Source organism: Panthera onca, chromosome B4 (assembly GCF_046562875.1).
Source record: "Panthera onca isolate mPanOnc1 chromosome B4, mPanOnc1 haplotype 2, whole genome shotgun sequence".
Taxonomy (NCBI): domain Eukaryota; kingdom Metazoa; phylum Chordata; class Mammalia; order Carnivora; family Felidae; genus Panthera; species Panthera onca.
In genome coordinates, this window is record NC_138345.1 from 65,895,470 (window position 1) to 66,472,185 (window position 576,716).

Sequence of the window (576,716 nt, forward strand, 5' to 3'; positions counted from 1 at the left end):
AGTGCTTCCTGAATTCCAGGCATGGAGGCAAGGGCTTTGCACTGATTACTTCATTTAATCCTTGTGACTGTCAAACAACAAAGAGATTCTTGCTCTTCCATTTTGCATATGAGAAAACTGAGGCTCACATATGGTAAATCCCCTAGCCAAAGACCATACAGACAGGATTTGAGCCAAGCAGGACTCCAGAACTCACGCTCTTTATCCTGCATTATACTGACACTTTCATGAAGAGTTTCATATCCTAGGCTAGTGAGATGGAACTTTCTAAAAACGCTTCTGTAGCACATATACCCAGAGACGGGCCTATGTTCAAGAAGATTCCCGGTGCTAATTTCTTTTATGCTTTAACTTGATTTGTCTAATGATAATAGTTATAATTCATGGCTTACTATTTGCCAACTGTTATACATAATCATGCATGTTATTTCATTTAATTTGTGCCTACAAAATGATGTATATACTGATCAACTCATTGATGTCAAAAATTTGAGAACAAAACTGTCCAATATTATATAGCTACTAGTGTTAAAGTCAAAATTCAAACTCACTTTGGCTCTGAAGCAGGCACTCTTAATTCTTTGGCTATATTCCTTTTGTAAAAGCATTGCAGTTCTCCCATAAACTCATGCTGCAAAAAACGTCTTTGGGACTAATGTCTCAGGATTTAATATGACCGATTCCAGCCACATTTCTAGGTGCTGATTAGTTGACATTGCTCAAATAGGTAAGTTTGGAAAGCCCAACTATTAATACATGGTTTAGCATTCTCTACACATTTATGATCTTGTTTCCTTGGAATTAGTTCTTATCAACTTATGATGTGATTCCCTTGCAGCTAAGTAAGCAAAATCTTTGTAAAGTGACCTGTAAAGGTAAAGTGCTCAACTTCAGAGATTTCTTACAGAGAACCTCTTCAGTGGTAATTAGATGTTCTGACCCACTAGTTAGGAGTAAAGCAGTTGTAGGTAGTTCATATATTTAGAGTGAAACCTTCAAATATTCTGTTAGAGTGATCTTCTTCCTATCAAGACCCTGGTGTAGAAGTCTTCATACTATGACAGTTAAAAGAAATTAATCTTGGTTTCAATTTTGGATAAACTACCTACGTATTTTAGTTTCCTTCTTTATGAAATGGATACAAGAATCATAGCTACTTCATTGGATAATTGGGAATATTAAATGCAATAATGCATATCTTAAAAACAAAAACAAGGGGTACCTGTGTGGCTCAGTCGGTTGAGCATTTGACTCTTGATCAGTTAAGGTCATGATCCCAGAGTTGTGGGATCAAGCCCTGCATCCAGTTCCATGCTGAACGTGGAGACTGCTTGAGATTCTCTCTCTGTTTCTGCCCCTCCCCACTTTCTCTAGTAAACAAACAAACAAAACAAAATAAAAAAAACAACTTGGTGGATCCTGGCACAGAGTAAGCATTCTTCAAAAAAATTTCCCATGAACCCTGTTGTGTGCATCTCACCTTCCCTCTCATTTCCCCAGCATGACACTACAGCTGGCTGTAGCTCCTGATTGACAGCTGCAGCTGTATTGTCATAATGCTTTGTAAATAGTACTTGTAGGTCCTCACCACCTATGTTGTTCTTCCCGTTCCTTCCGCTCACTCATAACTATTCTACATTTCAATGCTCACTTCAAAAGCTGCTTCCTCCACGAAGGGTTTCTTACACAATAATTTCCTCTTTGAGTATTTCCCTTTCTTATGTGTGTTCAATATTTAATCCCAAGTGCCCAGTAGGATATCAGTAGATATATGTTTTAAATTGTTTTATGAAAGAGCACTGATTTGACATTGGCCCAATCTTATGAAAGAGCCCAACTTGACATTGGCCCAATGTGACATTGGCCTAATTATAGGTTTAACACTGATTGGCTGGGTGAATTTGGGCAAGTCAGTCCATCAAGACCTTTTTCAGTATCTGACAAATGTAGAAGCCATTTCACTGGTTTCACTGACTTTGGAAATTGGAGAATAAAACTTCAAGATGTAGTAGTTCCTTCTTTTAAAGTATTTTATTCTCACAGATTCACCATATGGAGTCTTGCCTCCCTACCCTAATACTGAAGGAGGGTACAACAATTACTTAATGATCAGTTACCCAATTTTATGTGCTTTGGAAGGAGCTGCTTGTAGTGTTTATAGGGAAATGATGAAAAGAGTGTAGCTTCCCTGCCTTGATTCTGGCGCCAGAAAAGGAACCCAAATATTGACTTGGTTTTGTTCTGAGCAATATCCTAGAAGCCTAGAGATAAGCAATCTGCAGTGCTCACCCGACACATGTCCTTCCCTATGGGATGCAGGTTAGTCCCGGGAAAAAACTGTGAAGAAAAACTTGGTTTCCATTTTTTTCTATTCTTCATAAGCCAATTGTCTATGGCTACATATTAATATTTGGTGCCAAAATAAAAGAGACTGCAAAAGATTTAAGCAAAACAAGAGTGGAGCCAGACTTTCTATGTGTGAAAACTTGGCTCCATCATTCAGTGGCTCTGTTATAAGCTAGGACAAGGTGATTAGCTTCTCTCTGCCTTAGTTACCTCGTTTGTTAAGTGAATGATAATACCTACCATTAAGGTTATTTTAAGAATTAAATAGGATAATATTTGCATAACACTTAGAAGGTAGGAAACAATTACTCTTCGTAGTAGTTATAGTGGTAGTAGTAAGAATAGTAATTTTCATTCATGGCCTTCTTTTCAACTGCCTTTCTCCTCAAAAACTTGCCATAAATGCTGATCTATCTCCAAAAGACTTAGTTAAATGATGAAACTTTCATTTCATCACAACCAATAAGAAAACATTTATCATGTGACAATAGCCTTTTAGGTACACTAGGCAGACAACGCAGGCATTCTGATCTCACATCTAACTATTGGATCTGTCAAACTGGCCAGTGGAGAGATCTTGCATTACCTGGGTACATGGAGATAACTAAAATGTATTTATATGTATAAGTAAGGAGTTTATTTGTTTAAGCCAACTGACTATGTATGTAGGTAGTAAGCATGGAGAACATGGAGAACTCAATGACTTACATTTAATGCCAGTTGGAAGTGAGTAGGAAACTGAATTTGACAATCTTTTTAATCTGGGCTTTTGAAAATAACTAAGCAGGTAAATACACAACGTGTTCAAATCTCGACTTACACGAATATGTGGACTGCTAAATTCATAGCTGAATTCCTTAGCAGATGCAACAGTATGAAAAATAGACATTATAAGTTCAAATTTGACTTCCTCTTGGATTCAGTGAAAAACTTAAGAAAGATAGGGAGCATGATACTTCAGGTTACACCTCTCACAAGGGTACAGTGATGACTAACAACCTGGACTTTGTTAAGATCAGCTTTCTTTCTCTGACTTATTTCACTAAGCATAATACCTTCCAGTTCCATCCGTGTTGCTGCAAATGGCCTGATTTCATTCTTTCTCATTGCTAAGTAGTATTCCATTGTATATACAAACCACATCTTTATCCATTCAGCAGTTGACGGACATTTAGTCTCTTTACATAATTTGGCTATTGTTGAAAGCTCTGTTGTAAACATTGGGGTACATGTGCCCCTATGAATCAGCACTCCTGTATCCCTTACCTAGTGGCTCATATGGTAGTTCTATTTTTAATTTTTTGAGGAGGGTACTTGTTGGAATGAGCACTGGGTGTTGTATGTAAGTGATGAACTATGAGAATCTACCCCAAAAACTAAGAGGACACTTTACACACTCTGTGTTAACCAATTTGACGATAAATTATATTTAAAAAGATTAACTCAAAAATGTATCGTATATCTCAGTGTAAAAAGTAAAACTATAAAACTTTCAAAAGAAAACCGGAGAAAATTCTTGTGACCTATGATTAGGCTAAGAATTCTTAGACATGATACCAAAGCACAGTCTATTAAAAATAAAGATTAATAATTAAAAAAAAAAAATCAGCTTTCTTTAACTGCACCACCTCCAAAATGTTTTCTGCCCTGCAGTGTGTTTATTGGTCCTACCCTATTTATCAATGTCATTTCTGCTGGTACCAAGAGAAATAGTAACTTATGTATATACCTTTATTCAATCAGAAAGTAGTATCACTTTTTTTTTTTTTGACAAAGCAGTAATAAGGAATCAATATAAGTAAAGTCTACGGTCTAGAAGTGTTTTGTTGACTCTAAAATTGTTTATTGTAAAAAAAAATTGTTGAGAGTCCTTGACCTATTTACCATTAAATACCAAATCCCATGATTAAAAGGAATTTTTGACTGGGTTTTCTTATTTTGGCTCTTTCATCTCCTGAGTCATTTTTCTTAAATGCATTCTTCATGCCTTTTTCTCTCCTGGTGGGAAAGCAATAATTGGAAAGTTGGAGTGACGGGCTTTGCCTTAGTCAAAACAACAAATAACCTTATACACAAGCTACTCAGATTTTAATTTTTTTCTCTTTTTATAAAACATAAATGCATTTCTTTCAAAAGAGTATATTCTTAAGGGCCAGGATCTGGTCTAACTCAACTGTGTTTGCTGCATCTAAAAATTAAATAACATTTTGTCAGTGCTTAATTTAAATATAATGGATGAAGATACTTTACCATTTTCTTGTGCTTGTCATTTTGTTTGAATATTGATATCCTTAGCAAATACGATTTAAAATTTTCCATGATCTTTCTCTTATTTGGAGATATTTAAATTTTGTGATGCTTTTTGAAATAAGCACGATAAAACAAGTATTTCAAAATATCTCTCTACTGTGGAATCCAGAAGCTTTCACTTTCACAGCCCCCCACAAAAGCATGCAACACTCCCATCATTACAGCTGATCTTGGAGCAGAAGAATTATAATGGCTGCAAAAAGTAGCATAAATAATTTCCATCAATGATACACATGTTAGCCTGACAATGAGCTGGCTTTTGTGTGGGAGTGCTGAAGTGTGAGGAGCATGAGAGTCAAGGGAGCATTAATCCAAAAGCACAACGAAATGCACTCCTTTACATCGTTTCTATTTTTCCCCCATTTTTCTCTATTTGTTCAGAGAACCAATGATAATAACTTAACATTTACACGACCCTTTTCATCTGAAAGAATCCCTAGCATTTTGCAAATCAAACATTTGTATATACCTCATTTATGTTTAATCTTTTTTTTTTTTTTTTTTTTTTTTTTTTTTTTGCTTCAATTAAATAGGAACTTAATGCAACCAATTCTTTTCTTCTCTCATGCACTTGGACGTTTGAGGACTGACAACTTTAATCATGCTTCTCATAAAGCAAGTGCAGTATCTTCTCTGGCACCAAAACAGACCCAGAGACCTGTAATTAAAATGAAGTGGTTGATAGGTTGCTTTTGATGACAGCAAGGCTATAACACAAAAGGCAGCGCTCACATTGGTGTCACTATTTCACCATCTATTTGGGTTAGATTGGTGTTCTTTCTTCCCACCTGATTGGTTATACAAATAAAACTGAAATGTTAGATGTCAAAAAGGGTGGGAGGAAGAAGGGAAAAGAACAGTAAATTCCTGTGTTGACTTTGCATTTCTCTTCTTTTCTATGACTGCAGAGAAAGACACATTCCTAGTTCTATTTATGATATTGATGGGTAGTGTTGATTTGTGCTTAGGGTCATCCAGGTTGGTTTTTTAAGCCAATATTCTGAATCCTTTGCACATAGAAAATTTGAAAAATAAACTGTGATGTTCAAACTTGTTACAAGACCATGTATTTGTAAACTCAGTCATAGTCAAATACTTTGAAACATGAAATTATCAAATCCGCAGAGAAGTAAGAGAATCAAGAGCTCTTCTGAGCTCAGATTAATCATTACACCTGTGGAAACCACTTTACCTCCACTGGGATTCCAGCATGTTGGTCAAGGATCATTTTTCTTTCTCTTCCTACGCATGTCAACAGAAGTCAAAACTCCAGCTGTTATCTTTAATTACCTGAACAAAAATCTACTATGCAGGTAGTTCAAGTTTTAATTTACCCCCTGTCATGATACTAAAATGTCAAGAGAAAAATATGTTATTCAGAGTATAATATACAGTCTGGAGAAGCTGCCTAGGCGGGAGGTAGGCTAAATCTATCACTGGAAAACTAGAGAGTGCTTGGGGTTTCTCCTGCAACTTAATAATGTTCCATTTCTATTGTGGGATGAATTTTAGCTGGCTATTGATTTGAAACTCTTTTTCCATATTGCTCAAATTGGGGTCAATTTCTTACTTCTGATTTAATAATAATTTAAAGAAAGTACACACCAGTTTCTGGCTATTCCTTGTAAAAGCGTTCTAGTCTGTCCCGATCCTTTCTGCTAACTTCGAGTTAGTGTTTATCTAGCCAACACCATGGTGTGGAGTTTCCAAGCATTATGTCACTTTGTCAAGTTATTTCACAGTATTCCCGTGTGATTTTAAAACAGCTGCCTATATCTAGGTATGGGAAAAATATGGTTTCATTTGAAATAAATAATAGAATTATACATTAAACACAAATATGCATATTTGAAAGATACAGGTGAGACCCCAAATCTCTGTCTGTGATTAGGATTTGACATTTTTATCACCTTATTTGGATCCTCAAATTTTGAGTTTTGACTTAATGTCATGTCACTCTCTCAATCTGCTGTTCAAGTGAAAGGCTGCAAGACTTCTTCCAGCTCCAGTTTAATCTTGTGGTTCATGTCAGGGTCTCCTTTCTGAATGGAATAACCCCATATTCTCTCCTAATCCTTTGTGATGTTGACAGTGAAACTCTGGTTCTGCAGATGAAGCAGCCTATGAGCTATTATCTGGAAGGCACCTGTATTTTCTCTCGGAAAGTGGATTTTTGCTCTTTCCAGGATATTTGCTATGAAATAAAGCTTAAAGAAAAGTTTTTTCTTTTCCACTCATGAGGTTGGATTTGTAGGTCACATGGTAACTTTGGTCTGACCTAGAAGCTATTCATGAGTCAAAGTCCCACAAGAAAATAACTAACTTGGCCCTAAAGAGACATGTATAGTTAGGCACACATGAATAGAAATGGCTAATATTTATTGGATACTTGCTATATGTCAAGCACTATTTTAAGTATTTTACCTGTACCAATATTGCTGTTGCAATAACCTTATGAGTAGGGAGTAGATCACACATATATAAATATGTACGTATATCTAGAAAGATTATATAATGTATATACATATGTAACATATATTTGAGTAGATATGTGCATGTGTGCACACACATGTATACACAACTTTATTCCTCCAGTTGCTTAGGTCAAAAACTTAGATTAATTTTTGATTGTTGTGTTTCTTTCCAAATCCATATCCATAAAGAAATACTATTGGCTCTGTCTTCGACATACACCTAGAACCTGTCCACTCATCATCTCCACCACTATCATCTTGGTCCAAGTCACCAGATCTCTTGCCTGGATTACTGGAATAGCCTGGTAATGAGTTCTCCTTTTTCTACTTTGCTTGTTCCCCCAAATTCTACCCCCATCTGTTTTCAACACAATGATCCTTTAAAATCTTAAGTCAGATTTTGTCTCTCTCATGCTTAATATTCTGCACTGGCTCCCCATTTCACTCAGAGTAAACATCAAAGTCCTTACAATGGTCTATCAGGCCCTATGTGATCTGTGTTGTGTTACCTCTCTTACCTCATTTCTCACTACCATTCCCCTGATCACTGGCCCAGCCACATTAGTGTTTTACCATGCACACACGGCACTTACAGTCTTGGTTGCAGTATTCCCTCTTTCTGGAATATTCTTCCCTCAAACATCCATTTGTCAAATGACTTACCTTTTTTAAGTCCTCGCTCAAATTTCACTTTCTTAATAAGGCAGAGTATGTTTCAGAGTTTAGTCATCATTTTAATTAGGATTAAAACATAGGCCTAGAGAGGTTAAATATCAAGACTCTGATCTGAACCTATGCCATTTGCTTTGCAGATAGTTCATTTAGCTGACAGACTAAAACTATGGAAGCGTCATAATCTTAGTCCTTTATCTTTGTTTTGCATGTGGATGTAAATTAGGGGCATACACATAGAATTTGGAGCTCTATACAGCTGGAATGCATGAATAGTCTTACCCGAGACTGATTTTCATGACAGTGGCTTTGCTTTTCAGACCCTTCCTCTACTTGAAATGAGCTGTTTCTCCCCCGCCTCTCCCACCCTTCACACCAGATTGAGTGCCATCTCCTCCACCAGGCTTCCTGCATCACCAGATGTTTGGTTTATTTTCTATGCCCTCCCCTCATGGCATTCATGTTTCAACCACTATACTTGTGAGTTATACTGTATCTCATCCACTTACATATTTTATTCTTTCTTTGCAAAATAATAAGTACTCAGTAATTACTCGTTTGAACATTGGATAAATGAACAGATCATTATTATAAATAATGATGTATAAATAAATTTTGCATACACCAAGATCTCTACATTTTAAAAGCTAATATAAGTGAAATGGCATTTGTATGCTTTTGTATGTGTGTATATATATACACACACACCCACACCCACACACGATTTTGGAGATATGCGGAGCTTATTCCTAACATATTTCATCTTCCCTGACAAACCATAATTTTAGACATTTGAATCTTTTAATGTGGCTTGTATCTAATAAGTGAGGGACTTTTTTAATGTATTCTACTGAAACTGAAAAGGAGTTATTACTAAAGAAAGGTTTTCAAATACATCCAAATTTTCTAGAAAAAAACCCACAAACTTATAATGAAAATAATATTTTGAAATTAACTCACCCTTAATAGCCCAAATTAAGACCATCCCTTCCACACAAAAAATTTCTCTAGCTCTTATAGCCTGCTTTGCTTGCTCTAGATGTATTTTTTTTTTTTTATCACCAATCTATTATGGACTCAATCTATTCACCTCAAATTCATATGTTGAAACCTTAACCCTCCAGTGTGGGTATTTTGGAGAGGGGACTTATCAGGAAATAACTAAGGTTAAATGAGGGCATAAGAGTGGCCCTGGTCTGATAGGATTGTGGCCTCATGAGGAGAGGCACCAGGGAGCTTGCTTTCTCCACATGCACCAAAGAAAGGCCATGTAAAAATACGGCTGTAGGCATGCCAGGAAGAAAAGCCTCAGCAGCAACCACATAGTCCAGAACCTTGATCACAGACTTCCAATCTCCAGAACTGTGAGAAATGTATTTCTGTTTAAGCCTCCTGGTCTATGGTACTTTGTTACAGCAACCCAAGCAGGCTGACACAGATACTGTGTTATATTTGCAGTTAATGTTTTACAACACTGATTCTTTTTTTTTTTAATTGAGGTATGATCGACATCTAACATTATATTAGTTTCAGGTGTATGACATAATGTTTCCATATTTGTATATGCTGTGAAATGATTACCACAATAGGTCTAGTTAGCATCCACCACTGTATGCAGTCACAGATTTTTTTTGTTTTCTTGTGGTGACCCCAACACTCATTCTTGCTTCCCTGAATACATAATGAATTTGGGGAAATAGCAAAGGATTCATTTTTTCTTGTTCACTCACTTAAGCCTGTATTCCTTAGAAAGAGCAAGCATTTACATTTCTTGAATAACATGCCTTTTTCTTATAAGTGAATGGAAGTTTCTTTTCTTTTTTCTCTTTTTCCCTGTCTTGGAAGATTTAAATTGTATTCCTCATCTATTTTGGCTATAAAAAAAAAGGAAGAGGAAATATCTAGGGCAGAATGAGAACATCTGCTTTTGTTCTTCACTAATACTTGGCTATTTCCCTCATCCCTAATTGTCTAGAATAAGAAGTTAGAAATCCATATTGCTCAAATCATAGAGTGTAGACAGTGATTTTAACATATTTGGAGTCACAGTCCCCTTTGAGATTTCACTTTAAGCTGTAGATCTCACAAAATTGGACATGGGCAAATACATGCAAAATTTCAGGTGCCCCTAGACCTTTTGATGTCCATTCAAGGATTCTCTGAGGTGTTCTTGAATCCTAGGGTAAGAACCTCTCTTCTAGGCCATGTAAGTCTGTTCATCCCAGTAGGTGGGAAGAGCTTTCTATAAAGATTTGGGGAAAAAGAGAGATATTGGAGGTCATATAATCCAAAGTAATATTTCCAGTTTTCCACACCAGTACTTCTTATGAGATGCTCTGAATTAGGGAAATATGAGCTTCTGATCTTGGAAAATTTATACTACTGAGTAAACTAGGAATTCTGAAAGCTCCTTAAAATGGCCCACTGCTTTCCTGATGAAATCCACAAAGTAGGTTGCCTGTGATATTTTTAAAATCGTGTGGAAAATATTTCAAGGCCTGATCACAGACTACACATTAAAATGAGTCATCATGGTGACCTATACTTTGAGCCATAGAGACAAACAGCCTTGAGGGAAATCAGAGCTTCTGAAAAGCAGCTTGTACATTCTGATATATGTCATGTTATCCTAATAGAAGTGAGGGATGAGCAGGGAGGAGAGGGACTCTTTGAGTTGCCGCACCACAGACTGCCTCTGGATCTCAGGCTGAGGAGGGACCACCCCAGATCCTGCTGGGGAGGGATCCACTCTCATTTCCACAGGCACAATTGAACGCTCATGAAAGCTAAGACCCCCGTGATAATATGCCTTCCTCCATAACTCCACAGGGAAAGGAAGCTTATGGCATTTATTCTTTCTTTTTTTTAACTAACCTTATAAACTCTAATATGCCAAGGTTTTCATGTGAATGGAACAAACGAATCCATATGTTACAGAATAATAAGGATTTTTTAATGGTACTTTATCTTGAAATATCTTAGGAAAGTCCCTCAGAAACCCTCTTTATTACATTAGATGTTAAAAAGCAAACACATACAAAGTGATACGGTTCTTTTGTTATCTAGGGGATGCTCTCATGGAAGAAAAAAATGCATAATGCACAATATGGATAATAATGCTGCATATGTCTTGATCAAGATGTTATTATCCCTCCTTTTGGAAGTTTATTTCATACTATTGCTTTGTAAGTGTGGGGTCAGAGGTACAATACTTTGATGATGATAGTGTGCAAATGACACCTTAAATATAGAGGACAGAAATGTTTAATGCATTCAGTATTCTGAAGAAATAGATTTTTTTTTTTTTTTACAGAGAGCAAGTTCCTTTCCCAGGTGTTCTGAAATAACAACTTTGATGCTGCACAAGCAGTATTTTCTTATATGACTGCAGCAGAAATCTCAGTTCCTCCTGAGTCCTGTGCTATTTATGAATGCAAATAAGAAACAGAACTTCTCTTCCCTAATTGCACCTGGATAATAGTCAGAATGACAGATTGGGAATGTTCTTAGTCAGTAAATTCCTTAGACAGAGCCAAACACCCTGACACACAACAATTAAACCTTCACTTGTACCTCTCCCCACACCGTCACCGTCACTGTCATCCCCTCCTCCATTGAGAAAAATACCTGAGCTACCTAGATCTTCTCCCCTTGCCTGTGGCTTCACTTCCTGGCTTCATTCTTTCAGTAAATATGTGTTGATATATATATATGCTTTGGGATTTGAAAGTCATACCAGTTTTAAGATATTCCACTTAGAACTTTTGGCAGGAAACACAATTATATGATTTGGACTATTTTCTAAGAGTCTTCATAAGCTTGATTTGTGGAAAGAACACTGATTTTGAATCCTGATTCTGCTACTTGTGTGATCTTAGAAAAACAATGTAAGTTTTTGAAACTGTGCTTTCATATCTGTAAAATGGGAAAATGTCTGTACTACCTTTCTCACAGACATACTATAAGGACAAACATTAGATACCACATATGAAGGTATTTGGTAAACTGGAAACTACTTTTTAGGTAATAATAATAATAATAATAATAATATTGTTATTATTTCTATAGTTCATAACTCCTTATACTGACAAATTAAAGATTGAATTTATATCTGCCAGTTGAAACATTTTGTATTTGTAAAATAGCATGAAAAAGTTCCTTTTTATTTTACACTGTGTCTTTATCTTCATGTAAGTTAGCAGAAAGGAGATAGCTATAGAAGTCCTTGGTCAAGTCTATGGAACAAGCAGATGAAATAGATTTAGAATAAAGCTACTCTTTATATACAGTAATTGTTCACTTCCAATATTTTTAAATTATTGTTGTATTTCATCAATCAAAGTGGATCATTTAAGTGAACACTTTTCTGACCCACGACGCAGAAATATAAAAATATTGGCTGATAATTATCTTTTCTTCTTTCTTTGTTCCTGTGATCAACATTCGAGGCATAAACTCAGTTAATTTTAATTGGTAAACATTTGTGCCTATCTGTGACTCAGTTTTATTATCAATGAACTAAGAGTAATGCTAATACTTCATGGGTTTGCTGTGAAAATTTAAAGAAGTAACAGAATTAAAATGCTAAGAACTCTTCCAGGAACAAGTAAACATTAATAAATACTTTTATATTTGCATCATTTATTCATTCAACAAATTGATTTATCACCCAACAAATTGATTTATAACCCACTATGTGCAAGGTGCTGTTCTAAGGGTTTGGAATATAAAAGTTAGTGGACAAAGTTTCCAGCTCTCATAGAGTTTATATTCCAGTTTGAGGAGGAGAGAGACAGGTAATAATCAAGCATAATAAAGAAGAGAGCATGATTATTGCTGTGGGAAATGAGTAGAGAAGGGTGAAGGTAGTCAGGAGTGCTGAGGTTCAGAAATGGGAAGGATTAACCAATTATACAGACAAGTTAGGGTAAGTCTAATAGAGAAGATATGTATAAGGAACAGTTTGAAAGAACATGTTAGCCATGCACATATGTGGCAGAAAAAGATTCCAGACAGAGGAAACAGCCAGGGCCAAGGCCCTAAAGCAGAAATGTGCTTATATGGGAGTAATCAAGAGCTCAATGTGACTAGAGCAGAGAGAACAGGGATAGGAGATGAAGTCAGGGAGAGAATTGAAGACAAGGCCACGCAAGACCATGTAACTCCTTGGAAAGACTCACACTTGGGAGAAACTGGAGGGTTTGGAAAGCAGGGCTGATGCCATCAGGCTGATGTTTTTAACAGGATCACACTGACTGTTGTGTTAAGGATGTGCCCCCCACACATGAGGGCAGACACAGCAAGACCGGCTAGAAAGCAATCAGAGCATCCCAGGGGAGACGAAATGGAGGCTTGGACAGGGATAACAGTGGGAGTGGTGATAAATGTCTGGGTTGTGGATATATTTTGAAAGTAGAGTCAGTGGGATCACCTGGTAGAAAGTAATTTTTACCACACCTTACTTCAATTTCTATATAGCAGGAAGCTCCCAGGAGTAATCAGAATTGCAAAGATTTAGAAGCTTTCAAAAGAAAGGTGTGAATTATCTATAAAGATTGATATGAACTCTATGTCCACAGCTTCCGTAATGAAAAAGATAACCAAAAAAAAGGAGGGGTTGATTATTTTTTGAAGGACAGAGGAAACTATTATCAAATATTGATTTGGTGTGCCACAACTTATGCTACTCCCAGAGAGACAAAGCAGAACATACATGCAGGACCCACAAAAAGAGGGAGAGTTCTACAGAGCTGTGTGTTGTTCTGTATAAGTGAGTAGATGGATTGCTTAGTGCAGACTGTGCAAGCAGACTACGCAGATGTGAATTCTGTTCTGCTATGTACTGGCCTCAGTTTCTTCATGTGTATGGTGGGAATGATGATATAGTTAGTAAGGAACTTAGAGGGTTGGTTACAGTTTAAATGAATTATTTTAAGAAAAGGATGTAGAGTAGTACCTAGCAATTAGTGTTATATAAGTGTTAGGGGTTATTTTGTGTGTGTGTTGGGGGGGGGGGGTTGAGTTGCAGAGGTGGGTTATCTGTTCTATGTTGATCTTTCCTTGCCATTTTGAATGTTCATTACTCAGCACTAGCTTATTAAGATGTGGGTGATTGGACTCTGAAAGACTAATTCATGTTCAGCAAACCCAAATGAATTTTATTATAAGCCAAAATAACAACTTGGGTATTTTCTCTGAAATAAATGTTGCCAAAGGGATCAAAAGTACATGTCCCCAAGTATAAAATTCTTGTCCACAACACTACCCCAATAATGGAGGAAAAGTATCAGAAAGGAAAAGATACTCCGATGACTTTATGAAATGTTTTTACAAAATTGTGGTATGCTGCTGGGCCACCAATTCCTGGAGGGCTGCTTAACAAAGAAACAGGAATCCTACTGTCAGCCAGCCACTCAGTGAAGACAATCTCTAGACAGCAACAGGAGGATACAAAATTACTGTCTTTTCCCCTCAAGATTCCCAATTAAATTTTTTTTTAATGTTTATTTATTTTTGAGAGAGAGACAGAGACAGAGTGTGAGCTGGGGAGGGGCAGAGAGAGAGGGAGACACAGAATCCGAAGCAGGCTCCAGGCTCTAAGCTGTCAGCACAGAGCCCGACGCGGGGCTTGAAACCATGAACTGTGGATCATGATCGGAGCTGAAGTCGGACGCTTAACTGACTGACCCACCCAGGAACCCCAAGATTCCCAATTTTAGCATCTCTTGAAAATGACAGTCTGTATCTCTTCTCTGATTACAAAATCCTCTCCATCACTTTAATATGCTTCCAGGACATGTTGTCATTTCCAGGATTTCAACTTACTCTATACGAATTCTACTCATTATATTTGAATTGACAGTTTCCTGATTGCCTGGTGATATTGACGGGTACACACTCACCTCATTAATCATATACACATGAATCATTTTTTTAAGTTTTTTAAAATTCATTTTGAGAGAGGGAGAAAATGCCCATGTGCAAGAGAGGGGCAGAGAGAGAGAGAGAGAGAGAGAGAGGATCCCAAGCAGGCTCCGTGCTATCAGTGCAAAGCCCGAGGAGGGACTTGATTCCACACACCATGAGATGATGCCCTGAGCCGAAATCAAGAGTCAGATGCTTAACTCACTGAACCACCCAGACACCCCTGCCCCATAAATCATATTTTAAAGTGTGTTATTTCTTGAGAGATATGTGTGGTCAGAAAATCAATTTCATGCATGAATGAATTCTAATATTTAGCTTCATTTTAAGAAATTATTTTTCCCAATTGTGAGTCTCTAACTCTTGTATCTTAAGAGTGCTTCATTTTGAGACTCATTCTTTACTTTCAGTAATTAGGAAGTAATTAAGAAGAAAGGAGTGGAAACAAAGAGAAAAAAGTTATCGAGAGAAAGAACATGTTTCTACTTGATATCACTTAATGACATGGAATTCAGAAACTATTCCAAGTTTGCAGCTGTCACTATTAAATCCATCAGATTCACTACGGAAGCCATATTCCAACGGACTGTGATTTCAAGATGACACCGCGAAGTCCCAAAGTGATCAAAAGAGCACAGTTAGCTTCTTTTAATCCTTAATCATTCTTTCTATAATTCTATTTTTCTCCTCATTTGTTTTAAACCCACCCAGATATTTTTGTTTTTCTTTGGAGTACTCCCAAGCATTTATTTTAATGAACACAATTAAAATTTTATTATGTGACCCACAGCGTTCATCTAAACTTGGCACTGCTTTGGAACTTTCAATCATTTTCCTGGGCCAAGAGGGATTCTGTTGAGAAGATAAAATATGGATTTTAGCAATAATGATGTTGCCTTGGCTTGTGTAAGTACTGAATTAGTGTTGCGAGAAAACACATCATTAACTTTCAATAATATTTTCTGGAACAGAAAATCTGGCAGACCATATTTGTGTTTTTAAAGATTTAAAAGGAAGATATGTGCATATTTACACAGTAATAAAATTAAAGGAGTCATTACTATTACAAAAAAAAGAGCACCCTAAAGTAAAATTGATTCTATTTACTAGATAATTATTTTAGATTATTATTAGATATGATTAGACTATTTTATTAGAACGATTTGAAATGTTCATTGGATCTGATGTTCTCATTCCATAAGTTACTCATACGTGTGGTGTTTGCTTTAAAGGCATATCTTATCAATTGTTGGGAATATAAGACAATATTGCTAAATAAACAAAAACAAACAAAAAACCCTCTCTATTCCTATATAGCAGAAAAAGCATTGTCAGATTTATACACATGTAAGTTAGCATGAAAGTGAGTACAAACCCTGGACAGAATTTGACACAAATTTACAAGGTAAAGCAGAAGAAAGAACAATATAAACTTATTTTTTCCTTTCTTTTCTTTTTTAATGTTTATTTTTGAGAGAGAGAGACAGAGAGACAGAATGCGAGCAGGAGAGGGGCAGAGAGATAGGGAGACACAGAATCAGAAACAGGTTTCAGTCTCTGAGCTGTCAGCACAGAGCCCAACGCAGGGCTTAAACCCGTGGATATTGGACCAGGAGATCATGACCTGAGCTGAAGCAGGATGCTTAACAGACTGAGCCACCCAGGTGCCCCCTCTCCCCCCACTTTTTTTTAATGTTTATTGATTGATTGAGAGAGAGAGAGAGAGAGAGAGAGACAAGGGGAGGGGAAGAGAGGAGAATCTGAAGTAGTCTTCAGGTTCTGAGCTGTCAGTACAGAGCCTGATGTGGGGCTTGAACTCACGAGTTATGAGATGGTGACCTGACCGGAAGTTGGGCGCTCAACCGACTGAACCACCCCAGGTGCCCCAACAGAAGCTTCTTTTATCTCCTTCAGAGATAAGTAGATGTACCTTGTATTGTCTCCTGTGAGACCCACGATAAAATCATAAATTAATTTTGGAAGTATGTGTTCACAGTTCCAAAGATCTGAAAGGCCCATGTAGTTGCACAGTAAAATCCCAAGTTCAAACCTCTTTTGGGGCTTATTATTTTCACAACTAGACACTCTAGGGAGGAGAAAACAGGGAGGCAGCTGTCTACTTCCTTTTTATTAAACAAAGGTAATTTTATCATTTTACTCTTACATGACTGAGAAAAGCAATTTGAATGATATTTCTGAAGAAACTGAGTACCAAGGGAACTCAGTATGTATATATGTATGTGTGTATGTATGTATGTATGTATGTATGTGTAAGAATATGTCTGTCCTTTCTGTCATTCTTTTCTAAATTAATAACTTTAATTACTGGATCATAAATGATAAATATAATTAACATTACAAAATTTTAATGTAAATAGTCAACATGATTGAAATCCCTTTCTATATATTTGGAAGTCATTTGTATGGTTATATATCAATTACAACATCTGTTGATTCATTTAGGCTCAAAAAAGAATATGTATGTGAAACCATTTAATTTGTGCAAGCATGATTTAAAATGAAGATTCAGAACAAGGTGTTTAACAGTTCTCTCCTAAAAATACAAGCATAAAATTAAAGTTTTAAATATAGTAGAATGGAGCATAATTATAATTATATCCATATGGTATGATATTATTGAATACCAGGAAAATCTAGGATAGTTTAATAAGGTAATGAATAACACAATTAATATTAAAAAATATGTTACTTTCTTTTTATCTGAAAATATTCAGTAAAACATTTTAATGGGAATTGTAAAAAAATGCCATTAAAAAAAAGCAAAATAACGCACCCAGAAAATGCATATAAAAACATAGACAAACCTTATGAAGAAAATGACTAAAATCTATCAAGAGGCATAAATATTTCTATAATGGAGAAATATAACTTTGAATGTTTCACAAAAAAGTTGTGAGTTCCTGATTTCCCTCTAAATTCAGAAGCTCTGGCATACTGGAGCCAGATAGCCTTAATGTTGACCTGCTAGAACTAAGTAATGGCTGCCCCTTGGAGACAAAGTTTGTGCTATAAGGTCCATCTCAGACCCTATCACTTCTATACTTGGCCCATCACATCTGCTTATTTCAATTTGGCCTTTGAATTTGCAGTTCCTGAGTTAAGGTATTTGCTAGTCACCAGAAGAGAGACAGTTCAATTCTCTTCTACCTACAAGTCTGAGATACACTTTATTTTTGAATAGAAACAGGCAATTTTTTCATTTATGTTTCTATCTTCATCCCAGTTCATGGGTCATGACTTCTCCAGTGGTTTTACGATCTTATATTTCCTAAATCCAACATTTACTTTTTTGGTTTGGGGCCTGGAACTCTGAAGAAGATAAATATGTGGTCTTAACTGTTGAGTACAATTTTCAGTTTATCATTGAATTGCCTCTGAATGTCAGAGCAATTCTTGGTTCTCCTCATCAGATACTTTTGTAAATACTCTCATCCAGTGCATTGTAGATTTGCTTTGGATGGAAACCCGATCTATTAACTCTCAGTTTCATCAGGAGTTCCAGCAAAATTTTCAGTCTCCCGCTGCTTCTTCTCAAGCTATGAGTTTCTGTGCTGGAGATTTTCTCCACCCCCCCCCCCCCCCCAGTAGTAACATAGCCCGATTTATATTGGAAATCTGTCAAATTGCATTAAACAGTTCTTGATTGAATTAGCAGTTTCCAAGCCTCTTTCTCGCAGCTGTCACAGAGTAGAATTGCACAATCTGTTCAGCTAGTTTCAGGGCAGGTGTTTTTGTCTTGACAAAAGTTCTTTCTTTATACCCGTCTGTCTGGAGATTGAAATTTTTCTTAAGAGGATTATGAGAGGAAATCGGGAGAAACAGTTTTTTGCTTTGTTTTTTTCCACACCAGCAACTTTATTTTGTGCTTATCAGTTAGCCCAAGCCCTGTAAGTCACCTGCTTATTAGCCAGGCAAAACTAAAACTATGGTCCTTTAACCACAACGTGCAAGGGGGAACTAATCATGAGTTCAGAAAATGAGATCCTCTTAAAAGAAACATTTAAATAATAGAAACGTCTAATATGTAACCACCATCTTTGTGAGTTGGTAGTTAAACCTTCCACTTTGATGATGTTCATAAAGGTCTTTTGGCAAGACAGTTTTAAGGTAAAGGATTGGGCTTTCCTGCTGGAGGGAAATTAGGGGGAATAACACCTTATACACATAAGGAAACATGCCAAAGAAAGTTTGGGGACATACTAACAAACACATAGCTGCTTAATAGTAGAGCAATGGTAACAATACTAATACTGTGCTTTTGGATTATCCTATCAGTTATGCACCATTTAAAGCACAGAAGTACTGTTTTCTAGCTTACAATCAAGAAGGGAACATGAGACATGTGCGGTACACACACACACACACACGCACACACACACTGAGACAAACCACATGAAGACAACAGCCTTCTCCCAGGTTAACAAACCCTAATGGAAATGTGTTAACCAACAAACCCTAATGTGTTCATCAGAACCACATGAAGGAAAAAAAGACCAGGCCATTCAAAAGTAAGTGAGAAGTCAACAGCTAGCAATGAAAACAATCATTAGTTGTGAGAAAATATAAGTAAAACAGTGCATTTTGCATTTGACAAGTGCCAGTTTCTGCTTGGGGATTTAGGTGAGTTTGAATACATAACGTTCTTACACGTCAGTGTCTGTGGGCTGAGAGGGCATTGGAAAAAGCCAAAATTAAGTGGAGGATGTGGGACAGATCAAAAGAAAGGAGCCCAGGTACAGAAGTTAGATCTAAAAAATAGTATCTGGGTGTTAGTATTAGACAAATATTAAATAAGATATTAAAGGTAAAATGCCTCATGTAGTTCCTGGTCCACAATAGATCTTCAGTAAAGGTTAGTCTGCTCTGAAATAAGGGAACAAATTATTTTCCATTAGTCCTAAATATTTATCAGCATGTGCACATTTATCTCAAATAGTCTGTTCTGTATACATAACCCCATGTGGTGATTATTTATGATATGATGGAATGAAGGGTTTTAGTTCATTGAGGTAAAGACATGAAACAATTTTATATAGTTTAACAACTATGCACAAATCCCTCTTTATGGCTGAGTATTTGCTTTCTTACTTAAGAACAGAGTTACACGTGCTTGTCCTAAGGAAGCAAGTTAGGGGGTAGGAAGGGAGACTGGGGGTTAAAAAGGCTCTGTGGAAGATTATTTCTTTTCTTTGCGACCTACTCTAAAAAAGATTTAAGGGGTTACCAGTGTGCATAGAAGAAAAGAAGGTGGCATGATAGAGGCTCAGCCACCCTACTCTGGGTATGGCTAAGCACACGGGGTATTAAAAATATTTAGCAAATCTTATTGTTCTACAAGTTAACATATAAATCAATACAAACTAAAAAATGTTTAAATCCCAATTTATTTTCTGTTTTTTCTAAGTTTATTTATCCATTTTGAGAGAAAGAGAGAAAGAGACAGAGAAAGAGAGAGACAGAATCCCAAGCAGGATCCATGCTGTCAGTGCAGAGCCCAGTGTGGGACTTGAACCCACACACCGGGAGATCATGACCTAAGTTGAGGTCAAGAGTCGGATGATCAACCGACTTAGCCACTCCACGCCCCTCAAATTTATTTTCTAATAAGCTAAATCCTTTATTATAAACTCTACATAAATTACATATATATAATATGTGATATATATGCTTGCCAGTTGGAAGTGTTTCAGTGTTTTGACATACCATAGTTCTTCAAGACTATATAGAACTGCATGATCTGGCCCTCATTTAGTTCCTTTGCCTCTTTTCTTGTCAACTGCCTCTGCCACTCTTCTCTCCAGCTTCATCAGACTGATTTCATTTCCTTCAATGTGTCAGGCTGTTTCTTACCTCCCTGCTTTTCTTCTTCATTTTTTAAAATCTTCTTTTTAGGTTTATTTACTTATATTTGAGATAGATAGCACAAGCTTGAGCCAGGAAGATGCAGGGAGAGGGAGAAAGAAAGAATCTCAAGCAGGCTATGCGTGTCCAGTGTGGAGTCTGACGTGGGGCTGGAACTGATGAACCGTGATATCATGACCTGAACCAAAAATCAAGAGTAGGATGCTTAACCAACTGAGCTACCCAGGCTCCCCCACTCCCTGCTTTTCTCACACCACTTCCTTGGCCCAGGATAGACTCAGCCTATGCTTTCTGCCTGGCAAATGTCTCATCATCTTTCAAATGCTATTTCATGCCATTTTCTCAATGGATACTTCCCTGACTTTCCAGCATTGGGATCCTGGTTCATTTCTGTCTCTTTCTTCTTGATAACTGAGTCTGTGATATAGGACAGCATAAAACTCTTAGAATAGTATTCATAAAGCTAGGGTCCATCATTTAAGCAATGGGATACCTTCAGTATGGATAAGCTGGGGCCACTGCATGAGTACTCATATCAAACATAGAGAAAACACTTGCTCCTGGTGTAATTTGAAGTTAATAGATCTTCTGTAAAATATTTGGACAAGGACATGTACTGATCTCTAATGAAATGCAGCTGATGCTAAGCCATTAGGCAGCCAACAATACTTGTCTCCTTCTGCTATCTCTGCTGTATGCTCTCCCTCAAGCTAAAAGAATGAATAAACAGAATAACTAAAGAACACGTGCAAAAGAGCATGTAAGACAAAAGGAGAGGACCACTACTGTGGAAAGCCAAAGAGCTTCCTCTTTCTAGGAAAAAGCAAAAGGAAAAAAATTTTTTTTTGCAGAATGAGACTTGTTTTCTGAACAAGATTCAAGTATTTGTGAAGCTAGAATAAAGACTTATAAAGAAGGAGAAAACTGAGACCTCATGACAAATTTCAGGAGATGTGTGACATGATGCTCACTGCTCTGATGGATAATAATTTAGTAACTATACTACCAAGGCTTCTTTGTGATGACTTTTGTAACACTTCTCTCTGGGGCTTGTTTCTACTGAACAACAAGATACTTTCAACAGTTCTGCAAATGCAATCACTTCTAAATATTTGTTTGGGGGTGCCTGCATGACTCAGTTGGTTAAGCATCCAATTCTCTATGTCAGCTCAGGTCTTGATTTCAGCTCAGGTCTTAATCTCAGTGTCATGAGTTCAGGCCCATGTTGGGATCCCGGCTAGCATGAACCGTACTTAAAAACAAAAAAACAAACAAACATTTGCTTGGAATTACACATTAACAGTCTCAGATTTGTATTCACTATGAAATGGAGGGCAAGACAGATGGGGTTCTGAATGCAAAATATATAATTCTTCTATTTTGAATTACCTGTGGTAGAAGAGAACTACTAAACAAGTTAGGTTTCCTTAGTCCCACTCACCACGGTCCTTCCTCCATGCCCTGCTCCCCTTCTCATCCTTCACATGATGGAAGTCACCCAAGGGAAGGGTCTAGAAGCACAGTGATAGAGTGGCTATCAGGAGAAAGCACTCAAGTTGTGATATCAAATCATAAGCATAAGAGGAAAATGAGTGAATAAATTTTGTTTTCTTTAACCTTCAATGTTACTTATTACTGTACAGTTTCCAGTGCATTCTTTAGAATCATTTTACATTTTCTCAGGAAATGAAGTTTTACCATTTCCCTGAGAAATTTTGCTTGTTATCTTCAGAACAAATATGTTCTGTTCAGTGTTCTTTTGACCTTCCTAATTATTCCCCTGTAAGAATATATCTATTTATGTTTATTCTCTTTGGCCCTGTCATGAATAGATGAAAAAATCTTACTATCTTCCTTTTCCAAATACCCACCTCCTCAGTATTTGTATTTCTAGAATACTTGGGCTAAAGGGCCAGCTCATTTCCAGTCTTTTACGGGTTAATTTTTTGAAATTCATTTTCTGAAATCTTCTCTCCAAGAAGTTTATGGATATGTGATGTTAAGAGGGGGAACAATTTCAAATACATTTTGAAAAGCATTTTTCTAAAAGACCAGTTCTGAAATGTGCTATCAGCATGGGCAAGACTGGCTCCTTTCTGCCTCAAAGATCACTGTGGAAAGTTTATGTCTCCATGTATCATCAGTCTCCCATTTAGGCGAAGGAAGCACCACATTACCCAAGATGATGTCAGGGACCTGAGGGGACCCCATACTCTTCCAAATGTTCATCTCACCAGTTCCCTAAATGTTTCTAATTCCTCAGCTAACAGCTGAGCCTTCAGTTCCAGAAGAAGCATTAAATGTTAAAGTATAACTAACCTAAAATAAGTGGGCAAACCAAAATGGGAAGGTACAGGAGATTAATCTCTCTTTCATGAGGTAAAGTTTTGAGGAGGAAAAGGAAGGTGTAGGAGTATCACACAACCATAATCAATGGCAGGACTTACAAGAAGAAATGACATGAAGGGCATCTTGGAGAAAATTTTGTTCACTATAATTTTTTTTGTGTGCATAATCTTCAGGATTCATGGCTGGCAGAGTTTATTTAACATTTTTATTTTCTATCAGTTTCAAAGCTCTTTTCTAAACAGAAAGAAATGATGCTGGCCACCTGAGCCCATATGTCCTTTGTTTTTATTTTTTCTCTTTATTATTTTTTCTTTCCTCTAAGGAGAACTCTTTTATTTGTGTCAGAGACAAACATTTACCAGGCACTGTGCTAGGTGGTTGAGTTTCTAGAAATAAGACACTGTCTCTGACCTCATGGAACCTAAACAATATTCATTCATTCAATGCACACAGACCTTCTCATCAGGATTGTCATTTCTTAGTCCTAAATATGAAATGCAGCCCAAGGCCAGCATATATTTGAGGAAAGTTTCCACCATTGAAGAGATAGAATAAAACAGTTACAACCAAATAACCAAAAAGAAAGAGTAAATAACAGAAGAAAGAGTCGATATGATAACTAATGTTGCTTGGTAGGTATGCTATTGCATTTATAAAAAGGAAAGAAGAGAATGATACAGAAAAATCATAGCAAAAACAGGAAGAGAGTACTTGGATTAAAATCACTATGGCAAAATTTTTGAAAGTAAATAAAGGTTGGCAAGTGAGTTGAGGAACACAATTAAAATGGCAGAGAGAAAATAAGAAACTTAGAGCACGATCCATGACATCCTACATCTGAATAGCAGCAATTCCAAAGAACAAGAAAAATAGAAATAGAGGGGTGAGAACACAAGATTATTTCCTAGAACTGAAGAGGTATGTATTTGCAGAATAAAAGAACACTATGTGCTCAGGTATTCAATGAGAAAACCACCCATTCCAAGGCACAACTTTGTGAAATATTGAAACAAATTGAAGAGAATAAGAATAGAACCAGTTCTCCTGAGAGCTACAATATATCTAGAAGATACTAGAGCACTGCCTTAAAATTATTAAAGAAAGTGATTTTAAAACCTAGACATCTATATTCAGCTAAACTATCAATCAAATATAAGGATAGATTAATTATTGCCTTCAGAAGTACAAGGTCTCAGTTGGGAATTTAATGGAGAATGGGCTCCATCAAGTAGAAGTGTAAATAAATATAGAGAAAGTCATGGGACCCAGGAAATGAAAAACCCAGCAGAGGAAATAGGTAAAGGGAATTTCTAGGTATTCTGCAAAGAGAAGTCCCAGAATGACAGTAGTATACCAGCCTGAAGAGCCATCAGCCAAAAAAATATGGCAGAAAGATGGGGGCCTCCAGGAGGAATGGCTCAGAACAAAAAAGAATAATAAGGGAAGAAGTAAAATGAGGAGGGGGAAAGAAATACATAAATGGGATGCTTAGATTACCTGGCGAGTTTGACCAGGTGGAAAATTAAGAATTAAAACTGAAGGTTTGAGAAGATTTAGCCAGATATGCAAAGAAAGCTAAGCAAATGAAAGAAAGGAGGAGGAGAAGGGGGGAAAAGAAAATGAAGGAGCAGTAGCAGCAACAATGAACTATAGTTGACAACAACAGCAAAAGCACAAGAAAGGGAATCACTCACATTCTACTACTTAGCTCAGCAATGAGCAGTACTTGCATTTTCCTAATGAATATAAATTTAATAAAATGAGTTAAATCTTTAATGGAATTATTGGGGCAAGCAAATAAGTGTATGTGTGAAGAGTAATAGAAGAGAGTTAAATCCTCATTGTTAATGGAAAGAAGTCAAAAACTAGTATCTAAACTTGAGCAATTGTGGAAGAACTGTTTACGGTATTTTAAAGTATGGAAATGGAGTACCTGGCTGGTTCAGTCAGTTAAGCTTCTGCCTCCTGATTTCGGCTCAGGTCATGATCTCACTGTGTGAGTTCGAGCCCTGCATCGGGGTCTGCGCTAACAGTGTGCGGAGCCTGCTTGGGATTCTCTCTTTCCCTCTCTCTCTCTGCCCCTCCCCTGCTGTCTCTCTCCTTCTCAAAATAAACAAATTAATTAAATAACTTAAAAATAAATAAATGACTTAAATAAAATATGGAAGTAAATACTAAACTTTGATTGTTGGAAGTGCTAGTCTCTGTAAGGGAATATTGTGAAAGCCTTTGTAATAGACCAAAAATAACCAGGGGAGTTCAACAGAGAATTCTTGACTGTTTGCAACATATTATTCTGATACTGTAGGGTTTGTGTCTTTCATTGTCTTTTACGTATCATACCACTTTGTAGAGATGGAAGTAATTTGCAGGAAACATAGTAATGCAAATTATTTCTGAGGTCTTGTGTATTTGTCTGGTTTGGGAGACTGTTCTTTACACTGGCCTCTTCATTAGTTAATGAGTTTTAAAGTTTTATTTATTTAAATAATTTCTACCCCGCTACGGTGGGGCTCAAACTGAGGATCAAGAGTTGCATGCTCTTCCAACTGAGCCAGCCAGGCGCCCCCCCAACCTTAATGAGTTAAATAATATTTTTAATATATGTTCATTTTATATCTGGATGAGAGTTGTGATTTTATTGCTTTCAAAAATTATTCTTTACCATATCTGGGGGTGGCCATTAGTGATGGGACTTCTGATTTTCAAGGCCGGCCTTTCTTCTTTTGGCTTCCTAACTAAGCACACGTTGTTTTGATCAAAATAACTAAATTTTTAAAATAATTTTTCAATATCCATTATGGAAATTAAAGTCTTAAAAAATTATGAGAACTGTGCAAAATGTGTAGCACTCTTGAATGGAGATATTTTATGCAATGGGCAAAAGTAATTAAGTTGAGAATGAGGCAGCTGAATGCACGTAAGGAAATCTGAAGCATATGGCTGTTCAGTGCTGCTTAGGAAAAGTACAAGCTTTAGGACACAGTGTTTAACCAACTGCATCTGAAGTTCTGCCAAAGTCAAAACTTCCAAACACTTTCACATGTTTTGCCATTTGGTTTTCTCAAAACTAAATAACATCTTCTGAATTAGATTTTTCTTGCCTCATCATCGTGTAAGAAAACTACCTTTTTTCCCCCCCTCCAAACCCACTTTGTTCCTTCCTTTTCACTTTGGTCAATTGTTTTTTTCACATATTCTTGGTTGTATCACCTGTGACCTAGTATCTTCCCATGTGAAGTTCAGACACTGTCTTTTTACTCTTCCATACTCTCCACACAATGTATGTCTCCAGAACACCACCCACTATTTGTTTAGCAAAGGAAACTATGAGCATAAACCACATCAAATGACAATCTCATACCACACTGTCGTATAAAAATACCATCAGGACCTGTACAAAGTGTATTGTTATTTTGTCTAACACAGAATAAAATGTATCCAGGACAAGAACTGTATCTCCTCAATGAAGTCATGTACATCACAGAATATGCCAACAGTACTTGAACAATAATAATTAATTCCACTTACTGCACAAATATCCAGCATGTTCTCAGCCAAAGGAAAGAAAGAGCATGAACTTCAGTTTCAAATAAAGAATATATTTTATAAGCCTCTGACTTTGGATCACGGTATTTGGCAAATGATACAAATAAAAAGAGGTCTTAAGCAATTTTATCTATGTAAAGTAGTTGGAGCTTTAGAGAGCTATTTTATTAAAGGAGTTCACTTATCTGATAAGTTTGCCAAGGTCCTAGTTAAAAATGTGCATTTCACATTCACTCCCAGTGACATCAAGAGATCCAAATCTTCTTTTCTCTTTCTTTTCCTTTCAGTGTTCAGTGGCAGTCATTTCGAGGTCAGTACTTTCCATTCCAGATAAGCCAGAGAAAGAGAATTGTTAAGTGAGAACAGTCTCCAGCATGCTAGCTTTGTTTATAAACAGAAACTAAAGAACCTCCTTGAGAATATTTTACATGGTAAATGGCTGACCTCAAAGTCTTTCCAAGATTCTGATTTCGATTATATCTAACTCCTCTGTCAACTGCACATCAGCAGAATGAAGTAATGCATCAGTAAATGAAGACACTGGAGAAATTCCTGTGGGAAGCAGTGAAATGGGAGCGAGGGGTGGTGCTTCTTCAAAGCCAGTACTTCCTAACATGAAAAGAACAAGATTCCTGCAGTTCAAATTCTGCTTTCTTTCTTCATGTACAAAAGACTGACTAGCTAAAGAATCCTTTTAACATTTTCCTCTAAAGAAAATGATTTTTGCATTGTCTAATTATTCTTTAAGTGCTTATGCATCCACAGAATCTAATGAGCAATCTTCAGTTCCTGAGAACCTTGACATGCTTGGTCAGAAGAATACCTAACTAAAGAGGGTTGTTGTAAGATTGAGTTTCACTACATGAAAGAGATTTACACCTAATAAGTCTTCCATTAGTTTTGGCCATCATCATCATAATTGTGATTGTTGGGTTAAACTCACTTAACCTATGAGAGAGTAGATGTTATATTTAACATTTTACAGTTGTTGAGTATATGGCAAGTTGTGTATGAACATAGTTATTGTTTTAGTGCGGCTGTGTTTTACATGATTAAGAAAGCTAATTATGACTCCATTTTTCAATAACTAATTGCTTGCTACAATTAAAATTTTATAATTTGGAAAAATATCACACAAGGATTAACGTAAATGGGGCCTGCAAGTTGTTAAAAATAATGCTAATGCTAAGGTTACAATAGATAATCTGAGATAAATCAAGTTTACAAGAGGAAACTTAATAATAATAAGCTATATTTCACATAAGCATATAAATGTAACTAAAACAATGGGTTAATATCTAAAATTACTAAAACATATTTTAACAATATACCTGAGATTGGTAAAGTTATAGTCAACTTGGGATACTACGAGAATACAATGTGTACAAATGGGTATGCTACAATGAATATATATTGTCATGACATTTTAGAAAATAATCTGGTAATTCCATGAACACTTTTATAAATCCTAAGTACTTGCACCATGGAAAATATATGTTAAATAAAATCATTCCAGGGAATTTTTATTTTTTTTTATTTTTTTAAATGTTTTTATTTATTTTTGAGACAGAGACAGAGCATGAGCAGGAGAGGGGCAGAGAGAGAGGGAGACACAGAACCGAAGCAGGCTCCAGGCTCTGAGCTGTCAGCACAGAGTCTGACGCAGGGCTAGAACTCACGGACTGTGAGATCATGACCTGAGCTGAAGTCGGACACCCAACCGACTGAGTCACCCAGGCGCCCCTCCAGGGAATTTTTAAAATACCTGCCTGAATGTGTGTATGTAACATTGTTTTTAATGTTAGAGAAAAATGATAGTCCACAGAAATATCTAACAGGAAAACTATTAGTTCTTCCAATGTTTACTTGATTTAAGGTTATATTGTATTAAAAATAATGATTAAGAGGATTAGGTCACATTTTATGTTCATTTTATATGAACATGGAATGTAGATGGTCGCAATTTGGGACATTTTGAAATAAATGTGAATTTCCTAACTGATCCAACATCCTGCTATTCTCTGATGCTTTTTTCTATTCAAAAAATTTCCATCACTGTAGTCAAAATACCTTGAGGCAAAATTTCCCAAACTGCTGAGTGTTAGCAAGTTTACTTAAGAACTATCTAAAATAAAAATGTAGATAATACTGTTGGTCATTTCCTAGACCTTGCCCTTTCTGGGGAGTGGTAATCCGTGCAAAGATATGGATCATATAGTATATGAACAGATTCAACCCAAGAACTTTATTATTAATGCTGACCTGACAGGACTGCTTTGATTACCTTGAGATAACAGTCTCATACAGTCAACTGACTACCTGGATGTTCAATAGGCATCTCAAACCTGCTGTGTCCAAGGCTTCACCCTCCATCTTTCTCACACCTGAAACCTTCTCTGGAGCTTTTCCCAATTTAGTAAACGGTTACAGTCTTCCACTTTCGGACCCCAAACTCTTGACTACTCCCTTTCTTTCATACTTCACATCACCATACCCTGTTGATTTTTCTTTTAAAAATATATTCAGAATCCAACCAATTTCCATTTACCCCACCAGTATCATTCTGGTGTAAGTCACCATCATAATTAATTCACTCCCTGCTTCTGATCCCCCAATATATTCTCAGTCCAATAGCCAGGGAAATACTTTTTACTTTTTGAGGAGAAATTTATATATTAGTAAATTTCAAATACAGTGACACCTTGGATTGCAAGTAACTTGTTTTGTGAGCGTTCCAAAAGATGAACAAACATTTCTAATAAAGGTTAACTTAATAAATGAATGATGTCTTGCAATACGAGTAGTACATGATGCCGAATGTCACATGATCACAACTGAGCCGATGGTTGTTCTCTCTCTCTCTCTCTCTTTCTCTCTCTCATTCTCCCTCTCTTTCATTCTCTCTCTCTCTCTCTCTGCAGGATTGTGGGTAATGCTTGGATATTTGGTCTCAGGCCCTGTGTTTGGCAGAAATCAGTGATTTTTCAGAACATTGGAAGGTGTCCACAACTGCCACTAGTGTATTTTTTGTCACTTCAAAGCACCTATGGACAGTCCTCTGCTTTTTCATGCAAGAGTAAGCTCAGGAATGCTTTGCTTCATTCTAGGTCAGGCTGCCTGCAGATATAGACCCCTTCTTCTGCTGCCTTATTGCCAGTTGCATTAAATACAGTATATGACAAGATTTTATTAATATTGTACTATAGTCAACATCCATTAGTGATAAGTGAAAGTGAAACCCTTCTCTCTTTTGTCTCCCTCCCACCAGCCATGAAGGTTTTCAAAGGTAGGTGCAGGTTAATGCACTTTATATTTCTTTATATTTTGTATTTTCTTTATTATTTTGTATTATATTACAGAATTGTAATCATTTTTATATGAATATTTTGGGTGTGTGGAACGAATCATCTGAGTTTCCATTATTTCTTATGGAGAAATTCATCTTGATATACAAGTGCTTTGAATTACAAGCATATTTCTGGAATGAATTATGCTCACAAACCAAGATTTTACTGTACTATATACCAAAAATGGAATAGTTTGATAAACCTCCAAATGCCCATCATCCAACTACAGCAGTCATCAATGAGGACCATGTGTATTTCATACATATGCCTACCCTTTTCTTCACTCCTGCACCCCTGGATTATTTTATAGCAAATTCCTCACTTCATATCATTTCATCTATAAAGATTTTAGCATATTTCACTCATGGTTGAGGAGTGTTTTTAAAAGTTTAACCACAATATCAGAATCACACTTAAAATGATAACAATTTCTTGAGGTCATTAAATAACCAAACAATACTCAAATTTTCTCAATTGCCTTATATTGTATATATGTGTGTGTGTATATGTCTATCATGTGTACATATACATTGTATGTATATATAACATATATATTACATACAACATACACAAAGTATTTATATATCCATACACAAATATATGTGACTAAGAATTCAAATCAAGATCCATACAATGTCTACTTACTGCATTGAGTTAACATGCCTTTTCAGTTTCTTCTAGCGTATTGATTCTCTTCTCTCCTTTTTACATTTTCTCGCAATTTTTGTTTCCCACATTTTGGAGTTTTTCATTTGCATTCCTGTGGTGGGATTTAACATGCTCTTCTGTCCAGAATTTTCCTTAAATTGGTAGTTGGATCTAGAGGCATGAAATAATAAAGTTTTGATATTTTGGCAAGGATACTTCATAGGTGGTGGTTTGTACCTCCAATAAGAGGTATAAAATGTTCACTTACCTCTTTTGCTGTGACATTAGAAACCAGTAGTAATCATAGCCTAGACCCATATTTTATTAGGGATCTACAAAATGGTAATATTTGAATTATATCTACTCCTTGTTTATTTTTCAGCAGGAATGCTTCTATAAAGAAACACCGTTTCCTCAACTGTGTCCTGACATACAAAAGGACAAGATAGTTGAACAGTGTTCTTTCATTTATTTACAAATGTTTGGTAACAATTAATGTGTTTCCTAATAATCTCTGGATTCCTAACAACTTCTAAGTAGCCAACGAAGGTTTTTTTTAATTGATATGAATTCAATATGCTCATCAGTATGAACATAACATATTTGTTGTGTTTCGGTTTATTGAAGTTATTATTCTTATGGATATCAAGATTGTCACATAGTTGTCAGTAGGAACCTCCTGAAGTTGGTTGCTGAGCCATTTTGACATAAGCCTAATAGATTTTAACTTCTTCAGTTTCTGGAAAGACAAAGTTTCCATGCTTAACTTGTACATGTCCTTTTCCACACCCAGAATCAGCCATTTCTTCGAAGGGTCCTGCTCCCTTTAGTGGACATGTACTACAGAGATTATAATTTGGGCACTAGCAGTGGACTTTGCTAGCAAATCAGTTATCATTTCTAGTACCTTTCAGGGGACACAACTAACTTGAGATGTGATGTTATTGTCTGAAAATGTATTATTCTGGGGAGCCTGGGTAGCTCAGTCGGTCAAGCGTCCGACTCTTGATTTCAGCTCAGGTCATGATCTCCTGGTTCGTGGATTCAATCCCTGCGTTGGACTCCGTGCTGACAGCTCAGAGCCTAGAGCCTGCTTCAGCTTCTGTGTCTCCCTTTCTCTCTGACCCTCCCCTGCTCTCTCTCTCAACATAAATTAAAACTTTTAAAAATCTCTTGAAAAGATGTTATTCTACTCAATATTCCTCTCTCCTTTCTATCTAAAGTCTTTTGTATGGAACTCTATTATGTCTTTTTAGCCTCAAATTCTAGAGATCCCTCTTCACTTATCTCAAACTATTCAAAAGTATCTTGGAAGTTACTAACCCTGTCCTCTCTCCACTTTTATCTGGACTATTTAATAGCTGTATGGATCTCTCTCCCTCAAGTCTTAGTCCAAATGTCATCTTCATGGTGAAATTTTTCTCATTTAAAATTGTAATTCTCCAACCTTTGATATGTATTTTAATCATTTCTTTCCATTGCCTATATTCTCCCAACATAGACTTTTTTCTATTTTTTTCCTCTGCTCCTACCTTTTTAGTGCACTTAACACTTTCTGGCCCATAGTGGTCAGTAATTTTTGTGGGACTAAATACATTTTGTGTTATATTATTTTAATAATTCTGACTCAGTCCCTAAGTTTTAGCAACTCTCCAGGTTAGAAAGAAAATGATAGGTAAACAAATAATTTCATTAAATGTAATGAATAGTGTGATCAGAGTACATGGTAAGTGCCATAACAGAAAGCAAATATTCAGAAACCATTCAATCTCACTTTAACCTTTCCAGGTGTATTCGCTACTATGCTACTTTATATATCCTTTAATCTGATGAAGAACTATGTTATTATTGTGCATATACAGTAATTTACAGTTCTGTTTGTTTTGCTGGTAATCTCCCTGCCTGGAAGTCATCTTTCTCAGTTTTACAAATCTAAATCGTTTCTAAGATCCGGAGCAAAATGACACCTGAAGACAGTCTTTTCTTATTTCCCAGCTGCAAGCAATCCTCTCATCTTCTTGACTTGGTAACACCTTTCTGAAATCTCTTGCTTCATTAATCATGGTTTGGGGTTTTTTGTTTTGTTTTGTTTTGTTTTGATGGGGAAGGCTGATAATTTTCTATTTTGATTTTGACCTATCCAAACCCATTCCTTACCTCGCTTCCCAAAAAATAATTTGTAGCTCCCTCCTGCCAAGATTCATTAGGTTTTTGCAATATTTTGCAATGGAAGCTAATCTGTAATTCACTACAAATGACTTAACATGTTAATTCTCCAAGTGAACATTTTTAGAAAACCCTCTCTTTTAAAATCCTAATGTACCACATACACACACCTGTTTTACCACTGATCCAATTTTGCTACATATACTTATTTACATGTCTCACCCTCTTTGTATTCTGACTTGAATGCAGGGGCTTTCTATGTTTTCCTATCCCCGTTTCTAAGCAAAGGTCTGACCTACAGCAAATGCTTAAAAAAACATTTGTAGATAGAAATAAAAGAAGAAAAAAGGGGGCAAGGAAAGATAGAAGACAAAATTTTACCAGAAGATTTCTGAAAGCAAAATTTCTTCGATTATTGACAATACTAATTACAGATATTCCAGTAACCTGAAGGGACACTGAAGGAAGGGCCTTTGTCTTGCCTCAAATCACAACCTAAAATGATACTGTAGGGACACATATGCAGGGGAGAGATTGACCTGTTTAGATCTCCTACCAGTTTTCTTTTCATAGCATCATCACAGGGACAGATGTATATTTTAAGCAGCCTTTCCATGCATGCTTAATGCATTCTTCTTTTGACCACATTTTTACACACAATCTAGAAAATTAAATAATGGATTTCTGTTGTTTTTTTAAAAATTAATTTGTGGTTAGAAAATGTTTAATTTTTTGTTGTTGCTCCTTTATAAGATGGCTTTTCATATTCTTCTTCTGTTTCTGAGACTTGAAAAGAATTAGCAATATGAAGTAAGTACCAATATGACAAATGGCTGGTAGGCTTTTGGCACATAGCTAAACACTCTTACAACAAAGGAATGCAATATAAAATAATGAGTCACTGGGTGCCTGGGTGGCTCAGCCTGTTAAGCATCCGACTCTTGACTTCAGCTCAGGTCATGATCTCGTAGTTTGTGAGTTTGAGCCCGACATTGGGCTCTGCACTGACAGTGTGGAGCCTGCCTGGGATTTTCTCTTTTTCCCTCTCTCTCTGCTTCTGCCCCCTCCTTGTTCTCTCTCTCTTAAAATAAATAAACTTTAAAAAATAATAAAATAGTGAGTTAGTATTATAATCATTATTAGTATTATTTCAGTCCCCTTAAGTTAACTCTCCTTTTTGTCTCCTTCCTTCCACATACTTTAAAACTCTAAACTGTCTTTTTCATTTGTAGAATTTGACTTTCGATTTTTTTTATCTTTTATTCCACGAAATGTGAGGTGAAAGAGAAAAAAGAAGAGAAGTCTGATTTCCCCCTTAATCCCACAGCACCTAACTTAATACATTTGGTTCGTTATTCAGACTGAAATTTAATGTAATATTTTTTCATGATTCTTATAAATTCAGAATATGTTGGGGGAAATGTCGCTCTATTTTATCAGAGAAGAACAAAGGGAAGGTTTGTTTAAAGAGAACTATAGTCAATATATTTTTTACATTCATCTAGGTGAGATAGAAAAATATACGAAAATATACAAAAAAAGGGAAAAAAAAGGCATCCTTCATTTCAGGAGAAAATTATCCTAGTGAGAATAGTCATACTGTTGGGAAGTAATTAGGTTAGTTTTTAGTTTCTAGCTAATGAGACCAAGTCATTTGTGAAAATCTGTGAGAACTGGTTTACTTTGCAGTGTTCATAGGCACAGGTGCAATCCCTAATCCCAGCCAGCCAACAGATCTATCATGGGGCTTGGGGAGAAGCCAAAATACGGTGGAAACTAACCACCAATACCAAGAAAACAATGTACACATATTTACTCATTGTAGTTCTGTAAACTCTTTGTGCTAGAAGGAAAACATGTGGAGCTAATGCTTATGAAATAATCACTGGTTCTGTTGTGCAAATGAAAAAGAAAGCATTTAGGAATCAAATGCTTCATTGATGACTCAATATTCAATGTCTTCTCAAATATTTGTACCTGAACTTGAGGCTACTGGGTGAATATAAATTGACTGTTCCTTTTCTATCATTTGATTCTATCCAGAGACTGAAACATGTTCTTCATTTAAATTTTCCAAATCTAATATTGGAAAATCCTCTAGAGCCTTGTGTTTGCCTTAATTTATGTTTTTAATATTTCTTTATTGCTCTTCTACAGCAATGCACATGTTTAAAATAGAAAAGAAAAACCCAAATACCACACATTGCAACTAGGTGTAGGTAAGATAAACAGTTTAGAATTTAATTTATTACTGAAGCAGGATATGAGAACGAACAGACCTGAACTTAATAGCTTAGAAAAATTAAAGCATTAATTCTAAGTCTCTTTATTTATCTAAGAATATCAGAAATATTCAGTGTAATTCTAAAGCTTGTACATTTAATTTACTGTTGAAACCACAGGTTAAAAGTACAAAGTTTCAGAGAAAAAAGCCAACGGCAGTTCAGTCCTGTGTAGATGTAACTATTGGTCTTTTTATGATATTATTAAAATACAGCAAAATTGTGCCACTCTAAAAAATCTTCATTTCATCATGTTGTATAGAATATGACAAGCAAAATAGTGTAAACATTGTTGATGCGCTTTTCAAGTCATAAGCTACAGACATTTATTTAGCTTTTCTGTATATGTAGGAACACAGTTTTGTATAAGATATGGATTTGGTCCCCAATCAACTTTAAAAACTAGAACAACCCAGAGGCAGGACTTTGGAAAAGAAAAAGAATTCTGACATGTTACCCTTGCCCTGTTATGCCACATACTTGCTGTGGGACTTTGGGCAAGTTATTTATCCTCTCCAAGCCCCTATGGCCTCATCTATAAACAAGGATGACAATTGTCCCAGAGTGGTTTTGAAGATTAAATGAAATAATACATATACATTCAGTGGCAAAGTACCTTACAAAAACAAAAACTTGACTAATCCTAATAATAATATTATAATAATTATGTATAATAACATTACTGATACAAACAATGTAATTATTATCATAAATTTTTTATCATTCATTACAAAACATTCTCATGACAGAGAATTTGCTTGGTTTTATTTTTAATCATAAGATTAAAATCTGCCACACCAGAAAGTCTGGAAACTCTCCATTGAAGAAAAGTCAGACAACACAGAAAAAGATGTCCGAGTAGTAAATTGTAGAAGTGTTCCTACACCTCTCATCCGTTCATTTCTCTGTACCCTTTCACCGTCCTCTCAAATAACCACTTAACAGTTTGGTCTTTGCCCTTCCTAATTTTTTTCATCCACTTATATTTCTTTATATGAACATATCTAGATATGTGACTTTGTTTTGTTTTATGTAAATGGCTCATTTAAAAATGCTCTTGAGTGGTATATAAATTAGATATATCAATGTTTATTTAGTTCTTTCCTTTTTATGAACATTTTGAATATATTTAACTTTTAGCCACTACAAAGAATACTGCAGGGAAAAGAGCAATACTGCAGGGAAAAGACTTGTACAAGTCTTTCTCTGTATGTGCCATGTTTTATAGGACAGATACGTAGAAATAGAAAACTTTAATGGGGGAACCTGGCTGGCTCAGTCAGTGGAGTGTGTGACTCTTGACCTTGGGGTTGTGAGTTTGAGCCCCGCGTTGAGTGTAGAGATTACATAAAAACAAAATCTTTAAAACAAAGAAAAAGAAAAGCTTAATAGGAAATTATGAGAAATCAAAATTTTAATCTATATTATCCAGTTGCCCCTTTAAGGTTATACAATGTATAATTTACACACCCACCAGCCATGTGTGAGGGTCCTCATTTTTCATATTCTTCTCATTATCATGTGTTTATTTATTTATTATCTTAATGACAAATTGCTGCATACCTATGAATGCCAGGTACTAGGCATATTGCACCTTACCCCAAAATCTTATATTATAGTGGAGTGAAACAGACAGAAAGCAATGCACACATAAATAGGTGAATAATATCACATATTAGAAGATAAGTAGTATGGAAGGGGTAGAATGAGAAATTCTGAGTAGTGGAAGGACTGCAATTTTAAATAAGGGGGTCAGAATAGATCTCATTGAAAATATGGCATTGGAGCCAAGCCCTGAAAGGTATAATGAATTTAATGATTCTACAATCTAGAGAAAGTGTTCCACTGTTCTCTGGCTTCCAAAATTATTGACAATAACATTCTAATCCACTACATACTGCCCCCCTCACACACTTCATACTTTATAAATGACCACCTCCTTCTTCTTACTCAGTCTTTCTTGAATTTGTAATTCAATAATATCACTAAGATATATCTTGAGATTTTAAGAACTTTAAATTATTTTTTCCAGCGTTTCTACGGGGTCTGTGAATCTGCAGGTTTGTATCTTCATCCATTTATGAAAAACTTTGTGCCATTAAGTCTTTGGTCATTTTTTCCTTTGCAGTTGGTTCTATATTTTTCTTTGAGACAACTGGTCATATTTCGCCTCTCCATTTTAGACCCTCCATATGTATCATCCTTTCTTCAATGTCATCTTTGTTCCTTTTTTCCAGAATTTGATTTTTTGTCTCCTGTCTTTGGAAATATCAACCTTGAGTTTGTCGCTTTAGTGCATCCTACATATCCCACATCTTTTTGTCTTTTGGATTCATTTTTTATTTTGATGTCATTAATCAGTATGGAATTATGTCATATAGAATCTGTGAATGCTGAACTATTTGAGTGCTGGAAGCTGAGCTATCCCAGCCTGAGTGGCAGGGCCCGGGCTGTGGACGGATTGGTGACTGCAGGGGGGTGCGCCGACAGTGAAGCTTCTTGTACTCCCGCTTTTAGGTAATTTGGCTTTAAAACTACCTGGGGTATTGTCTTTTGGGGAATTGCCCTCTGCAGGCCCTCTGGGAAAAGAACCATTAGGAAAGAAAATAAGGCTCCACGAGAAATTGTGCGGCCTTACATTTAGCCCTCGCCATCCCCTATGGAGACTCCTCTACTTACGGGAAGGATAACCTCATACCTTTGCCAGAAAAGAGGGCCTGTATAGGAGAGACATATGGATTTGAAAGCCCCACTCCGGCAACTAAGGAGTGTATCTCTGGGCACAGGTGACTTCAACCCCTAGGCCCACCTGGCCCCCCGGAGGCATTCCAGATGATGACTGAACCTAGTCGATTAAGCTACAGAATGGTTCATTGGTTCCTAGGTGCATTGTCTCTCTGAGAATGTATGAGGCATAGGTTTCTAAGGCTTTTTCAGCCCCTTTCTGGCACCTTGGACCGAGGCAAACACATTGTTCTGGCCTCATGTGGTTAGGAGGTCATGTCCCTGTAACTGTTCCACTTGAGATGTTGAGAAATGGAGGGTCTTTCACGAGAAAAGCAAAGCAAATGCTTTGTAGATGATAGATAAACACAGATGCATAGTGGAATAATGTAAGAAATTAATCTATAATCAAAGGGTATGCGGGAAAGTTAGGGGAAAATCACCATGTTATTTCTTAAAGGTCATTTATACATAGGAACATTTTCAAAATTAGGTAATGTTAGAAAAACTTAGTTGACGTATGCTACAAGGAAATCACTAGTATATATAATGCCATGTTTACTGTAATAAATCGGCCAGTTCGACACACTGCTGTTGTCTGTGTCCATTTTTATTTTTTGTTTTGTTTTATTTTCACTTTTTTGCCAATGCCGTTCATCTTTCGGGAACCCTTAGTTGCTGGAGCTGGTCTCCGGCATTTGAGAGTTTATATAACTAAAATCATCATTATCTTTCATGTTTGAATAATAATTAGGCTGCTTATTAAATTTAAGCTTGAAAATAATTTCCTTGGTTTTTTTGTGTTTTTTTTTGTTTGTTTTTGTTTGTTTTTACTATTGAGATATATCAGATATACTTGATATAAAACATTGTATTAACCCAGGGTGTACAATATAATGATTTGATATATATATATATATATATATACATCATATATATATGATATATATAATTTAACTATATATATATGTTGTTAAATGATTACCACAATAAGTTTAGTTAACATTAATCACCTCACATAGTTACAAAATTATTTTTCTTGTCATGAGAATTTTTAAGATCTTTCTTAGCAACTTTCAAATATACAATACACTATTATCCCCTCAGTTTTTTTTTTTCATTCCCACTGACTTATCCATAATAATGACAATATTTATTGGAAGTTTACAAAGTGCCAGCTTGCTATACATAGTTCTTTTTTTTTTTTTTTAACTTTTTAACATTTATTTATTATTGAGAGACTGAAAGAGAGAGCATGAGCAGGGGAGGGGCAGAGAGAGGGGGACACAGATTCGGAAGCAGGCTCCAGGCTCCGAGCTGTCAGCACAGAGCCGGATGCAGGGCTTGAACTCACAAATGGTGACATCGTGACCTGAGCCAAAGTCAGACCCTTAACCGACTGAGCCACCCAGGCGCCCCTATACATAGTTCTTTAATTGATGATATCACTTACTATTTGAAACAAACCAATAAAATATGTTCTATTACTATCCACTTTACAAGTAAGGATAATTGGGCTTATAAAAGAAAAGTAGGTGTTTTTTTATTTTTGAGAGAGAGAGAGAGAGGCAGAGAGAGCGCGTGCACACAAGTGGGGGAGGGGCAGAGAGAGATGGAGACAGAATCTGGAGCAGACAGAATCTGAGCTGTCAGCACAGAGCCTGATATGGGGCTCAAACTCATGAAACATGAGATCGTGACCTGAGCTGAAGTTGGATGCTTAACCAGCTGAGCCACTCAAGTACCCAAAAGATAAGTGGTTTTTAATTGTTTTATGACAAGGAAGTGATACAATTAGAACTGAAATCAGTGTAGTTTGATTTTAGAAGTGACATTGATAATAATGTGATTTTGGCCCTATCGTGAGTGAGATGCCCCCCTCGACTGCCAAGAACTTTAAGATTTTCTTTGTATCATTAAAGTTTTAAAATTTCAACATAGTGGGTAGTTGTGAGTCTTACAATTAATGGAAATTTCATTCTAAAGTTTTATTCTTTTCTTTAACTCCTGGAAATTTCCCAGTATTAGTATTTTTCTAATATATTTTCTTAAACTTTTTATTCTTTTAAAATTATTGGATAGCTGTTGACTTCCTGAATTAATCTTTTACATTTTTTTAAAAAAATTTTTTTTGAAATGTTTTTATTTAGTTTTGAGACAGAGAGAGACAGAGCATGAGCAGGGGAGGGGCACAGAGAGAGAGAAAGGGAGACACAGAATCAGAAGCAGGCTCCAGGCTCCGAGCTGTCAGCACAGAGCCCGACGCAGGGCTCAAACTCACAGACTGCGAGATCATGACCTGAGCCGAAGTCGGACGCTTAACTGACTGAGCCACCAAGGCGCCCCCCCCCCTTTTTTTTAAGTTTATTTATTTTGAGCAAGAGAGAGTGAGAGAGAGAGCAGGGAGGGACAGAGAGAGGGAGAGAGATAATCCCAAGCAGGCTCTGTGCTGTCAACACACAGGCTGATACGGGGCTGGAACTCATGAACCTTGAGATCATGACCTGAGCTGAAACCAAGAGTCAGATGTTTAACCGACTGAGCCACCCAGACACCACAATCTTTTGCATTTCTTAACATTTTCTTATATTTTCTACTTTTACTTAGACCTCCTGCTCTTTAAGATTTTTCAAACTGTAACTTAAATTTGAATTATGGTCATACTACTCATTAGACTTATTTTTAATTTAGGAAAATATATTTTTAATAAACCTTGTCAGTCACTTGTCAGTTCACTTAGTCCTGCTCTTTTGTTTATTTGTTTGTTTTTACTTTTCCTGGAGTTGGCTATAATTTGTATATATTTATGTTAATAGATCAGGTGGATGATTTTACATAGCTTTAAAAGGTTTTTTCTATATTTATGTAGATCTATTTCTCAAATAGTCCTCTTGTTTAAATAGAAACTGACTGGAATTATATTTTAAAAAGTGGATTATGTGGAAAAGTAGATTTCCCTTTTGTAAACACGAGATTGAAACAGACAAGCAAGATCAGACATTTCCTTCTCTGCCTCCTTGCTAACATGAAGAAAGCTTTATTATGCTAATTTATTTGGCATACAACTATGTTTCTGTTAGTTTATTGTTGTTTCTTATTTACCTGTATTTTCTTTTGTGGCCGTTCGAGTTACCTCAGGTTTCCCCACTGTTAGGCTCTGTGTCTTTCCTAGGATACCCTATACTCAAATAGAAATCATTCCCCATCAGGCAGTTGGGGTTCATTTTTTTTCATTTCCTTTTTTGTTTCTTGTTTTTGTGTTTATAGTATTGTGTGCAATTCCTGGGTTCTCTTCTGGGCCAAATGATGTCTTCAACTTAGTGTATGTGTGCATGTGTGTTTTGGGAGTTGATGAAAAGAAAGGAAGAGAAGAACTAAAAGATATGTTTGTCTAGAGTCAATCTATCAAGTGTGTTTTTTTTTATCATGAAAATTTTGAATTATTTCCCTTAACATGTCTACTGTTCTCTTATATAAAGCAATGTCTCAAATTATTTGATTACCCCCTAAAAATCCTACAGTGAAAGTCACACTCTCAGAATTCCTACCTTCTTGAAACAATATGTCACTGCAACTTTAGGGTATGATAATCAGCTTGAAGGACAAATGAGAGGAGAAAAGAGAGAACTACACTGTTTGCAAAATCTGTATTCCAGGCCTGGCTTTGCTCTTTTTAGTATGACCAGGATAAAGCATAAGTTCTCTGAGCCTCAGGTAGCCAGTGTAAAAAGGAAAGAATAATATCTGTCCTAGCCCCAGAATGTAGGATTGCCATCAGTATCAAAAATACAGTTATGAATAAGATCACTTTGTAAAGTGCCATATGTGTTTATACTTTCATTAAGAAAATAGTTTTTAAGTGTGAAGTTCTCCTCTTGGTACAATGTTGGGGTTTCTAAAGAGAGAGAGATCACTGAAGGGACAGAATGATGTGATTAGCAGCAGCTGGATTTTTTTTTTTTTTTTTTTTTTTTTACTGAAAATCAGAAGCCTGGAGAAATTTGAATGGAAAGAAGAATGGGATAGGGAATCCAGGAGTGAAAAACAGAGCTAGCATCGCTGGGGAGTGGACAAGATTCTTTTTTTTTTTTTTTTTTTTAATTTTTTTTTTTCAACGTTTTTTATTTATTTTTTTGGGGACAGAGAGAGACAGACAGAGCATGAACGGGGGAGGGGCAGAGAGAGGGAGACACAGAATCGGAAACAGGCTCCAGGCTCTGAGCCATCAGCCCAGAGCCTGACGCGGGGCTCGAACTCACGGACCGCGAGATCGTGACCTGGCTGAAGTCGGACGCTTAACCGACTGCGCCACCCAGGCGCCCCTGGACAAGATTCTTGTGAATAGTACCACGTGGCTGGAGCTAGAGCTTACTCCCTGCTCTCTGTCCACTAATCACTATGTTGGACATATTTTGTACTGTTTAACTACACATATCTATTATAATTTACATGTTTTTCAAACTCCAGGAAAGCAGGATTGCATATCCTTTTCTTACCTAGCCACCTGTGCATTTAAATCAAATTGATTGTTGCACTTTTTTTTTTCCATTTAGAAACTGATTTTGTAATTTCAGTGTCCTGTAAGTTTGCCACTTTCATCATTAAATCCTCATGTGTTTGTGGTCAGGGCTGGTAACTGGTTAAACCCCAATGATGCCTCAATAACACCTTCAGAGTTGAAGTCAGCCATACACTCTGCCATCATACCCGAATTTGGATTCCGCAATACTGTCAGTGGAGTAGTATTTTCCTAAGGAGGATTTCTATCTCCAGAACTAACCTCCCACTTTATTTTGACAAAATTCAACACCCATCTGTTTATGCACTCATTTGTCTGATTGTGTGGGAAGGTTGACAAATTCAGGCCCAGATAACAGAACTGAGAATCCTTTTAATATTCTCAAATGTCTTGAAAATCGACAATCTGAGCATTCCAAAATAATGAAATGGGTTAGCATAATTATTTTTATGAGTTGGACAAGTAAAGAATGGTTTAGAAATCAAGACATACTTTGTATGAGTTGAAGATCAGCTTTAGCTTCTTTTGAATTATAAAAAGTGAAAACAGAGAGGCAGATTCAAGGGTTGCTAATACATAAAAGTGCATAAAAACTAAAAAAAAAAAAAAAAAAAAAATGGCTTGGCTCTGAAACCCTGTCTACATGGTAGTAATATCTCTCTGGGTTCAAGTCAGAATTTCCCTAGTGTGGGCCCAAATTCTAATTAGTTTATGTGTTGTGGAGTTGGCAAAGCAGTCTTCCCTCTGTCCCCTCTCTAGAACTCTCCACTTGTCAGGAGTTGAGAAAATGGGTACTGAAAGGATATGACTGAGAATGAATGGTGGGCCAAACTCAAGAGCAAACTGGGAGAGGTTATAAAATATGATCACCTTTAAAAGTACCGAAACATTTAGCTCAGTGGTGAGCTGCTGAGAGAAATTTATCACTGGATTAGCAATGGACTATCAATTGTTGAATAAGGAAGATCACTTAGCTTCTTTGGTTCCCTTCTTGCTATGCAGAAAAATCATTATCTTTCAGAAGGCAATTTATTCATTCAAAATATTGGTTGTGATGAAATTTGCAATGACAAATCCTGGAATTATAATGAACCAAAATCTATATCTGTATTTGTTAATCCATGGACTATATTAATGTTTCAAATTGATTATATGGCTCTGTTTTGTTATTATATATATTTCTATAAGCAGGAGTCACTGGAGTGTAAAAAGTCTCTATCTTTGCAGCAAAATATTTAAGTAATATACATGCTCAGTTGAGCAACTAAAATAAACCTGTCTTTAACAATCCGCAAATACTCAGTTCAATGGCCCATTTTCTACCTTGTTTTTGTTTAATTTCTTACATCTTCATTTCTTTCAAATAGTTTATATCCATGTTTTAACAAGTGGCATGTTAGATCACAACTCCGGTAACAATTTCCAATGTTATAATGCATTTCTCCTGATATTTACTAAAGGGTGAGCTGTTTGTTTTATATTTTATGTGTTTTATTCACTTTTATATAAACATTGTCTTTTCAACTTAAAAGAAGACAGTATTTGATTTAAAGTAATCCCAGATCGGAGTGCCTGGGTGGCTCAGTCAGTTGAGCATTCGACTTCGGCTCATGTCATGTTCTTGCGGTTTGTGAGTCTGAGCCCCACGTTGGGCTCTGTGTTGACAGCTCAGAGCTTGGAACTTGCTTCGGATTCTGTGTCTTCCTCTCTGCTCCTACCCTCCTCACACCCTGCATCTCTCTCAAAATAAATAAACATAAAAAAAATTAAAGTAATCCCAGATATCAGCAGCCGTTGCTTTTAAAAATATGCTTTAAATTTTTTAATGTTGAAAATAAGTGACTTTTTTAGCAGTGTCAATAAGTGTGAAAATAATAATATCTGTTTGAACTCATATGCTAGGTGTGTGTGATTATCAGGTTATATGCATAGTATGTCTTTTTATAGATTTCTTCTGAACTGCTTTTGCCATGCCTAATTCTGTCATGAAGCTCTATTACTTTTTTGGCCAACATAGCCAGTTAGTGTATCAACACATTTTTATTCACAAAGGGAAATCTCTAACACAAATTGAGGTCTTCTGTAGTCTGCCCTATTAACTCCATTCTTCTTTAAGGTATATATTTATGGTTGTTTGTCTGAAAAATTCTCTGCTATGGCTTCAAGAAATTGCTGTAGTTAATTTCCCAGAGACCTGTAGAACAAGTGCAGGAAGACAGTGGTGCCTCTCGATTTGATATCAGCTTGTTTTTCTAAAATGTCTAATGTCCCTTGCTCTTAGTCATTAAGGAAATAGAAAAAAAAAAAAAAAAAAAAGACCATGCACAGTAATTTTTAAATTCTTTTTTTTAACGTTTATTTATTTTTGAGACAGAGAGAGACAGAGCATGAACGGGGGAGGGTCAGAGAGAGGGAGACACAGAATCTGAAACAGGCTCCAGGCTCTGAGCTGTCAGCACAGAGCCGGACGCGGGGTTCGAACTCACAGACCGCGAGATCATGACCTGAGCTGAAGTCGGCCGCCCAACCGACTGAGCCACCCAGGCGCCCCCAAGCACAGTAATTTTTAAAAATGAAGCTAGCTTTCTAAAGCTTTACAATGTGTTAGCTATATTAAGCTCAAACATTTTGAACAAACAAACCATCAGTACTCTTTTTAATCTTGGAACTAATTAATTTGTAATTTCATTTGTGCTTCTCGAAAGAGAGTAAACCTACTCTTTCAGGTGAGGTGCTCTGGGGCTGGTGTGTCCTTTAGAATCAACCTCTGGCCTGAATTGTGTGTTCTTTGTTCCACTCGTTCCAGGACACAGTGGTTTCAACTACATTGATTTCTTGGCTTATTCAGAGGTATATGCATTTATGTCCTACTAAAGACTTGGAAAATGATGTATTCCTTTCTTAAAATGTGTAAAATTCAAGAAACAAAACAAACAAAGGGGGAGAGGGGAAGAGAGAGAGAGGAGCAAACCAAGAACGGACTCTTAACTATAGAGAACAAACTGATAGTTACCAGAAGGGAAGGTGGGTGCAGGGATGGGTTAAATAGGTGATGGGGATGCAGGAGTGTACTTGCAATGAGCACTAGGTGTTGTACGGAAGTGTTGAATCACTATATTGTACATCTAAAAGTAATATTACATCAGATGTTAACTAAGTGGAATTCAAATAAAAACTTGAAAAAAAGAAAATCTTGGGCGCCTGGGTACCTCAGTCAGTTGAGCATCGGACTCTTCATTTAGGCTCAGGTCATGATCCCAGGGTTGTGGGAATATGCTGAACATGGAGCCTGCTTCAGATTCTTCCTCTCTACTTCCCGCCTCCCCCCTTTTCTCCCTCTTCCCCTCTCCCCAACTTATGCTGGCGTGCTCTCTCTCTAAAAAAAAGAAAGTCTAGCCTTCCTCTATGACATAAATAAAAAGAACCTCACGCCCCCCCCCCCAAGAGACTATTTTGCTTTAGTTTTCTAAATCTGTAAGAAGAGTATCACAAATTAAAGAAAATGAGTTCTAAAAGTCATATTGTGAAAAATTTTGTAAATGAAATAATTTCAGATAGATAGATATGCACATGTGTTTCCAGAAATCTTATTTCACTCTAATTTTTCTATTACCAATGTGAATTGTTAACTGGGAATTGAGGATTTAAAGTAGGCAGATGTTGATATCTGAATAGTCAATTAGAAAGTTTTTGATAGAAAAAAAAAGTCTGCAAAACATAGTAACATTTATCATTTGGGAGAACTAGTTATTCCATTTTGAATGGTATTACAGGCAGAAAGTTCCAAATCAGGCTGTCCATGTTGTCTCAGAAATGCCATCTTCTAGCAGTGAGTAAATTACACTTAGCACGTGCTTTATACATAGCTAGTACTTGAATATGCTACTATTCCAGAAATTATATTCCACTCAAAACATATTTGACTTATCTATAGCTATACTTATTTAAGAAAACAGAAAGCTAATATCCCTGTAGACTGAGCACAAGAAATCTGTTAGATTGGGGCAGCGCTAAGGAAAGGATGCCTTGTAAAGAAAAACAGTCCAGCTGATTTGCTACAGAATTTGAAAACTCCACCTGTAAGATTAATTCCTTTATGTTGACATGTCATCTTTGGGAGTCTTTTGGTAAAAGTAAATATCCCTTTGAGATAAAACACATTAAGTTAAATTAATTTTCCATTAAAAAGGGTTGGCTAGCACCTATCAAGCCCCTTGCAGGATTGAGAAATGAAGTAGGGAAATCAGTTGGGGAAAGAGTTTGCAACTGAACTGCCAATTTTTTTTTAGTTAGAAGCTTCTAGATTGTTCCAATAAAGTAATCAAAAAGAATGTTTTGCTTATAGAAATACAGACTAGAAACATGGAAGTGAAAAGTATAAACAAATAGAAGAAGGGGGAAGAGGAGGAGAAGGAGAGCAGAAAGGGAAGGAGAAGGAAGAAGATGAAGAAGGGGGGAAGGGAAGGATATGGAGGAGGGGGGAGGGAAGGAGAAGGGGAAAGAAAAGGAGAAGGAAGAAGAAAATGCTGGAAGGAAAAGGTAGGTGGAGATTAAGTAAGACTGAGAAACCATAGCCAAGATTCATAGATCCGTATGAACAAAAGTATGTTTCTGTGTTTTGTCTGTTTCAGATTCATGTGAGAGTAGCTAGATGGATTGTCAGTATATTTAGAAAGCATGCTTAATCAAGCATGCTTGATCTACCTTAAAATATAGACTATGTGATGTATGAAGCAATCACTGTGGGGACCCTTAGGTGTTATGTCAAAAAGATAAGACAATCGTTCATGTTCTAGAGTAGCAGAGCCAAGGTATGTGAGTCCCATGAGCCACTATGGGCAGAAAAGCAAAACAAACAACAAACAAAACCAAACGAAATAATTTCAGGTATGACTCCCCAGTGACAAGACACAAGGAGAGATGAAATCATAGGCATTGATTTACAGACGAGTTGCTTTTCACATGAACAAATCTTTGAATCATTTAGTTAATGGTAGTTAATGATCTCCCTAATAATAAAAAAACAGATCAGGAATTATATCAATAGTCTATAATAGGTATATAATTTAATTATATAATGCATTATGCCCAACATATATAACTAATATATTTAATATAGTACTTATTTATTTCTGGCCCTATTGCAAAACTAGTTTATAAAAAGTATCTAAAATGTAACAAATTGAGAATAATTAAGATTGTATTAATATTGCACATAAGAATGATTAATACAAAGAAGGAAGAGAATGTTCTTATAACTTACTAAGACAAGGATCTTTATTGCAATATTATACTATAATTTATATTGCATTTTCCTAAAACTTTAAAGAGAAATAAGAAAAGCAAATTCACATGAAAATGAAAAATATCAAACCTAAAAATTTAACGACCTACTTTTGAAATAACACTTCCATGGAAAAAGATTGTGTTCCAGGCTACATCTAAGCAAAACCTCTCTGACCTTGAAATGCTTACAGAGGACAGAGAATCTGTCTTGTCTCTCTTTCCTACTAAGTTTGGGAGAGGGGACCCCCCTGCTTTCTAAGGCATTGCAGAGCTCACCTGCAAAGGACCAAGCAGAGTTAAACCTTGGGGAGGGGAAGACTTTAATAGTAGTGGGAGAGTCTTTATGGAAGGGTAGGATGAAGAAGAATGGTGCACTATCAGTGAGAAAGAATTGGTGAGAGCTGAATAAAGAGATTAGTTACAAAATTCACTGGGTTAGGGGAAACCAGTGAGAAATGCCAAAATACACTGGGACTACCAAAAGTGGAAAAGGATCCCTCTTGTCCCACCCAGTGAATATTTCCAAAGTAATTAGTATTTTGACCTCTAATGTCATAGATTAACATAATACCAATATTAAAGGAGCACCTGGGTAGCTCAGTTGGTTAAATGTCTCACTCTTGATTTTGTCTTAGGTCATAATCTTGCAGTTCATGAGTTCAAGCCTCATATTGGGCTCTGCACTGGTGGTGTGGAGCCTGCTTGGGATTCTCTCTCTGTGTGTCTCTTTCTCAGTCCATCCCCCCCTCAAAATAAATAAGTTAACTTAAAAATATTAAAACTTCCTATCTATGAAATAGTATTTCTCATCCATTTAGCTTTTCTCTAAATTCTGTTGATAATATTTTGTTTCCCATCTTTTGCTCAATTGATTCCTAAAGATTTTATGTATTTGGTGCTATTGTGAGTGGTTTTACAGTTAACTTTCTAATTTCTGGTTGCTAGAATATAAGAACATAACTGATTTTTGTATATTCATCTTATATCCAAATATCTTACTAAATTAATTTAAATTATTAATTCCAATAGTTTATAGATTAGTTTGGATTTTCTGTATATAAAATCATGACATCTGATAATAATTAGAGTTTACATCTTCTTTTGGTACTCTATGGTTTTATTTATCTTTGTTTATAAAATTACTAGTGATGTCTGCTTTATCATTTCTCATACTAGTAATTTGTGTTTCTCTTTTTTCTGATGTCAGGTTGTTTGTGTGTGATTTTTTTTTTTTAACCAGCCGTTTTTTTCTTGATGTCTCTTACTACTTGTTCATCAGTCTGGCAAAATACCAACAATTTAGACTGATGATGTAAAAACAGTGTAAGTAACAAAAGTAGGAGGGGAAAAGGGAGAGAAGGAATATGCTTGTTTATATGCTCATGTTTAATATAAGAATCACAAGATATGATGCTGGCAGAATAAGTATTAGATATTTAAACATACTTAATAGTTAAACATATGAAGAAATAAACATTATTAAACTTAAGTTGGGTTGTGGAGGAGAGAGAAGAAAGCAAATTTTATTGTTGCTCATAGTGAAGCAACAAATAAATAACGAAAGTTATTATAGAAAAGTATAAACATATAGTTACTGGAAAAATTATAAATTTTCTTAAAAATTATAAAATGTAATAAAAGAAAATAAAGACCACATACTTAATTTATTAGGTCTTTGTTTTTTCAACAAATATATGTTGAATAACTTTTGAGTATGTCAGGCAATTTTCCAACCTCTGAAGTATATGAGAAAAAGATGCATACCTTCCACCAGGGGGAGATAAAAAAAAATACAGAGACAGTTATTCTGTCTCCTGTAATCCTCAGGGTTTCAAAACCTTCCTGGGTCCTGAAAGTATACACTTTTTTTTTTTTTTTTCCCACTAGAGACAGATGATCTTTGTTGAAAGAAGATTCTGTGCTTCCTCTTATGGAAACTGATATAAAATTTGTCCTTGATTATATCCCCTTGAGGTTCAACCAATTCTCCTGCTGGGGTTTTAAGTAGCATATCTTAGCAAATGTCCAACACATAGAAGGCACTCAATAATTTGTTGCTGTCATTATTATTGTTCAAGGACCTAGAACTAGTAAATGTTTCAAACTAGACATTTCTGGCAGTGAAATCCCTGGTATTTCCCTCTCTGCCACACTGTCTTTTATAAGAGGCAACATTAACAGCTGATGTATCCAATTTTTTATGCCAGGTGTGTGGGAGTGATGGAATGTGGATTTGTGGAAGTCAGTCTCAGGAGAACCAGAAAAAAAAAAAAATACTAGGAGCAAATGTTTGGAGCAAACATGGAAGTAGTCAAAATCTGAGAAATGCCAGGGGATTGGCAATACAGGCAAGGCAGTGAGTTAGAACCCAGACAAGTGTTCATGTACCTGATACACACAGATATTGAAATTCAAGTTAAGGTGGAGAGTCTGCTATCAAGCAAGCCAGCAGAACCTAGAGTTGATAACATTAAACTTCCCTTTTGTGTCTACCAGAAGCCAAATTGTTGCCTTCTGCTAAAGCTGGAATGGATCCCAAGATATAGTAAGTCCAGTGTCTGTTGTAACCTTGTGAAAAGGAGAGTAGAGCTTAGGCATAGAATCAGCAGAATCCCCAAGCACTTTTTAAAATTTGAACTTTCCTGGGGGTCTCTGAGAAAGCTTTTTTTCACTCAGATTTTGAACAAATTGAGGAATAAAACAAACAGCAAATGGGAAATTGAAGCATAATCTTGGTAAAGACCAAGTTTAAAGACAGCTTATCATGACATCCAAATGACCTCAGAATTTCACAGACTTGCTCACCCAAGCCAGCTCCCCAACTATTACTTCAAAGACAGACCCTGACTGTCTAAACAGCAGAGCAAATATTCCCTAAGAGCATTTTGCTTCTTGTGAGCAATTTACACTCAAAAGGAAAACACCTAATGTGGAACTAAGTATGTTGGCCATTCTCTCTGTTCTCCTAACAACAGACCTTTGTATCTGTTGCCTCTTTTGTTTGGTAAGTCAATGTCCCTCTTTCCCTTATGTTCAAAAAATAACTACTTGCTCTTTAAAATCTCCTCAGAAATCCTTTTATTGTATTCCCCAAATTAGATAAAGTGGTCTTCCTGCTCTCACAGCACCTATATTTATCTGTCTCATAATGTAGTAAAACCATGGATTGCGAGTAACTTGTTCTGCAAGTTTTCTGCAAGACAAGTAAACATTTCTAATAAATTTTAACTTGATAAAGGAACAATATCTTGTAATACGAGTAGTACATAATGCCAAATGTCACGTGATCACAACTGAGCCAATGGTTCTTGAAATTCGCTTTGATATACAAGTCATTGGATTACAAGCATGTTTCTGGAATGAATTATGCTCACAAACCAAGGTTTTACTGTACTTCTATTTCATTGTAATTGGATGATTACTTGTCCATTTCTCTCATACTACTATAAGCTTCCACTATAAGCTTGGATATGTTGGTAAGAGGAAGTCCAGAGCTTTGCCTACTTTACATGAAGATGGGTATAGTGCTGGTTATTTTTCCTTTAAAAAAAAAATTACGTTTATTTATTTTTAAGAGTGAGAGACAGAGGGTGAGCAGGGAAGGGGCAGAGAGAGAGGGAGACACAGAATCCAAGGCAGGCTCCAGGCTCCAAGCTGTCAGCACAGAGCCCAACGTGGGGCTCAAACTCACGGAACGTGATCTCATGACCCGAGCCGAAGTCAGATGCTCAACTGACTGAGGCGCCCCAGTGCTGGTTATTTTTCTAAACTTGATATCTAGTTCTGCTGAGTTATCCCAGAACTCCTGTCAGTGTTTCAGGGAACTTTTATTTGTCAGAAATTTGACCATATCATGAACATACTTTTCTGAATAAAGTTAACTGAAATACCCTCTTCAAGTGTGCCTCTCTTAAATAGACCTACTAGATAAATCTGTTAGGGACGAAAGCCTCTTTTCCTCTTCTGAAGGTTGTTTTTTGGAAATACTTCTTGCCTTTCTTTGTGCCTTTACTCATGCCACTCCTGAAGAGCTGGGGTGAATGGAATGTGGTGTGTGTGTGTGTGTGTGTGTGTGTGTGTGTATGTGTGTGTGTATAAAACCAAGTTAAACCAACATTTTACTACATACATAGTAAAACCTTGGTTTGTGAGCATAATCTATTCTGGAAGCAGGTTTGTAATGCAAAGCACTTGTATATCAAAGCGAATTTCCCCATAAGAAATAATGAAAACTCAGATGATTAATTCCACAACCCAAAAATATTCATATAAAAATGATCACAATACTGTAATATAATCCAAAATAATAACCCCCCTTTTCTTTACATTGTTCTTAAGTTTTAGATGTCAGTCCAAACAAGCTAATCGGGAGATGACCCATGTGACTGACATCATCTTTCTCTCAAAACCACCCCTCCACTGTTGAACATTATCCTTTCTTTGACCCACTCTGGTGCAACTCAACTCACTTTTCAGGTTTCAGTATGTGAGAAGTAAGGGGATGATTCATTTTCAGAAATACCAAATAAAAGTTATGCTGTCTAGTTGATAGTAGGTTTACAACCTATTGTAAATATATATGAAGTCTCCTGCCACAATGGAGTCCCAAACCCTTAGACACTTCACTTCCTGGTTCTTCCCCTCTCCATTTTGCAGCCTTATTGTCAAGGGCTTTGCAATGAGCATGTGCCAAAGAACAAAGGGAGGAGGGACTGAAAGTCTCAGGGAATGTACATTTGTTCAACTCAGACTATTTTTTTGCCTTACATGGGCATAGGCAACATCCAGGTAAGGCTGTAACCTCTGTAGTACTCAGCCAATGAGGAATCAGCAGAGGGACTTGAATGTTAGGAAATAAATTGCCTGCTGTAACTGCCCTGAGTGTGCCTGTCCATCAGACACCTGCTCTTATGAGAACATTGTTTAAAGCCTCACTTCACTGTGCTGAGTCTCTGTGTGCCTCCTTTGATTGGGTCTATGGGTTAATTCCTCACAAGTATAAATTTAATTGTCCCAGGAAAGTATTCTCTGATTTACTTCTCTAAACTAGGTTAGGCCCTCCTGTAAAATGCTTCCATTATATTCTTTGAAATTTTTACTTCATTTGCTCATTGTCCATTTCCTCTGGGGGTAGAGATCATGGCCTTCTGAGCCTAGCAGAAAGCCTGGAGCACTGCACACAATTGGTACTCGATAAATATTTGTTGAACGAATAAACTCTATGATCAGAAAGACTTGATTTCTTATGTAAGTAGATCCTTGCCTGTAACATCTCTCAAACAGTCCTTCTGACAATTCCCAGACCTGTCTGAAATCTAGCATGAACACATCATAAACTCAAGGCTTTTGCTATGTGAGGTTTTGTTAAGTAGATCGTGAATCCATGTTTCATACCCCACAGGAGACTTCCTTTCTAAAAGATCATGGAAGGTAGGCAAAAATCCTATAAACATATAACCTCCATACAGTTGGACTTCTTGTTTGATGTCTTTCATTGGAGTCAATGGAGGAACTTTCAGGTAAACAAACCTGGAGGACCTGAGCAAATAAGAAAGAGATGAGAACAGGAAAACTACCACAAATGACTCAATCAACTCCGCAGGTGTTGTCAAGGGCCCAGGTGGGTGCTGGCTCCTGAGGCAGAACAGGTGACTCACACCCCTCAGGAGGTCACAGTTTATAACCTGTAGATCCACGGACCTATTTTCAGAAAATGCAGCTGTATGCACCTCTGCTGTGGCAGCTGCTGCCATCAGGACACCTGCTGAATCAAGAGGAAGATGTTTCTTTTTATTAAGGCAACAGACACGTGGCATCACTTGTCCATTTACCTCTGTGCTATTGTTTTGCTCACTAACTTCCGCAACCAACATTTATTAAACATTCACTGGGGCCAGTCTCTGTGCTACGCCAAATGAAGTAACAAGATACAACTTCTTTTTCTGTTTCTTGTTCTTTTTCCTTTTCTATAGAAAAAGCAACGTTAATGTAAATTCACATTGGAATAATGTTTGGTGTCCTCTATTTTGCTTATCTTCTATTTACAGCTATCCGCTAAGCAGAACTTAAAGTCAAACCCCTACCCCATCAGGCCTCTTACAGACACGGCAGAATAGAAGGAAATTTATGATCCCTGTTCACTGGGAACTTACAGCACAGTTGAAAAAACAGGATGCAATCATTAAAAAAAAAAAAAGTCCTTTATCCTTTTTTCTATTTCTCATTTCTGCAAATCTAGTCTTAAAAATCCATTTTTTTTTTCTCTAAGAAGCTGAGCAGGCAAGTAACATCATAAAATGCTACTTTAATATTCTTTGGTTCTTTCCTGGTGGCAATTTTTATTTCATTGGGAATTTCTGCAGCGTCAGGTTTTTACCCCCTACTATCCTGAACAAATTGACTCTCTCACTCTTCATCTGTGCCTCCTTCAACTCTCTTACTTTTATTGATTGCTGGTTTGCAAGCTTAGAGAACAATCTTGCTAGCAAGCTGCCTACACTGAATCATACTGGTTCTGATCTTTTGAGAGCAACTGGGTTTTCACAAATGTTCATTAATAATAGTCTCAATCTAAAGGGCAGAGCTCCTGGCTCTTATTTCTTCTCAACCTGGGTTTTCCATTTCTCATTTGGTTGCAGTCAACTGAATAAACAAGGCTTGTTCATATTTATTGTTTTGCTAAGATAAGCAGGATGTTCAGTCATGAGTGTTGCTGGTATTGTAGGGAATTACACGTTTCACTTTAAGGCAGGATGGCTTTGTGATGGATGGTTCCCTGAGCTCTTTCAGCTCTGCTTTCTGCTGTTTCTCTTTCTCCATTCAATTGCACACTGCTGTTCATCTTGCAAGATGTCTAACATTTTGAGAGCTGGGACAAAACACTAAAAGATAGACGGAGCTGCTGAAAGAACTAGTTCAAGTGGATTGGCATGTTCCTGGAGATGTGACAAGCTAGTTACTCATTCATGTGTCAGATACTGTACCTATCTGACCTTGTTTAGTCCTCACAAAAGCTATATGAAATAGATGCATTTCACCGACATGAAGCTGAGGCTTGAGGCATTTAAATATCCTCATCAAAGTGCCACAATTACTGGAAAGTAGAGCTCAAGTGAGCCTGGAATAGTTGCTTATCCTCAAGTTCATACATGTTGCTGCACACCCCATGGAGCCTTTGCCACAGTGCATTATTGTTACCTCTTCCCTTTACTTTCTCTCAGTGGATCTCTGAATTCTTAAACAATGCGGACTCTGTCCTTTCTATCCCAAGAAACTACTTGAATTCCTGACACATTGTGGGTACTCAATAATACGCATGGAGAGCATAGATGAATGAATGCATCTGTTTGCCCCACCTACCACAGCTTGTAACAATCAAATCGACTAATATAAAGCAGGCACTTTTAGTAATGAAGTGCTATACAATGTAAAGTTGACGATGACATTGGTAACATTTTAGTTTCATTACTAGCTTATATCTTTTGAAATAAAATACTGTATTCTACTAACTTTTTATGTCTTCCATGCCACCCAGCTGGATCCTAAGGGTTGGAAGCATTTTATAAGTATTAGTTCATTGAATGAATTTAGGATGATCTGTTACAGTAAGACATGAAAAAGCCCATAACAAGCATTTTGTTTTTAAAAGATCACTCTGGCAAAAAGGATGGCTATTTGGGAGGGGATGGGTATAAACATAATGAGGAGACTAGATCAGAAGCCATAGAGGATAAATTATGAAGTCCTGACTCTCAAAGATGTCAAGATGTTGAAGCAACGTCTTTTTACATATATACCTAATCTCCCAAGGTATACAATAAAAATGTGTAGAAATCAGAACAATAATTATTAACATGTCTGGAGGGACTGAATCCTTTTCAGGTGGTCATAAGTGAATTTAGTAATATTAAAAAAAACAATATCCTAAAAAGACATGAAAACAATATTTTTAACATAGGTATTTTTGTTTGAAAGCTTTTGCAAAAAAAATAGACTATCCAATTAGCGTTCAATTGTTCAACAGTAAGTGGGAATGGCAGGTTGTTTGTACCTTTCCCTTTAGGATAAAGCTCCTCTGGGGCCTTCCCATTTGCTTCTGCTTTGGTTTGAGGCAATTTCTCTATTTCAATCTGTATATGGGTTCTACTTTCATTTCATGTTTCACTTGCCTTGTGTACGAAGAAAATGCCAAATCTTAGAACTGAGAAATGAGATGCCGTAATGATAGTTCTGCTTCTTGTGTTGTCATAGTGTTTTAAATATTGAAGAGGAGGATCCAGCTAAAAAATCATTTTCCAGGTATTGATGTTAATATTGCTATTAAATAAAGCAACAGAGTGCTTGCATATCATTCCACAGTTGGCAAACTAATCCACCATACGGTTTCAGAATATCTTTTTGATTATATCACAAGGAATATAAATCTTTTTAAATACAAAAATGGCCTTCATATTAAAAATTATCAATTAAATGGACCCATAAAAGTGAAAACGATGCCCAAATGTTCCATTTATTGCTTATAATTCAGGAAATCTGTCTTAAAGAAAAAGGTGCCAGAATGATGTAAAAAAGAGATTGAAATAATAAAGAGCATAGAAAATAAAGGAGAGGAATGACATTTGACTGTACTCAGCATATACTTATATATATGTACCCACATGCTTTCATATAATAATGTTCATCTGTCAGAAAAACACCAGGCAAATAGGTGTTAGATGTGAGTTGATCTTTTTTTAAGTGGATGGCTAGCAGAACAGGAACAAAACAAAATGGAACAAAATATAAACTGAGAAAGAGACAGAGAGACCTAATTAGAAAGCTCATTAAGATGATTCCCAAAGTTTCTTGTCAATATTGATTGAGTAAATATTCTCATTTCATTGGAAGAAAACTGATGCTTGGTGTGTTTGAGGCAGTTGCCAAGAGTCACACATTATCAGAGCTGGGCAGTAAATGCATATGTTGTACTATCTCAGTTATGGCTCTTGACCCAATGTATTTTGCCTTTTGAGGGAAGCAGAGTGCCATACTGGGAAAATCACTAGTCTAAGATTACAACAAAAAATACAAAACAACTTGTACTGAGGCTTGGTTCTCCCCCTGACTAAATGGAGAACATTGAGAAAGTCTTTAGAATTTTCAGGACTTCAGCTTCTTTGCATAAGTAGAATACCTACAATGACAAAGTACTAGACAAGATATGAGATCAGTTTTAAATGGTGATTTGCTGCAGAAGGAACTTCAAATTTTCAAAACTGCAAGCTGACATCTTGTAATCCTCAATGCATCACTATAATATAGATGTAAAGAAATCCACCCTAAGTGATAAAGTGCACGAGACTCCACAGGAATGAAAAATCACTTCTTTCTGTTTCATTTACACCCGTTCACTCTTATGCTGAATAAAAGCCTCCCTCATTTTAGTTGAAACTTGCTAATCAAAACATATTGAGAATGCAAGGGAGAAATCACTGGAAAATCCTCAGTACCTCAAACTTAACCTCTTCCTAAATAAACTTGTTATCTTTATGCCTGATTAAGCCTTTTCTGCCTGTCATCTCCTAAAAAAATGTCTATCCAGGGGCGTCTGGGTGGCTCAGTCGACTAAGTGACTTCGGCTCAGGCCATGATCTAACAGTTTGTGGGTTCAAGCCCTGCATCAGACTCTCTGCTGATAGCTCAGAGTCTGGAGCCTGCTTCGGATTCTGTGTCTCCCCCTCTTTCTGCCACTTCCCTACTCATGCTCTGTCTCTCTCTTAAAATTAAATAAACATTTTTAAAAAATTAAAAAAATGTTTATCCAATGGTTGTAATTAGAAACCTCAGTCACCTTTTATTTCTTCCCTCTCTATTCTCCAAGTCAAACCATTTTACTTTGGTTTTGTGAATTGGGGTTTAGCTACTCCTTCTCATGGAATAAGGGCATATGTTTTAACCACATCTTCTGTTGTGCCTTTACCTCCACAGCCATCCAAACTCCCTTTATTTCATCAGTGGAACTTTAAAGTGGTTCTTACCTGTCTTCTTGCGCACAGCCATTCTCATCATTGTATATTTCCCACTGTGCTCTATGCCCAATAAATTCAAATCCAAACCCTTCTTGTGATCTAAGAAGACTTTGTCAGTCAGGTATTAAATATTTTTCAGAACTTAACTCTGAAATTCTAACTTCATTTGCTCATGTTCATCTTTTCCATCATCCACAAACTTTGCAAGTATAACCATTGCTATACTTCTCACGATTCTTGAACATGGGATTTTTCCATGACTCTGTGCCCTTGTCCATGTTATTGTATACGCAATTCTCTTCCAACTTTCTAGAAAGTTTCCTTTTACTTTCCTTACCCATTATTTACTGTTTAAACTTGGACTATCATTATTCTTTAACCTTCCTTTTCTCTACACATTTATTTTTTTTCCTGCAATATAATTCACATAGCAGAAAATTCACCAACTTAATGTGCACACTTCAGTGACTTTTAGTATATTAATTAGTTTGTGCAACCATCATCTCTATCTCATTCCAGAACATTTTCATCATCCCCAAAAGAAACCCCAATCCCATTAGCAGTTATTCTCCATTTACCTGTCTGTTCACTCCCTGGTCTATTTCTATCTCTACAGATTTGTCTATTGTGAATATTTTATATAAATGGAGTCGTACAACATGTGACCTTTTGTATCTAGCTTCTTTCCCTTAGCGTGATATTTTCAAGGTTCATCCGTGCTATAGGAGGTATCAGTGCTTCCTTCTTTTTAGGGCTGAATAATATGCATTATATGGATACACCACATTTTGTTTATTCATCGATTTAATTTGCTTTATTAATATTACTACAAAGTTTCTAATAAGCATCTTCTCTATTCTTGAGCCCCACTATCCAGAGGAAACCATTTTTCACTCTTTTTATTCTCCTGATATTTACATTCATTTCCAAAACAAGCTATTACTTTTTTATTTAAATTTTAGACACAATCTATTGGTAGTCTATCAGAGAAGAGAAATACTCAGCACTAGTTCCATCCTATCCACACTTTTTCTCTCTCCATTTCAGATTATTTTACAAGTTTTTGTTATTTCAATATCCAGTGTGCAAATCACTATGTTGTGTAAATATTTTCCAGAGCTGACCCATCTGGGTTAGCACATTATTTATGACCACACAATACTAATTTATAATATATCTAACTATTATACATGAATGTGTGTATCTGTGCATGTATAGTATTCATGGCTGATCCAGTGGGTTTGCAGTATTGTCTATTCAAAAGTCTGAGAACATTGTGATTCCCGTTTTGTTGGTTTTTACTTGTTTTGTTTTTTTTTTTCTTGTTTTAGTTTAGTTTGTTGTTGTTGTTGTTGTTGTTGTTGTTGTTATTCTGGTTGGAGTATTTTTAGAAACTTCTCTATACCCTCCAGGGTTCTAGGTAAACAGTATATGTGTACATTTTGTTTACTGTGTGGGCCACTTTGTGATCTAGAAACTCATGTCCTTTAGTTACACAAATTTTTATTGTATTATTCTTTGGTAATTTTTTTAGCTTTGTTATTCTGATTTTGGATTGCTTGGAATTACTCCCTGGTTATTATTTTTTTCTATAATAAATGTCTTGGTGTTTTTTCTACTATTTTCTATGAAAACTCTTAAGCAGATTTATCAATTTTTTCTTTAGATTTAAAAAAATTAGTTCCCCTATTTAAAATCTCTAAGAACTCTGTATTTAAAAAAAAAGTTTTATTTAAACTTCAGGTAGTTAACACACAGTATAATATTAGTTTCAGGGTACAATATCATGATTCAACACTTCTGTACAACACCTGGTGCTCATCATAACAAGTGCCCTTCTTAATCTCTGTCGCCTACTAAATCCATGCCCCCACCCATCTCCCATTTGGTACCCATCAGTTTGTTCTTTATAGCTAAGAGTCTGTTTCTTGATTAGACTCTTTTCCTTGTTTTCTCCCTTTTTACATTTGTTGTGTTTCTTAAATTCCACATGAGTGGAATCATGTGGTATTTCTCCTTCTCTGACTGACTTATTTTGCTTAGAATAATACTCCTTAGCTCCACCCATGGCATTGCAAATGACAAGATTTCATTCTTTTTTATGGCTAAGTAATAGTCCATTGTGTGTGTGTGTATATGTGTGTGTGTGTGTAGTCATCAGTGAATGGACACTTGAGCATTTTCCATAATTTGGCTATTGTAAATAAACTACTATAACACTAGGGTGCATGTATCCCTTTGAATTAGCATTTTGTATTCTTTGGGTAAATACCTAGTAGTGCAATTGCTGGATTATAGGGTAGTTCTATTTTTAACTTCTTGAGGAAACTCCATACTGTTTTCTAAAATGGCTGCACCAGTTTGCATTCCCACCAACACTGCAAAGGAGTTGCCTTTAGCCATTCTGACAGGTGTGAGGTGATATCTCATTGAAGTTTTGATTTATACTTCCCTGATGACCATTGATATTGGAATCTCTTTTCATGTTCCTGTTGGCCATTTGGATATCTTCTTTGGAAAGATGTCTATTCATCTTCTGCCCATTTCTTAACTGGATTATTTGGTTTATGGGTGTTGAGTTTGAAAGTTCATTGGATTACTCACTAAGAACTTTGTCTTAATCCTTGTCTTTTCTCTTAATGTTTTTCTTAGAGAAATAAAATGTTTTCTGGTTTCATGGATGCATTCTCTTTCTGAGGTTTTTTTTTTTCCTATTTGTTACTTTTGGTTTCTATATTTCTGAACTTTTCTCAGATCTTTAGTAATCCTTAGTTATCCATTTATGACTCAATAAAGGCTTGAGATAATATTATCACTTCTATTTTTGGGGGGTGGATGGGCAAGGGACATTTCTCTTGAATAATGCCATAGTCCAACTATAATCTTGACTAGTTATTCTTTCAGTCTAATGTTTAGCCAGCATCCTGGGGTTTTACCATTTTTCAATTACATCACCTTTTGTGATGGATATTCTGTTTGCCACGTTTTTCCCATTTTTGGTATCTTCTCTCATTTTATAATAGGAGGCCTGAAAAAGATTTGTAAGAAGTCATCCTTTTTGTAATATTGTATATATGAAAATAGGCTTTTTCTGCATTCACACTTGATGGGTGATTTGCCTGCATATAAAATACTAGATTATTTTTTTTTCTGAATTAAAAAAGTAATAATTAATTTTCGATTAGCTTCTACTATTAAGAATTCCAAACTCACCCTGATTCCAAATTACCCTTTATGTTAATTACCCTCTCCCAAATTTGGAAACCTACACCATCATCTATTTGTCCCCAGCATTGTGAAAGTTTACTTTTCCTTCTCTGGCTGCTGAGAGCATATGCTAATTTTGATCCTGTTTGAGAACAAGGCACTATTACCTCTAATCTTTCATAGTGATTCTTTCCATGTCCTCAGGTAATTTTCTGAACATATAAGCTGCTTAGAACTTGGCTGAAGACTTGAGATAGAGCGTCTACTGATCTCTGGAGTTCTCTCACCACACAGCTCTCTTCTCTCTGGTACCCTGTCTTACTAATTCTAGCCAACTTTGTATCCCAGACTCTCCGCTTTGCCTGCAAACCTCAGGGAATCCACTGAATTGCACTTAGGTTCCCCCTCCTTGCCCCATTTCAAGAAAACTCTTTCAATCAGTAAACAGGGGCAATCACGGGTCTCATGTCTTTTTCCTCCATTAATCAGGGATTGCTGTCTTTTGCTTTCTGTTTGGTACTTTGAAAACCATTGTTTCATATATTTTATCTGGTTATTTCAGATGAGAGGGTGAATACAGTTCCCATTATGCCATCTTGATTGGAAATAGCCATCTCCTCAGTATTTATTTCATTTTGTTGTTTTATATGGGTTTCTTACCAGTAACCTGTGGGTACATAAAGAAGATAATCGATGCTAATGACATAATAGAAGCCAACAGGTATTACATTGTTAACCTATGTCAAGAACAGTTCTTTTTTTTATCTAAAAAATTTTTTTTAATGTTTAATTATTTTTGAGACAGAGCGCAAGTGGGGGAGGCGCAGAAAGAGAGGGAGACACAGAATTTGAAACAGGTTCCAGGCTCTGAGCTGTCAGCACAGAGACCTATGTGGGGCTGGAACACACGAAACGTGAGGTCATGACCTGAGCCGAAGTCGACGCTTAAGCGAATGAGCCACCCAGGTGCCCCACGTCAGGAACAGTTCTAAGAACATTACATACATATAATGTACTTAATCCTCACAACCACCCTATAAGATGTGTACTAGCATTTGTACTAGTGTCTATGCCCATTTTAGAGACAGAAATACCAAAACACAGAGTGGAAAGGTAGAACATGGTAAATCTGGAATATGAATCCAAGTGCTCTTAACATTCATGTAGTATCTCCACTTCATAGCAGAGGTTCTCAAGTGACCATGTACCAAATTTACCTTGGAAACTTTTAAATAGACAAATTCCCTGGGCACCTTTACAAAGTTATTGAATTGGGAGTCTGCAGGGGTCAGACTCAGAAATCTGTAATTTTAAGGAGCACCCACAAGAGAATTCTAATGTAATTCACCCAGATTTGTAAACAGCTTACTGTCCTAGAGATGGCTTTTAAAGTTTAAAGTTTAAAGAAAAAAAGTTGAAAGTATTATTTACACACATTGTTTTCCTTGAAGATGGTTTTGCCTTCTATCCACAGCACAAATTTAATTAGGAGTTTTAAAACATTTTTATCATTCTTGTACTTCTGGTTTTATTTATTTTTTCCATTCCCCTCACTGTAGGAAAGTATCTTTTATTTACTAGGGGATGATGTTTCAGAACACATAGGTCTGAGTTTGAATGATGGCTTTATTACCTTTTTACATATAGAACAATCAGCAAGCCATCAGTCTCTGAGTCTTAGTTGACTTATCAGTAAAATGGAGGAAATAATACGCATGGGTGTTATTTTGAGGACACAATAAAATGATACATGTAGAGTCCTTAGCACATTATAGATGTTTATTAAATGGTAGCTGATGTGTTTATTTACCACTCAGATACAAACTTAAAGCTGTAAATTATTTATTGACATGTAGTGTTGGAAATATTACTAAGCATATTTTATCAAATTTAAGGTATGCTTGATTGTGCAATTCACCATTAATTTCAGTACCACTGAGAAATTAAAAATAATTCACTGCCAACTAACCTTTCACACAAGGTTTTCTCACCACTGAGAGTTGTTATTTTATGTTTTTTTAAAAGAACTCTTCTAGACTTTTAAAATTATGTCTTATGTACTATATAAGCCAAAAAAAAAAAAAAAGGTTTCATGTATTTCTAAAATTCCCATACATTTAGAGTCTAAATTTTATGAAATACTTTTAGACTGAGAGCTATTGGTATCCACAATTTTCAAAACATCGTCCTCTGTGCAAAAGTATATTCATGGGGTGCCTGGGTGGCACCCAGGTTAAGCATCTGACTTCTGCTCGGGTCATGATCTCACTGCTCATGAGTTCCAGCCCCGCATCAGGCTCTGTGCTGACAGCTCAGAGCTTGGAGCCTGCTTTAGATTCTGTGACTCCCTCTCTCTCTCTGCCCCTCCCCTGCTCATGCTCTGTCTCTCTCTGTCTCTCAAAAAATAAACGTGAAAAAATTTTTAAAAAATTATATTCATCAAAAATATGTATTTAATTAAACTGTTCAATTTAATTAATAAGTTCAATTTAGTTATTTAATTAAATAGATTTTCCCAAAGCATTTATTATCCAAAAATTGAAACATACAGAGACATTCAAAGAATACCACAATGAACACTTATGAATATTCTCCACCTGGACTCAATCATTGATGTGTTGTACCTGCTGACTAACAGCAACTTCATAACACCATCAGTCTTAAGTATGTCCCAATTTCAGAACTATTTGAAACATTTGAGAAAATGGGTGCATCTTGGAATAAAGATATATTTTTACTCTATTGCATGTATGTAATATGAGCACCTTACATTTCTAGGCTATTTACAGAGTAAGTTCATTTTTATACCCCTGAGCAGCAAGTTCAGAGATTTTCAACAGTATTATAAATACTGACTGACTTACTGACTCAATAGATTGTTGGCACATTGATCATGATAGAAGAATATGGAAAAAGTAAGTCTCAAGTGTAAAAATTCTAGCACTGTTTCTCTTTTATTCAAATTAACTGAAGGCCAAATATACGATTAAGTGGAAGTTCAAAGGCAAAAATGAAAAACCTAAGCTGTGCCCAGATTTTGCTGTTGAACCTTAGGCATTGTATTCAATCTCCTTCTGCAGCAGTTTTTACCATCTGTTAGGAAAGGACTGTTGGTATCTTGTGGGTATTGCTTAAAAAATGTCATTGAAACTTTCCTCTACCTCAAGGATACCTGACAACCAACCTACAAACTGGTAACATCGGTTAGAAAAGACATTGGAAAAGTTGAAAACACAAGGCATTACTATCCCAGTTCAACAAGGAGGTACAGATGACTTGAGAGCTCATGAAAGAAACTATTCTATTGAAGTTTCCAGGCTACCTGAATGGAACCAAATATGCTTGGGCACTTGTAGAATCGACTGAAAAGTAAGGATTAGATTACCTTTCACACAGAATAAAATTAGATACAGCATCTCTCATGTAGGGAAATTAATCTGTCAGGATGGGGAGCCTTGCAGACCTATTTACTCTGAAGGGTGTTTGCTTTTACAAACTGTGAACTAAAACCACTTTTCAGTATATAATTTTCAAAATAACATATGTGGCACTCTTCACATCCGTGGGAGAAAATCAATGTGCACTCATGGTCAGAAAAATTCAATTAGCAAATATCAGCAGGAGAATACCAATTGGTTTTTCTTACGTGATCCAAAGGTTGATTTTCAGTTTTGATTGTATTCTTTATGCCTTGAACCGCTTTTCATCCTCAGAGTTCCTTCCCAGTTTTGATTGGGGAATTAGCATAATAATAATCATTTGCTTCTCATGGAGATGATCCCATTTCTACACTATTGGCAATTTTTCTTCACAGTTGGTGGATGGGGAAAAGCTCAGTTGATCTGTAAAGGGAAGACTAATAGGCCTTCAATGGAGAACTGGAGTCACTCCCTCATGGATGCTTCCTAAGAGTGTGCCTCAGAACTCTTACTTCTCAAAAGTAACTTTTGAGTATAATTAGCTGCTAGTTCCACCCCAGAATTTTTCTTCTGCTTTTCCACCTTTGAATGTAACCAATAGTTTATCTACTCTGACTAAAACTTGCTATGTGTTTTATTCTTTAAACTACAGGATTTTAGGGACAACTTAGGACTTAGACATCATCTAGCTCTTTGTTCTAATGGCTCCATGGGGGGCTCTTTGTGGTAACAGAGAGGATCTGCCTCTGCCCCATCCCCGTCTCCTCCATCTGCCTAATATTTCAGTTTATCCTTATAATTACATTTGAATAAAATTTTTCAATAAGAGAGTTTTTAAAGCATCATCCAAACCTTTTTACCAGATAAGGCAATTGAGGAGGTTAATGGTGGATCAAAGCTTACTTAGTCAGTGCAGACTTAGGGCCGTGACCTAGGCTTTTCACTTTCAGTCAGCAGTCTTTCCACAACAGTACACTGTCTCTACTTGTGTATGTGACACATATTGGACCAGCTTTGTCTTTTTTTTCATACTTTATGTTAGAACTCTTCCTGTTGTGAATTTCAGAAACCCCACATGAACTAGTTTTAGTGAAAAGTGAAATTGATTGGCAGACTGTGGGAGAGAGGAAGTATTTTACAAAATTCAAGGAATAATTGAACTACCAAACTAAGGGAGGAAGAGGGAACTTGTTGCAATCCAACCTCTGGAACAATTAGAACTTGGGACCTGAGTGCTGAGGGCTATTGTCCACCTATGGTCCTTGCTTCTCTGTATTTCTTTTCATTCTTCTCTTTGCTGTTCCTGTTGGATGATGGAAAACATAGCCTGGCTCAGCTTTTGGTTTCCCAATTCCAACTTCAACTAATGTGAGATCGTCTAATTTAGCTCTTTTATTCCAAACACCAACATTTCCAGGAAAGAAATATGCTTGGTAAGCATGGATTGGATGGTAATTGCTAGATGGATCAACCTGACCAGATAAAATACCACCTTAAAAAATGGCTGCTCCCATTAAATTATATAGATGCAAGGCAAAAGTGAAGTAGAATGGCAATTCCAAGAAAAATAAATGTTTGGACTAAAAATCATAAATGAACAAAAGGACCAGTACATGAATGCTCTTAGCTTCACAAGAAAATAATGTTTAAAATCTGTCATGTACTTAAAAATTGATTTATGTAACAAGTTTCATAAAATTAAGAAGTACAGTAATTTCTTTTTCTCAATATTTCTATATGTAAGTTCCAGCTCTTTAACAAAAAACTGCAAACACTTGAATGTGTCCTCCCCCGACCCTCAGTACTGAGAATAATGTTTGGTCACAAAATTGGTGCTGATTTAATACATATTGAATTTGGTTAAATTAATAAGGAATTAATTTTGAATGAATGAATTATTTATTATGTTTTGCTCCATCATAGTCTATCCAAATAAGAACTTTGATCTTTATAAAGATGAAAGGAATAACGATGCTGCAGGAACACATTCACCTAGATTTGAAATCGTACGTCAGTATACAGAGCCAGCTCCACTGCTAAATTGATATGCGAATGTGATCAAGTCACAGAACCTGTTTTATCATTTATAAAATGTACTAAGCAATTTTAAAATCTGTTCCAGAAAAGTGCTATTAAAACACAAAAGGCTTATTTTCCAATAGTAATGGGTGTATGTGAACTGTTCACACAATCAAGAAAAGTTTTAATTCTATGGTTCTTAGTGCATTCAATTTTTCAAGCTCCCCTTCTATTACAAAAGTTTCCTAAGATTACAGTGCACCAAATAGGAAAACTCCAGTAATGCCTTGTGATTTCCTGTACATTTAAACTGAGAAATCATAAAGTTTCGGGGTGGCAATGGAACTTACAGACCACACCCAGTCTTTTCCAAATGCCAAGTATCAAGTCTGGAGCATCCCTGGTCATCCAGCCAGTGACGGGGAGCTTAGTATTTAACTGAAGTGTTTATTCAAAGGTTGGATAACTCCATTTGTTATAGAGATTCTTTTTTTACTGAACTGTAATCTGCCTTCCTGTAATTACCTCTCATTGTTATTAATTCTGCTCCTTGAAGCAAAACAAAACAAGTTTCTCTTCTATGAGACAGCCTTCAAATATTTGAAGGTATTTTTTTATACTAACTAAATATTCAACTTTCTTTAGCTGGTTTTTTTTTTTTTTTTTTTGACAAAATGTCCACGTTGTTCTCTCCTGTATATAGTCCAGCTGTCACTCAGAACTTATCACAAACCAGTGATGGGATCTCAAGAGTCTGAGGAACAATAGGGCTATTATTGTTTGGGAACTGGATGCAGTATTTCAACAAGTGCAGGGTAAGGTGCCAATGCCATCTAAGGTAGCTACTTTCTCTTATTGTTTCACTAGGGAACACATGAGGAGTTAAAATTCTCAGATCTTCCTATATATGTTTCTGTCACAACTCTGTGACCTAATAATAATAGAATTGACTTTTTAATCCAAATTTTAAGACTTTATATTTACCACAGTTAACTATCACTTGCTTACACTTGGTACATGTGGCAGTCATGAAAATATGCCATGTTGATACTCTGGTGTCGGGATCAAAGCTGATTGACAGCTCCAGCCTCCGCCATCTGGATCCACCAATGCATTTGCACACTGGTTATGTTATCTCTGGCTGCTCTGAGTAAATGACTGAATGCAATTGGGGTACTGGTGCAAAGAAGTACAGCTTAAGCAGTCCCCCTTCTCTGGCCAAAATTTTCTTAGAACCTTGCTATAGTCTGAGATACTTCCTATCTAATCCTTCCCTCCCCTCTCCTTTTGTAGGGGTCATATTTGCCTTGCAATCAGAAGGCTCTCCCTGTCTACTCCTGTTTCTTCCCTTTTATTGTCACTAGCTGTTTCCTCCAAAGAAAGCTCTTGCAACCCAATTCCACTTTGGCATCTGCTTCTCAGAGGACTTGAAATCAGGCAGTCAGATGGGATTTAGAAGCTGGGCTTACTCCAGTGAGCAAAGAGGAACCCATCCTCAGTAGTAGGGAGTGTGGCTACTTCCTGGCTCAGAGTCACAACCTAGTTCCTGAAGATTTCATGGATGGATGACCTGGTAAAACATCCCAGCAGAGCAGAACAACACAAAGAGTGGAAGAGGGACTACAGCCAAGACACACACTCGGGATTCGATAGAGATGAAGAACTCCAAGTTTTCTCAGCCAAGATAAGTCTGTTATGCTAAGATCAGAGCCCTGATCTGAGGTTCTGACCTCTCAATGAATACCTTCTAGGGTTATTGACTCCAAAAACTCCAAAGGGCTTGCAGAAATGGCCTGCAAATTCTCCATCGCTTGCAAAGGTGAATCGCTTTTTTTTTTTTAATTTTTTTTAATGTTTATTTATTTTTGAGACAGAGAGAGACAGAGTATGAATGGGGGAGGGTCAGAGAGAGGGAGACACAGAATCCGAAACAGGCTCCAGGCTCTGAGCAGTCAGCACAGAGCCTGACGCGGGGCTTGAACTCACGGACCGCGAGATCACCACCTGAGCCTAAGCCGGACGCTTAACCGACTGAGCCACCCAGGCGCCCCAAAGGTGAATCGCTTTTACTAGGTAAGAGCATTTCTCCGAGCTAGCATTTCTACAGAGTTTCCACCCACCCCTGACAAGGCAACAGTTGGCAATCCCCCAAGAGTTTTATCTACTCTGTTGGCTTCTAGACCTATAACTAAGAACAATTTCAGCATAACCCTGCTGAATATGTGCTTGCCCTGGTTAGGAAGGAAAGACATCATACACTGAAGTAACTGCAAGATTTAGCAGGAATGTACCAGGGGAGTTTACAAATCTGAGGTTTGAGTTTTGAGGGTGTTTGACCAAGAGGAATACAAGTTTTAATAAATAAGAATTTATTGAGTACAAGTCACTTATTCACTGTATGAGAATTAACACCCTAGCAAAGACCCCAGAGAATCCCAGAGGGCAAAATTACTGCTAGGTCATGCTTAGAAATCCAGACAACGGATTAGCTCAAGTTGAGTGTAGTGGAAATGTCTTAATTGCCATTATAAATGGAGAAAGGAGTAATGAAGCTGACAGCATTACGCATGTTGGAATGAATACATTATGTGATGTCAGGACACCATCCATCCAGAGTATCATCTTCCAGAGAACATACATTAACCAAAGCTATCAGGAATGTATATGTCAGAGTAGAACCAGCATCACTCAAAATTTCAGTAGTGACTCTCATCTGCGAGCCAAGGCTGGGAAGTGGTCATAGAGTTCATTAATATCCATGTGGATAATGGGACTCCCAGGTAATACCAGCCAAAGTAAAAGAGGTCAGTCTTAACTTCCAGAAGTCAGTATACCACAATTACCGTAATGACCAATAACTAGGAGGAACAGTCTAGGAGGCTTGACCCGCAAGGAGTTATGGAGTTGGTTAATAGAGGGAAGACAGCCAACAAGACTGCTGATTAATATCTACAACTGGAAAAAGACAAGGATGGAGGAATAGAAGAGTAAGCATGTTTACCATAATAAAAAAGTCTCAATAGCTTTCTCAGTTCCAAGACCTGAACCAAGTTTCAGACCCAGAAGTCACTGAGAGAAGAGGAAGGTTGTTTGTTAGCAGGAAGGACCTTGTAACACTGTGTATATATGGTAATAAAATATATACTAATGACCTCTTTGGTCCTTCCTCCATATGAATCTATAGGCATTTATTTGGATAACTGCATCCAGTAGTAAGGGGAATACCCAAACATTTAGAGGATTGTTGTATACAAGGCCTGAGTTGACATTGACATCAAGAGTCCAAAACCATCATTGTGACCGATTGTTTCCAGTTCATATTAGGTCCACTGTGACTACGGACCTACACAGTAGTCATTTTTCCAGTATCTGAGCATACAATTGAGATTGATATACCAGGGAGTTGGAATGACACATTGGGTCCTTGGCCTGTGGGACAAGTGCTATCATAGTGGAGATAAACAAGAGGAAATCTCTAAAATTCTCTCCAACACCTATAGCCTAACTAGTAAATTGAAAACAATATTACAACTTATGGGGAAATGGCAGATATTAATGCCATAATTAAAAAGACAAAAATATACAGATGTTCATCCCTATAATGTCTCTGTTAATTCACCAACCTGGCCTCTGCAGCAACCAGATCCACTTTAGAGAAAACTATAGGCTACTGAAAATTCAACCAAGTAATAAAACTGATGAAAAGTATATAGTCAGTGTGTCATCACTGCAGAAGCAGATTAATAAGGCCCCAATTACATAACAGGTGAATTCACTTGGTAAACATTTTATTTTCTATTGTGATTACCAAAATGGAATAAACAAAAATATTAATTCAAAGTTCAACATTAAGGTATATTCACTCTCTTGTTTTCTGTATAATACAATCCAAGTATATCTGGACTACTTGAGCATCTTACCAAACATCACATCAATCCATTACATTGATGACCCCATGCTGAGTAGACAGGAGAATCAAGGGGAGGTTAATATAATTGAAGCCTTGGTAAGACACATGTACTGAAGCAGGTGGGGGAGAAACCCTACAAAGATTTTGGTAATTACCAATTTAGTGAAGATTTTAGGAATCCAGTAATCAGGAACATGCTAGGTTATCTTTTCCAAAGTAAAAGACAAAATGCTGCATCTTGTATTCTCTATGATAAACAATGGAAGCATAGCTCTTGGTAGGCCTCTTTCGGTTCTAGAGGCAACATATACACACTTGAGAATATTACTCTGGCCAATATACCAGGTGGTGTGGAATGTTGTCAGCTTCAAGTGGGGCTTAAAGCAGAAAAGCACTCTGAAATAAGTCTATACTGTGATGCAAGCAGCCCTGTCACTTGGGGCATACAATTTGGCAGAGCCTGTGGTGTTAGAGGTGCCAGTGGTGAGATGTGGTATCGAGGTTATGGCAAGCCCACAGTGAAAGAATCACAGTGCTGGTCTCTGGACTCCTGCAGTGAGAATTATACAATTTTGAGAAATAGCTCCTGGCGTGTTTTTGGGCCCTGATGAAGATGAAACATTTGACTATGGTATACCAAGGGCCATGAATTTAGATAGCTCATTATCAGTTGGTTTCTATTAGACTTGCTAAATTATAAATTCACATAATCCCAGTAGCAATCCTTTACAAGTTGGTAATTGTACATCCAGAATTTAGCTCAAACTACATAGTCCAGACCCTCATATCAAACAACACTTTTTCACCGGAACTCATCCCTTAGTTCACATCTACGGCTATATGATGTGTCTTATATGACTGGATGAAGAGGAAAAAAGATCATTCTTGACATATAGATATGAATGAAAAATTAGTTGCAGGGTGCCTGGGTGGCTCAGTCAGTTAAGCCTCTGACTTCGTCTCAAGTCGTGATCTCACCAGTCGTGAGTTTGAGCACTGCCTGGGACCCAATGCTGAAAGCTGGGAGCCTGGAGCCTGCTTTGGGTTCTGTCTCCATCTCTTTCTGCTTCCCTCCTCTCTCAAATACAAATAAACATTTAAACAATTTTTAACCAATTGCAGCTGCATCACAATCACATTTACGGATGCATTTAAAAACAGTGGAGAGAGAAACTCAGAGCTACAAGCAATGTACTTGGTCATCCATTTTGCTTGGAAGAAGTGACTTAAAGTGGGAATAAAAATTCCCAGGCAGCGGCCAATGGTATGATTCTCTGATGAAGGGCCTGAAAGGAATAGGATTGAAACATTGTAGACAAAGGAGGTCTGGTTAGAGGCATATGAATGGGCGTAGTGGAGTGGGTATAAAGTGTGAACATGTTTGCATCACATGTTAATGCCCAACAGAAAGCATTCCTCATCGAAGAGGCTTAGAAAAACCAAGAAGACATATGAATCAGGCCACTGACATTAAACAGCTTTTATCCGTGGTCACCCACTCCTGATACAATAGGTACTGAAGTGAAATGGTCATAGTGATAGAGAAAAAAGCCTCATATTGTCCCCATATTTTGGACTCTCACTATGGATCTAACTACTGCTGTCCTTGAGTTTCCAACTTGTCAATAACAGAGACCAATGCTAAACCTCTAAAATGACACAGTCACTTAAGAGCTAGCCATTTGGTGGCAATCTGACCCTATTGGGCCCGTTATGACCTGGAAGGACCAGCCGTTTATCTTCACAGGAAGATATTTCTTCCACATATGGATTTGCATTTCTTTGCCAAAGCACATCACCCAATGCTACTATGAATGAGCTTAAGGAATGCCTAACTACAGGCATGAAATCCCACACAATACAGCATCAGAACAGAAGACTCACTTCACAGTGAAGGAGGTGGAGGGGTGGGCCCATGACCATGGAATCTGATCATCTCACATCCATCTAGAAGCAGCCTGGCTGAAAAAGCTGTTGAATGGCCTTAAAACAAGACAAAGTGCCAACTTTGAGAAAAACACTAAAGAAGTGGGTTTCTCTCCTTCGGGATGAAGTATATGCAATAAACCAGAAACCTATGTAAGGCTCTGTGCCCCTGGTAGGCAGAAAACATGGGTCTAGGCACCAAAGGGTGGAGGTGGGAGTGGCCCATTGAGCCCAGTGATCCACTGGATGATCTGTGTTTCCCATTTCTACAGTTCTGGGCTATGCAGGCAGGCAAGTCTTGTCACTTGCGAAGTGACACAGAAAGGTCCTTATTGAACCATAATCTATTTCTGCTGCTAGGACACTTTGGATGCCTTGCCAGTGACCATCATGTCAGAAGGGATGCTATCATCTTGATGGGGATATTTTATTTAGATCAATAGGCAGAGAAAAGGCCATATTTTCATAATGGGTGCAGGAGAGAATACAAATAGAACCCAGGTGATCCCTGGGACAGTTTTTTTTAATGTTTATTTATTTTTGAGAGAGAAAGAAGGAGACACAGAATCCGAAGTAGGCTCCAGGCTCCGAGCGGTCAGCACAGAACCCAATGCGGGGCTCGAACCCACAAACTGTGAGATCATGACCTGAGCCAAAGTCGGATGCTTAACCGACTGAGCCACCCAGGTAAGGCAATTTGAACTATAAAAGCCACATGCAGAAATCTCATTCTGAAAATGGTATGATTATCAATGCTTTAGATCTCTTAGGAATGGAGGTTGAGGCCATACCACTGGATAGGCCATCAAGGCCTGTTCTGGTCAGAGCTGAGGGTGAAAGAACAAGTGCAGTGTCAGAACTATGATGCATCCAACTAATCTGCTTTGAAGTCTGCCTCACAAACAAAGGTGCCCAGGAATCACGGAGGCGCTGTCTTTAAATGTGCCCAAAGAACTAATTTTGTTCAGGGAGTGGGTTGCAATGGCAATGAAAATGCACTGATCGATTCTTTTGTTGTGAGAAGTAACCCAACTTCTCTGAACCCAACACCACATCTCAAAAAAGGCTGTACTCCCTCCAGGCTGCTTCCACCCAAGAACTGGACAGAGTGAGAACACTGGTACAAGCCCTTTTCTGTGTAATACAGCACTGTCTAACACAGGACTTTGGTTTGAGGGCCACAGTCCTGGCTGAAGCTTTTTTGGAATCACACTGCTGTCTGAGACTTCCTGCCCCGTCCCCTCTCTTTCCCCTTCTCTGCTCACAGTTGTCAGACCTGCATCGAGTTCTAAAGTCACCAACTGCTGATTCTTGCCTTCCCCTCTTTACCTTTCATAGGCCTGCCCCACTAAAAATGTCTTGTACATCAAGGCCCTTCCTTCTTGGTGTCTACTTCCTGAACACCCAAACTTAGACGTTACACTATTACAATCTGATAAGATTATTTTGACTGACTCATGTCAGCCATCTTCATATTAACTCAAGCTGTTGGGGAAAGGGATCTTCACAACTCTCTTGCAGTTCATATCACCACAGGGGTGAAATTCTTTGTCATTTGCTGTGGGGTTTCCAGCCTGTTATGAATCTACTCAAGTGCCATGTACTGCCCTGCATATGTTTAATTTATGTCTAAATATGTCACAAGTGATAAGAAAATAAATATAAAAGATATGGAGTCATAATACAACCTATCTATAAAAGTCCCAATAAAATGTCAATGAATTTATTAAAGAAATGTGGTTAGTCTGGTATGAATTATCCTTAAGGTGCTAATAAGTCCTTGTTATCATTGCCTTCTTTTCTAAATCATTTAATTATAAATTGTGAATTGTTTTATAATATTGAGGGGAGGGTGGTATCAGCATATACCTGCACATGATTCAAACTTCAGAAAAGATAAAGGATATATACAGCCAATTATTTCCCTCCTTATGAAAAACCAATGTTACTAATTTTTGTGTGTTCTTCCTAGTCTTCTATAGAAATTAAACACACACACTCACATCTTGCTTTTTTACTGAATTATGTCTAGCAGGACTTTGTATATCATTATTTGAAGATTTTTTTCCGACTCATTTTTACTCCTAAATACTGTTATTGTTTAAATGTACCATATTTTATGTAACAACTCTTTTATGTTAATGACATTTCTGCTTTGTCTAATACTTTATCATCATAAACAATGCTTAATAAAAAAAGCATGGCATAAACACCAGTCTGCATATGCACATCTGTAGACATTTGAAATAGAATTGCTTTGTCCTAAGTTATATGTTTGTCATGTTGATAGATAGAGCCAAATTTCTTTCCATAACCATTGGGCCAATCTAGAATTCCACCAGCAATGTAAGATAGTTTCTATTTCCTCACACCCTCATCAATACAAGAACTTATTACATTTTTGAATCCTTCTCATTATTATAGGTAAAGTGTCGAGTGTCTGTGTAGGTTAATTTGCATGTTTATTTTAAAAATTGTTAAATACTTCTAGATGTGTTTAGGAACCATTTGTGTATCTTTCTCTGGGGTCTTTATGTCCATAGTCCTTAGTCAGTCTTTTATTTTCTTAGTAAGTTGCATTATTTTTTTGTACTTTTTAAAAATTAGACATTTATCAGTTGTATGATCTGCAAATATTTTCCCAGATTTCACATAAAATTTTTTGTTTGTATGTATTCAAATTCATCACACATATCTTTCTTTTTTTTAAAAATTTTTTTTTCAACATTTTTTATTTTTATTTTTGGGACAGAGAGAGACAGAGCATGAACGGGGGAGGGGCAGAGAGAGAGGGAGACACAGAATCGGAAACAGGCTCCAGGCTCCGAGCCATCAGCCCAGAGCCTGACGCGGGGCTCGAACTCACGGACCGCGAGATCGTGACCTGGCTGAAGTCGGACGCTTAACCGACTGCGCCACCCAGGCGCCCCTCATCACACATATCTTTCAAAGCTTCGAAGTTTTATGTCATAGAAAGAGATTCTCTACTTCAAGATTATAAAAGAATTATCCTATGGGTTCTTCTAGTGTTATATTAGTTATATTTTGTACAGTTAAATCACAGGCCCATTTGAAATATTCCTCAAGTACGGAACTGGGTATAGATCTAACTTTCTGCTTTTTTTCTAGTGATCTATTTGTCCCAACATCATTCACTGAGTAACCCATTTTCCTCTTCTGCTTTAACACACTACTATTTTCATATACTATATTCAATGTATATACACTCTATTATCTTTCCCACTGTTCCATTGTTGTATCAGTTTGCATACAAGTACTACATTGTTTCAATTTTTCAGAATTTAAAATAGTATTTAATACTTAGACTGAAGTCCTTCATTCCTTTTCTTATTTTTGTCAGAATTTTTCTAGCTATTATCATTTATTTATCTTTTTCCACATTAAATCAAGATCTTATCTACCACCATTGAAGACATATTTGGTATTGAAACAGAATTATATCAAATGTACATATTAACAGATATAATTATATGCTTAAAGTGTCCATCTACCTATCCACGACCATGGTGCTTTTCTATTTTTTCATCCTCTTTTAGGAGCTTATTAATTTTTGTCTGGAAAATAAGTATAATCCTTATTATATTTAAGTATTTTATCTTTTAGTTGCTATTGTGTGAAATCATTTCTATCAATATTTCTTTTAACTAGCTAGTAATTTTATATATGTGAACTTTTAATTCATTTATATTATTCACTAATTTCTTAATTCTCTTACATTTTTGTAATTGGTTCATTTTTTGAGACAAAGTTGAAAGTCGTTTTGATTCACTTGTGGTTTTCCTGTAATATAAATAAATCATTTGGAGATTAGGAAAAATATTACATTCATTTTTCCAAGTTTAATAACAATACTTTATCTTTCTAACCCCTTTGATTAACACTGCCAGTACAATAAGAAACAATGGTGATAAAAAATACTCTATGGATGTTGGATTTTATCAAATGCTTTTTCTGAAACTGTTGAGAGCACTGTGTCATTTTTAACCTTTATTCCATTAGCATGTTGTATTTCATTGACTGATTTTTAAATATTTTTTACATAAAAAGAAATACTCTACTTCCCCCCCCCCCCCGATGTTAATTGGAATGTTTCTAGTGTTTTCACATTAAGAATGATATTGGCTCTTGATCTGAGATGAAATGTACTGTATCATGTTAAGTAAGTTTGTCTACTCTATTTTATTTAATTAAAAAAATAAATATTGAATTTTTGGATCCCCTTATAGCATCTTGAAACATATTTTAGTTCACTAATATTCTAGCGAGATCAAGATCAAAAATGATCTTTTTAATTTAAATTTTGACATTTACATTTCATTTAAATTTTTAACATTTTCCTTATAAAATGTATTTGCATAGAATGAGAGCATAGCAATCTCCTGACTCCTGACATGGGTATAGTTATCCTTATCATTTCTTTTGTTTATGTATTACTTCAACATTTAGAATTTATATTGCTTTATTTTATTTGTTTCTTTAATAAACAGTTTTGGATTTATTTGTGGTATAATTTTCTCTTTGGTAATTTATTAAGTCATCCCTTTGTTTTATGTTTTGTCTTAATTTCATTTTTTTCATTTTTTTCATCACTTGGCTCCCAATTTTTTTAATGTTTTATTTTAATTTTTTTTCATTTTTAATTATTTATTTTTTAATGTTTATTTATTTTTGAGAGAGAGAGACAGGGAGAGACAGTGTGAGAGGAGACGGGTAGAGAGAGAGGGAGACACAGAAACTGAACCAGGCTCCAGGCTCTGAGCTGTCAGCACAGAGCCTGACGTGGGGCTCAAACTCACAAACTGCAAAATCATGATCTGAGCCAAAGTTGGATGCTTAACCTACTGAGCCAACCAGGCACCCCAGTTTTAATTTATTTTTCAGAGAGAAAGAGAAAGATCAAGTCGGAGAAGAGGCAGAGAAAGGGAGACAGAGGATCCAAAGCAGGCTCTGAGCTAAAAGCAGAGAGCTCCATGCAGGGCTTGAACTCATGAACAGTGATAGGACTTGAGTGGAAGTCAGAAGCTTAACCAATTGAGCAACTCAGGTGCCCCCCAACAAATTCTTAAGTTGGTTGCATACTTCATTTATTTTCTTTCCTTTTGTCATTATTGAAAGATACATTTAAATAAAGTATTTTAAACTACAAATTTTACTTTGAGCACAGCCTTACTAGATTCCATATATTAGATATATAATATTTTCATTATTATTATAATAGTCTGGATATTCTAAAATTTCAGTTTAGATTCTCAAAAATTAATTGTATAAGAGAAAGTTTTTAAAAACTTTCAGGTTTCAATGTCTTTATTTCCTAGTTTTTAAATTAATCTCAAATTTCCTTGAACAGTGGAATTGTCAGGGTTCAGAGTCCAATATATATCAATTATGCTGACTCTTTTATTCGTGTAATTTAAGTCACATATATCTGCATTCATTTTCCCTTGTTTTCTTTGTCTACCTGGACTGTCATGAACTAAAAGAGGTATCAAAAATTTCCATTATTAATATATATTAATAGAATTATATATTGATAGAATAATACATTATTTATATATTAATTTATATTATTAATATTTCTCATTATATCTCAGAGATTTTTCCTTTATGAATGTTCATGGCATGCTATTTGACGAAAATATTAAAAACATTTTTATCTTTACCGTCCACATTATAAAGCTTTCTACTTTGCCTCATGCAATGCATTTTGCTCTCACTTACACTTTATTTGATATGAAAACTATGATCCTTCTCTTCAGTTTTCTAGTACACGTCTGTCAACCCTTTTTAATTTTAATCATTTTGAGACACTTTACCTTAGAATGTCTTTTTGTTTGTTAGAGTTAGGTTTTATTTTGTGATGCATGTAAATTTTTTTTCTTTCAATAAGTAAGCATAGACTGTCAAATAATATGACAAAAGTGTCTCGTCTCCATTCTCTTGTATTTTTTCAAAATTTATACTATATTCACATAACACAAAATTAACCATTTTAAAATGAACAATTCAATAACATTTAGTATACTCACAATGTTGTGCTACTCTGTTTACTTGTACATGTTCTTTAACCTCCATGTATTTGGGGGCTTTCCAAATTTTTTCTTGTGGTTGATTTCAAGTTTCATAGTGTTGTGATATGAAAATATGCATGGTATGATCTCAGTCCTTTTATATTTGTTGAGGGTTGTTTTGTGACCAAGCATGTGATCCATTTTGGAGAATGTTCCATGTGCACTCGAGAAGAATGTAGATTCTACTTTTGCATGAAAAGTTCTGAATACATCTGTTAAGTCCATCTGGTCCAATGTGTGACTCAGAGCCGTTGTTTCCTTATTGATTTTCTGCCTAGATGATCTTTCCATTGTTGTTAGTGGAGTATTAAAGTCACCTACAATTACAGTATTATTATCAATAAGTTTGCTTATGTTTGTGATTAATTGATTTATATATTTGGATGTTTCACACTGGGGGCATAAACATTTACAATTGTTAACTCTTCTTGATGGATAGACCCCTTAATCATGACATAATGCCCTTCTTCATCTCTTGTTATAGTCTTTGTTTTAAAATCTAGTTTGTCTGATGTAATTATGTCTACTCCAGCTTTCTTTTGACTTCCAGTAGCATGATAGATGGTTCTCTATCCCCTCACTTTCAATCTGAAGGTGTCTTCAAGTCTAAAATGAGTTTCTTGAAGGCAGAATACAGATGTATCTTGTTTTTTTTATCCATTCTGATACCCTATGGCTTGTGATTGGGGCATTTAGTCCATTTTGATTCAGAGTGATTATTGAAAGATATGGATTTAGTGTATTGTGTTATCTGTAGGTTTCATGCTTGTGACAATGGCTCTGGTCTTTTGTAGTCTTTCCTGCTTTCCGCTCACAAAGTCCCTCATAGATCTCTGCAGGGCTGGTTTAGTGGTCATGAACTCCTTTAGTTTTTGTTTATCTGGAAAAGCCTTTATCTCTGCTTCTATTTTGAATGAGAGCCTCTCTGGATAAACAATTCTTGGGTGCATATTTTTCCTATTCAGCACATTGCATATTTCCTGCCACTCACTTCTGGCTTGCCAAGTTTCAGTGGACAGGTCTGCTACTACCCTTATGTGCCCACTTTTGTAGGTTAAGTCCTGTTTATCCCTAGCTGCTTTCAGAATTCTCTCTTTATCTTTGTATTTTGCCAGTTTCACTATGATATGTCCTGTTATTTACCTGTTTTTGTTCATCTTGAAGGGAGTTCTCTGTGCTTCCTGGACTTGAATGTCTGTTTCCTTCTCCAGATTCGGGAAGTTCTCAGCTATAATTTGTTCAAATAAACCTTCTTTACCTTTCTTTCTCTTCTTCTTCTGGAACTCCTATGATGCAGATATTATTTCATTTCACTGAATCACTTAGGTCCCTAATTCTCCCCCTGTCATCTATTAATTTCCTTTCCCTCTTTTCTCCAGCTTCATCATTTTCTATAATTTTATCTTCTATTTCACCTATTCTCTCCTCTGCTTCTTCCATCCTTGCTGTCACTGCATCTCATTTATTTTGCATCTCATTTACAACATTTCTTAAGTCATCGTGACTATTTCTTAGGCCTTTGATCTCTGCAGCAATAGATTCTTTGCTGTCTTTTTTGCTTTTTTCCAGCCCAGCTATTGGCCTTATGACTATAATTCTAAGTTCTTGTTCAGATATATTGTTTATGTATGTTTTAAGCAATTCTCTGGCTCTCATTTCTTCCTGGAATTTCTTTTGAGGAGAATTCTTCTATTTCATCATTTTGGCTAGGCTTCTGTCTTTTACATGTTTTAATAGCTTGTTATGTGCCCTGCATCTGCATGTACTACTATATTAAAAAGGGGTCATACACTTTAGGGCCTGGCACTTCACAAAGAGTTTTGGTGTGCTGCATGCACTCTGTTGTTGCATTTGGCTACTCTACCCTCTGTTCATCGTGGTGGGTTGTTTGGACCTTCCACCAGGTCCACTTTAATTCTTTCATTGAAGTAACTCTGAAAAAAGGAAAAAAGGGGGAGAGAAGAAATCTTATCCCATACAAAGAGAGAAATGAAAGGGAGGAGAAAGAAAGAAAGAAAGAAAGAAAGAAAGAAAGAAAGAAAGAAGAAAAGAAAGAAAGAAAGAAGAAAAGAAAGAAAGAAAAAGAAAAAGAAAAGACTAGGCTGAAAATCAAATAAACTATAAGGCTTAGTCCAGAGAGAGAGAGAGAGAGGAAAATAAAGAAGAATGAGATATAGAAAAGGTGTAAAAATAATAGATTAAAAATGCCTGATTAAACAAATATACAACCAGAAGATATATCTATATCTATCTATATCTATATCATCTATATCATCTATATCTATATCTATATCTATATCTATCTATATCTATATCTACATCTATATCTACAGAGAGAGAGAGAGAGAGAGATGCCAAAAATGAAATCAGAAACTATGAGCCTGATTCCAAAGGGAAGAAATAAGAAAGGGGGAAAAAAAGGAGGGTAGAAAGAAAAAGAGAAGTGAGAAGAGAAGAGAAAAAAAAATAATAAAAAATTCTAAAAACCAGGCTAACATACAAGACCACAGGACAGTTGTCTGTAGGTGCCTGGGACCAGTGGCTGTGCTGGTCTGGAGGAGGGGCCTTCTGGTTAGATCATGTCAGTCCTACTCCAGTAGATAAGCAGGCACAGAGGGGCAGGTTTGGTGTAAGCAGGTCCTGCCTCCACTGGGGGCCAGTGTCCTATTCCCTGAAGCCCCACCATTTAGTGATGGGAAAAAAAATGGCAACACCCCAGTCTCTCCTCCCCAGAGTTGGTGTCTCAAACCACACTGTTTGGGCAGCCCTCACAGAGTGGTGCAGGCAGCAGGCTTGTCCTGCTCCATAGTCTCCCATGCCTCCTAGGTACATGGCTGGGAATCAAAACCTGATGTCTTAAAAGATCTCGCATTTCCTAGTCCTGTTCTGGGGTAGCGCCACTCTGCCCAGCTGACAAAGGGCCTCTGACTGGTGCTTGCAAGGTCTTTTGTCCTTGGGTGGGGGGGGGGGTGGCAAATAAACTCTCTTCCCACAGTACTTGAGGGAGGGGATTGCTCTCTTCCAGTATGCCCCAGAGATTGCTACTGCGTGCCCTGGGGCTAGTTCCCTCCCCCACAGAGGCTCACACCAGCAGCAGCTCTAGTCTGGAGAAAGTTGTGCACCCCTGGAAATTCCAATCTTTGGCTCCTAAGGCTGTTTGCAAAGTAGAAATCGGCACTCTCCATATTTTTTGTTCCCCTGTCCATGGTCCAGAGAGGTTTTTCTCTTGTCCAAATACAATCCCATACTTCCACAGTCTCTTTTTCTCTTCCTTTTGTCTCTCCACAGGAGGGGTCCTCTCCCCTCAGAGCCTAGGCCACCTGTTTTATCTCTCCCAATTCACAAACACGCACCTCTGTCCTGCTAAGCTGTTTCGGTACACCTGTGATTTTTCTGTCACTCCACAGACGGTATTCCTGGGTGTTCTAAATGGTCTGACCTCAATACAGCTGTATCTGAGGAATGAGGGAAGTCCCAGTCCCCCTACTTCTCTGCCATCATGGATAGTCCACTCTCACTTGTAAATATTCTTTGTAGCATATTTTAAAATATTTTTAGTGTTATTTATTCATTTACTTATTTTTGTTTCAAGTTTTTATTTAAATTCTAGTTAGCTAACATACAGTATAATGTTGGTTTCAGGAGTAAACTTTAGTGATTCATAGCACCCAGTACTCAACACAAGTGCCATCCTCAATACCAACCACCCATTTGGCCCAAACCCCCATCCACCTCCCCTCAGTTTGCTCTCTATAGTTAAGAGTTTCTTATAGTTTGCTTCCTCCCTTTTTTTCCCTACCCCTGTGTTCATCTGTTTTGTTTCTTAAATTCTGACCGACTTATTTTTTTGCTTAGTATAATATACTCTAGCTCCAACCACATCATTACAAAACTTCATCTTTTTATGGCTGAGCAATGTGCCATTGTATATAGAAACCACCTCTTCTTTATCCATCCATCAGTCGATGGACATTTGGACTCTTTCCATAATTTGCCTATTGTTGATAATGCTGCTATAAACATTGGGATGCATGTACCCCTTTGAATCAGTATTTTTGTATCCTTTGAGTAAATACCTAGTAGTGCAATTGCTGAGTCATAGGGTAGTTCTATTTTTAACCTTTTGAGGTACCTCCTATAGTGGTTGCATTCCCACCAACAGTGTAAGAAGGTTCCCTTCTCAACACCCTCACCAATATCTGTTGTTTCCTTGTATTGTTAATTGTAGCCATTCGGGTGTGAGGTGGTATCTCATCATGGTTTTGTGTATAGACTTAATAAAATCCTTGACTGTGTTCCCCTTGCTTGTGTGAGTATGTATATATCTTAAGGTTTTTATTTTTATTCCAATATTACCTTCATAACTAAAGCTTTATATAATGCGTTTAATTCTCTGTTTCCTACCATTAGCAATATTTTGTACCACTACCCCAAAATACACATGTATTTATATCTTTTTTTTTTTAACGTTTATTTATTTTTGAGACAGGGAAAGACAGAGCATGAACGGGGGAGGGTCAGAGAGAGGGAGACACAGAATCTGAAACAGGCTCCAGGCTCTGAGCTGTCAGCACAGAGCCCGATGCGGGGCTCGAACTCACGGACCGCGAGATCATGACCTGAGCCGAAGTCGGCCGCTTAACCGACTGAGCCACCCAGGCGCCCCCACATGTATTTATATCTTAATCGTAGACAAAGTGACTCAATCACCTCTTGATTGGATGAAACTCATTCTTTTAAGAAAGGCCCATAAGAGCAATTTTTTACCCAGTTGATCCATAACATTTCTAACTTGAAAAACAATTAGATTTTGTATAAAAACATTGGCTCCTGCCTTCTTTTCTAAGAAATTTCAAAGGCATTAATACTCTACTTGCCTTCATGTTTAATGGTGCCATGGAGAAGAACAAAACTGGCCCAGCCTTTTTCTACTTATAAGTTACTTAATCTATCTACCTGACTGCTTAAAGGATGACATCATTATCTTTAAAGTGTACTATATTTACTAGGATTGCCTTTGCTAATTTTCAGGTCAATTTTTATGGGACACTGTACTTCCAGTATGTGATTCATGTCCTTTTATTTTAAAAATTATGTCTTTAAATATTTGTTCTTTTCAGTCATTTTCATCAATTTATTGAAAATTAATTATGAGTACTTTTTAATCTCATTTTCTGATCTTCATATCTATTGTTTTTTTTTCTCTAATTCTTTTAAACTCTTATTATTTTCATTTTATTTTGTCATCTGTCTTCTACTATTTTCTGAAATGTATATTCTCATTGTGATCCTCAAAATTTGTCCTATATTTTGGAATGGTTTCATCGTTGTTCTTTACTTTTTTCCTGAGTTATGACAACTGCTTTTAGCTTCTGCTGTTACATTATTTTTTTTCCTTGAGTACTTACACTTTTGCTTTATACACTGATATCACAGAGGTGATTGCTTGACTCAGCTTATTTTGTGTATTTTACTAATAAATAAAGTCCTGGCAATTTTTACATCTGTTCCATAAGAACATTTTTTCTGTTGTGAATTTTTTCCTAGTCGCATGTAACAGGAAAACACAAAATGACAGTGGCCTCAAAAAAAAGTTTTTTTTTCTCACTTATGTGAAAAAATGTTTGGTGACAAATAGCCTATAGATGGTGAGGATACACAAAACTATTAGGTACCCAGGGTCCTTCTAACTCACTATACTTCATCCTGACCAGAGAACGTCAACCAGGAAGATAAGAGGAGAAAATACCACTTTCCCTTTAATTAAAGTTTTTAAAAGTCCCAGCTAATACCTTTGCTGATATCTCTTTGATCAAACTTAGTCAAGGAGCCATGTGTATTAGAAAAGTAAACTGGGAAATGTAGTTCTTCAGCTGAGTAGCCATGTGTCATTATAAATTAGAGTTCTTTTGCTAAAATGTAGGTGAGATTAGATTTTTTGGTCAGGGGGGTAGGGGCAAGGATTTAGGGGCAACCGCTGTCAAATGTCAGCCTGCCAAAATGTCAGATGAAGGCATCTGACATTTTCTTTTTCTGTTCTGCACCTCCCAGCCTGTCTTTCCTTATTATTCTTCATTTAAGGAATTTCTTTCTTTTTTTTTCCCCTTCTATGAGCTATTTTCAGAAGCTTCATGTGAGGAATGGGCCACATATTATGATCATGGTTTGCATAAGAATTAGTTAGTTATTCTTCTACATAGCCAGCAAGGATAAGTAGACATGGGTTTCTTCCTTTATAATTCATTATATTTTTAATATAAAGACTCCTCTCTGTCACTCTTGTTCTTGACTTCATATACTATGGATTTGGGTTTCATACCTCACAATATGCTCCTTCAGTAAGAGTTTTTTGTTGAAATCTATAGCCATCATCTCCTCCCAATCAGGTCTTTTTTCTCCACATTCTTTCATGTGCCCACCTGTTCCATTTCTTTTATGTGGGACATCATTCCAGTATAGGGGATGAAAAATAATTTCTCTTTATCCTTCTAGATTCTTGGATGATGTGCCCTTCCCAACAATAAAAGACTGATTAATAGGAAAGAAATAAATACAAGTTTCATAATATGTATACTTCCTCTATACATGGGAGAGACATAGGAAAGCTGAGTAACTGTCCATAATGGCCCAAACCACTAACTTAAATATCATCTCCAACTAAAGACAAAAGAAGGATGTTGGGGAGTGGAAGGGAAGCTAGTTATGGGAGATTATCAGAAAAAACACAGTAAACAAAGGTATGGTTGTTACATAGATTTAGGTAGGTTTCTTTTCAACTGATATAAGTTTCTAGAGATTTGGATATCCTCCTCTTCCTGTTACAGACACCCTTAAGGAGACACCCTTAACAAATGGAGATTTCACTTACAAATGTGTGTCTCTTACAAAAGGGTAACTTTTACTCAGTTTTCAGAGCTTCTTCTGTGTCTGCAGTTTCTTAAAAATAACCAGCACAAGATAATCGTTAGGTCATCGAGACATATTTTAGGGTGGTAAATTTTGTTTTCTGTCACCAACTGTTTGTGAGTCCAGAGTTTTAGTTGATTCCTAGTTTTTCCCCCCAAATAGATTTTTATATATTTTTTCACATCTCTTTGTTGCTTATGAATAATTTCCAGGAAGACAATGATAAAATGTTGACATTTTGTCACATATTCATTCATACTGGAGAAAAAAAATAACCCACCCTATAATGGTACTGTTACAATGATATCACACATTTTCTTGGCTTTGACAATGAGTTTGCCTTTATTTACAGTTTTCTAGTGTCCTTTTCATTCTTCATGATTTCCCAACTTTCTGTAGTAACTTTGAACAATGAGTTTTGCTAATTCATTCAGCAAATTAGCCTGTGTATTAGAACCAGATCTTTTAATCCCTTGAAAGGGGTTTCCTCTCCATTCCTTGGCTAATTTGGATTTCAATTTCTGTTTTACAGTATTTGTTCTGTTCTTTAAATTCTTTCCTATTCTTTCCATTTTACTTTAATTTCTTTGTTAAAAAGAAAAAAAAAAAAGAAAAGGAGAAGAAAAATAGGAACAGAAATGTCCTGCTTTCTCTCTGTCATCTATTAACATTGTTATCTCTCCCACACAGCATGCTATCCCTGTCTGTGAAGAGGAAACTCTGGTTACAAAACAGGAATCTGGATTTTTTTTTTTTTTTTTAGTATTCTTACATTGTGTTCTAAGCACTCACAAATGAAATATACATAATTTAATGTTTTCTATAGATGATTAGGTTTGTCTCTTTATCACAACATTCTTACACTAGACCTTTAATTATACCACCTTTATTATTCATTCATTTAACTACACTTCTCTCTGTCATCCAGTCTCTAACACACTGAGATTCTTTCTGGAAATGCTTTAAGACTCTCTCTAAAACTATATTTCCAGCCGTTAACCATATTTATGCTTCTTTCTGTAATCTAAATTGTAACTCCAGATGACCCTTGTCTGAATCATTCATTTGTAGCTTCACAAGGCTACTTACTATGTTGTTTACCTTATGTTGCTAAAACCACACTTTCCCTCTCTCTTATTTGCTATTCCTCACCACTCCCTAGTTCTATTCATTTCTCTCTATCAAAATTCTAAATGGCAAAACCAACCTTTTCTTCAAACAAAAGTTCAGATGGAAGCAAAAGTGTGAAGTGGCTACAAGGTATTTTCAATATATATTTCAAATAATACTTCCTTATCCATGAGCAGGTTTTGATTTGCTCACTCATCATAGTTTCACACAGGGTAGAGGGAAGAGCTACCACCTCAACAAGGTGAGCAAAATAATGTAGAAGGCAGTCCTGACCAGAGAGGAAGAAAAAGAAAAAGGCTGACACTTCTGACCAAGTGGTTTGTGATACCATGAAAGAGACAGAGATGAGAGGCAGGGAAATCTGGGTCCCCTTGCCTCAGCAGATTTCAGCTTAGAGAGGTGGAAGCATGTTCAGTATGTTAGGGAGATGCCCAACGCAGAGTGCTTGCCTGGGTTTGGATGTACAATTCTGGGAGGAAAGCTCTGTACCAGGTAGTCCTCAGTGGGCATGAGACAGCTTCAGAAGAGCTAGGCGGAGAGAGTGTCCCTCTTGCACAATCGCTCCTTCCTCAGTTCCCTGCAAGTCTGCATGTTGAATTAAGGGCCAGCTCACCTGCCAGGGTTCACAGTGTGCAGAAACACAGGACTAGCCACAGAGACTACGGCACTGACACCTCAGGTCAGGGGCTGCTTGAAGTATATGGTGGACACTCAGAGGCATCTGTGAGGCAACAGAAAGAGAGAGAAGGGGGAATCAGCAGGGTGAGACTCTTTAACTTTGGCTGAAACAAAACATAAAATGCACCATTATTTTCTCAACCATAGCCTTCAGTAGACATGCAAGGATGTCTGGGTCCAATGAAATATACTTAAGTATAAATACATATATAAATATAATAAGTATCCTTGTTAACAAGTTTTTTTTTTTTTACTTTTTATTTTATATTGGGAGAGTTATTAATTTGGTTAGCTCACTGGTTATAATTGCATAAGCTTTGAATGGTCAAACTCAATCTCATTTTACTTCATGAGTGCTCTTATTTTTACATGTGATTTTATAGAACACCTGTTTGTTCATTTTTTTAAGGATTTTCTACATTAGATTTGAGAAATGACTATATGTAAAATTAGAAAAGGGAAACTAATCAGGTTAGGAGCTACCTTTACTTCTGTCCTCAAATCCAGAACAAAACGGCATCTTGTTCAGATCTAGAGTCATTCCAGTTTGTGTTCCACCTGATTTCCTAAATCTTTTTCTTTAAAAAAAATACAAGTTAGGCTCTATCTTGTCCTGTCCTTTCAAATACCTCAACAAGTAATTTATTTCATTCTCATCCTGATGAATTGCCTTTGTCTCCCACCTCCTCTAGCTTACCAAGAAGAGGCTTAATTATGATGTTATGATTCCACAATCATAACAAATCAAGTTTTTAAAATTTGTTCAAATATTTAGTAAAATCTTAAAAATACCCAGAAAAAATAAACCAGATAAAGATCTCACAGAACTCAAGGACACCGTATTCCGCTTCTGTTGGCATTGCCAAAGTCACAGCTTTGGGTCAATAATGTTATTTCCTGGTCAGGAATATAGTTGTGGAGTCAGATACCTGAGTTAAAGTCCTGGCCCCACCATATCCTGGCTGAGTGATCTTGGACAAATCCCTCACCCTCCCAAATGCTCAGTTATTCTGTCTGAAAAATGGATGACCTTCCTCTTGAGATAATTGTGATATTAATTTAAATACTGTATGTAAAACCATGGGCATCTACCTGACACATAGTAGGATGCAGAAATATTAGCTATTACTTGCACAGTATGAGTTTTGAATTCATGATTGTTGGGAGGGGAAAATTTCATGAACTTCTGAAGAGTGATTTCACTATATGGTAAGCCCCCAAACACAGCCATTCTTTACCATGTCAAATAATAGAACGCAAATAGATTTGGGGTTGTGACTTTGATTTTAGAAACAACATGATTTTCTCTTATGAATTCTTATAGTCATGTAAATGTTTTTTCTTTGCATTTATAAGAACTCAAAATAGGATCTCTTGGTTTCATGTTTCCTCCTTGTCTTACTCACTGTTGAGAGTTGATTTCTCTTTGGCTGAACACTGTTTTTCCCTCACCCTCACCTTGTCTGTGATAAGCACTTACTCTCACATAAAATGGCTTGCTGTCACACAGGCACACCCATATTAGCAGTCTTAACAGCCTCTGTGAAAGCAGGAATGGAAATGGGGAGATTTTGCAGTCTTTCACATACGTGTTACCAAGGAAACCATCTATGTGTTAGCTTGCAGTCAGGCAGGCTTTTGTTTTGTGTCTTCAATTCACATGAGGAAAATAGAAGCAACTCAAATTTACCAAGGATGCCTCATGAATAAGAGTTAAACTCTAATTTTACGTATAAATATAAACATATAACCCTCCAGTACCAGAATGCAAGTAATAGAAGGGAAAATAGACTTTTCAACCCAGATTCATTGCTAACCTTGATAAAAATGCATTTGAGATTTCAAGTACAATAGCCACATAGTTGACAGAGAGCAGGGAGCTTCCGTTACAGCCAAAAGGAGGTGTGACTGATTTATTTTCATTTCCAAAGTAAATGTTATCATGAAGATACTGTCAGGTGACATATGAAAAGGCAAAGACTGGCTCCCTACCCTGAATTCATCCCTTACTCCATCTTTGGACTCTCAATTACCTTGGGTTTAAAATGGGCATGAGGATACCTTCTCTGTCTACCTCAAGGTAGAAAATGAATGTGAAATGCATTGTAAACTCTGAATTGCTATTTAAAGATGTACTTGTATGTGACTTTTATAATTTCTCAAGATGTGGGGAGAACACAAAGTCATTTTTTAAAGAAATAGGTTTTTTTTCAGCTGTAGTTTAAGAACAAGAAAAACATAAGTAATAAGGATTTCAAAACCAAAGACTTATAACCTTATTGTAATGACATTGCAGAGCAGTAGAAAGGATTTGAAATTACATGATAGTGTATGCTCGAATTTTGGTTCTACTGATAATAAGATATTTATCTTGTCTAGGTATTTAATCTAAAACTGGAAGAATAACATCACATTGATACAGTTCCAGTGGGGTTGAAATAATGTAATATATGGCAAACCACAAACATTGTCTCTAGTACATGGTCAACAAATGATGTCCAGTTACCCCAAAATCTTGAATGTCAACTTAAATTTTAATCTGTGGATATACAAAATACCTGAGAGTCCTCTTTGATTCAATTAAAAAGAATCTATAAAACACAATATAGATTTATGGTTTTAAATGTTCTTAAAGAACATCAAACCTAACTCAGTACTTCCAGACATCTTAAATAATTTGGAGGCAAAAAATTATTCTTAATAAACACATTACCTGATAGACCCTCTCCACTTTCTCGGTTGAGAAGATTTATCTCTTCAGAGAATAATTAAAAAGAAATTATCTTCTATTATGGAATGGAGACTCAAAAAGGGATATTATATATTCATTAACTTGTTTAATTTCTAGGGATACTATCATGAGCACTGTTATTTGAAATAACCTGCATTGTTTTGTAGAGTGATTTCTTTGAAAAAACAGTAGATCTTTTAAGTCATGTGCACGGATTGAATAGTCTCAACATGGTGACTCACTTCATTCCTTTTAGAGATTAGCCTTTTTAGTTAGGCTAAAGTTAGGCCTTTTTAGTTAAGTTTTAATTTTTTTTTTCAACGTTTTTTATTTATTTTTGGGACAGAGAGAGACAGAGCATGAACGGGGGAGGGGCAGAGAGAGAGGGAGACACAGAATCGGAAACAGGCTCCAGGCTCCGAGCCATCAGCCCAGAGCCTGACGCGGGGCTCGAACTCACGGACCGCGAGATCGTGACCTGGCTGAAGTCGGACGCTTAACCGGCTGCGCCACCCAGGCGCCCCAGTTAAGTTTTGAATGTAAGGGTGGAACATCTGTGGCCAATAGAATTTCATAGGGAGGGTTATTTCACGAATATTCAAGCTAAGAGATAAAGTTTTTCAGACAAAATCCTTTCTGGGTGTTTTCTTTCATCATCCCCACTGCATACCCTGTTGCAGGATGTGATTCTGCAAACCTTCCATGGCTTCTCAAGCCTCCATACTATTACCTATGTGCTTTCTACAGGCTCGAATGCCCCTTCCCTTGATCCAACTGAAGAACTCCTACTAATTCTTGCTATTTCATTTTCTGTTCTCTCAGAACACTTTATGCAAGTCCCAATTAGCCCACTTCTACAATTGTTTAAATAATTTGCATGGACCATCACTAAATTTTGAGCTCCTTGGCAGAATGTATCCTGTCATTTTTATTCTTGTTTCTTTAGCACTTAGTACTGTGCTTCAAAGATAGCAGTCAATAAATGTTTGTCATATTTTTAACAGTTTAAAATGGCTTTACTTTCCATTGTAAGTTAATTTTGATATAAAATCCAGGAATTAATGAAAAGAAGGGACCCTGTATCTGATAAAAGCACAGGAAAAAGAGACTTCAAATAAAAAGATACTCAAGGAGGCAGAAGCATGCCTCCAAAGGAACTAAGTTGAGAACAGTTTGAGGCCCTGAAATTCAAAGAGAAGTAAGCCTTGTAGACAATGCAGACCTTCAAATTATAAATATCTTCCCTCAAAATGGTGATTAGTATGAAAAATCAGAAAAACAGTTTGTGCAGTCAAAATATGCAAGAGAGCTCAAGTTGGCATAAATCAGATAAATTGATATATTTGGAATACTGGAAATTCATGTGGTAACTGTACATGGAAAAATGTTCTTATCAAATATTGCTGTGATTAGATTGTCATATTCCTTGTGCCTTTGTATTTCCAGTTATAACCATCCCATCTAGGGGAGTCTTGGTAGTTCTGTCAGTTAAGCATCCAACTTCAGCTCAGGTCATGATCTTACGGCTCATGAGTTCAAGGCTCGTGTCTGTCTCTGTGCTGACAGCTCAGAGCCTGGAGCCTGCTTTGGATTCTGTGTCTCCCTCTCTCTCTGCCCCTCCCCCACTCATACTCTGTCTCTCTCCCTCAAGAATAAATAAACATTAAAAAGAAGACCCATCCCATCTTGATGCTGATCTTGGCTTTTTTGAATTTGAATATTTGAGTGAACCAGAGTCAAAGCTTTTTCCACTAAAGTGAAGATAGCCAGTCAGCACACCACATAAATTCTCCGATAACAAAGAATTACTACCTTACTCCTATACCTGTTGTATTAGGCTCCTATTTACTGTCATAACAAATTACCACAAACTTAATGGCTGAAAACAACACAAATTTATCATTGCCAATTTTGTCCAACACAGGCCTCATGGGGTTAAAATCAAAGTGTTAATAGAGCTGCATTCCTTCTGGAAGCTCTAAAGGGAAATCCATTTCTTCGTTTTTTCTCCTAGCATCTAGAGGCCACCCATATTCTTTGGCTCATGGCTCCTTCTACCCTCTTCAAAGCCAGCAACACAACAACTCTCTAACCCTGCTTCCATTGTTCCATCTCTTTCTCTGACTTTATCTTCTGCCTCCTTCCTTTGCTTTTAAGGATCGTTGTGTTATATTGTGTCCACTCTGAATAATGTAGGATAATCTTCCTATTTTAAGGTCAGATGATAAGAAACCATAATTTTTCGCGACCTTAATTCTCTTTTGCTATGTAACCTAACATATTCATAGGTTCCAAAGTTTAGAATGTGGACTTCTTTCGGGGGGCATTATTCTGCCTCACATACATGGTAGTGGAAACTTTTTTAGCCCCACTTGTAAATGACATATGGCTTAAATGAGGGGAGATGGGGTATCCAATGATGTTAAGAAGGTCCCCTTCTAGTCAGGATCTATAGATTTAAGTACAACTTAAACAGTTACTGTGCTCCTCTTCTTCATATTTGGCACCTAAAGGAAATGCTCATATCAAACCATTTTACCTCACCCTAGCTACTCCTTTTTAAAATATATACTCCCTAAGAATACTTTTCAGAATTTTCATACTATGTTTTTGAATAAACCCAACAAAATATCATAGAAAGATTTTCACTGTTAACTAATCTAGAAATAGACCTGCAAGATGTTTGTGGTGCTAAGTTGAGCACAAGTATATAAATATATAAATATATATAATATAATATATTATATATTAAATAAATAAAAAATAATATAAATATATAATATATATAAAATTATAAATAATTTTAAATAATTATAAATCATTATATATAATTATATATAAAATACATAATATATAAATATATAAATATAATCACATTTATATTTGCCATCTTCTTGCAATGAGGTGATATAAAGTCGTTATCAATATCAAAAATTATTTTGAGGCTATTGTTAGTTTTTGTTAAAAATCCACTCTACTATATTCAATTGTTCTTAAAAGATCAAAGGGGAAAAATAAAAAGAGAATCCTAGTCTTTGGAAAGAAACGACAGAGGTTTAAGTCTTCAAAACTAAACTGACATAGAATCTCATATTTAAAAAAGACTATTAAAAGCAAGTCATAATGTAGACATAAAGAGAACTCTTTGGAAGAGTCATGATATAGTGAATATACAGCAGCTGAAAGCTCAAAACAACAGGCCATGTTTGATCTTGATTGGATAAAATTAAAGTAGATAAACATAGAATGGGAAGTCCCAAAGGAAAATGGAAGATGTTACTGAACAATTAATCTATGTGCTCTGACAAGCAGTCAGAAACTAGAAATATGATTTCACAAGTAAATACATTTTTAGTTAAAAAAGTATTTGCTATCTAACTAAAATAATAGTTACTTTCTAATTGAAATGTATTATTCCTACCAAGCTGTGCATTTAGTAATAGTCATGTAAGAATAAAAACAATTGCTTTAAGTAATAAAAATACCCACATACTTAGTAAATCTATAACTATACTCTACAATTATCCCATATACCCCATATTTCAAATTAACTGGACATTGGCTCTATCTTCACAAACTTTATAGTTTGAATGATTTGGCACTAATATGGATATTCATAAGGAAAATACAAAGTTTAATAATGACATCAAAGAGAATGTACCATGAAAAACAGAATTCAGTATAAGTAATGCATTTAAGACTGACAGACTCATGCTCTTACTACTTTAATTCAAAGGGTGTTGTTGCAGGAAGAACAAGGAGTCACAGAGCCAGGTGTTATTAAACATTGAACCATCATTCAGATTACTGTAGTGACTATAGCAATCCTCCAAATCCAGCAAGCTCCCTAGAAGACCTCCCTTGCTCCTTAGTCTGGTGCCACCAACATTACAGTGACTGAAGTGCTCTCCACCTATTTTACCTCCACTGCTATCTACCTTATGACTTCTTTTTTTTTTTTTTTTAAGTTTTTATTTATTTATTTTGAGAGAGAGAGATTGCAAACAGGGAAGGGGCAGAGAGACAGGGAAAGAGAGAATCCTAAGCAGGCTCCCCACTGCTCAGCACAGAGCCCAATGCAGGGCTCGAGCTCACAAACCATGAGATCATGACCTGATCTGAAATCCAGAGTCAGACGCTTAACCAACTGAGCCATCCCAGTGCCCCATGCCTTCTTCTTAGTGCTTTCTCTGTATTTTGGCTTTTGCCTTATTTTTCTGTATCTTTCACTCATATGCCCCAAGAAGGGGAAAACCTGAAGGTGTTGCAGCTCCATCCAATGCAGATGCCCTCTCCTCATCAATACAGATGTGAGCTTTTGCAGAGCTCTCACGGTAACGCCCATTTCAAGAGCCTCTGCTGTCTTCCCAATCCATTGTCACCATGAAGTGGATTCATGTGGTACAAATGTGAAAGGAAACCTGTGGCTTTTTTTTTTTTCCTGTAACAGAGAGCTGTAAACATGGCAGGAAATCAGAATGCTTTATCTTGTTCATATGTAATGAATATTATGTGGAATTTGGGAAATTGTAATAGCCTAGAATTTTAGAATTCCTAGAATGATGACCTCTAAAACTTACAGAAGCATGATATAATTGAAGTGTGTGTATGTGTGTGTGTGGGGGGGGTAGTAATGGGCATTATTCATTCACTCATCCATTATTGGGCACTTACTGAATGTTGGCTACTATTCTTTCTGCTGAGAACACAGTGGTGGGTTAGGCACACATTTTCTAAACAAAGAGAAAGCTTGAAATCTAATGGAAGAGATACCCCTTAACCACAAAATAAATTTTAAAAAATAACTTCAAATGTAATATGCGCTATTTTCATATGCTATTGCATTCAAACATGTCCAGACCATCTGCATCTGTATCTTTATACCCTTTCTTTCCCCCTGTTGCTGTGGATCAGTGACCCATGCTCCTACTGAGACTGTCTTCAAGTTGTGCACAGGCTTCCATTCCCAGCACAAGGCTGCTGCTAACACAAGTCTCCCTTTTCTCTCCAACTCATCACTCTCTCCCTCCTCTCCATTTGGTTATTCCCATTATTATTAAAACATGCTATCATTCTTGACATCTTAATAAAGCAAAGATCCTCTTGATCCCACATCCTCTTCCAGCTACAGCCCAGTTTCTATACTCCCATTTATAGCAAAATTCTTTCAAATGATTGTCTATATTCATTATCTCTCATTCTTTTCTCATTCTCTCTTGCTGTGCAGTCCAACTATTTACCATTTCACTGAAACTGTGTTTGTGAGTATTCCCAGTGACCTCCAACTTGCCAAATTTATAGGATTAATTCTAGTTTTCATCTTACTTGCCTTATCAGCAACATTTCCTATTATTGACCACTTTTCCTCTAAAACATTTTCTTCATCTTTGCCTCTGGCACACAAATTTCTCTTGGTTCTCCTTACACTGGAGTGACCACTCCTCTATTGCCTCTGTAGATTTTCCTCATCTCCCCTACAATAAGTGCTTATAGCCCTTAGTCCTTGGGCTGCTTCTCTATCAATACTCACTATGTGTGACATGTACAGAGATTAAGCAAAATCTAGTTCTTCTCTTCAAGGACTTCATATTTGAGTGGCATAGGAAGGAAAAGAAAATGAAGAGTATCTCAGGTATTAGTGATTCAACTAAATCCTTGTCTATTATAGCCTTACATATTGATTCCATTTTGTTCAGAATCATGGTTTCAACTCAAAAGGAAAAAACTGTATACATACACACACACACACACACACACACACACACACACACACACATGCATCTTAGTGAGCTATCTAGATTTTACAGATGATTGTGAAGAAAAATAGGGAAGAAGATTTATAGCACAGACAAAGCAAACATATTAAAACTCTTTACAATACAATTTGTGAAATCCCTTTTGTCTGGCCATAATTGTTTTATGCTTTTGTGTTGTTGACATTTGTTTTTATTTCTTTGGATTTATTTGTGTGTTGTTTCTTTCTCTCCATCTCTTGACTCCATCCTTCTGTTTACTCTTCTTTTCTTGACTTCCTCCAAAACTTAAAATTCTTCTCTTCTCTACAATGCAAATAATTCAAACCCTTTGGCTTCTGACTCAAAACTTATAGACCCACGCACATCACTGCATACTTTTAGAAAGGATATTTTAAGTATCAGAAATCCACACTCATAGAAGACAATTTATGATCATATTTTGCTATTTGAATATGGTTTTAGCAACCCACAATATTAGTCTCAGGCTGGTATAATATGCCATGGTGACAGTTATCAGAATTCCCAAAGCTTGTTTCTCTGCCATTGGTCATGCCTGACTCCCATTCTATGTTTCAAGATGGTTACTCAAACTTCAGACATCTGTATTCCAATCTGCACAATGGAGAAAGCAACAAAAGAAAGGAATGACTTTTTCACCTCTGTTTAAGACTTTTCCCAAGAAATTGCACATAATACTTTTGCTTAATTCCATTTTCTAGTATTTCTTGTCTGGTCACACAATAGCTTCAAGGGAACCTGGAAAATTATTTGGGGCAACCGTGAGTCCAATTAAAACCTGAGGGTTCTATTTCAAGAAAGAAGCGAAAAATGAATATTTGGGAAAAATTAACTCACTCTCTGACCATGTCACCATCCACCCAAAGGATTTCATTAATCTTTTTCTTAAGAAAAATTTAATGACATCCTCCATTACATTTTGGTGAGTGAAAGTTTCTCCAGCAAATCTAATTTATGTATGTATGTATGTATGTATGTATGTACCTACCTACCTATCATCTATCTATTTATTTACCTATCAAATTTATTTACCTACTTTCCTATACATCCATCTAGTTATCAAGTTAGCCAACAATTGTTTTACACTACATTATGGCTTCTTGCTTTCCTGTGCAGTCCACTTTTAAGATCTGTTCTTGTTGTTATCAACAGCTAGGAAAGTGTCTTAGAATGAAGGTAAGGGCTTTAGAAACATTGGGACTGTTTCGGGAGTATTGTAGTTGCTTGACACACGAGATTAATCAACAGAACTTTGAAATTGTGTGGAGACAGCCTCTCTGTTGCTGTAAAGTGTGCTTGGAACTAGTCAGGTAAATGCTTTTGATAAAGCCAAAACAGTGCATGTAAATCTGATAGGGAAATAAATGAATATCTCATCGGTATCAGAACAGCTCCTTGATGAGACGCATCAATTTACAATATTTCCTACTTTGAGCTGTGTAAAGAAATTGATTGACCTCCATTATTATCTGTAAATTTCCTATCTCTTTTTATTTGCAACAATATGTGTGTAATTGGAGGTAGAGACCATGCTCTCAGAGTATGACATTATTTTTCTTGAAATTAGCAAGCAAGAGCTGACAGGCTCTTTCCCCATCATTTTTCTGCTTGTTTCTAGTACATTTAAAATAAATAGTAAGTACACTGTTACACTCAGATGCCATAATTCCAGATTATAAAGCATCTATCTCAGTGCTAAAGAATGAAAATGACTGATCTTAGTTGGCAGCCAGGGGATTACAGATGTTCGCAATGTAGGTGTTAAAATTACTAAAACTGATGGCAAGAAGTTGCACTGATTCCTTGCAATATGCACTGATTCCTTGAAATATGTCAAGGAGGATGGGGACAGGATGTCCCAAGTCATAAGTGAAAAAGTAAAGTATCAAAGTGTATGCCAGCCTATGCTCATGGGAATGGAGTGGGAAAAAAGTTTTTTCAAGATAAGAGTTGGCAGAATCCCAATAGTATAAATGTTTAGAAAGCTTTATAATAAAAACTTAAAACTGAGAGTGACTTTTGAACATTGGTTCAGGGAATCTGAACCCCAAAAGACTATTAAGAAAAAGAGACCTATGCATACCATTTGTTTTTAATAACCAAATCCTGTTTTGCAAATTTACTCATAAAAAAATCTTATAGTAATCTGGGCTCTTAAAGTATTCCTTATGTAATACAATGATCAATCTTGCCTTGATAATTAATTAAAAATATAACATTCATCCTGTGATCTTAACACCAGTTAAGTAACTATTTTAATTTTCTTTATTATACAGGAAAGTTCCAATTCATAGTCTCTCATAGTGTTCTCCCTTCAGCTGATTATTAATGGCAGTACTGATATTAGCAGATAATTTGTCTTAAAAATTTGCATGTGAAATTTTGCTCTCACACTTGATGTACAAGAATCATTCTCTCTTCATCTGCCCTAATGCCTCATTTGTATTCTGAAGTAGGAAGCTCCGCTCTTTGAACTAAATGGAGAGTTTCCATCATCCTTTCCAATTTGCTCCTCCCTAAAAGGAAGAGAGCCTTTGGAATAGAGAAGAACTGAGCATACAGAATTCTGCCCATCATTCTTTTCTTTTGGACCTGCCAGTATGCATAGAAGATATATTTGTCTCAATTCCTGATGTTACAAGGTGAAGACACTGAGATTGGAAGCCAGGAATGTCTTCTAGAAATAGGCCTGGAGGAGTCTATCTTTCTCTCCTCCTCTGTTGTCTGGTGTATGTAAGACAACTACTCATGGTGTCTCCGAGGCGTAGAATTGCCATTGCTAAGAAGCCCAAAGTGGCTCTCTATCTACGTTACATTGGGTACTCTATTTTTAGTAGTTTAATCTCCTTTAGTGCTCAGTTGCAGAATCAAGGATTCTGTAAGAGCTACTCATAATTTATTTCTTATTTTATGTGCACAATCACAAACATATTTCCCCCTCCCTTTTCCTTACTAATTTATACAGAATAAAGCCAATAATTCTAAACTTTTAAATTTAATCCTCAGATGATAGAAAATCAAAGTGTAATGATGATAGAGATAGAGTAAATGAACATCAACTCTAAGATATAAACAGTGACAGAAGGCATTTGTGTTTCTTCCTGTTAAGAATAGTGTAAGTTACATGGAAGAGTTGTATTATGTCAGTTAAGAGTGCTTATTTAGTTTAATTTTTGTCATTGTTGGCATTGAGAACTTTATTGATAAAAATATATGTATGAATGGTAAGCAAACAAAGAAGTGCATTGTATTATAAAGTAGAAGCACATTCATTCACACTTTTTTTCTACGTTGCCCTCTGTGTTACAGGAGCTGTTAGGTTAAAATACTTTTCCTTTACAGCTAGACTTCTAGATGTGCTTTTGTTTCTGCCAGTGAAATTTATTCACATAGGTTTTTGAAAGTAGGAATGAGATGGGGACCATTTTACAGTGGCTGTGATAGGTAACAAGGATGTTCTAACAGCACAAAGTGTGTGACAGGATGTGATGCAGTTGTGATGTCAGCAGTAGTTGTAGAAGCACCAATCACAGCTTTTACCCCTGTGATCACAACTACAGTGACATGACCTAGAAACCAACTGTCCTAAGTTAGCCCCTTAGACTACATTTCTCCTACCCTTGCAACAATTTTGTAAGCAACATTATTGAATGTCTTTCTGATTGGAAGGTTTCCTTTTTCCCCCATGTAACTTTGCTTGATATACTGTGACACTAATTATATGACATTGAAGAAATCTCAGTTTCTTCCCTGTAAAACGTGGATAGTAACACATTACAAGGCTCTGTGAGGATTAGAGAGAATGTATGCAGAGTGCTGGGGTCTAAGCAGTACTCAAAGAATAATTGCTATTTTCCAACACTCATTAATAATGCAATATTGTTTGAATATAAAGTTCATGACCATTAGGTCTATTACTTTGTTAGATCAAGAAGAATGCTATAGATGATTATGTTTTTTGCCCTACAGTCCTTTTCACAAATTATAAACAATTCTGTGGTTCCCTGGAATATATTAAGAAGATATTTGGGGATAGGGAGGTTGGGTAATAATTTTCTATCTTTTCACCTATCATGCAATCCTTCCAGTTATAAATCAGGCTGAAGAGATTATAAAGTTTCTTATTTTCACAGATTTACTGTTCACTTCTTTATTCACAAGAGATTCTTACTGAAAGAAAAGGGGGATGAAAGCCTAGTATGCTATTCATAGATTTGGAATTTTTCTCTCTGGTAATTTATGCAACGTAGATTTGCTACATTAGAGGAAAATGTCATTGAATTTATGCTTTGATTATGTGTGTGTGTTTGTGTGTGTGTGTGTGTGTGTGTGTGTGTGTGTGTTGGATTCCATAAACAAAGAAATTTTATAAATATATTCTCCTGCACGATATTAAACTCTGAATTGAAAACTATACCCTCTTAATCTTTAAAATATCTTCTAAGGAATGTGAGGAATGTGAGATCCACATTCCTCTGTAATAAAGTAAGAAATAAAGAAATCTCTCTGCATGCTATTGTGACCTTTGACAAGTGTCATAGCTAACTGGTCTTAGCAGCAGCAGGATTTATTTCTTTCACAGAGGTTTCTGTTCTGCCAGGTGGAAATAATCACTAAAAAATAAATGCTTCAGGTTAAAAATAAGTGTTTGCTTTTTTGTAGTGCTTACTCTGGCTCTGAGCCAGCGATTTGTTGGGTATCCCAAGTCAGACTAAAAGAGCAGTGGAATCTTTGGTGTAAGATGAACTGTGACTTGTTCTAGATCTTGCTTGGTTTATAAATTGATGCCAGCTTTATAAACAAAGCACTGGGGCTTCAAGAATTTACTTGTAAATACATCTAGAATCTTCATTTCAGCATGTTTTTTTCCTCTGCTCTTGTTCTTTCTGAAAACTACTGATTCTTAAGTTTCTACAAACATTTGGTCACACTGACAATCCTGATTCTGTTAGGGATCAGTGAAAATCTGGGGCTCAGCTCTTTGTTTAGAACACATTACTTATGAGACGTAGCAGGGTTCATTGCCATGATCTGTAGATACAGTTATGACTTGACTCACCTCAGAATTTAAAAAGCCTGGCATACAAAGACCCGAAATTCCTAATATTAAAGAACTTATTTTAGACTCTAACAAAATTTCAAATATATAGTATCATTTTCCCACAATAACACCATGTTTTTTATGCAGATGTATAGTATCACAATAGTAAATAAAATCCTATATCTAGTAAAATTGTCCTTCAAAAGTGAGGGAGAAATTAAGACATTCCCAGATAAACAAAAGATGAGGGAATTCATTACTACCAGGGTTGTCCTGTAAGAAATGCTAAAGGAAGTTCTACAGGTTGCAATGAAAGACGCTGGAGAGGAACTTGAGGCCATATGAAGAAATTAAGACTCAGTAAAGGCAAATAAATAGATAATTATAAAAGCTAGCATTATTGTAACCTTGGTTTATAACTTTACTTTTGGCTTTCTACATTATTTAAGAGATTAATACATTGAATTTTTTCAGTCTAAAAGCTAGAAATGTCATAAATTTGTTTTGTAACTTCACTTTCTGTTTTCTACCAAAAATATGTATTTGAGACCGAAGCATAAAAAAAACTATAATCTATGTTTTGCACACAATATGTAAGATGTAATTTTAATAACTGAATGAGAGTGGGGCTAGAGATGTATAGGAACAAGGCTTTTGCATGTTATCAAAGTTAAACTGGTTTAATTTCAAATTAGAGTGTTCTACTTTAGAATGTTAAATGTAATTTCCATGGTAACCACAAAGAAAATAGCAATAAAGTATACCTAACAGGAAATGAGAAGAGAATGAAAACATTTCACTACAAAATTCAACTAAACACAAAAGAAGACAGAAATGCAGGGAATAAGGGACAAGAAACACTATAAGGCCTATGGAAAACAAATAGGAAAATGACAGAAGTAAGTCTCTTCTTATCAGTAATTACTTTAAATATAAATGGATTAAAGGCTCCAAAGACAGAGCTTGGCCAAATAGACTTAAAAACAACAACAACAATATAATCCAACTATATATTGTCTACAAGAGATTTACTTTAGATCCAAAGGCACCAATAGAGTGAAAGTGAAGGGTTGGAAAAAGATATTCTATGCAAATCATAGCCAAAGAGAGCAGGAATGATTCTAATACCAAACAAAATTGATTTAAATAAAAAAATTTATAGGAGAACAGGAACATTATATATTAATAAAGGTTCAAAAAAGCAAGAAGATATAATAATTATAAAAATGTGTACATCTCATAACAGGCTGTCAAAATAGAAACAAAACTGACAGCACTGAAGGGAGAAATACTTTTGTACTGATAGTTGGATACTTCAACACATCGCTATCAGTAATGGATAGAACAAACAGAAGATAAGTATAGAAATAGAGGATTGGAAAAACACATAAAACAAGCATATCTAACCCTACCCAACAACAGAATACACATTTTTCTTAAGTGCACAATGGGACATTCTCCAGTATAGACTATATGAGCATAAATTAAGTCTCAATACATTTAAAAAGAAGTACCATAGAAAGTAGTTTTCTGCACAAAAGGATTAAATTAGAAATCAATAACAAGGAAAACAGAAAAATTCACAAATTTATGGAAATTAAAAAACATACTCTTAAAAAGCTAATGGATCAAATAAGAAATTACAAGGAAAATTAGAAAATACTTAGAGACATATGAAAACAAACATACAACACATCAAAACTTAACTGACACAGTGAAAGCAGTGTTAAAGGAAAAAACGATAACTATATAGTTACATGAAAAAACAAGAAAGATATCAAATCAACAACTTAAATTTACAACTGAAGGAAATAGAAAAAGAACAAACTAAATCTAAAGCTATTAAGGAAGGAAATAATAGAGATAAGAACAAAGTCAAAAATATTACAGAGAATAGAAAAGCAATAAAGAAAATCAACAAAACCAAAAACTGATTCTTCATGAAGATTAGTAAAATTGACAAACCTTTAAGTAAATGGACTTAGAAAAAAAGAGAGAAGACAAATTACTAAAATTGAATGTATGTGGGGATATTACTACTCATTCTACAGAAATAAAGATCATTGTAAGAGAATTCTGTAAACAATTGTTCATCAACAGATTAGACAACCTAAATGAACAAATTTCTAGAAATACAACACCTACCAAGACTAAATTATGAAGAAAGAAAATCTGAATAGACCTATATCTACTAAGGACATTGAGTTGTGCCTAAGGATTCTTGCCTTATGCCTAATCTTTTATTTATTTATTTTTTAATGTTTATTTTTGAGAGAGAGAGACAGAGAGAGAGTGCGAGTGGAGGAGGGACAGATATAGAGGAAAACACAGAATCCCAAGCAGGCTCCAGGCTCTGAGATGTCAGCACCAAGCCCGACGCAGGGTTCAAACTCACAAACCACGAGATCATACCCTGAGCCAGTGTCAGACACTTAACCGACTGAGCCACCCAGGCACCCCATCTTGTGCCTGATCTTGAAAGAAAAGCATTCACTCTTTTATCATTGAGTTTGATAGTCTTTCTAGGTTTTTTATCAATGGCTTTTACTATTCTAAGGTTAATTATTCCTAGTGTGTTGAGTGTTTTTATTATGAAAGGATTTTGAATTTTATAAAATGCCTTTTTAATATCAATTGAGATTATTATGTGATTTTTATCCTTCACTAGGAGATGCATAAGAATGGATCTATTTTCACTCACCCTCTCTTTTGAACTTCTTCAATCTCAAAACTAATAACACCATTCAATATTAGAAAAGTATCAACCATTTCCTTGTCTTGGACTATTATACTTCCAGCCTTCTCTTTATTATTAATTCCAGAACTCCTATTACTGGATGTTAGATTTTCATTCACTATTTTTCATGTCCATAAGTATTTTTGTGTCTTTATCTCACCATACTTCATTCTACATAAACTAGTAAATGTATTTTCAAATTTATTATCCCTATTCCATTGAGTTTATGTTCCATACAATATGCCCATCGTGCTCTTAATTTTGATAATTATATTTGTCATTCTTAGAGATTTGATTTGGCTCTACTGCAGTCTTTTTTTATTTCTATACTGTTCTCGTTGTAGATTTTATTCCTCTTTTGTATCTCTTTAATAACTGTAAACATCAACATTTGATAGTTATATTTATACCATTTTTATCCCTAGTAGTTTAGATATTAATAAATGTGTTCCATTTGTTGACTCTTTTTGCACTGCAGTTAATTTTCATGCATAGTTTGAAGAGGTTTGTTTGTTTGTTTGTGTAATTGTATGTCATCTTCAATAAGGGTGGATTTTCTTTGTGGGAGTCTCATGTATTGTGAGTTGTAGCTTCTGCTGAGACCAGTGTTAATTTATTAATTTTTGGCTTCCAACCTTATGAGTAGTAAACATTCAAACCTCACAGCATGTGATTTGGGATTGAGATTTTCATTTCTCCAAAGTTACTTTTTTTCCACTTATGGATCTCAGTAGTTGGCATGTTTCTTGGATCTGTGGTTTTCCTAATCCAATTTTCACAGACATTGTAGCCAATAGAGGCATCCAGTTTTTTGTTGTGTGTTTGTATGGTTTTTTTTTTTCTTTGCAAAGGATTTGATTCCAACTAACCACCTTATGTGAAGCCAAAACCACAGCTCCTGTTCCAACATGAGCAACAATACTCCAATCTGTCAAGTTTATCCCAGTTCCCATACCTCAGAGTTACTTCAGTAACACCCTAAAGTTCTGTTGTTATGTTTCCCCTTCATTTATAGCAATTAGAAAATGCCATTTTTTCTTCTGGTGAGTTTGGCCATGTAATTTCCTAATTTATTTTTCTCTTTGAATACAGTACTTTTTCAATAGAAGTACCATATTTGTAGGAGGAGTTTTTATAACAATACAGAGCAGAACAGCATTAACTAAGTTTACCATATATATCTCCTTTACTCACTTTATAATTAGAACATTTATATGTCACCAATCTTCTACTGTATCATTTTTACTGGTTTAAGACCATTTAATTATATTCATATGCCCTAATTTATTGAACTAAATCCCTATTGTTAGACGTTTTGTTTCTTTCCATGTTTTTCTCTCTTCAAATGTTTTCTTATAAAAATATTACATTACATATTTTGTATGTATTGAATGGAATCAAAGGGTATACATAAAATAATGGCAAAGCCAAAAAGAGCAGAAGATTCTACATAGTAACTAACAATAGTCAAGAAAGAGTTAAGAAATGTGAGAGTACCAGGGCACCAGGTTGGTTCAGTAAATTAAGTGTCTAACTCTTGTTTTCTGCTCACATCATGATCTCATGAGCCCCATGTCAGATTCCATGCTGACAGCATGGAGCATGCTTGGGATTCTCTCTCTCTCTCTGTCTCTCTTTCAAAATAAATAAATTAAAAAAAATTTTTTTTTAATGTTTATTTATTTTTGAGACAGAGAGAGACAGAGCATGAACGGGAGAGGGTCAGAGAGAGAGGGAGACACAGAATCTGAAACAGGCTCCAAGCTCTGAGCAGTCAGCACAGAGCCCAACGCGGGGCTCGAACTCACATACCGCAAGATCGTGACCTGAGCCGAAGTCGGGTGCTTAACCGACTGAGCCACCCAGGCACCCCAATAAATAAGTTTTAAAGAATAAAATAAATGTGAGAGTACCTAAATTTTCCTTTCTCTGTAGCAATGTTTTAGCTATATAAAAAGGGTATGTTTGTTTTTTTGGAATTTTTTTTTTTCGGTTTGGTTTTGATAGCTATGAATGTCTCAGAAAATGAAAAAAAATTGTGATGAGCCAGAAACAAATTTCTTTCTTGGCAATGTATCTTGAATGCGACCTCTATGCTCCCAGAAAATTGTTAATGTGATTGGAAGAGACATCACTTTCTCTATCTTTCTATTTTGCCATCTTATCTTGAGGTGTGTAGTGGGTGGTAACATATTGCACCCTGAAAAACAACACCTTATCAGTCTTGACAAGGGGTAGCAACTGTGATTAGGTCACCTCAGCTGAAACTATGGTAAGCTTAGTGGAACTAATCCCCCAAAGTTCCCTTAATGCCATAAAAGCTAGAGTTGCTTATCAAAGCTAAGGCAGTCCAACATTCTTTAAAGCTTCCAGAACTGTCTTCCATCTAAGAAATGGTCCATTTCCATTAGACTGAGTAGACACAAAGATATAATTTAAAAATTCCAGAAGAAGCAAAATAAAATATTTTTAAAAAATAAAACAACAAAGTAATTGCAAAGAAGAACACAACACATAAAACCTAACAATAATATACAACTTTCAAGACAGAAATTGCTAAAAGAGACAAATGAGGGGAACAATTAGATTTTTAATGCTAATATTCCTTGGGAAAAAAAGTCAATGATATTGATTAGAAACCATCATACTTACAATCAAGGTGTTTTTTTTTTCATAAACTGATAGTAGATCTTACTTTTTATTAGTATTTTCTTTCTGTTCATTATGGTCTGCAGAGAGCAGGTATTTTAATATGTTTTAAGTCACAGATAATGTATCTTATTTCTTATTTGAAGGTTTTATTTTGACTCCTACAGATAATGGAAAGCTAAACTGCCTCAGCTATCTATTGATTAACTGATTTGATGGTCTGACAGTCCCACAAAGTATTTTCCCTATTTCCAAGTTTAATTATGTTCTTCAGACCAGAGGGAGTGGCATGATATATTCAAAGTGCTGGAAGAAAAAAAACCTCCAGCCAAGAATACACTATCCAACAAGGCTATCATCCAGAACAGAAGGAAAGATCAAGAGTTTTACAGATGAACAAAAGTTAAAGGAATTCATGACCACTAAGGAGCCCTACAAAAAAAAAGGTTAAAGTGGAACCTTTGAATAGAAAGGAAAGACCATTAGGAAGAGTAAGGAAAGCAGAAAGCACAACAGTAGTAAAAATAAATATATCTGTAAAAATCAGTCAAAGGGCTCACAAAATAAAAGCATATAAAGTACAACACCTAAAACATGGAGAGGAGAGGAGTAAAGAACGGGTTCAAACTTAAGCAACCATAAACTTAATATATATTGATTTCTATATATAGAAGATGTTATATACAAACCAAATGGTAACTGCAAATCAAAAAAAAGTAATAGATATGCCAAAAATAATAAGAAAGGAATCCAAGTATATCAATCACTAAAGAAAGCCAAAAAAATTGTGACAGAAGAGAGGGAAGAAAAGAATGAAAAAAAAACCCTATAAAAACAGCCATAAAACAAGTAACAAAATGGTAATAAATACATATCTGTCAATAATTACTTTGAATGTAAATGGACTAAATGCTCCAATCAAAAGACATAGGGTGACAGAACAAATAAAAACAAAGACCCAACTATATGCTGACTACAAGATACTCATTTCAGACCTACAGACACATGCAGATTGAAAGGGAAAGGATGGGGAAGCATTTCATATGCAAATGGTATGAAAAGAAAGCTGGGGTACAATACTTGTAACGGACAAAAGAGACTTTAAAACAAAGTGTAACAAGAGGCAAAGAAGGACAGTATATAATCATTAAGAGTACAATACAACAAGAATATATAACAATTGTAAATACTTATGCACCCAACATGAAAACACCCAGAGACTTAAAGCCGTTCATAAAAAAACATAAAAGAAGTAATAGATAGTAATACAATAATAAAGGGAACTTTAACACTGCACTTTCAGCAATGGACAGGTCATTAAAACAGAAATTCAACAAGGAAACAGTGACTTTGAAAGACATACTGGACTGTATAGATTTAACAGATTTACTCAAAACATTCTATCCTAAAACAGCAGAACATACATTGTTTTCAAGTTCACGTACAACATTCTTAAGAATAGATTACATGTTAGACCACAAAACAAGTCTCAACAATTTCAAAAAGATTGAAGTTATACCGTGCATCTTTTCTGACCACAACAGTATGAAACTAGAAATCAACCACAAGAAAACATCTGGAAAGAACACAAACATATTGAGGTTAAAGAACATGCTACTAAACAATAAGTGGGTCAACCAAGAAATCGAAGAGGAAATTAAAAAATGCATGGGGGCAAATGAAAATGCAACACAATAGTCCAAAATTTTTGGAGTGTAGCAAAAGCAGTTGTAGGAGAGAACTTTATAGCAATATTGACCTACCTCAAGAGGCAAGAAAAATCTCAAATAACCTAACCTTACACCTAAAGGAGCTAGAAAAAAAGAACAAACAAAACCCAATACCAGTAGTAAGAAGTAAATAATAAAGAGTAGGGCAGAAATAAACAAAAATAAACTAAAAAAGCAATAGAACAGATCAATGAAACCAGGAGTTGGTTCTTTGAAAAGATCAACAAAATTGATAAACCTCTACCCAGATTCACCAAAAAAGAGAGAAAGAAGACTCAAATAAAATTAGAAATGAAAGAGGAGAAATAATAACTGACACCACAGAAATACAAACCATCATAAGAGAATATTATGAAAAAGTATATGCCACCAAATTGGCAATTGATAACCTAAAAGAAATGGATAAATTCCTAGAAACATATTACTTCTCAAAATTGATTCAGGAAGACATAGAAAATTTGAATGGACAGATTACTAGCAATAAAATTGAATCAGTAATGAAAAAACTTCCAACAAACAAAAGTCCAGGACCAGATGGCTTCACAGGTGAATTTAGAGAAGAGTTAATATTTATTATTCTCAAACTTTTCCAAAAAATTTAAGAGGAATGAAAACTTCCAAATTCATTCTGTGAGGCATGCATTACCTTGGTACCCAAACCAGGTAAAGACATCACAAAAAAAGAGAACAGCAGGGAAATACCTGTAATAAACATAGATGCAAAAATTCTCAGCAAAAGACTAGCAACAAAATTCAACAATACATTAAAAAAATATTCATCAAGATCAGTGGAATTTATTTCCAGGATCTAAGTGTGGTTCATATCACATCAGTAAGAGAAAGGATAAAAATCATATGATCATTTTGATTCAGATAAAGCATTTGACAAAGTACAATATCCATTCATGATAAAAACCCTCAACAAGGTTCATTTAGAGAAAACATATTTTAACATAATAAAGGTCATATATGAAAAACCCACAGCGAATACCATCCTCAATGGTGAAATACTAAGAGTTTTCCCCCTAAGGTCAGGAAGAACACAAGTATGTCCACTCTCATCACTTTTATTCAACATAGTAATGGAAGTCCTAGACACAGCAATGAGACCACAAAAAGAAATCAAAAGCATCCAAATCAGTAAGAAAGAAATAAAACTTTCACTATTTGCAAATAACATGATACTATATGTAGAAAATTCTGAAGACTCTGCCAAAAAACTATTAGAACTGATTAATGAATTCAGTAAAGTCATGGGATACAAAGGCAATATACAGAAATTCATTGCATTTCAATACACTAATAACGAAGTCGCAGAAAGGGAAATTAAGAAAATGATCTGAGTGGTGCCTGGGTGGCTCAGTCAGTTAAGCATCTGACTTCAGCTCAGGTCATGATCTCACAGTTTGTGAGTTTGAGCCCCGCATCCAGCTCTGTGCTGACAGCTCAGAGCCTGGTGCCTACTTCAGATTCTGTCTTTGTCTCTCTCTGCCTCTCCCCTATTCACACTTTGTCTCTCTCTCTCTCTCTCTCTCTCTCAATCAATCAATAAAATAAAACATTAAAAAAAAATTGTTGAAAAAGAAAATGATCCCAGGAGGAGTTAAGATAGCAGAGTAGTAGGAGGCCCTTATGTAGGCCTTATCCCTTAAACACAGCTAGATAAATATCAAATCATTGTGAACACCCAGGAAACTGATCTTAGGGCTGAGAGAACAAGCTACACAACTAGAGGGAGAAAAGAGACCAAATCACGGAAGGTAAGGAGGTGTGGAGACATGATCTGAGAGAGAAAAGAATCACTATTGCTGTGGAGGAGAGGGAGACAGAGAGGGAGAAGGAGAGGGGAGAGGGGAGAGAGGGAGAGGGAGAGGGAGAAGATTGAAATCACAGTGCCAGAAGAGCTCTGTTCCCTTTGGAGGTTTTAGAGGAGAATTCCTTTCCTTGCCTTTACCAGCTTGTAGAAGCCATCTGCATTCATGGTTCTTATTACCTTCCTCCATCTTTAAAACCAGTGATGTAACATCTTTCAGTCTGCCCTCTCCCACCTCTGCTTCTCTGGTCACTTCTCTTCTCTCTGATTCTCCAATTGCCATCTTACAAAGAGCCTTGTGATTACAGTGTGCCCACCTGTGTAACACAGGATACTCTCCCCATCTCAAGACCCTTAACTTAATCATGCCTACAAAGTCCTGTTCCTATTTGAATAAGGTAACATATTCATAATCTCTTGGTAAAAGGCTGTGGCAATCGTTGGCCTATCACAGAAGAATAGGAAAGAATTATTTATAACTTTTAAGGTTTATCATCAGATAAATAAACTGTCATTCACTTTCCAAATAACATGAGATGAGAAAATTGAAAACATCATTGCAGCAATGTCTTGGACCTATAGCACTTTAAATGTGTCTTGCCATCACCATTCTGATAAAAATGCCAGTAATAGCAAACATAGTGTACATCTTTTAGATCTCCTTCTTGCAGTGGTTCTTAACTTCTTTTTGTATTACCAACCACTTGGAGATACTTATGAGAGTCATGCAAACTCTCCACTTGCAAAATGCACCTGTGGGCACATTCACCACTTTATATACATATACCACTCTATAAAACCCATTCAGGGACCATATGGTTTGGATTAAGAATCCTATTTTATGGAGTTTTATGGATCACCCATTTACTGATACATTTCAGGACATCTCTATTCTTGGAATGAAGCAGTTAGATGGAACAAATGTCAAGAATGAACTCTGTGGTTCCTTTTTAGGGAGATTCCTTAAAGACTTTCTCACTAAAAACTTGAATTCCTTAACTAAAGACTGCTTATAAAATCTACGTTTGCTTCTTTGGTTTTTAAACTTAAATTTCTTCATTAAATATTTATTTATTTGTTTTTTGAGAGAGAGTGCACATGTGTATGCTGGGGAGGGCCAGAGAGAGGGAGATGGGGATCTGAAAACTAACTCAAGTGCTGACAGCAGAGAGCCTGACATGGGCTCAAACTCACAAACCCTGAGATCATGACCTCAGCTGAAGTCAGAAGCATAACCAACTGAGCCACCCAGATGCCCCTACATTTGCTTTCAAGGTTAATTTATCACTACATGCCATGTAGTATAGGCTCATCAGATTATTCACAACAAAGAAACCCACAGTTAAAACAACTCTGCATAATTCAAGGTCTCATTACAAATTTGTGACATTACAAAGCACCTTCATTTACTTTTCTTCTTCTCTTTCCTCTGTTTCTCCTTTTTTCCCTTCTTTCTTCTTCTTATTGCTCTCCTATTTTTTTTTTTTTTTGGCTTTTTGCCTTAAGGCTATACTACTATTCATTAACTTCTTTATTAAGTAATAGATCCAGATCTAAAAAAGAGATGAAATTCATTTTTTTTCAAATTGACCACTTAAGAATAGCCTGGCTGCATGTTTTAGTGGGAGAAGGAATAGATAGGAATTGTATAACTATTTTAGTACTAACAAAGGGGTATCTTCTACATGGTGCTCAAGGCAGTCTTTTTATGTATTGTTTACAGATGTATCATTGGCTATCCAGCTCTAGGAGATACTGCTATGCCAATGAGTTTAAATATATTTGCATTATATGGAAATAAAGAAAAAAATTATCAACGTTGTGCATAATTAGGATCATAAACCTATAGTAAACATTATTTATTAAGCAAGTCTTTTCTATTTTCCTAAGAATTTAGGTTTGATGCAGAAGAATTGAGAAGCCTTTTAATTATGTATTTATTCATTTGGTATAGTTTCCATGTGACAGGCATTGCTCTGAGTGTTTTACAAATATTAACATATTTTCCTTTCAGAAAGCCATATGAAGTAGGTACCGTAATCATTTCCATTACAGAAAATGTTTAAGATCACAGAGGTAAAAATGGTCAAGGCCAGGTTTTGAATCCAGGGAGTCTGGTTCAAATGGTCATAATCACTATTTTTTGGCTCCTTCTGTTAATGATCCAAAGGACGATGGCAAGGAATAGATGTTATAACAAAACGCCTAAAGCTACAAAAGAAAACTATTAGCAACATCAACAATCCTATACACAGTGGCTAGAAACAAGCCTTTTAAGATTGCAAAAGCACATAAAATAATTTATTATTTTTCAGGCTATTGAAATACTTAAAATATCTATGCTACATTTTAAACATTTATTTTATAAAAATTGTTCCTTATAGAATTATATCTCTAAGCATGATCCATCAGAATTACCTTGGATACTGGTTAAAGTGCTGAATCCTGGACCACATGACAAATCAACAGAATCAGGGTCTCAAAGACTGCATAGTGAATTTTTAATAAACACGTAAATTTTCTCTAACATTTTCTGAAAATTTTTAAAATTTTTTTTAACGTTTATTCATTTTTTGGTAGAGACAGAGCATGAGTTGGGGAGGGGCAGAGAGAGAGGGAGACACAGAATCCAAAGCAGGCTCCAGGCTCTGAACTGACAGCACAGAGCCTGACGCGGGGCTCAAACTCACGTATCGTGAGATCATGACCTGAGCTGAAGTCGGACGCCTAACTGACTGAGCCACCCAGGTGCCCCATAACATTTTCTGAAATTTGAGATTCCATGCCGTCTGGGATGAAATACTTTGCATTATCCTGAAAACCTCATATACTTTTTAAAGGTACCAATAAGAATATAGACTATAGGGGTGCCTGGGTGGCTCAGTTGGTTGAACACCCAACTTTGGCTCAGGTCATGATCATGGTTCGTGAGTTCGAGCCTCATGTCGGCTCTACTGACAGCTCAGAGCCTGGAGCCTGCTTTGGATTCTGTATCTCCCTCTCTCTCTGCTCCTTCCTCCTCTCAAAAATAAATAAACATTAAAAAAAATTTTTTTAAGAATATAGAATCTAGCTCAATAACAATGTCATAGATTCATTGTAGACTTAGTTTGACCAGACCGGGAGTGCTGAATTTAAGGAAACACACCATCCTTTAAGAAACATCAAGTTGGCAACATATAGAGATTTCTGAAAAAGGTCACCAGTATTATGATGGCTTGAACACTGTACCACATTTGTATCACTACTTGTTGCTAATGTAATAGAAGGACTTCCTGTATCCTATTTAGAGTCTCTTTATTAGTTTATTCATCCATTTATTCATTTAATTAAATTTGCTTATTGAGTGTTAAGTGCTGGGGATAAGTCAAGACATAAATCAAAGTCTCTTCCCTCTGAAGTTAAATTTCTAGTAGGTTGTCTATGACTGAATCAGATGTCTTGTGCATTAGTTAACATCAGATTCAGCAGTTATTGACATATACCTGAATATGGTTTAAGCAAGATTGCAGTTTATTTTTTTAATGTTTATTTTTGAAGGAGAGAGAGACAGAGTGTGAGTGGGGGGAGGGACAGAGAGAGAGGGAGATACAGAATCTGAAGTAGGCTCCAGGCTCTGAGTCATCAGCACAGAGCCCCACATGGGGCTCAAACTCACAGAGCCCCATGTGGGGCTGGAACCCACAAACCGTGAGATCATGACCTGAGCGGAAGTCTGACGTTTAACCGACTGAGCCACCCAGGCGCCCCAAGATTGAAGTTTATTTTTATGTCACATAAACATCCCAGAAGTTGGTCCAAATAGGTTATAGTTCCAAGGACCCGTTAGCTTTTATGTTGTTAAAACTCTGCACGTAGGCCTGACCTCATGGCCCAAGATGCAACATCATTAATCCAGGAAGTAGAAGGAAGAAAGAAATGAAGAACAGTGGGTAAAGAGAACATGTGCTCTTTCCCTTAGGAAAAACACTTATGCTTGTGCATCTCTGGCTGTGTGGCAATAGGCAAAAGGGAAACTAAGAAACATAGTATTTAATTCAAGCAGGAGAGCTAAAAATCAGAAATTCTAGTAACAAAAAGTTAGATCATGAATATTGAGGGACAAAATTTAGATTCTGAAATAATCAGCCTCCTTGGGTTCCAAAACACTCAGCAGTACTCCCTCCTTCTTGCAGAATAGAATAACTTCCTCCTCAAATAAGACATCTCAATGTCCTATCCTCTCACTGCATCTAGTCTCAAACCCAGGATTTGAGGGTGATGCATATTCTTTTCCATTTAACTCAATAGTAGCTCTTTCTGACCATCCCTTAAGTTAAACTTAGCCTTTTACTTAATATATTAAAGCAGTTAGTACAGAAAATGACAATAAAAATTTACATATGGAAAAGAGGACAATGGGAAAAGCATGCAGTAACTGATTCTTAACTGACATTATCAAATTTTATAGGCAGGTATTACAAAGGCTTTCTTCTATGATGAACAAGTACCTTGGAGAGCCCATCTGATAGCTTCTGGCTCACACTCTGGGAAGGTATTTCTTTCCATTGACCTCCATAGTCCTTGGACGTGCTTCTAGAAGTTTCTTTGGATACCTTTTTTGAGACCTGCATGCTTTCAGAACCCAGTGATGGTGTTGGATGTTTGAGGATTAAGGGATTGCTTTAGGAGTTAAGGCTACTCCAGATCAAAGTTGGATTTGTTTAGCAGAAGAATTCTCTTGAAAATATGCTAAACAACTGATTTCTTTGTTCTATGTGTGAGTAACTAAATCCAAACATCTCATTAGACATCTTTTTTTTTTAGACCGCAACTCTAGCCTCTTACTTAGTGACCACTGGGCTCTGCCCATTCATTCCCTTCTCTCAATTGAGCCTATCATAAGGCCATATGAAACCACAGAATTGAGCAGAAAGGCAAAATGGTTAATTCACTTTTTTGCTTCCTCCATTTTTGGCAAAGAATTAAAGGAAACTACTTTTAAAAGTCGCTTCAGCCCTCAGCACCTATTAAACATTTTCCATCATCACTCATAACTGCTTCAAATTGGAATACAAAGTAGTTGGCTTTTTTTAAACATACAAAGCCTCAAATTACAGACTCTTTCTCAATTTAAATGCAGGTCATAGGTAGAAAATGCCTATTTTAGCAGAAGTATATATTTTTTCATCCCTACTTTGGTGAGATCAGAAGCATCCAACATAGATGACATAATACATTTTTCGTATTATTTTTCAGTGGCTATGCAGGATGCTTTTTAAGACATTAGTGACAACAATTTATCTACATCTATTTTTCCATAGCATAATGAGGGTGACCAGCTTTCCAGTCTGCAATATCTCTACCTTACCTGCTTAGTACCTGACAGAAACAATACCAAATATTTTAGAGTTCTGTTGTGTGCCACACCCTACTTTGAAGCTTGAATGTGTTTTATTTGGAATTAAGGTTATCTATAAGTGACAAAAATCAAAATAACCTGGAATTAAATATAAGATAGTTTATTTCTGTCCTATATAAAACACCTAGAAGGTAACCCAAAGTGAATATGGCTTCTCAAGATGTCACAGACATCTTACTATCAAATTACACTTGCATGCATAGGATCAATCTCACATACCCATATTTCAGGCAGCAAAATATAGGATGATTCCAAAAGAAGAGGCCAAGAAAACACATGACAGTCTCAAAAAGGCATATGTTATGACATTTCTGCCTATGCACCTTTTGCCAGATCTTGATTACACAAAGCTAGAAAAAAAGATGGAAATATCATCTTTCCCTTATGGGGAGCCATCTTTTCAGCTAACAATCAGAGATTCTATTATCACAGCAAAAGGAGAAAAACGGATACTAAGATTCAATTAGCCATCTCTGCTGCATATTCTAAGACCATTAATCTAAGGATATATGATTTTAAAATGCACTTTCTTTTGAAAAGATTACTGGATCAAGATGATCAAATATAGGCTAATAGTTGTTCCTTACTTGAGCCATTCATTCTTTCAGCCAATTAATTAGTATTATTCACACCCAACCTCACGCTGTATTACTTTTAAAATTTTATTTATTTAAATTCAAGTTAGTTAACATACAGTATAGTATTGGTTTCAGGAGTAGAACCCAATGATTCATCACTTACATATAATGCCCAGTGTTCATCCCAGTGAGTGCCTCCTTAATTCCATCCCCCACCGTTTGTTCTCTGTATTTAAGAGTCTCTTAGGGTTTGCCTCCCTCTATGTTTTTATCTTACATTTCCTTCCCTTCCCCTATGTTAACCTGTTTTGTTTCTTAAATTCCACATATGAGTGAAATCATATGATTATTGTCTTTCCCTGGCTGACTTATTTCATTTAGCATAATACATTCTAGTTCCATCTATGTTGTTGTACATGACAAGATTTCATTCTTTTTGATCACTGAGTAGTATTCCATTGTATATATATAATGCCACATTTTCTTTATCCATTCATCAGTCAGTGGACATTTGGGCTCTTTCCATACTTTGGCTATTGTTGATAGTGCTGCTGTAAACATTGGGGTGCATGTGCCCTTTCAAATGAGCATTTTTGTATCCTTTGGATAAATACCTAGTAGTGTAGTTGCTGGGTCATAGGGTAATTCTATTTTTAATTTTTTGAGGTACCTCCATACTGTTTTCCAGGGTCACTGCACCAGTTTGCATTCCTACCAACAGTGCAAAAGGATTCCCCTTTCTCTGCATCGTTGCCAACATCTGTTGTTTCCTGAGTTAATTTTAGCCATTCGTACACTGACTCAGAACAAATTAACTTACAAGTTGATAAATAGTATAAGAAAGCTACATAATTATTACAGGAAACTTGAAGAAAGTGTACTTTATGATCAGATTCCATAGTATATACTCTTAGTTGTAAAAGTTTGAAGAAGATCAGAGAGGTCTAATTTTATGCCTGACTGCATTTGAGAAAATTCTAAAAATACCCCTACTGTGACATAACCCAGAACCCACCTCCTGAGAGCCTGATATGATTTATTTGGGGTCAGGTATGGACTCTGAAATTTAAAAACAAAACAAACATAGAAAACTCATCATTAATTCTATTGTGCAGCCATTATTGAGAATCACTAACTTTTTTCATTACTGAAGACTTTGTTGAGGAAGTATGACTAAACCCAACCCATTAAAGATGGTAGAGTTTGGATTTGTAGATAACAGAATGGCAGACTAGAAATTAGGCGTTTCATATTAGTACCAGGAAAGTGTCCATGTATTTAATGTTTCTTTATAAAAAGTCATGCCAGCTACCCAGGGGTTTGGAAAATCATGCCTATATTATCAACAACACTCCATTTTCATCTTTGATCTTGTTCAGATATCTTGCTTTCTTTGGCTTATATGTGGATTCTCTATCTTTTTAAGACTAATGGAGCAGTCATCTAGACTTCTATTTGCCTTCTCCCTGCATCTGCCTCAATGCCTCATACTTCACACATACATACATGCATAGAGTTATCCCAAGCAAATATTATTAACCTCCATATCCAACTTAAGTTCCCATGATGCTACAATCACCATCCACCACCCATCTGCATCCAGGAAAATGGAAAAGCTTTTGATAAAAAAGCTTTATCAGGAACAAAAATCACAGAAAATCAGAAAACGTAAAGTTCTAATGATAGACTATGAGTCTCCAACTCTTAATATAATTCAGTTCATATACACATTTTTAAAAATTCCTTATTGCTGCCAGTTTGTAGTCTCCCTTCCCTTTAGACATTACTTCACTTTTATCTAGACTACCGATGCCCATAATTTTTCAAGGGTCAGTTCCGAATTTTGTTTCTCAATTAAGTAGTGTTGTGCATGTAGAGCCGATTTGGAGAATGCCAAAGTTGGTAGAGTAGCACTGTTGATATACTCTCTAGTGCCCTGGTCGTCACTCAGAAGCATCCTTTTAGTAGATAGGCTCTTATTTAATCTCAAAATGACTCAATGGCAACATATACTATTTTCCAGAAGTACCTAGAACTTAGTTAACTACTTATTTGATGCAACTTGTTCTCAAAATTAAGTTTCTTGGAGATTCAGGTCATTTTATATTTATTCTCTTCCAAATATACTCTACCTTAACTCTGAAATCTTTCCTCCAGAGCTTGGTCATATAATTATGTTGATTGCATTCCCACTTCTTTATTTCCAAAGTGTACCAGGTAATTGTAGAAGTGCAGCAGAGTCTATACTAGGTTCAGATTCATTTACTGTGCTAATAGAAGGTATAACCCTTTGGTATTGGCAGCTTAGTAGCTCTCTCTGTGTACATGTCTACATTTTGTAGCATAAAGAAAATTCCGATCACTGGGATCTATATTAATAAACAAAACATAATTATTGATGGCATTTTTAAAGACTAAGTTGTTCAAATTGCTGTTTCCCTCTCATTTGCCACTGGAGATGCAGTTATCAAATCAAACAGAAAATAGATCATTTTATAGGAACTACCAAACACAAAGAAAATCTCATTTCAAATACAAAAACTTCTAGAGTCTACTAGAGATAGTAAATATGGCAGAATTTAAATACAAAAGTCTTGCAAATTAATCATAGTTAGAAGTGAATACCAAGAATTATTAAGAAACAAAGCTATGAACTATTTGAATTTTTACATATGTATGCTGTGTCTGTGGAGGCAGATTCAGTATACAGTTCACCCTGTATGATCTAACATTTGTATTACCATAAAGTTTAGCCAAAGAAGATGTAATTCTTTCTGTATTTTATTGGCAGAAATCATTCAACAGTGTAGTAGACAGAAGCTTTGACAAAGCCCTTGGTTCACAAATAACAAATGACAAATATTACAAAATAGGCAAATATAGTCATAAAACTTTTGGATTTACATGTAGATCCAAGCTGCTATTCAGGAGTCTCAATTTTTTTCTTTTTGTGAAACCATTACATGAGATTTTTAAAAGTTAATTGTATCACATTTTAGAACTTTTAAAAGCATGAATGCCTACAGAAAAGTACATATATAAGTATACAGTTTGAATATTGTTCACCAAGTGAACATAACCATGCAGCCAGGACCTACATTATTAGCACTCTAGATGTTCATACACTCACATACACACACACACAACACAAACACACACACGTGTGTGTGTGTGTGCGAGCACACACTAAATCTGTATTTGTTTAACAAATAAGTAAATGAATAAATAAAATAAGAACATACCTGCCCTAGAAGAACATTTATTCGTTTTTGAGTGAGAGAGAGAGAGTGCAAGTGGGAGGAACAGAGAGAGAGGGAGACACAGAATCCGAAGCAGGCTCCAGGCTCTGAGTTGTCAGCACAGAGCCAGATGCAGGGTTTTGACTTGTGAACCACAAGATCATGACCTGACCTGAAGTCAGACGTTTAACTGACTGAGCCACCCAGGTGCCCCAGAACTTTAACTTTAATACCTGTAAATATTCAAAGCAAAAAGAAATCAAATTCATGTGTGGGGTGTATGTCCTTGTTAGTAGGAAATCCACGCTAAAATCTTTACATATTACTTTGAGGTAAAAAGGAGTACCAAGGGGCGATTGGGTGGCTCAGTCAGTTGAGTGCTTGACTCTGGATTTCAGCTCAAGTCATGATCTCATGGTTCATGAGACTCAGCCTCGTGTGGGGCTCTATGCTTGGGGTTCTTTCTCTCTCTCTCTTCGTCTTCCCTGCTCTCTCTCTCTCTCTCTCTCTCTTTCTCTCAGAATAAATAAACATAAAAAAAGTCATAGCAACTTACTCTCAAAAAGCACTTTCTTTGGGGGTGCCTGGGTGGCTCAGTCAGTTAAGCGTCTGACTTCAACTCAGGTCATGATCTCACAGTTTGTGTGTTCGAGCCCTGCATCTGGCACTGTGCTGAGAGCTCAGAGCCTGGAGCCTGCTTTGGATTCTGTGTCTCCCTCTCTCTCTGCCCCTACCCCCTCATGCTCTGTGTCTCTCTCTCAAAAATAAATGAACATTACAAACAAAAAACACTTTCTTTGTTCTTCCAACTATTCATCAAACTACTTTCATATTTGAGATTCAGTCTTTTAAAACATTTTTTTTAAGTTTTCATTTAAATTCCAGTTAGTTAGCATACAGTGTAATATTAGTTTCAGGTGTACAATATGATAATTAAACACTTCCATACAATACCCAATGCTCATCACAAGTGTACTCCTTAATCCCCCATCATTTATTTCACCCATTCCCCCACCCACCTCCCCTCTGGTAACCATCACTTTGTTCTCTATGATTAAGAGTCTGTTTCTTGGTTTCCCTCTCTCTCTCTTTCTCTCTTTTTCTCCCTTGGACTTTTCTTTTGTTTCTTAAATTCCACACATGAGTGAAATCATATGGTATTTTTCTTTCTCTGACTGACTTATTTCACTTAGCATAATACTTCTAGCTCCATCCATGTCATTGCAAATGGCAAGATTTCATTCACTTTGATTGCTGAATAATGTTTCATTGTATATATACATACTACATCTTTATCCATTCATCAGTTGATGAAAACTTAAGCTGATTCCATAATTTGGCTATTGTAGATAATGCTGCTATAAATATCAGGATGAATGTATCCCTTTGAATTAGTATTTTTGTATTCTTCAGAAAATACTTAGTAGTACAATTGCTAAATGGTAAGGAGTTCTATTTTTAACTTTTTACAGAAACTCCATACTTTTTTCCAGAGTGGCTGGCCAGTTTACATTCCCACCAATAGTGCATGAGGGTTCTCCTTTCTCCACATCCTTGCCAACACCTGTTGTTTCTTGTATTATTGATTTTAGCCATTCTGACAGGTATGAGGTGACATCTCATTGTAGTTTTGATTTGTATTTCCCTGATGATGAGTGATGTTGCGCATCTTTTCATGTATCTATCGGTCATCTGTACATATTCATTGGAAAAATGTCTATGTCTTCTGCCATTTTTAATTGGACTATACATTTTTTTAGGTGTTAAGTTTTGTAAGTTCTTTATATATTTTGCATACTAACCTTTTATAAAATATGTTATTTGCAAAATTCTTCTCCTGTTCCATGGATTGTCTTTTAGTTCTGTTGACTATTTTCTTTGCTGTGCAGAAGCTTTTTATTTTGATGAAGTCCCAATAGTTGATTTTTGCTTTTGTTTTCCTTGTCTCCAGAGACATATCTAGAAAGAAGTTGCTATGGTCCATGCCAAAAATTACTGCCTGTGTTCTCCTCTAGGATTTTTATGGTTTCAAGTATAACATTTAGGTCTTTAATCCATTTTGAAATTATTTTTGTGTATGATGTAAAAAAGTGGTCCATTTTCATTTTTCTACATGTAGCTGTCCAGTTTTCCCAACACCATTTGTTGAAGAGATTGTCTTTTCCATTGGATACTCTTTCCTGTGTTTTCAAAGATTTGTTGACCATTAGTTGTGGGTTCATTTATGGGTGTTTTTTTTTTTTATTCTGTTCCATTGATCTGTGTGTCTATTTTTGTCTCAGTACCATACTGTTTTGAGCACTATAGCTCTGTAATATAACTTGAAGTCTGGAATTGTGATGCCTCCAGCTTTGCTTTTCTTTTCCAAGATTGCTTTGGGCTCCGTTGTGGTTCCATACAAATGTTAAGATTGTTTTTTCTAATTCTGTGAAAAATACCATTGGTATTTGGATAGGGATTGCATTAAATGTCTAGATTGCCTTGGATAATATAGACATTTTAACAATATTTGTTCTTCCAACCCATAAGCATGGAATGTTTTTTCATTTCTTTGTGTCATATTCAATTTCTTTTTTCAGTATTTTATAGTTTTCAGAGTACAGATCTTCTACCTCTTTGGTTAGGTTTATTTCTAGGTATCTTGTTGTTTTGGATGCATTTTAAATGGGATTGATCCCTTAATTTCTCTTTCTGTGGCTTCATTATTAGTGTATAGAAAAGCATTATATAATCATAAAGGGGACAAACAAGAAATACAACAATTGAAAATATTTATGTTCCAAAGAAAAAAGAAAGAAAATACTCATGTACCCAAATGGGAGCACCCAAATATATAAAATAATTAATACATATGATCCTTTCAATAAGTGCAGAAAAAGCATTTGACAAAGTACAACATCATTCATAAAAACCTTCAACAAAGTAGGTATAAAGGCCATACATGAAAAACTCACTGCCAATATCATCCTGAATGGGGAAAAACTGAGAGCATTTTCTCTATGGTCAGGAACAAGATAGAGATGTCCACTCTCACCATTGTTATTTAACATATAAGTAGAAGTCCTAGCCACAGCAATTAGACAACAAAAAGAAATAAAAGGCATCCAAATTAGCAAGAAGAAGTCAAACTTCCACTACTGGCAGACATCGTGATACTCTATGTAGAAATCCGAAAGACTCCATCAAAACACTGCTAGAACTGATACAGTAAAGTAAATTCAGTAAAGTAATTCAGTAAATTCAGTAAAGTATCAGGATACAAAATCAACTTACAGAAATCTGTTACATTTCTATACACCAATAATGGAGTCTTAAACTTAAAAAAAAAGTAGTCTTTCAACTATTGATTCAGTATCAAACTGTACTCTCTTTAACCTAACTTTTCCATATCAATATTATTTTATGTATTTTTCTTTCTTTTCTTTTGCTTATTGAAGCATAGTTGACATACAATGTTATGTTAGTTTCAGGTGTATAACATAGTGATTCAACAATTCTATGTATTACACAATGCTCATCATGGTAAGTGTAGTTATCATCTGCCACCATAAAAAGTTGTTACAATGTTACTGATTATATTGTCTATGCTGTATTTTTATCCCCACAATTTAAAAAAAATTTTTTAATGTTTTTACTTATTTTTGAAGGAGAGAGAGAGACAGAGCATGAGTGGAGGAGGGGCAGAGAGAGAGGGAGACACAGAATCTGAAGCAGGCTCCAGGCTCTGAGCTGTCAGCACAGAACCTGACATGGGGCTTGAACTCACGAACTGTGAGATCATGACCTGAGCCACAGTCGGACGCTTAACTGACTGAGCCACCCAGGCGCCCCACCCCACAAGTTTTTTAATTAAAAAAGAAGAGAAAATGGAATAACAGTAGAGTGTAATCATACAAGATATTTGTACATACTAAAATGCCACTTCAATAAAAAATATTGGTACCGCTGTAAGGAAACACAGAGAGAATAGATGAGCAGAAATAAGACTAAAGATACTCTGTATGGAACTAAGCATATAAACGTCAGTGGGAAAAGCTGAGGCATTCAATAAATGTTATTGGGACAAATAGCTCACTAGTAAATTAACCTGGTTCTCTTTATCATCTATTATATCAAAATAAATTTCACATGGATCAAATATTTAAATGTTAAAAAATGAAAGTATTGTGCAAAGGCATAAAAGAAACTGAAGATGTACAGTAAGGTAATAACAATTTTTACTGCGCATATAGTTTTATAGCCAAATACTATATGTGCAGTAAATTTCTATATTTTAGAAATATTTTTATAAAGAAAAAAATTAATATAGAAATATCATTTGCAATATATGTAGACAAAATAAAACTTTTCTGCATGTATAAAGAACACTTCAAATTAATAATAACTCTATAACTTCACAATTAGAGATTTTTTGTTACATTATGGTATAGCCAAGAAAATCTGGTACAGGCAAAAAATTATGGTTCATCAGCAGCATAAACAAACAAACAAACAAACAAACAAACAGTGTTTATTTCTATGTGTAGATAAGATGTCCATATATTCATTAATGAAAGCAAGTTTCAGAAAAACAAATATAAAATAATCAAATGTGTGTATGTAGAAGGAGAGAATATCAGAGATGCTTATAGAGTAATAGATTTTGTCAAATGATATGAAAGAAACTGAAAATAATGGCTACTCCTGAGGAGTGATATTTGAGGAATTAGATATAAGAAGGAAAGATGAATTTTTACTTTAACCTAGCTGGACTATTTGCTTTTATTCAAATAAAAAGGAATAGAAAAACTCTGAAGAGCAAATAAACATATGATATTGTTCTGCTATTGTACAATGCTTCATGCTCAGATATTTTACTTACTTCGGCACCCCTAGTTGACCATTCTCTTTGGCCTTGGAACTGCTTATAAATTGCATCAATAAAGTATGTTTTTGTGGAGGCTACCCCTGACTTTTCAAATTTCATTTCTGCATTAATAACTGCAGCCCAAGCAAACTAATCCAATAGCCTGAGATGAAGGTGACCACAGAGTGAGGCAATTAATTCTTGGCAAGAACAGTTGAATTTACCCTGAGTGCTTGGTACAAGCTATCATTTGCCAAGCATATTACTACTGCCAAAGCTTCACATGGGCTGCAGATGACAGGCTTATTCAAGGATTTCTGTCCCCTTAGCCAAACCAATAGCTGCTTTGTAGCACCCTCTTGGCTGACACTCAGAATTACAAAATGTTAGACCTGGAAGAAGCCTTAAAAATAATTTTGTCCAGCCTGTTCATCCGTTAAATTAGGAGTACAAGACTCAGTGATAGGCTGGTCACTCAGCTAGGTGAGGACAGAGATGAAATTAATGTTTTCTAACTCTTAGTCAAATGCTATTAACAGTGAATATAATGGTGTTAGAAATCCAGTAATTTTCAACAGTACAGACACAACTTTTTTGCCTCTTCCTTCTCCAGGTCTTTATTGACAATCTAATTAAATTGTTTGGACGAAATTTTAATTTCACATGATGACTCATAACTACTACATAAGCCCCATGTGTTCAGAAAGCCCAAGGATATCCATTCTTTTTGACAAGGAATCCTTTGAGGCATAATGGTCAAGAGCAAGGATTCTAGCATCACAATATCTAATGTGAATCCTAGTGCCATAACTTAATCCTAGTGCTGTATAATCTTGGGTACGTTACTTAGTCTCTTGGTATCTCAGTTTCCTCATATAAAAAAATGGGAAAAAATAATAATACCTATTTCATAGGGCGGTTATGAGAATTAAGTAAAATAATACATGTAAGGATTTGAAAAGCGCCTAGTACAGGAAAAATACTCAATAACTACAAGCTCTTTATATACAGTAATACTATTATTACTAGTTCCTGGAATTTTACCTGTTCTATTGTAAGTGTCTGACTCAAAATTTATCTAGATTATTAAAATAACATATCATATTTCTCTCCTGATCACAGTCTTCCCTCATTCCTTCTCATCATTCTCACTGCTATTAGCATTAACTTTATATAACGTTAAGTCTGGTAATGTTATTTCCCTCATAAAATCTTTCAGGTCATGATCTCACAGTTTTGTGAGATTGAGCTCCACATTGGGCTCTGAGCTGATGGCACAGAGCCTACTTGAGCCTACCTTCTCTCTTTCTCTCTCTCCCTTTCTCTCTGCTCCTCCCTCGCTCTTGCTCTCTCTGTCTCTCTCAAAATAAATAAATAAACTTAAAAAAACCCAAAAATCTTTCAATGGCTTCCCATCACCTGGTTAAAATCTAAACTCCCTGGCATGGCACACTAGGCCATTTGTTTTCTTTCTTTTCTTTTTTTAATATAAATTCATTGTCAAATTGATTTCCATACAACACCCAGTGCTCATCCCAACAGGTGCCCTCCTCAATGCCCATCACCCACTTTACCCTCCCTCCCCCCCCATCAACCCTCAGTTTATTCTCAGTTTTTAACAGTCTCTTATGGTTTGGCTCCCTCCCTCTCTAATCTTTTTTTTTTTCCTTCCCCTCCCCCATGGTCTTCTGTTAAGTTTCTCAGGATCCACATAAGAGTGAAAACATATGGTACCTGTCTTTCTCTGTATGACTTATTTCACTTACCATCACACTCTCCAGTTCCATCCACATTGCTACAAAAGGCCATATTTCATTCTTTCTCATTGCCAAGTAGTATTCCATTGTGTATATAAACCACAATTTCTTTATCCATTCATCAGTTGATGGACATTTAGGCTCTTTCCATAATTGGGCTAAACTAATTGGTCACTGTAAAACCCCTGTAAAATGGCTCTTCTCCACCTCATGCATAATAAAATTATAAGGAAAGAAAAATGGTAGCTTTCTGCACTTTTTCTATCTTGCTTGATGGCCTCTTTTATAACATGATTTAATTGCATTACAGTGGTCCTGCATACAAGTTTTAAAGATATTCATATTTCGGGTTCATAAGTTATAAAAAAATATATCTTTTCATTTAATGCATTGTGTTTAAATTTAGTGGGTCTAGAGATACTGTAATTCTAACATAATTACATAGTAATTCTATGTTAGTAATTCTAACATAGTACCACATTTGTTTGGTTAAATTTTACATTTTAGAGCCATTTTCAACAGTATAGGATGCTAATGGTAGCACTGAAAACTCTTAAATATCAGTATAGTCATCTTTAGCCCAGAACTTCCTTCTTGGTGTCAGACGTATGATATGAATGGCCTACTGAACACGAAGGTAGCACAGATATTTCAAACTTGGCAATGAAATACTTGCCTCACCTCCTTCATCCTCCATCCTATGTGTTATACCAAGCACCATCATATACCCAGTTTCCCCCAACGAAACCTTAGATGTGTTTCATGTTCCTCCTTCTCACTCAACTCCAAAACTCAGTCACAAATTCCTTCCTGGTCACTTTCAACACCATTCTATCTTCTCCCTTTCAATAATCATTATTTTCATCATGCCTTCAGACACTCACCCTATTTGTCTAGATGAACACAATGATCTCCTCCCAAATTTCCCTGCCTCTAGGCTCATCACCTCATAAACCTGATCCTTTTACTTCACTGCTCAAAATCCTTAGTAGTCCTCCAGTAGTAGTAGATAAAATTCAAATTCCTCAACCTTAAGATGTAAGTTCTTTCATAAATTTTCTTCCATCTATTTCTTTAGATTTACTCCTGTTTCCTTAAATATATCCTTTGCTCCATCCATACATAAGTGCTTATATTTCCCTGGATGCTGTGCTGTTTCGTGCCTCTGTGCCTTTGTACTCTGAATCTTTTTGTCTGAAATGCCTGCATCCTTCTTCCTGTGCTACCTTCCTTATCTGCTTAACTCCTTCCTATGCATGTTTAGAAAGTAGCATCATGTGTCCTTTTATCTCTAGGAAGACTTGACCTACCTAAAAGATGTTCTGTGCTTTATTAATCCTTCTGCAAATACCCACATGTAACATGTATTAAACTTTTTAAAAAATAGCATCTCTCTTCTTTCTATCTCCCTCAGGAATACAGGCTCCTTGAGGGTAAGTAGGAGCCATGCATTATTTATGTTTGTATTCTCTAATGTGTTCACAATGCCTGACATTTAGTCTGTAAGAAAATCCTAAGGTCATTATGGCAGTGGCAGCAAGAGTTAGGGAGCAATTCCCAAAGGAAAGAGAAACATGAGCATTCTTGAACTTTAGGGAGGGTTGGGACTTGATTATTTTAAGGAAGTTAGGGGGCTTCCTTATATTGACACTAGTTTCCTTACACGGACACTTAAGAAATACATGTTGAATGAATGCATGCATGCATGAATGAATGATAAGAGCTGAGTTCTATTGGGAAAGCTTCACATCTCTTCCAAAATACCAGCTCTGTACAGGCTGCATATTTTCAGATTCTACAAGAAGGGCATCCCTGAAGAAGGGTGCAATTCTACATTCATTGTAATACAGACTATTATTGTATCCATTCAGAGCATGTGGATCAGGTGATTCTCATTATCCACATTGGTGCTTCAAACTGCTGAATTTTCCAAAGTTTTCATAGACTATTGTGAATGAAAGGTACTAGATCCTATTGCAACAATGAAGGAAAATAACATTCGTTTATCAGTAAAATACTGTTTTGTTGAGAATCTGCTTGTTCCCTGTAAATGCCTACCCCTCCCACACATAAAAATATCAAAACCTGGAAGTTTAAAGATTTTTCTCATTCACCTGAGTTAAATGTGTCCTATTTTTGTCTACCCAAGAGGCTTAATAAGATAAGAGTGCTTTTATAGCAGTTACCTAAGCCTTGCTTTAGCACAGATAGTGGCCTATGGGAAGGAGAAAAAACTCACAACTGAGTATTCCATCATAAATGTTATGTGATATTGGTACTGGTTTCAAAAGGACTGTTTCTTTTTATGTACATAAATCTCCTCATACTCAGGAAAATGGATGCAGTATAAACATTTTAAGGAAATTCATTTAAAGGAAAAATAATCTATGTAGAATTTTTGTGACAATGCTAACCCATATATAATGTTCTGGTAACACTGATAAAAATGTGAAGCCAATTTAATGTTAAAAATCTATAGCTCCTGGGGCGCCTGGGTGGCTCAGTCGGTTAAGCGTCCGACTTCGGCTCAGGTCACGATCTCGCGGTCCGTGAGTTCAAGCCCCGCGTCAGGCTCTGGGCAGATGGCTCAGAGCCTGGAGCCTGTTTCCGATTCTGTGTCTCCCTCTCTCTCTGCCCCTCCCCCGTTCATGCTCTGTCTCTCTCTGTCTCAAAAATAAAAAAAAAACGTTAAAAAAAAAATCTATAGCTCCTAAATAAAAGACACTAAGGGCATGTCTGAATAAATAACTTAAAATTTGTTCTCTTCCTCACCCCTCCAACTGTCTAGTTTATTCCTTTAGTTTTGACAATCTAATTATACAAACAATAATGACTATATGTAACTAATATTTTGGAATGGATCAAGTCAGGGACTTGTTTTAGAAACTTAGTCACTGTTTTGTGTCATTCCCAGTAAGAAGTAAGTTCCATGAAAGCAGAAGAATGTTATTTTGTTGTTTTTTACTGCTGGATTTCCATGTCCTTGTGCAGCTTCATGCAAACAGTAGGTTCTCATTAAATGTTTGTAAGTGAATGAACGGCATCTTTTGAAAGGCAGCTATGCTCACCACTATACCACCAAAGCTGAATGGTATCTTTGGGGATAAAATGTGTAAGAGTTAAGAGGGCATGGGACAATGCACCCAATAAGGTTAAACAGGTATTTATTCGTTATTTGATCCATCTAATAAAAGTAAATGGAAAATAGAGCAAACAGAATACACACAATGCTATTTATGCTAATATCTACACAGTTGTGTTTTTTTATTATCTTTTGAAATGGATTACACAGTCCAAACAAGCAAGATTAAATGGGCAAAATTTCATTCAGATATTTTTAGGGATATTTAGTAGAACGGTCTGGGAAAATACATTTAAAGAAAAACCAGGAGCAAGGAATACTTCACAACAATGGTTTGTGAGAAAAAGTATTCATTTTTGAATGTATGATAGCCTCCAATTCAGCAGTTCTTTGCTAGGTAACTACCATACTGATGCAGAGTCATGGGTGAGAGAGGAGGACAGGTAGGACCATCAGAAATTGTCATCTCAAGACCTTTCAACAGATTTTGTTGTTGTTGTTGTTGTTCACCTTTGTTGGATCACCTTTCATCCCTTAAATTGAAAATGTTTATTTTTCTTCCTAATTTAACTTTATCTGGCAAATTGAGATGATACCTTCTGAGTATGAGTAACCTTCTGAAGTCATTCCAGAACTGTATATACATTGTTGGCTTCTGTGATCAGAATACTACTTAGATAGATCATCATATTTGGAACCCTTCCAAAGCAGAGGCTGCACGATATACGTGAAAAGTCTGACAGGAAATTGAAATTTAAGATATAGTGTAGACAAGATGGACAAGAGGAGAGAAAGGTTTAAAAGTGATTTCTGGATTTCTGGATTGAATATGGGTGTCACTACTTACAGAGCTAATTAGTAACTATTTCATTGATTTTGGCAATGGCAAGAACCAACATTTTTACAACTCCAAAGTCATGGCTAGGGCTCATCCAAAGGGAAGAACACACATGAGCAGAGCAGTTTCAGAGTATGCCCTTGTCTCTTTTACTAAATCATCATTCCTGGATAGACAGCAATTCAGAAGAGTGCAGGGTATGACAAATAAATAATCCGTATTTTGAACAAATCATCTTGAAGTATGAAAAGTACAAAGAAGTGGGGATGGCTAAGACAATTAAAAATCAAATAACAAAGAAAATTTTGGTGAGAATGTTTTTATAAATAGCTTCTGATTTAGCTATGAATTTCAAACTAAAAATGTCTCTGGGGAATCCCTTGAAAGGATTTATATGAATCAGGTATTGAAGCACAGATAAAACCGACTTGACTTGGTATATACTGATGCTTCTGCATAGTCTGTCTGTTTTAGTGGGTTATTTTTATTTTTATTTTTTTTAATTTTTTAAATGTTTATTTTTGAGAGACAGAGAGAGACAGAGCATGAGCAGGGGAGGGGCAGAAAGAGGGAGACACAGAATCCAAAGCTGGCTCCAGGCTCTGAGCCGTCAGCACAAAGCCGGATGCGGGGCTCATACCCACGAACAGAGAGATCATGACCTGAGCCGAAGCCAGACACCCAACCAACTGAGCCACCCAGGCACCCCTGTTTTAGTGTTTTAATAGATAATAAAATGAAGTATTGGCTTGACACGTAACTATTTAACAACTTTTAGTTCACTGAAGGATTCTAAAATTTGAATAGTTGGTTTAAAACTAAGACAAAAGATTTCTATAGCCTGATAAGAAAGGAGGACAGGTAAGAGGAAGGAGATTTGAGCTATTTTAATTGGGAAGAGGATGGCTAGAGCTATGTGACATATGCAAAATGCAGATTTAGTTGACACCATTAGAATTATTTTCTAAGACATTGGAATGATTGTTAAGATTTTTGTTGTTTTATGGGATTTTTTCATCCCATAAAATGGCTGATAAACTGTATTAGTTTGATTCGTTGTGCCAAGCACAACAAATATCCTCATTCGTTCATTCATTCATTTGACAAACATCCACTGAACACTCAATATGAACAGATACTGCTAGAATCTGGGAGGTAAAGACAAATAATACTTGGTATTTTCTCTCAAGAAACAGAAGTTTTTCTACAAGAGAACAGCCATTAGCCCCACAATGACAGCACAATGTCATAAAGACTGTGATCAAGAATGTACACAAGAGGGGCGCCTGGGTGGCGCAGTCGGTTAAGCGTCCGACTTCAGCCAGGTCACGATCTCGCAGTCTGTGAGTTCGAGCCCCGCGTCAGGCTCTGGGCTGATGGCTCGGAGCCTGGACCCTGTTTCCGATTCTGTGTCTCCCTCTCTCTCTGCCCCTCCCCCGTTCATGCTCTGTCTCTCTCTGTCCCAAAAATAAATAAAAAACGTTGAAAAAAAAATTAAAAAAAAAAAAAAAAAAAAAAGAATGTACACAAGAATGGAAGAAAAGAAGGCTATATTTTGGTAGTAATTAGATGAAGGGTATAGTGAGAAGAATGAAAATTCTGAAGTGAGAAAGCTGCAGGCTCAAGAGCCTGATGACTGAGGGAGCTACAGAAAGTTCCAAATGATGAAAACAAAGGTTGTGTAGGGACAATAGTGGGAAATGAGCATGAGTGTGAAGTAGCAGGCAGGAATCAGGCATGTTATTAAGAGTTCTGTATGCCAAGCAAAGGGGTTTGGATTTTGGCCTGAAGACTATGGGGAATTATTGAAGGATTTTAAGCACAGAAGTGTCACAATCCAATTGGCATTATATCATGAAAGTGGGCGGTCAGACACAAATTGGTAGCAGCCAGTTTTGAGGAGATGGAGAATTTTGCTTGCAAAGATCTACCAAATATAATAATATGCAGGGGTCACATTTGATGACAGACAAACCTTAACTAAAGTGAAAAGTATACAAATCACCAGTAGAATCATTCTGACAGTAGACCAGATTTCCATTCAAAAAAAGAAATAATGGGAATTCTTAGCAATGGGAAGACAAAATGTAAAATATAAATATAGGTAGATGATATAGATAGCTGATATATATAGATAGATGATATAGATAGGTATAGATATAGATGATATAGATATATAGATATAGATATAGATATAGATATAGATATAGATATAGATATAGATACAGATATAGATATAGATAAAACAGTCTTTGGACTATATCCTAGGGTATAATGAGTAGTTGAAGTGAATGGTTTGAAGCTGATTTGGCCAGAAACTGCTTTTAGACTTTAATCCCCAGCAAATGCCCTATGGTCTTGTTGTTAATTCCAGACACTGAGGAAAAAAATAACTAAAGGTGTATTGATGTTTTCGTGGGTAATTCCAATTTAAATGCCAGTGTGGAACACCTCCAGACCCGATTATTTTCTACTATAGCTGTCTTGCAACATGAATACCTCGAGTAGTGAGGCTTTAGCTTCATATATTCTCTGGCTTAGAGATAATGACTCTTTAGTAACCATAAAGGAACTTGTGTATTGAAATGATGCTAATCACCTTCATTATAAGGTATATGCTTATTCAAATAATGTTCTTTAGTAATTGCATGCATTTACTCAAGTGCGTGATATAATTTAATATTTTATGGAAACATTCTCAAACAACTATAGCAGGAAAAAATTGGCCAAAAGGGAATTTGAACAAATAAGTAAATAGATGAAAAATTGTAAATATTATCTCTTCTCATTTTTCCTTTATTATTTTCCTCTATTTCATTGCTTTTTATTTAAAAAATAAAGGGATACACCTAAGTTCTTTAAGAAACAAATGAAATGGAATAAAGAATTACAAAGAATTGAAATTCCTTGGAACTTATATACAGGAAAAATAGCCACCAAGAATGTTCGCTGTGGGCCAAGCAACAATCCAACTTAGTTATCTCAATTAGTTATTTCAAAATTACTTGCTTTTTCCATACATCTTAACTTAATAAATGTTTGCCAACCTTGTTATGAATTTCACCTTGTACACTAATTCTTTCTTTCCTGAACGTAAGCCAACATATGGTTCTCTTTACCAGGGTCCTGTCCAAATTCTGTGGTCAATGCTCCTTTTTGCAAACTTGTCATAAATTCATCCCATGATTATCCAATTATAAGAGAAATGGGTTAAAGAAGGAGTTTGTACACCTTTCACAAATTTATTCACCAAAAATTTGTTATTGAAAGTACTAGAAAAGTGGTCAGGAAGATACGAAGCAAATAAGGTGATGCACAACTTATGGAATGACTGATTTTTTTTTTATTATCTAAAACAATTGAAACTGAATGCAGGTAAAGAAAAAAAAATAAGGTAATTCTTTTAGAGTAATGTCTCTTAAAATGGTCACTCCTATCATAGTAGGTGACTTTTTTTCTGGATTAAAAAAAAAGTTTTGTTGAAGTATAATTTATATGCCATGAAATTAACCCATTATAAATGTAAAATTAATTTATTTTGGTAAACGTACAGAGTTGTGCAGCTATCGCTACGATCCAATTTTAGAACATTGTCATGTTTTCTTAAATTTATTATTTGGCAAAATCAGTATTTTTAAGACCTTAGTAACTAGAATAAAGTAAAAGTATATCAGATTATGGTTAGCCAGGCCTACCACTGGGTTTAAACAATGTGAGGTTATCTGGTGAATGGGTGGATTGAACCAGTAAAGTCTAGTTACAGGTTTAAGACAAAATGCTGAGAGCAGCTACTAAGAAAGAGAATCCAGCAAAGACTTAAACAATCTCATGGAGCTAAGGTAACAAAACTTAGCATTCGGAGCTGCCATGAAGGAAAGAACCTAGTAGATACACTACAATCTTATTCGGAACCCTTGCAAAGCTGCACACTAGGAGCCAGGGTGAAGCAGAGGTAGAATTAGCCAAAGACCTACACACTCCTGCCTTGAAACAGCTCAGCACCTGATTACATAAAAGTGACTCAGTATGATTCATCCTATAGGAAAGTAGGGAGTAGTCTATGAAGAATAAATGAACACGTTTTCTAGAAATTCTAATAATTTTTTAGACATGTTTCAGGTAATAAGGTTTACCTTACATGTTTCAGGTTAATAAGAATTAACAGGCAAATCAAGAAACAGGACAAGAGACTAAACAAAAATTATAAATAGATCCATTAACATGCCGGTATTCAAGTTATCAGATATGAACTTTAAAATAACTATGGTTAATAGGCTGGAAAAGTAGAAGAGGTGGTAGCAATTTTCATTAAAGAATTGAAATTTATAAAATTAATCACATGGAGAGGGGGAACACAATAATTGAAATTGAGAATTTAATAGATGAGTTTAACAGGAGATTGGATTCAAGAGAAGATTAATCAAATAGAAAATAGATTAATGAAAAATATCCAGCTCAAGCACAAAAAGAAAGATAAATGGGATATACTTTAGAAGTGTATAATAATTTATAGGACCTGTAACTGAAACCCCAGAAGGGGAGAAAAAGAAAAAGGTAAGAGGAAGGAGATATGAGCTATTTTAATTGGGAAGAGGATGGCTAGAGCTATGTGACATATGCAAAATGCAGATTTAGTTGACACCATTAGAATTATTTTCTAAGACATTGGAATGATTGTTAAGATTTTTGTTGTTTTATGGGATTTTTTCATCCCATAAAATGGCTGATAAACTGTATTAGTTTGATTCGTTGTGCCAAGCACAACAAATATCCTCATTCGTTCATTCATTCATTTGACAAACATCCACTGAACACTCAATATGAACAGATACTGCTAGAATCTGGGAGGTAAAGACAAATAATACTTGGTATTTTCTCTCAAGAAACAGAAGTTTTTCTACAAGAGAACAGCCAAAAAAGTTCTTGGTTAATCAAAAATTAGTCAAGAAGAAAAAATACAACATGAGTGGAGTAAATTTTTTTTGTTTGTTTCTTTATTTTTTGAGAGGCAGAGAGAGACAGAGAGAGAGTAGGGGAGGGGCAGACAGAGAGGGAGACACAGAATCTGAAGCAGGCTCCAGGCTCTGATCTGTCAGCACAGTGTACAATGCGGGACTCGAACTCATGAACCGTGAGATCATGACCTGAGCCAACGTCGGACACCAAACCGACTGAGCCACCCAGGCACCCCGAGTGGAGTAAATTTTAAAAAAATAGTATGATGCCCAATATTAACTTAAATGTATCAGTAATTACATCAACTCTTAATAGGCAAAATACTCATATTTGATTATCAAACTGAAATTACCAAAGTTTGCCAGATTTAGCAAATAAAAACATAGGATACCCACTTAAATTTGAATTTCAGATAAACAATGAATAATGCTTTAGGATAAGTATATCCCATGCCCATGTAATATTCAGAACATACTTATTCTAAAACATTATTCATTGTTTATTTTATTTATTTTTTTTTTTAATTTTTTTTTTCAACGTTTTTAATTTATTTTTGGGACAGAGAGAGACAGAGCATGAACGGGGGAGGGGCAGAGAGAGAGGGAGACACAGAATCGGAAACAGGCTCCAGGCTCCGAGCCATCAGCCCAGAGCCCGACGCGGGGCTCGAACTCACGGACCGCGAGATCGTGACCTGGCTGAAGTCGGACGCTTAACCGACTGCGCCACCCAGGCGCCCCCATTGTTTATTTTAAATTTTAATCTAACTAAACATGATGTATGCACTGTTAACACTAGTGCACCCTTATCACTAAGACAGTTATTAGTCCCAAACCAATTAATGTGACTTCTGGAAGAAGGGCTCCCTAATATGCAACCTCAGAGTTAGACAGACTTACCCATCTATAAGCACTACCCCAGGCGTGCATACCCACTGAAAATTGAAAGCTTGTTCCTGGAGAAGCAGAAATATAAACTCAGGTAAATGTTGCTATCAAAACAGCAATCTTAAACATAAGAATAAGAAAGACTGAAAAATTGAAAAAACAAAACAAAAAACCCCAACCCACCCCAAACGAACGAACGAACAAACAAAAAAACCCACACACACCAGGAGAATGCTAAGCAAAAGAAGTCTATCTCAGCTAAACTAATGTAGGCCCAAGTAAACTTTAAGACAAGAAACATTCCTAGGTATATGCCTAATAGAAATAGATACACATTTGTATCAAAAGCCATGTACAATTTTAATCACAAGGCTTTCTTCATAATATTCTAAAGCTTAAAATAACCTCAATGTCCATTAATAAAGAAATCTAAATTGTTAGATATTGATACAACGGAGTACTATAGAGATCTGGAAAAAATTGCTATGCACAAGTGCTTAGATCTCGCAAACAGGATATTCGATGAAAGAAATTGGACAAATGAATACAAATTGTATAATTCCAATTAGACAACATTTTTTAAAAAGACAAAAATAACCTAAAGTGATAAAAGTCAAGATGGTGGTTACTTTGAGGAGGAATTTGTGTTTATAGTGGGACAAAGGGAGGGCTACTGGTAATATTATATTTTTTATCTACATGGTGGTTACATAGATGTGTTCATCTTGGGAAAATTCATTAAACAGTGTGCTCAGGAATTTTGCATTTTTGTTGAATATTATGCTTCAGTAAAATAGTTACATTACATAAACATGGTATTGCATGTGCTAAATAGCACATATAACTACAGTGTAGTGAAAGAATATAAAGGAAGGAAAGATGAACTTATGTAGAAATACCTAAGTAGAGCTTTGGGAGCTGAGGAGCAGTGAGAACGTGAAAGCACTGGAATATGGAAAAGCAAGGAGAATGAAATGGAATGGTGTATTTGGACAACTGCATGCACTTTAATACAAGTTACCTTTCATGCAGGAACTGGAAGGATATGAGGCTGCAAATATAGGTAATGCCTGCTCAGTGTTGAATCTTGAAGGCCCAGTGTTACATATGCCTCTGTTGACCGAACTCATTCTCTTACCCTCACTTCTAAGTTCAGCCATGGCTGGCTTGATGCAGGCTTCGACTCACCTTATGCAGAAAATGTCTGACCTCAAACCTGTACTACACGTCTTTAACTTTTCACCCCGGAAAGGCTCCAGTGCCATAGATGTTAAAGTACCCATTTCTCAAGCATGTGTGAGCATCCCCGAAAGTACAGGCTACTCCAAGCAACAGGAGAGAGGACTTACAGATAAATAGTTCTCCTAGTCAGTCCTTAGGTGGATGGTTCTGGGAAGCATTCTACAGGATCCTTAGAAGTTTGGAGTCAGGATGGAGCCTTGCTGCCTCCAGTGACTTTGATAACATACTCTTATAATGGATTTCCCTCTTTCCCTTTCCATCCCTTTCCCAAATCATTTGCTGCCACTCTGGACATTATCTCCCTAATAAACTGCATGCACCTAAGATTTTGTCTGGGGTTCTGCCCTAGGAGAAAACATGAACTAAGAATTGTGGGTTCTATCCTGCAAGGCAGGGGGAACCCAAGTTAAGAGTGGCTGCGCAGAGCCACGTAGGACACTAACAATGCAGGCAAACAACTCGGTCTTTGAGAGACTGAATAACTCACCTCCTTCTTCTCTGAAGCAAGGAGAAATAGGACAAAGAAGTAAAGCAGATAAAGATAATCTTTATCTCTGACGAAGATCATTTTAGAGAATGTGACTCACATGTTTAGGCAGATGGACTTCCTGTTAATGAACCTCAAATTTAGATCGACCCCCTATAGTATTAGGGCAGTAAGACCTCTGCACTGCAAACATAGCCTTCCTCTAGAGAGGCAGAGCAGAATGTCTATATACAGCCTGGATAAAAAGAGGCATTGATTCCTAGTAATCTAAGGAATGCAGAGAAAAACATTGGTGAAAAGCAGCATTTGAGCTGAAACTGAGTGAGCAGAGTTTTGACAGGTGTAGACAGAGGTTACATATGAGATAGTGATGTGTAAGTGATTAACTGCTAAACCAAATAAATTGCTGTGGTTTAGCAAATAGTTATAGGAAATAGATTATCTCTAACAGAGGATGCATATAGCATTTTGAGTATTTATTCATTTCTTCTTAGAAAGTTAAATAGAATTCAATCTTATCAAATGGTGGGTGGAATTCTGAGCTAAGGTGCCAATATGTAATAACTATAGTCCTCCACATTTCTTCCCCACTGCCAAATTCATATTCATTAAACCCTTTTCCCTTGTTGCTAAGCAGAGGATGCAAGAATACATTACAAATCATAAATATTAGCACAGTAGGATTTGCAAGTCAACCTGTCTTATTATGAATGCAGTTGCAAAGTTCTAACCTTCTGTGTTCTTGTCTACATTCTGTACAGGCTGGGAATACTTGCCCCAGGATTATCAGCACCAGGAAAGGCAATAAATGCTTGTAAATCATTGTCATTTTTTCTGTAACAAATGCCTTTGTTTAGTGCCATCACATTTACTGATGGCTACAGGTACATGCATGAGTGAAGGTATATATTCGCCACCATCCCACACACAAACATGCATAATCCACTTGGAAATACACAAAACACAGATAAAAGGCAGAAGTGAGGATACACTATACTTTTCAACATCTAAAATATAAATTCTTGGGGCAACTGGGTGGCTCAGTCAGTTAAGCATCTGACTTCAGTTCAGGTCTTGATCTCACGTTCACGAGTTTGAGCCCCACATCGGGCTCTGTGCTGAAAGCTTGGAGCCTGGAGCCTGCTTCAGATTCTGTCTCTCTCTCTCTCTCTCTCTCTGCCCCTTGCCTGCTTGCTCTCTCTCTCTCTGTCTCTCAAAAATGAATATTAAAAAAAATTAATATAAATTCTTGCCACTTTCATTTTTAAGGTAAGGTGTGGACTTCACAGTCTTTTGTTTTGTCTTATTTAGTATGCTTGGTCAGAGGAGAAATAACATAGGATCCTGGCATTTTACGAATACTTTCGACGCAGACCACCCTGAGTCAGGACCTGTGGCTATCAGATTGTGTCAGAGCTTCATTTATCTCTTTCCCTCCTGCTGCCTGCCTGCCTGCCTTTTGACAATTTCACTGCTAATTAAACCTGAGAGCAGGTGGATAGAGAGAAGCTGTTAATCTCTATTTATTCCCTTTCACGGGTCGGGTTTAGAGGAGGGATAAACAAATACGGGAAAAGTAAGGTTGGGTGCTGTTTTAAGATTTTTACTGATCTCTCTCCATCTGGATACATTGTGATTCAGGTTTATCTTAGAATACCCAGTTACTAATGTAACATTCTTAGTGATCAACCATTTGATTCAATTCACTTCAATAATTCGACTGATGTCCTGCTAAGAGCTAGGCCTTATGTTATATGTGAGACAGAGAAGAGTGAGTAAGACTCATCTGCTTTCTGCTATTCTGCAGTTCACAACAAAACCGAAATACATACAACAAACAAGTAATTGAAAATGTGATCGGGGCACCTGGGTGGCTCAGTCAGTTAAGCAACCAGCTCTTGTTTTTGGCTCAGGTCATGATCTCACGGTTCACGAGTTCAAGCCCAGGATCTGGCTCCCTGCTGTCAGCACAGAGCCCGCTTTAGATCCTCTGTCCATCCTCTCTCTCTGCCCCTCCCCTGCTCTTTCTCTCTCTCTCAAAAATGAATAAACATTTAGAAAAAAGTATAATCAATGACAGGAGGAAAAGGGCAGGGAAACAGGCATTAGGGCATATGTACATAAACTCAAAGACTTTCACACAGCAATGGGACTTGGGCTTTTTCTCTCATCTTTCCTATACACTCCAGATTCTCAGGTGAAGAGAATGGTGAAAATATGTGACTTAGATTAACGGGTAAGCTAATAGCCTGCTGTTTTAAATAAGAAGCTGAGCTTTCTTACTTGCTGGTCACTCTCTGAGAAGGCTCCTTGATAGCTCATTATATATCAACTTTCATTCAATAAAATCCTCCCATCAGGATCTTAAAGGGTCAAGTCTTAGGGTGTGCTCCAATGATAATAACTTCTGTCATTGAGAGGATCACAGAAGGATAGTGCGTTAAGGACCCTTGGAACTATCACCCCATTATATGAATGATAAAAATTAGGATTAGAAATTTAAGTGATATTTTTCTAAAATCAGCTGAGATAGAAACTCAGATCTTTTGACTCTAATACATGGTGTGGTAATGAGTTATGCTCCTGGTGAAGCTTCTAGCAATTTTATAACAAGCTTAAGGAAGAGGCCAAGTGCATATATAATCCTTCAGATTTAGATTTCAAATCATTGATTTAAAACTGCTCTGCACCATCAGAAAATAAATGAAAAACTAAAACTAAAACTACCTATAATTCTTCATCTTCTCAGACTACCATTTGATGACCCAACTCAGGATTTGAAAATGGTATCATAAATTTTTCTGTTGTTATTAGGTCCAAATAATGTTTAGGGACTTGAAAGTTTGTTCTTGATGAACCCAAGAGGATTGCTGATAATTGCTATTTGGTTTTCTCAAGGTTCCCGCATTTTCTTTTAAATCTTGTAATGCAGAATTAGTGCATGTTGAATTGCCCATCTCTTAATTATAGAATTATTTTGTTATTATTGGATGTGAAATGGTAAAATAATTTTGCTAATTTTAGGTAGATTCAGATATAAATATTTTAATTTTTTTTAACGTTTATTTATTTTTGAGAGACAGAAAGCATGAGCGGGGAAGGGACAGAGAGAAGGAGACACAGAATTCCAAGCAGGCTCTAGGCTCCAAGCTGTCAGCACAGAGCCGGACCTGAGGCTTGAACCCACCAACCCCGATATCATGACCTGAGCAGAAGTCGGCTGCTCAACCGATTGAGCCACCCAGGCACCCACCCCATAGATTTAAATATTTTAAAAAAAGATTTGATAGATACCTTATTTAGTGTTGCTTGTCAGAATTATCTTGTGGAAATTGTAGGATTTATCAAACCGGTTGTTCACTGTAAAATTACCAAACCAGTTTTTTGTAATTTTGATTAACTTATTTTGTAAGGTGAGGACGATCTCTGAAAGACAAGCTATTTTTAAGCCAGCCTTAAATGTATTCCTTCCTTCATCCTTCCTCCTAATTGTAAGGTCAGTGATATCCACCTCTTTGACTAATAGGAAATGCTATCTGTATGAAATCAGCTTATCTAAATATATTAAGAATATCCAGCAGTCCTGTTTCATGGAAATTAAATGAGTGAATAACTTTGTGATGAGAAAATCACAAGGTCATGGCCACTTTTGCTTTAAAACTAAACGAGCAAATCTTTAAAAACAGTTTGCTTTTGCTCTTTCCATGGTAAGAGCTCAGTGGTCATCTTTTTCTTGGATTTTGACATTCAGAGAATCTCCAAGGCCCAGGCAGTAAAAGCAATAAAAGATGATAGGGTTGAAGGTGGTTTGATAAAGTATTAAATAAGCAACAACCCAGCCTTATGATGTTTGAAGATGGTTCCTCTAAAACTGTTCAGAAGTTTGGTAGGAACCAGAACCAGTATGTCATCAAGCAATAATCTTAGTACAATCATTATGTTTGGGGACATCCATGTATATGTTAGCATATTTTGATTAATATTAAATATTAATATCAAATATTTAAATATTAAAATTAAAATATTTAAATATTTCCATACAGTTACAATAGCAGTTGGTCACATTAATTTAAAGAAAAATGATCTTGTTATGGGGCATTTACTGTACTCTCTACTGGGAAAATATTTCTATTTAGTGGCTCCTTATTCTGGTTGTGAAGCATGAAATCTGAGTGTGAATGTTGCCGGGATGATCATCGATGAAGAGAGTGATAAACAGAGCTCAGGCTTGTATTTGCGGGTTCCCCTGTTTCCTCTTTCACATTTTCAAAGAAACTCTTTTCAGCATTTGTATGCTTGTGATACACCAAGTCTTCCTCACCAAAATCACATTGTAAAATCTGATGAAGGAAAGCCTTTCAGAAAAAAAAAACAAAACCTTGATACAATTATGTCTGTACATTTATAAAATGTGTTTATTAATTCTTAAAAGTTCCATGCATTTCATCTAAGCACCTCCCTATATTTTGTGGAGTGAAAAGCTAATTGCTCAATGACTTTCAGGGATCCTCAGAGCAAATGGAAGAATATTTGGAGAGGAGGTGGGGTGAGGAGCACAGCAATGGTAAGGAGGAGGGGAGGTCATCTAGAATTGTTTACTCTAAGGGCCAAAACAACACTGAATCCCTTTGATTTTATTCCTTGAAGTCTTGTGAGTCATCTAGTGACACAGAGGTTAAGGAACCTACTCTTTCTGTGAGTGGTAGGATGTTTATGGAGATGACTGACAGGGCAAGAAAGTTTTCTCAGAAATTGTCATTCAATGCAAAAAGATGTATGTGATTAATGCAAACTTGAGATGATCATAAGGGCATTCATAGCTTATTTGAGAAAAAAATCTCTGTCATGCAGAGCTTTACTGTCTTTTTCAGTCAAGATACACATTAAAAAAAAAAAAAAGAATGTAAGATATCCTGAGGTTAACCAATAAGGATGCTGGATCCTGGGAGCTCCCAGTTACTGGAGTCCCAGTACACCCCAAGGTGTAAACCCTGTAGCTCGTCAGCAAGGTGTAGGCCTTCCACCCATCTTCATGGCAAGAACCTGTGTGGGATCTCTGACTCGCTGATGGGAAAGCCCTGCACCATATTAACTCTTTACAAGTAGATTTCCAGCCTTTCAGTCTTTATTAAGCGATACCACATGCACTCACAATCAGTCTGATCCTCAGCTCTGTTTCTTTATTAGGAAGAGTATCTTATTTGTGCTAATGACAGAAATTAGTCTTTGAGTTTTTATTAAGTAGCTTGCCATTTTGTGTCAATTACACATCTGAGTAACACAAAGACGTAAAATAGTTAAAATGCACACAAGCTGAAAGGGAAAAGCATGCTTTTCCGTGAAATCTTGGGCAGTTGCTTTTCCTCTAGGAAACAACAATCACATCATCCTAATCCTTGTGAGAGAAATCTATGTCCTCAGTGGATGATAAGCTACAGTAATAAAATATATATATATGAGCCCACCTGATTCTCTTCACTAAATCTGAAGAACAAAACAGCCTGCCCTCCAACCTTATTCCCACTGTGGCCCTCTTCCCCCCACATACCACCATTCAAAGTTGTATCCACCTCTTCTTCTCTCCCCATGTTACATTCTGGAAAAAACTTTGGGGAGGTATCAAGATTCCCCACACAAAGTAAAATAGTTTATAAAAAATAGGAGGCAATGGATATGCTAAAATGCAACACATAGATGAGTTCACAGAAGGTGCAAATTATTGTCACCAGAAGTTTTAAAGAATATGGTTAAGAGTTGAGGCTTGGGCTAGAAGATACAAAGGGTATTCTAGGTGGAGGCCTAAGGAGAGATGGGAGGAAACAGTATGAACTATGTCTGAGACTCCAGATAAATTCAGATCAGTTGGGGAAAAGGATGAGATAAGCCTGGATGATTTTAATATTATATTCATTTGGGAAGCAATGGGAATTCATATTACATAACTCAGTAATGGAGATGCCTGAATAGAAGCCCGAGGGCTCATCCTAGAATTAAAATGGCTTTCATCAGAGAAGAAAAGGGATAGGATTAGAGAGGAGAGCATCCAGAACCTTTGTTCCTAATCTGCTTTTGGCAGCAAGGTTTATGATTTGGAGCTATCACTCTTCTCTCAATACTTACCTTTCTTGTCTCTCATTATCTAATGTTTGCATATCCTTCATACCTAGTTTGTATGTCCAGATATTGATATGTGTTTGCATTTATGGATTATGTTTCTGGGATATTTCATTGTAAAGCCCCTAATGATGGTCCACAAAATGTAGGTAGTTACTTTTGTTCTGTCCTAGTTACAGTCTTAGATAAATCAGCCCCTTCAGACTTAGTTTCTTCGTTTATGCAATGATGAGATATGACTGGGTATTTTCTAACCTAACATATAGAACTAACATCACATGCATTTCCAGTCACTATTCTCAACCATACACAGGGCAAGGTTTATAACTGAAGATTGTTTCTCAGCCATGTGCCCCCACTAGGTTTGGGTACACTATTAGTTAGATAAGAAAGTAGACATCTTTCATTTCCTCTGATGAGATCAAAGAAAAATAACTGATGTTCACAAGAAAGAATACTGACCATATTCACTTTTGTTTCTTTGGGCTGATGAAGGTAAATTAAAAAATTCAGGAGGTTAATAAGCTCTACTGGCAAAATTATTTAAGATCAATAAGGGAAATCATCACACTCCATGTCACTCACACATAAAATTTATAGAGCAAATAGTTATCCTTTTAAAGATTTTAATACATACTTAAAAATGGACAATTTATTATTACATAATTATATAACATTGATACTGTGAGATATGTGGGTGTATATATTTTTCTTTTCATTAAAATAGTTTCATGCTTATAAAAGTCACCCTAAGTCAACTTGGGACAAAGAGAACAACATACAGTAGAAATAAACCAAGTAGTAAATAGGGCATAAGTAAGGAAAAATATTATAAAGCAGTTACATTGTTGACACAAAAGAAAAAAAAATACACTTTTCTATTATTTGAAGGCAATTCACAATCATTTCCAGGAATTCTGTGAGAATTTAAGGCCATTTGTTCTAAAGAAATGCTTTAATTCAGACACAACGTCACAAAACTGTAATTCTTGTAAAAACTGTACATGCAAAAATTTTACAATTAATTGTGGACAGGCAGTTCTGTATGTAGGAGTAGGTTATTTCACAAATGTGTTGTGCACTAAGTCACAGGTTGTGTGTATTTAACTGGGAATTACACAAAAAACTTCCAGCCTGTGCACCCTGCATGGCCACATGGAAAGGTGAGAACTAGAAGTCCAAATTGACAGAGCCAGTATCCCTTTGAATTAAAATATCTAGACAAGGTAGAATGGAATAAAAAGTTTAAAACTTCTGCTACATGTTTCACAGTTAAATATTCTGGGTTTTAGTCTTTTAAATAGCATTATAATATAAAGACGCTACTTTTTACACAAAGTATTTTCTGTGCATTTTACAGTTCACGATGTTTGACTTTTTCCTATTTCTACGGAGAATTACAAAACATAAACTGACGGCAGTCTAAATTTAGAACCCAAACCCCATGAAAAATGCATGTCCTTACAGGATACACACCTGCGACGCTTAAACTCCCACACTCGGCAAACAATGCAAAGGAACTCATTACTAAGCAGATGCAGCTTCGTAAGACAATTCACTTACTGAGAAATATGAAAGTATCTTTCCCTCCCCTTGTTTGCAATTGCATTTGTCCAGTCATTCAAAGAGATATTGCTCTTGTGATTATAGCTATTGCAATTTAGAAGACAAAGGATTCAATATTCAAAACGCTTATTCTTAAGAACAGTTATAAAAGTATTGAAATTTAAAAAGTAGTAACATGTAAACATTGATACAGAGAGACTGCTTTCCTAGACACACAGCAGTCGAGGACAGTGTTTGAGTTAAAAACATAGTTTGTGCTTTTTCCCAACAATATATTGGAAATTAGCTGTTTCTGTCCAAAAGAAAAAAAAAAAAAGATTCAGAGAAGACATCCATATTTTGCTTCAAGCATTTAAACAATTGTTTTTTTGTTGCTCATGCAACAACCATATTTACAGTTTTGGTTTAGGAAGAGAATTAATTTTGGATCCAAGAAAGCATGTTAACCAGTACTGCTGAAAACAAACTGAGAAAAGGATCTCATTCCCTGGTTCATTACAGAGCACCAGGAGCAAAGCATTGACTCAGCAGTTCTAACTGATGTGTAATTAACATTAGCAGTTCAGAGCACAGTCATATCTGAGTCTGTAACACATGTGTAGGCGGGGTGTATGGGGGGGGTGCAGGCGATGGCTTGATTCCTCGGGCCCTCATGTAGGACAGGAACTGCTCAGGGATCTCAGCAAGGACATCTTTGGCCAGTCTAGCCATGCTCAGTATGTGGTTTCCGCTTCTGTCAATATAATCCCTGAATGGCACGAACTACAACAGAGGTGAAAGAAAGAAAGCATGCTATTTAATAGACACAAAAATCAACATATGTAAACATTTCATTGAGAACTGAAGAAGCCTGGGGTAGTGGTTAGATGGATAATAATTACTACGCATTTTAAAGAGATTTGATTCATTACCAACAGCTACTACAGTGACCAAACCTTTCTAATGTATATACTTTAAAAAAGGGATGGAATTGTTTTCTATGTTTGTTCCTCCCGATAATTCTAATCTCCTGTTCCCGACAGGTCCATCATGTTGCTACATGTGTTCTGCAGTTTTGACTTCTATACCTAACCTGATTCCCAATAACTTGGAGCATTTACCTCTTCAGGGCTCGGTTTTCTGTCAGATGGAGTTAATACATGCTTAATTCAGCTTTCAATCAGAAATAGTATCCAGTGGAGGGTAAAAAAAAGAAGTGGGTATCCTAAACACACGTGAAGTATTTTTAATTATTACTAAAACATAAAACCACATGTCCCAGATATTGTTTTTTTCTTTTAATCTGTTATTTGGAATGGAAAAGAAAAAGAATTCAGCATGAGATTTGGCATTCTTATTGAAATATCACCATTCTTATTTTTATATCACATAAAAATAATTGCACTATCTTCACATTAGCAATTACGTGAGAGCCATTATCAGCTCAACATTAAATACTCTGACAATAAATTGCCTGATTCTATCTTCATTTGTAATGGTTAAGTTAATAAAAATGTGCTGTTTGAGGGCATTAGTTCAATTTCCCCTCAGAGACATGATGATTCTTGAAGCCACTTGGAAATGTTTGAACTGTTAATGTTGTGATAGTTTGGGAACACAGTAATTTTAGGTCTTAGGGAAAAGGTATAGCGAAGACATTTGAGAATGTTGAAGCAATTTCGGATTATAATATTTAACAGCCTGAATTATTTTTTTCTCCTCTAGAGAGAACACACTCCCATCTCTATAACTATGCCATAACTGTTTTAAGTTTATTTTGAAAGTTACTTTTGATTTACATAGTTATTCAAGATGTGCTTTCAGGAAACAACTATTATGAAGAAGCAAGTTTTAAAATGGTCAGGTTCCTACAGAGAAGCCAAATTAAAATTTTAAGAAATCAAATAGCAGGTATAATACCTTGTATGCAGTGAACACAGTCTCTTTAAGCAAGAGTAGAAAATTACTTTCTTTTCAAAATAAGACATACTGGGGGCGCCTGGGTGGTTAAGCGGCCGATTTCAGCTCAGGTCATGGTCTCACGGTTTGTGAGTTCGAGCCCCGCATTGAGCTGTGCTGACAGCTCAGAGCCTGGAGCCTATTTCAGATTCTGTGTCTCCCTCTCTCTCTGCTCCTCCCCCCACTCACACTCTGTCTCTGTCTATCTCTTAAAAATAAATAAACATTAAAAAATTTTTAAATAAAATAAAATAAGACATACTGTAGGCAGAAGCAACCTATATGACTTTAATTTTACCCTGTCTTGCTAACCAGGAAGAAAACTCAATCTAGCTTTTAGAAAACTGTAGAAAGGTGACGAAGCTTTCTCTTACCCCTGAAGGTAACTAATAAGGGTAAGAAAAATCTAACAGAGCAAATATAGTCTTCAACTGAGAAGAGAACTAAGGGGATGTGAACTTTTGTGAGGTTAAATTATCTAACTTTGGACAAGATGACATTTTTAACAACAACAACAACAAAGAAGTGCAAAAAAAAGTCGGGGTTTATTTTTTTCTCTGAAACGATAATTAGAAAAGTGAGAAAATAGGAATCAACAAGACAGGATTAATGAGAAGAAGATATCTAATTGTTATAGCTTAGCTCATTCTTCTTTTAAAAGACACAGCGTTTTAAAAATAAACTACTAATAAGGTATCAATATGTTTAGTATACAATGACTATCCTTTAAACTTTTTTTTCCTAATAGTTCAGTTTTTCAGAAATCTGTGGCTAATACCTACATTTCAGGGAAAGGATGGTGTTACCTCCGGCAAACAGTTGATCCTACCTGTTTGTGTGTTTACCTCATTGCTTCTCGGCCTTTTGGCTAAGATCAAGTGTTGACCTCAACTTTGCTCTTTTATTTTCATTGGATTCTTTACTTTTCTTCTGTGCCAGGGACATTAAACTCTTTTCTCTTTTTACCCCCTATTCTCCCAAACTCTGGAATTAGACTTTCCCCAGTTCAGAGCCCAGTTCTTCTACTTAATAGCTACATGATCTTGCACAGATGATTTTCCACTCTTTGCCTCAGTTTCCTCTTCTAAAAATGAGAATAAAAATAATAATACCTACTTAAAACAGTAATACCTACTTCATTAGGTTGCTGTATTAAATCAGTTAACATGTAAACTGCTTAAAACAGTGTTCAAGTCATAATATGTGCCATACAAGGTAGTCATTGCAATCATCACTAGTATTATTTATTACTCACCAGCTCAAACATGTATGTATTCAATATAAATATGAAACTATATTCTTAATAGTTTCCTATTTACATTCATATCAAACATTAAATACAAGGAATATCCTTTATCAGTTTTATCTCTATCAAGTTTGAGTATAATATCATTATTAGCATCTAAGATAGTAATTCCCGGCCTTTTTGTTATTTTAAAACACCCATTGCTTCATATTTCCAGCAGATGCTATGAGATTTGCTAATTTTTGTTACTGAAGGACATTACAATTCATTTTTAAGAATGTCGTGATGCTCTGGGATGTCAAAACTCACATTCACAATCGCTATTGTCATAATACATGTAGTTCTGCTCTTATTTAAAATATGTTTATAAATCATGGGTAAGAAGAAATATAGTTTTCAGCTGAAGAGGAAAGTTTATATCACATTGAACTTAGGTTTGTTCAGTAATTCTGCCTGGCCCGTGAATACTCAAGGTCCTTGGCCCCAGGGTGAGAATCACTGCTATAGCGGGTTCCTGTTACCAACAGGAGTACAGCTCATTCCACATGTGTGCTGGGAGTAGAAAAAAAAAACGTTGAGAACTTTCTACTCACTAACCTAAATTATGTAAACCTCTCCCAAAAGAACATTGAGCTATTCAATCATGTCATGAGGTACTCTCCTAAGTGAGAGATGAAAATGACAAGTGACTCTTCATTTCCTTGACCTCTTATTAATGCCAGATCTTACGGATTTTAGGACAAAATATGCCCTCTGTAACACTACTGCTCATATCCTTCTACAATCTGTTTTCCACTTAACTTCTCAGACCACTCTGATTATTGTCTCTTTTTATCATTCGTTTCTGGTCACTGTACCCGGGGACCTCCTGTTCAAAATATTGCTCACACATTTGTGGATGAGCGTTCATCACTGACTATCACCACATATTAACTCAGACCCTTAAAATGTTCAGTCTAGAGGGATAAATCAATATTTAATTTTCACTAATTTATCACATTTGTCTGAAGAATACCAACAAATGCATTCTGTTCTGTAGAAATATACTATATCCTTGATACTCTACTTTTTTTTTTTTTTTTTTTTTTTTTTTTAGCATCCATGCAGTATAAGGAAAATGTTCCACATGGCAGCTCTAACAGCTGGTTTTGCCTATTTGTGAAAACAAGTTTGAATCAGTTTGGGCAAATGGACTTTTAGTTGCTGTTCTGCTCAATTTTACTCGATTGTTCCTACTGTGCAGAGCTCCATTAGTGATTTTCAAGTCTAAGCCTTCAAGGTTATTATTCTCCTTTTAATGGAAAATATGATTTAAATATAAATTTTAAGTAAATGATAGGCTGGCCAACAGCTGCATGCAGCCAAGAGAAATGACATTGCTTTATACACAAGGGCCAATCCATAGTACAAACAAACAAATATTGAAAGCCTTTACATATATTGATTTAAGAAAATAACTCATTTAAGTTTTAGAAAAACAACCATAGGATCTCATCTTGCTTACTGTTTATACTATAGTCAGATGAGATTCAATCTTGAGGCAATGAATATAATCACACACAAGGCTGACTACAGTGTCCCAAGTCAGGGTATAGCTACTATGAAATACTGACATAAAAAATGCCTTTGCATTAGACTATGCCAACATACTCACTAATAGCAGTAACTAATATTGGTGTTAATGCACTTATTGAACAACTGGTAGGTAACAGGTCTTCTGCAAAAAAATTTAATACAATATTTCATTTAATTTTTATTAGCATGTTACCCATATTTTGAATTGACAGAAGAGGAAACTGAAACTTAGATTAGTTAACTTACCCAAGGTCAGATAGTTATCAGTATTGGTCATTATTTGAACCTAAATTAATCTAACCCTGATATATAAACCACTACAGCAGTATGAAAAGGGAAACAGAACCTAATAATCTTCAGTAGAATTTTGGCTTTTAGGAGAGTAGGTGTGTTGTAACAGAAAGAACTCAGGGTTTGGAATCAGAACTCTGTTGGAAATTTGGCTCTACCAATTTATGACTTAAGTAATTTTGCACAAGTTGTTTAACATCTCGTCCTCTGCCTCCGTTTCCTCATTTATAAACTACCATAAAGTAAAAAGAGACCAGTATTTAGGATGATATAAAGTGATATATGAACAAATTGACAGAGGGGAAATCAGCTCAGGTGTACAGAGGGCTTTGTTCAAGGCTTTATACTGGGATCTTTCAAAATGTAGGGTTTTAATCAGCACCAGATAAGGAAGAAGAGTATTCCAGGTGAAATAATAAGAGGAAATAAAAGCAAGAACAATGGAAATGTTGACTCAAAGACAGCTAGTAGTCCTATTTATCTATACAAAGAGTGTGTGTGTGTGTGTGTGTGTGTGTGTAGCTAAAGAGGAAGATTGGGGTCAGATCACGGAGACTCTTAAATGCTATGGTTAGGTTATAGAATCAAAGTTATACATAATTTGTGTTAAGAATTTTAGAATCAGACATTTTAAGGTTAAATCCTGACTACTTCTTACTAGCTACATGACTATGGACAAGAATTGAAACTCATTTCTTTTTTTTTTTTTTTTTTTTTTTTTCATAAAACGTAATCAAAGTATCTGCATAAGTTCAATTAAAGATTTAGTGAAAGTAGCTGCCTAGCATACAACGAAGTTAATAAATGACTCAATATTATTATTATATGAAGAAGTTGGAAGCCACTGAAGGTTTCACATAATAATGAGAACCCCATCCACTACCCTCAACTTTCTGCTGAAACTCAGCTACTTCTGGCTTTTGTTATTATTTGCAGTTATAGGCTTTTGTTTGGCCACTTAAAAAATTTGGGTTCCATTTGCAGTGTATTAACCTGATTAGCTTCAACATATAAGAAGTTGGAAGCAGTGAAAAGGTAAGAGAGCCTAAACAGACCTTATTTTTTGATAATATTTTAGCCAGTAGTATTTGATGTGATGGCTTAGATATTATTGATTATGATGCCTTAGGTATTTTCTGATGGGAAGATTGACAACATTATCCTTGTGTGCCCTTGAAACCCCATTATTCTAAGTATTTAAGAGTATTCTCTTCTTTTTTGTCAAACTAAAAAAATTTTTTTTTAATTTATATTTGAGAGAGAGAGAGCGCGCGTGCACAGGTGGGAGAGGGGCAGAGAGAGAGAGGAAGACACAGAATCTGAAGCAGGCTCTACAGAATATGAGCAGGCAGCAGAGTCCAATGTGGGGCTCCAACTCATGAACTGTGAGATCATGACCTGAGCCAAAGTCAGATGCTTAACTGACTGCAACACCCAGTCTCCCCAAGAGTATTTCTATTCTTGCAAATAACTAATTTATTTATTTTTCAATATATGAAATTTATTGTCAAATTGGTTTCCATACAACACCCAGTGCTCATCCCAAAAGGTGCCCTCCTCAATACCCATCACCCACTCTCCCCTCCCTCCCACCCCCCATCAACCCTCAGTTTGTTCTCAGTTTTTAAGAGTCTCCTATGCTTTGGCTCTCTCCCACTCTAACCTCTTTTTTTTTTTTTTTTTTCCTTCCCCTCCTCCATGGGTTTCTGTTAAGTTTCTCAGGATCCACATAAGAGTGAAAACATATGGTATCTGTCTTTCTCTGTATGGCTTATTTCACTTAGCATCACACTCTCCAGTTCCATCCACGTTGCTACAAAGGGGGCCATATTTCGTTCTTTCTCATTGCCATGTAGTACTCCATTGTGTATATAAACCACAATTTCTTTATCCATTCATCAGTTGATGTACATTTAGGCTCTTTCCATAATTTGGCTATTGTTGAGAGCGCTGCTATAAACATTGGGGTACAAGTGCCCCTATGCATCAGTACTCCTGTATCCCTTGGGTAAATTCCTAGCAGTGCTATTGCTGGGTCATAGGGTAGGTCTATTTTTAATTTTCTGAGGAACCTCCACACTGCTTTCCAGAGCGGCTGCACCAATTTGCATTCCCACCAACAGTGCAAGAGGGTTCCCGTTTCTCCACATCCTCACCAGCATCTATAGTCTCCTGATTTGTTCATTTTGGCCACTCTGACTGGTGTGAGGTGATATATGAGTGTGGCTTTGATTTGTATTTCTCTGATAAGGAGCGACGTTGAGCATCTTTTCATGTGCCTGTTGGCCATCCGGATGTCTTCTTTAGAGAAGTGTCTATTCATGTTTTCTGCCCATTTCTTCACTGGGTTATTTGTTTTTCGGGTGTGGAGTTTGGTGAGCTCTTTATAGATTTTGGATACTAGCCCTTTGTCCGATATGTCATTTGCAAATATCTCTTCCTATTCCGTTGGTTGCCTTTTAGTTTTGTCGGTTGTTTCCTTTGCTGTGCAGAAGCTTTTTATCTTCATAAGGTCCCAGTAGTTCATTTTTGCTTTTAATTCCCTTGCCTTTGGGGATGTGTCGAGTAAGAGATTGCTACAGCTGAGGTCAGAGAGGTCTTTTCCTGCTTTCTCCTCTAGTGTTTTGATGGTTTCCTGTCTCACATTCAGGTCCTTTATCCATTTTGAGTTTATTTTTGTGAATGGTGTGAGAAAGTGGTCTAGTTTCAACCTTCTGCATGTTGCTGTCCAGTTCTCCCAGCACCGTTTGTTAAAGAGACTGTCTTTTTTCCATTGGATGTTCTTTCCTGCTTTGTCAAAGATGAGTTGGCCATACGTTTGTGGGTCTAGTTCTGGGGTTTCTATTCTATTCCATTGGTCTATGTGTTGGTTTTTGTGCCAATACCATGCTGTCTTGATGATGACAGCTTTGTAGTAGAGGCTAAAGTCTGGGATTGTGATGCCTCGTGCTTTGGTCTTCTTCTTCAAAATTACTTTGGCTATTCGGGGCCTTTTGTGGTTCCATATGAATTTTAGGATTGCTTGTTCTAGCTTCGAGAAGAATGCTGGTGCAATTTTGATTGGGATTGCATTGAATGTGTAGCTAGCTTTGGGTAGTATTGACATTTTGACAATATTTATTCTTCAAATCCATGAGCAGAGAATGTCTTTCCATTTCTTTATATCTTCTTCAATTACCTTCATAAGCTTTCCATAGTTTTCAGCATACAGATCTTTTACATCTTTGGTTAGATTTATTCCTAGGTATTTTATGCTTCTTGGTGCAATTGTGAATGGGATCAGTTTCTTTATTTGTCTTTCTGTTGCTTCATTGTTAGTGGATAAGAATGCAACTTATTTCTGTACATTGATTTTGTATCCTGCAACTTTGCTGAATTCATGTATCAGTTCTAGCAGACTTTTGGTGGAGTCTATCAGATTTTCCATGTATAATATCATGTCATCTGCAAAAAGCGAAAGCTTGACTTCATCTTTGCCAATTTTGATGCCTTTGATTTCCTTTTGTTGTCTGATTGCTGATGCTAGAACTTCCAACACTACGTTAAACAACAGCGGTGAGAGTGGGCATCCCTGTCGTGTTCCTGATCTCAGGGAAAAAGCTCTCAGTTTTTCCCCATTGAGGATGATGTTAGCTGTGGGCTTTTCATAAATGGCTTTGATGATGTTTAAGTATGTTCCTTCTATCCCGACTTTCTCAAGGGTTTTTATTAAGAAAGGGTACTGGATTTTGTCAAAGGCCTTTTCTGCATCGATTGACAGGATCATATGGTTCTTCTCTTTTCTTTTATTAATGTGATGTATCACGTTGATTGATTTGCGAATGTTGAACCAGCCCTGCATCCCAGGAATGAATCCCACTTGATCATGGTGAATAGTTCTTTTTATATGCTCTTGAATTCGATTTGCTAGTATCTTATTGAGAATTTTTGCATCCATATTCATCACGGATATTGGCCTGTAGTTCTCTTTTTTTACTGGGTCTCTGTCTGGTTTAGGAATCAAAGTAATACTGGCTTCATAGAATGAGTCTGGAAGTTTTCCTTCTCTTTCTATTTCTTGGAATAGCTTGAGAAGGATAGGTATTATCTCTGCTTTAAACATCTGGTAGAACTCCCCTGGGAAGCCATCTGGTCCTGGACTCTTCTTTGTTGGGAGATTTTTGATAACCGATTCAATTTCTTCGCTGGTTATGGGTCTGTTCAAGCTTTCTATTTCCTCCTGATTGAGTTTTGGAAGAGTGTGGATGTTTAGGAATTTGTCCATTTCTTCCAGGTTGTCCAATTTGTTGGCATATAATTTTTCATAGTATTCCCTGATAATTGTTTGTATCTCTGAGGGATTGGTTGTAATCATTCCATTTTCATTCATGATTTTATCTATTTGGGTCATCTCCCTTTTCTTTTTGAGAAGCCTGGCTAGAGGTTTGTCAATTTTGTTTATTTTTTCAAAAAACCAACTCTTGGTTTCGTTGATCTGCTCTACGGTTTTTTTAGATTCTATATTGTTTATTTCTGCTCTGATCTTTATTATTTCTCTTCTTCTGCTGGGTTTAGGCTGCCTTTGCTGTTCTGCTTCTATTTCCTTTAGGTGTGCTGTTAGATTTTGTATTTGGGATTTTTCTTGTTTCTGGAGATAGGCCTGGATTGCGATGTATTTTCCTCTCAGGACTGCCTTCGCTGCGTCCCAAAGCGTTTGGATTGTTGTATTTTCATTTTCGTTTTTTTCCATCTATTTTTTAATTTCTTCTCTAATTGCCTGGTTGACCCACTCATTCGTTAGTAGGGTGTTCTTTAACCTCCATGCTTTTGGAGGTTTTCCAGACTTTTTCCTGTGGTTGATTTCAAGCTTCATAGCATTGTGGTCTGAAAGTATGCATGGTATGATTTCAGTTCTTGTGTACTTATGAAGGGTTGTTTTGTGACCCAGTATATGATCTATCTTGGAGAATGTTCCATGTGCACTTGAGAAGAAAGTATATTCTGTTGCTTTGGGATGCAGAGTTCTAAATATATCTGTCAAGTTCATCTGATCCAATATATCATTCAGCGCCCTTGTTTCTTTATTGACCGTGTGTCTAGATGATCTATCTATTTCTGTAAGTGGGGTGTTAAAATCCCCTGCAATGACCACATTCTTATCAATAAGGTTGCTTATGTTTATGAGTAATTGTTTTCTATATCTGGGGGCTCCGGTATTCGGCGCATAGACATTTATAATTGTTAGCTCTTCCTGGTGGATAGACCCTGTAATTATTATATAATGCCCTTCTTCATCTCTTGTTATAGCCTTTAATTTAAAGTCTAGTTTGTCTGATATAAGTATGGCTACTCCAGCTTTCTTTTGGCTTCCAGTAGCATGATAAATAGTTCTCCATCCCCTCACTCTCAATCTAAAGATGTCCTCAGATCTAAAATGAGTCTCTTGTAGACAGCAAATAGATGGGTCTTGTTTTTTTATCCATTCTGATACCCTGTGTATTTTGGTTGGCGCATTTAATCCATTTACATTCAGTGTTATTATAGAAAGATACGGGTTTAGAGTCATTGTGATGTCTGTATGATTTATGCTTGTAGTGATGTCTCTGGTACTTTGTCTCACAGGATCCCCCTTAGGATCTCTTGTAGGGCTGGTTTAGTGGTGACAAATTCCTTCAGTTTTTGTTTGGGAAGACCTTTATCTCTCCTTCTATTCTAAATGACAGACTTGCTGGATAAAGGATTCTCGGCTGCATATTTTTTCTGTTCAGCACATTAAAGATCTCGTGCCAATTCTTTCTGGCCTGCCAAGTTTCAAAACAGAGATCAGTCACGAGTCTTATAGGTCTCCCTTTATATGTTAGGGCACGTTTACCCCTTGCTGCTTTCAGAATTTTCTCTTTATCCTTGTATTTTGCCAGTTTCACTATGATATGTCGTGCAGAAGATCGATTCAAGTTACGTCTGAAGGGAGTTCTCTGTGCCTCTTGGATTTCAATGCCTTTTTCCTTCCCCAGTTCAGGGAAGTTCTCAGCTATAATTTGTTCAAGTACCCCTTCAGCACCTTTCCCTCTCTCTTCCTCCTCTGGGATACCAATTATGCGTATATTATTTCTTTTTAGTGTATCACTTAGTTCTCTAATTTTCCCCTCATACTCCTGGATTTTTTTTATCTTTTTCTCAGCTTCCTTTTTTTCCATAACTTTATCTTCTAGTTTACCTATTCTCTCCTCTGCCTCTTTAATCCCAGCTGTCGTCGTTTCCATTTTGTTTTGCATTTCATTTAAAGCATTTTTCAGCTCCTCATGACTGTTCCTTAGTCCCTTGATCTCTGTAGCAACAGATTCTCTGTTGTCCTCTATACTGTTTTCAAGCCCAGTGATTAATTTTATGACTATTATTCTAAATTCACTTTCTGTTATATTATTTAAATCCTTTTTGATCAGTTCATTGGCTGTTGTTATTTCCTGGAGATTCTTCTGAGGGGAATTCTTCCGTTTGGTCATTTTGGATAGTCCCTGGAGTGGTGAGGACCTGCAGGGCACTTCCCCTGTGCTGTGGTGTATAACTGGAGCTGGTGGGCGGAGCCGCAGTCAGACCTGATGTCTGCCCCCAGCCCACCGCTGGGGCCACAGTCAGACTGGTGTGTGCCTTCTCTTCCCCTCTCCTAGGGGCGGGATTCACTGTGGGGTGGCGTGGCCCGTCTGGGCTACTTGCACACTGCCAGGCTTGTGGTGCTGGGATCTGGCATATTAGCTGGGGTGGGTAGGCAAGGTGCATGGGGCAGGAGGGGCAGGCTTAGCTCGCTTCTCCTTAGGTGATCCACTTCAGGAGGGGCCGTGTGGCAGCGGGAGGGAGTCAGACCCGCTGCCAGAGGGTTGGCTCCGCAGAAGCACAGCATTGGGTGTTTGCATGGAGCAAGCAAGTTCCCTGGCAGGAACTGGTTCCCTTTGGGATTTTGGCCGGGGGATGGGCGAGGGAGATGGTGCTGCCGAGCGCCTCTGTTCCCCACCAAACAGAGCTCTGTCGTCTGTGGGGGCTCAGCAACTCTCCCTCCCTTTGTCCTCCAGCCTTCCCGCTTTCTGAGCAGAGCTGTTAACTTATGACCTCCCAGATGCTAAGTCGCGCTTGCTGTGGGAACAAACTCCGTCCGGCCCCTCCACTTTTGCAAGCCAGACTCGGGGGCTCTGCTTGGCCAGCAGGCTGCCCCTCTGCCCCGGCTCCCTCCCGCCAGTCCCTGCAGCGCGCACCGCCTCTCCGCCCTTCCTACCCTCTTCCGTGGGCCTCTAGTCTGCGCTTGGCTCTGGAGACTCCGTTCTGCTAGTCTTCTGGAGGTTTTCTGGGTTAGTTAGGCAGGTGTAGGTGGAATCTAAGTGATCAGCAGGACGCGCGATGAGCCCAGTGTCCTCCTAAGCCGCCATCTTCCGGCAATCCTCCATAAACCCCTTTTCGCAAATAACTAATTTAAATAACATTTTAGTGTATGGTAGAACCTGGAAAACTGTGATGGTGAAAAAGTTTGTAAAACCTTATTTGAGGTGAGAGAGAATGCTAATTCCTCTTCAACACAATGTGATATTGTGTTGTTAGCAAGGTAAATGGTTACCTTGCTAAGTATTTTGAAAAGACCAATAACCACCTAGGATCTTCTCCATGAAATTAGAGAAGGGTCTATTAAATGTCCTTAACCAAATGTAGGCATACAAGTCAAGAAGTCACAGTCATTCAAGAGGCTATTAATTCCCTGGGCACATTTTAATTTCCTATTCAATATCTGTAAGATCCAATGACTCTTTCACTTCAGTTCAACTTTATGTGATAGAATTCCTTGAATATTGCCAGATGTCTTCAGGATCATTGGGGATCCCCATGTCACTTTAAGGTGGCAGGCTGGTCTGTCTCATGGATTCTGTCTGACTTGCAAGGAGAAAAAACATGATTATAGCAAGTATTTTCATGTCTTAACTTCTTCTGAGATTCACATCATGAAAAGAGTGGAGATGAAAGAATTTAAAGTCTAGAGGTAATGAAATTAAGGCTCAGAAAGATTACTTGACTTGTTCAAGATCAGAGTGACAATATTATACTTTCATAGATCTAGGCATCTCAATCTCAATATTCTCCACAATAAGTATTTCCACTGAGAGACTAAATACTTTCATGATCATGGACATTTTTATTTTATAAATGCTAACAGGCATGACTATTGTTTTTCACTAATATAACAGATTAGCCCTCTTAAAGGTAACCTTAACCATGTGGGCAAGCTTAACTACCTCTAAAGGAAGAAAATAGTAACAAGTTTCCCTTATGCATTATGATGACGCTATGGGACATGAGGTTGCTTCTACTGATTTTGAAAAATGCATTACAATAGCAGCATAACACATTCCAAAGAACTTCAAATTCATACTTCCCTTCAGTAATTTGATTTTTTGGAAACTGTGAGTCATACATTATGAAGAGCTTTTAGATAAAGTGTAATTACTTAGACGTATAATTATGCTAATAAGGTTAAGGTGAATAATCATGTGTCTAATTACGAAAACAAAACACCACGGGATACTTAAATAAATGACCACATCATCATGTTCCCTTTTTCAGGTGCTTTTAACCTAATCATTCATGTGCATGTGTTCTTTTTAGTCTACCAAGAACGTTAGGTTAAAAAGTTTAAATCATATTTATCTTTAAAAAAACTGTTATATAGATGTTTCTATTTTAAAATTTAATCTTGCTGCCTGATAAAGAACAATGCTTTTTTAAATCTTTATCAACATTAATCTCTATATTAACATACTTACTGATTATATTTCTCCTTCAAATTATTTTAATCAGTTTTGTTGTCTTTTACTGAGTTCTATTTCAGAAATGTATTTTATACACATGCCCTTACTGATCTTAACAACAATGCCAGAACACCAGAACACTGAAATTTAGAAAGCTCATTCAAATCATCACAGTGGCCAAACTGGGATTTGAACCAAATTCCACAGGATTCTAAATTCTGTGGGATTCTTTTAATGACTGCTTTTTAGGTGAAAATACAGGTTATTATTTAGGAGATAACACTGAAGTCCATTGTTTGCCCCTTCAAAACTTTTATAGCATGTGCTTAAACGGTGCTGAGATCTTTGCTTTCATATTTAAAAAAGTATACTTCACAGCTTTTTTTCCCCCTTGTAAAATCCTAAAAGTATGGAAACTCTAAAGTATGTAGCCATTTAGTTGAATTAAATGCTTACTTTCAATGATAAATTTGAACTATAATGATTGGTTGCAGATTTTTCCCTTCTATTCACTCCTAGAATAGTAGGCTTTAGTTACATATTTTTCTTGATTATAACAAGTGTAAATGATATATATTACATAGGTTGTTATGTTATTGTATATCATATATTATTATATTATATAACATCTATATATAATTACACTTAAATTATATATTATTTATATTTTTATATATAATTCTATATTACATAGAATCTTTAAATCTATTTCTCCACTTTTCTAACCACAATCTAGGTAGACTATGTAAATATCTATAGTTTTGGTTTGCTTCCACTAAATTTATTTACATTGAAATGTAATCAGCTGTCTTAAAATATACTTAGTCTTTATTGAGGAGTACATAATGGACAAGCATCATTAAAAAGTCTGTTATGTTTCTGGCTTCTAATTTTACCAACGACCTCTATGATATTTTCTGGTAATATTAAAGTAGGAAAAGACACTTATTAACATTTCTATCTTATATATGGTGAACTTGAAATAGAAGAAAAAAATCGCTAGGTACTTATTCTAGGCCCTACTTGCCACGCATCTCATAGAGAATCAACCAACTAAATTAAACAGAAACTGACAGTCCTGCTTTCAATGTAAGTTGTTTATTTACAAATCAGAGCTGACAGGTTCCTCACAATGAACAAAATGAATAATTTCCATTAAGTTTCTTACCTGTACAATATCCCTCTCGGCATATTTTCCTCTGGAGGAAACTCTTACATCATCTCCATCCAATTCAACCATGGCTTGAAAATAAAATAAGACCATTTATCCAGCGCATTTCAGTCATGTACTAAAACAACACAGGTGATAGGAAATCAAGATGTATGAAGTAGCAACGCATCCTATGTCAGGGCAGAAGGCTTGTGGATCCCATCTCCTCAGTCATTTCTACCACAGAACTTGACTGAGCGCAAATGTTACAAATGAAGGAAGCTAGCCAAGACCTCATGTGACCCTTGAAAAATGGAAGAGCCAGTGTAGTATAGATATATCTCCCCATCCTAGAGGTTCTCAATTCTGGGTTATATGCTTACATGACTGATTGGGCAAGTGATGCTAATCCATTCAACTTTTGTCTTCTTTCTAATTTAAGAAACTTGACAGTAATCACAGAATTACCAGGAACAATTTGAACTCTATTCCCATTGAAACCACAACAAATCCACGGTATGTTAACTAACTTGGATTTAAATTTAAAAAAAGAAAGAAACTACAAAACTGTATATCCAATATATTGCCCAATTTCTACCTTATTAATGGATTTTAAAACAGAGGCATTTGCTCTACCTTATATTGATTGAATAAAGTGTGATTATTCTGAAGTATGATTTTTTTTGTTAGTTAAGAAATAATTTCAACATTACATAGATCAGCTCAGCTGGTATTTGTAAATGCTGTGATGTAATAGAACAGCTGGTAATAAAGTAAAGTAATACTGCAATTAAGAACATTTTCCAGAGTTTATTAAGTTTTCAGTGAGAATTCTCTAAATAATTAATTACATGAGGAATGCTAATTTGTGTTTAAAAGTATAATTCTATTACTGATAATTCATTTCGTATACACATGACATTCACCAGACTCCAGTGACCACTTGCAATTATGTTTGCCTCTTCACCCTCCAAAAACTACAGCTCAGCCAGAACCTTTTCATTATTTTCTTCAGTGTTTGGATAATGCATCTGAGTTAAAAACACTGTTTTAAATTTTTACTTTTATATACATGTTCATTAGTCAGTATCTGGGCTGAAACATTGTTACTGCACATAATTGATAGAGAGCTACCACTCTATAATTTGCTTAGATATACATGTCATAATTTAGTAAAATGTGTATACTATAATTAACTTATTAAAATACAAAATACCTATAAAACATATGAGCAAAGGGAAAAAATAAGAGAGACAAAGCAAGAAACAGATTCTTTATAATAGAGAACAAGCTAATGGTTACCAAATGGGAGGTGGGTGGAGGGATGGGTGAAATAGGTGATGGGGATTAAGGACTGCACCTGTTGTGATGAGCAGAGAGTGACGTATGGAAGTGTTAAATCACTTATTGTAGATCAGAAACTAATATTACACTGTATGTTAACTATATTGGGATTAAAATACTACTACTACTACTACTAATAATAATAATAAATTACCATACAAAATATCTATCTTTCTTCCATACTTATTAGGGATGTAAATAAGAATGTCATGATGCTCAAATACTTTCAATGTTAATTCCTTTGTTTCGGTTTAGTTTTGTTTCAAAATTTTCATGTGACTTCTGAGACATAAATGTTCAATGATGGTGACAACCTGGCAATTGCAGGAAGTTCTCCTTTACTCTCTACTGGGAAACAAGAGTTCAGTGATAATCTGGATGTCATTGTCCATGGTCCCTATGATCTCCATCAGTCTTTGTGTTTCATTCCAATTAAGGAAATGGACAGTCATCCAGATAATAATAACATAGAAGAACAAGATCCTATAAAATAACTCCCACTTTTCAGCACATCCTTTGAATTAAAAAGCTGCTGTTGCAAGAAATGGAGGCTATCTTTTTGAGAGCAAGGAAAAAAGACAGGGCATGAAAGTGGTGGAAGGGTACCATTCACCCTCTAGATTTGCATCTGGTCCACAAGGAGCCTGAGATGGTAAGCCCCACAAGTACTTCTTAGAAAAAAAGGTCTATAAGAGACAGAGATGTACTTCTTTCTAGCTGTGCAAGACACAATGAAACTAGAACCCATCTACTTCTCCCATTCTACTAACTCTGATTAAAGCAGGTAGCCCGATGCTGCTTTAATTTGACTTTTTGCCTTTTAAGGATAAAGAAATCCTGCCTTGAGAAATCTTTCTTCTCAATGACGATGCTTTATGGTGGAGTGACAATGCATTGGGGGAAAAACTACACAGAAAGTTTTAAATTGTTCTCATTAAAAATACAGAAATGAGAAATTTGAATACTTATTAATCTAATAGGTTATTCCCAATTCATCTAACTTCAAAGAATGGATGGCAAGATACTACCTTTCTTGCCCATGCAAATAATGTCCTTCTTGTCAAAAGTGTTTGGATGTTGGATTTAGGTAGTTAACTGATAAAATGTGCAAGATTTAGATTCAGATTGTGCAGGTTTTATCTCAGTCTTTCCTTATGTCAGTTTCTATGTGTAATATTTAAACTTACTCTACAGCAGATTTGGAAGTGCTGAGAGAAAGGCTCTTCTTGACAGGACAGCACAATCTGAATGGAAGTCAAAGATTTTCTATGTGAAACATGAGTATTCTGTCCTTTTCTTGTTAGCCATGGAGAGAAGAGAGGTATTTTGAGAGTAGAGAAAGAAAAATACTTTAGAAAAGCACTTGTGTCTCCTAGAGGAATAGTCTACTTTTCTAGTACTGGCCTCGAAGTTTTCCCATCCTATTAAAACTTCTGTCATGGTGAAAGCACAAGTCAGTTGTCACAGGACCTAATTCCCTGTCCCCATGTTTGCCAGAGGAAAGTATCACTCTAATACCCAGGAAGCAATTCTACTGGGAAGGCAATTTCCCTCTTTGCCTGTAGTCTTCACTCTTTTTTCTACATGGAAAGAGGACTAATTGATTTATGGGATTACTAAAAGGAGAAGGGACTGACTTTGAAATCTCTCTGATTAGGAACAGGCTATCCTCGCTTTGGATGTATTTTTTCCCTGTGGTGTGCTTAATAGACCAGGCTCTACCCTTGCACAGAGGAGGCCTGGAGAGAAGGCTGAGGTCATTTAATCTTGGGAGGAAAATAGTGACAAGTCTGATTTTGTGCAGAGGTTAACCCAAATTCTTCAGTTCTGCATTATTAGTAATAATGCTTATATTGTGGTCTTCATCCGAGGGATTCCTATATATTTTTATTCAGTTTGGGAAGTCAGAGAGGGAAATGATGAATTATCATGCCTCAAACCTTAATAAATAATTCATTGAGAACAAAAGAAATGAAGAAAATAAATAGCTGTGGCAGTTGGATGAGGGAGTACCCAAATAACTATGCCTGCTGCTCTGAATAGAAATATATGACCAGAAATACACGCCAGGAAGGGTCAGTGGCTCTGTATTCACACATGATGTGTGCAGGCTCTTGAGGAACAAGTGAATGAGGTTAGGTCATACACCTAACCTCAGACTTCCACAGGAGTTGGGGAGACCTGGGATGCACCTAGTGAGAGGTGCATCCTTAAGGCAAATGCAAATTAGTAACCGAAGAAGGCATGAGTTATTTTACCCTAGCATTTAGTGAAGTTTGTGAATCACAGTCAATCACTGATTAATGCAGATGATCAAGTACACAAAGCATTAACAAGAAAGATGTCCCTTAGCTTTCCTGACTGCAGAGAGGTTGTCTCAAATTCATGCCTGACATACAATGCAAACAGATGTGAATATTCAAAGACAGAGAAAATATTAGCAGAAGCAGCAGCAGTCAGAGCTAAATGACTTTTGCTTTAGACACTGGAAGATTATAATGAAGCAAAGCATGACCAACCAACCGTGGAATCGAAAGAAAGGATTTCCAGGGTCAGCAATATAACAACTTTGCCTGTGGTGCTTTACCTGAGATGGATAGATCTATACTATCCTTATGGAGGCGGCTCTGGTGGTTAAAGGAGAATCATCCCAGCAATGATGATAGTATAATCAGCCACCTATGTGCTTAAATTAACCTGTAATGTACTAAAGCTTATTCTAAATATTCTAAAATTATTCTCATTTCCAAAGCCCCAAGCTAAATAAAGTCATTGTTAAAGTAAAAACACCTGAACCAGGTGAATGCCATGTGATCATGCAGTTGCCATCTAGCATAGTTGTCTTTGAAAGGAATTCACCAGATGACTGGGAACAAATTATCCTTAAAGAAGTTTACCCAGATCACTAGTTACAAAAACACCAGTCACTTAATTGGCATTTGAACAAGGTCTGAGCCCAAACAGAGAACTACCCAGTAACTCAATTTAGCATAATTTTATAAAGTGTCATTAAATCTCAGATGTTCAGTTCCATTTTCATTTTACATTGCTCTTTCACATGACAGAACTTATATATTTATAAAGCTAATGTCTATCAACTAGCTAGTGTCTGAAAATCCATTAAAGTAGCATATTATGCTTGTGTTAACATCTCTCTTCACAATCTAATGGTTTATTAATTTAGTGCTCATCCTTAAAGGTTTTTAGTGAACCCAGAGTGTGTTTTGCCTTGGGAACAACAACTCCATTTATCACTCTGTCACTCATAAAAAATATTATTTTGGGGTACAAACCATATCTAATGGAGTAGAAACCTACATGTTGAATTAATAGATACTGGAGAGATAAGGCTTAGTCAGAAGACAATCTCTTCTTTTGCTCAACTGAATAGACTTCATCGTGAGATATCTACATTTACGTCTCTATGTACATGGATATTATATACAGATCCACATTCATATTCACATTCTTATATACAAAAAAAGAGTAACAGAAACCTTACAGCATGATGAATCAGTAAATAAATTCCCAAGGAATACTATTAAAATTTTATTACTCACCATCAAATTCTGCTGGTCCAACACCCACTATAATTATTGACATTGGAAGTTTTGAAGCCTTCAAAGAGAATACACAATTGGTTTACAATTAAGAAGTTGACTTCTTAAAAAAAGAATTATAATTTAAGAAGAAAATAATATCCTGTTTTGATATTTTTTTCAGATGTTCACTAAAATAGGTTTGAACACATCACAATAATATGCTTGATTCTACTCATTCTTTTTGAACTAACTGTACATACACTTATTCAGTGGGACATTCTCTGGGAATGACCAGCCTTGGACAATATGAAAAATAAAAAGTATTGCACATCTGCTTTCACTTGCTATTCTCAGCCAACATCTTCCTAAGTTGACTGAGGGTATCTCTGGGCATTTTATTCATGTTTTCTCTCCCATAAAAAATCTTTGAGTTGCTGTAAGGGAAAAATGGTACTATACTTGTGAAAGAGTAGTACCCTACTCTATCCCACTTATACCCAAAGTTAGGGAAAGCAATTTTCATTGTAAATGAGTGAATACAGATGATAATTACAGAAAGTTAGTATTAGAATGATTAATTTATGTATTAAATATCCATGAGATTGTGAGTGATACTGAATATTTGATTCAAAAATATTTGCATATTTTCCCATCATATGTATCACTTAAACAATGTAATCATTTTAAAGAATTTAATGGTCAGAATGTGAGATCCAGCAATAGAGAAAAGGAACACTGTACCAACCACATCTTCAGCATGAAGATCATCAAATTATGAATAATTGGTCCTCAATACATCATGTCTTATTAGTTTAATCCCAAATTATTAAATTCCTATTTTCAAGTGCACACGAATGCCACTGACCAGAACATAAAGGAAATCAAGGTGAATTCAACCCAAGTAATTCTAGTTAAAAAATAACAAATAAATGTGTAAGCCTTACTTCAACTGCTTTTTATGTATGTTTTTTTCAGTAAATGTCTATAATTTTCCCCCCATATGATCCTCCACCAAACAGCTAATTATATATTCCCTATGTTATTAATAATTATGAGCTATGATATGCAAAGCACTCATGAAACCCATTTTCACTAAATGTCAACTTTGTGCCAAATATGTCTAAACTTGGACATGGAAAGGTGAGTAAGATATAATTCTATACAATATAGTCTAGGAGCATGTGGGTGGCTCAGTCAGTTGAGCGTCCAGCTTCAGCTCAGGTCATGATTTCACAGTTCATGTGTTCAACCCTACATTAGGCTTTGCTCTGACAGTGTGGAGCCTGCTTTGGATTCTCTCTCTCTCTCTCTCTCTCTCTCTCTCTCTCTGTCCCTCCCCAATTCATGCCATCTCTCAAAAAAAATAGTCTATAAATATAGATTTTATAGATTATAATCTAATAAAAAGACAAATAATCATAAAAATAAATAATTAGGAATTATACAAGGATGGTTTTTGAATAAAGTCCAGTCCCTTCCAGTTATATAGAAATAAGAATGTCAGTACAGTGCTCCTATAATTGAAATGTAAATATTAAGAAATACTTTGTACAAATTGTAAGATTGTGTACAAGTACATCCAACTAGTAGAGGTGAGCACACTCATGCACATGAAGGTGATGGTATCATCTTATTTTTTTTTTATTCTGGGAGGAAAATAATTTTGTTATAACACAGTTATCCATACTGCTTAGGTTAGTCTTTATGAACTAATGGTACATATACATTTGAGTTTTCTGGATAAGGATAAGAATGCAATCAGTTGCAAAAGCATGAGCATTTTGTTTCACTATTAAGTCAACTAACATTAACTCTTTCAACTTAGGTTGAAAGCACCATGCTGTCACTTAGCCAGCTCGAGACTGAACGATCCCTACTCACATTGACTATGGACTCCTTGGTTTGAGCCATATCCGAGATAACACCATCTGTCACAATCAGGAGCACAAAATACTGGGAACCATCTTTTACGGAAGAAGCATACCTAAAGCAATAAAAAGATAAAGAATACCTCAGAAAATAAAACACCTCCTTTGTATGTGATGGTTGCTAAATATAATCGCAATAGTCAACAAACCTTTAATCTCAAGAAAATATTTAAACTTACATTAGGAATCTATATCATGCAAGCTCTCAATACATTTTTCTGAAATAGCACGCTAGAACACAGCAACATTACTTCATGCCAGCACACAGAAAAGCCTGCCTGCCTTGGAAATTCACTCACTAATAAAAGGTGAGATGGATGAGGGTATGTTTAGCACAAAGGAATGGATATAGCTTTCAGAAACAGATACCCTGGCTAAGCAACATATTATGTATATGATCTTCAGTAAATTACTTGATCTATCTAAACTTTATTTCTTTACCTTTAAAATCAAGATTACACACCTCTGTATTGTTAATACAGAAACCGCATGCATGCTACCCAATATATAATACAGTTTTATAAATGGTATGATTATTATAAAGACAATAATCATAAATGCTTTTTGTTTCGGACTAGACACAGGTAATGATTATACAACATAGTGAATGTGCTGAATATCATCTAACTGTAAACTTCAAAAGTTACTTTTATGTTACGTGAATTTTACCTAAGAAATGCAACAGAAGAAATGCTTTTTGACACATCCATAGTTCAAGTTTTTCTTTTTAATTTTTTTAATGTTTATTTATTTTTCAGAGAGAGAGAGAGAGCATGAAAGGGAGAAGGGCAGAGAGGGAGGGAGACACAGAATCTGAAGCAGGCTCCAGGCTCTGAGCTGTCAGCACAGAGCCCAACATGGAGCTTGAACTCGTGAACCACAAGATCATGACCTAAGTGGAAGTCAGATGCTTAATGGACTGACCCACCCAGGTGACCCCATAATTCAAGTTCTTAATATGTGTTAAATTGATGTAAGATGGGGAAAAGAATACCAAACAAAGACAAAAATTAGGTATGTAATAAGAATATATTCTAGGGGCACGTGGGTGGCTCACTCAGTTAAATGTCTGACTTCTGCTTAGGTCATGATCTCACAGTTTGTGGGTTCAAGCCCCGTGTTGGGCTGTGTGCTGGCACCTCAGGGCTGGAGCCTGCTTTGGATTCTGTGTCTTTCTCTATCCCTCCTCCACTCACGTTCTGTCTCTCTCTCAAAATAAATAAATAAACATTAACGATTTTTTTTAAAAAATGAGTATATTCTAGTTCTTGAAGTTTATCAGAGTTCTCACCAAGTAATACTCAGTAATTTAGAGGTGAATTTTATGCATGTTATGTTTTATTATACCTCTTTTTTCCATTGTGTTCTACCTTCTGGGTATCTAAGTTATATTCTCAACAAGAATACCTTTTTTTTTTTTTAAGACAATGCTTTTATTTTTTTTAAGTTAATTTACTCATTGAGAGAGAGAGAGAGAGAGAGAGAGAGAGAGTGAGTGAGTATCCCAAGCAGGCTCCATACTGCCAGTGCAGAGCCTGACACGGGGCCCGAACTCACCAACTGTGAAATCCTGACCTGAGTGGAAATCAAGAGTTGGACTAAGCCACCCAGGTGCCCCTCAATAAGAATAACTTTTATGATTTTTAGAATATAATTAGTATGCAGGTCATATCTAGTAACAAGCAAGCATTATGGTACTCTTGGGAGATAAACAGTAAATGAGAAGACTTTGGTCGACTTCTGTAAAACTCATTGAATATTTATGTATCATAGAATCACAGAAAGATAGTATCACAGAGAAACTGGGTTCAAGAAAACATCTACTTATTACCAATAAAATTGCTTCATAACCTGAAGTACCCAAAGGAATCAAATTTGAGCAGATCAGGGACAGACAAATCACATATGTCAGGGCAAAACTTATTTCTTGGAGAGCAGAATTAACAACGATATGGACAAGAAAAATGTTTACAACTTTTCCATAGACTAGAGAAACTCATAATTGCTCATGCAGCTAACAAAATGGTAATTTCATAGGCTGATCAAGAGAATACATTAAGTGTCATGTTCACACCCTATAAAAATAGCATTGAACTGGTTCCACAATGTATAGTCAAAACTATTCTCACAATATTGAACAAATGATCTTCTCCATTAAGGAATTTATAAGTTTGATGGTTACACAATCAATGAAAAACAGTCCAAACCAGATTTGAGACTATTCTATTTAATGCTTAGCTTTTTTTCTTACTAAAAGAAGTCAGGTAATCTCTGCCAGGTATTCATTTTTAATTTTTAAATACCCATTATTTTTTAAAAATTTTAATGTTTATTTTTGAGAGAGAGAGAGAGAGAGAGAGAGAGAGAGAGAGAGAGAGAGAATGAGCAGGGGAGGGGCAAATTAGAGAGGGAGACACAGAATCTGAAGCAGGCTCCAGGTTCTGAGCTGTCAGCACAGAGCCCCACGCGGGGCTAATCCATGGACTGTGAGATGATGACCTGAGCAAAGTCAGACGCTTAACCTAGTGAGCCATGCAGGTGCCCCAATACCCATTATTTTTAAAAAGCATTTCTTACTATGTTTCAGAAACAGGGTTTTATATTTCATGAGATTAATGGAAGACTATAAATAGCTTCTGAGTACAAGAATGTAGCTTTTCTGCTCTTCTTACCAAATGATGCTCTTAAAATGGCAAATTTTTACCAGATTCAGAAACAATACAGAAAGTAAAATATTATGCATTTCTATAAATATCATTTCAAGTGGCTTAACTGTCTGAATTTTTTTTTTTTGGTATTTACTTTTTATTTCTCTTCCAACACTTCTGATCACCCATAAAGTCTCAGTTGTTAGTATAGTTTTTCCCCCAGCTTTATTGAGGTATAATTGGTATACAAAAAAACTGCACAGAATTAAGATATATAACTTGATGAGTTTGAACATATTCATAAATTCATGTTACCATCAAAACAATCACAGTAATAAATATACCATTCTTAAATTTTCCTGTGTCCCCTTTATGTGTGTGCACATGGTAAAAAAAATATTAATGCAAAATCTACCCTTTTAACAAAAATTTAAGTGCACAATATCGCATTGTTGCCCATTGGCATAACTTGGCAGTTGTGAATAATGCTACAGACACTTCTTCGAGATCCTGATTTCAGTTTTTTTGGATGTATACTCAGAAGTGGGATTTCTGGTAGCTCTATATTTTTTGAGAAATCTCTATGTTGGCTTTTCATAGCAGCTGCACTAATTTAAAATTCCCACCAACCATGCACAAGGGTTCCAATTTCTTCACATCCTCACCAACACTTACTATCTTTTTGACTTTTTGATAATAGCCATGTACAAGTGTACAAGCCATTTACAAGTGTAAAGTAATGATAGTTCACTGTGGTTCTGATTTGCATTTCCCTGATGATTAGAAATGTTGAGCATTTTGTATATACCTATTGGCCATTTGTATGCCTTCTTTGAAGAAATGTCAGTGCCAGTCCTTTGCCCATTTCTAAAATCAGATTAGTTGCATTTTTGCTATTGAGTTGTATGAGTTCCCTATATATTTTGGAAATGAACCCCTTATCAAATATATAAGTTGCAAATATTTTCTCACACTCTGTAGGTTGTCTTTTCATTATGTTGATGGTTTCTTTTGCTGTGTAGACACTTGTTACTTTGATGTAGTCCCACTTGTCTATTTCTGCTTTTGCTGCTTGTGCTTTTGGTGTCATACCCAAGAAATCATTGCCAAGACAAAGAAATCATTGCCAAGACCAATGTCAAGGTTTTCTCTTTTATTCTAAGAGTTTTATAGTTTCATGTCTTACGTTCAATCAATTTTCAGTTAATTTGTGTGAGTGGTAGTAAAAGGATCCAATTTCATTCTTTTTCATGTGTATATCCAGTTTTCCCAACACCAATTATTGAAGAGATAATTCTTTCCTCATTTTGTATTCTTGGCACTTTTGGCAAAAACCTGCAGGTTTTTGTCTGGGCATCTCTATTCTATTCTATTGGTATAGACGCTTTTTTTATTTCAGTACCTTGCTCTTTTAATTATTGCACCTTTGGAATATGTTTTAAAATCAGACAGTGTGATGCTTGCCTCCAGCTTTGTTCTTTCTCAAGATTGCTTCAGTTATTTAAGGTCCTTTGTGCTTTCACATATATTTTAGGATTGTTTTTTTTTTTATTTCTTCAAGAAATATCATTAAGATTTGGGTAGGGATTGCACGGAATCTGTAGAACACTTTGGGTAGTATGGACATTTACACAATATTAATTTTTCTAATCCATAAATGTGGCATGTCTTTCCATCTATCTGTGTCTGCTTTAATTTTTTCATTGCATTCATTGCATCAATTTTTCATTGATGTTTCATAGTTTTCACTATAAAAGCCTTTCACTTCCTTAAGTTTATGCCTAAGTATTTTATTTTACTTTTTTGGTGCTTTTATAAATGGGATTATTTTCTTAATTTCCTTTTCAGATAGTGTGTTATTTGTTTAGAAATGCAACTTTTTTACAGGTTGATTATGTATCCTGAAACTTTACTGAGTTCATCAGTAAATGGGTTTTTTGTTTTGCTTTATTTTGCTTTGTTTTACTTCCTTCAGTCTTTAGGGTTTTCTACATGTAAGATCACGTCATCTGTAAACAGAGGTAATTTTATTCTTCCTTTATTATTTGGATGACTTTTACTTATTTTTCTTGTCCAATTGCTCTGGCTAAGACTTCCAGAGATATGTTGAATAGACGTGGAAGAATGGGCATCCTTGCTTTGTTCTATATTTTAGAGGAAAGCTTTTACTTTTTGGGTTTTTTTTTAATCATTAAGTATGATGTTAGCTGTGACCTTTATTGTGTTGAGGTAAATTCCTTCTGTACCTAATTTGTTGATAGTTCTTATCAGGAAAGACTGTTGAATTCTATCAATGTTTTTTTCCTATCTTTTGAAATGGTCATGAGATTTTGGTCCCTCATTCTGTTAATGTGTTGTATCATATTTATTGATTTGCATATGTCAAACCATCTTTGCATGCTAGAAATGCATCCTACTTGGTGATGGTGATAATTCGTTGAATGTGCTCTTGTATTCAGTTTGCTAATAATCTGTTGAAGATTTTGACATCCATGTTTATCAAGGATGTTGGTTTGTAGTTTTCTTGTGGTGCCTTTGTCTGACTTTATTATCAGGGTAATGCTGGCTTCATAAAATGAACTTGGAAGTATTTGCTCTTCTATTTTTTTTTTTTTTTTTTTGGGACAGAGAGAGACAGAGCATGAACGGGGGAGGGGCAGAGAGAGAGGGAGACACAGAATCGGAAACAGGCTCCAGGCTCCGAGCCATCAGCCCAGAGCCTGACGCGGGGCTCGAACTCACGGACCGCGAGATCGTGACCTGGCTGAAGTCGGACGCTTAACCGACTGCGCCACCCAGGCGCCCCTCTATTTTTTTTTTTATAACAGTTTAAGAAGAATTGGTATTAATTCTTCTTTAAGTCATTGGTAAGATATGCCTTGTAGCCACTTGGCCCTGAGCCTTTTCTTTGTTGGGAGATTTTTGATAACTGATTCATTCTCCTTATTTGTTATTGGTATGTACATCCTTTCTATTTCTCTTGATGTATTCTTGGTACATCGTATATTTCTAGGAATTTATCCATTTCTTCTAGGTTGTCCAATTTGTTAAAGTACAATTGTTTATAATAATCCCTTATGATATTTTTTATTCCTGTGAAATCAGTTGTAATGTTTTCTCTTTCATTTTTTGAGTCTTGTCTCTTTCCTTTCTTAGTCTAAGGGTTGGTCAGTTTTGTTTATCTTTTCAAAAAAACCAACTCTTAGTTTTGTCAATTTTTTCTATTGTTTTTCTATTCTCTATTTCATTTATTTCTGCTCTAATTATTATTCTTTCCTTCTGCTAACCTGTACTTTTTCTTCTTCTTTTAGTTCCTTTTGGTGTAAAGTTAGATCCTTTAAGATTTTTCTTCTTTATTAACATGCAATATTTATTGCTATAAACTTTCCTCTTAATAGTGCCTTTACAATATTCCGTAAGTTTTGGTATATTGTTCTTTCATTTATCTCAAGATATTCCCCAATTCTTTTTGTATTTTTTTTTTGACTCAGTGGACATTCGAGAGTATGTTGATTTCTATTCATTAATGAATCTTCCTGATTTCTTTTTTTTTTCTACTGTGTTTGCAAAGGAGACTTGGAATTATTTCAATCTTCTTAAATTTATTAAGACTTGCCTTGTGTCCTATAATCTATCCTAGAGAATGTGCTATGTGTGCTTGAAAAGAATATGTATTCTGGAGCTACTGAGTAGAATATTCTGTATATATCTGTTAGGTCCATTTGGTCCAGAGAGGTGCTCAAGTTTGCAGTTTCCTTATTGATCATCTATCTGGATGATGTATTCATTATTAAAAGTGGGGTACTGAAGTCTTCTAATATTATTGTATTAGAGTCTATTTGTCCCTTCATACATGTCAATTTTTTGCTTAGGTGCTTTGATATTGGGTGCATACGTATTTATAATGATTATATCTTCCTGTTGAATTGATACTTTTTAAGAAAAATTTCATTTTAAGATAAATATTTTATTTAAGATATATAACATGATGGTTTGATATATACATAGAGAGTAAAATGATTATTACAATTACGCTAATTAACATATCATCTCCTCACATAGCTCCCATATTTACTATTTTAGCAAATTTCCAGTATTCAATACAGTATTTCACTATAGTCATCATGCAACATATTAGATCTCTAGACTTATTCATCCTACATAATGCAACTCCATATCCTTTGACCAATATCTCTATTTTCCCTACCTCCCTTCTCCTGCTAACCACCATTCTACTTTCTGCTTCTATGTATTAAACTTTTTAAAATTCCACATATAAATGAGATCATGCAGTGATTTTCACTGATCATGCATTTTTCTTCCTAAGTCTTGCTTATTTCACCTAGCATAACATTATGCAGGTTCATCCATGTTGTTGCAAATGGTAGGCTCTCCTTTTTTAAGGCTGAATAATACTTCATGAATATGAACGTTTCTCCCACTATCAGAAAGTAGAGCTTTGCTATGAAATCTTCTATAAGCAGAAATGGTATAAAGTAGAAAAAAAAAGCAAGTACCATTAGCTTATATGGAACTTTTTGAGTGTTGGTTCCCAGACCTAAACAATAGTCTATCTTAGATTTTCTGACACCTTAGGACACATCTTGCTAACAGATGCACAGAATAAGTGGAGATAAAGCACAGATGCTCACAGACATGGTTCAAAGCTAAGGCACCTTGATGATGAGATGCTGAGTGTAGTTCCCAGGGAAGGGGCCTGGTGGCATCACTGTCATGCTCATGATGCACGCTGCCTCTATGACCACTTGCAGTAAAACAAACACTGCAATCTATTTCATAAAAGCAAAAATCTCTGGATTTCTTTTGGTTAGTGGAAACAGATCCTAATATAGGTCTTTTGTAAAAGTGAAGTGGTGTAATGTGAACTTTTGAAAACTTGGAGGAAACCTGTGTATATCAATCAACATATCACATAAACTGACCCTTTTATTATGTAATAACCTTCTTTGGCTCTTGTGCCAGTTTTTGACTTAAAGTCTATCTTCTCTGATAGAGGTACAGCCACCCTCCCTGCTTTCTTTCGGTTACCATGTGCATGGAGTATCTTTTTTCATCCCTTCATTTTTGGCCTATGTATGTCCTTAGATCTAAGTTGAGTTTCTTATAGACAGCATATAGTTGGGACTTGTTTTTTATCCATCCAGCCACTCCATGTCTTTTCATTGCTGAGTTTAATATATTTTCATTTTGGTTTTCTTTTGATTCACCAGAAACTATTTACCTAAGAGAAGGAGAGAATATATTCATACCACCAGAAGAGTTAGGAATAGAACCTGAAGCAGATATAGTAAACCTGGAATTTCTTTGTTGTTTATCTTAAAACTTCATAGGGATTCTGCATTTTACTTTATAATAAACATGTGCTTTTATTAATGTTTTATATTTCTTAACTTTGCTGTAGAAAGATATATGAGCTTATTGTGTGGCTCTCACTACTGCCAGATGCACTAATTTGAAAATAAATTTCATTTTACATAAGAACTATTCAATCTATTTTAGTCTTTATCACCAAAAGCACCATAAATTAATCTTTTAAAACTTGCCATGATTTCTATGGCATTTGCTGTATGCATGGACATATTGTTGCACTTTGCAAGTAAAGCTAAGTTTCAAACAAAATCATATTTTGTGCTACCATTTCTTCTAATTTAGTCCACTTTAAAATATTATAATTTGTGATAAAATAATTGAAATGCTACAGAAACGTGCTAAGTAGAGGCTGATCACATCTCAATCTATCTTCCAGAAGGTAACCCTGATATATACTCTTGCAGATTCAAATTATATTTTAAAGGTATTAAAGAAGCTTGCTGCTTAAAGGAAACTGATGATGAATCCTTCTGTAAATTGCATAATTAAAACTTTTATTATTAAAAGCCTGCTAAATGTCTTTTTTCATATATAGGCAATCCATAATTTATATTTTAATATTACTGTGATAAATCTGAGAGAGAGGTTAACTTTGTCAGGGGTTTGGAATTCAAACGCATTCCCCTGGAGTCTTTTGTCAGGCAACTTTCTGGGATCATGTTTATAAAAGTGCATAAGTGGTTGGTTCAGATTTCTGGGATATTCTTTCAGCTTACTATTGGTTCATAGGAATAAAGAGGGCAACAAGATAAGAAACTGACTCAAGAATGTTTTATTTAGGTAGTTTAATTTTGATATATGCAATGAATTAGATTTTAATACTAATTAAATCTTACTAGTTAAATCTTAATATGTAAATATTTCAATACAAAGTAACAGTAATTTTTATGTTACAAAGTTGTATTTTTGGCAGTGTGATGAAGTGACAGAGTGTGTCCACAACCATATGTAGTTTTGTTGCACTTTCTTTTATGTGCCTTTATCTTTGGAGCACAGCTAAAAGGGCTTAAGTTTATGCAAGGCATCATAACAGTTATCTGGGATAAGATTATTCTGTTAGGGATTTTAGCTCCAGCTCAAATGGCCACTCTTCCATATCCATTTTGTCATCAATAAAATAGGAATAATAACACTACTGACAGCTCATAGAGTTATTGTGAAGATTAAAACAAATATTCCACATGATGGCATTGAGCACATTGTCTGAGACAGACTATGGGTTCAAAACTGAAAATTAATTTTAGTTGATTACCTGCATCTAGCTATCTAGATACAAAAATCTAGTCAGTAGTTAGAAATTGATAGATCCCTCATAGAAACTGAAATATGACAGCCTCAAAACTAGTAACTGGTTAGGCACAAGAAACAGAGGACTAGTAGTTAGGAAATAATGCATATTATTCAAGTCAAGGGAATAGTAAAATTTTCATGATAGCCTGAAAAGATAATTGATACTTTCATTGGTATATTAGTTTATTTTCAAGTTATAAGCTGGTAAAAAATACCAACAAAATATATTTCAAATAACTTAAAGTTATTGAGGTAGAATTCTAGATGAAGAGAAATTTTGAAGATGTAAACAGGAATGTAAAAATAGTAATCGCCATATATCCAAGAGGGCACTGACATTAGTCAGGGGATGAGTAAACTCCACTCTATTACAACCATGTCTCTATAGACACATGATTTCCTTAACATGTTTCTTCCTCCTATTGCTAGTTATTGAGAATTAAACATAGTGTTATAGATATTAGGTGTATTAATAAATTCATACATGGAAAGGATTTCTTTGATTTTAAATTTGTTTTCAGTGTACAACATAACGGTCATGCATTAGTTTTGGTAGGCATGATCGTCTTACATGTTAACTTGGTTAGGCTCTGATAGCCAGTTATCTAGTTCCCGTGAAGCTACTTTGAAGATATAGTTAATATCTACAATTGGATGACTTTAAGTAAATGAGACTATCTCAAAAATGTGGATGGGCTTCATTCAGTCAGTTGAAGGCCTTAACAAAAACGGTTTTCCCAAAGGAAAAGGGATTCTGACTCAAAACTGCAAGAATATCATCCTACCTAAGTTTCCAACCTGCCAGCTTTCCCTACAAATTTCTGATTTGTCAGTGCCTACTATTGCATGAGCCAATTCTTTAAAATAAATTTATCTATATATCTATATTTGTATGTCTTATTAGTTCTGTTTCTCCTGAGGACCCTGCCTCATGCAGTAGGTATCTATCACAATCACATTTTCCATAGGTCATTAAAATAGACTAAGTATTATCATTAACAGTTCCTTCAGTTTTCTATTATAAACTCGCTTATTAAAATGTAGTTATAATGCATGGTATACAGAAAATTCAATTAAACAAATAGGTGTGGATTTATCAGTAAATGCAAAGAATTGGGTTTTATGTTGGTTTATAACATATACATTATAAATTATATTATTATCATAAATATTAAATATAATTTAATTTAAATATAATTTATAACATGGTATTTATATATATGTGTGTGTGTATATATATATTATATATAATTATATATATATGTGTGTGTATACACACACACACACACACACACACACATACATATATATATATAATTAAGTCACAATTCCTGCTTTCAGTGGAGAAAAAAATCTACATGTAACAATTGAGTGGAATCAAATTAGTGAGTGTTTTGATAAAGGTATTCATAAAATGACAATTCATAGCTCAGAAGTAATGATTCTCTATGGCTGAAGTATGGCACATTTGGGAGAATGTGGAGGGAAATGAAAGTGGATGAGTGGTGGTAGTTGGATATTAAAAGTTCTTAAATACCAAACCAAAGTGTTCAAACTTAAACTTGTCACAGGGCACCAATGGATGTTGAGTGGGATTTTTACATTGTCTGAAATGTTATTCCCTAGACAACTCTATGAAAGGAAAACTGGTAAGACAGGAAATTAGAAGCAAGCGGTTGGATAACCTCAGAACATCACAAAGAACTTTCAAGTTTCACAAACATGATGCTTTGGGTGTTAACTCACAATATTGTTATTTCAATATTATCTAAAAAGTCAATAGTCTTATAAAATAGATTTAAGTTCTAAAAATGAGCATACGGTTAAAATTATTATTCTTAAAAAGAATAAGAATTCTTCAAAATGTTAATAGAAAACTATCACAAATTAAGCTTTTATCAATATAGAAAACACACTTTATAAGAAGAAAAAAATCAAGCAAATAAAAAACCATTTGCTTTTTATTTTACAAAATGTATTTTTAATGACAAATACCTTAACATACAGAATTCAGTTATTAAACATTTGTTAAGTACACTTACCTCCTATATGATGGGCATGTTGAAGAACTGATGAATGCATTTCAAAATAACAAAATACTCACTGAGTTTTATTTAAAACAGGAGTCTCATACACTGTAACTATGGAACTTCTCATGATTTAGAAAAAATGGTACCTTGTCTTTTAAACTGATAAATTTTTTGGATGGTGATTTTGGGTCAAACAGAAATTGTCTGTCTTAATAAAAAGTTTAAAAATTAAAGTAAACCTATTCTCAAAGATAAAGGAGTAAAGCATTTCTTATGTAGCTTCATAATAAGACATAGATACATGAGACTTCAGATTGTATTGGAAGGAAAAGAGGATTCCTCAAAAGCCGTATCGTATGTGTTTCTTATTTTCTCTCATTAAAAAAAATAAGAAAGAATTATTAGATCATGGATTATTGCTGAGAATCTGATAGTTAGCTGGCATCTATCCCTATCTTTGAGAATTTCTTAAAATGCTAGACAATACATGAAAAATGGTAATAGGACAGTATAGAGCCTACAGTTTTAAATGGTATATAGAAATGCAGCTAGAAATTGTATATCTAAAAGTTTAACTTTAATAGTAGAGATATCCAGGGTAAAAAATATAAAATTAACTAGTAAACCCTCGAGAACATTTATCATAACTAGCATGAATTCACACAAAAGAAATCCTATCCTTTTTCTATCTTTTTATAAAAGACAGTCATCTGTATAGTACTGGGTGAGAGAGAATGAGACAACTATAATTTATTTTGTACTAATATTATTTTTTGATACTGCTTTATTTGACAAACATCAAAAAACTAGGAAATAGAGTACAGATGACACTACTCACATAGGCTAATATAATTAGCTAGGATATGTTTTTCAAATTACAGGTAATGACCCATTAGTGGATTTTGAAATCAATTTTGTGGGTCAAGACCTGTATATACATATATATATATATATATATATATATATATATATATATATGAAAAAAAAAATAGAAATAGAAAGGGAAGGAAAATTTCCAGACTCATTTTATGAAGCCAGCATTACTTTGATTCCCAAACCAGAGACCCAGCAAAAAAAGAGAACTACAGGCCAATATCCCTGATGAATATGGATGCAAAAATTCTCAACAAGATACTAGAAAATCGAATTCAACAGCATATAAAAAGAATTATTCACCATGATCAAGTGGGATTCATTCCTGGGCTGCAGGTCTGGTTCAATATTCGCAAATCAATCAATGTGATACATCACATTAATAAAAGAAAATTTAAGAACCATAGGATCCTGTCAATCAATGCAGAAAAAGCATTTGATAAAATTCAGCATCCTTTCTTAATAAAAACCCTTGAGAAAGTCGGGATAGAAGGAACATACTTAAACATCATCAAAGCCATTTATGAAAAGCCCACAGCTAATATGAAAAGCCCACAGCTAATATCATCCCCAATGGGGAAAAACTGAGAGCTTTCCCCCTGAGATCAGGAACACGACAGGGATGTCCACTCTCACTGCTGTTGTTTAACATAGTGTTGGAAGTTCCAGCATCAGCTATCAGACAACAAAAGGAAATCAAAGGCATCAAAACTGGCAAAGATGAAGTCAAGCTTTCACTTTTTGCGGATGACATGATACTCTACATGGAAAACCCGATAGACTCCACCAAAAGTCTACTAGAACTGATACATGAATTCAGCAAAGTCACAGTATACAAAATTAATGTACAGAAATCAGCTGCATTCTCATACACCAATAAATGAAGCAACAGAAAGACAAATAAAGAAAATGATCCCATTCACAATTGCACCAAGACTCATAAAATACCTAGGAATAAACCTAACCAAAGATGTAAAAGATCTGTATGTTGAAAACTATAGAAAGGTTATGAAGGAAACTGAAGAAGATACAAAGAAATGGAAAGACATTTCGTGCTCATGGATTGAAAGAATAAATATTGTTAAAATGTCAATACTACCCAAAGCAATCTACACATTCAATGCAATCCCAATCAAAATTGCACCAGCATTCTTCTCAAGGCTAGAACAAGCAATCCTAAATTTGTATGGAACCACAAAAGACCCCAAATAGCCGAAGTAATATTGAAGAAAACCACAGCTGGAGGCATCACAATCCCAGACTTTAGCCTCTACTACAAAGCTGTAATCATCAAGACAGTATGGTATTGACACAAAAACAGATACATAGACCAACGGAATAGAATAGAGACTCCAGAATTAGACCCACCAGTGTATAGCCAACTAATGTTTGACAAAGCAGGAAAGAATATCCAACGGAAAAAAGACAGTCTCTTTAACAAATGGTGCTGGGAGAACTGGACAGCAACATGCAGAAGAATGAAACTAGACCACTTTCTTACACCATTCACAAAAATACACTCAAAATGGATAAAGGACCTGAATGTGAGACAGGAAACCATCAAAACCCTAGAGGAGACAGCAGGAAAAAACCTCTCTGACCTCAGCCGCAGCAATTTCTTACTTGACACGTCTCCAAAGGCAAGGGAATTAAAAGCAAAAATGAACTACTGGGACCTTATGAAGATAAAAAGCTTCCGCACTGCAAAGGAAACAATTAACAAAACTAAAAGGCAACTGACGGACTGGGGAAAGATATTTGCAAATGACATATCGGACAAAGCGCTAGTATCCAAAATCTATAAAGAGCTCACCAAACTCCACACCCGAAAAACAAATAATCCAGTGAAGAAATGGGCAGAAAACATGAACAGACACTTCTCTAAAGAAGACATCCAGATGGCCAAATAAAAAGATGCTCAACGTCACTCCTCATCAGGGAAATTACAAATCAAAACCACACTCAGATACCACCTCAAGCTGGTCACAGTGGCTAAAATGAACAAATCAGGAGACTATAGATGCTGAAGAGGATGTGGAGAAATGGGAATCCTCTTGCACTGTTGGTGGGAATGCAAAGTGGTGCAGCCGCTCTGGAAAACAGTGTGGAGGTTCCTCAGAAAATTAAAAATAGCGCTACCCTATGACCCAGCAATAGCACTGCTAGGAATTTACCCAAGGGATACAGGAGTACTGATGCATAGGGGCACTTGTACCAAAATGTTTATAGCAGCACTTTCAACAATAGTCAAATATGGAAAGAGTCTAAGTGTCCACCAACTGACGAATGGATAAAGAAGATGTGGTTTATATATACAATGGAATACTACTTGGCAATGAGAAAGAATGAAATATGGCCATTTGTAGCAACATGGATGGAACTGGAGAGTGTTATGCTAAGTGAAATAAGTCATACAGAGAAAGACAGATACCATATGTTTTCACTCATATGTGGATCCCGAGAAACTTAACAGAAGACCATGGGGGAGGGGAAGGGGGGAAAAAAAGTTACAGAGAGGAAAGGAGGCAAACCATAAGAGACTCTTAAAAGCTGAGAACAAACTGAGGCTTGATTGGGGGGGTGGGGAGAGGGGAAAGTGGGTGATGGGCATTGAGGAAGGCACCTGTTGGGATGAGCACTGGGTGTTGTATGGAAACCAATTTGACAATAAATTATATATTAGGACACCATAGAAATAAAATAATAGGACACCATAGAAATAAAAAGGAAATATATGATAAGTATTATTCCATAAATAATCCTTTTTTTTAGTTGTTTGTGTCCAGAGTTGAGATGTAAAATTCATAACTTAAAACAGATTGTGGGTGGAAATATTTCAAAAACCTGAGCTAATATTTCAAAAACACTCAGAAAATGGTCATCAATGTATCATTGTCAACCTGAGGTGGACTTCCACAGCAGAGTTCCACTGAGGTCAGCCCCAATACAGGGGTATTTTAGTATCTTGTCTATGTCCCAGATAATGGAAAGTAGAACACATTTAAGTCACTCATGATGTCCAGTATGGAGATGATTCAGTACCAGAACCTTTAAACAGAGAACTGAGTTTTCATATCACCTTTGTGCATTGATAAAATTATCCAAATGCAGTGTATTTTCACGTTCTTACTACATATTTGGAAGGACACAAAAGCTACACTTTTTAAATTTTCTAAAAATAAGGCAGTGTTTCATAGGATCTGCAACTGGGTCAAACTTTTTAGGGATTTTAAAAGTGGTGTCTAATTTATTTGTTTATACACTGATGAAGAAAATGATAAGTGTGTACATTTTTACATTTAAATTTTCTTCTAGAATATGTAGTTGGAATCATAAGCAATTATATTCTGAACTCAATACTATGTACTATATACAGGTAAGGTAAAGCTCTGGGAATTCTTAAAATTAGCTATTATATTAATTTCAGAGTGGTTAAAATAATGTGCCCTATATTATCACTGAAAGACTTTAGTTGTCTTCATGGAATTTGGTCTCTTATTACTTCTATGTTACCATGGGATGTGATATTAGATTGAATGATTTACACCATTGAGATCATAATCGATCTTGTTATTGCTCTCATGGCTGCCTTTTCAAAGAATAGAACATTTTACTTGGTTGAACAAATACAGGTTCTGATAATAACTAAGTGTATATTTCTTCACTTGAGATTTTGCTGTAAAGTTCTCAGCAAAGTATTACAATAGCTCAGTGGAGACTCTTCCCACTGTATCTTTTTCCTCATTTTCTTAGAGGTAAATTAGAAGAAAATACTTTTCATTTGTGGAGTCATGGTAACAATAACATAATTTCACTGCTGTCTGGGACACTGGGATAAACATCTTGTCTCTGTCCACTTACCTTGCTACATGATTAATTACAGGAGCGAAGTTGGTTGGCCCATACAGTTGTACAGATTTCAGACTCCTATAATAAGCCTCCATGACTCCTTCAATGCCATCACAGTAGGGATTTTGAGGGTTTCCATTCTGCAGAATTTACAGGCAAAAAAGAGTAAAAGTTAATAGTGTCTATAAAGATCAAATGAAAAAGAGAAACGATATGTTTCTCAAAGATTTTTTGGAAGCACAGATTTTTTGGAAGCACATTAATATCATAGCAAAACATAATAAATTAAGTGGTCAACAACAGATTACAATATATTATGTAGATTATGATATGATGAATCTAATATATAGTCATTAAAAACTGATACTCTTCATAAAAAGAACCGCAGAAAATTCTAAATAATCTTGAGAAGCTGAATATCACAACATTCCATAATTAATGGCTTCATTTTACACATGTCTGTGAATATGTAGAGAAGAACATATAAAAATCCTGAAAAGAAGTAAATATTAACAGTGGTTAACTCTGGGTGATTACATATAATTGGTGGCTTTTTTTCATTCTTTAAACTATTAGTCTTTTCTGAGTTTTCTGCAGTGATATCTATTAAAATCAAGAAAAAAATTGCTATCCATTCAGTTTTACCTCATAGAAGGAAAACTATGAAACGTCTGCCACATGCACATTTTCATGTTGTAATAACCCCAAGCAGAGAAGGAATGCAATTTGGTGTGAGAAATGTCAAGACAAAAGGAATAGAATCAAAGAATCATCCATGTTCTTTAAGGGAAATGAGCTTGCCATTAGGTTCTTATTCTGGAGATGGCACCTAGAAGGGCAACTTTACACCTGGAGACCTAGACCAGCTTTTCCATACCTTAAATGCTTGAGGGTTAATTCTCCTAGACCAGATTTAACAAATAACATGAAGCAGTATATTAGTTATCTATTGCTTTGTGGCAAATTACGTCAAGAGTTAGTGGTTTAAAACAGTAATTATTTCTTATCTCAACATCTTTTGGGTGTCAGCAGCAGCTTAATGGATGGTTCTTGTTTGGCATTTCTCATGAGTTTGCAGTCAGTATGCCAACCTGGACACCTGAGAGCTTAACCAGAGTTGCAGAATCTGCTTCCAAGAAGGCTCATTTAAATGGCTGCCGGCAGGAGGTCAACATGGTCTCTCTGCAGGGCTGCTTGAGTGTTCTTACAACATGGCAGCAAACTTCCTCAGAATGAGCAATCCAAGAAGACAGCAAGAAGGAAGCCCCAATGCCCTTTATAAGCCAGTCTCATAAGATGCACACCATCACTTCTACTTTAATCTATTTGCTAAAAATGCATCCCTAAGTATAGCCTATGCTCAAGGGAAGGGGAGTTAGGCTCCACGTCTGAAAGGGGAGAAGTATTAAAAACTATAGACACATTTTAAAACACTAGAGACCTTAATTATATTTAAACATAGTTAATAATAATTTCATGATGCATGTTTATATCTGAACAATCACTGGCCATTTATAACTAAAATTTGTTGAATTTTATATACTAAGCTTTACACTAAAGCATTTATATGTATTATATAGATTTTATAACAACCCTAAAAAAAGCAGATAAAGTATTGTCATTATCTCCACATTACAAATGAAGAAACTAAGGCACTGAGAGCTTAGATAACTGTGCCCCAAAGTTATTTCAACCACTTCAATTTTGCCATTTATGAGAGAGGAATTTTTACCCACTTTTTCCTATTAATTTTGTCTTTTCATCAAATTTTTTATTCATTAACTATCATGTCAATTTTTAAAAACATAAAAATAATAAAAGCCCTCTTATAATTTATAATAATATAGACCTCTTTATAATTTTATATTATACAATTGGTTACATTAATTGATTGAAATTATAATGTAAAAGCTTAATATTTAGCACAAAGCAGTTAATGATTGCTTTTGATGTTAATCTGAGCTGACCTATTTAACCTTCCTTTAAACAAAATTTTACGGTGTTCTTTCCTTTAATCAGATATGAAGCTGATTAAAATTAAAACTCATTGATTTTTAGCATATAAAAATGTATTCCATATCTGCCTTTAGGGTGAGAAATACAAACCAAGATGGTTCTGAGCAACTTTTTCATTATCCTTTTAACATTTTGACTAAGGGTTTATATTTCTAGAAAATAATATATTTTCTGTATTCCTGTGGAACCGAAATTACAAGGTCACCATTTTTCTCACCATTTTATTTCTTAGTGGAAAGATAATTAGTGGATGTTCTATTCATCATTATGGAATATTTAAAGCACTGATTTCTGGGGCACCTGGGTGGCTCAGTCAGTTGAGCGTCCAACTTCGGCTCAGGTCATGATCTCACAGTTCGTGGGTTCGAGCCCTGTGTCGGGGTCTGTGCTGACAGCTCAGAGCCTGGAGCCCGCTTCGATTTCTGTGTTCTCCTCTCTCTCTGCCTCTCCCCTGCTCATGCTCTTTGTCTCACAAAAGTGAATAAACATTAAAAAAAAATTATAAAGCACTGATTTCTGCATTAGTCCTAATTCTGTAATAAATTGCTCTAAGAATTCCTCATACGAGTTGGATGATAAAAATATTTATGATGTAAAATTATACACTTTTTAATATATGCTTGGCATGATATCAGGATTATTTAAAATAATTTACAGCTATTAAAATGAGATTTTCCTTTTAATAACAAAGTTATAATGAGTTACACAAAGATTTTTTTAAGTCTGTTTAAAACTCCTTTCACAAACCAATTATGTGTTAGTTACTAATTACTAACAAGCAATTAGTTTTTACTTGTTAAAACAAATTAAAATGAGCTCATGTGTGCAACTAGCCCAAAAGCACAGGATATTTTTGAAAATAAGTGCATTCAATTTTGTTGTTTATTAATGAAGGGGGCAGTGGATGCCCTATTTTATATTTCCATTTTAATTAACAACCTTTTCCATTTATAAAATAATGAATGTTAATTTGTAGAACACATAGCACATAAAGAGCAGAATTTGAAACGAGCACTACTCCCACAGTGCAGACTTAAGTGTGGGGAGGGAGTTGGGCCCTTCTCCATTTTCCCCTCCATTTGGTTCCCTAAAGATTGTACTGAATATTTAGATTCAGTTCTAAAAGAGAAGACTATATATAGTCTCTGCTGCTGCCTAGAACCTATAATACTTTTCAGCAGGCCTAACAAGCTGACAAAATGTTGAACAGAAGCTCTAAGGAGTTGTTACTTTACTCTTTGAAATGTATCTGCTGCTGCCCAGAGATTGCTTACTGTGGGGAAAAGTCTCCCTTTTATTCAATAAATAAACATCTGTTGAGCTTGTATTTTATGCATACAGTGTTAAGACCCTTGCTTGTTAAACTGTTAGCATCTAAAATTTTTTTTTAAATGTTTATTTTTATTTTTGAGAGAGAAAGACAGTGAGATCCAGGGAGGGGCAGAGAGACAGAGAGAGGGAAACAATCTGAAACAGGCTCCAGGCTCTGAGCTGTTAGCACACAGCCCAATGCAGGGCTCGAATTCACGAACCATGAGATCATGACCTGAGCTGAAAGTCGGATGCTTAACCAACTGAGCCACCCAGATGCCCCAGATTGTTAGCATCTAGATGGATGACAACACACACACATGTTAAATTGTGCAGATATCTATAAATGACAAGATAAGTGAAAAGTAGGCCAGCACTTTTCGAGATCTAGTATGAAAAATCACTTGGACAGGTGTACCATTTCTCTATTGATCATTGCAGGAGACTTTCCTTTAAGGGTCACTGGCCTCATGCCCATTACAAATACTTCCTCTAAAGCTCCACACTATTATGCTATTATATTTTCCGTTATAACACCTTAAGGAGTCATCAAAATCACAATGGGAGGAGAGCAATGACTCCTTTTCACAACATTTGTGCTAATGTGGTGGTACCAGCACATTCTTCCTTTCCTTTTCCCATTCCCTGTTCTTTTTCCACTATGGAATACATGAATATATTCTTATTCATATTTCAAATAAAAAGCTGGGGTTTATCTGAGACCCTTTGGATTAACAGCAAAGAAAACATAAAAAAATAAGTTTTTATGTTCAACTTTCAACATTTGTGTTAGCCCTAAACTCACCAATGAGGGGTTATTTAATTTTTAAGAAGGCCTCCCTTGCTAACTGAAAGATTACTTGAACTCAGTGTGATAAATAGATTAATATTTATGAATATACATCACAAATTCTTACCATGAAAATATGAGGGTTTGTTGGGATTAAGAGTATATTAGTTGTTAGATTGATATGGGACAGTTTTTCTATTTGCCATTTCAGCACCTAGAGACAGTTAAGGATGAAGTTAACAGAATAGTTTAGCAAAAAATCAAATCAAATACTAACTCTTTGAAGACCTACTTAAGTCTTACCTGTCTTATTTACCCAAGAAAACAAAAGTGCTTTGAAAAAATTAATCAGTTAGTAATGTTAAAGTTCATGCGCTATCATCAGTGTTGTTTTCATCTTCAATTTGGGGGACTATTTTTCATAACTTTAAAGGGGTATGATCTCTATCCTGTAAGTATTTGAGTTGGGTTCAAGAACTTTTAAGATGCAAATAATAAAAAAAAAATCCTTCCGTGGCAATAGATATTTGCATCGGTTTTGTTGTGAGGAAAGAATTTGGAAGTAGGAAAAGCAGAAAATGAGAGGTTTAGAGAGAGAGATAAAAGGGGGAAAAAAAAACATACACAAGGGTGAGAAGAAATGTATGGAAGGAAAAATTAATAAGCCCCATTTAGTTTAACATAATTATTCTCTTTCTTAAGCTTTAAAATAGCTCATGACCTTTTTCCTGAAGCACTTAAGACTTAGCATCACATGAGTGATTTTCATGGTTTTATAAGTTTCTGGGAGATTTTAATTCTCTAAGACACAACAAAATCCCAATAGATATTTATTTTTATATGACAGTGGGAATGTGGCATGTGGGCTATTTCATGGAAGAAAGAATTAAAGCCTCCAGCAACCTTTCCTGAAATTGTGTGGGCAATGGAATAGATAAGCAAGGATAAGTATAGAAATAAAAATGTAAAAATACTGCTCTTAAAAGATATTTAAGGAAGTTTAATCATACAAAAGCTTCAGGAAGTGTGTGTGTGCATATGTATGTATCATAATCATACTCTATCATGGTGTTAAAAAGCACATATCTGAGAGGTGGGATTCATATAGGTACTGTTATAAAATTTGCTTTAGTAGTAGTTAAAGAGCATGTATTCTAAAATAAGACTGATCTGGGTTCAAGTCCTGTCTTCTGGAATCCTGGTTAATTCCTGTGACCCTAAGCTGAATTATACAACACATGGGACACTCTTTAACTATATTCAATATGACTGACACTTCCTAGAGTGGTGCAATGTGACAGTCATGATATACCTACCACATAGGAATTTTATGAAGACCATATAAGAAAATGATTGTAAATATTTGGCTTGACACCCAGTAATTACTCAAAAAATGGTAGTATTATTATTTTTATTTTGCTTGCAGAATTTCTAAAAAATCTCTGATTATGCATTGCTTCTGTAACATGAATAAAAACAGCAAAGACTTACAAAGATAATGGGGATGCAAGGATTTACTCCTGAAATGTATAGAGGGTAGGGAAGCACTTCTAAACAGAAAAAGCCAAAGTTTTTCCAAAATGACAGGCAACCATTCCTATATTGATTTTCCCATTATTTGATCAGAAAGTACAGGGAGAATAAGGCTGACTGGGTGTATAAGCATTATCTTTGTAGAGTTTATTTGGAAAACAGAGTGCATTATCTTCAATTATCAACATTGCTTATCTTCAATCACAAAATATGGACTAGACCTATGTAAACATTAACTAGATAAATATTTATTTCAGTCATATCTATTCCATTCTATTGAAATCATAATTATAGCCACAATTATTGCTTCACATTAAAAGAAATTAATTTTAGTCATAACTAATCCTTTAAATTTGAACATGGTAGGTTAAGATAGTCACACATTCTTTGAGAGAGCCTCCCATTGAGAGGTGAAGGTTACTTTGAAACTTGGCTGGCCTTAGTGATTTGCTTGACTAAGAGAATTTAGCAAAAACAACTTTTTGGGATTTCTAATGCTATGGTATAGAGAGCCCTGCAGTTTCTGCCTCAGCCTTTTAGAATGCTCATTCTGGGGAAGCTGGCTGCCATGTAAGAAATCTGACTACCAAGAGATGGCCATACTGTGCTGAGGTCCATGATAACCACATGGGCAGGTCATATGTTGAAAAAGGGAGAGATGTCCAGGCAACTCAGCTATTTCAGTCATCTTGAGTATCAGATATGAGCAAAGAAGCCATCTTAGGGGACATGCTGGCCCTAGAACACATGATATGGAGAAGAACTGAGCAATCCAACCAACAGCCAGAATGAAGCCCAGATATATGGTTCTAGTCAACAATTCCAGCCACCTCTAGCCAATCAAGGCATCCTACTTAAGACCCCAGACATCTTGAAGAAATATATCATTTCCTATTGTATTCTGCTTAAATTCCTGACTCCAAAATTATGAGTATATGAAATAGTGTTGGTTTATGCCTCTAACTTTTAAGGAGTTCGTCATATAGCAATAGACAACCAGATTAGACCCTCTGAAACCAGATGCACTATAGATATATTTATTACTAATCTATTTCACTGTCTTTTTCTTCCATTATATCACACTTCTAAATCAATCATTTTGCAAAATTGAGCTGAGTCTATAGTCAAAAGAGTTGCTACGTGACTGACTAAAGCATAAGTAGTGAACCAACATTAAAAGATATTATTTTTTTCAAAAGATCAAATCCTTGTGATGTACTCTTACCAAAGCAAATTCATGAGATATCCTTCCATCTGGAGGCAGTTTTGCACCAAAACCTAGAGCTGGGAACATTTTATCACTGTCATAATCTTGAACGATTTCTCCCACTGCTTTCAGGGCCATTCCATAGGCATTCAGTTGGTAAGGATTCATGTAATGGAGAGAAGTGGGCTGGGCAGGGTTGCCTGATGACAGAAAAAATATTTCAAACATAACTGATTAGAGTAAAGATGTCATTTTCTTGACAACATTTTCTTGATGTCTATTTCAGAATGAAATACTTAAAATTATGTTTTCTGCCTACATCCATACTATGTCAAATAGTTTCTTTTTGGATGGATATTAACATAGAAATAGTTATTACATTATACAGACATGTAGAAAGTTTTCCAAAGATATGCCAAAGCATATGCAGATTTTGTCAGAAATTATTCCTGTCAATGCCACAGGCTATTTTTGAATCTCATTTACAGAAGAAGTATTTAAATACTTTTGTTAAACTGATTTTATTGTCATCTTTATTTTTAAAAAATCATGTGCCTTTGCCTTGAATCCTTATACCTATAATTAAAGGACTCAACTAATTTAATGGGCTTCAATAATTACAAAGCTTCCTAAAGTTCTGTTACAAACATAAATTGAATATTTGAGAAATATCCCAATTTAATCACTTAAAGAAAAGAAAGCATAGCGATTTTCAAATTCAAGCTAATTAAATATCTGTATTTGAAAAATTATTCACTGTTTCTAACTATACATTAAACTGAGAGTCAGAAGGCTCAAAGTCCAGTCTCAGAATTTTCAAGACAACACCTATAAAATGTCTGCAATAAATCCTACCACAGTGTTTACTGAAGGACAAAATGAGATTATGTGTGAAGTGATTAAAAATACCAAAGCTCCATAGAAATGTAAGGCTTAACTGCTACTGTTATTACTGTCTGGGTCATCCACAAGGTTCTGAAATTTCAATATACTTATACTCTATAGGGTGTTGGATTTGAATAGAGATGAATTTGAGTCAGAAAGAAATATACGTGCTACCACTCAAATACATTGAGATTCACATTGAGTTGTCCTAATTACCAGCACAAAGGCCGCTTGAAAGTCCACTTAGTTTCTTAAGTGAAAATGGAAAGCTAAATGGGACTTGTAATAGCACATAAAGCTCAATTCTACATTAAAACATTGCCTGAAGAAGGAAAGCCTCAGGGCACAGTTCTTTTCTGATAAGAAAAAAATAATAATAATAATCAGCACTTGTGATCCAAAGAGAAACAAAATTAAGAAGAGATATCCCCTTGGTTTATAATACATATAATTGTACACAGAACATTTTTGGTCTAAAAATAATGCATTACATAAATGCAACTGTATTTCCAAAGGATTACCCGCATTCAAGGGCTGGTCCCACATGACAAAATTTCTGAAAAAGTATCTTCTGACCAAATAGCCTTAACATTCATTCCTCTCGATTTGACTAAACTTTGGAAAGAGTTCTTCATAAATATAGACCCCTGACCTTCCTTTTCTTAGAACATTTGCTTTACAAAACTTGCAATTATAAATTCTTTCTCTGCACCTTTGAGATGTAAATCTTCTACTACCCAGGGATGTCTTTCTCTAGGACCTGGAGACATCCCTTTGAAATGTAATCATGGAGAAAGAGAGCACTCCTATCTCCTAGTCTGTTTGGGAAGGTAGGAGCCTAGCTTCAATAAGTGCTGACTAGCAAACAGGCCAATGACCCCTGTAAGGTCCCTCAGTACTTTTTCATTAGATCACAGAAGCACTTAAAATCCCTCCCACCTTTTGTTTTTGAGGAGTTGAGTTCAATTTTTTCCCTATATCCCAGTAGACCCGACCTCCAGTAGACTTTCCTCTATGTCAACAGTCTTGAATAATGTCTTCCTTGCCTGTTTAAATTGTCTGGTGCAATTTTTCATTGACACTTTATTCTAAAATTAGAATTTTGCACTTGGTCAAAAGCCCACTGGAGCCACAGGGAAGCAATATCATTACTTGACTAAGTGGTTATCTAACACAACTCTCAAATATAAGAAGAGTTGTTACCTATTGGCTGTAATAAGGCGACTAATTCTATCTCATTAAGAAAATCATAACTTAAAATTAAAATGCAAATACCACTCATACCCTAGCATGTCTAAACATCTTCGCCTATCATGCAGAGCAGGGCTGGATCCCACTCATGCAAGGACGTCACTTCTTTCAGGCATCTGTGTCAGACCAGTCTCTTCACTGTATCACTAATGATATCTTCCTTCCTATCTCTGCCTCAATTGCCACCTTGTCCTGAAATTCACTTCATTCTCTGCAGCTTGTTTTATTTGCACCAGACAACCTTCCTTGTTTATTCCAACACTTATAGTCTTTTTTCTCCTACTCAAATGACTCTTGTGTTCTGCACCACAAAATCTGGCAATTAAAAATTTGCCAAATTGTCCATTCTTTGAATCTGGGACCATGTTTGTATTATCTCTGTATCTGCAACAATGCATATGAAAATGAACTTGTGGTAGGTTGATAACATTGGGGCCCGAGTTACATGAATAATAATTATGATAGCAGGGAATTTAACATGTATTGAACACCTTACTTCAAGGTAAGTCCTTCAACAAACCTATAACATGGGTACTATTTTATTGTACCCATTTTTCAGATTAAATAACTTACCCCTACTGGCATAGTAAAAACTGATAAAATTCAAATGTAAATCTAGGCAGTCAGATTCCATAATGTTTATTCATAGCTAGAACTCTATACTTAAGGATTTTGTAATACTTTAAACACTGGATATAATGAAACTTATATTTGATTTTGTTTTAGAGTTACATTATACCTTTATAAAAAATCACACTTGAATACATTCTTGTTAAGGAAGTTTTATTGATATATAATTCACATAATTTACAGTTCAGCCACTTGAAATGTACAACTCAATGATTTTTAATATATTCACAGATAATTACAACCATCAGTCTGATTTTAGAACATTTTTATTACCTCAAAAAGAAACACTGTACCTATTCACTATTGCTCCCTTATCATTCCATCCAGCCCAGCTCTAAACAATGATTAATCTACTTTCTGTTTCTATTAATTTGCTTATTCTGGACATTATATATAAATAGATTAATATGTAGTGTTTTGTGACTAGCTTCTTTCACTTAGCATGATGATTTCAAGGTTCACTTATGTCCTACTATGTATCAGCACTTCATATTTCATTCCTGTTTATTCCTGAATAGTATTCTCCTATATGAATATACCACATTTTGAAAACCATTTATTAGTTGATGAATATTTGGATTGTTTCCACATTATGGCTATTATGCTGCTATAATCTTTTGTGTACAAGGTTTTGTGTGGACATATGTTTTCATCTTTCTTGTGTATTCATCTAGGGGTGAAATTTCTGGGTCGTATGGTTACTGTATGTTTAACAACTTGAAAAACTGCCAATGTATTTTCCAAGGTGGCTGCACCATTTTACATTCTCACACACAGTGCATGAGGCTTCCAGTTTCTCCACATCCTCATCAACACTCATTATGCCTGGATTATAGCCATTCTAGTGGGTGTGAAATATTATCTCATTATAGTTTTGATTTGCATTTCCTGATACCTAAGTTTACTCAGTATCCTTTCATGTGCTTAACGATCATGGGTACATCTTTTATGGAGAAAGGTCATTCAGAACCTTTGCCCATTTTTAAATTGGGTTATTTGTCTTTTTATTGAATTATAAGAGTTCTTTATATGTTCTAGATACAAATCCCCTATGAGATGTATGACTTGCTAATATTTGCTCACATTCTGGGGTTTGTCTTTTCACTTAGTTAATAGTATCCTATGAAGAATAAAAGAGTTTTTATTCTGATGGAGTTCAACTTAATTTTTTTTCTTTTGTTACTTGTGTTTTAATGTTATTTAAGAATCAACTGTCAAATCCAAGATCATGAAGGTCTATCCCTATGTTTCCTTCCAATAGTTTATACTTTTAGCCTTTTATACATTTAAGTCTTTGATCTAGTTTGTGTTAATTTTGTTTTTGATATGAGAAAAAGGTCGAACTTCAATCATTTGCATGTGGCTATCCTGTTGTCCCAGCACTGTTTGTTATAAAGACCATTTATTCTTTCCCCTATTGAATTGTCTTGACACCTTTCTTAAATCAGTTAACCTTAGTCTCATGGGTTTATCCCTGGAATCGCCATTCAACTTCATGGAACTATATATCTATCTTTATACCAGCATCATGCTGTCTTGATTACTGTTGCTTTGCTGTAAGTTTCAAAAACGGGAAGTATGAACATTCTTACTCTGTTCTCTCTTTTCATGTCTGCTTTGGCTCTTCTGTGTCCCTTGAACTTCGATATGAATTTTTGAATCATCCATTTATTCAAAAAAGGCCTTTCAGGTTTTGACTGAGATTGCATTGTATCTGTTGATTGCTTTGGGAAATGTCCTCTTAACAGTTGAGTTTTCCAATCCATGAAAACTGTATATTTTTCTATTTATTTAGATCTTTAATTTATTTCAATAATTTTTTTCAGAGCATAGTTTCTAGAGTATAAACTTTGCACTCACTTTGTTAAATTTTTCCTAAGTATTGCATTACTTTTGATATTACTGTCAATAGAATTTTCATAATTTCATTTTCAGACTCTTCATTGGAAATACATAGAAAAAGACCGGGTTTTTATATATTGATCTTTTATTTTTCCATCTTGCTAAGTTCATTTCTTAGTTCTAATAGATTTTTAGTGAATTGATTCCTTAGGGTTTTTGTACACAAGACTATGTCATCTGCAAATAGAAATAGTTTTACTTCTTCCTTTCCAACCTGGATTTTTTTTTATTTCATCTTGCCTGATCGCCATGACTACAACTTCCAGTAGAATGCTGAACAGAAGTGGCAGAAGCAGTCATCCTTGCCCTATACCTCATTTTAGGGGAAAGCATTAAGCTATGCTAGGTACGGGTTTTTCATATTTTCCCTTCATAAGGTTAGTAAGTCAATTTCAATTCCTAGTTTGTTAAGTGTTTTTATCATGAAAATATGTTGGACCTTGCCAAATGCTCTTTTCTGCACCAATTGAGAGAATGATGTGATTTTTACATTTTCTTCTATTGACATGGTATGTTATTTGCTTTTTGAATCCTAAGCCAACCTTGTATTCCTGAGATAAATTTTACTTTCTTAGGATATATAATTTTCTTAATATGTTGGTGGATTCAGTTTGCTAGTGTTTTATTGAGGATTGTTATATCCATACCCATAAAAGATATTGATCTTTAGTTTTTCTTTTCTTTGTCTAGTTTTGATATCAAGGTAATACTAACCTCATAGAATCAGTTGGGAAGTATTCTCTCCTTTTCTATTTTTCGTCAGAGTTTGTGAAGAATTAATGGCAACTCTTCTTTAAATATTTGGTAGAATTCACCAGTGAAGCTTATATGGACATGGACCCTGATAAACTTTGAGGGTATTTTTTTATTACAAATTCCATCTCTTATTATAGGTCTATTCAGATTGTCTATGTCTTTTTAAGTCAGTTTCAGTAGCTTGTGTCTTCCTATTCAATAGATTCTTGCTCTTCTAGTTGTGCTAATGTTCATTAGTGAATAAAAGTAGTGTTTTAAATCATTTAGACTTTGTTTTATTCTATGTTTCATGTTTTACTAAATAAAATACATGAATAAAAATAATTAACTTGAAATCATAGTGTTGAAGAATAAACTTCATATTTAATCAAAGGTGAGTTCAATTAGATTTTGGTCTCATCTCTATTCTTAATTCTAGTACTAACAAGCCAAGATGTATTTAGTAAAATGATTTTATGAATATGAGTTTCCTCATTTATATAAGAGGATGATTGGAGTAAGTGATCTCTAAGGTTCTTTCTTACCTGAAAATTCTATTTTGTGCAATGTGAGTCACTGAGAGAAGTGTGAAGTAAAGGGAATATAATGTGAGAGCCATAAGCACAATAAGTAATTTAGGGGGAAAAACTAGATAAATATAAACTGATGGCAAATTCTGGTAAAAGTTAAATAATGAGATTTAAGTTATTAGGATACATAATCACTCATTTCAAATGATTGTTCTGTTTCAGAAAAAGTTACTTCAAAATAAGATTTAAAAAGCTGACTCTCTTTTCTTTTTGAAATGTTTGATAGGCAAATTATGAATATCTATAATGGGGTATTACATGACACTCCCTCTAAATTAAATGTAAATATGTTAACATGAGTAATTTTTAAAAACAAATAGTCAAGTAAAAACAAAGAGAGTTGCATAAAGTACAGGTACTTAAGGTACTATAAAATGAGGATAATTCAACACACTTCAACAGTATAGTTATGTATCAAGATGAAGGAAGGAGTGGGACAGAGCACACCATGGGCTTAACTAGATCTAAATTTTTAAAAAAAATATGTGAAATAAAAATTATAATACTTCAATATTTAATAAATTTGAATGGGACTATTAGGCCTTTTTTTTTTTTTTTGCATTCCCTTTAGTCATTTGTATACCTGAACTATTTCATAATAGTAAAAAGAAAGGAAAAGTTACCTGAATTTTATATGAAACAACAGTTCAGAAGGATATAAATGTAGGAATCAAATATCTAAACTCATGAAGATAACTATCTTTCAATTAATTGCTAATATTTTTTACTAGTGGATAGTCAGAATACTCACCATTTGATGCTGTAAAATCAATAGCCACTGTGAAATTGATTTGCGTTCTAGAATACAAGTAAACAAGAATCATTAATAATGAAATAATCTCATAAAAAAGAGTTTGACTTCCATTTGTGTTATTTTTTTTTTTAGCATCATTAAGTTTCTTAAAATATAGTATATACCGGATAGCATCAAGATAGGCAGTTTTAAAAGGTAAAAGCGTGGCAAAACACCTTTACAATCATACAGCTGTAAAATATGAAAACAAGTGTTAGGAATAAAAATAGCTCCTATTTGGGAACACAATAACTAAGTGAGGGTCGTATAATAAAGAAGTCAAACTGCAAATAACGATTTGCCAGTCTCCAATGCCAGCATTTACTATCAATTTGCTTTTAAAACCATCTTGCAGGCATTGTTGAATTATTATGCCCTTAAAAGTGTGGCACAGCTGAAATCATCTCTAATAATATCATTCCTAAACCAATTCTTTCCACAATCCTGAACACACAGGACTTTCTTCTGCTTTCTTCATAAATGAAGCATTTCAGATCCTGATCAGTATTCCTCTGTGTGTGAATTTATAGACATAGATAAATATTTATACAGATGATATTGGTTATATATAGTTTAAATTTTCAGCACAGTCCCCCAAAATTATTTTACTGGGTTAGTTCTGTTTTCTTTCCCTTTTTTTTTCTGATAGAAACCTAAAAGGTAGCATTTTCATAAAAAAATTCACTCTTTTGGATACACATCTCTGACTCTTTCTGTATGTAATTTTAATCCTTTCTTAGCAAACAAGGGGAAAAAAACCCACAAATAAGCAACAATGAGATGATTACTTGGATAACATACAATCACACCTAATTTAAAAAATAATTTAATATAAAAAGTAAGCCATTTGAAAACATGAGTGCTATAAATCACCTTATTTTTAGAGACAAATTACTTTTGACATATTGCACAACTCATTAAATACTTCAAAGTTTGGAACTGCTATTTAAATGGTGCTGATGATTACGAATATAATGATGACGATGGTGATGAGGTTGATGATGATGATGGGTACTACAGCATAGGGTCCCTTGTGGTTCTCTGAGTATAAATTATACTAATATTTCCTTCTTTTTCTACAAATTCAGCTTCCAAATCCCTAGACTATTCAGGTACTGAAACATATTCCACATTTTTTTTCCTAAGGAATGAACAACCTTTTGTGCTTTGCATTTAATAAAACTAATATAGATTCTCTTTATAGCTATAAGCAATTTTTTTCAGTAGAAATTAGGTTTATAGGCTAAGAATATAGGCTAATTTGGAGCATGACACTAACCCGTATGAACCAAAGGAGTTAAAAACTTTTAGAAAAAGAGTGTTTTTGAGACATCTGGGAGAACATTTTGAGATAATAAATCCCTTTGAGGAACTGAAAAGAACAGTCACCATCAGCACATTGCTTCGTCATTCTGGTGCAAGGGAGAGAAGTGACTGTAATACAGGGTAGTATGGTGTTAATAGAGGGTAGTATGGTGTTATTAGAAAGGTGCAGCTTTTGCATCTGAAAGAACAGGGTTTCAATTCCAGCAACCCAGTTGCTGACATTAGTCATGTTTCAAAACATGGTGCCTCAGAGGTCAGGTGCCTGGCACGCAATAATAGCAAGAACTAACAGAAAAACTAAATGAAATGTTATATCTCTATATATTTATATGTGTGTATATATATATAATGTGGATTACAGATACACATTATATACTATAAGCATATAAAATGTGCTTTTACATAGCTTATATCAACTAATTTCATAATATTTTTTAAAAGACACCATTATTCTCCTTTTATAGACAAGGATTCTATGCTCACAAACTTCATAATTTTTGACACAATAAATGCCAGTATTGAAATCTGAATTCACATCTAACTTCAAAGACCACATTCATAAACTCTATACATACTACTCTGTTTCTACAATTAGATATTTATAAACTGCTTGACTATAATAACACAATAAAAGATAGTGATTATTATGTTACAAACAAAAATGATCCTATACAAGTATCCTTATGATAAGAATGGCAGGGCACATTCTTGTGCTTGGGCAAATTAGCTCATCTACCAAGTATGTTGTTAAATATATAAATCACAAAATTATCAGTATAAATATATTTTTATGTTATTTTTTTCAAATGACACCTCTTTAGAAATGAAAAATAACTCTGAGTTTCAAGAACATATATTTTAGCACATTATAAAGGGCAGTTTAGGAGTTGAGTCTTTGATTCAATCTCCCTTAGGTTGTAGGGACACCTTGTCTTGATTCAACTGTCTCTTGTAACACTGTCTGCACAATGCTTTGACAATATTGGAACCTCACTGTATTTATTGGGTGATCGAATGCATTCATTTTATGCTTGCTTCTAATCTGTTCTCCAGGAGAGCCCAGGATGTGTAGCATAACCTCCAACTTCTTAGAAGCATTAGTTGCAGATTTTAAAAAAATTCAGTAATCAGAGATACAATGGTCCTTTCAAAGCCAAAGCTGTGCCTAGCAAAACTATAAGGAAAAGGCATGACTATTAAAGAACTATACTGTATATAAGAATAAAAAAAGAGTAGATATTTATTATTAAACTACCTGACTGAAACCTCTAGCTAACAAAACCTCTAGCTAAATAAACTAAATTACAAAAGCAAGCCAGTTAGGTAGCCCCAAAATAATGAGGTATTAAAAAAAAAAGAAGAGAAAACTTTAAAAAAAAAGAAAGGAAGGAAGGAAAGAAAGAAAAGAAGGAAGGAAAAAAGAAAGAGAGAGGGAGCCTCTTATCATACCATTTGGGTTTATTCATTTAAAAAACTACAATTCAACATTCATAGAGCATCTTCTGATTGCCAAGCACTATGTTAAGAAAACAGGAGCAAAACAAAAACTATCCTTGAATTCCTAGAGTTTATTTACTATTGTAGCTTTTACTATTAAAAAAATGACAAAAATAGCACAGCAGTTTATCATAGAATTCATAATCAACAGCATAACCTAAAACTCAACTGTGCATATACTGTGGATAACAGCTTATTTATTTCCAGGATTCCCAAGTTTCCATTCATATTATAATGTATAGTTGCTATACCAAGTGTTACATTCTATGTATTTTGGAAATATTAATTAATAAAATTTTAAAGAAAGTTGCTAGTAATACTATAACTTTAAGCTAGAAGACAGATTTCTTGAGGACTTTGATAAATGAATTGTGCCATAAAAGTAAACCAAACAAAACATCTGCACCAGTAATCCTGTTATCCTTTTTCATTCTTTAGTATTGCATGAAGCCTAATGTTGGAAAAAAAAAAAAAAATCAATCAGCATCAAAGTAAAACATCTGAAGTCGCACAAGATGACTCCTGGCAGAATATTCATAAAATGATCACATACAAATCCTTGAAACATTCTGCTTAGGAAGCGTTACTTTAGCTGTCATTTTGCATTTTAGAAGCAGACAAGAAGGAACAGAATTTCAAGAAACCTGGATAGGAGTATTATATTATACAGTATAAATAAAGGCATGCCTGCCAAATTTCATGAGTTAGTAGTAACATCTCATAAGACTTCTCAATGCATATGTCCTAGTACTGCTAAAATATATACTTGGAAAATGTCCTTATTTTACTCTGCCACCTTTCCAAAAGCTGTAAATGACAAATCAGATGTCAACACGGAAGATTTAACCAGCAGAGCAAAGATCCATAGAAAACAAGCATATATATGTATGTCAAAGAAAATGACACATATGCATGCATCTGTGTGCATGTGCATGCACACACACACACACAGTAATACTATCTTGGACAACTTTTCTACAACTGTCATTATGAATTTGTTATTGAGAACAAACAACTGTGATCGGGGTGTGCAGGACCGTTTTATTTTTTTCCCAATTTCAAATTCTGTTCAGCTACACAAACTGAACATTATCAATATGAAAGATGAACTGTTGCCATCCTCCATTTTAAAGTTAATCTTGACAAATGCAGGTTCTGATTCACCTGCTGTTGGAATTTAGAATGCTTAAATGAAATTGAGATGCCCACTTAGCTCTAATATTCCTCTTATTCTCGCCACGCTGGCACCAAGACTATGCTTCTGCCTTGATAAACCGACATGCACTCTCTTTCTCTCTTGGGTTCTAGAATCTAGCCTGAATCTCTGGTTCACTTGCCTCAGGCACCACTATCATCCAGCCCAACCCTTCTTACCACTAGCTCACCATGGCCTAAACCCTTTCCTTTATCAGCTTTTCCCTTTTTCTTAAAAGTAGTTTAACTACCTAACAATTACAACAACAAAAACATTACCTGATTCTAAATTTTGCTGCATCTTCAAAATCCCTGCTTCCCGTGCCCATAAACAAGTCAAAGGATTAATTGCCCTCAGCAAGTGAGATCTAGAATGATGGCAAGCTTTGAGATACACAAATGTAAATTCAAATATAAACACTTTCACCTACTTGCAATATGATCTTGCAAAAGCTATTTAACCTCCCTGCAGCTCATTTATACTAAGTTAAGGATAATAAAACCTTCTTGAATTGTTGTTTTGAGGACAAGCACCTGTCCTTTAGCAGGCACTCAATAAGTAGTTGATGCTTATTATCACCATTATATTTTTTTAAAAATTTTAAAGTATATTTATTTATTTTTGAAAGAAAGAGAGAGCACAAGTGGGGTAGGGGCAGAGAGACAGAGAGAGAGAGAGGATTCCAAGCAGGCTTCACACTGTCAGCGCAGAGCCTGACATGGGGCTTGAATCCACAAACCTTGAGATCATGACCTGAGATCAAGAGTTGGACACTTAACCAACTGAGCCACCCAGGTGCCCCTTATCACCATTATTGATGCTAGCTTTTTCGGATCTGAGTTAGCATACTTCTTTGAAAACTGGAGCTCGCAGTGCTTATCAAATTTCTGGACCTACCAGAGATTCAGGTTATTTCTCAGAACCTGACTCTCCCATGTCAGATTTTCTTTCCTTTATACTGGCTACAAAGGTCCCAACCTGCCCAACTCCAAACTTCAGCACAGTAGAAATGTGCTACCTGGGGGGCGCCTGGGGGGGCTCAGTCGGTTAAGATTCTGACTTCAGCTCAGGTCATGATCTCACAGTTCATGAGTTCAAGCCCCGCATCGGGCTCTGTGCTGTCAGTGCAGACTGCACCTCTGATCCTCTGTCCCCTACTCTCTCAGCAACCCCCCCCCCCCACACACACACTCTCTCTCTCAAAAATAAATGATTTTTTATAAATGGTGTTATCTGGGTACCTCCCAGATGGGTACCAACAAAATCCCTTGGCATAAAGTAACTGTAAGCTATGACTCGTGCCTTATTTTCTTTTCTATCTTTCCAAACAGTCTGGATTTCTGATGGATCAGTAAAATGTCAAAAGTAAGAATGAAAAGCAATGGGACAAACAATGTGGTTCTTCAACTATTTACATTAATATTCTTGATCCTTACTAAATCCAATTTTCATCAATTACCAAACCTTTGTGCTTTCTCTAGACTTTGAAGATTGAGTTCAGTATTTTTTAACACAATAAGAGGGTTCTGAAGTACAACTTCACAGAGTCTTGCAGTTAAAGAGCTTCTTATCAAGAAAGGTATTACAAGATGGCCAAAGTTTTTTCAAATCGCTAGTTTAGAAAATATCTTACAATTGACCTAATCAAAATAAACAATAAAACATCACCCCAAAGAAACAAACAAAAATGCAAGCACTATCCAACAGCATCCCATTTAATGTGAGGTAGGTGCTGAAGAGGTAGTGAACCCTAGTAGAAATACTATGAACTTTTGACTCATAGATTGAGGAGCTTGAAACCCAGAGTCATAACTAGCTAGCTAGTTGTGAGTCCTCTGCAAGATTACCAAGTCTCTGATCCCCAGCTTTCTCATATGATAAACAGGTAATAGCTACATTGAAGAAGTCCTCTAATAAAAATAAAACCCTGAAGTACCTGCTTATAACAATTACTCTACATGCTGGAGGACAAATCTCCTGAAGAATCCATGTCATCGTCTCCTAGTTCATATGAATCCTTTCCTCTGCTGGGTCACAAGAGACAGTTCTCTCTTAACATTAACACATATTTCTTTTTCATTACTTCTTCTCATAGTGTTGGTCATTGGTATATCAAGGATAGGGTAATAAACTCCCAACCAGTGTAGACAGTAGGAAGTGCATTGTCCGTAGATGATTTAAAACCAATAATTTAATCTTCTAATACTCGGTCCACATTTTAATATAAGCATAAATCAGCAATTCTAAACAATGTAAATGATAAAATTCTCCTACTCTATCACAACCTGCCCACCAGGTCAACTGCCCACCAGAGAGGAACTATGTTAGAGAATATGTGGCTAGAAGTGCATACTCTGATCATAAAATATAACTAAGAAACTGCCTGATACAAAACATTGTCAATGTTTGGGCTAACTTAGTGCTAGTTCTCATGACAAAACATACATGCAGTTTCCTTGGACTGTGAAATAAATGCCTCTGAAAAAATCATTTGAAAAATAACATAAGCTGTTAATGAAACCACACTCTTAAAAGATGTACCTGGACATCTCTAGCCTTTTCAAGCATGCATTTAAACATGTAAAAATCAGAATCATGCATTAACCAAAACAAAGTTTATGAGTTTTAATATTCATAAAAGTTTATTTTCTAAATCTTAGTTTAGGTTAGTTTAGTTTATAGATGATAATATTCTATGTGAATGTATTTATAGAAGGCAGAATGGCTTTGTTTTTATTAGATTTACCCCCATTCAGTGTTGCAGGGTTTAGCTCTCCACTGATTTGATGAATATAAAACACTTGGGTGCCACAACAAGAAACACTATAAAAAACCTAGACAGGGATATTCAGTTTTCAAACAAGAAATTGGATTAGTTAGGAAAAAAAAAAAAAAAAACTTACAGTATTTCATGTTCTGGCAAGATGTGCGCCCTGAGGCAACCTATCCAATATAACGCTCCCAATTTTATAAAAGTAAGGCAAACATTTTACAACATCATTGAACTTGCTTCAAGTATTTTTAAGGAATAGAAATCCTTATGGAACTTGTTGATAAGAGGACTTACTGATATTTAACTCACCCTTAAAATAAGCAGTATCAAAAGCCCACGTTAGCCTTTAAAATTAGCTTATAATGGTAGGTAGCTTTTTTATCCCCTCAAAGACTTCTTACTTTTTTAAAAATAGAATATAAACTTTTTATTTATAATTTCAGACAAATTTTAGAATCAGGATCAAGAGTTTGGGTTGAAATTGGAATGTAGGGAATGTCTTGGCAATTCCTCCAAAGAGAAGTGAACTATAAAAAATTACTTTTATTGACTCTGTAAATTTGAATATATCTTTTTCTCTCCATGTCTCTGATAAGCAGGACAATTACCACCAGTGATATTATGAAGACCAAATGAGATAGGACACATTGGAAATTTAAACAAGTTCAAAATATTCAGAAAAATAGTAGCTAGCATTTATTGGGGTTAACTCTCTGCTACTGAATCCACATAGCCGCTGCATGAGATATGCACTATTATTTTTATTCCTATTTCATATAAATGGAAACAGGTTATGCTAATGAGAAACAGATTTAGAATTTGAACTAGGCAGTTAATGCCAGAACCTAAATTCTTGATCACTACTATGCACTGCCTCAGTTATCAGCAACCATATCTTTGCAATTGACCTGACGTTTTGTCAAATATTTACTTATGATTTTAATTCCTTCCCAGAATTATCCCACTTAGTGTTTTACCTATCACCTTCTCTCATGGTCCCTTTCTGCTAAGATCTGAGGGAAAACAAACAGTCCATGGTTTTAATCTTGATCTCGTCTTTCCTTGAAGTCACTACAAACCCAGATACCAGTGAAGTTGAGATAATTTCTGGCAGAGGCAACATAAAAAGCATTTTTTCTTATTCCAGAAACCCTGATTTATCTGTTTTGTTTGGTGATTGTGAAATGCATTGTGGAAAGAAGATAAAGTCTGAGAGACACAGACACGGGGGTTTATAACATAGGTCACTGAATTGTCACACTCTGTTTAAAAGTCGTATTTGTTTATAATGTTTCATTATGCTAAGAGACTTGGGGGAAAAAAGAGTAGAAAGACAGGGTTAAAATAGCTTTCTCACTAATGTGGATTTATTCAGTGGTTACTTGGTGTTTAGCTCTATTAAAAATATTTTAAAATTGCCAAACTCCTTGAGAAGATAAATCATATAAACAGACAAATTAAAATGACACCCAACAAAACTAGTGAGCACTCCATATAAGTGGTAGGGACTTTTGTAGCTCATGGGAGGTTGGTTGAGAGTTTGGGCTTTCGTCAGAGGAAGAAAATGACAGTCTGTAGTCCTGCAAGTTTCTAATACATTTAACAGTCTAATAAAGCATGGACTAGGATTCAATGTTGACATGAATGTCATGTGAACATGAATTTTAGACTCAGATGCAGAATTTGTGATCTGTTTTCCTCCTTCATCTGCCAGTCAAAGAGATATGGAAAACTTTATAGATATTTGTTCTTGGTCATGTTACTGGCGGAGTGAAGAGTTTCATGAAGACTTCAGACACATAGAGGACTGAAGGGCAGACAAAACCAAATTAATATTTATGATTCTACCCTGAGATAGTTATAGTGTGATCCATTGGAAATATAGAAATATGTATTTTACAGATCTGTAGAAGTCAATAAACACATTTCACAGATAATAATTGTAATAATGATAATGCTACCCTAAAGCGGAATCTCAGATTTCAGAGCAGTTGTGACTTTATATGAATCTCACATTGTCCTTATTAGTAGTTATTGGGTATTCAAAGCCATAGATTAGAGATTCCTGAATAAATATCTTTAGTTGCTAATTATATCAGATTTTTAATATTTAAAATGATTTCTTAATAAGTAAACAATAAAATAACTACTGGGATAAATGTACAGAGTATAATTTTAAAAAAATGACCTCATATTCAACAATCCAAAAGAGGCAGTTTTTATTACTCTACAGTGAGACCTCCTTTATAGATATTAGTCTTGTACTTAGAAAATAAACCTCTCTATGACCTCAAGTCATAGAATATGTCTCATGCTCCAGGAAAAGCACAGGACTGTTTCACCAAAAACAAGTTCTAAAAATCAGATTTTTATTTCAGAGAATATTTGCATAAATATTGGCTGATTTAGAATGCATCGGTCTCATATGCTCACTGTGTGGCTGAATCCATAAACCTGACTATCACAGCTAAACAGAATATTTGAGGAACTGAGATTGTGAATGAAAGTATGGCTTCACAAACAATCAGGGTTATATTTTCATGTAAATATCTACATCAATAACAACGAAAGCAATGGAAACCTAGAACACCCAATACTAAAAATTAGGCTATCATGTTCCTTTGAATAGGAAAATATTAAAGGACTATGAAAATAATTTTGTTTAGTATTTAAATGTGTTCATTCTTAACTCTGCATAATTTCTACTTAGATTCATGAGAAAACAAATAATGTTCTTATAATTTTCTATTGAATTATTTTTTGTGAGCTGACACAAGAAGAGAGACGAAATTTTAAAAGGAAATTCAAGAATTCCTTTCTAAGAGTTTAATCACAAGCTGTTATTCCACATCGGTCACCTGTTTGCCATCTTTTGCTTTTCTCATGCTCCTACACATGCAAGGGAAATATTTTAGAGACGAAATTTTAAAAGGAAATTCAAGAATTCCTTTCTAAGAGTTTAATCACAAGCTGTTATTCCACATCGGTCACCTGTTTGCCATCTTTTGCTTTTCTCATGCTCCTACACATGCAAGGGAAATATTTTACAAAATTAATGCAGAGCACAAAATAAATGCAGGAAAATCTCAACTAACTTTATTTTGGATAGCCCAGAGCCAGCCAGAATACCAACTGTTACTCATATTGTATATGATGATTTTTTAACTTTTTTGAAGACCTCTAGCTTTACTTGTCAACTAAAGTTCAGCATAATCATAAATTAACAAGAGTTTCTCCTAGATTAGAAAAAATATGAATAGGCCCCTGAACTGATACTACCCAAATTAGCAACAATGATGCTAACCCAAGTCAGCCATAAAACAATCCACAAACACCTGTAACAACTATTGCCATGTTCCTGCAAGTTAAAAGTGAGTAATTACTACAGTTCATTATAAAAACAAAGTGGAATTGAATACTTTGTTCCAATCACTTCAGAAATATCATACTTACTTGGAAAGATGGCATAGCAGCTCTTCAAAAAAGCTAACCTTGATAATTCCACAAATCTTCAAATGTACTAATATGACCTCCAAAATACTACTTTGGGTTGCTTGGCTGATTGCAGCCTAAAGTGCCAGCTTATTTCATTGTTCTTCAGTGTAATCACAGGATAAAAGGGAAGAACAGATGGCTAAATTAAGAAGAGTCTTATGAGATGTATGCTGAAGAGGAGTTCAATCAAAGACTAAGATGTGAATACTGGGGAAGTTCAGCTGAAGACTTGACCACAGTTAAAGGATGTAGCTTTCGGCTACCTTTCTGTCTTCTGTCTTCAGTTGAAAATACTAAATCTTTTAGGTAGAACTGGTGGAAGAAGGAGCAGAGGAAAAGCAAAACAACAACAACAACAACAAAAAAAAAAAAATGGGGGGGGGGAGGGTTGAAACTTGGGTTTCCAAAGACATGAGCTTTTACAAAAGACATCACAAGAGCTAATAAACAGAGGTTTCATGGATAAAAACTGACTCAGCTTAGTCAGCTGAGCATCTGACTCTTGATTTCAGCTCAGGTCACGATCCCAGGGTTGTGGTATCAAGCATCATATTGGGCTTTGCACTGAGCGTGGAGCCTGCTTCAGGTTCTCTCTCTGTCTCTCTCTCTCTCCCTCTGCCCCCTCCCCCTGCTTGTTCTTTCTCTCTCTCTAAAAAAAAAAAAAATTGACAATGACTTATAACATTATCAATTCATCAAAAATAAAAAAGGAGTGGCACTATTTGGTAAGGATATAGTAAACTTTCACATACAAATGAAAGTGTTCGGAGTGTAAATGATTATTACTGCTACCCTTTCAGCAACACAATTTAGAAATATCTAACAAACTATAAAATATACATTCCATTTCATTGAACAACATTCTTCCTAGGAAACGTCCCTGTAGATATGCTTAGTAACGTACATAAAAAGTTTGCACCAGGATTTTAACATTGCAGCGTTGTTTATAACAAGAAAATAAAACGGATGCAACTGAAGTGTATATCATGAAAATTAAAAAAAAAAAAATTTTAACGTTTATTTTTGAGACAGAGACAGAGTGCCAGTGGGGAGGGGCAGAGAGAGATGGAGACACAGAGTCCTAAGCAGGCTCCAGGCTCTGAACTGTCAGCACCAAGCCCAGTGCAGGGCTAGACCTCATGGACTGCGAGATCATGACCTGAGTCAAAGTCAGAGGCTTAACCATCTGAGCCAACCAGGCGCCCCAATCACAGAAAAATTTTAGACTAAATTATGTACATCCATATAATGGAAAACTTAAAATAAAGTAGATTAAGTACTGACAAGGATATATACATATACACAATATATTTAAATGAACAAAATATACATTATAGAATATTGTGCACACAAATATCTAACTATGATCATCTCTAGAAGGTATGATTACAGAGGATCTAGCTTCATACTAAATTATGTTCATTTTACCTAATTTTCCTTTTTACCATTCACACTTTATGTTTATAATGCAAAACACAAATATTTTTATGCCTAAAATTTGGGAGACATAATACTTCTTTCCCCCAAACCTGAATATAAAACACTAATAAAATAAGAAAAAAAGAAGAATTTCATTTTTGAAAAAAAAATAATGAAGAATATGAAATAAAACCAAAGTATTTAACAATTTTAAGACTTTAAGTTGTAAGAAATTCTGACTGATGTTCACAAAAGTCAGTAGCCACTTACTGAAACTATACATAATTGTCAATTATTATAATTTTCCTAATTTAAAATGAATGCAGCTCATTATATTCCATGTTACTATTATTCAGAAATTTTTTGTAGTTATGTGTCTGTTTTTTACATGACTTCCCTTCACTGCAGTGCATTTATCTACTTGGAGGTTGAGTTTCTTAATAGCAAGGGTAGAAAGCCAAAATGTTTCGATGTCTAAACAGGTGGAAAAAAAAAATTGACAGAAATTTATCAATAAAAATAAAAATAATGTACTGAATATTTAGATTAGATATTTGTAGCTATACTTCCACCTTGGTTTTCATATTGGTGTTTTCCTCTCAAATTGCTATAATTTGTTATTTTCATACCAACAGAAATTTTTAAGAAAGCTAGGAACATGAAACTTTACCCTTCATTTCTTATAATCAGAACCCATCAGGCATTCTATGAAGTAAGTACTCTGATCAATCCCCATAACTCACAGTTAAATGAAGTTTAAATCTTCATAAATATCTAATAATAAAATTCTTAGATATTCCGCATGCTAAGCAATCACCTTCCATTAGGCTAGGTAAATTAAACTGTATTTTTGACTGACATCAATTAGATCATAAATATTACATACATACAGACTAAAAGTTAAGTAAATGAGCTTCTTTTTAATGATTTTTTGGAAAAAGGGAAAATTATCAATGAAAATATTACTCATGAAAGAAAGAGGAGAAAGTAGGTGAGCACCAGGGGAAAGAGACCAATGGAAAGATGACTAAAGTTAATTCCCATGAGGCATTTAGCTCTGGCTTGACACATAAGTAGTCAGAAGATGCTAGCTATTATTATATACAAATTACATTGTGTAGTAAGTTGATAGGTTAGAGTCAGTCTTCTGTAAGAATATAAACAATAACTTCAGAGAACTGGAAAATAAGTATCATTAAGGCCATGAAAGAGCTGGAAAATCTAGTTGAATGCCATCATTTCACAGATAAACTATAGAACTAGAGACTCATGTGAACTGTAGGAAACTGAAACTTGGCTATATGAAATTATTTGTCTGCCATTATATGTCATGAGGAGTGTCATGATAAACCACCTCATGGTATCATTAATAAAAATCAGAATTTAAATTCTTTCCTCAATTGCTTAACAAGTCCTTAAGAGCAAAGACACATAAAGACAGACTACGATAATTATTTTGTCTATTGATGTGTATTTCATCATCAAAAGAAACAGCATATTAACAATTCTATATTATACATATTACAAATAATGATAATAGGTAAGTGTGTAATTGCAATATATTTAAAAGATAATACATTTAATATATATACCTACATATGAAGATAACATATTATATGTAAATAACATTTTTATGTTCTGTTTATGTTCTGAATATATCCATATATAAAGTAATATAAGTCCAGTTAGATTGAAATTCAACCTTTATTTCCCCTGGCCCTACTTTTAAATCAAAAATGGATTCTTATAAAGGAAGAATTAGGGGCGCCTGGGTGGCTCAGTCGGTTAAGCGTCCGACTTCAGCTCAGGTCACGATCTCACAGTCCGTGAGTTCGAGCCCCGCGTCGGGCTCTGGGCTGATGGCTCAGAGCCTGGAGCCTGCTTCCGGTTCTGTGTCTCCCTCTCTCTCTGCCCCTCCCCCGTTCATGCTCTGTCTCTCTCTGTTTCAAAAATAAATAAACGTTAAAAAAAATTAAAAAAAATAAAGGAAGAATTAGAAGACAGGAAGATATGATTAGAACAAAGTGTACCTCATAGGTTGGGACTCCATTTATATACAGACATCTGGCAAAAAAACGTCACTAGTGTTTCTTCCAGAACACACTTCCTATACGTAGGAAGTGTGTAAGTCAAAAAAGAAAAAAAAGAATCTTGGAGGTTATAAGCAGCAGAAAAATGTGATAACATGATATAGTCAAGACCATCATTGCTCTAGATACTGTAGAAAACCTATTTGGCATAATTAGTCCTAAGGATCCTCAAAAGGAGAATATGCACAACCAATAAAAGAGATTTATTGGTAACAGATTTTGAAAATGTCTTTTACTAGTAGACTCACATCAAACTATTACTAGATTGGCACTGCTGACAAAACATACAGGGTGTTTCTTTCATATAAATACACATTTCACATGGTCACAAAGTAAAAGAAAACAAAACAAAAACCAAAAGGAAATTTTCACACTTAAAGCTTCTGATCATTACTTCAACACACTAATTATAGCCAGACATAGCAAGCACTTTTTAAAAAATCTTATAAAGAGAATGTTAAGGAATGTCCATTGTTTTACCATCTTTTTTTTTTTATCAACTATTATTTATAGCTCCTAAGGTGTTTACTTAGACAGGAATCTATTTTTTTAATAACATTTATTTATTATTGAGAGAGAGAGAGAGAGACAGAGCCATGAGCATGGGAGGGGCAGAGAGAAGGAGAGACACAGAATCCAAAACAGGCTCCAGGCTCCAAGCTGTCAGCACAGAGCCCGCCGCGGGGCTTGAACTCACAAACTGTGAGATTATGACCTGAAGTCAGACACTCAACCGACTGAGCCGCCCAGGCACCCCAGGAATCTATTTTTTTTAATGTTTATTTTATTTTTGAGAGAGAGAGAGAAGGAGACACAAAATCCAAAGCAGGCTCCAGGCTCTGAGTTATCAGCACAGAGCCTGACGCAGGTTTTGAATCCACGAACTATTAGCTCATGACCTGAGCCGAAGTTGGATGCTCAACCAAATGAGCCACCCAGGTGCCCCAGGAATCTATTTTTAATGTTTTACTTAAGGGGGGGGAGGGCCAGAGAAAGAGGGGGACAGGGAATCTGAAGCAGGTTCCAGGCTCTGTGCTGACAGCAGCGAGCCTGATGTGGGGCTCACATTCATGAACCATGAGATCATGATCTGAGCCAAAGTCAGACGCTCAACTGAGCCACTCAGGCGGCCCTACAAGAATCTATTTTTTATGACCAATTCAACTGTCCATTTTCCATCTTCTAAAGATAAAAATATGCATAGACATTGGAATACTAAGGAGAGTTGGCAATGAGGGAGAAAGGGGCCAGGGAGAGGTTGACAGCTCTGACTCCATCTTGCAACTTCCGCCTATTGTAGAGTTCTTGGAAGAGCAGCTATTTCCTGTATGCATGATAAACATCTTGAGGTTCAGATATCTAGAAAGTTTCCTGACCTGTCCCACAATATTGAACAAAAGAGGTCAACGAATCACTGAGCAATCTGAAATTTCTCCATCACTGCAGTTTTAAGCTCTAAAAACACCACCTTCCCTTGATCTCTTCAGATAGGCACACCAACTGTGTTGGGTTGTCCTTTTGCAAACCTAAATAAAGATTTGTCTCCTTTTTCCTTGCTCATAGGTTCGTTCCTGAAGTTCTTTAGCAATGGGCGATGAGGATGGGATGTGAAGCAACCTCCTAGGTACCTCCTATGAACCTCTGGACCTGCCAAAGTATACATGGAAGCCCCTTGTTGCTTCTCTTCCTGTGGCTTCTATAATCCCAGGAGGTGATTAAGGTACAGTCTTCTCACATCTCCAACCTTGGAAGAGGTCAGGAGACTTTTCTTTCAGGAAATTTCCTCACTTCAGAACTGCTAACAATTCACGCAGGGATTATTCCAATATAAAATGGGTACCAATCTCTCAGAAAGAGCTCTTGCTGATCTGCTGTCATCTAGCCCCTCCACTGGTTTTATGTATAAAAACCATAGCCCAGGGAGCTGTACATTTGTCTCAACCTGGGTTCAAATTACTGAAGATGGTTTAAAACCTCACTGGCCTCGTTGGGGCACCTTTGCTGTCCCTAAATTGGTATATGTAAGAGCAGAACTCTAGAGGCAAAACTATCCTACTTCACAACATCAATAGGAAGTCTATTTTAATTGGTACTCAGAAGCTTCTAAATGAACCAATGATTTCATCATAGCCTCTTTAAAGTCAAAGTCGGAGTTATTGGCCCTAGTTCTGATAGTCGGGTACTTTCTTTCACCCCCCTGGTCCAAAACAGAACTTCTAAATCTTCCAAAATTTCCTACCCCCACCCCAAAATTCAGAACAGTTTACTTGACAACTAACATTGACTATCAGTGCCTACATTCTAGGTTCTCCTGACCTTTACCAACTAGTATGCATGCTTTGTTGGACCTACACAGGCCCAAGAATGGCTGGATAAATCTGGATGGGAAGATTCCCTATGGGATTTTAAACTTCCTTATAATGAAACCCTAGAAAAACCTTCTAAAATAGCTGCAAGTTAAAAAAAAAAAAAGCTGCAAATTTAATCAAAGTGATTCCCTATATGTGGCCACTTCCAACAAATTAGAAGGCAATACAAAAAACGACTCAAAAAAAGGAAGAACCTGTTTCAGAGCTTTTTGATAATTCAAAACAAAATTTGTCTGATTCTGGAATCCCTAGATTGGATAAAAGAGCAACCGAATTGTTTAATTCAATGTTTCCAGAGGGCCTCTTTGATTCAGTCTCAACTCTGGTCAAATAAAATGACGCCAACTTGCAGACCAAAACTCCTTTACCCTTGCAACCACTGCTAAAAGAGTGGCAAAAGCTGTCAAAGGAGAAAAAGAAAGGTGAGTGAATAGACTTTTGAGCTGTCAAAAACAAATGATGAAGTTTATGGCTTTACAAATAGCAAACCCCAAATCCATGCCACAAGTTAAAACATCCAGCTCAACTGATACAACCCTTTTTCTTTTGCAAAACACCTAGACATTTCAACAAGGAAAGCCTGAAATACAAAAGATTCCTCCAATAGAATCCACAAATCTCAAACACAATTCCCTTATCAGATTAGGGATGCTCTGAGGACAAAGGGGATTTTTCCCTTTCTCCTAGCAAACACCACAGGAGAAATTCCTATAATGATTCAAAATGAAGACCATTTCATTCTCATAGACTCTGGAATAATTTAGTCAGTCTTCAATCCCTTTCTATTTTCCAATCCCCTTCCTTGGAGTAGAAAAGTATTTACCATGATCGGGGTGACTAATCAGCCACAAAAAGGAAAAAGGAAATATTTTTAGATCTGCCGTCTCAATCTTCAGAATTCCTAATTCTATCTATCTGCCAAATACTATTCTTCCGTCAGTCCACTGCCCTCCCATTCCTAAAGGTACCTGATCAGTTATGGGCAACTTCCTCTACCAATATAGGACACATAATTTCAGCTTCCCCAATAACCATTCAAATTGATCCACCAAAGCCCTTATCTAATATTAAGCAGTACTTGTCAAGCCTTATGGCCATTAAAAGAATAACTCATATTATTCAAGACCTTATCAACTAAGGATTGGTTGCCCAGTACGAAATCTTGCAATACTCCCATTTTTTCAGTTAAAAATCCCATAATAGAGGATGGCATTTTGTTCAGGACCTTAGGGCAGTTAACACTACAACCCATCACCCTACTGTTCCTGACCTCTCCACTCTCCTTTCTAATATACCCACTAAAACAACTACTTTTTCTGTTATTGACCTATGCAGTGCCCTTTTCAACATCCTCATGGACCCCCAAAGTCATTATCCTTTTGCTTTTACATGGAACAATCAACAATACACTTGCACAGCCCTACCCCAGGGACATATCAAAAAAGCCCTATTTCTCTCAAATCCTCCATGCTGACTTGAAAGATTTTGATTTCCCTGGGAAATCTGTACTATTACAATATATAAACAATTTTATGCCCCCCCCCCCACCCTAAAGGCCTCTCTCATTGACATGAAGTATCTTCTCCAACAATTAGCCAACAAAGGACACAAAGTATCTACAGATAAATTACAATTCTGCTCTGTCTCTGTCAAATTCCTAGTCCACCTTTTAACACCGGTTGGGCTAAAAATAGAACCAGACAGAACTACCATCACGCGATTCCCTCAACCCCAGACTAAAAGACAATAATGAGGTTTCCTGGGTCTTACTGGATCCTATCACCTTTGGATTCCTAATATTCCCTCATATGCTCTCCTGACTGCAACCCTCTAGACCCTAACCCATGGCCTCAAGAGACCTGTGATGCCTTCATACCTTTAAAAAAAACAGCTCATCTCTTCCCCAACTCTAGGATACGCTAATTACCAACAGGCCCTTCCTTTTAGTCCATGAACTTTCTGGTAACACCTTGGGAATCCTGACCCAAAGGTATGGAGGCCAACAATGCCCCACAGACTTTACAGGGTATTGCAGACTTTAATCAGGCCCTTTGGCCAAAGGATTACCTCCCTGCCTCCATGCCCTAGCAGCCACCTTAATACTCCTTACTGCCACCAAACAAACAAACAAACAAACAAACAAAAAACAACCTTACTAAATTCTCCCCTATAGATATTAGTCCCACATACAGTTAAAACTCTCTTAGGGGAGCCTGAGTGGCTCAGTCAGTGAAGTGTTCTACTCTTGATATCCACTAAGGTCACGATCTAGTGGTCATGAAATCAAGCCCTGTGTCAGGTCCATGCTGAGAGCACAGCCTGCTTAGCATTCTCTCTTTGCCTCTCCCTCTGCCCCTCCCACCCCTCCCTCAAAATAAATAATAAAAAAAATAAACATTTGGAAAAAAAAAAAAAAAAACCTCTTAGATTCCCACCACACCAAACATCAATCCGCCAGTCCATCTATCCTTTCCAATCATTCCACACTCTTGTCCTCTTCTCAATCTGCTACCTGACTTCCCTTACCCCTCAAAGATTCAACTGAATTCATTTGCATCCTTGTAACTGACTCATTACTTACTACTCAATTAGACCTTCATAAATTTCCCCTACCAAATCCACACTTTACTTGGTTTATTGATGGATCTTACATTAAAAATGGTCAAGGAAAATACAGTGCAGGATACTCTGTAGTATCCACTGAAAAAAAGATCAAAGCAGGCTCCTTGCCCCAGGCTCATTAGGCCCAATAAGCTAAATTACATGCTCTAACAAGAGTATGCCAATTGGCAATAAATAAAGCTCTCACTACTGTCTATGGAGCAGATATGTTTTTGGGGTTGCCCATGATTTTGGTATGCTCCAGAAACAGTGAGAGTTTCTAACATCCTCTGGCCAATCCATAAAAACAAAACTTATATATGAAAACTGCCTTGACACCATTCTCTTTCCCTTTTAGGCTTAGCTATTATAAACATTCAAGCTCATTTCAACCTTGATATCCCTGAAGCCAAGGGCAATCATGCTAACCAGGCTGCCAAAAATGTGGTGCTTCAAACTTCTGATTTACAAACAACCATCTGTATGACCTTCATCCCCTTAACCCAAATTACTTAAAACAAACTCAACAAAACATGACTGAAGATGTAAAGGAGAAATGGATGAAACAAGGCTCCTATGAGAACTTCTCCAAGACAACCTTTGGGTGGGACCAAATAACAAACCTGAACTACAAAAAAGAGCCCAAAGAGCTCCTTTAAAAATTTATCCAAAATATGGCACATTAGGGCACAAGTAAAATTGTCCAGTGGGCACAACAGCAGTATTGGAAACCATCTCCAACTGTTGCCCAACAAATATTTCAAAAATTTTCCCCTTGCACAATCCTGCAGAACCATATCATGCTGCTTTAGGTCAATTCTCAGTGGGCCATTTGACATCTTGCAAATTGATTTCATCCAGCTTTTCCCATTTACCAAATATAAATATGTATTGGTAATGATCTGTAAGTTTTCTCACTGGATCAAGGCATTTCTTTGTAGGCAGGCAACAGCTAAAGCAGTGGCCAAAAACCTATTAGAAAAAAAATCATTCCCCATTGGGGTATTTCTTGACAGCTACATAGTGATCAAGTAACCCATTTTACTGGTCAAATTGTCCAAGAGATCTGCAAAATCGGTGTTTTTTTTTTTTTTTTTTTTTTAAGATCTGCAAAATCTAATCCATCTTTCAACATTTTCATTGCATCTACCATCCTCACCCCTCAGGATTAATTGAACAAACTAATGGCATAATCAAAACTCAATTTGCCAGGGACATCTGGGAGGCTCAGTTGGTTGAGTGTCCGACTTCACCTCAGGTCATGATCTCGCGGTTCCTGGGTTTGAGCCCTGCATCAGGCTCTGTGCTGACAGCTCACAGCTGCTTCAGGTTCTGTGTCTCCCTCTCTCTCTGCTCCAACCCCAGTTCTCTCTCTCTCTCTCTCTCTCTCTAAGAATAAATAAACATTTGAAAAAAAAAAAAAAAAAAAAAAAAAACCCGGTCCCAAACCCTGCCTCTTGTCCTTTTATCTAAAATCTAGCCATACTGGAAAAGCTCAATTGTTTCCATTCCAAATCATCACTAGGCATCCTATGAACCTAATCAAGGGTCACTTGCCCTCCACTTTGTTACAAGGAGAAATTCTCCAGTACTGTAAGGGACTTCTGCAGAATACATATGAAAAGGCCAAACTTGTTAAAGATTCATTTTACAGAATGTTCCTGGGAGATGAAGAAAATACTCATGACCTTAAGCCTGGAGATCCAGTATACTTGAAGAGACATCAACTTAAAGATTCTCTACCGCCAAAATAGGACCTTATTAGGTATTGCTAACCAACTCGTATGCAACAAAGCTACCAGGGCCCAACTCATGGATTCACATTTCTCATTTAAAAAGGACTCCAGATCCTGAAAACAACTGGTGAGCCACTCCCCTTCCAGAAGATATCCCAAGACCCAGAACTGAAACAGACAATATCCAATGAAATAACTGAAACCCGAGATCCAGCACCAACCCAGAACTCTACTTTTACTTTAGTTCTTATTTTTTCCCCTTTTGTCTCATTTTCATCACTGTTCTATTGCCCCCTCCCAAGACTGGCTTGAAGTTTTATGACCCTTAGCTCTTCCTGTGGCTTGAGTTCTTAAATGGAGACTTCCTTAATGACCCTCAGGCTTTAATAAGACTTAGTCCTATAGTCCCTACCCTTTGTTCTCAACTCCTATACAAATTCAAGAAGAAAAACCAGTTAACAATATCCGTATTACTATGTTCTATCAAAGAGAGAACCCCTGTGATTGGAATACTAATATCATTGTTAAGCCTTCCCAAACATAGCCCATGTCCCAAACATACCCCCTAAAAATTGTTGGGTATGTTATTATAACCCACACAACACCCCAACCAAATACAAAAATACACTCTATTAACTCCCCTTGGTTCAAGAAGATTGTCCCACAGATAATGATCATTAAGATCATGCACAACACCTCTAGTCAAATATAATTGTTCCCCCTCACTCTCTCAAAGGTACCCTAACCCCATTTGCTTTAACCTCCTTTCCTTGTTTTGACATTACTCCTGTACACAATTTCACTTCTTAAATAAGATATGTCCACCTGGGACCTAGTCTGGTTTCTACAGATGTAAATCTCACTTTTGCAGTCACTGATCACTATAATCTATCAAGCTACAACCATATTTTATCCATGTCCCCTAATGCTACTTCCCTCCACCAGGTCATCGCAGAACAAAAGACAAATGATGAAACTTACTATCAATACTTGGGTCCAGTGATTTCCCAGGGAATGACATATAGAAAGTCTCATCAGTGGAATATATGTAAGAGGTTTTGCTATAATCAAACTAATCCCAAATTCTATCCTTACTGTGATCTCCACAAACCTTATGTTGCAGGACCCCTATCTTCCTTCTGTGCCAATTTTTCCTTCCCCATTATCAAAAGCACCACTCTGAGCAATAAAACATGAGCAACTGAATCTTGGTGTGGTTTTGAAGGGTGTATTTTTATCTGTGGCAGCCCTCTTAATTATCTGTCCTTATATGGGAAACCCTTATGGAAGAACTAACCAAGCCTTAGCCTTCAAAAGCATTAACAATACCTGGGTCACTGGACACTGTACTCTAGGATTCATATAACCCAATCTGTCTACCCTACCCACAACTCTACCCCTAATAGAACCCAAAGGACTTTAGGTATAATAGTTGTTGGATTTGGTCTGGCTATAGGCATGCTGGCCCCCTGGGGAGGATTTTCTTATCACAAACCCACCCAATGTAATCTCACAAATGTTCTATAGGAATTATCCCATGAAACTGGTTCAGCCCTACAAAATTTACAATGATCCTGGGACTCTCTTGCTTCAGTAGTCCTAGACAATCAAATAGCACTTGACTACTGGTTGGTAGAACAAGGGGGTGTCTGTGCTGTTGCTAATATCTCTTGTTACTCCTGGGTAAATACTTTGTTCAACATGGAATTAGAAATTTAAAAAAAAAAAAATTCACACAGGGCTCTTGACTTCACAATATCAACAAACCCACCTCCAACATATTAAAAGCTACCTACCGTCATTCAATCTCTTTAGTTGGTTGCCTAACAAAATAGGAAATATCTTTAAACCTGGACTACAATACTGAATGAGACTATTAATGTTTGGATTAAATATCTGGTTGCTATATAAAATATGTTTTGTTTGTTTCCAGAAGTGCCTCTCTTTTCCTCTTCCACTCCCAAGCTAATTATGATGACTTAAGCTTCTGTGTATACTGCTCCAATGTATATCCCTATGCCCCCTATGAAGGACTGGATAGAACCAAGCAGACAAGCACTTGGGCAACAAGGAACTCTACCATAATGAGTTTCCCCCACCATAATTGACCATGGTGATGTTTCATACACCAGTGATCAAAAAGGGGAAATGAAGAGGAAAAGGGGTGAAGGAACAGTTGACAACTCTGAGTCCATCTTGCAACTGTCACCAGTTGGAGGTCACAGAACAGTCACTTACTAGAATCAGGATAATCATTTTGAGGTTTAGACACCTAGAAAACTTCCCCCCAACCCACAATACTGAGCAAAAGAGGCCAACCAATCACTGAGCAAATGATACCAACTGAAATTTCTCCCTCATTGTGGTTTGAAGCTTTAAAAACACCACCTCCTCTCATCCTTTTTGGACAAGCACACCAATTGAGTTTGGCTGTCCTTCTGGTTTGTAAAGCTAAATAAAGATCCATCTCCTTTCTCCTTATTCACAGGCTCACTCTTGAAGGTTTTCTTTAACAGCAAACATTTTTTTTTTCTACTTTAGTACATTTTCCTTTAACTTTATGGAAACAACCACCATAGCTTCTGAGTCTGTGCAGCCAGGTGGCACATTGTAAGATGTCCATATATAGCATTGGTTTTCCACTTAAGCAAGTATAGTTTTTGGTTTTTGTTTGTTTCCTTAACTGAGAGCAAAAAGGTCAAGCTCTCTGTTTTTTGGTCAACTATCTTTGTTCCTTTGGCCTCCTCATCCGTTTCCTCCGCCTCATGGCATTCTATCCATGAACTGGTGTTAGGAAAAAAAAGATTGCTAAATCATAATTAGGAAGAGGTTTATAAGTGTGTTGTCTCTGGCTGCTATTATTTGTCATGAAGTTACTAAACACATTCAAATTTACCTCTCACCATTTTTGTATGTTGTAAATGTAAGTAATAGCAAATAAATTATAATACGTGGACATTTTAGATGGTATGGTAATGAATGATTGTATTCTATCTCTGGGGATGCTTGTCCCTAAAAAAACAGGGACAACTAGGTTAAAAATAGGAACAAAATGGAAAAAATAACCCTCCCCATTCACTAGGGTATAAGAATCCATAATATATTACCAACACAGACCCTGTTTGGACTCTGAAACATTTCAAGAAAGGTTGCAAGAACATTTTTTTTTTTTTTCTGAAATGTATTCTTGCCTGGAAGTGTAGGGAGCAACTAAGTAACTATTCACCGTTCATTTCTGCATTATGATTTTATGACATGATACATTCTTTAATATTCTGGAGCTCAAATATACACTTACAACAAGCCCTTAAGCTTTTCTTCTATCTCAAAAATAATAAAAAGTGCATATAAAAAGTCCCATATGTTAGGCAAGTGAAAATACTCTCTGAAAGTACATATAATAGCTTTATCTGCAACTACTATTAACACAATGAAATTTTTTTCTCTTGGTCAAAGGAAAGTTACAGTTTTCCCCCAAAGTAATAGCTCTTTGTGTTTATCTCCTGAAGTCTGTAACACAAGTGCAAAAAGGCTGCCATCAGACTATATTAAAGTTGATCATTTCAGTTGCCTGTTACCTAGTGGTAGAACTTGCTAGACACAATGAAAGAAATGTTTAAGCAATGAAACAATTTCAGAGAATGACTTACCCTCCTTTAATATAGTCAAGGAATGAAACTTCTGTTTCTACCAAAAAAGAGAGTAAGGTTACCTGAAAAAGAAAAGGGAAGAAACAAGGCAAAAATTACCTGCTGGTACTAACGGAAACCTAAATGGACTTTGTTCTAACTATTAGAGAGGAACTCATAGTTCATATTAGAGAGGAACATTACATTTTGAAAATCAATAATGATATTATTCTTTATTAAAATCCATTAGGACTGACTGCTCTTATATTTAAATTTAGCAGAAGGAAAAGGGTCAAAAAAATTAACTAACTCCTTCCCATGAGCAGTTTAGTTCCTTTGAAGAATAGCATGGAAATTATTTACAATGACACGGTGTTACTTCCCATTTTAGATAAAAGGAAAGATTAAAGGAGTTGAAACATAGTTAAAACTAAAAAATCAGAATCAGTGAGTTAAACCTTATGAGAGGAAAGGTGTGCTTTTGTCATGTTCTTGTAATGGGGCTATCTAATATTTTAAGTGTCTTGCAGTATACATCTTTAAAAGGAAACTTGAAGAGAACTTAGATTTTGCTTCTCCTAAGAAAACTTAATCTGATGATAAAAATCTTCAGTATATTATAACAGAAGTATCACAGACATGAAAAGTACAGCAGGTCAATAATACTGTAATAAGGTTGTATGGTGAAATCCAGTGACTGCACTTACTGTGGTGAGCGTGGAATAATGGTCAGAATTGTTGCATCAATCACTTGGAATGATAACATTGTGTGTTAATAATACTCCAATGGGGGAAAAAAGGCACACTTGAATTCTCCAAAAAGAAGGAATAGGATGATTTTAAGATTTTTTCACAATCTTAAGATACTTTCATCGACACCTTCCTGTCCCGGTTTAGACCTGCATTCTACAAGGTGCAAATCTTAACACACTATAAGCAAGTACTTTCATGTGCCATGAGTCTTAATAGTTAAGTGTAGCCTGTAAAGAGTATAGTCATTCTTACTAACACACTTTTTCACACCTACTTGATTCTCTCTAGTGTGATTCCACTCAATGAAGATTTCATAACAAAACTTCAGCTTCCCACAGAGGCCACAGAATCCTGAGGACAACCTGCAGGAAGCTGGGTCACTACTTTTTATAAGGTATTCTCCATTACAACCATTCCCACGGCAAGTTCATTTTTCTATTATACACCTTCATATTAAAATCCTAGGTTAAATTGAAAAAAACAGGGGCGCCTGGGTGGCTCAGTCGGTTAAGCGTCCGACTTCAGCCAGGTCACGATCTCGCGGTCCGTGAGTTCGAGCCCCGCGTCGGGCTCTGGGCTGATGGCTCGGAGCCTGGAGCCTGCTTCCGATTCTGTGTCTCCCTCTCTCTCTGCCCCTCCCCCGTTCATGCTCTGTCTCTCTCTGTCTCAAAAATAAATAAACGTTAAAAAAAAAAAGAAAAAAACAAAAACAAAAAACAAAAACTCCCATTCCCGAGGGTGTAAGAATCCATAATACATTACCAAGACAGGCCCTGTCTGGGTTTTGGGAAATTTCAAGAGTTTAGTCTTTAGTACTATTCAATGTAAATGTTACACTTTTTTTTTTTTTTTAACTCATTTATTTGGCTCTTTAGTGAATAACATAAAATTTGACTTACTGTTCCCGAATTAGTATATTTTTTCTTTTTTCCTTTCTTTTTGGGATTCACCACCTTGAAAGCAGATAATTACAATGTGTTAGGATTTATACATAACATACATAGGATTTATACAAAATATATAAAAAATGTGTAGTTCAAACTGCTGTCTTCACTGCTGATGCATTTATTCATTTACAAATGCCTTTACTATGATTCCTGTACAGTCCTTAGGCCAAAATTTCTCTATAAAATTTACTCATGACTGTTTTCTTTAAAAAAAAATTTCTTTTTCAGTAATATTCTTCTCAATCACTTTATGCATTGACTACCCTTATCCATCTGTATCTTCTTGATGCAAGGGAGACCTTTAACATCCTAGGTCCTAAATAATAATAATTATGTATAGCAAAGAAGAGTATATTCAGGAGACATAAATTTGTTATTAGGTAAAGAACACTAACATAGCAAATCACCTGGCTATGTGCATATATGAGGGCTCTGTTACTCTTTTGCTGTCAGTGGCAGTAATTTCCACCAGACATCCAGGCTATGCAATGATTGGTAAAGGTCTGGTTGTGGACCTAAGATTTAATTTTTGACCATTTATTCCATGAGGAAAATATTCTTGCACTCCTATATTATATAAGACACCAAAGAACATAGGGAATATGAAGATGAGTAAAATCTGTTGATCTAATAGGATAAAAAAACACATAAGTGCTTTAAGAGAAGATCCTTCAGCACATCCCAATCCAAAATACACAGGAAACATTTGACAGGTAAAGAAAGTTAAAAGAATTTATGAATAAGTAGTATTTGAAGTAAACTTTATCAATTTAAACTAAGGCTACAATAAAAAAGGAAAGACACGACATTTGAGAAAGAGGAAAAAGCAATCGGCCCAGGTTGGCTGGAGCAGAGTGCAAATACATGTTATTGAAATGAACCTGAAGGCCTGCAGGTACATGAAGGCTGCAGGAGACACTCCTGTCTGCATGCATGGAGATCCTGAAAGCTCTTTGCAAGCTTAGAGATCCCAAAAGGGCTCTATACATTGCTCCAGCCCCTTCACGGCTGCAGTCCACCAACAGTCCTATGGGTCCAGGGTCCCAGTAAGAAACAATCCTGTCTGCAATTGTCCAGACCTTGAAAGGGCCCAATACTTAGTTTCAGCTCCTTCCAGCTATAGTTTGTGAGCAGTATTGCTGACACAAGGACCCACCAGGGGACACTCACATGTCTGTACCTCAGGAGATCATGAAATATCCTTATATTTATTAGGCCTCAGCCCCTCTGATCTTGATCAGGAAGCCCGCCCAGGGACCTGGTGGGAGACATGCCCATCTGTACCTCCAAAGCCAGGTCTACAGACCAAAGTCTCGGCTATGGTACCTGAAACAGCCATGGGACTCAGTGGCTGACCTTCTTAGGCATGGTCCACAGCCAGTCCTGCTTAGACACCCATCAGGTGATCAGACACGAGTTCTCAAAAAGTGCTGGCTGGAGCCACACACATCCTCATACTTAGTAATAGGCCAACTGACTGAGGACCCTACTGTATACCCTCAAGAGGAACACTGGTTCAGTGCCAGCCTACTGAATAAAGTACTAGAGCCAGTCTCATCCACCCAGGGATGAGATAGAATCCATGCCCATTCAAGACTCTGATAAAAGCACCCCCAACCATAGATACTAGTGCAGACCTAACAGCTTCAAAAGCGGCTCCAACCCAGCATGACTGCAGTTCTGGAGGTAATCCCATCAGCTCAGGAACTGACAAGAGGTCTTTATCTGCCAAAACCAGTCTGGAAAGCTGTAGGGGGGTTTTAAAAGCTTGGGTTTTGCTGGAGATATAGAAGCCCGAGGATAGGTGAAGAAACCAGGGATCGGTAAGTACCACCTGTCTTCTATTATTTTCATTGCCTATACGGAGCCTTAATATTCCGTCATTGGAAGACGCAGATAGAAAAACTGATGCTTACCCCATCTTTGCTCTTGCCTGGGAAGTTTGCTCTATAATATCTCATACTCTACTAAGTAAAATACTATACAGTATTTAGCACTTAACAAAATACACCAGGGGTGCCTGAGTGGCTCAGTTGGTTAAGCATCCAACTTCGGTTCAGGTTATGATTTCACAGTTCATGAGTTCAAGCCCCACATTGGGCTCTTTGCTGGCAGCTCAGAGCCTGGAGCCTGCTTCAGATTCTGTGTCTCCCTCTCTCTCTGCTCCTTCCCCGCTTATGTTCTGTCTCTCTCTCTTAAAAATAAACATTAAAAAAATGTTTTTAAATAAAAAACCATATTTCATGTGTTAGTCTCCCTTACACACTGAAATTTTTAATCATCTCTGTATCTCTGAAATTTTTAACCATCTTAACAGAGAATGTGGAATATAAAAGCCATGCGATAAACATTTTTACAAGTGAATGAATGAATAAGTGAATGAATAAAATGCTACTGCCATAGAAGAAGGAAAGTGCTCCACTCCTAACTTAAAAGAGGGTACAATTTTAGTGTCAATCTGGCAGGGAGAGTTACGATTATTGACTAATACTAAAATATTCTCCTTTCCTATTGATGTTTGTTAAATAAAAAAAATTATAGAGAATGTACAGGTAGCTTAGCTCAGGTATTAACAGTGCCAAAACACACCATGTGCTCAAAACATATCTGGTAGCTAACTGGCAAGGTAGATTTAAGGCAGAAACAACTACTGTGCTTGCCTTAATAACCTGGATTTCTTTCATGACTGAATCAAGCTTTGTCATTCCTTTCAGTCTTCAACTAAACAACAGGGAAGTCGCTCAATCTTATAACACCATGGTGACATAATGAAAACACCTATTTTTCTCTTTTTATTAAAAAGAGGAGGAGGTTTGGGGGAGGAGGTTGGTAGGAAGGCAAAACACAAAGGGTGAGGCTTATGAAAAAATGAACTTGCATTCATATTGAAGTTTTAAAAATAATAAAAAGCTTCATTGGCAAGAATGTTTAAATTTCTCAAAACAGAGTTAAAAGATCATGGAACTTTAAGAGAAATAATATCATTCAGTCTCCAAAACAAGTGTGTTTAATAAGCTTAAAGATTCTTACGTATATTGGTACTTACTTAACCTTTGCCAATTATCCTTTACAAAATCTATACTTTCAGAGCATAAATTTACTTATTCCAGAGGAAAATAATAATAGAATAGAATTCCCCTTACCTCATATACATTGAATTGTGATTGTCCTCTAGAAAGTTCCCTATAGCTTGTTGTAAATTCTCCAATGAAATCATGACTAAAATTAAGGGCAAAATATATAGTATTAGCTTTCATACATTTGCCAATTATACCTTAAAGCTTTTCGCAAACGTACAGTCTAATCATGAAAAAATTACTATGAGAATAATTTAATAACATATTTTAAAAGAGAATCCATACATAACTTCATTGTTCTTTAACCCTGAACTATGTACACTCAAAAATTACATTGTGTTAGTATTCAAATAATATTCAAGTTATCCCAATTTGATTAATATTTATAAAATATTAATTTGAACATTAAGATTTCAAATGGTACTTGTTTTAATAACTCATATCTCAAAGACATTTCATCATCTATACTACCAAAACGATTAATAATTTATTCAAAAAGGATTAAAGCTTAAGACACTCAAAACTTACTATTATTTACATCAATAATCACAAATACAATATACAAAACTCCTAAAACTTAATGACCAGGATGTAATAGGACATTATTTTTCAAGGGTATCCCATGTTAACATGGATAATAGTCACCAAATTTCATTTTCAATAATAATTGTTTAAAAGTATACTGTTAATATCAACATGGTTATTCTGAGTTTTTTCATCTTGAAACAATCATCATTGCCTTTTCAGAAAGCAGGCCTTCTACAGGTGTCTTCTCAGTTTAGCTGGGGAGGGATAGGAATTGACTAAACATACGTGTTAGTTCTCACCATAAAATCTTTGTCAATGTGACTACTGAAGTTTACCTAGCAACCTAAAAAACATGTTATGCATTCGGTAGTTTAGAGGGGACTTGTATTCTGCTACCCTATGTAATCTGAACACACACTGCTAAGAAATGCTGGTTTTCAGTGCAGTGGTGAAATGTAATGCGACAGAGGAAGAAGATAAAGATTACAGGAACTAAAGTGGTAAAACAAACCATAAGGGATGTCACCGTTATTTATATCATAGAATTTAAGCTTGGCCCATTCACTTTGCAAATGCAAGGTGTTCATTATTACCATATATATATATATATATATATATATATATATATATATATATATATATATATCCCGAAACCTGAGGTAGGTTTAATGCTTAGTTGTGAATCACTAAAATCCATCAAACCTCCATAGACCTGATGACCAGTGACAACCAACAAATAAATTATCTAGCCAACCAAATTACTGATTTCTAAAGATGGCATTTGGAAGAGAAAACTAGCTGCCATTAATTTCAGTAGAGTTTTTGCAATAGGAATTGTTTTATAACATTATTTAAAATACAGCTCATTTAGATTCCAGCCTCTCAGTTCTCCCTTATGTCAAAGATCTTACACATACATGATATTATTCGAAATGGGACATCCCTCTTTATAGATGTACCACACTGACCCCTTCTAGATTTGACTTCCAGAAGCATATCTACACACACGAAAATGTGAAAGGAAACAGGGTTGGAAACAGTGGTAAATATATTTGTATGTATGAACCCAATCTCCTAGGAATCACTCATTGAAGTTACACAAGGAAAATTATAAAATAGTACTTTAGTGCTACATATTTCTAATAAGTGGAATAATTTTCTTTGACCTTCAGAGGTGGAAGCTCATAACCTTGGTATCTTTCACTGAGACCTTAACAACTGAGTTATAGAGATTCTGTTTAGAATCTATCCTCCTCCATTGCTGTGCGTGCTTCAAATATCTTAAAAGTCACGGAGATCGAGGCGCCTGAGTGGCTCAGTCGGTTAAGCATCTGACTTCAGCTCAGGTCATGATCTCATGGTTTGTGGGTTCGAACCCCGCATTGGGGTCTGTGCTGATAGTGCAGAGCCTGGAGCCTGCTTCAGATTCTGTGTGTGTGTCTCTCTCTCTCTGCCCCTCCCCTGCTCATGCTCAGTTTCTCTGTCTCTCAAAAAGTAAATAAATATTTAAAAAAATTAAAAAAAAAAAAGAGTTCCAGAGATAAAACATTCTATTAGAGCGCTTCAAGCACAATGCTTTGGTATTGGTAACTGTGGCCAAGCCTTATATAACAGAACTTACCACACTAATCGTGGGGACTTAACATAGAGGGCTTAAAATAAACTCTGGATCACTTAAGCCCATATGGTAGTTTTCTGACTATGGTAATCCTCATCTGGTTAACTGTTTAAATTCAATATGCAGCTATTACTATTAACACTAAATTCCCACCACTCAACACTAATCGAAAACTTGGTAGAGAGAAGCAATATTTACTGATCTCAAGTAAATACAATTACTCAATCAAGTCTCAAGAACATGTAATACCCATTTGGATAAAGTCCAGCAGAGTGGCAAATCTGGACCTAATTGCAATGGTCAAGTTTATCATACGGCACACATTGATGTGCTCCTGTTGAAGTCATTATGGAGCTCTCTAAGAAGCATTTCTCTGATACTTGGTTCTGTTTTGTTTTGGTAAATTTGTTACTCTCTACAGAATTGAATGATGAACAATGGGACTCAATGCTTATGAATCTGCACTTTTGTGCTTCCATTTGTGTTTCCTAATCTGAAAGCACCCTGTTTATTAATAAATGGAGATTTTCCCCTCTGCATTAGTTGTTAGAGGGTTTACACCCAGATGTATGGCCATTTCTTGCAGGATATGTATGCATGATGTGCTGTCCTATGCAGGCTTTTCAAATTTCTTACCCTAATTTCCCCCTTTGCTTCAATTTCCTCGCCCAGTTTCACCATATGTTACTACATGCATTTCTGTAAATTACCTTGGATCCTTTTCAGAGTAAGACAGGACACAAATAAATGGAAGAATGAATAAAATATTTGCTCCTCCCATTCTGAATCTTGTTCAAGATTATCATTTTGAATAAAACACTGAATGTGCATGTCATATAAATGCAATGCTATGATGTGTTGTAGAGGAGAAAATGTATTAAGTGAGTCACAAATTGCATTTCAACCTCCAAGACAACATTCCTGCGAGATAAAGAAAACACATTATTGTATCTATTCAGAGCCAGAGAAATGGATGACCAAGAAGTGAGGATTTGTTGAAAGGTTATCAACATAAAGCATAAAAGCAGGTAGCAGTAAACTTGCCAACCCTAGATATAAGGTGCTTTGTCTCCAGAATACATCCTAAGAATTTGGGTGGATAAGTGGACTCATTCCCAGGTCAATTTCATCATAGATCTCTTGAACACATGGACATTTTTAGTTTCCTTTGTAACTTGTCTTACTTAAAAAATTATTTAGTACGCCATAGATAAATACTCTCAAGAAAGTATTAAATGTAATTTTCACTGATTTATAATTATCTTTTCCCCTATCACCAACTATTCCAGATTTTATTGAGGTAAAAAAAAATTTAATTTGCTTTAACATTTTTATCTGTTCATGATTTTCAATACTGTGATATTGAAACAATTATCACTATACAATAAATCACAACCAACAATTTCCTTGTGATTTAATAATACTGCTTTGCTATTTCCTGTTAATTTAATTGCATCTAAAATAATTTTCTATGTTATGTCTTTGCATTTACAAAATAAAGTGTACCTCAGGGCTGCTTATCTGATTTGTGTCTGTTTACCTCTCTAATTTGTTCTCCCTACTTTTTATAAGGGAGGAAATAAAGAGATTTTTAAAGCAAATTGATTATGACTATATAGCTTAGAATTTGAGGAAATAAAGATTTTTAAAGCAAATTGATTACAACTATATAGCTAGTAGTCTGCCTCTAAAATCCTTGTTTGAGCAAAGTGATTAAATTGTTAAATAAAATCTGTATATTACAATTATTTCTGTGCTCCACTAAGAGTGGAAAAATGGCGATTGTGTCTACTGACATTTACATTTGAAACCTGTAGGACAGTCCCTACCTAACAAATGTGTCTTTCCCACCACACCGCCCCTCCCATTTTTGGCACCTTCTTTCCCAGCGTCACCTATACTATGGAGGCTAGCTATTATGTCCTCCAAGAAGCCTTTCCTGCTTCATGCCATTCTCTCTTTGCTTTTAAAGAAGCCAATATCTCTCTACTGTCACAAACCTGTATTGTATTGTACCTGCTCTTTACATAGCTCCCCTCTCAGTCTCCGTACTTGAAGGTGAGAAAGGTGATAAACTCATCTCCATGTTTTCAGCATCTACCTCATTGCCTGGTAAATGGGCACTGTTGAAAGTTGGAACTAGATTCAGGGTAATATCACAGTCATGCTGTGATCTTACCTTGCAGGTCATATGAACAGATTTGCCTCAGACTATATTCAGTCTAAAAGACTAGCACAAGTGCCAATCACAGTAACCACCATCACTCTCTCTACCTCCTTAAAACAACTCAGAGAGTAATGAGAACAACTGTTCTTTTCCCCAGAAGTGCACCCACACAATCCCACCAGAGGCAGAGAAAAGAGAAGCAGGCAATATTGCCTTCTGTGGGCATTTCTGGTGATCTTCCTGAAGGCCACCCTGCCTTGGGACAGATAACTGTTACTTTCTTGACTGTCAATAAACTACTTTTGCACATAGTGTATACAAATGGCATGTATGTACCGAATCCATCTCAGCCCTTTCTCTACCACCATGTGGTCTGGAGTGAGTCAACTTTGGGGTCCTTAAGTCTTCACCGAAAAATGGGAGGCAATGCCTACTTACGGTTTTGAAAACAGACTCAGAAAATTCATTTGATTCTTTTTTTTCTGTGAAAAGTGTTTAACTCCTCAAAAAAGACACTACTAAGATACCTTTTTCCAATTATTAAGAATATGATTCCAGACACACATATATATAATTGTAAGAAAGCTTCCATCAAAATAACTTGGGAGGACGTAATAGGCTTATGAACTGATATATGCTGCGTTATGATATTCTGGAGTTACACACACCTGTGGCTTGTACTATTCCAATGCGATTCCTTTCCTCTGGAGTACATACACTACAGTGTGCCGTGTGCCAGGTGTGTGCTGAAGGACCTCTCACATAAGGATTTGTAAACAAATTATGTGTTAAAGACAATTTCTCTAGGATGTTGAAAAGATTCCAGCTCAAAAATGGGCATGGTCTTTCCCATGGAAACAACAGCCCCGGATGCTAAAGTCTCCTCCATTGGTATTTAAACATACTGCCTTCCCATGTTCCTCTATCTTGTCTAATCTGGTCCAGTCCTAGCAAGCATAACAACATTTTTAAAATTAGCTAGAGATTAAGCAGTCACAGAAGTGAGAGACACTTTTAATTGAAGTGTAGTCATGGTGACCCTAATTAAACTCATAGGTTGCAGACATTCTTACTGGTTAAACCTGTATTTGTAGGAGAGCAGCAGTGTTTTTCTAGAGGTGACTGAAACCAAACCACTAACTCCACGATCACAAGTAAACTATGCCCTCAGATTTGTGATTTCTCACAATCAACACTAAAAGTCATCTTTATGAGTCCAGATATTGTTATCAGCTAAAAGTCATCTTTATGAGTCCAATATTGTTATCAGCTGTGCCTGATTTTGCTAATATTCTTTGCTTTTCTTCTAGTCAAAGCCTTCAAATTTGACAAGACTTTTCAGCATCTAAGAATGTTTTGGTTTTCTGGGGCTTTTTAAACAAGAGAATACCAGCCCCTACTGATTCTTAAATGAAGTAGTTCTATGTGAAAATTTCAACAAAATCAAATCTTTCTTTTCCCTTGTAACTTCCTCAAATCCTGACAGAGAATTTAGTTTACTTTAAAAAAAATCTAGAAATATAACCTTTAAATATTCCCAGATTAAGAATTTGTCTATAAATTTGCAGAATTATTATGATTATTAATTGTGCTAGTAAACAAAGATTATAAACATTCTTACAAAAGTAATTTTTTTAATTTGTAAAGTCCTGGTTTATTCCCTCCATAGATTACAATAATACTTCTGGGCCTTCAAGAGGAAAACAGGGGTGCCTGGGTGGCTCAGCGGGTTGGGCACTGACTTCGGTTGGGGTCCTGATCTCACAGTTTGTGAGTTTGAGGCCCACATCAGGCTCTGTGCTGACAGCTCAGAGCCTGGAGCATGCTTTGGATTCTGTGTCTCCCTCTCTCTGCCCCTCCCCGCTCACGCTCTGTCTCTCAAAAATAAATGTAAAAAAAAAAGTTTAAAAAAAGAGGAAAACAGATATAATCATATCAAATATCAAGAATTCAGCAGGAGAACTAGGCTAATTTTATCAGTCTTATCCATACCAGCTCCTTAATACATTTCTAATACAGACAAAAATTTAAAAAGATATAAATAGCATATATATATATAATAAATACTATTGTCATTTTAGGTATAAATTCATATAAAATATTACATAGTAATATATGATATTACATCTATGTAAGTGTACATTTTAATGTATGTATTATATCTATTATTATTTAATATTTCATTTATTAACTTTATTTTCATTTATTTATTACATCTATACAAAGACTTGGGACAAACAACACATTTTCAGATAAAGATAATATTTTTGATGTGATTTACATTTATATAGAAAAATGATATATGTCATCATAAAGAAAATCTTCTGTATGATGATTTATCACATTTAAGCTCAAACTGTGTGCCTATATATCTACTCCATTTTTTTAAATACAGGGTATAGACATATTTTCTTATATATATTTACATGTAAGTATTTTTATAATATATATTTATAAATGTATTATTTAAAGTCCAAGTGTATTTACTAGATATAATGCAAATTTCAACTACACATAAAATCTAACTTTTAAAAAAATAATTACCTTTGATTCTTTTCTATTGCCTCTAATAAGCTTAATGCACCAATATATCATCAGGCAAATAAAAATTTGCTTCATTAAACAAAGTGAATTGTATATGGCCAAAAATTCTTAATATACAATCACTTTTACCTACCAATAATTTCACAAATGCAATTTAATCCATTGAAAGGTAGGGTGAAGTTTCTTTAGCTAGCCAGGATCTTTAGATATTTTTTTCTAGGATTATATTAATTAAAAAGTTAACTGAGATAAGGTCGGAAGTTAGATTCTCCAATTTCATCAACTTGTACTATTTTATGTAATCCATGTCACATACTTTATTCTCTATAATTTCAAAGTGATTGAATTCTAGTTTTTACCTTGAACAGTAATCTCTAGAAAGGAAGGTCTGTGTGATACACTAACTTGTTTTTGAAATTTAAACTATCAGCCAGTGAGTGATATTTTTTCAGCTGAATGAGAATAGTAATAGTATTGTTATAATAAGCAAAACAACAACAAAATACCAGGGGGGGACCTGAATGGCTCAGTCCATTTAGCAGCCAACTTCAGCTCAGGTCATGACCTCGTGGCTGGTGGGTTGGAGCCCTGTGTCATGCTCTGTGCTGACAGCTCTGAGCCTGGAGCCTACTTCGGATTCTGTGTCTCCCTCTCTCTCTCTCCCCCTCCCTCTCAAAAATAAACATTAAAAAATGAAAAAAAAAAAGATCACCCCACTTTGGTGAAATTTCACATTTAGATAGAGGTGACTGACTTAGATCTTATTTGACAGCTCAGAACTTTTGGATTTGCAAGAATTTCACCACTGGAGATTGTGTGCTATTTTTATATTAATACAAAAGTAATAATCATTTATTGCCATTCAAGATTTATAATACTTTCTTTGAATTCCTACATTATTACCCATTATATTTCTTGAAGTGAAAATTATTTTTTCTTATACTATTTATGGAGAAACAAAGGTTTTAGGCATTCTGAGATACTTTAATAATTTTATGTGTTTTTGAGGCATGCTACTTTTTAATGGTTTTAACAGTGTGAATATCTTCAAAGTATTAAAATATGGAAATAGAATAACCCACATCATAGAAGTTTTTCCATGTGTGTTAGAAGCTTGAATAAATTAATACATTTTTGAACCAAATGAGGCTCCAGGAGACTATGAAGCAAAATTTCAGAATCACTGAGTTCCCAAGAGATACAAATCTAAAACATTAATCAAAGAATTAAAAGTACCCAGTGAATTGGTGTTTGGGTTGCTTAGATAGGATAATACTTATGTGTAAAAGTTCTTCCTTTTAAATGATAAGCTTAATTAAAAACTTGTCCTTAAAATATAGTATAATATCTGGGAATTTTCTAGTGGAAATGAAAGAAATATCTATGCAACCCAATAAAAATAATGTGTGCCTATAAGTTCTCCCTTTGGGATTTACTGATTTTGCATATTTGCATAAGTCATTAAGCTTTCTAGTAAAAATTTTTCACCCCTCAAAAGCATAAAATACATTTTCCTATTCACTTCAAAAAAAAAAAAAAAAAGGTGAGTTGATTAACTTCAGTTGTTCTGAACAGAATAACAGAAGTTTGTTTTGGGTTCTTGGAAGAAAAATATTGTATTAGAATATGGCCATAAAAGCAGCCCTAATATCAATATATGTTAAATTTAGAGGTTACAATATGTTTATAATACATATATTTCATTGGCTTGTTCATTTAGACTATTCTGTAATATATGCAAATGTATTAGCATGTGATCTAAAGTAGAGTTTTTCCACATATTAACTATCCTATTCTACACTTTTAGGAAAAATAACACTAAAGAACTATTTAGATAGCAATGACTTCAGATGGGCACTATGAATGTGTGAAGATCTAAATGTAAGGATAGTTTTCTATAAATCTAAACATTCCAATTGTGAATTCATTTTAAACATAAACGGAAAATGGCACATTAGAAAATCCTTCTCGTTTGTATGTTTATTTTGTTCTATCTATGTACAAAATCACCAATTGTGGCCAAAAATATGTTTATAAGCTTTTATCTCTATTGTGGTGTATAATCATAGAATAGTGCTAGTAAACCAAACAACTGAAGTGCCATAATCTATGAATATTCATGTACTTTCATACATTTTTATGTATATATCAATCTGGAAATTTAAAAAATTTTGTTTCTGGAAAAGGTTGCCAATAATTCTGCAACACCCCTTAGCAAAGTATACACAATTGAAATGAATATATGCCACTTGTATTATAACTATATGTATTTAATCAACCTTAAAAATCTAAAACTGCAAATTTTGACAGCCTTACATACATGATATAATAAATACTAATCATAGGAGAAATTGTGATACCAAAAAAATACCTAGCTGTTTTTAAGGACCTTTTATTTCCTAGTCAAAAGATTGTTACTGAGTACTTCCTTTAACTGAACCTCAATGCCAAACAATTACACTTAATCTGTTTAAATATACACATAGACGTTGCTACAAAAGGCCATATTTCATTCTTTCTCATTGCCAAGTAGTATTCCATTGTGTATATAAACCACAATTTCTTTATCCATTCATCAGTTGATGGACATTTAGGCTCTTTCCATAATTTGGCTATTGTTGAGAGTGCTGCTATAAACATTGGGGTGCAAGTGCCCTATGCATCAGCACTCCTGTATCCCTTGGGTAAATTCCTAGCAGTGCTATTGCTGGGTCATAGGGTAGGTCTATTTTTAATTTTTTGAGGAACCTCCATACTGTTTTCCAGAGCAGCTGCACCAGTTTGCATTCCCACCAACAGTGCAAGAGGGTTCCCGTTTCTCCACATCCTCGCCAGCATCTATAGTCTCCTGATTTGTTCATTTTGGCCACTCTGACTGGCGTGAGGTGATATCTGAGTGTGGTTTTGATTTGTATTTCCCTGATGAGGAGCGATGTTGAGTATCTTTTCATGTGCCTGTTGGCCATCTGGGTGTCTTCTTTAGAGAATTCATGTTTTCTGCCCATTCTTCACTGGATTATCTGTTTTTCGGGTGTGGAGTTTGGTGAGTTCTTTATAGATTTTGGATACTAGCCCTTTATCCAATATGTCATTTGCAAATATCTTTTCCCATTCTGTTGGTTGTTTCCTTTGCAGTACAGACGTTTTTATCTTCATGAGGTCCCAACAGTTCATTTTTCCTTTTAATTCCCTTGCCTTTGGAGATGTCTCAAGTAAGAAATTGCTGTGGCTGAGGTCAGAGAGGTTTTTTTCCTGCTTTCTCCTCTAGGGTTTTGATGGTTTCTTGTCTCACATTCAGGTCCTTTATCCATTTTGAGTTTATTTTTGTGAATGGTGTAAGAAAGTGGTATGGCCTTTTGTAGTAACATGGATGGAACTGGAGAGCGTTATGCTAAGTGAAATAAGTCATACAGAGAAAGACAGATACCATATGTTTTCACTCTTATGTGGATCCTGAGAAACTTAACAGAAGACCATGGGGTAGGGAAAGGAAAAGAAAAGTTAGAGAGGGAGAGAGCCAAACCATAAGAGACTCTTAAAAACTGAGAATAATCTGAGGGTTGATGGGGGGTGGGAGGGAGGACAGGGTGGGTGATGAGTATTGAGGAGGGCACCTGTTGGGATGAGCACTGAGTGTTGTATGGAAACCAATTTGACAATAAATTTCATATTAAAAAAATAAACATATATATAGAACAGATTAGAAAAATCCAAAAGAATGGTTTATTCTCAGATATTCTTTAATGGTGTCAAATTCAGTGCAATACCAAAAATGCAAATTTATACGAGGTTAGCTTAATATTAAAATGTTGCTGATTTTTAGTAACAACTGTGAATGTAAACTGTACTATCTGGTTTAAACTACAATGCAAAAATTATTCCAAATATTATGAAATGTACACACAAAGGAAAGTTCTGTCTTCTATTTCTAATGAAGTGGTTAATTGAGACAATTATTTAGATAATTCAAACGTAATTACCTGTATATTTTAAGTAAAGCTATTTTAAGCCTTTATTTTCCCTTTTCAACTTGTAAGTACAGACATCAGTTAGAAATTATGAGTACCAGCATTATGTACCCAAACAGGTTGGAACTAAGAATCTCATAGTTGAACATTAGAGCTTAAATATCAAAATCAGAGCAGAAATCCTTGATGGGGTGCAGCCAATCAACCTTTAGGACATAAAATCATTTAGGAAACTGAGCTTCTATCCATACCAGAGAGACATATGTCAATCATTTGGTCAAAATTTTTTACAAAATAAATAAATAACACCAAGCACTGAAACATATACGAATATTTACCAAACCTAAATTGTTATTGGTAGTGGCAGTGTTCTATGTGTCTTAATTTTTCTCCGGATCAGCAACTATAAAATTTTCCTTTCCAAACAGGATTGAAATGCAACATGAATACATGGCTACAATGTATTTTTGTCTTTTTTTAATTCTCTCAGGTTATGTCTACAATAGTCAACATCAAACGCTAAAGCTAAGAACTCATGTTTCAAAGAAAAGATTCTGGAATTCTGAATACCATGTTCCATTTCTCCTACACTAAGAAGCGAAAGATGATGGGAGATAAAAGCAGTGCTTAGAAAGATAGAGGAATAAGCAGTAGTTTGATTTGCAGCCAATGACTAGTTACTAGTCATGTAAAATGGAAAAACCATTTCCACATTTTCCTTCGTTTTCATGTCTGGAAAAAGAACAATAATAATATTTTTTATTGAGAATTTTTTGAGAATTGAGAGGAAATGTGTAAAATTGCTTGGCATACCAAATTAAATTTAAAACTTGTATGGTGCATGATCTTAAAATGGGATTCCCAAGCTATCTGTAGAACAATTTATATAACAAAAGGACTGTACACACCACAGTCTCTCTTATTCATTTTCTCTCTTTCTGACTAGACAATTTCGATGAAATATTAAAATTGTCACAAAGTAAAGGTATTTGGCAGATGCACATCTATAGTGACCTTGTCACCTGCTAAATTTTAATAAACTTTTTCCGGGACTCAGTTGTCACTAAGCTTAGTTTTATGTGTATTTGGAATACTAGTAGGTGAGTGACAAACGCTGTACAACTATACAACACATGTGCATAACACAAAATCTCAAATCATCTTGGTATTTAGAATCACAGAGAAAATAATGGGTGACCAATGCATATCAGTAAATCCTATTGCATAAATGATCAGCATCATTACTATCAGAATCTTTTCATCACTCACAACTAGAAGTTTCATTTAATTGGAAGACTTTTATGACCAGCTCTGTAGAATTTTCCCTCAAAACTCTCAGTAGGTAATTACATATACTTCCACTGTGTAAAAGAGATCTTTGAGGTACATGTTTCTCCAGTTTATACCTTTGATTTATATTCCAGCATCTCTCCCATCCCCTAGTCTCATATTTCTAATAGCCTGATATACATTCTCCCCTGTGATATATAACTTTAAAAAAGAATTGGGGATGAAAAAAAAAGAAATAGAATGAAAAAAGCAATCTTGGGGGGAGAGCAAGCAAAGCCAGGTCTTCAAAATATATGTATCTGTTAGGAAGAGAGAGCTGGGTATTGTAGAAGAGAGCACAACAGAATTAGGTTGAGGTGATCTGAATGTTTTTGCTCCTCTGGCATGAGGCCATCATGAGTTCTAATACTGTTTGAATGAGACCATTCTCTAGGTTTACATTTGGGAGTCTCTCATCAAAACTAAGCAAAAGCTTCATCAAAAAGAAAAAGCTTATGCACAGTTAAGGAAACAGTCAACAAAACTAAAAGGCAACCTGTGGAATGGAAGAAGATATTTGCAAATGACATATCTGATAAAGGGTTAGAATCCAAAATATATATAGAATTTATAAAACAACACCCCAAAACCAAAAAATCCAATTTAAAAATGGGCAGAAGACATGAATACATATTTTTCCAAAGAAGACACCCAGATGGCCAACATCACTCATCATCAGGGAAATACAAATCAAAACTACAATGAGACATCACCCCACACCTATCAGAATGGCTGAAACCAACAACACAAGAAATGACAGGTGTTGGTGAGGATGTGGAGAAAGGGGTACCCTCTTGCACTGTTGGTGGGAATGCAAACTGGTGCAGCCACTCTGGAAAATAGTATGGGGTTTTCTCAAGAAGTTAAAAACAGAACTATCCTACAATCTAGCAATTGTACTACTAAGTATTTACCCAAAGAATACAAAAATACTAATTCAAAGGGATACATGCACCCCGATGTTTATAGCAGCATTATCTACAATAGCCAAATTATAGAATCAGCCCAAGTGTCCATCAACTGATGAATGGATAAAGTGGATGTGGTATATAAACACAATGGAATATCACTCAGCCATAGAAAAGAATGAAATCTTGGCCATAGATCGAGCTAGAGAGTTTTTATTATGCTAGGCAAAATAAGTCAGTCAGAGAAACACAAATACATATGATTTCACTCATGTGGAATTTCAGAAACAAAACAAATGAGCAAAGGAGAAAAAGGAGAGAGAGAGAGGCCAACCAAGAAACAGATATTTAATTATAGAGAACAAACTGATGGTTACCAGAATGGAGGTGGGTGGGAGGATGGTTAAATAGGTGATGGGGATTAAGAAGGGCACTTGTGATGAACACTAAGTATTATACGAAAGTCTTGAATTGCTGTCTTGTATACTTGAAATTAATACTACGCTGTATATCAATGAACTGGAATTTGAATAAAAACTTTAAGAAAAAAGCTAATAAAAAAGTTTAAATTCACCCAGTCCAAAATCAGGTTCATCATAGCTACCTCAATTTCCACAAACTGACAAGTTAGCAACCCCCTATTTCCATTAGTGATGTGCATATTTCATTCTCAACTACATTCAGAATATGAGATCTGTGTTTTACTTCAGTCTTCAACTGTAACCATCCAGCAGCTACAAACTTATATACTCCATTTCCTTAACACTGGCTCTAGTATCTAGCTTCATTTTGTATAAAGAACTGAAAAGCTCACAAACCATGCAATCTGAAGCAAAAAACTTAACCTCAATTCACTTATCAGCAAAACTAGGAAGATAATAAATAATACCTACTGGATTCTTATAAGGATCAAATGAGAAAGTGGTGAAAAACACTTTTGCAAACTGCAAAGCTCTATGCATATTCAAAATGTAATTTAGTTGTTTTTCACGGCAAGGGTTTTATGATTTTTTATTGCCTTTACTGCCAACCTAATATAAGTTTCATTACTATCCCAAAAACCTCCTTAACCTCTAAACTAGTTTTTATACTTCTGTGTCTCCCTGATTCCAAATCATTCTGCAAATATTTTCCCATATCTCTCATAGTGCTAGAATGTCCTTGGTTCATTATTCAGTAACAAAATCTCTTAATGACTCCAAAGTTCCAATGGAATTCAGAAAATACTCTCCAGTCTATCAGAAGCCTTCCATCATATGGTCCTGACCTACCTTTGTATATGTATCTGTATTTCCCATTAATTCCCTCTAATACATTGTAACATACTCACAATCACAGGCCCAAAACAAAATCCTTTACTTAATGGGTTCACAAAATCCCTTCCTTTAAAATCCCTACTCTCCTTTCAGATAAATCACCTATCATACTTTGTCATGAGCACATCTTGGCACTTCTGCTCAGATATGAACTTGTCTTTCTCTAAAATTTAACAACACATTATACCTTTCTCAAGGAACACGCCCTGCCTAGTATTTTGCTCCTAGAATGGTACTGTACATTCTACAAGACCATATGGGCTGTGTGTGAATCATTTTTTAATTAGCCTGTAGTAACTAGGATAGCAATCTGCACTTTATAGATGCTCAAGAAAGCATTCGTCCTATTTAATTGTGTTGATATTCAGTTCCTAATCTCAGGGGAAAAAATAATGATTTCATAAGTAAGGTTTTTGTAGTTTTAGTTTTAGTTTTTAATTTTCCCATTTCTAACAGATTGAGTGAGTTTCTAAAAATGGTTCTCAACTCAAATCTGAGTTAGGCTGACCTGGGGAGTTTTTTCAAACAATTCATGTTTAGACTGTATCCCAAGCCTACTGAACCAGTATCTGTATCTGGAGAGGTATTATGTTAAGGAAAAGTGCTTCAAGTTACATCTCCAGCTGCTGCAAATGGTCCACAATGTTTCTGGCAATAAATGAAAAAACACATTTTACTCTTGATTACAGGAAAACTTCAAGGTTTTCTATCTTATAAAATGGAGATGACACTTGAGATCATTATAGAGATGTGCAAGATATTCTTCAATATAAGCAAAAAGAAAACCTGTTTGAAAATGAATGAAAAATCTTTTGGGATACACATGACAAAAATACCTGAAGTCACAAATATGTTAATTTTAAAACTTTTTTTAATTTTTATTTATTTTTGAGAGAGAGAAACAGAATGTGAGCAGGGGAGGGGCAGAGAGAGAGGGAGACACAGAATCTGAAGCAGGCTCCATGCTCCGAGCTGTCAGCACAGAGCCTGATGCAGGGCTTGAACCCACGAACACTGAGATCATGACCTGAGCTGAAGTCAGACACTTAACCAACTGAGCCACCCAAGAGCCCCACAAATATGTTAACTTCGTAGTGAAAAACAATTACCATGAATGGGAAGAAGAGGTAGGGCTTTGTGTTCTTCTTTTGGAAAATTCAACACATTTTTCATGCATGTTATAATATAAATAGGCTGTATTTTTGCAGACTAAAATTACAAATTGCAAAATAGTCTGAAGGATGGCATGAGATGATAATAAAAAGGACAAAAAGAAACAATGTTGTATTGCTTCAGAGCTGAATGAATGATTATCTTGTCTATACAAGTGTCCATCAATTGAAATGGTATTTAAAACTCTGCTTCCTTTCATTAGGAGACTGTTCTTTGGCTAAAAGCATCTATATAAGAAATTATTCCTGAATGTTTTAAAATATAATAGAAACAGAAAGGTTTTAATTTTAAGGACAAAAACTAAGAACCCATGGAGATGCTAACAGGAACCTGAATCACAACCTTCTGAGGTAAAACAGGTGGTACCTTAATTTTCATGGAGAATAAAGCACAGTTAAATGTTTCTTTTTTGTTATTGCTCGATATTAAAATAGGATCTAGAATTCTACATTTGGAAAATACTGATTTAATTTGCATATGATTTAGATGTTTTTGTCTCTTCAACTAATAAGAGTGCAATACATATTAATTTAATGAATGAAAAAATTAAGATAAATCACATGTAATATAAACAAATCTCACAAATTTAATGTTGAGGGAAGCCAGACACCAAAGAGTACCTACTACTTAATTCCATTTGTTTAATTCAGAAACAGGCAACACTGAAGTATGTTAACAAAAGTCAGGAAGGTGGTTAACTAGAAGGAGGGGAAATAATGAATGGAAGAGGGAAGAGGAAGGCTTCTGCAGTGCTGGTAAAGCTGTTTCTTTCTTTTTTTTAAATTTTTTTTTAACATTCATTACTTTTTTAGAGACAGAGTGTGAGTGAGGGAGGGAGACATAGAATCTAAAGCAGGCTCTGAGCTGTCAACACAGAGCCCGATGTGGGGTTCGAACTCAAGGACAGCGAGATCATGACCTGAGCGGAAGTCACTTAACCGACTGAGCCATCCAGGAGCCCCAGTGGTAAAGCTGTTTCTTGATGTGGGTGCTGAATATACTGTATTGAATGCTGTATTCAAATTTGTGAAAATTCATTGAGCTGTATATTTATGATGTGTGCACTTTTCTATACTACATTAACGTTGAATTAAAGTTTATTTTACACCTCCTGCTCTGTGCTGACAGATCAGAGCCTGGAGCCTGCTTTGGATTCTGTGTCTTCCTCTCTCTCTCTGCCTCTCCCCTGCTCACACTCTGTCTCTCTCTGTCTCTCAAAAAATAAATAAATAAAATGTTAAAAAGTTTATTTTAAAAAAGGACCCTTTAGCTCCATCTCTTATTATGTTTGGAAAGACCTTCCAAATTCAGAGATTATTTTGTAGTCTTCTATTTTCTTTTCTTTGTGTTTTATTCTTTTCATTTATGTGGCTATTTTTTGCTCAATGGTATGAGTTTTAATTAATTCTTAATTAAACTTAAATCTTACTTAAATCTTACACATAAATTATTTCAAATCATGTAAAATGCTCAATTGGTTATTTTCCAATTTGTCATTCTTCCTATTCTCATTCTAAATTAAAACTTGACCGGCCTTGAAAACACAGGCTTCTTTCCCAGCAGGTCTGAACCTGACTTATTGTAGAATATTGGGTCCTGAGAGTTATAGATCTTACTACTAAATCATGTTGATAAGCCAAATTAAAAAGTAACATTTTCAGGTAATTTGAGTTCTTTTCCTGTGATGTAGGGGAGCGACATTTACCACTCCAAAATGTGTCTCTTTAAAGTTTTATCCATGTAAGTAATCTCTACACCCAACATGGGCTCAAATTTACAACCCCAAGATCAAGAGTCGTATGCTCCTCTAACTGAGCCAGCCAACCTCCCCCAAAATGTGCCTCTTTTGCATGTGGATTATTTTATGCTGATTATTTTTAAGAAACAGAAGGCTTGGAAGAACCTTTGACCTTCCACCTAATTGCCTAACAGAATTTAGATAGAGGACCAACTCCAGGAAGGGAACTATCACCATAGATTACTATACTATGAACTAGGTATAGTAAGCAGGGAGGTAAACCCCCTATAAAACTCCTATGGTGAACAGACCTATCAAAGTCTGTTTGTTAAAATTCCTCCTGTGTCCCAATTATTTCTGTAGGGCCCAGCAAACATTTCTTACCAAACACTTATTCTTTTTTTATCTTCCTGTGAATAAATCTTCTTTCCCTTTGAAGTCCCAGACCTCTACCCATTTCTCCTTAACTCTGAATGGGATATAAGCCTCAATTGCCTGGCTGCCTCTGGCCCTTATAGTCTTTATGGCACTCCCATATATATGTAATTAAGTTTGATTTTCTCTTGTTAATCTGTCTTATGCCAATTTAAATCTTAGACCAGTGGAAAGATTCTTGAAGGATAAAGGAAAATTTTTCCTTCCCAACAATGTCAATGAGTTAATCCTAATTCAGCAATGGTGGCATTGAGATACAAAATCATTTGTTTTGAAAACACAGACTTGTAACCCACATCTTTTCTGACACACATTTATAAAACCTCAGCTCCACGCATTTTCCCTCTTTCCAGAGTTTGCCAGAATGTTCTGTGCTATTCTCAACAGTTCTCTACAAATTCCCGTTCTTCTTTTTCTAGAACTATATAAATCCTATGATTAAAAATTCTGTTTCTCCACTACTATGATTCAGGATTTCTTTTGTTCCAATTCCTTTTCTCTTTCCCTAAACTGCACTGTAAAAACTTTTTCTACTGTACTGTTGCTCTCTTTACTATTCTTTCAGTATCCATAGACTTAAAAACAAATTATTCCCATCACAATGTTGAATTATGATACTGTTGCCAAAATAAATACCAATTTTAGCCTTGTAACAAATATTTACACTCTTTTCATAAATATCCACATTTATTTCACCTTTTAACCTTGTGGAAACTAAAAAATTATAGAACTAACTGTAGGAAAATCATGAATTCACATTAATTACAATAATGGCATGATTTCATTACTTATTTCTTAGATATGCTGGACTTGGCAAATGACTGGAAATGGTAGCTGAGAGCAAGGGAGGAGTCAATATCATGTTTCAAGTCTGCAAGCCTGGGATTATGATAATGTCTGGAGATAACACTCAAGAGTGAAATCCAGTAGAGTCCAAGTAAATGTAAAAATATAAAAACATTTGTCTACTTAACCACTGTTCAGAGTGAGTCTACTCTAAACCTCTTTGTCTACTCTTCACAATTCAATCTCTTATGAGCCTTTCCTACTACTCCAGTTTCCAAGGACCTTCCCTAGGGTTCCCCAGGTCACCCTATAATCCAACAATTAAAAAGTTGACCCTGACAAAGAAAAGGGTTTCCAGGGACCTATTTTAATTGCACAGCTGTCATCTATTTTGATGGTTGATAAACATTTTGAATATCACCCCTGGTAATCTCACAATAAAATAAAACCTATGAGAGGAAAGGCAGATTTAGCGGTGAAGTTGATGATTAATTCACATTGGACATAATTAAATAGACTCAGTTTCTTTGTTAAATACAAAAAAAAAAAAAAATCTAAGGTGTCTACAAATAGTTTTTAAAAAGTGAGAAAATGACAGCTGAATTAATTACTGCCTGAAGTTTCAACTAAAGAGATATAATCGCTAACATCATTCAAGATAATTTCATAATTTCAAGTAAAGGGCAGAAATGAGAAGATAAATAACCATCACTGATAGAGGATTGGGTGTTTATCAGAAAGACAACAGAGTTATTTCAAATACTCTCTTCTGTAACATTGAAATAACACAAGAAGCTACTCCATTAAAGACACTGTAACTTACATTGTGGGAAACAGTAAGACAAAATACAGTCCTTAACCTCAGGGAGTTTACAATTTAATATGACAGCTAAAGCAGAAACAAAATTTCAGCATAAATCATAATATGCTAGATATGCTAATTAGCATTCCTAAATGGTAAACACAATACACAAAAGAGGGATTAAATGAATTTTGATGTATAGGAAAAGCTTTCAGACAATTTGAGACTATTTAATTTGGGCTGAGGGGCATCTGGGTGGCTCAGTCAGTCAAGCATCTGACTTAGGCTCAGGTCATGATCTCAGCATTCATGGGTTCGAGCCCCATGTTGGGCTCTGTGCTGACAGCTCAGAGCCTGGAACCTGCTTCAGAGTCTTTGTCTCCCTCTCTCTCTGCCCCTCCCTTGCTCATGCTCTGTCTCTCCTTCAAAATTAAATGAACATTTAAAATTTTTTTTTTTAATTTAAATTGGACCAGAACAGAAAACCAACAGGCAAAAATTAACACAGAAATGGAAGGACATATAAAACACATTAAAGAAAATTAAAATATTCTTGTATAAAGATTAGAATTGTGTATTTTCACTAGCCTGACAAATTGTTTAGCACATAATAAATGCTCAATAACAATTTCTTTCAAAATTAGTTAATAGAATTTCTATTAGGACATAGAGACATACAAAAATGATTACCACCTTAGATATCATCATATACATAATTAAATCAGTCTTTAATGAGGGTAAGAATTATAGATTGGAGGGAAAAGGGGACAAAACCCCACAAACTATATGTGAGGAAAATCATTACCTAAATTCGTAGGAGGTGGAGGAACAAACGGTAAGGCAGTAAACAACACATAGATTATGAAATTCCATTTATCTACATTTTTAAAAAGTCTCCAAGGAGTGGAGGTGGTGGAACAAGAAAAGGAAAGTGAATACACATTTAGGACATTCAGGGTTAACTGCAAGCAATCAGACAGCTATTGTTAGGGAAAGTTTAATTAGAGTAAGTGAGAAAATTTTAAGTAATGAAAAAACTACAAAAGGTTTGCATGTGCTTCTCCTAAATGAGTTATAAATGCCTTAGACAACTTACAAGTAAATTCTTGAGTGGGGCACTGGACCGAGAATGACTGTTATTTCACACCATGATGATGCATAATTGCAGAACTAAAACATCAAGTGTGTTTATCAACTATCTTCAAAGGGAACAGACTAGAAAATGATAGATAGCACTTACATGGTATTTCCCAGATAAATGAAGTTTGCACTTATTCTAAGTGTCACTATTTAAAACGACTACATTAGACACCATGCAGAGCGCTAATAAAACCTTTACTCTCCTTGTTCAGCACATTTCAAGAGTCAAATTTTATGACTGGCAGCTCACTAGTTCAGCCTTTTCATGAAGTCATCTTCGAGAGATAGCGATCTACTCGGTGGCCCATTTACAATCAGTTCCACATCAGAGCCACGAGGTTTTAACGCAGAGCTGTTCTGTGAACGCTCCCTGAATTTTAAACGAGCCACAAAGTCAGCTGAAGCTACTTCAAGCAATTGAAGCTTTTCAAAGATACTACCACTGATTGCTTTGTAACCCAGACAAGTCAGTTTCTCAGCACTTCAGCTTTTCAATTGTTAAAATGAGGTTTTAAATATTCTTCCTTCACATCACTTGACGAAATGGTGGGGATTATGGAGACGATTTTAGTAAAGTGGTTTTAACTTGTTGAAAATTGGTACATTTACACTGATTATTCATACTAAGGTCAAGCAATGTCTCTGCACTCAGACCACTGCCAAGGTGTTTAAATAGAAAAGGACAAGTGACTATATTTCTTCTGTTGCAAATTAGCTCAGGATACCCATTTTAATGTCAACTGGTTACTTGCACAACAGCATTGCCACATTTTTGTAGGCATCAGGGTGCACAAGATGTTTGTTACAGAATTAATCTCAAGTTGATGAATTACGTTAAACATACCATTAGATTTCTGACCCCAAATCACACCACTTCATGAAGTTCCTAATCTGCGAATATAATTATCACCTCACTTATCTGAAGCACCCTAGCTAGTAAAACAAAACGTGATTGTAAGCAAGTAACACTGTCAAGCATTGTTCACTTAAATTCTTGACTGAAATATTCTCTCTGAACTGACAGATCAGGTTACTTTGTGGGTTACCTATGGTTAAATTCATACACAAAATAATATAGATATCTGGACAGTTTTCCCCCACTTTGTAAGGGGACACTCAAAACTATGACATACAGACAAATAAAACTGATTTAAAAATAAAACAAAGAGCTGATATAAAGTTACTTAAGATGTATATTATATGGGTTTAATTAAACTTTACATCGTGCTATCTGGTATGACAGTTGCCAACCAGATGTTGCAGTAGGGCATTTGGAATATAGTCAGTCTGAATGAGGTATGCTGCAAGCATCAATAACATACCGGATTTCAAAGACTTAGTATAAAAAATGTAAAATGTCTCATTACTAATTATATTGATATTGATTCTATATTAAAATAATATTTTGCATATATAGAATTAAATAAAATATATTATTACATCATTTTCATTGGTTTATTTTTAGTTTTCAATGTTGCTACTAGAAAATGTTAAATTACATATGTGATTTGCATTATATTTATACTGGACAATGCTGATATAGCTGTCAAAAACAGGTGAGAGGAATCCACTGAGTAAATAATCTTTTTTCTTTTTTTTTTTTTCAACGTTTATTTTATTTTTGGGACAGAGAGAGACAGAGCATGAACGGGGGAGGGACAGAGAGAGAGGGAGACACAGAATCGGAAACAGGCTCCAGGCTCTGAGCCATCAGCCCAGAGCCCGACGCGGGGCTCGAACTCACGGACCGTGAGATCGTGACCTGGCTGAAGTCGGACGCTTAACCGACTGCGCCACCCAGGCGCCCCAATAATCTTTTTTCTAAATAGAGGAAACAAAAGTTCTCAACCTAGATACAGAATTTAAAAATTGATACATGTACATGATTCATGACAAATACTAAAGACAACAGGAAACAGTTTCTGCTGATAATTACATTGTATCATGAAATATAATGAATGTCAAATCATGTTCACCCTGATTTCAGAAAAGAACATCTACATTGGGAAATTATGTCAGATAAGCAAAATGTGTGTAGAAAGTATAATAACCATGTTATCATAAGCATATGTAACCACAAGCTGGAATATCAACTTGTAGAACAATCTACACAGTGACTACTACACATTATAAAACTAGTATCTAGATTCTATGGCTTTTAGGCATTATTGTTATTAGAGACTAATGTGCCTTTTAAATTTCATAAATCATATTTATTTAGAAGAAAGACTTATCAAAAATTAATTATTTTAATTTTTCTTTTTATATGTCATTCTCAAACATCATTTTGCTAACACTGAAAAGCTAATTACTATACCCGGGTCATATAAAATTATGCACTGAAGTTTCTTAGATTAAAATATGGATCTATATTCTGGATTAAAGAAAGAGCATTTTGACCCGTTAAAAAATTATTAAACCAGTTATAAAATTATAATACACTCCTGCAATTATTCTGCTAATCATATAATTCATTTCCAAGGAATGTTCAAAGTTCCCCCTAACAATTCTTCCCCTGCCACCATCATCCCCTTTTGATTGTCAGACAGTCTTACTCCTGAGAGTTCTTTTGAACATGCTGTTAATGATGGTATATGGAGGTGGAATTTAAAATTAAATCAACATGGGATCCACCACCACCAATAGGTGAAGATCCAATGACAAGATGAGTTCATCAAATTTCAACACCTAAATGTTTTCTTTCCATCTAAATTCATGTCTCAAAAGTAAATCATTGTATATCAAAAAAAAAAACCACCCTAATCTAATGACCCAAATGCTTCACTTCCTTTAACTACATTCTATAATCCCCCCATCTTTCTATTTCTACTCTCCCTCATGCGCTTGTTCTCACTCAAGCTCTTATTCTCATAATCTAAGACAGCTCATTTATCAATTGGATAGCTATCAAGATTCTTTCAAAATCTGAAATACTCATTTACCTCTCCTAATTTCCTGTTACATAAGACTTGCTACCTAGGAATGCTTCATCCACCTCTCTGAGTAATATAAAATGTTAGGTAATGGCATACTTACGTTAAAACGTTTCTTAAATAGTACTTGCATTCTTCTTCATTACAACATTATCAATTGCCAAAGAATCATAGAGTAAGACCAATGTCCAGGTTGAAGGCTTTTATTTATATAACATGATTTATAATTATAATGTTAGAGAAATATAGTGTATTATTTATGAGTGAACTGTTGGACGAAGAACACTGCCAGGGTTCAAGTCCTGGCTCCACCATTTGTTACTTGTGTGACCTAGGCACATTACTTCTTTGCCTTGATTTTTTTATCTGTAAAATAGTATTAATACACTATCTATCTCTTACTGTGAAAATTAAATAAGGAATAACATGAAAAATGCTGAGAGAATACCTGGCATATTAAAAATATTCAATAAATCATATGCTCAAAACTCCAATATCAAAAAAGAAAGAAAAATGATAATTAAATTCCAAGGTAATTCTGATCTCCAAAACTATTCAAAATTTTTGTGGCTCAGAAGTAGACTGGAAGACAGAAAGAGAGTCATAAAATCTCACTTTTCAAAGCAGGACAATAAAACATCTACAATGTCTGCAAATTTTAGATTAAAGGTCATAGATGCAAATGAAATCTGAATTTATACACTTCATTTCAAAGTGTTCAAATTAAAATTTCCCTAATTTCCTAATAGAGAAAGGCCACCATTGTTGCATTCTCAATTAAAATTTAAAACAGGGTATGATATAAAGCATAAAGTCCTGCTTTACTCAGATTGGCATTATTTCTTCTATTTATTCTGAGGTGCAAAACTCATTTTCTCAGTGAATAAAGTTTAATGAAGCAATGGAGCGAGCATATGTCTCTATGAGAAAACATAATGTTTTCTACTGAGATTTCTCCAGAATTCATGTAGAAATTGATTATCTTTCAGAGTAACTTTAGGGTTGCCTGGGTGGCTCAGTCAGTTAAGCATCCAACTCTGGACTTCGGCTCAGGTCATGATCTTGCAGTTTGTGAGTTCGAGTCCCCCCCCCCCCCCCCATTGGGCTCTACGCTGACAGTACAGAGCCTTCTTGGGATTCTCTCTCTCTCCTTCTCTCTCTGCCCCTCCCTCACTTGTGCTCTCTCTCTTTCAAAAATAAATAAATAAACTTAAAAAAAGAGTAACTTCAAATGGTGTTAGGATGCTTTAGCACAGTCATGCTTGAGATACCACTTGAAGAATGAAACCAATTATTTGGTGAGAGCTGAAGTGTGGGATAGTATCTTCACCTCTCTCTCCATCCCCCCTTATCAGTCCACAAAAAGGAGAAAATACTAGTTGGGCCAAATTCATGTCACCAATTGGACCATGTATGCAAATGAATGGATGGGGGTGGGGGAGAGGGGAAAATGGGTGATGGGCAATGAGGAGGGCACTTGTCAGGATGAGCACTGGGTGTTGTATGGAAGCCAATTCGATAATAAATTATATTAAAAAAAAAAAAAAAAGGAATGACCTAGGGCAAAGTGAGATGTGAGCATTTCTGGGTCCCTTGGCTTAACATCATTTAAAACCACATCAGTACTGGGGCGCCTGGGTGGCTGGGTCAGTTAAGCATCTGACTTTGGCTCAGAACATGATCTGAGTTTGTGGGTTCGAGCCCCACGTCAGGCTCTGTGCTGACAGCTCAGAGCCTGGAGCCTGCTTCAAATTCTGTGTCTCCCTCTCTCTCTGCCCCTCCCTCACTCTCACGCTCTGTCTCTCAAAAATGAATAAATGTTAAAAAAATAGTTTTTAAAAACACCTCAGTATCAATCCTACTTAAAACAGTAGAAACAGTGGAAAAATAAAGAAGAAAGAGAAAAAAGTAGTGTGTAACTTCTCTGTTAGTATTTAACATGTACTGTGATATGCAGAGGAAAACCATGATTTTGGAGCTCTGAACATTGGCAATCACCAGACATAATTCTAGAGTTTTGTTTTGTTTTTTGTTTGTGAGGTATGTGCCTTTTTTAGGGGGTTAGGGGTACTCAAGTGTTCCCATGGATGACAGGGCATAAAAAGTTATAGGAATCTTCAGGGAAATTATGAGGCACAGACATTTGAGAATCACTACTATGCAGCTATATAAGACATCTGTAAGTTTTCCAATGAAAAATCAAGTCCCAGTTGAAAATCTGCAATGTTACTAAAAATGAGGAAGACCTGTATTTTATTCTCCAAATTGAAAAATTACACTAATGCTTAAAATCCCATGTAAGCACCTCAGTAACATTTGGCAACATCACACAATCTGCAATCTGAAGATTAAAATTAAAACATATGGTCATATTGATATATTTTTAAAGAAAACAAATTTCAAGAGCAAGAATAAAAGAAGAGATTGTCTTACCTCCCATCTCGATCCCAGTCATACACCTCTACTTTGATTGTTCTGTCCATGAGGAAAACATACACATAAAGTTACTTAGTAAGATTAAAATAACACGATTGAGCATTAAAAAATAAGTTGCAGATTTTCTTAGATGAAATAATGTAGGTTCCATGAAATAGTTTGAAGTTGATTTTGTTGATTTTATTACTATATTTTGATTTATATCTTAAAATGGGCTTTTCAAATCTTATTGATTCTTCAAAGGCATAGGGAAAGTATATGGGAGGAGCATGCGGAATTTGACATAGCTCCTCAATGAGAAGGTCTGCAACTACTTTCCTACTCTTGAAAACCATTGTGTTAGAGCAGGATTTCTCGATTTTAGCATGAATCACAATCACATGGAAAGCTTCTCACACCTTGAATTGTTGGGCTTCATGCCCAGAGTTCAGTGGGCTTGAGTTGGGGCCTAAGAATTTGAATTTCTACCAAGTTAAACCAGGTGATGCTGATGCTGCTCATCAAGAACCACACTGCAAGAACCACTTTCTTACAAAATGAGTTCAGTTAGGTAAAGTTATGATCTTGTTAAATGAATAAAAATGACATTCAACTTCAATTTTCAAGGAAATTTAACGACATGCTGCTAATCAATAGTTCCTTCTACACTAGTTAATAGAATAAATTTGCATTTTTCTAATACTCAAGTAACAAGATAAATAAAATAGCAAAGATATTGGGTTTTTACTTTCTATTTATTTGCTTTTCCTTTGGGGGTAAGGGCTTTAATTATAAACCTCATAATCAACTTCTATTTGAAAAAGAAAAAAAAAACTTTAATGTCAAGAAATCTTAAGATATATTGTGGGAGGATCTTCAGGGTCACCTCACCCAGTTACTTGTAAAGCACCAGAATCTCCCTGTCCTCCATCTATACAACTTTTATGATTCAACATCCATGAGAACAGTGATGCCAAATAGCATTTTCCATAGGAGACTCTTAAATATGGAGAACAAACAGAGGGTTACTGGAGGGGCTGTGGGAGGGGGGATGGGCTAAATGGGTAAGGGGCATCAAGGAATCTACTCCTGAAATCATTGCTGCACCAAATGCTAACTAACTTGGGTGTAAGTTAAATAATAATAATAATAGCATTTTCAAGAACGCCTCAGAGTTGATAATATACGTAGTCATAGTCTTCTACGTTTACTTATTCCACTCCAGAAAGATAATGCCAAATTAAAGCATTGAGGCAATGAAAATTCTACAGTGACTTTTGAATAATATGTCAAAACAAACTAAAATTTAATGTATTTTTAGCATTTTGCGTATTTCTGGCCTTGGAAAATCAATCAGTTGAACCAAACTTTAGTCAAATTATCCCTCTTCCCCAAATTATCATGAATAAAAAAAAAAGCTATTCAAAAATTCTGAATAAATCGTCTGTTGGTAAATACACATTTACATAGGTAAAGAAGCACCCTAATTTTTTTAAATTTGGCTTAGATTATCAGATACAAAATCTATAGTAAATATTCAAAACTCTCAGAAAAGTCGTCATTTATTTTACCTGTCATAATCACCATTACATAATGCTCTGACTGAGATCTTGAATGCTTGCCATACAGGATTTAGAGTGTTTTTGACAACTTCTGTTTTATGACAAATTGTAAAACTGTAAAAAAAAAAGTTTTCAGTTATTTTTATAATTCAGTTATTATATACAGCTTAAGCAGTAATTCTTCTTTTTCTTTCTTGTGTAGAACAAATGTTGTCAGTCTCTCTGTGGCTGGTATATCATTTAGCAAAAAGAGATTTGTTTTAAAACTTTAACGATAAGCTCACTACAACACAAAGCAATGAGATTCTGCAATAAGTTTGTGAAAGATGATCTTTTGCACATTCAGTAAATTCTAAAGTTGCTTTGTAAATAATCTATAAAAATTGTGATGACAAATCAAACAGTGAAAAATATCTATGTATGCCCAACAAGATTAGCTTGTTATAGTGCTGAGAACAAAAACCTGGTTGGGTGGGTTGAAGACAGAAAAGAGAAACAGAAACAGAGTGTGGAAACAATATGTTTGGAGAGTTTAACTGTAAAGAGAAATTGGGGGTAGCTTCAGGGGATAGATTAGTCCCTAGAAAGTTTGTGGTTTTCGTTACTTTAAATTTTTCTCTCCAAGATGGAAGAAAAAACAGCAAGGTTGTATACTGAAGGAGAAGTCCCAGTAGATAGGGAAACAATTTATGATGCATAAGAGAGAGGGGAGAAAGGCTTCAGCAATGTCCTTAAATAGATGAAAGTGGATGGGATCCAGGGCATCAATGCAGAAGTTGGCCTTGGGACCTCAGATAGTCATTCTCTAGGAACATTCAAGAAGGCAGAGTGCACCAGAGATGCTGTGATGGGATCATGAGAAAGTTCTCCAACTGCCTCCATTTTCTTATGAAATAGGAAGCATGATCATCAGCAAAGAAGAAAGTGAGCAGATGTGCTCAAGTGCCTGGGAGAGAGGGAAAGTTGGTGGATTAAGTTAAAAAGTAGGATTCTTGAAGAGGCCTAAGGGCCCCACTTAAGGTAAACATCATGAATTTATAGTGAGACAACCCAGCTTATAGTTCTTTCTTTATCTAAACCATGGGCTCTATATATCTAAAGAGTACACAATAAGAGGTCAAATCTATGTAGCCTTAAAGGTGGTTTTCCGATTCAAATTCCAATGTTGTTTCCACCGAACCATTTCAATCTCCATATATCAATTAGGTCCTGGAAATGTTTTTGCCTAACATAAATGTATGCAAAGTTCATGAGCTATGAAATTATCCTGGCCAGAATGATACCCAAACCCAATCCTCAGGAAGACCTTAGTAATGAAGTGTTTCAAACACAGGGACCCCAGTAACAGTCATGAACATGAGAATATGACATAATCACTGTAGTGGACATACTGCACATAACCCCCACAAGACAATACTCTCATTTCAAAAAGGCTCTCAGTTGATTTTCCTCCTCTCAGTCAAGAAAAGTCTACTTCTACTAAGGGATCAAATAGAAACATAATCTAAAAGGATCAAGTATTCATTACAAGATTTATGGCATTAGTGCTATCCCCTTTCTGGTAGTACCCTTGCCCATCTAAACAAACTCCTGCCACTAAATTCACAAGCTCAAGAGAACAGATCTGTGGTTATATGTTCTCAGAGTTGACTCACCCAAAAGCACTTTAGGGGCAAAAGCCATGAAAAGAAAGATGGAAGACAGACTGAGAAGATTCAAAAAAGGGTCATTGAGATACCTAAGATGGAAGAAAAGCAAAGGACATAAGGAAGGAATAGGCAGGAAAAACACAGAAGGAATCAAATAAGAAAAGACAGTACACAAAAATGTTAAGAAAAATTCATGGGGAGAGAGGCACCTGGGTGGCTCAGTCGGTTAAGCCTCTGACTTCAGCTCAGGTCATGATCTCACAGTTTGTGAGTTCGAGCCCCGCGTCAGGCTCTGTGCTGACAGCTCAGAGCCTGGAGCCTGCTTCAGATTCTGCGTCTCCCTTTTTCTCTACCCCTCCCCAGATCACACTATGTCTCTCTCTCCCCAAAATATGTAATTTTGCCCTCAAAATTACATATACAGTTGACCCTTGAATAATTCAGAGGTTAGAGGCATTAACCAACCACACAGTCAAAAATCTGCATGTAACTTTTGACTCCTCCAAAACTGAACTACTAATAATAGTCTACTGTTGATCAGAAGCCTTACCGATAATATAAACAATAAACACATATTTTGTATGTGTATTATATTCTGTGTTCTTGCAATAAAGTAAGCTAGAGAAAAGAAAACATTATTTGAAAAAATCATAAGGAAGAGAAAATGCATTTACAGTACTGTAGTATATCAAAAAAAAAAAAAAAATCTGGGGCACCTGGGTGGCTCAATCGGTTGAGCATCTGACTTTGGCTCAGGTCATGATCTCATGATTCGTGATCTTGAGCCCCACATGGAGCTCACTGCTGTCAGTGCAGAGCCTGCTTCTGATCCTCTGTCCCCTCTCTCTGCCCCTCCCCCACTTACTCTCATAACTCACTCTCTCTCTCAAAAAAAAAATAAAAACATTGAAAAAACAGTCCACGTTTAAGTGGACCTGTGGAATTTAAACCCATTTTGTACAAAAGTCAACTGTCCTGTTTAGAAACAGGAATCCACCTCCCTTCATAATACATTATTAAAAATCTACAAAGGGACTTTCTCTTCTTGTATCATATTCTTATATATATCAAGTCTTTGGTATGGTGGTAGAGACAGATATCTAGATAGATGATATCTAGATACATGGGTGGATAGGTAGATAGAGCAACCGCCTGACTACCTTCAAACTAACATGCCCAACAATTTATTAACTTTTTGGTCTTTTTGTTTATGGTTAAATCAGAACTTCTGTTATGTTCATAGTATAACCAGCCATAATAAATATGTTGATAACCTTTGCTCTTAAGAAAGTGACTTACTTTATTGATCTATATTTATTGCTACATAAATACATATATCTATATTTATAGATCTCTCTCTCTCTCTCTCTCTCTCTCTCTCTATATATATATATATATATATACACACCAAATAGGATTATATATACCTTTTACTAAAAAAGCAGCTATTCCAAGGGGACATTGTTATCTAATTATGAATACAGTTTAAGTTACTAAATAAATGTGACAGCAAGAAAATAAGAATTTATAATCATAGGTTGTTAAGGATCTTTATTAATGCTTCTATTAAAACTAAGTTTTACCCTATCTTATAAAATGAGGCTCAAACACAGTAAGCAACAGACAATTTTTGAAATAGCTTCATATTCAAATAAATGTTAAAAATAAAGCTAAAATCTTTGCAGTTAAAAATAGAGACTTACACATAAAAAGTTAGGAGTAAAAGCATTTTTACTCATTCAAAAGTCATCAAAACAAAGCATAAATATACATAATGCACTAGCATATATGCTTTAAAATATATATTTGAATATAGACGGTGACCTAGTTTGCTGTGTGTAATAAAATGGAAAGTTTTCTGAAATGAGATTCACCAAATTTTAGCAACAGTTTTTAAATGACTTGAGAGTTTTTTGAATAATTGTACTCTTTTCTTAATATTGACATTTTATTTAATGAATAAATTACTACCATTTTTTACACACATAATTAATTTTCATAATATAACTCATGTGTGAGGGACTGAGATTCTCTAATTATACAATTAATGTTTATAAATAAAGAAAAGTAGTAACAAAAATAGAAAGTTCAGAAAATAAGTAGTTCAGACAGGATGAGAGATAACACTCTTTTGACTAAAAAATCTTGAACCACTCTTTAGTTTTTTTCCACCTTTGAAATGACTGGCAAGTAACTATTTTCTTCATTGTCCCATATTTTTCACATGGATAAAAGTACATCAGCATTTTTACCACCAAGATAGAAGTGAAGTACGAAAAACGTGATAATATGACACCCTAACAGCATCGCCAACAGTTGCTCAGTTGTATCCAAAAAAATCTCACAATGAGCAAAGCATCATTTGATATTGCTCAGTAGCAATATTTTAAGTAGCAAATATTCTATTTTTATGTAACATTTTATATACTTGTTTTAGAACATTAACATGGGTAATTTCATTTGTAAGTGTAGCAGTAGTCACAGGTTTTTATCTTTCTGTTCCCTTCATTTTTAATCTGTGAAATAATATTTTCCCTTTAGCTAATACTTTGCCCGCAGTTCAGGAAAACAAAAAAAGGAACACTATACAATAAGATTAATAATAACAATAACAGCTAACATTTATGTTTTATGTATTAAGCAAGCTTCCATTGTTTTGTGTAGTAACTCACTCAGTACTGTCAACAACCCTGTGAAGCAGCTGTGATTCTTAGCCCATTTTACAGATGAGGAAACTGAGTTGCATATGGGTTAAAAACCTTGCCTATGGTCTCATAGCTATTAAGTAGCAAAGCCATGATTTAAACTTGGGCAATAGAACCTTAGCCCATAATTTTACCACTAAACTTGCCCACAGATACTGACAGTACAATATGAATCACAACAGAAAAAATAAGATATATTTAATGATAGAATCATACATATTAAATCATATTTTGCAACCCATGGATAAATTTTCAAGCCATGTAGAAACCAATCTAATCATGACTGCCAAAAGAATTCAAACTACAAAAATGTAATGACAAATGTTATTGCATGTTAGGTAAATGTTATTGGGAAAAAATCTCAAACCCTGCAGTGTAAAAAGCAACCCATAAAATCCAAACCCTTCTCAAAAAAGATGGTTTTTCAATTTTATAACCCAAAACCTTAGTTTTAGCATTTTAGATTTCCACAAAAATATAACTCTTTCATACTATTAAGGCAATATTATAAGTGTAGGGAAAGTACAGGAGAAATGTTTCTTTGAAGCTGAAAAATCATTCATTTTAAACATCACACAAAACATATAAAATGCTTGTAAAATTACACATTGTTATTGAGATGCAAAAATCAAATCAATTTTTAAAATACCAAAATATGTTACTGTTTATCAATTTACTGAGCTTCTCTGAGAAAAAATAATCATTCAAATATCATTCTTACTATAGAGTCAAAAAGCATAAAAGATAAATCTACCTGCCATCTTCATTACTTCGATAAAATACAAGAAAAGGGTCTGACTTTCCAAAAAAGTCCTTCTTGTCCAATTTGTTCGCACAAAATTGCATCAGAACAGCATCCTACAAACAAAATTAATAAAATATCTCAAAACCTGGGTTATAAATAACTAGAAACTGCAGATCACAAGACTTGACAAGAAAACAAATTTACCATTTTAATGCAAATGGCCAAGTGTGCAAGAATCCCGGACAACATAAATTACTTTTCAAAGGATTGTGAGACTAAAAAACTGACTCTGCAAGTTTTTGTTCTAGTCAGAGAACTAATACTTTTTTATAACTTCTAACATTTCTCCCTGGAAAAGTGATATTAAGTATGACTCTAGATATTCAATATTATAATACAAGATCTCCATTCACACCTTCAGTTATTCAAGTACACATTTTTAGAACATAACTTTTTTAATTTCTCAGGAAATAATTACTTATCATCTACTGCATATCTGCCATGGATTAGGTGTTAAGATATTTTAGATCACTAAATGAGGTACAAGACAGATACAGACTGACCACATAGTTGTCTATCTAGGGGGAAAAAGGGTTCCTTTTTAATTATACGTAAGTGTATTACAATGTCTTAATAATAATTCCTATTATATTGGGCTTCAAGAAAAGTAAAGCACTTTCATGTTTCTCTGTAGTTTAATTACACACTTGTATGTTAATTATTAAGCCAAACCAGTAGTTGTTATCAATGTATATATTTAAGCACTCATAAGCTACATGGTTTAGCTTAAAAGTAAACAAGCTGGAGTATCATACATTAAGGAAGTTAAACATTGTTCAATTATGTAGGAGAAGTACCTTTGAAAAGTAGAAATCAATAATTTAAAAATAAAAATCAGTATTTTGATTTGGTTTTTTAACTGAAAAGAGATGCTAACAATTTTGAAAAGACATAGAGTGTCAAAGTAATTCAGATTCAACCAAGAGGTTGCAGTTTTAAATACTATTTGGTATTAACTATGACTACAAAGGCACACTCTTATTCACCACTTTTTTATTTTGCAGAGTCCAGCAATTATTTATTAAAATCTACGTAGGGGTGTCTAGGTGGCTCAGTCAGTCAAGCTTCCAACTCTTGATTTCGCCTCTGGTCATGTTCTCAAGGTTGTGAGATACGGCACTAAGTTGGGCTCCATGCTGGATGCGGAGCTGGCTTAGGATTCTCTCTCTCCCTCTCCTTGTGCCCTTCCCCTGCTCACTCTCCCTCACAAAAATAAAAAAGAAATAAACATCCACCTAAAATTCCCATTACTTCAGCATTTAAAGGAACACTATACAAGAGATGATGCTATGTCTCTTTTTCATTCATTCATTCATTCATTCATTCATTCACTTACCTAGCAAACACTTCTCAAGTACTCAGACTAGAATCCGGGAACAGAGAGATGAATAAGACATATTTCTGCTCTTTTAGAAGTTTATAGCTCTAGATTTCTGGTCTTCAAAGCATTGGTATAGTGTCATTTTACTTTGGAATTTAGCACCGATGCAGTAACTTCTGCCAGAGGAACACTCGTAACAGAGGAACACTCATAGCAGAGGTCACCGCTGAACAGGCATAATAACCAATATGTATTTTAAAGAAAATTAAAAGAACAAAGGCAAGAATATGGGCACCACTAACACTTCAAACCTCTCAGCCATGATCACCTTTCAAATCTGAGGTTGACAACAAAACTAAAAGGCAACCAACGGAATGGGAAAAGATATTTGCAAATGACACATCGGACAAAGGGCTAGTATCCAAAATCTATAAAGAGCTCATCAAACTCCACACCCGAAAAACAAATAACCCAGTGAAGAAATGGGCAGAAAACATGAATAGACACTTCTCTAAAGAAGACATCCGGATGGCCAACAGGCACATGAAAAGATGCTCAACGTCGCTCCTTATCAGGGAAATACAAATCAAAACCACACTCAGATACCACCTCACGCCAGTCAGAGTGGCCAAAATGAAGAAATCAGGAGACTATAGATGCTGGAGAGGATGTGGAGAAACAGGAACCCTCTTGCACTGTTGGTGGGAATGCAAATTGGTGCAGCCGCTCTGGAAAGCAGTGTGGAGGTTCCTCAGAAAATTAAAAATAGACCTACCCTATGACCCAGCAATAGCACTGCTAGGAATTTATCCAAGGGATACAGGAGTACTGATGCATAGGGGCACCTGTACCCCAATGTTTATAGCGGCACTCTCAACAATAGCCAAATTATGGAAAGAGCCTAAATGTCCATCAACTGATGAATGGATAAAGAAATTGTGGTTTATATACACAATGGAATACTACGTGGCAATGAGAAAAAATGAAATATGGCCTTTTGTAGCAACATGGATGGAACTGGAGAGTGTGATGCTAAGTGAAATAAGCCATACAGAGAAAGACAGATACCATATGGTTTCACTCTTATGTAGATCCTGAGAAACATAACAGAAACCCATGGGGGAGGGGAAGGAAAAAAAAAAAAAAAAAAAAAAAAAAAAAAGAGGTTAGAGTGGGAGAGAGCCAAAGCATTAGAGACTGTTAAAAACTGAGAACAAACTGAGGGTTGATGGGGGGTGGGAGGGAGGGCAGGGTGGGTGATGGGTATTGAGGAGGGCACCTTTTGGGATGAGCACTGGGTGTTGTATGGAAACCAATTTGACAGTAAATTTCATATATTAAAAAATAAAAAAAAATAAAAAAAAAAAAACAAATCTGAGGTTGAAAGAGCAAAAAACTCTTTACTATTAAGGAAGCAGTGAGAAAACCATCTTGATGATCTCTAGTTTTCTAGGAACAAGGGACAGGATATTGTTCTTGCTACAGGAAAAAAAAAATACACACACACACACACACACACACACACACACACACATTCTTTCAAAGTGCCTGGACCAAAACATAAACCACCAAAAAAAAACATTCTGATATACTCAAAATGCATAATAGATTAGTGAAATGTACATACTTCAAATTGAGAATAAATCTTCACAGAGATTAAATATTAATGAAACAACTTTTCATCACTGGTAAATGTAATATCAAGTTGTAGTTTTTCAAATTATATTCCTTAAGATTTGCAAAAAAAATAATTGATTAAAAAACATTGGGGTGCCTGGATGGCTCAGTTGGTTAACCATCCAACTTCGGCTCAGGTCATGATCTCCCAGTTCGTGAATTCGAGACCCACATTGGGTTCTCAGCTGTCAGCACAAAGTCGGCTTCAGATCCTCTGTCCCCCAATCTCTCTGCCCCTCTCCCATTTGCATGCACATGTATATTCTCTTCTCAAAAATAAATAAACATTTAAAAAAGAAACCTTAAAAAATAAAATAAAAAATAAAGATTGTTTTCAGTGTACTAAATTGTATAAACTTGGGGGAAATATGTTTTGCAATTACCCAAGTTAGTCATTTAGCAGAGATTCCATCTGCATCTAACACAAAAGAAAACTAATTTCTGGGAGGAAAAGACAAGCATTTACTTATTTTTAGAAATATATAAGCATCGTTGCAAAGTTGTGTTTTTTAAATCTCTTGTGCTTTATGCCACCTGAGAGAATTAAGGTTTGTCTTCAATGCTTCACACCAGTAAAATAAGCTTCCTGTGGAAGAAATCCACTCGAATATGCCACAGGCACTTTTAACTCATTCAAATCTAACTTGCTCCTTCTGCAATCTTCCCAGCTCAATTAGTGGTTAGTCATCCATTCAGAGTGCTCAAGGAAGCTGCCCTTGACTCCTTCCTTTTCCTGACCCTTTATCCAAACCATCAAGTCACACCATTCCACCTCTAAAAGATTTCTCAAATCTTCAGTCTGGCTACACTGGCCTCCCCTTAGTCTGAGCCAATCTCCTCTTGCCTGGGACATGCACAGTGGCATTTATTCCTTTCTCCCCCTCCTACTCTTGCAACTTTCCAACTTATGTTCCATTCAGTAGACGCCATGGTGTTCCCCAAACATAAAAGAAATAATATTGTTCATAGTTTAAAATGCTTCAAGGCTTTCTCTTGTATTGAAGATAAACACAGAAATTTAACATGGTCTACAAAGCCCAGCCCTAAATGGGCTCTGAGCAGCCTTCTCCACCTTCATCCCCCAAAGTTTTGTCTCCATCATCTCCCACTCCTAGCCCTTTGCCACCACACACCTGACACACTTCCTTCCCTCCTCACAATTTTATGCAAGTTGTGCGTTTCAGTGGAATTCTTTCATTTAACTGGCAAACCATTCCTTAGGGTTAAGCTTAAATGTCATTTTCTCAAAGAAGCCTGCAGTGATCCCCTCTCCAATATAAATTAGATTCTCCATTGTACTCTCTCACATTGGATCACTTGTATACATCATGACATATTTACCTGCATAGTCATCTGACTGTCTGTCTTTCCCACAAACTACTTGTTCATTAAAGACAAGGACAGGGGTTGTTTGTTGTTGTTTTTTCTCACCATTGTACTCTAAGCATCCATTCCAGAGACTAGCATATTGTATGTTTTGTAAATATTGTGGAATCAATCAATTAACCAGAATGAAAAACATTATTTGTGGATAATTTCAAGCTACTTTTAAAGCACTGAGTGAACAACTCTATCAAATTATGCAAATTGATGCAAAATCGCATTATTTCTGGAGCACCTGGGTGGCTCAGTCAGTTGAGCATCTAATTCTTGATTTCGGCTCAGGCCATGATCTCTCAGTTTGTGAAATCGAACCCCTCATCGGGCTCTGCACTGACAGTGAGGAGTCTGCTTGGGATTCTCTCTCTCCGTCTCTTTCAGACCCTCTCCAGCTCTCTCTTTCTCTCTCTCAAAATACATTAAAAAATAATTATAATTTAAAAAATTGCATTAATTCTTATGCTGGCATTTGATAGATATATTACAAAAGTTGCATTTTGAAATAATGTAATACTAGGTTGAGATAATTAAAATTATCACACTAAGGGGCGCCTGGATGGCTCAGTTGGGTAAGCATATGACTCTTAATTTCGGCTCAGGTTATGTTCTCATGGTCCATGAAATCGAGCCCTGCATTGGGCTCTGAGCTGATAGTGCGGAGCCTGCTTGGGATTCTGTCTCCCTCTCTCTCTGCTCCTCCCCCACTTGCACTGTCTCTCTCTCCCTCAAAATAAATAAATAAATTTAAAAAAATATCACAGTAAAAATAAAAATTTGTACAAATTTATAATTTACACATCGTTCAAATGCTGCCCCTTTTTTATTCTGCCAAGTAACTATCTGGGGAAGATATCAAGACATCTAGCATTTTACAAATGCAGAAATTAAAGCTCCAAGAACATAAACTCACCCAGCTGAATATTGAAAGAGGCAAGACTGAAATCTAGGGGCCCTGATTCCAAAGTTATGCCCAAGTAAATAACTAACAATGTGTTTTAAAGAAAAAAAAAACACCAATTTGTAGGATGTCAAATGTGAAATAGTTATTTCATTCAAATTTCTGTGATAATGCTTGGTATTTTCAAGGTACCCTTAAATGTACGTTTAACAGGCACTGTCTCTTCTGAAGTAACTATGAACATTGTTTTGAATATATTTGCTTCTTCTACTATATGAGCATAGTAATATTATTTCAAGGTTTATACACCTCAATGATGCTGATTATCAATAAGGCTGTAGGTAAGACTGAGAACACACCATATGTAAGTCAAGTTAAATCTAGATTCTAAGCAATGTTTTTAAAATATTAGATCTATAATTGTTAAGTATAATAAATATGTGTTTACTTATTGGAAGATAATTCCAGATATTCTAAAGGCTTTAGTAGCAGAAAGAGTGGTAAATGTCTCTAGATGACTAAGTAACAGATTCTACTTCATTTGCATGTAAGCTTTCCTGTTCCTTTCTGCTCTTCCAAGGAAAACAATAGAATTTAAAGTGGAAGGTATTTAAGATGCAACCTGGCCGTACTCAATCTATGCCCTTGGTATATTGGTTCTATTTTGAAATGGAACTAATAATCATGTGTTCACTGGCATAACACAAAATCACCTTAACACCAAGATTTTGGCAAAATAGCATGTTAATGTCAACACAAAGAACATGTATCGTATTGACCTTGAACCTCACTTTCTCTTTCTTCCCTCACTGTACAAAATACATATATACACGTATATAAATTTAGAGACAAGAAGTATAAATGATCATTAGATGATATAATTTTAAGAAACCATTGTGTCATTTTAACAAAGAATAAGATGGTAAGTAATATTTCTGCAATTAAAGTGTTATACTTTTTGTGATGCATTTTTAGTATACATAAAATGTTTTCATGTATGTTATACTTTCAGATTTAATGTCACGATAGTCAATTATGAGAGCTGGGAGAATTTTTTAAAATACTCTGGTGACTTGGTTCACATCTGGCTTCCCCCCACTTGCAAATATGGAAAATAAATCAGAAAAGTCAAGTGATTTCATAAGATAAAACACAAATTCATAACAAATCCAGAACTCAACTTAGTTTGGTCTTTAACAGCATTGTACTGGGCATTTAGGCTCTGGGCATTTTAGACATGAAAAACAGATCTAAGCAGTCAGATACCCCAAAAAGAGTGAAGGAAGAAGAGGATGGTCTCAATTTAAATGCATTTTAACTACTTAAATTCTAATATTTCTTGTTTAATCAGCTCCACAACACTATTACTAACTTTCCCTTTTGTTATCTCACTGGCCACTCCCTACCCCACCAAAATTTCAGTTTCCATCATTTGCTGGCAGGATTCTGACCATATTGTCTTAGAAATATATTATGCATATAAAGCCATAGTAATTATCTTTAAAGACAACCTCTAGAGATTAAAGTTACATAATCAGATAATAATTACACACTCAGATAATAAATAGTAGTTCTCTATATGAAAACTGCAGCCAGTGTCTAAGCATTAAGTTTTTAATATTCTTTGGGAACTTCTGTTCCTAAAATTATGAAGCAAAAGTTGAAAATAAAAAACCCCAGAGGTTTAATCCAGGACAATCTTCTTTTTTCCCCTCCCAGAAACAACAATTCCCAGGGATCCTCTGGGCCACACTAAATAGTCAATATTGACTTCAGATTCAGAGAGCTATCATTAGTTCCAGTGTGGAGTGTCAAAGACATCACCTCATTTCTTGATGACAGTAAAATCACTGAACATGAGTCAATGGCTATATCAGCAAATCACAAAAATAGCAGTTTTCTAAAAATACTGACTGTGCAGTCTATATCATCATATTCCTAGTTGGAATAGTAGCTGGTCCTTTCTTCAAACGTGAGCTTCCCAAGCTAACAAAAGATGGGAGCTTATATAAATTTTAAATTAATTCAATTAGAATTATGGACAAACAAGTATGTTATGCAAAAGGACTAAAGGCAAACGAATAGAAACACTCCTTGAAAATCACACAGAAGGCTTTAAAATTTTTACAGGGACTGAACTGATTGGTACAACTGATAATTTCTAATAGTAATGCCCCTCCCCCATTAATGACACTGACATTAGGTTTTATTTTAATAATTTCTATTTCTTAAAAAGACTGTTACAATAACTGATATCCTTTTTGGACTATAAATGTAGTCACTCTGGTTAAAGTGCTAAGTATCTAAAATGATGTCTTACAGACCACAGAATTATATAACATAGTCTAAATTATAAAATTACTCAAGAATTAATCATTTAAGTATAGTTTCAAAAATATTTTTCAGAAGTATAGGAAATATTTTTTAAACCAAAGAAATATTTACTTACCCTGCAACAGTTTAATTCCTCTGCTGTAAGTATAATTGTACCACATTTCTTCCCTGGAATTCCTCTAAAACAACAAAAATATATTTATAAAGATTAATAATTTATGTTAATTTTATATCATAAACTAATATTATGTTTTATTTTTATGGAACCAAATAAAGAGCATCCTACTAAGAAATGAGCTCTTTCCTAACAAAATGTAGTCCTAGTTTCAACCTTGAGTTTATCCTATATATCCACATTTCCTAATGAAGCTAAACATATCAGACATCTGCCCAAGAATCATCAACAGTTTCATATTGTCTACCATATGTAATATATAACATAATATCTATAATGTAATAAAACTTCCTCCCATGGGTTCTAAAATTTCTACTATGTGATTAAAACCTATTCCTCACCTTGGTTTTCAATATTTCTTTCCCCTTTCATCAACATAGTTATTTCTTGGTGTTCATTTCCTCTTTATGGCCATTCCCAAGCCCTGATACACCTCATCATGCTAACTGCTTCCTATTTCACCTCAAACCTTCCATATCCCTAGAAGAAGTTCCATTTGTCCCAGGAAACTTCATCCCGTCGACCTCACACAAAGTTTGGCCTTCTCCACAATCCCATGGCACTTGAAGTAACACAAGTTTAGCATTTAATTATTCCTAACTTGTTACCATCACATATTTTTCCCTGTCTTTTCTCAAGTAGATTATCACATCCATAAGAGTAAAGGTTCATGACATAGACCTCTTGTGAAGCAATAGAGTTAAATGTCTACACATAGCAGGTGCTCCATATACACTGAAAATATGTAATACATAAGCAAAATTAAGCAAAATCAAACTCGCACACATTTTTCTTTGTACATGTATCTGGTATATTTATGCTCACATAGATTCCAGCTGACACAAAAGTGCACTAGGAAAATGCAAGGTGTGTGTATGGTTCCCTGCGTTACATGAGGGAATACAGAGACAAGTCCATAAGAATCCCCCAAAGAGTAATCCTAATGCTCTCATAGTATACTTCATGGTTCTTTTGTCCCATCACAAATCATAGTTCAGACTCTTCTGTTATTCCTGGGACCTACAAGTTGTGGAATTGCAGCCCAACAAGGGTGTCTGTCCTCAAGAATATAATTCATATCTGATAATCTATATCAGCATGGATGCAACAAATACATAATCCCCTGTTCTCCATGTGTAAAGGGACTTGGCTCTTAGCCTAACTGGGAAGAAGGCAAAAAAAAAAATAAATAAATAAAAAGGCTGAGTTATAAATTTAACAGTGTAAATTATACATATTCTAAAACTCCTCTATCCTTTCTTCCTTTCTACTGTAATATTTTCCTCTGGAGAGTACCACTTGGTTTTGAACTAAAAATGTCATCTCATAGCTTGTGCAGTAAACCGCCTATCACAACATTTTGTTTTCTTTATATCTTTCCTCCCCATTAGGTTAACTACATGTCAGGATCTTCCATTTTCTCCAAGTCTTTATGACTAAAAGATCAATTAATTTATTCTTGCACATCTTTCCTTGGAATATTACATACATCTTTTTTAGCATCCTTCCAGCAACCTTAATCGGTTAATTTTTGTAATCTAGCTGTACCTTTTTCCCTCCTATCTGTCAATTTCCAGGTTTACATTTTACATGTTATGACAAACTAAACACCCTGACTGAATGTGTACCTGAAAAGACTGTAAAATGCTGAATAAAATTTGCCACAAAGTCTTTATAAATGCTCTAGTAACCTGGCAAAAACAGTAAGGACCAATCAGAACCTGAAGAAGAAAAACCAGAAAGACAAGCAGAGGTGACCCTGTAGAGCTTGATCTTGGGCTTCTTTTTCATGACGCCTTAGGACATAAAAATAAGAGACCAAAAAAAGCGGGGGAGGGAAAGACTCACAAGGTGGAGAATTCAATAAATGACTAATACCAACATAGAGCTTGGATCACAATTACTACACTGCCTGATTGTAGCATGAATTAGATACAAACATTCACTTGGGAGAGACCTAAAAAGTAAATCCCTGCCTTAAAACCTGATGACGAATAAAAGAGAAAAAAAAAAAGTCTCCTAATCATTCATACCTCAAACAGTCTTGTTAGTTTTTCACTACCTGGTAGTTATAAAAAACTCTAACCAAGAATTCTGTTTCGTTGAAGTGATCATAGGTAACTGGTAAATGGAAAACATCTCTGCAGAGTTTGCCTTCTAACTACATCTCGAAAGATTCTCACATTAAAAATTTTTAAATACATATGAGTTCACTTCAAAGTATCACAAAAAAACTAAAGGAAAACTGTACCATGTATTAGGGTGTCTAGAAACAACAGGCTACAGCATCAAATACAGACTTAGAATACTGGAAATATTATGAATAATTTACAAAATGTAAGCGTGCATAATATACCTAAAATTTAAACAAAGATATGGAAATATGAGTAACTAGCAAAGGATAATAAAAATAGTTGAGAATATTTGGAGAAAAAATAAGGAACTTCCGGAAATAATAGAAAATGAAAACTCAGTGAACGGATTTAACCACAGATTAGACACAGCGGAAGAATTAGTGAACTGAAAGACAGATGTAAAATAATTATCCACAATGCAGTACAGAGAGGCAGACTGTACTGGAAACTATTATAAAGAGGTTTACAGACATGGAGAACCAGATAAAAGTTTTAATATACATATCATCAGAGGTTCAGAAGGAGAAGAAGGAATAGAGAAGATGTAATATTTGACGAGAGAATGGCTGGGAAACTCCAAGAAGTGATGTAAAAAATCAATTTCCAGACTCAAAAGGCTGAATGAATCCCAAGCAGCATAAATAAAAGTAAATTTATACCTATACACATAAGAGGACCATAGCAAAAGAGCAGAGATGAAGGGCACATGTTCAAATGAGCCAGAGAGAAAAGACAGATTGCCTACAGGGACGGGAATTTCAGAAAGAACACTGAAGGTGAGAGACAAGTGAAAATGTCTTCAGTGTTTGAAAAAAGTAACTATCCCCCTAGGAATGTATACAGTGCACATCCCTTTTAAGAACAAGCATGACCCACAAATAATTTTAAACAAGTAAGCACTGAGGATTTATAGCCAAAGATCCTTGCTTGAGGCCTTTCTAAAGGACTTCAAACTACAGGAGAATGATCACAGATGGGAAGTCTGCAATGAGAGAAGAAACAATAAAGGAAGTGGTAAAATACAAATAAATCTTAATAAATATTGAATATAAGACAAGAATCAAAATGTTAAAAACTACATAACAATACAAATGATAGGATTAATTAGGAGAGTGAGAATTTAAGTTAAATCTTCTGATGTTCTTTGTTCAAGAAGAAAGGACAAGATGCTTTGAAGTGAATAGAATTCGATAAATTAAGCATGTATGTTTATTTTTTTTTAATGTTTTTATTTATTTTTGAGACAGAGAGAGACAGAGCATGAGCAGGGGAGGGGCAGAGAGAGGGGGAGACACAGAATCCGAAGCAGGCTCCAGGCTCTGAGCTGTCAGCACAGAGCCCAACGTGGGGCTCGAACTCACGGAGTGTGAGATCATGACCTGAGCCAAAGTTGGACGCTCAACCGACTGAGCCACCCAGGCACCCCTAAGCATATGTTTTAAAACTTCTGCAAAACTACAGTCTTTAAAGGACTTTATAACCTAAAGTTTAGAATAGGAAAATTGTAAACTAGTGTTTTAAAAATACAACCGACTCAAAAGAAACTAAAGAAACAAAGGGTAGAGCAGATAGAAAGCAGTAAGAAAGTAATGGAAATAAATCCAGGGCAACAGTCACTAAGCCATTTGATAATGAAACAAATGGTCCAGATTAAAATCATATTGTCACTTTGTATAAAAAACATAAAATTCAGGGGCACGTGGGTGGCTCAGTCGGTTAAATGACCGACTTCGGTTCAGGTCATGATCTCACTGCTCATGAGTTCCAGCCCCGCATCGGGTGCTGTGCTGACAGCTCACAGCCTGGAGCCTGCTTCAGATTCTGTGTCTCCCTCTCTCTCTGCCCCTCCCCTGCTTGTGCTCTATCTCTCTCAAAAATAAACAAACATTAAAATTTTTAATTTTATTTTTTATTTTTTAAAATTTACATGCAAATTAGTTAGCATATAGTGTAACAATGATTTCAGGAGTAGATTCCTTAATGCCCCTTACCCATTTAGCCCATCCCTCACTCCCACAGTAACCCTTAGTTTGTTCTCCATATTTATGAGTCTCTTCTGTCTTGTCCCCCTCCGTTTTTATATTATTTTTGTTTCCCTTCCCTTATGTTCATCTGTTTTGTCTCTTAAAGTCCTCATATGAGTGAAGTCATATGGTTTTTGTCTTTCTCTGACTAATTTCACTAGGCATAATACCCTCCAGTTCCATCCACATAGTTGCAAATGGCAAGATTTCATTCTTTTTGATTGCCGAGTAATACTCCATTATATATATATACCACATTTTCTTTGTCCATTCATCCATCTATGAACATTTGGGATCTTTCAATACTTGGCTATAGTTGATAGTGCTGCTGTAAACATGGGGGGTGCATGTGTCCCTCTGAAACAGCAAACCTGTACATCGTGGATAAATGCCTAGTAGTGCACAAACATTAATTTTTTTTAAAAAAACTTAAAAAACATAAAATTCATCTATAAGCTATTTACTACAGATATCAAAATTTAAGAATTTAGAAAGTTCAAAAGAACAGAATGTAAAGATATGCTTAGGCGAAAAAAAACCAAACCCAATGAAAATCAGTGGGCCTACATTAATACTAAACATATAGATTTTAAATTTTAAAATATTGCTACAAATAGTTCTTATGTAATTAACAAAAGTTTCAATTAATTAGAAAGATATAAAAATCTCAATACTTTATGCATCTAACAGTATAGCTCCAAAACATGAAAAACTCATCATACTATACAAGAGTATGTGTACCTTACAGTGACCATTTTAATCTGGCAAACATGACTTTGCCCAGTGATTACAGTTAACATCACCAGCAATAAGTCATGTTGATATCATGTACTGCTGATATGATCTAACGAGGGTACCTCACCTTTGTGAACTTCCCCTCCAAACCTACAACGAGAAAAACGTTAGACAATCCCAAATTGAGGGGCATTCTACAAAATATCTGCTAATACTCCTCAAAACTGTCAAGGGCATCAAAACATGGAAAGAGTAAGAAATTGTCACAAAACAGAAGATACTGGGAGACAGGATAACTAAATGCAATGTGGTATCCTAACCTGAACTGTAAAACAGAAAAAAGGACATTAGCTGAAAAAGGACATTAATGGAAGAAACAAGTGTGAAATTCAAATGAAGTCTGGAGTTAGTTAACTGTCATGTATCAATGTTGGTTTACTAGTTATGACAAATGTCCATTGGTAATTAAGATGTTAATGTTAGGAGAAACTGGGTGAAGAATGTATAAGAACTCCTTGTACTGTCTTTGTAACTTTTCTATAAATCTACGGCTATTTTAAAATAAAAAGATTAAAAACAATGTGACGAAAGAAAAGACAGGTTGAGGAACTATTCCAGGTTGAAAGAGACTAAAATCAGGACAACTAAATACAATGTATGATTCTTGACTAAATTTTAGACTGGGGAAAAATCACTTTAATGGATATTACTGGGATAATTGTTGAAATTTTAATATGGAGTATGGATTACATATCATTGTATCACTGTGAAATTTCCTGATTTTGATCATCAACTCCCTATTAAGAAACACACACTCAAGAATTTTAAGAAAGGGGGCACGGTGTCTCCAACAATGCCTCCAACTTACTACTAGAACTAGAATATCAAAGAGGGGGATAAGAAGAAAGAAGGTGGGGGAGAAAATGATAAAAGCACTTCGGACAAAGTTAATGTCTGTTATTCTGGGTAAAGGGCATCCAGAAGTTTCTGGTACTATTCTAGTCAATTTTCTGTATAACTGAAATTATATCAAAATAGAAAGTTATTCAAAAAAGTCTATTTTGAAAAGTTTCCCATACTACTATTCTTCTATTATATTTTACAACACATAATAATAATAATAATAGTAATAATAATAGAACTCATCCCCAAGACAGCTGAAGAGACATGTCAAGAGAATTATTAAAGATGAAATAATCCTTTCCAAAATTGACACATGACACATAAATGGTCTCTTGAGAGACTGGGTGGTTTGTTTTTGTTTAGTTTGATTTTGCTTTTTGTTGATTGTTGCCATCAGGGTTGTTTGTTTGTTTGTTTTAGTTTTCTAACTGTAACATTTTTCCATATCTCTTACTACTTCTCCATTACCTCTAGCAGGTATGCCTTAGTTCATACCTTTACTCTTTTGCTTGGATTACTGTAGTTTTAATGTTCCTAACTGGTCTCAGGCTGGTACTCCTTTAATGTATCCTCTCCATGGATGTCAGATTGATTTGATCATGAATTCTAACCATGAAGCCTTCCATCTTCCAGTGGCTCTACATAGATCCTACAATAATTCCAAACTGATTAATTAGGACATAATATCCTTCATAAAATACATTCACTGTAAAATATCTAATTTCATCTTTTCTGCCATTTTTGAACAGAGCCATGCTTTTTGTTCCTTGAATCCATAACAGATGTCTCCTTCCCCCCTGCTTCACCCAGAATACTCACCCTACCAACCACTCAAGGCCCCTTTTTCATTTCGGTGATCTCCACTCATTCTCAAAATTTTGCTTTAATTTATGAAACATTTACTAAAATTGACCACACACTATGTCATAGAATATTTACTAAACTATATCACATTTATTGACCAAAAAAATTTGAGTTAGAAATTAATGACAAATGCAATTTTTAAGACATTTCTGAAAACTCATTATTAAAAGAAGGAATAGCAGACAGGAAAGAATACTCAGAATTGCACAATAACAAAAATAAGACCTGTGAGATTCTACTAGTTTAGTATTTTGCATGCAAAAAAATAAACAAAATAGTATTAAGCAAAAATGCAGCAGTGTATTAATAAAAGATAATACAATACCAACACATAATAGTAAGAAAGTTTAACACTCCACTTTTCAATAATAGATAGGACAACTGGACCAATGTTTAGTAAAGAAATAGAGGACGTGGACAACATCACAGACCAACTGGACCTAATGGACATAAAGATCACACTCCAACACAACAGAACATACTTCTTCTCAAGTTCACATGGAATATTCTCCAGAAGAGACTATATATTAGGTACAGAACAAGTCTTAACAAATTCAAGCAGCTTGAAATTATACAAAGTATGCTTTCCAATGACAAAGGAATGAAGTTAGAAATCAATAGTGGAAGGAAAATTGGAAACTACACAAATATGTAGAAATAAAACAACACATTCTTAAACACCAATGGTTCAGAGAGAAAGTTACAAAGGAAATCAGAAAATACCTTGGGGGCACCTGGGTGGCTCAGTTGGTTAAGCATCCGACTTGGCTCAGGTCATGATCTCACAATTTGTGGGTTTGAGGTCGGCATCAGGCTCTATGATGACAGCTCAGAGCCTGGAGCCTGCTTCAGATTCTGTGTCTCCCCCTCTGTGTGCCCCTCCCCCACTCACACTCTGTCTCTCAAAAATAAACATTAAAGAAAAAAAAATTTTAAAGAGAAAATATCTTGAAACAATGAAAATAAAAATACAACAAACTAAAATAAAATATATGGGATGAAATGAAAGAAGTGCCAAGAGGGAAGTTTATAACTGTAAATGCATATATTAAAAAAAAAAAAAGACTACAAATCAGGGCTGCATGCATGTCTCAGTTGGTTAAGCATCCAACTCTTGATTTCAGCTCACATCATCTCATGGTTGTGAGATTGAACCCTGCATCAGTCTCCATGCTGTGCATGGAGCCTGCTTGAGATTCTCTCTCTCCCTCTGTCCCTCCCCTGCTCTTGCTCTCTCTCAAAAAAATTTTTTTAATAAAATAAATTTTTACAAAGACTACAAATGAACAACCGAGTTTTATACCTCAAGGAACTAGAAAAACAAAACAAAGTAATCTCAAAACTAGCAGAAGTAAGGAAATATAAAGATTAGATCAGAGATTTAAAAATGGATGATAGAAAAACAACACACACACACACAAATAAAACTAAAAGTTGTGTTTTTGTAAAGTTCAACAAAATTGACAAACCTTTAGATGGACTAAGAAAAAGAGAGACAATACTAAAATAAAAAAAAATGGAAGAGGGAACATTACAACCAATGCCACAGATATAAAAAGGATTATGAGAGAATATCATGAACAATTACAGACCAGCATATTGGATAACACAGAAGAAATGGATAAATTCCAAGAAGCACAGAATCTAACAATTGTATCATGAAGAAATAGGAAATATGAACAGATAAGTAACTAGTAGGGGGATTGAATCAGTAATCAAACACCTATTAACAAAGAAAAGTCCAGGATAAAATGGCTTCACTAGAGAATTTTCCCAAACACTTAAAGAATTGACATCAATTTTCCTAAAAGTCTTCCAATAAACTGAACAGTAGGGAATATTTCCAAGTTCATTCTAACAGGCCAGTATTACCCTGATACCAAAGCCAGACAAAGACATTATAAGAAAAAGACTAGAATCCCCCATAAATATTGATGCAAAAATCCAAAAGAAAATACTAGCAAACTGATTTCAACAGCACATTAAAAGGATTATACACAATGGCCAAGTGGAATTTGTCCCTGGAATCCAAGGATGGCTCAACATATCCAAGTCAGTTTAATATATCATATTAACAGAATGAAGGACAAAATCCATATGATCATCAATCCCAATGGATGCAAAAAAGCATTTGACAAGATTCAACACCATTTCATGATAAAAACACTTAGCAAACTAGGGATGGAATGACACATCTCGACATAATAACAGCCATATTTGAAAAATCCACAGGTAATCTCATACTCAATGGAGAAAGACTGAAAACTTTTCCTCTAAAGTCATGAAGAAAACAAGATGTCCACCCTTGCCACTTCTATTCAACATCATAATGGAAGTGCTATCCAGAGCAATTAGGTATGAAAAAGAAATAAAGACATCCAAATTGAAAAGGAAGAAGTGAAGGTTATGTCATATAAGTTATATGTGGAAAACCTTAAAGATTCCACAGTAAAAAATACTGTTAGAACTAATAAATTCAACAAAGCTGTAGGATACAAGATCAACATAAAAACCAGTTATGTTTCTATATATTAACAGTGAACAAACCAAAAAGGAAATTAAGAAAATAATTTAATTTACAATAGTACCAAAAATAATAAAATACTTAGGAATAACCTGAGAAGGTGAAAGACTCTCACACTGGAAGCTATAAAATATTACTGGAAGAAATTAAAGAAGACACAGATAAATGGAAAGACATCCTGTGTTCATGATTTTAAGATAATACTGTCAAGATGTCCATACCACCCAACACAATCTACAGATTTAAAATAATCCGTATCAAAATCCCAGTGTCATTTTTTTTTTTTTTACAGAAAAAAAGTAGAGGGGCATCTGGGTGGCTCAGTCGGTTAAGTATCCGACTTCGGCTCAGGTCACGATCTCACGGTTCGTGGGTTCAAGCCCCGCATCGGGCTCTGTGCTGACAGCTCAGAGCCTGGAGCCTGCTTCAGATTCTGTGTCTCCCTCTGTCTGCCCCTACCCCATTCGCTCTCTCCCCCCCCTCTCTCAAAAGAAAATAAACATTAAAAAAAAGTAGAAAAACTCACCCTAAAATTTATATGAAACCTCAAGTGACCCCAAATAGCCAAAGCAATTTCAAAGAACAAACCTGGAAGACTCACATTTCCCAATTTCAAAACATATTACAAAACCAGAGTAATCAAAACAGTATGGTACCAGCACAAAGACAGACAAATAGACCTATGAAAAAGAACAGAGAGCCTTTTCTTGATTTTCATGTTGCCCCTACATCTTTCAGTGAGAAAAGGCAGGTCAGGTCTTTCCCATGCTTTGAAGTCCTTTGACCTCCCCACGTGCATCAGCCGTATCTCTCTCATATTCTGTTCTGCCTTTTGCTTCTAATTTTAATTTTTATTTGTATTTTTGCTTTTTTTCCTGTTTTTAAAGGCTCATGTGATTAATTTGACCCTAGTTAGATAATTCATGATAACCTCTGTATCTTGAAGTCAGATGAATAGTAATTTTAATTATGTCTGCAAAGTTCCTCTTGCCACATAAGTAACATGACCATTGGTGTGACGCTAGACAGCAAAGGTCATGGGCCAAAATTCTCCCTTCCACATCACACCTACCTTAAGACACCAGAATTTCATTCCTAGGCATATAGTAAGAAGACATCCAATATTTTTTATATGGAAATAATTTTATATTTTATATCCAATGAGGAGATATATAATAGTTTTTATTATAGCACTGTTTATACAGAAAAAAAAACTGGAAGCTATAAAGGCCCACCAACTTAATATTAGGTAAATCTGTTTATAATTCATAAAACTGATACAGTAATGAAATAAATGAGTAAAGTATAACTTCACACATCTACACATCACACATTACATATATGGCTATCACAATTTTGAGCAACAAATCAAGTCACAGGAAAATATATGCAGTAGAATTTCAGTCATAGACGTTGAAAACATGAAAAATGAAACATCACACTTAATAACATTATGAAGGAGCTACTATCAAGCTTAATATTTTTTCTGAAAATCAATTTGCTTATGCTGAGCTGAAGGCAGTAAGTCACATCACTAAAGAGGTATGCCTTCAGTAATCTACAATGCTTCCTGCCTTAAAATATCTCCTTCATCAGCCTTTCTCAATATTGAAAATTTTTAGGATCTCAGATTCATCTTTAGGCTATCTACCTGGTAAACACTTCATTTTTCAAAGCCCAACTCAAATGCTGCTTCTCTGACTCTCATAACTAGAGTTGATTCGTCCACCCTCTCTACCTTGTAGAAACTCCTGTTGTCTTACAAGACCTGGACATAGGCACCGCATTTGAGAGTTCCACAAAGCTAACTTCACATCCCCGGTACATCAATTAATGACTGTGACCTTGAACAAGTTGTGTAATCTTCTTGAAACTCAGTATCCTCATCTGAGGACTAATAATTCAGTTTTAATATCAAATGTGTATAAACAGCACAGAGCAAGTATTCCATACATTATAGTTATTATCATGTGCTTACATGTATTATTCACAAAAGCAGACAGCTCCAGAAGGGGAAGGGTTGTGCATCGCCGTCTCTGCCTGTCTACACCTAAAGACATCTGATATTGACATTCTCTAAGCATTTGTTGAATTGCATTGCATTTGATTTAAGAGAGTGATTTCAGAAGTCCCCAGAGAAATAATGTAACTCAATATGGATGCACAAGAAAACTAACAAATTAAGCCAGTAGCATGACTTCTGTTCAAACTTAGTACTAATTCGGTGATTATACTAGCTCAATCATGAGTGGGCCAGATAATAACAGGATGAAGTATATTCACTGACTGAAGGCAGGAAAAAGGAAGAGGTGATAAAATATGAAAAAACAGTTCCTGATATAGAATGTTAGGCAGCTAAAGAAGCAGAATGGGAATTCTAAGTGTTTCACCTGTGTAGGTAATGGCATTAAGAGATAATCTTCAGTACAAAATTTGCCAACTTAACATATGGACTAGTCTTAACTGCAGTAATAAATCCCCAATTGGAGGCAGTTGGAGAAAGGACCTAGACTCTAATAAGAGCTAGTTCTTAACTGGATAAAGGATAATCCAACACCTTTCCATGCTAAGCCGATCTATTTGAACTGGGACAAAAACAACTCAAACTGAATGAACTCTTTTCAAAAAAATTGAATGAAAAAAATTAATGTAGTACCTAGTGGCACAATGAGTTATTTATGTAATATTACACTAAAATTTGGCAACACATAAATTATTCACATATGAGAGCTCTGTTACACTTGAATTGTGAGGGAGAAGTGACGTAGAGTTTAAGGAGAAGTATTATGCAAAGAATTAACTGACACTTGCCCTGTAGTGAAATGCAAAACATGTGCTGCAGAAATAAACAATAAAGGATGAAGAATATTATAACTGAACAAAGATTCAGGTACTACACTAACAATGGGCACCAATCCTAGTCTGGTAGAGACCAGAAAGATTTCAGAGAAGGTGACAGGAGCTGTGTCTAACAAGGTGGGTGCAAATTGGCAAGTGGGGCAAAGTGCATAAAATGCCTTCCAGACACGAGGATCAGACACAGTGATGTAAGAATATGATCCAATGAAGGACATTCAAGTCGCTCAGAGGATAATGTGTGTTTAGGAATATTAGAGTACACTGGTGGGTGTCAAGTGCCATTGCAGATTGAGTTTTCTACCCAACAGGGTATGGGGAAGAGCTGAAGAAGGAGCTGAATTCTACGTCTGACTCTAAAAAGACCAGTAGGAGTTACTGCATGCAGAGGAAACTGGTGCGGACTGTAATTACAGACATCAGGTCAGGAAGAGCTGTACAACTAAGTAAGAGGGGTTGCTGCAAAAGAGTAGGGGAAGTGAAGATGGACAGCTTGGCTGCTGAGCAAGGAAGGAGAGAGGGATAAAGGGCATAAAAGGACTCCCACCTACCTTGCTTAGAAACTGCCTAGCAGTGCCATCACAGAGAAAGGACACAGCAGGAGGAATTTTGATGGTATAAATGACAAATTCACCTTTGGGGCATATTCAATTTGACATTTCTTTGAGACATCTATGTTTGGTAGGCAGCTATATACATGCATCTGGAGCCAACAAAAGAAATATGATTGATATAAGATGTGATATCATTGTCATATAGGTGACAGCTGAAATCAGAGACATATAAGACATCATCCAGAGTAACATATCCTGTAGGGTGTAGGTGTTAAACTTTGTTAAGTGACAGACACATTTGAGACTCTAATAAGAGCCAGAGACATTTTCAGGAGAAAAATGTCACTCAGCATTTTGTGCACAATTTCAGGTCATTGTTTGGCCCATGATGCAGGTAAGAGGACTATCCAGGGAGCCATGAGGGAACCAGTGAAAGACGGTGTCATGAAAGCACAGGGAGAGGAGTTTCAAGAAAGAACTGATCAACAGCAACAAGCACCACAGAGAGGCCAGGTAAGATGAGAACTGCAAGCATCTATGGATATGGCACACAGGAGGTAGCTGAGCCCCCAAGCAAGACATTTAAGTGGAATCATGAAAAGTGGGTTGACGAGGTAGTGGCAGTGGAGCGGTGGAGCAGCTGTGCAAGAAATCTTTGAAGATTATTTGCTGTGATGGGAAGAATGGAGGCAGAGCCACAGTGTAAGGTAGAGGCAGAGTTATGTGTCTGGAGGATGGCAGGGTGGAAGCAAAGTCTCTAGGGATGTCTGTGTGGCGTGCAATCCAGGGCTTAGAAGAAGGCAGTTGTTCAGGTGGAGAAAAGTAATATATGCTCAACTAAACCAGGAGGGGAGGAGGTAAACTAAATCTCCCCCGTAGTGTGCCAAAAATGGGAGAACGATTAAGGGGTCACACCTGAGTTTTAAAAAGCACCTCAGCTCCTGGCTTCCTTCCTCTCCAAATTTTGGGTGAGCATTTGACTTATCTAAGCCTCATTTGTTCATCTGCAAACTATGACTAATAATCTCTGGTTTGCTAGGTTGAGGAAAGATTAAATGGTACAATATATGGAAAGCTCTTGGTGCAGGGTGTTAGAGTGTTAAATAACAGATGCAGCAACTAATAGTATTTATGATATTATTTTCTCTGAAAGTAAAAAGGTAAAGTTGTAAAAGCAAAAGGCTAGGAGTGAGGAGAAGAAAGGTTATGTGACAGAGGGCTTGAAGAAAGTTATTTGTAGCCTTTTGGAAAAGCTGCTGAGAAGAAAGGAAAAATGTACCCACAAGAATGAAAGAGCATAGAAGGTTGAAGCCGGGCTGGAGATCAGGATTCAGTGGTATCACCGGACCATTTGATTCTGGACTGTGACACTGAGGTGCTCAGATCACACAAGTGTAGATACAGAGAAGGTAAATAGCTGGGGATGATGACATAAGAGACCAAATGTTTCTTGTTAAACAAAGAAAAAATCAAAGCCACATAAATAGCTCAGTAATTGAAAACTAACACTGATGTTCAAGCAAAAAGAAACATACTTTTCGTATATTAGTTTTCTTTTGAAATCTAATTACAGGAAGAAATGATGTCATTTCCAAAGGCAAAACTAAAGATGCATGCAAGTAGTTTTTCAAAACGAATGAATATTTTAATTTAAATCTCATACATTTATCTTTCCAGGCAATACATTTTGTCTCTAAAAATTATGAAGACATTGTTTCTAAGATTTTACTCTATCAGTTATCACAAAAGAAAATATATGACGTTCACTGTTAAAATATGTTAAATGCCAGAAAACGGCAATAGCAAATTTTGTTGAAATTTTTAAACACTGTGCTCAAGAAATCCATCTGCTCCCCTGTAATTGTTAAAATTACAATTAAATTAGGGGCGCCTGGGTGGCTCAGTCAGTTGAGCGGCCGACTTCGGCTCAGGTCATGTTCTCATGGTTTGTGGTTCGAGCCCCGCGTCGGGCTCTGTGCTGACAGCTCAGAGCCTGGAGCCTCCTTCGGATTCTGTGTCTCCCTCTCTCTGGCCCTCCCCGCTCATGCTCTGTCTCACTCTCTCTCTCAAAAATAAACATTAAAAAAAATTTTTTTAATAAAAAAATAAAATAAAATAAAATTACAATTAAATTAAATGTGGTCTTCTTTTATGGTCAGAATGTAAATGCTGACATTAAAAGAAAGGCAAGGCAGTTATTATCACAGTACAGAATTATGAGGAATACACAATTGGTGATTTGAGACACAGCTTTGCAGTAATAAAAACAAAGTAAACTGTTCATAATCTCTGGAGTTGAAAATTTTCTTTAAAAGTAACTATTGACAAGAATGATGTGATCCTAGCTCTTAAATACCACATATGCCAAAAATTTTTAAGAAATTATTTCAGCTGGGATAAACTAGATCTGTCCATCTACGTACAGAAATATTAGGTTACTAATATTATTGCAAGTACCCTTTACATTTGTGATGTAGTAAAATGCATAGGTAGCAACATTATTATAATCTAAAAATTCTATTCCAAGCCCTGAAGTGCAAAGTTATAATGCGCAGGAGAGACATTTTGTGTTCTTAACAAAAAAGAGAAAAACATATAAATTTGATTCTTATTCTGGAAAATATAGTTGAATAAACATTTACCAAATCTTACCATTTACAAGGCACAACAACAGGTCTCTACAATGCAGAGGATATAATGGTTTCTTTTTAAGTCTTTTCACAATTGTTAAAAGAAAAAAAGGATGGAGGAAAGGCATTCAGCAGCTTGATTGAATTTTAGGAGGTTGTTCAGGGGCTTTGCTCCATCATGCTGTGGAACCCACATGTGTCATGGTGAACAGAAGAATTAATAAGAACAGAACAGGAACATCTACTGTGTATTCCTTTGATTATTGTTTAAGTAGACCTGTTTAGGAAAGGACAACAGGGAACTTAAAACAAACAAAAATAGTATGAAAGGGAGAAGGTAAAAACCTTTATTAAAATGTTGGGAGAAGCCAACAATTCAGTTAGCTAGAAGTGGTATATTTATACTAAAAAAAAAAAAAAAACCAACACAATACATTTATGCAAATGACTAAAAATATATGTTGGAATCTAGATGTATTTGGAAATGTCAGTTTACTAAATTGCCCTCCATGTTTAGAGTCTTTCATCGGAATTAACTCAAATTGGGAAACAGTTGAGATTCAATTGATCTGTCTCCATGATTACTGGCTCTAACCAATACTGGTATCAAAGCAGACAGTGAGTTGCAAAGATTACTGAGATTTTTCACTTACTAGAATACATTCTCAGAGCAGCCTACTGCATTGTGAGAATCTGCCTGTACCTAAAATGGCACTGTGGCCCAATCAAGGATAATTACTCACAAAGGCCTTCAACAAAAATAATATAAATAAAACCCCTGACAATATGTTTAATTTCTCTTCCCTGAACACTGAAAGAGAAGAAAGCAGCAGAAAGCTCGTTGCTTTTAGAAATGGAAGCACATCATCCTGCATTACCAAATGGAAGAAATGACCAGGAAGAATGAGTACGTGGTGCTATGTACTTGTCAACACACTGAATTCAGAATGATGATTTTCTAAAAGATCAGGAAAAAACATCACACACTTATTTACCTCTTTCCAAAACTAAATATGGATTTATTTTTAAAATTCCTTCCAATAGTCTTCCTATTTAGACTGTGTTGGCTCTGAGAAAATTTAATGTTACCCCTAGAGAAGGGTTCTGTCACCCTAGTTGACCACAGAGAGCAGGCGCAGTAACCCTAGAATGAGAATAGCTGGCACAGGAAAGCCACTCTTCTCCTCACTTACAGGGCTATTGCTGTTCTCTTAATCATCCTAGGGAACAGAAGAGTACAGCACATCCTCTATGGAAACCTGGTATAGCCCACAGAAGCTAAGTCTTCATGACTCAAGACAGAAGCAAGAAACAAACCGCTCTGGAGATGACCTCGGGAATTTTTACCTCAGGAATTTTTGTTTTTACTCTGGACTGTGCTGGCATAAGAGTTGTGTGGGTAAGACATCGTGCAAAGGAACCTCATCCTTGAAATGATCTAAGCCAAGATGGGTATCTTTAAAGCTCGTCTTATCATTCAGAGACATTCTTGACTTTTAAGTAAATACTTTTTCATTACTAAAATGAAATAAAATTAAAAAAATCAATTTCCTTCAGAGCCATATATAAATATATTCATTTGTTGAAGGCATTATAATGCGGTAGTTAAGCACATGGGTCACAAGCCAGACAACTTCTATTTGAAGCGCGGTTTCTCCAGAATCCTTGTCTCAGTTTCTTTCTCTAATGAATGGGGATGATTATAATACCTATCTACCTCACAATGGTGCAGTAAGGGTTACAGAACTTTTAAGTGCAAAGCAGGTAGTATATTGACTGACACCTTATAAGAATTCAATCAAGTTAGCCACTGGTATTATTTTTTTAAAAATTCACTGCTCTCTTTCAATTGCTTTGAAGACAAAAACCAGTTGGGTATAAATACAGGAGCAGAGACAATCCCCAAATGTTAGTTCCAAACATTCATCTCATCAGTGGGCTAGAGCTCAGACCAAGATTCTTATTCTAAGGTTGGCCCATAAAGGTCTTTCTTTACAACTAGTTTGCTTAACTATAAAACTAATATTCCCTGGGCTACATCTTGAATCCCAGAATAAGCAAATTATGCCATAACCTAAGAGGGAAGAAAGAAGAAAGAAACAATGAATTTCATTGTAGAGGAACCTATAATTTCTCTGAAAGATTTTATCCCAACATAATCTCTAAACATTGTCTATACTAAGGGTAACCCTTTAGAAACTTGTCTGATACTAAAACTAAGTGAAATGAGGAATGTTTATTCAACAAGTAGGTTTATTCAACAAGAAGGTACTATTTAGTTTAGAAGCCATCTTCCAAATAACACAGATCACATCTTATCAGTTCTTTCCTTCAGCTTTATCAGTTTTTAATCCAACTCAATGAGGTTAGACAAATATAAACAAACAAAAAAGAATGTTGCAAATGTTTACACCTTGCAATACAAGGATAGAATGACTCATCTCTTCCTAAAACACTGATCAACTGTGAAAAGCCCAGACATGGATGATCTTCCCCTTGTCAGAAAATGATACATCCATCTATTTAGTTACTTGTGCAAGAAATCTGTAAGCCTTCCTTGAAATCCTTTTCAATCAAGACTATCAGCCTATCATCAATCCTTGTGAAATGAATATTAAAAACATATTTTGATCGGCTTATTTCTCATCTTCTTAGTCCAAATTACTGTCTACTCTGAACTAGATTATTTCAACAGTAATTAACTTAGTAATTGTTCCTGTTAACTACCCATAACCATTCTGCACACAGAAGTGAAAGAACCTCTCTGAACAAAAATCATGATTTTTCCCACTGTATTTACGATAAAAATTCAATTACTAAAAATGACCTATATCTTCTGGTCTAAGTCAGTACTGCAATTTTCATAGGGTTTATATCAATATGTAATTATATTTATTTGTATGACTATTCATTTAATGAATAGGTGATTATCTCCATGAGGACAGGAACAACTGTGTTTTCATAATTGTATGCTTAGTACCTAACAGTTCCTGGTCCGTTATATATTCTCAGTAAAGATGTGTTGAATAAATGAATTAAGAGAAGAAAAAAAAAAAAAGAATCCTTAGAACCTCTACCAAACTGAGGTGGTATCTGATAGAAAAGTAAACAAATCCAGTCAATAAATACAGTCTAAATAATAAGCACTTAGATAAAATAATTTGCCTTTTATTTTCTTTCTCAATTTTGGATGCCTAAAGGAGTTACTTGTACATAAGCTTCATAAGAACAGGGAAATAACATCCAAATCAGAAAAGCAGATCAACCATTCTAGGGCTTGCCTTTGATGATGATATTAAGGACTATTTTAAGAAAAATGTATTTATCTTATCCATATCTTTCATGACTGGCCATATTCTTTGCAAGCCTATCTAATCAGAACAGTTCCTAATTTATATGCCTTTACCAAGAACAACTGGAATTTCTGCATAGAGCAGAGAAGTGTGGGGGCTTACAGCTGTATACAGTCACTCTTTCAGGTTAAATACATCTCTGCGGATTTTTCCAGAGCATGAGCTCAGATCCACAAATGAATGTTAAAAAAGTGGGCCAGGTGAACATTTACTAAGTTTCTGTTATATGGAAGACTCATAATCTGGTGCAAGATACATAAGGAAATGTACTAAAATTCTCTCTACTTTTAGTCTTTAGAGCACACACAATTTTTCATATAGACTCTCCCAAAGGTAGATAAATGCTTATGCTAGATCAGTGAAGCACCTAACATCTCTCTAAGATGCAATCAGTGGTTCAACTTTTAATGTGTTGGAATCATATGAAAATTATAAATATGTACACACATCAATGTGATCTTTGCAAATAAGAGAAAAATAATTTAATTGATATTGTCCTTTAGATTATATTTTGCAATTACATATGAACCTGGGCAATGGTCTAAAAATCCAGGGCATTTCCAAAAAAAAAACCAAAAAACAAAAACCCACTATCTTATAAAACCCAAACTAATGACAAGCAGAAACTGAGAATAGACAAAATAATGTTTAATATTTATATTTGGTCAACACTTAACAATTTATATATATGTAATATACTTTGGCTCAAAATTGTCCTTTATCTAATCTTACTGAATTCCTAGCTAAATGCTTCTCTAAGGAAACAAATACTGGAAGACAAAAAGACAGAAAGGCAGGAAGGAAAAAAGGAAAGGAAGGAAAGAAGAGAGGGAAGGAGAGATGGAAAGCTGAGCTTATTAGGTGATTGCATTTAAGGTCTTTCCTAAAAGACGTTAGCTATATTTAATAACAACATTAATAATAGCTGCAATTGGGGTGTTTATTAAATTCCAGTGTCCTCCATGACAAAAATAAATTATGATCCCAGATTTGACTGCCCCCAAAGCCCATGTCCTATCAACTCTGTTACAGCAGCTACTTATTTATCTCTAGACTAAAGTTTCCATACTACAAATGTAACCCACAGGTATGGAAATTTAATATAGATGTACAAATTTTGTAATGTAACATGTGAGTTAGTACCAGGCATGGTACTAAAAACATCATATTCTGATTTCCAGCCCAGTGCTCTTTCCAATAAGAAACAAAAATAAATAAAAATAAATAAAAAAACAGGGAGTATAACAATATCAATCTACTCTGCAAGGAAGTTACTAAAGTCAAGATGACTTTGAAGGTCAAAATTTCCCCCAAAGCTGACTATATTTTCACATACAAAATGTTGCACAATAAAGACAAGCTCTGCTTCATCGTTAAGTTTGGATGTTTCTCACCTTCAAGACTAATCATTCTCCCATTCTTCCTCCTCCTATTCCTCTCACACTGACTTCATCTACATGCACCCACAGCTACAAAATAGCTTTCAGAATCAGGCCACATTTGAACCAGATCTTTAAGGCAAGCCTTTAAGGCTCTTGCCTCAAGTCCCTCCCAAGCCCTCTACTTCTACATTATTCCCCAGCTTCCCTTCTGCTCTGTTCCTCTCTCCACATTTCTCCTGTTGAACTTCAGCACCCAATGTGCTCTGTCCTTAAACCCTTTATCAGAGTTGGTATCCCAGTGTCCATCCATCAGCTGCAAGCTGGTCTTCCAATTATCACCTGCTTTTGAGCCCCTGTCCCTGTACTCCTCTCACTGTACTGTTCCCTAATCACTCTTAGATCCCTCTCTTTATCCTTTACCCACTCCTGATTGCCTAGATCACAAGCTGCTACAGCCACCCTACAAAGAACATAATCTTTTCCCTTAGCCAAAACAGTTGCCGGTTCAATTACCCATGGAGTTCCCCCTCCTCTCCAGGGTAAGAATCTTCCTTCTAATCACAACCAGTCCCTGCCTCCTTACTCCATCCTTTTATACAGAACCAGTCATGCCTGGATGAGCGTAACAGGAACAAACAGGTCTATTACTTGATGAATATAATAAATGCTTTCCTCCCAGAGAAGAGAATGGCAATCTTTCTTAAACTGGTGCTGATTCTAGCATTTTGGAAGGCTTTGCCGAATCCATCACTGAGCTCCCTAAAGATAGAAGAAGTAAAACTCTCTGACAGCATCACGCAGAAAATTGGATACAATCTCACAGCATGAGAAAACACACTGCTGAGTGGGTATAATGGTAAATAATAATGGGACAATCTAAAGCGAGGAGCCAATGAGTCATAGGAAGACACAGTAAGTGCTGCAGACAAATTAAGTAGCACAAGAGTCATTTTAGGAGGGCTCAGGGAAAAGACCAAAATGTTAGATGGAATTAAGATATGAGAAATGTGTTTGCTCAAAACTTGAATCCAAATTTGCTCAAAACTTGAATTCAACAGAACAGATTATTGGAAATTGTGAAAATCGTGAGCTGCTATTAAAAAGTAAATTAAAAATTCTTGAACATCAATTTCAAAAAAAATTAACCTAAGTTCCTACAAAATATTAAAAAATAATTTTCTTTAAAGTTTATTTACCTTAAGAGAGAGACAGCAAAAGTAGGGGAGGGGCAGAGAGAGGGAGAGAGAGAATCATAAGCAGGCTCGATGCTGTCAGTGCTGAGCCTTATGTAGGCTTGATACCACGAACTGTGAGATCATGACCTGAGGTGAAACCAAAAGCCAGACGCTTAACTGACTGAGCCACCCAGGCGCTCCTTAAAAATTAATTCTTATTCTCATAAAGAAGAGAATCTCACAATAAAAGTGACAACAATAACTGAAGCACAGAAAATAAGAAGTGATTTTAAGTTCACATTCTGGGGGTGCCTGGGTGGCTCAGTCGGCTAAGCGTCTGACTTCGGCTCAGGTCATGACCTTATGGTTTGTGGGTTCAAGCCCTGTATCGGGCTCTGTGCTGACAGCCTGGCCTGGAGCCTGCTTCGGATTCTGTGTCTCCCTCTCTCTCTGTCCCTCCCCTGCTCATACTTTGTCTCTCTCTTTGTCTTTCAAAAAATAAAAATAAACTTCAAAAATAAATAAACATTAAATTCACATTCTGTATTTAATAGAGCATGAGGCTATACACTAGAAATCCATGTTTCCTTTGAAATAAATATAACTTAGTTTTCAAAGGCTTGGTGAGTAACAAACAATTTAAAGCTCTAGTATATCTGCTTTAAATCTCCAAATTTTATAGTTATCATCATTTGTAAAAGCCCAACACTGAGGAGATATTATAACACAAGCGCAATTCAAAAGCCAAAAGAAATTATTTTTCATGCCTTAACAGAAAATAATTTAAACTAGACCATTTAAAGGGAAGGCTTTAAAGGGAAGAAAACGATAGAATCTTTGGAGTAACTTAGAATTTAAAAGGAAAACTAACTGGAAAATAAATCTCTCATCTAAAACAAATTGGTGAATAAGCCCTAAATCACTTGGATAATGCTATTTAAGATAAATAACATTTGAGACACAGGGAGACTTTCTAAATTCAGGATGAGTCAATTTTGTTAATCGCAGGTGGATAATCTGCCTCCGGAGGTGTCCTGTGCTACAATTCCAAAGCCTATACCCTTCCAGACAGGGAAAATCCTCCAACTCCCTAACAAGATACGCAAAAGTAATGGCTACAACAGGAGAGTATACAAATCCTATTTTTATCTCCAGCCACGATGAATCAACCATGGAAAAACAATGGGATGTTTAGTGACCATTTTACAATGTTATCTTTGACTGGATAGCTAAGCCCTGACCAGGGCAGGTTCACTCCATGGGGGTGGGGGTGAGGGCAGGGCAGGAGGAGACAGAGGGGACTGTGAGCAATGGATGTAAGAGCTACATGTCAGATACGTATTATTTCCCAATGCAAAGTTTATTGTTTCTGCCATGCTTTAAGATATTCCACTATGTTTATGTATTATGTGATAAAACATGGTATCCTCCTTTAGAAGTTATGGTTGTCATTGAGTTTCCTGTGAGAAAACACTTCCCTGACCTTACATCATCTCCAATATTCTCCCTGGCTCTACCCTTTCTTCCAAAACCATTCTCTCCTCCACTGAAGTATCACATACCTTCCAACCTTCCCATCTCTCCATTCGATCGATTTGAAAAACCACGTACAGGAAAAAAAATACATGGCAGTGACTAAAGGTGATCAGGGATGAGGGTGGAATCTGAAAGCATCCATCTAGTGGACCTGCTAATTTTAAGGGCTACTTCGACATTATGGGCAGATAAAACTTCCATGAAAATAACATTTCACTCTCTTCCTCAACCCAACTACACTTTTAAACAAAAAGGATAAATGATTTTCATTGCTTTTCATTTGATGTTGAGGTAAAGGAGTAAATTGCCATTTGAACAGAAGATGCATCTTCTCTCAGTAACCCTTTTCTTAATACTTATTTGCCTGAGAAGACTGCCTAGTAAGGTCCAAGGTTGAATAAAAGATTAGTTACATACACTTTACAACATTGAATGAATTCTACCTTGGTCAGTAAGATAGGTATAATATCAACACTTTCGATAAACTTGTCTAAATTACAAAATACCCTATAGATGAAGCAAAGCAGGTGGTTACAATGGCTTCGTGTTGCCTGAACAGGTTTCCAAGGCTTTGTCTCACTTATGCTACTCCAACCTCAGCAGGAGCTAGGAAAAATCTAAAGGGCATCTCATCTTTTCTGATTACATAAGATAATCATGATGCAACTGCCAGAAAATACTCTCAACATTTGCATAATCATTACTCTAGACATCTTCACCCCTTAGCCTAATTGTATTTTTGTTGGTCTTGTCTAATGGAAATTGTCGAATGACCTGAACAAGGGCCACATTTCACACTATATTCTATTCACCACATGCCCCAACCAATAAAATATCAACTTTTTAACATGTTTCAAGACCAACATAAAAATAATTTTCTATTGGGAAGAATTTTAAGTAATTTAATAGTCTTATGAAAGTAGAGTTATATTTTCCTTTTATGGAGAAAATAACACCAGATAAAAATAACCAGTAAAATGATCAATTTAAAAATATGAGTGCAAGTCCTATAAAAATCTCTATTCTGTTACACTGAAATAAAAATTCTCTATTTTAATTTCTTTTGTTTTCTCTCAAAGAATATTAAAGGCACCTCTGAGGTAGCATTGTGTATGTTATTGATTCATTTTTCAGTAAAAAGGGTGATTCAGTGACCTTCCAAGAATTTTCATGGGCCTAAATCATTAGACTCAACAATACAGTAACAATTATATATGCTTAATAAAATTATCTGCATTTGTCTTACAGATTACTTTTTACTGACATATTAAAGTGAGCATAAACATATTTGAATTATAAGCTTACAAATCCTACAAAGATAAAAAAAAATTATACATGAAAGAATGTTAAAAAAGATAGTTGATATGCAAAAGTCTTCAAACTGGCACTAAGTAATAAGTTAATAAGTGAGAAGTGAGAATTCATAGATTTCTTATTAACCTGAAAAGAATACACTAAACATAAAGTTCAATTTTATACAGATACTGTGAGAATGATGCCCTTGGACATTTAAGTATTTGGATGTCAAAGGTGAATAATTTTGGAAAGTTTTGACAAATTTATTTTATGAGTTTGAGATTCTTAAAAGAATCTGACTTCCAAATTTCCCAAACCTTTTGATATTGTGGTTAGTTCTGCAATTTTCTCAGTATTCTTACTAAATCATCTGATTTTTATGAACAGTTAAATGAATCCAAATAATTGAGATTGGGTGAGGGTAGGAAGAAGGAGGATAGTAAGGGGGAAGATTTAGGAGAAATATCTGGAGTTAGTTTGCTGTCTTATTTGGAACTGGAGAAAAATAGGATCATCCCATGCAATTGATCTGAAATTGAAAATGAAATATGATCCCAGTGACTGAAAGTGAAGGAAGAATACATAATTCTGAGATACCATCTTCTCTTAATCTTTATACACTTACTTTCTTTTTCACCCAATTTTGTAGTAAAAATTATTACAATCTCAATCGGTAGAAATGCATTTATTAAACATATGGTATGAAAAATGGTGCTACATATAGTCCCTAGCCCAAAGGAGGAAAATATCTTTTTCAAAATGTTTCATTCTTAAAAACAGAAGAATTAATACTATAACCAAACAGAAAACAATACATTTGCTTTTTTAAGTCTCCTCCTTTCATTTTGTGAACATTCTGCAGCAGGGCATATGACAGCTAAAATATAAATGATTCTTTACAAACATGTCAGAACTATTTTGTTAGAAGAAAAAACTCAGGAAGATTTTTAAACCCACTTTTGGTCTACAACCACATATTTACCAATTCCAAACTACCAAAATAAAAACTGAAGAGTTAACATTTCATTGTCTGCATTAAAAAATACTTACACTATTGGCTTTTCCAGGCGACTTCCCTGAGAACCAACAATCTCCCCCAATGTACAAAACACTTGTCCCAGAAAGTCCTAAAATAGATAAAAGGATTAAAGCTCATAAGTTCTCAAGCTGTCTTTACACTACATATTTTGTACATCATATCTGTATTGGTTTCATTGCTGAAATACTCAATTCCCCGACTCCCAATAATGAATAAAATGAGCTCAACAAGCATGAATTTTAGCATGTGATTTTCCTGCAAACTGGCAAAGCCTTTTGTCCTTTTATCGCAGCTAGCTTGTTAATGCAAGTAACCGGGAAACCGCTTTTACTTTCTTTTTCTTCTTGAAATTACAACAACAGTGGAAAGAAGTTCCAGGATTTGAATCCACAGTTGGCTTTGGATATCTCTGAAACTAGTAAGCTTTGGGCTGAGGAGGTAGACTGTGAAAACACAGAGCAGAGGTGGTTAACAATACTCAGCGTTACCTACACACAGGCTATGTGAGGTGGCTACAGAGGGGGTCCGAAGCCACACAGCCAGGTGTCTGTTCCACTACTGACACTCATTACCTGGGACTGGGCAATTAATTAAGCTCTCCAGTTTCCTCATTGCTAACCTGTACTAGTTCCCCTCACCATTGGTTTGAGGAGGAACGAGTTAATATTACATGAGTTAATATTAGCATATGTTACATACCTAAAAATAGGTTAAGTGTAATACATTGTAAAGTTCATTACAATGTACAAACTAGATGTACCTTATTTCAAGTACAATCTTATACTTATTTTCAAGACTCAGAATAACCTTGCACAATGAAAAATCTGTTATTGATCTTTGTTTCACATATAAAGAAAATCCTAATCATACAGGAGGTTGATTTCTTTCATGGTCTGAGCAGTCAGAAATAGCAGACTAACCCAGATGTTCTGATTCCAGATTAATATGCTGCCTAAGAATTTAAATATCATAAACACAATGCAATTTCACATGCCAATAAAATAAGAGTTCCAACATCATCTGGGCGTGTTGAATCAAGAAAATATGGAAGTATTTCAGAGAGAGACACACACTCTAGTTTAGCTTGTATAGGATTTCAATCTGTCCTAAAAGAGAAGGTGGAAGATCTCCCTAAATTGTAGAGAACTGGCCCATGGGAAGCCCTAAGAAGGATGGACAGGAATGAAGAAACAAAATATTCAAAGTTTTTAATAAGTAAAAATTTTAAATGCCTAGCAAGTAAAAGCTATGTATTCAGTTCTAAAAAGTAAAAGGAGAGAGTGTTCTAAGTCTGATGAAGGAAGTCCATGCTGGAGACTAGGATAGTCAGGGTAATATTTCCCAAAGGCAGTAAGCCTTGAGAGCCAAGTAGAAATCAGATCATGGAGAGAAGAGAGTTGGATATTCTGTTAGCTAGGATACAATGGGAAGTTACTCAGATCAAAGGGCTGAAAGTTATCAGGAGAAGGGAGGAGGGGGAAAGGACAAAAGCAGGGAAGGAGTGTGTTTCGCTTTGCAAAAACCAGCAGTTCCCAACAGATACCCAGTAAGGTGTTTCACCTGTTAGTCCCTTGGTAGGTGCTTCTTTCACCTGATAACCCCTTACAGACCCTTACAGGAACCAGCTGAGTCAGTCTGAGCCATTTTGGAGTTGAGGACCTGCAGAAGTTCCCGCACCCCACCCCTCACCTAAGTTGTCCTGCAGTTAGTTACCTTTAGCTCATTACAAAACTAGGATCCCCTCCTATAAATGAGATTTTTCCGCCTATTTTTCCACCTGTTGTTTGAACATAGGTGCATGTACTAGCATGGTGACATTCTAGGCATATGGAATTGAACCCAAGTGCCTAATAATAGAATACGTATAACTCCTTAATGTATATGTAATGCATTTGCAAGCTCCCTGATCCCACCCCCTAATACACTGGATAAAAGCTTCCTGTACTAACTTCAGGGACAGACAGTGCTTTGAGAGCTGCCTCCAGCTCCTTACTTGTGAAAAGTAATAAAAAGTTCTTTGCTTTCAACACTTCCTTTGGTTGTGTTCAATTTAATGCACTCCAGGCAGTGAACTCCTTGAGTACAGTTACAATTCCAGTTAAAAGAGAAGAGAATTGGCTACCCAAAAATATCTCTTTGCCATAAGGATTATTATTTTTTTAATGTTTATGTATTTACTTTGAGAGAGAAAGTGCTATCAAGGAAGGGGCAGAGAGAGAGAGAGAGAGAGAGAGAGAGAGGGAGAGAGAGAATCCCAAGCAGGCTCCATGTTGTCAGTGCAGAGCCTGACAGGGCTCGATCCTACCAACTGTGAGATCATGTCCTGAGCCAAAATCAAGAGTCCAATGCTTAGCCGACCGAACCACCTGGGTGCCCTGGCATAAGGATTATTTTAGGCTAATTATTTTTCAGAAATAGCAGACATGGGGGAAGCTCAGAAAACCAGGTTAGAAGTTAGCCTTTTGCAGGAGACATTTACATTTATAAGAAAAATTTCCATTTCTAAGGCTGTCTTCCTCACTGTACTAGGATGAAGGGGGTTACTAAATCTCTTCTCAGTGGAGAAGGCAGAGACTTAAATCTGCATAAACTATGCCCTCTTTAAAATGCTTTGCCTGAAAACCTCCCATAACGCTTCCCCACTCACCAACATTTTTTGTCTTTAGTTAGAGATGGTATAAGGCTTGGGCCATTTCAGGGAGTTACTCCATTTTCCTTAGTATCTCCCATGTATACAGGAGGTATAGCATGTTATTAAACTTTCATTTGTTTTTCTCCTATTAATCGTCTTTTTTATTACAGAGGCTAATAAGAAGGGTAGAGGGAGAATTATTTTTCCTCCCTTACATAATCCTAGAGAACAGATCAGAGTTACAGGCAAGAATGTAATAAGAAAAGAATGGGTTTCAAGTAAAGGGGAGAACTGAAGATGAAGAGCCAAGTCAGACTGTAGAAGGTCCAGTTGGCCGGTCAAAAACAAACAAACAAGGAAGTTGTCGTAGGATAATCAGAAGCAACTGGAAGTCTTTTAGCAATGCAGGGGCACCATTAGAACAGTACATTCAGATTACTCGGGTACCAGTGCGAAGAATGGACTGACAAATGAGGTAAAATCTACAATCTGGATCAATCAGGCTATAGTAGTTAATAAGAAGCCAAGTGTTAAGACCCAAACTGAAGTTGTAGCAAGTGGTAGGAAACAGTGCAGAGCAGAGTGACAGGATTTGGTGTAAACTATCCTTGCACATGATGAGGATGGGGAGGGGGACAGTGGGGACAAGAAGGGAGGGACAGAAAATACTCTGGATCTGAAATTTGGTGGCTTCCAGAATGACATCATCACCAGCTAAACCCAAGACATGACCTGTATTGCTCACCTGTCTGTACCCAATGACCTTTGGGTCCCACGTTTTTCCTTAAGTTCTTTCCAGTTTATCTATTACTCAACTCAGGCAAAAGGCCCAACGGGCACAGCATCCCATGATGGAAACTGAAACTACCCCTTAAGCTATAACGACTGGCTTGGCAAAGAGTTCCAGAGGCCCAGACCACCCAGATCAGTTTGAGCTCAACCACAGACTCATACCTGCGCAGACGGACTATGGAGTGAAGGACAGTTATTCCTACTTCAATATAATGCTAAATTATCTGTCCAAGGAGGAACACAAGCCTCATTAACATAACACACAATATAGGTATAGGCCTGTTTTCTTAAGGTGAACATGCAACCTTATGCCCACCTCTACATATGATGACAGGGTTCCCCTTTCTAAATATTCATCCTAACCCTAAGTAAAAGAATCCATCCACTCTTGCTCGGAGAGTCAGGGCTTTGGAAGTTATTCCCCATGATCTCCTTATTTGCTGCAAATTGATTCCTTTGTGTGACAACTCCATCTGGTGTTATCTCCACCTTGGTGACTCACCAAGGAGCAAATTCACATTAGTTCAGTTACAACACCTTCATGAAAGTGCAAATCATTTTAAATTTTGGTTCTGAGTAATTAGAAAGTACTTAAGGTACAGCCTGGACATATTTAAATTAAATATCCTTAGTAGCAACATGTCTTTCCCAATTTCAAAAGAGACTTTACAGGTATGTTTATGGGTTAAAAAAAAAAAAAAAACAACCTAAATTTCTCTAAGTCTCATGGCAGAAAGTGCTGAATACTAAAGATTTGGAACAGATCATTGTTCTGCGTTAGCAGTCAAAAGCATGGGGGATTCTGGAACTCTTTTCTAAAAAATATTAATACTGATAGATAGCTGTGCATACTACATGTTAAATGGATATGGCCAAGTCTCACCAAAAGCTGTTCTGTGCTGTCATTACTCAAGAAAACAGAACTGAAGTACAGAGCATATCCTTATGAGAGAAGACATATTAGCAAACGGAGAACACACAAATACCATCAGTGATGAACAAAAAGGAAATTAAAATAATAAAATAAAATGTATACCAAAAAGCTATGGCATTCATCTGTACACACTATCTCTATAGTTATTGCACACTTTGCCCCTAAATATTTATAGCATTTTTGTAGTTCCTTTAATCTGTCTGTGCTTCCGTACTCCTTATCAAGCAACACATTTACTACTCACAGTGAAAAAATCAGCATATAGTGTTTGTCAACTAACTACTCCTTGCACTGGAAATTTCTACTGAATCTTTATTTTTTACTCATCTCAATGCTTCACATTTTCTATGCATTTTACACAGTATGGTAACAGAATACATGTGTCCTTTAATGGCTATTTTTAGATATTGTGGTCTGTAGTTAGATAAAGATAGAAATAAAAATTACCTTTAACACAAACTGCTTTACTGTTTCTTACTATGGTGTTGTGTGCCAGTTGATAAGTCATTAGAATTACATTAAAATAGAACTTCCAGTAATAAATCCAGGCATGTTTCCACAGCTTTAACACACACATAGACCAAATCTAGTTCACGGTGTCTGGCAATTGAGAAATGCTTCCATTTATTCAGCCATATTAACTATTGTGCTTTCCCTCAAATGGCCAAGAGATCAATAAATATTTGCCAAATTTAATTATTATTTTATAATCTAAATAATACACAGATAGAACTTAGTTTTGAAATCTATTTAAACATACATAAATACATGTTGTTAGTATATAGGATGCATTCTACCAATATTACCCTGAATATATCCCAATATCGCCCTGAATACAATATGCTGGTATTAAATCTGAAATATCTAGCAGTGCAAAGTAAAGTAAACAAGAAAAAAGCAGAAAGCATAGCACACAAAGCAATATAACCATGAGTTTTGTGTTACATAGGTAGTTAAAAAGTTATCAGCACATCAGAAGGAGTCTTTGGATTACTCCTATAACTACTTAAATCTAGTTTTATTACTAATACAATGCAGACAAAAATCCAAGGAAACACTGCTATACTATCAGAGTCTAGCTGATTATTATACAAATACACAGTTGACTCTTGAACAACATGATAGTTTAAACTGTGCGGTTGCACTTATATGTGGATTTTTTTTTCAGTGTATACAGTATAGTACTATAATTCATTTTCTCTTCCTTATGACTTTCTTATTTCTATAGCTTACTTGATTGTAAGATTAGGGTATATAATACATATAACACACAAAACAGGTATTAATTGATTATGTTATCAGTAAGGCTTCTGGTCAACAGTAGGCTATTAGTTAAGTTTTGGGGGGGTCAAAAATTATACACAGATTTTTGACTATTGTGGAGGTTGGGACCCTTAAACCCCATGTTGTTCAAGGGTCAACTGTATTTCTCTTCTTTTTCTTTTTAACATTCAGAAGAGCGTCTCCTTTAATTGCATGCATGAGCAAAATATTCTACTTCCTTCAAACTTATTACTTCATTATTTTTTCATACAATTTTTACTGATCAATTCCTCCACTACATTTCATATTATACTGTAGCTAGCTACTTACCTATATTCATAAAAATTACATTAATGCTATGTACTTTAATAATTCCACACATATTAATAAGGTAACTTACTTTGCAATAAATGAACTTGTTTTGTTGGTTTATTTGCTTGCTTGCTTGCTAAGTACCAGTATAAATTCTGATACATCCTTTATAAAAGATCTTATTTATTTATTTATTTATTTATTTATTTATTTAGCAAAACAGTATAACATATTCCTTAAGAGTGAGAATTATGAATGTCTATACTGTTTGTATTCTGGCTGAATCATTTACTAATGACTCTATGTCTCGATATCCTGACCTATAGAATAGAGATAATGAATAATGCCTATATATAAATTATTGGGAGGATTAAATAAGATATTATATGCAAGGTACTTAATAAGATTATATACGCAGATAATATATGCAAAGCCCTTAGAACAGATACTTGAACATGGTAAGCATCTAATAAATATATGCTTCTCTTCTCCTCCCTACCTCCCTGGGGTTAAAAGGATATTACTATGTACTTAAAACTTATCCCTGACTACTAGATTCCAGTACTGCAGATACTATAATTACCTGGATAAAGTATTTTTATATCCCCTTTACACTCATAGCCAATTCAAATACCCATATTAAGTGCCATTATAAAATCCTAAAGTGCCTTATACACTAACTTATCTTACATGGTAAGTAGTATACATATAAACATACATATGTAAAAGAATGACATTTTTAAAACAATGGTATAGTGAACCAGGAGGCCTTCATGGTAAGTGAAATTTCTGATTTCTACACTATCACAAAGCCAGTCAACTGTAGTTGATCATCAGCATCATCATAAACAATTTCATAAGCATTCAATAGCGTGGCATCTTTCTCCTAAAAGTTTATAAAGATAGTCTGTAAATGGCTTTCCTATTTTATGATGTGATCAAGGAACATCTGAAAATATAATATCTCTAATTAATAGATAATTTAGATGAAAAGACATTAAACTGATTTATGATAGCTAAGTTTTAACACAGCACAGTAATTGGGTGCAGTCAACTGTTCAGTAGTTAATCATTCTGTTTGTTGATAAGATAGACTATTTGCCTCCATTTATTGCTCGTACCCATTTTGTGATCATTTAACTCATATTAAGCATATTCATGCTAAGCCACTAAGAGCAAGATAAAGTAATACAAAATATTTTGCTTTTACAATATTTTAACCATTGCAGAAAAAATTAATGAGGAAAGCTTATATTACCTGTGAAATTTTATTGTTGGCATTATCTATTTTATTGCTGGTATTCCCTGCTAATATTGCTGACTACCTCTCTATTTAATTCATCCTAATCACATCAACTATAAAGACTGAGGTGTGACTTAGTTATATTATGCTAATATGGCAATCATTTATAATAATCAAATATAGGTGCTTCCATTCCCCAATAATGACTTCTACTTTCTTTAAGGTTGTTAGCACATCTATATGCTATTTTGAAAATAAGGCAAACTCAACATGAAACAATTGGATTCAATATTTTGGAAGAAACAATTTGTCACGTTTTAACATAATAATACAACTTTTTTAAGGCAGGGATTTGTCTATTTAATGGATAGATCCATCTATAATTCAAAAATGCTATTCTACCTCCAAGAGATTAATAAAATTTCTAAACTTAGACATCAATGGTTAAATTACAAATACAGTTTCAAAATTATACTCTAAAGTTGAATGTATTTCTTTTATCTCAGCACAAATGTTGATTTTAAAAATAGTTTTTGTTTGTTAAGACTCCAAATGAAAGCAGTAAGCCACTGAATGAAAATTAAGCTTTCAACAATGAGGGATGGCCATTGAGCTAAATTAACAAATTTTTAAAATTATTCGCAACATATATATTTAACTAATTGAAAACCATGCTATATAGAGACTACAAAATAAAGCTATACTATTCAGAGATAAACCTATGGAAAATATTTATCTTTTGGGGGCATATCACTTTATGTTTGTTCTCATTAGCAAAGAAGCGAGAAGTGTAATATGCTTACAGAAAGTAAGTTAAATATTCTCTCTGCTGGTAGTCATGGTAAGACAGTTGACAGGCCAAATAACTAGAAAACTTACTACTACTTATTATTAAATAATATGAAATATAATATAGCATTATCCGATACTAGATAATAGTATTAAATATAATGTAATACTATCATTCAAAATCATTATTAAATATTGAATTCGAAATAAGGGCCAGCTTTGCATGCAAACAATCACACCTAATATAACTTAATGAGTGCTGAAGATACTGTCATCAGACCTAATTCAGGCATTGTCTCTTAAAGTCTAAGATTCTACAAGCCCTTACTGGAAATGCAAATGGAAACATAATTCATTTATAAAACATCAGTCATTAATACTTTAGCTTGAATATGCTTAAAAAGCTAGCTCTCATCATCTAGTAAGGGCCTGAAAGCATGTTTATAGAAAAAGAAAGTTATTACTGCAAAGGCCTCTCAGGAAGCGACAATTTAGTAGAGATTTAAATAATGTAAGAAAAAGAACCATGTGAATATTTGGCATAAAAACATTCCAGGCTGGAGGAAAAGCAAAAACAAAGTTTCTGAAACAAGAATATACTTGGGCATTCAAGGAAAAGCAAGATGGCCAGTGGACCTGGAACAGAATGAGCAAGGAAAAGAATTAAAGAGAGAACCAGGAGTCTGGTTCTTCACCCGAAGGACCGTGAATTCTATCCTGAGTGTAGAGGGAGGCCACTGAAGGGTTTGAATTGAAAAGTAACATGTTCTGACCAGCTTCTAAAAATGCGAATTCTGGCTAATATTCTTCCCTCAAATTTCTAAATGCTTCAGTTCACCAAAATTTCTAATTTAAATTCTATTTTCTTCTCCATTTATATTTTTTTCAGGCATATATATATATATATATATATATATATATATATATATATTTTTTTTTTTTTTTTTAAGGTAACTTTAATGAGTTCCAACTCTATAGGCTGATGATTTGCAAAACCATCTTTCTATTCTCCAGATATGGCCTAGTCAATATCTCCAGTTGGATGCTTATTGGGGTCTCAAACAACATAAACCCATTCTGAACACTGAGTTCTCCAATCTCACCCCACCACCTCAATCTCTTCCTCCATGATGTACCCCTCGCAATAAACTAAACACCATTTATTCAGTGGCTCTTCGCCAGTAACGTAAGAGTCATTCTAAATTATTTTCTTATGTTCTCACCTGAAATCCAATTCATCAGCAATAATATCACCAAAACATATTCCAAAACTGACCACTTCTTAGCCCTTCAAGGGCTATACCCACCAAATACTATTCATTTAGCCAAATCACAATAGCCTTACAGTTGGTCTCTTTTGGGTCACCACCAGGGGAGTTCCCCGGGTAAAATCTGAAACTGGCACCCATACCTAGAGGGCAAGGAAAGACTGAAGAAAAAAGGCAGGTCCCTCCAGATTGGTAGGTGGCAGGTTTAATAAGCAAGGGAACTTACATTATGAGGCTGTCTTGGATGGCTGAAAGATGAGTAGATCTCCACACTTGCCTGCCAGAATCACAACTTTTTTACAGAGGCCTTAATGGGGTTCAGTCATACATTCAGTCCAGATGGTCTCAACATCCATTACTCTCTCAGACTATGTCTATGAAACAGGCCAGTGGGCAGAACATACTTTTCAAGGACAGGGAAGGGAGTGACCAGATCCAGTTCACAGGTAAACCAGTCATGTTCTCCTCCAACAGTTTCCTTAATTTCAGTCTTGCTTCCCAGCCCCATTCTCCACTTCAGCTGTCAGTTGTTATTTAAATGTATAAATCATCTTCCGGTGAAATTCATTAAACTTTTTTTGAAGCCATGGCCTACAAATCTCTGCATCATCTGAATTCTGTGTACCTTTTCAATCTATTTCATTCTGCTCTCCTTATCATTCACAAAATCCCATATATGGTAGCTATCTTCAGTCACATCAACATTCCAAATATTTTCCTGACTCAAGGTCCTTGCATTGCTGTTGCTTTTACCTGGAATGCTCTTTCTCTAGATTATCAGTAGTTCCCTTCTTCTCTTTGCATAAGGATACCCAGGATGAGAACTTGTGCAGAATCACTCCACCTGGTTGAGAGGAACCTAAGCTTCTAGCTAGCATTCTTCATCAGTCACTGTTTCTCACTATCAATTTCTTTTAAGTGTATAAAGAAGTAAGTTATCTTAATCATTTTGCATTTGTTTCTATTAAATAAATCTTGCCCCTTCCACTTCCCCAACTCCAAAATGTAAGCTGTTTTAGGACAGGGGGTCCTTGTTTGTCTTCTACACTGCTACATTACTGAGCACTTGAACAGCACTTAAATATATTTATTGTTTGCCTGATTTTAAGAAAATACATTAGAATTTGGTTCAGTTATATATGGGTTAAATTGGTTTTTCTTCTGATGAGAAAAATATTACCCCACTTTCTATGAGAAAATGCACTTCATGGTCCAAACAATTATCTTTCAAATGAAATTTTCAAAACAACTGATCTACATGTGGAAGTTTATACATATATGATATTTAGAAAATATACTAAAGAACATACACACCCTCACTGAAGGCTGGTATTTCATGGCCCAAATAATCCAATGAGCTATTAACATGTCTAAACAAAAATTTTAGCAGGTACCTTCCAAGATCATCCAAATGGAAAAATGCGTTTTGGATTGCCTGGTGTGTATGGAAATTTAGTACACAAAGTACAGTTTTGATGTCATCTGGTCTAGAGCGCCAAGCAGAATCCTAGATACACCAATTATGGGCCTGTTATTAATCTTTTCATTAATGATTTGGCTGGTGAAATTAAATTATTCAAATGAAAGTATGCTATGCAGTTCTGCTAATGGCATTAAGATGAGTGGGCTCGACAGCAACTTAGAGAACAAAACTGGAATTCAAAATGTCAGATTTTGTTCACAGGATCTAACACTTTGGGGGGGCTAATATTTTACTAATTTCCCTAGAAAATCATAAAATGGATAAAACCTCTTAAGGAAAATGTCCCTGGATTCCAGTGCCTGCATCATGTAATGTTTCTGGTGCATGTTTCTCCACTACAAACTTTCCTACCATGAATAAAATCAGTTAAGGGGCGACCAGGTGGCTCAGTCGGTTGAGCGTCTAACTCCAGCTCAGGTCATGATCTCACGGTTCGTGGGCTGGAGGGTTCAAGCCCCACGTCGGGCTTTGTGCTGACAGCTCTGGATTCTGTGTCTCCCTCTCTCTCTGCCCCTACCCTGCTCACACTCTGTCTCTGTCTCTCTCAAAAATAAATAAACATTAAATAAAAAAAAAAAAATAGGGGCTCATGGGTGGCTCAGTCATTTGAGCATCTGACTTCGGCTCAGGTCATGATCTCGCAGTCAGTGAGTTCGAGCCCCGCGTCGGGCTCTGTGCTGACAGCTCGGAGCCTGGAGCCTGCTTCGGATTCTGTGTCTCCCTCTCTCTCTGCCCCTCCCCCACTTGTGCTCTGTCTCTCAAAAATAAATGTGTAAAAAAATTTTTTAATAAAAAATATAAATAAATAAATAAAATCAGTTAAAAGTATACCGATCCTGTATCCACTCACCCTGTATTCATTTGCAGTATTAGGAATCTAAGGTACAATGCTATATTATATCTCTATTTTCCCTACTAGTACCAAAAATTTAAGAATTTGACCCAAGATCCCTGAATATTGGAAATCAAATAAAGTCATCCCGAAATGGGTTTCTGTCAAAATTATCAGAAATGAGAATAGGAAAAAAAAAAGATTTTATTATTGTTAACTCAAGGAGTCTCTCTTGCTACCAAATCCCCTTTGTAAAAGGTAAGTGTCTGCACTCCACATGCAAACCCACGCACTTAGCAGTCTTTCCTAAAAGGTTCCAGTTTTCATTTCACTTTGCAAAGTTGGCAGGTCGACAATCACACTTTTAAACAACTGTATCCTCAGGGAGTAGACCTAGTTTGTTTATTGGCTTCTCTAATCTAAATCGCTCCTGAACTCATTTTGGGTTGAATGAGTTATAAAATCTGTACTTGGATGCTTTCAAATAGCAAGGGCTTTTGTTGTTAATTTCTAACAGAAATTCGGGACACTAATTTCTAACAATTCATATCACAATTCCAAAACACATTTCCTTCCTCATCTCACATGCTTCATCCATTTGTAAGCTCAGGCACTTATTAACTAATTTGTACTGACTGCTTAATATTAAAAAATATAATACAGAGACTACTGTAAACAAATACATTAAAATGTGAGGTAATATGAACCACAGGAACTATAGGAAGCTATGCAATACTTTGGGAGAAAGGTGATGAGAATCTGAATTAAGTAACAGTAAGAAAGGAAAGAAGACAGAAGAGAAATAATACTTCATTATAATGGACAGGATTTATAGCTCACAAGATGTGGTATGTGAGACAGAAAGAGGTTAACGATACATCCACGTTTTCTAACTTAGTATACCGTGATGATGATAATTCTCAAGATAGAAAATACAAGCAGAGGACCAACAACAGAATGGAAGAGGTCATACATTCTTGATAATTTGAGTTTTAGGCTTCTGCAGACTAGCTAACAAGCAGTTGGAAACTTGTTTTTGCTAAGGTACAAAGAGAGATAGACACTTGGGAGTCATCAGGGTAAGGCATGGAAATGGCTGAGATTTCCCAAGGAGAGCTTATTGAGATGAGATGACAATGGAAAACAAAACCAGGAAAAACCAATAATAAGGGAGAGGAGGAGGAAGAGAAACTGAAAAAGGATAGATAATGAGTAAACAAAGAAGTAAGAAAAGAAGTAAGGGAGACATTTCTGTGGAATTAAGAGGAGATGAGTTTGTTAAGAACAGTCAATTGTATCCAAAATAATGGGAAGGTCAGGTAAAGCAGAAAGTGAAGAGAGGCCAAGATAGTTTTCTCTAACCCATGTCAGAATAGTTCAAGCAGAAATGAAAACCAGAACACAGTAGAGTAAGATGGGAGAAACCCAGGCTGCTCTGAAAAGAACTGCAGCAGTAAGAAGGTGGTAAAGGAGATAGCACGAGAGTGAAGCAGAGTCAAGATGTCAGGAGGAAGACACAAAATCTTTCTTATGGAACATATAAAAAGCAAAAAAAAATATTTTAAAAGATATGTACATTCATGCCTTCTATGGTACATACCTCAGTATGGATTATTTAACGAAAATATAGTTATATCATGTTTGAGGTACCTTCTTATCCCATATACTAGTCTCTCCCTGAATTCAAGGCCACCACTTGGGTAAGGACCACATGTTACCCCCTTCACACTCAGCCTCAAAATATCCAACCCTATGGAAAGTCCTTAACTGCCAAGTTATCATGCCCTCTAAAAAGTAGTTTGAACTGAGAAACATAGAAATTATATTCAGGGAGAATGGGCACTTGAAAGCCTATGTCCACTCAAGAGTTTAGGGAGTTCATTTTTCCTACATGCACAAAGATGAATAAACAGAGAAACTTGGTTTTCAGAGAGAAACAGAAGCTCAGAGAAGAGTCATAATGCAAAGAATATGTAGCCTCAGAGAAAAAGAAATAGAGAAAATTGCTGTCTCAATCCCAACCCTCCAGGCCTGTTTTTGGCCGTAGCTCCTACAAGGACAAGCTACACATCACATTTTATGAGATGCTTCTAAATCTCTTTAATATTAACCACCTACATGTGAAATAAATATAATGCATTTTCTTTCCTTGCAACTAAATTTTTTACTAGAAAATGGAATTCTTTTTCTGGTTCTTCCAGTAGAATTTGGAAAACTTCCAACACAAAGCTTTGCAAATAAAATTTAAATATCCAGCCACAATGCTCCAAGTCTTATGAGGAGCAGGAAGGCAGCATGGCAATGGTAATGAGCATTACTTATGTGGAGGAATGAGCTTATTACAGTATTTGCTTTCAATTTGTAGAAAAGTCAATCAGAAAGACTATTCTTTGAATCCTTCATCAAATGATTCTGCTCTTTGCTTCATGACAAAAATAAATATCATAGCTTCTTTACAATGAAGGAAAGGAACAGTAAATTGTGATTTTTACCACCATACCCAGCTTCCTAGTTTCCCCAAATCAGCCTCTCAACCTCTTAGCTTGGGATTACCTCTCATGTGTCTTCTCTTCTCTGAATTAAGACATCCCTCCTCTCCAAACTACATTGGAAATCATATCCATCTGTTCTAGTCAGTAGGCTACAACAATGGAGAAGTGAAAAAAATCTCACCCGCCTGACCCTCTGGGCATGACCATGACTCCAGCCAGCCTCCCACCTCTCAACTCTGACACGGCTGCCAATTCTACATCCATGTATTCAGATTCCACTTGGTACCTGGTTAAACTTTCAGAATGCTGTTCTCAAACAGCACCCCCTCCACCCCCATTCAGCTCTTCCTGCTAGTTTGACCTAACTCTCCCTCCAGACCTCAACCTCTGCATCTGCCTAGCTCTGAGGCCTTTGCTGCCCCTGAACCTAAAAACATCCCCAGGGAATAGTTATGGCCTGGGGAGTAGAGCTCTTGAGAAAAGAGGAATAGGTAGAAGGAGGGAAGATCAGGACCCAAAAAGAAAAAAAGAGACTGTAAGTGAACTTGAGGACAGACTCTGTATGTCCATCTTGCTCATACTGTACCCTCTGAAGCAGACATGGTGCCAGCATGAGGAGGCACTTAGAAAATATGGTTGAACAAATGAGCCACAAGGACTGAAGAATGGCAAATCACTCTGCCCTACACCCAAGTACTTCTCATTCTCGCACAAGCGAAGCCTCTCCAAATGACACGGGCTTCATCTTGCTCAACCTGAATTAATTTCAAACATTGCAGGGAACTGAAAGAATTTCTTTTAAAAATATATAAATAAATAAGGTTAATCCATTTCACACACTAAAGGTACCTTTGCTTTAAGAATTTCCTTCACGTGCTATTCTAGGATCCTTTAAAAATGTTATTTATTTTCTATGACAATTATTACATGAAAACTTATGGGAATATACCTTTAATATTAATGCATCAACATAAATACCAATCATATGTTATGATTTTGCGGTCTATATTACGTAATCATCCTAAAAACATAAAGTGTGAACTTACATGTTTGGACAGGTTGGGGCTCTTTGAGTCAACATCATACCTAAAAGATTAAAATATGAAACTCAGATTATTTCCACAAAATAGAGAGCTACAGAAAAAATATCAGTATTTTCCCAAAAAATAAGTAACATTATAATGAACCAAAAATATACCAGTAGGGAAAAATTAGCAAATTAAGAAGTTTCTTATAATCTTTAGTCTATATGCCAATAGTAGCATTCACAATCTCTGAGTCCTTTTATTTCCACAACCTAAGTAGAAGTCCTGATATTTTCAGTCATTAATTCTGCTGCTTGATAAGAAAGTTATAAACTTCTCTTTTGTACTATCATTAAAAAAAAAAAGTTTGAAAAGTAAAACAAAACACAAAAACCATTCTCTTTTGTGTGAATCAGTAGTATCCTAACTGTTTAAAACTCCCTAACAACTGCAATTCCTCTCCTCTGGATACCATTTAAAAATAAAAAGGTTCAGGGCACGTGGCTGGCTCAGTGAGACGTGCGACTCTTAATCTCAGGGCTGTGAGTTCAAGACCCATGTTGGGTGTAGAGATTACTTAAAAATATAAAATCTTTTAAAATCAATCAATCAATCAATAAGCAAGCAGGTGCTGGGAACAGGCTGTCGTTTGTGTACCTTTTAACTTCTATTTAATATTTTAAATGCTACTGTTGACTTTGAAATTTGGCTAAAGTAAGGAGACGTTACTTTTCCCCAATCACTGGACTTAGGGAAACCGAATATTTTACGAAAGATAAATACATTCATATAGTACTACGTTAGGTCCTGATTTTGACCAGTTGGTACTGGAAATAAATGATTTCTTAGAAAGATTCTGGGAAAACATCACTCACTATTACCTTAACCTCTCATTTTAAAGAAATTCTAGAAATGGAAAGGTTGCTACCAGTCAAAACAACCTCAAATAAATGAAGTCTTGAATAGGAAAATATTTTTTTCTTATTCAACACTGGCTCCAGTGTTTCTCCCAAATTATACTCCTTTCACATTCCTTGTCCATAGCTTCCTACCAAAAATTAACTGCCTTTTTAAAGATTAATTAAAGCCTTCACTCTCACTAAACAAGAATGTTTTTACAAAGAAACAAAGCATCTCCATCAATAAAAGGCAAAGAAACAGAGTTCACTGAGTGTACCAATGCTGGGCAGAGGTTCACGTACTCCCCAGCTAAGAATGTTTACCACAGATTGGCTTTCAAATTGTATGAGGCAAATACCTGCCTTGGAGGAATTACAAATTACTCTTCTTCACATTAGGGCATTCCGATCAACTCTGAACAGCTGTAACCTACAATTTTAAATCAGCAAACTGCCAACATCTACTGAAAACCTACAGATGTTAGCACCAAAAAAAAAAATTCTTATTCAAGAAATTTTTCTTATTCAAGACAACTTTTAAAGAGAAAATTGAAATTAGCAACTACAGCAGTATCAAAGGTGAAAAATAACTATGCTGGTTCCTTCCCAAGAATCAGTCATGGAAACTGTTTTCTATAAAGGGTATACTGTGGACGGGGGAGAAATAACATGGTATGTTCAGTTGTGCTAAAAGAAGCAAAAAGAGGGGCGCCTGGGTGGCGCAGTCGGTTAAGCGGCCGACTTCAGCCAGGTCACGATCTCACGGTCCGTGAGTTCGAGCCCCGCGTCAGGCTCTGAGCCCCGCGTCAGGCGCTGGGCTGATGGCTCGGAGCCTGGAGCCTGTTTCCGATTCTGTGTCTCCCTCTCTCTCTCTGCCCCTCCCCCGTTCATGCTCTGTCTCTCTCTGTCCCAAAAATAAATAAAAAACGTTGGAAAAAAAAAAAATTTAAAAGAAGCAAAAAGAAAAGGAGTTTGTTTTCATCACAAAGTTTAAGTATCTTCAAATATAATCTTCTTTCATTGCCTTTAACAAAGCTTTTTGAATGCTACTCTCTTGAAAATATGTAATTTGCAGCATAGTTCTGATGGCTTTAGATAACATGTTGGATTATAATGCATTTGAAATTATCGTGAGTTTTCCTTTAATGGACTTTTCCTTCTAACTTTTCTAAAAGTATCAAGACTACTCTGGTCCTTACCCTCAGACATAAACCCCACATCCTAAATAGTTAAAGTGTGTGTGTGTGTGTGTGTGTGTGTGTGTGTGTGTGTGCGCGCGCGCACGTTTACATGTTTGAATGCCATACTCTTATTAAGAAAGATCATATTGGCAAGCAGGAAGTTAAGTAGTTTACACCTACAAGGGTACATCCCACTGCCTAAATTTACTAATGTTAATTTTGCAAACTTGAAGCTGCTACTTAATTGGCAGTAACCGATTTGGGTTGATCCTAAAGATTACCTTTCAATTAGAGGTAACAGATGTTGACTAGAGTTTTTCCTGTACTTCTGGAATTCCAGCTAAGGTCCAAAGCTAAAAACAAAAGATGCTAATATGCTTAGCTCAGATGTGCCAGTCAGACCTTTCTTCACAACTTACTCATAAAGTGACAGGCTATTTCCTACCCCTTGTGGGGGCAAGGGGAGGTTCGTCCCATTCCCCAAAGTCAAGTGAAGGGGATCTCCTAAATCTGAGGTGCCTGAAGAAAAAGATAGCATCTGAGTCCCCAGTCAGATGCCGCTGAGCTACAGAAACTGCCTACAAGTCCAGCCTGTGGCTGCCATTAAAAACTATGTCAGCTGACAGTCCTAGGAAGTGCCTTCTGAGGGCTGAGGAACAAGTAGAATGTGTGACATCTGTCCCCTTTAAGGTCTAGATTCTTCAGAAGATAAGAGACCCACACCTCTGCCTCCCAGCTCACCTACCCTTTCCTTTTTCCACCCTCTGCTCTCCCGCAAGTAGCTGAAAATAGCTCCAACTGATGGGAGAGGAAGTGAAGAGTTATGAAGTTTGAGATTAAAGTTTTAAAGTGAAGAGTATAATGATTAACAAAATAAGATGGTTCTAGGGGCGCCTGGGTGACTCAGTTAAGTGTCCAACTCTTGATTTTGGTTCAGGTCATGATCTCAAGGTCATGAGATTGAGCCCTGCTTTCTTTTATGAAGTCTCTGAAATACATACAGTGAAGTTGAACAATGTCATTCATTTATCATGAAATACTAGAGAGGTGTGTTAAGTTCTAGCAATGCCCTAACTTCTTCCTACCTTTAAGCCTTTCCTTGTCCATGCTAAGCATACCAAGAAAGCTTAGAAACATGAAATAAGTATCAGGTGCCTCAATGTACCACAATACATTCTCATTTGGACTCACTAGTTTGTCAGAGTGATTTTTGAAATGCTATCTGTTAAAAGAGGCATAATATTTGAAGACTAACCAGCACTGAGTTCAGTGGAATTACATTTCTTGCACTCAACACGTTTTAAAACCCATTGGCTTCCACAGCCTCATCTTCAGTAGAGATGAGAATGCAATCGTTAGCCTCCATACAGGCAAATCATTCTTTACCTTCGTTTCCTCTCCAGAATGACTAGCCCAGCTCTCAATTTTTGCTCATTCGTCTTCTAACAAACATTTGATTGCTATCATCCTTTTGAAAGCACTATTTCCTTTCTTTTCATTCCCCTTGTGACATTCTATAATAGCCACAGTTATGATATAAGTGATAAAGGCTGTGTAGGACACGGGCTTAAGAAGCCAGGGCCAAGTGGGTACAGTGGTGAAACAGTCACCTGGCAGCAGCTGCTTGTGATGGTGACAGGAGCCTGTTGGCAGACAGCAACCAAAATGAAACAGAAATGGGTTCTGAAAATTGGAGCTAAAACATAGGCAAGGCGCTCAGAGAACAAAGTATATAGGATCTTGGCTTCAAAGGCAAATTCCACCAAACTTTAAAGAAGAATTAATACCTACTCTTCTTAAACTATTCCAAAACACAGTAAAATTCCAAATTTGTTCTATGAGGCAAGTATTATCCTGATATCAAAACCAGATAATCACACCATCAACAAAGAGAACTACAGGCCAAAATCCCTGATTAACACAGATGCAAAAATTCTCAACAAAATACTAGCAAACTGAATCCAACCACACATTAAAAAAATCAGCCACCATGATCAAGTGGGATTTTTGCCTGGGTTGCAAGGGTGGCTCAATATTCATAAATTGATCAATTTGATAAATTGCATCAATAAAAGAAAGGGTAAGACCATATGATCATTTCAATAGACGCAGAAAAAGTATTTGACAAAGTACTGATAAAAAAGTATTGATAAAAAAGTATTGATAAAAAACTATTGATAAAAAAAAAACCCTCAACAAAGTAAGCTTAGAGGGAACATACCTCAACATAATAAAGGCCATATATGAAAAACCCACAGTTAACACCATCCTTAATGGGGAAAATCTCTCAGTTTTCCCTCTAAGGTCAGGAACAAGACAGGGATGCCCACTCTCACCATTATTATTCAATATAATACTGGAAGTCCTAGCCACAACAACAGAGAACAGAAAGAAATAAAAGGCACCCCAATTGGTAAGGAAGAAGTGAAACTTTCATTATTTGCAGATGTAATGATACTATATACAGAAAACCTGAAAGACTTCACCAAAAACTGCTAGAACTGATAAACGAATTCAGTAAAGTCTCAGGACACAAAATCAATGTACAGAAATCTGTTGCATTTCTATAGGCCAACAGTGAGGCAACCAAAAAAGAAATTAAGGAAATATTCCCATTTACAATTGCACCAAAAATAATAAGATACCTAGGAATAAACCTAACAAAACAGGTGAAAGACCTGTACTCTGTAAGCTATAAAACACTGATGAAAGAAGACAAAACAAAGAAATGGAAATATATGCCATGCTCATGGATTAGAAGAACAAATATTGCTAAAATGCCCATACTACCCAAAGCAATCTACAGATTTAATGCAATCCACATCAAAATACAAACAGCATTTTTCGCAGAACTAGAACAAAGAATCCAAAAATTTGTATGGAACCAGAAAAGACCCTGAATAGCCAAAGCAATCCTGAAAAGGAAAAGGAAAGCTGGACACATCACAGTTCTGGACTTCAAGTTATATTACAAAGCAGTAGTAATCAAAACAGTTTATTATTGGCACAAAAACAGACACACAGATCAATAGAACAGAATAGAAAACCCAGAAATAAACCCACAATTATATGGTCAATTAATCTTCTACAACTCATGCAAGAATACGCAATGGGAAAAAGTCTCCTCAACAAACGGTGCTGGGAAAACTGGACAGCAACAGGCAAAACTATGAAATTGGACCACTGTCTTACACCACACACAAAAATAAATGCAAAATGGATGAAATACCAAATGTGAAATCTGAAACCATAAAAATCCTAGAAGAAAACACAGGCAGTAACTTCTTTGACATCAGCCGTAGCAACTTCTTTCTAGGTATGTCTCCTAAGGCAAGGATCAAGGCAAAAATAAACCATGGGAACTACATCAAAATAAAAAAGCTTCTGCACAGCAAAGAAAATAATCAACAAAACTAAAAGGCAACCTATGAAATGAGAGAAATGACATACCTGATATTGCAAATGACATACCTGATAAAAGGATAGTATTCAAAACCTATGAAGAACCTATCATACTCAACACCCAAAAAACAAATAATTCAATTTAAAAATGGGGAGAAGACATGAACAGTTATTTCTGCAAAGATGACATATAGATGGCCAATAGACACATGAAAAGATGTTCATTATCACCATGAGGGAAATGCAAATCAAAACTACAATGAGTTATCACCTCACACCTCTCAGAATGGCTAAAATCAACAATACAAGAAACAACAGGGGTTGGTTAGGATATGGAGAATAAGGAACCCTCTTGCACTGATGGTGGGAATGCAAACTGGTGCAGCCACTATGGTAAACAGTATAGAAAAGCCAAAAATAGAACTACCTCATGATCCAGCAATTGCACTACTGGGTATTTACCCAAAGAATACAAGAATACTAATTCAAAGGGACACATGCACCCCTACGTTTATAGCAGTATTATTTACAATAGCCAAAATGTCTATTTGGCTAATTGATGGACACAAGAGCCCTAGTGTCCATCAATTGATGAATGGTTAAAGAAGATGTGGTGTATATATGCAATGGAATATTACTCAGCCATCAAAAAGAATGAAACCTTGGCATTTGCAATGACATCAATGGAGCTAGAGAGTATAATGCTAAGCAAAATAACCAGAGAAAGACAAATACCATGTGATTTCACTTATATGTAAATTTTAAGAAATAAAACAAAGGGGAAACAATGAGACAGACAGAAATTAAATTTATTTTTATATGAATTTAAATTAAAATAAAATATGAAAATGAAATTAATTTAATGAAAAATATGAAAATGAAATTTAATTTAATGAAATTAAAATGAATTTAAATTCATATAAAAATATAAAAAATTAAATTAATATAAATTAAATTTTATTAAATTTTTTAAAGTTTTAAAAATTAACATAAAAAAGATTTCTAAGTTGGTCTCAAAGATTAGCATGAAGAGTACCCCTATCTACATCTTTTTTTTTTCAATATATGAAATTTATTGTCAAATTGGTTTCCATACAACACCCAGTGCTCATCCCAAAAGACGCCCTCCTCAATACCCATCACCCACCCTCCCCTCCCTCCCACCCCCCATCAACCCTCAGTTCTCAGTTTTTAAGAGTCTCTTATGCTTTGGCTCTCTCCCACTCTAACCTCCTTTTTTTTTTTTTCCTTCCCATTTCCTTTCCCCCATGGGTTTCTGTTAAGTTTCTCAGGATCCACATAAGAGTGAAAAAATATGGCATCTGTCTTTCTCTGTATGGCTTATTTCATTTAGCATCACACTCTCCAGTTCCATCCACGTTGCTACAAAGGGCCATATTTCATTCTTTCTCATTGCCACGTAGTACTCCATTGTGTATATAAACCACATACATCTTTTCATCCTAAAATCTGACTCTGAATAATTTACATTCTGAAAATGAAAAAAATATATAAGAAATTTACCCAATAGGATACTCACTGCAAGATTATATGTAATAGTAAAAATAGAACCAGCCAAAGGATCCATCAGTAAATGTTTGACTAAATAAATAGTGTTTTTTCAAACAATGAAAATTATGCAGCATAAAATGAATGAAACACACACACACACACACACACACACACACACACACACATAATGGCATAAAAAGGTATCTGAAAAATGCAAGTAATAGGAAAATATTTGTGATTTTCAAAATACTGAGATTCCCATATGCAAGTATATACATTGAGTCATGTACGTTTTTGGTTATTTGTGAATTTTTTGTTTTTTGGGCCTTTTTTTTTTTGGTATTGGAAGAACAAGAAACTCTGATGTTAAAAAAATTTTTTTCATGTTTATTTTTGAGAGAGAGAGAGAGAGGGAGAGAGAAGGAGACAGAGTGCGTGTGGGGGAGGGCAGAGAGAGAGGGAGACACAGAATGTGAAGCAGGCTCCAGGCTCTGAGTTGTCAGCACAGAGCCCGACAGGGCATTTGAACTCAGGAGCCATGAGATCATGACCTGAGCCGAAGTCGGAGGCTTAACTGACTGAGCCACCCAAGCGCCAAAACTTTCACTTTTAAATGCCTACATTATTTAAAATTTATAATCAATATTTACTATTTTTAAATGAGAGAAAACAATATAAATGAATAAGAAAGAGAGAGAGGGAAAAGGAAATAAAGAGAACAAGAATCATGAAATAATGGCTGGTTTAGGATACAGTTAAGTCTAAAACCAGGGGCAAAAAATTAAGGGAGTACCACACTGGTATATGAAAGAGAATTCTTAAAAACAATGGCTATGAAGGCCGTGAACAATGAGAAAATGAAACCACATTCACATGATTTATATGTCATTTTTAAATAATATCACTGTGAGTAATCTCCACGATAAACATGGTCAGGAAACCATTACATTCTACTTTTTCTCTTAAGTATGATTTTTATTATTTCAGAAGGGGTTTCAATAAAATAAAAACCAAACAGGCCATAATAAATTTTGTTTGATAAATATAATGAATAGTGAAAACTCTTATAACTCTTGAAGGAAAGGGCCTGGCATAAAATCCTCCTTTTTTAAACAGAAGCATGGTGGGTTATTTTACTGCACACATTTTAGGGGACAACAAGAAAGACTGTTAACAGTAAACAACTTTCTACATTAAGAAGAAAATGATGACTTTTTCAAATAAGAGATGATAGCTTTCATCAAAAAAAGTCTATACATTGTGACAGCCTGGTACATTTTATTGTTTCCAGCTATTTAAAGTAAGACATTTATATTTTTAAATACTTGCAATGCTCATAAACTCTCTTTAATCATTTAAATTTATTAAATACATGCTATAACATATGTTATACTTTTCCCTCTCAATAGGTTTTCTTTTAACAATATCCAGATGTTTCAACAATGACCACAATTTACCTCTGTGAAACAAAAACTCAATAACAAATAACATCTTACAAACTGACACTAGATTCCCTGCGGACAAGAAGTTGAATTTGACAATAATATTTTGATCTGCTTAATTTAGTGTCAAAATAACAAGAATATTAAAAATATCAAGCAGTCTGGCTCTAGAATCCTATGCCTTGGCAATATAAGGGCACAAAGGGATAAAAGGAAGGCAGATATCCATATACTATACGAAGAAATGGCTGAGAGAAACAAAGATCTGGGGGACATGGGAGTACATGAGATCACCTTGGAATATATGCAGAGGTTGAAAAGAAATCACTGAGGCTTAACATGGTTTGAAAGAATGTCCATATATACCATGCAGCATTTCTACATGGTTAAATTGCTCACTAATTTTTCAATAAATATATAGCCAAAAACCTATAAAATGTAAAGCAATGCTAGAGACAGTGCTCAGGACACATTCTAAATAGAATTAATCTGGTTTCCTGCCAGTGTAATCTAGTATTCAGTGCAACCAAACCCAGCCTTATGTTACACAATATGCCTTTAACAATCATTTTTTTTTTTTTAATGCAAGTTATATCAGAACTTACAAGTCAAAGCGAAGGTTCTCCCTTTCCTCAAAAAAGTAGTCCAGGATAAATTTTCTTACAAAATCAGGATTTAAAGTATTATCAATTACTTCAGTCCTTCCAAACTATAGAGAAAAAGAGAGAGAGGTTAAAATCAAGTCTTGCATGATCATTACAGTATACTACTTTGTAGTAATACAGTTCCTTGAAAACAGAAGCAAAAAATATCCCACTGGCTTGATAAAATAAAGTACCACCAAAAAGTCTTTGGAGACAAAATCATTCCCTCTTATTCACTCAGGGAAATCAGAAAAAATGAGCACTGAGTTCATTCACATTATTAGAAAAGCAGCTTCTGAAAATTCATATAACAAGCTGTAACACCTTCTTCCCTCCTCATCCTCCCCTCTTGAAAACCAAATCTCATTCTAGTCAAAAGAAGTTATTTCTCCCTTAAATTTTAATGTATCACAGATATTTTTCCTAACCTAGTGTAAAACTAGGCCAAGCAACATATATTTTTACAACTGGAGGGGTCCAAGTATTCATACTCCAGAAGTTCTCCACACACAAGAGTTCATCAGCCATGTTCTGGGGAGAACTTTCTTATAATCTAATATACACTTTAATCATTTGAGTTTTGTTTGGCTTTGCTTTAATTCTTATGGCATCTAGACAGCCAGATGAGGACCTATGACACTTACATGTTTTAAGCTAGTGAATTGCACTTTTGCTTAAAAACATAAGTCTCTCCATCTTAGCGGAAGTGGAAAACAAGAAAAGACACTTTCTAGTCCCTCCTCTAACTGTGAAGGAAGGCCACCAGGCTCTGTTTCCAAAGACAGAGCGATATTCAAATTTTACATCTTTTTGTATTTGGCTTACATTCTTCCCCTCTCACTCCCATGGAATTCTAATAAGGGAATTTAAACCTTTGTGAACAGCATTATGCATGTCATTTTATCAGAGAACCAGTTTTTATTAAAGTTCATGGAAATACGATTTTTTAATAGGAATAAGAGAACTGTGATAATCCAGTAAAAAGTGAAGGTCATGTTTACATAAATTTTGATGATAAAACTATGGTACAAAATATTGATGACAAAGGATTTACTATGGCTATTGCTAACTAATTACCCCAAAAAGAACTAGTTTTATGTATCTGACAATTTTTTTAAATCATGGACCAATATCATAAAGGTAAACCACAACCCAAGTAACTAATTCAGTATGTCCAAAATATTGAACATTTACTTTGAACAATAATAATAATAACAGTCACCATTTATTGAGTATTTACTTTGTTCCAAGTACTTTTTACACATTACTTTAACCATGAAAGGTAGGTATTATTAGCCCATTTTAAAGATGAGAACATTGAGGCAAAGGGTCCCAACTTTGGGCTACAAAATCTACATTCACTTTGGCTACAATATCTACATTCTTTCTAAGACCCTCTTCTATTTCAGAATAAAACATGTGATGCCCTGAGAAGATCCAACAATGAGCCTATCCAGGGTTTTCTAATTTTTAAAAAGTGGGAATAAGAACATGTACCAAGTAACCATGTGCTGGCAGTGCCCACTCACCCCATAAGAGAAGTACAGAAGTCAAGAAGTTTAATTCTGAAGCAGACACAGGCTGGGCCCTCCCAGCCTTTCTGTTGCCTGGAAGCTCCCCAGACCAAAGAAGAGAGCACGAAACAAACGTCCAACACTCTTATACTCTGCTATCTCAAGTGAAGATTAATAACGTAGCCATTAAATTTTTAGCTAGTCAACACAAAGCCCTGAAATTGCTTCTGATGACCTCACCGGTAACCTTCACACTGTGAAATCTAGTGGTCACTCTGACCCTTCTCACACTAGATTGCTAGCACCATGGGACACTGCTGTCCACACTTTCCTTTCTGAAGCAGTCTTTTCTAGCTTTTTACACCACACTCCCATTTCTCTTCCTTCCTAGATTCTCAGCCATGCAATCTCTAGTTGTCAGAGCACACTTCTAGGCCTCTTTATTTGTCTATATTCACTCTTCTGTTAGATGATTTTATCTGCTCCTTTGGTTTTAAATCCCATCTACATGATGGTAACTTCCAAATGCAAGCATCAGCCCAGACTCACCTCTGAGTATACTCATGCACACAACTGCCTTCTTGGCTTATACATGTGGTTGTCTAACGTGTCCCTCAGAATTATCACCTGACTTTAAATACTTTTTTTATATCACAACCATACCCAATCTTGGTCCTTACCAAGTCTACCCCTTGTCAGTAAATGACATCATCATCCACTCAGTTACTCAGGCCATAAATGAGAGTCATCCTTCTTAACTCCTTGTCTTTAACCCACTGACTCCTACTCATCACCACCTCATAAGCTGTCAATTCCAACCCCAAAACACACCTCACAGCTGTCTACCTCTCTCCATATCTCCTGTCAACAGCTTAATTCCAACTTTTCATCTTTCTCATGGACCACCTCAAGGGCCTCCTAACTCACATCTTTGTGAACTCTTGCTCTCCCTCCAATTCTTCCCCCATATCACATCCAAAATAATCTTTTAAAAACATGTAAACACAGGTATGCAATTTCACCACCCAAAAAGTCTTTAATGGCTTTCCATAATACTTCTAATTAAACCTCTTCTCTTTTGTCTGTAGGACTGACCCTTGTCTACCTCATGAACTTCATCATGGGCCAGTATCTCCCCTTCCTCTTTATCCAAGCCTGTTGGCCTTTTAGATCCCCCTACTCACCAAATCCTTTCTCTCCTATAGCCTTTGCACCTGTTATTTCTTCTTCCTGGCATGCTCTTAACCCCACTCTCGCATGGTTGACTTTTTTCATCCCTTAAGCCTCTATTTAAATGTCAGCATTCTGGCTCTAAATACAGTAATGTTGGTCCCTTACCACTAAAATTATTCTCCTTCATAGCACCTGTTTATTCTTCCATAAAACTTGTATTTTGTAATTATACTTTTGTTTTAGAGTCCCCTCATTAGACAGTATGCTTCATGAAGGCACAAGACATGCATACCTGTTTTACTTACACCTATACAAAATTGAACAAATGATTAACTAAAGGAGATTTATAATATATTATTCAAAGAAAGAAGAATCAAGGATAACTTACAGTATAATACCAATTTTGATTAAAATATGTGTATGTTGGGGCACCTGGGTGGCTCAGTCAGTTGAGTGTCCGACTTCCATTCAGGTCATGATCTCACAGCTCATGAGTTCGAGCCCCACGTCAGGCTCTGTGCTGACAGCTTGGAGCCTGCAGCCTGCTTCAGGTTCTGTGCCTCCCTCTCTCTCTGCCCCAACCCACTCGCATTCTGTCTCTGTCTCTCTCAAAAATAAACAGCAAAAATTTTTTTATAAATATATGTTTATGTTGATAGAAATAAAAAGAGGAAGGTATAAAAGAATGTAGAAATTATCATCCAATTGTTTTTTTTTTATTACGCATTTCTGGGTTTTCCTAATTTCTTGCAATGACTATGTCTTACTTTTAAAATCAGAAGCATAAAACTTTTAAGCAATGTTCTTGTTTTTTTTTAATTCATTCTACTATGAAAAGTGAAAACTGGCAATAATAAAAAATCACAGATACATTATGACTGGTTTAGCTCATGGAAATATATTAGTTCTTTCCCAGAGGCTGGAATATATTAGCTATCAACTAAGTGATTAATCTTTTTGACTCGAAACCTAATTTGTCTCAGCTAATGCCTTATACTACTAAATAAGAAATTTCTAATTCCTTGGAAAATGTATATTCACATATAATTCTATGCAGATCAGAAAGGATTAAAATGTTGAGGAAAGGAGTGCCTAGGTGGCTTAGTCGGTTAAGCGTCAGACTCGATTTTGGCTCAGGTCATTATTTCAAGGTTCCTGAGTCTGAGCCCTGTGACAGGCTCCCCAGTGACAGTATGGAGCCTGCTTGGGAGTCTCTCTGTCTTCCTCTCTGTCTGTCCCTGCCCTGATTGTACATGTACTCACTCTCAAAATAAATATATAAATTTTTTAAAAATAAATAAATAATAAAAATAAAACTTGGAGGAAAGACAATTATTAGTAACATTTATTGATGGTATACCCCAGGAAATAGCTACATTTGAAAGAATTGAAAGTTATATTCTAAAAAGTCTTTTTCTTGGGGTGCCTGGGTGGCTCAGTCGGTTAAGCGTCCGACTTCCGCTCAGGTCATGATCTCACAGTCCATGAGTTTGAGCCCCGTGTGGGGTTCTGTGCTGACAGCTCAGAGCCTGGAGCCTGCTTCAGATTCTGTGTCTCCCTCTCTCTCTGCCCCTCCCTTGCTCATGCTCTGTCTCTCTCTGTCTCAAAAATAAATAAAAACATCTAAAAACTTTTTAAAAAAATAAATAAAAAGTCTTTTTCTGGGGTGCGTGGGTGGCTCAGTCAGTTAAGTGTCCAGTTTTGGCTCAGGTCATCATCTCACAGTTCGAGTTCCAGCCCTGCTTCAGGATCTCTGCTGACAGCTCAGAGCCTGAAGCCTGCTTTGGATTCTGTATCTCAGACTCTCTCTGTCCCTCCCCGACTTGCGCTGTCTCTCTCAAAAATAAATAAACATTAAAAATATTTTAATATAAAAATAAATGAATAAAAAGTCTTTTTCTGAGTATCAACTACCCTAGATTGCCAGAAGTACCTGCAAACTTGACTACAATACCGTCTGGAACAATGAACATACCCAAACACGAGACTGTCAAGCACTTTTACATAATTATACAGTATTAAGTTTCATCACCTTATAATTAGGAAAATGTGAGAAAAAATGTTATTTTCCTCTGCAAGTGTGAAAGTTTTCAGTCATTTGAAAAAAGTAGGTAAACTTAATTTTGTTGGAAGATAAAACATTGTTTCTTGTAAAACTTTAACCAAAAAAAAAAAAAAAACACAAGTTTTTGAAAAGTTTTCCTTTGTTTTATGCTTGAGCTAATCAGATAAATACCTACTTTTCCAATTTAGGAACAAATCCTGCAGAAAATGATAGACTGGAAATACTCCTGATTTCTAAATCAGCTAATTGTTAAAATGCTTCAAGGGAGGAGTATCAGAAGAACATTCATCTATTTATGGCACCAAGCAGGTGACCTTTGTTTTGAGAAAAATGTTCAGGAAGATTTAATATATTGTGAAGGTCCAAAACAGCCACCTAGTTCATGTTCATTTGTCAAATAAAAGTGATGAAGGAAAAAGGTCATCTGGACTAGTGCACAACTGTAATTTGGTTATTAGATTAGAATTAAATCTCAGTGGTGGTGATATACAGAGCATAGTCTCCAGAAAGCAGACAGGAAGACTAGAGAAACTGAGTATTGCAAAGAGACTATTAAGATAAATTCAATTTAAAAAGCTCAGTTTAGGACTATACATATCCACCCTGCATAAAGTATACAACACACACACACACACACACACACACACACACACACACACACACACACTACTACCATTTGTATCCATTTCCTCTTGTACGTTAAACACTTGGATTACCAGAAAATCCATGGACCTCTTCCTCTGATGGAAAGAGATATAGTCTTCTTGTGTATCTCATCATACAAGACTTTTCTTTCCTTTTCTTTTCTTTTCTTTTCTTTTCTCTTCTTTTTTAACAGATCAAAGATCTGAAAGTCACTTAAGTATAAAAAGACAAGTAGGAAATCTGAAGGTTTTATCTAGGTCTTACATTATTATACATCATTGAGATGTAGTTGTAGATAAGAAAGTAAATATACACACAGAGAAAATATTCTTGGTTAAAAAAGTATATTACACATACGTGGCTTTTATTCACTTTTTAGGATCTTCTGATTTTAGGAATGAACATAAATCATTAGCCAACAACAAGAAAAAAAGACACCCTGATCACCTCTCTATAATGGTTACACATAAAATACAGAAAGGACATTAACTCCATCAATTTTTAAATTATAGTACTTTAAAACCTTAGTTAAAACATTTTAAGATGAAATCATACTCTAAAAAATTACAGTATTTCAAGAAACTGATAACCATGTCATTGCTTGCCATTAATTCTGTGATTAGTGACATGTTTTACCATCTGAAGAGAAAAAAAAATGGACTCAATTTATCTGAGAGGTCCTTATTGGGAAATATGGGTTAATTTTTATCATATTATCAGTTAAATTTTCATTTATGAGGCAAATATTTTTAAATGAATTGAGTAGATTATTATTTTAATATACCCAATTATTTTAAATTAGATTGTCTGAGTTAGGTTATTACCTAAATTCAATTGAAAATAAACTTGAAAATGTATTCACACTAACCCTGAAGTCTTTGAATATTTAAAAGCAGTTCTACACACAGATGTACAATAAATGTTGTTTATTCACATTCATTAGAAAGTAGACAATTATTAATTTCATATACTCAAAACTAAGTATATACTAATATATATTACTAATATATATATGCTATATATATATTACTAATATATATATACTAATTATATATATTAGTATATATAATTTTATATACTCAAAACTAAGTATAATGATCAACGATTTTTGATCATTATCTTAAAAATCCCCCAAAGGAATAATTCCTATGTTTTAATTTTCTCTTCTTCCTAAAACTATTCTGTAAGATAGACTTTCAAGCATGGTTTCAATGCTGAAATTCTTAAATTCTCAGTGTGTTTGTTTTTGTGAGTTTTATTCACTTTATTTTTTTTGAGAACTTAGCAAGAAAACAGAAACACTGCAAAGCTAAGTCTGGGAATTATTTTCATTCAAAAGTGATCAGAACAAACTTTTGCTTCTGCCAATGGCAAATTAGTTTGCTTAAGACTAACTTTTCCACTGAGAACAGCTAAAGAAATCAGACAAAATATTAAAATAATCTTTTTGGAGGCAGCAGAGAGCTGATAAAAAATTATACACATGGTGGGGCGCCTGGGTGGCTCAGTCGGTTAAGCGTCCGACTTCAGCTCAGGTCACGATCTCACACTCGGTGAGTTCGAGCCCCGCGTCGGGCTCTGGGCCGATGGCTCGGAGCCTGGAGCCTGCTTCCGATTCTGTGTCTCCCTCTCTCTCTGCCCCTCCCCCATTCATGCTCTGTCTCTCTGTCTCAAAAATAAATAAACCTTAAAAAAATTAAAAAAAAAAAAAAAAATTATACACATGGAACCAAAAACCCAGAGAAAAGAGATGCCAAAAGAGGGGCCCTGTATTTGGAAAAGACACCAACCAAACTGATTTCAGCAATCTCATCAAACTAGGGGAGACAATGGAGTTTTTAAAAATCTCCAAAGGGGTTATATGCATGTTCATGCTTTCTTTCCACATGTTTAAGTGGGGTTTTTTTGTTTTTTTTTTTAATTTTTTTTTTAACGTTTATTTATTTTTTGACACAGAGAGAGACAGAGCATGAACAGGGGAGGGTCAGAGAGAGGGAGACACAGAATTGAAACAGGCTACAGGCTCTGAGCTGTCAGCACAAAGCCCGATGCGGGGCTCGAACTCACAGACCGCGAGATCATGACCTGAGCCAAAGTCGGCCACTTAACCGACTGAGCCACCCAGGCGCCCCTAAGTGTTTTTTTTAAATAAGGTAACAAAGGCTTTGAGTTGGGGCTCCAAGAGGCTGCACCAAGGAATAAGGATGAATCAGAAGAGAAACCCTGAAGAAGAATGAATCTCAGCTCAGGGTGAATCAAATCTAATATTGAATTAAAATAAATTTTTCCTAGTCTAGTTATCTCCCCAGAAGAAAAGTAAACCAACTCTGGAGAAACAAAAAATCATCCAACGCCTCAAGTATATCTCTAATTGTTCTTATATGATATTCAGCAATTATTATCAGGCATGAAGACATGCTTCCAGCTCTAATGGAGTCACTTAAAACAGACCAGCATTCGAGTGGAGAACCAGAAATGGTAGACAAATACACAAATGTATTGTTGGATGTTATTGCAGAGATGCAAGGGTATCCTAGTGCTGAAAGGCCCAATGCTGGAGAAAAGAAGTTAATTAACATGATCCCAACTTTTATCTGGAACAAGCAGTGACACAGAAAAGAGCAAGTCCACATAAAAATGGAGAGAGAAGCAAAGCCAGGAAATCTCAGCAACAATGAGCCATACTTTTGAAGACTGCACAACTGAACAGAAGTAGAACCCTAGTGAAGTTAGAAGGGCTATCTGAACCCAGGTTTCTTTAAAATTTCAAGAAAATTAAAGGTGTCAAGGCTCAATTACAATGTTATCATTAAAAAAGAGAGAGAGAGATTAGAGAGCAGAATAAATATCTCTACAGGAAATGAAAGTATGCCAAAAGATATCATCAAAAACCAAACCAAAACTATAATGTAGTATTTCAAACAGAGCTAAAACACATACAGTCCTAAAAGAATTGTGTAAACCAGAATTAGTGGTACTGAGAAAGGAGGTGATATAAATCAAAGAGGAAATAAAGATAAAATAAAGAAAACAGCATTTTAGAAACGGAATAAACTAGTAAGGACCCAAGAGTCATCACAATAGATAAAGCCTTAACAGAAATTGGAAAAAAAAATTTTTGTTTTTAAGAATCAAAAAGAAATGGGAAAAAAAGAAAATGAGAAGAAAGTAACAAATACTGAACAGAGGCAAAGTGGGCCTATCATAAAATAAGAGAAGCCCACAAAGAGGAAAATCATAGCAAGGAACAGACAAGTATAAAAAACTCTAATTCATTAGCATGTGGCTTAAAGAAAGATAAAATTAGTTTTTCTTTAGAATTTTTGACAGAAATGCTTTATGACAAAAGAAAATGAGTAACATTTAATATACTTAAGGAAAGAAAATGTAATAAAAAATTTTATGTTCTGTATATTCAAAGCATACAAATTGTTGTTGACACACAAAAAAGAATAATAAATATTGTTCCCATGAGCTCTTCCAAAGAATCTATTAGAGAATGAGCTTTAGATAACCAAAATTACTACAGAGATATTGACATACGGAGTGGTGGTGAGCACTACTTATAGAACTAAGACTAATTTAGGGCTAAAAGGGAGAAAATAAAGTATGCAATGTCAATATGATCTGCTAATGTTAATAGAATACAACATCACTCCAACTAACAAGGAGAAAAAGAACAAAAATCAAGCACTAAGAATCAATGGGTGCTAACATCAAAAAAGACCAAAAACAAGACATCATTTGCTTCCTACTGAAAGTTCACGCCATCACCTACAAATTTGCTAAAGGAACTGAACCCATGTCTGATCAACTTTCTGACATAATCTGTTAAATTGTAGAAATACAAAAAAAAAAAAAAAAAAAAAGAAAAACAAAAAATAAAAAACAAAACCCATGAACTGCACTGCACCAAAAGCATATAGTCAAAAAGATCCTGACTGTGGAACTATAGGTCAAATGGTCTAGTTTCTGTAACAGATAAGTTGTAAGAAAAACAAAGGAATGGAGGGAAAGCTGTACACTAAAAGACACAGAAAATACATACCATTTTTTGAAATGTGCAAGACCAAACTGTAATGTTGAGAAGTGCACACTTGAATAAAAAAACCATAAACACACTCACCATTACTCTTTAAAAACAGAGTACTCTGATTGGGAAAGTTCATGGAAAAAAATTCTGAGGTGCCGACAAAGTTCTATTTCTTGACCTTGTTAATGGTTACATGGGTGTTTGCCTTCTAATAATTCACCAAGGTTTTCATTTTTTGCATTGCTTTTTGTATTTGTTTCCAATAAAGTAACAGAGAAAAGTGAATGCAAAATAAGGACATCCCTCTACAAGAGTAGCCATTGAGACAATTACTGACAACACAACTGCAAAATTGCACCAACATAAATTTTAAAGGGAATTCTTCATATGAAATTAAAATGATGCTCGAGGGGTGCCTGGGTGGCTCAGTCGGTTACGGGGCCGACTTCGGCTCAGGTCATGATCTCGCGGTCCGTGAGTTCGAGCCCCGCGTCGGGCCCTGTGCTGACAGCTCAGAGCCTGGAGCCTGTTTCAGATTCTGTGTCTCCCTCTCTCTGAACCTCTCCCGTTCATGCTCTGTCTCTCTCTGTCTCAAAAATAAATAAACATTAAAAAAAAAATTTTTTTTAAAAATGATGCTTGAAGGAAACCTTCAAATGCACGAAGAAATGAAGAGCACCTAGTAGAGTAAATATATGTAGAATAAAAAAGAATATTGATGATATAAAATAATAATAAACTATCTTGTGTGTTTACATTATATATATATATAGTATATATATACACACATATATATTTGTGTATATATATACAATATATATACATAATATATATATATACACAAATATATATATATACATATATATATGTATATACACACACACATATATATATATATACACACACACACACATTATATATTAAAGTGTTTTGGGACTAAGTATTTTCTGGAAAGTTGTGACAAAACTAATTTATCAGATTCTAAAATATCAAGAAATTGTCATAGGTATGTTGAAATCTTTAGGGTAACTCCTAAAAATAGTAAAAGAAAGTAAAACTAACAAGCTAATATAAGGAAAAAATATGTAATGCTAAAAAAATTATTTAGTCAAATCCAAAGAAGAAAAGAAATGAGAGATAAAGAATTTAAAACATATGAATAAAATTTTTAAAAGTTAAAAAAATAGCTAAATGGTAGGTTTAAACTGAAACATATTGGCAATCCCATTAACTGTAAATAACCTAAACACTTCAAATAAGATAAATATTATTGATGTAGATTTATTTTTAAGCCCAAGTGTCAGCTGCTTACAGGTAACACACTATAAATACAAAAACACGAGAAAATTGAAAGTAAGTCTTGGGAAAAAAAAGACAAACTATGCAAACTTTAAAGAAAAGAGAGCCAGATTAACTATTCAAATATCGTGTGAAGTAGAATTTAAGAAATATTTCCAGAGAAAGAGTAAAAGCCCTAGACATCTTGTCTCAGGAAGGAAGGAACTGCTAAAAAAGAATGACAAGGCACATTTTTAAAACATACAGAAGCCAACTTGAAGGTGCTTCCATTTAGCAAATTTATGAAAATTTGAACCCCAAAATAAACGGTATAACATATAAAACTCCACTGAATAAAAGAGGAAGCCATGAATCCACACTTATAAAATCAATGAATAAATTAAAAGTTTAATGAGGAAGGAGATATTTATATACTCTTAAAAAGTATCTCACCACACACTCATTAACTACCTTCCCAACATAATTCCCAGAGTCTCCTCCCAAAATAAGTATTAACTACAAAAAAGAAAAGTAACTTTTTGGTAGAGAAGGCTAGCAGACATCACTTTAATCAAGTAATCAAAAATAACCTAACCCAAACTGGGACAAATCCTAATCCTGTGCCACCAGATGGGATACAAGAAGAGCGACGGAGTATCACCTCTGTGATTTCATCCAAGGTCGCATCATGAAGGAAAATATCACACAAAATCAAAATGAGAGAAATTCTATACAGTAGCTGACATTCCATTTTCAAAAGTGTCAAGGTCATCAAAGTTAAGGAAAGACTGAGTAAGTATTCAAGATCAAAAGAGACCTAAAAAAATGACAACTAAGGCAACACATAATTCTGAATGGAATCTGTCTGCTCTAAAATGTATTATTGAGACAACTGGTGAGAACTGAATGGGGTCTTAGGATTTGGTGGCAGAAATGTGTCAATGTCAATTCCTTAAGTCTCAGTATTATATTATGCCTATGTAGGAGAACATCCTTTGTGCAATAAAGTATTCAAGTGCTGTAGGTCATCATATTGGCAAGTTATTCTCAAATGGTTTAAAGGAAAAAAATTCTTTATATATTTGCAATTTTTCTGTAAATATAAGATAGTTTCCAAAAAACTTTTAAAGATAGTTTCAAAATTTAAAAAAACAATAGTTTGAATCTGAAAGCTAACAAAAGTACAACGTATCAAACTTGCTGGATATAAAGCTTCTTATTAAAAAAAATGTAGCCTAAAATGCATACAGTTGAGGGGAGCCTGGGTGGCACGATCGGTTGGGCATTGGTCTTCTACTCAGGTCATAACCTCACAGCTCATGGGTTCGATCCCCACATAGGGCTCTGTGCTGACAGCTCAGAATCTGGAACCTGCTTCGTATTCTGTGTCTCCCTCTCTCTCTGCCCCGCCCCTCTTCTCACTCTGTCTCTCTTTCTCAAAACTAATTAAACATTAATTTTTTTTAAACTGCATATAGTAGAAAAGAAAAATGACTAAAAATAAATATTGTTATCTACTTGAAGAATTTAGAAACAGACCAGCAAATTAAACCCCCAACAATGTGAGGAGAGTAACAAAGATAATTGCAATAATTAATAAACTTAAAACAATAAATTAAATAACCAATAAAGGCAAATATTGACTCTTTGAGAAGACTAATAAAGTTGATAAACCTCTACTAAGATGCATCAAGGGGAAAATAAGAGGGAAAACACAAATTATCAAAATCAGAAAGTAAAAAGGGCATCATTATAGAATACACAGAAATTAAGCACATCATAAAAGTATATTATAAAAAACTTTACACCAATGAGTTTAAGAATTTGAGCAAAACAAATTCTTGGAAAAACATAGCACACAAAATTGACAGATGAGGAAATTAATATCTTGGGTAAACATATATGTAAATAAGGAAATGAATCTGGAATTAAAATACCCCACAAAGAAATATCCAGGCTAAGAATGCTTTAGCAGCAAATTTTTCCAAACATTTAATTTAAGTATAAGATTAACCTTTCATATATTCTTTCAGAGAACAGAAAAAGTGGAAATACTTTCAAGTAAATTAATGAGACTTGGCTAAGCGTAAATAACAAACTCTAAAGTCTATCACAAGAGGGGCGCCTGGGTGGTTTAGTTGGTAGTGTGTCTGACTTCAGCTCAGGTCATGGTCTCGCAGTTTGTGAGTTCAAGTCTGGCATCAAGCTTGCTGCTCCAGCGTGGAGCCCGTTTTGGATCCTCTGCCCCCTCTCTGTCTTCCCTCCTCCCCTCTCAAAACTAAATAAACTTTTGAAGTCTATGACAAGAAAGGTAATTTATAGATCAATATCACAACATAAATTCAAAATTCTAATATTAGCAAAGCATAGCAAGCAATGTATCTAAAAGGAAACACATTATAATCAGTTGGTTTTATTCCATAAATATATTTAACTGAAAACCAAACATGTAATTCACCACATTGACAAAATAAAGAACAATAACATAATCCTCTCAATAGATGCATACCTGAAAACTTTACCCTTAAGATCAGGAACAAAACAAGGATGCTTCCTATCACCACCTTTATTCAACACTGTACAAAAAGTACTTGTCAGTGCAATAAATATCATGATTAGATAGGAAAAAATAAAATTCTAATGTGTAGATCAGCATAATTTATGCAGAAAATTTTTAAAAATCCACAAACTATTCTTAGTAAGTTGAGCAAGGTCACTTCAGAGTTATTATCCAAAAGCTAAATTATATTTTCTATATCACAATAAAAAATAAAAAGGAAAAATGATGAGTTACATTACAATAAAAATATCAAATCACTAAAGGAAAATCAAACTAAAGATGTGCAAGAGCTCTACATAAAAAATTACCACATATTAAAAGAAACTAATGACAACTTAAATAGAGGGGTATCCATATTCACAGATCATAAGGCATACTATTTCACATATTTCAATTCTCTGAAATTGATCTACAGTTTCAACACAATCTCAGATCTTATATGTGCATATGTATGTGTGTAAACTGGCAAATAATTCCAAAATTTCTGTGGTAAAGTAAAAACCTAAGACTATCCTAGAACAGGATTCAGAAAATTACAGCCCCTGAGCCAAATCTGGCCTGCTGACTGCTGAATAAATTAAGATTCTTTGGAGCAAAGTCATGATAAAGCATTCATGTATTGTCCATGGCTGTTCTCATGCTACAATGGCCAGAGAGATCATAGGGCCACCTAGCCTAAAATATTTATGCAGCCCTTATTTACATCTGGTCCTTTACAAGGAAAAAAAAAGAAAAAATGCTAATCTTTGGCCTAGAAAATCTTGAAGGGAAAAAAAAAAAGCACAAACAACCAGATTTAGTTATGAAAACAGTTATTAAACAGAGTATACCACAACAGAATCCTAACAAGGCCATCACGTATACAGTCATTTCATTTATGATAATGGTAATATGATTGTGCAGTGGAGAAAGGAAACTTCTTCAATAAATGTTCCTGGGTCAATTAGATACCATATGGAATCAATGTAAATTTTACCTCAAACCATACGCAGAAATTAATCCCAGAGAAATTGTAAATCTAAATATAAAAGTTAAAACAATAAAACTTCTAGAATTATAACACTGGGGAACATCATCATGGTCTTCAAATAAGAAAGTTTCCTCTAACAGAACAAAAGCATAGCTCATAAAGGAATAGACTGCTATGTTGACCTAAATTAAGGACTATTCATCAAAATACAGTTCAGAGAGTAAAAAATCATGCTGCAAAAGGAAAGAAGACATTCGCAAGACATATTCGCAACAAAAATTCCTATCCCAACGATATAAATAACTCCTAAAAATCAACAAGAAAATGGGAAAAACAACAAACATGCACTTCATAACAGATAGCCAAATGGGCATGAGGCCTGACAAAGGGTGCTCAGCCACATTAATTAGCAGAAAGTTAAAATCCAAACAAGATATCTTTGCACATTAACCAGAATGGAACATTAGAAAGACTGGCAATACAAAGCATTAGCAAGAATGCTTTGCAATGAGAATGACACATGGAAAATTCTGGAAAATGATGTGATAGTGTGTACTGAAAATGAAAATATGCACACCAATGGAGATATCAAAATCCCTGATTTCAGATCATATTACCAACTTACAGTAATCAAAACAGTATAGTACAGGTATAAAAACAGACACAAAAATAGATCAGAATAGAGATCAGAAATAAACCTATGCATATCAATTAATTCACAACAAAGGAACCAAGAATAAACAGTAAGTAAAGGACAGTCTCTTCAGTAAATGGTGGGGAAACAGGACAGTCAAATGCAAAAGAATGAAACTGGACCATTATCTTATACCATATGCAAAAAGTAATTCAAAATGGGTTAGACTTAAATTTAAGACCTGAAACCATAAACTCCTAGAAGAAAACATAGGCAGTAAGCAATTTAACATGGTCTTGGTGATAATTTTTTTCAGTCTTACAACAGAAGCAAAAGCAACAAAAGCATAATAAACAAATGTCTCAAATTTAAAAGCTTCTGCACAGCAAAGGAAACCATCAAGAAAATGAAAAGGCAACTTACTGAATGGGAGAAAATATTTGCAAATCATGTATCTGATAAGGGTTTAGTAACCAAAATACATAAAGAACTCCTATAACTCAATGGTTTAAAAAAAAATCGATCCAATTAAAAAATAGGCAGAGGATCTGAATAGACATTTTTCCAAAGAAGGCATACAGATGGCCAATAGGTACAGGAAAGGTGCCCTACATCACTAAGTATCAGGGAAATGCAAACCAAAACTATAGTGAAATAGCACCTCACACCTGTTAGAATGGCTCTTATTAAAAAGATAAGAAATTACTAGTGTTGGGGCAGATGTGGAAAAAAGAGAAACCTTTTACACTATTGGCGGGAATGTAAACTGGTGGAGCCACTGTGGAAGACAGTATGGAAGTTCCTCGAAAAATTAAAAATAAAACTATCATATGATTTAGCAATTCCGTTTCTGGGTATCTATCCAAAGAAAACAAAAATACAAACTCAAAAAATTACATGTATCCCCATGTTCATTGCAGCATTATTTACAATAGCCAAGGGATGGAAACAACCTAAGTGTCCATCAGTGAATGAATGGATAAAGAAAGGGTTATACTATATTCTACTATATTTAGTAAAATCTTATTCAGCCATAAAAAAAGAAGGAAATCTGCCATTTGTGACAACATGAATGGACCATGAGGACATTATACTAAGTAAATAAGTCAGACAAAGACATATATTACATGATCCCACTTACTTGTAGAATATTAACAAAATAAATAAAAAATAAATTTAAAAAGCTCACAGGTACAAAGAACACATTGGTGGTTTCTGCCAGAGGCAAGAGTGGGAAGCGAAAAATATGAGTCAAGGAGGTCAAACAAATTATTCTATAATGTTAGAATTCAGGATAGTGGTTTAATCTGGAAGGAGAGAAGGGCACAATCAGAATTGCTGGATTGCTGGAAGGTTCTATTTTTTGCTCTAGGTGGTGGTTACATGGATGTGTTCACTATAACAAATTATTATGCCGTATTATTTTCCCTTTGGTTTGAGTATGTTTTATTTCAATAAAAAGTTATATTAAAGGGGCGCCAGGGTGGTTCAGTCGGTTAAGCGTCCAACTTCAGCTTGGGTCATGATCTTGCAGTTCAAAGGTTCAAGCCCCACATTGGCTTCTCTGAAGTCAGTATGGAGCCTGTTTGGGATCCTCTGTCCCACCGGGCTCTCTGCTCCTCCCCTGCTCATGCTCTATTTCTCTCTCTCTCTCTCTCTCTCTCAAATAAATAAACATTAAAAAAATTTAGTTTAAAAAAAGCATATTTTAAAAAAGAATAGAAATTCAGCCATTAATAAAAAGGAAATTAATTCTTCCATTTGCAAGACAACATAGATGAAATCTGAGGATATTATGCTAAGTGAAATAAGTCAGTCAGAGAAAGACAAATACTACATGATCTCACTTATATGTGGAATCTAAAAGAAGCAAAGCTCATAGAAACAGAACAGACTAGTGGTTGCCAGGGGTGGTGGGAATAGGCAAAAGTGGTCAAAGAGTACAAACTTCCAGTTATAAGATGAGTAAGTTCTGAAAATGTAACATATACATAGTGATGATATAAAGTTAACAAAACTATTTTGTAAATTTGAAACCTGCTAAGAGTCCATTTTTAAAGTTCTTACCATAACACACACACACAAATATATATAATGGGATGTGATATATGTATGTGTTAACTTGCCTTATTTTGATAATCATTTTACAATATAAGCAAATATCAAATTATTACATTGTACACTCTAAACTTATATAATGTTATATGTCCATTATATCTTAATAAAGCTGGAAAAATAAAAAATAAATGGCAGGAAAAAAATAACTCAAGACAAAAATTATTCTACTAATTCTTCAACTAATAATCAATCAGCAAAGTTCTATCAAAGTATGATTCTTATTCAATGGGTCATAGAATACTCATAGAGTTAATCGACTTTCCCTGAGCCTTATAAAGAATGGACCACTTATATTAAGCCACAGCTTTTAGTTATCTGTAACCAGGAATATTTGTCAATCTACTTTACGTCCTTTTCTAAACTGAAAAATTTCAAGGCCCAAAGGTCTCTTTCCAACACTGGTGTAGCTGACCTTGGGAATTCAAATGAGTGTATAGGGTATCTTCCTGAGGGGCACACAAAATATTTTTGCTAAAATAATAATGCCATAATATTGACTATATACACCATCGAAGATACTGGTACTACAAAATTCTTTAAACTGTATGCCATGCAAGTGTTCTTGTAAAAGAACCTCACATGTCTTCCATTACAATCCCCTCAAGCAATCACAGTGAAGAAGTCATGACATATACCACAAGAATCCTTCAAATGCCAATGAGAAGAGTACAATGTCTGCAGATTGAATGCTCAACAGTATATTGTCCTTAAGATCTTTTTAAAAAAAGAGAAAAGAAGACTAAACAAAACAGAATGTTCAGTTGCTCTGCAGCGTGAATCCAAGAGCAAAGGTGGTGTCAGTAGCCATACAGGACCCTCAGGGGCTTAGCCATAGTGCATGCCTAAAGATTGTAGGGAGCTGCCAGTCCTATATCAATAACCTTAGATCGTTCAGTCTAATATTTTTTATAGAACAAAAAGGAGAGGATGAAACTTGTATCCCCTAAGCTTCAAGAGTAAATATGTTTTCAATGGATGCTGTAATTCACATTCCAAAGTATATAGTTAAAGTTATGATCAGGAGCTGAAGAACAAGCACTCATGACTAGGTAGTGTACCACATAAATGTTCTCACATGAAAAATGTGACCTTTACACCCAATGATCTACAGGGGTTGTTCCAATTCATAAGTTCTGAAACCATGAGAGTTGAGTGTGTGCCTACGTTTGAGGGTATCCTCAAAATTATCCTTTTAACAAATATTAACTGAGCACCTTGTAAGAACAAAGCCCTATCCTAAATGCTATTGTGCAAGAGGTTGACCTTTAAGGAGCACTGAGTTAAGAAGTGAAGCTGAGATTCCAAAGACAGTATGTTCACAAAAAACAAAAACAAAAACAAAACAATGATATTTGTTGAATGATATAAAGAAGAAGGTGACAAGGACCGTGAGAAACATACAGAAATTACAGAATTTCAAAGGGGCAAGGTAGAAATTCTAGTTGTGAAGTTTAGAAAAGTCAAATAGGTAAAGTATCATTTAAGCTGGGCTATGAGCAATATCCTCATCCTTTCTGAATATGTTTGTGTGTTCATATATTATACATATATTATTCAGTATGGAGATAAATACATGTTAAAATAGCTCAAAGTCAGAGGAATGGTTCAGAAGCAGAGACAATGTCAAATTACAGTAATCAACCTGTGGCAGTAGATTTGCCTCCAAACTGTGATCGCTGTGGATTATAAAAACTTCAGCTTGCTTTCTTTTATCACATACAAACTTAGAGAATCTGAAACCAACTCTATAATTTTAAATATTTAAAAGTAATTCACGGGGGTACCTGAATGGCTCACTCAGTTAAGCATAGGACTCTGGATTCCCGTTCAGGTCATGATTTCATGGTTCTTGAGATTGAGCCCCTTGTCAGGTTTGGCATCAACAGCATGGAACCTGCTTGAGATTCTCTCTCTCTCTCTCTCTCTCTCTCTCTTTCTCTCTCTCTCTCTCCCTGCCCCCAAAGTAAATAAATATATAAAGTCTAAAAAAAAAAAAGAATGTTACAAAAAAAGGTAATTCACAAAATAGATTACCTATGGATAACTAAAATTTAACTCAAAGAAGTTAGTTGCAACATTTTCAGAACCTCTCAAAGTTAAGTGTGCATCCTCAGGGATAACACTTTGCAGTTTCCACTTGCCACCAAGAGGTTTTCATATTTTCATAATTCATGGCACTTAAGTATCATTTCTAGCTCCAAAACTGTTATGCACTGAAATATAATTTTAGTTTTAAAAGATCAATTACTTCAAGAGCTTTTGATAATTCATAGTCATTAGAATTTATATAAGATATGCAGGTAATTCTAATAGTGTCAGATATAATTTTTAAATTGCAGATTTCAACTACAGATCAATTTTAAATATTTTTTTCCATCTCTTTATTTGGAGCATTTATTTCAACATATTTTAAGCTCCTTTTTTTATTAATCCTTGCTATCTAAAGATAATTCATCCCAGAACATAAAATCATATAGCTAATTACTATGTATTTTTCCAGAATATAACTAAATTCAAATACAAACACAACTGCTATATTACGACACAGTTGTGATACCTAAATCAGTATATTGATAGTATAGATATACTAAAGTTGCTGGTAGAATTCTACCATATTTTACATGCTCCTTGAGGCAGAAATACTATCTATTTAAAAATCTTACCCACCATTGCAACCACATAACAGGCACTTAAAAATATGTCAAATTGATAAATGGGTGGATGGATTTAAAGTTATTAATAAAGTATCTATAATATTGTTTTGCTTATCTGATTCCAAATATCTTGAGTGTAGTTACCACGGTGATTTTTGCTGTCATCTTGTAAAATAATGTTCAATACTTGAAAGATGATTGGAAGAACTGATAAAATGACTAGAAAACTCTTTTGAACCCTACAGTCTCATAAAAAAGCAGACTAGTTAGGAAATTAGTACTGAGACCAATTTCATTCCTGGTGAATTAGTCCAGCCCGTTTGACTACTTCCAGATATAGGACATCCACTCTAGTGCCAGCATACAGTTCTAGGAACTGTGGCTACAGTTCCACTATATCCACATACATTCCACCGTGGGATACTCTTAAGTGTTAAAAACGTCTTCCTCACATTCGATTAAATAATGTCTGTCTCTCCATCTTTGAGCCAAATTTTTTTTGTTTCCTCCTTGTTTGTTTCAACATCAAGTAAGTGTACTCCCATTTTCTAAATGAAAATACATTAAGATTTTAAAGACATTTATTATGAATAGTCAGAGTCTTTGCATTTTTTAGATTAAACATTCCTTTATTCCTATGGCATAGCCTCTATCCCTTTCTTCAAGATGGTAACCCTCCTAAAATACATAGTTGGCATTTTGGGGGTCTCAAATGGAGGACTGAGAAGTAACACTCCAGATTTGCTCCCACCAGAGCAAAATACAATAGAATCTGATTGAATCACATGAAATTGCCAACACTCGACCGTTTTTGACATGCAAAAATGACAATCTCATGTAGTTCAACATAACAGCATTATCTTCTTTGATGCAAGCGCTGCACATCCATCACCGCATCCTCAGATTGCATTAGCCTTTTAGCAGCTGCGTAACACCACTGCTTCATATTAGGTTTGAGGCCAAGTAAATCCCACAGGTCATTTTCCCATCAACAGCTGGGCTTGTGCAATGAATTCTACAGAATTTTATAATGCAGGAATTTACTGACCTGCCCCTTACTAGTTTTGTTACCCTTATAAAAGTTTTTTTGATCTCTTAGAGTCCCCATGTATCCTTAATCATATAACGTTTACTATGTGCCAGACACTGTTATCAGTGGTTCACATTTGATCCTCTGAACCACCATATGCTAGAATCTCTACCATTTCCCACATCACAGATTAAGAAACAAGGGAGGTCAAGTGCACTTCCTTAGCCACTATATCACACTGGCTCTCAAAATAAGGAAACTGTCTTTCTCACATGGTTTTGTGGAGATTTAATAATATACATAATGTATTTAATTCCTTCACACCTTTCCTTTATCCAGCAAGTTCAATTAGCTGTTAAATACAATGGATTTTAGCTCCTAAATGCTTGTCTCCTGCATCTGGCACTTCCTTTCTACTGTTCCAGACTATTCTCCAGTTTTTAACACTTAATTCTTCTTAAATGCTGTCTATTGAAACTGCCTCTTAACTGCTTTCTCTTCATCTTCCTCCATCTGCTCCTATCCACACTAGATAATTCTGGGTCCTACTTCTCATCACTTTTGCAATTTCTACTTTTTCTTATGCCCCCTTTGAGTATTGTTCCCTCTTACTAACTCTTTTTACTCCTTCAAGGAGAAAAAATAAACAAGAACAATAGTGTTTTCTGTTTTATTTTATTATTATGGTTATTTTCCGTAAATAGTAGACCTTTTTCCTATTTGTCTTTCATTCAGAGTCAAGCTTAAATAAGAATAAAACCCAAAAATCAATTTCTAGAATTTCCTTCCATCAATAAAACCAGAATGTGAATGTTGGGATCAGATAAGGATTCTGCAAAGCAAGGTGATCTAATAGCAAGGGCTCTGGAGCCAGATGACCTGGGTTGAAACCCCTATTCCAGTATTTATAAGTGGGTAGACTTCATAATATCAATTAAGCTTTCTGTGCTTTAGTTTCCTCATGTGTAAAATAAGAATTATAATAGTCTCTACCTCTTAAGGTTATTGTACAAACTAAATTAGTCAATATATCTAAACAACTTAGAATATTAGTCATTATTATTATGAAAGATCTTATAAAGTAAGAAAGAAATTCATATCTCATTGTGTAGGCAACAGAAAAGCCTCTTCACTAGGGATCTGTATTGGCCCAGATGCCTGGTCCCATACCTTTTGAAGGTTTATCTCAGTTCCTTTATTGGCCCCTCCAGTAATGTTATTTTCTGAACACTCCTAGTAAGTGCTTACCCCCAGCTAGCCTGACTCTTATGGTCAGTCAGCAGTTCCACTGGATGGCCCCAGGCCTTTGAGAAAGGGAACTCTAGACTGAATGACAAGAGACAGCATATCTCTTAGGAAAATAATCACAGGAAAAATAAGAGGAATGAGAGAGAAGCATGTACTCACGAGAATGTTGTAACAGAGAAGACTAAGATAACATAGGTCTGAATGAATGAAGGACGCGGTTCATTTGAGATTTTTTTTTTGATTAAAGAGAATTCACACCACTGGATAACTGATAAACAAGAAAGGTGTGGGAGGAAAAGTCAAGAGTGACTGCAAAAATTGCAGTTTGATATTTTGGCTGGTGATGCCATTAGCTATACGTGGAGCAAAGAGGCAGTGGCCGTAAGGTAAAGCTGATGAATTTACATTTGTATAAATAGACTTTGAGAAAAATATCACATGGAAATGTCTAGCAACAATTAAATATGAGAAACTGGTGCTCACTATCCCACTGACCCATTATCAGTAGGGGCAATTTTTGAATTGGTTTATTCTGCCAGTTTTGAGAATAAATTACAATGACCTATTCTTATCCTCTATCTCACAGTTGAGACACGCTGGTAAAATGGCTGGCCGCAAAGCAATCTATGGCAACAAATAGCACAGATCTCACTAGGGAAATCTCACCAGAAACTGTAACCTCATTAAAACAATGCGCTAACTTCCTGGGATAACCAGCAACTACAAGCAGATAGAAATGCCTTTTATTTTAATATGCACCCCCTCTCTTCCAGTGATCATCCTTCCATTTGAAAGGAGAGATACTCTAGAATATAAATTAACTAAAATAATTCTGCCTCCTTGTTTTTATTTCATTAAACAAAGTAGGTCTGCATTAGGAAACTGAGTTTCTACCTCATTTTCAAACAATAAGTTACTAACTGGCAAAAAGAAGGTGATAGTTAATATCAAGCTCCACACTTAAAATCCTTTAAAGTAATATTTTATAAAATCAGCAGTTGAGTTCTAAAAGTGAGACTTAAATCCAGACTTCAATTATGTAAGGATTGCAACTATTAAATTTACTTTAGACAGAGACAAGTTTCAAGGCTAGACTATTCGGTAAGAAGGCCATAAATCAGGCAAACATTGAGGATTATTAAAAACAAAACACGGGGTGCCTTGATGGCTCAGTTGGTTGAGTCTCCACCTCTCGGTTTCAGCTCAGGTCATGATCCCATGGGATCAAGACTCGCACAGGGCTCTGATGCTCTCTCACATGAGCAGGGCTCATGCTCTCTCTCTTGCTCTCCAAAATAAAACACACACACACACACACACACACACACACACACACACACACACACAAAGATGACTTTCATAAATTAAAAAAATCCAATCTTTGGGTTGAAGAACACTTAAAATAACTAAAATCAAGACAGTATCACCTTGACCAAATTTTAACTTATACCACATTTTCCAGTACAATGATTTTAAAAAATTTTTTAATTCTTACCTCTCTCCATTCTTTATTTCCAACTCCTTGTACATATAAGACACAAACTATAAAAGATGAAAAAATAAATGTATAAATGTCTTTTTATAAATACAACATATGAATGTATACAATTTTTTTTCCAGCTGTCCGAAAGCTACATCAAAATAATTTCTGAGGGTCCCTGGGTGGCTCAGTCAGTTAAGTGTCTGACTCTTGATTTCGTCTCGGGTCATGACCTCACAGTCGTGAGATGGAGACATGAGTCAGGCTCATCTCTGAGCACGGAGCCTGCTTTAGATTCTCTACCTCTCAGGGCACCTGGGTGGTTCAATCGGTTGGTTGAGTGACTAACTTCAGCTCAGGTCATGATCTCGCGGTTCATGGGTTCAAGCCCCGTGTTGGGCTCTGTACCGACAGCTCAAAGCCTGGAGCCTGCTTCAGATTCTATGTCTCCCTCTGTCTCTGCCCCACCCCCATTCACGTTCTGTCTGTCTCTCTCTCAAAAATAAACATTAAAAAAAATTTAGAAAAAAAAGATTATCTCTCTCCTTCTGCTCCCCACCCCTGCTTGCTTGCTTGCTCTCAAAAAAAAAAAAAAAAAAAAACAAAAACAAAAACAAAAAAATTCCTAATTGCTAGCCTTCTTCTTATAAGAAACTTGCTAGTAAAACATCAAATGATAAAAACTACCTAAAAAAATAAAATAAGTGAAATGAAATGAAATGAAAACTATATCAGATCTTTAGAACCTGACATGCATAGATCTAGGCACAAAAACATGTAATAATTATTTGCTAATGTTTTCATCTACATTATTCTACGCATATACATAAATCTTTAAACTACAGTTTAACAGTTTGAAATATTTCGTTATGTTACTAGACATAAGGCAAGCTCTTCCTACAATACCTATAATGCTCAATGTCATCACAAGAAGGACAATCTAGAGCATATCACAGTCAACATATGACATTTACAACTCCCACCCTCAATATTTGTAAACTGGTCAGAAAGCCTGTCAACCATGAAAGGAAGTCACAAAAAGAGAAATGAAGTGTTTGGGGTAAAGATTAAGGGATAAAAAAATTCCCAGTCATTTGTCAAGTGAGCCCTGGGAATTTTTAATACCCACAAATTATAATGCTTTTTCCCCAATGAGTACCTCAAGAATTCTAACATCTTACAAAACCTTCCACCTGTAATTAATCCACATTGGCCCACATATTTGTAGAGATGAAGAGGTGCAGGATATTAATTTGTAACTACTACAAGATTTGGAAACACTTGTTAATGTGCACATTACTGCAGCTGCTTTCTAATTTAAACTATCTTTTTCATTTGACAAGTTATCTCCAGTTTTTCAATATATGTAATTAGGAATCAAAAAATTCAGCACATCCATGGTTAAACCTGCCTTTGCATACTCCTTTTATTTACAAAAAAAAAAAAAGGAGGAGGAGGAGGAGGAAGAGTCTTACTCTGGGGCTAAATCACTTAAAATTATGGTCCATTATGGTCGCCTTTCAAATATAATTTCTACCATATGGCAATACCATGAGGTTTCAATTTCAAAGTGAACTGTCTCCCATTGTATCTTTGTCTTATTCTCAAAGTGCTAAGCAACTCCCTGTCTTTAGCCAGACTACTGCCCAGGTACATGAGATGCAGGGCTTGAGACTATCCCACTTCGTGCTGTCTGCGCTTTAAAACAAATATTTAAACAAGAACTGTATTTAAGATAAAAAGGGGAGGGGACCCCCCCCCCCGTGGCCCAGTCAGTTGAGTATATGACTCTTGACTTGGGCTCCGGTCAAGATCTCACTGCTCCCTAGGATAGAGCCTCCCATTTGGCTCCACCCTAACAGGGCGGAGCCTGCTTGGGATTTCCTCTCTCCCTCTCTCTTTCCCTCCACTGCTAGTGCTTGTGCTCTCTCCTCTCTCAAAATTAATAAACTTAAAAAAATTAAATTAAAAAATAAACAAGAACTATAAGTTTCATACAAATTTTGCAAAATCAAGTAAGAAAAATAAGTAGACTGTTTCAAAAAAGCAAGTAAAAGATACTTACTTGGATCAGATTTGGAGAATGTGTCTCTGTCAAGGAGATTTCTGTTGAATAAAAGAAAATGTTAAATGAATATAAGGCCAAAACATTTACATAAATACATAAATGTATATAAATATGTAACCTTTATATAGATTATATATGTAATACATATAGAGTATATATTGTAATATATAGGTCTTTGATATACGTTATATACACATTATATATGTATATTATGTATACACGTATGACTAAATAAAAATTCACCAAAGATCTCGTTATACTTATTCAAAATGAACATCACTGAAGTTCAGGAAGCCAGGGTGAGGGAGGCCTATTTGTTCAGTCTTGTACTACAGCTGGTTGATATCAAAAACGTTCCACATTCTTATATTAAAATCTCTTTGAGAAACTTAACTATTGGAGCACCTGGGTGGCTCAGTCGGTTGAGCATCCAAGTTCGGCTCAGGCCATGATCTCATGGTTCATGAGTTCGAGCCCCACATGGGGCTGTCTGCTGTCAGTGCAGAGCCTGTTTCGGATCCTCTGTCCCCCTCTCTTTCTCTGCCCCTCCCCTGCTCATGCTCTCTCTCTCAAAAATAAATAAAACATTAAAAAAAAGAAAGAAATTTAACTATATCAAGTTTCCTTTTATCCCTTCATTAATCAGTATACAGATGGTCAGAAATGTTTCCTGAATTGAACTGTGAGCTGTTACTGATGAAAAATTGTTTTGGATTCAGAGCACATGATCACATTAGTTCACACAATTAGAAGGTGACAGGGAAGCACCATCTATTGACATTTCTGTGACATCAATTCTGAGGAATTTTACACTGCTATTGTGGTTTGGGAATTCAAGATGAACATACAGATCTTGCCTGAAGATTTTTTCAGTAGAATAAAACGTTCAAAAGGTAGAAGAGGCCATCATTAGCATCTACTGGTTCTTATTTACAGATATTTCTGTATCTAAACCAGAATAAAAATGGAAAATCAGTAACTGTGAAGGTCTCAGTTCCTCTGGTACTGGGGTATCCTGTTACCTTCAATGACAGTAATGCTGTCATTTATGCTCATAACAATATGCTCATAACAATAACCCTGAGTAATCAAAAAAAGTTAACTCGGTGTGCCCTGATTAATAAGGCAATTAGAAAAATTTCCATCTAGGGACACCTGGGTGATTCAGTCAATTAAGCATCTGACTACCGCTCAGATCGTGAACTCACAGTTGGTGAGTTCAAGCCCTTCATTGGGTTCTTTGTTGTCAGAGCAGAGCTCACGTCAAAGTCTCCGTCCCCCTCTCTCCCTGTCCCTCTCCCACTTGCTCTCTCTCTCTCTCTCTCAAAAATAAACTTTGATAAAAAAGAAAAGTTTCCATCAAAACCATATTTTTTCCTAAAACGTAGTAATTTGAAGCTATATCCTTGCATGAAAAATGTGGCTATCTAGAATGATTTAAAGGTTCCAAAGTTAAATTTCATATTCATCTTTTATTAATGGGTAATAATTTGTAATCATTAATTACATTTTTATTCTTAATACTTATACTAAAAATCTCATATTTACAAACTGTCTTATTCCTCCACTCAGGACTGCTACTCATGTGCATATATCTGTGCTGCCCATGGTATTTGAAAGGCCTATTTTAATATCAATGTTATCCTTTGATATTATCCAATGATATCCTTTCTTATTTCAGGTTCTCAAAAGTTACTGCATCCATAGAATCACTGTACAAAGAGAAAATTAAAACAGTCAACAGAACAATGCAGCACAGACCAAAATAAATGACATTATGTCTTGAAATGTTCCTAAAAGGAAGAGAAAATATCAGATATATTTATATTTGGAATTAAGTCAGCTTCAAAGAACCACTAGTCGAAAATCAAATTAAAATAATCCTCTGTATCCTAAGCAGACATAGTGACTCCAGCAATGGTTAGCAAACAGTAAATTAAAGCATTTTCATTTGAAAAATTACTGTGATACATATTTACAAAGGTGCTTCTCCACTTAAGTGGAAGTTCTTCAGCCCTTCCCATATGTCTAGCTTTTCACTCATTAGTGTCCTTAAAAATGTAATTTAGCTCTTCCTTTCAGAGTTCATAAAAATGTAGGAGAGAAGATAGTGCAAAATATTGCAATGTGGTTGGGACTCAAAAACTACGTTATACACATATTTAAAAGAAAATAATGTGATTTCCATGCTTTAAAAAAAACCCTACAGTTTCTTTAAAAAAAAAAAAAAAACTACAGTTTTTAGCCCCAAATATACAATAATGGATTTCTATCAATAATAAAGACAAATATTTTAAAACATAGATTCTAGAGGTCACATGGTTTCTTCTAACCATTACGGTCCATATTACACATGGTAAGGCCAAAAATAAAGAAATAAAAAAATCTTAGGTTCAATATATGATGAGAAATAAAACTCCATAATCTCATCATAAATTAGCCCCTGAAATTTGCAATTTGACTTTCCCATTGCTGTTTGACAATAAATTTCATTAATAAAATTCAAACATGTATGAATTTAAAAGTTCAGAAAAGGCAAATATTCTTAAATAGTATATATACTGTAAAAGGCCAGCAATTACCAAAATGCATCACAAAGTTTGGTTTGATGATAGGAATGAAGGTTTTTACCTTTTCAACATCCTATTAAAAATAAAGCACATTCACATTAAGTAAAATAAGAGGTGTTATTGCAAAGGCTGTTTTATAAAAAAGAAGCTAAGCTGAGGCTCGGAGGCACTGAATAAATGAATAAGAGTACACACAGCCTGGGACTGACTAATCCAAAGGAGTCAACCCTTCTGTATCTCTGAACTGGATTTCTCTGTTCTTTACAAAATGCCACAGTGTCTGGAGAAGTCCAAAAGAAACAACTTATTTTCCTATGAGGGTTGGGAAATCTGGAAGGTCTCCCATTACATCTGCTGGTTGAGCCACTGGAGTATAAAATAAAATAAATTCCTGTCCATAGACCAATATGAAAAGTGACCCTGACTACAGAATAGAGACATTAGGATAAGAGGCCAAACATACCCGCATTTATTCATAGAAAAATGTCCTAGTTTTCTATATGAGGCACTATAAGAAACAACACACACACACACACACACACACACACACACACCACTCATTAACATTTATATGGGAAAGTTACTCTTCCCTCCATGGGGTTGTCATTTGCTTGAGTCAGGATACCCATCCCTTTATGCCTATAATTTTATAATGTGATGTTGCATTTCAATAGAGTAAAAATCCTGAATGTATCTTTCTAGTCTGTAAATCTAGATGTAGCCAAAACAAGAAAGAGAGCAAAGTCCTGAAAATAAATTATTGAAAAATACAGTATATAAGAAAACTTACCTGAAGAAATAACCCAATCAAAATTATAATCCACGAATTGCCTGAGTTGTTCTAGTAACCATTCATTCTCAAATTTCAATTAAAATGCCTGGACTTAAAAGAGTACAATTGAAACAGCATCACTAAAACTGAGGCCCAATTAATTAAACTCTAACCTGCATGAAGAAATACTAGGTTAATGGAAGAGGTGTATTTTGCATGAAACCTGAAATAGGAGAACAGATAAGCAAGAATTTAGTAACACCTTTCCAGGACCATCCAGGAGAAAGGCTTCCCTGACTCCCCCTTAACTATTCAATCCTCATAGGTACTGATCCCTTGTAACAGTGACTGATACATCAAGCTACCCCCCTTGATGACAAATCAACTCCTTCTATAACCCTGCCTTCTCTGATTTTATGCCCAAGTCACCTTCCAATTGTAAGATAGTTCTCATATCATTATTAGCACAGAACTATACTGAGTGACCAACATGAAAATTACAATTTTTTTTGATCATTGTAGTTTCTATTCTTTTTTTTTTTATTTTTTTGAGAGAGAGAGAGAGAGAGAGAGAACACAGACCAGCACGAGAGAGGGGCCAAGGGAGAGAAAGAATCCCAAGCAGGCTCCATGATCAGTGCAGAGCCCCATGCAGAGCTTGATCTCACCACCATGGGATTATGACCTGAACAGAAATAAAGGGTTAGATGCTCAACCGACTCAGACACCCATGCACCCCTGTAGTTTTTATTATTAATTATCATTCCAAGACCCATACTGAACAGCTGACTAGTCCCTTAAAACGACCTCTCAGGCTTGTCTTTTTCTCACTGGAAAACAGTAATTTTCTTAAAGCTTCAGGACAATTCTGCAAGTGTTTTTCAAGCAAATACTCTATGCCCAAGACCTAATTAAACACTACCAAAGATAGAATAAATATTAAAGACATGTTCCTTTATTTGAAGAAACCTGAACTGTGCTAGGTAGACAAATTCACAGAAATAACTAATTAGCAACATTGGACGGTATAGAAAATAACAGTAGATTATGGGGAGAAGGAACAGTAACCTAAAAACAGTCAAATTGACTAAGATACAACATCAAAACAAATCACGTACAATGGTTAGCTTTTATCCTATATTTTTAAAAATATACTAGTGGGAAAAAACAATTTATAGGTATGTCTACGTAATTAAAACCTTAAAAAATGAACATCTTGAACTACCTTATTTGTAAAAAGTTAGGGGTACCTGAGCGGCTCAGCTGGTTAAGCATCTGACTCTTGATTTTGGCTCAGGTCATGATCTCATGATTTGTGGGATTAAGACCAGCATCTGGATCTTTGCTGACAGCCTGGAGCCTCTTGGGATTCTGTCTCTCCCTCTCTCTCTGCCCCTTCTTCCCCGCTCACACATGCTCACGCCCTCTCTCTATAAATAAATAAATATTTAAAATAATAATAATAAAATAAAATAAATAAAAAGTTCAAGTATCCATCTCTGTTATATATAATTTGGCTTTATGAGTGGATTATTAAAACTTCTAATACTTCATATGTACAGTGATCATAGAATAACACGATCAATTAAGATAAAGTGATCTGTAAGCAAGTTAACCTAAAAGCTGTAGGCATGCTGCTCATTCTTTCCCACTCAGTAAATGAAATCACCTGATAAATATTCTTTTTGATTTAAAATTCTTTAAAAGGGAAACATATCATCATTCTAACACAAATGCAATTTGGACAAGAAAATCTACTCTATATATGTTATGAATTTTAAAGTTAACAGTTTCACTGTAGAAACAATTTTGCTATTTGTGACCTTCTAAAGTGCTAATTTAACAAAACACACAACATAGTTGTTTTAGGGACTAAATCTTCAAATTGAAGATATGAAGTGAGCTCCAAAAGTACAGCTACTTGTGGTCAACAAAGTTTACACATAAAGGGTTATACTGCTATACATGATTGGAATTGATCTACTTATTTTTTAATTAAAACAAAAATATAGTTTATGAATAGAGCCAAATAAGATACTGTTCTATTTAATTTTCCATAGGAGCAAAAATATAAGCTATAAACAAACAGGGTCCACCTTAAATTTTCCACATGTGGACAGAGAACCACATCTCTGAATCATACAATCTCTCCTGAAAAATTGTTTTGTATCTATAAACAGAATGATTCTGGGCTTAATTAAAATTTAGGAAATTATTGGGAGCCTTTTATTTACCTGTTATTCAGTATAGTCTCGTCATCATCGACTGCCTTCAAGGTCTTTATCAAACACTGCTTAGGCAGCCACAGAACCTAGCACATAAGCACAGGCTCAACATGCACCAATTGAATGAGCGAATGGTTTTAGTATCCAGTCAAAAGCATCAGCATTTTTCACTTTAGGTATGGTGAAGTATCTTATTACGGAAAGAAGAACAGAAGAAGGTGGCATTTATGGCCTTTGCCCTAATAAGTAATCCATTAACTGAAAAAACCTATGACTTCTTTACTGGCATCATAAATATGCTCCATGTCACTAGGCCATGCCCAGGGTCCTTACTCTGGGCATTATATTGTCTTATAGACTAGAACGAGGAAGTTCTTGATATATCTATATATCTATATATCTATATATCTATATATCTATATATCTATATCTATATATCTATATATCTATATATATATATATATATATATATATATATATATATATATATCTCCACTATATCCACACACATACACACACACACACACAACACATATTTTAACGCACATACACACAAAATGGTTTTCAGATACTTTTAATATTTTTATTTTTTAATGTTCATTTATTTTTGAGAGCGAGAGAGACAGAGAGACAGAGTGTGAGTGGGGGAGGGGCAGAGAGAGAGGGAGACACAGAATCCGAAGCAGGCTCCAGGCTCCGAGCTGTCAGCACAGAGTCTAACATGGGGCTCAAAATCACGAATGTGAAATCATGACCTGAGCTAAAGTCAGACACTTAACTGAGCCACCCAGGTACCCCCAGATTTTTTTATATAAAACAAGGAAATCAAAACTTTTTTGAGCAACTGAAAGAAAATGTATCCCATCTTTGAAGTGATTTGAATGTAATATTTAATCCTCTCTGACTCACTTAGTCAACCTTTTATTATTATTCACTGAACAAATATTATCTCTGGAAATTTAGCACACAAATTTAAGGAAAAAAATATTTTTCCTGAAACTACAATTTCTTTTTTAAAAAAGTTTATTTATTTATTTTGAGAGACAGAGAGCAAGCATGAGCAGGGAAGTGGGTAGAGAGAGGGGGACAGAGAAAATCCCAGGCAGGCTCAACACCCCCACACTAAGCCCAACAACATGGGGCTCAGTCTAACAACTGTAAGATGATGACCTGAGCCCAAATCAAGAGTCAGAAGTTTGACTGAACGACCCAGGTGCCTTGAAACTACAATTTCTATGGCAAAGGACAAACAGATTATGCACAGGCAAAAAGTAAAGCTTTCAGAAATGAAAAAATGAAGTATTTTGAAACTGAAGCATGGGGCGCCTGGGTGGCTCAGTTGGTTGGGCAGCCGACTTCGGCTCAGGTCATGAACTCGCGGTCCGTGAGTTTGAGCCCCGCGTCGGGCTCTGTGCTGACAGCTCAGAGCCTGGAGCCTGTTTCGGATTCTGTGTCTCCCTCTCTCTGACCCTCCCCTGTTCATGCTCTCTCTCTGTCTCAGAAATAAATGTTAGGAAAAAAAAAAAAAAAAACTGAAGCTTACTGAAAAGCTGAAGTCAGCTAGACTCTAAGATACCAAGTAATTCTGAAGGATAGGGTCATTGGAAAGTACTTAACAAGATTATCTGGCTTTCAAGAAAATAAGAATAGACTTTCAGGTTTGAAGTTGTGCAAATAGACTAAAAATTCAGTTCGAGAGCTGCCTCTCATAGCCTGAGCAACCAAGGAGAACTCTTTCACGTGTGATACATATTACCCCACTAAAACTGGAAATAAAATAAGCTTTAAGTGTTTCTCAGTTTTGCTGAAATTGGCTGTTTAAAGTATTTATTAGTACTGCCGAGCTGAATGAGTTAGTGACAAAAACTATTTTCAACCTTTGCATGGGTTGAATTTGGTTTTGATATTAAAAGAAATTTCAGGGGCAGATAATGCTGAAAAGTTTTATGCTTCTCTAGAGGCATTCAGTATGATTGATATTCTTGGAAATTACTTAAAAGAAAACCCAGGCTTTTTCAAAATGTGACATATCAGAGCTCTGGTTTGCCCGAGCTAAGGTAAACAGAAGAACCCATTGGTTTGAAGTAATGTAAGGTCAGCTTGGGGCAATACGAGCTTTCAGAAAAAGGTACAAAACCCAATCCTCTTCTTTCACCTAGAGAAATGATACATAACATTTAACCAAAAAATAAAAATAAAAATAAAAGAGAAAGAGAGAGAGAAGAAAAAAGAAAAAAAATGGGCAGGATAAAAAGAAACTGAAAACAGAACATGGAGCTTCTTAAAAAACAAAAAGTCATGCACAAAACTAATCTCATTATATTTACCCCAATCTTGTGGCTCCATTTCATATCTCAGTAAGTGGCAACCATGGAAGGCAGCATAATGCTCCCTCCCAAACATACCAGACAGGTCCTCATCCCTAGAACCTAAAAGTGCCTTAATGTGAGAGGAAAAAATCCTGCATAGACATGGATCCTGAGATGAGGAGATTATTCTGGATTATCTGAGTGAGCCCCAAACACAATCACATATATCCTTATAATAGGAAGCCAGAGGGAGATTTGACACTGACAAGAGACAATGACATGAACAAAGCAGAAAGAGATTAGAAGACTCTGGCCTCAGAGACTGAAATGATGCAGCCACAAGCCAAGGCATGCTGGGAGCCATCAGAAATTGGAAAAGGCAAGAAAGGGATTCTCCATCACAGTCCCAGAGGGAGAGCAGCCTGGCCAGCATCTCGGTTTCCGCTACTGACTTCACACTTCCAGCCTCCAGAACTGTGAGAAAATAAATTTCTGATGTTTTAAGCCAACAAGTTTGTGGTCCTTTGTTACACAGGACGCTAATACAGCAACACGATCCAACTCACATCTCTGTCTTCCAAGACAGAGTCCAGAGTCATCCTCCCCAACCCCCCATTTCCCTATCCCTCTCTCCCTTAATGCTTTTTCTCCACCTTGGCTTCTGTTTCCAAGTCCCAACTACTTCCCAGACCCTGGAGCTTTAAGTCATCTTTCTGCCTCCTGTATCTCAGTTCATTTGTCAAGACACCTCCAAGAGAAAGTTCTCCACAGTAAAACCTAATCAAATGGCTTCATTGCATAAAATCCATTACATCTACAAAAACTTCAAACTCCTTAACATAGCACTAAATACCTGCTACATTCTGAACAAAATGAAATGAACTGCAACTAATGTTATCATTCATCACTTTGGAAGCACTAGGGAGTAAGATATAAAGTGATAATGAGACACAGTATTGCAAATTATCATTGCTTGCAGATTTAATTTTGTACCTAGGAAAAAAAAAACCAAGAGAATTGGTTAATAAAATCTTTCAAAATTAATGAGATAATTCAGTAAAAAGCAATTGGAGACATGATGAATACATAAAAGCCAATAATTTTCCTAGGTATCAACTGTTAATAATTCTTCTATGCCATGTGGACTTTTTGGTAGTTGTCTGTTGCCTTCAATTGCTGAAGTATTGTGAGGACTATGCAACTCTTTCAGTATACTATAACCTTGCTACCAAGACTCAGACCAAATTCTGACAAAGAAACATTTGTTACCAAGTGGAACTCAAAACAGTCAGGCAATATGCTTTACAGGTTTAACCAAGTTCCAGCTCTCTATTGCTGATTTCAGGCATTCCAAATAGCACCGTAAGGCTTATGTGACAATGTTCTGGTAGCAAGATTCAACTAACCTTCTGGTCAAATCAGTCTAGAGAATCCTCTAAGCATTCTGTGCCTATAACCAAGGAAGTCCTTAGGCCTAAAGCACCACTACAAATGGCAGAATCACAGGATTCATGAGGTATGTATGTGACCTGTTCACTCGTGCAATATTTCTAGTTAATATACATATCTTTCTTTTATAACAACTTTACTCAGATATAATTGCCTTACTGTAAAGTTCACCCTTTTAAAGTGTTACCAGGGGCTGTGGAAGGTGGAATAGGGAGTGATTACTAATGGGTAGAGGTTTTGGGGGGTGGATGTGGATGGTGCCAATGTTTTAACATGAGATAGTGGCAATGATTGTGAAATATACGATAATCAATCATCACCACTGTCTCATGTTAAAACATTGGCACCATCCACATCCATCCCCCCAAAACCTCTACCCATTAGTAATCACTCCCTATTCCACCTTCCACAGCCCCTGGTAATCACTAATCCACTTTGTCTCTATGTATTTGGCTAAATGAAATCATACAATATATAATCTTTCATGACTAGATTATTTCACTTAGGCTAATGTTTTTAAGATTCATCCATATTGGAGGTACCTGAGTGGCTCAGCCAGTTGAGCATCTGACTCTTGATTTCGGTTCAGGTCATAATCTCACAGTTTGTGAGATCAAGCCCCCCTATTAGCATGCAGCCTGCTTGGGATTCTCTTCTCCCTCTGCCCCTCCCCCACTAACACGTGCGTGCACACGCATGCTCTCTCTCTCTCTCTCTCTCTGTCTCTCTGAAAATAAATAAACGTAAAAAGAAGATTCATCCACGTTGCAGTAAGTATCAGTGCTTTATTCCTTTTTAATGGCAAATAATATTCCATTGTATGGATATATCACATGCTCATTAGATAATACACATTGGGGCTGTTTCCAGTTTTTGGCTCTTGTCATAATGCTGTCATGAACATTTGCATACAAGATTTATGGGCACACATGATCTCATTTCTCTTGGGTATATACTTAGGAGTGGAATTTCTAGATCGCATGATAACTCTGTTTTTTACATGTGGAGAACTGCCAAAGTACTTTTCAAAGCAGCTGTACCACTTGACATCCCCACCAGCAATAAATGAGGGTTGCAATTTCTCTATATCTTCTCCAGTGCTTATTATTGTCTGGTGTTTTTTTTATTATGATCATCTAGTTGCATAAAGTGGTAAACCCACAAATCTGATCATTTCTGATATCCATATTAATAACATAACCCTCTAGGGTTGAACAAGATAAAGAGAGTAGAACAGTCCAGAGCAGGCACTTCTGGAGTGTGGACTTCTGATTAACTGCAAATACTACCAGATCACATCCAAAGTATGTGGTCCTAAGATATGTTAGATTTAACTCTACAATCTAACACACACATCTATATGATACTGTCTCTGCTGAAATATTTGAAAGTAAATTATGGAAAATATAACATCAGCCAGAATCAATTAAAAAAGACTGGAAGAAAATTTAACATACTGTTTTTAAAATCTTGGCAGGAAGAATACTTTCTAAGCTTTATACAAAGCTCAGAGAACATTGATTCATTGATAATGAATGCATTTTTTTTTATTTTAGTGAGAGAGCAAGCAGGGGAGAGGGGCTGAGGGAGTGAGAGACAGAGAGAGAGAGAGAGAGAGAGAGAGAGAGAGAGAGAGAGAGAATCTTAAGCAGACTCCATGCTCAGTGTGGAGCCTGAGGTGGGGCTTGATCCTGAGACCCTAGGATCATGACATGAGCTGAAATCAAGAGTTGGGTGCTCAACCGACTGAGCCACCCAGGCACCACAGTTAATAAATGCATTTTAAACTTCTACACAGAAATGATACAGTAATTAAAATTAAAATGCAATATTTGTTACATATACGGTGGATAAAATGTTAAAGCTATAAATATGCAAAGCATTCTGTAAATAATGGGCTAAAGAAGTGAATAGGCATTTTGTAAGAAAAGAAATACAGTTACTCACTGAACGTGCTAAATGAAGTTCATACTCAGTAGTCATCAATGACATGCAAATACACTAAGATAGTGTTCTCCTATGATATAAATACTAGCTGCGTGAATTAAGGCTCATTTAGTTGTAAGTGACATAAAAGAGGGAAACAGGATGAAAGCATGGTGATGTTTTATGGAACCCAGAATTAGGAATGTAGCAGTCCCCGTGGAAAGAACTGAACCACAAAGCCCTGACAAATCAGCAGAGAACAACACCATGAGGCAATGAACACGAATCCAGCGTCGGCAGACAGCAAGACCACATGCGAGGCCTCCTGAAACTTTCCAGTGGCATGTCAACAGGAGCATTTTAACAATAGCAGTGAGGGTTCTGTGGAGGCGGTGGAAAGGGATTTATCGGGATGGCAGCGGAGATCATTCACATGGAGTCGTGTGCTCTGAGTTCCTGCTCTCCAGGCTTGTAGAAAGGAAATCAAGTTCAGGTACTTATATCCGGAGTAGAAAATCCAAGAAAAAAAAAGCAGACTACCATCTTGTCTAAGTCATCATAACATGGATATAAATGGATATATTCTTTAAATATATCTAAATAAAGACACAAAGAGGGACGCCTGGCTAGCTCAGTCGGTTAAGCCTCAACTTGGTCTCAGGTCATGATCTCATGGTTCGTTGGGTTCAAGCCCCGCATTGGGCTCTCTGCTGTCAGCACAGAGCCTGCTTCACACCCTCAGTCTCCCTCTCACTCTGCCCCTCCCCGGCTCACTCTCTCTCTCAAAAAGCAATCTTTTTTTTTTTTTTTTTTTTTTTCATTAAAAAGATACTGTTTAAATTTTTAAAAGGCACAAAGAGATGCCTAGGTTGATATGCTCTATCACTGGGCGGGATTTGGGGTGATTTGTACATTCTTCTTTGTTCTTTCCGGTGCTGCTTGGTTTTGTGTGTATATGTCTGTGTATGTGTGTCTATGCGTGTGTGCATGTGCACATGGGTTTTTATCCAAGCATGTAGCACTTTTCTAAAATAATAGATTCTTTAGAGAACCTTTGCCAGCTTCATGAGGTGATCCACTGTTTTCCAACTATTTCTGTTGAATACCAGTATAAAAATAAGAGTTCCTTGCTAAGTGACAGGAACTTTCTATACACTTAAATGATTTTATATCATACAATCCTTGTAGCAACTATACAAGAAGGAACTTTTATCCTCACTTATACACCAAAGCTGAGAGAGATTAATTTACCTAAACTTAGTTGGCAAATATGGAGCTGCAGTTTCAATACAAATATTTCCATCTCTAAACCTGTGCTCTGCTCCTTAATACATTACACCATTTCCCTTATTATGTCACAACACTTGAGACTAGGGATCATCATTTTCCCCAATCTCTCCTCCTGCTTGCTCTAAAAGCAGGAACTGCTTTCAGCTCACTTGCTAACAGCTAGGTGGGCAATGACCTTGCACATATTTTAAACAATTTTCAGGGTTTATTACTTCTCCCAGAGTCATTGCACAAAGCATATTTGCAGGTGACAATCACTTGTCCAAACACTAAGAGCTAGTGACCGTGATAGGTCCACAAATCACCACCAAGTAAAAAGCTGAAGGCTAACACTACTCTGTCAACATCAGCTCAGAGGTAGCTGCCTTCTGTGCACCATTTCAACAATATATTGGTCACATGACTAGGCTTTCTAACTGTTTATCTATTAACTGTTGAGCAACATATTGCTTCTATGTGGGAAAGAAGTAATGTGTCTCCAGGCTCAATATTGCCAAAAAGAATCTTTATATGTAAGGTTGTCTTGAGTCAGCTCTCTTTAAGATTTATTAATCAATGCACAGTTATGCCAATGAGAAAAATAATATGCCTATGAAGGTAAGGCTAGATTGGCTGAGTTTTGGTCCTCCAGATTTTAAGTAACATCTTCTGTAATTTCTTTGGATCACTGATCATTGAACAATTGAAATGTCCTTAAGAGCAATCTGAGAATCAACAACAGAATTTAAATAGAAAGAATTAGGGGGCACGTGAGTGGCTCAGTCAGTTAAGTGCCCACTGCAGCTCAGGTTAGGACTTCACCTCAGGTCATGATCTCACATCTCGCGGGTTCAAGCCCCACGTTGGACTCTGTGCTGCTCTCTGAGCCTAGAGCCTGCTTTGGATTCTGTGTCTCCCTCGCTCTCTGCCCCTCCCTAACTCATTCTCTCTCTCTCTCTCTCTCTCTGTCTCTCTCTCTCTCTCTCTGTCTCTCAAAAATAAACAAACATCAAAAAAAAAAAACTTTAAACAGAAAGAATTAATCTGGAAAGGAAATTTGTGTGTAAACATAAATGACCAGGTGAGACAGGATGATGGAAAATAATTTTCTAATACCATCTGTTATACTTGTTACTAATGATTACACAAGGAATTTCCCCTGACTCAAAAATACTCCTCTAGGTCCAAAAAATAAATATATAAACAAATAAAGCTCAGAAGCAACTATGAACCCATGCTGCCTATAATATTATACAAATCCTAAAAATAACACAGTGAAACAGATATAGGCAATTGTTCAGCCAAGCCTCATTGTTCCTGCCTTTATACAACTGATTTTTTTTTTTATCAAATCAAATGATGTTACTCTCTTTCCTGTACTAATGCCTTCCAGTCATGGTTCCATTCATCTGGGATGCTCTACTTTCCTTTCGTCAACTATACATTGAATAAATAAGTAAACACTACCTATATGCAAAACATTTTACTAGATATTAAATGGATACAAAGGGAAAACACAGTTCCTGTCCTATAGGAATTTATAATGTAATAGTTGTCTGATACTCTCAAATGTTTATTCAACAAACACTAAGTTACTAAATGACAGAAAAAAGATTTGGCATTGGAGACTGTGATATGAACACATGGGCTCCTGACCCTGGATTATTTATATTCTATTAAGAGGACAGATTCGTAAACAAATGCGTGCAGCAGAATGTGGAATGTGTATAACAAATTCATCACATAAGACAGAAAAGGAGGGATAGTCAATTCTACCTGAAGGATCAGGGAATGTCTTCATAGTGAGAGTGATGCCTGAACCATCAGTAGATTCTATCGATCGAGTGAGATAATAAAGTGAGGCAGAACTATTGCCACAAAAAACAAGGATTAAGCATCATAGTTGCCTCAGGAAATACAGGGGGTCTGAAATGACTTAGAGTTTTGGAAAGAGTTTTTAGAACCCAGTGGGGGAAGAAGAGGGTGATGGGACATAGAGAGAAAGAGAAGAGGCTGAATAGCTAAGTGAGGGTTTGTAACGTTCTCATGGCCTTAATGTATAGACAATTAAAGGGTATAACACAAGGGAGTAAGAGTATGATGGTATTTGTGCTTTCTGAACAGGCCTCTAGTAGCCCAAAGAGCAGGATTCGTGGCAGGAAGGAGGCAAGGGGACAGAACAAGATGTGGGGTTGAAACAGTTTGCCATGGTGTCCGCAGGAGTCAGATAGGTCTGGGCCCAGTCAGAACCAGAGAAGTCGGCCACATTAAAGAGCTAACGTGGAAGTAGAAGAGGCAGGAGATCAAGGTTTGAGGCTCAACTGACAGCAATTCTAAGGGACTTGGGGGGATAGAGAAAATGGAGTTGAGGAGTCATTCCCTTGAGGGAGGCAAACTGGAATTCTAAGGAGTGCCCATACACAGTCTGAAAAATCTCTGAATCAATTCTTATAATGATAACCCTAGTTTAGAACAGATGGTGTAAATCATTCCCTCAAAATGAAAATGATACAACCACCCAATAATTTCATTTTTTTAAATCACAGCTTTTTATATGTGTACTGGAAAATATTCACCAATCATCATCATCATATCATCGTGTATTAAACTAATTCATCCATTTATGGCCCTCACCGAAACAAAACACTTTCATAATTTTGTTTTTTGTTTTTGTTTCTGTTTTCCTAGTAAGAACCACTATTGAGGTCAGTGTCTCTGGAATGATTTGATTTGTAATCAGGCAGGATATAACATTTTAGGCAAAATACAATCAATTGAGCGCTTAGATACTTCAGCTGTGTCACAAGCACTTTGTAAACCATTTAGCCTATCCAACAAAACTTTATCACCAAGCAAGTCCAGGAAACAATGTGGTTGATGGATAATGACTTAAGTAATATATTCATTTTTTACTTGTGCACATGAGAAGAAGTTCTGTGAGGGGTTTTTTTTTTTCCTTTTTCTATAGAAAGCATTGTTTCCTCTTCCATCATCCCATTCTTAATACTTTTTTTTAGTTGAATTTAGACTTTTCTGAAATTTTGTTTTACCACTTTATGGCACAAAACTAAAATTGGTGGAACAAAAACACAGGGACTGACAGAAAATCCATTAGATAAGAAACCCGTTGCTTCTCGAAGAGGCCAGGCCACCAAACAGATCTCCTTCCCCAAGATTATACCTAAGTGAAACCATCAGGTCGATGCACCTTATCAGCTCACCAAGTCATTTATTAGAAACAGCTCTCCCCAAGACAAAATCTTCCTTGGGTCAAAGATTTGCTCATTTATGTTCTTATTTGGGTATATTATAGATGATATCCCCATACATACAAATTCTATCATTTTTCTTTTTCACATATTATTCATCCCAGATTAAAGAAGCAAAATACCTGTCAGTATTCAGAAAGTACTAAGTGTCCACTTCTAAAACTAGTTTTGTTACTTGGAGGCAAAGTAAGTTCATTTAAAATTATTTATTTGTCTTTCAATTGTTCACAAATAAAACTTTATGGGATGTTTTAGATAAACTAAGTTTGATTCATTGTATGTTTTTATCAAATTATACTAGTAAGACGAGTCATTTTTATGCTTTTATTATATATACAAACCAATATTTTTAAAGTACAGATATACACAAATTCATGTCTTTACACATGTGTAAATTCATGTGTCCAGAATTATTCTTCCAATCTGTCCATAAGGCAGCAAATGTTTATTAAACTCCTTCCATGTGCAAAGCACACAGGTTTTGTGAAAATCAATGGTAAGACAAATATTGCACTCTTGAAGCTGATAGAGACAAACATGCGAAAAACCTACATAATTACGTCAGAATAAAAGAAAACCACAAGAAATGTAGTGTAGGAACTCCAAGGAAGAAATTATTAATTCCACTTTGGGAATCTATTTTATGGTATACAGGCATACCTCACTTTATTTTGATTTCCTTTATTGTGTTTCACAGATAACTGTGGTGTTTTTTTTGTTTGTTTTGTTGTTTTTTTTTTTTTTTTTTTTACAGACTGAAGCTTGCGGCTACCCCATGTTGAGCAAGTCACTCGGTGCTATTTTCCCAGGAGCACTTTTGCTCACTTTGTGTCCACATTTTGGTAATTCTCCTAATATTGCAAGCTTTTGCATTGTTTGTTATGGTGATCTGTGAATCAGTGGTCTTTGACGTTACTATTGTAACACCTAATTGTTTATGGCACCATGTACCACACCCATATAACATAGAAGACAGCGAACTTAATCGTAAATGTTGTGTGTGCTCTGACCACTCTACTGACCTAATGTTCCCCCATCTCTCTCCTTCTCAGGCTACTCTATTCCCTGAGACTCAACAATACCGAAATTATTATTCAAGGAGAGAAAGAGTCGCACATCTCTCACTTTATTTTTAAGTTTATTCATTTATTTAGAGAGAGAGATTGGGAGCAGGAGAGAGGCAGAGAGAGGGGGAGAGAGAGAATCCCAAGCAGGGGCTATACTGTCAACACACAGCCCGACACAGGGCTCAAACTCATGAACCGTAAGATCATGACCTGAGCCAAAATCAAGAGTCGGAGGCTTAACAAACTGAGCCACCCAGGCGCCCCTCTCACTTTAAATCAAAAGCTAGAAACGATGAAGCTTAGTCAGGAAGGCATGTCGAAAGCCAAGAGAGGCAAAAAGCTAGGCCTCTGGAGCCAGTTAGCCAAGTTGTGAATGCAAAGAAAAAGTTCTTGAAGGATATTAAAAGTGCTACTCCAGTGGACATACAAACGATAAGAAAGCATAAAAGCTATGTTGCTGATATGGAGAAAGCTTGAGAGGTCCGGATAGAATATCAAACTGGCCACAACATTCAACGTTCCCTTAAGCCAAAGCCTAATCCAGAACAAGGCACAAACTCTCTTCAATTTTGTGATGGCTGAGAGAGGTGAGGAAGCTGCAGGAGAAAAGTTGGAAGCTGGCAGAGGTTGGCTCATGAGGCTTAAGGAAAGAAGCCGTCTCCATAACATAAAAATGCAAGACGAAGCAGCAGCTGCTTATGGAGAAGCTGCAGCGAGTTATCCAGAAACTCTAGCTAAGATCATTAATGAAGGTGGTTACGCTACACAACAGATTTTCAGTGTAGATGAAACAGCCTTCTAGTAGAAGAAGATGCGATTTCATAGGTAGAGAAGAGAAGCCAATACCTTCTCCTCAGGCTGACCCCCTAACAAGGGGCTGATGCAGCTCGTGACTTGAAGTTGAAGCCAGCGCTTATGGATCATTCCCAAAATCCTAGGGCCCTTAAGAATTATGCTAAATCTACTCTGCCTGTTCTCCATTTAAGGAACAACAAAGCCTGGATGGCTGTACATCTATTTAGAACATGGTTCACTGAATCTTTTAAGCCCCCTATTGAGAACTATTACTCAGGAAAAAAAAAAAAAAAGATTTCTTTCAAAATACTGGTTATTGACAATGCGCCTGACCACGCAAGAGCTCTGATGAAGGTGTGCAGTGAGATTAACGTTGTTCTTATGCCCACTAACACATTCATTCTGCAGCCCAAGGATCAAAGAGTGATATTGACTTTCAAGAATTATTATTTAAGAAATACCTTTCATAAGGCAAAAGCTGCCACAGTCAGTGATTCTTCTGATGGATCTGGGCAAAGAAAATTGAACGCCTTCTGGAAAGCATTCACCATTCTAGACAACATTAAGAACATTTGTGATTCATAAGAAGAGGTTAAATATTAACATTAACAAGAGTTTGGAAGAAGTTGATTCCAAATCTCACGGATGAGTTTCAGGGGTTCAAGACTTCAGTGAGGAAATAACTGCAGAGGTGGTGGAAATAGTGACTAGAATTAGAAGTGGAGCCTGAAGATGTGACTGAATTGCAGCAACCTCCTGATAAAATTTGAATGGATGAGGGGGTGCTTGTTATTGCTTGTTATGGATGAGCAAAGAAAGTCATTTTTTGTTTCTTTGTTTGTTTTTTGAGAGGGGGAGAGGGGCAGAAAAAAAGGGAGAGAGAATACCAAGGAGGCTCCACTCAGCATGGAGCCCCACGTGAGGCTCAATCTCACGACTGTGAGATCATGGCCTGAACCAAAATCAAGGGTTGGACGCTTAACTGACTGAGCCACCCAGGCGCCTGGAAAGTGGTTTCTTGAGATGGCATCCACTTCTAGTAAAGATACTGTGAAGATTCTTAAAATAACAAAGGATTTAGAATATTAGATAAATTTAATTGATAAGAAGTGGCAGGGTTTGAGAAAACTGACTCCCATTTTGAAAGAAGTTCTGTGGATAAAATGCTCTCAAACAGCATCACATGCTAGAGAGAAATCTTTCATGGAAGGAAAAGTCAATCAATGCAGCAAACTTTGTTGTTCCCTTATTTTAAGAACTTGCCACAGACATCCCAATCTTCAGCAACCGCCACCGTGATCAGTCAGCAGCATCAACATCGAGGCAAGAACCTCCACCAGCAAAGTGATGGCTTGCAGAAAGCTCAGAGGATGGTCAGCATTTGTTAGCAATAAAGGATTTTTTATTAAAGAATGCACGTTTTGTTATACACAGTGCTACTGCATACTTAACAGACTGCAGTATAGTATAAACATAACTTTCGCATGCACTGAGAAACCAAAAAAATTATTTGACTCATTTTAATGCAATATTCCCATTACTGTGGCAGTCTAGAACCAAACCCACAATATCTCCAATGTATACCCTCACAATCAAGGATAGGTACAGAAATTGGGGGGGGGGCATGGTGGGAGGCTTTTCAGCCTCAAGGAAAGTACCAACAATGGTGAGAAGCAAGAGCATACACAAGAGACATGGAGATTGGCAAGTACTCCACTTTGGCTAGAGTCCATGTCTGAGATGTGACTGGCAGGGGATGTCTGTCCAGGATGAGGGGAGACTGTGAACACCACGTTAAGGTGCTTGGATTCTATTTTGTAAGCAAAGGAGAAAGACTGAAAGTTTCTGCAAAAGGAAAACCACATAATTCAACCTTTGTTTGGGAAGCTAACTACATAACAGGTGAAGAATAGACCAAAAACATGAATTCTGGAGTCACAGAGAATAGTTCAGAGAATATTTTAACGTTCTTGGGGGAAAATACAACTTCCTGAACAAAAAGGCTGGCAGCAGGAATGGAAAGGGAAGCAACAAACATTTTGGAGAGCCGAGCTGAATAGAAAGTTGTGACTGAGCAGACACTGTAAGTAGGTTAAAGGTTATAACAATAGAAAAGTAATAGTATACATGTTGGTATTGGTTTACTTTATTTCAAAAGTCAAAGTCAAATGTAGACAGTATGCTTTCCCACAAAACCCAGATGTTCCCTAAGAATCTTTCCAGGTGCTACTTCAGGCAGCCAGCGCTTAGGAACAACTGATTGGTAAACACAAAATTGAAGCAATTTGCCATCTCCACTCAAAGCTCTATCTTTGCCAAGAGTTGGGGGCGGGGGGTGGGGGGCCACAGGGGTAACATATCACAAAAGTACATTGAAAGAAAGGCACAGATATCTATTAATATCAAACATTGTTCATTTTCAGGGTGAAGAAAGCTAGCTATAGATCCCTGGAACAGCAACAGTAGAATTTGACATCCCTTCGGGAGAATATTAAGTGAAATGAGGACTTTGAAGTGGGAAGCGGTTGGCATTAGAGACAGTCTACCTTAATATCCCTTTAAAAACTCAGACACTGGAATTAGGGCCTAGGTTTTCAAATGGCATTGCCAATCATAAGATTTCCTCAAATCAAAGCACGTTTACATTGTATTTCAAGGTCTCACTTCCAGTGCCAATGACTTATCAAGCTCTGAGTGACATCCCAGGTCATCTAAACCAGGGATTCAACCATCCAAGAAATGATGCTTTCTCAGAGTACTGGTGGCATTGCCAAAGGTCACAGAGGCAGTGTCAGAAACACAACGTAAGCCTGGGGATTTCCCAGACTTCACTGACATATTCCACAAGGAAAGAAGAAGCCACATAAATGACATTCAAGTGACAAAATGACGTCAGTGAAACAAAGAAATTAAAACCATTTAATTTAAACTGTGAGACATATCTTAGGTTGAAAATCAATCATCTTTCAGCTAGTATACTTCAAACTTCTCTCCAAAAACATTTTTTAAATTCACCAATTCAAATTACCAATTAGGAGAAACATTCACTACCCACTTAATATTGATTATGCCTCCTTTTCCCAATGCCTACAAAGAGGCTTTGGATGAAACCTCTAACATAAAATCAATTGCAATCAGCTTTGTAGTGTTTCTGCTTCCACAATTAATTTGAACATTGAGATAGCAAGGTAATAAGCTCTGTCCAAACTCTCTCTCATTCTTTGCTTTATGGCTGGGAAACATGAAAACCTATTGAAGACATTAAAGAAGAATGATTGAGCTTTCAATTACCTAGAAAGCCACAAATAATGTGATCTTCCCTTTACAGGAGTACATTTAGATAAAAAAAGATTGTTAAGAATGCCCACAACATCATACACACAGAGATGACACAAAATATAAAGTTCTGTGGGCACTGAGAAGCAAATTTCTCAAAATGACTCTAAAACCACTAATATACTAACTAACGCTGAGAAACATGTTAGTTTCGATCAGGTATGACAATTATAACCATATCTGGTTCTCTGCACTCTCTTGACAATTGAGATATTCTTAATATATATATATACATCCTTAATATATATTAAGGATGTATATATATATATATTTGCAGAGAGAGAGCAACTAATTAGCCAAGTAGAAAATATTGACTTTTACAGTTACGTCACAACGCAGTTAGTCAGAATACTGTGCTGACATTTTCAATATCTAAACAATTATTTTATTTACACAGAATTCTGAAGAGCATATTTGTCGTGAAAGGAAACCCTGGAATCTATTATTGAAAAGCAAGCAAGTTAAGCAGTGACTTCATTATTAAGAAAGCAGGGGATGGAAATGACAGAGCTTGCAGTCGGTTCTCAACTCCAATGGTATGTATGAATGTCACATAGTCAATTCAATTAATTTCCCTCTACTTTTCATTTACCAGGTCCATCACCTTTGTCCAGCATTTAACTTTCATCTCACGCTGCCTGCTGATTTCTAGTTAAAAAGCCCTCTCATTACTTAATTTCCCACAGCTTCATTAGGTAACTCAGCAGCAGAAAAAGGTAAGAATCGATACTTGGAAGTCAAACACCAAATTGTTAAGGTTTATGGCACTCATCTGAACTGTTTCTACCCACAGCTCTCACCAACAGGGAACAGAAACGGCACAGAGGAACTGTACTCCCCTTTGTGATGGTATTGATATCATCTACTATAATTGTGTCTCTCAGCTTTGTCCTTTCTCTTTAGTTCCCAACACATCAATACTGATAGGAAAGAATCCCACCCTTAAAGCCTAAAATGAGTAACTTATGGAAGAATGCCAGAGTATGTCTAGTGGACAGAAGCATGCACCTAAGAACCAGACATATATGGACTGGGAACTCAACCTCACCACCTCCTTGATGTGCGACTTAGGCCAAATTATTTAAACCTTCTTTGAACCTCAATCTCCTCACCTATAAAATAGGACATAAATCTCCTGTTTTATAGAAATTGTGAGGACTGAGTGAATCAGTATATGTTAAGTGTTTTCTACATTGTCTCGCATACATTTTGACTTTAAATAAAATATATAGCATGTTTCTTGACTTCATTACTTTAGCTTATAATTGAATAGTTGTACGGTCTAACAGATAGAAATGCTTCCCAGGGACTATCAATGATACTTTGCTTCTTCGGTGTTTCACAAATTTAACTGATAATTCCCTCAGTGCTTGGAGTTTTATTCTTTATAGACTAAAATTGACAAAAGGTCTCATAATTCGAACAAGAATACGCAAGAACTAATGTCTCTGGCTGAAGAGGCTATAAACATTGATGGTTGTAATACATTTGAAAACACTAAGGTATTGTAAGTCAGGCCGTGAACATTGGCCCTTGGGACAAGGCACCTTTTAAATATATCTCACTTTATTATTGGCAATAAAAACCTTCTCCGCCATCAGCCTGAATTATCATCTAGTTGGATCCGTTTTATCACATGTAAGACACGAAAGAGTTGTCTAAATGCCAGCCCACTGATTTTGTGGGTGGGATACAAGAATATGCTTTCCTTCTAAAACTTTGTTGTTAAACACTACTTCCAATCTGTCAAATCCCATTGGGGCCACGTGTCTCACTGTGTGTGTTGTTGTGTGGTGTTGGGAGCCATGGGGTAGAATCTGTAGGAACTTCCTATGCATTTCCAAATCCACACTCTTGTGACCACTTTTACTCTGTACCTCCCCCACACTGCATTTCACGTTTCTATGACTTCCCATACTGATTATAAATTTGTCCAAAATACAGGTGCCCTCTCTTCTGTGTTGCTTGTATGCCACCTCGTAACGTATTCATAAAAAACTTAGCTAAGACTAACAACTACTAAGTGCATTTCTTGTGACAGGCACATTCCTGGGCACTTTGTAGACTTTATTTCATTTACCTCTCCAAGAAGACTATAAATCTAGTTTTAAAATCATTTCTGTATTACTGATTAGGAAATTAAATTCTAGAAGTTGAAATAAGATACCCAAAATAACGTTCCAAAAAGGGATAAAACTGGGATTTAAAGACATCTGTCTGGCTCCTAATTCCACTTTCTTGCTGCTATACTCTGCTGCCCCAAATTCTCATTAATCTTTAAATGCAACTTTCTCATGGGAATAAAAGTATTTAGAAAGGTGCAGCCAGTAGTTTAGACTTGACTCTGCTCACTTAAAGAGGAATAGGGGGGAATAATGAAAATAAGCTATTAAAATCCCCTTGAGAAGATAGCTTACTAATAACTTCAGTCCTAGAAAACTATCCTCAGGAGAAAAAAAAAACATAACTGCTGTCAAGTGTTCGTGAATAAGAATACTCATTAGCGTTATTGTGAATAGTAACTTTTTGAAATAAATTTTGGAAAATAAGAGAGAAGTCAAATAAATAGTGTGTGCATAAAATAGGCTAGAGACACAGAGGGTTATTTTTTCAAAAACGAATGACAGCAATATATACATGATATAATACAAAAAATACAGAAGATAAATTATGTAGAATATAGTATGATCCCATTATATAATGTGAGCATACACACACACACACACACACACACTCAAGGGAAAGAGAGGGACTGTAAGTATGGCGTTATAAATGGGAAAGAAGTGAACTAAATGTTCATAGTTTGGGGCGCCTGGGTGGCTCAGTTGGTTAAGCGTCTGACTTCAGCTCAGGTCATGATCTCACGGTTTGCGAGTTCTAGCCCCGTTTTGGGCTCTATGTGACAGCTCAGAGCCTGAAGCCTGCTTCAGATTTTGGGTCTCCCTTTCTCTCTGCCCCTCCCCCACTCATTCTCTCTCTCTCCCTCTCTCTCTCTCTCTCTCTCTCTCTCTTTCAAAAATAAAACATTAAAACAATTTTAACATTCATAGTTGGATGGAATATGAGCGATTTTTATTTTGTTTGGATATCCATTTGTAATTCTGAGTACTTAACTAGTATGAAAAGCAGTATTTTAACGCACATAGATGCAACAACTTATTTAACCCTCAAAACAAATACAAGTCACAGGGGCTATTATTCTCCCCACTTTACAGATGAGGAAATTAAGGAACAGAGTCATTAAGTAACTTTCCAACGTTTCACAGCCAGTAGTGGTAGAACTGGTCTAGTTCCACACCCATGCTCTTCAAGGCTAAGTAAAACTGGCTCTAATAAGCAAATGTTATTATTATAAAACAGGCTAACAACTGCATAAAACCCCTTTGAGAGGGATTGTTTTTCTTCCCTGTCTTGAGTGAAACAAGTAGGGAGGCTTCTGCCTGTTCTGCCACAAAAAGGTATGTAAAAGAGCACAGACGTTTACACCCTTTTCCTTGGGGCCCTGCTTTGTGAATTGCGTCCAGACTCACATTCTCCACATCCCAGGGCTGTTTTAGAACATCGCAGGCCCCAAATATTAAAAAATACAAAGGGCAGACCAAAACATTGGTGGAACAACCACATGAGTAAGGCTTTTGTCTGCTAAGATATACCTGGACACCTTGCACATTGAGACTTTAAGATCACAGTACAAATGCCCCAGTACAAATATTCCTGAAACTCTGGGGCTAAGCCAAACCCAAATAGGGCTGAAAAAACCATCGTGGGGTCACTACAATTTTGAACCACAGGACTTCAGGAACTACAGAGCCAGAAGAATAGGATGCTATGCCCATACCACACTTGGCCCTCAGTTTACCTATTATTAACAGCATAACAGGCGTTCTACTTCCCCTAGCATATAGTAACATTATCAGTTAACAATTAACTTCAAACTTCTTGTCTTTTTTGAAAAGGGTAGAATATGTCTAAAAGATAAACCAACAGGGACTGGGGTATAAACCCCAATTGCTGTGTTTGAACTCTTTCCTCTTTTGCCATAGATAATAAGAACAGCGAATGCACCTACTTCAACCAAACTGGGCCAATCCCCGCTGGACCAAGCAGATTTTCTCTCTTGCAATACGAATTTGCTTTCCCAGGTGGTCTGGAACTGGAACTGTAACATGTAAACTTGCAAAGTATATGCTACCAGTGGATGGAGAAACAGAAAAACAAAGTCTTCAAAGTAAGAGAATAAGGAAGAAGCGGAAAGAAACACATGAAAAAGTGAAGAAAGCAAAAAGCATACAGAATTTCAATTATCTTCTTGTTTCATGCACAATACACTTGCAAACTGTCACAGCCTCTCATGGATTCTGAAACCACACGGCCCCACTTATTCTAAGCAGAGAAGCAAGACCACAAAAGTGCTGAACCGGACACTGTCATTTCTAATGTGTCATTTCTAATAGTGACAGTCCAACAGCAACAAACTTTTTCCTTTGTATAATCTTTTACAAAAGGCCTCTGAACAGTGAGGTGTATGTAAGTAACACATGTTTAACAATGGGCTCTCCAAAAAAAAACCAAAAAACAAAAAACTAGATGCATAAATGTGTGTATGCATGTGTGTATTTATATAATTTGTTATAAACTTACCGACATATAGTATGTGTAGCTGAGCACACAACTTCTAAATAATAATAATAATAATAATAATAATAATATTTTTACTTAAATTCCATAAGGCCAATTGATTCCCACAGAAGGTCTTAAGTACAGACAACAACAAAATCATAAATCAAGCCCTGATCTTGACTTTCAGTATTTGCCAGTTTCCATGGTGTAAATATTCGCCATGGCCAACTTCAGTCTACCAATAGGACGTCACTGAACAGGACTGAAGAGATGAGCAGTAGCACAAGATTGCATAATATTTTCACCACGCGGATTAAAAAGAGCATAGATGTCATGAAAGAGTAAACAGTGAACTATAGTAAAACAATTAGGAAGTGACAACTTTTGACTATGCCTTTATTTTAAAATATAATGCATTAATTTTAGGTTTATATCATTTAATTTTTAATAACCACTATATTTAACAACTGGTGGACAAATTCCTGTCCCAATCCCATTTAAGTCTGGTCCAGCACACCCCTGAAAAGTTATCTCCTCGCACCTGTGTAGGGCAGGGATTGCTAATCCGTATAAAATGACTACAGTCACAGTCATTTCCTCATCAAACAGGTAAACATTTTAATGTGTATCATCAGCACATGGTAAACTTGTTAAAAGCCCAGATTCCTGGGCCCTAGTCCCAGAGATTTTGATTGAGTAGATCTGGTGTGGGTACCTAGAAATCTGTATTTTAACAGGCACGCAGCCCTCTCCATGCCAGCTGATTTATTCAGAGAATGACAGCATCCAGCATTGATGGACTACATATTCTGTGCCAGACTCAGGATACATGGATTATTCAAGAAACAAAACTTGTCCTCAAGGTGAATGCAGAGACCAAGAATTAACAACATAACTATGATACTAGTACATACCAGCTGCTTTGGGAAAACAGCAAAACCCAGTTGGGGAGAGGAGTCGTGAGAGAGATGTTTGACCTGAGTCTTGAAGAAAAGAGCACAAGCTAATCAAAAAGACAAGGGGGAAGAAGGGAGGAAGGGCTATTCAAGGCAGAGAGAGTGGCATTCAGCATAGCCCCATAGGCAAAGAGGAAGTCAGTTCACTGGCAAAACGGCACGTGCTATGGGACTGTACCACTTATTCGTGTATTGCAGCCACATTTATCTGTCACCAGTTCTAGCATATGGTAAACACATACTGGTTGGACTATATTCAGTCACAGAGTTCATGCGAGAAGTGGTGGTAGATTAGGCAAAAGAGTCATGGCCAGGTCAGATAGGACCTCACGGAATATCTAGCACAAAGTAGGGGCTCACATTTTGTATCCTTCCCTCAACCTGAGTAGTTAAAATTGGTTGTATCACCATTATAAAATTATTGCTGTGAAAGAATTTACATGTGATGGCTAACCCACAAAGTCTAGAAATACAGAATGTTCTCCCTGTTTTTTTTTTCATTGATAAGCTAACTTCTCAGAGAAAATGACCAAAATTATGTGTTGGAAACAGTTCACTAAACCAAAGGCCCAGGGAAACAGGTGATTACTGCATATTATTTTTCCCACTGGTTTTTACCTCATTCTAATTAATCCGTTTTCAGAATACAATGGGAATGTTGTAAATGTTATTTTATGTGTGTAAGGTTGTATCATTTCAGCTATAGACATTTTAATTAGGTAACCCAATTAACTTAAAAAAAATCTATGAATTAACATAATGAGAAAAATGAATGCTGGCAGAACTAAACAGTGGATAGAAGGGAAGTCATAGGGTAGGAGCTTGTCTCTACATAAACACAGCTAGAAAAAAGCACTCATCACGTTACACACCAAGTTTGTAGCCATCCCAAAACCTCCACGCTATACTACTGTCCCTTCTGTAATGCAAGCCTTGCCCATTCTTCTCGTCTCCCCTCAAGCCCCATCTTCTCTTTGTAATATGTTCCAAGCACTCCACTCCACTATGGTCTCTTCCCTCTCTGTGCACGAACCACATCTTTGGATTTAGTCCGACGTCATCACATATTACGTAATACTTCTCTCCCAACCAGACTTTACATTTTCAGAGAACTTCTCTTACATTTCTCCTGGAGCAGAGCATAATTCTTGACATACAAAAGACATTAAACAGTTGGTGAGGGAATAGACTAATTGATTTCCGTGAATTATATTTAGCTTCAAGCTTCAATTGTTAATTTTCTCACCTCCCCCAAAATGAAGATGAAAATGTCATAAAGATTTTTTTAAAGGCCTTCGACTGGGGACAATGAAAGGAGGTTATTAAAAAGGATTCTATTCCTGAGTTGCTTTCGGAGTGTCAGCAAATCATCAGAGGTCTCTAACATAGAAAGCAAGGGAATTCCCTACTCTGCTCGTCCAGAGTAAGACTGAGAGACCTCCAGTTGAGCCTCGTTGCTAAGTGAAATTCCCCCCACACATCCTAGAATATACGCTCTTTATACTTTCATCAAAGAAGAAAGAGAAAGAGAGAGCAGGTATCCCAAGACTGCCTCTATCCCTGTCTTCTTTACTAATTGACTGCAGAACAAAAGAGGAATATTTACAGAATTCCATACTGAAACATATAGAAAACATTTATTCAGTAAATACTATTTCCAATTTCAAAATAGTTAATGTTGTTTTAACACTTCCTTTTGTGTCACAAATTGTGTGAGCACTTTTCAGACATCATGTTACGAAGCTCTGATAACATTCTATATAAGATAAATACCACAATTATCCTCATTTTAGAGATGAAGGAGCTCAGATTAAGAACTCCAAAGGAACATGACTGAGACACAAAGCCAGAATCCGTAACCAGGTCTCTTATGCCAAAGCCCGGAGGACACCATCTATGTTTACAAGATTCAATTCTCAACAATGTAAGTACTATAAGTACTTGGGTTCTATTTCAGGACTTTTTTTTTTTCTTTTGAAAACTTAAAAACAAAAAACAAGACACCAAATCAATGATACGGAAAAAAGGCTGGAACAAGGATGTCCAGGGTCTGAGGTATCAAGCTTAAACAAACTGGGTTAAAGCCAATTAATTACAAGATTCCAGGCACACCCAACACACACACACAAAAAGAGTGGTTAAATGTGGATCCCACTGGTAGAAAGACCAGTGAAGGTACAATTTCCCCATCAGTCCTAAAGAGCTTTTGGGAAACTCAGATTTAATTTATAACATTTTTATATTCATGCCAGATACAGGCCACATGTCATTCAGGCTTTGCAGGATGTTCAGCAGAGAAGAACTCTAGAAAACACACTTATTGTAGGACTTTTGGCTATGTATGATGTGTATATACTAATGACTTCCCTCGAGCATCCAATGCCAGCTTCAGGGAAAAGAAAAAGGCCTAGAAATTAATGCCTGAAAAGTGTTTTCCATATAGTTTCACCTGTTCAGTTGACAGGAAGAAATCTCAGGCAACCCTTAAGCAATAAACATAATAAGGCAAGAGCCCCACCTTAGCTATCACTATCAGCATTAGTTATCTCCACAGTTGTGAGGTCAGCCTTAAGAGGAAGCAAGCAATCATGGGATACAGTTTCAGGGATAGCCGAAAGCCTCGCCCCTAATTAACACCTCAATTAAGGTTGCAGGTGCTTGAATTTCCACAAAAAAGAAAATCCATCCCTTGGGCTTTAGACTTAGTCCTGTGAAAATGCAAAATAATGTACGACTGGGGTGACAGCATTTTAAGTTTCCGGGTTTATTTACATCCAAGATTCCCCTTGTTTGTTACATTCTCTCACCGCAAGTTTTGCTAAGGAAAAGAATTGGAGGGGGGCGGGGAATTTGAAGCACTGAAAACAATCCTGAGGCCAAAGTGGGCAAAAGGGAAGAGAGTTTTCCACTGAGAGAGACCCAAGTATGCAAACAAGAAAGTGGGCTCCAGAGTCAATATTATGCAAATTCTCCCTCTCCTGGTGCCGTTATCAATTTAGTATACAGTCCGCCTATCTCCTTCTCAAAATCTTCTGCGAAACAGCAATTATGCTGCTTTGTTTACAGGAAAACTGACCCGAGCAACGTCAGGCAAAGGAGTTGAAATTTACAGTCCTTGGGCAGAGTGTCAGTTGTTACAAGCACTCAAAACTGTGTCTACTTGCAGGCAGAAAGTCGTGACTTCCCAGATTTCAGGTACGGCACAGATTCGTCTGCAAACAGGGCTGGAGCCCAAATCTCTACCTAACAGGCACGAGGCAAGAAGCCCGGAAGGGTGGGGGGAAGCAAGCTGGATGGCTCCAGGAAGTGGGTGGGGAGGCAGCTGCCGGGTTTGGTGCCAACTGTGGCACTAGCAGGTTCGCACACGCCTAGCGGAGGGAGTCCCGGGCCACCGCGCGCAGCGGTCGCAAGCGCTTTTGGCAATGCTGTCCCCCTTCGACTCCCGTCATCACCCAACCCAACAGCTCGGGTCTGGGACGTAAAAAGGGCTTGCAAAGTGGGCGGCGGCCGGCGTTCCCGCCGCTGAGTCACAGCCCAGCCAACTTTTACTTTTACAGCATTTCCCAGAAAGAAAACGAAAAGTCTCAGTTCCGTAGCCCACCACTCGCTTCTCGTTCCCGCTCTCCGCCCCGTGTCACTGGAGCCGGGGGTGACTCGGACCCACAGCTGGGGTGCTTCCCACTCGTCGCGCAACTTCTCACCCCAGCAAAGCCTCGGGGTGCCCCGAGCGCTTCGCAAGCGCTACCCACCCGGCAAACGGGAGAGCAGGTGGAGGGAGGGGAAGGGCTAGCCTCCTCACCTGCAGGACACCGACACCTCCACCCGCGTGGCCGGGATGGCCGCGCTCAGCTGGTTCAAGTCCCCGATGCCCGCAGTGCTGGTGTAGCGGCTGTCCATCTTGAGTGGAGGCGCCGCGGACTTGTCCGGCGCCCACATGCAGAGCTCGGGCAGACTGAGGGCTCCGAGCCCAGCTCCCGACAGCCGGGGATGGGGGTTGAGGGTGGAGGCAGAGGAAGGAGGGCGGAGGCAGCTCGCGGGAAGGGGGAGGGAAGGGGAGGCGGACCCGCGCAGAGCCGCGAGGGAACCGCGAGCCAGTCCTGACCCAGGCCGAGGCTGCCGGGGAAGTGGCGCACGGGGCTCCGGGCTTCCCTGCCCCCTCCTTGCAGGCAGCAGCCCCAGCAAGGGACACTCCGTGATCCTTTCCACGCTCTGGGTGTCAGGCTCTGAGCAGCCAGCGGGCCACCCGGCGAGGGGGGGAGGGGGGGGGGGATGGGCAAGAGACCCAGACCTCAACCGTCTAGGAGCGCAAGCCCCGGCCGGCTGGGCGTGCGGCTGGGGTTGTCTCCGCCTCTACACACCCACTCCCGCCTCCTGGGCCGCGACTCCCTCCTCCTGTCAATCAGGTGTGGACGGGAATGTCACGCAGTTCGCCTGCCTGAGCTGGAAGCTGGAGGTGTGGGCGCCTCTGCCCGCTCCTAACCCCCCCCCCCCCACCGTAGGTCCACCCCTCCCCACCCCGCGCTGGTCCTCACCGCACCCTCAAAACCCATGGAGGTCCTTGCCCTCGGGCCGAAGAACCGGTCCGAGCTTCTGAACTGCCCACCCTCGGCCCCTTGAGGGTTGAGGACAATGGGGCAGAAGGACGATCTCCAACGTTCTATACGCGGTGCTAAAGTGACATATCAATATCTGGGACAAGGCGGGAACAGGGTGGACTCTAATGTGGGGAGAAAAACTATTTGGGATTTAAGGGGGCCATCTGGTTTCCCTCTTCCCTCAATTCCTCGGAACATGGGGGTCTAATAGGGACAGTCCTTATAGCCAGGGCCCTGCTGCGGCCCCTCGTTCCCAAATGCATGAAAAGTTCTGCCCTGAAACCTGGAGGTCACTACTATCTAATGCAACTCCCTCACCCCGACTCCCACCCAGTAAGACCCGAATGACACTGGACGGACGCTAGCACAGAGGAGCCGGAGTGAGCGCCGCATTTGGGAAACTGGATTCTGGGGCAGCCGTGCTGGTGCCAGAATGCCGAAGCGGACAAAGCCTGGGGAGGTACCCGAGGCTCCCCTCCATTGCCATGACCTCATTGGCTGCACCTTCCCTCCGGCCTCACCCGTGCGCCTACGGGTCCCCGAGCGCTCGCCACCAGGGGGCGACGGAGAGCTGGACGCGGCTTTAGGTAAAGAAGCTGGGAGCGTCGGCTGGTTGGCCGCCTTCTCAACGCGCCAAGCACGGAGTTTCCAGCTGGCAGGACTAACTCAGAAAGGAACTGTTTTCATGGTTCAGAACCAGCCATACGTTGTAACATTTTAATCCACTTGGAGCCACCTGCCCGGAGAATCTGTACAGTTGCCCGTGAGGATGTGTAGGCGTAGTCTTGCCTCTCTCCCCCCTGTCAAGATCCTTCCTGCGCTTCAGTCTTGGTTTCCTTTCCTCATCTCCCAGCCCACCCCTTTTCATCCCTTAAATCCAGAGGTTCTCTGATTCTCTTTTCCCATCACAGATTAACCTGTGGTTTATTACTATTTTGGAAATGTCCTAAAACTCCAGACATTTCTCTTATGCTGCCCAAAATTAATTTGGAGGACGAGACCTAGGTGAATTTTTTTAAGGTAACCAGACTTATCTCACAGAAGCCAACAGAAGAAATAAAAGTTTAGAACTTTAAAATAGTACCCAGCCCGTAGATCCTTTACTTCTTAATTTTTCCCACTTTATTGACCTATAATTGATATATAATAAATTGCACATATTTAAAGTGTACCATTTAATAAATTTCAATACATATATACTCCTGTAAATCCATCACCACAATCAAAATAACGAGCCATTCCATGACCCCAAAAGTTTTCTCATGTCTCCTTTGTAATCAGTCCCTCCTTTCACCACTAAAAACAACCCTCCCGGCAACCACTGGTCTTCTTTATATCACTATGGATGTTTGCATTTCTATAATTATATATATATATATATATATATATATATATATATATAATTGTATACATATATATGTATTGTATGTATATGTATATGTATTGTATATGTATATATATAATTGTATATATGTACAATTGTAATTGTATATGTATAATTATATATATATACAATTGTATATACAATTGTATATAATTGTATATGGAGATATATATATCCATATATATATGGAATCATATAACCTGTACTCTTTTTTGTGTGACTTTTTCCATTAAGCAAAATTCTTTTGAGATTTATCCACCTTGTTGAGTGCATCAATAGAGCATTTCTTTTTTATTGTCCACTAGTATTTCACAGTATAGATGTGCCACAAATTGTTTACCCATTCACATGTTAGTGGACATTTTAGTTTTTTCCAGGTTTGGGCTATAACAAACAAAACCGCCATGAACATTTATGTATAAGTCTTTATGTGGGCATATGCTTTCATTAGTTTTGAGGAAAAAAAACTTAGAAGTGAAATACCTGGGTCATAAGGAATGTGAATGTTTAACTTTTTAAGAAACTACTAAACTGTTTTCCAAAATAGTTTTACTATTTTCCTTTCCCACAACATTATATGAGTGGATAACATTATTAGTCTTCTGATCCATGAACATTATATGAGTTCCAGTTGCTTCATAACCTTATCAATACATATTATTGTTATTGTCTTAAATTTTAGTCAATCCAATAGGTGTCTTAGAGTGGGTTAATGACTACTGATGTTGTAATTATGGACCTCGTTGTGGAGTAATCACTAGTGATGAGAATATTTTTCTGTGCTTATTTGCTATCTGTATATCTTTTTTGGTAAAGTGTCTATTCAAATCTTTCGCAATTTTTTTTTTATTTATTAGAAAAAGAGAGAGAAAGAGAAAGAGAATACACGCATGCGAGTACACGGGGGAGAGGCAGAGAGACAGGGAGAGAGAGAGATCCCAAGCAGGCTCCACACTGTAAGCTCAGAGCCTCCTGATGTGGGGCTCAAACTAAGGATCCCTTAGATCTTGACCTGAGTCAAAATCAAGAATCAGTCGCTTAACGGCTGAACAACCCAGGCACCCCTGCTCATTTTTATTGCATTATTAGTTGTATTATTCCTGAGTTTTGAGAGTTCTTTATATATTTTCTATACAATTTACAAAATAACTTCTGCCAGTCTGTGGCTTGTATTTTTTTTTTTTTAATTTTTAATGTTTATTTGTATTTGAGAGAGAGAGAACACACACCTACGAGCAGGGGAGGGGCAGACAGAGACACAGAATGCAAAGCAGGCTCCAGGCTCCGAGCTGTCAGCACAGAGCCCCACACAGGGCTCAAACCCACATACTGTGAGATCATGACCCGAGCCAAAGTCAGATGCTCAACCCACTGAGTCACCCAGGCCCCCGGCCTGTATTTTCATTTTAACGGTCTGTCAAAGAGCAGAAGTTCCTAATGTTGATGAATCCAGTTATTCAACTTTATTCTAATACTGATTATAATGTTGGTGTCGAATTAAAGAAATCTTTACCTAATCTAAGGCAAAAATTATCTTCTATGTTTTCTTCTAGAAATTTTGTATTTTCAGGCTTTCCATTTAGACCCATGATTAATTTGAGTTTTTTAAATCAAAGTTCTCTTTTTTGCACATCAACATCAAATTTTTCTAGCACCATCATTAAAAAGATCAACCTTTCTCCATTGACTCATCTTTGTACTTTTGTCAAAAATCAATTCTCCATGAGTCCGTTTTTTAGTCTATCCTATTCCATTGATCTGTTTGTTTTTCTTTAAACAAATACCACAGTCTTAATTACTGCAGCTTTGCTAATAACTCTTGAAAGCAGGTAGTGATCATTTTAAAAATTCTTTTGTCGGGGCACCTGGGTGGCTCAGTGGGTTGGGCATCCAACTTCGGCTCAGGTCATGATCTCCCAGTTCGTGGGTTTGAGCCCCGCATCAGGCTCTGTGCTGACAGCTCAGAGCCTGGAGCCTGCTTTGGATTCTGTGTCTCCCTCTCTCTCTCTGCCCCTTCCCTGCTTGCTCTCTCTCTCTCTCTCTCTCTCTCTCTCTCAAAAATAAATAACCATTAAAAAAATTTAAAAAATAATAATAAAAATTCTTTTGTCATTTTGGATTCTTTGAATTTCCATGTAAATTTTAGAATCAGCCTAGTAATGTCTACCAAAAAGAATTTTTATCAAGATTTTGATTGCAATTCCATTGATTCTATAGACCACTTAAAGAAGAGTGGATAACATTAGTCTCCTGATCCATGACCATTATATATCTTCCATTTATTTAGGTCTTCTTTAATGTCTATCAGCAATGGACTGGTACCCTTAAAGGAGAAACATTTGGAGACAGCCACATAGGGGAGAAAGCCATGTGAAGACAGAGACAGAGATTGGAATTATACTGCACAAACCAAGGAATGCCAAGGATTGTTGGTAACTACCAGAAGCTAGAAAAGTCAGGGAGGCAATCTTACCTAGAGCCTTTGGGGACAGCATGGCCCTCCCAGCACCTTGTATCCAAAAACCATGAGAGAATACATTTCTGTTGTTTTAAGCCAACCATTTTGTGGTAATTTGTTACAGCAGTCCTAAGAAAACTAATGCATGATATTAACACTAATTATTTCCGTTTTTCTGATTTTTTTCAAGTTTGGTACTTTAAATCCATCATATTGAGGTAAGCTTTAAATGATAAAACGTTTCAAATATATTCAAAGTCTTTGTTAATATGGTCAACACGGTACATAAAGAACTACAGTTTTTAAAAATAATTGTAATAACCTAATAAATATCGTGAATCATGGCATGTTTATTTCCTTTAACTTTTATTTTTGAGAAATTTTAATATAAATTTTATATTTATTGACATGTATTTAAATAATATGAATGATTTTAGAATTGCTAAAAGTCAAAGGTAAATTTCATTTACTAAAACTGTTAAGGAGCCATTATTCACCAAGTCAGGGATTCAGAAAATATTAGTTGAATGTTTACTATGTGCTAGGCACTGAGCTAGATCTTAAAGGTAAAGCTCCTTCTGCCAAGGAGATGCATGATGACTGTATAGATATAAAAAGATAAAAATAAAAGTAATAAAAAATAACAATAATAAATCAAAATAAATTTTAAAAAATGTAAGGGCGCCTGGGTAGCTCAGTTGGTTAAGTGTCTGACTCTTGGTCTTAGTTCAGGTCTTGATCTCAGGGTCATGAGATCAAGCCCCACAATGGGCTCAACGCTGGGCATTAAGCCTGCTTTTAAAAAAATAAATAAATCAGCTAGCCTAAAAGAGCATATCCTCATAATAATAGGACAAAGTGCATTTACCTCATCTAGCAAATGGTGTTTTGGTGCAGAAGTCCAAAACAAACTAGACTGAGCAGTTCTTCAGACTATAGCTATAGCAATAGAAAATTTGCTCTACTGGACCCAACAACTATTTCACACCAGGATAAGTCAGAAATAACAGCATTACCATATTTTCATCTTCAAAATGTCCTTGGTAGGGGCACCTGGGTGGCTCAGTAGGTTGAGCTTCCAACTCTTGATTTCAGCTCAGGTCATTATTCCAGGGGTGTGGGATTGAGTCCCCCATCAGGCTCCACGGTAAGTGTGGAGCTTGCTTAAGATTCTCCTCTCTCTGCTCTCTCTCTCTGCCCCTCTCCCTGCTTATGCTCTTTCTCTCTTGCTCTCTAAAAATTAAAATAATAATAATAATAATGCCCTTGAGAAATTGAAGAAAATAGCTATGTCATTACTTAACCTATGAGGATATGCAGATAGCTGTATAATCACTGGGCCACATGACCTGCTCTGTGACAATACAGCTTATCAAATAAACATATAAGAGCAAAGAATTGACTGTTTAATTACGGAAAAATGGCAGCTCAAGGAAGACTTTATGATGAGTGGCCAAAATATGTTCTCTGAATATCTACCTTTTCTGTGACCTGCTAACCATTTGAAGATGATTTACTCAAACTGGTCAAATCTGCAGATAACTCAATCATTCCAGACATTAAAACAATATTACCAACTTTAACTTGAAGTTACCTTGTGACTAAAAACGATCAATTATCTCACCAATTTTATAAACACCACCCTTTTACTGGTTAAAGCACTTAGAAGAATATCACTTTTAAAATCTTACAAATAATAGAAAATTAAGATAGGTCTTGAGTAAGTATCCAGGAACATTAAACCCAATATTTCAATTAAGTAATGCCTTTATAAAGGATCTTGGATAATTATTTAGGTAAACCTATTCTCAAACAAGATTGTCCCCCTGTGTTTGATAAATAAATTTTACACTCGAGAGAACACTTAGAATATAGGATGCTTTCAATTCAGAATTTTACACTTAATATTCAAACATATGGAAGAACATACTTCAAATTGTGTATTGAAAGTCTCATGTTGGTTTGGATAGTATTTGCTTTTCTATTATCACACAGTCATTTGACTCATCCACTGCCTGTTCCATAAAGAGATGCCCTAAACTTGGGGTGAGGGAGGGGTGTGTCAAGAAAGTGATCAAACGACTGAATCTTCTATTTTTTAAATGATAGCATTTCAGTTATTTATTGCCGTGTAACAAGCCAATCCCAAACTCAACCACTCAAAACAACAGTGCTTGTATTAATTTTCATGATTCTGTGGGTCAGAAATTAGCATAGGCCTCCACCAGGCAATTCTGCCCCATGTAGTGTCAGTTTGAGTCATGCACATAGACTGCATTTAGCTAGAGGCTGGCTGGGCTGCAAAATACAAGAAGCCTTCATTTCCACGTCTGGCAGCTCAGTGCCCTTCCTCCACGTGGCTGCTCCGTGGTTTCTCCTCATTCAGTCTAGTCTAGCCCCAACTGCACAGCATGGTGACTGGCTTTCCTACAGCCAAAGTGGAAGCTGCCAGAGCCTAAAAGGCTAGGCCTGGAACAGGCGCAGTATTGCTTCCACTGATTTCTATTTGTCAAAGCAAGTCATGAGGCCAGCCCAGATTCAAAGGGACCAGAGGAGGTGGCTGAGTGACATAAAAGGTGGAGCAGCACGCACAAATTGGAAGAGAAGGAACTGACAGCCGTCATCTTTGGGGACTACCCACTAAAAACAGTCAATTTGGGTAAGGCTTAAATAATCGTATATCTCTTATTTAAAAAAAACAACAACACTGATCTTTTTCACTCCCTTAAATTCGTTTTGTTTGAAAAAAAAATGTACATAAGGAACCAGAAACCTCATAGCATACATTGTAATGAGTAGGATCACAGTAGTAAGCAAGTGTTTGTCTTCAAGAATGCTTTTGCCAGGGTGCCTGGGTGACTCCATTGGTTAAGCTTCAGACTTCGGCTCAGTTCATGATCTCATGGTTCCTGAGTTTAAGCCCTACATCTGGCTCTCTGCTTTCGGCACAAAGCTCCCTTCAGATCCTCTGTCCCCCTCTCTTTTTGCCCCTCCCCCACTCTCTCAAAAGAAGAAGGAAAGAAGAAAGAAAGAAAGAAAGAAAGAAAGAAAGAAAGAAAGAAAGAGAAAAGAAATAAGGCCTTTGCTAACTACATATTCAACAGTAGAGGAAGAAATATAGAAAATATGAAGAATATGTTTCCTACTTTCAAGCATCTTTGTTTAATATGAGATTAGCATCAACTCATCACATTAATAAAAAGTAAGAATGAGCAAGAAATAAGCCATGACTTGTCATGAGGTTATGTAGTATAGACTGGAATGACTGATGCTCAAGGACATAAATTTTTTAAAGTTTACTTATTTATTTTGACACAAAGAAAGAGCAGGGAGGGGCAGAAAAAGAGGGAGAGAGAGAGAATCCCAAGCAGCCTATGAGCTGATAGTGCAGATGCAGGGCTTGATCTCATGAACCAAACTGTGAGATCAAGACCTGAGCTGAAATCTTGAGTTGGATCCTTAACCGACTGAGCCACCCAGGCTCCACTCAAGGGAGGACACATTAATGAGAAAGAATAAGCATTAAAACTTTCCTGGAAAAATGGGCCTTAAATAGGTAAAATAAGAAGATAGAGCAATATAGGTGAGGGTGAGCAACTCTAGAAGTAAAAATAAATATTTCATATGTTTGTACAGTAGTGAGAAGACCCAACACACCAGAGAAGAAGCATGCCAAGTTTAGATAGAATGACGTTATCTTAAAAGACCTTGTAATTAGAGAGAAGATATGTAAAAAGAGAAGAAGCTAAAATTATCCAATCCTGCCTTGTCCAATAGGGTAGCCTCAAGTCACAAGTAGCTACTGAAATTTAAGTTAGTTAATATTAAATAAAATTTAAAATGCAGTTACTCAGTTGCATTTCAAAAGCTCAGTGGCCACATATAGGTAGTGGCTACCCTATTGGATAGTGCAAATTTTAGGACCTATCGTTCACACTATAGAGATCTATTGGACAGTGCTGACAACCTTTTCTACTTCCTAATATTTCTGAAGTCTATTCAACTTTCACTTTCCCTCTGCCATTATCATTAGTTCCGTTTACGATACTTTCTCACCTGGGATAATGCAACGCTCTCCTACCTCGTCTCCCTGTTTCCTGTCATGCCTTATTCTACAGCTAAAATGCACTTTATAAAACTTTTTAATCTGGCCTTGTAAAATTCCTCCTGAAACCACCCATACCATTCTCTTTGCCTGGAATTTTCCTCCATGCCTGTTTCCTTAGTTCACGCTTAGTCTTGAGGTCCCAAGTTAGATGTCACCTCTTCAACCAGGCCTTCTCAAATACCTCTGAGCCTCAGTATTCTTATCTTTAAAATGATACTTTCATCTATGATCCATAGTTGGTGAAAATTAAAGATTATGTAATAAATGAAACTACTAATAATGCTTATGGTGATGATGACAATTTGGTGATGATGGTTTAAGCTCTCTATTTCTATTTTCTCATGTAAGCTACCCAGAGTAGTAATTTAAAATTACTTACATGACTTGTACGACTAACGGAGATCCACATTCACTATATTCAGGCACATGGTCTTTCCTGAACTATTCTAACCCTCTGTGTTTCTCTCCTTCTCAAAGTTTTTATTATATGTACACATATATCTTCTTAACTTCATCTTTACTTGGTCAAACTACTATTCACCCCTCATGATCTATCTAAAATGTCACTTCCTCCTGGAAGTATCCAGCAAATATCTTTGTGTTGCTTTTAAGTAACTATTCTAACAGAACAATTTACTTTATGCATAGAGAAAGATGAAATTCTAAGATTGCTGCTTTATCTAATAGGGAAAATGGCACTTTTCATTTCTTCTAGACTTACAGATGTTCATTTGAATATGATTATACAATGATAACCAGTTAACATTAAGAACTCTCATAGAATAAACCTTACACTCCTTGAAATACAAATGTGCTTAAAAGGCGTCTGTAATTAGAATTTTATAAGGACATATTTTCAGTTACTGAATGAAGAACAGGTCTTATTTTTTATAAATGTTTTCAGCCTCCAAATTTAAAGTTTCTTCCAAGAAGCTTTTCAGTAAATCTGCTAATTCAGAGAGTTTGATTTTTCAAGGCTGCCAGAAGAAATCCATTTGTAAGAGTGAATCAGAAAGGGCAGCCCTAAAAGTTTTTGAAACTTATCAAAAGAATATAGAAAAGGAAACCTTCTTACAAAAGGACTATAATACCTGAAATATTTTGCTCCTATAGGAGCTTTCCCAAATAGGCTAGGTCACAGCACCTTTTGCCTTTAGCTATCACAATTAGAATAATTATTGTGTGACAACTTGCTCAATACCTATTCCTCCTGCTAGACTTTGAGCTTCAAGAGCATAAGTACCCATCTATCTTCTCCACTGATGATCTCCTGCACCCAGCATGCAGACTGATGTGAGGCAGTTCCCATGTAGCCATGACTATTGAAAAGTGGGTAAATTTGTTTTGATTTGTCAAGTTCAGGTGAGAGCTGGGCTCTCAGGTGTGATGACCAACAGGCATTTGGGGCTAAGTTGAGGGGACAGGATTATCAGGTTGGAATCAATAGCTTAGAATTAGCAGTTGAAGCCAAGCATTTGGGTATACACTCCAGGGAAAAAGGAAAGAGGAATAACAATAAGAATCACATCTCTGCCCCTCCCCCACTTGTTCTCTGTCTCTTTCTCTCTCGCTCTCAAAAATAAATAAGCATTAAAAAAATAAAAAGAATCACATCTGATTAGTATCAGTCCTGAATAAAGGTGCACCAAAAAAAAAAAAAAAGTCCTACTAAAGAAACTGGTGGGGAAGAACCACTTGGACAAGTAGGGAAGAAGGGGAAGAAAACCCCCAGGATCAAGACATTAAGGACAAGGAAAAAGCGGTTTTGAAAGAGAAAGAGGCCAATGGGATCATTATAGCAGATGTTGTAGAGGCCACATTATTGCGTTGTTCTGTGGTCTTTGTGGGTTGCCTCACTCTCTTTTTTGGAGAGTTAGCAACATTACAGAAACCCATACAGATTTTCAGTTTTCATTCCAGGTCTTTCAGATTCTTCTGCTGAAATGCCCCTGGCAGGTCACTCCTAGCCCCACTTTACTACCTTGAACTTGAAGCCCACCCTACTCCAGAAGTCATGAGTACAGAAAACAGGTCTCCAGACAGCAAGCACATTGCTGAAGACCTCACACAGGAATGAGCCCCACTGGCATCTTATGGCCATGTTGTGTGAGGAACTAATGCCTAATTTTCAAACCTGATTTAGATCGCTCCTTGAGCAGGGCAAATAGGCATTAATTAGTATGTGGTCAGAGTCTACTCTGGTTTCTTTCCTGCTTGGACAATTAAAATGTGCTACCATGCAAAAGAATAAAACTTTTGTTGGAAACTAGAGAGACACACAGAGAAAAGAATGTAAATCTTGAGTATTTAATAACTTGCTGAAATTAACATTCTTCTAGGATAACCTGGCCTTTTAGTATATTTGAAAGTAACTATTTGAATGTGAAAATACTAAAATTTTGCAGGACCTTTCTCTAACTGTCCAAGAGATTTGGGCAGAATTTCATCACCCATGAAACTTTTCCATAACTATGATAATTGCTGTTAAATTTACCGTGATTTGTCACAGTAGATGGAGTATTTTCTATTCATGCTCAAATAATTAAACCTTTGTTTCCCGAACAAGTCCCTTAGAATGTTGTTGGGTTTACAGAAATAAATAGGGTCTTGGGGATGGGGGACGGGGCAGGGGAAATGTTTTTTGGGTTTTTGTTGTTGTTGTTGTTGTTGTTGTTGTTGTTGTTTTGGTTTTCAGATGTTGAGGAAAGTTTTCCCAGTCACCAAGACTAATAACCTTAGAAGAAAGGACTTCAGTTATTTATCCTAACAGAATCTGTGGAGGTTTAATATCTGCTTTAATAAAAGGCCAATTTATGGCATTCATTAAGCTCTTCTTAAGTTTAAATTCATCCACCAAGGGCTATCCAAGTCACAATTATCTTTAAGTTTCAATATCATAAATCTTCCTATTTTTGCCTGTTGGTGTTAAGGGACCAAACCCCCACAGATGATACTTTTGCCAAATAGCACTGATGTTGCCAAAGAAAGCCACTATAGGAAATTCTTCTGTTGAAGACAGAATGTTTTATTGACTGAAGCCAAATTTTTGTATTATATGGTCTTGTTTTGCAAATATAGACAGTAAAAGAAAATAAAACATTTAGTCTATTTAAGTCAAAGCAGTTTCTTTACATGGCCTCACCATGTCATTGGACTTTTCAAATGCTTATCTAAGTCAGGGTGTGTGATTAAAAATTATCCTGGCAAATTAGGAGACTGAAAGTCCCACATTTGACTCTGCAATAGTTTTCTGATGAAGTAGTATGAGACTTCCTTTAAAAACATTGTTTTAGTGTGTTAAAAATTCATTTTGTTTTACAAACTCACTGTTCATGTACTACCATCTCAAAGGTATTTTTTAAAGCAATCAAATAGAATTCAACACTTTAATTTTCTAAAACAAGAAGAAAAATGACAAACAATACAATGGAAGATATTGAACCAAGGAAATAGTTCACAGAAATGAGATGCAAATAGCTCTAAAATATATGATATGGGGTGCCTGGCTGGCTCAGTTGGTAAAGCACATGACTCTTAACCATGGGGTCGTGAATTTGAGCCCCTATTGGGTATAAACATTACTTAAAAAAATAAATACAATATATTAAATGATGTTCAATCTCACTTATAATTTCAAAAAGCAATTTAACAGTAGATGAGTTAAATGAGTAGATGAGATTTTCCCAGTAGACTGTTGAGTATTTACTCATACTTTGCTGCTAGAAGTATAAAATGACATACATTTATAAAGAACAACCTGGTAATATTTATCAAAGTTATAGACAGTTCCATTGGATATCCATTTGAAAAAAAAATGAAGTCTAATCCATATCTTATACTATATACAAAAATTTACCCCAAATGTGTCATAAACCTTAATGTAAAACCTAAAATTATAAAACTTATAGAAGAAAATATAGGAGAAACATTTTATGACCTTGGTTTAGGCAAAGATTTCATGCATATGAAACCAAAAGCATGATCCAGAAAAGAACACATTGATACACTGGACCAGGAAATTATATCCTCCAAGGCTCAGATATAATAATGACTATTCTGTGACCTTGTCACTCAATTAAAGGAAGACAGCTTTTACTCCCAAAACTTTATTACGATGCACACTTTTAGCTAAAACTTTTCATTCTGTAAATATTTAGTAAATATTTCTTAGATCTTTGGTAAAATCTTAAACCAATTTAATCATACCAACTATTCCTCATTTTTCACTCATAACTGACATCCTTTCCAACTCTGCTGACCACAAACCACAAAAGCAAGTTGCTTGGGGGTGTGTGCTGTCTAACTTTCCTTCTAGCCGTTCCTTTCTTTCTGCCTCCTTCTGTTTGATTTTCATAAATTATTAGTGCTACACTATGCCACAGGAATTTTAGTGGCCTGTATTTTGGGTGTAGTAGCAGCTGTCTACAGTGTAGAGAGTAATAACACTATGATTCCTATTCATTCCATCTGGTATTTCTAGGGTTCAAAGTCGATGTATCTCTATTATGAGCTTTTAAAATTAGTACAAGTAGTCTGAGTGACTCAGTCGGTTATGCGACACTTGATTTCGGCTCAGGTCATGATCTCATGGTTCATGAGTTTGAGCCCTATGTCAGGCTCTGCTCTGACAGCTGATAGCTGTCTCCGGCTCTCTGCCCCTCCCCCACTCATTCTCTCTGTCTCTCAAAAATAAATAGACTTTAAAATTAATACAAGCTTGGGGCGCCTGGGTGGGTCAGTCGGTTGAGCATCCGACTTCAGCTTAGGTCATGATCTCACACTTCGTGAGTTGGAGCTCCATGTCCGGCTCTGTGCTGACAGCTCAGAGCCTGGAGCCTGCTTCAGATTCTGTGTCTCCCTTTCTCTCTGCCCCTCCCCTGCTCATGTTCTGTCTCTCTCTGTCTCAAAAATAAATAAAAACATTAAAAAATTTTTTTAAATAATAAAAATAAAGTAAAATTAGTACAAGTAAATTCACACTTATCCCAATAATGTCAACAGTCATACAACAAATATCAACATTTAATTTGTGTATTAGTTGACTGCATGTATACTTTGGAATGACATACCTTTAACAAGAGCCTTGAAAAACATTTTCCATTAAATCTTAGGTTTCCTTTTTTATGTGGTGGCGGTGGTTGATGTATTTATTTTAAGAAGCATTTGCAATGTAACTCATTGTATGAGTTGGGCAGTTAATTCTCATTACTAAGACTGACAACTACATTGGGTTTACAAAATAAAAAAGAAAAACATTCTGGGATGTTTTCCTGCTTCAAAAAGTACTAACATTGAAAGAATTGCAGATTGGAAAGACACGATTTCTTATTCTTTTCAAGAGACTTAATCCTGTTATGTTGTTTTTATGCTGGCTATTGCCCCAAATAGCAGCATATGATGTAATCTCAACAGTGTGAATATTAGATGTTTCTTCAGTGTGAATCCCTTTTCACAAATCTGCTTTTTTTCACTCAAGTTGTAGCTCTATGACTCTAGCATTTACAAGTAAATGCTGAAATTTCCAATGCTTATTTTACAACTATGTAAAAGATCCACACAAATAGATTTACTTAAAGAAGCAAACAACTCTATGTAGTCCAATACATATAGTCAAACCAGTGGGGGAAAATATTACACAGTCTGAAAGTTCAAATTTAGTCCTCTTTCTCTTCATTGAAATTGATCTCCACACTGCCCTCCATGACTGCAAAAACAAAATACTTCATCCAAAGCAAAATGGCCCACAAAAAAATTATTAAGCTAGCTTCCAAGAGACTGTGCCTGTCTATCAGAGCACTCCTGGGCAATGAAAGCCCAAGTTAAAGCATATTAAATAATGTTAATAATTAACATAATTTAATCCTCACCAAAACCTTGTGAAGTGAGTATTATATAAAATAGGTATTACTTATTCCTTTAAAAAGTAAGAAAGTTCTGAGTTAAGGAGTCAGAGTGACTTATCTAGATCACATGGCAGATGGATTCAGATAACTCCAAATGTTGGAGTCTTCTCACTACAGCACATTATCTTTCCTTCCTTTGTAGTTAATCTGTTCCTCCTCTGAACTCCCACCACATTTATTATTGCTCACAATCATTTAACTCTGCTGATATTACATGTTTTGTGTGTCATGTTCTATTTCCCATTCTATTAATTTCCATTCTTGTTATGCTCTTATGTGTCTTTTGCCTTTACCCTGTTTACATTTTTCTTACTTGTTAAGTTTAATTCTTAGTTTATTATTTATTATTTTGGTATTATAATAAATTATGTAAAGCTATAAATTTCCCTCTAGTACCACTTTAGCTGCATCTCACAAGAATTGATATACAGTACTTTGTTGTTCAAAACTGAATGTTTAATAAATTTCATTTTACATCTATAAAGAGTTGATTATGAGCCTGTCTTTTTTTTCTCCAAAGACATTTTATTTAACATTTTTATTATTAATTAATACTTTCATTGTAATGTTAGCAGATAACACAGAATATGTGATAACAGTTTAGGATTTCTGAAGACTTCTTTTATGGCCTTGTACGTGCTCACTTCAAGAAGTTATCTACAAATCTTTGAGCATCACCATAAGAGGCCTTGATAGGCTACTTAGTCTGTACTCCACCTCAGACCATTATGGCTAAATAGATGCGTCTTCCAAGGATCATTTCTATAACTCAGTTGAAAATTCCACTATAGTGTATCTGCTTTGATGGAAAGGGAGATTCAACAAATAGGAAAAACACAACATCAAAGCTAGGGCTTATGTTTTTTCAAAGCGCATGCCAGTTCAAATATGTAACTGTTCAAGTATGTAGCAAAAAATAATAAATGTTTCCTTATTGCTTCATAAATTAAACCAACAGGCACTGAAAGTCTGATTTGAAGGTTTATGCTACCATAACGCCTCTTTTTAGAACTCTAAGCAAAACAAAAATGAGAGCAAGGGTAAACAATGACCACTCACAACAGGTTTTACTTAAAAAAATATATCTCTGCTCTTGACTGACTCATGCTTGTCACATAATGGGAGTAGGCACAGTTCAAACTATCTGACCAGCAGGTGGCACATGCCTACCTGCATGTAAGCACGAATAATCAGTAACCACAATATCTGCCAGGGCCTTCTTTTCCTGCTGTTGTGTACAGCTGTGACTGGTCAGATTCAGATTTTTAAATTACTGTCGTTTTTCCTAAAGATTTTGTCCCATTATTCTACTTAACGTCTTACTTGAGTCAAATAGAAATAAGATTCTGTTCCTAAAATAATAATGACATTTATTCTTCGATGTATCATGTTTCCCCAAACTCTACTTAAACTAGTCCATGTCATAAAATTATTTGGATAAAGTTAATTTTAAATTCTAAAGAAGCAATTCAATCTATGATATAATAATGTAAACCGACAAATTAAATGGCAGAAAATGTGATTGAATATTTTGTAGGGTATTTAGAGTAGAAAAAAGATTTTAAATGTAATAGCCAAGGACCCAAAGAAAAAGTTAATGGATAGACCTCAAGGGGCCCATGAATCCTATATGATTATGTACAAAATATTGTGTTGGGGAGTATTTTATCTAAGGAGAGGTATAGCTTTTATTATGAAATTCTCCAGAGAATATAAACTAAAAAATAATAATATAGTAGTGTACATATTTTCTTTAAATTATTGTTAATCCTTACATAAACATAAATAACAGATATTTTCATTCTTTTCTCTTGCACATTTTTTTGTGCCCCCCTAAAATATTTTTTAAAATCTTTCACTAAATTATTTTATTTTAGAACCAAGTTAATTTAAGAAGCATAATGTATTTAACATATTTCAGTCTGGGTCGATATCACTGACACTACCTATAACAAATATACAGTAGTTTAACTTTTTAAATTGATGTTAAATTTAGCCATCTCTAAATTTCCAAGCACACAGCATTTAATTAAAGGTCTTTTCCCAGTTTTATTTAAATAGCCTTCTTGCTTTTTTCTCTCTCACACTGAGCCAAAATCTTAATTAAAAATAAGATTTTATAAACCATTTAGGACAAAAAAGACCCCAACAGAAAACCCTCAGAAAATAGCACATAAGAAAATTTACATTTAAGGTGGGAAAGGGCCTATCTAATATTTAAGGAAGTAACTTAATGTACCCCTAAATGATACATTTTTTTAAGGTTATAGGACACAGGTTCCTTGTAGGTTTAATCTAGAAGTGAGAAAGAAATTCCAAGACTCATATTCAAAGGAAGAATGAAGAAATCCTTGTTGTTGGTAAAACTGACAGTGCCTCTCCCTGAGCCCACATATCTTTCCCTCTCAGAGGAAGGCTTTAAATCAGCAAGTTTTATCAGTCGTAATTTAATTGTAAGCAACCAAAGCTGGCTTTGGTTGATTTAAGCAGAAAATGCATAAATTAATTGATTGGTTATTGTGTAGCTCCCAGGAACAGTAGGAACTCAAGAGAATCGATCTCAAAGGCAATAAAGTTAGAAACAATGCCCATAAATCACACCTTACTGGGTATGAGTGAGTATACCATCACTTCTACCATTGCATATTAGATGTTGCCCTTGCATTGTTGTTATTGCTAGAATAAGCTGCTTGATACCGACCCTAGTCCCACTTAATTATTATCTTTGGAAAACAGACCTGCACATGCCGCACCATAGCCCAACTGCCACCTTTGCTACCATTGTCACGAGTTTTCCTACCTCTATAGCCACATCTTCACCATGGCTTCCACCACATATACCACTTACACCACTACCACTGTTAAAAAAAAAGAGAATATCTCACTCCCTTTTACTTGAAGCTACTGGCCTTAGAAGAAGGGCCCTTTCTTTAAAGCAAGAGAGGCTGAGAAAATTAGTATCCGGTTTATTAGCATTTATATTATATTATATTATTATTATATATTATATATATATATATTATATTATATATTATATTATATTATATATTATATATATATATAATATATATATATTATTATATTATATATTATATATATATAATTATATATATATTTATTATATATATATATTTATAATTATATAATTATATATATTATATATATTATATTATATATTATATTATATATATATTATATTATATTATATTATATTATATATTATAATTTATATTGAGAAATGGGCTATGTCACCCACCAAAATTCACAGTGAGAATAATCTAAATACAGAAAGGAATAATGGCACTGAGCAGCCAAAAAATATCCAGTGAGGTTCTTCTCCTATTAGAACTTTTAAATATTTATTTGTATGCATATACCTATGTGTGTGATGACACATAAGATATCATAACTATGCTTTGCACACCAACACACCCACTCCCTCCATGAAGACTTACTAGTTACTACATCCTATTTCAAGACCTCAAGCAGATGCCCATTCCTTTTCTTATTCCAACATAATCCTGTCTCAATTATTTTTAAAAGTATGAACTAACATAAAATCCCATGAGAGAGAAAAGAAAAGAAATAAAATAAAAATTAGTTTGTAGTGAGTATACACACCAGACCCTTCAAGGAAAAACAATGTGAGTATACCCTACTTTGTATCTATACTGGTTGTAAGGCTACAATCGGTATTTATGACTTCCATATCTCACTAATCATCCCATAACCTCATTCCCTTTGCCTTCGGCCACCACCTAATCTGGGCTAAGTTCCTTGCCTATATTTTTGGCCTAAATCTTCATTTTTTAGAAACCATACCCTGGAAGCCCTGCCTCTATCATATTGCTTTTTATTCCATTTAATGGACATGGATGTACCAAAGACCTCCAGGGTTCTATCTATACTCCTTTCTGTCCCCATGGTGTAGCAGCAAATCTGTTTCCTTTTCAAACTCAAGCTAAATCACCCAAGCCAGCTGAATATTTATGCCTCTCATTAAGTGGCAATGGGAGCCTAAAATTGACAGGCAGCAATCTCAGCTCCCAATTCAATGGAACTTTTTATAGTATTTCCAGGGAAAACATTCTTTCCTGGGGATGGTGAAACCTGTAAATGAGAGGAACTAGAGGTGAATACGTAAGAAGCAAATACTGTGACTATGAGAAAATGGCACTATTTGATAAATTCAGAGCATAAAAGCCATTCTCTAGGAAAGCACCACAACCTCAGCAAAAATTTGTCTCCCAGCTGGCACTGTAACTAAATCTTCTGTGGCTTTATAAGACAAACTGCTTCTCAATGTTATGGTAAAGGGTAAACCCAAGAAATCCCATACACATCAGCCCACTGTACCACAAGTGTATGTCTTTGGAATATCGACTGACTCAATATTCAAAACACCAGATAAGAAACACCTATCCAGCTGACAGTCACTGCATCTAATTCAACAGAAAGACCAGTACCGTTTTTACTGTTGAAAGCATTCCTGCCTTAAATGCTAATATGTCCAAACCTTAATCACTGTCATGGAATACCATATTCCATGTTTTGGTCCAAGGAACTTACCTTACAGTAAATTAAATAATGAAGTAAAGGCCAGAAACACAGGGAAAGGAATCAAGTGTGAATGGACTCTTAGGTTTAATAGTAACAGCAGACATTCAACTGTTTTTATCCTGGACCTATGCTGTCATGAATGCTATGGAAGTCTCAAGAAAATTAAATGGTAACCTAGAGAGAGAGGACAAGAAGAGAATACAATACATTGATTGAGTTTACCTTAAATTTGCAAGATTAAGTTTCTGCTACAGAGTGTAATAGGGACCTGAGACTAAAAGTTCACTCATAGAAAATCTAAAGTTGTTTGGAGGAACATGAGTTTTGTAGAAGGAGAAATTTCTTTCTTTTTTTGAATTAGTAGTGTAGAATATGATACCTTTTAAGAGACAAAATTACCCCCATCACACTCATGCTTACTTATATATTTAGTCGGTTGCAAGCACCAAATTTAAATGATCAATAATTAAAATCTCCCCCTATATGCAATAATGATATTTAACTCTCACTAGACTGCGTTTATTTCTGGAGACAAACGGCCATGTCATATTCACTTTTCTACTTACTCTTAGCACTGAATAAATACTCAGAAGTGTTTAATGAATGAATGAACAAAGTAAGAAAGAAACACATTAGCAAAATGATTCTGTTAGTTGTACAACATCAACAGTAATGAATTGTTCCACCCACTCCATTATCTTACACACATACCTTTACTCAGTGAAAATCCTTGACTAGAATTAAGAACACTTCTAAAATTGAACCAGTCAGTACACTCCCTGTCTCCCCAGTTCTAAGTTACTCATTGATAACTAGTCCAAAATTTAGACCAGAAAACATAATCCCATAGGCCACTTGTCAGAAAAAGCTAGTATCACAAGTCTAGTGTTTTGAAATGATAGCCAGATGAGCCATAAGCGCTGAACCCAGAGGTTTTCATTACAAAATGAAATGCCATTTCTTACATCCTACTTTGATTTTTTTGTATTCAGTAGCACTGTGCAACTATGCCTAAAATTAGATGGAAAGAATGAGCCTTATTTCCAAGACTTGCTTTTATTGCAAGATGGTGACTTAAAAAACTTTCATTCATTGTGCTCTTTTATGTAGTTCCTACCAAGTAATTGCAGGAAATAACACAAGACATTCTCTTCATTTTGAAAGGCAGGAAATGTTAACATGGAGGGTTTACATGGAGAATACGTCTTTAGAAAAATTTATTTCCTACTGTATTCCATGTTATGACACTTGCTCCAGAGGACCCCATGCATTTGACTCAAGGAACCTTAACAAATAAGAAGGGAATTGAGCTAAACTTAATTTTTAAATTGAAAGAGATATTTTTATATGAACATGGGTTTCTATAGTAACACACTAAACAGGAGTTAGAGAAATATTGTGTAAGTGCCATAGTGGTAGCTGTAGATGACAAGATATCATCACAAATAATAGACGCAAAATACTGAGTTCTCACCTACCTTAACATACAAAAGTCTTTCCCCCCAGAGCCTGTAAGCAACCTACAATTCTCCCGAATAAGTAGATACAGAACATTTAAGAATATGAGAAGTTGGTCTTTAAAGCATTGCATTGTTCTAGGTTTCAATGGTATAATTCAACTCAAGTACCACAGGATGTAAGTATCAATCACTCCCCCACAACCTCCTTCTTCATTTCCATTGGAAGTCATTAATTAACACATCTTGGAGATCTTTTATGACTCAGAATCTAAGGAGAGCCCTAAAAACTATTATTTGGTGGAAGAGCTAGGAAAACCCAACAGTTGTCATGGCAAGAAGGATTAGTAATCTATCCATTTATGGGAACAAATTTAAACAAGTAATAAATGTAAGCATTGCCATTAAAACATTATAAATTTATGACAAAAATCAGCCTATAATATTAGCAGAAATGTGTTAGTTCTCTAATCATTAAATTGCCATTTTCAAAAAGTATTTCTAAGGTATTGTAGGGCGAATTTAAGTATGGGAATATCTACTACATGAAACCAAAAATTCTGACATTTTTCTTCGTAACAGGATCTTGAGAGAGAGATGAAAACTGGAGACCCATATTTAGGAGAGCCATTAAAATAGAAGATCCTCTGCCTAAAGCTTGCAGACTCTCTATTAATATTAGCTATCAGATTACCTTTGGTGCAAACTCAATATTTATCTCTACTCTTGCTTGACTTTTATCATTTTCTTTGCCTAAACTGCCTGTGTCCATAGGCCAAAATCTTATTATCCTTTTATCTCCCATCTCAAGTGCAACCTCCTCCATATCTTCCCTGGTTGTCTAATATAGACTCAGACACAAACACATTGTAGAAATGTACTCTCAGCTCCTCACACATTTTTTTCCCTTTTACATCCTTCATGATAATTATCACGCTTTTTGTCTTGTATTTTAGTTGTTTGGATAAGGTCTTCAAGCCTTCTCTCAGATTAGAGGTTCTCAAACTTTACAACATGGATTAAGAATCATCTGGATAATGTGTAAAAGATTCAGATTGTCACTCCCACAAATTCTGAGTCCAAAGTTTCATGGTAGGGCCTTGGAATCTATCCTTTCAACACGTTCTCTGTATTCTAAGTTTTATTCTCCTTGGGATCCAAAAATGTTACCTTTCCACCTACAGCCGAGTTACGAGCTCTTTCTTTAAAACATTTTGCCTATGTGCCAGTGGACTAGAAAATCTCCCTAGGTTCCCCATGCTACCATCTATCATTTTGGCCATATTTGAATATTTAGATAAAATAGGATGCATCAACAAATAAACCCCCCCAAACTCAGTGACTTAATGCAACAAAGTTTTATTTCTTCTTCATATTGTATACCTCTACAAATCAGGTATCTCATCTTTATATTCTAGCCATGCCAAATGAAACATGATCTACAAGTTATTTTTAATATATCATATTTCACTGGCTCAAACTAATCATCTGACCCTAAGCTTACTGCAAGAGAGGTGAGGAAATATAGGATGTTTTGCATGCATTAAGAATCTCTGCACAAACTAAAAGGTCAATTGTTTGGCTTTTAATAATATCCTACAACAACTCCAACTCAAGAAGTCCAAAGGAAGGCTTACCAGCCTTCCTTGGTAATAATTATGACAGCCATCATTCCTTAAGCATTTACTACATTTTTCTGGAAAGTCCAATGCAAGACTAACTTAATTCTTTTCTTCTTTTAAGTAATTTCTATATCCAATGTGGAGCTTGAACTCACAACCCTGTAATCAAGAGTCACATGCTCTACTGACTGAGCTGGCCAGGCAACAGCACTGAATTCTTACACAACCCATAAGGTGGGTATTACTAGCTACAATTGTTGAAAAGCACTGAAATTTAGGAAGGTGTGGTAATACAATTTGCCCTAATACTGAACCTTGTAAATTGTAGAGCCAGCTATCAAATGAAGCCTATATCTCCAAAGCTTATTCTTTTTAAGGAATGCTTTACATTTCCTTAAAAACCACTTATTCAAAGTAATTTTTATAAGCTACAATTATTACTCCCTGTTGATTATAGAATGCAAACCAAAATGTCTTAGCATTGCCCAGAAAGCCTTTCCTGACTTATTTTTGTTAAGCCTCTGGCTTACTCTATCATAATTGTACCTGTTTAAAAATTGTTTCAGCCATACTTCACAATGTGCTTTTTCATACCAGCCCTGAGTTTTTCCTCACTTGGTCCTTCTTCCTGCTCTGCTCCTCATCTTATCTAGCTAATTCTCATCTATATTTCAGGTCATACCTATGCAAATGAATACATTGCATTTATTCCAAAATAAAGATATTAGGACACCTGGGTGGCTCAGTCAGTTAAGTGTCTGACTTCAGCTCAGGTCATTATCCCACGGTTCATGAGTTCAAGCCCCATAACAGGCTCTGTGTTAACAGCTCAGAGCCTGGAGCCTTCTTCAATTCTGTGTGTCTCGCTCTCTGCCCCCTTCCCCACTTGCGCTCTGTCTCCCTCTCTCTCAAAAATAAATAAATAAACAATAAAATGTTTTTTAAATATGAAGATATTTAAAAAGAGTGGTAAAAAGTTAGGGAAAATCAACATTGTGAAAGAGAATCATTGAATTCAGTCAACAATACAACTAACATCTCAGGGGGAAGAAACACAGACTACAACTTTAAAACACATTAAATTAAAAATAATGTCCTGAAAGAAACAAAACCTATGACACCCATAAAACATTAATGCAATTTTAGGAGAGAAACTTCGTGGAAATGTAAAACAAATTATTGTTAAAATATAAAAAATTCAACAAATGGACTTAATGGCAATATAAATATAGCTAAGATTACACTATTGAGCTGCAAGATAAAGGAATTCCTTCAAATGCAGTTTAAACATAACTTCAATTTCATTTTATCATTTAAAAAGTAACAATAATTTCCTTGTATCATCATCTCTCCAGTTACTTCACTCTTAACCATTGTTTTTACTGTTTATTGGATCAGGAAATAACATTTAAGTTTTTTGATAGGTCTCTTAGGTCTCTTGGATTCTATAGTTTTCCCCTCCATATCTTTTCTTTTCTTTTCCATTCTTTTTTCTTTTCTTTTTTCTCTTCTTTTTTATATTTCTTTCTCTTTCTCTTTCTTTCTTCCTTTTCTTTTTGAGAGGTGTTGCTGTATTTTAAAGAATTTGGTTGCCTTTTGTCCTATATGGTTTATCACAGTCTTTGTTTTGCTGAGCACATCTCTGCTTTATCTATTAACGTGTTCTTCTGTCCTCTGTATTTTTTTATAGTTATATGTAGTGGTTTAATTAGATTCAGTATCCTTTATTTCATGGCATGTGTATGTGGTGATGTAGGCTTCTATCAAGATGTAGGGAATATCTTTTTGTCCTTATGTAATGTTAGCAACCATTGATTATGATTCTCAAAATGCACTTAAGATAATTCAAAATGGCAATGATTCTTTGGTTATCTGGAATGTTTCTATAAAAGGAAACTTCCTCTCATCAAATATGTGATTACCTTGAGGTAAAGTTTATATAGGAAAGGCATAATCACTATTTGATTTTTTCCTTTGTAGTTTTCCAAACAACAAGTTCCTTAGCAATCTTTAAAGTTAACAAATGATTTTTAGTGGCATTTTGAAAATATGGATTTAAACATATTCTTGGTTCAAACCATTGTAGATACTACCTATATTGGTAACCTCTTTTTCTCATCTTTGGCCTGGGAGTCCATTCAACGTGGCTCCTGGACCTTTTTGACATGACTCTCCTAGTGTTTTGTTGTTTTGTGTTTGTGGTATGAAAGGATGCTTTGGTTCATCTTATGCGCTTCCTTGTCCCAGCACTACAATTAACATGGTAAGAACCACCCAAATTTGACAGAATGTTATAAAAACAGTCTCAACTAGACAGATAAATTTTGCTTTTGCCAATAAATTAAAACCAAACTTATGAAATTATTCTATGAACTGAATGTAATTATGGTAAAATGCCAGCAGATATTTGGAATTCTAAAATTCAAGAAAATAGGAAATGTGCATGAATAGACAAATCTTTGAAAAATGGTTCATAAAAGGTATATTATTTATATTGTTGTATTATGTATATTACATATTACATATTTTTGATACATACCAATCGGTAATGTACATTTAGGGGTGCCAGGGTGGCTCAGTCTGTTAAGCGACCGACTTTGGCTCAGGTAATGATCTCAGTTTGTGATTTCAAGCCTCACGTTGGGCTCTGTGCTGACAGCTCAGAGCCTGGAGCCTGCTTCAGATTCTGTGTCTGCCTCTTTCTCTACCCCTCCCCTGCTCATGCTCTGTCTCTCAAAAATAAATAAATGTTTTAAAAAATAATGTACATTTAAATATAGGAAAGGCTATGTTAACTAAAACACATAAAAAATACCACCGTGTTGCCAAAAGAATTGGGAAAAAGAAAAAAATAACCCTGCTTTAATGCAAATATAGTTTATGATAAAATTGCCAAATCAAAAGGATAAAAGCATAGTTTATCTAATAAATGGTGTGAACAGAATAACAATCAAGTTGGAAAAAATTTTTACCTCACATCCCATTTAAAAAATATCAAATGGACTATAACCCAAATATATAAAACAAGTCTATAATACTACTAGAATAAAACATTTAAAAACCAAAGTACACATATACATATTTTTTACTTTGATATTGAAGAAGGCTTTCTTAACAAGAAATAACACTACATACAATAAAAATTGCACAAAAATTAAAACTTCCCTATGTCAAAAGATATCACAATCAACAACAAGCAAAGGACTGAAAGAGAATATCTGAAATTAATAGCAAAAAATATATATCTGTTGTAGAGTGTCTACAAAAAACTTTTTTAATAGGCAAAGAATAAAGAGAAAAATTTACAAAAGAAGTAGAAATGGTTCCATAAATCTGTAAATTACATTCAAACTGACTAGGAATCAGAAAAATATGTTTTGTACACAAAATTGAATTAAATTAAGTGGATTAATAATAACTATTATTACCATTAATGTGGGGAAATGGACCCTGAAATTAACTGGTGAGAGAGTACTTTGCATGGTTTTTTAAAGGGCAATTTAGTAGTACTGACTACAACTTTCAAGAAAACCACTGATCCAATAACTCCACTTTTGGGAATTTATCCTACAGAAATTGGCATTTATCCTATAGAAATATATTCGCAAGCCAACAAAGTTACATGTTCAGGATATGTACCACAATAGTGTTTGTAATACAAACACTGGAAACAACTTAAATATGTCTTAGTAAGGGAGAAGTTAAATTATAGTGCATATGCTATTTGTTAAAATAAAGTGGTTAAAGAGAATAAGGAAATCTATACAAGCTTGCAGAGAATTATATGCATTATTAAGGGGGGAAAGCAGGCCACAAGAAAATAATGTATAGAATGCTCCCACCTGTATGTTTTATTTTTTAAGTTTTTTTAAATTTATTTTTGAGAAAGAGAGATACAGAGCGTGAGTGGGGAAGGAACAGAGAGAGAGGGAGACACAGACTCCGAAGCTGGCTCCAGGCTCTGAGCTGTCAGCACAGAGCTCAGTGTGGGGCTTGAACCCACAAACCGCAAGATATGACCTGAGCCAAAGTTAGACGCTTAACCGACTGAGCCACCCAGAGGCCCCACCACTTGTGTGTTTTAAAAAACATATATTTGTGTGTGTGTGTGTGTGTACAAATCTACATAAATATGTTAACCTAGAGAAAAGTCTGAAAAGATATGCACTAAACTGTCCACAGGAGACACTTTCAAAAAAATAGTTTGTGGAGAAGTAGGATTTCCTCTTTAGCTCTTTATACTTCGTGATTTTTATTTTTAACAAGGAGTATGCATCTATTTCTTGAGTTTTTAGGGGAAAAAAAGAAACTTATTTTCCTTACGATAAAATTGCTCTGAGAAGCAGCTTTCAATTATTTTGGAGCTACAATTAGGCCAAGACTGAAGGTAGACAAAGGTGTATACTTTATCATTTATAGTTAATCAGATAGAAATTATCTGGATGCACAAAATCATTTAATGAAAAATTAAAAAATAAAAGAATAGAGTATTAGTTTTATGTCCTCATCGGATTCTTCATCCGTATTTACTCTCAAAAAGATTTGCATCCACATCAGATTCTTTTGAGAATCCAAGGAAAAGAAAGGATCTTTTTCCAGAGGAAGAAACAATATACAAGGAGAAACAGACACACACACACACACACACACACACACACACACACACTCATATAGATACTTCTTGCAGGGATATGAATTTAATGATCTCCATTCCAGAAGCTGTTAGTTTGGAGATTAATGTGCCTTAGAAAAGTCACTTAATCTTTCCTAGTCTCCATTTCCTCACTAAAAAGAGAATGAGAGGAAAGCAGAGAGAGAAAGAGAGAGAGAAAGAGAGAGAGAGAGAAAGAGAGAGAGAGAGAAAGAGAGAGAGAAGGGGGCAGAGGGAGGAAGAGGAGGAAGGAAAAGAAAAAGGAAAAGAATTGCTTCTTTCCCTTAAGGATTATTTTTAAATTGGGTGTTTTTCATAAAATTTTTCAAATACATAAATATATAAAGAATAGTTTAATAAAATCACATGCGCCCATCACCTCACTTGTATAATTACCTATTCAAAGCTAATTTTGTTTCATCTATACCTGACTCCCTTTCACCCTTCCCCTGAATCATTCTGAAGCAAATCCCAGACATCATATTTTATTCCATATACAAATACTTCAGTATGTAGCTCTAAAAGACGAGAATTCTTGTTTAAAAACATAATTCCTGTTTAAAAACATTCCACCAAAAAAGTTAACCACAGCCCTTCATTATTATTAAATATTCAGTCAGTATTCACTTTTCCCTAATAGTTTTGTTTTTCACATTTTTGATGTTTATTTACTTGAATCAGGATCAAAATCAACTCCACACATTGCAATTTGTTTAGCATATCTATTAAATTTATTTTAATGTAGAGTCCCCTCCAGCCACCCTCCCCCATCCTTGCAATTTATTTAGAAACTTTTGTTTCTACCTTTTGTCTTGTAGAGTTTCCACAGCCTGAATTTTATTGATTATATATCTGTTGTGTCTGTTAATGTGTTCCTCTATCCCTTATATTTCCTATAAATTGGTTAGACCTATAAATTGGTTGATCAGACTCAGATTCAAGTGTTTGGAAAAACTACTATATACATGGTGTTGTGTGCTGTTCTCAGGTACATAGTTTCTGGTTGTCTGCCTTGTGATTTGGGTAGTCATTAATGTTAACTGCTTACACTCTTAGAGATACTCAGTTTTGAAAAGAGTTTAAGCTTTTATATAAGTTGTGAAGTTTGTTCTCACAAGCTGACAAGTTTGGTACTAGTTTCTCTAACTTAATGAGGAAAAAACTATGACTCAGATGTGGGAAGAATAAAACAGGATGAACCCAAACAACTTCATCTAGCTTACTAAAACACCAAAACGATTGTTTACCCCATTCCCATTCCACTCCGTACACATTTAATTTTTTTTTGGGGGGGGGGCGATATTTTTGCCTTCATTTAGATATGAGGAATTTTATGTCTCATACCCAAACTAATTTCCTGGTGGGGTGGTGGTAGGGGCAGTAGAAACAGGATATACGTAGAAGAAGATACACGGGTAAATTCTCTTGGGCATTTATGCGTTGGTTCTTATGTCCCTTTATGCCATGTGTATCAGTCACAATAAATTTAAGAGACAAAACAAAAGGAAGAGAAATATCCTACAAATGTGTCTATGTGACTCCAATAAAGGACACGGCAAAGTTATAGATTCTCTAAAGACTAGTAGCAAATATTTGGAGCATACTAGTAAAAAAAATATATCACATTCTTTTCCAACCAAACCATGTTGGAATTAACACATAGAGAAAGACTTATTCAGATCTACCATTCATTAGAACAGTGTGATAAGTGTGGTTACTCTTTTTTCTTCTTTGCTTTAAATTTTCATTGATTTCGTCAGAAGTTCAGCAAATGAACATGTATTGAGTGTCTACTAGTGTGGCAGACATTTCTCCAGGAATTTTAAGTATATAATAAGCAAAATTAATCTAGAAAGTAAAACAATCAAATAATAACACAGATAAATGTTAAATTAGAAGGAGTTATAATTTATATATTTATATTTTAAGTTATACATTTATTTACATTTACATTTTAAATTATAAATATATAAATTTACTTAAATTTAAATTTATATTTTAAATTATTAAATATAAGGTGATATTATAAAAGAATATAATAGGAGGACTTGACCTAAACAGGAAGACCAGAGACAGCTTTCCTGGATGAGAGAGAAGCCGCATTGGCACAGACTGTCGAGTGAAGAGAAAATAAGGAAAAATGAGCATCTCTTTTCAAAGGTTCTGCTGTAAAGGAGGAGGAGAATAGAGAAATTTGAGTTGAGAAATGAAAAAGAAGTTCACAAGGTAACATGGTGAGGGGACAAGAAGTGTGTTCTAGTGTGAATGTACTGGATGAAAGATCTAGATTGGCAAAGAGGAACCATGACTGTAGCTGGAATGTTTTTTTTTAATGTTTATTCATCTTTCAGAGACAGAGAGAGACAGACCATGAGTGGGGAAGGGGCAGAGAGAGGGAGACACAGAATCTGAAACAGGCTCCAGGCTCTGAGCTGTCAGCACAGAGCCCGATGCGGGGCTCGAACCCACGAACTGCAAGATCATGACCTGAGCCGAAGTCGGACGCTCAACCGACTGAGCCACCCAGGCACCCCTGGAATATTTTTATTTGATTGGGATGGAACGTGAGATGAGACTAGAGCATTAGAGAGTGACTGGATCAATGGGATGTTATATTGTTTGACTATATGTCTCAGGTTTTTTAGGTTTATGTAAATTGTTCTAACATACCTATTAATAGTTTCCCCTTTTGCTTTCAAAAGTGGCCCATTTTGGATAATAAAGTATATTCCCCCTACTTTTATAGGCCATTCTACAGAAATAATCCTAGAACAAGTGATTGAAAATTTTTAATCAAAGAAGGAGGATGATCAGATTTGATTGTAAATAGTGTCATTCTGGTTTCATCAATGAGATTGCATTCTACGGGTGCAACACTGTAGAGGACTAGTTATAGGTTCTTGAAGAGGTTAGGCAACAGTTGAAAATGACTGACAAGACTGGTGAGTTACACATAAGGAACTGAATCCATTTGAGAGACATTTAGGACACCAGATGGTGACAAATTGATGATATATGGAAAAGGGTAAAAGAGATGAGGGAGAGGAGGTCTTAAGCATGCTACCCAGGTTCTTCTGTGATATGTGTTGGGTAATGATACAAAGTTGTGGTACCAAAAAAGAGAAAGTCAACAATGGTATCATGTAGCCTTGAATTTTTGCCAGATTAGTGAGATGAGCATGCTAAAGAACTATGGCATTCCAGGGGCACCTGGGTGACTCAGTGGGTTAAGTGTCCAACTTCAGCCCAGGTCATGATCTCACGGGTTAGAGAGTTTGAGCCCCACATCGGGCTCTGTGCTTCGGATTCTGTGTCTCCCTCTCTCTCTACCCCACCCCATTCACACTCTCTCACTCTGTCTCTCAAAAATAAACATTAAAGGGGCGCCTGGGTGGCTCAGTCGGTTGAGCGTCCGACTTCGGCTCGGGTCATGATCTCACGGGTTAGAGAGTTTGAGCCCTGCGTCCAGCTCTGTGCTTCTGATTCTGTGTCTCCCTCTCTCTCTCCCACTAACCCACTCACATTCTGTCCCTGTCTCTCTCAAAAATAAATAAACATTAAAAACATTAGGAAAAAGTAAACATTAAAAAGTTCAAAAAAGAACTATGGCATTCCTGATGTTATCATGACTGTCACTTAAAAAGGAACCACGAAATCTAATCTGGATAAGGAGAGTAAATGAGAGAGAAGGCTGATGGATCAGGAATGAGCATAGGAACCAATGGCTTGGGGGCCCCAGTGATGCCAAAGAAAGATCATAATTGGACAAATTTATCAAGCAACCTGGAATGTCATGAACTCTTGGTTGTAGAGCAGAATTACTGCCCTAACAATAACAAGGTAGAAGTGTGACCTCAGGAATGTGTGATCAGGAGGACAAACTCCTCCACTCTCTCATTCTGATCTATGCTCCACCATTTCTCTTCTTGCCTAAAGCAATACTCCAGCTGTTTTTGCTTCCACTCATATCATTCTTTATTCCTTTAATCAGAGAATAGTCTCTTTTCTGCACTTCAACCACAGTAGTCCTTTTAAAATGCAAATCATCAGGACACCTGGGTGGCTCAGTCCCTTGAGCACCTGACTCTTGATTTCAGCTCAGGTCATGATCTCGTGGTTCGTGACTTTGAGCCCCATGTCGGGCTCTGCTCTGACAGTGGGAAATATGTTTGGGATTTTCTGTTTCCCTCTCTCTTTGCCCTCCCCTGCTCTCTTTCTCTTTCAAAACTAAATAAACATTCAAGAAAAAAAAAAGATTCAAATCATCTATCTCCTCTCATTCAAATTTCCAAAAGCTTTTTAGGAATAAAATTAAAATTGCTTCCACCTAAAGGCCATGTGTATCTGGCGTCTGGCTACCTTTTCTAGTTCAGGTTCTGTCACTCTTTTGCTCTGCTCCAGGTTTCTTGCTCTTTCTCAAACATAAAGCAAACTTGGCCTCAAGCACAATATTCTTACTGTTTCATCAGTTCCTTCCCAATATGTTTTATGTATCGCCCCTTAGGTTACTGAAATCTCTGCTTAAATGTCACTGCTCATAGTCCTTCCCCACCGCTCTTTTTGAAGTAGCATTCTGTCTTTGTAATATTTCGTTTTGCATTGTTCAACCACCTGAAATTATATTATATAGTTATTTATTGCATTATTTTCAAGTCTTTTCCAGTGGAATGTAAGCTTTTTAGAGGCAGAAATTTTTTAGTTCACTACAAATAAAAAGTAGGAGCTTGATAAATAGTCATTGTATATAATTGTGAAGAGGAATTAAGATCAGGGACTCAGCAGCGAGGTTTCAAATGGGTGACCACAGGCATGTTGAGGTTCCCCAAACTAGATAAAAGTTATCAGGTATGTAAAGAGTGAGGGGAACTATATAAAAGTCAGAAATTTGGAAAGGAAGATTTTGATCTCCACGTTGCTATTGGTTCAGTAGTTCAGTAGTCAGGCTAAATTTTGTCGACTCTCACAGTTTGTATTTTCCTTCTACAAATGAAGGAATTTTGTTCAGAATTAGTAAGTATGAATACATACTTATCTTGAGTATGATTAATTGTGCATCTTCAAGTGGAATTCTTCATATGGAACTCTTTAAATATTATTAAGGAAATTTGCATTAAAAAGCAAGTGTCCTTCAAAAGAACTGCTTATCTCAAAACAAAAGCTATAGGTATTTCCTGACTAGAATTTAAAAACTTTTAAACATTATTGTCAGTGAAGTTATCTTGTATTACATTTATACTTTGCGTGGTATATCAACATATAAAATTCTTACCCTTCTTTTCCAAAAAATGTGTTCACCCTACCTACTTTTAGATAGCTGGTTACACCAGTTAGGACTCTTTTTGACTGCCAGGAGCACAACACTCAATCAATCAGTTTAAGCAGAAAGAAAATTTATTCAATAAAAAAAACTGAAAAATCTTAGTAACAATATTTTAAATAGCATTTTTTTAACATGAATTATTTTTATTTTGAGAGAGCAACAGAAAGCACCAGTGGGAGAGGTGCCGAGAGAGAGGGAGAGAGAATCCTAAGCAAGCTCCGCTCTGTCAGCTTGATCGCACAAACTAGGAGACCATGATCTGAGCCAAAACCTAGAGTCAGACACTCAACTGACTGTACCATCTAGGTGCCTCTTAAATGATATTTTTAAAGCAGAACTTGACCCAGGAGTTCACGTGGTTCTCTTCTTCCCTTCTTTTGGCTTAATTATCATACTCTTAGCACTAGCCTCACATCATTATGAATATCAAAGTCACACCAGAGAAGACAACTTGCCTCCCTCGGTGATCCTGGTAGAAATCTGTCACATTATATTTCATTAGGTTTGATGGGGACCCATGAAGAAATTTGACCCAATCTCAATGGCATGAAGATGTGATGCTCTTATTGATTAGCCAACCCCCCACTATTCAATCCATCTGTGCATTTTATGTACACTCTTGGAGTCCAGAAGAGCCAATGTATCAAAATCCATGGACTGAGAATGGAGGAATGGAGTAGAGGTGGTCCTTGAAGGGAAATAACAATACTATTACAAAAATGCAGGGAGGAGTGGATGCTGAATAACAAAAACCACAGCTCATTAGAAAGTCTTTCACACATAATTTTCATCTGGCACTAATATCATATTTATATATAATAAATGTATATATAATAAAAAGAACTTTTAATATGCTGCCTTCACATACCTTACATTAAAAATTTGGGATTAAATTGAAGAAATACTGTTAGTCCGAGAAAAAAATTATTCATTAATATGCTTTGTGAGAGAAATGTATACAGCACTTAAACTTTTTTTTAAAAATATATTATTTTAAGTAATCTCTAACTGAACATGGGGATCAAAGTCACAATCCTAATGTCAAGAGGCTCACACTCTACCAACTGAGCCAGCCAGGCACCTGTACAAATTTTAAACTTTTACTATGACAGAATAAATGGACTTTGAGTGAAAGAACTAAATGCACTTTGACTCACTGGATCTGGATCTGGTTTTCCCCTCTGGCCTAACTCAGCCAGACCAGGGTTTCCTTTCTTCCTAGATTTTTAGATGATTACTCCTCAGGTATAGTTCCACTTTTCAGTGCTCTGAGCTTTTGTTCATGCTGTTGAAATTTTGATAAACACTATCTTAAATCTTTTAATCTAACTTAGAAAGAACTTAAATATTTATATCAAGTTATACCACCCAAGAGTTCTATATTTTTCTTTATTTATTCAATCTTTCCATATCTAGTAATAAGAATATTTAGTTTATGTCACACAGTTGTCTTTCTTAATTTAAATTAATTCCTAGATGTTTTGTGATTAATTTATCCTTAATTTTGAGTTTTTAAGTGGTGTTTTCACTGGTTATTACTGACACGTAGGGGAATTAGAAATTTTTGCTTACTTATATATAATATACTTTTCTAGTCACTTAAATGACTTCTAGAAATTATAATGTTTTCAGGGAATTCTCAAAGATATTCTTGAAATGTAATTATGTGTTATGAAAATAATAATAATTTTACCCCCATTTTGTCTTATCTTTGTTTTGTATTTTATTGTCTTGGCTAAAGTTTCTAAAAACAATAATGTCTATCAGGGTTTGATTAGGAAAACAGAACTAATTTGAGTAGAAAGAAATTTAGCACATCCATACCTGCTTATTGAAAGACAATTCTCTGGGCGCCTGGGTGGCATCCGACTCTTGATTTCAGCTCAGGTCATGATCCCAGGGTCATGGGATTGAGCCCCACTTTGGCCTCCGCTGAGCACGAAGCCTGCTTAAGATTCTCTCTCATGGGGCGCTTGGGTGGCTCAGTCAGTTAAGTGTCCAACTTCGGCTCAGGTCATGATTTTAGGGTCCATGAGTTCAACCCCCGTATTGGGCTCTCTGCTGTCAGTGCAAAGCCTGCTTCGGATCCTCTGTCCCTCTCTTCCTCTGTCCCTCCCCTGCTTGTGCTTGATCTTGCTCTCTCAAAAATAAACATTAAAAAAAAAAAAAAGAGGGGCGCCTGGGTGGCTCAGTCGGTTAAGCGGCCGACTTCGGCTCAGGTCATGATCTAGCGGTCTGTGACTTCGAGCCCCGCGTCAGGCTCTGTGTTGACAGCTCAGAGCCTGGAGCCTGTTTCGGATTCTGTGTCTCCCTCTCTCTGACCCTCCCCTGTTCATGCTCTGTCTCTCTCTTTCTCAAAAATAAATAAACGTTAAAAAAATTTTTTTTTAAAAATAAAGCCCATGGTTTTTTAAAAAAAAATTTAAAAAAATAATAAATAAATAAACAAATAAATAAATAAAAAGAAAGATTCTCTCTTTCTCTCCTTCCCTCTGCCCCTCTTCCCCAATCAGGTGCTCTCTCTCTAAGATAAAAGAAAATAATAATAAAAGTTTAAAAAATTAAAAAAATAAATAAAAGACAATTCTCCATGGTGTTTCTGAATATTTTGTATAGCATCTTGTTCTAGACTATCTTTCCAAGGATATTTATAGCAAACAAACTTGGAACAGAGAGATAAGTTCTCCTGGGCACAGAGTAGGTTTGTTTCCTGATCAGGATAATAAAGATGTCTTCCCTCCTGATAAAGGTTGGACACATTGGCTGTCTTCTTGTAAGACTAGAGGTCTCCTAAGTTCAGGATTTCCCACCTGCAACACAAAGCTACTTTGTGTGCATCATCTACCCATGTGGCTCCACATCACTCCCATGGGATTTGGGCAAGTGTGTGAACAAGAAGCTTGTGCTGCCTGCTGTACCATCTTTGTCTCTGATCGAGAAGTCTCCTATCACTGCCAGAATTTATGAAACTGTAGTAGGATAATTTTAAACAGGGTACAATTTCACACCCTTTATAGCTCTAGATATTGTCTGTTGATGTCCATGAGTTTCTTGCAGTTGTTGCTGGAGATGAATTGTTTTTCCTTTTCTCCTTAAGAATTTTTCATGATTGTCTCCCTTCTTGTAATCTAACCCTAAAGGCAAAGGAAATGCAAATTCCCGTAAGACACCATATGCTTCTGTGGATAATGGTCATTTTTTTAAAGCACAATCACAATCTCTTTTGACATTCTGTAAATAAACTACAGAATTAGAAGTCTAAAATAAATCATTGACACACACTACATAAAATTGGGACAGTGGAGAAGAAAAAATTAATATATGCTATATATTATATGTATTATGTCATATATAATATACATTGTATTATATATATATTACAATATGTATATATAAAGCAAGAAAATATGTATAGCCAATACAGCCCTTATTTTTGTAACCAGTCATGAGGCCATTTTGATTTTCATCATTTTCTTCTTCCAATACTTATTACTAAGTTCCTCAATTGATCATAAGTTGGTTTTGTTGTTTACCCAAACCTTTACATCTGAAGGAACTAAACCATTAGTGTTCTTAACTGCATTGAGTTGATGTAGTCTTCTATTCTTCCATCACTGTATATGGAAACGCTCTGGGTTCCACACTTCTCCTGATTCCCCTGGATAGCAACAGCGTTCTTTCTTCATTAATAATTGGAACCAGTCACTTTATCAAATACAATGACCCCCTTCCTTTCTTTGACTCTCTCAGAAATAAGACTTCTAAACTAATAGAGCCCAGACTTATAGGTATTAGAAACATTGAAGGTATTTGTATCCTTAGTTCTTGGATCCATACATTTTGGATATAGAAGAAAAAGCACTATAAACTGGATATTGGTTTAGCATACCCAGTCAATCTTCTGGGACAGCATATCAATACTTCACAGTTGTTTACTGAATCTCTAGTCTAAGTTCATTTTTAGTATATTATTGCACAGTTCTGTCATGTCAGCTGCTTCTTCTGTTGACAGTGTATGTGGTAAGACTTACTACTGTCATGGATAGGAGTCTAAACAAAGAACTTCACTTGTTTTGCTGTAAAATGAGTTCTTTGGCCAGAAGTAATGTTGTTGTTATTGAATATCATGATTTTTAATAAAGCATTCATTAAGTCTTTAGATTATAATACTGTCCCAAATATTGTGGGTAGGAAAAAAAATCCATATTTTTAGTGTCTGGTCCTGTGAAGTCAAATTACTGCCTATTCCATAATGGAAGGGAAGGTAGTCAAATAATTATGTGGTAAATGGTGCCATTTCAGATATGCAGTGTTGATTTTTGCTAGTAATAAGTATGTTATGTAGCAAGTGCTGAGTTATCTATCCCAATCATGGATTTAGGAACTTGGTAAATAAGTCTAGGGTAGATTCATAGGTCTAGGAATCCATTTTTTTTTTAACATTTATTTTATTTTTGAGAGAGAGAGAGACAGAGTATGAATGGAGGAGGGTCAGAGAGAGGGAGACACAGAATCTGAAACAGGCTCCAGGCTCTGGGCTGTCAGCACAGAGCCCGACGTGGGGCTTGAACTCACGGACCGCGAGATCATGACCTGAGCCGAAGTCGGCCGCCCAACCGACTGAGCCACCCAGGCGCCCCTAGGAGTCCATTTTTAAAGGAACTTGAGCCAAAACTTCATCTCTCTTGGCCTCCATTAGTCCTCACACTGACTGATAGAGCATGAAGCCATCTTAGGTCCTCTGGGATTCATGTCAGCTCAGGGCCACTGCTCTGTTATCCCTATTCTGCATTGCAAGGTCACTCTGATAAACGACTATAATTTTTTGATGAAGGCTATGAAGACTTTACTGTCACCACTATTGAAAGGTGCTTCCTCAAACAGATTTGGCCTTCTAGTTGTTCAAAATAAAGTCATCAGTGGTGCCTGGGTGGCTCAGTCGGTTGAGCGTCCTACTTCAGCTCAGGTCATGATCTCGCGGTTCGTGAGTTCGAGCCCTGCATCGGGCTCTGTGCTGACAGCATAGACTCTGGAGCCTGCTTCAAATTCTGTGTCTCCCTCTCTCTCTGCTCCTCACCCACTCATTCTCTCTCTCTCTCTCTCCTTCAAAAATAAATTTAAAAAACACACCAAAATAAAGTCATCAAATTCTAGATTCTGCCAATAAAACATATCTGAAGTCTTGGATGTGGAAATGTGCATTATGTGGTCACAGTTATATTTAGGAAAATTGATTTCATGGCTCGTGTCTCCAGGCCATATTGGCTTGTTAGAGGAACCTATACTGTAGGTTCTAAGGTCCAATTCTGAGTATCATAGAAACTAAGCATGAGGCAACCAAAATGAGGATGACATTTTAGCTAGAAAAGTCCTGAGATATGGTTGGACATTGTTTCTGGTTTCTTTGCTTCTCTGCTTCACCAACAGATTTGTGATCTACCCTACATCTTTTAAATAAATTCTTTCTCTTGTAAGTGGTGGGAGTAAATTGCACTTGGAAAAAAAAAAAAAAACAGAACAAAACAAGGCAGATGTAATCCTTGTATAGAACACACTAGAAAATTACAAGTGCTCAGGAATATTTAAAGTAGAGATTAGTCCATATCTGAACAAGTATTGTCCATAAGTACAGGAAGATTAGCAGGACAAAATGATCAATACAGAATAATTTTTCAGGCTAGGGGAAGATCAAAGATTTATTATCTCTGTTGACAAGTGCAATTACTAAGTAAGCATCAAAATCAGTGTCCCCATGCCATCAGTGGAGAGCTAGAGCTAAAAGAAAGCTGCAGATCTGAGTTTAAATCATGATCCCAAACACTTATTCGCTATGAAACCTTTGATAAATTGCTTAATCTCTTTTAGGCAATTTTCCCATCTTTCAAGTGGGGATAATAATACTTGACTTGTAGAGTCATTAGGAAGATTTAATGAGAAAATGGAAGTGCCCATCATAGTGTTCGATACACAATAGATATTCTATAAATATGAGTTTCTTCACTCCGTTTCCTCTGCTCACAGGAAAGACTACAGTCTTAAAATTTGATATACTTAGTGATGTTAAGGCTCTTGTAAAAGAAATGATAGGTACACACATTTTATTCATTGCAGTATGAGTTATTTCTTTTGACTTTAAAAACCTAGAATGAATTCATCACATTGTATAAAACACAGAAATATCTCCAGCTGGAAGCTGTTAATCCATTCACTGTATCAATTCTAATTAACAAGTCATATACTTTCTAAAATGAGGAATGTGATCAGATTATGGTAATCAACATATTCTAACTAAACTCGAAGACAAAGAACCTTCAGTACAAAGAACAGTTCTAATTTTGTGAACCTAATTTAAGCTCAAGATCATAAGTCAATAACATCAATAAAGTACAGACATCCTCCACACAATATCTTCCCAGTTTAATCCTTTTTTGATACTTTTTTATTTAAAATACTTTTAAATTTTGAAATAGTTTAAGACTCATTAGAAGTTGTGAAAAAATAGTAGCATTCTCATCTACCTTTGCTCTGCTTCTCCCACTGAAAACATTTTACATAGTCATAATACATTGCCAAAACCAGGAAATTTATGTTGTAAGTAGTAAATAATGCTACTAACTCAACTACAAACCTTATTCATATTTCACCAGTTTTTACAAGCTTCTTAGTTTTTAGTACCCAGATGTAAAGAATGTACATTGCTATCAATTTATGTTTTATTGAGCAATGTTTATATGGAAAAACATATGTTAATTTCCTCCAAATGCAATAAAACATATTTAAAAGAGATGTGTAGGAAAATTACATTCTGTATACTATTGGGTAGATCATCAGAACAATGTGTTAAACATTTTGAAAACCATACTAAGCAAATGTGCATCTAAACTCTCCTCCATCCACAACTTTCAAGTTTTAAGTCTGCACTTTATTTGGTAAGTAGAGGGTATTACGGGAAATGTTCTTGTTTTTAATTATTACTCTGATCTGCCTTATTTATAACAAATTTATTTACTACTATTTTTTTCCTGTGTGTTTAACATGGTATTTCATGCAAATTCTACATATTACTGCTTAAAAAGCAACTATTATATTTTTTAAAAAAACAATCACTGATGATCAGGAAGCTATATTTAAAGCATTGTAGCTCCTACCATTACAGTATGCTTTTTGTATATGTATTTACTAGCTTTTAGTTTAATTCTGGAAATTTGCTGGGGAATTTGGGATGATGTATAATGCACTGTCATTTTCCTCTATTAAAATAATGGGTTATAGGCTCTTGGTTAGTGTTCTCACACAAAACTTCTCATTTTCAGCAACAGATTACTGGCATTAAGTGAGAGACGCCAATATATAGATTTAGTAACATGGAGATCCCTAAAGCAGGTACATCAGTGGAATGTGATTGTTCAGCTATTCCATAGGATGAACTGTTCCCCCTGAAATTTAAAATATTACCAAAGTAATGCCCCCAAATCAGTGGGGCATGGAAGATATATTCAGTAAAATCATGATGAGGGAAAAAACTGGCAAACTGAAAACAATTTTAAAAACCTTACCTCATAAATCTTTGTTTCTACTCATTTTCTTCCCTTTCCTGGAAATACCACTTTTCTTGTTTTCTAACCTTCAGCATCCTACTCTGCACCCAAAGGGTGACCCCACTGGCCCCTCTTTCAGGACATATGCTGTTCACTACTATACGTAACCCTTAGCCTCCATTTCAGTGCATCTTTGCATCTTCCGTTTGACAAGTCCTAGTTCTGCCGTATTGCTAATTATGTCGAAGAGGATGGAAATAAATTCACTTTATTATTTCTACAATAAGACATTGCTTTTGCGGATCACCCAAGCTTAAAGTTGGGAGTAAAAAGTTGTATTTGTGTTTGATGCTAAGACAAGTTTCTGAGGAAGAAAAGGTTTCATTTATAGATTATTCTCATCCTATGATTTGTCTTTGACTAGTAACATTTAAATCAAAAGATTTAAACCCTTGGGGCTCCTGGGTGGCTCAGTTGGTTAAGTGTCTGACTTCGGCTCAGGTCATGATCTCATGGTCCATGAGTTCGAGTCCCCTGTCGGGCTTTGTGCTGATAGCTCAGAGCCTGGAGACTGCTTTGGATTCTGTGTCTCCCCCCTCCCTGCCCCTCCCCCACTTGTGCTCTGCCTCACTCTCTCAAAAATAAATAAATCTTTAAAAAAATTTAAAGACTTAAATATGAATGTGACCTTGTATTTCTTTTTCAATAATATTCTTTCCTCAAGCAAATTCTGATTATCTTCAGTTACAACACTCAACTTAAAATTCATGCCTCAAAATTTGCAACCAAGGAATTTTACTCAGAATTTAACAACTAAAGTATATGAATATGCAATGATCTCATTTGATTGTCCATTTTTTCAAGAAATGTAAAGAAATTTTCATGGGTTATTGTCATTATATTAATAATTCCATCTCAGTCAGTTAAATGTCTGACTTTGGCTCAGGTCATGATTTCACAGTTTGTAGGTTCAAGCCCTGCATCAGGCTCTGTGCTGATAGCTCAGAGCCTGGAGCCTGCTTCAGATTCTGTGTCTCCCTGTCTCTCTGCTCCTCCCCCACTCACACTCTGTCTCTCGGTCTCTCTCTGTCTGTGTCTCTCTCAAAAATAAATAAACATTAAAACAATTTTTTAAAAAAATAACAGTTCCATGGGTTAAGCATCGTCTTTGTACTTTTCACTTGGCATTGGTTATAAGAGACATTCAAAAGTTCCCTATTTACCAAGAAAATCTATGTGGGACGAATCTGGCATCTTTGTGTGCATGTATATAGAATCTAATGAAAATAAATGACTTGTTACTCAAGAAACAATAGAGTCTTAAAATATTCTGGCTTCTAAATTTGTTTGTTACCTTCAAATAAATTCAATATTTTTAAGCTTTGCCAGAAATTTGTCAAAAATTCTTTTCTAGCCATTTGCTTTTCCCAAATGAAGACTATGAAAATACTTGGAGTTGAATTAATTATGGCTTTGGTCACATTGATCCACATTTAATATTTTGGACTGCACATTCTGTAGCAGCCATTCTGCACAATACCCAGAATTCAGTCATTTGGCTGAATTGAAGAGGTTGTTGAACTCCATCCAAAAAAGGGATGAGAAGTATGTATGACAGCTCATCTTTTCATAGAAGGAACAATATTTATTCACATGCAGATGTTTCCTGCCCTCCCTCTTTCCTCCTCCACCAGTGTTGCTTAGGAAAGTCTGTCTCTGCCCACTCAGCTACTCTTCCTTAAGGAGAATGATAAGGGACACCAGATGCTGGGCTTATAGCATAGAGAATATGGAGAACAGGCAGGTAAAATCTAGAGGGTCAGGCAACGGGCAAGACGAAGGGGGCTGCAGAGTAAAGCCCAGGACCACTCTTACCTCTTGCTGAGATTTGGGAGTTGAAGAGAAGTTGTAACCCGAGTTCAGCTGCAAAGAGTGATGGAATTAGTTTCTAAGGAAGCACTATTGTGGATTAGAAATTATACCTTTTAATAGTATTTAAAAGACAGAAGTGCTTTTGAATTTGATTAGAACTGGTCAGTGGATTCGATTTGTAGATTAGTAGGTTACAACTCATTTTCCAAAATGATACTTGATTTCTTTGACTCTAATAATCTTAGACTGCTTTTGTAGAAGCACAGGGCAGCTCTTTCCTCTGTCGTCCTCTGCCCTACAAATTCTTATTGCTTCGCCTCAGGCTCCATCCATATCCTGTCTCCTGACTGCAGAGTAAGCTGGGCTGTGCCTCAGTCGCCTCTGAGGGAAGCTCTGTCTTGGCAAGAAGCTGGAGCACTCCTATGTCTCACCTCCTTTGTTTCCCGTCTCTCGGGGATCACTGTCCTGCACTGCTTTGTGTCTACTGCCTGAAAACCGTTCTTTCACGTAGCTTGTCTGTTTTTATTTTCAGTTATTCAATGGGGGGAAGTAAATCTCATAGTCCCTCATGTCCATGAGCGTGCAGTCTTCTTTTTCATTCACCTTTAGTAGAGAGGAATGCTTTCAATGCTATTTTAGTCTTTAAAATTTAAAGATTTAAAATTACCTCCTCAGAGGCAACATTTACCAGGATCAAATGACTGGCTCATTGCTGAATTCACTGGCTTGTTCTATGCTATGATGCTTCCTCACCAGGAGGCCAATTTGAGCATAGCAAGAGGGCACCTTTGGTTATCTCCCTAAATTCTGTTTTCTGTAATACTTCCCTTTGTGCTTTGTTTATATGTTCATACCCACATTCTCTTTTTTAGAGAATCTACAAGTTAAAAGTACACAATATTTATTTAACTGCCCAAGACCTACGGCTGAATATCTGCGTTTGCGTGTTTCTGTGTGGGAGAAGAAGTTGGTGGTGTGTGTGCATATCTCTATACACCCACATACACACAAAGACACACACACACACACTTGTATGTTCCAGGACCATGAGTAATAACATACAACATGTTGTGATGTTTGCCCAGGTACAATAATTTCTTTGCCTATCAACTATCTTCATTTGTGGGGTGTTGGTTCTGTCTACATCTTGGTTCTCCCTCGTCCTTCATCATGTTCTGCATCACCATGAGTTTTGTAATCAAGATGTTTAACTCATCTGGGGTGCCGGGGTGGTTAAGTCAGGGTCTGACTTCAGCTCAGGTCATGATCTCCCTGTTCTAGGTTCGTGCTGACACCCCAGAGACTGGAGCTTGTTTCAGATTCTGTGTCTCCCTCTCTCTCTGCCCCTCACCTGCTCACACTCTGTCTCTGTCTCTCTCTCGGTCTCAAAAATAAATAAACATTAAAATTTTTTTAAATTAAAAAAAGAAGTTTAACTCACCTATTTTAAATCATGTATAGTATTTTTCCCATTTTGTTATAGTGTTTAACTTTCTCTTCATCTGATTTAAAACCATTTCTGAGTCATCCTGAACTCTCTCATTTCCTTGTTCTTCCCTGTGTTATGCCACTTTCTGTCCTTTTAGAAAGATTTCCTACGTTTTCTACTTCGAAAGTGCTTTCTGCCCTCCTCTCTGTGCCCCCTCGTCATTCTTTCCTTAGGTATAACCAGATCGCTTTCTTTCTTCGTGTGAAACCTTCTGAAATTTTTTCTCACACACAAGATCTCTTACCAACCAGAGAAGCCACTTTATCTTACCACGAGTTCCCCAAAATGCCCTCATGTTTACCCAAGAAACATGATCTGTACTATACTTCTATACAATGTGAGCATTTCATTTCATATCTTTTTGTTTGTCTTTCTGCTTGTAGGTTGGTAAGTCACCTACAAATCCATCTACAAAATGTCTGAGGGTGTAGGATGTGCTACTGACATTATTATGTCTGCCGAGCTCTGAACACTTTACTACCATGTATAAAAAAGCACTTAAAGAGTAAAACAGTAAAGACCTTGATGATAATAATCCATTCACAGTTGGGTTTTCTCTTGTACATAATTAACACCTCAAGAAATTGTCTATTTTAACATGTACAGAATTCTCTCGGGGGAGAAAAAAAAAGACAGATGGAATGAGGAATGCGAATGAAAAAAATGTGATGGTACAATGAACACCCCAGCATGCATTTTACATAATTTACACAAATCTGTTCCAATTTGTGAGCCAGAACAAAAATAGCACAATTTGTCAAATAAAAGTTAAAACTTTGTTGAAAATTATAAGCCTTGAATTATACATCACATTGTTAGATTGGCCATTATTAAGCACACCATAAGGGCAGCAATCTAAGTATAAACATGCCCTCTTTCACAGCTGCACAATTGTCTTAATTGGCACTAATTTCCCTCCAATTGCAGGATCATTTGTTTTCCTTGGTTCGGAAAAGCGGAGTGAGTTCACTTTCTGTATCAATACACGGAGGAAAATAAGCAGAGGTCCCTTGTTTTGCTTGCAAATAAGGAGAACTGATTCATAATCAATATGTGAAATACATTTGTGATGTAGCCTCCATCTTGCTCACTTCATGACATGTACTGGAACTGGACCAAGGTAACATTATTTTTGATATATGCTTTGTTTGAATTCACATTTTTGGTGGGTTAGGAATATGTAGTAATTAGTCTTCAAAATATATTTGAAATATTTGAAAATAAATTAATCCCATGTTTACCATGTGCAGTTAAGCTTGACAACCATAATATCTCCATGGAACTGTTTTTGTTGAATATTGTTTACTTCTAGTAAAACAAATAAAAAATGTTAGACACCATGTAGAGCTCCAAAACCAAGGAAACCACATAGGGTTTTGTTGATGAATGCTGCATGAAGGATTTTGTGACTTAGTTCTAAGTGATCTCAGGTTTTAAAGTTCAGGGAGATTGGTTTAAGAAAGTGTCAGGACAGCTCAAGGTATATTTTAAAGATGAAAGATGGTCAACTGATTCATTTCAATATGTTTTAAAATCATTCTCTTTCTCTTTATAAAATAACATTTGTTTTGGAAAGTGCAATGTGAGGGAACTTTGATAGTCTCAAAGAGCTAAGGATTCAATGCAGTCACTTGAAAGATCCTTACAGCAGAAGGCGCTCATTCAGAAGATAGTCATCATGTGATTTTTTGATGGGATGAGGCACACTGCTATGTGGTATGGTCTATGTCTCCTGAAATGAAACATTTATTTTATGTAGTTCTTTAAGAGATCCTCTTGAAATTTCAAACATCTCTGGGGGTCAGGTTATAGGATAAGATGTTCTCCAACATTGAGAAATGTTTGATGCCTTTTCCCTTGGTCATCAAAAACAGAGTACAGTTTTTCAAAATCTTCTGCTATCTCTTCTCATTAGAAGGGGCTTGGAAATTTTATTCTGTAAACAAATAAGCCCCCTGTAAGGGGCTTGGAAATTTTATTCTGTTCCAAGGCCGTCTGGACCTGGATAATTTGGACTCAGTACCAGCATTTGGGACCTTTAAAGAGTTTGGCTAGATGCTTGGTCTTTGCCATAAGTTGCTGTCTCTTTTCTAGTGGGCTGGTTCAGGCTTCTTAAAGAGAATGTAAATGTACTAGAGACCTGAGAGATGTCTCTCCCCCTTATGTCCCCGGCCATTAGCACAATGCTTGTCACACAGGAGGCCCACAACAGACCTCATAAATAAATGAGGTTATTAATCCCATGCTGACAATACTAGGAGTCACAAACTGCGAGTATCATTAAGTATATGCACACCATACCTATGACACCTCTGTAATCCTGGGTCAAACATAAATTTAATACTGGAACAATCTGGATTCTAATAACAGTTTCATTAGAATAGTGTAAACAGCTGGAAGTTCTTGACATTAAAAAGATAATTATATTTCCATAGTTGTTTTGCACTGTGTACAAGCTTAAGATAACCAGCTACTTTGTTACAAGTGCCATATTGGTGTCACAGCAACTTTGGAGGAAGTCAAAGTGAATGTGAAGCTGAAATGGTAATGATCTGAAGAGATAATTTAACAGTGACTACAGTGACTCCTGCTGGGAAGTGGATGCCAAATTTCTGGCAAATATGTGAATTCTTGTGAAGCTCCGTATGTTTGCTTTTTCATAAACTGTATTATTTTACAATAATTTTACAGAAAAGTAAATCTTTACAGAAAAGTCTCAATGATAGTGCAGAGAGTTTCCATATATCTTGTATCCAGTTTCTCCTATTAGCATCTTTTATTACTATGGTGCTTTGGTCATAATTACTTTATCCCTATTGATACATTGTTATTAACTAAACAATGCTTTATCAGATTTCATTAGTTTTCCTCTAACAGTCTTTTTCTGTTCCAGAATCCTATCCAACATATCAGATTACATTCATCTTCATTGTTTCCTTAGCTTCCTCTGGACTGGGACAGTTTCTCACACTTTTCTTGATCTTAATCATCTTAACAGTTTGAAGAGTACTGGTGAGGTATTTTGTAGCATATCCCTCAGTTTAGGTTTGTCTGATATTCTTCTCAGATTTAGACTGGGAGGACAGGTTTTCAGGAGGAAGATCACAGAGCGTAAAGTGTCATTTGCAACACAACAATCCAAAGAACATACTATCAGCATCACTTATCACCAACGATATTAACCTCGATCGCCTGGCTGAGGTGGTGGCTGTCAGGTTTCTTCTTTTTATAGTTATTTTTTTAATTTCCCCCCTTTTCTTTATATACTTTGGAAGGAAGTCACCAGGCAGAGCCCACAGTTGAGAGGGAAGTTCTTCCTGAGTTAAGAGTCAATTTCTCTCCAAAAGATATGTCTCTTGTCCACCATTTATTCAATCATTCGGTTATATCAGTGTAGACCCATATTTTATACTTAAGGTTAAAATCCAACACCATGCTATTCATTTTGTTGCTCAAATTGTTGCAGCTTTGCATCCTCATCAGCACTTGGTATCACCAGTTTTTAGAAGATTTTAGCCATTCTCATAGGTATGCAGTGGGTTTTGTTGTATGGATTTGTTTTTTTTACTCAGTCTTAAGCTTAAACAGAGAGTACATCCAAACACAGACTTTAGACATCACCAAATCATTGCCTACAGTTTGTTTTTTAAATCAGACAAAAACAACAAACGCACATACACAGCGCATCTGTGACCAGTGTTTATCTGACACCAGCCATATAACATTAATTTCAAGAAATTTCTCCCACTGCCAATTTCCCAATCCCTTCTCTCTCCAACAATTCCTCCAGCTCAGTGGGATTTCTGACCTATTGACCCTATCCATGCTTTTTCTGTAGCCCACAGCCTGCCTGTCCTCACTTCTTTCCTTACCAAGCTTAGATTCCACGATCCATCATTATAATCATTCTCTGTTATACTTTATTTCTTTGCCCCTTTTTTTAATCCCCTGGCAAAATTCCCACCTCAGTTAAATTCTACTCCCTTGTCAGTTCCTATCTGTACCCAAGCAGCTGGTTTTGGGCTACAGAAATCACAAACCCCACCGACTGGTCTAATTTTACATGGGATCTTAGTGCGAAGCCACAAATCCCATTACACCCCCTTCATCAATTTACCTTTCCTCTCCCTCCCACCTTCTCTCTCTTCAAATTTCCAACACCCCCCTTCCCTATCTTCATTCTCAACTGATGTCATTGCCTCTTATTTCATTAAGAAAATAGAAGCCTTTAAAAAAGAACTTCCACATATTTACACCACTAAATCCACAAACCAGCCTACATCTCCACCAACACATATGCTGTCTTCCATTCTTTAGGGATGAATGAACTCTCTGTGCTCCTATCCAATGACAAATCTTCCATTTGGGCATTAGATTCCATGTACTCACATATTTAAGGACTTAGCTCCTGAAATTTTTCCCTCTCTTTATCCCCGTTATCAGTCTTGATCTATTTTTATCTATCATACCAGTTGTCTCATCATTCATGCTGGAAAAATTCCCATCTTAAAAAACAATAAGCCTGTATCCACATTTCCTCCAACCACTGTCTGATCTTCGCTGCCCTTTACAACTAAGCCCTTCTGAAAATTTGTCTATACTTATTCCTCTTTCACATTCTCACAGTTGATCCGAGTTGGACGCGTAATGGACTGAGCCACCCAGGTGCCCCAAGGGGAAGGAGTAATATCCAGTATTTTATCTAGCTTCTGTAAGAAACACTATCAGAGAATTTGAGTAATACACACAGACAATATACAAGATTGAAATATTTCAATTGTATTGCTATTTAAATTAGACTACATTTTCCATATTATTCAAATAATTTTTAACAGTTGTAAATAACTGTTGTAGATAGCTTTTCACCACTGTTGTTTGAGCTGTTATCTCTTAAATTTTTTTCAATACTCTAATAAAATGGTCAGCTCCTGGAAAAGGGGTGCCAATATCCATAAAGTGATTTTGTGTAACAGATGAGAAGGGAAATAAAGTAGCAAAAGTAAATCAATGTAAAGAAATTTAGTTATAAGTGAAGTCATCAGAATTAACTTACAATGCTATAGAGATAATCAAATGTTATCAAGTGTTAAGGGATAACTTTTATATATTTGCATGTAGTAATGTGTAATATGCATAAAGTGAAGTAAATTACAGTTATTTGATGATTCACAGACTCTACCAATATAAGTCTATGAAATGCTCCAATTAAACAGCTTAGTTTATTCAATAAATTTTTTATATCTTATAGAACTTTAGCATGCTCTTCTCTTTTTTTTCTCTTTTTCAAGATCAGCCATACACATGTATGAAACCAAAGTTTGTGAAACTAATTTCCCAATAAAGATGTTTTTGTTTTCTTAACCTAATCAATCACTTTTAGTTTATCAGGACTTAGAAAAGAGAAAGAGCACACAGGTAAAAGGAGGGACAGCTCAGGTTTCCTGCCCCTTTGTTCCTAACTGTAAAGTCATTCTAAGACACTATTTCTTCCTCTTTAATATCTGGATGATAATATTGACCATACAGATCTATTCCCAAGGCAATGTAAGAATCAAAGGGAGTCATGTTACAAAGTACTCTGTAAATTATAACATCTCAAGTAAAGAATTATTATTATGATTGAGATATTGAACAACTTGCTCAACAAAACTCCCCAGAGAAAAAAATCCATTCAATTAGAAAGGGGTAAATTTTGAATAGATGATCATTCAAATGACCTTGTTATCAATTATTTCCTTAGTTAGCAAAAGGAAACAAAAATTCAGTGCCTTGAGCTCTGTGTCACTGTTCTGCATTAGTATTAAAGACCATTATGTTGTACTGTGTGATAAGATATTAGAAATTCAAGACAGGGGTGCCTGGGTGGCTCAGTCAGCTGAGCATCTGAATCTTGATTTCAGCTTAGGAAATGGTCTCATGGTTCCTGAGATTGAGCCCTGCATCGGGGCTCTGTGCTGACAGCAGGGAGCCTGCTGGGGATTCTCTCTCTGCCATTCTCTCTGCCCCTCCCTCACTCACATGCATGCACATGCACACACGCATGCGCTCTCTGTCTCAAAGTAAATAAACTAAGAAAAAGAAAAAAATGAAAAGAAATACAAGACTGCTTCAGAGGCTCTAAAGTCTCTAGATCCTCCTCTTATTACAGGGCTTTGATGTCTATTTCACCTCCTATTAAATCCTTCAGTGATGGGGATTACCTCTTGTATCTATAAGCCTGTATTTATAGCAAATAGATACTTTCAGGAGCTCAGTAAGAGCTCAATAAATAAATGTTTAATTTCCAGATGGACAGAGTAGAAGGAAAGAGCTATGCAATGTCAGGAGTTTCAAGATCAAGACTCAGTTCTGTCAATTGAGTTATTAAAGTACATGATCTTGGTGAGTAACTTCACCTCCCTGGATGCTCAGATTCCTCATGTGTTAAATGAAGGAATTGGAATCGAGTCCCTCTAGAATCGTCCACTTCTAATTTTCTATAAATTTTAATTCTTGTTTATTTTACCCAATTATGTATCATCCCTTTATGTTAACATTCGCCAAGGAACACCCCAGCCTTGCATATTATCTGTGACATTCAATCCAACAAAGCTCCCAGCCCTGACATAGGCACACCTTTATCTAGAAATATAACTTTATGCTAATTGTTCTTCCTTGAACTTCAAAAACATGCAAGGTATTATTTTAGAAATGCAATCTGTGGTTTTTGCAAGGAAGCAATATTCAGGGAAAATTCAATTATTAGCAGTTGAGATATAACAAAATAAATTTTGTTGTTTAATTCAATTATCATGTTTAAAACTTACCCTATTGAAATGATATGGTATTATGTTGCTTGAGATAGTTTCTCCATTCATGAAAAATAACATTGGGCTTTGAAATGAAACCAAGGATCTGAATAGTACCATATGCCAGAGTAGCAATTTCATGGTAGCCATTTTTAAGCACAGTTGCTCTCAGAACTTTCTGTTATGGAGGAGAGAAAAGACTTTTACATTCTTTTTTTTTTAATTATGACAATACACAGAAGCATAGAGTGCAATGGGGTTTGAATAACTGCCAATACTTTGAAATACTTATTTTTAAAGTCCCTTAGAACATATTTTTCTTTATAAAAATGAACTGTTATGTCACTATAAATGCTGAATGGTTAAATTTACATTACTTAATTTGTATCTGACATAGAAGTACTCTTCCCTTCCAGTAGAATGTGCAAAAAAAAGTATTAGCATTAGAAAATAAATGTCAATTTACTTTTATTATTATTTTTAAATCTAATTTCTGATCAACTAGTCTCCAAGTCCAGAAGGTCTCAGCCTAACCCTTATGCTTTGAATCCACTAACTGACCTAACAAATACTGGGCAAAAAAATCATTGAATAATCACTGGGGGCACCTGGGTGGCTCAGTTGTTTAAGCATCCAACTGTTGGTTTCGGCTCAGGTCATGATCTCATGGTTCTTGAGTTCGAGCCCATGTCAGGCTCTGGGCTGACAACACAGAGCCTGCTTTGGATTCTCTCTATCCCTCTGTCTCTCTGCCCCTCCCCGGCTCTCTCTCTCAAGATAAACAAGCAAAATTTTTTAAAAATCATGGAATAATCACTGACCTCAAAATTATTCATGAGGCTCTTTGAAAAATAAAAAGTAATTCATCTGAAGGGGCCTCAGCATCTTACCCACCTATCCTTCATTTTTCATGCTTATTTTATATGGAAAAACAAGGAGGAAGGAGATTTGTTTTAGACATGTTTTCAACTTTTTAATTTAATAACGAGGGATAGAGCTTAACAACTTTATAGACAACCTCCTCACACATCTCTATTATCCACAGACGCAAATACAACCACAGGTGGACATACCCATTTTTTTCCTTGGTTCCTAATAGTGTTTTGATTTCAATCCCTGTCTTCTAAAATTCAAAAACAATGTGAAGGTTAGAAACTTAATCAGTGTCTCTTGAGGTAGTTTGCTGAAAAGAAAGAAAAAAGAAAATGGAAAAAGGATGCAGAAAATTCTGGTTAATATGAAAATACAGGCATTGGCAGCCTTTGTACCTTCTCTTAATTTCTACTAAAGAAGCATCTAGTCATATTGTTTATATGTAATATTAGACATGTATTTTCCTATTTACCTTCACATTCTCTTGTTCTGCCTTTTCCTCTTCCTTATGAAAATGATTCTCCTTCCTCTCTTTCTTTCTCATGAAAGAGGGGCAAAGAAAGATAAATGAATGCGAAGTTAACTAATAAGGGACAGAAGAAATGTTCTTAGCAGTAACCTCACACGCATTATTGTCTCTGTGGTATAATGCCCATTTCCTTGGAAGTCCATTGCTGATTTTTAAAATGTGGCTGCTTTGAATATATTTATCAGTGTATATTAGTAGGTACTTTTCTCTTTTTAAAATTTTTGTTTTGTTTTACGTTTATTTATTTATCTTGAGAGAGACAGCATGACTCGGAGAGGGGCAGAGGGAGAGAGGGAGAGAGAGAATCCTAAGCAGGCTCCATAGTGCCAGCACAGAGCCTGATGCTGGGCTTGAACCCACGAACCGCAGAATCGTGCCCCATGCCAAAACCAAGAGTGGGACGTGTAACCGACTGAGCCACCCAGGTACCCAGGTACTTTTCTTTTTCTTTTTTTTTTAAATTTTTTTTAACGTTTATTTATTTTTGAGACAGAGAGAGACAGAGCATGAACAGGGGGAGGGTCAGAGAGAGATGGAGACACAGAATCCGAAGCAGGCTCGAGGCTCTGAGCTGTCAGCACAGAGACTGACGCGGGGCTCCACCTCACAGACCCTGAGATCATGACCTGAACCGAAGTCCGACACTTAACCAACTGAGCCACCCAGGCGCCCCATACCCTGGTACTTTTCTTAACATAGAAGTCACTTGTACTGTTCCAGGGAAAGCCTTTCCTATAGTTTGCTGATCTGTGAGATTAGACTGAAGGAGAACATGGGGATAATAAGAGACAAGTGAATAAATAAAAAGCACTGATTTTATGCCTTAGCCAGCTAAGTCTTGACCTGTTTTTTCAATTCAGGCTATACCTCTTCCTCTACTGTACATTACTCTTTAAACAATGGTCCATATCTCCTCAGTATAGAATCTCAGCAATTCCCCCTACTTCCAACATAACACCTATGCTACCAAAGCCAAGTTCTCAAAAATTTTCATTGAAAGCGTGATTCCTTAAGACTGGAACCTTCATCCCTTCCATAGTGAGAATTAATTAATGAAAAATTTTTATTGTAGCAGATGAATAAGATAAACACTCTCTTCTCCCAGGTAAACATAGTGAGTTTGATAGCATTTTCCTGGAGATGATAGTCTCACTTGTGTTGCTTAACCAAGAGGAGTGTCCAGATATAAGGAAAATTTCAGCTTCCTGGACAGTAATGTTGGGGGAAGCTGAATCTTGTCATGATATCTATTATTCATACTTACTTTGTTGGTCCAGGTCTCCAATATTTCATTTTACGTCAAGTCACTGAAATCCAGAACATTTCAACTGTTCTACATGTTGGTATGCTTGGCAATAGAGTCACCATCATCCCAGAAAAAGGAGCCAGATGTTTCTCCCTGTTCATCTAGAGCAATTATGAGGCCAAACAGATTCAGATGGCTGTAGAAAAAGAGTGAAAATTGTATTTTCAGAGTTAGAAGGACTTACCTCCAACCATCTCATAGAAGTACCTAGAAAAATGGTGAGTCCTTTCTTGAACATTTTTACCAAATGTCTACTTAGTTTATTGTTGAAAATCTCCAGTATTGGGAAACTTAAGATATTCTTAAGCAACCTATTTCTGCTCTGAACTGCTCAATCTGGGGTGGAAAATGTGATTATCAAGAGCACAGGCTTCTCAAATGCCATCTGCTGGAAAGAAGTAAATGTTTTTATAACTAATAAAGTGACAATATAACTATTATACCATGCTAATTGAAAGTGTACCCCTCAGTCTCTTTGGCTTATCTACCACAAAGAGAAAGTTATAACAAAATTGCCAAAGTCATTGAATCTGGGAACCTGGGAACTGGTTTTAAAGTAGGACCAATGTGATTCCAGGGAAATGAAGCTTGAATAGTAATTTAGAAAATCTACTTTGCTGATAGTTGCATCTCAGGAACAAGGAGGTCAGAATCCATGTGCCCCATTGTTGTGATTCCACAATGAAGACAGAATTCAATTTGATCGTAACCACGTGGTAAGAGAAAATTGCATAGTAAGAAAAGAACTACACAATGCAACTGATAAAACAAACTTACGTTGAAGAGGCTGAGTTATTGTGAGAGTTTCTTAAGAGAAATATTTTGGTTTCATATGAAATATACTTATTTCATTAAACTTTTCCTATTGAGATGAAAAGTTAGGCATGAGACTCTCTCTTCTTTCTTGACAATGAGCAACATACTAACTTGAATCCAAATGAGTCTATTATTCAAGTTAGTGCTTGGAAATTATGGATAGTATCTAGTTCAAAGGGTCTTCAGGGACTTTCCATATTTCAAAAATGTCTAGCCAAAATGTCTCTCTAATAATGATGTATATTTTTAGTTGACTTTACTTTCAATTAAGGCTGATAAGTTCTGATTTGCTATTATGAATCTTTGATGTAAAATAGAAATAGGAAGTAATTATCACTGTTTAAAAATCTGCTTGTTTGCTAGACAAAATCTTTGCTTACATGGTATCAATGGAGAAAAAGTGACTAATTAAATACAACCTAAATGGATAAAAGCTTAAAGACCCTGAGTTAGCCTTCATATAAAACCTAGGAGAGAATTCATGAATCAAAAGTCACTTACTGTCTTAAAAATAATAATAGGAAGATATGTAGCGCAGGATAGCTTGGAACTGGATCAAATGTTGAAGCATATCATCTACTCATCTGTCTCACTCCCTTTTCTTCCTTCCTTTTTTTGTCCCTGCTTCCTCTCTCTCTCTCTCTCTCTTTCCTTCTCTCTCCTTCCCCCTACTGTCTCCTCCCCCCCACACACACTGACTCACATATTCACATGTATAAACAGACACATAGACCAATAATTGTACCACTGACTGACCACTCTTCTGTCACTGGCCTCTCACTCACAAATAGCCCTCCTCGGACACTCCCCAAGCAGCAACTTTCAACCAGAACAGGAAGGTGGAGTCCCCAGGTCAGTTCCTGACAGGATGTGCCTGTTACCTCAGCACTATCATTTTGGCTGGAAACTGTGTTGGCAGAACATATCCAGGAACAAAAAGAGGAATTACATCTAGAGGAGCAGAAGCTTCAACAAACTTCTGCAAAGGAGGTGGTACTTGACCCCACTAGCCTAGAACAAGCTAGAACTAAACACTCAAACTACATAATTGGTAACAATGCATTTCAGCAGACATAGGAAGTTGAAATCCAAATTTCTGTTTAAATTCAACAAAACATTCATGGAACTCACTAATAGGAAGGATGACTTAAATGTCTAATTCAGTGTTAGGAAAAAACCTACATAAATTCAAGTATGTAGAATGTATAAAAGCAGCATTCATTAGTACATACTTACTTCAGAAGTTTGACTCTATAACCACATTTACTCACTAAAAAGCCAAACGATGATATAAGTTAACATGATGCTGGGCTACAAAATTTTAAATTTGATATAATAACAAAATTTTGTGTATGTGTGTTTCTTATTCTTTTTAAAAGTTCAATATTATTAGAAAATGAAATTTAACGCAAATATTTATGGAAATTTATGAAGCACCTCTAGAGAATACAGTTTTTGCAAACCATTGGTTTAATTAAGACACTGCAATAATCTGACCACAAGAACAGAGAATTTTTAATACCTCTTCCCTCAGACACAAATAATTGATAATTTAAAAATAGATCACATTTCTGGGTGCCTGGATGGCTCAGTGGGTTGATCGTCCCACTTCAGCTCAAGTTATGATCTCATGGTCCGTGAGTTCAAGCCCCGTGTCGGGCTCTCTGCTGACAGTTCAGGGCTTGGAGCCTGCCTCGAATTCTGTCTCCTCTCTCTGTCTTCCCTCTCCCACTTGCACTCTGTCTCTGTCTCTCAAAAATAAATAATAATAAAACATTTAAAAATTTTTTTAAAAATAGATCACATTTCCTGTTTTCCAATTTAGGATTAGTCCTATGTGTATAGTCAGAACTTACTTCCATAAAGATTTCTTGGATACTGGGCAAGATTAGCCAATGTTCATCACAGCAAACTTGAAGAATGTGGAGAAGTGGACTCACTTAAAATAACCGCTTTATAGTAGAGGTGTCATATTGCTTCCCCTCATATTCCACCACTCTCCCACACCACTGACACTGCCTGGAGACTAGGTGTAGCTGGGTGGAAAAGGTGAGTTGAATCAATGATATTATTATTTCTTAGGACACTGAACTATAATACAAGAAAAGAGCCTACCACTTATCACACAAGCACAAGGGAGATATAAAAATATAATTCTCTTGCTGTGGCCAAAGAGTCTATTACAAGCTGAGGCCCTTTGGAAGCCAATTACTAGTAAAACAAACAATCCCATGGAATGCAGAGTCCTGCTAACAGTACAACACTGGGCTGAAATTTCACAAACTTTTGCAACTGAATTCTGAATTTCCCCAAGAAATACAAAGTTATTACACTTGATGCTCTTAGATTTCCATGAGATCTCCTTTCTCATTTCATGTGTATTCCCATGATAAATCCCATACTTGAGCTAACCTGAATGAGTTTCTGTTTCTTGCAAGAAAAAGCACCTGATTCATGGACTATAATCTCTATTGCATTCTTCTATAAACAAGTCACTGTGGAGAGTCATTTGCTTTTTAAGAATTTAAATGTGTGCATAAAATCAATGTCTACCATGCTTCTAAAAATAAACATTCATCCCATCTCTAATCTTAAATTTCTGTCAATCCATATATGGTTCAATTCTTCTATTTTGAGAAGAGCAAACAATTCTAAACAGAGTCTTACAAAGAACCAAGCTAGAATTATACAGTGCAAAGCTCTAAAAGTCATATAAAAGCAGTGAAAAAAAATACCATATAAATCTCTGAGTTCATGGATTTATTTTTTTTCTACAAAATGTTTAAAACACATACTGTATAAAAGTTGAACCAGGATGCTTCAGGAAAGGGCACACACACAGATCTTGCTCCTTTTGGAAAAAAAATTTACTTTTTGAAATATTTTATTTCATGTGCATTTCAAAAGAATAGTCAAATAGTGTCTTTTGTTGTTTGGGGATGAAATGTTTTGTGTATAACTGTTATGTCCATCAGATCCCATGTGTCATTCAAAGACATTGTTTCTTTATTGATTTTCTGTTGGGATGATCTACCCATTGATGTAAGTGGATGTAAGAGTAAAAGTCCCCTATTGTTACTGTATCACCATCAATTTCTCTTTATACATATTGATATTTGCTTTATGTATTTAGGTGTTCCAGTGTTGGGTACAAGATATTTATAATTGCTATATCCTCTTGTTGAATTGATCACTTTATCATTATGTAGTGCCCTTCTTTGTCTCTTGTTATAGTCTTTGTTTTAAAGTCTATTTTGTCTGATATAAGTTTTCCTACCTCAGCTCTTTTTTTTCTTTTTTTTTTGCTTCCATTTGCACAGTGGATGTTTTTCTTTTTCTTTTTTTAAAAATGTTTATTTATTTATTTTGAGAGAAAGAAGAGTATGTGCACAGAGGGGCAGAGAGAGAGGGAGAGAGAAAATCCCAAGCAGGCTCCACACTGTCAGCGCAGAGCCTGATGTGGGGCTCAAACTCACAAACCATGAAATCATGACCTGACCCAAAATCAAGAGTCAGATGCTTAACTGACTGAGCCACCCAGGCCTCTGTGCGTGGTTAATGTTTTTCTTAGGTTTCAGATGAGTCTCTCATAGGCCGCATATAGATGAATCTTGTTTTTTTATCCATTCTGCCACCCTATGTCTTCTGATTGGAGAATTTAGTCTACTGTATTTAAAGTGACTATTGATAGGTATGTACTTATTGCCATTTTAAAATTTGTTTTCTGGTTTCTCTTGTAGTTCTTTGTTCCTTTCTTCTCTTACACTCTTTCTTTGTGACCGATGAGTTTATAGTGTTATGTTTGGCTTTCTTTCTCTTTATTTTTTGTCTCTCATAGGGTTGTGGTTACCATGAGGTTGATATATAACATTCTATATAGCATTATATAGCAGTCTACATTAATTTGATGGTCATCTAAATTCTAAAAGAACACAGAAAAATAAAAAAAAACAACATTTTTTCTCCTTCTCCTTTTTTACTCCCTTTCCATGTTTTATGTATATGTTGACATATTTTACATCTTTTTATTCATAATTCTCTCATGTCTAATTATGGCCATTCCTTTTCTACTTGAAGAAGTCCCTTTAACAAGTCTTAGAGGGCTGGTGTGGTCTTTTGTATGTCTGGGAAACTCATTATCTTTCCTTCAAATTTGAATGATCACCTTGGGTGATATAGTGTTCTTGTTTTTTTGTTCTTTGTTTTTGGTTTCTTTGTGCTTTTTTTTTTTTTTTTCCTTTCAGCACTTTGAATATATCATGCCATTCCCTTCTGACCTGCTGAAAAATCAGCTGGTAGCCTTATAAGTTTTCCCTTGTAGGTAATTTTTTGTTTATCCCTTGCTGCTTTTAAGATTTGGTTGAATTAAACTATTCCGGGAAAATTCATTCAGCTCTCCGGACATTGAATTCTATATTATTTAGCGTTAAAACCAAGTGTTAGTCAACTCATATGTGGTTACGCAGAAATGGCAGAGAGTCCCCATGAAACATGCATGATGTGTCAGAAAATATATTTCATGCCTAGATTATGGAACTTTAATGTATACTGTTCATAATGTTTTCTAAAAAGCCTAATTGGGTTTGCTATATATCAAAATATGAATAAGCATCACTACAATGTAGATGTATTTTATCACTAACCCATGAAAATACTTTATGGCATTTTAGCCCAATGGAAATTGCCGTAGTTATAAAAAATGTAACATATTTAACACTTATTCATTTATTTAAAACCATTTTTTAGTTCTTACTAAGTATAAGGCACTTGTACTTGTGTGTGTGTGTGTGTATATATATATATATATATGTGTATATATATACGTATGTATATATATACACATATATACGTATATATATATACATACATATATATATATACGTATGTATATATATATATGAAGTTGGCCTGTGGTGAAGTCAAGAACCATTCAGAAATACAGAATATAGTTATTTTGAAAAATCATGAGGGCCCAACTTCAGTTGTTGTGTAGCTGTGATATGTTTATCAAAGCTAGAGAAAGTCAACATAATAAACAGGCAGGCTTAGAATATTTCCTACCTCCCTGCGTCCTAATATTTGGTCCTGAAGGTTTACACGGATTTACCGGCAAGTCATACTCACAGCATATATGCTGCCCGCTCTCCTGCGCACGTGGCTTTCACTCCCCACTCTCCCAGGTTACATTCACCTTGCCCCCTCCCCTTGTGACTAAAGTATGAGTAAGACAGCTATCCGGGGGTGAAGGAAAAAACCGATTTGAATCAGGAATTTTTCTTTGAAAAGGCTAATGAAGTAACTAATGTTCTTAGAATAAGCTTCTTTGCTATGACATTGGCAAATTGAAAACGGGACTTTATTCCTTTTAATGAAGCATATATTGGGGGCGAGTCAATATCATAACTTCTGCAAAATATCTTGAGATCCATTTCAGAATCTCTAAGTAGTAGGAATATATATTTTGGTTTTGTTCAGATTTACTTAACATGAGTTATACCCTATATAAAGTAAAAGAAACACATAAATGCATTGTTTTCAAAATATAAAAATGAAAATAATGTAAGAAAAATAGGAGACTTTAATGGCAGACCTGCACTGGTTGTATTAAATGCACCAACCAATGCAAACTGCTCATGTAAAATTCTAGCACTTCCTTCTTCAAGAACTGGACCATCATGAAAGGGGGCCCCCAAAGGGCTCATATCAATTTCAGGAGCCTGAGGAGCTGATGTAAATCTTTAGTTAGACTAAAGCCTTACCCAATTACTTCAGGTTTATGGTGATCAACACCAAGAAGACCTAAAAAGATACAAACAGGAAGAGGTTTAGGGTAGAAGCAGTGCTTTAGGAATAAACATCTAATCATCACGTGAGGCAATAGGGATCAGTTCTCTTCCTGGAGCAAGAGCTAACTGGGTGTGAAATGGAAGGCCAAGTAGTGCCAAGTAATCACGCTATGTTTTTGGTTGTTCCTTTCTGCATCCTAAATAGTCTTAAAGATCTCACATCAATCCTACCTCCTTCACAAAATCCCTATTTATTTCACATTGACCTTGCCTCTCTTTTAATTTTTCCCACACTTTATGGCTTATGCCACACAATCAAGACATAAGTACATAGTGTTCTACATTATACTCAATTTCTTTCAAACCTGTTAGTTGTGACCTTCTTAGTTCTCTGAGAGCAGGGATTGTGTTTCATCCTTTTTCTATATTCCACAGTATTTGCACAGAAGACATAGACTTCGCTTTTTGGGTAATTAATTGAAAGTGCTTTCCTAACTAAATTCTTGAAATTTGTAAATTATTTCTAATCACAGTTAGTAGAGGGAAAACCGACTTGCTTATTTCTTTATCCCTCTCAATAACTCCCTTAGTAGAAGAAGCCAGGCTTCTAGGATCTCTGTGATAGAAAACCTAAGACTAGAACAATTATTAAACGGTATTTTTCATGCACCAATTCTGGGAACACTTTATTTCCACTCACACAAGAATGGTAGAAGAGGGTACATAAGTAAGGCAGCAACAACTATCTTTAACGCAGAACAGGAAATTATAAGAAAATCTTCCCCAAACGCCCCCAAGGTCTTATTTCTATATAAAAAGAAAAGAAACATTGCAATAGACATTCGCTGAAGTGAGAACTTTTTAAGTGGTTTCTTTTATCAGGGAGAGGGCAGTTTAGAGAGAAGCAGACCATTTGTAAATATTATTTCTGTCTTTTTGAGAGCTTTTCATAAATGGTAAGTTATTGTAGAAGCTTTTTTCTCAATATGTTCTATAAACTTTACATATTGTAATATGTATCGTTTGTATGACCGTCTAACAACAAAGTTTCAAATCATTTCTAGATGAAAGATCATTACTACACCTTCTCCTGAGACAGAGGATGGCTTCACGCCACTTAACTAAGCAATGATTTTGCCTTCAGACTAAAGAATCATTAATACTATAATATCTGCCAGCCACCAAAACAAAAACTGGAAACTAAGTAGATTACTGAACTACTAAGGAAGAATAACTCTAAATATCATAGGCTTATCTGCTACTATTTTGTATGATAAAGACAAAATTTGTTTATAGCTTATTTTAATTGATGCAATGCACTCCCTCTTTTAGAATTTATAAACAATGCATTTTCAAGAATTTTGGAAAAATTATTTCTATGACATTTGTTTCTTCATATTCTCTCACAGTTCTTGATAAAGTCAATAATATATAATTGTTTTTAAAACCCAATCACATATTTCAACATCTATTTTAAAGAGAAGTTTTATTTTTGATTCACATTTTTATTATTTCTTATATACATTTTCTAACTCCAGTTTCTAATTACAGGTTAATATTGACTATAGCAATTATTTTAAATTAACTTTCACTCACCTTATTTCCAATTGCATTATGGTTTCTGGAGAAGGGATAAATGGCCCAAGCTGCATCCTACCCAGACAAAGTTCATAAATTATCTTTTTACTAAAACTACATATATCAAATCTAACCTGGAGACAGATTTTCTTGACTTTAAAATACATCACTTATTAATTTTGCTGTAAAACACATACTAAAATATTTCAGACTGTACTATCTTTAACAACAAACATGTTTAAGACCACAAAGATGTCATTTTAATGCCGTGGAATCTGAAAGTATAAATGTGCCCTTTGAGAAAAGCATACAGAATAAGTGGCTCTTCTTGTCCAGTTTTGATTAAAAGAAGACCATGGGCTCCATTGTGGTGTAAGAAAGGAGTCTTTTGAGTAATCCAAGGTACCCCCCCAAAAAAAAATTTTTTTAAATGTAGTACTATAAATGTCTTGTCTCGGTATGAGAAGTTAAACACACAAAGCAATCACAATACATTTAGTTAATTCAAGAGATTTAGTGGCTTAACTACTCAGGCTAGACAAAAGGATTACTGCATATGACTAGGCTCCCCTCTCGATCATAAGTTATAGATACTTTGCCTCCTGACATCTAATGAAGGCCTCTCTCGGTCTCCAAATTGTTTTACTCTAGAGCTCCTCTTGTTTTCTCAGAAATATAATCTTTAACCTCAAAGCTTCAGTTAACATCAGTTTGTAGGGTAAAAAGTAATGCAGAAAAGTAAAGCATGGAGTCATAAAAAATGTTAATTGTAATAAACATGTCAGTTCCCCAAACCATGAACACTGTAATCCACATTCTATCAAAACTATGAAATTTTTGGTGGATAAAGATCTCTTTTCCTCTGAGACTACTTTTAAGCTTTGCCTCTATCAGTTTTGGGTCCAGACAAAACTTGAAGTTATAATTCTTTTCCAATATTCATTTTGTAATTCTTCTTTGAATGTACCTAATCTATCACTTGAACAGCAAATGCAATTCTCACTAAATTTGAGAGTTTACAACAATTTGATTTGCACCTTCTCCAAATGAAGCAAATATTGCTTTATATTTCTTGCTTGTAAAAAGTCATTGGTATATGTCAACTACACTTCAATAAGATTTTTTAAAAAGTCATTGGGATATAGGGATGTGCTGCAATAAATTTATTAACACAGCAGCAAATTCTTCAATAGCTACATTGTTTTATCACTAGGAAGAGGAAATACTTTGCAGGCTTAATTTCACTTCCTCTTTTCATAGAAAATGAAGACACTTCTGAGTGAACATTCTATTCCTCTTTGCAAATAGTCTGTATTCTTTTCTCCCCATTATCTCTAGAGCTCATAATAATAACTTTGTAGAGGAGCTGTGGATGGGGTAAAGGTAGAGGTGAATGATAGAGCAAATACACTTCCCAATTTAGCCATGACTAGTGCTTTAGTGGCATAAAACAAGCAGAAAAAAATAATAAATGTGGTTCTCTTAAAATCTGTATAAGTTAAGGGCAATTCTACAACGGCTAAATGAGTGTATCATTTATAAGGTCCTGAAAAAAAACTTGAGTGCATATTATCTTCACAGAAGTACATTTGCACCCCTAGGTAATATTGATCAACCTACCTCAATGTAATTAATTATTTATTTTAAAAACTTACATATGGAATTCTAGAGATTACATTCTAGCGTTTCAGTGATTGACTATGACTGATATGCATCTCTCTCCGCGTGGAAAATTATCACCCAAGCAATGGCCAGTGTATTTCCCACTCTCAACAAATGTTGAATGACTTAAAACAAATGCTTGCTTTTTTGTTGTTGTTGTCTTATGAGCAGCACTAGGAAAAACATAAGAAAAACTTTTTTCAGTACTATTCTAGATGGATCCCTCTTTTTTTTTCAAAAAAAAAAAAAACAACCCACTTATCTTAAAGTATATGAACAATTCTCAATTTCATGTAGTTCAAATATTTAATCATAGGTATGTATCTGTGTGAACAGAAAACATGGAGGAAATGGAGAATAAAAAAGGAAATTACCACCTATAAACTACTGTACACATTTCATGAAAAGCTGATTTAAAAACAAATGCTAAATATCCAAAACAAACTTTTCTACTCTAAACTCTTCTCACGAGTTACCTTAGTGTAAGTAGTGCAGTTTCTCATCATGGCTGTATATTAGAAACTTAAAAAAAAAAAAGAAAGAAAAAGAAAAAGAAAAAAAAGAAAGCAACGCCAAGGCACCATTCTTGATCAATTAAACCAGACAGTCTAGGAACGGGACCTGGACAGCAACATTTAAAAAAAATTCTCTGTGATTCTAGCATGCAGCCATGGTGGTTTTTATACTAATATTGAAAATGCCATTAATTTCCTTTTGATAATTGATTATATTCCCTTAGTAAACCCTTGTGTGTATATATAATATATACATATATATTATACATATATATATGCATATAATATATTATATATACATATATATATATATTTATTTTTAGCCACATTATTACAAGACTTTGCTTTGGTTATACTTTTGTTTGAATTTAACTTGTATTTTTAGCTATTTTTAAATCAAACTTTTAAATCAAAAATTAACTGAATAGGCCTTGCAATCACACAGATGGTTTAACCTCCATCTGACTTTTCCATATAAAATATGTATAACCTCAAGCATGTTACTTAACTATTATAAAATAGAGCTAATGATGTTTAACTTCACAACACTGTTATAATGTTTAAATTTAAAAAAATTATATACCTCTGAAAGCTTTCACCTTTCACAACAGCTAGCATATGACGAGTGCTTGGTAAATGGCTCATTTCCTCCCTGTACTGGCCAACTGTGCTTAGAAGTTATAGCCTAAGATTGGCTTCACCCTTCTTAGCTTCAATCTCAGTTTCAGCCATTATTTACCTAGAACTCCAAGACTAATCATTTTGTCCCTTGAGGGTAAAATAATAAGTTAAAAAAAGTTGAATTGTCAGATTAAATTGAATGATAAAAGCTCTAATAATAAATTCAGTAAACTGTCTTTCTGCCTTGTCTAGGTGAATCTTGCTAATGCTTCCACTTAAAACTATTTTTATGCCTTCTGGGAAGTGATTTTCATTGTTTGAATTTCATTAAGTTCAGAACTTGGAAGTTGTGTTCATTTTGTACCTGAAACATGAAAAGTCAGTAGTATAATTTTCAGCACTAAAAAGGAATATAAGTCTAAATTTATTTCTCTTCCTCCTCATCCTCCTCCCCCTCCTTCATCTTCTTCTTGCCTTAATTCCTTCATGACTTAAACACAATTAGCAATTTCTTGGGTAACCTAAATGTGAGTAGTATATTCTAAAATATGTTTAGATTTTTTTCTGATTCCTTGACTTTTCAATAGAAATTTGAAATGACTGATTAAAATAGGACAAATAAACCCCAAGTAGTTGTGAGCTACTTAATTTCTACTTTATACCAATGATATATGATTCTCTGTTTTATGTTATTTAAAAGTAACTTCTTTTTTTACTAGTTTGAGTATTGAATTAGCCATATTTAAAAAATATATATTCATAGTATTCCCTATTAAGACCACTCTGTGTTTATTCATTACATTTTAGTCAAATCAAGACCTAAGAATTTTTCAGTAGTAGGTAAGAGAGAGCCTGGTTAAATAATCTTTATATCCATCTTTAGAACTGTTATTCTCTATTAGGTCAACAAACAAACATCATTAAGTTCTAGAAAAATGGCTCTATTCCAAAGCATAAAAATAGAATGTATTTGTATATGACCAAAAGAATCAGTTCTATCTTGATTCTCATATCTTAAAACTAGTATTTCTGTGAGTTTAATTTATTAAAGCAGAGTGACTCTATATATTTTTCCCATATTTCTGAGAAATTGTTAAAGTACTATAATACACCTGAATTGCACAAAAACTGTAACAGGGTTACAGACAAGGATACAGTAAATGGAAATGGCGTTCTGTATGTGAACACATAAATCTCATTCTAACCCATAAATCTAATGCAGGCTAGGTGAGTCTCCCAATAGACACCCACAGAAAGAAGATAAAAATGGTGTAATACAGCAAACCTTCATCTAGAGGAGCAGCATGAATCATTTGGTCACTGGGAGGTTGCTTCCATATGTGGAATTAACTCTAGGAGAGAAGAGGTTTTCCCATCAAGCTTGCATTGCACTTAGTGTAATGGCATGCACAAATCCTAATTTATGCTTCTAATGGTGAGGATGTTACCCATTCAAATTTAAGCAGGCTTAAAAGTAACTCTATTAAGATCAAGGTAAGATACATTACCTCTGTCAAAACTGCAGAGTTTATTAACAATTACTTCTTACATTATAAAATTGTCCCCAAATTGTTTTCTCTTGCATTTGTCTGAAATCAAGATTTTAGCTTCAGTTGTCTTAGACAAGTTTTTATGCCTCCACTAAGACTATTCTGCTCTGCTTTTGTGCTGTTCCAAGATGTTATGAAAAATACTTGTGAAACCAATGAGAACATTTAATAAAATAATAAATCAGTAAAACAAAACCTAAAAAGAGGAAGTTTATTAGTCCTTGAAAAAATTAAGAAACAGAATTAAGATTAAGAAAAATTAAGGAAAATTAAGAAAATTAGAATACAATGTAACATCTACTCTGAGCAGATTTTTTCCTAGCTTAAAGGATATTTTAATAACTTGTAGATATTAAAACAACATATTTCAAAAAGACTTATAAACTACTCACTAGAAAGAAGGTTTTGCTTGTGAACAACCAGGGAATGAGTATCATAATGATATATATAAAGCATGTTTTCTCAGCCAGAAGCCTACTTATGATATCTAAGGATGAAATAAAATAAACTATGCATTCTTAGCATAACTTAAATGTCTTTATTGTACTTATTTTTTTATTTACATTGGTCACTCTCACTTGCCTATAAGCTTCTCGAGGACATTGTATGTCTTTTCAATTAGTAATAAGGGTGTTATAATGATATGACGAAAAATTTTAATTGTATTTGGAATTTAGGAGACATAGTTATCTATTATTATCAAGACCACGTTAGATTTACCTTAGAAATGCAAAGTTAATTTATCATAGAAAATTAATTAACATAATTCACATATTAACATGTTAAAAAAGCATTTAATTATCTCAACAGATGTTTTGAAAAGAGTTTTATAAAATTCAGTTTCATTCATGACAAACTCTCTCAGTGAAATAGTAATAAAACAAAATGTTCTTAACTTTGTTAAGATTATCTGCCAAATACATATAGCTAAATTCATACATAATTGTGAAATATTAAAAACACATCATTGAGATTGGAAGCAGAAGGATGCCTGCTATTACCAATTCAATTCAGTCTTATACTGGAGTTCTTACCCAGAGCAATAAGGCAGGGAAAATATCAAAAGTTAAAGGATTTAGCATGGTAAAAAACAATGCTATGCATAATTCATACATGATATGATTGTCTATTAGAAAACACTAAAGAATCTACAGATAAATTATGAACATTACTATGACTGCATAGCGAGTCTTATGGATTGAAAAAAGTCAATATACAAAACTCAACCAATTATATTCTGTAAATTAACATAAATACAAAAGCATTTAAAATAGTATCAAAAATATAAAGAACCTAAAAATGACTTTAACCAAATAAGCCTATAACTTCATAAAGACATGACATTTTATGACAAATGCTTTTAAAAACCAAAGTATTGTATTAAAAATATTATACTCATCCCACTAGAAATCTGTACATATTATAAAGATGTCAATTGTTTTCAAATCTCTCTATTTAATACTCAACAACAGCCAATATACTTTTAAAGAAGGCCAAGGTGGGAAAAATTATTTCCCACATTATTTCATGTGGCTCATTATAAATCAATAGAAATTAAGACAGTGTCAAATTGGTGAAAAGGTAAAAATAAACTAATGGAACAGAAAAAACTGGTCTAGCAGCAATGTATCATATTTTTCAGATATCTATCATAAAAAAATAAATATTGTAAATCAGTGGTGGAGAGAATTGTTTCTGGGACAATTTCTTCTCAAATAGAAAAAAAATGAAATTAGATTGTTAACTTATGCTCAAAATCAACTCCAAGTAGATTAATGACCAAAATGTGAAAGGGCAAAACTATATAAATTTTTAAAACAGCATATCTTTATGACCCTAGGTTCAAAAGTATTTCTTTAGTTACAAATTGATAAAACGATTGATAAATATGACAACAGTTTAATTAGGAACTTGTGTTCAACAAAAGATAAGCCAGAGATTTGTGGGTATATTTGTAACACATTTAACTAAAAAATCATTATGATAAAGCTAATGGCCCAAGAGAAAAATGTGAAAAAACAACTGAACAGATCAATATAGCCTGAAAACTCAATGGAGAAGAAAAAGGCTTAATCTGTTTGTGATCAGAGATACACCATAAAAGACATAATAATCTGATGATTCACACTCACCAGACTGACAAAAATTAAGATTACTGAGTAACTCGTATTTTCTTGTAAAGCTCTGACCAATTCAGTAAAATGCCTCTGTGTATTTGTTTTCCTTCCTTTCCTGCCTTGGCTTGCTTTTGTCTCTTACCCTTCTTGCCTTGAGACTGCTTTCCCTTCCCTCACCACCTAAACAACACCTTCACCAGATAAATTTTGCCTTAGTTGCCACAGAAACTTCTTATTCGACAAGTCTCTGAAAGCAAGGAAAATGAAAGCAAAAATGAACTACTGGGACCTCATCAAGATAAAAAGCTTCTGCACTGCAAAGGAAACAATCAACAAAACTAAAAGGCAACCGACAGAATGGGAAAAGATGTTTGCAAATGACATATTGGATAAAGGGTTAGTATCCAAAATCTATAAAGAACTTATCAAACTTAACACCCCCCAAAAAAATAATCCAGTGAAGAAGTAGGCAAAAGACATGAATAGATACTTTACCAAGAAGACATCCAGATGGCCAACTGACACATGAAAAAATGCTCAACATCATTCATCATCGGGGAAGCACAAATCAAAACCACAATGTGATACCACCTCACACCTGTCAGAATGGCTAAAATTAACTACTCAGGCAACAACAGATGTTGGCGAGGATGTGAAGAAAGAGGAACACTTTTGCATTGCTGGTGGGAATACAAACTGGTATAGACACTCTGGAGAAGATTATGGAGGTTCCTCAAAAAACTAAAAATAGAACTACCCTACAACCCAGCAAGTGCACTACTAGGTATTTATCCAAAGGATAAAGGAGTGCTGATTCGAAAGGGCACATGCACCCCAGTGTCTATAGCAGCATTATCGAGAATAGCCAAAGTACGGAAAGAGCCCAAAGAGCCCAAATGTCCTTCGACTGATGAATGGATAAAGATGTGATATATATATATCATATATATGATATAAAGATGTTAGATATATATATCTCACATATATCACATCTTCTTTATATAGATATCTCACATATATATCATATATATTTATATGTGAGATATCTATATAAAGAAAATGTGAGATATATATGTGTATATATAATATATATGTATATATTATATATATGTATATATGTATACATATATATGTATATATGTATATATACACATACTCAGTGATCAAAAAGAATGAAATCTTGTATTTGCAAAGACGTGGATGGAACTAGAATGCACCATGCTAAGCGAAATAAGTCAGTCAGAGAAAAACAAATATATGCTTTCACTCATATGTGGAATTTAAGATCCAAAACAGATGAATATAAGGGAAGGGAAGCAAAAATAATATAAAAACACAGCGGGTAGGGGAATGGGCTAAATGGGCAAGGAGCATTAAGAAGGACACTTGTTGTGATGAACACTGGGTGTTATATGTAAGTGATGAATCACTACTTTCTATTCCTGAAATCAGTATTACACTGTTATGTCAGCTAATTTGGATTTAAATTTTAAAAAATAAAAATAAAAGCAGATAAAACTTTACAATTATTTTAAAAATTTTGAGCATTGGTATAGCTAAGTAGGGGAGATATTAGGTACCACTAACGTTCTCTACTTGCTTTAAGAGTCTTTGCCTTGGTACATGCACAGAATGGGTAAGTCTCACCTACTGATGGCAGAAATTTAAGGTTTTGGAAAGGAAAGTTCTGGACAGGAAGGGATTCTTCCCTCAAAAACTCAGTGTTGAAGCAAAATAGAGTGAAAGTTGAGTTTTTGTAGACAGGAAATGAGATTAGCCCTTGTTTTCTAAAAGGTATTCATTCATAGAAGTATTAGCCTATCCTCTTCCATTTTTCCATTTTTAAAGACAGCTTTATTGAGGTAAGTTTGATATACTTAAATCTGCACACATTTTTATTGCATGCGGTTTGGTGACTTTTAACACATGCATACACCCGTGAAATCATCACCATAATCACACATATCCATCACCTCCAAAAGTTCCCCATGTCCTTTTTTCAAGCTTTTGTGGTAAGAACACTTAACATGAGATTTATCCTCTTAAAAAATTAAGTTCAATACTACAATATTCAACTCGAGGCAATATTTTGCACAACTGATTCCTAGAACTTAGTCTTCTCGTATAATTGAACTTAATCCATTTCTTTCAGAGGCAAAAGAGATGTAAATAATGAAGAATACCAGCTTGCACCCTGTAGGGACCCCCGCCCAAGTATATCTTTTTGTCCTATCATACCAACTGACAAAACAATACTCAATTCTGAAGTATATTTGGATCACATAGCTCAAGCAAGATCGGTAAAGAAAAATTTGCTGCATAAAGTCTAAAATTTGAGATGAGAATAACTCAGAAATTTTATTAAAAGATATACTCTCTAAGGTTGGACTCTTCAAAGTACTTGTAAAAGAGAGCATTTTTCTTTAATGTAGCAACTTTTATCATTTAAGTTTGGAAAAGATTTGCCTTCAATTGAGAAATTATTCTCCCACAGGCCTTGGGCTGTATGGAATATTAACTCAACAATAGTCAAGTTACTATAATGCAAAGGCAAGTATGAAAAGGATTTGCCTTTTTGTCCTGCTTTATAATCTACTGCATTCTTTGAGAAAAATGACAATAAATTTGAGACATTTTCAAACTGACAAGGGATTACAGAAATGAGCAAGACTGACATGGGTGTGTGTATCTTGTACCCCAAAGAAGAAACCTCAGTTTTTAGGATGAGCTTCAAACCTGAACTCTTCCTGCCATGTGACAACCCTGCTTAGCTTGGACCTGATATGTGCATTTTCACTATAAGCAGAATAGCATGGTAGGAAAGTAGCTCAGAGGTGGAATCAGACAGACCAGGCTCAACCAATGGCACTGCTGTCTACTAACCCCATTATCTCGAGTAAGGTCCTTCACTATTCTGAGCCTCAGTTTCCTCTTCTGGAAGATGGGAATAATACACTTTTTTGCAAAACAATTTGCAAATTTCTCTCATTTGTTTTATGAGAGAAAACCTTCTCCTTATTTCATTCTTTGAAGGTCATTACTAAACCTTAGAACACTATGTGACACCAATGTTTAACAGATTTTTTAATTAATAGCAATTGTTACTTCATTGGTATGTTGTAAGAATTAAATAATATAATAGGCCTTTTCTAAAATTCTTACTTAAGATTTTAATTATTGTATTATTAGTAATTAACATTGTTACCAATATTTATAATACAAATATTTACAATAATAAATGTAAAAAATTACTATTAATTGCTATTATTTCATATAAAATAAAAATGTTTCCTATTTCATGTGTTCTCCCTGTACAATTTAGTCCTTTCATGTCTAGTCTCAACCTTCCTTCTAGGACTCTATGTGTATTTGTTTAACCTAAAATTATGGAGTCTAATGTCAAGGCATTTGTTACAAGTTGGGGCAAAGCTCCTGTGCACATGTAGCTGAAGAACTGATGAGATCAGCCCGAAACACAGAGATTGGTAATAGCAAGTTAAATGCAGCCTGGGGGAATCACTGATCAAGTTACTGTGTTTTATTCTAGCAGTATTTTTCTCCCTATTGTTTCCGGATGGTGCCATTTATTTCAACAGAGGTTTGTAAGAGCTTTCTGAAAAGCGGTAGTTCTCAGGAGACAAAAATTTACTTCCAAGTTTTGCCTTCAGAAATAAAAGGAAACCACGTGAAGGTGTAAGGAAAAAAAAAGGTATTTGCATGTGAGAAGGTACAGGAGGCACTGTTAGAAGAGAAAGGGGGTTTGAAGGTACATGGGTATGTGGAGCACCTCAGGAGTCTATCTGGATCGGTAGAATCCAAGGTGCTCAAGTTCTGCAAAGATTTTCCAATGTACACGCAGAGCAACAGAAAGACCAGAATTTAGGCAGACAGAGGGCTTGGACAACTGGGCTTCCATCTTACCAGAAGCCAAAGACTAAAAGGTCTTCCTCAAATACCTTTTCTCTGCCCAAGACCATTAGGATCCTTCCATAACACTGAAAGTAGAGAGTGGAATAGTCCAGTAATGATTGAGAAAATTTTTTTCCACCTGAGCAGGTTGAGATGGAGGGTGAAAAACATATCTGATTTGTTTTAAAGGAAATAAAGTAATGTAATAGTTCCTGTGTATCCATGATTTAAATTAGGATGGAATCTTATGAAACCCAGAGAATTTGACAAGTAGGAAAGTTATCAGGCTTGGTAGGAAAAAAGTTGAGGAGGGGTTTTGTAAAAAATGATCAAGCCCAAGACATGTGATAATTTGATTGAGAAGAAATTTGCATACATTAAGTACCAATGTAGGAGAAAATCAACTGAATCTAGTATTAGCAAAAGAAGGCTAGACAGTAATAAAGCTTGGGCTCATGAAGTGGTAGACAGAATAATGGTCCCCCAAATTGTCCTTATCCTAATCCTCCAGTATACCTTGGAGTATGTTACCTTACAATTCAAAAGGGACTTTGCAAATGTAATTAAGATTAGGAATAGCAGCCTAGGATTATCCAGGTGGATCCAATCTAATGACATGGCTCCTTAAAAGTGGAGAGAACTTTTCCCAGCTGTGTTCAGAAAGATGAGAAATTGGAAAAAAGGTCAGAGAAAAATGGAACATCGTTGGCCTTGAAGATGGAGGAAGGGGTCCATGAGCCAAGGAAGATGCGTAAGCACCTAGAAGCTGGAAGGTAGAGACTCTCCTTTAGAGCTTCCAGAAAGGAACACAGCTTTGCCAACACATTGATTTTAACTCAGTGAGCCCCATATCAGATTTCTAACCTACAGAACTGTAAGTTAAAAAATCTGTGTTGTTTTGCAGCCACTAAATTTGTAGTGGTTTATTATGGCAGCAATAGAAAACTAACCCACATGGCTAGAGTTCTAAATATTCCCACTAACAGGAGGTATGAGAGGTAACTTATGGTTGCCATCTCTCTGAGTTGGGAGGCACTCATCTCTAGTGGAAAGAAGTATCTTCACATTCGATGCAACTTCTTTCAAGATAGTTGGCTAGACATACAGAGATGTACTATTTCCTCTAGTACATAATCCCCTTGCTGTGTTTTAGTATAAGTCCAGTCCCCCTGCTGCTGTACTTTTTTTGAAGTTGAGATTCAGCTACTCTTCATAATAACTACCCCACTCCCTGACGCATATTGCTATGTTAAACTGCTTGGAAAACATGAATTAATGTATGGTTTCCACCCTACATGGACTAAATCACATTCTCTGTAATCTTAATCACACTGTTAGCATCCTACTAAAACACAAAGTTCTAATATATGAAGGTCTTTCTTATCATACATTGTTAATAGTTCTCCAAAGTAGTATGGGTGTAAAAACTTACCATGTAGAAAAGAAGAGACTGTTAAAAGACCAACGTGAAAAGGATGTGTTACATGCTTAAAGTCACACAGCACTGAGCATTCATGCAGCACTGAGGCACAGTTCCAACACCTGTCAGACAGTTGTCTTTGAACAGACCCACTCTGACTTTTGCAGTGGAAGGGGTTAATGGGAATATGCCTCCAACAGTGGTGCTGCTAGGAAAGCCTGAGGCATGGAGAGGTTCCTAAAATTGGAACAGAAGGGTCAGCATTCCAAAATCCTTATCCGCATCCATTAGGCATCACAAAGGCTTAACTCAAAACTAGTCTACTCAGTTCTTTCAGCTTTAATGGGATTCCTTTCCAGGGATCCACTCTGTTAGTTGCTCTGCCCTTATTTTTGTGGAGCTTCTTGGGTTTTTCCCTTAGAATAATTAATTTTAGCTTTTATGACTTTTTAAAGTTCATTTTGCTCAACATGGCAGCAAGGATGGAAAGCGACTAATGCATAAGGAAATCTAATTCTAATCCAGATTCTGCTGTCTTGAAATGTTTGCCTCTGTTTTGGATCTTCAAAATGGAGATATTAATATCTTTTTAAAGCTCTTTATGATATATTGCATATTCATAAAATCATAAATGCTGAAAGGCTTTGGTCTCCCTGGAAAGGGATTGTGAGAGAGAGGGAGAGACTCATGTCCATTTAAAGCATTTTTGTTTCTACCATAAACTCTTCCCCCCACCTGTGATTATTTTGAAGAGAACATGTTCCTGAAGAGATGTAGAGCCTCTTGCCGATTAATTTCCAAATTAACACACCTGAGAATAAGCCCAAGGAAACTTCTAATGATTTTTTTATTACATAACGTATAGCTGAATCACCTTACGCTGGCCATCAGTTATGGCTGAAATTTAACTGTACATACTTAGCTCAGCTCATGTTGAAGCCAGTTGTACAACATGTAAAACAGTAACATAGGAATCTAGACGTTGTGTGATAATTTTCTTAACCCCTGAAGATGAAGGAAGCAGCCTGATCATATTCTTTCACTCCTAAGAGAACATTTTAAGCACTAACTATATTATAATAAAGCCAGTCTGCTCAGCCACAAAGGAAAAAAAAATGTAACGAATGTAGATAATTACCCACTGAAATACAGTGGGTAATTATAGGACCTCTGTACTTTCACCAGAATATAACTCCTAATTATCTCAAAAGCATAACTTTATACAATCAGAAACAGTTACCAATCAAAGAGATTACAAAAAAAAAATGGTAAAACCTTAGATGGTTGAATTGTAAAAGAGATAAAAAGAAATTTAATATTGGTTAAAAATAGCACAGGGAATAAGAATATTCATCTGATGCTCCATGAGGTCTTTAGTCTTTAGGCTTAGTGTCTTGGTAACACTATCCCTGGCTGCAAGCAGATTTCTTCAATACTTCTTACAATAATCTATTTTAGAAAGAATGCAGCTGAGAGCTTAACTGGCCTTCTTTCTTTCTTTCAGGTTCCAAGTTGGTATTAACAGATACTTTATTCTCTGATTCATACTCTTTCCTAAGCTAATTCTGGCTTCACACCATGGGGCAATGAAGATGATGGAGAACTGTCCTAATAGTCATCACCTATTTAATCATTTATTTGTAGTATTTGGCAAAGCATTTGGAGTTAACTTTAAACCTTCCCAAGTTGTTCGTGATAGATATGATAGGAACCATTTTTTGTACACCTTCTGTAGGTCGCTCACTTGCTTAACAATGTTTTGAATCCTTGAAAAATTTGTATTCATATCCCCATTTTACATTCAAAGGAAGGGTCACAGGCCTAGGAAAGGACTGAGCCAGGATTTGACGCCAGTGTGACACCATAGCCCATGCCCATTCTTTGTGCCATTGCCTGTCCTCCAGTGAGCTGCCTTCTGGGCAAGTGCTTCCACACGACTGTGCACAGTAGGACACAAGGGTCCTATTGCTGGAATGATTGTGTGTGATTCCACTGACTCCCTAATCTTTTCCTCCCCATCCTTTGCTTCAAGAATGAGAACAAATGGATTCTCAGTACTGCCTGGGAATCCCACCATACTCCTGTCAAAAATTCACTTTGGCGCTCTCTGATATGACTGTGGCTTACCTTCTCCCTCTTCCAAGTTCCTATTCCCCACATTCAATTGCATTTCCCCTATCACTTCTACTAATAAACAAGAAATTAAAATAGAAACTTTTCTTATGGGCAGATCTTCGGCCTCCCACCACCTAACCCATATCTATGTGTATCTGTACATAGGTTCTTCTTCCTCAGCAACATTAAGACATTCCTGCTCTTTCAAAACTCCATCCTTTTACAATTAATGCTATACTAACCTCTCTTCTCGGTGACTTCAATCTTTGGATCACTGCCTTTTGCATTAGCCATCTTGTCCAAGCTTACTGGCTCACCTCTAACAGCAAACGCACACACACTAGTATCTCTCATTTCTTAAAAAAAAAAAAAAAAACCAAAGACAATAAAACAATAATCTCCTATACTCACATTCTTCTCACCTACAGCCCCATTTCTCTATTCCTTTCCAGAGCCAAACCTGTCAAAGATCTGTTAACACTCTGTCTCTATTCTCTCATCTCCCTTTCACTCTTTTTAAAATTTTTTTTTTAACGTTTATTTATTTTTGGGACAGAGAGAGACAGAGCATGAGTGGGGGAGGGGCAGAGAGAGAGGGAGACACAGAATCAGAAGCAGGCTCCAGGCTCTGAGCCATCGGCCCAGAGCCCGATGCGGGGCTCGAACTCACGAACCGCGAGATCGTGACCTGAGCCGAAGTCGGACGCTCAACCGACTGAGCCACCCAGGCGCCCCTCCCTTTCACTCTTTGAGTTTAGTGTGATGCCCATTCCCACCACTCTACTGAAATGAAAGTTCTTGGTATGCCAATCTCCATATTGCTGAACTCCGGAAACATTCATCTTATCTGACTTGGGCAGCATCTGATGGAACTGACCATGTCGTTCTTCTTAAAACAGTCTCCTCAGCCGGGACACAAGACATCACTCCTTCCTCCCTTTCTTCATCCCTATCCAATTGCTTCTATATCCTCTATCCAAAGACTAAATGCTGGGATGTGGGTCTAGTAAGGGCTTAGGGTTGGAATGCACATTTGTCGGGTTCATTTTTTCACATTCTGTCATTCTCGATACATTGTCTCATCCATCTCTATGGGTTAAGCATCACTTTTATGCATATAATATCCAGGGTATTTTTTTAACCTCAAACTCAGATTGCTTGTCTCCATTTTATACATCTTGATGCCTACTTGATATTTTCACTTAGATATTACACAAAATAATGAGAGAAGGGAGTAACTTCTGCACAGAATTTCTTCTGCCTAGCAAGCAACATGTGGAAGGAGGATTCAAGGAAGGTGAGTGAGACTTTAGGGCTTACAGGCCTTGGAAAGTGGGGTTTTATTTCAGTTTTGCTGTTTTGCCGTTGTTCCAATTTCACCAGGAACTGAATCACTGCACATGCAAAAGGCTGTAATTTCAAAGGAAATGTAAATGAAGTGCTATGAGCACTCAAACTCCAAGTCTGTAGTCAAGGATTAGCCAAGCCTATCTTAGTCTGACTGCAAAACTCTATTTCTCAATTACATCTTCACAACTTTTTCATCTCATAGCATTTCAATTGTACATCAGTTACAGAAATAGCAAACACTGTGGAAATTATAACACAGACCTTGTATCCAAAGGAAAGAACTCAGTCTTCCAGCTGCAACACCACACCAACAAACCTAGCTCTCTGCCTCCTTACAAGGATAGCCAAGAGAGTTAATCTCTGCTTCTCCCTGGACAAGTGAGAGCACAACTAACACAAACACCACAAAATCTTACCACCAACATATAGCAGGTACACATATGTGCTCTGAGTTTTCTGGATTATTCCTAGATTGCTGACTTATGAAAGGAAATGTATACTTTCCTAAGACAAATTTCTGGCATCAAAGAGACTTTTCCCCCAGGGAGGTAAAAAATGTTTCCAAATCATTTGGCATTCTCCGTGTACTTGTCATGAACATGAGGTAGGTAGGTAGTTTCTTCTCTTCACATCCTGGCTGCTGGACCGTTTGAAACTTGGGTGGTTCATTCATATCCTTACATAAAAATAGCAACCCTGTGAGCAATAATGGACGTAGATTTCTTACTTTCCATTGGGAGAACACCTAAATATCACTCATTCGTTCAAATTTTGGGTATCAAAATGTATGAGATGGTAAACTAGGAGCTCTGTGAGGCAGAGCAACAAATAAGATAGTGTCCCTGATCTCAAAGAGTGTATACTGGTAAATTAGCAACAGCTTCACAGACGTATAAATGCCACTGAACAAAAATAGGTACCACCTATTTCTATTTTATGAATGGCAATTCCAATCACCCAATGGTTGCAGACATAATCATTTTTTTTACATGAAGTGTGTTTATAGCATTTGATGGTGTTAGTAAATAAATAACTTAGTTCATAGTATTTTCAATCCAATTGAAGCAACTTGACAAAACAAAGAAGGAATGAACATTAGAGATCTTGAATTTAAGTTTTTAAATTTCTTATTTTTCTTCCTTTTAGCTCACATTTAGCCTGTCAACCAATCCTGTCAACTTTACCTTAAAAACACATGCATAATGTGACCATGTCTTATTCACTGTATTGCCACTATCTCAGGCTATACTGCCATTGTCTCTGGCCTGAATTGTCACAATAGCTTCCATATCCGCTCAGAGGCAGATTTTTCTGGAAGCTAAAGAAACTTAAGGTTCATGGTCCCTTTTTGCTTAATCTCCTTACATTTTCATACCTAAAATTCTACTTATGATTTTTTACAAAATTTTTCTTTAAAGAGGGCTGCCCAAATTTTAAATAGCTTCATAAGACCTGCACTTATCTCTGCTTTCACAGTGCTTTTTGCCTTCCTATAGTCCATTCTCAGGACTAGAGTGATCCTTTTAAAATCTCTGCTTAAAACTTGCCAATCATTTCCAATCTCATTCATCTTAAAAGTCAAAGACCTTACAATTGGTCCATGATGCCATTTGTGACACTGCCTCAATATCCCTCTGACCTTTTACTCTGTGATTATCCCCTCTTACTCTGCTGTAGACACAGCAATTCAGGGCTCAGCCTCTCACCTTTGTTATCAATTATCACCTTCCCTGAGCACCTGATAAAACTCCAAACTTTTTTAAGTGCCCCAAATTTCCCACTCCACTGCATTGGTCTGAATGTTTGTCTCCCCCCACATCCAAAATATAGGTGTTGAAATCCACAACCCTACAGGTGATGGTACTAGGAGGTGGGGTCTTTGGGAGGTGATTAAGTCATAAGGATGGGAACCCTCCTGAATTAGAGGCCAGAGAGCTAACTAAATACCTTTTGTCCTTGTGAGGAGACAACTGGAAGTCTTCAACCTGAAAGACAGCCCTCACCCAACCATGCAGGACCTTGACTTGAATTTCCAGCCTCCAAAACTGTGAGAAATAATTTTTTGTTGTTTAAGCCTCCCAGTCTATGGTATTTTGTTACTGCAGCCTGTGAAGACTAATACAGAAATTGGTACCAACAAGTGGGGTGCTGCTGAAACAAATACCTAAAAATGTGGAAGTGGTTTTGAAAGTGGGTAATGGGTAGAGGCTGGAAGAGCCTTGAGGTGCATGTTTGGAAAAGCCAAGATTGTTGTAAAGAGATGGCTAGAGGTGATTCTAGGGAGAACTCAGAAAGAAAAGAGATCTAGAGGGAAAGTTTTCATTCTCTTAGAGAATACCTAAATAATGGTGAACGGAATGTTTGTGGAAATATGGACAATGAAGGCCATTCTGATGGAGACAGAAATGAGAAACATGTTTTTAAACAATGGGAAAAAGGCAACCCTTGTTGTAAAATGGCAAAGAACTTGACCAAACTGTGTTCTAGTGTTTTGTGGAAGGTAGAACTTGTGAGCGATGAAACTGGATATTCAGCTGAGGAGATTTCTTTTTTTTTTTCCTTTTATATATATGTATTTTTTGTAATTTAACTTTATTTTTTATTTTTTTAAATTTACATCCAAATTAGTATATAGTGAAGCAATGATTTCAGTAGATTCCTTAATGGCCCTTACCCATTTAGCCTACATCCCCCCTCCCACAACCCCTCCAGCAGCCCTCAGTTTATTCTCCATATTTATGAGCCAGCTGAGGAGATTCCTAAGTGTTGAAGGGATGGCATGGTTCCTCCTGACTTCTTATGGTAAAATGTGAGAGGAGATAAATGAATTAAAGAAGGAAATGTTAAAAAGGAAATAGGGGCACCTGGGTGGCTCAGTCAGGTAAGCGTTTGACTCTTGGTTTCAGCTCAGGTCATGATGTCAGGGTTTGTGGGTTCGAGCCCCACATTGGGCTCCATGCTGACAGTATGGAGCCTGCTTGGGATTCTCTCTTCCTCTCTCGCTCTCTGCCCCTCCCCCACTCGCTCTCTCTGTCTCTCTCTCTCACAAATAAATAAACTTAAAAAAAAAAAAAAGAACCAGAACTTAGATATTTGAGAAATTCTCAGCCTGTCCATATTGCAAAAAATGACAAAACTTGTTCTGAAGAGAACATTAAGGATGTGGCTGAGCAACTATTTGATAAATGGCTCAGCCATTTCAGCAGAGACCAAGAATAGAGATGGGATCATACCAGCAAAGACACTGCCTATTTGAACTAACGCAGACAGAAAGAAGGATGGAACAAAGAAAGTCTATCAGACTTCTTAGATTCTACAAGACAGGACCATAAAGCTATTCAGCTGCTAACTGGGCTCTCCTTTAAGAAAAGGAAATAAGGGCCCCAAAGGGGATTCAGAAATCATCACTGCTCCCACATACACCCCAGTAAACTCAGGCCTGGGGTATAATGTGGCTTCCACCTTTGTTTCAAAGAGCAGGACCACCATCTAGCAGAGCCTTGTCATCAAGATCCCTGCAGAAAGCAGCAGAGTGAGTTGGGCTCTGCAAGAGAGGCACATGATGGAGGAGGTTGCCACCAAAGAGAGCCATGTAAGTAGTGCCACACTGAGCCCAAGGGACAGGGCCACCTGCCAAGCAGTGGGGGTGACATTGTTATCCCAGTGAGCCTGAAGGGCATAGCAAAGGGAATAGCATCTAAGCAAAGAATATTACCCTCCTGCCTTAAGATCTAATGGGATTTGTCTTGTCAGGTTTTTGACTCATGTGGGACCCATCACTTTTTCCTTTCTATTTCTCCCTTTTGGGATGGGATCATCTACCTCTCCCATGTCTGTCCTACCACTAAGTTTCAGAAACACATAACTTGTCTGGCTTCACGGGTTCACAGCTGGAGAGAAATTTGTCTCAGGATGCCCCATACCTCGAGTCTCACTCATACCTGATTTGTATGATATTTAGCTAAGCCTTTGGACTTCAGACTTCAAAGCTGATGTTGTAATGAGTTAAGACTTTTGGAGTTGTTAGGATGGAATATATATATTTTGCATGTGGGGACATGAATCCCAACAATGGAATTCCCACCTGACATCATACACAAAACTAAGGCAGACACATTGATGATTTAAGTGTTTAAAAAAACTTTAAAATTCCCTAAGAAAATATAGAGATCTCTTCTTAGAAATTTGAGTTTCAGAAGGCCTTTTAAACACAACACCAGACATAGATACCACAAAGGAAACAAAAAGATTTGATTACGACCAAAGTTTAAAGCTACCTAGCAAAAGACACAATAAATAGGTTAAAAGACAAAGAGTCTAGGAAACATATCTGGAATGACACATAAAAAGAATGAATATTTTACAGTTCAATAATAAAAAGAAAAAATCCTCAGTAGGAAAATGGCAAACAATATATATTGGTTTCTTCACAGAGAAAAAGAAGTAGCAAAAGAAAAGATGTATCACCTCCCTCGTAATGAAAGAAATGACATTACTACAAGAAAATACCTTTCAATTTTTTGGTTGCCCTGTGTTGGTGTATGCATACAGAAGTTGATTGGTAAGATGATAAACTGGCACAAACGTTTTAAGGGCATCAGGATAATATGTATAAAAATTAAAGATGTGCATTTTTAGATGTAATCGTTTGATTTTAAAAACTTACATGGGCATTGAGGAGGGAGGGCACTTGTTGGAATGAGCACTGGGTGTTGTATGGAAACCAGTTTGACAATAAATTATATTAAAAAAAACTTACATAGGAATAATGAGGCAAGTAGATATAACACTATGTACTATCATATTTATTGCAGTATTATTTATAATATTAAGGCAGAAACAAGAAAATGTTTACCATTAGGTTTTGGTTAAACTAACTTCACATGGCAACAGTGGAACATCACATAACTATTTAAAAAGAAGAGATAGGGAGAATAGGGAAGATGGCGGCGTAGGAGGACACTGGGCTCACCGCGCGTCCTGCTGATCACTTAGATTCCACCTACACCTGCCTAAATAACCCAGAAAACCGCCAGAGGATTAGCAGAAAGGAGTCTCCCGAGCCAAGCGCAGATGAGAGGCCCACGGAAGAGGGTAGGAAGGGCGGCGAAGTGGTGCACGCTCCACGGACTGGCGTGAGGGAGCCGGGGCGGAGGGGCAGCCTGCTGGCCAAGCAGAGCCCCCAAGTCTGGCTTGCAAAAGCGGAGGGGCCTGATGGAGTGTGTTCTGAAAGCAAGCGAGACTTAGCATCTGGGAGGTCATAAGTTAACAGCTCTGCTCGGAAAGCAGGAAGGCTGGAGGACAAAGGGAGGGAGAGTTGCTGAGCCCCCAGACGACAGAGCTCTGTTTGGCGGGGAACAAAGGCGCTCGGCAGCACCATCTCCCTCGCCCATCCCCCGGCCAAAATCCCAAAGGGAACCAGTTCCTGCCAGGGAACTTGCTTGCTCCATGCAAACACCCAACGCTGTGCTTCTGCGGAGCCAACCCTCCGGCAGCGGGTCTGACTCCCTCCCGCTGCCACACGGCCCCTCCTGAAGTGGATCACCTAAGGAGAAGCGAGCTAAGCCTGCCCCTCCTGCCCCGTGCACCTTGCCTACCCACCCCAGCTAATATGCCAGATCCCCAGCACCACAAGCCTGGCAGTGTGCAAGTAGCCCAGACGGGCCACGCCACCCCACAGTGAATCCCGCCCCTAGGAGAGGGGAAGAGAAGGCACACACCAGTCTGACTGTGGCCCCAGCGGTGGGCTGGGGGCAGACATCAGGTCTGACTGCGGCCCCGCCCACCAATTCCGGTTATACACCACAGCACGGGGGAAGTGCCCTGCAGGTCCGCACCACTCCAGGGACTCTCCAAAATGACCAAACGGAAGAATTCCCCTCAGAAGAATCTCCAGGAAATAACAACAGCTAATGAACTGATCAAAAAGGATTTAAATAATCTAACAGAAAGTGAATTTAGAATAATAGTCATAAAATTAATCACTGGGCTTGAAAACGGTATAGAGGACAGCAGAGAATCTCTTGCTACAGAGATCAAGGGACTAAGGAACAGTCAGGAGGAGCTGAAAAACACTTTAAGCGAAGTGCAAAACAAAATGGAAACGACGACAGCTCGGATTGAAGAGGCAGAGGAGAGCATAGGTGAACTAGAAGATAAAGTTATGGAGAAAGAGGAAGCTGAGAAAAAGAGAGATAAAAAAAATCAAGGAGTATGAGGGGAAAATTAGAGAACTAAGTGATACACTAAAAAGAAATAATATACGCATAATTGGTATCCCAGAGGAGGAAGAGAGAGGGAAAAGTGCTGAAGGGGTACTTGAAGAAATTATAGCTGAGAACTTCCCTGAACTGGGGAAGGAAAAAGAACTTCCCTGAACTGTGTCAAGAGGCACAGAGAACTCCCTTCAGACGTAACTTGAATCGATCTTCTGCACGACATATCATAGTGAAACTGGCAAAATACAAGGATAAAGAGAAAATTCTGAAAGCAGCAAGGGGTAAACGTGCCCTAACATATAAAGGGAGACCTACAAGACTCATGACTGATCTCTCTTTTGAAACTTGGCAGGCCAGAAAGGATTGGCACGAGATCTTTAATGTGCTGAACAGGAAAAATATGCAGCAGAGAATCCTTTATCCAGTAAGTCTGTCATTTAGAATAGAAGGAGAGATAAAGGTCTTCCCAAACAAACAAAAACTGAAGGAATTTGTCACCACGAAACCAGCCCTACAAGAGATCCTAAGGGGTATCCTGTGAGACAAAGTACCAGAGACATCACTACAAGCATAAATCATACAGACATCACAATGACTCTAAACCCGTATCTTTCTATAATAACACTGAATGTAAATGGATTAAATGCACCAACCAAAATACACAGGGTATCAGAATGGATAAAAAAACAAGACCCATCTATTTGCTGTCTACAAGAGACTCATTTTAGATCTGAGGACACCTTTAGATTGAGAGTAAGGGGATGGAGAACTATTTATCATGCTACTGGAAGCCAAAAGAAAGCTGTACTTTCTTTTGGAAAGTAGCCATACTTATATCAGACAAACTAGACTTTAAATTAAAGGCTGTAACAAGAGATGAAGAAGGGCATTATATAATAATTACAGGGTCTATCCACCAGGAAGAGCTAACAATTATAAATGTCTATGCGCCGAATACCGGAGCCCCCACATATATAAAACAATTACTCATAAACATAAGCAACCTTATTGATAAGAATGTGGTAATTGCAGGGGACTTTAACACTCCACTTACAGAAATGGATAGATCATCTAGACACATGGTCAATAAAGAAACATGGGCCCTGAATGACACATTGGATCAGATGGACTTGACAGATATATTTAGAACTCTGCATCCCAAAGCAACAGAATATACTTTCTTCCTGACTGCACATGGAACATTCCCCAAGATAGATCATATACTGGGTCACAAAACAGCCCTTCATAAGTATACAAGAATTGAAATTATACCATGCATACTTTCAGACCACAATGCTATGAAGCTTGAAATCAACCACAGGAAAAAGTCTGGAAAACCTCCAAAAGCATGGAGGTTAAAGAGCACCCTACTAACAAATGAGTGGGTCAACCAGGCAATTAGAGAAGAAATTTAAAAATATATGGAAACAAACGAAAATGAAAATACAACAATACAAACGCTTTGGGACGCAGCGAAGGCAGTCCTGAGAGGAAAATACATCGCAATCCAGGCCTATCTCAAGAAACAAGAAAAATCCCAAATACAAAATCTAACAGCACACCTAAAGGAAATAGAAGCAGAACAGCAAGGGCAGCCTAAACCCAGCAGAAGAAGAGAAATAATAAAGAGAAGAGCAGAAATAATATAGAATCTAAAAAAACTGTAGAGCAGATCAACGAAACCAAGAGTTGGTTTTTTGAAAAAATTAACAACATTGACAAACCTCTAGCCAGGCTTCTCAAAGAGAAAAGGGAGATGACCCAAATAGATAAAATCATGAATGAAAATGGAATTATTACAACCAATCCCTCAGAGATACAAACAATTATCAGGGAATACTATGAAAAATTGTATGCCAACAAATTGGACAACCTGGAAGAAATGGACAAATTCCTAAACACCCACACTCTTCCAAAACTCAATCAGGAGGAAATAGAAAGCTTGAACAGACCCATAACCAGTGAAGAAATTGAATTGGTTATCAAAAATCTCCCAACAAATAAGAGTCCAGGACCAGATGGCTTCCCAGGGGAGTTCTACCAGACGTTTAAAGCAGAGATAATACCTATCCTTCTCAAGCTATTCCAAGAAATAGAAAGGGAAGGAAAACTTCCAGACTCATTCTATGAAGCCAGTATTACTTTGATTCCTAAACCAGACAGAGACCCAGTAAAAAAAGAGAACTACAGGCCAATATCCCTGATGAATATGGATGCAACAATTCTCAATAAGATACTAGCAAATCGAATTCAACAGCATATAAAAAGAATTATTCACCATGATCAAGTGGGATTCATTCCTGGGATGCAGGGCTGGTTCAACATTCGCAAATCAATCAACGTGATACATCACATTAATAAAAGAAAAGATAAGAACCATATGATCCTGTCAATCGATGCAGAAAAGGCCTTTGACAAAATCCAGCACCCTTTCTTAATAAAAACCCTCGAGAAAGTTGGGATAGAAGGAACATACTTAAAGATCATAAAAGCCATTTATGAAAAGCCCACAGCTAACATCATCCTCAATGGGGAAAAACTGAGAGCTTTTTCCCTGAGATCAGGAACATGACAGCGATGCCCACTCTCACCGCTGTTGTTTAACATAGTGTTGGAAGTTCTAGCATCAGCAATCAGACAACAAAAGGAAATCAAAGGCATCAAAATTGGCAAAGAGGAAGTCAAGCTTTCACTTTTTGCAGATGACATGATATTATACATGGAAAATCTGATAGACTCCACCAAAAGTCTGCTAGAACTGACACATGAATTCAGCAAAGTTGCAGGATACAAAATCAATGTACAGAAATAAGTTGCATTCTTATCCACTAACAATGAAGCAACAGAAAGACAAATAAAGAAACTGATCCCATTCACAATTGCACCAAGAAGCATAAAATACCTAGGAATAAATCTAACCAAAGATGTAAAAGATCTGTATGCTGAAAGCTATAGAAAGCTTATGAAGGTAATTGAAGAAGATATAAAGAAATGGAAAGACATTCTCTGCTCATGGATTGGAAGAATGAATATTGTCAAAATGTCAATACGACCCAAAGCTATCTACACATTCAATGCAATCCCAATCAAAATTGCACCAGCATTCTTCTCGAAACTAGAACAAGCAATCCTAAAATTCATATGGAACCACAAAAGGCCCCGAATAGCCAAAGTAATTTTGAAGAAGAAGACCAAAGCAGGAGGCATCACAATCCCAGACTTTAGCCTCTACTACAAAGCTGTCATCATCAAGACAGCATGGTATTGGCACAAAAACAGACACATAGACCGATGGAATAGAATAGAAACCCCAGAACTAGACCCACAAACGTATGGCCAACTCATCTTTGACAAAGCAGGAAAGAACATCCAATGGAAAAAAGACAGTCTCTTTAACAAATGGTGCTGGGAGAACTGGACATCAACATGCAGAAGGTTGAAACTAGACCACTTTCTCACACCATTCATAAAAATAAACTCAAAATGGATAAAGGACCTGAATGTGAGACAGGAAACCATCAAAACCCTAGAGGAGAAAGCAAGAAAAGACCTCTCTGACCTCAGCCGTAACAATCTCTTACTCGACACATCCCCAAAGGCAAGGGAATTAAAAGCAAAAGTGAATTACTGGGACCTTATGAAGATAAAAAGCTTCTGCACAGCAAAGGAAACAACCAACAAAACTAAAAGGCAACCAACGGAATGGGAAAAGATATTTGCAAATGACATATCGGACAAAGGGCTAGTATCCAAAATCTATCAAGAGCTCACCAAACTCCACACCCAAAAAACAAATAACCCAGTGAAGAAATGGGCAGAAAACATGACTAGACACTTCTCTAAAGAAGACATCTGGATGGCCAACAGGCACATGAAAAGATGCTCAATGTCACTCCTCATCAGGGAAATACAAATCAAAACCACACTCAGATATCACCTCACGCCAGTCAGAGTGGCCAAAATGAACAAATCAGGAGACTATAGATGCTGGAGAGGATGTGGAGAAACGGGAACCCTCTTGCACTGTTGGTGGGAATGCAAATTGGTGTAGCCGCTCTGGAAAGCAGTGTGGAGGTTCCTCAGAAAATTAAAAATAGACCTACCCTATGACCCAGCAATAGCACTGCTAGGAATTTACCCAAGGGATACAGGAGTACTGATGCATAGGGGCACTTGTACCCCAATGTTTATAGCAGCACTCTCAACAATAGCCAAATTATGGAAAGAGCCTAAATGTCCATCAACTGATGAATGGATAAAGAAATTGTGGTTTATATACACAATGGAGTACTACGTGGCAATGAGAAAGAATGAAATATGGCCCTTTGTAGCAACGTGGATGGATCTGGAGAGTGTGATGCTAAGTGAAATAAGCCATACAGAGAAAGACAGATACCATATGGTTTCACTCTTATGTGGATCCTGAGAAACTTAACAGAAACCCATGGAGGAGGGGAAGGGAAAAAAAAAAAAAAAGAGGTTAGAGTGGGAGAGAGCCAAAGCATAAGAGACTGTTAAAAACTGAGAACAAACTGAGGGTTGATGGGGGGTGGGAGGGAGGGGAGGGTGGGTGATGGGTATTGAGGAGGGCACCTTTTGGGATGAGCGCTGGGTGTTGTATGGAAACCAATTTGACAATAAATTTCATATACTGGAAAAAAAAAAGAAGAGATAGTTTTATATGAATCAACATAGAAAGATATATACAATATTGTTATAGTTTTTAAAAGGCTTTAAATGTCATATTTTGTATTTCCTATTGATGTAAACAGATGACTAGATGTATTTTAAAATCTGGAGGAATGTACACTGAAATGATAACATCTATATTTGGGGGATAAAGAAGGACTGTCACTTTCTACTTAGAAATCAGTATTGCATAGTTTTTATATAATGTTGTACTACTTTGACCATCAGCAAAAGCATTACAGATATTTCCATTATGTAAAAGGAAAAAAAATGGGAGGAATTTCCTTTCACTTAAGAAATATGTGTATTTACTTTTTGTGTTATTCAATCCATATATTAATTTTCCAATAAATTTCAATCAACATTATCCATAGTTTGTTATAATTATTAAAATGTGCCTTTGCAGAAGGTTACACTGTGTATTAATGTATTGTTTGGATTTCTCACCAATGTTAAGGACTTCAATGTTTTCCTAAAAAGTCCTATTTTATAGGCCAGTGCTCCAAATACTCATAGGTTCACATAGCTGGAGAAGCTGTACGTATTTTTTGAAAACTGAACTCAGACAATACCGGTTCACTGATGCCATATGAATTGTAACACAGAAGGAAGTTTTCATTTATACTGCTTCAATGTGCTTACCTTGCCAATTGCTGGTGTGACTCCATCAGAGGTGTTAATCCAAATTCCCATTTCTTGTCCGTGTTCATGGGCTTATAAGTCGCTTGAGGTTCATCTTTTGTCAAAAGGAATCCTGACAAATTCCCAAGAACACTGTAATTGGTAATAGTCTGGTAACTGATATTTAAATGTAAACTTTCCAAAAATTTTTGAAATAAGAATCTCCAATCTAGTATTCATGTAAACAGTGCTTTATGTTACATACATTAAGGTATTCTCATCCATTAATTGTAGTACAAATATAAGAACTGTCTATTTCCATCAATTTTTAGTGCTGCAAAATGTCAACCCAAGCACTGTCAATTCAACAAAGTGATCAATTGCTTCTATTAAAACCTCCAATTTTCTTTACTTGAGAAGTTACAGAAGTAGATAAATCTAATACTCATGTTACTTTGACAAACAACCTTTTCTATGCTTTTGTTTGTTGGTTTTTATATGAAATAAGGCTGTGAAATGGAAAAACCCCTGCACGAGGCAATCAAGAAATTTAGATTCTATTCTTAATAGCTACAAAAAGCAGGAGTAAGCCACTTAATTGGATAGAGACCCAACTTTCTCTTCCACAAAATGAAGCAGTGTATTTTAGATTGTAAATTGTAAATTCTTAGTCACTGTCCTTCTTAAAAGTTGTCTTAAAATGATTCAAGGGGTGGAAATGTCTATGATTCTATCTTCTGTCCCTCCACAAATATTTATTGACCCAACACCAAATCTCTTTCCCTTGCTAAACTTTTTACATTATATTTATATTTAAATATTTTTCTTTACACATACCTGTTAAATTATGTTAGCTAGGTAATAAATATGTATTTCTTGACTTGAAATAAGCTATTCTTAAAAAAAAAACTTTGTCCATAAACCTATAGAATCATTAAATCATATACAAATTACAATACAGAGTGACATGTTCTATCATTACATTAAGAAAATAGAAACATTATTTTATGAAATTTAAAATCTCTGTCATCTGCAAACATTTCAGTGTGAAACAACTTTTAGTAACATTCATGCTCTTAGGCATAGTTATAGAAATAACTTTTCTTTTGTATAATAGGTGTATTAAAAGATGGGGTGCCTGCGTGGCTCAGATGGTTAAGTGTCCGACTTTGGCTCAGGTCAGGATCTCATGGTTCCTGGGTTTGGGCCTGCATCAGGCTCTGTGCTGACATCTCAGAGCCTGGAGCTTACTTCAGATTCTGTGTCTCCCTCTCTGTCCCTCCCCTACTCGTGCTCTGTCTCTCTGTCTCTCAAAAATAAATAAATGTTCAAAGAAAGAGAATGTTGTAACACAACATGGAGAAAAGATTCTTTCAACCAAAGAATCATTGTCAACCGATGAATGGATAAAGAAGATGTGATATATATACGTACAATTGAGTATTACTCAGCAATTAACCTAAGAATCATTGCATTTATTCAATAGCTATATTATTCTTTAAGATTTTTATGGCCAAGTCTTCAAATCTTGATGGACAGGGAAATCTGTGGGAAAAATCTTTCTTCTATCTGCAAGTCAATTTTCTTTTAGAAAGAACACTGAATTTTTTTTAAACATTACTGAATTCCTTCATCCCTTGAAGGTATTTCTGCATTGTTGAATAATTTATTACCATTTAATAAAATATAACATTTTTCATTCAGTATTATATAAAATGTTATTCCTCAAAACTAAAGTAGGGCTAGGAGTTCTTTTTCCTAAACTAATTGTAATATATATTTTTAGAAATACTTAGTAAATATAAATTTAAATATTTTGTTTTATCTTAAAGGAAATCTACCAAAATAATGACATAATGCATTCTGTGATTTTTCAATTCTTTAATGTACTTTGGCAGACCAGCCAAGTTAGCCGTATCATATGTGAAGTAAACATCACCATACTGAACATCACATACAAAAAAGCAACATAGACATAGACATAGCCTTCAAACATTACAAAAACAGATAAATATTGTCAAAGAATCGTAAGTAGCTAATAAGTGACTATATTAGAAATTTAAACAGTGGTGAGTTTCAAACTGTCCTGTGAGAAAAGAGAATGAAAATGATTCTTTTTTTGGAAACTGAAAATTTACCCACAAAGATGTGTCAGTTCCATCCCTGACCTATGTGTGTGTGCACATGTGTGTGTGTGTGTGTGTGTGTGTGTTACAGTATAATGTCCACACTTTGAAATTTTATTGTTCTTCAATCTTACCGTATTGTTTGGGGTACACTTACTTAGGAACATAATACTGTCTTAATTGTTCCACTGTTTTTTTAGTACATCTATGCTATTATAGCCTCATTGAAATCCCAGAGACTATGAAGGCATAGAGGGATGGATGTCTAGTGGCCTGTTTAAAAAATAAATTAAACAAACAAACAAACAAACAAACAAATAAATCTAACCAAAGAGGTGAAAAACCTATATACTGAAAACTATAGAAAGCTTATGAAAGAAATTGAAGAAGACACAAAAAAAATGGAAAAATATTCCATGCACCTGGATAGGAAGAACAAATATGGTTAAAATGTCAATACTACCCAAAGCAATCTACATATTCAACACAATCCCTATCAAAATAACACCAGCATTCTTCACAGAGCCAGAACAAACAATCCTAAAATGTGTATGGAACCAGAAAAGACCCCAAATAGCCAAAGCAATTTTGAAAAAGAAAACCAAAGCAGGAGGCATCACAATCCCAGATTTCAAGCTGTACTACAAAGCTGTAATCATCAAGACAGTATGGTACTGGCACACACACAAAAAAAGTATTAAATCCAAAAAAATGAAGTGTTCACAAGTGCAGGTCTTCAGGACTGGATAGCGTAATGCATTAGTCTGCAAGCAGTTTTAAACTTCCTATATGTTGAGCATCTAACATTACACGTTGCTCCCTAGTAGCAACCAAAGAAACAATGGTGAAAATTGGGGGTGCTTAAGAACTCCTGTGAGCATACAACTAAAGCCATGGAATTTCTTCCCAAAGCATATACCTAGAAAGGCAATTCTTTCAAATTTTCCAGTAGGGGACTATGTGCACCACTCCCCTCCCTTCTCCCTGCCCTTAACCATTCCAGTAGGAAGTAATATGATAGAAGTTTAATCCAAGGTCTTCCCTCATGGAGCTTAAATTCTAATAGAAGAAACCAACAATAAACATATAACTAAGGTAGCATAACTTGTAAAAGTAGAGTATGTGGAGATGGGGGTCGGGGAATGGTCAGGGAAATTCTCTTTGGCAATAAGACTTGATCATGTATTGTGCACCAAGCAGAGGGACTAGAAGATGCACAGGCTTAAGCGTTCAGGAAGAGAAAGAAGGTAAATATGGCTGAACAAACAAAAGGGAGAATGGAATCCAAGATCACAGAAGCAGGCAGACATTCACCCCTATAGGGCCATAATAAAGAACTAGACACTTTTTTCTTGTCTTTTTTTCAATTTTATTTTATGAAAACTGTTAAACATATAAACGTAGAGAGTATAGTATAGTAAACGTCCATGTAAACAGAATCAACAATTATCATTTGCCACACATTTTCACCTTTTCTTTTTCTTCTTTTATTTTTTTTAGGCCAGTGGGATACTATAGCATTTTAAAGGAAATTCCTGAAATCATGTTATTTCACCCATAAATTTATCTAAAAATAAGGACAATCTCTTACATAAGCAAAATACCTTCACAGCACCTAACAAAATTAACCATAATCCTTTAATATTCTCAAGTGCTCATCCACATTTCCTCAATTTTCTCCAAAACATCTTTTTAAAAATTGATTTGCTTGAAAGGAGATAGATTATATTGAAATTACAATCGAAGCCATTAGAGTTAATAAGCTGTGATTTACTTTAAAAAAAAAATCATTCTGGATCTCTGGAAAATAAGTTACAGAAAAGCAAAGGTGGTTGCCATGAAACCATTTAGGAGGCTGGTACATTGTCCAGGTGGAGATGAGAGTGGCTTGAACCAAGGTCACAGGTGACACCGAAAGAGTCAGACTGGATGACATTGCTAACAGAGCTTTCTGATGCATTTCGTGTGGTAGGATGAAGGAAAACAAAAGAGTTTAGGGCAGCATTTAGTTTCAGAGTTGAAGGACAAGGTCAATTAATTCTATTAACTGAGATGGGAAAGACTGAAGGGGTGCAAGAGCATGTTTGTGGGCATAAGAAAGGTAGATGTATGCACTTGAGGGGTTATCTATTAAAAAAACGTATTTAAAGTCATGGAACCAGAAGATATGACAAGAGAGAGTTCAGTTAGAGACCAAAAAGGAGCCTTGGACTAACTTCTGGGAGACTTGACATTTAAAGCATTAGCAAAGGAGACTGAAAACAAGCAATTACTTATGTAGCAGGAGAGCCAAGGACAACACGGTGTCAGACACACTGAGAGGAGTGTTTCTAACAGTGGCCACCTGTGTCAAATGCCAACTGGATGCTGACTTAGATGAGAACGGAGACTTGACAACTGTATCTTGCAACTTTCATAAGATGTTATAGACAGTGGAGGGTATAATAGCCCAACTGGAATGTGGTGGAAAATTGGGAGGTGACGCAGTAGAGACAGCCCAGGCAGACAGTTCTATAGAGGAGTGGAGGAATGGGATGAATAGCTGGTTTGTAGGAGGATATTCTTGTTGAGTTTTGTTCAGGTAGGTGCAACTAAGGCAGGTTTGTTGATCAGAAGAAACTGACAGAGAGGGATAAATTGATGATGTGGCTGAGAGTGGAGACAGCTGAAGGGCTTCCACAGCTGAGAGCACAGTGGATTTAGAACACAGGGAGAACTGTTATGCTTACATATGAGCAGGAATAACCTCAAGGAGAAGAAAGGCAAAACATATCAGCATGTGTGCAGGTAAACTGATAGAGTTGGTACTTTGGAAACAATGTGTTCCCTTTTTAATTGCTTCTATTTTTTGCCTCTATTTTTCTCTGTAAAACAGTAAGCCACATCAGCAGCTGAAAATTGGGTGGGGTGGTGTTGAAGGTTTTAGAAGAAAAAGTGTGAAACAACAGTCTCTGTGAATGGGACTGTAAATACACTAGTTTAGGACCTTCAGTAGGATTGCCAGACAGGGCAGTGTGCTTGGAAATTAAATGGAGTCTTGTCAGCACAACCACAAGACTGTTTGCCAGACGCTTTCAGATGCTCAGGTGCAGAACTGATTCAGTCAATCAATTAGCCCAAACTTCCTGTCTGCTGTGTAAGGAAAGTTGGTGTCCAAACTGTTCAGGTCTGCAGTTTTAAAGTTTTCTTACTCTAAACCCCGTTATAGTGGATACTGTGACTCACCTATCTTTTTGACCCTATTATAATGTGTAACACAGAATGTGACTTACATAAATGTCTGACATGAGTGAGTGAGTGAATGAATGAATGAAGAGTCGCTGTTATCATCCAAGTTTCAGAGTTCAGGACACTGAGTCAGTCAAGAGATCTTGTGACTTTTCTGATCTGATTTGGTAGCACACAAAAGACTAAAACTAGCAGTGATAAAAACTGAGTCTCAATCCTGGCTGATCATGACAATCATGAGGAAAGCTTTTAAAAATATGCACTTTATCCAGCACCCACCTTCAACCAGGTGAATCAGAATAATTGAAGCAGAATTTCTCAGGGTAGACCCCAGGCATTTGTATTTTAAGGGCTTGTAGGTGACTGTGCAGAGCGAGATTTAGCCATTACTACACTAGTAGTGAGTCCTGGGGGAGCGGAGACTACATCTATTCATCATAACTCCATTGCCAGATGCAGATTTATCTCGTCTTCTGCGAACAGCAAAGACCTTGTCAGTTGACCCCTCCAGACTGTAGCCAAATGAGTTTTGTATGAGCACATTTAATGTTAATCTCTGGTATCTTTTAAATCTATTTTCTTTCATTCTCACCTTGTAATAACTGGTGAATGTTTTATTTGCACGCTATCAATAGCACACCAAGCACCTCCCCTAAAAGAGTGAAGAGGGGGTGCCTGGATGACTCAGTTGGTTAAGCATCAGACTCTTGGTCTCCTCTCAGGTCACGATCTCATGGCTTTGTGGGTTTGCGTGGGTCTCTGTGTTGGCAGTGTGGAGCCTGCTTGGAATTCTCTCTCTCTCTCTCTCTCTCTCTCTCTCTCTCTCTCTCCCTCTCTCCCTCTCTCTCCCTCTCTCCCTCTCTCTCTCTTCCCCTTCCCCATTTGCTCTGTGTCTGTCTCTCTCAAAAATAAATAAATAAACTTAAAAAAAGAGAGTGAAGAAATTAGGAGAAGGAAGCAGCCATGATACAACAGCTATGCAAACAACAGGATATGCTGGAAGGCCTACAAACCAGAACCTCGGAGAGCATGGAGTTCAGACCGGTGGAGAGGCTCAAATAAAAATGAAAAAAACAAAACAAAACAAAAACCAAAACAACAACACAGATTATATGGAACAGGAGGAAGCAGTACAAACACGGAAGCCAAAGTTATACATGTGACAGCTTCCCTGTACCATTAGTTCTATGTCATGAGCCTTCCTCATGCTAAGTGAAGAACATCAGGGCTGTCACTCGACCCTACACTCATCCAGAATTCTCTAGGCATCTAGTCCTGAAATGTGAAGCGGTATCATTATAAGTAACATATAATTATTATATAGATAATATATATTTGTATTTATATAAATGTATATATTTATATATATATAATTAATATATGTAATTATATAGATAACCTTATATACATGGCATAAAATATTATAAATACCGTTAAATAGAAAGCATTGAACCCATTAGCCTTATGCAGTCAATGCCAACCCTACAAATAACAATGTGCCATTATTCGGCATAATTCAAATATTATGAATTCGTTATTCGTAAAGTTTGAATGCTTACTTTGAGGCATATTCTAGTTCCTTAGTTCTACTTTTCTTTCTTAATTGCTAATTTAGTAGTAGAAACTAAAACCATTGTTAGTTTACTGCCAGGGTAAACTGTCTGCATACGTGGCAATACATACCTGGGTAGTGTTTTATTACATTATTTAATCTTCCCAGAAATATTATGTGATGAACAGAAACAAGTGTTATCATTCCCATGTTATATCGGAGGAAGCCACAGCCTGAGATCGTAAGTGATTAGTAGTAGGTTGAAAACCAGGGGGCAGAACTGTAGCTCAAAGTTAGATGTTCTGATTCCAAGTCTAATAACTTCCACTCTCCCTTAAATACCATTGAGGTCATCCTATATTTTTAAAATATTTCTTTAGGAATGCTTGATGCCAGTTGCTGTGAAGGTAAGAGTTAAAATTCTCCCCTTAATCGCCTTCTTCCTTATGCCGCATACACAGCTCCATGCTCTTAAAATGCCTTAACGTAAGAACAAGTTTTGTTAAATAAATCTATTTCTTCCTTAAGCAAATTTTAGATTTGTTTCCCTACAATAGAATGGCTCTCCTAGAATAGATAGTGTTGACAGAAAGCAGAGGGATTTAAGTTCATGCTCATGGCTTAAAGGGCCATAAACAAGCACAACGTTTCTTCACCTGGCACATGAAACAAACCCACTGTGGATTACAAATTGCCTCTTTCACCCATTTTATAGTATAGAGCCAGAACAATTTCCCTTGCTCTTATTACTTCCTGCTACAAACAATTGCAATTTCTGCAGCCTGGAGAGTAAAAAAAGAAAAAAAAAAAAGGTCAGTCTTACATAAGGAAATTTTATCCATTTCCCCTAATTGCATTTGCTTTTTATTTGGCTTCAGGCTCTTGGCCATCTACAAATAAAGCGGCTTTGCACAGGAATGACAAGGACAAGAAAGTGCGTGTTTGGAAATAGCAGCCTTCTGTCTGAACACGGGCTTTTCCACCTGCTTACTGCTCACCAGGTGCTTTTTTCGCTGCTGCCCACTAGACTTGAAATCAATCAGCCCTGAGTGAGAGTGGAAAGCTTATGTCAGCACTGAGGATTTAGAATTCATAGACTTGAAAAACCAGTGAGGTATCAAAAGTATGTCTTTAGTGTCTCTATATTCACCTTCTGGCAGGGTGCTGTCAGAAATTTCATTTGAACAAAATAGGATCAAAGCTATCAATCACTGCTTTTCAAGTAAAAGCAGAAAAATGTTTACAAAATAATGGTGAACATTCTACTGTTAATAATAATTATTATAATTTATTGAGCAATTACTGTGTACCAGACACTATGCTAAGGGCTTTACATATATTATCCCAACTAACCTCCTAGTAATCCTAGGAAATAGGTATGATTGTCCTCGTTTCCTATAGGAGGAAATGGAGGTTAATTTCACTTAATTAGCTGGACACTGAGCCAGCATTCAAACTCCTCCAACTATCAAATTTAAAAGATCTTGAAGCATTAGATTATATTGCCAAATAATAGCAATGCATATATATATATGATTTATATTACTATATGGCTTATGATCATTATTTTCAGAGGCAATATTTTGTTTAGCATTTGCCAAATTGTTTTATTAGTAGTTCTAATAGTTGATTTTTTAAACTACATTAAAAATAAAAGATCAACCACAAGAAACATGAGAGAGATTGAGGCACTTTATGTTGTTTTTAACTCCTAAAGGTTTAAAGGAGGTATTTTAATCTTGGGATGCCTGGGTGGCTCAGTCAGTTAAGCTTCTGACTTGGGCTCAGGTCATGATCTCACGGTTCATGAGGTCAATCCCCACATTGGGTGAACACAAGCCCCACTTTGGGTGAGCCCCGCTTCTCAATCTCTCTCCCTCTCTCTCTTTCTCTCTCTCTGCCCCTGTGGGATTCTTTCTCTCCCTCTCTTTCTGCCCTTCACTCACTTGTGCCCTCTCTCTCTCTCTCTCTCTCTCTCTCTCTCTCAGAATAAAAAAGAAAGCATTTAAATCTCAAACTACATGTGGTGGCTTTGTCATGTGTCAGTTTGCCTAGGGTGAACTAGATCTCCCAGAATTTCTTTTCTTGTATGTTTCCAGTTAGAGTGGACCATAACAGAGATTGTTAAGGGATATTTGGAGGGCCGACTAGTTCACACATAGATCAAAATCCTATAACACAGATATATCTCCTACTGGTTCTGCTTCTCTAGTTGAACCCTAACTGATACAGTAAAGTTAGGTACACACAATGGCTTGAATTTCTTAAGTTATTTTATTGTTTATAAGAGCTAGAGTTCTATTAATAGGTTCTATTTCATTTCAATAAAGATGACTGATAGGTAAACCAAAACTTTGGTTAATAAATCCAAATAGTCAATATCAGAGAGAGATGGTTGATATGTCTTCCCTTCAATTTATTATTTTAATTTTCTCATATGCCAATAAATAGCATCAAAGATTTGGGTTATGATTTTTTTTATAAAATTTAAACTATTTTTCCCTAAAGTAGAAAAATGTATTTGTTTTTTTTAACCTCTCTTAAATTAATTAATTATACAAATATTTGAAATGTTTTACTTTATTAAAATACAGTCTACTTCAAACGCAATTACAGACAGCTTTAGGAACAAATCTAGCAAGTGAAGAAGGGTGCTTGTGTTCTAGAATGGTCAGATGACCTATCGTTTACTACATTACAATTACACTAAGTGCCAAAAGTAATACTCTTTGTTTTTCAGAATTTTGGAAGTCATTTTTACCACAATCATTTTAACATTCCTATTTTTCCCTTTATGTATAATCGGAAAAAAAGATTCAAGTAACAATATAGTGCGGTGGGAAAGAAGAGAATAAAGAGGTTCTGAATCTATTTTTTGGTGTACAATTACTGAAAAAGGATTCTGAATATTATTCTATATATTTCTTAATCTGTACTCCCACTGGTTGCTCTCAAAATAGAATGTTCATAGTAGGAAAGAGGGTCTAGCCTCTACCTTGTAATCATAGTCACAAGGCCATGGCCCCTCAGTAAGTCTGTAGATATTCTCATCTGGACACCATAAAATCCCTGTAATAATACTTGACACCTATTTTCAAAGGACTTTATTTCTAAAATTGAGCTGCTTTGTGCTAAATTAATTCAGAAGGGCATGAAGGAACACAGGATGCATGAAGGAACTGCCATTGCTATAGCAACTGAAAGGAGAATTATAATTAATTATTTTTAACCCATATGTATATTTTATAGAAACTTTTGAAAGGAAGAAAGTTGAACTCAGGAAGCTAAGCAACAGACTGGGAACTACATGTAACTTGAAAGCTTTCTTCCTGTGTTACTAATCTGATAAATACTTCACTATCATTTTTACATCAATTCCTCCTTCTGAACAACAGTGGGGAAATGTTCTGGCCTAAATTGAGGGGAAATACTTACGGACTTCAATAGAAAGCTTTCTGCAAACTGAGATCTCTCACAAAATGCTTCATGGTAAAAATGGATCTCATTCTCATACACCATAAATTCATCAAGTTGGCCAAATCATCTTCTGTGCTAATTCAAGACATTCTCTTAGGAAAAAAAAAATTAAAAAGATCTTATAGACATTGAATCCTAAATAAATTGAGGACATGCAGCCTGAAACTCTAACTGCTTTCCACTCCCCTAACAGATAACATCACCTTTGCCCAGTCTGAGTCCAATCAGAATTTAATAAAACATTTTATTTCATCCACTAATGACAGAAAAAAGAGGAAATACCTTATAAATATACATCAAAGCTAGTAGAAGCTAAGTCTTGCATTAACTTCTTATAACTCTCTGTGAACTCTGAATAAAATTGTGTTGTCTTTTCCAGCCTCATGCTGCATATATTAGCCTATCCAGAACTGGTATTTCTGATGAGCTATTTGAATTTCAATCATTTGTTCACATCCTCAGGTCAGGCTGTCATTAAAAATTCATTTGCAAGCAACTGGTAATATTGGCAACCCCAATGTATACCTCCAACTTTTAACGAGATACTAAAAACCAGTGATGACTCACTCCTACAGAATACCATTTAGGTCTGAAGGTGAAAAGACAGAAATCTGCTTTCTATAACTTTTGTACAATATACAAATTCAAATACCTATCATTCTCTGGTATGTAAATGTGTACTGATAAAACTCAAAAAGAAATAGTCATTGTAACTTACATACTCTAAGCAAACCAACTTTCCCCACTGCACTGTATAAATAAAGCTTATAGCCAGTTGGATGCAGGTGGCTGTGCCAATGAGTGCAGTGATCACATCTAGGATTAAGACATTAGGATAATAAAAACTCTGAGCTTTAAAACAAAACAAAATTCTAACCTTTTGTAGCATGATGCTACTTGCTCCCACTGTGGATATATGTATCTCTCTGCTCTCCAAACACTTGAAAGTTGAACCTATGCTCTGAATTTTGCTCTAAAGAGGGCCTACTTACTGGATCCAACCCACAATAATGACCTAGGTAGCCTCTGGAGAGTGAGAGAGGATCTATACTAAAAGACAATTTAATGGATCATCATGGACACTCATTTGGATTCTTTTGTCCCTACTCCCAAAATGTGTGTGTGGACATGCATCTCAATAAGACAGATTAATTTTGGTTATATAGTTGGGTATTCTTCTGTTTTGCTGAATAATTATAGAAATAAGTAATTTGAAAAGTTCATTTCCACTTATTATTGGAGAAAACATAAGATGGCTCACCGGTCTTAGGGCCTTACCTTCACCCCACCCCCATAGAATCAGTCTTATTTCCCAAAATCATCTTTTAATTATTCCCTTCAAATCAGATGCAGTTGTATAAGTAAAAAATAATATAACAAAAGGAATGATATACATGATTAGTGACTACACCTTGAACAATTCAATGACACTAAATGACTTGCCTTTCATCAGGTTGGTCCCTTCTTTCATATTCAAGCAAATGGTCTAATTTGCAAGACAGAGCCGACAGCGATCCTTTAAGAGAATACCTACATCCATATTTATACCATGGGCCAATGTCAGATGAGAACTGTGATCTTTAGTTCCACAACTGTAAAATGTCCACAGCCAAACTAGAAGTTTTCTAATGTCACCTTCCCCCTAAACAGCGAGGTCTGGAACAAGCCAGCATCCAACCAGAAAGACCTTTGTTCTCCCCCTCTTTATCATTTTCACGATCTGTGTTTCTTTTGAATTCTCTTTCCTTGAGTTTTTTCTTACTATTGAGTAAAAATCTCAAACAGGGGGTAATAGGTCTGTATTTTCTTGGTGTTGTCAAAGAAACTGTGAATAGAAAGGCCATGTGGGTGAACTATGCTGACATAAAGTCCTCAAAAGACCCAACTATATGGACTATCTTCAGATACCATATGGATAATCTTCAAGATGGATTAAAAAGCTCTATAACTTAAGAGGTTCTCTGCTTGTGGTTCTTGGAATCTTCGTGACTTTTAGCTATTTTCCTAGAATATCCTGTGCCACAAGTACCATACTCCATATAGGTCACAAATTTCCTGTCTTAATATTCCCAAATACAATGTTTCCTTTTCCTGAAAGGCCTTTTTACCTAATATTCAAATATACCTTGCATCTTTCGGAGGCTAGTTTGTATGCGTCTTCCTCTATAGATTCCTTTCTTCCTAGTCTTCTCTTCCCACAAGAGGGAATATACAATGTGATAATTTGATATACATTGTGAAATGATTACCACAATCAAGTTAATCCATCACCTCACATAATTATCTCTCTCTCTCCCTGTGTGTGTGTGTGTGTGTGTGTGTGTGTGTGCGCGCGCGTGCATGTGTGGTGAGAACAGTTAAGACCTACTCTCATAAGAAATTTCTACAGTATTTTTTTTTAGTTTTTATTTAAATTCCAGTTCCAGTTAACATATAGCATAATATTAGTTTCAGGTGCACGATATAGTGATTCAACAATTCCATACATCACCCAGTGCTCATCACAACAAGGGCACTCCTTAATCTCCATCACCTATGCTACCCATCCTCGCACCCACCTCCCCTCTGACAGCCATCAGTTTGCTCTCTATAGTTGAGTTTGTTTCTTGGTTTGCCTCCCTCTATCTTTTTTTCCCTTTGCTCATTTGTTTCTTAAAATCCACATATGAGATCATATGGTATTTGTCTTTCTGACTGCTTTCACTTAGCCTAATACTCTCTAACTCCATCCATGTCATTGTAAATGACAAGATTTCATTCTTTTTCATCTCTTGGTAGAATTCCATTATACATATATACCACATCTTCTTTATCCATTCATCAGTCAATGGACACTCGGGCTATTCCCATAATTTGGCTATCGTAGATAATGCTACTATAGACATAGGGGTGCATGTATCCCTCTGAATTAGTGTTTCTGTATTCTTTGGGTAAATACCTAGTAGTGCAATTGCTGGATTCTAAGGTAGTTCTATTTTTAACTTTTTGAGGAGCCTCCATCTGTTTTCCAGAGTAGCTGCACTAGTTTCCAACCCCACCAACAATGCCAAAGGGTTTCCCTTTCTCCACATCCTTTCCAACACCTGTTGTTTCTTGTGTTGTTGATTTTAGCCATTCTAACAGGTATGAAGTTATATATCATTGTAGTTTTCATTTGTATTTTCCTAATGATGATTGGTGTTGAGCATTGTTTCATGAGTCTGTTGGCCATCTGTATGTCTTCTTTGGAAAAATGTCTGTTCATTTTTTCTTCCCATTTTTTAAATTGGATTATTTTGTTTTTAGGGTGTTGAGTTGGTAAGTTCTTTATATATTTTGGATACTAACCCTTTACCAGCTATGTCATTTGCAAACATCTTCTCCCCCTCCATAGGTTACCCTTTAGTTTTGTTGGCCGTTCCTTTGCTGTGAAGTTTTTTTTTATTTTGATGAAATCCCAATAGCTTTTTTTTTTGTTTTTTTTTCCTTTGCTTCAGGAGACATATCTGGAAAGAAATTGCTATGGCCAATATCAATGAGGTTACTGCCTATATTCTCCTCTAGGATTTTTATGGTTTGAGGTCTCACATTTAGGTCTTTCATCCATTTTGAATTTACTTTTGTGTGTGGTGTAAGAAAGTGGTCCACTTTTATTCTTTTGCATGTAGCTGTCCAGTTTTCCCAACACCATTTTTTGAAGAGACTGTTTTCCCATTGCATATTCTTTCCTGCTTTATCAGAGATTAATTCACCATATAGTTGTAGGTTCATTTCTGGGTTTTCTATTCTGTTCTATTGATCTATGTGCCTATTTTTGTGTCAACACCATACTGTTTTGATCACTACAGCTTTGTAATTTAACCGAAGTCTGGATTGTGATGTGTCCAGCTTTGGTTTTCTTTTTCAAAATAGCTTTGGTTATTCGGGATCCTTTATGGTTCCATACAAACTTTAGGGTTGTTTGTTCTAGCTCTGTGAAAAATGTTGGTATTTTGATAGGAATTATATTAAATGTGTAGATTGAGGGGCACCTGGGTGGCTCAGTCAGTTAAGCTTCCTACTTCAGCTCAGGTCATGATGTCACAGTTGTGAGTTCCAGCCCCACATCGGGCTCTGTGCTGACAGCTCAGAGCCTAGAGCTTGCTTCAGATTCTGTGTCTCCCTCTCTCTTCCCCTCTCCCACTCATTCTCTGTCTCTCTCTCTTCCTCAAAAATAAATAAACATTAAAAAATGTTTAAATGTGTAGATTTCTTTGGGTAGTATAGACATTTTAACAATATTTCTTCTTATGATCTATGAGCATGAGATGTCCTTCCCTTTCTTTGTGTCATCTTCAACTTCTTTCACCAGTATTTTGTAGTTTTCAGCATATAGGTCTTTCACCTCTTTGGTTAGGTTTATTCCTAGGTGTCTTATTAGTTTTTGGTGCAATTGTAAATGGGACTGATTCCTTAATTTCTCTTTCTGCTGCTTCATTATTGGTGTATAGAAATGTAACAGATTCCTGCACATTGATTTTGTATCCTGTGACTTTACTGAATTCTTTTATCAGTTCTAGCACTCTTTTGGTGGAGACTTTCAGGTTTTCTACATAGAGTATCATGTCAACTGCAAATAGTGAAAGTTTGACTTCTTCATTGCCAATTTGGATGCTTTTTATTTTTGTCTGATTGCTGTGGCTAATTCTTCCACTAATATGTTAAATAACAGTGGTGAGAGTGGACATCCCTGTCTTATTCCTCATTGCAGAGGAAAGCTCCCAGTTTTTTCTCATTGAGGATGATATTAGCTGTGGGTTTTTCATATACAGCTTTTATTATGTTGAGGTATGTTCTCTCTAAATCCTCTAAACCTCTTGAGGGTTTTTATCATGAATGGACGCACTTTGTCAAATGCTTTTTTCTGCATCTATCTAGAGGATAATAGTGTTCTTATCTTTTCTTTTATTAATATGGTATATCATATTGACTGATTTGGGAATATTGAAGCATCCTTGCAGCCCAGGAATAAATCCCACTTGATCATGGTTAATGATTTTTTGAAATGTATTATTAACTACAGTCAACACGTTATACATTAGATCCCCAGAATGTATTCATCTTATAACTTAAAGTTTGTATCCTTGACCAACACCTCCCCCATTCACTTCCTACTCTTAAAACTTTAATCCCAGGGCTCAGTCAATTGAGCATTCGACTATGGCTCAGATCATGACCTCACAGTTTGTGAGTTAAAGTCCCCTATCAAGCTCTCTGCTGTCAGCACAGAGCCTGCTTCAGTTCCTCTGTCCCCCTCTCACTTGGCCCCTCCCCTGCTTACTCTCTCTCTGTCTAAAAAATAAATAAATATTTAAAAAACCACCCCAACCCCACTGCCAACTTAGGTAGTAATTTCTTCTTCATCTTTCCTCCTTTGTTAATTTAGTTTTCTGTGGCTCTTGCCACTTTCTACTCTGACCTCAATTTATTTATGTCAATATATTATCTCTTTTAGACTCTCCTCTTTCTAAGGCAGACACCATGTTTAGTATGAGATAAATAATATTTAGGATAGAACTCAAAGAACAGACTTTTAAGAATCATTTCTACATAAGTATGTATCTTAATATAGATTTTCAGAAGGCAGCCTTCTTAATGTAAAGGATGAATCTCCCGTGATAACATTGTGGGCAAAAATGAGGAAGATTAACAATGAAAAAGACCAACCTCGTTTCAATATACATCACAGGCTATGGAACCCTTTCCAAGATTTGCAAAGTAATTCTGTGGTCACAGAAGATAAACCTACCTTCAGTGATAATGTGCTTACTCTCCATCCAGCGCAAGACATCCCCTTATGTCTAATACAGAAGTATCTTTGAGAAGCAATGTCACCAATATCCATGTTCTGAAAAATTACAGTTCTGATGTCCTTCAATTATTTTATAATAGCTTTGTTAAATTTAGTATTTTAACTGTCTGGTTCTGAAGTTTCCATGCCATCTGTAATTTTGAAAACCTAAACAAGTAGTATTTTTAACAACTTTCAGCTCACAGACCCTTTGTCTGATAAAAACCATGGGTCCTGCCTCTTGAAGGAGGAAAATTAATATAGTATGATGAGGTTCACAAAGTTTCTAAAACTCATCAATGGACCCAAGATTACAAATCTTTGGCCAGAGTCATTGGATAAGTTGAATGAGCCCTGAGTTAGGAATGACTCTAACAGAATCTGATGAATTTTTGTCTCTGGAACACTATTTGTCAGACGTAGAAAAACAAGGTTCTCAATGCCTTAATATTTCTTTGGCTTATATTCTTTCTGGGCAGAAATTGAAAATCATAGAGATCCAAAATTCATCACTCCTGGACAACCAACACCGTTAACACCAGTGAAATATAAAAATGACAAAACCTTTTTCAAATAACCTATTATAAGACATGAGACATTTTAGGGAAACATAGTTAGAAGGCACAACTAACATTTACTGAGTATCTACTATAGAACAAACTCCTGCAATTCACTACATAATCAAATCTCTATGAAGTATCTTTCCAGTTTTACTAAAGACAAAACTGAAGCTCAAGGAGGAAAGGTAACCTGCCCCAATATACAAATAAAAAGTAGAGACAGAGATAGGAAACAAACACAGAATTTTCAGTTCACATTCGTCTCCTAAATCATGTAGTAATTTTTTTGTTCTGAACTACAAGACCAGTTTTCTTTTCATTTATCAACACTAGAGAATTTTTACAATAATAACAATTCACAATTGTTTCCATAAATCAAGTGCCTATCACTCATAAAAGTAAAAAAAACCCAAAAATCCCATCTTGCTAAATAAATGGACTATAGCAGAGCATAGAAAAAGGTCAGAAAATGAAGTTTTTCTGAACAAATTAGAGAAAAATGAGATGATGGATGTAATTATGGGTGGAAGTATTTAATGGAAACAGTGAAGTTAAGATCTTCTAGTTATATATAAAAAAATTTGCTCAGAATAGCTGTTTCCTCAATTTTACAACTTTCCAAAGAAGGAGGTATATCAGCAGCAGCCTGAACTCTTACAGTGCTCCTGGGAATTTGATTCAGAAAACAAAAAACAAAAAACAAAAAAAACAAACAAAAAAACCCCAAAAAACTGTGGTTACGGCATTAGCAGTCATTCTTCTAAGATGTAAAAATCTTCTTTTCATGTCTTAAACACAGGGATGATTCCACCTAATTCTGTTCAGATTGTGAAACTGATTAAAAAAAAAAAAAAAAACAATCTACAAGCAAATGTCTCTAATGCCCTCAGGTTCAAACACTTCATAAGAGCAGAATTTTAAAAAAAGAATTAGGGGCGCCTGGGTGGCACAGTCGGTTAAGCGTCCGACTTCAGCCAGGTCACGATCTCGCGGTCCGTGAGTTCGAGCCCCGCGTCAGGCTCTGGGCTGATGGCTCGGAGCCTGGAGCCTGTTTCCGATTCTGTGTCTCCCTCTCTCTCTGCCCCTCCCCTGTTCATGCTCTGTCTCTCTCTGTCCCAAAAATAAATAAAAAAAAAAATAATAATAATAAAAACAAAAAAAAAAAAAAAGAATTAAAAATCAATATATTATTTGAAAAGGTAAGAGAAAAAAAAAGGTAAGCTTCCTTTTTTTTGAAAAGGTAAGAAAAAAAAAAGGTAAGAGAAAGATTATACCTTTATATTTTAATTTACTTTGACCCATCTATGTTCTTTTTTTATCTTTTTTTAATGTTTATTTCTTTATTTATTTTTGAGAGCATGTGCACACACATGAGTTGGGGACAGGCAGAGAGAGAATCCCAAGCAGGCTCCACACTGTCAGTGCACAGCCTGAGGCGGGGCTTGATCTCAGGATCTATGAGATAATGATCTGAGCCGAGATCAAGAATCAGACCTGCTTAACCACTTAATTGACTGAGCCACCCAGAAGCCCCTGACCTACCCATGTTCTAATGGAATCTCAAAATACAAAGATAAGCATGCCACTTTTACAGAGCATATCCTCAGTTCAGGCATGGATACATTTACCTTCATTCTTAGCATACAGCATGTGATTTTACAAATGACATCGCTGCTTCTCTGTATGGAAAATATTAAACCCTTATTACAGTTAGCTGATATAAGTTAAAAATTGCATTTAGAAATCTCTCTGGAATTTTGAAACAACAAAGACAGAGGGAATATGTCTTATTCCCACAACTAGGTGCTTGCAGTTTTATGGCATCGTTCATTTGTTCTTCAATTAAGAGATCATGTAAGCAAGAAAGACTATAAAAAGTTGGATGGTTGTACTTTATAGATAAGCGTATAGGGAGTGACATTTAATCCTTCCATAACTTTGTGAGATATTATGGTTTCCATTTTATAAGTAGAACAATAAAGTTTTAGAGAATGTTAGAAACTAGAAGTTATGTGGAAAATGGAGAAAATAAGCAAGGTACTCAAATAAATCATCTAGCATAAAGCCTGGTACAGTAGATAGAAAATAAATATCATGTGGCAAATAGAAGATGGAAGGGAGAGAAGCAGAAAGAAAAGAAGCAAAGCCAGTGTAAAATCTTTATTTTCTGATGATATAATTACTTTTACTAAGAGGTAAGAAGATTCTCATTTCCAGATGCTAACAGAAAGCTTATTTATTATTGTATATTAACATATTTTCAAATATTATAACTTTGGGAAATAAATAGAAATGCAATAAGAAATCCAGACTTTTGATATATAATTGTTTTCTTCAGTTCAGTAAAAATAATAAGTGTTAATTAAATATATATACGGATTCCTGTCCTCAAGGTGTTTCCTGGGGGTGGGGGAGGGGTGGGTAGGGCAAGAGGGAGTGTAAAGATTTATATACACCACACAAATACTGAATTCTATGTCACAAGATAATTATGTGCTAAAATGCCTGAAACAGATAGAAAGTGCCATAGAGTGGCGGTAAAAAAAGAGAAGACTAGAAGAGGCTAGAGTAAGCTGGAAAATGTCATAAAAAAACTGAGAAGTATAACTTTCCTTAGGTAGATGAGTAGCAAACAGAAAAATGTGCAAAGAAGAACAGGCAGGAGCGAGTAAGATACATGCCAGGGGATGGGCCTGATTGGACTACAGAATTTTTGCTGGAAATTAAAAGGTAGATTTGGACTAGAGGTGTGGGCATTTAGGTATATGTGTTTAGAACAGATCTAGGAAGGAAAGAGGCCACTGCAGTTCGATTACCAGAGCATATGCAACACGCATAGGGCCAGCTGTCTGATTCACTGCATTCAGCATGCTTTCGTTGCAAAGGAATACTGCCAACGAGGCACTCTGGGTAATGGCAGATCAGCTTTTGCTGTTAGCAAAGTTGTACCAATGTTGGTTTTCTTTTTTCTGAGCCTGATTTTCTTTTAAATTTCTTTTAGCTTTCTGAGCTTTAATTTTCTTATCTTCTTTTAGAGAAGTATTTTCTGACATTTTTTCAAGTACCTATTTTAGGTTTGCTTTGAAGAAAGAAAGCTTTTAGAAATTTGGTCATTGTTACCAATGATGTATACCTGAACCTTACATAAGTTAAATGATTTTCATTTCTTATTTGAGATCTGAATCTTTTTCTTTTGATCTGTTCAACAGCACTCATAGACCTAACTCATACCAGCCACGATGTTTAATTAAAGCCAAAATTTAATAGACACCAGCTTGACTAACAAAAAATAATTACATTATGAATTTTAACCTTAATAGAACTTCATTAAAACAGAACATTAAAATATTCTGAGGAATAAGAAAGGAAGTTGAAAGCTTGCCTTCACGACCTACTTGAACTCAACCCTATCAGGCTTTTCTTACTTCATCTTACATCGAATTACATTTTTTATGTGAGAATAATTTCTCATTTATTGATTGCCTATGCATCAGATCCTGTTATATCTTTTCAAAAACCTTCTTTCATGCAATCATCTGAACAACTCTGTAGATAAGAATTATGAGAAACTGAAGCCCAGCAAAGTTCTATAACTTTCCCAATCAGCTGGTTGGGTCAGCTGCTCTGATTCCAAATCCATGACTGTCTTCACTGCCCCATGATGCTTCCGTCATAGGAAATTATAGTGTGATTTCCAGTGTGTTACCAATTAGTTTCAAGTAACTTCTTAATATTAATTTTTAAACTGGAAAGGCATTCCTACATTAATAATCTGTCTTTTCTAAAGAAGTAGAAGTAAAAACTACCTTCAAAATAATCTTCCAATATGTTTAGAAAAATTCCTATATCCAAACTGCTGTGGTCCCAATCCATAAATAAATGGCAAAGAAGGAGCTGAGTACTAAAGATGAGCTATTCAGCAGTTATTCACATTTTCTATTGATTGAGGTCTGTTTGACTCATAATTTTGTATGTATTAATTAGAGAGAAAAAAAAATTCCTTGTCAACCGAAAAGTTTATTAGTACCGAGCAAGGACTTGGGTACTAGGCAAAGACATGGCTAATTCTCCTCAGTCTTAAACAAACAAATCATCAGATTCTTTATTCTACCCAAAGTCATTCAATTAGAAAGATGCACTTAACTCAGAGGTTAAAGAAATCATTTCTGAGAAATAGGAAGAATTAATTTGCTTTCCATAAATTAAATTTATTTTCAAGTTGACACTTCTCAACACAGCTGTTTTCAGAGATGGAAGAATTTTATTACCCCGATTTGATAATAATTTCAAAGGTTTGATTGCATTTTTCCATTTGTGTTTGGCTTTCAAAAAGCCTAAGTTTCACAGCAGGAAGCAGATTTACTTACAAACATTTCCTCATTGATCAACATTTCTTCAGTATTCAAACAGACCACACTCTCCTGGGAAATGAAGTATTCAGACAGGCAAAATTCTTGCATTTCTTAGGCTTTCTTAAAGCGTGGCACATGGGGCATTAAGAGCTTTGGTGGGTTCCATGAAGTAGTAGAAAAGGCATTGCTCTGTGCTGAACACCTGCACCCTGACTCCAGCTTTGCTCCCCAGGACCAGCTGTGTGACTTTAAGAAAGCCAGCTCATGTCTCTAGGACTCCATTTTCTCATTCAATCAACAAAGGGGCTGGAAAGGATTCTCACTGAATTCTCTTCTCCTCTATGATTGGCTACAGTGAGCCTCACACCAATTATGTGTAGACTCTGGAAACACAATGCCTTTTAATTCAAAGCTCAAAAGCTGAGTAAGTGTTTTTCACTTTTGCAGCCTGATAAGCTTCGGGGGAATTGTATTTGGATTCACCCTGAAGTTTCCTTGGAAATTCAAGGACTTCTAATGAGACACATACCTCATGACTCAAGATGTGATATTTGCCTAAATTTTTTTCTTAGTAACAAATGTAGGAGGAAGCTATAAAAAGCTGAGTGGGAGAAACATTCTTAAATTAGCTGCAATAGTGGTACTGGTTAGTCACAGGAAACCTAAATTACATAGAAACTCGAAGCAACACTAGACGTTTGTCAAAACTGGACGGAGCACATATACAAGACTGATTGCTTTCTCACCCTATGATGTAAACTATGGCTTCAGAAACTGAAAGTGCAGGAGTCAAACTAAAAGAGGACCAGAAAATGGGAAGAAGACAGAAAATGAGCCTATCATTTCCTTTGAGCCAGAAAAATGTCTCTGAGGGGAAAAAAGGCAAGTAAAAAAAAATCAAGAATTTCAGACTAAAATGTATAATCAAAGAACTCAGCTCCTACCGATATTCTGTTAAATAGTTTTCTGCTCTGTTAAGCTTATAAAATCAACTGATCAATGACAGAAGAAACTGGGATTAAAGAGACTAGATCTCTTACAGACATCTATGTTCAGCGTTAGCTAAGACAACTAACAGTTCGACTCGTTTAACTTACCAGGAGAAGCACCTAAATAAGGTAACTGCTTACCTGACACAGGATTAACAAACTTGTGAGCTGTCAAGTTTTAAGTCATGTAAAATATACCACTCCTACTATTTCGCATTCAGTGGTATTTCAGAGCTTCCCAGAAAATGTTTGATTTATTTTCTTATGAGACGTGCACAGAAGGTATGTAACTAGGCAGGCCTGGTGTCATTGTCCCTCTCTGCACGTGAGAAATCCAAGGCCAGGAAGGCTTAAGCAACTTTGTCAAGTTCCTACTATCAGTGAGAGGCAGAGGTGGGACTCCAACTTACGCCCTCTGAGTAAATTCCCCAAACTGACTTGGTGAGAATATATGCTTTAACATCCACTTGTACGGGTGCCTTGTTTTGTTTTGTTTTGTTTTGTTTTTAAGTTTATTTATGTATTTTGAAAGAGAGAAAGCGTGAATGGGGGAGGAGCAGAGAGAGGGGTAGAGAGAGAAAATCCCAAGCTGGCTCCACATTGTCAGTGCAGAGCCCCATGATGTGGGGCTCGAACTCACGAACCATGAGATCAGGACCTGAGCCAAAATCAAGAGTTGGCCACTTAACCAGCTGAGTCGCCCAGGTTCCCAGGCACGCAGGCACAATGTAAAACAACCGTGCCTTGTTTTATGCTTTTGTATGGACCAAACAATTAGCTGTATAGTTTTCCAGGGTTCAATCCTGTTGCTAAACTTTTTAAAAGGATTGAACAGAGCCACTTGGGTGGCTTAGTCGATTAAGCATCCGACTTTAGCTGAGGTCATGAACTCGCGGTTCGTGGGTTTGACCCCGAGTCGGGCTCTGTGCTGACAGCTCTGAGCCTGGAGCCTGCTTCAGATTCTGTGTCTCTCTCTCTCTGTCCCCCTCCCACTCGTGCTCTCTTTCTATCTTTCTCTCAAAAATAAATAAATATATATGTTTTTAATTTTAAAGGATTGAATAGTGACCAAAAGTACAAAGTCTCCCCTCCCCTTTGGGTGGCATCACTTCCCTTTACTCCCATTCACAAAAGACACTATTCTGTGTAGTGTGTGATCAGGCAATGGCAAAACCAGCGATAAATCTGGTTCAGGGAAAGAATAGTACAAATATATCTTCCAACTGCTGAGCAAGGAGACACCATAAAAATCAACTTCCTAGTAACTGGCCTCTAAAAATTGAAACAAGAGTTACCCTTGCTGCTTTCCCTCCCTGAATGTTTCAGCAGCCTGATCTTCCTCTGACCACTGTGGTTGTTCCCGCAGTGTCTGTGTGTGATTGATGACATGATCGTTTTGAAGGGCTTAGTGTCATGGGGTAAACTCCCCAGTCTAGATAACAAATTAAATGACTAACTAGTACCCCTGGTTTGTGTGCTGCCTATTCACTGAAGCAGGAGGCGAAAAGATAAAGCCACTGCTGTTGCCCACGCTGCGTCACGTGCAGCTTATTTCCTAGGAAACTCCCAGGCACAAAAGGAAGCAGCTTATTAGAGATGGGCAAATGCGTGTTGTTTAAATGCGAGCTTTCTAATCCTTTCCTTTTCTCCCACTCCTAATTTCAAAACCACTGGCAAGCATTGATTATAAAATGTCACTGGCACTTTGCTGCTAATCTATTTGATAAATGTCTATTTAGGGCTCCTGCTTTAGAGCACTTCAGGGTAAATACACTACTAACTTTTTAAAATATCTTACTTTAAATCTACCTTGAAAGGTGAATAAAAAGAGTAAGTTAATTAAGCGGGTTTCATCTCAATGTGATCTCTAGCTAGGATTCAAGGGCAGACCTGACATTGAATGGCACAAAAGTTATACTGCGCAGATGATAGATATGTGACTTTTGCCATGATCTAATTTATCTGGATAGTCTGGTAACTCCTGGGATCTGACTGGCAGGATGGCTCCACCGCCACCTGCCAAGATTACACGAGATCTCTGAGAGCACTTGAATGGAAGCCTGACAAACCTCGGCTCAATTTCATAGATAGCAATCATATGGTTAGAAGTTCTGCCCTTCGCCTGGGTGGCTCAGTCGGTTGAGCGTCCGACTTCGGTTCAGGTCACGATCTTGCAGTCCGTGAGTTTGAGCCCCGCGTCAGGCTCTGGGCTGATGGCTCAGAGCCTGGAGCCTGCTTCTGATTCTGTGTCTCCCTCTCTCTCTGCCCCTCCCCCATTCACGCTCTGTCTCTCTCTGTCTCAAAAATAGATAAACATTAAAAAAAAATTTTTTTTAAAAAGTTCTGCCCTTATTATGCATGCAAAACTACCAAGAGAACAAGAAAGAAAGCAGACATCAGGTCTATTTTTTCAATTTCAATTGGCTCAATAAGAAAGAGTGGTAAAAGCTCTTGGATCAAGATGTTGAATTGAGCATCTATCTTTCCTTTCCCTCTACTCAAATTCCAGTACAATTATAATAAAAAAAGCTCAGAAAGTAATCTAATCACTAATGGTGCTGGGGAATAGGGGTGACACATCAACAAGCTCATGATTGAAAACATTTATGTAACACGGAGAGCAGACGGGATTTTATTCATGAATAACCAGAGTTGAGAGAGACATCATGCAGAAAGTATACATTGGAATGATCTAGTAGGGACCAGAGATGTTCCTCTGGCTGAGTTCTTAGCGACTCAACCTCAACATAGGCAGTTATGAAATAGAGTGTAATGGGGCAAACATCAAAGTTTTTATTTAAGAACAGTTCATGTAAGAGTTGCTCAATTTTAGCGGCTCTTTTGTTTTAGCCCATCTTCCGTTCATGAGTAACAACAGAGTCTGCACCAGGCAAACACAGAATTTCTCTCTGAAGAAATGGAACTAGCCTTCAGAAAACAAACTCTCCAAACTTTTGAACCATTGTCTGTGCCGTGAATGGTTATGGGTATGGTGACAGTAAGACTTACTGCTCAGGGGCACCTGGGTGGCTCACTCAGTTAAGCAACGGACTTCAGTTCAGGTCATGATTTCATAGTTTGTGGGTCCGAGCCCCACCTTGGGTTCTATGCTGTCTATGCTGGCAGCACCCCCTTCAGATCCTCTGTCTCCCTCTCTCTCTGTCCCTTCCCTGCTCATGCAGAGAGACCCTCACTCTCAAAATTAAGTTAAAACATTAAAAAAAAAAAAAAAAAAGACTTCCTGTTCAAGCCCGAACACTGGGACAACAAGGGGAAACTGGAAACACTGAGGACAATCGCATGCATACAGTCACAGCATACAGCTATGTGGGTCTGCAGATACTGATTTTCTCAGCTTTTGGGAAGCTGAGGCAAGGAAAGGGCCCAGGCCAAGCCGAGTAGCCTCAGCCTGTTTGCCACAACATGTCACCAAATGTTGTCATTTCCTGTGTGTGTTATGCCAAAAAGTACATATACTGGGATCACTGGTTTGGAGCAAAAATCACACACTCGTGGCCCTGTAGCATGTTTCCTTTGACTATGAAGAATTTTTACAAGATTGGATCAGGGGTTGGCAATCAGGAAGTTGTATATAAGCATCAGACTTTTTCATTCTTCCTGAGAAAACAAAAAAGAGTATCTGTTCATGCCATATCCACATTCCATCCTAGAAACAATCTAATGTGGCAAAATTCTCTCCTCAGGAAACTTCACTTATTTATTCATCTAACTTGTTCATTCCAGGTGGTCATTTAAATGTGTTTCTTTTTTTTTTTTTTTTAATTTTTTTTTTTCAACTTTTTTTATTTATTTTTGGGACAGAGAGAGACAGAGCATGAACGGGGGAGGGGCAGAGAGAGAGGGAGACACAGAATCGGAAACAGGCTCCAGGCTCCGAGCTGTCAGCACAGAGCCTGACGCGGGGCTCGAACTCACGGACCGCGAGATCGTGACCTGGCTGAAGTCGGACGCTTAACCGACTACGCCACCCAGGCGCCCCATTTAAATGTGTTTCTACTGTCAGTAGACACCGCAGAGGAAATCCCTCTACAATTCTAAGATGAACAAGCAAATCAACTGAATTCACCTCACTTCCTTTCCATATCATTCTATGTATTACTCCGTATCATTCTCTTCATGGCCCTTAACCACCCTCTAAAACTACCCAGCCTGTTTGTTTGTATGTTGACTATCTCCTCAGTATAAAGTTCTCTCCATAAGAAGAATGATTTTAACTGTTGGTCATTCCTATATACCTTACATACACCTAATACAGAGCCTAAAACAGAGGAAGCACTTCATAAATGTATTTTTTTAGTGGCATGGAAACAATGACTAGACTTGAAATACAAGTAAAGATGGTTAAAAGTGCCTCTCTCAGCACGGAGACACAAGAGGTGAGGATGAAGGATGATCTTTCATCTATTAATTTTAAACAAATGCATACAACTTTTTTATTATTGCATGCATATATTATTTTTATAAAAATTTGAAAAACAAAGAATGGAAAGCAATTATTCACTGAGTTAAAACAACCATTGTTCCCTAAGGTTTGGATTCCTCTCTAATACAAAAACCTAAAATGTACATCTCTAAGGAAGCCAGAGCTTTTACCTAAGTGACCCAAGTAACTAGTCGTTGGCTTGTTTGTTTACACATTTGGCCTCGGCCTCTTCCATCTGGCTGAAAAGTAGACTAGTCCCAAGTATGGATTCTAGAGTCAAATAGCCCTGGATTCAAATCTTTGTTCTGCCACTTGTCACCTGTATATCTTCAGCTTTATATGCATTAATTAGTCCTCAACCATAAAATGAGTTCACACAGAAAAGCAATTAAGTATGCATGCCTGGCACATCAAGTGCTCAATAATTATCAGTTACATTAATAATTATATATAATTTATTATTATATAAGTAATTTATAAGTAATTTATTATAAGTAATAAATAAGTAATTTTTGTTAATGTTTATTTATTTTTGAGTGAGAGATACAGAGTATGAGCAGGGTAGGGCCAGAGAGAGACAAAGACATAGAATATGAAGCAGGGTCCAGGCTCTGAGCTGTCAGCACAAAGCCTGATGCGGGGCTCAAACTCACAGACTGCGAGATCATGAGCTGAGCCAAAGTCGGATGCTTAAACGACTGAGCCACCCATCTAGGTGCCACTACATGTTCAAGCAATTTAAATCTCTGAAAGAAAGGACAGGTTGGCATCTTTTCCATGACCCTTTTTTAAATTTTTTTTTTAACGGTTATTTATTTTTGAGACAGGGAGAGACAGAGCGTGAACGGGGGAGGGTCAGAGAGAGAGGGAGACACAGAATCTGAAACAGGCTCCAGGCTCTGAGCTGTCAGCACAAAGCCGGACGCGGGGCTTGAACTCACGGACCATGAGATCATGACCTGAGCCGAAGCCGGATGCCTAACCGACTGAGCCACCCAGGCGCCCCTCCATGACCCTTAATTGAGCACCAACTACATACTAGTGGCTGTAATGAACTCTGGGGAGTCAAACAAACGTAAGACAAAGATGAGACTGTGAACACGTTTAGATCTACTTTTGTCATGATTTCAGATTTCTAAAGGTGAAAATTAAAGGTGGGAAATAACTAGAGCTGCTTTGGGTACTGATTTGTCACCTTCCTCCACACAACTCTGGAATTTCGCTTCTATACTACCTTCTCAATCTCTATTTGTTTTTTGAATATATGAATTTTAAAATTAGTTACTCAACTCTCTTGCATCAGTATGTAGACATAAATTAATTTTAAAATATTAGTCCCACATTCTACTTCTGTCAGGTCTCAGGCACTCAAGTAGAATAAGCTTAGGGAAAAAAAAAAAGAAATTGCTGAGAGGCAATGTAAACTGTGCAATGCCAACAAGAGCAGTTAAAGGAAAAGGTTCTTTATAAAATTAGGAGCTTCCTAGAAGTAAATGGTTTCTTGTGCTATACTAAACAAAATAGTCTATAGACATTAGCGAAGAAAAAAGGAAGGCGCTATACCAGAACAAAATAGTCTATAGGCATTAGCTAAGAAAAAAGGAAGAAATGATATTTTAAAGATGCTAGTTCCATACTCAGTATATTTCTATTTTTTTATGATCCATCTTTTATAAAATAGAAACAGGTGAGCTTTAATTCAATATGTCACACTTCCTGCAACCTCTGTCTCCTATGTCAAGTCTCTAAACATTAAAGAAAATATATTTTTGGGGTGCCTGGGTGGCTCAGTCAGTTAAGTGTCCAACTTCGGCTCAGGTCATAATCTCACAGTTTGTGGGTTTGAGCCCTACATCGGGCTCTGTGACTGACAGCTCAGAGCCTGGAACCTGTTTCAGATTCAGTGTCTCCCTCTTTCTCTGCTCTTCCCCTGCTCGTGCTCTGTCCCTCTCTCCCTCTCTCTCTTAAAAGTAAATAAACAATAAACATATTTTTAAGAAAATATTTTTTATAAGGAAAATTACAAGAGGTCCCCCTAGTGAACATTAACCAAAGAGAATTTGGAAACAGAAAAAGTGGAGGGATCTGATTAGATGAGAAAACATGCAGTAGAAATCTCTTGCAAAAGGTGTACATGGCTCCAAGCAAGGCCTGAACAATATTGGGTTCTGGGGCCAGCACCAGAGGGACTCGGGGAGATATTTCTGTAAAAACCACCAAGTGGATTGACTTTTCCAGATCTCTGCACCATGTCAACAAAAGCACTCCCCATCAGCAACAGGGTCACTTGTTCCAGGTGGAGACATACCTAGGAGAAGCAAGTAAGGTTCCAGAAGACTGGTGACACTCGGAAGATATGAGAAACTCACATGCCTAAAAGAATAATAAAAACTAACGTACTCTCTCAGGAACACATTCTTCCTGGCCCACTCCACCCCATTCTTGGCTGGTGCAGCTACCCTCCAGTTTGCCACAATCTCTGTCACCCACATTACTTGTTTATTTTAGCAGCCCAGCCCCATAGGCATTTGGAGTTGGGCCCCCTGCACTGAAAGACCACAGGGCATTCTCTGTGGGGTCTTAAAAGGCACAGTGAATAAAAATGGGGTATAACAAAAACATCACATGTTTTTGTGTTGATCAAGTGACAGACTGAACTGCCAAGAGCCCCATCAGATAAAGTAACTGGTCTTAACCTTAAGACTTTCTAAACCAATGATTTGATTTTCTGTGTCCAAAAATAACTGTGTGAACCATCTAACAATAAACAGAAAGAATTATATGGGAGGACTCTCAGACTTTCTGCAAAGATGAGCTCATTCATCTCCTGGAGGACCACTCAGGAAAGAGCAGCAGATGTTATTAAATCAGGAGAACTAGAAGTTGTAGGAAATAGGGTCTGGGTTATTTTTAAGTCCTTTCACTTGAGTGCCCTGTGTTTCTGTGCTCATGTGGTTTCTGAGTTCACCCTTTCAACAAATCATAAACAGTTGTTTGTATAAGAGACAAGACCTTCTTTCAAACTCAAATAACAGTACAAGTTCAGGGAAGCCCCGCCATCTGATTGTACAAAAGACGGGTGCTCAGAGCTCAGACTGCACCAAATATCCTATGATATCGCTAGACAAACTTAAAGTAAATAACACAACATCAGTAATATTCTGAGATTATACCCAAATTAGAACACTTACACAGGCAATCCACCACATACCTGATTTTTAAGAGAGTATGTACACGTGAAGAGTATAAGCCTAACCTAAATAAAGATCCTGAAGCTTAAAGGAGGAGGAATCCTTTCATTAAAATTGTTTCATGGCTTTCCCCGTGAAGGTGAAAAGAATAATAAATTTGTGCATAACCATGCAAATTCTCAAATGAAGGGGAACACTAAGTCATTGTCAATGCCACACAAAAAGAAAAATGTCATTATTCTTGAGGCCAACTTGGCTTCAGAAGAAACAACAAGCTTTGCAACTTAAAATAGATTTTTTGAAGCAACTAGAAGGCATCAACTTCCCGGTTAATTGAATATTAAATATTTGGCTGCGTATATTGGAATGTAAGTTCCTCTGAGGAAGATTCCTTCAGGAAGGGATCAAAACAGGAAAGTTAAATAAACATGTTGGAAGTTTCAGAAAATATTTATGGTCATTTGCTGAGATCATTTTGTACATACACGGTGGGATATCATGACAAAAATAACCAAAATTAGGAGATAAAAGCCAAGATTTTGTGGCTCTCCTCGGTTATATGTTCCCAGGCAAGTCAACTCAACTCCTTCAAGCTTCCATTTCTTCATTGTTAAATGAGGAGAGTAAAGTCTGACCTGAATATCTCCAAGTTTTGATAAAAAAAAAAACAAAAAAAAAAAAAAAAAAAAAAAAAACAACTCATAAAACACATGTTACATTGGCTGGAAATTGCAAGCTGGATTATTCTATAATTTTGATACCACTCATCATTCCAATCCATATATTGTTCACCTCTGACACCTTGATACATTTTGGACATCCTAAGGATATTCAAAAGACTGTCTTCACTTTCCCCCAAACTGCCACTTCTATTCGAGAGAGCTATCTCTTACCATGACACAATTATATAATTCTTCATTTACGGACTACCTAGGAAGTGCCAGGATGAATAAATAACTCACACAGCTTTTCTGTATGTCAGGCCCTGTGTCCTGGAGTCTTCATAGGTACTAATGCATTTAATATTTACAATAATTTTCTAAAGTACGTACTATGAATAATCCATTTTACAGGTGAGGAAATTGGGGCCAAGTGGTTTAAAAACTCACCAAACATCTTACAAATAGTAAAAGATGGAAATGGGATTTAAACTTTGAGATCCGGCTCAAGAGTCAGTGGTCCTCAATTAAACTGCCTTTGGCCTTCAGCCAAAAAAATTCAAATTCAGTATCTCCCGCATTCCTGACAAACTTTAGCTACCTCATAAGAAGGAGGAGAGTTACCACTCCTTGACCTACTACATATATAACACTAGCTAGACACTGATAGAAATCTTTAATCTTGAGATGAACTATGTATGAAAGAGTTATTAACCCTAATTTCAAAGGTGAAGAAAGCTGAAGCTTGCACGGTAACATACACTGACCAAATACATGTGAGTCACATATAGGCAAGCAAAGACGTACCACAGTCAAGGTCTTCATGAGCCCAACATTGAACTGCCTAGCATTTGCCTTCTAAGAAAACTCCAAACACTCATGGTAAGCTCACACAAAATTGAGAAATATGAGACTCAAGTTTTCTTAAGTTACATACATACCAAATAATTTAAACAATGAAGAAATACAGAGGAATTAGAGTAGAAACTGTAAATAACACAGAAAATCAAACTCCCCAGTAGGTATACGTCAAGAGTTTAACACTTTCCATGTATGATCACATCCTATTTAAAGAAAAGATCAAAAGGGATTTGGGGAGTATAATTTCATTAAGACTCTAAAACTTCTGAAACCTGTTTTCCAAGCACATAGCCTGTAAAGAAAAAAAAGACCCCAAACCAAAAATACGCAGCTCCAAACCGATATATTGTCAGATCCTCTCATTTGGTTTTCGAAAGTCTGTGTAATATCCTTAACTATCTTCTTGGTGACTGCTGAGTAAAGTGGATCATTTCAAACAATCCCTTTAAGAATGTATTTTTTGTGTCACAAAATTCAGCTATTTTGTGACCCTTCAAAGTCTGTACACAAATCTGAACAGCAGCTTGCTTTTTACACTGCTAGGCAATTTTGAAAACTATAAAATTAGTACCAAAGATAATCAGGTAAATTATCTCCTAAAACTATCTGCTTTGAGATTTTCTCAATTCCCAGTTAAAGAGATATTGAAGGAAGAGGGAAACACAGCAAAAAATGAATGTCAAGGGCAGAGAACTTACATCTTTTATCATATACATCTTCTCAGAAAATAGCTGAGAAGGAACAGGTAAGCAAAACCTTAAAGCGATTAAGATAAAAATCATTCAAATTTCCAATTTCAATTTGAAGCAATGTACTAATTATCTAACAAAAAGCAGATTTAATTCACAGAGTTCCTTGGCAGATAAATTTTGAATAAATCCTATATCCTTGTAAATTTGTTCTTAAGATACTTTGCCTTCTGGCTTTTCCTACTGCTAGGAAATAGGACCGACTACTAAGAAAAATGGTATTGAAAATTCCTAGCAGATTGGTTAAATATTATGCCATTATGCTTTGCAAATTCTCCCTTGGAATAAAAATTTTATCAAAAAGAGACCATCTGATGCCCTAGGATTCAAAGTCACATGATTTTTTTTCTCTTTGGAGAAATCAGTGAATTTCTTTCCACATTCATTACATTCTTCACTGAGGAAGTCAGTGATTTCATAGCAAGCTTTAGGCATAGGAGAGGACTCTTTGAGACTAACATTCTTCTTTGCAGTTTTTAAACTTATTTTAGAAAGCAGAAACAATTTTTGATAAATTTATCTTGGCATTACAACAGGGAAGTAAAGAGGTAACAGAGGACATCAGGTTGGCAATTATGTCTCCACGGTGGCTGACTATATCTTATGGGGAAAAAATTTCCTGTGGTCATGAGAAATGGAAATTGTTCCTCCCCTCTAATCAGTATCCTGGATCATAATAGTATGTGAATGTGCAGGCAGCATCACACAGCATTGTCCCACAAAAACGTAAGACAAGCCACAATTGTGAGCCATATATGTGATTTTAAATTTTCTAGTGCCACATTTTAAAAAGTAAAAATGAAAGAAACAGGTAGTTTTAGTAATGTATTTTATTTAACTCAATGTATCTAAAATGTTATTTCAACATATAATTCCTAAAATAGTATTTTATTTTATTAACATGTTAATTATTACTATAATGCCAATAATAGTCTTATTAATATAACATTAAATTAACGTGTGACATATAATAAAGTAGGATATTGATAATATTCATTATTAATATTGCTTCCCTTTTTTGTGCTAAGTCTCTGAGCATGTCTCAAGTTGAGCTGGGCACATTTCAAATGTTCAGTGGTACTTGGGGCTAGTGGCTACCATCCTGAGAAGTATAAACCTAAGACTAGAACTCTGGTCCTCTGAGCTGTGCATTAGAATCATCTAAAGGAATTTAAACAATCCTGATGACAGGCCATTCCTCAGATCAATTAAATCAGAATTGGCCCCACCTTGTGTTATCTTTTCCAAAACCTGGAAATCCAAAGTATGGCAATAGTGAAGATCCAGTGGCATAGAAAATACCACAGAATGGCATCGCTCAGCCATCTTCTTTTCAGTTTCAGAATTCTGGTTTGAATATCCTCTCGTTTTTTTCTCCTTTGAAACAAGTATTTGAAAGGGAAAAAGAAAATAGGTAGAGTTGACCCTCTAATCACTTTCTCACCTTTTCAGCAAAACTTAGAATTGGGGTCACCTGAGCCTCCATTTTTATCTCTACCATCTCACAGTACGATTGTGTTTAAACCGAACAAATATTTACGATGATAATAGCATTCTTGTTGGTAAAAGTGTTAACTTGAGTCACTGGTTGGATCCTATTCTGGCACAAGGGTGGGAAATAAAACTCTTTTATTATGGAAAATCTCCACCTGTGATACTGAGAAACAGGTCAGTCTGGCAACACAGCATTTTTTCCCAGAATGCTTGTCAAGTGGATTTGTTGCACACCTTGGCCCTGCTCCTCTCTTTCTGAGTGTCTGCCACCTGCCTGGAATCACTCCCAGCCTTAGATACTCGGCCAAAAGCAGGTCTCTGAGCCAAAGCAGCATTCAGGCAGCAAACCCTAAATGCAGCGCTGGCTTCTGAGAATCTGAGTGGGTCCTGAAGGTCTTAGCTTCTGAGTTTGGCTTCATTCTAAAGGAATTTAGGCAAGTGGAAGATTTAGCACATTGATTTAGAAATGCAGTCTTCATAAAGTGCATGTTAAGTGTATTCAGTTCTGCTACGTGCTTGAAAACCAAGCAAAAACTGTGGATACAAAAACTGTACCTGCTAGCATTTTGGAGAGGTAGTGAGTTAAAGGACTCTGAGACAGGAAGGTTAAGTGATTCATGCCATATCTCGAAGCTAATTAGAGCTTCTGAAAAGGGAAGAGGAGCCCGTTCTTCCAGTGTCTGACCCAGTGCTCTTGCCATCGACAAATTGCAGTGTCCTAAAGTCTTGTTTCTATCCTTTATACTCTAGATGCAAATGGAAATTGCTAGTCTTTTTGGGGCAATATTAGTAATACCTAACAAAATTTTAAATTGGCATATTCTTGACTCATTCATTTCACCTATAGGAATGTATCCTACAGAACATACACACACCTAGAGACATGTGAACAAGGATGTTTGTTGCTGCATTCTTTGTGATACTGAAATGTGTTAGTCCATTTAAATGTCAATCAATACATGTTTTAAAAAGAATGGCCAACGGGAATGTAATGTACAACATGGCACTATGATTAATAATATTGATTTATATATGTGAAAGTTGCTTGGAAAGTAATCTTAAAAGTTCTCATCAGAAGAAAAAGATTTGTAACTGTATGGGGATGGGTGTTAACTAGCTTTAATGTGGTGATCATTTTGCTGTATACAAATACATGGAATCATTATGTTGTACACCTGAAACTAATATAATTTTATACATCAATTATGTCCCACTTTAAAAGAAAAGAATGATGAATACCTCACCAAAGACACAATCCACAAAAGAAGACTTACAAGAATTGGTAAGCTAGATTTCATTGAAACTTCAGTTTTATGAAAGACAACATCAAGACAATTAGAAGACAAGCCACAGACTGGAAGAAATATTTGCAAAAGACACAGTTAATAAAGGCCTGTTACTCAACATATAGAAAGAATTCCTTAAATTTAACCATAAGAAAATAAACAACCCAATCTAAAAAATGATCCAAAGACCTTAACAGACACCTCACCAATGAAAATACAAGATGGCAAATAAGCATTTGAAAAGATGTTCCAATCACATATCAGGAAAAAATTCAAATTAAAACAACAAGAAGGGCTCCTGGGTGGCTCAGTTGGTTAAGCGTCTGACTCTTGATTTCAGCTCAGGTCATCATTTTGCAGTTGGTGGGTTAAAGCCCTGCATTGGACTCTGTGCTAACAGCATGGAGCCTTCTTGGGATTCTCTCTCTCCCTCTCTGCCCCTCCCCCACTTATTCTCTCTCTCTCTCCCTGTCTGTCTGTCTCTCTCAAAATAAATAACAACAACAAGGTATCACTACACACCTATTGGAATGGTCAAAATCTGGTACACTGACAACACCAAATGCTGGCGAAGATGTGGAACAACAGAAATTCTCATTTGTTGTTGGTGGGAATGCAAAATGGTACAGACACTCTGGCAGACAGTTCGGCAGTTTCTCACAAAACTAAACATTCTCTTACCGTATGACCCAACAATTGTGCTTCTTGGTATTTGCCCAAAGGAGTTGAAAACCATATCCACACAAAAATCTGCACCTGGATGTTTACAGCAGCTTTTTTGCCAAAACGTGGAAACAACTAAGATGCCTTTCCGTAGGTGAATGGATAAATAAACTCGAGAATACCCGGATAATCACATATTCAGTGCTAAAAGGAAATAAGCTACAAAGCCATGAAAAGATATGGAGAAACTTAAATATATATTACTAAGTGAAAGAAACCAATCTGAAAAAAGCTATATACATAGTGTATAATTCCAAATATATGACATTCTTGAAAAGGCAAAATGATGGAGCCAGAAAAAAAGAAATCAATGGTAGCTGATAGTCAAGGAGAGGATGAGTAGGCAGAGCATAGAGGATTTTTAGGCAACAAAGCACTCTGTATGATATTGCAATGATAGATATAAGTCAATATACATCTGTCCAGACTCACAGAGTGTAGAGTGGACCCTAAGGTAAACTATTGGCTTTAGAGGTTTACAGTGTGTCAGTGTAGGTTCATCCTTGGTAATAAATGTACCACTGTAGTGAGTGATGCTGATATAGGGGAGGCGGGGGACAGAGGACAGGGAAAATTTCTGTTCCTTCCTGTCAATTTTATTGTGAACCTAACATTCTTTTTTTTTTTTTAATTTTAATGTTTATATATTTTTGAAGGAGAGAGAGAGTGTGAGTGGGGCAGGGGCAGATAGAGAGGGAGACACAGAATCCAAAGCAGGCTCCAGGCTCTGAGCTGTCAGCACAGAGCCCAATGTGGGGTTCGAACTCACAAAACATAAGATCATGACATGAGCCAAAGTCAGACGCTTAACCGACTGACCCACCCAGGTGCCCTGTAACATTCTTTAAAAAAAAAAAAAAAAGTCTTAAAAGTGATGTAAATTTGTATGGAAGTGTTGTATCACTATATTGTACCCCTGAAACTAATATTACACTGTATGTTAATTAACTAGAATTTAAATAAAAACTTAAAAAAATAAAATAAAACAAGAAAAAATAATGATGTAGATTTATATGCACTGATATGGAAAGATCTTCAACACAGTGGTAAATTAAAAATTCATGTCACAAAAAAATTCTAATATGATCTCATTTATACAGAAGAGGAAAAACAGAAATGTACGTGTGTAGATTTATAGTAAACTTCTGGAAGGATATTTGGAAAACTGCTAAAAGTGGCTGTTTCTGATAAAGGCAGGAGGATTTGGGGCTATACTTCTGCCTTATTAAACTGTTATGTCAAAAACAAATTTCCATAGTGCACATGCTATTAAGAATAAATATTCAGAGGCACCTGGGTTGTTCAGGTAGTTAAGCGGCCGACTCTTGATTTGGCTCAGGTTATGATCTCGGGGTTCATGAGTTTGAGCCCTGCATCAGACTCCGTGCTGACAGTGCAGAGCCTGCTTGGGATTCTCACTCTCCCTCTCTCTCTGCCCCTCCCCAGCTCCTTCTCTCTTGCTCTTGCTCTCGGTCTCTCTCAAAATAAATAAATAAACTTAAAAAAAATTTTTTAATTAAAAAAAAATAAACGTGCAGAAAAATATTCCTGGATCTCACTGTAAACAGTCCAGAATATTCACAAAGGGCCTGCTTTTTTAGAAATGTAGATGTTCTTTTTAATAATGTAAATGTAGATTTCAAAATGTTCTACCCAGTATGCTAGAAACTTGTGATCAGTCTTTGTGTAATGGCTAAAGAATAAAGAAAAACTAATTAAAGAATGATTAGTAAAGTAATTAATTGAAATTCCACAGTCTCCTTTACTCAAGATCAATGTTGTTCAGATTTTAGCATTATAAAAGAAAAACAAAACAACTATAAATATTATAATTTCATAGGTTTTGAATGTTTATGTTAGTTAGAAAAAAGTAGGTTTGCAAATTATAGCCAAAATAATAAAAATAATTTGCTCAGAACTAAACTGCACAATACCTGATCTCCCAGGACTGGAGAGAGGACCCGTGGCTGATTGGCAAGTTACGCACTGGATAAGGTGCACCATGTGTGTGTGAACCAGGACATGTGCAGGCACAGTGGGTATCTGAGTTTTCAGCAGTAGTAGAAAGATTTCAGAGAAGGTAATGTAAAAAGTAAGTAGGTCACAGAGTAGGTGAGATGGGGTGCTCTCCCAAGCAAAGGGAAAGAATGTGTAAGCAGAGAGGGTTCAGGATTCCCAGGAAAAGAAAGACAGACATAGCTTTTGAGACACAAGAGAAGTCACTGTAGGCCCCCAGCTATTTTCCATGATCTAGATCCTGCTTGTCTGAGCTCACTTCTTACAGAAGTTCCTAGGAGGTATCAGAATTACAAAGAAATCCAAAAACCACACTGGTTAAGGATTTTAAGGGAACAAAGGGAATGTAAACCCTAACCATCTCTATCAGGACAGGAAATAGCCTAACTGGACCATAGACAACAAATAAATGGTAAAACTCCCACCCAGTCCTATTTCAAAAGTAAGCAAGGCTCTGCATTCCTCCCTTGAGAGAATGTGCCCAAGACCCCATATAGTTTATACCAGCTCCAGGAGCATGACCATATAGCCCCTTCCCCTGGTCTGACAGTTACTTCTGCTTCATGATATTAAAGTCTCCACTGTAGGAGGAGCACAGGCATCATGAACATAACCCAGGATGCACGTACAGGCATGTTTTCCAAGTGCCTATGCAACCTTATGCCTAGCTTTACATGCAATGACATCCCATCATCTCCTTATTTGCTAGACATAAAGTTTCCTTTGTGTGACAAGTCCACCTGGTGTAGTCTCTATCTGTAACTCACCAGGGAGCGAACTCACATTACTTTGGTTACAAATGGATGCCAAGAACATAGTAAACCTTGATATTTTTCAGTAGAACCGGAGTATAGAGTGTGTAAAGAAGCTAGTGGGAATGTTGCTGCAGATGTTGGGCAGAAGCAGATAATCAAGGGCCTTCACAAGTCATGCAAATTAATTTGGATGTTTTATCTCTTACTCCAGTGCAGACCAGAATGGGAGCCACCAGCCACATGTGGTTGTGAGTACTTAAAATGTAGCTAACCCAAAGTCAGATGTGCTGTAACTGTAAAATAATACACACCAGATTTCAAAGAATTAGTATGAAAAAAACATTTTAATACCTCATTATTACTTTTTTAAGTGATTACATGTTGAAATGGTAATGTTTTGGGTATATTAGACAACATTAAAAACATCTATAATTGAAATGAATTTCACCTGTCTTTGGTTTTTTTAATTGGCTACTAAAATTTTTCAGATTACATATGTGTCTTACATAACATTTCTACTCGATAATGCTGCTTTAGGTGGTAGTTAGATGTTTAACAGAGGAGTGAAAGACGGTATTTGCATTTTAAAAGTATTCTCCTGGCAAAAGTGTGAAGAATAGTTTGTAGTAAATTCTTTAGTTATTATAGCAGTCCAAGAAGAAAGGATAAAGCTTATTAACGCAAGAGTGCTGGAGACAAAATAAGAAGACAGATTCACTCCATGGGCTATGGAGGGCGAAGGATGGAGAAGATAAGTTTTAAATTTCTTATTTTGATGGTTGGGTTCTTGATGATTCCATTAATTTGGAAGACCTAGTTTGAGTAAGAAGTTTAGGAAGAGATCATTAATTCTGCATGGAATATGCCCTGATGCGTGAAGGAACTGAAGTATGCATGTACAATAGACAAAAAGAAGTATGCTGGAGTTCTGCGGAAAGCTTTGCACTGGAGATAGAGACATGTGATCATTGGTGCATGCACAGAGGGTGATGTTACTGTTGGGAAACTGTCCTTTTTGAAAAGAGTACAGAACTCAGAGGGTGAGGAAAACATTTGTCAGGAGATTAGGAAAAAGAAGCCAGAGGGATTAGAAAAGAACCAGGAAATACTGTCTCAAAAGTTTAGCAAGTAGAAATCAAGGGGTCAGCAAGCTGCAGCAAGGGGCCCATTGTAGGGGATTTACCAGCCCTTCATGGGTGAGTTACCTGCATTTTATGTTATTACACTAAGTTCTGACAGCAACCCGATCAAGTACTGCCATTTTCCCCGTCACAGATAAGGAAATTGAGAGGCATGGAAAGGTTAAGTAACCTGCCCGAGGTTACAGAGCCAAACAGTGGTAAACAGGATTCAAACCCAGGCCCCCTGGTATGGGAATTCTTACTCAAAATCCCAACTATTCAATGTATATAACCAGGTTATCCTCTCTCCTAAAATACTAAGTGGGCTAAGGTAAGTTTGTATTATTAACAACAGGATGAAAATATAAGATGAAGGGAAAAAATTAGGCTGTCAGCTTTGGATCAGTTCTTCAGGGAAGTGAGGGATGGATCCAGAGACAAGGTCAATGGGCATAAATTTTACGTGGTTTTCATCACCACCTTTGCTAGCTATTTCAAACGTGTTTAGAATCAAACCACACCTGTTGCAGGCAGAGGCACTGGTGGATGGGGTCACCACTCCAGTCCCCCGGCCCCCTGTGTAGGTATCAACTGGAATCAGGAAGGCCTAAGATAAGAAAACAGCAAGGACAGGAGGATGGCTATCCCTTTCAGCTTCCCCTAACTCTCTCCTCAATCCCTTTTCATCTCCATTCCTCAATCCTATTTTTTCTAACCCCACATAAAAGCTTCTGCAGACTTTAGGAAAGAGAAGTGGTCTCCATTCACTACAGGCCCTGCTGAAGCCACAGGTCCAGCAACCTCCAGCAGCATCTCACCCCAAACAGAACTGAATAGCTCCTGAGGGCAAAGGTCTCTTTTCTCTTCCCATTACTATCACAGCAAAGCCTCTGTCATTATGTTTTGAATTGCCCATCGGTCAGATTGGTAACAGTCATAACAAAAGGCATTCTGATGAATATTATTTAAATAGCTCTGCTAAAATCTAGTCTGGCCCCGAACATATTCCACCTTTACCCCATCTACCTAGTATAAACTATGGTTATTTTGTCAGACCAGCATTCATTTAAGTTACCAAGTGTCCTATTTGGAACTGCAAACATCCCTATGTAATCCAGTATTTGACTGGTTCACCCTAGACAAAAGAGATTGCTTGAAGAGGGACAAACAAATTGACAGGGTGTCTCAGGTCCCATCTGTGTACCTAATGCCCAGTAGATGTAGGAGAGGGGGACAGAGACGGAGTACCTCCACCTAGATCTAGAAAGGAAAGATCTAGAAGAAGCACAAAAAGAAAGGAGGGTATGGATGATCGACCAAGGCCATTACTATACAATTTTGCATGAGTTCTGTCCTATCAGGAGGTTCTCCTCCAAGCACGGACTCCTCAAAACCCAGTTCGAATGGGCCTCCTGAACCAAATGGCTGGGAGCTGGAACATTTTAGGGGGAAGTATCAAGTGCCCCAGGGCACAACAGACCAGAAGTAATGGAACTGAGCTATTTGGCTGTGGCTGGAGGGAAAAACCAAAGCAAACCAAACCACACCAAAACCTCAAGCTACAAGTCTAGAATACTTATGGAAGGTATAATCATTTTTCAGGGAAATTCTAGCTAAATTCTTCCAAGGCTTTCTTCAAAGGGTCAAGCACAGCATCGTGATAAAAAACAAACAAAGAAAGCACAGGGTTTATGACCCTTATTTAATAAAATTGCAATCAAGTCAGTGGCCTGTGCCTAAATATGAAAACAATTAGCCATAAGCTTAGAAGGCTAAGGGACTTGGCGATTCATGGATATGCTATTTGCTCCTCCATTCCCTCCATCCCAGGGCAATGAAAACTTGGGTGTGGACTGTAGACAGCAAGCACCGCTGTGGGCCGCTGGACATTTTCATGAGTGGTGCCAAGAAACACAGAAATCAACCACTCCTCCAATGGTCTGGAATTTCAGGAAGGATATATGCTCAGAGTGTCTTCTGGGGAGAACATAGCCAACTATGAAATAAGCACAAATAAAATAAGTGGGAGAGATGACTGTGTTAGTGTTCTTACCATTCAGATGCTACCTAGGCCGCTTATCTAATTACACTGGACACTACTGATCGCTCTGGTAGTATCTAAGCGTCTGCCAGGATTTCCTAACTGGGTGTGTTCTCCGTTTTCTTTCCCGAAGAGCTCATCAAGTCAGTTATATATTGCATTTATACACACAAATGAAAGACAAAGAGAGTTTAAACCTCAAGCACACAATTAAGGAAAGTTGCTGCAGAGGTGATACACTTCAAATATTTCTGAACTCACTTAAAGCAGAAAGGAGGCCCTTGGCAATGTTTACGTCACTAAGATAACAGGGAGGCCCTGGTGACGCTACTTTACCATGAAATTGCACACGTTGTTTGTTCAAATGGCTTCTGATTTCTCCAGTTTTGTGCCTTTAGTACTACGTGTCTCGCTAGTATTTTGCAATAGGTTAGGATGATTGCATATGTTTCATTAAAAGGTTTTCCATTTTGAAACAAAATATTAAATTATAGGCAATCTCTTCCTCTATGTTTTTAATTAATAAGAATTTTTTTCAAGGGAGAAAAGCCAAAATTAGCATTTAAATTGTGCACTTGCTTCTTTATAATGTAACGGGACCATCACATCACCTGGGGCGTTGGAATTCAAGAGAACACCATGAGCACTGAAATCATTCTCTAGACACATATAAAAACGAACTCCATAGAGATCGCTAAAAGACCTGCAACAGCAAAAAAAAAAATATTTTTATGGCTTATTATCATTTTATTGTTCTACATCAATGAGATCCACTGGCAGTTAGTGACATGCCAAAAAAGAAAAAGAATATCTGATATATGTTGTGAGAGTGAAAGGCAAACTGAGGAAAATCTGAAAGGATATAAAATTTTGAACTTGCCTTTATAACCAGTTAAGTATAAATCAAAATGGTTTATGGGAGTAAATTTATAGCACTTTATAGAAAATCGTTCTTATTATTCATCATCTCTTTTTGTTTTAATAAACAGATTTCTAGCATTAGGAATCTATATTCACACATTACCACTGGCTATTGATCTCTGGAAAATATGCCATATTTAACAAAATTTATGCCATGCTTCATAGATGGTTGTTAATGTTCACCAAATCCATAGATTAAAGTAAATGGAACAGGGGTACCTGGGTGGCTGAGTCTGTTAAGCATCTGACTCTTGGTGTCAGCTCAGGTCATGGTCTGGGGTTCGTGAGTTTGAGCTTGGAGTCGGGCTCTGTGCTGACAGCATGGAGCATGCTTGGGATTCTCTCTCTCTCTCTCTCTCTCTCTCTCTCCCTCTGCCCCTCTTCCTTGGCTCATTCTCTTTCTCTCAAAATAAATAAATAGGCATTTAAAAAAATAAAATAAATGGAACAGAGGTCATCATTTGTATGAACTGGTTAGAAAAAAAATGCTTCTAAGAATTCTTTTCACTTGTGCAGACAGAGAAGCGGAAAGACAGTGACTGGGTGGTTTTTAACAAGGTAATCTTTTCTCCCTTAAATTCTAGTTTAAAAAAGTTCTGTAAAGTTAGCTTAAAGGGGGGATGAGAAAACACACAGGATGTGAGGCCATCTGAGAGAATGGTAAGTAATTCATGTTTATTGAGCATTCACTAAATGCTGGCCCCGGACCTAGGTGTAATATCTGGTGTACTTCATTTAATCCTTACAAAAACCCCAGAGGAAGACGCTATTATTTCATTTTATAAGTAAAGAAACTGAGACTCAGGAGGACTTGTTACATAACTTCCCTAAAATTACCCCAATAAAAGTGCCAGGATGCAGTCAGTTTTGCCTGCTCAAATTTTTGTGCAGCATTTCATCTGTTGAGATGGAAGGAGGTCTTTCTTGAAATAAAAGTAGTCTGTGTTCCAATAACACTTAGGAAATGTTGGGCTGCCCAAACCTAGCTAGATATCTTTTCTGTGTAACTTTTGCAGAGGTTTAAAATTTTTTTTAAATGTTTATTTATTATTGAGAGACAGAGAGAGACAGAGGGTGAGGAGGGGAGGGGGGCAGAGGGAGAGGGAGACACAGAATCTGAAGCAGGTTCCGGGCTCTGAGCTGTCAACACAGAGCCCGATGCGGGGCTCAAATTCACAAACCGTGAGATCATGACCTGAGCCAAAGTCGGACGCTTAACCGACTGAGCCACCCAGTCGCCCTGCAGAGGTTTTAATTAGGAACAGTGGATATTGAATCTGCAAGAGGTGATTATTGCATATGACATTTTTCAAAGGTAATTAACTGTAGAAACCTTTTGTCCTCGGACACCTGATTACATTATGAAAGCCAGGGCTAAATCATCTAAGGGGAAAGACACGGAGTGGTGGTGGGTATGGTGATGGTGCAGCAGTCACAGGTGAGAGAACCCCCACACTGCCTCCCCACCATGACCCATCACATCCTGCACTTCCTTCTAGTTCCTGGCCCTATTACACAGGGGAGGCAGGTGCTCCTAGGTCCTCTGCTAGAAAAGAGTTTCTCAGACACTGGAGGAAACTGTTGCAAGCAGAACACTTACTGTATTTGGTAGAAATTGTTTGGTAGGAACAGGTTTCTCTCCTCCACCCACCCCACGCCCCTCCCTTTTCATTTCAGGATCATTTTGAATGCCCAACACTGTCCTGGGCACTGGAGACATAGGAACAAGAGGCAGGAACAGGTAGGTAACTGCAACAAATGGGATGTGTGGAGATAAGGAAGCACACATTTTACAGAATTGCAGAACAGAAGCACATATCACCAGAGAAGGTTGTAGGATCAGGGCAAACTATTACCAGAGGATAAGGTACTGTATATTAAAAGTAACAGTATGGGGGCGCCTGGGTGGCGCAGTCGGTTAAGCGTCCGACTTCAGCCAGGTCACGATCTCGCGGTCCGTGAGTTCGAGCCCCGCGTCGGGCTCTGGGCTGATGGCTCAGAGCCTGGAGCCTGATTCCGATTCTGTGTCTCCCTCTCTCTCTGCCCCTCCCCCGTTCATGCTCTGTCTCTCTCTGTCCCAAAAATAAAAATAAAAACCGTTGAAAAAAAAAAAAAAAAAAAAAAAAGTAACAGTATGTATCAATTCTGTTCCCCATAGGAAAGAGCTTTTATTATCTTTCTCTTGTTCTTAATTGAACACAGGTTTTTAAGACTCTAATAAACAAGACAACATGTTTAATTTTTCAAGACATCCGAAGCTTCAGAACAAGATTTCCTTCATTTTTCTCCCTCACAAGAATCAAATCCTCACTATACAAATTCCTGAAAGTTCATTAAGTTTCTCTTAGCCATAAAGACCCAAAATAAAGACTAAAATGCTACCATAGTGCTTTCTGATTAATTGATGATATCAATAGTAATCATTTGCCTCAAAGGTCATATAATATTAATGAGAGGAAAACATGTGCTCATATTTGGATGTTTAAGCATCCGCCTCAAAGATTTTTAAAGATTATCAATAATACTTAAGAAATTAAAGAAATTACCCAGAGTTTGAACTCCAAAGAAATCTTTTAGGAAAAAAATGTATAAAATGATTGTAGTTAAAATATTTAAAAAATAATTCAGCACATGCCGACCAGTCAGAACCCGTATGGGTCACAGCCTGAAGCAGGGTCCTGAAGACCCCAGAGATGACAGATATTAGCGATTTGCTAGAACTTGGGGAGATCTGAGGAGTCCTGGTGGAGGGGCTAAGGAGAGCAACAGAATAGCAGGAGGCACACAGGACCAGCTCAGTGAAACAGCTATTGATCAACAATTATAGAAGCATTTGAATATTTTAACAATAGCTACAACCATAATGGTGCCTATCTGTAGGGAACACTCACGATTTCTTAGAGATAAGAAACTAGGGGTGCGAGCTTCGGTTCATGATGCCACGGTCATGGGAATGAGCTCTGGATCGGGCTCCACCCTGAGGCTAGAGCCTGCTTAAGATTCTCTCTCTCTCTCCCTCTCCCCCTCTCCCTTGCTTGCACACATTCTCTCTCTCTCTCTCTCTAACTAAATTTTAAAAAAGGTAAAACATTTGGCTTTGCTTTGTTTACGTAAAGAATGATATAAGTTAAGCCTTAGTAGTATACTATCGAAGATTCTTCAAAAAGCAGTTTAGGCCATTGTTTATCCAAGAACCTGGTTTTCTTGGATTTATCTAAAGGGTCATTTATTTATATTAGGCAACTGCTGCAGGACTCCTTATTTCTAACCACACATCTGAGATGCAACCTTCTGTATATAGTCTATTAAGTGCATGTTTTGTCTCCCTTTTCCTTAGCCAAAAAAGAATCTAATCATTACCCATGAAATTTACATATCAGTTGTTTTGAAACAACTGGGTTGCCGTAAGTTTCTGGTATATTGTGACTTGTTATTGCCAGTTCACTAGGACTGGAATAATGGACATGAGAGGTTAAGCTATGTCAGTCCTCTCTCTTCCACTTCTTGTTATAAAGTCCCAATGTTTTCAAATGGTTAGCACTATTACAGAGGGTCTACAGGATCTGGAGATTTTCATAAGCATATTAACAAACATTCTTTCCTTTTCTCACTCCCCTTCATAAATATTGATTCTATATATAATTACATTATATATATTTATATTTACATTTATAAAATAAGACAAAGAGAAGGAAAAACTTCCTGAATAAGGGAGAAATTTTCATTATTTAGAAATCACTTACATTGAACATCAAAAATGAGGACTTTATCAGTCCACAGACTGGACTCTGTAAGTTAAAAGAAAAAAAGTATTATGTCAACAATACTGATTGAGGTTTTTTTTAAATGTTTATTTATTTTGAGAGAGAGAAAGCATGTAAGTGGAGGAGGAGAAGAGAGACAATCCCAAGCAAGCTCTGCACTGTCAGCACAAAGCCCCACATGAGGCTCGATCTCATGAGCTGAAACCAAGGGTCAAATGTTTAACCAACTGAGCCACTCAGGCTCCCCAAGTTTTAAAAGAATATTCAAATACAGTATTCTCATTGTTCAAATGAAACTTAAATAATTTGAATGCAATTAAAATAATACCAGATAAAAATAAAATAAAATCACATTACTTTCCTCTTATTTTATAAATGAAAGAAAAATAAGTAGGTTACATAAAAATCAAAGTCTATTGATTCAAATCAAAATCACAATGAGATATCACCTCATACCCATCAGAATGGCTAGTATCAAAAAGACAAGAAATAATGAGTGTAGGTAAGGATGTGGAGAAAAGAGAACCCTTGTACTCTGATGAGAGTAGTTGATGAGAATGTAAATTGGTACAGCCACTGAAGAAAATGGTATTAGGTTTCCTCAAATAATTAAAATTAGGAATTCCATATGATCCAGTAAATCAACTATGGGGTATACTCAGAGAAAATAGAAACATTAATTTGAAAAGATACATGCACCCCTATGTTTATAGCAGCACTATTTGCCATACCCAAGATATGGAAGCAGCCCAAGTATTCATCCATAGATGAATGGATGAAGAAGATGTGGCATATATAAATACTAGAATATTACTCAGACCTAAATACGGATGAGATCTTGCCATTTGCAACAACATAGATAAACTTAGACAACATTATACGAAGGGAAATAAGAGAAAGACAAATAATTTTCTAACTCAAGATTTATGCTATAAAATGGGAATAAGCCTTCTTTGTGACTAACAAACCATTAAAATTGTTGTGTATCTCTTAAAAAAAAGTCATTATACAGGAACTATCAAATAGATATCCAAGAGGAGGAAGAGGAGGGAAAGAGGACTTCTTGAATACGATGCCCTGGAAGGAAGATGAAAATAGAATGTTTGTCTAGAGTCAGATTAGTTCACACAATAACTGTGAGGCGAGTATTTGACAAGTCAGTCATGATTAAGGAAAACAAGGCAACAGGGCATGCAGGACCCTTTGCCACCTCTACTTCCATATTTCTCTGTTGATGGGGTTCAGAACACACTACCCCAAAATATGCTTCCTTGGCATACAGAATATCTTAAGCTGAAAGAGTTTGAGAAAATGGTAGAATCAGGAAGATCACACCAACTTAAGAACCATGAGATCATGACCTACTGCCCTTCTTCCCTGAAATGGGTCATAAATCCCACATGAAAGATATCCTCTACCAGGGGCTACCCCCTGTACCAGGAGGGAGACAGACATTCTTATCACCAGAGACAGGGAATTTGGGGTCGAGAAATCTATATAAACAAACCCCATTAAACTGACCCTTAAATCCTGGCTACTCCTTCACTATTCATTAACTCTAGACTCAACCCCGTTGTGATAGCAATTCTTCACAAATTTATTGTTAAATTTTTTTTAACATTTATTTATTTTTGAGAGACAGAGCATGAGCAGGAGAGGGACAGAGAGAGAGGGAGACACAGAATCCAAAGCAAGCTCCAGGTTCTAGGCTGTCAGCACAGAGCCCAATGTGGGGCTCAAAACCATGAATTTTGAGATCATGACCTGAGCTGAAGTTGGACGCTCAACCGACTGAGCCACCCAGGCACACCTTTTTCTTCACAAATGCATTGATTGTCTAAAAGGTATAAAAGCTTCCTGCTCTGGTAACTTCTTCATGTGTTCATCGTCTTGTGAAGATTCCTTGTGCATATAAACATTTTGTAAAATTTGTACACTTTTATTCTTCTAATCTTTTGTCAGTTTAATTTGCAGACCCAGCCAGGGACCCTAAGAAAACTTTTTTCTCCCTTACATTATCACATGAGCTATGTAGTGACATGGATTATAAAGCCATTTCATACAAGACTTTCATATTCTTCTGGGCCTTTCCTGGGTAGTTCCCTTCAACTAAAAAGGCCTCACTGCAGCCTGCTCTTCCCTGAAATTTCCCCGAGTTCTTCCTATCAGAATTTAAATCTCCTTTTCCATTCCTCACAACTTCATTTGGCATTTCCTTCATTCTCTCAGCTTTCATTGGCCTTTTTGAGAATAGGTAGTTTTATTCTCAACAACAAACACTCACTGAATGTTGAGAAAGTATCATGTTCTCTATTCACTTGAAGAAAACACAAGGTGTGACAAAATGTATTGAGTTTCTGTTGTGGGAATGGCTTTACACGGAGTCATAGGGAACTCACTCCTTTTGCTCTCCCCCTGGGTGCTAACTCTCAAATCCCCAGAGGAAGCCCTATGCAGCTGTCTAACAGGAGACATAGGAGGCATTTACCACACACACACAGACTTGCCCCACACGCGGCAGCACTGGGTGTCAGGTTACGCTAAACACTAGATTAAACAATGCAGTACAGGGAAATTCTGTCTGAACAGACAGTGAGCTAATCTGAGTTCTAATCCCACTTCTATGATTCATTCATACAGACAGGTTTCTTCAGGTTTCTGGGATTTGTTTCTACAAAACAACAAGGCTAAACAAGATAGACCCTGATTACCTTTTTATCCCTTTAGTCTAAATGTAGAGGACCCTCAACATGTATCACTAAGCAATTTCAAAAGAATTTCATTTAAATTTAGATCAGCCCCCCAACCCCGCCCTGTCGACTGTTTCCCTGCTATGTGCTCCTTCTCGACCTCCCTGTCTGTTACCATAGATGAAGTGCCTGTGCTCCTCAGATGAACTTCACTGGCCTCCAGCCTTTCCCCCTCTTTTTATTATGCCATCTTACATAACATCGTATAAGCTCACTGTTTTTATTATCTTAAGGGAAAGAAAAGAGCTTTTCCCTCTCCTGACACCATTTGCTCCATTTCTTTCTCCTTAAAATCAGATTTCCCAAAAGAGTTGTTGACACCCAGCCTTTCCAATTTCCCTCTCCAGTCTCACTTGAAGATACTCCTCTCTGGCCCTAAATACCACAAAACTCTACTGAGCTGCTCTTGCCAAGGTGCACTAGGGAGCTCTGAGATGTGCTGAGCAACATTGTACCTATAGTCAACAATAACATTTCCCACATTTAAAACTCTGTTAAGAAGGTAGATCTCATGTGAAGTGTTTTTACCACAATAAACTTTTTTTCTAAAGGAGCCATTTGACGGAATGGATCAAACCCTCCTTCCTGAGACACTTATAAAAGACTATAGTTTTTTCAATTTAAGTGAAAAAACACTGTATTTGTCTAATGTCAGTCCAACTGCATCTTGCTATATTTTTGCATCTCTAAAATGTATACTTAAGATAATGGGTAAGTATTCATTGATATTTCCTTATTGAATATTTACTACATGCTTGGATATGTGCAGCTTGCTAAAATGCACCAGACATTGATTCTGCCCCAAAAGAGATTCAATCCAGAGGAAAACAAATATAAGATAGAAAAGTGAGTGCATAGCTTGCAAAATACAGATAGAAGATCTTAAAGAAAAGTACAGATGTGGTGCCACAATGTTAAAAAGGCAGATGACTTCCATGTATGGTGATCGGGAAAACATCATAAGAGCATAGATTACACATGGAAAGAATTTTGATAAGCAGGGGCAGGACAGAAAACCATTCAAGGAAGAGGAAATAGTTTGGATACATATGGAAAGGAAGAAAAGTAGAGAGCAGGTCCCAGAAATAGCAAGCCAGTAGTCTAGTTCTGCTAGAAGTTGGAAGTACAAAGAAGAACACTAGGAAATTTCATTGGGGTGTGAAGGTGTGGATTCAGTTTTGGACACTGTAAAGTTGAAAGGACTAAGGGAACCATTGAGTTCCTGTTGTCCAAGAGGAAGCTGAAAGTATGGATTTGGAGGGAATCAAGGCTTGCAATGGAGATTTAGAGAATGGAGAATGGGGGCGGCTGGAAAAGTCACAGCATTATCAAGGGGGAAGTGCAGACAAAAGAGATAAGGAGTAAGTGAAATAATTAAATATTGTTTTTTTATCTGGCTTTCTCAGTACACAACTGGTGAAATTTCAGTATATTCAAGTTCACAATTACTACACTGGAAAATATTTATTAAGTACCAATTATTCTATGTATTGGGGATGCTGAAGGGAGATAAATAGATGGAGTTTCTGCCCTCAAGAATATTTTCTTCCAGTAGAAGACAATAAACACATTAAACAAACACATTAATAAGAAATTTTCAAGTATTGATTATAAGACAAAATATGGGGGTGCCTGGGTGGCTCAGTCAGTTGAGCATCTGGCTTTGGCTCAGGTCATGATCTCGTGGTTTGTGAGTTCAAGCCCCACGTTAGGCTCTCTGCTGACAGTGTGGTCCCTGCTTCAGATCCTCTGTCTCCTCCTCTTTCTGCCCCTCGCCTCCTCAAAAATAAATACATAAACATTTAAAAAAGGACAAAATATGTACCTGCAATAAAGGGTGAAGGAGGAGGAGAGTCTGCTTTTTAACTATCTCTTAAATAAAATTACCATTTATGGAGAACACAGCTTTGTCTAGACTATTTCATTCAAGGCTTAGTAAAAACCTAATTTTATAGAAAAAGAAGCTAAGTGAGGAAGATGGCGGTGTAGGGGGACGCTGGGCTCACCGAGTCCTGCTGATCACTTAGATTCTACCTACACCTACCTAAATAACCCAAAAAACCACCAGAAGACTAGCAGAATGGATTCTCCGGAGCCAAGCGTAGACGAGAGGCCCACGGAAGAGGGTAGGAAGGGCGGCGAGGCGGTGCATGCTCCACGGACTGGCGGGAGGGAGCCAGGGCGGAAGGGCAGCCCGCCATCCAAGCAGAGCCCCCGAGTCTGGCTGGCAAAAGCGGAGGGGCCGGACAGAGTGTGTTCCGACAGCAAATGGGACTCGACATCTGGAAGGTTATAAGCTAACAGCTCTGCTCGGAGAACGGGAGGGCTGGAGGACAACGGGAGGGAGAGTTGTTGAGCCCCGATGGACAGAGCTCAGCTTGGCAGGAACAAAGGTGCTCACCAGCGCCATTTCCCTCGTCCATCCCCCAGCCAAAATCCCAAAGGGAACCGGTTCCTGCCAGGGAATTGGCTTGCACCACGCAAACACCCAAAGCTGTACTTCTGCGGATCCATCCCTTCTGCGGATCTGATCCCGCCCCTGCCACAGGGTCCCTCCCGAAGCAGATCACCCATGGGTCAGCGAGCTGAGCCTGCCCCTCCCGCCCCTGTGCACCTTGCTGATCCACCCCAGCTAATACACCAGATCCCTAGCACCACAAGCCTGGCAGTGGGCAAGTAGCCCAGATGGGCCACGCTACCCCACAGTGAATCCTGCCCATTGGAGAGGGGAAGAGAAGGTACACACCAGTCTGACTGTGGCCCCAGCAGTGGGCTGGGGGCAGACATCAGGTTTGACTGCGGCCCCGCCCACCAACGCGACAGCACAGGGGAAGTGCCCTGCAGTTCTGCACCACTCCAGGGACTATCCAAAATGATGAAACGGAAGAATTCCCCTCAAAAGAATCTCCAGGAAATAACAACAGCTAACGAGCTGATCAAAAAGGATTTAAACAATATAACAAAAAGTGAATTTAGAAAAATAGTCATAAAATTAATCGCTGGGCTTGAAAACAGTATAGAGGACAGCAGAGAATCTCTTGCTACAGAGATCAAGGGACTAAGGAACAGTCAGGAGGAGCTAAAAAATGCTATAAACGAGCAGCAAAATAAAATGGAAACAACCACGGCTCCGACTGAAGAGGCAGAGGAGAGAATAGGTGAACTAGAAGATAAAATTATGGAAAAAGAGAAAGCTGAGAAAAAGAGAGATAAAAACAATCCAGGAGTATGAGGGGAAAATTAGAGAACTAAGTGATGCACTAAAGAGAAATAATCTAAGCATAATTGGTATTCCAGAGGAGAAATAGAGAGGGAAAGGTGCTGAAGGGGTACTTGAAGAAATAATAGCTGAGAACTTCTCTGATCTGGAGAAGGAAAAAGGCATTGAAATCCAAGAGGCACAGAGAACTCCCTTCAGACGTAACTTGAATCGATCTTCTGCACGACATATCATAGTGAAACTGGCAAAATACAAGGATAAAGAGAAAATTCTGAAAACAACTAGGGATAAATGTGCTCTAACATATAAAGGGAGACCTATAAGACTCGTGACCATCTCTCTTCTGAAACTTGGCAGGCCAGAAAGGAATGGCAGGAAATCTTCCATGTGATGAACAGAAAAAATATGCAGCAGAGAATCCTTTACCCAGCAAGTCTGTCATTTAGAAGAGAAGGAGAGATAAACGTCTTCCCAAACAAACAAAAACTGAAGGAATTTGTCACCACTAAACGAGCCTTACAAGAGATCCTAAGGGGGATCCTGTGAGACAAAGTACGAGAGACATTGCTACAAGCATGAAACCTACAGACATCACAATGACTCTAAAGCCATATCTTTCTATAATAACACTGAATGTAAATGGACTAAATGCGCCAACCAAAAGACACAGAGTATCAGAATGGATAAAAAAACAAGACCCATCTATTTGCTGTCTATAAAAGACTCATTTTAGACCTGAGGACACCTTCAGACTGAGAGTGAGGGGATGGAGAACTATTTATCATGCTCCTGGAAGCCAAAAGAAAGCTGGAGTAGCCATACTTATATCAGACAAACTAGACTTCAAATTAAAGGCCTTAACAAGAGATGAAGAAGGGCATTATATAATAATTACAAGGTATATCCATCAAGAAGAACTATTATAAATGTTTATGCGCCAAATATGGGAGCCCCCAAATATATAAAAAAATTAATCACAAACATAAGCAACCTTGTTGATAAGAATGTGGTAATTGCAGGGGACTTTAACACCCCACTTACAGAAATGGATAGATCATCTAGACACATGGTCAATAACGAAACAAGGGCCCTGAATGATACATTGGATCAGATGGACTTGACAGATATATTTAGAACTCTGCATCCCAAAACAACAGAATATACTTTCTTCTCGAGTGCACATGGAACATTCTCCAAGATAGATCATATACTGGGTCACAAAACAGCCCTTCATAAGTTTACAAGAATTGAAATTATACCATGCATACTTTCAGACCACAATGCTATGAAGCTTGAAATCAACCACAGGAAAAAGTCTGGAAAACCTCCAAAAGCATGGAGGTTAAAGAACACCCTACTAAAGAATGAGTGGGTCAACCAGGCAATTAGAGAAGAAATTAAAAAATAGATGGAAACAAACAAAAATGAAAATACAACAATCCAAACGCTTTGGGACGCAGGAAGGCAGTCCTGAGAGGAAAATACATCGCAATCCAGGTCTGTCTCAAGAAACAAGAAAAATCCCAAATACAAAATCTAACAGCACACCTAAAGGAAATAGAAGCAGAACAGCAAAGGCAGCCTAAACCCAGCAGAAGAAGAGAAATGATAAAGATCAGAGCAGAAATAAACAATATAGAATCTAAAAAAACGGTAGAGCAGATCAACGAAACCAAGAGTTGGTTTTTTGAAAAAATAAACAAAATTGATAAACCTCTAGCCAGGCTTCCCAAAAAGAAAAGGAAGAGGACCCAAATAGGTAAAATCATGAATGAAAATGGAATTATTACAACCAATCCCTCAGAGATACAAGCAATTACTAGGGAATACTATGAAAAATTATATGCCAACAAACTGGATAACCTGGAAGAAATGGACAAATTCCTAAACACCCACACACTTCCAAAACTCAATCAGGAGGAAATAGAAAGTTTGAACAGACCCATAACCAGCGAAGAAATTGAATTGGTTATCAAAAATCTCCCAACAAATAAGAGTCCAGGACCAGATGGCTTCCCAGGGGAGTTCTACCAGACGTTTAAAGCAGAGATAATACCTATCCTTCTCAAGCTATTCCAAGAAATAGAAAGAGAAGGAAAACTTCCAGACTCATTCTATGAAGCCAGTATTACTTTGATTCCTAAACCAGACAGAGACCCAGTAAAAAAAGAGAACTACAGGCCAATATCTGTGATGAATATGGATGCAAAAATTCTCAATAAGATACTAGCAAATCGAATTCAAGAGCATATAAAAAGAACTATTCACCATGATCAAGTGGGATTCATTCCTGGGATGCAGGGCTGGTTCAACATTCGCAAATCAATCAACATGATACATCACATTAATAAAAGAAAAGATAAGAACCATATGATCCTGTCAATCGATGCAGAAAAGGCATTTGACAAAATTCAGCAACGTTTCTTAATAAAAACCCTCGAGAAATTCGGGATTGAAGGAACATACTTAAACATCATAAAAGCCATTTATGAAAAGCCCACAGCTAACATCATCCTCAATGGGGAAAAACCGAGAGCTTTTTCCCTGAGATCAGGGACACGACAAGGATGTCCACTCTCACCACTGTTGTTTAACATAGTGTTGGAATTCCTAGCATCAGCAATCAGACAACAAAAGGAAATCAAAGGCATCAAAATTGGCAAAGATGAAGTTAAGCTTTCACTTTTTGCAGACAACATGATATTATACATGGAAAATCCGATAGACTCCACCAAAAGACTGCTAGAACTGATACATGAATTCAGCAAAGTTGCAGGATACAAAATCAATGTACAGAAATCAGTTGCATTCTTATCCACTAACAATGAAGCAACAGAAAGACAAATAAAGAAACTGATCCCATTCACAATTGTACCAAGAAGCATAAAATACCTAGGAATAAATCTAACCAAAGATGTAAAAGATCTGTATGCTGAAAACTATAGAAAGCTTATCAAGGAAATTGAAGAAGATATAAAGAAATGGAAAAACATTCCATGCTCATGGATTGGAAGAATAAATATTGTCAAAATGTCAATACTACACAAAGCTATCTACACATTCAATGCAATCCCAATCAAAATTGCACCAGCATTCTTCTCGAAGCTAGAACAAGCAATCCTAAAATTCGTATGGAACCACAAAAGGCCCCGAATAGCCAAAGTAATTTTGAAGAAGAAGACCAAAGCAGGAGGCATCACAATCCCAGACTTTAGCCTCTACTACAAAGCTGTCATCATCAAGACAGCATGGTATTGGCACAAAAACCAACACATAGACCAATGGAATAGAATAGAAACCCCAGAACTAGACCCACAAACGTATGGCCAACTCATCTTTGACAAAGCAGGAAAGAACATCCAGTGGAAAAAAGACAGTCTCTTTAACAAATGGTGCTGGGAGAACTGGACAGCAACATGCAGAAGGTTGAAACTAGACCACTTTCTCACACCATTCACAAAAATAAACTCAAAATGGATAAAGGACCTGAATGTGAGACAGGAAACCATCAAAACCCTAGAAGAGAAAGCAGGCAAAGACCTCTCTGACCTCAGTCATAGCAATTTCCTACTTGACACATCCCCAAAGGCAAGGGAATTAAAAGCAAAAATGAACTATTGGGACCTCATGAAGATAAAAAGCTTCTGCACAGCAAATGAAACAACCAACAAAACTAAAAGGCAACCAACGGAATGGGAAAAGATATTTGCAAATGACATATCAGACAAAGGGCTAGTATCCAAAATCTATAAAGAGCTCACCAAACTCCACACCCGAAAAACAAACAACCCAGTGAAGAAATGGACAGAAAACATGAATAGACACTTCTCTAAAGAAGACATCCAGACGGCCAACAGGCACATGAAAAGATGCTCAACGTCACTCGTCATCAAGGAAATACAAATCAAAACCACACTCAGATATCACCTCATGCCAGTCAGAGTGGCCAAAATGAACAAATCAGGAGACTATAGATGCTGGAGAGGATGTGGAGAAACAGGAACCCTCTTGCACTGTTGGTGGGAATGCACATTGGTGCAGCCACTCTGGAAAACAGTGGAGGTTCCTCAAAAAATTAAAAATAGACCTACCCTATGACCCAGCAATAGCACTGCTAGGAATTTACCCAAGGGATACAGGAGTACTGATGCATAGGGGCACTTGTACCCCAATGTTTATAGCAGCACTCTCAACAATAGCCAAATTATGGAAAGAGCCTAAATGTCCATCAACTGATGAATGGATAAAGAAATTGTGGTTTATATACACAATGGAGTACTATGTGGCAATGAGAAAGAATGTAATATGGCACTTTGTAGCAACATGGATGGAACTGGAGAGTGTGATGCTAAGTGAAATAAGCCATATAGAGAAAGACAGATACCATATGGTTTCACTCTTATGTGGATCCTCAGAAACTTAACAGAAACCCATGGGTGGGGGGTAAGGAAAAAAGAATGGAGGTTAGAGTGGGAGGGAGCCAAAGCATAAGAGAGTCTTAAAAACTAAGCACAAACTGAGGGTTGATGGGGGGTGGGAGGGAGGGGAGGGTGGGTGATGGGTATTGAGGAGGGCACCTTTTGGGATGAGCACTGGGTGTTGTATGGAAACCAATTTGACAATAAATTTCATATATTGAAAAAAAAAGAAAAAGAAAAAGAAAAAGAAAAAGAAAAAGAAAAAGAAAAAGAAAAAAAGAAAAAGAAGCTAGGCTTAGAGAATTTGAGTTACTTTCTCGAGTTCACCTAGAACCCAAGTGGCAAAGCAGAAAGCTGGACCCAGGTTCACCTGACCCAAAGACTGTACTTATGGTGAGTTTTTCCCTTCTGAACATCTGCTTTATCCTGAGGTTCCACCTCCCCTTCCAGGTCCCGTAAGCCATGTGCTTGGAGCTTGTTTCCTTCTGTAACTGTGAGCTTGTTACTCATCATGTTTCCTTTTACCCTGCCCACTGTGACTGTGGGTGTGCCACTGGGAGCCAGCTGTTCAAGGTCATTTCATCAGTGTTTAATTGCTTTGCCTGGTGGCACCCAAAGACTTGTGAATTAGTATACTGACAATGCAACTCACAGGTGCCTGGGCAGTTCTTGGGCTGGACTTGCCTGGGATTACTTATGTAGCTGCAGTCACGAGGGGTTTAACTGGGGCTGATTAATCTGGAACCTCATCTCAAATGGTTGCAATATGTGGGATAACTGGGCTTCTCTTTCCAAAGAGACTTTCATCCCAGACTTCTGCACATGATGCAAAAGTATTCCAAAGATACAAGAGTAAAATCTGTAAAATCTTACAAGGCCAAGGATCAGAAATCATACAACAGCTTTTCTGTCACATTCTATTCATCCTAGCAATTTAAAGGGCCAGCCCAGAGTCCAGGGATGATGAATTAGTCTCCAACACTTGATGAGAGTCACTGAAAAGGATTTGTAGCTGTTTTTAATCCACTATAGACCATCCTTTGGCATCAATTATTTACATCCCACACACACGCAAATAAAGTTTCCCCCTCCTATGATTCTCAAAAGGTTCAACCCATTATAGCATTTGATTGAATATCCATAATCTCATGATCTTGGTGAGGCTTCTCAAGTGCAGTTCCTTGGGTGCAGTTGCCTTGTTCCAAAGACAAATTATCTACCCATATGCACCAACATACAATGGCTGGATGGGACAGGAGAATTGCAATAATCATTCCTAACCAAAACAAGAAAGAATAGGAGGCACATAACAATCTCTGGTCCATAGCAATTCTGAAATCTACCCAGGGTTCCCTACTATGGACACAGGAAATGTTCCTTGGTTAGGGTCCAGTTCTACTCATTCAGAATTGGTTGTCAATTCATTGTTCTGTGATTCTTGGGTCCCCCCTAGAATGCCTGGTTTCATGCTTTGATAGACTCTTCCTTCTTCATAAAAATGGCCCATGTTTATAGCTCAGTAGTGGCCTACTCCTACTTACTGCCCATAGAAAATGAACATTCAGAAAAATCTTTAAATATTCAACAGTCTCTGACTCTTCCAGTCCAACTTATTTAATGCCCTTAGAACCTTTGTGGGTTTTCTATACATGTGATTGGACTCTACTCTATGTCCCCCAAAGCCATATTCATAGTTATTTTTGAGACACAGCACTCTTTATTGTAGGCTAACATGGTGAGAAAATGTCTCTAAGATCGTTAGAAGCTCTTTCGTCTAGTTGAGAGGATCTATCATGCACAGTGTTTAACCTTTCCATGGTCTCAACAAAGGCTTTATAGTTACACACTTGTCAAGGCCACTTCTTTCTTTGGGAATCTGTTGCTGGCTGGAGAGACTGAGGATGAGAAACAGTTTTATATTCCAATCAGCAAATCCAGAGCCCTCTATATTTTTTCTAAATTCTGCTTAAAAACTACTTTGTTCCTTGTTTATTTTATTTCTCTCTTCCTATAATATTATACGCAGTTAGAAGAGGTCAATTAATATTTTTTAAGTTATACCTGGAAATCTCCTTTGCCAGACATACAAGTTTATCAGATACATTTCTTAGCTTCTGAATTATTGTAGGCAAAAATACAAAACATGGATAGCCATCTTTTCAGCTTCCATTAACAGTTTGCTAATAAATGTCTCACCATTTTTCCAGCCTCTGACTGTTATTGGGTCCCAAAATGACAAATGATTGCTGTTTTTGTTACCACTGACACTCCATCTCTAAGGACTGCCACTGTAATAAATAAATTAGTTACCGATTTCTACATTCCAAAGCACCTCAACATTTAGTGTCTTAAAAGTATTATTTCTTGTGATTCTGTGAGTTGACTGGGCAATAATTATGGTCTTACCTCTAAGATAGCCATAAATTGTGATGGGAATACTTTGCGGTCAGGAAGGAACCAGTTTTCATCTTAGATGTGGTTGCATGGTATAAGAGGGCCTCACTCATAAGACTGAGGACTTACCTAAAAATGCCTGGAGTAAGTGAAATGTCTAGGCCTCTCTTTCTATGAAGATTTTTACCACGTGATAGCAAAATTGGTCCAAAAGAGTGAAAGAGGAAGCTGCAAGACTTCTTGAGGCCAGATCCTGGAAGTCACGTGCCATTTTCCTTGTATTTTATTGGTCAAAGGATGACACAGGACCAGCCCAGAATAAAGAGATGAAGAATTAGAGTCCGCCTCTTGCCAAGGGGAGCTGTTAAGTATTTGTGGTCATTTTCAATTCACCTATTAGGAACTCACTTTGGCCCTGCGGAATAGAGTAGCTAAGTGGACTGCGTAAATGTTGAAAGCTATCACATTTTTAGAACCAGAGGCTGATTATACGAGTTATTAAACCAAGGATAGCTTTATTTTCTATATAGGCATAACCATATTGTAATTCACAGTAATTCAAGGCTGTATATTGAAAGGAATTGAATGGTCAGGATTTCTAGATATAGTTAGAAATCCAAAGCAAAATTTGGCACTACAGTTGATTCACAAACAACATGGGTTTAAGTGGATTTTTAAAATAACATAGTATAGTAAAGTATTTTCCCTTCCTTATGATTTTCTTAATAACATTTTCTTCTCTCTAGCTCACTTTATTGTAAGAATATAGTATGTGACACATATAACATACAAAATATACATTTATCAACTTCTTTTGTTACTGGTAAGGCTTCCAGTAATCAATAGGCTATTAGTAAAGTTTGGGGAGGAATGAAAAGTTCCACACAGATTTTCCACTGTATGGTGAAGTTAGCACCCTTAACCCCATATTGTTCAGGGTCAACTATATATTCTTTTGTATTATATTGAAAATGTGGCCTAAATTAATAGGAAATAATCAATATTACTTTGGATTATTATGTTTTTGATGATAAAAATGCTCAAAAATAACATTACTGATTAATAGGAAAAGCAGATAACAGCTTGAACATGTACCACATATCATTTCAATCAACTTCAATCTTGAAAGGGAACACTGACTTTTAAAACTGTGAATAGCCATTCTTATAATTCAATTCTCTTGAATATGCAATTTAACAGGAGGATAAGTGAAAAATTTTTCCTACCCTACACACAGATTTAAGTGAAACTATATATTTCTAATCTTCGAGCTTGCTAATTTTAAATCTTCCATAACTTCTGCAGACATGTGTTGTTTCTAAAGACAAAATTAAGAGTATATTAATGTGACTAGTACAATACTGTTCTTGCCTTCTTTCTTATTACTCTGAATTGAAGAACTATATCATTTTATAAATTCAATGTCATAGTTGAAGTCAACAGCCAAATTTGAGGAAGAATTGATATTTTTCAATAACTTTTAAAATTTGAGTACAGTTGACACATAATGTTACATTATTTTCAGGTGTACAACATAGTGATTCAATTTCTCTATATGGTGTCCTGTGCTCACCGCAAGCACAGCTACCATCTGTCACCACACAACACTACTGCAATAGCATTAACTATACTCCTATGCTGTGTCTTTTATTCTTCATGACTTATTTATTCCATAACTGGAAGCCTATATCTCCCACTGCCTTCCCCATTTTGCCTGTCTTTCTCCCTTCCCTTTCTCTGGCAACCATATTCTCTGTATTCATATGTCTCGTAGGAAGAATAAATATTGAAAAGTACTTCAATTTATTATTAGGATCATTTATTATTAGGATCATAAACCTAAAGCAGGTTAGATAAGGAGTATATTAATTTTTTAAATTATCTAATTCCAATGTTTCCAAGAAGTGAAATGGGAAATTATAGTTACCTCCAGAACAAGATATATTACATGGTACTTAATCAAAGGATGCTGTGACATTTAAAACCTTCCATTAATAAACATTGTATTTATGAAAAATGCAGACCATCCATTATGGCAACCTTCAATCATAGCTGATTCTTAATATGAAATCTATATCAATCACAATTGGGGAGATGTCATTTGCAAACAGGGATACAGTGTCACATTTCTATAATATTAACCTGTAAGATAAACCACTTTATTAACCTTAATGAAGCATACTTATTTTTATAAATAAGTAGAATTCTTCAGGTAAACGGAATGTTTACAAACAGGTTGATAAATAACTTACTTCAACAAGGGAAAGAAAATTAAGATAAGAAATGTCTTACTAAAAGCAGAAACATTGAGAAGGAGGGGTTAAACATTGGAATAGTGATAAGGAAAACCAACTATTTCCTTCCCGATACATCTCTAAGAATAGAAAGAACTGCAACAACAACAATAAAAAAGTTGATCTAATTGATATTGATACAATCTGCCCTGTAGTAGAATGAAATAATGAACTCCAAGTTTTCCTCTAGTCATGTTTAGTCACGATGGTCTGTCAATGACTTCTAAAAAGTAGGCTTGGAAGAAATCAGTGGGTACCCATGCACCCAAAGTTTTGGGGCACAGATGCTCTCCTCCAAGTTCTGTCCTTTCTCACCCTACACAAATGTGTTTGAAACTACCACACACATCCTGGCTATTCGAATCCCCAATTCAACACCATCAACAGCACCATCACCACTATCACCCACTCCAACCAAGCCTTCCAATGTCAGATTCAGGGAGAGGGGGCCATTTCCTAAAGTAAATTCTTGGTTAGGTCCACTAATTTTGGTCTGCTGTGGGAAAGCACCACTTACATTGTTTGGCTGTGGAACATTCTTTCTTGATTTACAAAGAGCCCATTAATATTTGAGGAGCTGTCTAAATTCAGCAAGCGAAATGATCTGATGGTCCAACTGAGACATAATAAGATCTCCCAGGTTCACAGTGAAGTGCAGGGCTAGGCACACATTACAAACAAACCAAAGGCAGCCCAGACAGTGAAGGCACTGACATTTGGAGTTTTTGTGAGTTGCCTAGAGTGCTTCTATATAATCTCTGTTCCCAGCCAGAATTTAATTTAGTTATAATTTAATTTATCCGATTTTTATTTATTTTATTCAATTTTATGGTTCACTGCTCTTACTCATCCTTAGCTCTTTTTATTTAATTTTAAGTTTCAATCTGTATTCAAAACATTTCCCATGATGATCTCTGCTAAAATCTGTAAAAACTCAAACCAAGAGCACTTTTTGAATAACAGCAAATAGCATATAAGTTAGCCCAATCAAGTTCTATTTTTAAACCCATAAAATAGGCTGATTCTTCAATGCAGAGCACTTTCAAGGTCCAAAAGCAATAAAAACAAAATGTAATGATATTTTTTCCTTCCCTTCTTTCAATTTGGAATTCATTATATTTCTGAGACTACCCTGTCCCACCCTGCCATCAATCAGCTCCTTTCAGCCCAGACCTTAGCCTCCTGCTTCTAGCTAGTGTCTTCAGAGTCATTTTGTCTTTGTCCTTAAAGAGAATGGTCCCCTACATCTCTAATTGTAAGAATCATCATTAAATTTTACATTACGTCCTGGTAAGAAATGTAACTTGAAAACACATTTTGACACAGTTTTCAAGCCTTGTCTTGCACTGTAAAGAGGAAATAGCTCAGATTCCAAGTAGAAATTGAGGCAAAGTCAACTTTCTACTACTCTGCTGAGCTCCAACTGACTAAATGTTATAATTTTACACATTCCATACGTTTCTCAGAGAAGTGTCTTCAAAATTAAGATCCAGTCTCTAAAAATTAGCACATGGATAAATGTTTTTTAACATGAGATTCGACCCATTAAATCTGGCTTTTCTCTTCAGAATCTTCATTAAAGGAAAATGACTATTTATCCCTTTTCTCTTATAAGAATTTAAGCATATTATCTTTAATTGAGTTAATTTTGCACTTATCCATTAAAGTACTCTGATGACTCTAAAGTACAATTCCTGATGTTATGAAATAGGTGCTATTCAGGGCAACTTTTTATCCTAAGTTTCTATATCATTTTACTAAAAATTAAGTGCTGCGTCATGCTTCACAAAAGATATGCAATAAAAGGAAGAAAAGGCTGCTTTCTAAAAGATGTACATGATAGCACAAAAGACAAGAGCTTTACCTTAGCCCAACATGTTTGCAGTGAATCATCCCAGCACACAAAAGAATGTATTATTTCTGGTTATTTGGCAGGATCTGCACAACTGATTGAGAAACAAGAAAGAAAGGTGTAAGCTCTTTCACAGGGGAGTTGTGACAGTGATTTAGAAGTAAAAAAATGATTAGCAAGCAACAAGCCATGTATGTCAGGCTCTTTGATTCCCCATGAAGGCTCAGAGTTCTCAGCATATAGCAAATAAAAGTAGAATGTCATCTCTGAGGTGATTGTACCAAACAAACCCAGGAGGCTGGATCAGAAATTTCAGATGGTACAAGTGCTTATTAAGAGTTCTAGGTAATTGGGGCACCTTAGTGGCTCAGCCAGTTAACCATCCAACTTCAGCTTAGGTCATGATCTCACAGTTCGTGACTTTGAGCCCTGCATCGGGCTCTGTGCTGACAGCTCAGCCTGAAGCCTGCTTTGGATTCTGTGTCTCCCTCTCTTTCTGCCGCTTCCCTGCTCACACTCTGTCTCTCACTCTCCCCAAAATAAATAAACATTAAAAAACATTTTTTAAATTAAAAAAAAAAAGAGTTCTAGGAAATATATACCTCCATCCTAGAGCCGTCTTTTGAGGCAGATCTTTTATTGTGTAAGCCTATGGGCCATCAGCTGGGTAGAAGCACCAGCAAACATCAGAACACCAGAAACAGCCTCTGGCTTTACAGATTTCTTGAGAAGTTCCTGACTGAGGGTAGCAATCAATGCGTTTCTGAGTGGGAAATCTTGTGGCACATGCAGCATCATGCTTGGAGTTCTACATGCAACATGGAGCAGTGGTGTTCTCAAAGGCACATCACTGACATCCACAGTTCATACAGGCAGCTTCATTTGCTCCTGACTCTGGATGAGTCCAATTCATTCAGAAGCAGCTACTATAGAACAAGAATGGACCTTCTCAAAACACCAGGGACGCCTGGGGTTTTTGATGGAGACCACAGCAATTCTTGACCAGACAAAGGGCTTTGGAAGCTCTGGAATCAGAGTGACATTCCTTATGGACCTGGGGGGCTAGAGATGTTGAGCATGAACTTGAGCTAGGCTGGACTAAAACTGAACCAAGAAGGAAAACAAGGCAAGGGTAAATGAAAAGATTTCCACAAAACATAATTATTATTAAGACACTCTGGTAGAACTTAAAAAAAAAAATCTCTCAAAATGCTAAGATGATGAGTGGAACAGTTGGTGGATATTAAACAGTAGTATAAATTTGTCAGCCTAGGTAAAATGAAGCAAAGCAAAAACCTATCCCTTAAAAATGCAGCACTAACATTTTACTTTATCGCTCCTGATATTCTCAGCATACATGTCCTTTATTGTCCCCACAATTTTGTCTACTCACTATTAGTAGTAGTAGTAAGTGTCTACTCATTATTATTTTCTAAATGTTACCAAATGGATTTCACAAAAGCCCATATAATTGTTTCTTTTCTGTTTGGTATACCTTCCTTTATTTATAATAATAATAGTGCAGAAAAGTCTATACATGCTTTCTCTAAACTAGGAGGTATCGAATCATCAAAATGCCATAATATTGGTGTACTTTTTCATCCTTTTTCTTTCGTGGCTTCCTATTTATAAAAATCCTAGGTTTGTGTTGCAGATGGTGATGCTTTCCTCACCTTTGGTATTTGTGAGTACTAACGTTTGTTGTACTAATACAATCAGTTTCACGGATTACTAATCTTTGTCTCCCATAAACTGGATAAAACATCTGAATAACATTTCACCTCTTCAACTCCAAAATCAAATTGAACATAATCAAGGTTTAATCGATTTTTTAATGACAGTCACGAGCAACATTCTGATTTCTTTTTTATTTTATCATAAATAATTTCTAAACTATGTTTTGCAGTAAGACCCATGGAACATCTGCTGCAGAACTGCCTATCAATTGGTAAACATGCTTTTGGGAAATAAGCACTCTCATCTGTACATGGCCAGTGGAGATGTAAAATGGCACAATCCCTATTGCAAGGAATTTGACAATATTGACCAAATTGCATACACTTTCACTCTTTAACCAGAAATACTATTTCCAGGAATTTACTCCAAAGATACAAAAGATCTTGAGTGAAGCATTATTTGTAATGGCAAATGATATACAAAATGTCCTTCAATAGAGTACTGATTGAATAAAGTACGGGCTGGGAAGTCATAAGAAAAGATGAAGAAACCTCTATATACTATGTGGAGTTATCTCCAGGACATATTAGGTAGGATAAAACAAGATACAGTGTTTCTAAATGCTACCTTTTCTATAAGAAAGGGAGGGAGGAGATAATATTAGTATATATTTGTATTTCTTTATAATTTCAAATAGAAACAATGGAAGGATAAACCAAAAATTAACAAAAATAGTTACATATTGAGGAAAGGAGGGAACAGGATGAAGAAGACAGGGATCAGTCTTGAACTGTATCCTCTTATATACTTTTTTACTTTGAAATCACACTAATGTCTGAAAAAAATAATTTTAAAAGAAATATTTTAAAAGTTGCTGTAAGCTGAATACATCCTGAAACAGATGCACTTATTTCTCATGTTAGCAGCATGTCCACACACAAAAAAGGAATGAACAATGACTTTAAAGCATTTGAATTTGAAACGATTATGACTATATTATAACATAAAGCAAGTCATTATGTTTGTTTTTAAGAAATAATATTTCTGCATGAGAGAAAAAATGTAACCACAAAAATTTTAAAATAATTTCAAACCCCGTAATCTTAATTTGATTTGACAATATTAGCATGAAATAAAGATTAATCATCCCCTTTTATAAACATGCATATTTTCTAACTCTACTGAAAAAAAAATAGAAGTAATGACAATACACTGCCAACAGCAATGAGCTCCTCTAGCATCAACAATGTGGATTCTAAGTGCCATTCCTCATGAGAAGGAAAGGAATCCTTGGAGAAAATCCATGGACAAAATTCCATGGACTGATTTTCAAAGTAGGGTAAGAAAAGTTTAAGAGGAGTGTAGGACATTTTTCCATTCAAGAAATGAAGAAAAGTATCACATCTTACTGGCACCAACATGAAGTGATTCTCAGTGGCATTCAATGGAACAATTTGAGTATCCAAAAATAAGTGTCTGACTTTAATGGATGGACAAACAGATAAATAGTGTGTAGGTGCATGGTTGCCAAAGGAAAAACTGAATATTTATTTCACTGAAAACTGATAACTGAAGAAAAAGAATCACACATTATCTTCTTTTTCTTACATAAACTCTATTGTAAGATAATCAAGTAGCTGATGATGAAAAGTTGTTTTTTAATAATTAAATCCCAGCTACTAAATGCGTAAGAAGTTATAGAATTAAACTCCATTTTGCAGCTTTTACTGAAATAATCTATACAAATAATGGGTATCAGTGGACAACGAAACTATAAGGCAAAAGTTGATATAAGGCAGACATTTATAATGAAGCACCAGCCTGCCACCACTATCCCACTGATAAATCTTAACACACTGAAAGTGCAGAAACAGGAGATACTCTGTGCCTCTTCATGTGATGGAAGAAGAAATTCACAATGTGACCTGTGAAGTATTCCTGCAAAAATTGAACATGAACCTGTTCAAGTCTCTAGAAAAAAATGCCAGGTACAGGAAAAGGAATTTTGGGGATACAAGAACATTTAAATGACACCACCATGAAGAAGTAATCAGTCAAATCTGGAATAGGGGACTTTCTTCAAAACAATCCAACTCATCCAACAGTGGTATGAAAGGAAGGTGGTAGTAGGGAAGACTGAAGAGACTTAAGAGCCTGAACAACTAAATGTAATGAGGAGATCTATGAACTTAAAGGGAAAATACATGCATTTTCACTGATTCTAACTAAAATTTAGCGTTTCCTTCAATTATTAAAGTAGGCAACAAACCATACCAGTATTCACAATACATATCACTTTATCACAACTAGAAATCAGCTGTTTCAGATATATTTGTATAATATTATAGTCCTTGTATTTATGTCATAATATTGTTAACACTTACCATAACTTTGAAATTATGATAGTTACAAGACCTGATGCTAGATCTTGTTATTTAATGCATTAATAAAGGAGCACATATATTGGTATATCACAGATTTGTGTTTTTTAATATTTTGATAAGAATTTTTCAATATAATTAGTTTCCATGGCAATTCTATGTATTTATGCAATTAAAACTCTTCTAAGAAAAGTTTGCCACACTTCATCAGACTGCACATAGCTACACACAGGCAAATGCACCCACCCCATCCCCCCAACAGGTTCAGAACTCCTCCAAAACTATGTGTACCCACCAACCACCAGGAAAAACATGACATATTCCCAGGAGTATGTAAATTGGGGTGAGAAGACCACTTCTCCATATTACATGACTCAATTGGGAATGCTTATCCATATAATTTTCCGTCATACCAAATGCCAATTCCAATAGAAAACTCCACTCTCTCACTTTTATATCTCAAAATTCAAGCCAAGCAATTATCATTAAATGAACAAAGGCACATATACACAACTAGGTACATCATAACTTGCCCCCCTTTCGTGTGTCAGTTCAGTCTATACTCAGGTTATTATTTCATCTATCCTTCTGTCCCTGAGCTTCCCAGTCAATTTCTCCTGCTCATCGTTAAAAGTCTCATCACTGCCGCATTGCCCTTTCTCAGTTCTGTTTCCTTATTCTGCACCAACTGTAGTAGGGATTTGCTCCTAGGGTCAACAATGGCCCTGGCATTTATGAGCTGTATGACTTTAGATAAGTCACTCAAACTTTCTAAGCTTTAGTTCTATGATATTTAAAATAGCCATGAGAAAGCTCAGCTCATGCATTTGTTACAATTACTGACCAAGTTAATGTAGATTATACTAATATACAATATGTAGATATCCTGGTTAACAGCTTGGACCCTACAGCCATAGTATCTAGGCTCAAATCTCAGCTCTAACAATCACTAGCTATGTCCTGGGACAAAGTACTTCACCTAGCTTTCTTGCAGTTTTTCATCTGCAAAACAGGAGTTGAAATGACACCTGCCTCATGGGGTTTTGAGAGGTCAACTCAGCTACTCATGTAAAGACTTTTGATCAGCCGTGAGCACATCTCTCTTGGTATGTTAAGTTGCTGTTTTACATATATACAGTGGTTAGCACTGGCATGCACTAAAAATGCTTAATTTTCATTAGTCATAAACAGGAAATCCTTAAATTTTGTTTTTGGAAATTCATCAAGGACAAGAGATATTAAACACTAAAACTTAGATAGGTTATTTACCAGATTTTCAAAATCAACTTCTGATTAACAATTTGTTAAAGGGAGAACTATCAAAAGGTAAGTCACTTACCTTCCAGAACCATGAAACAAAAATGGAAGAGTCTTATGGCCTGTGTGGTCCCAGAAAAGTGACATTTGTTCATGGTTATGTGATTTATTTACACAGAACTATTTGTATAAATTGTTTTGGACTCAATTTCTTTCAACAGGGCAATAAAACCAATAACCACCCCTTGAAAGTCTCCCAACAAAATTACCAGTGGCTGGCATTGTCATGTAATGGAAAGGCATGTGATTAGCATACAGATGGCCTGGAGTTTAATCTGGCTCTTCATTGGCTATGGTAGCCTAGATATATAGTTTAATGTCTAGGAGTCTTCATCTGTAAAATGGTTATAATACATTCCCTGTCTGTTTCATGGGGTTGGAAAAAAGATCACAGTTGGAACATCACCATGAGGTAGCAAACATTGGTGAGAAATCAGGTACTTTCCCATCTGCCATGACCAACTGAAGGAATCAAGAACGAGGTGAGAGAAGCCACAGATGGATTATCATTTTTTTTCTTTCAAAACTTTGAAACTTCCATGGGTATTTTAAACTATTTCTAGATGGCCAAAAATTTCAACCACTGAAATTTGAGGGTCCTCACAGTAGGATTGAAAGAAAAAGTTTATTTAGTAGACAATTCAAGTTATCCAAAGTCATCAATATTTGGTGATGGATAATCATCCTACATATAACCAATAGAGCAACTCTATATGTGCTGAAATTTAGGAAGGTATCTTCTAGTGTTTTTCCCAAATCACTGCATAAGAATTTTTCTCCCAACCAGAAAGTCTTAGACTTTGGGTTATAAGAGCTAGGAGTTGTATTTTTACTGGATGTATTTTTAAATTAAGAAAGTGGAATATATATATATATATATATATACATATATATATGTATATATGTATATATATGTATATATATATATACATATATACATATATACATATATATATATATATATATCAGAAAGAAAGAATACTGGAAGAAGTCTAAGGGCCTTTCACTAATCCATTTACACTAATTGATAGGATTAGTTCATTATCAGCAGGGGAAGCCTGGAATCTAGTAAGGAGGGAGGAGAAAGGGGGCAGTTGACATCAAATAGTCAAAAGCACAGAAGAGGAAAAAGCAAAGACAGATTTGTTGTCTCACATTAACAAGAGAATATCTTAATCACCTCAAGTGAGAAACTGAATCTGTTGGCAAATATAGTGATACTTCCACTGGTAGCTTCCTGGGAACTCAGTTCCTTGTCATAAATCCTGCCTGGGCACAGTGGAGTTCAAAATAGAGTAGAGGAGTTCAGAATCTCAGCACCAAATGGCAGGGCCCAGATCTGAACCAAAGCTGAGCCACATTTTATGATTTGAACAGAGCTGCTGAAGTGTGGGTAGGAAGATTTTACTGGATTATAGTACTGTCTTTCCTTTTCTAATTCAAGCTGGCAAGAAAAAGCCTGAAAATTATAGGGAAAATCTGTGATAAGATGGCTAACAGGACTGATAGGGAAATTCCAGTCCCTGCCTGAAGACTCCCCTTCCGGGTTCTTCTTCCCATCCTGCTTGTGCTTGCCCCAAATTACTACTAATGAGGAATGCAGAAGTAACACACTATAGATTGTCTCCTCTGTTGATGCTCTGGGCTCAGACTTCTGGAGAATGATCTCCTCTGAGCCCACCAGTGCAAAATAAACCTCCTACCTTCCAAGATCTCGGAGAGCCACTCGGTTCTTCTGCCGTGTGATCCAGACGAGGTTCCGTAACAACGTAACACGGACGAGGTTCCGTGTCTTGGTTACACAGACAGGAACATATGACCAAACATGAAGACATCCAAGACAGCTTCTCTAAGGGAATTATAGGTCTCATAGGATAGAGACATTAAAAAAATCCAATAAATGTAACATCCACATTTACCATACAGGTGGATGCTTCTGTTGGTAAACCAATCATACTTATTTTTTTCATCTGAGATAGACCCAACCAGGGCCCTTGAGAACAGTGACCCACATGTTTTTCATATACTTTTACTCCAAGCACTACTTTTCTTATGGATAATGTAATATGTCTGTGTACATAATACTAATGAAGTAAAGGAGCTTCAATGTCAGCCACTTTTCATTACATTAACTGGGAGATGCAATTAAGTAGGATTAATGCATTAATTAAGAAACTATTAATATGAAAAAATTTTCTCCATATTAAAAAATCTGTCAAGCTCTTATATATCTGTAGCATGCATATTTTTAAATCAAAAAGTAGGACATACATAAAACAAATTTGTCTCTATAGGGAAAATAAGATAGAATACTTAAAATCCAGACACAGTGGGAAAAATCTTAGACACAAGACAATCTTAGACTTGATTTATTCTCAGTGTGACAAAGTAGAAAATGGTCAGGAACATTTAACCACACACTTATTCACAGCACATATTTTATTAAAATTTTAAGAATGTGCTAAGGTCAAATTCAGTGTGTTTTCAAAAAAGATTTTTTGAAATCTGCATTATTCACTGAAATTCAGGAATATGTCCAGAGCGCTATTTGCATATACGGTAATATAAATGTATATATATATTTTTTTTTAACTAAGTTTTTAAAAACAAAATAACGGGTGACTTGTAATAAGAATCTTTGTTCAAATTTTCTGTAATAAATTTAAAATTCCCATAACTAGTTAGCTCATATAATATTTTTCTTTGGGTAGCAAAAAACTATAGGTACACATAGATTAATTTATCTTTATCTTAGAGGTATACTTAAAATTCCCCACTGTATTTACATATTATAATTAGTTATTTCTATTTGCTTAATACTTTCAAGGGAAGGAACATATGTGTAAAAAGAAATTTATGCTGTGATCATCTTAATTAGTTGCAATACCTCTCTAATTCCTTAGGATAAAGATTTGTATGGTTTGCAAGCTTTGCAGACTGTGTTAAATCACTGTTTATAATATGAAAGCTTAAAGACAAATCAGATTCCTCTCCAAAAGTTTATTAAAGTAATTTATCTTAAAATTCCAATTAAAATAAAAATTTAATATCTTTAATATTTACAGTGGTACATATTTACTAATTTAATTATAATCACCGCTTTCTGACATTCTCATTAACAGCTATGCTGATTATACAAAGCACCATATTTTTTGTATGAGTTAGCAGTGAATTGCTATTTTAAGCATCTATAAACAGAAATCCTAATATGCTCCATCTCTCATTTTTCACATTGACATATAGATCAGAAACATCCATCACTTTCTAGGGTTCAGCATATTTAAGTAGGAAAACCTGCTTGTGAGAGCATCCTGGATATTAAATCTAAATAAGAAAGATATTGAAACGGAATATTCAGGAGCTAGTCTAATGAGGAAAATAGCTGGGTTTCATAATACAATAGACATTGGGAAAGAAGGTCAGAGATAAATCAGTAATTGCTTCAAACTTTATCTTTAATATACCAGTGATTTGGTGATAGAAAAATGAGTAAGCAGATAGGTGACAGCTTTTTATTTATCATGTGCATATGAATGATACAATCAATTTAAGATATATATTTTTTTCCTCTTTTCCAGACTCTAACAAAACTAAAAGTCTTCTTCATCACATTTATATATAGCTTCCATTATAAATATTTCCTAAGGGTAGGTCTTCTCCTCATAAAACAAATTTCTGAAAGGTACATTTAAAAGAATTTATTGAGTCAATAAATATTTACTGAGCACTTACTATGGGCCAGATGCTGCCTAAATACTGGGAGATGTAACTGTGAGCAGGACAGACTCAAATCCTGACCTCACAGACCACACAGGGTGGGAAGTGTCATGAATGGAGACCTCCAGGGAACAGCAGGAAGATATGAGAGACTCACCCCATCCAAAGGGCACAGCTCTGTCTAGTAACACTCAGGAGGACTAACTGGGTTATACTGACATGAAATCAATGTATTTCTAGGAATACCTAAATAAATTATGGTGCATTAATATGAAAGACAAATTTGATGTTAAAATCATATTGGTGAACATCTGTTGACAACATGGGGAAATATTTATAATACATCTGTAGCAAAAAGCAGGATGTGAAATATTTGACATCCCAAAATTTTCAGTTTGTGTGTGATTGTCTCTGATGGTACATTCAAAAAAAATTTTTTAATGTTTATTTATTTTTGAGAGAGAGTGTGAGTGAGGATGGGCAGAGAGGGAGGGAGACACAGAATCTGAAGCAGGATCCTGGCTCTGAGCTGTCAGCACAGAGCCGAGCCCGACGCAGGGCCCAAACTCAAGCCATGAGATCATGACCTGAGCTGAAATTGGACGCTTAACCGACTGAGCCACCCAGGCGCCCCTCTGAATGTACATTTTTAAAAATATATAAATATATATTTCTAATTACTAACTACAAAAATAGAAAAGAAGACAATTACCAAGAAAGTTACTTTGTTTTAGTATTTCTTTTACGACCTTTGGTTGGATACCCTAGAAGCAGAATAACTGTCAGTATATATAAATTACAATTGGAATAAATCAAAAAAGAATCCTAGTTAAAAAATGAGATTCAGTAAAGATTTTTATGTCAGTGAACTTTGACCAGAAACTCTGAAGGCAAAGACTTTTAAAAGGTGGACTTACTATGTTAGGAAAGAGTTGCAATGGAAAAAAACAGTAGGGTTATTTTACAGTCTGGTGGAAGGTCTAACAGCATTCAGTGTTTTACAAAAAGAAATTGCCATTGGCAGCTTCATTAATTAAGGGCTTTATTAGTGCAAGTGAGAACTTGATACTTCAGGGGACATCGCTCAGTGAAATTTCTCACCAGGGTAGGTAGGCCCTTGTTAGCAAACAAAAGCTGTGGCAATTCACACAATATGTGAAAGTTGAGTTTGTCACTGTTTAATGAGGAGAAGGCAGAATTATAATAAACTGAGAAGATCTCAACTCAAACAAAAGATATTAGTTTAGCCAAGCAAATACAGATACCATAAAAGCTGAATCTAGTGGTCAAAATAGCTTATGCCTTGTTAGAAAAGATTCATCACAACACATGGTATGATTACAAGTTACTGCTCATGTAGAAATTTCTTTTTTCCATAATGTTTAATGTATCATATCTGAAATCTTCCAGAGAATTGGTTATCTTAAAATATTTAAAAAATTTTAACGTAATTTTCTTCAAACAAAAGTACATTATTAGATATTATTATTTATGTACATACGTGGTCATACATACATACATATATATAGTATATATATGTATACATATATACATTTTTTTGTGAAAAAAATCACAAAAAGCAAGGCAATTTTAAAGGGCAAGATTTTACAGACCTCGTTAAAGATGATTTAGTTATTTATGGATCTTCATTCTTCCAACTAAACTTTGCAATATGGCTACTAGTTCTTCAAAAATCTGACTAGAAATTTGAGGGATTCCACTAATTTATAAAGTTGGAAAGAAGTGACATTTTGTGTCCACATAAAAACTTGCATATGGACGATTATATAGCAGCTTTATTCTTAACTGCCCAAATTTGGAAACAACTAAGATGCCCTTCAATTAGTTAATGTAACCTGTGTTACATTCATACAATGGAATGTCATTCGATGCTAAAAAGAAATGAGCTATCAAGCCACAAAAACCCGGAGAAACCTTAAATACATATTACCTAGTGAAAGAAGCCAATCTGAAATGGCTACATACTGCATGATTCCTACCATTTGACATTCTGGAAAAGACAAAATTGTGAAGATAATATAAAAGATCATTGGTTGCCAGAGGTTTGGGAGGAAGAGGGATAGATAGAGTGCAGAGGATTTTTAGGGCAGTGAAACTATTCTGTATGATTCTCTCTAATGATGGATACATGTCAGTATACATTTGTCAAAACCCAGAAAAATCAAAACAAACAGGGAACCCCAATGTGAACAGCAGACTTTGATTGATAATAATGTGTCAGTTTGGGTTTCGTGGGTTGTATCAAATGCACCAGGCTGGTGTGGGATGCTGATGGTGCTGCGGACTGCGGGTGAGGGGGGAGAGAAGGAAGAAAGAAGTACCTGGGAACTTGGTGTACTTTCTACTAATTTGGCTGTGAACCTAAAACTGTTCTAGAAAAGAAAATCTATTAATTAAAAAGAAAAAGTAATGGGCTGACCTACAAAACTCTAAAGCCCATAAAGTATCTACAGAACATGGCGTGCACGTACACACTGGCTCATTCGCCTTATTGACTAAGCGACTGACTTACTGCACTGACAGCAATGTAAAATACATTTACACCAGTGACTGGAAGCAAATCAGCAGATAGTAAACACATGCCAAGCATTTCATTTTTAATATAATTAAAATATGATATATACAAAAAAACCAAATCACCACAAAAAGTATTTAATGTGTTAACCAACTATAAATAAAAACCCGAAATAAGCTGAGGAAGTGAAAGAGCAAGCCAGATTAAATTCAATTCATAAAGTCAATATCTTTTTTTTTTAATGTTTATTTATTTTTGAGAGAGGAACAGACAGGGAGCAAGCCAGGGAGAGAAGGAGAGGGAGCAAAGCAGGCTCCAGGCTCTGAGCTGTCAGCACAGAGCCCAACACAGGGCTTGAACTCACCAACTGAATCTCATGACCTGAGCCAAAGTCCAACACTCAACCGACCTAGCCACCCAGGCGCCTCTATTTCATAAAATCAATATCTATCATAGAGAAGAGATGACAGTGCTTTTGCATTTGAATGCTAATTTCTGTTGGGGTGTCCCGCTGATTTCTATTGATTGAGGGACATATCAGACAGAAATAGAAATTTTTGTTAGCAAAAAATAGATCCCCATTTACCTCAACTCAGGGCATTTTAAAAATAAAGATGAGGGGGCTTTTTCTTACATGAAAGGGGAAATTTTATTTTCTCTGTAAGACTGCTGACAGCCTTTATTTTTCATGTAGTTTCCCCTGATTCAGCCACACCAAACAATGCTTGCTTGGGAACTCAATTTTTCCAACTTTTCTTTTACTAGAAAAAAGAAAGTACATGCTGATTCTTAGTCATAGCTTTGAATTCACATTTGTATTCTTCCTGTATATGCCTTGGAATATAGAGGAAAGTTTTCTCTTTCTTTGGGGAGAAAGAAAAATCTGTTGACTATTTTCTAAGCCAGAATCATCAAACAGGCAGCAAAGCTCTATTAAAAGTAGAAGAGAACAAAAAAGAGACAAATAAAAAAGATAAAATCAATTAAAGAAATTCTAAATAAAATGTGGAACATAAAAGTAGTCAATGTAATTTCAACAAGCATTTTAGTCAAGGCAGAAAGAGAAAGAAAGAAAGAAAGAAAGAAAGAAAGAAAGAAAGAAAGAAAGAAAGAAAGAAAGAAAAAAGAAGAAAAGGCATTGACTGGCCAATCTAGACAGAAAAATGTGCTCTGGCACTAAAGGATAAAAGAAGCAATTGTCATTGCTTTGGGAATTTATGGAACTTTTAAGATTTTGAACCAATACAAGTCAGTCTTTGAAATGTACAAGGACTTACTGAGGTCACAGAAGAGACTTGGTGCACTGAAGAAGATGCATAAGAACAAATTTATTCACTCAGCAAGTGACTTCTGAAGCATCTTCCATGTATCAGGCCCTTAGAGTTGATCCCTGAACAGAAGAGACCCCTGCACTCCCGCAGAAATAATCCCTGCCATGGTAGAAGTTATGTTCTGTTTGGAGGAAGGCAGAAAATGAACACTAAACACAATAAACAGTTACAGGTTGGAAGTTGAAGCTGTAGGAAAAAAATGGAGCAGGGTAAGGATAATTGAGGTATAGGTGTTGGGACGAGGGAAGAGAGGTTGCATTTACCTAAGTGTGTCCATGGCAGGCTTCCTTAGAAGGGGACACTTAGGCTTTGGATTTCCTTACCCCAATTTTTTTTATTATGGTAAAATACACATAAAATTTACTATCTTAATCATTTTTAAGTGTACAGGTCAGTGGTATTAAGCACATTCATATTGTTATGCAACCATCACCACTGTCCATCTCTAAAACTCTTTTCTTATTGCAACACTAAAATTCTGTACTCATTAATAATTTCCATGACTCTCACCTTCCAGCACCTGGCAACCACCGTTCCACTCTCTTTCTTTCCTTCTTTTTCTTTTTTTGAAAATGTGGTATACATATGATAGAATATTATTCAATCTAAAAGGGAAGGAAATCCTGCCATCTGCAAACAACATGGATGAAACCAGAGGACACACCATACCAAGCAACACAAGCCAGACAGAGAACGATAAACACCATATAATCCCACATAGATGTGGAATCTAAAAATTTTTTAAAAGCCAAATTCATATTAAGAGAGAATAGAATGGTGCTTAGCATAGGCAGAGATGTGGGAGAAAAGAAAGATTAAAGAAAAAATTGTTGGGGTGCTTGGGTGGCTCAGTTGGTTGAGCATCTGACTCTTGATTTCAGCTCAGGTCATGATCTCATGAGTTCATGGGTTCAAGCTGTGAGTGGGGCTGTATGCTGACAGGTGTGAAACCTAGTTGGAATTCTCTCTCTCCCTCTCTCTCTGCCCCTCCCCTGCTTGTTCTCTCTCTCTCTCTCTCTCTCTGTCACCAAAAAAGTAAATAAATAAATAAATAAAATAAACTTTTAAAAACCTGTAACTATTTGTGATGACAGAGGAAGAAGGGAACATCTGAACACAGACCTGAAGCAAGCAGGGAGGGAGTCCTTTTAATCAGCCCCTGCCAGGGTCTGATGTATACCGGGAGGGTCCCAGCTCAGGAAGTTTGCAGTTATTGGGAAGCCCATACATACAACCCTGAAAGCAAGAGATCAACCAAGGTCTACATACAAAAACAAAAATGATCAAATTTCAAAAAGAATAATATACAGTAACTCTCAGAGGATTTCTGAACACACTGAGGAAGAGAGGGGAGTTTAAATGGACCCTGAAATGTTTCTAAGGTTTTGTTCCCATGGGAATAAAGTCAATGATCATAAGCACTTACCAAAAGCTACACAGCAGTTATAAAGATGAGAGATCACATCATGCCAAATGTTTAAAAACAAAAATGTTAGATAATTCTCAAATCTCTGGCATTCTAAAATGATTCAGTCCTCTTGCTTGCAGCCTCCTTTAGATCCCAGCCTTGCCATCTATTCTATAAAGTGTAATCTCTTCTAGCTTCCTAATCAGACTTCCTGCTTCAACACTTGCCCCACTACAGTTTATGTTCTCAACAAAGCAGCCAGTGATCCGTTTAAGTCATGAAGTCAGATCATCACTCTACTTTAAATCCCCAATGACCTCCCATTTGACTTAGAGTCAAAGTTAAAGTTCTTGGTCTATGATAGGCTTTCATCTGAACACCTTCCCCAGCTCAAACACTCTGGTTTCAACTGTGACCACTCTTCTCACTCACTCCACTCAAGACACACTGGCCTACCTGATGACCTGATGGTCTTGCCTTAAACTCTTGCATGACCTGTTCCCTCTGCTTGGGATGCTCTTCACCCATATAAGCACCTGCTGTCTCTCTACTCTTTCAGATCACTTTCATCTGATTGTCCTGCAAAACACTACAACCTGCACCTTACCCCAACTCATCATTCCCAATCCCACTTACCCAGATCTACTTTATCTTTTTCCGTATCACTATTATCTTCTAACATTCTATGTAATTTACTTTAATAACATAGTTATTGTATAGTGTTTTTCTTCCAGATCCAAAGGCTCAGGGAACACTGTTTTGTTCATTGTATTTCCGAGTGCATGAAGAAATTCTTTTTTTTTTTAATTTTTTTTTCTACGTTTTTTATTTATTTTTGGGACAGAGAGAGACAGAGCATGAACGGGGGAGGGGCAGAGAGAGAGGGAGACACAGAATCGGAAACAGGCTCCAGGCTCCGAGCCATCAGCCCAGAGCCTGACGCGGGGCTCGAACTCACGGACCGCGAGATGGTGACCCGGCTGAAGTCGGACGCTTAACCGACTGCGCCACCCAGGCGCCCCAAGACATTCTTAGAATATGTAAAATGTTTGCTATTTATTGAATTAATTAATTAATTAATCAACATACTAGCTTGGAGCCATCTCATCCATTTTCAAAGCTTTTGCTACTATGTATAATCCCCAATTATTCCTAACTTTGTATCTCCAAACCAGAACTCTTCCCAGACTCAGATATATTCATCTGTTTAACTAGAGATCTGCCTTACTTATTCCAAAGAACTTCAGATTGATTCAAATGTTTCAGAAAGGAACCTCTTAACATCACTCATCATCATGGAAATGCAAATTAAAACTACAATGAGACATCATCTCACATCAGTTTGAATGGCTATTGCCAAAAAGACAAGAAATAACAACTATTGACAAGGATGTGGGCAAAAGGGAACCCTCATGTACTGTTGTGGGAATGTACATTGGTGCAGCCAGTATGGAAAACAGTATGGAGCTTCCTCAAAAAATTAAAAATAGAACTACCATATGATCCAGCAATTCCACTTCTGGGTGTTTATCTGAAGAAAATAAAAGCATTAATTTGAAAAGATATATGCACCCCCATGTTCATTGCAGCATTATTTACAAAGGCCAAGACATGGAAATAACCTAAGTGCCCATAAATGGATGAATGGATAAAGATGATGCGGCAATATCCAAGGACAGTCTCTTCAACAAATAGTGTTGGGAAAACTGAATGGTTACATGCAGAATAGAATGAAACTGGACCACTTTCTTACACATACACAAAAATAAATTCAAAATGGATTAAAGCTCTAAATGTGAGACAGGAAACCATCAAAATCCTAGAGAAGACCACAGGCAGCAACCTCTTTGACCTTGGCCATACCAACATCTTACTAGACATATCTCTGGATGCAAGGGAAACAAGGCAAACATATGAATTATTGGAACTTCATCAAGATAAAAAGCTCTGCACAGCAAGGTAAACAATTAACAAAACTAAAAGGCAGTCTATGGAATGGGAGAAGATATTTGCAAACAACATATCTGAAAAATGGTTGGTATCCAAAATATATAAAGAACCTATCAAACTCAACACCCAAAAACAAATAACCCAGATAAGAAGTGAGCAGAAGACATTAACAGACACTTTTCCAAAGGAAACATCCAGACATCTAACAGACACATAAAAAGATGCTCAACATCACTCATCATCAGGGAAATACAAATCCAAACCATGATGAGATACCACCTCATACCTGTCAGAATGGCTAAAATTAACAACACAAGAAACAACAGATGTTGGCAAGGATGTGCAGAAAGGGGAACCCTCTTGCACTGTTGGTGGGAATGCACACTGGTGCAGTCACTCTGGAGAACAGTATGGAGGTTCCTCAAGAAACTAAAAATAGAACTATCCTAGGATCCAACAATTACACTATTAAGTATTTAACCAATGGATACAAAGATATAGATTTGAAGGGGTATATGCACACCAATGTTTATAGCAACATTATCAGCAATAGCCAAACTACCGAGAGATCCCAAATGTCCATCGATCTGATTAATGGATAAAGAAGATATGGTATATATATGCAGTGGAATATTACTCAGCCATCAGAAAGAATGAAAAAATGCTATTTGCCATGATGTGGATGGAGCTAGAATGTATTATGCTAAACGAAATAAGTCAGTCAGAGAAAGACAAATACCATATTTCACTCATATGTAGAATTTAAGAAACAAAACTGATGAACATATGGGAAGGGGTGGGGAAGAGAAGGAGGGAAACAAAAAACACAAGTGACTCTTAATGATAAAGAACAAACTATGGGTTGATGGAGGGAGGTGGGTGGGAGATGGGCTAGATGGGTGATGGGGATTAAGGAGGGCATTTGTTGTGATGAGCACTGGGTGTTGTATGTAAGTGATGAATTCTACTCCTGATATCAATATTGCATTGTATGTTAACTAACTAAAATTTAAACAATACAAAAAAGGTGATGTGGTATATATATACAATGGCATATGATTCAACAAAAGAAAAGACACTGAAATCTTGCCATTTGCAACAACATATGTGGACCTGAGGGCATTAAACTAAGTGAAATAAGTCAGACAGAGAAAAACAAATACTGGAAGATCTCACTTATATGTAGAATCTAAAAACAAACCAACCAGCCCAAACTTATAAATACAGAGAACAGACTGAAGATTGCCAGACATGGGGGTGGGAGATTGGTGAAATGGGTTAAGGGAGTCAAAAGGCCCAAACTCCCAGTTAGATATATCATCAGATTATATCATAATGGACAGCATGGTGACTACAGCTAATCACATTATATTGCATATTTGAAAGTTGCTAAGTTGCTAAAAGAGTAGATCTTAAACGTCCCCATTACAAGAAAAAGAAATTTGTACCTACATATGGTAATGCATGTTAACTCGACTGATTGTGACCATTTCACATATATACAAAAATCAAATCATTATGCTGTACACCTGAAATTAATATAATCTTATATGTCAATTATACCTCAATAAAAAATAATGATAAATAATAAAAAAGAGAAAAAAGAAAGGAACCTTATCCTTAAACTTGTCACATGTGTTATGTATTAATCAGCTCAGGCTGCCATAACAAGATCCCACACTCTGGGAGGCTTAAACAAGAGACATTTATTTTCTCACAGTTCTAGAAGCTGGACGTCCAACATCAAGGTGCAACAGAGTTGGTTTCTAACAAGACTTCCCTTTCTAGCTTGCAAACAGCCAGCTTCCATTGTGTCCTTTCACGGCCTTTCCTCTGTTCATGCAGTTTTCCCATAAGGACACCAGCACTATTGGATTAGGGCCCCACCCTTATGACCTCATTTAACCTTAATTAACTTCTTGAAGGCCTCATCTCCAAAAAAAGTCGTGTTGGAGGTTAGGGCTTCGATGTATAAATTTGGGGGGTGGGGCGACAAAATTCAGTCCATAACACTCTGCGTTCCCTACTGTCATGAATGAAAAGATTAAGAGTATGACGAGCCAAGCCAGAAACCTGACTCTTACCCTGGACTCTTTTTTCTGCCTAGTTAATCTAATGAGATACCAAATCCAGTCAATTCTACCTACTAAATACTTCCTCTTTCTACCCCTTCCTTTTTTTCCTCTGGTCCTACTCCAGTCAGCCTTCATGTTTGGCACCTTCCTCCACCCTGCACACTATGGACAGATGATCTTCCTGAAATGCAGCTGTGATCCTAGGACTCTCTGAGCAAAAATCACGTGTTAACATGCCACTTCCTAAGGATGAGTTCAATCTCAGTATCACTACAAAGTCTTTCTTGTCATCTTCTCCACCTTCTTCTTTCCCTCCTAGCACCCTCTCTCTCTTCTCACTTTGTACTTCAAGCAAACCAAACTGTTTGCAGTTTTGCAAACATCCAATGCTTGGCTGTCTGAACCCAGCACTGTTCATTCTACTTTATCAGTGTTGGATGCCCTTGTCACTCTACAAAAGTCCCAGTAGGCCTCTCATTACCAGCCCATCCTATATGGAGCATCCCTATTTTTCCCAAGAAGGGTCAAGTGTTTGTTCTTTGTACAAGTCACCTTGTACTTGCTCTCTTCAAGACATTAACTATTGTATTATAATTGCTTGTTTGCATTTCTACTCCCACTGACTCTAGCCATAAATGCCTTGAGGCCTGAACTCATGTGTTATTGATCTTTGTATTGCCAGTGCCTAGCACAAAGCTGTCAGCCTCAATACAAGTTTATTCATGACTTAATAAATAAATGACTAAATTGATGAATTAAGTTCATGGAGTTCACTCTGGGAATGTTCTCTGCTGACAATTATTCTTCTAGAAAATCTATAAGTCCTTTATTCTGCTTTATTAAAAACAAAAAGTAAGTAACATTATAATTTCCACTGTTTTTCAATTTTCCTATTTTTTACTCCTTCTTCATGTAATAACCTCACAAGGCTGTTGAAGAACTACCTAAAAAAATCCAGTGAATCCAAGATTCAGTCCAGTGAATTTTTTTTTTTCTGAGAGAGAAAGAGAGAGAGAGAGAGAGAGAAGGGCACAGAGAGAAAGAGAGAGAGGGAGAGAGAATCTCAAGCAGGCTCCTTGCTCAGCACAGAGCCCAACACAGGACTCAATCCAAAGACCCTGGGCTCATGACCTGAGCTGAAATCAAGAGTTGCATGTTCAACTGACTGAGTCACCCAGGCGCCCCAACTCAGTGAATTTTCAAATGATCACACCTAGCAGTGAAAGGCAAGTAATCAGTGATGATATGAAAGACACTCCTGAAAAATTATAAATTTCAAGATTGAAAAATTGAATGCATTTCTGCATATGCATTGGCTTAATATTTTAAATCAATTTTACAAAGTCCTAAGCATATAGCATTAAACATGCATCACTGATTTTGAACTTGATACATGTTAAAGAGCTTATTAAAAATGTGAGTTTCAAAATGCTTATGTGTTCAATCAAAAATTGTATGCATCACTGAACATTTACTTACTCAAAGTTTTAAAGTTCTAAGAAAGATTAAAAATAGCTAACTTGAAAGTAAGAACTCTAAAAAAAATTACATAAAGATTAAAGAAACATTTGAGGTGAGATCAAATAGGTTACCAGACTACAAGGAAAACTAAAATAATAAAGAGAGAAAATAGGGAAAACGGATTACAAATGAGAAAACGAGACCACTGTGTGTAGTAAAAATAGAATAAAAACATCAGATTAAAATAAATAAGATAATCAATAATATCATGGAAACATGTAACATAGGAAATGTGTTAGAACATGGAGTCCTGTAATGAATTGTTACACATTCTCATTGCCACAATCAAGCCATTTCAAATGTATTTTTCATACTAGAAGAAAACCAGTCTTACATATTAAATTTTTTGATGTATTAAGTCACAAGGACAGACATTGACCGATACCTTTTGCACTCATCAGGGTAGACTTATAAAAACAGCTGCCACCAAATCTCTGTGGCTTAAGAAATAAGAGTTTATTTCTTTCTCACAGATTACAGCCCAAAGTAAGTCACAAACACATTGGCATGTTTGCATGATAGGCAATAGATATGTGTTAAAAGATTGAATGAAAAAATAGAAAGAAATGAGAGAGAAGTAAAGAAGTAATAGAGGCGCCTGGGTGGCTCAGTCAGTTACGCATCAGACTCTTGATTTCAGCTCAGGTCATGATCTCACGGTTTGTGAGTTCGAGTCCTGCATCAGCTCCACGCTGGCAGCACGGGGACTGCTTGGGATTCTCTCCCTCTCTCTCTGCCCCTCTCCTCCTTGTTCATGCATGCATGCGCTCTCTCTCTCTCTTTCTCAAAATAAATAGATAAACTTAATAAAAGAAAGAATGGAAAGAAGGTAGGTCCAGTTTGACCTTGCTCAAACTATGGAAACTATCACAGCCTCAGTTATCCCATCTGTAGCATGGGACAATAATAGTGTTCCATCTCACCTGGTAGCTACAATGATCAAAGTGTAATAATATAGGTACTGTGTATAACATTATAACTACTATTGTATGTAATAATTGATTCCTATAATCAGAACAGCCTAGAGGCACAACTAAAATTTTTCCTTAGCTACCTACCTTCTTACCTCCTCCTTATTCCTATTTTTCTTTCATTTGCCTCCCTCACTAATGTCACACATGCAGAGTTCCACCAAATCTACTCTCCTTTGGCTTCCAATCAGGAAGAAACTTGTTATCACCTGATACTTCTTTCCTCACCAGGTCAAGGAAAATTCAACCAAACAGAATGGAGACAGCATTTGAACTTGACCTTAAAAGAAAATTATAGGGGTGCCTGGGTGGCTCAGTCAGTGAGCGTCCAACTTTGACTCATTTCATGATCTCACAGTTTGTGAGTTTGAGCCCTGCATTGGGCTCTGTCCTGACAGCTCAGAGCCTGGAGCCTGCTTTGGATTCTGTGTCTCCCTTTCTTTCTGGCCCTTCCCTGCCCATGCTCTTTCTCTTTCTGTCTCAAAAATAAACATTAATTTTTTTTTTTTTTAAAGGTATAGATAGGGGTCCCTGGGTGGGTCAGTGAGTTAAGCATCCAAATTTGGCTCAGATCATGATCTCGCTGTTCACGAGTTCAAGCCCTGCATGGGGTTCTGTGCTGTCAACTCACAGCCTGGAGCTTGCTTCTGATTCTGCGTCTCCCTCTCTCTCTGCCCCTCCCCCATAGCACTCTGTGTGTGTGTCTCTCTCTCAAAAATAAATAAACATTAAAAAAGTTTTTTTAAGAAAAAATAAGGAAAGGTGTGGACACTAGCAGAACGGACTGAGTCATCAACTGCTGAGAGAATGGACAATTTCAGATGCCTTAGTCCATTCAGGCTGCTTGCAATACAATATAGTACAAACTGAGGGCTTAACCACAAACATCTATTTCTCATATTCTGGAGGCTGGGAAGTCCCAGATCAAGGGACCAGCAGATTCAATGTCTGGTGAAGACTTTTCCCTGTTCATAGATGACCATCTTCTCACTGTGTCTTCACACAGTATAAGAAGCAAGGAGCTCTCTGGGGTCAGGGCACCAATCCTATTCATGAGGGCTCTGCTCATGTAACGTAATCACCTCCCAAAGGCCCCATCTCCAACTACCTTCATATTGATGCTTAGGATTTAACATATGAATTTGGGGAGTGGGGCACAAACTTCAGTCAGTGGCAGCAAAAAGAAGAGAATATAGTGAGTCAGGGATATCAGGTGAGAAAAAGATTGAGGACAAATCACTGTTAACAAAGTATCACCATTAATCTGAAATTGATGTATTCAATAACATTAGCATTTATTATTCTGTAGATGTTAGTATCTTACCAATAGTAAGATGGCAGTAGTGTGTATGGCAGGATTGGCACATGTTGCCAAATTAGATTGAGTTCGGGATTAAGTACGAGAATGGGATCTAAATTCTAGCCCTGCTACTACTAACTTACTTGTGTAATTTTCAGTAAGTTACTTAACACACTTAGTCTTCACAGTCCACATTGTACAATGAGTAGTAAGACTTTGTCATTCTTTTAGCTCTGCAATTTTTCGAAAAAGGGTATCTATCATGATCATAGGGCAAAACTACTGTTTAGAAAATTTGCATCAAATGAGGAATCTTTTAGAATGACAAGGAAGAGGGGCACCTGGGTGGCTCAGGGTGGCTCAGTTGGTTAAGCGTCAGACTCTTGGTTTTATCTCAGGTCATGATCTCATGGTTTGTGAGTTTTATGGTTTGTGAGTTCGAGTCCCACATCAGACTCTGTGCTGACAGTATGGAGCCTGCTGGGGATTCCCTCTCCCCCGCTCTCTCTCTGCCCCTCCCTGGCTTGCTCTCTCTGTCTCTCTCTCTCAAAAATAAACTAAAAAAAAAAAAAAAAAAAAAAAAAAAAAAAGAATAACGAGAAAGAAGCCCCTTTATCAATTTTATCTGACATCCAAAAACTGAATTTATCTGTCATAATAGGAAAAGGCTTGTCTTAGCTCAGGCTGCCATAACACATTACTGTAGACTTGGTGGCTTATACAACTAACATTTATTTCTGACAATTCTGAAGGCTAGGAAGTCCAAGACCAAGGTACTGGTAGACGGCTATTTGCGGACCACCGTATTGGGAAAAGATAGAGTGCTCTAGTCTCCCCCTACAGTCCCATGATGGGATCCTCACCCTCATGATCTCATCTAAACCTGATCATTCCCCAAAGCCCCCACCTCCAAACATCATCACACTGGGGGGTGGGACTTCTGCATACGAAATTTGGCGGTAAACATTCAGTCCACAACATGTGTAAGTCCCCCTCAAAGGGACTTACACACTCTCCTCTGCACAGCTCCTTCGGAGTCTTCCTCAGCCCTTCTGGTACAGTGCATATCCATTATCGAATGATGGGGGAGGGTATAAAGAGCAGGTCAGTTCAGTGTAACACGGGACACTGGAGAGCAATTCTTGCTCTAGAGCTCCCAGACAGGTTGGCCAAGGCTTGGCCAGGCCTACATCACAGTTCAACTTCATGCTCTACCCAGTTTTGCTTTTTCCTCCTTCCTTTCACAGGTGTTGTTCCATAATAAGCATTTTGCATCTCAGATTCCACCTTAGTGTCTAATCCCATTAAGCCAGTGCAAGGGTGGAATGAGAGACAAGTGCAATTATTAAAGACAAGAGCCATACTCCACGGCATAGGACAAAGTAATTTGGACATTTGAGCTCCCCAATAGAAATGCCAAACCCCTACTTCTTTTCCTGGTCTGAAAGATGATCTCTTTATTATTCCATGGGTTACAAATATTTTGCCAATTTACAAGTCTCGCTGAAGGCTGTTGATGTCACCTCTAGGATTAACTATACTCAGAGTTTTAGATACCAATCCAATTCAATAAATACGGCAATTTTATTATTCTATTTGTAACTCTTATTTAACACATTTGTCGCTATATTATTGCTACTCTGCCTTCTGTTGGACTTTGGTAGCAAATCCACCCTGCTGTCCAACTGTAGATGAGTTAATCATTCTGTCATTGTTTCATCAGGTTAAGGATTTCATTCACCATCCCCATAGTAGATGATATTACTCCCTCTGGTGGAAGTACTCAAAATTATTCTGACACTGTCTCCTAAAGAATGGATTTTCTCTGGGGAGCTCACAATAGAGCTTGAGAAGTAAAAATATGAGTCCCGACAACTGTCTTCATTTCTGAATCTTGACATTCAGTTGGCTGTGCATTTGCCTAAATTTCCATTTTGTTTCCTGCTTTCTCATCTTTATTACAAACAAAGTGAGCCATCCTCAAGCCTTCAAAGCATTGGTCTACTAAGACATGGACCTCATCACCCAATCTCCTTTTCAGATAGGAAAAAAAAGAGAAAAAAAAAAACAAACTAAAAACAGCAAAGTATTTTAAAAGTGAGTTGTATAGATAACTATTTCTACTTTAGTTCTTCAAATAAATCCCGTTTCCTGGGAATATGCCAACAGTCAAATATTTGAATTGCTATTGCTTCTTCTCCTCTCTACTGGATAATTCCATTAAAATAGGAAATAAGGATAAATAATTTATGTGCCTGCTTTGTGTGAGTAAGTGGCTGAGTGCATATTTTTTTTTCATGTGTGGGTGAAATAGCAGAGAAGGTCACACTGATAATTCAATTTTTAAGAAACTCCGTTAATTTCCTCCATCTACTCTGCCTTCTTAGTATGAAGAGAAGAATATCAAATGACCATCCCTTGAATTACAGAGAAAGAGTATACAAAAATGACCAAATCAGACTGCAGACAAAGGAGACACACAAAACAGGTTTCGATCTTGACTCTGGTCCTTAACTTCTCTGAGCCTTGACCTCCTCATATGCAAACTGGGAACAGTTATACTATCAAAAGTTCTAGTGGGGATTAAATAAGATAATATATGCAGAGTTTGAACACAGTACTGGTACATATTAAATGCTGAGAAATTCACTATTTTATTTTTAGCCAACTAAAGAGGGAGGAACACATTTATTTTACATAAGTTAAAAAATTCTATCTCTGTTGGTCTGGGAAAAATTTACCCTAATTACTCATCTCTTAAGATGTCCTAAGTAGGTTATTTTTCCAAAGAGATGCCTCAGTCTGCTCCAGTTCTTTTTTATTTCTGAAACCAGCTATTGTTGTCAAGTCCTTGGGGGACATACCTATTCTCACTTCCAAGCCCTGCCTCAAGCATGACCTCTCAGCTTCCCCTGGCCTTCTCCTTGATCTTCTCTTGCAAATATGCACTTGTTTCCAACCACACCACACACGTTAGTGATCCATCTCCCTCTGGCCCTGAATTGTTTAAGAGGGAATATTGTGCCCACCTATTCATGAATGAATAGATGTCATTTCCTATTAAGTGAAAATGTTTCCCTAAGCCTCTCCCTTGTCAATGAAGTGACAAAAATCCCTGAAGGATTAGAAGAGAACTCGACCTCTTCTGAGTCACTGAAACTCCTCTTTCTATAAAAAGATGGAGTAATCTCATCTAAAAAAAATCAAAATGATGATTTAGCCAACTTGACCAGGTATAGTCCAATCAGCATCTAAGGGCACCACCTTGGGAAAGGCAATCCCATCCCTTGAAGTTCTGAAACTTTGGCTCACCAGATTATTATAGCTTGATTTACTCATGGAAAAAAAGCATAGATACAGCATACCAATTTTATCACAAGTTTATCTATGTCATGGTTAACTACACTCATCACATATCATAACATATTTCTATAATATATCAGTTTGGAAAGTAAAACTTTTTAAATAAATTATTAAAAATAAAGTTAAAATAACTATAAAGTTATAGTTATAACTATAACTATAACTATAAAGTTATATAGTATAACTATAAAGTTATAGTTAATAACTATAAAGTAACAATATTAAAAATTAAATTTTAAATATTAAATTTACAATATTACAAAATAATATTACAATATTAAAAAATAAAATCTTTACAGGTTTCTGAATACTTAGAATACATCTGTATTTAAACATCATAGACCTTTAGATTATCATTATTGCTAATGAAATAAATTCTGCTTTTTATAAAACAAAATATGAATTTTGTTGCTAACATACACTGAGATATTAAAAAGAGGCTTAGGTAATAATTCCTAGAGCTCTAACAATAAAAGGGGGGAGGAAAATTTTTAAGGGAAGAAAAAGTAACAAACAAAATTGTTCATGATCTTCCTCGTACTGAAATAAAATATACTTTCTTGGTCCCTATTCCTTAGCCCAATTTATACAGTAAATAAAATATTCTTCCTGAAATGAATTTACTAAATCTGAAGTTTTCTCTTGTTTATTTGCTTTTAAAACGTACACAGCAGAATTAATGTATGGAGAGGGGTGGGAACCCCTTCATTAGTACACTCTAGTGAGACAAAAGCTGTTTTGTGATATTTCAGTTGAATTTGTATGTTCTACTATCATATTTCACTACAAATGTAATAAGATAAACCCAATACTCTTACTATTTTTTTTAAGTTTATTTATTTATTTTGAAACGGTGGTAGGGGCAGAGGGAGGGAGAGACAGAATCCCAAGCAGGCTCTGTGCTGTAAGTGCAGAGCCTGAAGCAGGGCTCGAACCCACAGACTGTGAGATCATGAACTGAGCAGAGATCAAGAGTCAGAGGCTTAACAGATGAGCCCCCCAGGAGTCCCCGATGCTAGTCTTATCAGAAAATAAAGAAAAACAGAGTTAGTATGTAATCTAAGCCACTCACATTTTTAAAAAGCAATTTTAAATATAGATATCAATAGAACTTCCTTAAAAAAAATTAGTTGCAATGTTGCTCAACACCGAAAGATGCCCTTTTATCTTGCAGTAGTGAAATGGTCATCTTATATTTTATCCGGCTTTGTTGAATAATGATACACAAATATTCATCAAATTTCAATTTTTAAATGACCAAAACTGGCATGATTTGTTTTTTGAAGGAAAGGCAATTTGGGTTTTGGAAGATAACATTAATATAAATTTAGATTTCTCTCTTAGTGGTAAACAGTTCCCAAAGGAATCAGATTTCCTAAGTAAATGTCAAGTGTGCTCTCTAAAGCACTATTAATCAAATTATGTAATTAAATATGTGCTGCACTCTGACATATTGGATTTTGGACCATTTTACAAAGCGAAGCTTTACTCCTGTAGAATATAAATGAGTTAATCAGTGTGAATGCAAAGTAACAAGACTGTCTTAACGGGGCTTAATGTAAGTGCTCTCATTGTTTTCGAAGGTCTGCCGTAAACATCACTGTTCATGCTTATATATGGGCCCAGTGCCAGTCAACCGGGAATAGGGGAGGATCTCAGAGAGGTTTCTATCGGCAAGTAGGCTAGGATGTTAACCATAGCAGATGGTCTAGGCCGGTTGGGCTGTTATAACAAAATTGCACACACTAGGTGGCTTAAACAACAAAAATTTATTTCTCACAGTTCTGGAAGCTGGAAGTCTGAGATCAGGGTGCCAGCACGGTCAAGTTGTTGGTGAGCACTCCCTTCCTGGTTTACAGGTCTTATTGCTGTATTCTCATGTGGCATAGTGAGAGCTAGCCAGCTTTCTAGACTTTTCTTGTAAGAGCTCTAATGTCTTCAGAGGGGCTCCCCCCTCATGACTTAATCTCCAGATACCAACACATATGAATTTTCAGGGGTCAGGGAGGGGAGGGAGACACACAAACATGCAGTCCAGGAATAGCAGGTGTTGTAAATTCTATAATCTAAAATACTTTAGCACAATGTGATATTCTTCACATATTAGTTGAAGTGACCTTCTAGGAATAATTTATTGGCCTACGAAGGAAGTCACAAACTCCAGATCTGATCAGCTAGCATTTAATCAGAGATATCTATGCTCCCGGAGCTGTTACTACAAGACTTTCGGCTATCATTATCTCTAGCTGATACCATAGGTTTGGTTAATTCACATAATAAATGCTAGGAAAAATTTTGGTGAAAATTTTTGGGCTGTTAATCAGATAACCAATATTCCAAATAGTGTTCTCAGTGATGAAATCAAAGTTTATGAATTGGCTAAAGGAATTTATGCATATTTTAGCCCTCAAATAAATAAAATAAATGTGAGAATCTAGTGAGCCGTTCATTTTTTGGAAAGGTTCCCAAAGACTGGTTCTATAACAGAACTGGGTCCAGCCACTTAGTTAAGAGTCTGGTTGCCTGATGCAGATTGTAAATCTAACTGACTTTTGCCTTTAGAATATTTTCACATTTGTCTTGAGTAAGTATTGCATGCTAGGTCTCCTCAAAATACACAAAAGAACAGAGAGCTCGGAATTCATTAAGTGTACAGAACAGAGTACATGAATTGCTTCATATCCGCTTGTTAATAAATATTTGTTTAGTGGATGTCTATATGAATGACAGCATTTGGTCTGAAGTTTGCTTCCTTTATAACTTGATACGGAGGTTGGAAGGTGTAGGATGTAGTTAACTCTGACCACCTTTAAATACTGGTAGCTACTATTATTTAACAAAGAGGATCTCATGGTTGTACCTGACCAAATTGCTTAGGCCAAGTCATTGAAACAGACTTGCATGGGGATAGGACCTCTAATTTCTGGGTTACAAAGAGATCCTAATCCAAACTATCCGATGCTTTCTTTTCTCAGAAAGTCTGATTATATGTTTGGACTATAACCAAAATATCCCCTAGCTTCTGCTGGACTTTCCCAGAAGCTAAAAAAAAAAAAAAAAAAATCATGAAGTTTTAAAACTCATTGTGGATGCAGTTTGCCCCCTAAGGCAATACAGAATGAGAAAAACACAGTGAGGGCATGTGAAAGTTTTACAGGAGAGAATCATCACTTTCCCTTTCTATAATCCTTTGTTCAATGTTCCATAGGGTTTTGTCATCTTCTTTCTTGTTTACTTAGAGTTTGTAAACTCTTTCTGTTAACATTTCTCCATATTTTATATTTCTTCATTTAAAAAAGAAGGAAAGGAAGAAAAGGGAAGGGAATGTAACAAAAGGTCTCAGTTACCCAAGTTGAGCAGTAAAGCCTTACTTAGATGTAAAGAGCAAGGTGATTATGAGAAAATCCTGCATTTTCCAGTATTTTCCCTCAAAATATCGTTTTGCCCTCTTGAGTACTTCCCCTTCTTGCAGATCCCTTTTAGAAGGTTCAGGGAAAGAGGTGAATTATACTGTCATTTGCTCCCTTCAACCCTGTTCTTAAATGGATAGAATTTGGTAAAGCAAAAAACTCAAAGCAGCTTTGGAAAGGAATAGAGGTCTCCACAGCTACACTATAGTCCCATCCAGGGTAAAAGGAAGGAGTGATCTCTGTCTTGCTAAGAGAGGACAAGAGGTGGTGCTGAACCCTTCTAGTCCATCCTTTCTATTTTTCTCAGTGGGGGTTGGGGTGGGTGAAGAGCAGAATGTATCACAGTGTAAGTATTTTATTCATTCCTGTCACCCTCTTCTCCTACTCAAGAGATGATCACTTATCTGCTGATGACTGCCACATTTAATTCTTCTGCTCCAAACTAGCTGAAGTACAAATCATTATACCCAGTTAACCCCTATACGTGTCATTCTTAATTTAGAGTCCTTCAATAATTTTTCAAGGATTCACATAGCCTTAAGAATATAGCTTTAACTCCTTAATTCAGCGTTCAAGGCCCTCCACAACGTGGACCCTGATTGCCACTCTAGTCCTGGCCTCTACTCCACTCCTTGTTTTGCCTCTTCCCCCACCAAAACATAGTGCCCTTTGACCCACCTTTGCAGAACCATTTACAGGTACCTAAAAAATCACACTGATGTACATCTACATCTTTACCATTATGCATGGGCTTGTCTCCTCTGCTTGCAATGCCTTCATTTTTTTTTCCCTTATAGCCCGTTGTTCTATATTTATAATATGTATGTGACTCCAGGTAATGGAATTTTGATTCTCAGGTCTTTATTGGACATTTGTAGTAACTCTGAATCTGTATTTGTGGATAATATGTGATAACTACAGGTAAACTTTAATTTCTAATCCTTACTTTACCATGTGATAAAAATGGGGGAAAGGCAAAGAAAGTGTATGAGCCATCAAGCACAATTTATCTTCCTACCGTCTTACCCACAAACATGAGAAGAGTAAGTGCCTTGTTACCATCCCAGACACCCCCTTCAATATAGCACTATCACCACCTTCCATCCCGCAGATTATGGAATAAAATCTCAAACCTACTTCCCCAGCAGCCTCGCTCCATCACGGAATGTGAGACCTAGAATGACCTTAGACACCATCTAGTCTAACTCCTTAAATTCAATTGTGATTTATGCCCCTTCATATTCTTTTAGGGGAATGCAAATCTCAGTAAATGTAAATCTCGCAGTAAATATTACGGTACTCAAAACCTGGGCAATTCCTAATAAAACATTCCTGGAAGTCAGATTTTCTTGGGCAAAGGGAAACAACTGTCATTTTCTGAATGATCCTATTTAATAACAAAAGCTTTAACCTTACATGATAAGATATCTTAGAGTTCATTGCTCTCTCTCCGAAGAACCATTTAAACAGACCTGAGAAAGGGAAGCCGGAATCAAGCTCAAGGTAGAGAAGCTCTCCTTGATACCCAGGAGAGTCTTGTTATAAAGCCTTTTTTAAATGAGTTGATTATAAATAAAAGTGGGCACTTTCTTAAGCACACCGACACACGGAAGGACTCACAAATTCCTGGAGTGTTGCTGAGCTCTTGCAAATATTCCAGGTTATCAGAAATCCTCTCTATTCCAGCATCAGGAACATACTTCCAGACCGTGTTCTTGTTCTGGCGAGTCTGCCTGTCAGGTCCAAACAACAATGTATTTCCAAATCACTCTGTGAGGATGGACTGATGGAGGAGGAAGGTAGAGAGAAAAAAAATTGGAGCAAGCACTCAGACAGGGAAGGAATTTACCTCAAGGCTTTTCAGGTTATGGCCAAAGCAGCTGAAAATCACATCTCAAACTTTCTTAACCAGGTTTTATTTCTCTCTTTTGAAATGAAGTTTCCCCATTGTTTACTTTGGATTGTACAATGCGTTTGGTAAATACTTTTCATGGAAGGTGCAAAGAAATAGTGAACATGTGGGTTTGTGTGTGTGTGTGTGTGTATACACTTATAGGCTAGCACTTACAAAAGTCACTACCTCTGAGCATAAATTATAAACTATCATATATTCAGAGATTTCCAGTAGTAGGCCTCTGAGAAAGAAGATGGTGACCTATATCAATAAAGCCCTTACTCGTGCCTGACCTCATTTAGCCTTACCCATGAGGGTATTACAGAGCCTGCCTGCTCATGGATGTCAGGAAAGAAGAGGGACTGCTTGAGGGATGGGCTTCCCAACAGTTCTGCTTGCTTCCGTCTCCCTCCCCAAACACCCATATATGCGATCACATCCATAACACACAAACGCAAGCTTGTTTGTGCCAGATTCCATTAAGGTTCTGAAACTTGCTCTCAAAGCATCTTCCCCATTGACATTAGAAACTGTGTCTACTTTGTTCACCATTTTACCCCAGGTGCCTCCCCCAATACCCTCTACCATTGATTTATTGAATAAATAAATGAATAAGGGAATACATAGATTGCTATGTTGGAATTCTAATCCTTTGTATTTTATTTCTCCTTTTCTATGTTGGGTTATTCATGAAGGACTTATCAGTCTTTGGGGAGTTATTGGCATTTTTAAGCTGCATTGTTTTTATAAAAGTAACATGCATTCATTGTAAAAAAGAAAAAAAAAAAACCAAATTCAAATAAAATAAAACATCCAGAGAAGACAGTTTAAAATAACTTGGATTCCCTCAAACCAGATCTATTGGTGAGCATATTCCCAGACATCTTTCTATGGAAATAGGTAAATATGTAATATGTTTTATATACATGCCATAGGCATCTCTCTCTCTCTCTCTCTCTCTCTACCAGTGACCATTTTTCTAGATCTCTTTATAGAAAATATGTAAACGTAAAACATGCATTGTATAAATATACATAAGTTTATCTAGACATCTCTTTATGGAAATGTACAAATGTATCAATATAAAAATGCTATTTTAATCAGTGAGATTCTTCCACTTTAGATATTGTGTATTTTTTTTTCTCAACAGTACATACTGGCTTTATTTCCATGTTAATAAACATGAATGTCATCTTTTAGAACACTTCTGTATTAGTTCAGGCTGCTATAACAAAGTAGCATAGACTGGGTGGGTTACAGATGACAGAAATTTATTCTTTACCACTCTGGAGCTAGAAGTCTGAATGAGGGTGCCAGCACGGTGCTGTTTGGTGAGAGCCCTCTTCCGTGTTGCCAGCCTCTCATCGTGTCCTTACTCGGCAAAAGCAACAGAAGAGCTATCTGAGGTCTCTTTTATAGAGCATTAATCTTATTCATGAGAACACCATCTTCTTGCCCCAATCACTTCCTAAAGTCTCCCGCTCCTAATACCATCACATTGGGAGTCAGGGTTTCAACATACGAATTTGTGAATTTGGGGGACACACATTCAGTCCATGGCCCTGCCCTAACAGACTTACTTGCAAAACAGCTGAGGGGCCCAGGGTTGATTTTAATCTCTCTGAAACTAAGTATCCTGACGAGGAAACAGCAGTAGCAGCATCTGCCTCATGGGATTTTTATGAAAATCAAATGAGTTAATTCATAAAGTTTCTTTTTTTTTTTTTTTTACATTTATTTATTTTTGAGAAACAGAGAAAGACAGCGTGAACGGGGGAGGGGCAGAGAGAGAAGGAGACACAGAATCCCAAGCAGGCTCCAGGCCCTGAGAAAGCTGTCAGCACTGAGCCTGATGCAAGGCTTGAACCCACAAACCGTGAGATCATGACCTGGGCCAAAGTCGGACGCCCAACCGACTGAGCCACCCAGGTGCCCCATAATTCATAAAGTTTCTAAGATGATTCCTCACATACGGTTTTAACAACAACAATAAAAAAGTTGTTAGCCTGCAATTTTTAAAGGAATTAATGGCATCACAATAACCTTCCAGATGGGTTCTCCTGCTGCAATTTTAATTTTTACATATTTGAACTCCCAGCTATCAGTATCTGACAGGGGACTTCAAATCTCATACCTAATACTGTAGCTAGAAAATGGAAAGCTTTGATAATGATATTAACTATGAAATATGATAGAAGTTTGAAATTAGGATATTTGGTTGAAAATGAGAAACATCCCATACTAACCAGAAGAATATGAGGAAATTCTTGGTTCATGTGACTGATAAGTTCTCCATTTTCTGCCTTTCTTTGCTCTTTGCTGTAAAATGGCAAGATGGCTATTAACGCTTCTAGGGGTAGATGATCCTTACAACTAACCATCCCAGTAGAGAGAATTTAGTGTAATAATGGTTCCAGGACTACTCAAAAGGAGATATCTACTAAGGTTATTTAGTTCATGTGTCAATCTGCTGGAAGAATGTATAGGAGTGTTTGTCGGGCATAAGGACAGATTAACCTAAACCATGTGAATGGCCGATGAATGGAGGACAGCTGGTTCCCCAAAGAGATACAGGGTGGACAAAACCTACTCACTTCTACCCAACAGGGGTTGGTCTACCCAATGCTAATATACTTTAAAATCTGGAAAAATGACTAAGGCATTATGAGACAACTTGATGTATATGTGTATTAGTTTTAATAAAGTAAAAATGCAAGAGACTCAATAAAATAGGTAAACGTTATACGACACTTGTCACGTGTCAGACACTGCTCTAAGACTTTACTTATAGTAACTCATTAAAGCTTACAACATCAAGAATTAAGTTTCCATTTTTGAGATGGGAAAATTGAGATACAAAGAGGTTAAGTAAAGTGACAAAGCTGGCCTTTGAATCTAGAGAGTCTGACACTATATGCATGTCCTTAAACATCATGCTATTTATTATTCCTTTTCTGAGGTTGATAGGAAATTCTTAAAATTAAATGACTAAGATGAAATTTAACCATATCGGAAGTAATAGCTGTGCTGGTTATTTTCAATTCGCCACTCTAGGTAGTGGTCTCCATATACTAACCCTCTCTGGGCTCCTCCCCCTCACCCCTACCCTTGCTCCTTCAGGCCTAGAAGTAACAAGTTCTTGCTGGTACTAGCCTGAAGGGATTTTACTATCCCTTGTTGATATCCCTACTTCTGTCCCACAGCTTTGTAGAGTCCCTTTAACAAACTCCTCAATATGAAGCCTGATGGTGTCATCTCTTCCTATTTCCTGGCTGATATATCCAACAAAATTCTGTGAATACTTATTTGAATTTGAAAGAGGATATCCATTACAGAACTCACACACAGCTTTTCTCTTTGAATAGAAAGATAAATTATTTTTATGTAAAATGGGAAAAACCTAGTTTTAAGACTGTAAAGCACAAGTTTGTTACAAGAATTATTTGACTATTTTTGGATGGATTCTCCTTGGAGTTAATAAATATCTCTTTCAAAATACAGCTCTCCCTTTGGTGGGGTTTCCACATGGACAAATTAATTTACACCATATATCATACTGAGCCCTCTGACACTAATATTTTATGGTCATATAAAGGAATGAAATAGGGCACCTGGGTGGCTTAGTCAGTTAAGTGCCCAACTTCGGTTCAGGTCATGATCTCGTGGTCAGTAGGTTTGAACCCCACATCAGGCTCTGTGCTGATAGCTCAGAGCCTGGAGCCTGCTTCAGATTCTGTGTATCCCTCTCTCTCTGCACCTCCCCCACTCATGCTCTGTCTGTTTCTCTCTCTCAAAAATAAATAAACATTAAAAAAATTAAAGGAATGAAATGGGCTCTTGCTTCTAAATTTTGTGTTTTGGTAAACAAAAAAAAATGGACAATTCTAAGAATAGTACTGCGAATAGACTTAAAGCAGTTGGTCATGCACAATTTTTAGGTTCTGTGACAGACAGAGCCACGTGTCCACCAAAGATGTGTTCCCCTTCCACAGCATGTCTGGCAACTGGAGGAAGCAACTGGCAATTGGAGGCATCTTCCTGGCCAGGGATCACATTATTTTAGCCTTCTTACATCTGGCCGAGGCCATTTAACTTAATTTTGGACATTGAAATACAGATAGAGGTAATGTTTGGCATTTAAAACCTCTCAATTAATTCCTCTTTGTACTCACTGAATGTTGACACTCAGCACAACCTTGAAGGGCACACGCTGTCACATCCTAGATGTTTGAATGCCTGTGTGGAGCAGGAGTTTTTCTCACTTTTAACTAGCATTTGTACTTTATGTGAGTGAGAAATTAACTCCTAGTGAGTTAACTCACTGACATTTCTAAGTTAATGTGCTAAGTCAGTTCGTGTTACCCTTAAGTCGTACCAGTTCTTTTCAGAAGATAATGGTAGTTACCTGACAATGAGCTATGGCTCTACAACCTTGCAGCTAGGTTACGGTACAGCAAGTCTCAGACCAAATTCTGCCACGTTTATTAAACCAACATTCTTTAGTAAGCAGGGACAAAAATAATTCATATAACCTGTCTTGTAAGCTCAATAGATCTCAGATCCCTTTGTGTATTCCAACCACCACTTTTCATGAAAGTTTTACTGAAGGCGGTCACAATAACAGCTCCCCAAAGGGAAGAAGAATCGGATGACATCAGATAACCAGAAATCATTGATATCAGTGCCTGGACACAGGCCCATGTGGAGCTCAAACTTCCTAATGTCTAGGTTATCAGGTTCGCTAGGTTATTATCCTCTGTTCATGCATGAGTATATCAAAAATTTTAGCCAATCCTTGTATCTTAAATAGACTTAACTTCAACAATTAGAACCCACTGATAACATTTATCTTGCTCGTTATCAAGTCATCAGTTTCACCAATCAAAACCCATTTCTTTTTTTTTTAAATTTTTTTTTGTTTATTTTTGAGACAGAGAGAGAGTGCAAGTGGGGGAGGGGCAGAGAGAGAGGGAGACACAGAATCTGAGACAGGCTCCAGGCTCTGAGCTGTCAGTACAGAGCCTGATGCGGGGCTCGAACCCACGAACCGTGAGATCATGACCTGAGTTGAAGTCGGACGCTTAACCGACTGAGCCACCCAGGCGCCCCTCAAAACCCATTTCTGACATTAGTATGGAAATTAGCAAAGCTTCAAATATCAATCAACTTGATTGATCAGCATCTCTAAAGTATGGACCTTTCTGATATCAGGTTAGCTGATCAGTCTTGGACTGAGCCTTCAAGTTTTGAATGGGTTGTAGCTTAGCCTAAGTATTCCACACATGATATCCATTGTATAAACTAAAGACCTTCTAAGTAAACTCCAGATACCCTAACAGTAATACAATGGGAAAATATAGGATAAAACAGGCAGGGAGGGAAAGGATTAGGACCTGAGGTCCCTGGGTGGGAAAAGACACATATATTGGAACAATGCTGGGAATGCCGGACTGCAGCAAATCCCTTCAGGAATAAGGTCCCTCTTAAGAATGTGACAGACACCACCTACTCACTCTCAGGTTCCCCTCAGAAATTTGACAATCAAAATACCTAGCTAAACCATAAAACCTATGACCCACAAGGAAGGGTATGGCCATAGACCACCCAATGGAAACAAGCCAATCAGGAATAGACAACCCAGCACCTAGAGTTATCCAGCCAATAAGGATAGAACTTGAGGGAAGGGAAGGAGGTGGGGAGAGACCAGAACCTTATAAAACCAGGACCCTTGCCTATTGTCTGTAAAGAGGGCTTTCCTACTATCCTTACCAATCTTATACTCTAATAAACTTTGCCTGCTGCTCATTTTGTGTCCACCTCTTCATTCTTCGAAGTGGCAAGACAATGAATCTTGGGTATTGAGGTAAAAAATCCTGCAACAGTAATATAACAAAGCCTGAAGATAGAGTGTAGGTGTGAATTCAGTGTCTGCCATAGCACACTGTATTTAACCCCAGCATAATGTTTATGAGGCTATATCACCATTGTGTAATTACTACTTTCCAGCCAGACTGGAGAGAAAACAAACACTGTGTCTATGGTGTTAATGATCATTCTCCAGGACCGAGTGTAACACCTGGCATGTAGGATTCACTCAGTAAATACTGGTGGAAATGTTTAACGAAATTTCTGTGAAGTGAAACAATACAGCAATGTCTTCATTCCTGAGACAGGGAGAAGTTAGGAGAATGTGCACTCATCTTTCCCTAAAACGTGTCTTCCTCTAGCTTTTCTTCATAAAGGAGATGTAGTAAAAGGAATACCAGCCCATTGCCTAAGCATGGTAATTGCTCAATAAATACTTAATGAGAGAAGACAATGCACTTGCCCCTCTTTTCTGACAGCACTCTCATGGAACCTTTTTAAAAATGAAGCTGTCATGTTCCAGCACACCCAAATGTGCAAAGACGGTGAGGTGGTGTGGCATTGGCCTTGAAGCTCCCACTTCCTGTGGTCTGGGGTCTCCAGTGCCCCCCTATCCTCTCAGCACTTCCGTTGCTTCCAAGAGGAACAAAGGTCACTTCTCCTCTTGCAGGCTGCAGAGCGGGCTGACCCTCAGGCTCCCGTATGTAGTCCCTCTCCTCCTCAAATCTGCACTCTCTCTACATGAATGTTGGATGTGGTCCTGTGCCAAGTGCACCGTTCTCCTGCAGGCCTGCAGCCTCCCCGGGGCTATGCCGGGCAAAATGGACCATCGCCTCTGGGGTGCCTGACTCCCGGGGCCGGGCTGCTCTGAAGTTGCTACCACATCAAACTCATCCAAAGTAGGACCCGTGAAAGGAAAAAGTGCTGCTGTGCAATATGCCCTTTTGCCCTCTCAGCCCTGCTGGAACAGGAAAGCTGTTCTCTCTCATAGTGATATAGTGAGTTTTCCTGGTCCTGTGCTCCTTTCTGAACTTGCGGTGCCACCCTCTGGGAAAATTTTGAAAGGTCAAAATGGGCAAAAGATTACTGGATGTCCTTTGGATGTAATGTTTGGTCTGTGCATTTGCTTGTATGCTTGTCTGGCTGTCTACAATTCTGTACTTTGAAGAAAGTCAGGAATAATAGTTTTTGTCTAGAGGCTCACAAATTCATTTGGAGCAGTTTAATTTCCACCCTATAGGAACAATTATTCCAAACATTATATTTTATTGTCCTGTAGGATATGTTTTACATCTATTAGCAAATTCATTTCAGCAGTCGAATTACCTATGTCTTCAGTTATCCTCTGAACTGGTTATAACATCTTACTGTTTATCTAACAAGTTAGTAGGTTAAATGTGCTATTGAGTTAAATGGAATCTTTAACATGTGTTTATTTTATATCTGCATAGGAATAATTTTGCCTGTGGAAAACTGTATTTTAGCATCATCATTCACCTTTGTCATGTAAGTCAGCAGCCTCAGTGTCAATTTCTCCTTTCTTCAACCCCCAAATTCAGTGAGTCACCACAGCCAAACAAATCCATATTTACAGTATCTTCAGATACATTGCTGGCCTCTCTATTATCCATTTTCACTGACAAATTCTTCATTCTAGCCCTCATCTTCTCTGTTTAATGATGTCTATTTCTCCAACTCCCCAACCCCGAACCTAAATTTCTCACAACTGGAGTGATCAATTTAATATGCACATTTGGTTCTACTATGATGCTTTAAACACTTCATGTTTCCCCGTTGCTCCAAAGCAAGTAAGGTTCCTAGCAAGGATCACAAAGTTTTCCCTGATTTGCTCTTTGCCCCCCCCTAGAGCTTTTTTCTCTCCTGAGATCAATAACACCGAATTACTTTCATTCCTCTGGAAACTAACCCCTAAACTTCTCCCAGTACAACTTCTCCCATACTCTATTTCAAGAAACTTTTTATTTGCCTAGGTCACCTATGAGATTGTAAACATCAGAAATCAATAATGAGATATATATTTGTACTCATTTTCTATTGAGTAACAAATTGCCACAAACTTGGCAGCTTAACATGACACCTTTTTTATCTCACAGTTTCTGTGGGGCAGGTGTCCCAGCTTGACTTAACTAGATCCTCTGCCGGTGGGCTCACAAGGCTGCAATCAAGGTTTGAGCCCACCTGTCTGGGAAAGGACTTGCGTCCCCTCATTTCCTTACGGAGGTAGGTTTCATGACAACTTGCTTCCTCAAAGCCAGCAAAGGAGAAAGGGCCTTCACATGGAATCATGTAGCCGGATGGAGTACCATACAACATAAGTAATCTAATCACCATATTCTATCTGTTGGAATAATGTCTTTTAAAGGGGACTGATTTGGGGGCACCCGCGTGTCACTCGGTTAAGAGTCTGACCCTTGAATTTGGCTCAGGTCATGATCTCACAGTTTGTGAGGTCGAGCCCTATGTGGAGCTCTGCTCTGACAGCACGGAGCCTGCTTGGGATTCTCTCTCTCCCTCTCTCTTTACCCCTCCGCTACTCATGCTCTTAATCTCTGTCTCTCAAAACAAATAAATAAACTTAAAATAAAGGGGACTGATTTTTTTCTAGGCCAATTTTTGGTTGAAGATTGTCCAAGGGAAGGGCAGGTGGTAGGAGTAATGAGTCAGAGAATAATTTGGACTTTTGTTTGTTTCCAGACACTTTTTCAATATTCTCTCCCAAGGCTATTACTCAGCACATAACAGAGATTCTCACTGACTCAAAGTGAACCCCTTCTTTGTAAGAAGCGTGTGTGTGTGTGTTGCTGTAGCAGCTGGCCAGCATCACTAGCTACACCACCCACATTTTTCACTGCAATCTGTCATACCAGTAGTTTAATTGAGGGGTTGGGGAAACCCGCTACTCACTTCCTCATTCATCTACCTCATCAGCCAGTCCAGGCAAGTGCCAAGTGGAGTTCAAGGCTATTCTCACAGTCTTTCCACATTCCAGCGTCTGCCTATTTCAAAAGAAGTATTCTTGATATATTCCCTGAGGTTATGCACACTACTTTTGACGTCTGCCAAGGTACTCTACCCTCAGCCTCCTGCCTCAATGCAGCTGTGCTGGGAAGCCCTTCTTTACAGGTTATAACTGTTCAATTATTGAAGCAGCATAGGGATGCCTTTACTCTACTTTCTTTAACTGGAAAGAATGCAAACAGTTTTCTGAACACACTCTGCTACACTAATTAACTAACATGCAATGGGCTTGTCTGAGTTTCACACAGTCTTTTCAAGGTCTAGTCACCACCCATCAGCTACATCTCTCTTCACTGCCCCAAACAGATCCTTACTCCAATACAGAATTTGTTTTAATTTATATATTGATATTTCACTTCAATTTTAAATAGATATTTGAATGTACAGAACTACTTGCAAATGTATGGCACTGCTCCCACTTCATTGCTTATGTAATGCTTCTGCTTCCAATGTCTTTTTCTTGTCCCTCCAAACTGACCGTTTCAAAACTCAGCTCAAGCATTACCGTCTCTGGGAATTCCTTTTTGCATTCCCTCAACTCAGGCTAATAAATCTTTAAAATAATATTCTCTGAAGGTAATGACTAGTTTATGTATTTGTCTTCCCTAACAGATGATAAGCTCTTGGAGGGAGGGAATTTGTCTAATATTCTTTGTATCAGCAGAGCCTAGAATAGTGTCTGCCCATAAAATGTTTTTAGGAAAAACTTGTTGAATTATTCTCTTCTTTGGAAATGCTTACAAAAGTAATGTTTTACGGCACAAAGACACTACTAGAAACCTCACTGCAGACTGACATCAGATTATTCAAATTAACAGTTTATCAAAAAGTGTTGTCCCTCGAACAGAGTTTCCTCAGAAGGATATTGTGGGACTTTGCTAAAGAATTTGACAAAATAAAGATTTATCTGAGCCATGCCTGGTTAGCCCTATCAGTAAGGGAATTAAGTTAATTTGGAATTATTTTTCACATTGCATCCAAAATGAATCCAACGTACAAGTTGCCATGTGATAACTTTCTGTGCCTAGAATCACTTTCTACCTTCTTCTGGGAATAGCTACCCATTTCTTTGGTAATAAGTTCTCCTCCGGGCATATTGTTCTGATGGGGACAGCCAACATTATTACGACATGGGTCCAAGTCACCACACAGAGCAGCAGTCCTAGCCCCAATCATATAGCCACTGGAGCAGTCACCAGTCTTACCCAGGACTGGTTGGCAGGAACTGGCTGAAATGAGGCTGTCCTTCTGGATCATGATCCTGGCCCTGTGGAGAAGTCCAAGAAGATGAAGCCTGCAAACAGAAAGAAAAGGAGGGGAATAATGAGAGTAACATTTTGGTTGTCACTTTGCATTGCTGAGATCCAGGTCATTGTCCTGGTTCTGGTGACATTTCCTTTCTTTCTGCAAGCCAGCCTCTTGTGCTTCTTGAAAGAAACAAAAATCCATGTTTTGCTCAGGCTAGTACATGCTGGATTGCTGTCATTAGCAATTAAATATTTCCCTGAGGGGCTTTACTAAGGAAGCAGCAGTGAAATTGTTTACTCAGATTTCTCTTTTGAAGCCTGACGGAGTTCTGCCCCTCTCCGTTTCAGCTCTACAGCATTGTCTCTAACATACATAAGTCTTCTCTAACCACAGCAAAGATTGACAACATTTTACAGTTTGAAGAATATGGAGCAAGCTCAAAATTTGTATGGTGACTCCGAAAGGGAAAGATGTGGGCACCTGGGTGGCTCAGTTGGTCAAGCGTTCGACTTCTGCTCAGGTCATGATCTCATGGTTCCTGAGTTTGAGCCCCTCATTGGGCTCTCTGCTGTCATCCAGAGCCTACTTTGGATTCTCTGTCTCCCTCTCTCTCTGTCCCTCCCCTGCTCATGCTCTCTCTCTTTCTCTCTCTCTCTCTCAAAAATAAATAAACATAACAAAAGTGAACAAATGTACTCCAAATTAATAAAAGATCTTATTATATATTAGCAAATAAGGTTGAGAATAAAGATTTATAGTATAAATAGTGTCTTAGTCTTACAAAATTATTATCATTAAATGGTTCCTTTGAATAATGGGCCTCTGTGGATATATTTACAGTGTAATTTGGCTAATTCAAACTTTTCAGAAATATTTGAATATATTAAATAGGCATGGAAGAACACCCATGAATTGCTAAATAAGAACATTTGCCTTTCCTTATATCGTTCACAAATAAAACAACATTTTAGAGATTCCAAACCCTCTAACCATTGATCATACAGCCAGACGTAAAACAAAAACAGAGATACCACTCTGACATATTTATTGAAGCCATAATATAATTTCATGGTGAAACAAATATTTCAGACAAAAAAATGCATATTCCCAAATGCTCATAGTCTAAATAAAAATTTAATCTTTTAGAATTTATAAAATAATATTTTAAATAGGTGGGGAGATTGAACACCTTGTTTCAAAATGTACTATTACTGATAACACCTATTTATATAGTTTTCTCCATCATTAGTGATAAAGTTTAAAAGCACAAATTATAGTGCATTTAAAATGTGTTTAATAGCATATGAATAAGTTAAATAGAAAAAGAAGTACATTCTTCCATTAAATAAAAATGAAATTTAAAGATAAAACAGAAACAACTCTGCTGGAAAGGTTAAAATATATTTCTGAGAATATCAAAAATATTTCTTAGCACTAATTAGACACATAGCCCTGAAAATTATCAATTAATAACATTTAGAACCCTATATGGCAAATGCACAAGTTTGAAAATACAAGTTAAAAGGTAACATTAACACAAACTGCTTCCCTTTGATAACAGATTAAAGCTAATTTCATTTTAACAGTATTACCAAAATTTTTTTAAAAACGTGTCTTATCTCAATTTATTTTTGTTATAATATGAAAATGCACTTTTTGTATCGAGAACCTAGTTAGGGTTGATTTAAATGCTAGACAAGTGGACTAGAATTTGACCAATATGCTGAAGCCATTACAATATGCAAATCATCTAAACAAACTCTGTGAAAGAAACCATCTTTTGTCACAGAAAGCAGACATCTTGTAGTCCAAAAACTGTGAACTGCTTTTGACAAAGACATAAGTGTAAAAACAATAAAAGAAGCAAGCAGTGTATATAGAGTTAAATGTAGATTTAAAACGATTCATTCAAATCAAGAACAGTGTTGTATACAAGTTTGCCAGATTATAATTTATATTTAGGTACATTTTTTGTTTATGCATTCATGACAGCCTAATGAGTGGAGCAAAGTGAAAACAGCCTCTACAACAATTACACAGGGTCAAATATTGAAAGGACTCACAAGACTCCACAGACTGTATTCATGTGAAGTTTCCAGAAAACTAAAGGGTATGGAACAGAGGGGGAAACAATGCCCAAGCAGTCAGAGAGGCTCAGACTTGCAGGCCAGCCCACTTAGGGACCCGTTCTCAGTAAACACCAAACGTATCTTGATTTCAGGGGTCTTAGGTGCAAGTTTACACTGGGGTCTTTTATACCCTGCTGGTCATCTGGCCAACCTAGGCTGTGCAATGATTACACTAGGTGTAAAGCCTCAATTCATACATCACTCAACAGCAGATAAGCCAGTCCTGCTGCCTCCAGGGCTGTTTTGAACATTAAACAGCACATTATAAATCACTAACTATATATCTCACTCTTATCTCACCCAGGGATCTGTGCCAGACTTCCAGACATCCCTGGAGATAAGCAGAGCATCGTCTCAGTCCAGCTACAAACTCAACCAATCCTACACAAAACACACATAGAATAATATCATAGTAGTCAGGATTACTTTCTTTTGAGTTTAATTAATATGCATATCTTCATTTGTACCTCTTATGATCAAAGTTTGAGCAACTTTTGGTGAGCTTTCCAAATTTTACAGCTGGCGCCTAATTTTTTTTAATGTTTATTTATTTTGAGAGAGAGCGAGCACACACAAGTGGGAGAGGGAGAGAGAGAATCTCAAGCAGGCTCTGTCGCTGTCAGCACAGAGCCCCAAGCGGGGCTCAATCTCATGAACCATGAGATCATGATCTGAGTCGAAATCAAGAGCCAGTCGCTCAACCAACTGAGCCACCCAGGCGCCCCAACAGTTGGCCCTTCAAACAACATATTAAGGATTCACATATAAGCATACAAGGCAGCATCAATCAATCAATCACTCCCGTTTGGAAAAAAATCCAACTGTCAGCAACTAGCACATTTTATAGGCAGTTCACGAGCTACACAAACAAAAGGAAGCATCTGGGAATAGCTGTATGCTTAGCTCACTTATAAAATAAAATAAAATAAAATAAAATAAAATAAAATAAAATAAAATAAAATAGTATAGAAAAGAATACACAACTTGTTCTGAAGTTAAATACATGAAAATCTAAAATAAATATTTGCTTAAAAACATGTTATACAAACATTCCCATCCACAAAAAGAAAGTATAATTTTAGGAATAATTTTCAATATCGCCATCTCACGACTTATACAATTTCTTCCTAAACTGACAATTTGTTTCAAATTTGATTTTCACCTCTCTTCATCATTTCTTTTAAGTTTATTTATTTATTTTGAGAGAGAGAGAGAGAGAGCAAGAGAGCATGAGCAAGGGAGGGGCAGAGAGAGAGAGAGAGAGAGAGAGAGAGAGAGAGAGAATCCCAAGCAGGCTCAGCACTGTCAGTGCAAACCTGCTATGGCACTCCATCCCATGAACCATGAGATCACGACCTGAGCAGAAACCAAGAGTCGGGCACCTAAATGACTGAGCCACTCAGGTGCCCCTCTTCATCATTTATTTCTTTTTTTTTTTTTTTTTTTTTTTTTTTTTTTTAATATATGAAATTTACTGTCAAATTGGTTTCCATACAACACCCAGTGCTCATCCCAAAAGGTGCCCTCCTCAATACCCATCACCCACCCTGCCCTCCCTCCCACCCCCCATCAACCCTCAGTTTGTTCTCAGTTTTTAACAGTCTCTAATGCTTTGGCTCTCTCCCACTCTAACCTCTTTTTTTTTTTTTCCTTCCCCTCCCCCATGGGTTTCTGTTATGTTTCTCAGGATCCACATAAGAGTGAAATAAGCCATACAGAGAAAGACAGACATCATTTATTTCTAAGACATAATATAGAAGAGGTACTTCAACAGATAAAATGAAAAAAACATAAATCTCTCTTTAAAATTTTTGGTTATGAGTAACAGGATTTGTTTTCCATGTTTTCTTGCTTTTCCAAATTAATGTATGTGTCCTATCCTTACCAAAGAAGAAGAAGAAGAAGAAGAAGAAGAAGAAGAAGAAGAAGAAGAAGAAGAACAAGAAGAAGAAGAAGAAGAAGAAGAAGAAGAAGAAGAAGAAGAAGAAGAAGAAGAAGAAGAAGAAGGGGGGAGGAGGAGGAGGAGGAGACAGAGAAGGAGGAAGGAAAAGAAAGCAAATCAGGAAGATGATTGGGCAATAAGCATTGTACTGCACACATAGAGGGTAATTACTTGCTAATGATTTTTCCTACCATATGCTATTACTGTAGATAAATCAAAATTAGCCATTTACCATTCACAGGTTTGTGTTTTTCAATGTTAACAGACACGTCCCAAATATAGGTCTTCCTACCCTTGCCCTGGAATTAGATGCAGTGCTCCAGAGTTGCCGATCACATTTATAGGCTGAAGCAAATAATTCTGTGTGTTCAATACTCCCAATTCACCCATCACATTTTTAGACCAGTGAGGTCATGTTTCACACAAAGAGAACTTGGACGAGTGATCACAGAAAGGCACTCCAAAGCTAGATGTATGAATAAGAGACAAGGAACAGTCAGACTCAGTGGGTATAAGTCTGGCTGAGCATTTAAAAAAAAAAACCACAAACCCTGGAGATCTTTAAAAAATGATGCTCATGCCACTGCTTCTAGCTGCACAGGCTGTGCACTGAACAACTTCAAGGGGCACCATGCATATAATTATGATGCGAATGGAATCCCATGGAGTTGTGAGATATAGCAGTGCCACTGGGCCCCACTAGTAAATGTCTGGAAATGGTCATGGGGCTTTTGTGCTTTTAAAAGATGATTTTAATATACAGTCAGAGTTGAGAACCACTGGTCTAAACCATTCTTTTTTTCTAAGCTAATTATATGCCTTTGAGATTCATGTTGAGATTGTTATTGTTTTCAATATATGCCTGCTGAGCAGCGTCTTTCTTGTCCATTAATAACCTTAGGAATTTCTTTTTTTTTTTTAGTATGTCTAACAATAATCTTTCCCCTGTAACAAAAGAACATTTGCTTTTGTTCCTACATTCACTTACCTTTTTCCATCAGCCCCAAAGTTTGAAGAAGCTAGTTGAGTCATATGTTCCTTTTTGTAATTATTTAATTTTAATTAATAACAATTTGAGTAATAATAATTATGTTATTTTTACATCCATGTGATGTGGATTCTATTTTTCTAAATACTCTGCACATTGCAACAATTCTTTTTAGGAAATAAACACACTTGTAAAAGGAAAATTATCTTCTAAGCATTACATGATCCTTGTGCTTTTAAAACCATTGAAGCCTGCTAAAGAAGTAGAAAAAGGAGGGGCGCCTGGGTGGCTCAGTCGTTTAAAAGCCTCTGACTTAGGCTCAGGTCATGATCTCACAGTCTGTGGGTTCGAGTCCCGTGTCGGGCTCTGTGCTGACAGCTCAGAGCCAGGAGCCTGCTTCAGATTCTGTGTCTCCCTCTCTCTCTGTACCTCCCTCCCTCTCTCTCAATCTCTCTCTCTCTCTCTCTCTCTCAAAAATAAATAAACATTTTTAAAAAAAGAAGAAGAAAAAGGAGGAGGAGAAGAAAAACTATATGAGTAGCCAAATCATTTGTTAGTGAGTAATCTGGGTGTTTGTTTGGTCCGCCCTCACAACCATTCTTTGGGGACATGAGCTGTTCCCATACCATATGTGGCTGCAGGGGCTGCTCAAAACAGGACCATTCTATTGCCACTCCTCCAGAATTTTTGGTTCAAGAGGTCTGGGGTGGTGTCTGAGAACTGGCATGTCTAACAAGTTCTTAGACAATGTTGATGCAGCTTGTCCAGGGACCACACTTTGAGAACCACTAATTTATTCAACAGAAATGTTTCTCAGTGGTGGAAATAGCATATTACTTGACAGAATTCCTTATAATTTCCTCAAAAATTTCTTGAAGCAAATAAAGAATAAAATTCACAATACGTCTTGTAATTTGGAATAGAATATCTTCCAAAAGTATGGTCAACGTTACGGTCTGTGGATTCACTGACATTGATGCGTGGTTGCGAGGAAATGGGAATACATGCCCTGTAAAAGAGTAGCTAAATGTATAGCAGGAAATTCTGACTGCTAGGATAAGGTACCTGTCAGCCACATTATTGATTGGTGTCCTTGAAAACTTGCTTCAGCTGGTCTGTTTTCTGCCTCAAGAATTACCAAAACAAAACAAAACAACCTGCACGTCTACTCTACCACTTGTGTAACTTAAAACAGCTAAGCTCTAAGTCAGGCTATTGATTTTATTGATCTAACACAGGGAGGAAACTCCATTCTAAAATTTTTATTGATACAAACTGCCTCTAATGCATCAAACTGTTAGACCCAGTATGTATGTGATAGAAAAGAAAGCAATATATGGAACTTAGTTTGGCATCCAGAAATCCATTTTTGTTTGCTTATTTTTTATTTTATATTCCCTTGCCATTTATACATTTCAGTCTATATCCTGTACCATATGCATATATGTTGCTTTACAATTTACCCCGTTTGTGTATATCTCAACAAACTGATCAAAAGCTATCCCACAGCACTGATCTCCTCTATCTTGTATCTCCTCACAGCATTACTTGATTACTAAGAGGAATATTGATGGGGTGCCTGGGTGGCTTAGTTGGTTGAGTGCTCTATTCTTGACTTCAGCTCAGGTCATGGGATTGAACCCCATATCAGCTTTCTCTCTAAAATAATACAGATATAGATATATATGTAGATGTAAATATATAGAGATAGAGATAGAGATAGATAGAGATAGAGAGAGAGAGAGAGAGAGAGAGAGAGAGAGATAAATGGAATATTGAGGGGAAATATTGAGGAAGAAAATACCCAAACAGAGCCAGGTACTAAGGAGAATATTGAAAAACACTTTACTTAGGGTGAACCACTTGCTACATTTATCTTCTTTATCAAGAATTAATGCAGATTATAAAAATAAGCCATTTGACTTTTTAAAAATCTATAAATAAAAGTGTAGGTAATTATTATTTGATACAAAGTTACTGTTGATTGCACAGAGAATACAGCTATTAAGAAAAAAAATAAACAGAGCAAAATGTTTACAAAAAGAAAAAAGGCTGTGGCAGAATGGAAAGAGTGAGTAGGGACCTGGGTCTGCACTACACCTGCAAGAAAACACTCTGACCCAACTCCTCTGGTCACTCAAACACACCAAACTTCGGGCCACTCCTCTGCCTAGGCCGTCCTCCCCCAGCCTACTTCTCCTTGCTTGGATCAACTTCTGCTGCACACATCCTTCCTGTCCTACCGGTGTTCAAGTCCCTACCCTGTTGAGTAACTTCTCAAACACCCCAGTCCAATGTAAACTTAAAGGAAATTTCTTTTAAAATGTCGTCTCGGCAGCCAAAAGGGGGAGCCCTTATGCCCTATCACTTGTCCGTTGCAGACCCCAACAGAAAGAGATGTACCTTGTATTCCCAACAGTGAAAAAGCCTACTTTACTACTCCAGCAAGGTGGAAGGAAAATTTTCTGCTTGCCCAGAAACAAGCTCAAGAAAATACCACAACTCAGTTAATGAGAAACTGTCACTACCCTTGACTCTCCCATTCCTCCATTTCCTCTATTTTCGTTTTCCACTTAATCTTCTCCATTTGACAGAGTTGTGCATGGAAATAAATTGGTTTGCATTAATAATTTTAAAAAGGCCTTCCTTGGGGCGCCTGGGTGGCTTGGTCGGTTAAGCGTCCGACTTCGGCTCAGGTCATGATCTCGTGGTCTGTGAGTTCAAGCCCCCCATCAGGCTCTGTGCTGACAGCTCAGAGCCTGGAGCCTGTTTCAGATTCTGTGTCTCCCTCTCTCTCTCTGACCCTCCCACCATTCATGCTCTGTCTCTCTGTCTCAAAAATAAATAAAACATTAAAAAAATTAAAAAAAATAAATAAACAAAAATAAAAAAGGCCTTCCCTCCCCCCTGCCCCCAACTTCCTCCTTTTTTCCTATAATGTTCCTCTTCTTTGTTCTCTGGACTTGCCTATGGCTTTTGCTATGGCTTGCTTATCCTGAATTGCAGTTCCTCTGCTATTCACAAATAAGCCCATTTTGCTGGCAAAAAAACTGGCTGATTTACTTTTAAGGTCAATACCCTCATAATCTCTTCCTTCCCTGCCTGTCATACCAATCTGTCATTGTAATTACAAACTAACATGCTATTTAAATGCCACTCAGCCAGATTGTTTTCTGCAAAAGGATCTTCAATTGCATCTCCCACAGATTATGTGAAAGAAGATTCAAAATGGAGTAACCATTGCTAAGGGAGTCAACTCACAATAGAGAGGAACAGTCACTGAGGGAGTAAGGCCTATTCACCTCTCCTGTTTCAATTCTGGTGACAAAGTGAACTTCTAACTTTTGTTCAAAGTAAGGGGGCCGCCTCCTAGAACACATCCTTCTACACTGGACTGAAATGACACAATGTGATAACACCTGTTAGCTAAACAGCCAATGCTGTATTGGATAGTTTAAATTCTACCAGCATCAACCAGAATTCTTTCAAAACACGTTCCATTTCCAACAGCTCCCTGTTTCCTGCATTGCAGCTTTGGTTGCTTTATAGCCTTTCTTCTATATGCAATATAGGAAAGTCATTGCAATGCTCAGGGAGTACCTATCTACTTGTAAATACCCACCAGGAATAATTTTTTTTTTTAGTTGGAGGATTCGAATTATCAGTTTTTTTTTTTTTATCGATCTATAAAATTGGAGATAAAGTCACACAACCTTTTAAATTTTATTGTGATACGAACACTTAACATTGAGATCTACCCTCTTAACAATTATTTCCTCAGATGTGGGACAGTTAAAAGAGATCTTAAAAAAGAAGAGGGAGGTTGAACAGTGAGTTCTAGGGACCATGGGCCATTTGGGGGAACTTTGCAGGTTCCAGGAAAACTGCCCATTCAAGATTGCTCTCACCTTCACGCAGCAGTAATTATGTGACTGCAGAGCTATTCGGGAGCCCGAAACTCCTATCTTCAGAGCTAGATAGCTAGGTTGGGTTTGGGGTGACGATCTCTCTGCCTGCTCCACTAGCAGGAAGGTCAGGAGGCGGGAGAAAGGCCGAAACCACAGTGGTTGGACCATAACATAGACCTGGGGTGTCTGGGAGGCCAGATGTTGCCACGTGTATGACCAGAAAGCCTGGGACTCAGGGACTTGAGGGAGGGTAGTGCCTGGGCGGTCAGGCCGGTTCTGCACTCCGGGGGGGCAACCTGAGGGACCCGCGCCCCCACCTGCTCCGCAGCGCCCACTTCCAAAGTCTAGGAAGGAACCCTAGTTTGAGCATCGTTTTCCCTGTCTGCCCCCGCCTCCAGGCCGCCACTCTTCGTTCAAACAGGAGTGAAAAGAAAAGGCGTCAATTTGCTCCTCTCCCTCTTTGGGACTTCAGCGAAAGGCGCTTGTACCAAAACCCTCAGCCCCCTCGCCCCACATTCCAGAGCCGTTGGAGTCAGCCACCTTCAGACATGCGACCAGCTGGGAGACTCCAGGATCCGGCGCCCACAGGCCCGCAGCGCGCACACCCAGGCTGGTTGCAATGCTGGGGACGACAGAGCTGTGCCCACGACTTCCCTTTCCCAGCTGCGGCCGCGCTCCTGTCCCATGCCCCAGCCGAATCACACGCATGCTTCCAGATCTCGGTGCTGGAAGACCTGACCCAGCATTGAGAGGATCGCACGAAACCGAACGGCCGGTCGGATCTGGGTCGTGGGGCTGGTGCTGTGTCCCTGCACGGAGGACGCTCTCGCAAGACCGTCCCCAGCGCGGAAGGGTCGTATTCCTTCCCCCGCGGCGGGGCGCCTGCATAACCCCGGCAGTGGAGGACGCCGCCACCAGGGAGCGATAGACAGTAGGCCTCTTAGAGGGAATCTGTGAAGGTCAACCTTCCAGACCCGGAGCTCCCAGCCTCCAGCCTGAAATGCACTTCCAAAATTTGGAAGGCCAGTTTCAAACTGGCCCTGTGTGGTAATGTTGTAATCCACTCAGAGCTAGTCCCTCCTGTTCCACTTGCTACTCCATAGAAGACCCTCTTCTACTTCTCTCCATATCCCCAAATTAGAGTTTTGTAAGTTTTTATTTTTTCACTTTTGTTTTGCTTTTGCATGTAATAGTAACTGACGCACAAGGCTCAGAGACAAGCTTTACAGGCTCCAAAGCAATTTTATAGGCTTGAATCCAGTCTTGATTGGTCATGAAGCACCGGGGGAGTTATTGCCATTCTCTGGATCTCATTTTACTCGACTAGGCAAATGGATAATAATAATAATACCTGCCTCATAAGGTTCTCATGAAGATTTAGCGATGCAGAACAAATTACTAGGCATATAGCATGCACTCAGAGCTCTCCTTCTCACAAAACTATTATGTATTACATTTGAAAGAGCTTTAAAAATATGATTTTCTATTACTGCCACACTGTGAAGGATGGGTGGGAAACTTGTCAGTGAATAGACTTTGAAGCTGGGCAACCTGGTTATAACTGTGCTTTCACCTCTCTTGAGCGGTGGGCCCTTGGGCAAGTCACTTCCCCTTTCTGTACTTCAGTTACTTATTCTGCAAAATAATAACTGTTCTTAATTAACTGTTCTTAATGAGGACAAAATGAGTTAACATCTATAATTCATTTAGAATATTTACTATCAAATGTATAATAAGCATTTATAAAATGTAGAATTCATCTTTTAACCAGGTAACTTTTGTAACTTAAATTCTGTGACCATCTATCAGAAACTCGGCCTTCTTACATACACTTCTAGCTACATTTGCATTTTATTCTAAACATTTTCATATTACTTTTTTTCAACAAGCAAATTAGAAAGACTTAAACATTGATAGTTATTTATGTTTTTAATAACTGGGATCGTAATTTTGGGAGAAAGTACTGAACACCAAATTATACCAGTTGAAATTTAAGATGTTATTGACACTGTAAATTATTTTTTATATATTACTTATAAAATTTATATTTTATGACTTTAGGGAACCTATTCAAATGCAATGAATATCTCCCTGAGCCTCATATTCCCTTTCTTTAGGAAAGAATATCTTTTTTCCTTGCTCAATTTCATTTCAGTCCATTGAGGTTTCATGGGCAGTACATTTATTATGAAATATTTTGGGCATATAAAATATGAAAAATAAAACAAAGAGTGTGTACCCAACACCCACTTTAAAAAATTAAGTATTGCCAAGAAGCCCCGCTATAGCCTCGCTGAGTAACTTTTATAACTCACTCCCAGCAGCAGCAGGAAAACGTTACTTTGAATTTCTTGTTCACCATAATCAAAAATAACAAGTTATTGTCTATACTTTTGCTATGCATATATTTTGCTAAACATATTTTGTATGTTTGACATATTTTTAAATTTCATATAAGGGAGTAATTCCTTTTTACTCTTCTATGATTTGTTTTTCTTTCTTCAAAATTATATTTTTGAGGCTCTTCCATGCTAAGTGCATCTGTTGTTCATTCACTTTAACCACTGTATATAGGATTCTACTGAAGGAATATACAGCACTTACTTATATATTCTCCTACTGGTAGATGTTTCTATTGTACTTTACTTTTCAAAAAAAGGCTATGAATATCTCTGTGCTTGTTTCCTTGGGCCTATTTGAAAAAGCGTCTCAAATATCTCTCTGCATTTTCTGAACTTAAAAATTATGTTACCCAAATGCAGATTTTCATTTATTCATTCAAAAATGTTTAATGATCACCTACTATATGCCAGGCACTATGCTGACATATGGGGGATAGCACAGCAAACAGAATAGGTTTACACCATAGTGGGATACTACAAGAGATGCATACATTGGGAAAAGTTTTGTAGTACATTATATCTAAGGTCTTATTTAATTTCAAAACTTTATGATTCAGTAAAGTCAGACATGATTCTGTTAAACAAGATGGTCTTAAAACCAAAACTTCCCCCCCTTCCTATAGGGGCATTTAATTACAGAAAATGGGACCACAAAATGAGGCAATGACATAGGACTTAATGAAATAAAGCAATACAGGATATTAAGCTCTCGCACTCCATTAGGAAAAGAACAGGCAATTCAGACAGAAAGCACATGCAATAGGGAGTAAGCGAATAATTGGTCCAAGAAAAATAACCCCCACTGAAACATAAGTAATAATAATTTGAACAGAAGGAAACAGCGTGGGTTGTATCAAAAGCTTTTCCAAGAAAACAAGAAGGAAACAAGTTGATTTTAAAGGGGATGAGGGGTTGGACGGCTGAAAAATAGACACCTGATAAATTACGTCATAAATCAGATAACATTAAAAAATATTTCTCCATATCAAAGAAATCATCAAAAAAGCAGCGCTTCTCTGAAATGTGAAATTGAAAAAATGCTACAGGAGTTCAAAGGTAAGTGTAGGGCATTGTTATATCCACAACCTTCTCTACTCACTGTGGGGAGGCCAGCACAAAAAAAGGGGGAAATAGAGGTAACCATCTCCAACTTTGTGAGGTTCTAAAGCTTAACTAGGAAAATGTGGAAGGTCAGGGTTTTCTCTCCCATCTCTTTGTGCTATTCTTCACAATCTTCTTCCCCTTGGTACATAACACTCCTTCATTTCCTGAACATAGGTTTATTAAATCTCTCCTGTGTACCAAGCAATGTGCTAGGCATTCAGAAGTGAGCATGACTGGGCATATATCTGCCCTATAAGCTTACATCTTAGTGAAGTAAAGAAGTAAGTAAATGCATAAATAAGTCAATTTTAGAATTTGATAAAAATTATAAAGAATGTGAGGTGATAGTGAGTGAAGGAGGTGGAGAGAGGGTGATTAGACAAGGCCCCTTTGATTAATATGAACTGGGACACTGGCAATGAGAATAGACCAACTATGCAGAGAACTAAGGAAAGTATTCCAGGCTACAATAGGTGAATATGAGCAAATGCTTGGAGGGCAGAAGGGGCTTGACATGTTTGAAGAACAGAAAGGACATTATTGTGGCAGTTTTTGTTTTCTGACATGGAAGACGCTGTAGGATGTCTGTGTGCTGATGGGAATTAATCACCACAGAGGTGGTGCGGAGCTAGTGCAGACAACAGAAAGGAGCCCCTGAGAAGCAAAGAAAAGATAGGACCCAGAGCACAAGTAGTGGAATTTGATTTTAAAACAAATAGGGCTCTAGTTTGAGTCCCGCGTCGGGCTCTGTGCTGACAGCTCACAGCCTGGAGCCTGCTTCTGATTCCGTGTCTCCCTCTCTCTGCCCCTCCCCTGCTCGACTCTCTCTCTCTCTCAAAACTAAATAAACATTAAAAAATTAAAAAATAAAACAAATAGGGCTCCTATTCCAATATGACAAGAACAAGATTGAGAAGATCTGTAAAACTTCATGTAACTTTGTGGATTTGGTGTTGGGAATATGAAGGAATTCCCCTCTGATAGCTTCTGTCTTGTCTGAGTTTTTAGAAGACAAAACCCAGGCAGATCCCTTGCTTTAGATACTTCTTCTATTTCTCCTGACCAGCAGGGAGGTAGAGGCAATGTTTGCCACGATCCCAGTGTTTGGTCACTAGCTTTGTGGGTCAAAAGGCAGAGAATCGTGCACCCATTTTGCTGGTGTAGATCACAGCAGTTAAATTCTGGGGATCTCCTTATAGTGGCAGCTTTCTATCATGGTGTCCTGAAGTCAGCAGCTTCCTACTCAGAGAAGGGCAACAGTTCCTCTGGAGGCCCCTCCCCACTTTGCAGGGTGGGGGGGGGTCGTCAAGGTTACCTTTTACTAAGTTGAGGTTTTTTCCCCAGATCTCCCAATGAGATCATTGGGTCATTTGTTACCCTGGAATAAATTCTTCCTGGTTAAGTTACCCATGTGGCATGGGATTCTCTTCTGTGGCTGATATATTCAGAGTTCAAGATCAGTCATTTAAAAGTATAATAAACTCCCTCCGAATATGACAGGGTAGGTGTGGAGAGGAAGAAAATTTTCAGTACAAGAATGTAAAGGACGGGGCTTCTGGGTGGCTCAGTCAGTTAAGCATCCGATTTCAGCTCAGGTCATGATCTCATGGTACGTGGGTTCGAGCCCCGCATCAGGCTCTCTGCTGACAGCTCAGAGCCTGGAGCCTGCTTCAGATTCTGTGTCTCCCTCTCTCTCTGTTTTCCCCTCCCCATTCATGCTCTGTCTCTCTTTCTCTCCCTCAAAAATAAATAAACATAAAACAATTTTTTTTTAATGTAAAGGATGTGGTGGTTTTCAGGTGGCAGCATCAAGAAAGGTTTACAGCTGGTCCCATAACAGAATTTCTTTTTTTTTTTTTTTTTTTTTATTAAATTTTTTTTTTTTAACGTTTATTTATTTTTTGAGATAGAGAGAGAGACAGAGCATGAACGGGGGAGGGGCAGAGAGAGAGGGAGACACAGAATCGGAAGCAGGCTCCAGGCTCTGAGCCATCAGCCCAGAGCCCGACGCGGGGCTCGAACTCACGGACTGCGAGATCGTGACCTGAGCTGAAGTCGGACGCTTAGCCGACTGCGCCACCCAGGCGCCCCCCATAACAGAATTTCAAGAGAGTTATCTTGTTTAAAGGATGCAGTAGGAAAGGCAATGGAGAAGAAGTGGAACATTGATCCTTCCTCCTGGCCTCGAGCTGCAGAAATTTGTGAGAGAAAACTATCTCCATTTGAAAGATATCAGAAGACACTTTCATAAGGCAAGAGGTCAAAGGGATTTCAGAAAGGGGAAAAAAATATAGGAGAGTTTCCTGATCACAAACCCTATAGTTTAAGAGGGCATAGTGAATGATTTTTAGAGGGAAGAAGAGGGGTAAAAGATTTAGTCAGAATAGAGGATACACAGAAATGTATGAAAGTGAGAGTCCAGGGGAGAATGGATGGTCTAGAAGCTTTGGACTTCTCTAGCTGATCAAGCCAGACCAAAGGTGAAGCATGAAGGAATTGGTCTTGATTAGTCTCTCAGATGAAGAAGGATAATCAAGTTCTTGGTCCTGCACTTTGTAATGCGGTGGCAGAAAGCGTGAGGCAGCCACGTTTGGTTTGCCAACTGAAACCTCCTAAAGGAATACATGTATTTTCA

At 36.4% G+C, this 576,716-nt stretch overlaps 1 protein-coding gene and 1 long non-coding RNA gene across 2 annotated transcripts; one reads left to right on the plus strand and one right to left on the minus strand.

Moving 5' to 3' along the window:
• The first annotated feature begins 101,080 nt into the window (after positions 1-101,080).
• LOC132694530 (uncharacterized) lies at positions 101,081-166,115 on the plus strand. Its single transcript, XR_009617346.2, has 4 exons — positions 101,081-101,216; positions 113,697-113,780; positions 159,647-159,720; positions 165,916-166,115. It is a non-coding gene; the product is annotated as an uncharacterized LOC132694530 (long non-coding RNA).
• Positions 143,292-370,474, minus strand: CPNE8 (copine 8). The gene is made up of 20 exons (XM_060657941.3): positions 369,939-370,474; positions 339,574-339,614; positions 337,524-337,570; positions 314,068-314,171; positions 305,048-305,087; positions 289,973-290,049; positions 264,896-264,959; positions 257,120-257,223; positions 252,021-252,125; positions 250,468-250,509; positions 224,716-224,791; positions 221,525-221,578; positions 219,894-219,955; positions 195,701-195,747; positions 188,975-189,156; positions 182,112-182,239; positions 165,972-166,074; positions 164,109-164,166; positions 159,223-159,296; positions 143,292-145,001 (listed from the first exon to the last, which is right to left on the minus strand). The coding sequence occupies exons 1-20, from the start codon at positions 370,073-370,075 to the stop codon at positions 144,813-144,815; spliced, it is 1,734 nt and encodes a 577-aa protein (XP_060513924.1). The 5' UTR covers positions 370,076-370,474; the 3' UTR covers positions 143,292-144,812.
• Positions 370,475-576,716: the final 206,242 nt, after the last annotated feature.

Excerpts from the sequence above, each read along its gene's own strand:
- CPNE8 (XM_060657941.3), bottom strand. The coding sequence starts at position 370,075 with ATGTGGGCGCCGGACAAGTCCGCGGCGCCTCCACTCAAGATGGACAGC. Across the intron at positions 305,088-314,067 it reads GAGAACCTTCGCTTTGACTT|GTATGATGTTGACTCAAAGA; the intron begins GTAAGTTCTGAT and ends TTAATCTTTTAG. Across the intron at positions 264,960-289,972 it reads CGCCTGGAAAAGCCAATAGT|AGGAATTCCAGGGAAGAAAT; the intron begins GTAAGTATTTTT and ends TTGTTGTTTTAG.